Source organism: Lissotriton helveticus, chromosome 3_1, assembly GCF_964261635.1.
Source record: "Lissotriton helveticus chromosome 3_1, aLisHel1.1, whole genome shotgun sequence".
Classification (NCBI taxonomy): domain Eukaryota; kingdom Metazoa; phylum Chordata; class Amphibia; order Caudata; family Salamandridae; genus Lissotriton; species Lissotriton helveticus.
Window position 1 is genome coordinate 218,143,759 of NC_136061.1, and position 576,716 is coordinate 218,720,474.

A 576,716-nucleotide genomic window follows, 5' to 3' on the forward strand; every position below is an offset into this window, starting at 1 on the left:
TCAATTACCTGTGAAGCAGTAATTCGATCTTACTCCTGTCCCGATAAAGGTTTCTCCCACACAAACATGCAAATGGTCGAGAAGCACTGAAGGCATCTGCAATAATCTAGAGGAAGAGGTTTAACAGGCGCCATGTCCACTTTGTAAATATCTTGCTGACCCATGCGTGTTGACCCAACGAGTGCCCGACGCTCCGACATGACATCACTTCCGGCGCCAACGGAAGTGCATAACAAGGCACTTCAACATTGCATTCTGGGACTTGTAGTTGTGTTTACCTTATTACACAATCGGGACTGACAGATCGACGGGCAATAATGGGCAGAGATGGATTAATGAGGAGACATAGAAAGAGACTGATTTACAGACAGAGACATTGTTAGATCAATAGTTAGGCTGCGAGACAGACAGATTCCATCGTCATGGTAGTGCACATTCTAAATATCCTTGAGCAGCGATGCGCTAAAATGAAACTTATCAGCGCCGACGGCCACACTGTCCACAAACCAATCCGAGTGCTTCTGCTACCTAATTGTTTCTCATTAGACACTATAAGGTTTTAATGGCGTTAGTTTGTGTGCCGTCTCCCGAGGATTAATAGCAAGGGGAGTGCGGGGGGCCAGAAGCGCATGACTGCAAAGGGTACGGAGTGTGGGACAGTCATGCGCAACAAACGTGTACAGTGTACACTGAAGAACGCTTCTTAAACTGCACAGATCGGTCCAGTGAGGTGAGACAGAAACTGGCGCACAGTGCGATGCTATGGCGGAAGGTGCCGTAAAATGAATGAAAGAAGAAGGTGCGTCCCCCCCAACAGTTCTGTCAGTGCACGGAAGTCTGCAGGCCACTGACCAGGTCAGTCACAGATCGAGGCAGCCGGTGTGGCAGGGTCTCAGCTGCTAGTGCAGTCAGCTGAGCCCAGCACACCACGGCACGAGTCTTAGGATGAGTCAGCAGACATGTCAATCAGTCTGATATTAGAATTATGAATGGAACTTACTGTGGCCACTGCCTACACACGCGGTCAGCACACCGTAATAGTAGTACTTACCGGGAGCGACTTTCGCTTGCTGCAAGGTCTGCACACACACTGCTGAGGCTGTGGCAGAATTCATTAATGCAGCAGAGTGCTGGCAGGCTGTAAAGAGCACCCGCTTCTTCAACTGCATCCTCACCTCCGGCCTCTTCAGCAGTGCTTCTCTGCAATCTTTAATTGTATGTTAGCAGACAAGAAATATCATGATATAATAAAATATTGTGTCATATAGTTCAAGTGAATGTATTTTTTTAGAGGCTGAATAGATTTACCTTAGTGAATCGTATTATTTATTATCTTTTAAAAGTGAAAGTTTTAAAACATAAACCGATTAACAATTCTGCCTCGCTCTGATGACATTTCTGTACCAAAAGACAGGCAGAGGTCAATATCCCTGTGTTTCCAGTTATTTATATAGCATAAACTTGTCCCAAAGATATTGGGGCTCTTTACTTGAGTGGAAATACATTTATGCCAGCCCTTCCTATTTCGAGCCTAATCACTTGCCTGCTGATTGATTGTAAACATCCGACTTTGAGATTCTGCTGCTGTCGGGCAATTAGTTATCAGTATGGAACCCTAAGCCTGCCGTGAGTCAGTATAGGGTTACATGTTGGGCGCGGAGTGGCTCATTGGCAAGGACTGAGGAAAGGAATTCAATGCAGCCATGGTGCAGCCTGTGCCTCCTTTTGATGCGACTGCAGTGACAGGCAATTTTCCGATGTATGGAAGTGTGCTATGAGTAGCATGCCATTCCAGCCTACCAATAGCCTGCAGCAGTCTAATGCACCATGACAATCAGACATGTGTGTCCCTCTAAGCCACAGAGCTCTCTTTTCCCACAGCTAAGGGAAAACAAAGTATTGATGCAATGGGGTAAGGCGGTGCTAGCCCACAGCATTGGGGTCCCTCTGTAGCATAATTGGTTCTTTCTGAGCCAGCTTCTTCACTGGGAACAAACCAAAGAAACCCCCTGCACCTGCTCAGGAAAAAATAATTCTAGGTATTTGCACCTATTTCTTATAGAAAGTTTTGCAAACAAACTGCCATCGACTGTGTAATACCGTGCAAAAGTACAGCATTTGGACTAAAGAAATAGCGCTGTGAGGCCAGATGCTTATCACCCTTTTATTCCTTTTGAAGCTTCAAAAGACCTCATTCCAGAAGAGAAAACATTGTGTGATGATAAATGAACTCAGCAATGAAGCTACGGAATAAAACAGAAAAAAGAGTAGAGATAAGCAAAGAAAGAATATCAGAGTAAAAGTTAGGGTAGGGAGACTGCCCATTAGTGACTTGTCATAAATGTTCAATGTTAATATTAAATAACCACTTTCAATAAGGCAGCATGCTACACTCTACTTACTGGTGTGTGAAGAACCTATTAGTATGAAGCACCATTTATTTGTATGGAAATGAATACTTGTGAAATATCTAAACAGTATTCGTTGTTCACTAATAAACAAATAATTCTGAAATTATCTATAAGGCTTTATTTTTTGTAACAAAAATTAAACCATTTCAGAGAAAGTAATAAGCAAGCCCTCCTCAAAAAACCAGGCCCAGTTTAATGTTGTGAGTGCCTATGAAGTAAAGAGATAGTCATCTTTAAAGCATCCTCAAATCATCAGGAAGCATCTCATCTTGAGAAGTCATCAACTGCTTATCCTCTGTTCATCAGGAATAATCACATTTTTTGGCGTCATCAGATACTCATTTTCAAATCATCCTCAAATCATCAGGCTCACTTTTCTCAGCTCTGCTGATGACTTCAAGAGCTTGATGATGTGAAAATGACTTCTAGTGTAGTTGAATGATCATCCAATGAATCTGGAATGGCTTCTAAAGTAATCCTGTTTGACCTGGAGCTGTCACCTCAACTAGTGTCCCCGGCGCTCGCCTTGGAACGCTGGTCGCGGTGACATTCTAAATGATGTCACCGCGAGCAGCACCATCACACGCAGAGCCGCCGGGGGAGGCAGAAGAGGGAGATACCACAAGTACACTTTTTGATGAGTATATGAATATCTCACATTCAAGTCGAGTCTACCAATTAGACCATCATTTTTGTTTTAAAACTTTCAACCTTATGTATCGCAACTGGGTCTTTTGTAAAGCGCTCTGACACCTTTGGGTAATGTTCGCGCTATAGAAAATCGCATTAAATAAATAAACAAAACACGTAGATTTGTAATATTTACGGTATTTTCGTTGATTTTTTTGCTGTTGAGCTTCTACTGGGCTGTTTTTTGGTAGGATTGACACATGTTTGGGCTTCTTTTCAAGGGAGATTGTGCTTGCTTTGAATTTTTGATCGGGAAACACTGCTCCTTCTGTCCTCTCTGACCGGAGCGTCCACGGAGATAGGAAGAGACTGAGAGTGCTGCCGCCGCCGCCGCCACGGCCTGAAGGTGAGCGCTAGTCAGGGGAGGGGGACACTTGCCGCGACAATGCGTGACGCTCAATGGAGAAGACGAGAGACAGTTAGTGACCGGGACGGGTTTTTCATGAAAAGAAGAACCAGGCGTCAAGCAGTGGTGCCGGTACATGGCCGCCATGAGCATGGTACCTGCCGAGGACCCGAAGCACACCTGTACTAATGAAGGGAGAATGGGTCAACTTTACGCCTCGACTTTGAGGCTAACAATGGATCTGGCTAACGAGTTTATAATGTGGATGTTGACAACTACTGTAGAGCCCCTTCTGAGGCCGGCGAGTAACTGCCGTCACCTGGCCTGAGGGTGAGACTGTGGGCACTTCTCTCACCGGAAGCATGGGGTCGGCCCCCTTGACCTTTAAGTTTTTTTTTTCCTGACGGTTGACACTAAGAACGGACAGTGGAGGACTGCTGACTGTGGGGTAGTAGTTTAACTCCTTCCCTTTTGGAGTAAGTGAATTATGTAATCGGAGCTGTTTGCTCGCTTGAAAGGGGTTTTGATGGAGGCGGGGGTTTTGTCAGAGTCCGATCCGGGGGAGGCACAGAGGTCCCCAGGTGTGTGCTTCATGCCATCTAATCTTGGAGGTTTATCTCAAACCCTTTGCCATGGAGTACGACACTTGCCGCATTTCCACAGATGTAATGGTTAACGACCTCTGTAATGGATGGTGGCTCTGACACATGACTACTCGGGGGAGTGGACCGGTTGACTGACTTCTTGACTTTGTGAAGAGGATCAGATTGTGGGACACTTTAATCATGAATTCTCTGTGTGAAGTGGGGGCGGCAAAGGAGCAGCGTTGACAACCGAGGGCATACGGAAACATACTTTATCTGTTTGTCTTTTACCCGATCCTTAATTAAAGTATGAGCATAATTAGACTAGTACCCTCTTTTCCCAAATTGGAACATTTCCGGGGTAACGGCCAATACTGCGGACAGAAGGACGTTTGATCTATTTCATATTCCTCCCTGGCTCACTGCCAGCTTCTAGATCTACCTTTGTTACTTTCTCCTCTAACTGTGCTTGAGGGGCCATCACAGGGTTTGCAATGGACTAACACTGCAGCAAGTCTGGTATCGATTTATAAAGGCTTTACCTCAATGCATACAATCACTGCAGTTAACCATGAGTATCTATAAAGCATCTGTCTCATTGCTCGGATTGGCTGAATATTTTCCTGTCCAATCACCGTGAAAAGTAATCAACATAAATTACAGGCATTGTTACTTTCCTTGTGGACTTTGGCACAACCTTGTCAGCACCTCTTTGGGAAATATTATGACAACTAACAGGTTCAACATTTCTTGGCATAAGTTATCTAACGTCCCCTAGCCTTTCAAGGTTCTCCATCAAGACTATTATTTGATCAAATAAAATATAGTTGCATAAAATAGAGGCTAGTATGTCGGTCTTTTAAAACATGAACTCGTGTTCAGTGTGCTACTGTATTTGGAATATGGTGTTAAAGTGCACTCGACTCCCAGCTATCATTTATAAAAATGAATGTACTTGTTTTTGGTGCAATGGATTGGTACATTGTGAAAGGTTATATTGGAGTAGGGGGCAGAGAGATTGCTCTACCTTTCAGATTTTGGGTTATATGAATGGATATCAATTTCAATGGTTTCTGTGTCTTACTAGTTATCAGAATCAAATACATTAGGTCCTGGAGATTTGTGTGTGGTGCTCACCATGGAGGGTGCATTTTGTGCTTTGTGGGGGTGGGGGATTGGTTGTTTAGGAATTCAGTCTCAGAGGAGAAAGGGGCGGCTGTCTGTGGGCCCTTTAGAGCCAGGTGGTTTGTGTCTGAAAAGTTTTTGAGATGGGGGATGTGGCTTTGTTTTGTAGACAGTGGGTTGATTCCGGGGCTCTGTGTCAGGGTTGACATTTGGTCTGCAGCTTGCAGTTCAAGTGGTATATTGGTTTCCATGATAGACCACATTTTGTATACATATGGGCATTGCTGTCTGAGCTGGCTTTGTGACTGTGGCTCTACTAAAGCAATTTGTGTGCCTGGCCTCTTTTCCAGAGCCAGGGTTGCTGTCTGGGGCTAAGAGTCTGGAGCTAGTGACTATGGCTCGTCATTGCAGCTCTTGTTCAGTTTGTCATGTTTGTGGATCTCCCTGCTGCAGATTTTATAGTCCACTCCCAAAGTCAAGTGTGAGTGAGGGAGAAGTCACAATTTTGCTTCAGCCACGCACTGATCGCCTTTCTCTATCCCAGATAATTGTCACTGAGGTGAATATTAACAGGCAGCAATTTTGGGAAGGAGACTGTAAAGAGGCAAAAGTATTTGCCACCCATCATAAGAATTTGATATCATTGTGGCAGGACCCTAACCAAACCATATCAGCCAGAGGAAGAAGAGGTGAACTGGGTCATGCTTAATAAATATGTAGGTAAATGTGATGAAGGATGCCACCCTGACCACATTTTCCGTATTCAATACATCGGCGCCTACCCTTTTACATAGTCATTGGTCACTTTTTCAGAAATAAACATGGGGTTCTACAATCTCATTCCTAAGTGTTGGATTCAGGCTGCTACTGGTTTGCTTCTCTCACCCTAAGGACAAACCAGCAAGACGCTTGGAGCTTCATGCTCCCATTGTCCTCTTGGGGGGGCACAATCTGATTTTACATGGCTCTCAACTTTGGAAACTCATTTTAATATGCACATTGACTCTTCCCAATTCGTATAAATTAATAGTTTAACAAACATAATTCCAAAAAAAACTACAGTTGCTTTTCTCATACTTGTAATTATAATTTATTTAATAGTTTTTATTTTTACAATCTCAAACTGGACAGTTCAGTTTGGTTCAGTATTCAGACTGCCATTTAATTAAAAGGCCGGTGTTGAAATGTTGTGTGTTTTTTCCAGTCTTAATCAGGATAATGAGAGCAATCATCAGTTCTGGTAATAACATTTAACAAGTACCGTGCCTTCCTTTTCGGTCTTTGTCCTTTAATTTTGCAACAAAATGTTTGAGTTTATTTTTATGCAGCTTTGAAGACTTACAATATAATCCTATATACATCCATTTTTATGAACTTTGTTCCCTGGTGTTGTCCCTTTCCTTCTTAGGTACTGGTTTGCAAACTGAATCTCCTCCAGTCTTCCTGCCTCATGGAGACTGGGGTGGTATTCTGGAGAAAGAAAAGTCTCATTTTACAAGCGAGATGTACAAAGTTAGCCGATGATCATGATGGCACACTCCAGACCTGAGTTAATGAAGTCTAAAGTAATTTTCTTATTTTTGAGCTGTATCATAATCAGCAAATCTGTCATAGGTTTTTATCGGGTTAGTATAGGTCCATCTTTGGATGTTGTGAAATTTGGTGCTGATGTGGTGGAGTCTTCCTAAGTATGCGTATTGAATTGGAGCTTGCAAAGTGACTTCAATATTGGCAAGTTTAAGTTCCTGGATTTACTTTCATTTGCCAGTCTGGCTGCTGAGTTTTGTACCAATTGGAGGCTGTATTGCTCTTTTGGCATGCTAATGTAGGGTTATTTATTCTAGTTAAGACAGAAGCGTTTGACATTACTCACAGCTAATAATTTGCTTGCCTCCTTTGTGGGAATGTGAGTGATCAAATAACAGAGAAGACAAAGGTAAAGATGGATTGTGCAAAATACAGATCATATTTGGACTTTTGAGTCATACTAACATTAATTAACACCCCTGGACTGCTTCTTTGAAGCTGGGCATGAATGCTTGACTTATGGTTTTTAATGAAGATTGCAGTATACAGCAGTGTGGAATGGGAGTTAGTAAGATCCTTTCGAAGTTTACTTGAAATATTAACTCGAAGTCCAGTTTGACTTTGAGCCCGAAAAAGAGCATACTTTTGTTTTTGTGCTTCTGAAGTAGCTGTTGGGAGTTATTCAATTACAAGATGTTATCAGTCCATGATTAGTATGGACATTTCTTGAGCTCATCAGATCTTAGCATCGCCCCTCATTAAGGGAGGGAAAACGTTCAGTCCAGTGAGATCATGTGCAGTATAACCTGACTGTTAAATGATTCATATGCAGGGATATGTCTTGGAGACGAAGTATCCTGCAGTCCCTACATTTTAGGAAATCTGGCTTGTAGTTGAGACATATGTATCCCGCTTGTATTAGATGCGCCCCTTCACGTTTGTGGGTGAGTCTCTTGCTGCAAGCAAGTTATCAGTATCTCAGTTCTACACGATCTGCATAGGATTCTTGAGCCATGAGGGTAATCTTAATGTTCACAAAACGTAGCAGGGATTTGAGTTGCATTTTTAAAAAATGTTTTTGCAAAACTGCTGCAATTCTATAGCTAGCATTGTCCTGCCTATCTGTTTTCCCCAGATTTTCACCCCAACTTTTCGGTTGCCTGTTTCTCCAGTCAAGTGTCTGGTGTCTTTAATGCCCTATCGTTTAGAATTAGTGACTTTATACTGAGTATTGTTTTGGTATTGTAAGTTGTATTTTAGTCTCACAAATTACCATAAACATTGTTTTGATCCATATATCATTACGAGTTTCTTTTTACTACGTTTGAAAAGTGTATTCTCATCTTATGTGGCATCTGTTTAGTCTGTGTATGGAACGTTTCCTGCTCTGACGTACGTTTCATAGAGAGATAAGAAGCAATTTCAGTCTCATTTCTCCATAGAAGCCTCTTGTAATATTTCAAGTCTCCTAGAACGTTCCTTAATTCAAAAGTCTGATTTTTCTGTGTTCCTAATTTTAAAAACAAATTCTAAATGTTGCTTTCCAGCATATTAAGGTTTTTAAAATGGGTTCTTTACTGCCATCAGCTTCCGTTTTCCATGCTGCTGCTTTGTGAGCTACAAATACCATTGCGCCGGAACGGTCGTCTCTCGTATGAACACTCCCGAAATCCCCGCCATTTTTTTTAGATCTCGCGTGGCAGCGCATGCGCTGCGCGCCTTGCGAGATTTATTATTAAGAAGTAGTTTCAGAAAAGGGCTTTAAGCCCCGCCCCTCATTTCCATTGGCTGGCGTCACCGTTTATGCTAAACGGTGGCCTGCCATTAGAAATGAGCTATCTGGGTTGCGTCCCTTTGGCTTTTTGGTCCGGCCTGTCCGGACTGGATTGCCTGCTTCCCCCATGTAAGGAAGACTTATCTTATCTGCTTGTTTATTTACCAAGAAGATAAGAAAAGTCTTCACAACAGCTGTGAAGCAGGCACGGAGCTCAGAGGCGCACGGGGTCATGGGGAGGAAAAGGGATTTCCGCAGACTCTGGGCTTGCACCCGATCCAAGTACTGCAGCAAACTCGCTCTTCCATCAGTAATGTTATGTTAAATATTTATAAAGTGCTGAAATCGCCCTGGGGCATCTCGGCGCTAACTAGGAGATTGTCCTGAAAGATTGAAATGGGCTGGTATAATTTGGGTTACTTTATTAGAAGAGAAAAGCTTTCAGCTGTTTCCTGAAAATGCTGTAGCTTGGGATTTTGCGTAAAAAGGGAGGGAGCTCATTGCAATATCTTGGCGCAAGCTAGGAGAAGGCTCTGCCCCCGTGCGGACGAGGCAAATTTGAGGGACCTGAAGAAGATCCTGAGTGCTAGATCTAAGATTCCTGCAAGGGGAATATTTTAATAGTTTTTTTCTGCAAATATAGGGGACATCTTCCGTTCAGTGCGTTGTATGTAAGGCAGCAAATCTTAAAAAAGGATCTCTTCTTCACTGACAGCCAATGCAGTTCCCTTAGCAGGGGGGCCAAAGATGAGCCCGAAGGACGATTTAAAATCATTCTTGCTGCAGTGTTTTGTACTACTTGGAGTTTGTCTCCCACTTCAGCCAACAAAGCATTGCCATAGTCGAGGCGACTGATTACCATTGCCTGGACTACTGTTCTGCGGTGGGGGGTAGGCAAATAGGGAAGAATTTTCCTAAGAAGCTGGAGACCATAATAGCACAAGCTTGTGTTGGCCGCAATGTAATCCTTCGTAGTCAGGGCCCGGTCCAATTTTAGACCCAGATTTTTTTACTGACTGTTTAGGGGAGGGGGCCAAGCCCAACTTAGTGGGCCACCAGTCCTCCGACAAAATGTCAGAGACTTTACCCATTAACATGACCTCCGTTTTTTTTCTGGATTTAACTGGAGACTATTTGCTGTCATCCATTTAGAGATGGCAAGCGTACCAGTGGCAAAACGGTTTTTGTCGAGCTCTGGGTTTTGTCCGATGGTAAACATAAGCTGCATATCATCAGCATACGAGATGATCTCAAAATCCAGCCGCTCGACTAGCCCTGCCAACGGAGCCATGTATAAGTTGAAAAGAGTTGGGCTTAAGCCAGAGTCCTCCGGAACACCCTTGTCAAGATGCATTTTTGCCGAGATATAAGGACCCAGCGTTCTCTCAGACAGAAAGTGATTGACACTTGAGTGCTACCTCCTTGATGCCACCGGCAAGAAATCTCTCTGCCAGCTTAGAATGTGAGATGGTGTCAAAACCCCCGGAGAGATTTAGGAGGATCAGAATTACTGAGCCTCCTGCTTCTATAGTCTGTCTGTCACGGCTAGAATAGCGGTCTCTGTGCTAAAGCCTGTCCGGAAACCAGACTGCGAAGGATCCAGCAGATGATTAGCCTCCAAGTAAGAGCTTAATTGTCTGTTAATAATACCTTCCAATATTTTGCCCAGCAGTAGTAGCAAATAAATAGGACGGTAGTTACCAAGAAATGAAGGATCAGCCATGATTTTTTTAAATATTGGGCGAACAAATGCCTCCTTCCAAGTGGCTGGAATATTGTCAGTGTGGATCGACTGATTAAACATATCTCGGATTACCAGAGCACAGCTTGTGGCTAGCAGCCCCATTATTTTTGGCGGGCAAAGATCTGACGGTGATCCGGATTTGGCGGAAGCAAGGCCTTTCATGACCTCCTTCGTTGTGATCAGTTCAAAGCTGTTTAAGCAACAGACTACCGTATTATTATGCTCCTCTGATATAGTAGAGGGTGCAGCATCACGAGAAACTGATGAAGAAAAGTTCTCATAAATGTTTGATATTTTCTCTTGAAAATGAGATGCCAAGGAGTTGCATAAATCCTGAGATTCAATTGGCGCTTGACTGCAAACTTTAGGAGATACAAAATCCCGCACTATACCAAACAGTGTTTTTGAAGAGTTACTGGCGTTATCAATATGGTTAATGATAAACCTACGTCTAGCCTCTTTTAAGTTGAGATGGTATTTAGATAGAGCCTGTCTATAGAGGAGTCTGTTTTGGTGGGTCTTGTTGGAGCGCCATGTTCTTTCCAGAAGCCTGCTGCTGGCTTTTTCTGCTTCAATTTCCACCGTATACCAAGGGGTGGAGGGCCGCCGTTGAGTAGATCGCAGTTTCTTTTTTGGTATCACAGCATCTAGGTCGGTTTCTACGGCAGTATTGAATGCCTTTAGCTTTTTGGAAACTTCCATAGAGTAAGTTACCGAATCTGGGGAGAGGACCTTGTTGAATGCCTCTAAAGAGAAGTTGCGCCAAGTCCTGCTCAGTATAGGATTCTGTCTAATAGGGCATTTAGAGCTCTTCGGACACGACTCCTTAGTATGGATCGAGATCATAGTGGTCTATCCAGGAAAGAGGGTCTGAAGGGTCACATCTCAACTGATCTGTGTTGGCGAAGACCAGATCTAATAGGTGACCTGCTCTATGAGTGGCGCCTTCAACCCTTTGTTAAGTCCCATTAATTCAAGGAAGGCGAAAAGTTTATTGACCTCGGGATCGGTAGAATTCTCTCCATGGAAGTAAAAAATCTCCAAGCAAGAGAAATTTGTTTGCAGCGAGTACATGTAACGCAAGATGTTCCACCAGAAAATCTATAAATTTGACTCTGGGGGCAGGGGGCCGATAAACTAAGGTGCCATACCAACTGTCTGAGGCGGACGAGGAGACTTTAAAGATTCCTAATTCTAAACAGTCATTCCTGACCGTAGAAACCCAGTTCACTGCCAGATGCTTTTTGAAGGCAATGGCAAAACCTCCACCTGCTTTAGTCTTTCTGTCCAGATGGATACATTTATAATTTTCTGGTATGGCCAGGGTAATTATGGGATGGTTAGAGGGGCACAACCATGTTTCGGTGAAAAAACAGACAGCAGGGTCATGCGAGACAATCTTGTCCCAAATTTCAAGTGGGTGTTTAGCAAGGGCTCTAACATTGCACAGAATATGTTTCTGACTCATAGTGGCAGGCTCTACTTTTACCCCAGGGGGTTGAAGATCCCCTACTAGTGTTGCCATTTGGAATTGACAGTGGTTACAGGTTACTGGCGTAAAAAGGGCGGGAGCTTCTTAGGACAGTTAGCATAAGAGTGATTATTAACGTCCGCCAAAGTTTTGATTTCGATTAAGGATTCAGATGAATAGTGTATGGGGCTGGATGGCAAAGGTTTACCTTGAGAGATGCAGCATCTCTGGCCTTTGGGCTCGTACGGGTGCAGACGAGCTTGACTTTGGCGCGCCCGCTGCGCACGTGCGTGAACGCATCCTCTTTAATAGAGCCCGAGGAGCAAACACTAGAGGCTGCTCGTGCTTCTCCCTCCCGCCCCCACAAGATGTCTGCCCGCTCCTGTGGTGGTGTGAGGGAGTATTGTCCCTCCAAAAACCCAGCACCTCCAGGGACTGAAGAATGTCAAACAGTGCAGGTATGAATTTTACGTGCAAATTTAAAAAGACAAAGTGTGGCGTGAATTATAAGAAATCACTGCTCCCGGCTTCCGCCTCAGGAGACAATTACCCAGTGTTATTGCCTCTGCTACCATGTGCAGTTGAGGGAAAGGCTAGATAGTGCAAGAGGTGCCTTCGGATGTAACGTCCATTTCCTTCAGCACTGACGTCCACGTGTGTGTTTCCTGAGAGAGGCTGAGTTGAGCCTTCTTGGGTTGTGAGATCTCTCCGTTGAAAGGTTGTCTGAAGATGTGGACTCCGTGTTTCCCTCTGTCCCAGATTCACGTCCGTCTCCTCTGCAGTCTGTGATCAGGCTTCGAAAAGAGGCTTCACTTGTACTGTGCCCCCATTATACACTCTTTAGATTAGATCTGCTTCCGCCTTTCTTTCTTTAATCCCCTGCTCAACCCCTTCAGGTGTCCAGACCTCCCACTCCATGTTGAATGCAGAGTGGGCTGCCTGGGGAGGAGTGGAAGAGCCAAATCCACCTACCATGGAAGATGCAGCTGGATACCAAGATGTGTTCTATCTGAAGCTCTTATATAGAACAATACTGTGCACGATTGACCAGGCACACATCGTATTTTGGAACAAAGTTTGCTGCACAAACCTTGATACAACTTCTGCTCATTCGCAAAATACACAATAGATCTTTACTAGGGCTGTAGGACTGGGAAAGGTCGCTTAAGATTTTATCTTTTTAAAGGAAATACAGCCCCAAATTTGAAACCATTCAATCGGTAGGAGGTGCAACGGAATGTAACACAGTTTGGAACTAGGTTACAATATTGGTTCTCCCTTACTCATGACGGCTCCACGCCATCATGAGTCACGGGCGGCGTATGCTCATGACGGTGTGGAGCCATCATGACCCCGCCCACTCACTAATTCGCCCGCATAGGCAGGAATTAGTGCCGCGTAGGCAGAGCGTGGGCGAGCGGCAGTTGCATGACGGCTCCACGCCGTTATGAGCACACGCCGCCCATGGCTCATGACAGCGTGGAGCTGTCATGAGCATGGAAAGGGTTAAGGTGGCGTAAATTGTCATTTGTGAAAAAGGACAACTGTTCGTTAAGAAAAGGAGGAGCCAACCCCCCCCTCTCCCACCTGCCCAAAATCCCAGTATTGTATCGGGCTATATCCAAGTATTGAAAAAGGGGTTGGGGGGGGGGGGGGCAGAAAAAGAGTGGCACAACCTGAAGGGGCTGAATGTAAGTGCTAGTGAGTGTTGCACTGTGTCAAATGAGTCTAGTCTGTGCCATTCCTGTATAGGGTGTGTTTGTGTTCATCACAGAAGTGTGCCCCATTGAGCTGGGCTCTCCAAGTGCCTCATCCAAAGTTTGGGAAGGTACAGCCGAGGTCACTTAAATCCCGGTGGCTTCATGTATGTGAAGGTCTGACCTGCCATACACTTTGTTGACCCTAAGATGTCTTTTTCAGGAGATGAAAGAACAGACTTCTGATGATTGGGGTACCTCTCTTCTTTTTGTTCACCCTCCCTCCCCCGCCATAGATTCGAACTGTCTAATGGACCTCTTTTGGAAGGTACACATGAGCAGATTTATTCCAGATGCAAAGCTTGTGGGCAGTTTCAGGGACAGAGCAACCTCGCAGAGGGAGCACTGAACCACCCCACACCCAGCTTGGGTGTATCTCCCGCCCCAACTAAGTCCTAGATGACCTTTCACCCACTCTCACAGCTGCACTCGCCTCTTCTCACCTCTTTTCTCCGACCCTGCATTCATAGAACCTCCCTGGATGTGAAGGGGCTTCTTGCACACATTCTTGGAAATGCTTCTCAATTAAGGGCCCTTTTCTGAACCCCTTGCACTTGGAGCTGGTCGTTGCTTTTCTCCCCTGAGTAAAATTGGCCTGGTTACAGCAGAACCCCCTTCCTTACTCACTACAACACGTCCAGATAAAGACACAACGTAATCTGAGGAGACACAACCCACGCTCCCAGCAATTGTTCGTTTAAACCGTTTAGAAAACTTCGGGCTCTGTGAGAACCTACTGGTCATCGTTTAAGAGAAATCTGAAAACCACCTGTTCGATCTCATTGAATACACTAAGGGCCCGATTCACCAAACTAACTTAAGACAAAATCCTAAACTTACTACCATTTTGGTATTCACAGAAAGTACTTACTCGTTTCGATATTCACAGAAGTTAGGAGCCCTAACTTTAGGACTCCTAAATGCCTTCTGTGAATATCAAAAGTCTTAAAGTTAGGATTTTTCTCTAGGACTCCTAAACTGAGAGAAATCATAACTTTAAGACTTTCGGTATTCACAGAAGGCATTTAGGAGTCCTAAAGTTAGGACTCCTAACTTCTGTGAATACCGAAATGAGTAAGTGCCTTCAGTGAATACCAAAATGAGTAAGTGCCTTCTGTAAATAGCAAAATGGTAGTAATTTTAGGATTTTGTCTTAAGTTAGTTATGTGAATCAGGCCCTAATTTCTTAGGTCCCTTGCATGTGCCCCGTCTGTCTTTAATGCTTTCAGAACTCTAAATCCTGTATACCTTCAATGGTATTTCTCATGGTGTATGAAGTGTGTCACTACCCATGTCATACACTCACTCTGCCCCTCACTGTGGGGAAGTCTGGCACGAGACGGTCATGTTGGGTGAACAGACACCAGCATGGATGGAAGCAGCGACGCTGATACATTGCAGTGTGTTTCCTCCGCAGGCCGTGTGGGGGCTGCAGAGGCAGAAAAGGCCGGGGGAGGAGTAGAAGAGCACAGCGCTTCTTTCCGTGTCCTTTCCTTCCTGGGCACTCCTTTATTGTATATTATCGGGTGCTCGGGTTTTGGAGGGTGGAGACCTGCTGTGTTTACTGAATGTGAGATCAGTTTATGGCGGCCACCAGAGACGCCTTGAGGCATGGGCAAAGTGGGCTCTGGTCTGGGGCCCCTACCTTTCAGGGGGCCCCTGATAGAGCCAGCTCTGTTCTGCAAAGAGGCTTACCCTGACGATAGATGGTTTAAAATACCGTTTTACCTTTATTTATTTTTAGGTCTTGCCTGAGCCAGCGCATGCGTTGCTCTGGCGAGACATTTAGTGAGTGGGCATTCAAAAATCCTGCCACATCCTTTCTGTGTGGCCTCGAGCGTGCGGTTACGCGCACAGGCACGTGCAGAAGCGCCATCTGGCTTTCCTCTCTCATCATGGGCAGCGCTTGTTTTCTTTCACTTTCGCGGCCAATGCTTGTTTAATGATGTGGTTCAACATGTGCCGCAGCTGAGATGCCGCAACAGAATTCCGAGCCGCCAGCCAGGACGCAGCCGAAGAGCTGCTTCGCACTAACCAGAGTTTGCGCAGCCGAAGGTGGATTCAAGTGCCCGTCTGAAGCATCTTTGCTTAGGATCTAATATCTCGGACTTGGTGCCAATACCTGGATGGCGATTACAGTCTGCAGGGGTCATATCTCGGCAGGCCCCATGTGGAAGCAGCTCTCCATGCACATCCCTCGCCGCTCCCGCCCTGGGTGCGCTCGAAGGGAGCCCAGTGTGCGCAGTCTGGTTTCCGGTGACCACAGGCCAGGTCGGGTCAGCTGTAAATTTTCAGTCGCTCTGCTAACAAGGACTTCCTTCTGACACGTGGGTGACCCAGAGCAGTGCGCATCAAGGACCAATAATGTACCCCCACGTGACGGAGGCCTTCATCTGACATCTAAGCCCCAACCCTGTTAACTCTGCCCGGTTCATCAATGGTTTTTGGCAGTCGACAACAATTGACCCTTCCGTCTGACTGCAGACGCTGGTGCCCTCATGTTCATAGAAGCGTTCATCATATAAAAGCCAGTGTCCCTCATTTGGAGTAGAAATAAAAAATGCATTTTTATACCAGCTGGGTGGCACCGGGCTCCATAGGTAACAAGCATTGAAAATGCAATAGGTCTCGCAATAGAAGAGTTTGACCTTTTTCGTTTTGCAAATGGATGAGTGGCGTTGCGTGGATGAGTGGCGTTGCGTGGATGAGTGGCGTTGCGTGGATGAGTGGCGTTGCGTGGATGAGTGGCGTTGCGTGGATGAGTGGCGTTGCGTGGATGAGTGGCGTTGCGTGTGTGAGTGGCGTTGCGTGTGTGAGTGGCGTTGCGTGTGTGAGTGGCGTTGCGTGTGTGAGTGGCGTTGCGTGGATGAGTGGCGTTGCGTGTGTGAGTGGCGTTGCGTGTGTGAGTGGCGTTGCGTGTGTGAGTGGCGTTGCGTGTGTGAGTGGCCAGGAGGGAGGGGGAAAAGGGAGGGGTTATGGCAAGCAGGGGGCCTGATTATGGCCACAGCTTGAAGTCTTTGAAGTCTCCGCATGCTGGCAAATGGTGATGAGGCAGAGAGTCTTTGATTCAGAGTTGTACTTCTGGATTGCTTTACTTAGGGAGGAGCCAGACAAGCATGAGGGCCTTTGAAAGTCGGTAGTATAGACGGTATGTGAATGGCGACTTTGGGTGATGTTATCATACATGGTTCATGGCCATGCACTGCAGAGCCGGCATAGCGGAAACGCTTTATTATTTACTGTCAACGAGAACTGAAGGCGAGGGTGCTAGACAAAATGCAAATCTGGCGGGCGAGACAGTGCAGTGGCCCGAAGATCGGGGGTTGGGTAGTGTGGGGTAAACAAGAGCCACCCAGCAGCACGTGAGCGGGAGGCACCACTTGTAGGGGGTGGATGTGAAGAGGACTCGTCCCTGTGCACGCAAAAGTGAAAGCAGCGGCCGCATCAAAAGTGTGCAAATTTAAAATACAAACTGCAACGAAGTAGAGCATCAAAAAGAACCCGCTGTAGACTTACTGCAATTTGAGAGATGCTGTCGCGTGAAGGGACAAACTGAGTGTGTTACTGCAGTAGAAAGTGAAGAAAGGCAAACCAAGATGAAAAAAAAGTTAAAACAAGAATAAGACCAAAAGAGACAAGACGGAGGGAAGGCAGAGAAGGGGAGGGGGGAGGAGAAATGCGACACGGCGGGCAGGGGAGGGGGCGGAGCGGGGCGAGGGTGTGAAAGCAGCAGGGGCCTGGAGTGCGTCTGAGGGAACTGAAGAAATGCGACACGGCAGGCAGGGGAGGGGGCGGAGCGGGGGTGTGGGAGGAGTGCGCCTGAGGGAAAATACATGCAAGGCAGGCGGCTGGGGGCATGTGCACTCGCTTTTAAGCTCAATGCGCATGCGCATTGAGCTTGAATTTCACGGGCACTGCAAGGAATCGCCACGATTCCTTGCAAGTTGGTTAAAGACTGTTTAAGCCCCCATAGTCTCGCAAGCTCGATGCGCATGCGCATCGACAGGCGAGACCTAAAAACTAAATACGACCACCCATTAAAGTATTATGGATTTTGTACTAGGCGTTAACTGATAGTCTCACAAACTTTCAAACACTTAGTGAGCTGTAAATTTGGTAACCAACAGCACTAATGTGCAGACTCATTTCCTTTCAACTATCTTTACATGCAGTGCATCTGGATAATGTTTTGCTAATTTGACTTCCTCTGGATCTAGACGGGCACGGAGTGGCATGTAAATAGTAATTCTGAGGAACACGGGTGGTGTCTGTACTTTGTGATGTTTCTGTTCATATATGGATTCCCACATCGCCCCACACGTGCTACTGTTAACCGTTAGATTCACACTAAAGAAGCCGCAGATAGGTCTGCTAACGGTTGGGGTACCACAGGGTTTTCCTGGCGACTTAGTTCTCTTGATGTGCTGTGCACTGCTGTCTCGAAGACACCAGAATACGCCGCTACCAGGTCTCTGACTCGTACACCTGCACGTCAGCTTGCTTTACCCCATCTCCCACCCCTAACTGTCCGCGACACCAATGGCATGCACACTCGTTCTCAGCAGGCCAATACAGATCCCTATTCCAGTTTCAAGCTGCTGCTCTGTGTGCGCCTGTTTTTTTTTTACTTTTCTTTGGTAAGGAGCCCCACCTTATGATGGGAGGGGGGTGGGGTGTTGGCCTTTGTGAGTCACTTGATTGTGCACCTCTAACTTGCTTCTGTATAACAAGCATTTTCAATACAATAGGTCTCGCATTTATGCAAGTTTAAGCTATTGGCATTGTAAATGACAATGCCTTTTTATGTTTTAAAAATTAAAACAGAAAATAAAAGGCATTGTCATTTATAATGTCAAGAGAGACCTTGACCCTTGGGTAGGTCGCTTCCCCACCGCTGCAGCTCCGCCCTACCTGGCTCTTCGAGCAGCAGTAACCCCCCTTCAGCGCCTTGAGACCCTCGTGGGTGAGTAGCACGCTCTATAAATGGACTGATTGATTGATTGATAGCTCAAACTTGCATAAATGCGAGACCTATTGCATTGCAAATGCTTGGTAATATGGGTGATGTGTGAGTGTATTGTGGACATTTTGCAGGGAAATATTGTTTGTTTCGTGCAACATCCATAAAAAAGTTTTTTACATTAAAACAGGACCTCGCATATGAGAATTGGGAGGGTGTTGGAGAATATTTGCCCTAACGCTAGCCTACTGCTGCTGCATTACAATATTAACAAGCATTTGCAATGCAATGGGTCTCGTATTTACGCGAGTTTGAGCTATAACTTTGCAAATAACAATGCTTTTTATTTTTGTTGTTAAAACATTAATAAAAGGCAGTGTCATTTACCATCCCAATAGCTTACACTTGCATAAATGAGAAACCTATTGCATTGCAAATGCTTGTTTTTACTTGTCGTTGAGCATCGCCTCACCCATTTTGCAAACAACCAATTTTGACCTTAAGTCACCTAGCAGCCCTGTAAATCTCCCTCTAAAAAGGTGACCACATGCATTGGTAATGGAGCACAGCACGATTTCCTGATTTTATTACAACAGGAAAGATATAAATATTCTATTTCTTCTTAAAGCACTCCTGAGTATGGAAAAAAAGCATTTGATTTTGGGGAATACACTACAAAACTTGTTTCCGACGCGAAGCCCTTGACCCCCATGCAAGTGTGTTCTCTGTTTGCAAAACCACACTAATCCGTATATTGCACCCAAAGATGCTATGAAGTGAGTGGGGGAAAAAAAAAGTTCCTCGGTCACTCGTTTCAAAAGATAACTGCAGCTGAAGTTTTCATCTTTGTGATTCGAGCTATGGAGACCATGCAGGATGGCTGCTGTTTAACTATTCGTGGCTGGACGTGGAATTTGTGGAAGGGAATCATTATTTGCTGCTGAGCTGTTTGAACAGCTTTGAAAGTGGCTGATGAATTCTCACTGGTAATAAGTGACATATATGTTATATAATATTATATGTGTTTTATAACATAATATCATTTGTGCCAGATGAGTGCTAACTTGGGAGCAGAGGAAATGTCAGAAGTGGAGCAAGGTTACTTGTGCACCGGTGTTTAAAAAGTAGTTGCTTGCAGCACTCAGAAACTGGCGTTGGTGAAGCAAGTAGGTCTGACCCTGATGTGCTAATGCATGTAAACTGCTTTTGTACTGGCCTTTGTCACCATATTTAACCTTAGTAAAGTCAGACCTATTGCATTTTTTAATGTTTTTAAGAATCTGAATTATGCACACTCATGCCTAGGTGTGGGTGTGTCTAAACCGATTTAAATGTATGTGTACCTCACAAATGATTCCCGACTAAAAACATTAGAAAAAATGTGTAGTGCAGAAATGTCAGTTATTGTTTTCTGTGTACAACGCATAAATTAGTTAATGGATTCAATGTGTGATGATGCAGTTTACTTTTGAGATGTCAATTAGTCCCCCATGAATTGCAATGGGAGAATCACATGGGAAGCAAAATGATACACCAAACAGCCGATATCAGGATGGCATAGAGAAATACTAATCTACGTGCAGCTAAAGCCCATCCTGTGCCTATTTTAAAGAAATGTTAACAATAGGTCTTGCAGACAAGGCTGATAAAACAATTTCTGTAGTGTGTGTGTAGTGGTGGGAGGGCACGGAATGGGAAGCACTGCCCCTACAGGATTCCTTGCCCTAGTGAAACATTTTCTGGTACACCCCAGTTCTGTGGTCGATACCAAAGGGATACGGCCTGGGGTGATGGAGCAGATGTCAGTGTGGTACTTCACCAATAAAAATGTCCTGGAGGAGGTCAAGCGCTTAAAATATCATGTGATACCCTTTCCTGCCACCTGGATACTGTAAAGGCATCAACTTGGTAGGGAATAAAACAGAACAAGTTCATCTCGCTGTCATTCCTCTAGACCCATAATTCTTGCTATGTTTGATAAACAGTTTTCAGTGTCACATTTATAAGAATAGGTATGGAACAGGCTACTGTTGTCAGTACTCTTCGTAAAGGCTGCATTGAAGACTAGGACAACTGGAATCGGAAAATGGATTGATCAAGCACTCGACAGCCAAATTACCTAGATCCAAAATCCGATGGTGGGTTTTGGTTTGTAGGCTGCACCTCCTCTAGAGTAGTAACCCAAGGAGGACTTGCAGACAGGAGTTTGTTTGGTTTTGGAGTAGCATGAAATGGGAGTGAGCTGAAACCCCTGCTCTTTTACTGAAGGCAGTTACAGTTTGGGGCGAAGCTAGAAAACAAGACTTATCAGGTGCATTGATTGAAAGATAAACCAGCTTTGTAGACTTTTTATGTTGTTGCATTCTGTGTACACACATCTATTGGGAATATATTGATCCTTGTATTTTAGAGAGTGCTAGTTAGTGAATGGTTAGCTCTGTGAAGTTATGGCGAGTTTTTGACTTCGAATATGAAAATGGTAGCAAGTGTCCTCATTTTGTTGCAATTATTAGCAGCCTTCCTTGGTGACCAATTTTCAGTTGCTTTATGAATTGTATAGTATAGGTGTACATACTAAAGATCAAACTGGCCTCAAATATTACATCATCATTCAGTTTTCCCCGAGGCGGAGCTATGTTTTCGGAATTCTGTTGATTTTTGGGAATACAGTAAACTTTTTGTCAGTTATAAAATACTTTGTTATTCACAACATCCTGCTCAAATTGTTACCACACGTATTATGTGCATCATTCATAAGGCTGATCTACATCTTTTATGAACAATACATATCTGCAAATTATTTTTGTTTGTGCTGATTACCTAAATACCTCTTTATCACTACGCGTGCATCTTTAGTTACTACTAAGTTTATCTTTGGAGCCATAGAGTGATGAACATTTTTCGACAAAGTTAATCTTTCTCCTGCAGTAGTGTCATCTTTGGGTGTGGTTTGGAAGCACGATAGCACTTACTAGTGCTTGCTGCAGTTCTGTAGGTTTTCTAATATGGTGGTTTTATGGCGATTGACACTAATGTCCTGTCAAAATAGATTTGCACTAAGTATTCCAGTGTGATTTTTCAATGGAGTATTTGGGATATTCGATTTATTGAAAAAATTGTCTTGTGTATGATTGTACGAGGCAAACTATAAAGTAGGAGGCATACTTACAATTGCTCAAAAGGGCAAATGAATAGTTGATGAGTAAGGCTTTAAAAAATAACGAAAAATAGCCTATGGAAAAGATTTTATAGAAAAATGCAGTAAAATCATTTTGGGGAGGTGTTCAACTTGGTCCACACATGCCAGATATTAAACAAAAACTGCACATGGAATAGTTCTTACATGCAACACCTGTGTAGACTACCATGCCAACTTGCATGCGAAAATACTGTTATTCTGACCGCAAGTTATTGGTACATGCAAAAATATCCGCCTCTATTAGACCATCAGCCTGTATGTGGAAAAGTAAATCAGATCGTTTGAGGTAACTGTTCTATTGGAATAAAAAAAAACATGGTTATTCCTTTTGTGTTTACTTAAACAAGTTGTTTGTTAAAGATTCTTGGAGTAGTCTGTGGCAACACCGCAGTGCAATTCCCTTGCTAGTAAGCGAATGCAGAGAACTATCTTTGGACCTTGCAAGAGCTAATATGCTATTTTCGCTCCTATTTTTATAGTACCCAGTTTTTATAGTACCTAGCTGCCACTGGTGTTTGTTCATAGTGATATTTCATTGCCGTCTAGAATGCAGGTGTGTGTTTGGAATGTTCATGGGTGGAGGTTATCTTATGTGATATAGTGGTGACTTAACATCGCAGCAAGTCATGCACTTGTCATAGACCTGTTTATTACGTTGTGGCCCAAAAAAGAGATATTAGTGAGCTGTAATTTGCAAAATAAAAGCATCTGGCCACGGGTCTTGGAGTGACATTAATTTCCAGATCCTTTCTTTAGTTTTAGCAGGTGAGGTCATGGGAAGAACCGGGACTGAAGTATGGTTTGAGCAAGTGAAGAGAGATGGTGCAGCACTGATGCACGACAGACAGAATAGGCATACACTTCTTTGAGAACCTAGGGAAAATGACATACTGTATCAAAGATTGTAGATGGGTCCATCGACCAAAGCTTGACTTCCCATTTTCCATTCTCTTATCCTGTATGAGAGTGGCCAGAACTCCTAGCCTCCAAGCAAGCCTGCCGGAAACTAGAGAAGAAATGGCACAGTGAACGCCATCCGCAACCACCACCACCTCATCAGGGTGGCCAAGAGGACCTCCTTCAAAGACCACCTCGACAACAACGCACACAATACAAAGGAGCTCTTCAACATCGTGAAGGAACTCTCCAACCCTAGCTCCAACACCAACGATATCCCGCCGTTGCAAGCCCTGTGCGACTCCCTCGCCACCTTCTTCCGCCGCAAGATAGCAGACATCCACAACAGCTTCAACACCCAGACAGCCCCAACAGACAGCAACACAACAGACCTACACCATCGACCATGACACCCTGCTAGCCTGGGCCAGCGTGAGCATCGATGACTCCATCAAGACCATGCGCTCAATCCACTGCGGCTCTCCGTCGGACCCATTCCACGTCTTCAACAGAGCAAGCGGCACCATCGCACCCCACCTGCGCAACGTCATCAATCTCTCCCTCGAGACCGTGACCTTCCCAGAGATCTGGAAACACGCTGAGATCAACGCCCTACTAAAAAAACTTAAGGCAGACCCTTAGGCAGACCCAAAAGACCTCAAGAACTTCCGGCCCATCTCTCTGCTCCCCTTCCAGGCCAAGGTCATCGAGAAAACCGTCAACAGACAGCTAACCCGATACCTTGAAGTAAACAGAATCCTGGACCCTTCCCAGTCAGGGTTCCGCAGCAACCACAGCATCGAGACTGCCTTCATCGCCGCCACCGTCGACATCAGGACCCTGCTGGATAACGGCGAGATGCAGCACTCATCCTCCTAGACCTCCCTGTTGATTTCGACACCGTCTGCCACCGCACACTACGCACACGCCTCCACGCCACAGGGATCCGAGACAAGGCTCTGGATTGGACCACCTCCTTCCGCTCCGGCATAACCCAGAGCGTCCGCCTCCCCCCCCATTCAGTTCCAAAGCCTCCGAGATAATCTGAGGCATACCCCAGGGATCCTCCCTCAGCCCGACGCTGTTCAACATTTATATGGACCCGCTAGTACACGTAGCCCAACAGCACGACCTCAACATAATCTCCTACGCCGACGACACTCCGCTGATCCTCTCCCTCACCCATGACCCCATCACAGCCAAAGCCAACCTCACGAAGGAATGAAGGCCATCGCCGACTGGATGAAGACCAGCCGTCTGAAGCTGAACTCGGACAAAGACGGAGGTCCTCATCCTCTGCTCCAACCCTTCAGCCTAGGACGACTCCTGGTGGCCGACTGCACGGGGGCAACCCCGACACCCACTGACCACGCACGCAACCTGGGAATCATCCTCGACTCAACGCTCTCAATGACTAAGCAAGTCAACGCCGTCTCCTCCTCCTGCTTTAACACCCTCCGCATGCTCCGCAAGATCTACATATGGATCCCGACAGATACAAGAAAGACAGTCACCCAGGCCCTCGTCAGCAGCAGACTCGACTATGGAAACGCCCTCTACACGGGAGCCCCGACCAAGCTCATCAAACGACTACAACGCATCCAAAACAACCTGGGCACAACTGATCCTCGACGTACCACGCCACGGCCACATCACCCCCCACCTGAGAAACCTGCAGTGGCTCCCTGTCAACAAGAGGATATCCTTCAAGCTCCTCACCCACGCACACAAGGCTCTCCACAAGTCTGGCCCAGCCTACCTTAACAGACTGCTCTCCTTTCACATCCCCAACGGCCAGCTCCGCTCCGCCGACCTCTCACTCACCACTGTCCCGCGCATCCGAAGAACAACCGGTGAGAGATCCTTCTCCCAGTAGCGGCCCCCCCAGCTCCTTGAGACCCTCGCGGCTATGTAGTGCGCTTTACAAATGATTGATTGGGCTTGTAAACATATTTTGGAAAAAACAAATCAAATGATATTCATAGCCCTGTTTCTGTTACCCCTTTCAATGCGGAAGGGAGCTGATGTTGGGGGTAATGGGTAGGTGTAGATTAATAAGTTCATACATAGCTATTTGTAGGTAGACCTTCACTGTGGAATTTTGTGATGTACCTTTCTAGCTGTTAACATGTGCTGCTGTCTAATCAGCCCAGGCATTACAGTACCAGACGCCACTGCTGTCTTACTTGAAAGCTTTTTATTTCCTCCCATTTATATGCAGATAGAAGAAGTTCCGATGTGGCTTCCTCTGAGAAGTAAAAGCTTGTAATTCAGCATTGTTTAGTGGTTCTTTAATAGTGATGGTTTGTACAGATGGCCTCGTTAGTTCACTCTGTGGAAAACTAAGTCTAGCTGTTATACCTTGCTGTGTAAGTAGTCCCTGCTACAAAGACTAGAATGAAGGGGGAATGATGCTAGTATTGAATCAGGCAAAGTATACCCTAAACCAAAATCTTAGTCCAGATGACCACGTGCAGGCAAACCAGGGGAGTTAGATGGGGAAGGATGCAGACTGTGGTATAATTTCTCCAACTGTAACTAGCTTCTTAACATTGGTATGATTATATTTCACGAGGTGCATCTTTTAATTAAAATTACACATGATAAAAGCTGTGTGGCCGGATAGCCTCCTTATTCAGAAGGTTTATAGAAACATTCGTGTAAAACAATGCGTTTTGAAAATGTCCTTACTAAAAACTTGTATTTGTGGAATAAGTGTTAAGTGTGGCTCTCAAATGTTCAAGGACTGAAGATGGCAACAGTAAATTGTCCTCATCAGATTCTTTTTTTTCCTTCTTTTTTTTGGGTAGGGTTGAGCGTATTCAGTGGGGAAGGGGGTTAGAGCTACTTCAAATACTGCAAATTGTGTGCTGTATTTCTCAGTCTCTAACGCTGTAATATGTTACTCTGTTGAATAAGTGTATTCACTGTGCTGTTGTTTAAACCATAGATGGTAACAAAATGGAACCATTCAAATACTTGTTTGGTAAAATCGTTTCCATGAATCTTGAATACTTTCGTTTGCATATCACAGGATGTCTCGGTATATGAAATTATTTTTGCTTTAGTCCCTTGGTCTTGGTGTAGGGTAGGTTATACTTGGAAACATTGGGCAAGACTGACTGAGCTGTACTGCCCTTCGGAATCATGCTTTTTAGCAGTTTCAAAGAGCTCAATATAGTTCTTGGCTGTACCTTGTGGCTATCAGTAGTATATTTCAAAGACCTATTATTGTTAGTACTTTTTAGCAACAGATGTTTCATACACATTGAAAGTTTTACTAAACCCAAATCGTTTTATTATCTCATCAGAAGTAGATGTTTGCTGCAAACTTGGGTTACTTTACGCATTACCCCTCTCCAAACCTGGTGTTCTAGATGTCAATCCTATGCATATGAATGTGGCCTGTGGCTGGCCCATGCACATGAAGGCTTAAAACTACAATGCAAGTTGGAGCTTAAAGGTACAAGAGTGTGCAAAGTCAAGGAAGCTTGAACATAAGCATACTTTGGGATCCTCAGTTGTTCTTTGCTGTTTGTGCTGCGTGTATAGAAGGCTGCAGGAAGTCAGGAATTGCATCCCCCCAAAAAATCCTGGGGTTTCAAGAGTGCTGCTTGTATACGGACGTTTCTCTTCAACGTTTTTTCTTTTTACAAGCCCATATTTATGAAACTGTTTTGCTTTTATTCTGGTGATTGTATAATAATACTAAATCTATGTCTAGTGATCACTGCATTACATATGAAGTTTTAATTATTATGGGTGTCCTAACAGCTTGTACTACTTACCTGTACCCCGTAGTCTATCAGTATCAATCAACAATACACTTTATTTTGCTCAAATAAAACCATAACAGTGCACACTGCAAATGCGAACAATACACATTAAAATAAACAATGTACAATAAAACAGCTAATATCACAAGGCACCAAAATTAATAATCGGCCAATGCTCATGGTCCTACGGCTTTTAAAATAGATCAATTATATCCATATTCTTGAGAACCTATCGGCGCCACCATGCAGCCTTCAATTTTGTAAATACATTAGCCCCTCCCTATAAAATATATAATTCCTTTAAAAACTTGGGCCTAAAAAGCACAATCTAAAAGATTCATACAAGGTATTAAAAAGCAAACAATGTTCAGTAGGCTGGGCTGTAACTGCATCACATGGGTAACAAGGGGGAGATGCATGCCAAGTGCATTACCTAGGAAAGGCCACAAGAAAATGGACTTTGTTCCATCTCATCCTGGTAAGGTAAAATCTATATCCAGAGATGGATAGCTAGCTCCTGGCCCACAGATACAGAAATGTGCATATGCTTAGTAACAGGTGGCATATGTAACAGCTTCTTCAATCTGATTTCCTCTCTAAATGATCTAAACGCCCCTCTGATTAACTCTTCCGATCTGCGGTCAATGTTTTCGGGATGGTCAAAGAGTCTACTAGGACTCAGGCTACAAAAAGTTTTTTTTTTTTGCCTAGACCAGCCATGGAATGGCAGTCTTATGCTCTAACTGTTAATTTGATCTTCAATAAAACCTAAGTCTAGTTCCATGTGTGCTAAAAGGCTCGCAATAGATTTTGCAACAACCAAAAAACCGTCAAAAAAGCAACAGTCTACACAAGAAACAGTTTTCAGCAACATGTCATTTCCCTGAGGAAACACAGTCCCAGACTCCAGCTCCGTAGGTGCCTACTGATAAATATTTGCTTTTGTATAACAGAAGCATCTCCCGGATTTGCTTTTGACCCAGTCTTTTATCAAATTTAAATATAGCATCCCCTGCCGCCTCCATTTTCTGTGCTCTTTGGGGTATTACTTTACCTCAGCTTTCACTTGTATCCAGTAATATACATAGATAATAAAAAAATAAAAAAATTCTATATGCGCCAATCGCCCATAAAAATGTTTTAGACATAATCATTTTGAGGCTACGTGACATTATAAAAAGACTTTTGCTGGTACACCTAGAGTCTTAAATGCTGCATTAAAAAATAATCCTGTTCAAAGTTTCTGAGGCAGTTTGCTGTCCACACCAGGAGGTCTGTCAATAAGCTGATAGTTGGTCGTCTTCCAAATTTCTTTCTTGGATACTCCATGATGCAATTTCCACCTCGTTTAATTATGTTAAATGTCCGCTTTTTTGATCCTCATTGGCATCATGACCTAAAGCTGTACCCACAGTACCATCCATTCTCCTCAGTATTGTTTTCCATGTGATCCGCCTTCTGTTTAGTTTTAATTTGGACAACTTCAACAGCTGCATATTCCTAACAAAATGTTGTGGGCTACAGAATAAAGTTTCTTTTTTTCTGCTACAAGACAGTGAAGAGCAGTTGGTTGGTTTACTTGGAAAGATTTAGATGCCTGTTATACTACTGTTGCAAAACGACACCACGGCCACATGGAATGTAGGCATAGCAGTTGATAAATATAATGGATCAAATGAGTTGTACGCTTATTTTTTCCTGTACTAATATTGTTGGAACATTTTGTCTTTTCGTCATTCCCATATGAGATCAACACAGCCTCCTGACATTAAACACAGTAAGTGGTATCGTTTGCAACGTCACCTACCAGCAAATAATAGATGCGTGCATGTGATTCCCTGATATTTGTGTTCCAACCAAAGGGACTACCTTGCCCAGTGTATTACATTTAATAGTAGCTAATGGTGACTGATGTTCATAAAGCAAACAAGCACATCAGAACAAGCCAACATATTAAAGAATGCATCGAGTTCTCATTTCCATTTGATATCCCAAAGGCTCCTGTTTGTAACTTTATATGTAGATGAGAACGGAATCACATCCAGATGTGTTCCTCTTCGTATTCATCATCTTATTTAATGGTAGCTGTTAACAAGTGACCACATTTATATAGCTTGGTCTTGTCCATGTGTTTTTCCCAAGTTGAGGTTATGTGGTTAGTCTTCTTAGAGTGCTAAAGGTGAGCCTTTTCTCAAGTAGGAGAAGGGATTCGGGCAACTGGTAAAGTGGTGAAGTGTAGCAGAAGGACAAGCAGCACTGATTACTTCAGTCAAAAGGCGGTTGTACACTGAATGTGGCTCTAACTCCGGAGTTATTTACCTCCATCCAAGATCACACTGAAAAAAACATGGAAGCATGTAATGATACACAGTTTGTTAAATAAAACATAAATGACACTAAAGGAAAATATTTTACTGCAGAAGGCACTTTGTTTAGCAGATCTTACTTTGCAGACACCCTTAGTCCTCAAGTTAAAGCTTTGAAAGGCATCCTATGAAAAGCCACCCTCAAAATAGTTGACAATGTTGTTTCCGGCTCTTTGTTAATCCTATTCATGTCCTACTGGGTTTTTCTCTAAAATTGCCCATAATCCACATACTTATTCTTTACATGGGACTGAGAAAAGGGGTGTTTAATTATGTCCTCCTTGCTGATAGGTCTGACACTGTTGTTAAGGAAGGAGGCTTCCAAATAAAACACTTCACGGCCAATAGCATCTGTAACAGGACCCTAATACTTTTAAAATTGTACATGATCCTGTTGAAAAAGATAAGTACCTGGCTGAGCATCGCAGTGCATCAGCACATGTGAATGACTCATAAGTATAAATGAAATCGGCAGTTTTGATATCTAGCCTGTAAACTAGATAGGCCTCACACCTTGTGAAAATCCATTCTCATATGTCTTTATGATCCATCAGAAGCAAACCAACCCTTTAAACTTGCTACCCGGCACCAGCCTTAATGTCAGTCTGTATTGTTTAAGACCGTTTGATTTTCAGGCACTAACTTAAGGCCCTTGTCTTCAATCTAAACCTGGTCATCTAGAAATTCATTCCAACTGCTTGAACTGCTCATGGCCTTCTCCCGGTTTGTTCCAAATCGCCTGTCTTCTAATACCTTTGTACACCTCTTATATTCCAAATAAAATTTGTAACACCAAAGGGTTCTTATCTTGTGTCTTGTAGAGAAGCTAATCATTGAAAAGCAGTTTTATGTCTGCTTGGGCTTGTTCTGCAATGTTTAAGGACAGAAGGACATAGTGCCTGCACCTTCTGGAATGTATGCCGCCAAGAGGAGTAGAAGAATCTGCATATTTACTTCTCAACACATTGTTAGTAGAGTTATAATGAATTTCGTTGACTCAAACGTTATCTTGGTATCCGATTCAGTAACTGAGGCAGGCCCATGTCCTGATAAAGACTCTCATTTTAAATTAATTTGGGGTGGAAACATCAACAAACCTTAGTTTTGGGCTAACATCTGCATTGTAGAGGAACAATGAAGGTGAATAATTACTTTTTTAAAACTGTTATTGTAGATTTCAGCCAATACCACGGATACTAAGAGTTTTTATTTCTTCAGTCACTTGATCATTATTTACGTGCCCCATTCCGTCTCATTTCCTTTTAGAGTGCCACATATATTTTTTGAAAACTTTTCTATAAACTTTTCATATTTGCATGTACATTTTTGTCTGACTTTTTCTGTAACATGTTTGTATTGGGAATGCATGTATGGATCCCAATTAAGTGTCAAAGGTACATATTGAATAACTCCGTAGGAACCACCGTATTCCTTACTGTATTTTTACCCAGGTACTTAGAAATACGGGTTTGCCATGGCATAAAGCAGAATCCTCTCCAGGTCCAATATTGATAATTATCTTGCTGAGATTCCTCTCATTAGCTTGTGTGGTTTTTTTCCCCTGCAGTTAATAGTAAGTAACAGATTTGCAAGAAACAAGGCAAGGCTTCGGAGTCATTTAATCTTCTCAGAGGTATTTTGTCTACAACCTCCAACCAACAGATTTGGAGTGTTTTTTGTAAATGGACTTTCATGTCCCCTTCCTGTTTCATGATTGATGTACTTCAAGTACTTGAGAACATATCTGGGATATATAATGTAAACATTGATTAAAGTGTCTGGCCACTAAAAAAAAAATTAAAAAAAGAATTTGATAATTAGGGTGACCAGTGTAAAGTCTTATTTGGAAATGCCAGAAGGAAATACTCAATCATCTTGAATGTTGTTGCGCATAACAGTTCACTTCACTAGGATGGTAAGTGGTTGATATTTAGACCTGCTAATATAATCTTTTTCCATTGGGATGTTTGTGCCAGACTGCTGTATCCAACATAACAGGGAGAAGCTGTTTTATATTTTTTAGGTATTACAGTTTAGTTACATTGTAGAAAACCACTAGTCTTTTATAACCACTGATGCGAGACAGTCAAAGACATTGTTCATATTTGTATCTCAAGTAGCACACAACTACTTTTGCCACACATCTCAATTTGGGCTGTGAGCCAACAACCTAAAGTAGCGGTCTTCAAACATTGTAATGACGCGTCCCTCTGCCCCCCAGTGGAAAAAAAAAATCGGGAGCCCCTCTTCAGAATTTTTCACATTTAGTATATTACATTTGCAATGTTTAAATATGTCTTGACTTATTTAAGTGTTTGAAGTTTAGGTTCTGTTCCCGTTTTAAAAATGCAATCTAATACATGATTGCCAAACATACTATTCTGGTCAGGCATGCCTTACTTACTATCTGTAGAAGTATCCACAGTGTGATGATTATATATGGGGGTGGGGATTTTGAAGAATATTTGGAATCCCTTCCGACAACTTCTCCCAGCCAGTATTTAAATGACAAAAGATGTTGGTGATGACCCCGTACAGAGCGAGCGCCTTACTGCCGCTCATTTATTTTCTGCTGAAAACAAACAGCTTATCATCATAATGCTTTTTTTGGCCGGAGCCTGGCACCACCCACCTTGAAGACCCATAACTTAATAATGTGCTGTGGGTGATATTATTGGCTACATTTGGGAATAACATAAAAAAAATTGATGTTAATAGAATTTCTTTAGTGCAATACAAATGTGTTGCCCCCAAGGACACCAGATTGTATGGTGTTTGCGCTGACATCCCCTCATTTGTTTAGATTAGTCTTTCAATCAAAGAACACCTATCCACTCCTCCTTCCTAGTCATTATTGCAATGGTGCTGCTGCTGTGGCCCACCAATAGGGTTGCCATCTTTCCCAGAGAAAAATACCGGCCATCTTTTCACATTTTAAGATTATGCAAAGCCCGGGCATGATTCTTAAGTAGAATTTTGTATGAAGTTGTTGTCATTCTTAACATGGCCTTTGGGTCTTTGTTTACTTTAATCATCAGTCAGGGACATTAGGGCAGCTGTAGAGCACATTTTAAAGTGTATTCTTCTAAAATTTACTGTCTAAAGTATGTTATTGATGGAGGAAAAAAGACTGGCTTTAGGTGATTTTGCTAATTTTTGTATCTGAACAACATTAAAATACCAGTCATGCCAGTATAAAACCAGCCAGGTGGCAACTCTACCCGCCAGTATTCATCTATGCTACACGTTTCTCAATGACACCAAGGTTAATTGGTATTTTAGCACCTCTGGCAAGATAAGGGCCCAACAAGTTTACCTTGCTCTCTATTTCAGTCGGAAAGCCGACCACCCCTGAGAGCCTCTGAATAACTAGCATCCCCACATGTCTGCTCATGTGTAGAGGTTGAGCATGTGAGATTACATCTAACTGAGCCCAGTATCTGCACACAGATAACCTGTCACAGAAGGGGACCCTTCAGGGTGCTGATCTGGCAATCCGTATAATGTGAATAGGCATTGATAGTCCTAAGTATGTACATCTGTGGTATTTAAATGAAGTAAAAAACGATTCTGAAAGCCAGCTACCGTCCCGCCCTGCTGCCTACCAGCCAGCTTCCCAAAACCGCTATCTTACCTAATAATATCACTGGTGCCCAGCCGATTTGGGGCTGAGGCACAACGGACCTTTAGATTAGCGGCGGCCATTTAGGTGGGTGGGAGGATTCTCTAGAAGCGCTCTAGTCGCCAAGCCCATAAAAGAAACAGTGATGCCACCGCGAAGCGGAAGCACGCTGCGGACGCACCGGACCACCGCCGGAGTCACGCCAGAGTCCAGCCCGTCTGCGCCCGTCCGCGCTGAGGACGGGCTGCAGGACTGGCTGGACGGTCTCTCCTGCTCTCTCACCAATCAAGATTCAGGTATTCTCACCACCTTCCTCTCATTAAGACCTCCCTCACTGCCATGTCATCACACATTATCACCAGAGGGTATATCTCTCACCAAATGTGGCTGTAATTCCTCCCCACTCGCCCGTCCTAAATCATCTAGAAAAAGTCAGGCCAAGGCGAAGTCCTCTGAACATCTGGAAAACTTAACTGGCTTTCTTATCAATGCCAGATCTCTGATTAAAAACATAATTGCTTTCAATGATTTTGTAGTACAGAGGAAGCCTTCCTGGGTCTTCATTACAGAGACCTGGGGTTCTACCTCGGCCGGCCCTGATCTAGTAGAGGCGATTCCTGATGGCTATGCCTTGACTAGAATGGACCATACCGACCGTACGGCTGGAGGACTGGGAATATTGTGCAAAGATTGTTTTACCTGCCGTATTGATCCCCTCTCATCCCCTACAGAGAATTATGAGGCACTACATTTCACCATTCAGTTAGCTCCCTCTGTTTCCTTTGCTGGTAACCTTTGCTATAGGCAACCAGGCCCAAGGACTAATTTCTGTCACAATTTGCTCACTTTACTAGAACAATTCATTAGTAAGCCTAAGTTTACTCTCCTAGGTGATTTTAATTTTCATCTGGAATTACTAGAGGATAACAACACTAAAGTTCTAATAGAGGGTCTAACTTCCTGTGGAATGAACCAACTAGTTGATGGTCCTACTCATTCTGCTGGGCACACCCTAGATGGCATTTTTTCCAACGATACCAGACTGTGGATCGGTATTCCGATTCCCCCTGTCCTGGTCTGACCACTCTGCAATTCCTTTCTATTTCACTATTACTCCCCCTGGTTCTGATCTAACCAATAAAAAAGGATGGGAGACTAGGAGGAACTACAATAACATTTCTAATACTACACTCGCCCCTTTCATGATAGACATTCATCCCCTCTCTCTGCCTGATGCAAACGAGGCTGCTATGGCTCTTTCGGCCGCTCTTACTAATGCCCTGGACTCGCTAGCACCCCTTAAACAAGCATTTGCAATGCAATAGGTCTCGCATTAGGAAAGTTGGAGCTATTGGTATTGTAAATGACACATTTTTTATTTATGTGCTTGTTTTAAAAATAACGAAATTAATAGCTTTGTTATTTACAATGCCAATAGTTTTATCTTTCGCAAATGTGACACCTATTGTAACACAATATGTGTTGTAGCACTGAGTGGTATTTGGAGTGTATGTTGCATTGAGTGCTGTGTAATTATGTGGCGTATAATTATGTGGCACTGAGTGGGATTTGGAGTATGTTGCATTGAGTTTAGTGTAATTATGTGGTGTGTAATTATGTGGCACTGAGTGGGATTTGGAGTGTATGTTGTAGTCAGTAGAGTGTAATTTTGTGGCGTGTAATTATGTGGCGCTGAGTGGCATTTGGAGTGTATGTTGCATTGAGCGCAGTGTAATTATGTGCTGTGTAATTCTATGGCACTGAGTGGTATTTGGAGTGTATGTTGCATTGAGCGTAGTGTAATTATGTGGCGTGTAATTATGTTGCACTGAGTGGTATTTGGAGTGTATGTTGCATTGAGTGCAGTGTAATTATGTGGCGTGTAATTATGTGGCACTGAGTGGGATTTGGAGTGTATGTTGCATTGAGTGCAGTGTAATTAAGTGGTGTGCAATTATATGGCACTGAGTGGTATTTGGAGTGTATGTTGCATTGAGTGCAGTGTAATTATGTTGCGTGTAATTATGTGGCACTGAGTGGTATTTGGAGTGTATGTTGCATTGAGTGCAGTGTAATTATGTGGCATATAACTATGTGGCACTGAGTGGTATTTGGAGTGTATGTTGCATTGAGTGCAGTGTAATTATGTAGCATATCATTATGTGGCACTGAGTGGTATTGCGTGGAGTGTTTGAGGTATTCAGTAGAGTGTCATTGTGTGGTGTGTAATTATGTGACACTGAGTGGTATTGTTTGGAGTGTATGTTGCATTGAGTGCAGTGTAATTATGTAACATAATTATGTGGCACTGAGTGGTATTGTGTGGAGTGTGTCTTGCATTCAGTAGAGTGTAATTATGTGGCACTGAGTGGTATTTGGAGTGTATGTTGCATTCAGTGCAGTGTAATTATGTGGCATGTAATTATGTGGCACTGAGTGGTATTGTGTTGAGTGTGTTGCAATGTTTTGTTGTGTTTTATTATGCTATGCTTTGTGTTGCTATGCTATGTTTTGTTATGCTATGTTTTGTTTTGTTATGCTATGTTTTGTTATGCTATGTTTTGTTATGCTATGTTTGTTATGCTATGTTTTGTTATGTTATGCTAAGCTTTGTGTTGTTATGCTATGCTATGTTGTGTTTTGCTATGCTATTTCTTGTTTTGTTATGCTAGGTTTTGTTTTGCTATCCTATGCTTTGTTATGCTATGTTTTGCTATGCTAGGTTTTGTTATGCTATGCTGGTGAGGGTGTGTGAGGGTGAGTGAGGGTGTGTGAGGGTGAGGGTGTGTGAGGGTGAGGGTGTGTGAGGGTGAGGGTGTGTGAGGGTGAGGGTGTGTGAGGGTGAGGGTGTGTGAGGGTGTGTGAGGGTGAGGGTGTGTGAGGGTGAGGGTGTGTGAGGGTGAGGGTGTGTGAGGGTGAGAGGGTCGTGAGGGTGAGAGGGTCGTGAGGGTGAGAGGGTCGTGAGGGGTGTGAGGGTGAGTGGTGTGAGGGTGAGTGGTGTGAGGGTGAATGGTGTGAGGGTGAATGGTGTGAGGGTGAATGGTGTGAGGGTGAGTGGTGTGAGGGTGAGTGGTGTGAGGGTGAGTGGTGTGAGGGTGTGTGAGGGTGAGTGGGTGTGTGAGGGGGTGCGAAGGTGTGTGAGGGTGGGTGAGGGGTGTGAGGGTGAGGGTGAGAGGGGGTGTGAGGGTGAGAGGGGGTGTGGGGGTGTGAGGGTGAGTGAGGGGGTGTGAGGGTGAGTGAGGGGGTGTGAGGGTGAGTGAGGGGGTGTGAGGGTGACAGGGTGTGAGGGTGACAGGGTGTGTCAGGGTGAGGGGGGTGAGGGTAAGGGTGGGTGAGGGGGTGTGAGGGTGAGTGAGGGTGAGAGGGTGAGTGAGGGTGTGTGAGGATGAGGGGGTGAGGGTGTGAGGGTGAGTGAGGGTGTGTGAGGATGATGGGGTGAGGGTGTGAGGGTGAGTGAGGGTGTGTGAGGATGAGGGTGTGAGGGTGAAGGGGTTTGAGGGGGAGTGGGGGTGTGAGGATGAGTGAGGGTGTGTGACGGTGAGAGGATGTGAGGGTGTGTGATGGTGAGGAAGTGTGAGGGTGAGGGTAAGGGTGTGTGAGGGGGAGTGGGTGTATGAGGGGGTGTGAAGGTGTGTGAGGGTGGGTGAGGGGGTGTGAGGGTGAGTGAGGGGGTGTGAGGGTGAGTGAGGGAGGGTGAGGGTGAGGGGGTGTGAGGGTGAGGGTGTGAGGGTGACCGGGTGTGTCAGGGTGAGGGGGTGAGGGTAAGGGTGTGTGAGGGTGAGAGGGGTGAGGGTGAGGGGGTGTGAGGGTGAGTGAGGGTGAGAGGGTTGTGAGGGGGTGAGGGTGTGAGGGTGAGTGAGGGTGTGTGAGGGTGAGTGAGGGTGAGGGGGTGTGAGGGTGGGTGAGGATGTGAGGTTGGGTGAGGGTGAGGGTGAGTGGATGTGAGGGTGTGTGATGGTGAGGAGGGGTGACCAGAGACGGACAGATGCCACTGGAGACAGTCAGAGAGCAGCCTAGACAGACAGAGGGCGGCTGAGAGAGGGGCGAGCAGCGACAGAGCGAGGTCACTGAAGACAGTCAGAGAGCAGCCTAAGTGTGGCAGAGAGAGAGACCGGGTCACGTCACTGGAGACAGCCAGAGAGCAGGTGAGATGCAGAGAAAGGGAAACAGCAGCAGGGGCAGCGAGAGGGATGGAGGATTGCAAGGACAGAGGGCAGCAGAGAGAGAGCGGGAGATGCAGAGACAGACGACAGGGAGGCGAACAGGGGGAGGAGAGCAGAGACAGAGATAGACCAGAAAGATAGAGTGAGAATTTTGCAGAAAGAGAACAATTACAACGTAACGGGATGCTTTAGCACAGAGAAATATTTATGCATTTTTTCAATATGTAGATTTAACATCATTCTATATACCGATATATTTAGTAGATGAAAAGCAGAATAGATTCTGGTGTAGTCACTGACATGGTCTGCATAATTAATCCGGAGCTGAAGGGAAATAGAAGACTACACGAAGGAAGGGCGCAATGGCACTATAAGTGTGATTATGTCAGCTATGCCAGCAACATTAGCACATTCCTCAAAGTTGTGAAAAAGTGGCAGTCTCGCTTCGTTCTGTTTAGGGCTCTGGGAAACGTTCGCTGTAATCTTGAAGGATGTGTGTGGAATCCGTGAAAGAACGAGATTTTATTAACCAAAATCACCAAAACTAAGCTAATGTAATTCAAGCAGGGGGCGGATCCATTTGAAGCACGGCCTCGCGGCCGTGAAAGAAGTAAACAGCAGGGATGTAATTAGGGGGGAGAAGAAGTCGCGCTGGGGTGAATGCCTGAGGCCAAGCTGCCCGTGGGAGGGAGGCTGATCGCTGTGATGTGTGCAGCAGGGGGCGGAGCGGATCCCAAGTGAAATTGCTGGCGGCAGATGGCTTGGCAGATGTGCAGACAGGCAGGCGGCTGGTGGCATTGTGCACGCGCTTTTTAGGGCTTGCGCTTGCGCAATGACCTAAAAAGCGCACATGCACTGCATGGAATCGCCAGTGGTTAAACTCTGGATAAGCCACTATAGAGCTTCGCCAGCTATGCGCAAGCGCATCAGCAGGCGAGCCCTAAAAACACTACTCGGCCAGGAAAAGCCCCTCGTCACCCTGGTTCTCGGAGCATCTAAGATCCCTACGGCAGAAATGTAGACAGAAGGAAAGCGCATGGTATGCCTGTCCTGACACCCTGAGGAAAAACTTACACAAATCCGCCCTGAGAGAGTACAAAAAAGCTATAGATGAAGGAAAAAAAACGACTTCAATAAAATTACCACCTCACTGAAATCCTCTAGGGAACTTTTTAAAATTGACACCTTGGCCACACCTAAAACGATTGAATCAGTGAATGAGTCGCAAGAGCTTTGCGACGATATCGCAGGATTCTTCCACTGTAAAATCTCGGATATTTACATCTCTCTCAAATCCCTTAATACCTCACTAGACGTCAACAGTACATCCTTGCCCTCCCCCCTCATATACGGAAACCACTGATTCTGATTCCCTGCCAAATTTCCCCAATTTCCCTCACCTGTCGCATGAGGAACTAAATCGCCTTCTCGAGGCCACTAAATCTTGTTCGCCTCTTGATCCCTGTCCACTAAAAATCTTGAAGGCCTGCAAAGAGACCGTTCTCCCTCCCCTTCTGCAGGTCATGAATATGGCCATTGATGAGGGATCCTTTCCAATTCCTTCGAAATCGGCAGTTGTTAAGCCCCTCCTAAAGAAACCTTCTCTTAATCCTGAAGTCTTAAAAAACTTCCGGCCAATATCTCTGCTTCCAGCCCCGGCAAAGATGCTCGAGGCCCACCTTAATTATCATCTGACTATATATTTAGAAAAGATGGGTCTTCTTGACATTTCCCAGCATGGGTTCTGTGCTGCTCATAGCACCGAGTCCGCCCTCACTGTCGTGGCTAATAACATCCGCACTGAGGTGGACAGAGGGCGGACCACTTTACTGGTGCTCCTCGATCTTACAGCAGCTTTTGATACCCTATCCCCTTCTATCCTGGTCGACCGGCTGAAGGGGATAGGGGTGAGGGGAAGTGCCCTGAGTCTCCTGTCTTCCTTTCTTTCTCAGAGACAGCAAAGGGTTCAGGCTTTCTGTCTTCTTCCCAAGATGTGCAATGTGGGGTTCCTCAGGGCTCTGCCCTGAGTCCCCTGTTATTCAACATCTGTGTAACCCCACTTGCCAAGGTGATAAGATCTTTTGGGTACCAAATATTGTCTTATGCAGACGATACCCAAATTATTATCTCTACCACCTCACCGACCATGGAGGCCGCTTCCAAATTTCGAACTTGTATGGAAGCGGTCTCTCAATGGATGGTGCGCAATTACCTGAAACTCAACGGCGAGAAGACTGAGGTCCTAGTCTTTGGAGGAAACCATGACATCTGGTCCAAAGACTGGTGGCCTTCCTCTTTGGGAGATTGTCCCCAACCCACCAATTCGGCCAGGAACCTTGGCGTTCTCTTTGACCCGGCCCTCTCCTTTGACCTTCAGGTAAATAGAACTGTATCCACCTGCTGTAATACCATCCGCATGATAAAAAAGATTGCCCCCTACTTGTCAACTGACGCTCGCAAGCAGTCAACTATTGCTCTGGTATCTTCCAGGCTTGACTATTGCAATGCGCTGTATGGGGGCATAAACAAGAAAGCCCTCCATCGTCTTCAGATGGTTAAAAACTCTGCTGCTAGGATGGTCCTAAACCTTCCAAGGCTATCATCTGCACCTCAGGCCACGAAGGATCTCCATTGGCTACCCATACATGTCAGGATTTCCTTTAAACTCATATGTCTGGCCCACAGGGCCGTGTTCGGCTCTGGCCATGATGGTATAAATACTCTGGTCAGTCCCTATTCTCCCAAGAGAACCCTTCGCTCATCTTCAAGAAATCTGCTTGCGGTCCCCAGATTTAAAAAAGTGAAATGGGGAGGAAGAGCCTTTTCCACTCTGGCCCCCAAATTGTGGAATAACCCCCCCCCCCCCCGAGCTTTCAAACCAACCTTCTTTGATTACTTTCCGGAAGTTTTTGAAGACCGGGCCCTTCTCTCAGGCTTATTATTTACTCTATTTTCTGTTTATTTATTTTATATATTCCTTATGTTTTAGTCTGCGCCTTGATGCCCTTTGGGCTAAGTTCGTGCATTATAAATAATCCTTCATTCATTCATTCATATAGAGTGTTTTACTCAATTATACACTATTGGTGAAATATGCACAAAACTACAGTGTCGTCATAGTTATGCCTAGAGACTCTGCTGATGCTCCAGTATTATAGGTAAGTATCCTGAATGCAGATCTGACATTAATTGCCAGATACCTTCTTACCGTGTGGCACTTAGGAATTTATAGTTCTTTTCTTACTCCACTTATATTGGGCTCAGGACTTGGAATCACGCTTCTTGGCTTCATTAATTAACCTGCTGGTCAATTGGAAGATCCGAGGCCCCACACACAATGGGGCTATTGGCCTCTGATTAGGCCTACTCCTTGGTGAATAAAAGATAAGGGTGGAATTTGCATATGCTAATTACTTTAAACACTGAACCTGGCTTGGGAAGGCTCCACCGTAGAAAAACATAAGAGGGTAGCCAAACCTCTGGAGCCATTCGTTCAATGGACTTCCCTTGGAAGTTTGGAGGGAAGGGACCAAGCTGCTGTTATGCTTTTGGACCTTTCCGCCTCCACTCAAAAACACCTGTGCAAGTCGGATATTTTTAAGAACAGTCTGGGCCTGGGGTAAGTGATGCCAGAGAAATGAGCGACTGGAAGAGAGAAGGCACTTGAGCCCCTGCTGCAGAAAGTCTACTCAGTGACTCCTGATTTTAGGTGGCACTCGGGGACTAGGATTTGTTTCTCGAGGGCAATGATGCTGGCCTCCCATCGCCTTCTGGGGTATAGTAAAGGGATGGACATTATGGGTAGACCCTGGGGGGCTCTCGTGAATCTTCTGTGAACTTGCCATGCAGGATGGTGACATCTTGAAGGAGGGGGTCCCCAGACGTTTGCTGCCGTAGGTGCTCTGATAATGGCCAGCAGGGCAGCCATCGAACTGAGAGGATGCAGGTAGGGAGGGCACTGTGTCTTTGGGGCTCGTGGGTGCTGATGAGGAAGACCATATCTTAAGAGAAGTGCTGGCCACCTAGACGGTGGACCAGTCCTGTGCTAAGAGGGAGAGTGTTAAAAATCAAACTTTCCAGAAAGTGGGAAAATTGGCCTGAAGTACATGCTTGCAGTGGTTAGAACTGGTCACCAGGAGCAAAACACACTTAGCCACCTCAGAAACGGGCCAACAGGGCCCAAGAAAACAACAGAAGAAGTAGGACCAAGTCGGGCTGGGGACACGATTAGCATCCTCTTCCAGGATCTTCTAGATACCACTGTGGACTGCCAAGGGCCCCTGGGGTTGGTTCAAGACAAGATAGAGTATGAGAGAAGGTGTGCGTTGGGTACCCTCCACAACTATGTTTTTGTCCCCATGGGCCCCTTGTTCTCCGGGACCTACACAGAGAAGGAAAAAGATGCTTTGTTCCTGCCTGCACTTGTTATTAGCGGGCACACAGACTGTGCCAGGCATGCAGGGAAGTAGGGGTGTGTGAAATTCATATAATTTACATTTGCGTAATTATGCCAAATTTCCCAAAAATGCAAATATGTAATTTTGTGCTATTAATTTGATGCAAAATGTGTCCTCTTGTCAATTTGTGGCACATGGACATATTTGAACAAAAGCACTCCCAACAACAGTTGCTCACGTTCTGTTGTTAACATGCGTTCACTGTAAATTTTTACCGTGAGTGCTGAGTTTCATAGTAAAAAAAATTCATCAATGGCACATACTCGCGTGTAGTAGCATAATGGCTTGATTTCCGGAATTGTGTATAACGAGCGTAACACTGAATTAAAAAAATTACACTACCGTTTTTTTGATTTCACCTAGGCCTAGTGGGGAGCTGACAGGTCAATTGGATGTTGGGGCTTCCGTGCAGCCCACATCAAGAACATCAGCGGGAGCCCAATTGGGGTCAAGCACAAATGCTCATGGGACACTCAACTCAGCTCTTCAGGCAGTGAATTATGAGGCTATCCCCTACCCCACAGTTGATTTGAGTAACCCATAAGCCCTTGTAAGTGCTCACAGAGCTGCATATTTTCTCTTGGTTGTGTCCCAAAGAGGACAGGGCCGCCACCAATTGGTCAGCGTTGTTTTGAGGGCCTCCCACAGAAGCCCCTTATTAATTTTTCCAAGTCTCACCCCAAGTCTTCCAGGGAGTCAAATCAGTGATCCTAGACGTTTTATCTATTCGTGAGACGTTTTATCTATTCTCAAGCGGTCCTGGAGCTAGGGCTTGTGGGTCATAAACGTGCGTTCCAGCATGTGTTAAAAATAGAAGAAAGACTCCTGCACATATGATTTGATGATAGAAATTATTTATTGGCAGTAGCGAAGTTACCAGGGAGTCATTATATGTATCACTAAAGGTCATTGAAATGCTCAATTGAGAATCAATAAGTTAATCGTGAGTCAGATTCCTAGCATGTGTCATTGTGCGAGGGTACCATCCTTAATAATTACACGGTGCTGGATTAACTTACCTTTTGGTAACTACGTCTTGTGTCCATTGTTTGTCCGAGGTAATCAAGGCTCTCTAGGGATGTGAATTGTTAGGAGTATGCCATCATAGGTATTTCCACCTACCATCATGTGTATATATTTTCAAATTATTGTGGTGTATTGAGAGGTGTGCGTTGTATCTAATAACCTACTTTTTCTTTTTATAAGCAACAGTGATTTATTGGGTGGTGGTTGAGGCATGCACGTGGACTGGGGTAATAGTTCACACCACTTTTCCTGACTAGGCTTTGGACTGCTCTGTGCCCTGACAAAGTGTTTCAATGTGGTACTTCGTTCCCAGTAGAGGGAATGTTGCAGACTTATTGCTTGTGGCAGAGTCCCATCCTTTCCAACTAATAGCCCTCTTTCTTACTATGGTTTTTTTGTGCCACAGAATGTTAGTTGACCACAGCTTACTTGTTTTTGTTTATCGTTCCACATCTCAATGTTTTTGTAACTTAACCCACTACAGAAAACGAGCTGCAGCTTCCAGTTTACATTGCTACTTCTTTTGTTTGTTGGAGAGACCCTGTTTTTATTTTATTTTTTTATAACTCGTTTTATTGTTTTTCAAAATCAACGTGAACATCAAATATTCCACCAAAAGTCAGCGCAACAAAAAGAGTCCCTGTTTTAAGTAAACAGCAGATCTGTGATACAATTTTAAGTCAATAGCTTCTCTCATTTAATTTTTTAAGTCTAGCCTAGCGGCAGCGTGCATGCACTGCTCGCTCTGCAAGACTGCTGTAGTAAAGTATGGGAGAGAAGCCACGCCCACTCTCCTCCCATATTTTTCATTGACTTGTCATTGTTTTTCATGAATGCTACCTTCGGATTTGTTAATAGGCTTGTTAGTCCCTCCTTAGTACGGCCTTGTCTTCATTTGTACCCTCCCATGGCAACTGGTCCCTTTACTTCGGTTGTTTCACGGAACCTGTTATTTAGTCTGTAAACACTATTTACTTTATTGAGTTTCTCTTACTGCAGGCCGGACATGTGCTGCTTCAGCTGAAACCGCTTGTGTTTTATAAGCAGCACGGCCGCCCCCGTAACACGGGCACCTGCTTTCAGTTACTTTAACCAGGCATTATCTTGTGTCTGTTTCAACACCCCCCAAGTAAAATGGATTTAGAAATGATTAGCGAATTAAGTCATGTGAATTCCAGGTAGCACATAATCCTGTACTAATGGGCTGAAGCTGACAACAGCACTTGTGTTACATGTCATCTGTACTAAAGCCACCTGATGGGTTGTTTTCAAAAGCCTGTTTTATTAACAGTACCACCACCATCAATACCCCCACCCCAATGCCACCCACACTACCACCAATTCCAGTACCACCACCAGGATCAATGCCACCAATATCACCACCTCCACCAGTACCATCACCACTAATACCATCACCACCAATACCATCACTACCAATACCACCACCACCAATGCCAGTACCACCACCACCACCGCCGCGCCTCTCGCCCACTAGTAATAGCAGGGGCACTGTACAAGGCTGGAGCTGCAGCTGAGACCATCACTCCCTCCCTCCCTCCATGCCTGCCTTTAAGCACTGCCCGCCCTGCACCAGGAGGTGAAGCCAGGGCCATACTACAGCTGTAGTGTTTTTTTATTAGGCCAAAGATAGCAATGACATTAGGCAATGCCACACTGCACACTCAAATCATGGGTAGGGCAGGAAATAGACCCCCCCACGCTCTTCCTCCTGAGCAGCGATAGTGTAATCAGAGAGAGAAAGGTGTTGGAGCGCTTTGTTAGTGTTTATAGTTTGGATCATATGTAACTCTCACTTCACACTTTGTGTCTGTGTAATTTACAACACTTACAAATCTTCTTCAGTGCACTATTTATCTCTACTTTGAAGATTTCGCAAGCCGGTCTCTTCCTCTGATATTTACAATCTAACAAGCGGTCAAGAAGGCCCTTTATTGCAATGCAATAGGTCTCACATTTGCAAGACTTTAAGCTATTAGTATTGTAAAAGACAATGCCTTTTGTTTGTTTTAAAACCCAAAACATAAATAAAAGGTATTGTCATTTACAATGCCAATAGCTCAAATTTGTTTGAATGCGAGACCTAGTGCATTGCAAATGCTTGTTTCCTCATGCACTGATGTCTGTGTACCTCTGGAGTAGGTAAATGTTGCCAATATAATGTCTTGAAATGTTTAAAATGAAAATCATGCATGGCATACTTTTGTATAAATGTCTAAATTAACGGCTCTTGTTAGCATGAGGACATTAAGATTGAATTACTGTTCTAGTGGTGCCAGTTGGGGAATCTGGGTTGCCTCTTAGTTCACTAATATCATTGTTATCTGGGCAGGAGCAGGAATATTTACCAGTTTGTTTAAAAACTCAAGTCAAGTCAAAGTTATGTTTATTTAGATCGTAATCTTTAAACAAGTGCAGAGAAATGATTAAATTTTAAAATGTTCTACAACAATACAAAGAAATAATTACAGGTTAAAATACTCTACCACAATATTTATACCATTCACACAGTCAATACATATATTTTAAAAAGGTACCAATAAAATCATCACTTTCTTTGGGTGGTCCTTACCCCTTAAAAATTATCAATTATACCCAACCTTTTCTCTTCGACGAGCTCTATAATTCATTTATTGGGCAGTTTAAAAAATTGTTACTCATGGGTTGTTAGTAATCTTTGCACTACCTTTAAGTACTTCCCTAGCACAATCGCAATTTCAATGGTAGCCATTTCCATCAGGAGATTTATAGCCTGTGTCCGTGATCTTATGTCATATTTTAGAAATATTGGACGCAGACATAGTTTACGCTGTTCTATAATAGTTGTACAATCTAACAGGATGTTCACTATGTCACCTTTAGTGCTCAGCCTGCACTTGCAACACCCTTCGTTGTTCAACATTTTTGATTTTAGATCTTTGTTTACCAGCCACGGATTAATCCCAATTCGCATTCTTAGTATCTCCTGTCTATACCAGTAATTCGGTAGGATATCGAGGTAAGGAAACCAATTATCCTTAAACCAAGCACTCCTCATATGCTCTACCGATTTTTTTTTTTTTTTTTTTTTTTTTTTTTTTTTTTTTTTTCTTAGCCAGGTATTCCATATCAGTTCTTCTGGACAGTTCTTGCCCATTAAACTTCAGCTCACTTTTAGTGCATTCTACCCGTAGGGATTCACGGCAAATGACCACTTTTATATGCTCACAAGCCTGCGTCAGTTTCTTCCGGCTTGCTTTTGACCATTTTAGATTACTGTATTGGATCTCTTTTCTACACCATTGTGCTACTTTTTGGCCTTTTTCATTTTCCAAACGTTTCCAGAATCTACTCACTGCTATTTGTGATTGAACCCCCCCAAGCTATTGTTCCTAATTCTATTCTTATTGCTTGAACCATTGTTGATGCTGGGAGGGACAAAAGGGATTTCATGCATTTTCCTTCCTCCTTGTCCCAGACTCCTTTACCGCTCAAATAAAGGATCTCTGCACCATAGAGGACTTGTGGTGGTAACATTGCACTGAATGCTTTTAGCAGCGGACGATGGGACATATCCCCATAGTCTCGATTAAAGATTTTTAGTCCAGAGATTGATGTATGTGCCTTAGCTTTCTGAGCTTCCAAGTGCATTTGCCACTTTAGGGACTTATCAAACCACATCCCTAGGTAGCGATATTCATTTACAGATTCCAATTTAAGATCTCCAAAAAACCAGTTAAACCTAGTTACCTTTTTTCGAAGCATAACATTTTTGTCTTATCCAAATTTACAGTTAAAAATTTCTTTGCACAATATTCACTAAAAGATTTCAACTTTCTTTGGAGGCCCAATTTGGTCTGGTCTAGTATTACCAAGTCATCCGCGTATAAAAGGCATGGTACCTTGTTGCCATCTATTCTTGTGCTTGCACTACCCTCTACTTCTAAACAAGCAGGTAAATCAGATAGGAAACTAGAGAATAGCTGCGGGGCAAGTACGCATCCCTGTCTCAGGCCGTTTTCAATTGGAATTTTTGGCGTCAATGACCCCTCTGTGTCCATAATTACTTGTGCCCAATTACCCCGGTGTAATTCTTTTATTATAGCCAGCAGGTCTTGCGGTATGTTTTTATTAGGGTTTCCCAGAGACAGTTCCGATCCACTGAATCAAACGCTGCCCGAAAGTCGACGAAACAACAGCAGAGTTTACCGTTTTGTTACGTCGACTTTCGCGCCATTGCCCATAATGCAAAGCAATGGTCTATCGTGGAATGCCCTTCTCTGAAGCCTCCCTGTTCAGTGGGTATGATTGCGAACTCATCGACCCACGCATTTAGCTTATTTAATACTATTTTTGAAAATACCTTTTCTCCTATGTCTAGGAGATTAATCAATCTATCGTTTTGTGGTGCCTCCTTGCTACCTTTCTTATGGATTGGCCTGATTACAGCGCCCTTCCAAATCATTGGCATGGAGCCATCTGCTAATATTAATTTGAACATTTGGGAAAAAAAACTTGCCCACCACTTTAACTGTGACTTTAATATTATTGCTGGGAGATTGTCTGGCCCTGCTGCTCGGGTTAATTTCAAATTCCTTATTATGCTTTCTACCTTCTGTTCGGTAAAGTCTAATTTGAATTCTTCTGATATTTCCTGCCAGTGCTGTGGCTCTATACCTCCTAGGTAATCTCGCGGACCATACAGTTCCCTTATATATTTCTCCCAGGCCTCCTCGCTTACCACACATATCATTTCTCCTGCTGCGTTGGGCGCGGATGCTGCTTTTACCAGAATCCAAAATTGTCTTAGGTTTTTTGCTTCAATAGATTCTAGCAAGTTTAACCAACATTTCTCTTTATAAGACCTTTTTGCATCGGTAACCATCGGTTTAAACTCCTTTTTCAACTTACTAAGATAGTTTTGCCTCTCTAGGTTGAACTTTTTCTTAAAACTTCTTGAAACTGACCCATCTCCCTTTTTAGGTCTCGCCTGTCGATGCGCATGCGCATCGAGCTTGCGAGCCTATTGCGGCTTAACCACGCTTTAACTAACAAGCAAGGAATCGTGGCGATTCCTTGCAGTGCCCGTGACTTTTAAGCTCAATGCGCATGTGCATTGAGCTTAAAAGCGCGTGCACATCAGTTCCCTCAGCCGCAATCGCCGTCTGTTCCCTCAGCCGCATTCCTCCGACACCTTTTGAAGTGAAGCTTAGCTTCACTTCAAAGGCCCCGGCTTCTTCACACCCACATGCCGCTCTCCCCGCTCCGCCCCCTCCCCTGCCCGCCGTGTGCATTTCTCCTCCACCCCCTCCCCACAGCAATGCCCTCCGTCTTGTTTTTTTTATTTTAACTTTCAGCGCAAGGATCCCGCTTGTTCTTTATTTATTAAACATACGCTTCGCTCTTTCTCTTCTGCTTCTTCCACTCGCAATCTGCTTTTTATATTTTTTCCTTCTTTCCTCGCCCACTCTTTCCATTTTACTTCAGCTTTTTCCATTTTTTTTGCCCCTCTGACTCACACCCGATCTCCCGCCTTCTTTTCCGTCTTATTATAGCCTCTATGTGCTCTCACCTCAAACAATTCTACCCTTCACTACGACACTCCCGCCATTTCACCCCTTCTTTACTCATTCACACTCAATTTCCCGTCTTTTCCCCTTTCCTCTCATTTCTTTTTTTCCTCACACTTCGTCCTATCTATATTTACCCATCTCCAGCCCTACTCTTCTCCATCTTCTTGCTCACGTTGCCCCTACAAACTTTTCTTCCTTCGCACTCGGTTTTCCTGCCCATGTCTTACACGCTGCCCCCAGAGTCTCTCCTCGTCGCTGGCAGCCTCACCTTCTTTCTTCACCCCTTCTTTTCTTCCTATCTCTCTTTTACACGCTTCTGCTTATCTTTTCATCTTTCACCTCCCATCTCCACGACACTCCCGCCATTTCACCCCTTCTTCACTCATTCACACTCAATTTCCCGTCTTTTCCCGAGACCGGAACTGTCTGGGGAAATCTGGGACGTCTGGTCACCCCATCAATACAGCATTTCATAACAATCAATAAATAAATACCCAGCCTGTGCTTTTCGCGACCTCTTGTGGACACTACGTTTAGAATGTGTGCAATATAATAAATAACAATTGTGAGTGACTGACTAGACAGTTGCTCCAGATACACAATATTGCTTGTACATACAGTGAACATGACACACTGACTTTCCTTGGCGCACTCATGCCGATGTTGTCAGGACATTGCAGGTGGGGTCAAGTTAATGTTTAAAAACCATTACTTTGGGCCGCTTCCGTGTACTGCATGAGCAGTCCCTGTAACTTCTGCAGGCCAGCTGCTGCTGAGACGCTGACACTCTCCCGCTTTCTGCTTGGCGCCACCAGCCCTTCCTCCCCTCCTCCCCCCCTCCTTCCAGGGACGACCACCGTCTCACACCCCATCCCCATATGCTCCTTCCCTCCCACTCGCTGGCTCCCCTCCCCCCCCCCCACCAGGCTCTCAATGCTTGTTTTAAACCAAGGCAGCGGGGGCTCTTCAGCGTGTCCGACTCAACATTTATCCAGTGACTCAACAAAACAACATTTAATCAAGAAAACTGCACTCAAATCATCGTAGGTTCCCAGCTTGACAAAATGTGTGATCGTTGTCAAATGACTTTGCTTCACCGTGCATCGGTTTACTCGAGAGTCGAATCCGAGACCTCTTGTGGACACTACGTTTAGAATGTGTGCAATATAATAAATAACACCCACCAGGCTCTCAATGCTTGTTTTAAACCAAGGCAGCGGGGGCTCTTCAGCGTCTCCTTTGCCTAAAACTCACATGGTCGCTCTTGGATTTATTTTTATTGGCCATTAACTCTGTGGTTTGCGCACTCTGTCAATTTTTTACAAACAATTTTTTATATTCTCCCACTGGGCAAAGTAACATTTGCTGTGGGCTTAAAAATATCAGCATTCGTTAATCACTCGTGCATGGCTTACTTTTTTTGGTATCACTTGTTCTCTCTCTCTCTCTCTCCCTCCCATAACTCTCTCTCTCTCTCTCTCTCTCTCCCCCTTCTCTTTCTTTCTCTCTCTCTCTCTCCCTCCCATAACTCTCTCTCTCTCTCTCTCTCTCCCTTCTCTCTCTTTCTCTCTCTCTCTCTCCCTCCCTCCCTTAACTCTCTCTCTCTTTCGCTTCCCTTCATTTACTCGAACATGCAACGCCACTCGCCCACGCAACGCCACTCGCCCACGCAACGCCACTCGCCCACGCAACGCCACTCGCCCACGCAACGCCACTCGCCCACGCAACGCCACTCGCCCACGCAACGCCACTCGCCCACGCAACGCCACTCGCCCACGCAACGCCACTCGCCCACGCAACGCCACTCGCCCACGCAACGCCACTCGCCCACGCAACGCCACTCGCCCACGCAACGCCACTCGCCCACGCAACGCCACTCGCCCACGCAACGCCACTCGCCCACGCAACGCCACTCGCCCACGCAACGCCACTCGCCCACGCAACGCCACTCGCCCACGCAACGCCACTCGCCCACGCAACGCCACTCGCCCACGCAACGCCACTCGCCCACGCAACGCCACTCATCCATGCAACGCCACTCATCCATTTGCAAAACGGAAAATGTTAAACTCTTCTATTGCGAGACCTATTGCATTTTCAATGCTTGTTTTAGTTTGACAGTCGATGGAAAACCATTTTAGTCGGCTGACCTGGGTTATTGTACCCTTTCTTTTACCTTTTTTTAATTCTACCCGTATGCATTGTACTACTTGGGCTATCTTCTCCTCGTACCATTCCAGATTTTTTCCCCCAGAGTCCTCCAGTTGAACCTTGTGTTGGAAGGATTTAATTTTTTCCAGATACTCCTCTGTCAGTCTTGTTGTCACTCGCTTGGGGTAATCAACCTCCTGAGGTATCACTTTCTTTCTGTGTTCCCTCCTTCCCCCGTATATGTTTAATAGCAACGGATTGTGGTCGCTGCTTTCGCTTTGGGATATCGTAAATTCCCAGACTAGTGGAAAATTCCAGGCTTGCATAAAGGCATAATCGATTGGGCAGTTTTGTGAGCCTATTTTAATGGTCTTCTTTGCCGGGCAATCTGTTCTAAATCTGCCGTTCAAGCTAAAGAGACCCTTCGTTCCTAGGTAATTTACCAATTCTATGTCTTGTTTCTGGAGTTCACACACAGGGAAGCTGGCATGTTTTATTCCATAGGCATCCAACAGTTCCCTGTGCCAGATATCGATCTTCTTTGGGTTCAGCTTATGGTTGAAATCCCCTAAAATGAGAAACACATGTAAAGCATATTTTTCTAATAAAAACTCTGTCTTCTTTAAAGTTCCCCATCTCAATTCCATACTCTGCCACATCATCCCAATGCATGTATACATTTATGAGGATTACATTTTCATAATTCTTATCCTGGGTCAGGTGAACTAATCTACATACCAATAACCTTTTGCACTTCACATTCAGAAAAGTTGCATTTCTTATTACTTTTGTTGAAATGAGGGTCATAAGTCCCCCCGATGGACGTCCAAATCTTTTTTTCTTAGCAGCACGGTTAAATTGTAAGTAACCCTCAAAAATTGGGGTTTTGTCGCATAGCCAAGTCTCTTGTAGGCAGGCAATTTCCACTTTATTTACTAATTTCTTTACCTGTTCTTGTTTTATTTCGTTGCCTAAGCCATTTATATTCCATGACAAAAGACTTAGGCTATGCGACTCCCCTTCATCCTATTCCATCTCGCTTAGACCACCATCTTCAACCCTTTCCTCCATATACCTCTTGGGCGATTCTCCCATGTTACTTCTTTGACTCCAATTACCCCAGGAGTCCTCCATTCCTGAGTTATTTACCACTATCTTTATGCGGCTACCCTCTTCTTCGTTATCCCTCAGTAACCTCACCTGTCTCCTACCAAGACCTGCATGACACTTCAGGAAACTGCTTCCTAATTGGGCATTTCTCTTTAGTTCCCTTTCAGGGATTAACCTTATTCCCACCTGGAGTATCTCATTCGCCGCTTTCTCAATGGCCTTTTTTACCAGGTCAGAATACAATAATACTTTTGTTATTTCCTTACCATTCATATTTTCTATGAAGCCCACCAGTTTCAGATCCTTAGTGCAGATCCCACTCAGGCTTGGGCAATTAGAGAAGGAGATCAGGATTTGCGCCCTGTTTAGTGGGTTCATTTTCCTCACGTTCTTCCCCCTTTGTCCTGACTGCACTGGTTCCAGGTACACCCATTTATTACTATCCCCCTCTAACTCTTTCTTTGGAGGTTCTGAATTTGGCTGTCTATCCTTTACCCATCCAGAGAGCCCTATTGTATTTCCCACTTCTGCTTTTCTTTGGGGCTGAGGTACTTCTTTGACCTCCCTCTGATGGTTTCTGGGTTGTCCCCCTGATAGAGGGTTTACTCTCTGATTTACGGGTTTGATTTTCGATGACTTCTCCTTCGGGCCCTTACTGCTCTGACCCTTTGTTTGTACACTAGTGACATTTCTTTCGTTCTCGATTGTCGGGGACCTTATGGGCATGAAAGTCAGGGCGGAGGTATTTAAACTTAACTCTTCCTCTGCCTCCCTTTCCTTACCTTTTTCCTTTCTTGCTGTTTTTGGTGCCCGCTTATTTGTCTTACCTCTAGTATGTACACTTGCATAATCCCTTCTTCTTTTTATCAGCATTGGGCGCTTAGATATGTATACGTTATCTTGTGCTTCCGTAGTCTCTCTAGCTACACTTTGTTCTGTGGGCAGGGGGGCATCTACGGGTTTTAACATAAGGGGCCTTTGCCCTTTAATTTCTACCAGCTCCTCTTCGATCTTTTTTAGGGAAAACTTTTGTGACTTCAAGACACCATTATTCAGCATTGTTACTTCTAGAATCCCCTGAAGGGTTTTCTGTAACATCAATAAAATGTCCATCATAGATGATGAGGGTGTTGCTGAGATGTCCGAGTCCTGTAGACTGTATTTCTCAGGAACTGCTTGGCTTCCTGTTCTTGAAACATCCTGCTGGTTTAAGTTTTTTAGCTCATTTAGATGTTGTGATAATTGTCTCGGTGAGGCCCCCCAGACATAACTTGCGCCCTGGCTTTCGTTTCCTAGTGACCCTGCGTTCTCCAGCTCTGCAGCTTGTAATGAAAAAAGTTTTGGTGATGATGAGAGAAGTAGTGCTGCTATTTGTATATGTTGACTCAGGAGAGAATAGTTTATTAATAAGGGATCCTCCATTTCCTACTCTGGAGAGACTTGCATGCCACTCTCTACCCGATGTTCCTCCTCAGCTTCCAAGTTTATTACAGGTTGTTCTATAACTTTATAATGTTTACCTACAAAGTCCTTTATGGATTTAATTGTGGCGGCGCTGCCTTTACAATTAGTGGTTGAGGTGCTACCATTTTGGAGTTGCAGGGATTTTTTGGCGACTTTTATTTTTCCTCTTCTTACGTACTCCCTTGTTAGTCTCCTCAGTGGAGGCCTGGCTTTCCTGACTCTCTTCCAGAGTCATAGAGCCCTCCAATAACTCGCTCCTCCCTGGGCTTTCCTCTGACGCCTCCTTGCGCGATTTTTGCTTCCTTTTTGGGGCCATCGTCCTTTACTTCGGGGCTACTCCCTTTTGTTAATACCCCTTTGTCTCTGGGATTACAGTGGGGCGTAATTCTGACTTTCCCCCACCTATTCACAATTAAAAGATCCTTTCTGGCTATTAGGTATTGAGTTTCTGCATTTATTCTCGCACTCGCACACTTTACCTCTGTTGTGCTTTGCCCACCAAGCCTGCCAGCTATTTTCTTTCTCCGCAGTGCTCTGTCAATTCTCTATTCCTGTGCCTCCTCCTTTTACTCCTTTCTCCTTTCCAATTTACTGCTGGGGCTTGATCAAGCTGCTACTTCAAAGACTGCGCCGCTCTCCGGCTCTTATTCCTGCTCCCTTCAGGGTTCTCGTTGTTTGTTTTCCCCCTCGGGGTTCCCAGCTTAAGTCTCCCTCCTCTGCTTTGCTAAACCGAGGCTGAGGGGTGTAACGACTGTGTTCTCAGACCAAGCAGTCTACCAACCGTAGCTAACCCAGTCGTCACGTAACCACACTCTTCTCAGGCCGCTATTTACAAGATATCTAGAAGACTCACCTGAGAAGGTGAAACGAAGCTATTTACAAGCCTGTACAATCAAAGATACCGCTAACATCAAATGGATTCCATGTCTTATCCTATAATTACCTCATCTCATATTCTTTATAGTCTCCCGACTTTTATCTTTAACGTCACCCGACGATTCTTTATAGTCTCCCGACTTTTGTCTTTAACGTCACCCGACGATTCTTTATAGTCTCCCGACTTTTATCTTTAACGTCACCCGACGATATCTTTAACGTCACCCGACGATATCTTTAACATCACCCGACGATATCTTTAACGTCACCCGACGATCTACACTAATGGGGGTTCACCTTTATAAGTTATTTCCCAAATGAAATTCACACTCTCCCCCATCTCAGTTACCTTTTCAGAAGGGCATATCCCATCCTTCTGTATGTCAGCACCTGGTTAAAAGGAAAGGTTAATCTCATTAATAAAAACAACATTCAAAGATATTTATCATTAAATCTTTATTCTAGAATTAAGCATGACAGAATGAGCCAAACAAACATGATTTAGCTTAGTCGCTACCTATAACCTAAAAGGGGGCAAAATAAGTGATTAGATGAATTCTACACTAACTCAGAACGCCTCACCTTAGGCGTGCGTCTTTCCATCTCAGCAGCGGAGCTGATCCCTCTCTCTCTCTTGCTTTGTCTTCAATAGGCTCGGGACTCTGCTCTCCCTCTATGGCTCACGAATACAGGTCTGCACCGCTACGCCTCGTCTACACTGCCATGGTTCCGAAATACTCGAACCCTCTTCTGGACTCAGTCTCTGCCACTCCCGTATGATATCACTACGGGATCCTTGATCACCTTCCTTCCTCGTCTCAGGATTTCAATTAGCTCATGGTATCAGTCTCTCGGCACCAGCCTTCGGACCAACTTCTTCTGTCTACTCCACATGTTACTTTCTCTCATCTCACTGCTCACTCTTTGATAATATAGAGCTCTCTTTCTCTATGGAAAATTCCGGTATTAGGCCGACTCCCACCAAATTCCTGTACCAGTCCCCGGCTCCCTTCGCCTTCCACAGTGGCCACCTGCGTATTGCGTCTAGAACCGGGGAGACAAATACATTCCTCTGATAAGAGCCAGTCTTGACCGGTTTCTTACTAGCAGAAAACAGGCTAAACTCTAAACATTACCTTTACCCTGCAAGCGCCTCGGACAGTCGAGGCAGAAGCACAAAATGGCTTCTCTCTAGCTTTCGGGCCTATAGGCCCACAGAAACGATAAAAGGCACTAAACCCTGTCAAAGCACATGGGTAAGCCCTACAAATGAACGCAAATGCAACTAAGACTGAGATGGTAGTGGATTATAGTCACCACCAGTCTAAAAATAGAATAAAATTACCCTGTTGTTACAAGGGGCGATTTACAGTCTACTACGCCCGCTGCCGGTCCGCTTCGCCTTTCCTGGGGCAGGACAAAGCAGGCAGGGCAGAGGGCTTTGTAATACCTTCGTCTGGCTTAAGGAGGGGTCCCAGTGGGGTCTCCTGTCGGCCCGTAGTCCCGTGGACCGCTCCGATCCTGGGCCGCGGTCCGTGACCTGGGCTGCGCACTTCCGCGTACGTCACTGCGACGTAGATTCTGGTGGACGGCTGGCTGGCTTGTAGGCGGCAACAACAGAGGATCTCGGTTCTAAAAACTCACTTTTCATGCATATCTTACTAAAGCATGATGTGGGAGTGCACTGTAATTTACAGATAGCACATTTTCCTTTGAAATGTCCACAAAACATTGCCACTAACATGTAGTTTTGCTGATAAACCTATATAGTGAATAAATAATGTATGAAAATTGGGTTTCAGCAAAAATATTTAAAATGTGCACATCATCAAGTAAATTGTTATGATTTGTTGTGATCCTTTAAAAATCTTTTTTTCAAGACCTGACCAATATAGTGACTTTCATATTTAGATGAATTCTGTCCGTGATCGCCATATGTTCTTTGTGGCCCTTCTGAAACAAAATGAAGAGGTCGTCAACAATTCAAATCGAATTATGAGCGCTGAAAAGACTCCACAAAGGCCCCTAATCTGTACAATATTTAGGGCATTTAAATACTGTGACAAAATGGGGAGAATTAACTGATGTGCGTGATGAGATACAAAAGGACACAGAATCCGCACAGGGTGAGGCTCAGATTTGCAAGATCTTCCAAGGAGGCCCAGGCAGCCTCCTCCCTCGCCCCCACTCCCCCCTCCCCTCCCAAAATGGTGTTCTAAAAAATGTGTGATATTCGTTTTGGTAATTTGCCCTTAAATATTCTTAGATGGGGCTCCCACAATAAGTATTGCAGAATATCAAAAGTACAGGCAGTAGCTGCATTTTAGCCATTCGAACAAGGTAAACGGTGCACCGGAACGACTGGTGTTTTTCATTTCTATTTTAAGAATGTGGTTTTAAGAAGGTCGTAGATACAATATTTTACAAAGCTATCATGTTCTCCATTGCAACCTTTATTAAAAAAACAAGCCTTGGCAAAGCCCATAGGTCTCGCCTATGCGAGATCTATTGGCTTTTCTGTTTTTTTGCCATATTGTACAGCAGCACTATGACGCGGTTAACGCTGGCTGTGTTATGCAGCTTTTTCTTTACTTTTAGCCATGTTTCAACATGGCTAAGAAACATTGGCAAAGCCAATATATCTCACATAGGAGACCTATTGGATTTGCTAATGCTTGTTTTATTTCAGTTGGCTCAAGTGACGTGAAAAGTGACTACAACACGACAGCGTTGGCCATTCTGCCACCCTGGCATGTTGGGGCTTCAAAACTGGAAGGGCTTCCATGACTCAAGGGTGGTCTGTCGCCCCATTCTTGGAGCCACCCCCTGCAGTGCGGTGCTGGCTGGAACATGTTTGCCAGGGCCGATTTATTTTTTTCGGTCCACTCGGAATAAGGATTCTGTGAAAATCCAGGACCCCTAATAACCATAGCTTTGTCTGTCTCCCTGACCACCCTCCTGCTCCAGTAGTGCTTTTCTGCATCACGTAGCTCACTGAAGCTGCCAGGGGGAGGCGGGCCTCGCAGACCTTGTTCTTCAGATAGTTGTGCAATCAGCATGTGATTGGTGTGGTGAGGCAATCTCTGGCTAGCGAATATTTTTATTATCCGAGCTCCAGCAAGATCGCCTCTTTCGCCTCTCCCTCTCCAGCAGCTGAGGACTCCTAAAGGCCGCCATGAAACTGCAAACCGTCTTGAATGACTGGATCTGGGGCTGGAAAGGTAAGGAGAGATGGCCGTGCTGTTTACCATTGGGATTAAGAAAGGTTATGCAAGTTTACAACACTCCCTGATCCGCCCAAGACCTGAAACTATTCAAATGATGGTATTAGGAGTTTGTTTGGCTGCCTGGTAAATAGGTGGCTACTTGAAACCCTGGTCACGGGAATTAACTAAGGTACCGTTTATCTCCAGAAATCGATGACGACGGGAAGGGATCCTGCAGGTATGAGATGAGGTGCACACGAAAGAGCCGCAGGGCCCAGGTGCAGAGTAACCGCGGCTGATGCAGGTCGGAACCGAGACCCGGTGGCAGAGACGCCTTGTGGAGCCCCCTTCCTGGGATAGGTGTGTGCCTGTACCTATGCGCAGTGTGTGGAGCTGCAGACTGGACTGAAGTGTTCTTGGTAAAACTGTGGTGGGTCACTGCTGGAAGAGGGTGGGATACCCAGGCCAGAACTGAGGCCTTCTGACAGAGGTGCGTCAGAACGCCTCAGTTCCTCTAGGAGAGATGGATTGGGGGAGTTGGGGGCGTGGGGTTGAAGATAGGGTCGCTTTCTTGCATCAGCAGAGGCCTTCTGTGTACCCAGATAGAGGTGCACTGAGTGCTTAGCGGTGTGCTCTGTCTTGGAATTGCTAGAGGTATCGTGGGCGCGGGTTCTATGTGGAGCTGTGTGTTCGACCGACACATCGAGGTTAGGCCAGGCTGGTAAGTGCTGTCGTTCGCGTGGAATGCATGGAGACAAAAAGGTTGGCAGGGGAGTGCTACAGACCGGGCAGGTCCCAAGCAGACCGAGGCCTGGCAGCTGCAGAAAGAGCGGTCCTGGAAGGGGAACCCGGCCCCACCCGCAGGAGAGCAGAGACATTCGCCAGGTGAGCTGCACTGTACCCAGCCCGAACACGACCCCTTAGATAACGCTTCCCTCGTTAGGAAACCCGCGCCGGCCTCACCGACCCGCTGGCCCCAGGCCTCCAAGGTTTGTACGGGCCTTGAGGCGCCCTGTGCCCGGGAAACCAACCCGATGGTCTGAGCTGCCCGTGATTGGAGGGTTGCAGAGACCATGTAATATTGTTAAAAATATTATATTTCTTTTGAGGCAACAGTTAACGTTTTTTTCGAGAAAATTCATGTAAATCTGCCCTCCGCTCAAATTAACTCCTGTTTCCCTAAACTAATACACTGCTAATCCTATTTGTTTCCAGAGAAGCGTGCTATTTACCTAAAAGCGCTTCGACGCCTTTTCCGGGGTAGTTAGCCTATCATAAGTACACTTACATTTACAATTCACGGTGCTGTTTCTCACAACTGCTCTAGGTACGGTGTTAATGTGAATCAGTGTTGAGTAGAATCTTGTAACAGGACGTGCTGCACATACGGACACGTAACAACAAACCAAATGTTCCATTACCTTTGATTTAAGCATATGTCTTCATTGCGGACCTTTTTTGCTACGACTTTAGAATTTTTCGTACATTTCGATTCCCGACTAATTCATGTAGATGTTGACATGACAGTTTGTATGTTTTACATGTTCTTCTTTAACTCAGAAAGTGCCGTGCTCTGTGTTTTGCTACTCAATTGCTTTTATTTTAATTTGATTGTGCTTTTGACAACAATCACTACATTTAAAACTGAACAGGTGACCTATAGGGAACGTGCAGATCGCCCCAAGGCGTCGTACAAACCCTATGTACTGGCCTAGTTTTCTGTTTAAATGAACAGCATTGTAATTCAATAAAGCCCCGCCAGTCAGTCAGTTAGTCAGTCAAATAACTTTATTCGGTTAATTAAAACCATAAAAGCAGTACATAGTTCATAAGCAATAAAATACAATTAAAATACAATTACATTTACAATTAAAGTTTCAAAGGTGATTGCAAATCCTAAAAAATCCATTAAAAAATACTTAAAAGAGAGAGAAAAATAAAAACAAGTTCAAAAAAGTAGATATGGGGAATACACTTTCCAGTATATTTTGCACATTCCCCACGAACATATTTTACAGAAAAGTATCAGGTTTGAAGGTTGTTTATCGGAGGGAGTTTAGTTTTGTTTTGTCTGCCGGCTGCTACCAAGAAACAAGCTACACTATAAGTGACCTGCACCGAGTTCAACATCTGTAGGTATAGGAGGGCCGGCCGTACCTGGGCCTGGTACCCTGCGAGTCTAGGGCACGTGTGTCACGGCTGGACATGTTGCGTCAAGTGCCACCGGTGTAGCCGTCACCTTCTCCCCACTCTACGAGTCTAGGGCACCTGTACCACCCCTGAAGCTGTCGCCTTCTGTTCACTCCGTTCTGTGCGCGTGGATGTAATCATGTCTTGGGTATTCCTTGAGATGTGCAAAGGAAAGGGGTATGTGGTGAGCTCCGCACTTCAGTATCTCCCTAGAGCGTTATTTTGCATACAACGAAGGGGGAAGGGGTTGTGGCCCCTACGTATCTGGCTGTGTAAGATAGATCTTTCAAAGCAACAACAGCATCCCAGAAACCCGGGAGGCCAGGGTAGAACTGTTAAAGAAAAAGCAATTTATTTATTTAGTTTTAAAGTTTTGTATAGCGTGAACATGACCCAAGCTGGTATCAGAGCGCTTTACATACATGTTGCGGAAGCCATCCGGTAGAATGCATAAGATTCATATAGAATGAGAGATACATAAAGAACGACATAATAACTGGCGACTGAGGCTGTAAAACATGGAAGGTAGCAAATTGGTCGACTAATCCCAGAAGGGGATAAAAGGAGAAAGTCATCTAGTTCAGTGCAGTCTTCATCGGTAGTGCTTTCACTTCCCTGTTAAAGGCAAATGTTGAGGTGATCAGTTTTGTTTCCACAGGGAGGGAGTTCCAGATTCTCAGGGCAATACCAAAGAATGTCCGCTTGTAGGTTTCATCTTCTTGAATTTCTTCGGCTTGAGCAGCAATGTGCTGGTGCTCTTGAGGGCTGTGAGCCTCCTGAAAGTTCAAGCTCATTTACCAGGTAAAGAGGAGTGTTGAAGTGTAGTGCTCTATGGGTCATACTGGCGAGTTTTAGTTGGATCCTTGATTCAAATGGAAGCCAGTTAAGCGATTTGAGGTCCGGAGAGATGTGATTTGTTTTCTTGGAGCCTGTGATGAGCCTAGTTGCGGTATTCAGAGATGGTCTGAGGTGGGCTAAACTGAGTTTCGGAAGTCCACATAGCGTAGCACTGCCGTAGTCTAGTCTTGAGATGGCTAGTGCTTGAACAGCAGATAAAAAGTCATCATGCGGAAGGTAGGGTTTGGGTTTTCTAAGTATGCTAAGTTGGAAGTTCGCTCCTTTGGTGGAAGCTCTGATATGATCTTGCATATTTAGGTTCTTATCTAGCACAATTCCCAATGAATCAATGTCGTATGGTGTGTAAGTTGAGGGCAGCGAGGTTTCTTAGATATTTCTCGACAGTGGAGGTTTGCCTAGTGGGAGAGATGAGGAGGAATTCAGTTTTAAGGGCGTTTAGTTTGAGGTGGTTCGAGGTTAGCCAATTGAGAGTTTTGTGCAGGGTTTCGTTGAGTGAATTGATGTCTTCAGGAGAGGCGACTTTCATGTACAGTTGGGTGTCATCTGAGTACATGTGGTGTTGGATGTTTTGAGGATTACCGTAAGTGGAACAATGAAGAGGTTGAAGAGCGTGGGGGAGAGCGAGGACCCTTGGGGGACACCCAGAGTGCAGGGACTGGAGTAGGATACATTTTCATTGGATTTGACTCTGTGCTCTGTTGTTGAGGAAAGAGGCAAACCATTTTAATACAGTGCCAGCTAGCCCCATCCTACCTTCCAAGAGATTAAGTAGGTTGTCATGTTTGACAGTGACAAATGCAGATGAGAGATCAAGTAGTATTAAAAGGTAGGATTCCTCTCGAGGAACTGGCATTTTACTTAAGAAGTCCTCGCACTTTATACCATTGAGTACGAAGACTGATGGGCAGGGATGCTTTGCGGCCCTACAGGGACAATGGGAGGGGAGACTTATTAATGTGGTCTCGGTGTACATTCCCCCGGCACTTCATTCGGTCATGCTTCCGGCACTGGGGGAATTTCTCCTGACCCTTCCGGAGGGAGATGTTATACTTGGGGCAATTTCAATGCCACAGTGGACACTCTAACTGACAGGTTCCCAGCCACAAGTCCGACCGTGGGTCCTTCACGCCTTCAGCGTTTCTTGACAGCTATGGGTCTAGTTGATGTATGGCGGCATGCCCACCCTCATTTGAGACAATACACCTTCCACTCTACTGTACACAATAGCTTATCGAGGATAGATTACTTCCTGGCTCTGGGAGACTGCATACAACACGTGGACACCGTAGACATTCAATCTAGAGGCATATCAGACCATTCCCCGATCATTTTGACACTTTCCACCCAGGAGAAAACGCGCAAACGAATTTACCCCATACAGGCTGCGTACCTTAAGGTGCCCAAGGTCAGGAAGGCACTTAAGACGGCGACGGTGCATTACTTTGAAGAGAATGTTAAGTCAGTGCAGTCCTCAGCAACCCTGTGGGAAGCATACAAGGCGGTGTTGAGGGGGCAAGCAATAACTACAATTACAGGCTATAGAAGGGAAAAAGCTCTTGAATTGGCCGAGATAGAGCTAGCACTGCGACAAGCAACAGTAACACATGAAACGCACCCCACACCGGACACATCCCATGCACTGCACCTCCAACAACACTTATACACGGAACATTTACGGGACCAGGTGAGGGGGCAAGTAACTGACACAAAGAACAGGATTTATGATATAGGAGACAAAGCGGGTAGGATGTTGGCATGGTTGGACAAAAAGGGGCGGAGTTCCAGAGGTATCCAACAGGTCAGAGACGAGAGGGGGATGGTACACACAAGCCCCGAGCAAATAGTAGAAGCACTCGCTGATCTTTTTGAGGGTGTTTACACATCTGATAGAGAGGTAACCGTAGAAATGGCTAGGGCGGCGCTAGAACCTATCCAAACACCGAAGCTGCAGCCAGAGGCGTTAGCGGAACTGGAAGCAAACATAACAGCGGAGGAAATCCAAATAGCGATACGAGCGATAAAACCCGGTAAGGCGCTCGGACCAAACGGCATCCCGATAGAGTGGTACCAGGCCTCATCGGAGAGGCTCAGTAAACACCTACTTGCCATGTATAAAGACTGCTTGTCGAAGGGCGAACTCCCACCAGACCAAAGAATAGCGACCATCGTCGCAATACCTAAACCAGGGAAACCGCTGGAAGATTGTACTTCCTACCGCCACATATCCCCGCTCAACGCAGAAGTTCAAATTCTGGCCAAGCTCCTGGCTACCCGATTAATGGCACACCTACCGGACCTCATACATTCCGACCAATCCGGGTTTATGCCGCACAGAAACACGGCACTGAATTTGCGAAGGGTACACGGAGTGTTGGCAAGAGCGGATTCGATCCCCGAACCGGCGGTTATATTGGCAATCGATGCAAAGATGGCATTCGATCTGGTAGAATGGACTTACCTGTTTGAGGTCCTAGCACACTTGGGGTTTAGACCCAAATTCTTAGCATGGGTCAGACTGCTATACACGAGACCGGTGGCACAAGTGGTGGCGAATGGCCACATTTCGTGAACATTCCCCCTGGGGAGAGGTACCCGACAGGGTTGCCCCCTGTCGCCACTGCTTTTCGCAATCGCTTTAGAACCATTAGCGAACTTGATACGGTCGACCCCACTGCTTAGAGGGATTTCCTGGGCTGAGGGATGGGAAGATCGCGTCTCCCTGTACGCTGATGACATGCTGGTGTACTTAACAGATCCAGAGCATAGTATTAGTATTCCAGCGCTCCTGACCCTGTGTGATGAGCACGGGAAGGTCTCGGGATACACGCTGAATTGGAATAAGTCGGAACTATATGTTCTGAAGGGCCCAATCCCGACACTGAGCGTAGACTGCCCCCTGAAGGAGGCCGGTTCGTCCTTTAAATATCTGGGCATTCATGTCACCATGGATCCAATAGAATTTGCGCAGAAAAATGTGACGCCACCCATAGAACGGCTTAAGCAGGACGTTGTATTTTGAGCCGGGCTGCCCCTGACGATGCTGGGTAAAGCAGCACTTTACAAAATGATGTCACTGCCCCGTTTCTTATACATTCTGGAGAATACGCCATACCCGGTGGCACCAGGATACTTCGGGAAAGTGTCGGCGTTGGTGGCTGGTCTTTTATGGAGTAACCGCCCGGCACTCATTGCGCAGGCTAAAATGCACAGGGGGTGGTATGATGGAGGGATTGCGTTGCCAGATCTGAAATTGTATTACTTTGCAGCGCAGTTGAAAAACATAAATCAATGGATCCATGCCCCCCAAAACGACCCTGCATTCAGATCAGACAGGACACAGCTAGGAACAAATACCTTACTGGCCCCTCTGTACGACCAGCGAGTGGTACGCAAACTGGTGGGACCCACAAGACTCACAGCAACGATATGGCACATAGCACTGGCGTCACTAGGTTGGAAAGGGAGAATAACCAAACTCACTTCTCTGTGGGACTCCCGGGCCCTGGGAAACCTGCGGAATAGCAAGGGTTTCTCACACTGGGACGAGATAGGCCTATCTACGGTGGGAGACTTATGGGAGCGGGGCACGGTGATTCCCTTTGAACGGTTGAAAGAACAGTATGAGCTGGGACCACGAGAATCGTTCCGGTATACTCAGATTCGGCACGCACTGCTTAAAGCCATCCCCCCGGAGTCGGAGGTACCAGAGGCCTCCCCGCTTGAGGATCGCCTACTTACGGACTTTATGCCAGAGCGAGCAACCTCGCTCACATACCGTAAGTTAATTAACAACTTGCCAGATCCCATGGTCAAGCTTAAGGACAAGTGGGAGGGAGACGTAGCGCTATGGATGAAAACGAGTGGAATGAGGCAGTGGCATCGCCCAAAGAAGTAGGCATCTCAGCTAAATTCCGGCTCATACAACTTAAAATTCTGCATAGAGTATACTATACGAGAACGACCTTACACCTCATAAGCCGCGCTTGGCACCCATACTGTCTCCGAGGATGTGGAGAGGAGGGGACGTTCTTCCACACGATATGGGACTGCCCACGCATTCAAGAGTATTGGAGACGAATAATGCGCAGAATATCACAGACTATGGGGACTTCCCTGAGCCACGAAAATGCATACTCAATGTGTGGGGGCCCAACGAGCTGTCCAGGCATGGCCAACAATGGGTCACTTTGGGCATGGTAATCGCCAAGAGGGATATAGCACAGAAATGGGGGGCAGTAGAGGTGCCGACGAGAACACAATGGTGTATGTATGTATGTATGTTTGGATTTATATAGCGCTTATAACCCAGGGGTCTCTAAGCGCTTTTCCTTGGGAACCCGTCCTGGCTTTTCCCTGTGAGATAGCCCCTACAGGGCATCCCCAAGGTGAAAGCCAGGCATCCCGCCGCGGGGGCCGTTGTGGAGATTAAGCAAGCTTAATGCCCAGAGTTGCAGAGTGTGAACCCATGATTAGGTCAGGCACCGAAGCGAGAATTATCGAGTCCGTGGACATTCGAGCTCGAGACCCTGCCGCGTCTGGAATTGAACCCTGGTCCCGGGTCTGACTTCTGCTTCAGGGTCTGCCTGCTCTAACCAGTGAGCCACACTTCTCCACGTGTGAGAATATGGATAGGGTAATGATCACGGAAAGGGCGGTGTACGCTAGCAGGGCTTGCCCGAGGAAATGGAACAAGATCTGGACCCCATGGAACGTATACAGGGGTGATATTTGTGAAACCTTACCGGAAGACGATCCAATAACGTCTGACGAGGAGGGGGAGGAAGATTAGCGAACTTGGGGATGAGAAGAGTGGAATTAGGGACAGGGATTGAGGTAGACCTTGGAAGTCGGGTGGGATGAGACAGAGGGGCGAATAGGGCAGGGACACAGAAGAGATTCCCATTTACACGTATCCTCAGTAATAAAAGATGCGAATGACTCTGCGGACATATGTGCAGACAAACTTTCCAGAAACCTGCCACGACACGATTAGTGCAGATTCACTTCCACACTTCATGACCCAAATGTGATTTCTTTGTTGATTCTTACATTGTTTATTGTTAAAAAAACAAAAAAAACAACCTAATCAGATTAGTAAACTACTTGAGATTGATGTACCGTCACTGTATTGCAAAGCAGCCGAACCCCGAAAAGGGAGGCCACTGTGCGGAGTTGTCCAATATATATACTATTGTCGCGAATGTATAGCGGCCGGCCCCCTGGGTTGTAGGCCAGAAGCTGTGTAAGAATGTATGGTGCAATAAAGGTTTAAAAAAAAAAAAAGTAGGATTCATCCTGGGCAAGCAAAGTGAGGGCGACATCCACTATATGAGTGATGGCCGTTTCAGTGCTGTGGCCTGAACGGAAGCCCAATTGGAATTGGTTGAGAAGTTGGAAATGCTCAATGTTTGCGCAGTTGCTCATGTACACATTTCTCACGTAGTTTTGCCAGTGTGGGGATGTTTGTGATAGGTCGATAGTTATTCAGGTCTTTAGGGTCCGCTGTGGGTTCTTTGAGAATAGGGAGAACTAGGTCCACCTTCAGGCAGTCAGGGATCTCACCTTGGTGAAGAGGCACTGATGATCTTGGACCAGAGCGGGATTAATGATCCTATTGTTTCTTTAAAGAATTTGGGGGGGGAGGGGACATTGAAGTGGTTAGAAGGTTTTAGAGTCGAGAGTATGCCAAGGATGGAAGTGTCAGTGTTGGGAGTGAATTGACTGAACAAGGCAATGTTTTTAGGGGAGAGACCAGTAGGGGTGAAAGGGCTCGCGGGTAGGAAGGAGTCAGGAGAGGGTGAGAGCTGAGTCAGGGCAGGCTTTAGATCTGATTCTAACTGGCCTTTGCAATGAAGAAATCTGCAACTGCATCACAGTTTGGTTGAGAGCAGGAGATGAGAGGAGATTGGAGCGGAGTGTTATTGGATTGTGATTTAATGAACTCGAACAACAATTGCACCCCTGGGTCTCGTATAGTCGAATCAGTAGAAATTTAGAGGCTAAATAGCCACGTGCAACTGATGCCAATTAATATTCCATGCATCCAACCATCAAAGCACTTCAAAACATAATGTACAACAATGTACATGATTAAACCCCAATAAAAAAGACAACCATACAAAACAAATAAGTGCATAGTACCCCCAGACAGGGCCGGACTGGGAACTTAAAACTTGACAAAATGATAAATTCAGCCCTCCTGTGCAGACATGATAATAATGCCCGCTTGAACTGGAGCAACCCTTTCAAGTTGTCGGGATCCCGTAACCTGCACCACCTCTCCTTATTTCTAGGACAGCAAATGGTCTCCAGAAACTTTTAAATTCTTTCTTTGACTTCATGGAGTCAAGAGGCCTAAGCATAAATAACTCTAAGTCCTATGTTTTGAAAACAGGCCAGGGTTCTCGAAAATCTAATCTTTTTTGTATAAATGGGGAAAAAATTCCTACCACTAATACTTTTTCATACCTTGGGGTCCTCCTTGATCACAAGCTATCCTGGGGCCCTGCTGTCTGCAAAAAGAAGGGTGAGGTAACACGTGTTAATGCGGCCATACTTGGATTTGCGAAAAAAATTGGCAATAGCCCGGTGGCAGCCTTGCTTAAACTATATCAGGCAAAAAGTGTCGCTGTTGCCTGTTACGGAAGTGAGCTCTGGGGTTATAACAAGATGAAGGACCTGGAGGTCACAGAAAATAACTTCCTGAAGAAAATATTGAGGCTGCCAAGGGGAACTGGAAACTTCTCGGTACATGAGGAGTTGGGTGTACCCTATTTAAGTGACAGAATAGCAATGAACCCCGTATTGTGCTGGCTGAATTGCTGGCTTAACAAGGACATACCCCTCACTCATGAAATACTAAAAGAAGCCTTAACATTGGATGGAAGGTTTAAAGTTCCATGGCTGAAGTACATAAATGATTGCCTGATTGCAATCGGCCGGCCAGATCTGTTTTTAACCCCAAACCTCATTACCAAATCTGATGTTATTTTTGTAAAAAATGCCATGATTACAACCAGATATACTGTCAGGGAGGAGGTTGAGCTGCAGAAGGACAGTGTAAGGAAACACGTTTTACTTAAAACCTGTCTACAAACGGAACCATATCTATCATGGCCTATGACCGGCTATGAACGTTATCTGTTAACAAGGTTCCGTTTTGACCTGTTTCATCTCCTACTGGCAGTACCAAGTGGGGCCCATCGGGGTGAGGTGTTGCCAGCTTGCGGCTGCGACGGAAAGTCTCCGCAAGACCTGGCACACTTTTTATTTTTCTGTCCTTATTATATAACACCCCGGCAGCTATATTTAAAGCCTTGCCTTAAAAAACTGAATTTTGCACAGATAAAACCAGCACTTTATTACCTTCAATTATTGAAATGCGATTGCTAGTTTCAGGAAACTACAGACAAATAAAGTGCAATCACCTTCAGGAAAAGTATGGAGGGATAATTATGCTGCTAATGCCTTCGGCATTTTTAATTTTTTATTGTATAGAAACTATTTATATATTTTTAAATTGTTTATGCTGCCTGTTGCTTCTGTCTTTTACATTGTCTGAAGAAACTTGTGCTTTATAAATGAATTATCCGGACTGTTTTTAATTGTTTGTTGATGAACTGTTCTTTTATGATTGTAATGCTTACAATCGAATAAAGATATTTAATTTGATTTGATTTGCACCACCTCTCCTGTAGCCCAAACCCGTTCCCCACGTGTCAGAACCGGCCTCCTCGTGGTCCAGGTGCCCGCTAGCCCGGCTTGCCAGTCTGGCGTGCCCCAGAACCACAGGACGAGGTATAGGTAACATATTACACAATATATTATTACTCGTGTGTTACCCATCCCGGCCACCCACTCCTTCGGGTCGACACAGTGTAACAAACAAACAATATGGAGTCACTTTGAGGCCGAGGGACGGTTTTTGTTTCTTTGTGTTATTGTCACTTGTAACACACATGTAGTCATATATTCTGTAATAGGTTACGTATACTTCTTGTGGTTCTGTGCTATGCTCTTTATGTATTTGTTTTGTATGTTGGTGTTTAATCCTCTACATTGTTGTACATTATAAAAGCATCTGTTTTAAAATTGCTTTGGTTGTAGGCGTGAATGTATTATTGCAAGTGGCTATTTACCTCATGAATTCCTATGTATTACACTAATTGGGACTTAGGAGTGCAATTGTTTTACTTCAAGTTATCTGAGGTAGAGCGGTGTTTGACAGGATGGCATTGTTTAAAAGAGTTATTGTTTATCGGCACAGCACAAGGCTGGGTGCAAAGCTGACGCCTTTTCTGAGCTGCTGTTACTTGAACGTGTTCGTTGAGGCTGGAATATTATCTTGCCTTTCACCTAGTGCCTTCACAGCATTACGTTTTGAAGTGCGTGCGAAGGGCGGAGCGTTCAGGGCTGTCTCGGAACAGAGTGTTCATCCAAGGCACGGAAGAGGTGCCCGCGCTGAACTCTGCCCTCTGGCCAAAAGCGCCCTGGGCGGGGCGCGCCCAGCCCTCGTTTCGTAAGCAGGGCAATCGTTCTAGTAGAAGATCAGACCGAAAGGCTCCGTTTAGATTCCTACTTCTTGGCACTTCATTCGCATTCGTGTCTCTGGAGGAAAGGGTCCTCCCACCTGGCGTTCACTCAGTTGTCAAAAACTTCATTGGGCAGATTCCGTAACTAGAATTGCTTTAAAAACCACTGCACTACTGGCGAGTTGCACGCCAGAGGTGTTGATGCATTCCTTTATGACAACTCTGCATGTTTTGGTGTTTACTTATTTAAAAGGTATTTACATTTGGAACACTCTTTAGTAAAGCATTTGGTGCAGCAAAATACGTGGGCCAAATAATTACCTTTTACAGGAGGAAAATGGCGATCTTTTGAGGGGCTGGCTACATTTCCAGGCCTGCTTTATATCACCCAAGCCAAACGGGCTGAAACTTCGCCATGCTCGTTCACAGATTGCCTCGGTGAATCATCGGTGGCGTTTTGTACTGAGGGATTGGCGTGCTTGAGAGTGGAGCAAAGGGAGTTATCTCATACAAACGAGCAGGTACACTGGTATTGCCTACTTAAGGATTTGCATAGCTGAGAGTTCAGCCATGTTAGACGTGTTGATTGAGTTATCCAAGGGCTCTAGGTGGGGATGTTTGAGTTACCTGCATGGCCAGAGTTCCTTCCATAGAGATCGTTGTAAGGAGCTTTTCCTGTCCCTGTTGCAGCTGTCTGTGCTAGTGGGAAAGTAGTCGGCCTGCCTGATCTAGTGGTTGTTTTTTCAAATAACATTCTAGTCTGATTTGGGCCTGAGATGTTGATGGAGGTAGGGTAAATTGCCTTCGGAAGAGAGTGCACTGCGCCGTTTCCAAATAAGTATTCTGTGAGATGGGGCCTTTTCCCAGCCATACTTTAGGGAAGCCATATATGGTTCACTTTTAATTGCCTGGAACAGGTTTAAAAGTGGGCTCCGACGGGTTGTTGGCTGCCTTCAAGACCTTCATCAGCGTTCCCTCTTTTACTTTAATGTGCTCTGCGTGCCTGGAGAGGGATCCTTTTCTATTGATTCTCAGGCCCAAAAATGTATAGGAATCAGCAAATTCAATAGTTTAGCTGTTTATGCTCTAGCCGGCTCTCCAGCGAAGCCTTTTGCCATGTGCAAAACCTTAACATTTTCCTGATTTATACTTCGGTTTTGTAAGCCAATTTCTGGTTAATTAAACATTACTGAATTGTCCGTGCACATTAGGAATTGACTAGCCTTTCCCCCCACACCTCCAGTTTAGGGAGGCACACACTGTTATGGAGGTTAAAATCCATATCAGCCCCATACGGATACAAAATTAAGTTGGGCGAGGACACAGATGTTTCAAACTTCTCATATATATTCTCCTGGATAGAGAGGCCCCATCTCCCATTTTGACACACAACAATGTGTCTGTGTATCGTACCTGTATAGCACTCAAAAGAATGCTACTAATACATCACCCTTCCAGTTTGCGTCCTAATTGTTGTGATTTACTGTGTTGGACGCAGTGCCATGGGTTTCCTTAAACCTGTTTGACTCCATGGGAGGAGCTTTGGATCCTACGCCCGTAGTTGTAGATCATTATATAAGAGATAACTTGCTGCTTGGCCTCTGTGTCCGGGAAAGGGATCATACTGAACTCCTCCTGGCATATATGGGAGCCTTTTATATTGGGCAGAGGATGAAGCCCTTCCAAAATCGATGTGATCTGCCACGTGAAGTAGCAGGTGTTGAATAGTGCATGAAGCCAGATAAATATTTATTTATTCTTCTAGTTTTGCCGGCATGTCTTTTGGGCCAGGTGCTTAATCAGCTCTTCCTTTCTTAATGCCAGTAGCTACAGTTGGAACCACAGGGGTGACCCTCGTGATCAAATAGCCCTACTACAGGACCAGCATGGATTTTGCTGTGCAGAATTACGCAGAAAATATTATTTATTCTCGTTCATGAAAGTGTGGGCATTAGATGGTCCCCCCTGTACCCCCCAACTCAGGTAGTCGTTCTGAGGAGGTGTAGGGAAACCCTGATTTAGATTTTGGAAATCCATGACTCGACAAATGGTTAAAAACAGCAGAATGTTAGGAATCAAATGAAACCATGCCAACATTATATGAAACTTTTCTGTTATCTTTGTAGTTTACCCAGATTTCTCATTCTATCCGGACACTGAATTCCAACAGAGCTCAGTTTGGGCTGTCATGGTAATTTAATCCGAACTAATCGCTTGTATTTTTAATATCCAACTTTTTTTAGATTTAACAGGTCACATAATTATCCACAGATAGTTACAAGCACGTGACATCATATTTCTGGATATGACCACTGTATACTGACAGTTTCCCATTATAATTACTCATTTTAAATACGCAGTCCATGATAAATATACTAACCACCACATATTTTCTCATGTTTTTGAGGACAATCTCAATCTTTATATATTGGTTGTTCTTGGCAAGCACACCGATCCACGCCCCTCCACCACACCACCAGGGGATCTGGTCATTTCCAGCAGCGAGCAATGTCCTGCTTGGCCACCAAGTATGCCACCCTTGTAAAGGTCCTCTCTGAGCGGGATTCACCAACTCCCTCCAAGAAAACCAAGAGTGCCTTCCAAGCTCCCAAGTCAATTCGGTGGCCTAGGACCACAGACATTTTAATGGCTCACCCCACTCCAAAAGGATGTCAAGAGTGGGCATGACCAAGCTACATGGTAAAAGTTAATATTCTGGTTGAAGCAGCATGCACATACCACCTGGCTCATCCTTTGTAGTCACTGAGGGGACAGATATTTTGCATGAGGATAGTTATTCTGGACTGCAAGCGTGAGGAAATTGCCAATTTCCTTGCGGCCAGATATGCCTCTCGCCAGTCCTTGTCGTCCAGCTTGTCCACCAAGCCCTCTCATTTGCAACAGAGCTGTAAGAACAGATCTGGTGCATTGATTATTAGGGAGCGATAGAGCACAGAAATCTCACTCTTGCCCAGAAGACCAATCAAAAGTTTCACCTCAAGGGGGCTATATTCAGGGATCTGTGCGCTCGCTGGGATTTGACTCTGGATAGTATGGCGCAGATTAAGATAATGCATGAATTATCTGTGAGAGAGGCTGTATTGGTCCTGTAGTTCCTGGAGCCCCCGTTGGCAAAGGTCACCCAGGTAAGTAATACCTATGGGGTCCTACTGAGAAAAGCCCGCAGCTACTTGGCCTAGCCAGGTACCACGCAACAGCGGTGGCGTGTCTGGGACGCAGTGAGTCCATCAAGTGAGGCACAGAGCAGGTTTCCAACAGAGTAACGTCACTCTAGTGCAGGACAGTGCTGTAGAGGGCATGGGAACGCCATAGAATAGATCAAGAAGCCTAAAAGTTGTGGTTTGAGACAATAGGCGAAATCATCCTAGCTCCTGTAAACCATTCATTCACAGGGACTAACGTGTGCTGCGAGAAAGTACCCGTGGAGATCCGGAATGCCAAAGCCTCCATCAAGCAGCAATTTGGTGGCCGACACAAAAGCCATGCCATGTCGCCCACCTGCCCAGATGAAGGATGTCAATTTCAAAGTGAAGGAGCGAAATCACTTACTGGAAATGATAGAATGGTAATTTGTTAGGACATAGAGCTATCGAGCTAAACACATTTTTAACAGAGCTATGCCGTCTATTGGGTTAAATTGCTGGCGGCTCAACTTGCACAAGTCGCTGTCCAGCATCGACGCAAGAGGGTGAAATTTAAGCGACCAAGCCAGGTCTGGGAAGCAAGAGATTTTCATTCCTAAGTACATGAAGGAGTCCTGTCAGGGCCCCAGTGTTGTTCCACTGCATTACCAGAACATCAGAACCGATGTGCTGGCATTCACACTCCAGCCCGATGCCTAGTTGGAGCATCTCAAGGCACCTAGGACCAGATGTCTGTGGCTCACTGAGGAGTTGGGCATAACGCATACAGTCTCTGACAATAGGTCGCAAACGCTTGACTAATTGTAGGTAGTTCCTCACTTAAAACGCCCTAGTTGATGGGATCACCCTGATAGAAACTTCCCGAGTCAGCAGCCAGTATATTAGTTTGCCCATTTTTGTCTGTTGAGGTGTATACTCTTAGAGTAGATGCCCTCCCGCATTGCTGCGCCTCCTCTAGTGAAACCTTGCGCAATTTGGCTGTCGCCATCTCCAATGGATGGTCAGCTGCCCCAGATCTGGAGCCACCCACCAGCTGTTCCAAATCAAAGATCTAGACCTCAAGCTCTGTTATCTGTGCCTGCCGCCTCTGCTCTTACTAATCTCTCGTATTTAAGTGACTTCACGATCTCTAGTTTGCCTCTTAATACACTGGCCTAAACTGGTCACATTTGGTTTACAGTAAAGCACTTTATCTTCGGTTGCCCTAGCAATCTTGAGCCCACTGCTGTTTAATATTTATGTTACTCCTTTAGCCTCAATCGCAGAGGAAATGGGCCTCACTATTTATTCCTATGCGGATGATACTCAACTTGTGTTCTCCCTAACATCCACCGACAAATCGATCATCTCTCCCCTTCGCTCTGGCCTCTTGAGAATGGCAGACTGGTTGGATTCTAAGAAATTAAAATTGAATGGGCATAAAACAGAACTGCTCCTCTTAGGCAATCATAAGGAGTTGTGGGGCCCTTCCCATTGGCCAGTAGAAATGGGTCCGACCCCGGTTGCAGTACCATCCGCTCGTAACCTTGGGGTAATAATTGATGACAAGCTATAAATGCAACCACAAACGGCCAAAATGGCCTCAACATGCTTTGTAATCCTCAAATGGTTGAGGAAAATTTTGTGGCAACTCCCAGAAGGGGCACAAAGAACAGTAGTACAAGCCCTGATAGGTCCTAGACTGGACTACGGAAACATTCTTTATTTAGGAGCAAACAAAGACATTTTAAATCGACTTCAGGTCATACAAAACGCTGCAGCCAGGTTGCTCCTCCGTCTGCCTGGGCGCACAAACATGACGGAACACCTGAAAACATTGCACTGGTTAAAAATAGTGAACAGAGTAAAATTTAAAGCACTCTGTTACATGTTTCGGATTGACAAGAAGGAAGCTCCCACTTCTCCAGTATTAGGGGTGTCTTTCATAGATTCACATGCCTGAATCATTCCCCGTCGTCGGAGTCCCACGGTATATAAAAAAGCAGTAATATGCCATTTGTACATAGCAAATAACAGTTATAATAAACCAGGAAGTAAAGTAGCCTCAGCTACCAATGAAAAACTTCCACCTTAGTGACCATCCAAGTCATTATGTTAGACCAAATTGCAGCCAATCAGGCCACAGCTCCCACCAAGGTATTCTCCCCAGAGACCCAGGCTGTCAGATTTTTTACCGCACGTCGTGTGATAGGGAGTCTCTCTGAGCTCTGCTCAGTTTTTTTCTCTACACTTGAAAGTTCTCACTTTCAGACATGTCTACATCTAAGTCCCTTTTCAGGGCCTGTGAATCTTGTGGCAAAGCAAGACTGTTCAAGGAGGACCCGCATACTTTATGCATATACTGCTTGTATCCTGATCATCAGGCTAAGGAGTGCAAGATTTGTCGCACTTTTCCCACAAAAACCCTCAGGGACAGAGAGGGTCGCCTGCTACTGTGGATACAGCTAAATAAGGATAAGGACTTGCCACTCTCTGAGGTAGGAAGTTTGGCCTCTATGTCTTCTATGGGATCTAGAAAAAGGATGGCTGAGGGTCAGGTGACTACCCCTAAGGCGAAGGTGGCGAGACAGGCCCAGCACACCCTTGTCGCTGATGAGCCTTCTACCTCAAAAGTGAAGAAAACCTCTGAAAAATCCGTGAAGCCACCTGTAGCAAAAAAGACTGTGTCTTTATTGTCACCTCAGAGGCCTGTAACCAAAGCAGCAACTTCTCTGCCGGTTTCCTGTCAGTCAGCCACTACAGTGACTACTACCATGACTTTCTCCTCACCACAAACCTCTTTGGTGATGTCCTCAGCGTCCTCACCAACTTTTGTGCATGTCCAAGTTCGTCCCATCTCGTCGACGAAGAAAGTTTCACCAACCGTCGACGAGCCTCCGTCGACGAAACACTCATCGGCGTCGACGAAAACCTTTCCGTCGACGACGACTTTACCGTCGACGAAGAAGTCCTTACCGTCGACGACGTCACCGTCGACGACTCAGCCGTCGACCATCCCATCGTCGACGAGGAAGACCCCGTCGACCATCCAGACGTCGACGAAGAAGACCCTGTCGACGAAGTCGTCGACGACGGCCTCGTCGACGAAGAAGATGGTTCCGTCGACGGCCCCGTCGACGGCGGCCCCGTCGACGAAGAAAATAGTTCCGTCGTCGTCGACGACGAAAAACGTCTCGTCGACGAAGTCTCACCAGCCACAGTTGTCGACGACGCAATCAGCGACGGCGAGTTCATCGCTCACAACAAGGTCAACGCCACAAGACTTCCCAGTGGATCAAGGGAATCCAATGACACCAAAACTATCATCTTGCACTGATATCCAGGTCTGCTCAGCAGCAAGCAACGTGATATCGTTGCCATCTCCAGCCACCACGGCGGCACTACTACAAAAGCGCCCAACCCAGTCTACATGTATGTCGCCACTAACAATGCCAGACAGGCTCTTGGATTCCGAGGATGAGGGCTCTGGTGATGAATTATTTCCAGCAGCCAAGAGTCCATCTGACTTGCTGATACTAGTAAAGGATCAGGAAGAAGAGGAGCAGGTGACACAACCGCCCAGGTTGGATACTGCACCACCACCTGGGATGCAAATGCCTATGGAACTATTTAGAAATGTAATGTCCATGTTGGACGATTACTATCGCCGTTTCCCGCCCTCAGAGTCGGCCGATTCACAAATCTCTTCCCCACAGCCTAGAGTGGCCCCGAATTCAATGCCTAATATACCAGAAGAAACGGGGCATACTTCATCCATACCGGTGCCCTACAACCAACCGGAGGATGATAATACTGAGGGGGAAGCTCAGGAAGAAGGTGAATTAGATGAATCAGATTCGTCGGAGTATGAAGATTATCAGGCTGACTCACCTTCTCCAGATGAACAACCAAAGGCTGACTCACCACCGGTGGATATTGCGAATTTCCACAGAATTATGGACAATGCTACCAAGAGATTTCTCATTACCATGGAGACTAAACAGGATGAATGTTTCCTGTACAACTTTAAGAGTTTGTCTCAGAGGCAAAGTTGGTCTATTCCTATCATAGACTTTATTTGGAAAGAAGGTCTAAAAATCATGGCCACACCAAATTCTTTACCTGCAGTTTTACCTCGAGTAGAAAAAAAGTACAGAGCACCGTCTTCTTCACCTGCTTGCCTGATTGGACAGGCCAAGACGGAGTCAGTCATTGCGCAGGCAGCTCAAAAGAGAGCAAAGAACCCGTCGTCTCAAATCTCCACACCAACGGACAGAGACGGAAGACGACTCGATACCATTGGAAAAAAGGTATCAACGATTGCAGCAACCACAGTGAGGGTTGCTAATTCTATGGCAATTCTTGGCAGGTATGACAGGCAAATGTGGTCGGACATATCGCCTTACATTAAAAAACTGCCTGAACCAGACCGGTCTGAGGCTATTAAAATCCTGCAAGAAGGAGAGTGTGCTTCATCAGAGATCATTGATGCTGCAGTGGATGTAGCAGCAACAGGATTCAGACAGTTGGCAGGAGCCGCAGTCCTTCGAAGAGAAGGATGGTTGAAATCTACATCCTTTAGGCAGGAGGTGCAAGCCAAGGTGTTAAACATGGCTTATGATGGCGAGTACCTCTTCGGCTCGCACGTGGATGAGGCTTTGCAGGCCATCAAAAAAGATACAGAAACTGCACGATCACTGGGTACTCTGCAGTATCGCAAATCTTCCTTTCGTGGCGCTAGAGGAAGAGGAAGCTTCTCCAATAGAGGAGGATATTACCAACCACGTTCCTATACAAACAACCAAAACAACCAGAGGTACCAGCCATACAAACAACAAGCTTATGGCCAAAGACGAAATACTTATTCACAGCCCCGAGGGAAGACCACATATCGGGGCAGAGACAACGCCAACAAAAAGTGAGAATCACTTCCTGCCGCCACTGTGTCCCAGCCAAAAACGAATTGGAGGAAGAATATCCCTACATTGCTCAAAATGGTCAAAGATTACTACAGACAAATGGGTGCTGGATGTAGTGTCCAAGGGACACATATTGGAATTTGTAAAGACCCCTCCAAATTCACCCCCAAAAGGGCCACCCCCAGCACATCTCAAAGAGCTATTCCTTCAAATCAAAACAATGATTCGGAAGGGGGCAATCGAGAGAGTACCTCAACACCAGAGAGGAACAGGCTTTTACTCTCGTTTTTTCTTGATACGCAAAAAATCAGGGGAATGGCGCCCAATCCTAGATTTGCGTGCCCTCAACAAATACATCAAAAAATTGACGTTCAGAATGTTAACTCTCCAAGAGATCCTCCAGTTTTGGGCAGAAGGCGACCACTTGGCAACACTCGACCTTCAGGATGCCTACTTCCACGTACCTATCTTCCCCAGACACAGAAAGTTCCTAAGGTTCAGAGTGGCTGGCAGGGATTTCCAATTCAAGGTGCTCCCCTTTGGTCTACGTTCAGCCCCGAGGGTCTTCACAAAGATCTTGGCACCGGTAGCGGCCCACTTACGATTGCAGGGTATTCAGATATACCCGTATCTGGACGATTGCCTTATCAAGGCCAATTCCTATGGCACAGCAAGCGAACATGTCCAGAAATGCCTTTGCCTGCTTCAAAGCCTGGGGTTTTCAGTAAACTTGGACAAATCAGATCTGATACCATCGCAAAGGAAGTCTTTCCTAGGCGCAACGCTGGATTCCAAGCTCGCTCAGGTCTTCATCTCAAGCGAAAGACAGGAGAAGATCCGAAAGATGGCGTCCACACTTCTCAGAAAAGAGTGCGTTTCTGTTCGGAAATTAAAATCTTTCCTAGGGATGATCTCATCGTGCATCCATCTCACTCCAAACTGTCGTCTGAGGATGAGACCCTTGCAGGAAGATCTCAGTCATCAATGGTTGCAAGTATGAGGTTCCTTCGAGGATATCATCACCTTAACACCTCGCATGAAGAACACCCTACTATGGTGGAGTCAGAAACACCACCTGCAAGTGGGTTGTGCTTTCCTCGCAGAAGTCCCCAGATTCATAGTGACCACGGATGCCTCGCTAGAAGGTTGGGGCGCTCACCTTCAAGGGATGACGATCCGTGGCAAATGGGACACTCGACAAAAGAAATGGCACATCAATCTGTTGGAATTAAGGGCCATTTTCCTCGCCTTAAAATCCTTTCAGGCAGTTCTAGAAGGCTCGACAGTGTTAATTCGAACAGACAACACAACGAGCATGCATTACCTGAACAAGCAGGGGGGCACAAGATCAGCCCGATTGTCTCAACAGGCTCAAGAGATCTGGAATTGGGCTCTGGATCACGACATCAACTTGTCAGCGGTGCATGTTCCAGGAGTAGCCAATGTCCTGGCAGATTCACTGAGCAGATCCAAAAACAGCACTCACGAATGGGAACTGCATCAGCCAGCGCTGGATCGGATCTTCCACAGATGGGGTCACCCCGATCTGGATCTTTTCGCAACATATCAGAACAAGAAATGTACCCACTTTGCGAGCTTGATTCCCCACAGAGAATCTTGCGGGGGATGCTCTGTCAATGAATTGGGAACGGATATTTGCCTACGCCTTCCCGCCAATTCCGTTAATTCCCAAGGTCATCAAGAAAATGAGGAGACAACCGTGTCGAATAATTCTGATTGCTCCACGGTGGCCACGACAATATTGGTTCACACAGCTTCTCCTTCTGTCAGAGCGCGAACCGGTCCAACTGCCTCAAATTCCGAATCTTCTGACAATTCAAGAAGGCAGGGTGTATCATCCGGACCCTCATTCTCTGAAATTATCGGCTTGGCTCCTCAACACCATGAATTTGCACACTTGAACATTCCACAAGACTGTCAAGAAGTTCTGGCCAATGCTAGAGCGCCTTCAACAAACAAAACTTACAAACTCAAGTGGAAGCGTTTTTGTGTTTGGTGCCAAACTATGAATTTACATCCCATGAATGCGGAACCAGAAAAGATCTTACCTTTCTTTTTGCAGTTGGCTAAATCAGGTCTGGCGCACTCAACGCTTAAAGTGTTTTTAGCGGCCATATCACGATACCGTCAGGATGGTACGAATTCTTTATACTCCTCAAGAATAATCCAGCAATTCTTTAAAGGTTTATTTCGTATGTTTCCACCAATACGTCGACCACCTCCATCATGGCATTTGAATTTAGTACTGGCCCAGCTTATGCGCCATCCCTTTGAGCCTATCCATAAGGTCGATCTCAAGTTCATCACTTGGAAGGTTGCATTACTGCTGGCATTAACATCAGCCAGAAGGGTGAGTGACATGCAAGCGTTCACATCTAAGCCACCCTTCTTGCAATTCACACATGACTCTGTGATACTGCGCACCAAACCGAAGTACATGCCCAAGGTACCGTCGGATTTTCATTTAAATGAACCAGTGATACTGAAGACATTCTTCCCCAATCCGCAGTCACCAGCTGAGCGGACTTTACACACTTTAGACATTAAGAGATGCCTTAAATTTTATCTTGCAAGAACAGCTGCCATCAGAAAAAAAGATCAGCTATTTGTAGCGCATGGCAGACCAAGACAAGGCTGCGCTGTGACAAAACAGACTATCGCCAGGTGGGTCTCATCCACGATAGGGCTCTGCCATCAACAAGCAGGTAAACCCTTACAGACCTTACCTAGAGCGCATTCTACGAGAGCAGTCTCCTCTTCAACTGCTTTGTTTGCTGGTGTGCCTCTCCTGCATATTTGCAGAGCTGCAACATGGTCCAGCAGACACACATTCACGAGGCATTACTGTCTGGATTCTGCAAGTGATACCGATGCCTCGGTGGGGAGAGCAGTCCTGCGTAATCTTTTTCAATAAGGTGAGCCTCTGGTGATCTCTCCCACCTCCTTTTGCTCTTTTGACGCTTTCATATGTTGTTGCATTGCTTTTTTTTTCCTGCATGGAAACTGTTCTTTGGGCGTCTAAGAGCGACATGTTGTATTACTGCTAACTACTCGGATTCAGGCATGTGAATCTATGAAAGACACCCCTAATACTGGAGAAGAACAATAGTTACTTACCTGTAATCTGTTGTTCTCCAGTATTGGTGTCTTTCATAGATTCACATGCACCCACCCACCTCCCCTCAGAGTCTCACCCAGACTGTTAAGATATTTATATGTATTTATATATACTCTGGTACACTCCAGTGCTACAAAAATCTGACAGCCTGGGTCTCTGGGGAGAATACCTTGGTGAGAGCTGTGGCCTGATTGGCTGCAATTTGGTCTAACATAATGACTTGGATGGTCACTAAGGTGGAAGTTTTTCATTGGTAGCTGAGGCTACTTTACTTCCTGGTTTATTATAACTGTTATTTGCTATGTACAAATGGCATATTACTGCTTTTTTATATACCGTGGGACTCCTACTCCGACGACGGGGAATGATTCAGGCATGTGAATCTATGAAAGACACCAATACTGGAGAACCACAGATTACAGGTAAGTTGGTACAGAGATATATCCCTTCACGAAAACTTCGATCCCTGTCTCAGGCTAAATTTGTCGTCCCACGATACAAACGGGCACGCCTGGGTGGCCGCTCTTTCACTCATATGGCGCCGGTCCTTTGGAATTCACTTCCACTCAATCTTGGTCTCTACAACGAGCTACCCCCAATTCCGTAAGGGAGTCAAAACATGGTTGTTTAACCAATAGTGTTCACGGTTTGTCTTCGGTTCAGCTAACATAATTCCAAGGCGCCGGGAAACCCTCAGGGTAGCTGTTGCGCCATACGAATGTAGTAAATAAATAAATTAATAACACTACCTACAATTGACATACAAATTGAATTGGCCTGATTGAGTATACAAGGCCTAAAGATCAAAGATTTCTCCCCATTAGACATACTTTCGTTTTTATATATATAGATGTGCCAAAGAAGGTTTGTCTGTCTGTCCTTTATGCATTACTACACCATTCTTCCGATCACCATGAAACTTTGGGAAGTTGTTGAGTACACTCCCGTGAAGGTTTCTGGCATAATTTTCTTTTAAATATCGGCCCCCCCAGGGCCCTCATAATCTTTGGAATACTGATGTACGCACAAGACGGAAAAACAAAAAATCGTGTATCCACAAGCACTCGAATAAATAAATAGAATTAAAACAGCATTCATCCGATCGCCAGGAAACTTTGAGAAGCTGTTGAGTACATTCCCACGAAGGTTTCTGGCATAATTTTTTTTAAATATCGGCCCCCCAGGGCCCTCATAATCTTTCGAATACTGATGTACGCACAAGACGGAAAAACAAAAATCGTGTATCCACAAGCACTCGAATAAATAAATAAATAGAATTAAAACAGCATTCATCCGATCGCCAGGAAACTTTGGGAAGTTGTTGAGTACACTCCCGTGAAGGTTTCTGGCATAAAACGTTTTTAAATATCGCCCCCCCAGGGCCCTCATAATCTTTCGAATACTTATGTACGCACCAGACGGAAAAACCAAAAAAATTGTGTATCCACAAGCACTCGAATAAATAAATAGAATTAAAACGACACTTTGAAATGTTTTCCATATTAAAATGAATACGTTTCAATAAAAATGACACAATGTAAATTGAATGTTATCATAACGAGTTTCCTTGAATTTCCTTTCTTCGGAGATCGCAGCAACACGCGACGGGTAAGCTAGTGATAAATAATTATGCAACCCAATTCGTTGTGAAAATAGACCGCTCTGTTTGTAGGCAAGTGTTACTATCCCACCTATGTATTTTTTTCTTTCCGGGACCTTGTCATCAAACTGACCAGTAATCCGGTCTTCCTCAAAGAAATGGAGTATCTTGGAACTGCATCCTATATTCATGATCTTGGCCACTTTGTTCACAAACTCTTGAAGTACTAGCATTTGTTTTACTCTAGTTTGTCAGTCATTAATAAACACTAGCCACAAAAAGACAGGAGAAATGCATGTAATTAGTCTAATCACTGGCAGTCGCTCAGATAGCATTCCAACCCATTGCTCTCCTGCTCCCCGTGCCACCTCAGTTTAAACCCTGCCAAATGCAAATGCAGTGTTGGCCATGCTTCAAAAGGAATAGTACAACCTGAACTGCCAGGCCTGGTCCTCCCTGCACTGGAGCACACACAACCCAAGACCGATTTTGCCCTGATTGCGATATTCATTTGTGTGTGGCTTGGTTCCAGTGGCACGAACACAGGTTCCACAAGTGAGCATATCATTGGCCTCTTAGGGCGTTACATGAAACACACAAAATGTGATGGGAGGATTGGTTGCAATTTATCGAACCACTGGCAATCACTCAGAGTATCATTCCTACCATTGTTCTTTTGCCCGCGATGCCACCTCATTACAGACCCTCCTATTTGCTCCATTAGGAACAGTCCAGCGTGAACCTGGCCTTGGGTTGCTTGTGTTCCGGTTCAGAGAGGACCTAGCTTGGCAGTTGAAGCTGAACTGCTCCTATGGGAACAGGGTCAAAGCTAATTTGCATGTGTCTCTATCTAATCCAATGTGGCATGGTGGGCAAATGAACAATGGGTTACAATGCTACCCAGAGTGATTTGCAGTGGTTAGACAAATTGCAAGCATTCCTCCCATCAACTTTTGTGTGTTAAATAACTCAGAACATTTTACTAGGAAGTGGCACTGTCCTAAAACTATGTTCACTGTGCAGTAGAGCTGAAACTATACCCCCACTGATGAGACCGAAGTAAATCAAAACCGGTCTGGGGTTGTTTGTGGGCCCATATGGAGAAGAGTTTGCCTGGCCGTTCATGCTGCATTGTTTCTATTGGAGCAGGACAGAGACTGATTTGCAGAAAGGGAGTATCTGTCTATAGCAGCACAGGTATGTAAAACGATGGCCTAGAATGCAGCCCTATGGGATCGATCACCAGGGGTTAAGATTACATCAGGCATTACCTTCATCACCTTTTTAGGTCTCACATGAGCCAGCGCGCATGCGCTGCTCTGCCAGACATTTAGTAAGGGCTTTTAAATTCCAAACACACGCTAGTGCCCGTGCTTTTTTTATCACTTGCTATTGGGTGCATGTCCCGCCTTCTCTGTTCTTTCGCCTAGGGTCCTCGGGAGCGAGCATGAGTGCCGTCTGTTTTCAAATATTGCGCCCGTTAATTGGAAACAGATGGCGGTCTCCTCCTGCATCGTCGGGCACAAGTGCGCTCGCACGCGCACCTCTTCCGGGCTTGTTTTTATTGGAGAAATACAGGCTTTCGCTGCCCCACCTTCCGCCTATCAAACACACGTGCAGCCTGCTGGTGGTGCTTCCTGTGCTCATTGGAAGAGGAACCTTCCCTGCCCCCTCCGCCCACTTGTCTTCGGATGCCTCCTTGGGGCAGCGTGGCTTTCCATGAAACCCCTGTGTGGTAGACATACTTTATTCACCGTGTCCGGGAGACCATGCTGACGTCGGCCACATGGAAAAGGGAGAACACTCTTGGAGCCCAGAGATTAACTTCAGCGACTTCGTCAGGTTGCATGCACTGGCGCTGAGCACCATGGGGATCCCCTCACTCTACCTGGAGAGCCTGTACCACAAGCTGGCGAACTAGGTGGGTCAGAGTCACTGGTTTTAAGGTGGTAATACCAGTCACACTCTATCATCCACCCCTTTTCATCAGCCTAAACCTCTAACCGATTTTTTTTTATCTCCTTTGTTCTCTGTTTTTCTACCTTGCCCCCTCTACACACACTCTAGTTACTTTGATCTACTTTCAACCCCCTTTCACTCGAACATCACTTCTATGTTCCTGCTCTGAAATCTCCCTTTTCATTCGCCCACCATTTTCCTTCACCACCTCCCTCCATTTCTTTCGCCAGCTTCACGTCTTATACTCTGCCTCTCCTCCATCTGTTCACCCCTGCCTTTATCCTGCTATCACCAACTTGCTGAAATCCCATCCCCTTTTATGTTCTTCCCTTTCTCATCACCACTACATCTTTCTTATCTCGCTAAAAACACCTACTCCCCTCTTCCTCTTTACCTGCTGTCTCCGGCTCACTCTGGCTGAACACACCCCTCCTTCTTCCCTGCCCACTCACCCTTCCAGCACCCTTCTCCATTCCACTAGCCTCTCTCTGTCCTCATTGCAGAGCTCTGATTAGCATCATTCCAGCGTGTTCTCCCTCTGCCCACATTAATAACTGTGATGCTATAAATAATTGTCCATGCTGTTCACCCTCTGTAGTAATGGCTTCCCTTCTGGCAGCTGGTGCACGTGTGGCTTATTCTTCACTTGTGACACGGGATGACACCGCACCAATGGACGCTTTCAGGGAGCGGCGAGGTTGATTACATGGCCAGAGAGCTCTGCAGTTTGTGGCATCTTTAGATTTGTGTGTGTACACTAATGTGCACACAGGCTTTCATCCACAACCCTTGCATAAAAAGAGTTTGCAGCACTGCATCTGTTGCCAGGGGTGCAATTAGACACAAACTTAAGGGGGTGAGGAATAATTTAAACTGGGGGCAAGGCTATCTTCAGAATCCCATGGAAAATTACTTCCGGTTGTCCTTTCACTCATACTGCACACTGCGCAAGAAAGGAAATTCTTTTCTGGGCACATATTTAGCCAATAATGCACCACAGCCCACTAACATTTGGATCAGCTACACATTCTTTACAGGGAGTTAGGGTTTTCCTGAAGGAGTTGTAACAGAATGGATGAAAACCGCTTCATTTTAAACACACTGGGCTGACAGACTAGGCAACATTTGGAAATTCAGGTTCTTTTGTTAGGGACAATCACTGGTACATTTTTACGACCTGAAAGTCTCTAGCTACGGTACAGAAATATTTTGACCTCTTTGTGAATGTAGGTGCTCAGAAGTTATTTGTATGAAACTGGCATATCACTTGCATTTGTTGCGGAGTTCAACTGCACCCTAATTTTCACAATGGCCTCTGGTATTGCATTTCAACATTTTAATCCCATCGGTATCTCAATATAATCGCCATCCTGATTTCACAATGAACAGAGTGCCAGGCTTAGGCCAAGAGGCACAGAAGATCCTGTTGACAATCTAAATTGCCTCTGTGATGTTTGTTCTACCCTGCATGTGTGACTCGATAGCCAGCGTTGCAATTGTGTTTGCTATATCTGGACCAGGTATTGCAGCAAGTTCATAGAGCATATGAAAGCTCTTCAATATATGTGAGTTCAGACTACCAGTTATGCAAAAATAACACTTTAAATAAGTACTTCCCAGTGCAGTTCTATAATATGCTTATTAGTGTCAAAGCTTCCACATTAAAGGACAGTAAATGTTGTAGCACCCTGGAAAATGTGCTACAGGTCTAAAAACGTATAAGGTCCCAAAGACGAGACCTATTGGCTATGCCAATGCTTGTTGTTTGTGCTCTTACCTCGGAAGGCACTTTGTGGGGAGGTCTGTGTGTTGCAAAAACCAAAATTGGGAGATCTGAACCTTGCTGACCCTTCTCTTTCTTGCAGAATCCCTCCCAAATCAGCCCTGTCCAGCCCTCATAAGATGAATTTTAATTCACGCCCAGTTTATCCATGCTGATTTACTAAATGTATGCCATTGTAATGTGATTGGAGTTTTGGATGCAACTGCGTCCTATTTAATGGAAATCTATTCCAGGGTGGTTTGAAAAGTGTGCGAGGAAGGCTCAAGTACTTAAAAAAAAAAAAAAAAAAAAAAAAAAAAAAGAACTAGTATATTAAATGCACTCATGCATTCCTATATCCTACAGGCACTCTACATCCCCGGGTCATTTTAACTGTACACATCAAGCTTTGGCTGCTTTTGCATCCCACTCCCTTCTTAGAGGGAGAATGCAGTCCACATTATTTGCAAATCAATAATGGTCTGTTTCGCATAGGATTGTATGTGATCTGCATCTCCGTGTTGATTAATGAGAACTATAAGATTTATTTTTGCCAATGTGGCCTTTATAGAACCAGACTTGGAAATCAACTTTTCTACTGAAGTGCATTAAGGCTGGGTGCACTTTGTAGTTAAGTGCAGGATTGAGACCCACACCAGTGTCCCATGAGGTCAACGTGAAAAGACTGATTTTGTTTTACTTGGCACGTGGCTGTAGTTCGGGAATACAAATAGTTATTTTGTGGTTGTTGGGGTTTAAAAACTGAAGGTGGTGTTCTTTTCATCCTGCAATTACTGATCAGCAGTCATTGTTGAGGGTGGAGTATGCTTACCCTCAGGGCTTTAAGTGGGAAAAAAACTGGTGGTGCTCTAAAAGGGGCGTGACAAATTTCTTAAAGGGGTGTGGCCTATCCGAGTAGGGGTGTGGTCTAAATAAAGATAACTAGCATTGTGTGCTTAAGAAAATCATAAAGTTGCATCCAGCAAAGGATAATAAGATGGGCAAAAAAGCATATTTATTGAGTATAAGCCATAAAATACCAAACACTTTAAAAAAAAACATGTAAAAATCAGAGGGGCAAAGTACACAGCACAGCTCCTCGTCAAGTTAGGGGGACACAGCACACAGTCCCTTGGTTCTCTTCCTCAGCAATCACAGCAACTGTAGGTCAGCTCCCAGACACTCAGCACGGATTCCTTCTTGATCATAAAGTTTCCTAATCTATTTTTACTGGGGCTCCAGTCCTACTTTTATACTCCAAAAGTCTTTGTTCTTCTTGTCTGAGTGGTCCTGGACCCAATCTAAACCATTTCTGGGTGCACTCTGCTAGTGCACCTCTTCTTCCTTTGTGAGTGTGGGCCAGGGCCACCAGACGCACAGCAGGAGGTGGAGCCAGCATTGTGGCAGGCAGGCAGAGCCCTATTGAGACCCAGGTGCTACTCCTCCCACTACTCAACATGCAGATGGGTCTATTCAGCCTTGTATTGACTCAGCCAGCCTCTTGGAGCCACCCCCAGCCCCTGTCGCTCACAAACCAGACAGTCAATACAGAACCAGGCAGAGGCACACAAAGGTTGAACAGGAAAATAGCCACTTTCTAAAAGTGCTATTTCCAAACTCAGAATTTAAAAACCATCTTCACTAAAGGATGTGTTATTAAATTCTGAGTTCAGGGATACCAGATTCCATATGACTATCTTGCCGTTATGGGAAGATAGGCAGGTAAACATGTTACACAGCATTCCCCATGTTATCCTATTGGCAAGATAGCCTTTCAATAGTGAAAAACGAAATTGGCAGTATTTCACTATCATGACATGTTACCCACACTAGTAACACCAAACAAAAACCGGGCCGTCTGGTCACCCTAACCTTGAGGCCTGAAAATAGAGCCCCCTTTCGAGGCCCCCCAAAAAAACTGGGGGGGCTCAGACACCACCCCACGCCCACTTAATGCCCTTCTTACCCTATATCTTGAAATCTCAACTGAGGACGGAAAATACCATTTGCTCGACTTGAAATACCATTTTTGAATGAAACATACATGCCAAAATCTGTAATATGCATGTGTGTTATTGTACGATCGCGTATAATGCCCATTTTGGCACGTTTTCCCATAAATCTGTTTGCATACTGAACCTATGGATGTCCGGGGCCTGATAGCTTTGCGAGGGGGTTCAGACAACTGCTCCACTGCAGAAAGTACTGACCTTTTGTATTGTTCAAATCTGTGCTTTAGGTGCCCGACCTGCTTGTGCATGCTCCTAGTGGAAGGGAAATATGGCAGCCTCTTTTTATAATTATAATAATAAATAATAACAATTCCTATTCGTAAAGAGTAAACCTATCACATATCACATGGCACTGGGGGCCATCGGGGAGATTAGGTGAGCTATTGCTCAGAGTCACATGATGCTGAGCTGGTGCCGGGAATCGATCCCTGAGGGGCCCATGCTCTCTGCCTGCAAGAAAGCGCAGCTGTCTGGTTTGCTAGAGATGTCTTGGGGACTTTCAGAAAGTTGACCTAGGAATGCATTCAGTCAGTTGATTACCGTTGGCTTTGTGGTTTGTAACTCGCATTTTCTGGCTTTCTGTTTGCTGGCTTTATTTGCTTTCGGCTCTCCAGGTTAGTTTTCTCCCACCCATTGCCTAAACGGTGTTTACTGTATTCTTCCGCAAACTCCCTTTCTGTAAACAGTTTTTAAAATCTTGTACTGATTTTGTCACATATGCTGTGCATTCAAAGGTGCATTCAAAGGTCTTCAAAGTGAGATGATTTATTTGAAATTGTTGCTAGATACTGGAGGTAGCAAAGAGTTTTTTCTAGCAAACAAAAACATTTTAATGAACCGTGGAAGCATTTCCAAATATATCGGAACTAGGAAAACACCGAAGCACATTTTTTGTTATTTCTGAAATATGTTGGAACCAAATACTTTAACATTATAAAAACAAATCATTACACTAGGTGATGTAATTTCCACACATTTTAATTTGTGTACTGTATAGTTTTATTAGTAAAACTGTATGTCTGTGCAAATGTAATGGTCATTTCAATTGAATATGTGCTGTATGTAATGGCAGTGCACTACCATACCATGCATACTCTGCTCTAGACCACTGCACTCTACTCTGCACCATTCCACTTTATATCACTCCAAGCCAATGCACTCTGCATCACTCCACTCTACACATCGGTACTCTATACCACTTCATGCTATGCCTCTCTCCTCTACCCTGTACCACTCTACTCTATTCCAATGTTCTCTTCACCACTCTGCTCCACTGCATTCTTTGCCACTGCACTCTGCACCACTCCAGGCCACTCACATCTACTCTGCACAACACTACTCTACAACATTGTACTCTATGCCACTCTGCAACACTGCACTCTACGCCACTGCGCTCTGTGCCAGTACACTCTATGCCAACGCACTTTACTCTAACACACAGCTCTGTGTCCCTGCACTCTACACCAATACACTGTATGGCAATTTAATCTGCTCTGCACCACATGCCACTGCACTTTACACCACTTAACTCTGCCTTTACACTCTATACCACTCTATGCAACTACACTACACTCTGCACTCTATGCCACCTCACTCTGACACAATCTACTCTGCCACTCTACTCTGCGCCACTTCACTCTATGCCTCCCACTCTATGCCACTGCACTCTTCACCACTCTACTTTTAACCACTGCACTCTGCGTCAATGCACTCTACACAACTATACTCTGACACTGCACTGCATGCCACTGCACTTTACTCTGCATCACTGTACTCTGCAACAGTGCACTCTACTCCAGTCTGCGCTACTCCACTATATGGCACTGCATTTTATGCCACCTCACTCCACGGCACTATATTCTACTCCATGCTATTCTACTCTATGCCACTCAACTCTACTCTGTACTCTCCTCTCCTGCATTTTCACTCGACTGCCCCACTCTGCATCGCTCCACTCCGCTCTGTGCCGCACCACTCACTCCAGTGTATGCCACTCTATGCAACTCCACACTATGCCACTCCCTTACACAACACTCTGCCACTCCACAACACTACTCCACTCTTCGCCATTCCACTCTACGTGACTCTCCTCTATGCCACTAACTTTTAGCCATGCTGAACAGCAGCCACGCTGGTGTACATCCGTGGCTAAAACACATTGGCAATGCCAATAGCCCGAGACCTATTGGCTTTGACAATGCTTGTTTAACTCTATACACCCATTCAATGCTCCTCAGGTACCTGTGAAGGAAGAGGTGACGTGTTCAATGTAGCCCACTCCATGTAATAAAACTGCTGAGTTCTACTTGTATAATGACTCAGTAAATCCAACCAGAATCAAGTTGTCAAGTCATGCTACCAAAGCAGAAATGTTGCTAAGTGTTTCCTGACTCATCTTTACCTTCCTGTTTTGGGTTTCGTTTCCCAGAGGCTGAGCTGTTTTCTTAAACTAATTTCTGAAAATTATTCAAGTAAATGCATTAAGGAAATAGCCTTCTTAAGGTTTGCATCTACTCCGACAGAAAGCTTTTCTGCTTTTAATGTATATTTAAGAAGCCTTGGTGCCTCTAACAGCAAATACACGTTTTAAAAGGGTGGAAGTGGAGTCTGTGGTGCAGTGCACTTTTAATTTTGGAGTAGAAACTTTCTTCGTTCTTGCTAGAAAAGGGCAAATGATGGCAGCTCTGAGGTATGCACTAGTTAACTCATACCTTTATTCTTCATGCAGTTATTGTGACGCCCAAGAATCTTATCCAATAAATCTTCTAATCTTTTAAACTCCTTTATTTGCGTACGTTTTCTAAGACACTTTGTGTGAAGGTAATGATTAAAGGTGGGTGCCTTTATCCATTGTATGGACAATAATCTACAGGTGTTTGTACGAATCGTCTCTCCATATCTTTTTGTTGAGTATTCTTCGTAAGTCTTCCTTTTTTTAGGTCTTGCCCAGCAGCGCATGCGCTGGTCTGGCAAACCATTTAGTGAGTGGGCTTTAGAAATCCAACCACAAGCTTTTGCTTGTGGCCTAAAGCTTACGGTACACGCGCGGACACGCGTACAGCCGCCATCTGGCTTTCCTCGTGGCACCTTTACAGCGCGCAATAAGGCGCCATCTGGCTTTCCTCTGTCTCTCCTTGGTCTCCTCCTGCCTCCACTCTCTCCTTTGTTCCTCCTGAGGCCTCTCCCTCGCTCTCCACCTCCCTGGCCTTCTCTTCCTTCTTCGCCCCCACCCTCTTCTGACTCGATTTTGCTTCCCCCCTAACCTCCCCTTCTCTTTTACATCTTCTTTTCCTCTCCCTCACCCCTCGCTCTCCTCTTCCCGTCAGTTCTTTCCATCTGTAACCTCCCCTCCGTTCTTCCCGGTTTCTCCTTCCCAACCCTTCCTGTTGCACACGCAGAACTGTTGCCCACACACCCCTCACCGAGAGACATTGAATGTTTTCCTGAAATCACAAAGCTGCCGGTGGTGCAGCAGTGGTGACTGCGAAGAACAAAGGCAGGCCTGCTCAAGAATCTTATCCAATAAATCTACTAATCTTTTAAACTCCTTTATTTGCTTACGTTTTCTAAGACACTTTGTGTGAAGGTAATGATTAAAGGTGGGTGCTTTTATCCATTGTATGGACAATAATCTACAGGTGTTTGTACGAATCGTCTCTCCATACCTTTTTGTTGAGTATTCTTCGTAAGTCTTCCTTTTTTTAGGTCTTGCCCAGCCAGCGCATGCGCTGGTCTGGCAAACCATGTAGTGAGTGGGCTTTAGAAATCCAACCACAAGCTTTTGCTTGTGGCCTAAAGCTTACGGTACACGCGCGGACACGCGTACAGCCGCCATCTGGCTTTCCTCGTAGCACCTTTACAGCGCGCAATCAGGCGCCATCTGGCTTTCCTCTGTCTCTCCTTGGTCTCCTCCTGCCTCCACTCTCTCCTTTGTTCCTCCTGAGGCCTCTCCCTCGCTCTCCACCTCCCTGGCTTTCTCTTCCTTCTTCGCCCCCACCCTCTTCTGACTCGATTTTGCTTCCCCCCTAACCTCCCCTTCTCTTTTACATCTTCTTTTCCTCTCCCTCACCCCTCGCTCTCCTCTTCCCGTCAGTTCTTTCCATCTGTAACCTCCCCTCCGTTCTTCCCGGTTTCTCCTTCCCAACCCTTCCTGTTGCACACGCAGAACTGTTGCCCACACACCCCTCACCGAGAGACATTGAATGCTTTCCTGAAATCACAAAGCTGCCGGTGGTGCAGCAGTGGTGACTGCGAAGAACAAAGGCAGGCCTGCTCAAGAAGTCATGACGTGTGTGAGCTGCTGGCACGCGCACCCTGCCCGTCTGTGACCTGGCAGCGCCCCAGTGCCATCCCTGCCCAGACATTAACGGCATGCACATAGGTTTATGGGGATTTGTGCTTCATTGGATGGCTATGGGTTTATTTGTATCTTTACAGAGTGGTCTGCGTGCATCTCTTTGAAAGTTTACAGAGAGGTGTGCACCTCTGTGTGTGTTTACTAAGACACGTGTGGTTGTTTGTGTTAGGTACCCTCACCAACAGTTGTGCATCTCTCTGAATGTTTACACACACGTGTGGTTCCCTCAGTATGTTTACAGAGAGGTATGTGTCTTTTGGTATGTTGAATGGCAGGTGTGGATCTCTGTATGGTTACAGACAGGTGCACAGCTTGTAGTGTTTGCAAAGCTGTGCTGTGGTTCTCTTGGTATGTTTACTAAAAGATGCGGATCCTTGTGCATGTTTACAGAGTGGGGTGCGTGCCTTAGATAGTATGCCTGAACAGATTGATATGTTCTCTTTGGATGTTTAAATTAATGAATGGTGTGAATCTTTCTGTTTACAGATGTGTCCATCTTAGTGTGTTTACAGATGTGTGTTGTAGTGTTTTTGGTATGCTCACCAAAAGATTTGCATCTATGTATGTGTACAGACAGGTGTGCATTTTAGTATGTTTACAGACCGGTGTGGGTGTCTTGGCATATTTAATGGCAGGTGTGGATGCTTGTTTCATAGGGTCGTTCATTTGTAGATAATTTTTACTTGGTTATATATAACAAAAATGCTTATAAAATGTTATCATAACTTTTCAACATGCTGCACAGCAGCCACACGGCTCTACAACATAGCTTAAACACATTGACAAAGCCTATAGCTCTCGCTAAACACTTTTACGGTCCCATGGGCAAGAATTATTGGCTATGCCAATGCTTGTTACATTAATGTTGGCATGTCTGGGTACTCCTAATTTAAGCGACTACTTTACAGCAATACCATAGCAGCAGATTATCTCTCTGCAATAAGAAGGTTGCGGCTCTAAAAGGGTTTCCCTTGCTCTTCAGCAATAGTCTCACTTACATTTGTTCCCTAGCCTTCTCTTTGTGTACCATGTGGCTGCAACCCAAACAGACCCAACAATGAGAACTCCCTCTTCCAGAATGTGTGAGGCTGCTGCTTGTGTACATGTTTGGGTCCTGGAAATCGAGACTGCTTGTGGGACAATATTATAAGTGTGTATATGACTGAAGGTAGACCTTCACCCTCTGCAAGTACCCCCATTTGGTTATATATTTCTGTTGTGGTGCCCCACGCTGCCATGACAGAACCAGATTCATGCAGGAGCTCTTTCTAGGTCTCGCGCCAGCGTTGCAGTGTGCAGCATTGCTCGCGCAGCGAGAGACCTCTTGAGGGGGGTTTGAAAACGGACCTAGGAATCGCACACGGTCGTGCGTGTGCTTTTCCTTTTGGCCCACACTATTGGCCTTTGTGTGCGTCTTTTTATTAAAGACAGCACGCATTTGGCCAAAGGCGTGCGCATTGCTCCGCCCATGGCCTATTGGTGTCTATTACGCGCACCGCTGCCATATGGTTTCAATTATCATGCCCAGGCCCGGGCGCGATAATTGAAGCCACATGTCTCGCTGTGGCGCAAGCACACCACTCGCAGGCTTGTTCTTTTTTTGGATCCATTTCACAGGGAAGCAAGAAAATGAAAGAACCTCTGACATCTTGTGTGCTTCTTGTTTTAAATAGTGGGGTGAGTCGCATATCATGACTGCCACTTTGTGAATGTATTTTTCCACTGGCATGTTGCATTGGTTCTCAGTTGGGCTCTTCTAAGCAAGTTTTGAATAAGGACCATTTTGTCCTCTTTTAGTCGTTTTTTTTTAGCTGCTTTTAAAGAAATTCTGATCGTCTTTGCCCCTGCACTTTTGAACCCGTCGTTGTAGCTCAGGCAATATCGATGCAAGCTGTTTTATCGCACTGTACTGGTTTCCCGTCAGAGCCCAAAGCGCCTTGAAGGTCTCATCAATTTTCCCTTGTGCGCATGGCTGTGAGCGGCACAGCACTACACACTGTGTACGTGTCACAAGGAGTTACAGCAGAGGCATGCTTTGTGAGCATAGAACTCTGGACTTTGATATAGACTCCACTTGTGTGCACATCACTGAATGAGTGCAAGCTTCCCACTTGTGCACTACATGGAGCGCTGTAATACAAGAGACCCATTAATGGGCGTAGCATAAGCAGCAGTTGTTTGCTTCACTTCAACTCATAAATCTGCAAGGAGTGCACCAAACACTGTGCAGCTGTACATAGTATCTTTATAGTTAGTGCGACAGTGCAAGCTTCCTTATATACGGCCTTCTGCTGGAAGGTGACTCTCGCCTATTTCTTTTCCTGCCAATACAAACTTCGTCACACTTTAAGGAAGACCACCAACTGAGGAGACGTTTGAGGTCCCTAGCCCATTCGGTCCTTGGACAATCATAGCTGAATTCCAAGGGTTGATTAGGCTAGGGACCTCAGAAATCTCTTAGGTGTGCAGCACAATCCTGTACTTGGAGACTGGAAGAAATTACACAACCTCTGCCACTTAACTTGGGAAACAGAGGGGGAGAGATTCCTTAATACCAATCATAATGTTGATGGATTGACCACTTGAAGCGGCAACTGTTTTGTAGTGTGTAGCACCATCACCCAGCGTAACGATGTGGTGGTCTTTCTTGTAAGTCGCAATTTTGTTATTCTTCTTTCTGTTGTGGAACGCTTTCTGCTGGAGGTTCCTGATCTCACTGTGCTGGCGCGCCCACGTGGTTTACTAGCAACCTAAGTTGTCGAGAGGGTGGCTCTGGATTCATGTCAGAAGGGCGTCCTTTTGTAACATTTGGTTTCTCCTCTACCCTGTTGCTTAGCGCTAGGCAGGGATCTGTTCTTAATTCACAATTGGATTTATACTACCCAATTTTACCCAGGATGCACAAGTATGTTAAACATCTTGGAGATCACTCCTTGATCCATGGGCACGTATGGCCATCCTTCATAGTGGGATCTTCTAGTTTGAAAAGTATAATTTGATTTCTGCTTCCGCTTCTGGCTGAGTATGATTTATAATACCTCGAGCAAACCCAGCCTACATGTGCGTTGGACTGGGTTCTGGGAAGAGGATCGGCGCTTGGGACTGCCGGAATCCTTGGGCGGATACAAGCTTGCTGTGCGAATCAAGCATGCTTTCTCGTGTTGGTGTTGGCAGTTCTGTGGATTTTAGGAGGCCCTGGGGTTGATGCTGGAGCGAGGCATGTAGTTGTGTAAGAGTTCGACGCAGGTCACTTGTGCATTGCCCTGCAGCCTGTTCCACCTTCTGCTCACGGCGGCCATGCTTGCTCGATGTACATGATTTATGTGTTTCAGAGGAAGCGTCAGACAGAGGCTGCCGTTAGCAGCCTGTCCTTTATTGGGTTTAAAGTTGCATTCTAGTGCTTCTTGTACTGAAATTCACAGGAAATGCAGATTTGCAGGTCACTGAATGTAAACAATGACCGAGCAGAAAGAGCGAAACCGCTTAAACATAGCGCCGGAAGCTATTTAGTTTTTAACTGGAGCTTGTCCTTTAAAAAAAAAAAATTGTACTTGAATCCCTTTTAGTAAAATGAAATCAGTGCAGTGGGTTTGTCTAGCGTCAGATCTGTGGACTGTATTATTTCACTTCTGCTTAACCAGTCAGAAATTGATCGCAATTTCGATGGCGAGGACGATGGTAGCCTCTGTAGCGTCGAAGGTGGTCGTGGATGTTACGTCATGTTTTGTAGAACTCATTGCGGCCATTTAATGGTCCTGTAGCGCTTTCGGAGTAGACACCAGGATCCAAATTACCACGTGCTTGATGGGCGTGTGACACTATTTGCTAGAGATATGTACGTCTGGTGTGGTGGGGAGCGTAGTGAGGTGGAGAAGTTGCCATAGAGCAAAGCGAACCATTTGGTAAGGGGTGGAAATGGGGATTGTGGGGGGAGAGGGGTTTTGGGTTCAGCAGGGCTTTAAGTGAGGTGAAATAACTGGGGGGTTTATCTCAAAGGTACCGATGTCATTAAGGGCGCAACTTAAAATGACCTAAGCTGAAAATCTATGCTTAGCTTATTGTACCTCCCGACTGGTATTTTGCTACTTCTGTCATTAGATCCAGATATATAATAGAGCAAGTAACATTACACCTGCAACACACCCTGACTATTGCCTTTGTCACTCGTTGTTAGTTGCATAACATAAATAAGCAAGAACCATGGCTTGTATTATAGCTTGCGGAAAATGCTTCCTTTCTGAAATGGTGAGACTGAAAGAACTGTAACGAGTCTCTTTGAAGAAACATGAAAGGTCGGTGAAGGGTGGGACTGCTGCAGAGTTGAGATTTATTATTTTTATCCTGAGGTTGAGGGTAAAAATGGAGAGCCCAATAAGGACTCGTCTCAGCACCTGCTTTTTAGAATTGCCAGTACTGAACACCGGCAGGACCCGGCTCACTTAATGCCCTGGGGATCAGCATAATCTTTTACCAAACTAAAACAGATTAACATGGAGCGGTGTCGGATAATATTGGTAGCAGAAGTTAGAAAACCTGGGTGAGGTGCGAAATCTTAGTAGGAAAGCAAAGACCGTGTTGGAGACGCAGCAGAGATTTAAGGTGTTCGGGACGTGTTCAGTAGGCGACAGCCCCAGCACCCTTGGAACACCAGTCTTTCGAGGGTGTGGCCGCAGTGACTGTCTTTAGTATATCCTCAAACGAGTCCGAGACCCCACCTCCCTCTTCATGCATTCTCGGGACTAGGAACAAACCTGTCTTGTTTCAACAAACAACTACGGCCCTTTTTTTTAACGATGGACCATTGGCAGTAGACTTTGATGTCCTATGTTTGTTCCTCGATGCTGAAATGACCCACTCCCACCCACTACCCCACTGCTCTGCCTTTATGAATGAAAAGGAAACTATTACAGGGTGCTGGGGATTTTTTGCTGTGTCAACAGTCTCATCCGTGAGGGCCGGATGGGACTCCGCTCTGCCCATGACACTTCGGAGAAGACTAACATTAAATACAGTGCTCATTAGTAATATGTGTGTTGAGTGATAATCGGTTTCGGCATTCTTTAGAGTGATAATTTATGGTGGCCCAGCCATACTGATTTAAGGGGCCCATCCCCTCTGGTGTTTTCAGTATTCAGGATATGGGCATAAAGCTGTGCAAAAAATGTGCATTTATTTTGTATTTCTTTACTTTTTAAGTAATCACGGCACCCACGCTTTAGCTTAGGATGTTTAAAGCTAAAGCACAGGTGCCGCCATTGTAACAAAAGTAAATGCATAGAAAGACAGCATGCAGCTGACATTTTTTTGATTTCTTCACTTTTGACGCTATTGCGGCACCTGGGCTTTATCTTAAAATGTTTAAAGCTAAAGCGTAAGTGCCGCGATTGATTCAATAGCTCTTGCATTACTAAAAGTTTGAGCTATTGTGCTGCGTTATTATTAGCAACGCCAATAGCATTGTAAATGCTTGTTTGTAACAGCACCCTGCACCCAACTCCCACTCTAGAGCAATTGTCTAGGTACAGTCCACACGTTTTAGTCCAGGCAGCTTTCTAAAACACATATTTGCAATGCATTAGGTCTCCCATTACTGATAGTTTGAGGTATTGACGTTGCAAATAATTGTGCAACGCCAATAGCTCTTACTTTTAGTAATGCCAGACCTTGTGCATCGCAAATGCTTGCGTAGTGAGCCAGGAACCAGCATTGTAATTCTCAGTGCAGTACCGCAAGCTGCTCCTAGAGGTCCCTAGTGAGCAAGGCACCAGCATTGCATGTCTTGGTGCTGTACCGCAAGCTGCTTCTAGTGAGCAAGGCACCAGCATTGCATGTCTCGGTGCAGTACCGCAAGCTGCCCCTAGAGGTCCCTATTGAGCAAGGCACCTGCACTGCATATCTAGGGGGCATTACCGCAAGCTGCTCCTTTAGGTCCCTAGTGAGCAAGGCACCAGCATTGCATGTCCAGGTGCAGTACAGGAAGCTACTCTTAGAGGTCCTAGTGAGCAAGGCACCACCACTGCATGTCTAGGTGCAATACTGCAAGCTACTCCTAGAGGTTCGTAGTGAGCAAGGCACCAGCACTGCATGTCGTCAAGTTGGAGTTATTGGCATTATAAATGGCAATGTTTTTTAGCTAGCCATGTTGCAGGGCGCAGTACTATATGTGGCCAAAAAGGGAACTCTTTTGGTCACATATGGTACTGCAACCTGCATAAAATATGGTAAATCCACTCTACTCATAATGCATTGCATGCAAGACAGTACTATGAGTACATTCAAATAGCTGTGTCCATATATAAAATTAGTAGCTTTGAAATGTGACAAAAGAATTATTACATCAATTTTGGATTAGGTGGTGTGATGAAGGTAAATTTATAGACTGTCTCATATAAATGTGAGACGTTCTAGTGAGTGCAGTAACCACTGCCAGCCTAGATTAGGACCAAGTGTGTGTCCTGTCTGAAACCTTTTCAGAAAATAGTCCCTTGAGGCTGTAATTAAAACCTAGGGAGTAACAACACATGTAAGTGTGTGTCCTCATGGGGGGGTTACAAGAAGAGATGAGGCGGACTACTAAGCCTATTGACCATTGAAAAGCCACCATTTACAAAGAACAGGGACAGGATCCAATTAAAAAATGAACGGAAAGTAGGCGGAGTTTTATGCCCATATCCTGAATACCAAAACACACAAAGTGATGGACGGAATGTTGCACATTGGCAAAACATTCCCCCCCAGTCACAGATCTGGGTTTAATCCCTCGTTATTTTGCTCACCACGCCACTCCAGTTCAGACATGGCCATATGCAAATCAGTCTTGACCCTGTGCCTCATGGGAACAGTCCAGCTCGAATTGCCAAGCCATGTCTTCCCTGGACCGGAATCAAGCATCCTAGGACCCGTTTCTGGCGATCAGCCATCATCAGCCAGGATAGCTTGAATCCAGTGGCAAAGTGAGCAAGGGACCCACGTCTGGGCATACCCTGCCAACTTAGGGCGAACATAGCAAAAACCAAAGGGGATGATGGATGGAGTGTTGAACATTGCAAGCACTTAAGCCATCATCATTCTTTAGCTCACTCCGCCACCCCAGTTCAGACATGGCCATATGAAAATCAGTCTGACCGTGTGCCTCATGGGAAACTGGGGTGGCATAGTGAGTAAAATAATGATGGATTTAACCCAGATCTCTTGACTGGGGGATGAATGTTTTGATTTGTTCTGCATTCCGTCCATCAATTGTCTCTCTTTTGCATATCCTATATACAGCATGTCTCAAAGAGACAGCGCAAGCACTGCCTAGGCGAGACCTAAAAAGTATAGGAAGGAAATCAGTATCCTCTCCAACAGTGACAGAAAAACTCATTCTATGAGGTTGTTTTTTCTCATATCTGGAATGGTTAGATAATATGCATAGGTGAGTCAAGGGCAATCTGTGACCCTCTACTGTTACAGAACGCCTGCAAAGCCAAAGCTAGCCTCATTGATTGGCACCATCAGTTTAAACACGGCATTTACTCTGAATTGTAGTAAGTTGTTGGCTTATTTTCCAGCAAATGAGGATTTCAACTAATGATTCACTCCAAATTTAAGAAACCAGTGTAGTGAAACCTGGGTTTATAATTAGTTAGTAGTTGCTAAGCTCTGCCTATGTGAATCCATGGTACTTCCCAGGTGTTGAACTTCTTGCAAGGTAGATTACAGCTGCTGTCACTAAGACTGAAGTTTTTTCTGTGCTTCTGCTGTAGTGTGCTGTCTGCAAGTGCTTCCTAAAATCTTGCTAGCGAATCTAGGATGGTTAGAGAACATTCACTTTGCGTCTTGCAGTCTTTTGAATAGATCTTTCAAAGCCACTACGGTTGTGCAAGCATGAGTGTTCACTAATCTTGAGCCTTGGTGCTCCTTCGCTGAAGAATGTCTCTGAGATACATGTCATCCCTAATCAGCTAGGCTATGCAAAATTCCAGCACCTGCCCATCACCATTGTCCCCAGATCCCAGAGTTCCTGGGCTGGACCAAAACGTCAGTGTGCGATGCCTTGCCTAATTTAGATCCAAGTTCAAAATAACATTTAGTGGTTAGACGGACTTTTAACCACATCACTGAGGGTGACTTTCTAGTGACCCAGAACCCTAGTTCTTGTGTGGCTGTCAGTGTTACCAGAGTTGTAATAATATTTAAACCCCTAAAAAAGTGGTGTCCAGAAGCAGTCTGCATAACAGGGTCAATCCTGGGGCCATTTTCATTAACTACATTGGTAGAAGTAGTCTTAATGCGAGCAGTCTTTTTTTCTTAATTTTTATCCGAAGTACACTTTTTGAGTTTATTTGTTGTTCAGCAAAAACCTGGATCGAGATTTGTGGTGTTTGCAAGCATTATGCTGGATTTAACATAACGCTCACCCCACATCTCGCAAGTTTGGCCTTGTCTACTCGGTCCACCTACCACTGACCATCAAAAAAAAGTTTTGGAAATTGACCTTTTTGCCTCAGACCTAGTACAACATCTATGGGACACACAACGTTGTATCTATGATACCTTTAGCTGGCCTTACATCTGCAAGGATTCAGGAAAAGGCCAAATAACAATAATCCGCTTAATTACTGCAGTTTGAGCCCTAAGTCCAGGTATTATATTGCGCAAGTCCTAAAAAGACAGTTTAATCAAAACGAGACATAGTCGGCTAGTAATAATCCTTGTAACCAGTTGCATTGCATTGTCAAATCACATCACATGTTGGAAATATGTTTTATATTTCCTTTGAGAAGAATGCTTTGAGGGAGTAGATGGCGAACCACCACAGCCACCTCCACTCTCACCTCACCCCCAGTGTTCCCTTGGCAGGAGAGAACTTCTAAACTAGTGTCTTTTTTTGTATTTGAGAGACTGCAGCTTAAAATGCTTCAACATACCTTCATAATGTAGTTCTCTGCACCCTCCATGTTTACGTCCACTACATGTTTGTGTGATATATTTAAAGCATGTAAATGTTGGTTGACATATTGATCATGTTATTTTTTTTTGTTAAACTTCATTAGGTGACTCCCAGTTATGGGCTTTGTAAAAGAAAATGTTGAATCCCAGTAAAAGTTTATTGTAAATTGTTGAGTCATGGCTCTTTCCTCACAAGTCTTGAGTGAATGCATTTCATCTACGGAATTTGAACGTGGCATGAATGGCATCCTGTACCAGTATGCTTGGCTGCATTTGTTTACTATTTAACCATTAAGTATTTGGTCAGTGTAGTAAAATAATTTACTGTATGCTGTTTTGTGCTATTCAACACCTTGTATCGTCCTATGAGTTTCTTGTAACTTCTTGTCAATTTAATTGATCTACTTTGTCAGGTCTTGCATAACACAGTGCGCTTAGAGCCTGGCCATTGGCTTACCATTTGTTGGTTTCATTGTCACTCTTAATTGCTGCTCCCTCATTGGACAGTGCATGCTGGCTTCACTTACTCTTCTTTTGAGTGGCGCATGGGCCAACTACTGATTGCTTCATCTTCATCATTGTCCTTCTGCTGCTTGCGCTGTGATTTGGATACTATTTACTTCTTTCCCTGTCTTTGTCCATTTTGCTTCTTCCCCTCCCACCGCGACCTTCCAACCTCTGATTGTCCATATTGGTTCTCCCCTTCGACCCCTCACCCTCCCTTTGTCTGTGTCGCCCCTCGTTCACCATAAGAAAAAATAAGAGATAATTCAACCATCAATGGACACTTCATAGCGCTTCTTTTTAACCATTCTATTGCCACTTCGTCCATGCTGCTCATTACCTCCCACCCTCCCTTCCGTTGTCCTTGTTTTCAATGTGTTTTCTTGATAATTATGACTTTAATTCCTCAATGGCTTATGTAAAATAATGGACTTTGAACAAGAGGTTTGACGTGAACACATTATCCTGTGACACACCCGTTTTACAAAAAAAATATTTGTTTAGTTTTTGTTTTCCAGTGGAGTAATAGCATGCTTTTTACATGCATTGTGTGTGTTGCTCACAGCCAACCATGTTTATGCTGCCAAGTTTTTTTATATTAATTTTCTGTATATTCTTTACTTCGCATCTCAAGCTGTTAAACCTACTAAAGTGACCCTTGTACCCCGCTCTCGCATATTAAACAAGGAGAGACAGTGATGCTCTTTCTTACTGAATGGAAGTGTCTTTTTTAACCCAAACAAACCCCAATTCGACGACTCCTTTCACAGAAACAATTAAGCACAACTTACTGTCAACTTTGTCGGATGGGAAAAGGGACCAGGACCCTGCCATCTGCTAGTAGAAATACGGAAGAGAGACGGGGAGGGGGATTGGCAGGGTGTGTGTGTGTTTTTGTGTGCGTGTTTGTTTGCTCGCTTGCAGTTTTTAGGTTGAAACCTACCAGACAGCACAGCTGTCTGGTTTGCTAATGATATCTTGTGGACATTAGGAAAGCTACCCTCAGAAGGTATTCCGCCCGCAGCTTTCCATTGGCTTTGTGGTTTGTAACTCACATTTGCTTGCTTTCTATTTGCTGCCTCTATTTGTTTTAGGCTGTCCTGCTTTATATAGCTCCTTCTATTGCCCAAACTGTGTTTACTGTATTCTTCCACCAGTACTGGCTGTCTGTAAACAGCCCTTTAAATCTGGTTCTTCTCTTGTCACATTTGCTATGCATTCAAAGACAGAGGTCAAATGTCAGGCTCTGTCTTCCAGGCAGCTTGTTGTTTACTTTTCTTTCTCAGACTTCATAGTGAGAGGATTTATGTAACAATTATGCTGGCTAGTGGGTATGTGCTTGATTAAGGCTGTATGATGTAATTTTTTTCTAGCACATAACAAAATGTACATGTCTGCAAATGAACTTAACTGAAATTTTAGGGTATATCAGAATTAGAAAAGCACAAATGTAGCAAATGTTTTGGTAATTCTGAAGTGTGGTGGAAACAAATCTTATATCATTGAGGTGGTGACATTTCTACACATTATCTTTTGCGCGCTGTATATTTTTATCACTAAAACAGTATGTCTGTCCAAATGTAATAGTCATTTCAATTGCAGATGTGTTGTCTGTAATGGCAGTGCGCTATCACACAATCCATTCTCCGCTTTACCCCACTCAATTCTACTCTGCACCACTCCACATTGCGTCACTGCACTCCACTTTGCGCCGCTCCGCGCCACTGCACTTTATGCCACTGCACTCTGCAACACCGCACTCAACTCTGAAACAATCTACTCAACAGCACTGCATTCTGCGGCCCACTACTTTGCACCACTCCACGCCACTCCATTCGACTCTGCGCCACTGCACTCTACGCCAATGCACTCTACACCACTTTACTCTAAACCAATGCACTCTATGCCACTGCACTCTAAGCTACTGCATTCTATCCTGCGCATCTCCACACTGCTCTATTCCTCACTGCTGCACTCTATGCTGCTCCACTCAATTCCAATGCACTTTACACCACTTTACTCACAACCTATGCATGCTATGCCTCTGCACTGTACACCAATACTCTACACCAATCTACTCTGCACCACTGCATTGTACGCCACTATACTGTAATCTGCAAAACACTACGCCATTGTACTCTGCACCACTCTACACCATCTTACTCTGTCACTTTACTCTGCAACACTCTGTCACTGCACTCTATCCCAATGCACTCTGTCATTCTACTGTACACCACTGCACTCTACAGCATTCTCTTCCGCACCTCTGCACTGCACCACTCTATGGCTAAGCACTCCATGCAACTCTAACCTACTATGCACCACTGCACTCTTCGCCACTCCACTTTACTCTGCACCACTCCACTCCGCACCGCTCCACGCCACTCCACAACACTGCATTCAATGCCACTTCACTCTACACCACTACTCTATTCCACTGCACTCTACCCTGCACCACTCAACCCTACGCCACTTCACTCTACTCATAAACAATCTACTCTATGCCACTGCACTCTATGCCTCTGCACCACTCTACACCGCACTAATCTAAGCCACTTCCCCCTATGCCACTCTACTCTAAACCACTGGAATCTGCCAGTCTACTCTAAACCACTGTACTCTATGCCACTCTACTCTGAACCACTGCACTCTAGGCTAATGCACTCTACACCACTTTACTCGAAACCAATGCACTGTAAGCCACTGCACTCTACACCACTATACACTGCAACACTCTACATCACTGAACTCTATGCAACTCCATTCTATGCTGCTCTGTGCGCCACTGCACTCTGACATTGGACTCCGCAAGCCTATATTCTCCGTCATTGAATTTCCAGCCGATCTACTCCGCGACTGGATGCTATGCCACTGTATACCATTGCGCTCTGACACTGCACTATTTGCCACTGTAGTCTCTTCTGCGCCACTGCACTCTACACCACTTCACTCTGCCCCACTCTACTCTGAAAGACTGCACCCTCTGCCGCTGAACTCAACTCTGCACAACTTCACTGCACGCCACACCATTCTACACCATTGCCCTAACCTCTCTGCACTCTATACTACACTATACTCTACTCCACTGTATGATGATCTACTGCGTCAAACTCTAAACCGCTCTGTGCCACTTCACTCTGTGACCCTCTGTGCCACTCCACTATACTCTATGCTACTCTACTCCATTCTATCCATACCACTTTCCTACACTACTTCACTGTGTGCCACTGCATTCTGTGACAAACTATTCCGGTCTAGGCCACTCTACACTACGACACTCTACGCAAAACCCTCTGCGTTACTCCACTCTGCTCTACACCACTCTACCACTCAACTTTGCAACACTCTACGCAGCACTGTCACTCCACTCAACTGTACTCCACTCTACGCCCTTCCACTATATGATACTGCACTCACTCCACACCACTCCATGACACTCCACGACACTCCACTCTATGTTGCTCCACTCTATGTCACGCAACTACATAACACTCCCCTCTACAACACTCCCGCCACTCTCCTTTAACCCACTAACTTTTAGCCATGCTGAACAGCAGCCACACTGGTGTACAACATGGCTAAAACATATTGACAAAGCCAGAAGCAAGACCTATTGGCTTTGCAATGTTTGTTTCTCCTCAGTCTGCAGTACATGTAAACTTGTGACCAGATGAGTGGAGAGGAAACTTTGGGCGCTGGGATAAAAATAAACCGGAGCATCTGATTTTCAGGCACCTGATATTTGATTTTCAGTAAAATTGTACACCCACTTAGCAATGCAACAAAATTATAGAGAGTGGAAAAATAAGTGATTATGAATTTCACCAAAACATTTGATCATACTGGGTATTCTCTAGAGCTGTTGGCTTTGTCGTTGTTTTCTTTAGCCGTGTTGTATAACACCGCAGCTGCTGTGCAGCATGTTTGAATGTAAATTTAAAAAAGCTTTTTCCCATTTTTGCGCTGCTGTCCAACATGACAAGAAACACATTAAGAAAGTCAATAGCTCCCACGTAAGTGAGACCTATTGGCTTTGCCAATACTTGTTTTTCTGTCACTAATACTTTGCTAAATACCTTCAGTCTTCATCAGTACCTCAACCTGTCGCACATGTTTGAAGTAATCGTACCACTCTTAGCTAAATTAGTCTGGTATCTGTGTGTGTGTGTGTGTGTTCAGTGTGTGTGTGTGTGTGTGTGTGTGTTCAGTGTGTGTTCAGTGTGTGTGTGTGTGTGTGTTCAGTGTGTGTGTGTGTGTGTGTGTTCAGTGTGTGTGTGTTTCAGTGTGTGTGTTTCAGTGAGATTAGCTTGCTCAATCCGATACGTTTAGATATACAAACCTTCGTCCTCGTTGGCATACAGACCTACTGATTTTTAAAGTACTAGTATTGTCGTCCTGTAATAATACATGTGCTCTGCTGTTATGTGACATGCCCACCAAAATGTTTTCTGTGACTATGAGTAGCCTGTTTTGGTGCTTATTACATTTTGTTTGAAGGATGCAGTGCTTCACTGTACGTGCAAACAGAATGTCATGTGCGTCACCCGGGTTGGTAACCTTGACTCCACTTTAAGATGTACCATGGGATCACGAAAGCATGAACTCCACTTTCATAGGCTAGCCTTGGCCAGTTATTTGGATTGGTCTATAAATAAGAACGCCAAGGAAACCTGATAATATGACGCAGAGTGTTTTTCACTTAAACTGTACATGCACAACATATTTAAACCCTTTGTCTATTTTGTCTGTCCTGAACTTGAGATGGAAATTATTTTGGAAATTAATGTTTCAACATATCCTTTTCTCTAAGGCTTGTAGCCTTCAAACTGTTCTCTGGCGTACGGCAATTGTACAGCCTGTGACGATCAGGTGCCTGGGGCAGTAAGGGGTTACTGGGCTCTATTTGCATCAATTGGAGCAGTTCACCGCTGGTGTCACAGTATCATTGGACTCCAAACTGGATAACCAAGTACTCCTCTTTAACATTTGACTCTCTCAGGGTAGCGAGACCGAGCAGACCAGGGCTTACTGAAGGAGCGGAGGTGGGTTAGACATTGAGAATACAGTTTACACTGTAAAACCAGCTAATAAGATCAATGTCCAGTCAGTGCTTTACTTTATAAAAGAAAAATTTACTGCATACAAAACTAAGATACACAATGGAAATAAGAAGTCTCTACAACCCTCGGAGCCAGAATTCTTACCCCATACCTGAATATAGCGCCTAGACACTAAGCACTACAAAACACACAGTCAACATGGCATTGTACAAACTGTGTTGCTCCGGGCTACTCTTCAAAGCTAGAGTCATGGTACCAATAAATGTATTGCAGAACTAGGTTTTGAGCAGTTGATATGAAATCAAATGTTCCTGGTCCACCCACTGGCCCACCACGCAAAGCAATGGAAGTGCCCACTCTCCCTTGGCGAGTACACAGTTCTGGTGGTGTCTGGGGTCTGGATAGGTGTGTCTGGTGTCTTGGCACAGTTAATTGAGTCCCACTAGTCCAATTGCCCCAGCCAGCTAAAAAATAGGACAGGAGAGGAGATAAGGGTAGTGGCTTGCCCTGGTGCCAGTCCACTCTGATAACCTCAGATGACCCAAGAGTTTGAGGCACCTATATCAAAGAGCCCACTGGTCGGAGTCTAGATTTTTTAATAGTAGGGCAACCACTGGTGACTGTGCTACTAGTGCAACACAAGGAAGGACAAAGCTGGAGACTGCAAGTCCTGGGACAGTTACCAAGGGTTGAAATGGCATGTTCTTTAACGGCGCACTCTTCCGCCAGCTACGATGGTAACTGGAAGCACCCACAGGCTCTCAAAGCACAGGGGAAGTGTCATGGACAAATTAGTCTCACCTTCAATTACAACATGGAGCTTCCCCCTTCTCCCTCAATGTTGATTTGCAGCAAGTTTCCTTATCTTGAGGACCTATATGAAGTCTCCTTCTGTTCAGAAGGACTGAATAGCATCCACAAGCCTCAGACACCACTATCTCTGCTCCAGTGCCCAGCCCGACAATCTGCAGCCCATTTCCTTCCGTCAGACCGGCAAATTCCTTTCACTGGTAATCAGTCAGAGACACCATCTCTAGTTCAAACACTTTTCTCGGGTCTGAAAGGAGAATAGCAAACCCACCTTTGGAATCCACTCCAGGATCTCCGCTTCCTTGGTGACCCCCAGGTGGGTGCCTTGTCAGAAAAGAGAACAGTATTGAATAACCAACTGGTCGGTGAAGCCAGGCTTTTATGATTCCCTAAGTGGCAGCTAATCCAATCACAGAGTCTGCTACTTTTGCATCCTAAGTGCTCCTCCAAACCTGGGCGTATTTCCTGCTTGTTCACTGCGTGAGTAGTCTGTGATCAGTCTATGTGAGTAGGGCTGTCCCAGTCACTTCGTACCTGGTCCAAGAGAGAAATTTTAATTAAGTCCCAGATCAAGAGGCCCTGACCATCGTCCAGCAGAAAGATAGGGTGTCTCCCAGCAGAGAGAGTCTTAGCTAAATGGGGATGAGGGGAAGAGAAGAATTACCCCAACGTTCTAGCTATTGGAAGCCACACAGGATACTGTTGACCTGGAAATGAGGTTCAAACCCATCTATGTGCAGTTGCTTGAAGCCTGCCCTTCTTGCCTCTTTAATGATTCTATAGTAAAAGTACCCCATTAGTAATGGAGGTTTGTAATACGATGGAAGGCACTACTCCAGGGCCACTGCCTCCCAAGTGGCTGGTCTTTGGCAGACCTAGACTATACAGGTCAAGTGGCACATGACGCCAGAGAGTGTTCCCCGCTGCTGTCTCCATCATACATCTCCCCTGTACTTAACTCTGTGTGGGCTGATATGAGGGGTGCCATTAATTAAGACTATGTTGCTTGCATGATTTGGGGCTATAGAAAACGAGGGAGGCTGAGGTTACCTTTCTATTAAATTGTGCTGGTACAGAAAGGAGTTCCAGCACAGTTTAAACATATTATCCATGAAAAAACGAAGTACAGAGGTAGCCCACCTGTGAAAGAAGTAGTCTTATTTGGCTATATTGAAGAGCGAGCACAATGATCAGGTATAGTCTCAACTGGTTTCAGACAAGAAATCATTTTTAAAAAAAAATATTTAAAGACCTTTATTGTACAAGACATCTTTCGTACAGCTTATAGCCTACAACCCTCTGGGGCCGGCAGCAAAGGATGGCAATCAAATGTAATACTGGTGAGATGACACAGCCATTCAGCCGGCAACCCTGGGGTCCGGCGGCGTAATATAGTAAGAACATGCAGACATCTCATAATACACAGCACGTCAAGTAAGCAGGCCTGTGGATTTTTTTTAATTTTAGGTGTATCAATGTGTCCCTGGCAACCGTACCGTATGTGCAATAGTCCATGTCCACCGTGAGAGCCAGCTAGTCGTTACTTCCCTTAGTTACTGCGTGGACAGGCGATAGAGGAACTGAGAATCATTCATCTCAGATGCCACTATGATGGTAACAGGTATGTAATGGTATAGCTCACTAAGGCAAGGGAGTAGTCTCATGTGGCCGGTGGCGTCAGGCAGGGACCGTCGTAGCCGAGGTCAATGCGGCTGGCGACCTGCCATGTGTGGAACCCTCCAATGATGGTAATGCAGGTATGAATGCCAGGGGCAAAAAGCTTCGCCCAGGCTCGGTCGTCCGGTTCCAAAAGGTATCTGTCCCGGTTGTGCCCCGCAGACCATGTGTGTAGGAGGTCGTGTCATGTTACTGCAATGGGAACGTGTGGTGTCAACAGGAACGTGGTGTCCAGTAACACAGTTATAGCGTGTATAGTGTCTTCATCAACAGTAATAGAAGGCCTGGTCGGGGGACGTGACCAATGAATGAACAAATACATGAACCAGAACAGTGGGGGGATAGCAAAAGAAGGAGAGAGAGAAAGCGAAAGCGCCAGTCAGCGCGCTAGGGGGGGGGGGTGTTGCAGCCGTAGTAGTGGGCAGTGGTCTCGGGGCGGGATGCAGACAAGATATCATGCAAGTGTGTCCGACTAAATAAGCTCTTACTTACACTACAAGGTCAGCGGAAACGCCTGAGAACTGTTCTGCATGCCCCAATGGATCTATGTAAAGGTAGAATGAATACTTTATCGTGCCCCTGCTTCTTGAATTGAAAAACATTGCTTCAAGCTTCTCAAGAGAGGACTTTAACCATGGCCTGTTGAGACAACTGCCTTGTGCGTTACAAACATGAGTTCGGTTCAATAATGCCATAAAACAACATGGAACATTTTTTCCAACAGACTAAATCCAAGTCAACTCTGTCTAACAAGACCTCAAAATCTGCTTGAAGGAGATCGAGAAACCGATCAACAGAGTAGATGTTGTATAGCTGGGATGCAGAGTAGATGCCCTTGAGTTAACGACCATAGATGAAAGGTCGGAGGAACAATAACAAATGTGTACAAAGATACAAATATCAGAGGAACAGAACATCGGAAATCATTTCGTGGATTTTCGATTCCTTGTATATATGTCGAGCAGAGTTGAGGTGTTTGCTGTGGCACTGTATGGAATGGAGAAGTCGGGAGGGTCCAAATTGGCATCAAAATGTCATTCTGGGTTATGCGACCGCTAACACCTGTCTTCATACATCAATTATCCAAATTTACGCCCCGAGGAAGCGAAAACTTGTGAAACAGTGATAGCTGACTGTGGGAAAGCATTTATCATGCTTTGTCAACTGTTGATTCATGGTTGTCAGATATGATTAATCATCTAAAACTGGGTTAAACTGAAGTATGGAGCTCAGTGATAATGTTATTTGGTAATTCTAAATTAATTCGTTGGTATATTGCATATGGAGAAACATGTTCTTTGTCATCAAAAGATTTTTGGGAAGACATGATCCCTGAGGCTGTCTTTGAAAGTGTAATGGATAGACCAGTCAGATCTAATTTGTTTTAAACTAACAACCTGTGCTACCCATATCACACTACCAAACCAGTATTTCAGTGCTTACAGGTACTTAAAACAGGCCATACCTGTTGGCTTTGCTAGTGCTTTTCATCTGGATTAGATAGATAAATAACAAAAATGATTTTGTTGTGAATAATTATAATCGAAACTGGTTTAATTCTTAAATATGAAACTGTTGGGTAACCATTATAAGGTCTGTGGAAGGGGTAGGTAGGTGGTCTTGGAGTGCCTCTCACTCACGTACTTCCATTCACATCACTTTCCTCTTCAGTGTCTATGCCCTTTTACTCCCTGCTTCTTTCTGAAATCCTCCATCTGCACAGTTCACGCCTCATCTCTTTCCTCTTCAGCACTCTTGTTCCCTTCTGCATATACTCCCTTGCATCTCCTACACTCCACCACCCCCCTTTATACACAACGTACCCTGTCACCCGTGAGCTCTGCATTTAATTTTACTTTCACCATCAATATTTCACCCATCTGTGTACATTCTTCGCACACTTTCGCATAGAATCACAATTGCAATTGGCATACCAATAATTTAATGTGCATGTATTCTGAACACCTTTATGTTCCACTGAGGGGCACTGTAGAAACTCGCACTGCCTTCAGCCGTCGGAGCTCTCAAACGTGGCTCACAGTATATGTATGTACTCGTCAACAACCTCGACTCACACAAATGCTTAGAGGAGACTCTGTTCACAGAAAGTGCTATACACAGGGCCGACACTAGTGACGCCCTCTGCTAAAATGTATGTTGGTGCCCCCACCCCCAATGACCATCTCCGCCACGGATTCCTTCACTACCACCATTTGACAGTGCCCCTCAAGTCTCCATAACCACTGTCTCTTAGATTCATTGGAGCTTGTTTACAAGCGCATTGCCCCATTTTTGCGTCATTTTTAACATGGAAAAGTGACGTACGGGTGGCGCAAGGGGCTTGTAAATAAGCCCCATTTAGTTTTAAAGCGCCACCCATACCAGTGTAGGGGGTCAGAGCACTTTACATCACATTCGCATTGCATAGAGACAATCCATCATCACTGCGTGAATCAGTGTATAGGAAAAGTTACATAAGACAGGGGCCTACAGGGAGTAGGAGTCACATTTCATCCATACTGGTAGGAAGTATAGTTTAAGAGTGGTTGGACTGGAAAAGCACAAAAATCTGGAATTTAAAATGTAACCACATTATTAGGGCTTTCCTTTAATTATAAGAATTGATTTCCACCCAAATGAACCCCTTTTACAATATTAGGACATTGAAAGATTGGGCAAAAAAAATTAAAGATCTAATATTTTTCTAGCAGTTTGCATGCAGCTCCTTGATGGCAGTTAATAGCTCACCATTAGGATTTTAACTTATAAAATGCAAATAACAAAAGGATCTCTGACAAAAGCGGTAATCCATTGACCTATTTCTATTATATGCACTTTGTGATGTGAATGGGACACGTACTTTGCAGCAGGCACATTGTAATGTATGTATACTTGTAAAGCGCACTGTTACCTTGTTACGTGGCGTCCTGGCGCTGTATACCGCTGGGGAACCCGTCCTGGCTTTCCCTGTGAGAGGGCACCCCCAAGGTGAAGCCAGGCATCCCCGGCGCTGCTAGGGCCGTTGTGGAGATTAAGCAAGCTATTGCCCAGAGTTGCAGAGTGGGACCATGGTTAGCGGAGGCACCTAGGCGAGAATTATCGAGTCCGCGGACATTGACCCAAGACCCTGCCGCGTCGGGAATTGAACCCTGGTCCCGGGCCGACCTCTGCTTCAGGGTCTGCCGCTTCTAACCAGTGAGCCACACTTCTCCATTAACCTTCTTGCTATGATGAGTCAACACTGTCACTAGACAAAGCTCCATTCTCTCCAGGAAGAACATCAATCACCGGAGTTGTCAGTTTTCCTGATGCTGGAAAATTGCAGGGACAATGTACGTGGCATCAGTTGCTTTTTAAAACGACGAACATGGCGCCCCACCTCAAGTCAGCACCAGGTGCGGTGGCACTAATCGCACCGCTCTAGAACCGGCCCTGGCTATACATGAGTAATATGCCGCACGAATGTCACACAGAAACGCGTTCCTGGGAAAAGCAAACACTTTTAGAGAATGCAAGAGTTAAGTAAAACATGTCAATAGTAAACCGGAAGGAACTACATTGCGGATGCGGGCTACCTTCGCTATTTTTACAGTTATTATTCATAAATCGATCCAAGTTTTTGCCTGTATAGTTGAGACCATGAATATTAGAGCCTGATTCAATTAGAGTTTTAATTACTGCCGGGTCTGCGATCCATACACACACTTGATGCTCTGACGATCTGCCCCAGCGCAGCCTAGGCCCTACTCCAAATGAAGCCGCCCAGCACGAGTTATTAGGCCGCGCCCCTTCTTCACAGGAACACAAGCAGCTGCAGGTTTGTTTCAGTTTTCTGTCTCGTTTGTCTCGTGCGAGGCCATGGATTGCCAGAGGCATTCGCAGGTTTTGGTCTTGTCGTGCGCGGCACCCCGTAGAAAGGCGCAACAAACTCTTTAAAAGCCTTGCTCTGTCCCCTGCTCTTCTTTTCCAATAGCCTTGTTTTTCCCTCCTTCTTGCCCTGCATTTCGCTCCTTCTCCTAGTTTCTCCCAGTCGTCGCGCTCTCCCCTCCACACCCGGTCTCCCTACTTTTCCCTGAACCGGATCTTTCTTCTTCTTCTCCCAGATGCCACTTATAGCGCCCAGAAGCCAAAAATCAACATGTTGGAGCTGTACAAAAGACCCGGAGTTAACATCTAAATGAACAGGATGAGATGAGAATTCTGCAGGGCCTTGAGTTGTTATCGCTCAATTTTATTTATTATTTATTTATTTATTTTTTGCATTTATATTGCGCAACAGCTACCCAAAAAGGGTTTCCCGGCGCAATCACGGTTTGGGACTGAATATATGACATGCCCACAGACTAATAGACTAATAACAGTCTTAAACAGTAACACCAGCTGTTTATTGAAACTTGAAACTACAGGCAACGATGCCTGATCTCTTTGAGATCAGCCATTTGTTGAATATGGAGACCCAGGAGCCACAGTTTTGACTATTTTTTTTTTTAGGCCTCTCGTACCGATGCAGTGCCATGCGCTGCTCGTGTAAGCGAGATTTATTGTTGCTGGGTAGCTTAGCGAAGTGGGACAGGAGGGGTTCACGAGTGTGGAAAAACATTAGAGACATGCGCTGTGAACGCGCGCTTTTGGAGACATGAGCTGTGAGCGTGTATGGCGGTGTTAGCAGAGTCTGTTCTTGCGCTCCCCAGACTTTCACTTTCGCTCACGCTGATGTGCACACTCACGGCTTGTGCTCACATGTGCACTTGTACGCTGCATTTTTTTTAATCTCACTTAAAGCCCTGCATCTACCTATACGGACCGACCCCGCTGATACTCCCTCTCACTCTTATTGTCTACTCGCTTTCAGCGCTTCACATCCCAGGCCTGGCGCCACACACAGGGCAGGGTCAGTGGAAGGAGGGCCCGGGCTTGAAGTCCGCGGCTCCGTCCTCTTGGCTATCCCGCCTCCCCTTTGGGATTCCAGGCCAGGTTTCCTACCAAGTGCCCCGGTGAGGAGGAGCCTGTGCTGCCATCCCTGCCTCTGGACTCGGTGAGCAGCGGCTCCGTCTAGTTCAGGATTTCACCCCTTCTCTACAGGTGAGCTGCTCGCCTCAGTTTTCCCGGTTGTTCATTCTCTCGCATCTCCCAGGGCGGCGTGCTTCTCACATGCTGCGGTCCCCGTGTGCTGAACGTGGAGCTGGGCTCACGTGCAGCTCCTCCTCAGGAGAGGTGCCCGCTTCCCCTGTTTGAGTGGCTCCGGTGACTCTCCTCCTAGAAAGGGTAAATTAAGTCTTTGGATTTTTAAATACTGAGTCGTTGTGAATTATCCGTTGCCGTTGATCGGACTGGACAAGTGTTTTGGAGAGGTACCATAGAAAAACGGTCTTTTGTTTTTTAATCACGGTCTTTTGTTTTTTAATCACGCGCATGAGATTAGGTTTGATTCTCCAAATGAGGGTACATAAAGAGTCTCTAGCTCTGACATTAATTTACTGTCAGCATTTCAAATTCTCACAGTGGTTTATTTGATGATGAAACATTGGTTTTTCCTTCGCCAGCCCACTGACTTCCATTGAAGTCCGTCAGGACAGTGGATGAGAGAAGGATGCAAAACGTAACAGTCGTTACAGAGAGCGTTTGGTTTCGTTCTCGTAGCTGTAGTGTACCTCTTAAATAGGGCAAGTTAGCATGTGTGCCTCAGTGTTCTTTGCAGTCCCTCGTGTGTTGTGCTCCATCATGACATGCTTCTCGTTTCTATATTTCTAAGTCCCATAGTCTTGTCTTGAACCCTTCCCGTTACTCCAATGTCAGCCATTTAAGCCTGATCTGAGGCAGAGCCTGTATGTGTGTCCGCTGTTTTCCATTCGCTTCTTGGATTAAAACCGCAATTTCAATCGGAGCTAGTTTAAGCATTATTTTGCAAAGTAGACTGACATAGCTCAACGATGTTAATCAATCACAGACACGATTTCGCCAAGTTCACCCAGATCAGTATGCATACCATCAGCCATTTGAGCCCATCACACTCGACCTTTTTGGTTTCTTGGGCCACTTGGGTTTTATCCTCCTCCCAAGGAATAATGATGACACAACATTGGGTCCTGCAGAAATTCGTATGAACAGAGTTTCTTATAGGAATACTTGTGTAAGCACAACCTATTTTGTAAACAGTAGGTGTCAGAACTGTCCATTCTCCCTGTGTCAGTTCATCCTTAATGACATTCTCATTCTTGCCCAACAGACACACAAAAAATTATAATAAAGCCTGACACACAATTCATCTAGCTAATGATATTGAAGTAGCCAAAACCCTGTCTTTTCCAAAGCCTTCTAACTTGTCCATCGTTCTTGTATCCCACCACAGCAACAAGAGACAAACACAGCCTTCGTTCCCTTTAGCTCCTCCGCCCAACTTCTTCTCAAAATGTATGTTTGTATACCCATATCTATCCTTACAGCAACGAGCAACATGCAGAGCACATGTATAGTAGAACAAATCTACCCCGTTCCCCTCACTTGAGGACGTTTTGAGGCTACTGAAGCTTGATGATTTGCTGGGTTGGGAAAGCAGCGAAGTGCCTTTTAAAGTGCTGTAGAAAAGAAACTGTCAATAGTCCATCCAAACTGCCCTAAATATTCTATATTGATCTTTTTGCTTTAACTGGAATCCACCATCAAAGGAGATTCTGAAGATGTGTTTAGTTAGCGCCATATATGCGATTCTTTAGTTCTATGTATATATTCATATTTTTGATTTTGTTGTCTTACGTTCTTACCCAGCAGTTTGCAGGGTTAGTTGGCACATTTGTTTTGTTTTTAATCATTACATTCCTAGACCAGCTTTGGGCTTTTTGCTGTGTGTTTCAGCTGAACTGTTTCGCCTACTTCTTAAAAGGTCACATTACTTGAACCAGATTAGTAGAAAAATGCAGAAGGTAATTGCAGTCAAACTTCTACATGTTTGGATGGATTTGTAGTAGTGCACTTGCCTCAGGGTAGTGGATTTTTCCAAGGTTGTTCAAACGTGTAAGACCTCAATATTTCTTCTTATTCAGGTTTCTTGTGGAGCGCAACATGCGCGTACATTGCATATGTATAGCAATAGCATGTGTCTGTGAGCATAAGACACGTTGTATATTGTGTGAATGCTGTGTGTGATGGAATATAGCACATAAAAGTGCATCTTTTCAGGAGAAGCTTGTGGTGTTTTCAGTGTAGCTCTTTAGGAAGAATGATCAACACCCACCACCTCCCCCCACACCAACAGAATCCTGTATTTTTTTTGTGACCTTACCTTAGTGTAGTGCTGGTGAAAGAAAGTTCAGGAGAGCAAACTGACTACCGCCTCCTCATAATTTACCACTCATCTGACGGCAAGTGCCATTACCAAACCAATCTCCATTCATTGGGTGAGAGTAGCGCGAATGCCACTCTCACTCTATCCCCTCTGAGTATGGCAGCAAGGGGAGTGCCACTTCCTACATCATACATCACTCAGATCGGTATAAGAAGGGTGAGTCCTTTCTCAGGGCTTCTTCTTTCACTCAGTAGCAGCTAAGTATGGCACATTTTACTTCCATACTGTACCCATTCTGCAGTGTGTGCCTCTCCCAAACCATTGTTCATGTGGCAACGGGTCCAGTGCTACTTCTTCACAGCCCACCCCTCAAGATTAGATTCAGTACCTCTCACACTGCGCCCACTCAAGCTGCAGGAAAGAGCCCCTTCTACACTAACCCCCTTACAGAAATGAAGGAGAGGCTCAGACGTCATTATATGAAAGTAGAATACATTAAAGGTGCCGGACACCGATGACACCCCTCCTAGTTTTTTCCTTCTTCACAGCCCTAAAGGAATTTTGAGAGTTTTTAGATGTTGTGCATCCCTGATGAATAGGGTAGCTAAGGGGATCATAGTTTGGGATTGTCGAGGTCAGGTCTATTAAGCCATGTTTCCAGGCCAGATGACTAGCCCGATTGACCGTGCCCTTTTATTGGTAGGGCACCCTCCACTATGCAAATCAGTGGAAAAGCAGTGCTATAAAGTGACTGTGGTTAAAGTGCAGATCTAGTAAGTGTCGTTACTAGGGCACGGCAGTTGCCTCACCTCACTCTGATAGTGCTTCCCCTTGCTAGATAGAAGGTCAGATATTGCATCTATGAGGTGATGGCAGTGGAAACTGATGTTTCCCAATGCATCCTCCTAAGGCAAGCTCTGTATCTGTTTTGAATACACAGAGGATGGATAGACACCAAGGGAGAACAAGCATTTGCAATACAATAGGTCTCGCATTATAAAGGCTTGAGCTGTTTGCATTGCTAATAATAATGCAACACTAGCAGCTCAAAGATTCAGTAATGTGAGACCAATTGCGTTGCAGTTGTTTTTTTTTTATTAATATAGCGCGAACTTGAGTGAAAGGTGTGTATTTATGTTGCCTTGAGTACAGTGTAATTATGTTTTGTGTTATGTGGCACAGATTGGTATTGTGTGGAGTGTATTTATGTTGCATTAAGTAGAGAGTAATTATGTGGCGTGCAATTATGTAGTACTGAGTTGTTTGTGGAGTGTATTTATGTTGTATTGAATACAGTGTAATTATGTGATGTGTAATTATGTGGTACTGAGTGGTATTATGTTGAGTGTAGTTATGTACTTACTCAATGCAACATAAATACACCCCTCATACCACTCAGTACCATACAATTACAAACCACATATTTACACACTAATCAATGCAACATAAATGCTCTCCACATCATAACACTCAATACCACATAATTACACAGCACATATTTACACTCTACTCAATACAACATAACTACACTCGCCATAATACCACTCAGTGCCACATATGCTTGTTTCAAGGGTTGTGGTCAGTTTCAGATATCGTACTGCAGTTAGTTTCACGTACTTTGAACAGTTTCAGGTATTGTGGCTGATTTGAAGAACCGTGGTCTGTTTTATTTTGTGTAGTTAGTTTGAGGCATTCAGGTGCTAGTGTTGCATTATTATTAGCAATGCCAACTGCTCAAACGTTTATAATGCAAGACCTATTGCATTGCAAATGCTTGTTTTTATCTTCAAAGGAAAAATATGGCAATTTGAATCTCTGTTCTCTGCTGCTGTGCTTTCTGTCCCAGACAGAACATTGCGAGTTTAAAATCTAAAGAAAATACATTCTAAGCCGATTTGCCTTTAACTATTGTTTCCGCTGTAATTTTTCATCATATCTGCCGTGCTTTGTTGCCACTGTTGTAGTGGTCTTCAAACTTCGTAAGGCTGAGCCCTTCACAAGATAATATTGTCGGTGAACCCCCATAAAAATAGGCGTATGTGTGTGTGGGGGCAGATGACGATGTGGTGATGAATCTGTATTAAAACGTTGGCTTAAACGCTGTTTGGGTACTTGGAATAAATGACTAAGCCCTTCCCATCGTGTCATTGCTACTTTTTGTGTCTTGTCGCTCATTGCCCCAGGCTGACTTCTTCTGGCCAGAGCACCAATTCGAATCATGCCTGCCTGTCCTATCACTGATCGGATTTTAAAACTGCCCCTCTCACTGTCCATCTCTCATGGCACTTTTAACGTCTTTCAAATGCATACACATCGCATGCCAGTGTCCACCTATTCTGCCACTGAGCACCTTTCCCATCAGTGTCCAGATCTCCTGTCACTGCCCCTCTGCCTCCAGTGTCAACCTTTTCCGTCACTACCCATCCACTCCATCAGGGACCATCTCCTCTATTGATGCCCACGTCTCTGATGGCCTCCTGCTAGCTACCTAGCATATCGTCTCTCTATTTTCAGTCTGGTCCCCCAGCAGTCACCTGAGCTCTCCAATCACTCACTGCACATTACTTCTACTTTTCCCCTGTCACTCACTGTCTTCCCATAACTGGTCCTTGATACCCACTGCGCCTTTCACTCCCTCTTACCCTATGCCGCCTCCTCTCCAAATACCTGCCAGCTTCTGGCACTTCAGGAAGGCTGTAATATATCCACTGCACTAGTGTGGCTCCCTAAGTGGTGTACAGCCCTTTTCTCTTTTGCTGCAAGGTAGAGTGCACTGTGATGCAGTGAATGGTTGGCGTGTGACCTGCATGGAAAACGTTTGGTGTTGTGTGTGTGGATCAGAGGATTGCTTCAGTTCTGCCACGGCAAATTGAAATGTCTTGTCACTGAAGATTTCCGGTTGATTCGGTGATTGTGTGCTAATGCGTGTTTGTTCTGGCAGGACGACCCTTGGGATTAAAGAAACCTGCCATTTATAATTGGAAATTGTATTCATGTAGCACTTACTACCACTGACGAGGTGAAGAAGCACTTTGCAGTGCATAGCACACTACAGTGAACCCAAGGTTATAGAGGTAAATGGAGAGTAGAATAATAAGTAAAATGGGCTTCTTTTTCTTCGTAGGATTAGTTGCGTTAAGTTTGTGCTCTTGAGATCTCATGCATTGCTCTATTGTTTTGAATAGGTGTAGATTAATTGAAATGGATTAGTAAAGGGTAGATTTGAAATGTTATTGGGAGTGGTGGACATGTGACCTGTGCCTGTTAGTTGGAGGCGTAGGTAGATAGAAGTTTGGAACCATGTATGGGAGTTCAAAGTAGCCTGAAAGGTTTGGGTTGAGGGGTCTTCATCCTTTTCGGTAATACGAGCAACCTATGTTTAATGAAAATCATGCGGAGCTACTGCTATTATTCGTGTTGTATAGTGACCACATAAGACATGATTACATTAGTGGCCATCTCGTGTAGGTTTTTTAAATTTTTTTATAAACTTTATTTTTGTAGCAGTAAGCACACGGGTAACACCAGCCCACGGACTGTATTTCCAATCCGCCGAGTATACACTTACGTAAGTTACAACTGTTTTCACGGCCCATCAGCCCACATCCCGGAGGCTGGGCGGCGCAAAGTTGATCAAGCAATCGCACATTCTATATGGTCATCATTTCGGGCTGTCCATAACAAGTCGACAACCTGCATTTTATTGTATAGGACCCCCCCTCACCCCCCAACTGTGCCCACTGTAACTGAGATAACATACCCCAACCAAAAAATTCGCCACTTCTTATCCTGTTAGCACCACACTTTTGCTACTTCCTTTCGACTGTCGGAGTCTCACTCAACACCGCCTCCCCCCCTCCGACGCTTCCCAACAGAACATTCCCTTCTCAGTCCATTCTGTACATTTTCTCCTTGATGCTATGGACCTCCACACTCTGACTTTGCCGGGTCAGATTCGGTTTCAAACCTGCCAATTGCCCACCCTACCCGGCCTATCCCATCTCATTGCCCTCCCTCAAGTCCATGATAATGTCTCCACTTTGCCCAGACCCTCCGGAACTTTTTGGGGCACCCTCTCGCCTTATAAGTGACCCTTTCCGCCACCATGTAGAGATCTAGTCCCCTTCGCCATTCCTCTATGTCTGGTGTCTCTGCGGCCCCCCAGTGTTTCGCTATGTCCCGTTTGGCCACCACTAGCGCTAGCACCAGGAATATGAGTTGGTAGCGCGGCAGGTCCACGTCGTTCGTCATGCCCAACAATGCCAGTTTTGGATCTTGCGCTATGTCCACCCCTAGGACATCTCCCAATTCCGTGAAAATGAGTGACCAGTATCTTTGTATATTATCGCAGGACCAGATAGTGTGGTCAAAATCCCCTACTTGTTGTCGACATCTGAGACACGTGGGGTCAGTTATTTTCCCTGTTTTGAGGAGCCGTGCTCTATCAAAGTATGTCCTGTGAAGTACGTTCAACTGAATAAGCCTCAACCTTGACTTAATCGCCACCTCCCGTGGGTGCATCAGGACTAGTTCGCTATCTAAATCTGCCATCTCGCCCACATCCGCCTCCCACAATCCTCTTAGTTTAGCCAAGTCTCCTAGCATATTATTCGTCAGTGTCTTGTATGTGAGTGAGACCGCCTGGTGCGTTACCTGTTCCTGCAGGAGTCTGCCCTCCAGCGGCGCGTATTCTGGGAGGTCCGTAAGTGTGATGTGTTGGGCTCTCCATGCATGCGCTAATTGTGTATGTTTGAAAAGTTGCGAGTGGTGTAGACCATATTCCGCCTGTAGCATGTTGAACGATTTCAGTTCACCCTTACATATGACATCCTCTATATGTGAGATGCCGATGTCGTCCCATCTTTGGAACCCCTTGAGTTTGTTTAATTCCGTCAACCAATGGCAATGCCACAACGGCGTCTGTCTTGTCGGTCTCCTCTCCCATCCCATGCGTTTTGTCGCTCGAGTCCACGCCTGCAATGTGATCAACGTCGCCGGTAGGAGCGACCTCCGCACCTTCCCCCCATATAGATAATGGAATACATTACGGGGTGATAACGTTTGCCGTTCCAGTGCGTACGTTGGGTGGTCAGCCGGGGCGTGGATCCAGTCGTTTATGGGTGTCAGGTGCTCCGCCCAGTAGTACGCCTCTAGATTGGGCAGGGAGATCCCCCCACTATATTGGTGTCGTTGGAGTGTCAGGAGGGCAATACGTGGATGTTTCCCCAACCACAGGAAAGAACGTAAGTCTGCATGCATTCTGGGAAGTGCAGTGGCCGGGAGTGGGTAGTACTCATTTTGGAGAGCATAGAGGAGCTTGGGGAGTGTGATCATCTTATACATTGCCGCCCTGCCTAACAGGGTGAGCGGCAGTTGCCTCCATATGTTCATGTCCTCTACGGCTTCGTTCAGGACTCTCTCCACATTTCCGCCGAACGAGAGCGCCCTGTCTAGTGTGACATACACCCCCAGGTATTGAAACCCCTCAGTAGTGGTGAGCAGTTGTTCAGGTAGGGTCCCCCAGGTGTCGGCCCCTAGTGGATCGTAGAGTATTGATTTATTCCAGTTGATGGTGTGACCCGCCCTTGCACCAAAGCCTTCCAATTCCCTGAATAGTTCCGGGACCGAGCTCTCGGGCTCAGTTATGTATAGCAGCACATCGTCTGCATACAGCGATATTTTTTCTTGTGTGCCCCCGGGATCCCCCCAGGAGAAGCCATGTATGTCCGGGTTTTGTCTAATCATGGCCGCCAGGACCTCAATCGTGAGTGTGAACAGTAGGGGAGATAGTGGGCACCCCTGTCTCGTGCCTCTGGAGACCCGGAATTCTCGTGACAGCCTGCCATTCACCCGCACGCGGGCTGTCGGAGCCGTGTATAGTAGCTCTACCCATCCCTGGAATTTTGGGCCCAGGCCGAACCGTCGGAGCGCCGCCATAAGAAACGGCCAGTGCACTGCATCAAACGCTTTTTCCGCGTCTAAGGATAGAAACCAGTGGGGCTCCACTCTGTCTTTGACTACTTGTAGCCAGTTGTGTGTGCGTCTCAGGTTTAGCTTAGTCGCCCTGTCAGGCAAGAATCCGGATTGGTCCGCATGGATGAGATCTGGAATCACCGACCTCAGACGAGTCGCCAATACCGTTGCCAGTATCTTCACTTCAATGTTGAGGAGTGAAATGGGGCGATACGATGCACAGTCCTCAGTAGGTTTGCCCTGTTTGTGAATCGGGACAATGGTGGCCCGGGCGAGGTCTGGCGGGAGGCGTCCTTCCTGGTAGGACTCGGTGTACAGGGTTTTGAGGTGGCGCGTCAGCAGATCCGCTGTTCGCTTAAAGAATTCCGCTGGGAATCCATTAGGCCCCGGTGTCTTCCCTGGTTTCAGTTTAGTCACGGCCTCGGAGATCTCATCGAGCGTGATGTCTGCCTCCAATGCCATGCTAGATTCAGTGGCTAACGTGGGTAGATCCACCCCTCCCATGTATTGTAGCGCCTCTTCGTCCGTCCCGAGGTCTCTCGCCGCATAAAAGCTTTCATAGTGGGACGCAAAAGCATCTGCTATCTCCTGCTCGGTGCACACCATGTCGCCATCTACCCGTCTAATCCTTTCCACCCATCTCGCTGCCCTTTCCTTCCTGCTCAACCAGGCTAGGAGTTTACCCGATTTGTCGCCCACATCGTATAGACGATGGAGGGTCGCCAGTGCTTGTGTCCGTGCTTCGTCAGAAACAATCTCTCTAAATTCCCGTTGCTTGTCTATCAAGTTCCTCAAAACACCTTCTTCCCTGCGTGTCTGATATTCGTCTTCTAAGTTTAAGATTTTGGCTTCCAAATCCGCTATCGCTGCCTGTTGTTTCCTGCGTTCTTCCCGTAATCTACTCTGTGCCCTATCCCGCAGAACCGGTTTCATTGCCTCCCAAAATGTTATTCCGGAGTCCACCATACCTTCGTTCTCCGCCACGTAAATCCTGACGTCAGCCCTAAGTCCTCTTAGTATCTCTGGCTTCTGGAGATCCCACGCTGCCAGGCGCCATTCCGAACCTTTCCTCACTGCGTCCGCCCCCACCTTTGCATATAGCTGCGAGTGATCTGAGATTCCCCTCGCTTTATAGGTCACCTCGTCCCCCGCCGTGAGGTATTGTCTGGCTATGAAGATGTAATCCAGTCGTGAAAATACTCTGTGCCCCAGAGTAAAAGGAGTATGCCTCGCGGGCAGGGTGTCGCCATCGCCATATATCTGTGAGGCCAAGGTTGGCCATGTGTTGTGACAAAGCTGTTCTCGCCACGCCCCTACGTGTTGGCCCTGTGCGGTCTAGTTCCTCCGACATAACGTCGTTAAAGTCTCCCCCCACTATTTGTATTGTGTCCGCCGTTTCTAGGAGGATGGAGGCGATCGCCTTGTGTGCGCGTGTCTGGAGTTTCGGTGGAGCATACACCGAGATTACTGTGTATGTTTGCCTCCTCCACACCCCCTGCACTCCTGCATAGGTGCCCTGCGGGTCCTGCCATGTGCGTATTGTGGTGAACGGAAACGCTTTGTTTAGCAATACAGCTGCTCCTCTTGAGTCTTGCGTGTACCCCGCGTGCGCCAGGACCGCATACCTCCCTCTTGCTATAAATGTACATTTTTCCCCTGGAGGTGTGTCTCCTGCAGGAGGACAAAGTCCGGCGCCACCCTCTTGATGTACGCGTTCACTAGTCCCCTCTTTATTTTGGATCCCATGCCGTTTACATTCCACGTTAGGATTGACACCCCCCTGTCCTCCCGTCGTGGTTCAGTTAGTGTACCTGCCATAGTGTAGAGTGGTCCCCATGTTCTGTCGGCGTCTGAGATAGGTGCCAGTAGCTGTGTTGCAACTCGACTGATTGTGGCTGTCCCCCCCCCCCCCACCTCCCTCCCCTTCCAGACTCATCCCCGCAGAGGATGGAGCTTTCAGTAGGAGTCGGTCTGTCGCCCGCCCTCTCCCTCCCGCTATTCAGAAATAACGCACTGTTCCCGCCTCGGCAGGATCAGGTATAACAGTGTCGCCAGGTTATGTACCCAGGCGCAACTCCAACCAAACTACGAAACTTGAAAAAGACTTAAGCTGTCTACAGATTCCCAAAGCAAAGAAAATAAAAGAAGAATGAAAGATTAAAAGCAAAACAAGGGGGGTGTTGACAACTTGCGTGTCACCGGTCGTCCCGACCGACTTCTCATCTGGTCCGCTTCAACAATGTTCAAGAGTGAGAGTCTTGTGTAGCCGTTTCTGTCCCACTGTTCCTGTCGGAGGTATCATGCTCCATGTCGCGTATCGCAGTCACCAAGGGATGGACGGAGTTCTGAGGGTCGTCCATTTCCACTTCCTCAGCTCCCGAGTCTCCAAGTTCTGCCTCTTCCTCACCATCGCCTTCTGAGCACGTCTGATTCCGTGACCCAAGCCGTCGCAGGCCCGCTGCGCCAGAGGTCCCGGGAGACTCCGACCTCCCCCTCCTACCTCCTGTCGCTGCGGGAGGTCGATAAGGGGTGCCCGTAGTGCGGGCGCCAATCCTTCTGGAAGACCGTCTTTGTTGTTTCGGGGGGCCCCATTGCGTCTTTTCTCTCACTGTTCTCTCCATTTCCTCTCGACCTGCAGTTTCCCTGCCATTTAAGATCGGTCTCTCTTCGAGCCACTGCCATGCATCCTCCGGGTGGTTGAAGAAAATAGCTTTGTCTTTATAGATGACTTTAAGTTTTGCTGGAAAGAGTAACATGTAGGTGATGTGCATGGATCGGAGTTTAGCTTTTACCGAATCAAAAGATCTTCGCTGCTTCTGCACCTCCTGACTATAATTCGGGAAGATCATGATATTGGCGTTTTCCAGCCGGATGTCGCCCATCTTCCTTGCTTCCCGTAGTATCAAGTCTCTGTCCGCATAATTGAGGAAACGTGCGATCACCGGTCTCGGTCTTGCACCCTCCGGAGGTTTCGCCAGCAATGCTCTGTGCGCTCTTTCAATTACAAAGCACGATGAGAATTTCGCCCCCGGGAAGGTTTCCTTATGCCATGTGTGGAGGAAAGCCGCCATGTCGTTCCCTTCCATTCCTTCCCTAAATCCCACAAATCGTAGGTTGTTGCGGCGTGCCCTGTTTTCGGCATCATCAACCTTCCACAGCAACTGTCTGTGAGATGCTTGTAGTTCTGCCATGTCTTTCCGGATCGTTGTGATCGCGTCCTCAGCTTCCCCGATGCGTGATTCCGTCTCCGTTACTCTGGCTGCGAGGTTCCTGAAATCCTGGCGCAGGAGGGTGACCTCGGATCCCACTTCGCCGATTTTCACTTCCAGTGCCGCCCGGGATTCTTGAATGTCTGTTCTTGACGCCTGGATTGCTGCCAGCAATGTTCCTGTGTCTATGTGCCCTTCTGATGTCGTGTCTGGGTTCCCCTTGGCCTGTCGTGGCGCTGCAAAATTGTCCATGGGGCCCTGTTTCGGTGGTCTGGGTGGCGGATTATTTTTCCCCATTTTCGCTGGCGTGGATCCGTGCTACCAGGCTGCAGTCGTGGGTGTCTTGCACTGTCAGCGCCGTCGTGGGGGTGAGCCCCCGTCCGGTCCCCTCGGCCCCAGGGTGTGCCCAGCGACCTCCGGTTTCGAGTCCTCGTGCGTGCCTTTCTCCGCCCGGGCTCAACGATACCCCCACGCACACTCTTACTGCTGCCGCCTTAGGTCCAGTCTTCTCGGTCTGTTACCGGGCAGAATACCCCATAGGTACCCAGTGAGAGGTAGTGCCGCCTCGTGCCGCTCTTCACTGGTCTCTTCCGTGCCAGTCGTTCTCCCGCTGGTTGTGGATTCCGGCCTGTGTCGGTATGCGCTCCCGCAACTGTCTCCTCAGGATGTGGGTTGGCGTGGTGACGCCTCAGTAGTACCCTGGGTGCAGTGATCTCAGGCCCATCCCCCTCTTGGCACCGCTGGAGTCCAGGGCCGCTGTCCAATCTATTGTTGCGTGTGCCCCGGGGACCCGACTTCAGGGCAATCCAGCCGGTTACAGTACTTGGCATGTGCTCAGCCTTTTTCATTGTGCTCAGTAGGCTTCTCCGGGTGTGTGGGAACGACCCGCCGTGCCCCGGTCTTCTAACTCTGCAACCACCACTCAGTGCGTCTCCCACTCTGGTGCCACCTTCTCCGGGTCCCGCCTGCCCTCGTGGCCGGGGTCGAACAGTGCCGTTTGGGGAGCGCCCCTGTTGTACACCGCCTACCACCTCTCCTCACAATCCCACTAGCGGCGGTTATGTGCGTGTGTGTGTAGGCGGCGCATCGCCTCTGCTCCGGCTGCTCTGGGTCGCGCTGAGTGTCCTCCGGCCAGACCCTCCCTTGACGCTGGCCTAGTTATCGGCAGAGCGCCACAGCCGCCATCTTTGTGTAACGGTCGCCAGGGCTTCTAGAAGGGGGAGGGGGGCTCCCCCGCCCCTATCGCCGGTATATTAAAAGCACCAGTCGGGTGTTTCTCACCGTCAAAGCTGTGGCCGTGCCTCCGTTCGCCTCTGCCGGGGTCTCTCCCTGTCTTGAGCGCCGGTATCGGGTCAGTCCGCCATCTTGGTAAAGTTTCCCCGGCCGCCGGCGCACTGTAGGGGGTGACTGTGTTCTTCCTGGAATCCGTGGTCTTACTCAAATTTACCCCCACTGGTCGCCCCGGGTGCTCCGCTTACTGGTGACCGCTTACTGGTGACCGGCTCGGTGACTGCAGTAGAGATCTCCAGCGGCCTCCGGTCTGCCGCGTCCGGTCTCCCAGTCAGTCCGCCATCATGCTTGGAAGCCGCCGTGCTCCGGTGCCTTGCCCTGTCAGGGGATCGCCAGTCTCCGCGCCGCTTCTCAGTTCCTCTGTGTTCCCGGTCCGTTGCTGCCCAGGATTGAACGGGTGTGTCTTCTTTTGTGTCCTTCTCTGCTACCTCACGGACGCCGTTCGCAGCCCGAGGCCGCCATGTTGCCTCACTGGATCGCCTTTCAACTGCCGGCCAAACTCTCGTGTGCAGGTTCCGGGGTCGCTCACCCCACTGGCCGCCGTGCCCTGTCTGCTCCAGGCAGTATGTTACACGGTTCCCGTCTAGTTGGTGGACCGTGTCCGTAATAAAAGTCGGATATTGATTCAGTCGGCCGGGAGCTCCCGGACCACACGTCTAGCACGGCATGCTGTTGGCCACGCCCCCCATCTCGTGTAGGTTTGATCACAGTGTTCACTTCTGTGCATCAGGGTCTCCAGCAGTAATGCAAAAGAGGTTTATCAACTTGGAATGCCTGTACATGGGTAATACATACCAGCCCTAGCTGCAATGCCCAGACACTAAGGTTATATCACGAGTAATAAGTAAAGCCTCCTCTGCGCTATCTGATTTATCACTCAAATTTCATCTTTAAATATACTTTGGAAGTTCTACTGTCTTTCTCCAAACGTCGGCGATTTCATCTTCAACACACCCTTTTTAATTTTGGTATACATATACTAATTCATTCAAGCAAAAGGATCGAACTTAGTAGGCTGGGCTGAACATGGGAGAGCTACTCACAGGTAGCTGGAGAGCTATCAGTAGCTCACGAGCTACTCATTGGAGAAGCCTAAGACAGAGTGAGGAAAAATGATACCTGCAATTTTTTTCTTTTTCTTTTATTTGTTTTGTACATATCTATACATTTATGTAATACATAAATATATATAAAGTAAAAAAACACACATTTCATGTCTCCTTTCCCCCCACTCTGAGAGATACACACACACAGGCCCCTCCCTCCTACACCTCTGCAAAAGATGGCACTCTAGTACAGAAACACCCGTCTATTAGGTGCACGACCACACATTTTGGCTTAAAGCAAGCATTTGTCAAGTAAAGTGCCCAATCTGCCATGAAAAGTTAAACTCAAATTTGAATACTCCAAACAGCTCCTAGTACGACTTGAAAGCATAATTCCTTGTAGTATATAATGATAATTAGTCCTGAAATCTTGTTCGTTTTTGCCTAAATATGTATACCAAAAAACATGCGAGTTTCAACTAAGAACGGCCTGACCAACGACCATCAGGACTGCAATTCCCATGAAGCTTCAAAGTGGAGCGGGAATGACCGAGATGAAGCACACCAATAGGCAGTGTGAACTTGGCCAGTTAACTTGATCGTAACCAGCGCAATTTCACTTGTGTGTCTCAGTACGGTATTGTATTATATGGTATTGTATTGTATGTCTAACAAAAATCTGAATGCACTATGTAACCACTTCATCAAAAACAACACGGAGTATGAGCAAGTATATGATCGGAAAGGTTATATGATAACGTGCAATTGATTCACCTGAACTATGATGAGGCGCTAACAAGTTATGTCCGGTTATACATCTGTGATGTATGGGGCTACTGAGGAGTTAGAACTGTAAGCAGAAAGTGTGCTGTCTGTGGTTTGTTGAAAATAGGTTTGACCGTTGAAGAGAAACAGCTTTTTAAGAGGGGCTCAGGTTGGGCTTGAATGGGTTAAAAAGTAAGATCTATCTGGACCACTGGTGTCCAGATAAGCTCCGATTTAGCCTTTTTAAAAGGACAGCCATTAAAGGACTCTGGGACATGGTCCTTATTGCACTGCTTTGTAGTGAATGGCAGTTTTTGAGGCTATCAAAAAAACATAAAAAGAGCAAAGACAGATTTTAATCTCAATATAAATCATTTGTTGGTGTTTTACTCATTTTAAGTATTCTGGTTAGTTGTCAGATCATTTTACCCTATGGAAAATGCTAGTCCTCTGCTGGGGTTGCATGAACCATGTTTGAGAGGAAACTTTATTTTATTATTTTCTCTTTTAAAAACTAAATATTTTTATAGACATCACATAAGGGTAATATACCGAAATACATGCCATAAATCCAATTATATGCATAAACATCATCACAAACAGAAAGTAAAAACAAGTCATAAAAAAAGGGGGTAAACAAACCCCTCCAAAGTGGTTAATCATCCTGATCTGGGACATTCAGATTCCTAGATAATAATACTTTCTTTATTAAAGAATAATACTCTATATCTAAAAATCCATAGGGCCCCATATTTTTGCATTCTTGACCATAGAGGTTGTACCCCTAGTTTTAGCCAATGCAAATTCCATGCCATACGTCAATTTAATAATAGACCACCGGTGATACATTGCTGGGGGTAACGGAGAAACCCACTCCCGGGCAATAGCCAACCTAGCTGCTGCCATCATGATGGAAAATAGTTGTGCTACAGCAGGTTTATCTACCCTAAACCCCAGCATAATTTCCAGAGTAGTAAAAGTAGGTCCGATTCCAAGTTTGCTATAGATCGCTGTACCAATCTTCTGCCAATAAAGTTGTAATTTCGGGCATTCTATAAACATATGTATTAAATTTACAGCTTGGGTCGGTCCCACATTTAGGGCATTTAGTCTTTTCTCCTTTATTATTATCCCCTGCCAATCTGCTAATCCTTTCAGGTGTATAATACAGCATGCCAATTGTGCGGAATTGTTGTAATTGTAGACTCACAGAATGGACTGAATCACCAATATTACCCAAAGCCTGTGTAATATAAAAACACAATCTCTAATGGTCTTGAATTTAACACGCTTAAAGTAATTCGGGTCGCTAATGCGATATAAAAAAAATAAACTGTCCTCCCCCAAGATTAATTGATATAGAGTGTCCCTCTGATCTATCCTTAACAGGATGCAAAATCGTCTAGCAAACGATGACCAATTAATATCTGAAATCTGGTAGCCCCAGACCCCCTTGTTTATAGTGTAGTTTAAGCAAGTCGATAGCCCGGCGGGCTTTTTTGAACCCCCAAATAAAGCTGCTCAGTATCCCGTCCAATTTTTTTTAAAAAGTGTTCGAAAGACGTAGAGGAATGGACCTGAACAAATATAAAAATGTAGGTAGTATTTTCATCTTTACTAGATTACATCGCCCCATAAGCCCTGTGGGGAGTTTATGCCATTTCTTTAGGATTTTGGCAGTTTCGGTTAATAAAGGAGTGTAATTTAAAGATAATATTTGACCGCTTTTAGCAGAAATTTTGACCCCCAGATACGTGGCTGAGGTACAACTCCCCAAAATCGGTGAGCTCGGTTCAAAATTGAGAAGCACCTGTGTCTTGTTGATGTTTAATTTGTATCCTGAGACTAATCCAAATTTAATTGCCGCTCTCTCAATAGCAGGGACAGCTTCCAAAGGATTTGTAGAAAAATTTGCCAAATCGTCTGCATATGCTGTTTTTAAGCTGCTAGAAGTTGTTTTTAGCGGTTTAATGTATTTTTCAGTGTTTCATTATTTTCTCATAGAAATTATGAAAGGTGCTCCAGAAGCTAAAATGAAGGCACATTTTCTATATTTTCTCACTGTCATCCTCAGTAATTTCAGAATAAAATGTGATATTCTGAGTGATGTAATATGTGAGGTCAGAAGAAGTAAATAATGGGGTGCAAGTTCTAGTTAGTTCGCTAAACTACAGGTGGTGTATTTCAGTGGTTTTCTTTTAACATTAACTTGTGCCCTATTCCTACACCAAACTATACAGCCATCGTAACTGTTGCTTATTCAGTAAATAAATATATATCCACATGTATATACATGTAATATTTACATAGTCGTAGATGCCTATAAATGTAATCATTAAATAAACATACACTGTTATATGCATGAGTTTATTTTCTTTTTTAAATTTTCTATATATATGTACATCCTTTTATAAGCAAGCTTGGGGTTGCACAAAGGGTTGCAGATCATGCATCGTAGATTCGTTTGACTAAGATGTCTGACTAAGGTAGTCCGTAGAAGTTTTGCGCAGTGTTTGGATTTATTCCTAGTCTCACCGAGGACACCGTAGGTGTGGGCAGACGTGCCTCAGGATTCTGAGTTTGTTGAGGGCGGTTTTAGTTACTAGATTTGCTTGAGGTTTTGTTGCGAGCTGTGTATCCAAGACGGCACCAGGCTTCTTGTACCTGCCCTTGTCCTGGAGGCTGTTCCAAGGTTGTTTGGTAGACTGTTCCACTTTGTGCATGATGCAGGCTCACCAGTTGTTCACTGGTAGCTCGCACGGACCGGGTGTACAGTTGGTATTCTCAGGCAGAACTCCTCTTCTGAGTGTTCTTACCGGTCTGAAATCTTCTGGCCTATCTCATTATCCGTAACAATATTCTTGTAACCAAGGGATTGAAGAAAATGTGCACTTGCAGGGAGTGAGTAACTGTACTCAAAGAGATTGTCCATTGTTGTTTCATCGGTCAGACCCATGCATCTTTTAGCAATTTTCATAGTTCCATCCACTAAATGACCAAAGTTACTCGTTAACAATTTTTCTGAGCTCATTCCATGACTACTAACTGCTGAAGGTGTCCTAATTCGCACCGGTCCACTAGTTACAGCATACTAAGAGCGCTCAACATCAAAACAAACATTCTCTTACTCTTTTTCAGTGTTTGACTGTTCATGCATGAAACTCTGTAACAAACCAAAGGAAATAAAGTACTATTCGAAAGGAAACCAGGGGTGGCTGCCAGCTCCATGTATGTTTCTTTCTTTTTTGGATACACATGCATGCGCATCAGTACACACAAAGGGGTAACTAATTGAACCAGACACTGATCTATTGTGGAGTTCCTCAGGGGAGTGATTGTACAGTTTAGGTGGCAAGAGTGTCTGCTTCTGCAGAAATATACTCTATTTTTGTGAAGCATCATACAACTTGAGGCTAGCATGCTTATTTCTGGTTGGTCAGCCTTGGATTCAAACATGGTTAGAATCTAAAGGACCAGTAAAGAGAGAAAACACATTTATTGGCAGATGCACTCTCTTACCACTCCTGACTTTCTTTTTCATCAGAGGAGTTGTTTCAATTAATTGGCTCCACTATTTAGGAACAATTACACTTTTGAATACTGTATTCAGTTGTCTTCTGGGAACTAGTTTGGATAACTAGTTTTTGTTCTGCTGGACCCTCTGCTATATTATGTATCATCAAACGTAGCTGTTGAATACCATGCAAATTAGCTGCATTTGTTTGCATGCCAATTTATCGGAATTAACTCAACCACTTTTGCAAGTCAACTGGCTGGAACATATAAATAGGATTGAAGTATTGTGCTGCAAAGCTCACTAGAGTGAAAACCAAACCTTTGCATAGTGAAGCATTTTTGAGTTTTCCACACATGGCGGGTGGAGAGTTTCGAAAGTGGTGGGGCATAAAGACTCCCCATGAATTGCACCAAGTACACAAGCTAAATCTACAAGTTCTAATTCCGTAGATAAGGATTTCCCCTCCTCTATGGAGAACATATTGATAAAATGGCGCCAAAGAGTGAACTGAACAGCATCATTTTTTGCATATCTCTCTAAAGCATTGGGCTATGAGGGAGCTCTCCTGACACCTTTCACTACTTTCATGGTGTGCTCAGGAAGATCCCACCCCCAACCCCCACTCCACCCATTTTTGATTTGGCTTTTCACACTCTAGGACAACACAAGAATTGGGTCTTCTTCAGTACAAGCTCCATACTACTGACTAAAAAGGCGAGTCTCTGGTTATGCTGTTTATGCAATCGTTCATATTTAAACTGTAGGTTAAATCTTTCTTCGGTCCTACATTCTACTTCTCTTATGTACTCCAAATAGATTCTCTGAGTTACGCAGATCTTACAGACCACTCGGTGCTTTAGGGCGGCACAGTCGAAGAATTGCAAAATGACCCTAGACCCAAAGATTCTAGTTGTATGCACCCAAACTATTTCTCAGGTGACAGAGCATTTACTGGATCAAAGGCGATGGGCAGCAGATGTCTCAGGATATTCAGCACTTACCATCCTATGACTTCGAGAGCAGGACTGGTGGTCACTTCACACACAGATCACACTCTAGCAACAGTCAGAAGCATAGCTTCAGCTATAAGCTATAAAATATAAAAGTTGAGACTCAAGGTAGCAGAGCTGTCACGTTACAGTACTCGCGCTCAGTTCACAAACAGCAAAACTGTCTCAGACTCAGGCCGTAAACAGCAGAGAAATATGTGAAGTTACATATCCTTCTTGCCTGAGACAGGCTGGAGTGAGATTCATTAAAATTGACCCTGACTGTTTTATAGGTGAGAAAGCATAACATAAACTAATCTTGTAACTCTCGCAGGACCAAATAGAGATAGGAAAGAGCTGGGGATTCTCCATGATTTACTTGTCCACTCTCCAACCCACCAGGCCCCCTTCTGTGATGGGTGCTGCTGAGGTCACTGATCATTTTGATTACTTCTTTAAGCACTGGGTATCAAATGCGTTGGCTATGCTCTGCATTTACAAGAAGTCTTTAAATACGCTCCTGCACAGGTATCTCAGCACTAGGATACGAGATAAAGTTTCACTCATTCTTCAAAACCTCAGTATATTAAACGTAATAAAAGATATTCTACAATAGAATGTGATTATCAGCATCCGCTCATAAATGAAGAGTTGCTTTGTGAAATACTATTCACTGCGACCTACAGTCACGTAGAAACAACCTTTGAAAAGTGTCATGCTTACTGGGAACTCCAATTGCCAGTTTGAAATTTCGCGCAGCATTCGAAAAATAAGTTCCTCTTTGCAAAAATGAATTTAAATGGATGTTTCTCTATTTTCTTGCCTGGCATTTACTAAGCACAAAATGCATTTCACGGATCCTTCAGGAGTACGCTTAACAAACTGATCTAACATTGACATCTTTGCCACAATGGAATTTCTCAAGTTTAGCCTCTAAGAAATGTGAGAATTAAAGGGTCACCTGGTTTGGGTTAGTGCTCCTGGTTTTAGAGATGGGCAGCGAATGCAGCTTTTGTGTCCCAGCGATGAACAATGCCATGGTAGGCTCTTCATCAGTTGCGGCTTGTTATTTTAGGATGCCCCATCTTTACCATCTTTTAAAGGGCGAGGATTGCGCGCCACAGTTGCTGGGAAGAGTGCTGCTGTAATGTAATTGTTATGTTCCTTATTTCTCTTCTTGACTCTTCCGCACGTTATCCTCCCTCATTGGTAGAACCTTGTTTCATAACTTATTAAAATATTGGTGGCTGTTCTCAGGAGTGTTCTAGGACCGGACAGTTGGGGTGAGGGGTGGACCCTAAAAGGTGACGTGCTATGAACCGGTGACTTAATGTCATGGAGTGTAGGGAACCGTCTGAACCGCACCATCTCTGATGATTGGTGCCTCGTTAAGCCCTGAGCCTCAGCATTACTTCAGCCGATGCCCTGATCCCTGCATCACCAACTGAACTGATTTGTGAACTGGGACTTATCTTTGTTACCCTTATCTCTCTCAGCATTATTAACGCACAATGAAGCATCTTTGCAATGCATACACCCTAGCACAGCAGCCCCACTGGATTATTTGAAGGGGAAGACTACACTTCCATGTTGTCACCTACACTGTGTATTGATTGACCTTACAGAGATCCTGGAATGGTAGGGAAGTATGTAATCGGCACCAAGATGCAGTTTTTGTTTTATTCAGATATCCGTCAGAATTAAGGAACAGGCGGTCATTTATGCAATCCTCATGATTGTCCACTGAAGGCAGACACAGCATCACTGACTGAAAGAGTGGCTCTTTTGCATAGTTGTGATGTTCCTCTCCGATTCCCCATTGCTTGTTGTAGACTTCCTTCCTTTTGCTGCTTGTTGAGTTGTGTTTAGTATGTGAAGAGGAACACTGACTACAGCCCTATACAATAGATGTCTCTTCTGATTCTGAGTGAAGGTCACGTCTCTGCAAGTAGTGTACTTGTAGCGTTTGGGGTGTTGTATTTTGTAAATCCATGTTACCATATTTCACGAAATGTCAAACGTTCCTTGCTGTCTGTCATTCGTGTGGAGTTTCACACTGAGCTTGATCCGTGGTGATGAGTCCCGTCATGATTTGCCATACCTTTGTACAGCGTTACATCTTGAATTATTTGTTGTTTTTCTCTCTTAGTGTCACAGATGAACATGGGCGACTCCGGAATAGACCCAAACATCACACCATCGGATGATGGCAGCAGCTCGCAAGAGGAGGCCTTGTTTAGCATGGCCGACATGTTTCTCTTCTCTCTGATTGTTGGACTGCTCACCTATTGGCTCTTTTTCCGAAAGAAGAAGGAAGAGATTCCGGACTTCCCCAAAATCCAAACAACAACGTAAGTGCAGCATTTTGTCAGACACCTTATAATTGTGGGATAGAATGTATAATTGCCTTACCATTACCTTTCTTATTTTAATCCTGCATAATTCTCTTCTGACCAGAATTTTAATAATCATTAAAAAAGTATCGTGACCCTGTGAGACACAATTTTTGTTTTACATATTTACGTTTATTTTTTTTAAAAGTGTGTCTACTTTTGCACTTAAAGGCATGGTATGATTTACTTGAATACATTTCAAATGTTTTTTAACAACATAATCATCCTAGGGCAAAAAGCAACAGTAGATGACGAATGAATTGGTACAGTGCTTAAACTGAACTTTTAAATGACGGATACCCCATACACTTTGATAAAATGGCATTAGTGCTTAACTGATATTTACTGGTATGAGTTTTAATTGATGACAAGGTGTTATTGTTGTATAACTGCTGCAAAGGTGTCTGCTAAGGTTTCTGGCCTTATTACGTATACAAGAACGATTCATTCCCATATGTTAATGTGGAAGAAGCTTGATGCTCACAGTTTAACACAGAATACGTTCATTTGTTCAGATTTGTGAGGTCTTTGACGCAGATTGAAATGAGTACTTAAACCCGGTACAGTACTACCTCGTCACTGGTGAGGCATTCTGGGTCTTTCCTATGCCATGTTATTACCTTTGTGTACTTTCTCGTCTATAAATATTCAATAAATCCAGCGTCAAACTGAAAGAACATCTCATAATTCAATGGTAGTATTGCTCTGCCCTGACCATGGGAGCTACCTGGCGTTTCGTTCTAACCAAAGTGTTCAAGATTGAGATTAATACCTTTTGAGGATATACTACAAATTATTACGCATCTTTCAAAATGGGAGGCAGCGAGAATCGTCAAGACATGAGATTACCTACACTTTCATACATGGCAACAGAATAGTTGTTATTTTGACAAGAAGTGTATTATTTTGCATTACTTTTACATCGTCGTTCTTTCTCTTGATGAAGCTGCAAGGTTTGATTGGTTTATTCTACCTAATATCTATTGATATTCCCTATTACACATAAACTAGCTCTTCATAGTTGCAGTCAGTAGATTAATGGGGCGAGGCCTCCCAGTTACCTGCACCTGACTAATATCAAAACTCCTCCTTCAAGCGTAGATTCTAAGTAGCAATACATATCCAATGTTTCCATGCACTACCTACCTGTTCAGAAAACCCAGAGCAAAGTGCAGAGATGACGTGGGGGAGAGTAAGAGAATGCGCAAACATGAGGGTAAATCACCCAGCCACTTGTACACAGTTTGAGAATCTCTGAAGGCTTGCTGGTATACTGAGGAGAGAACCAGCCACTACTCTGTGAAATGATAAATTGAATGCCTGCGATGAACGCAGGTTTGGCAGATTTCAGGCTGAATGGAAGCCCCTGGCAATGAAATCAGCAACAAATCTCAACTTCAACCACTGAATGGGGATCTGAAAAGATGAGATATAAAAAACATTTATGGTAGCTACCATTTGGAGGAATGTCTAGGTGAATTCCATTTGAGCAAAATAGGCATTAATAGCGGAACATTTGAAAATGGGTAGGTCGGATTTCACCTGACGTTTAAAACAAAAAATATAATGGAATACAATTCCCCTCTCTGGTCTATTCTGGGATTATAAATGCCTTTTGTAATAGGACCTGAACCCCTCTCGGAGTCTGTGTCTTCAGATATTGTAGAAATAATGTTAGCGGCTTTGAGCATGGTAGAATATCTGACTTCCTAATGGCATAAGTATGCTGTCCCACCTCCAGCACCACAACGCCCTACATGTGCACCAGGCAATATATGGATTTAAACTCCCTTGCACCCCTAAAACAAGCATTCCTCTGACCTATTCACTCCCCACTCCTTCCCTAAACCCTCTGAGAGCTCGCTACCAAGGTAGAGGCAGGTTAGTTAAGATGGATGCTGAGACTGATGAGCAGGCCAGCCTCTTGTTCAAGGAAGCATGGTGATGAATGCAATGCTCTAATTCATCTCAGCCACTGGCAATCACACAGGCTGCATCCCAATCCATCATTTTTCGCCCACCATGCCACCTCAGTTTGAACCCAGCCATATCCAAATCAGTCTTGACCCTGCTCCAATAGGCGCAGCCCAGTCTCAACTGCCAGGCTTGGCCTTTCCTGATCTGAAACACAGGAAACTCTAGACCGGTTTTGCCCTGATTAGGACTCATCAACCAGGTATAGCTTGGTTCTAGTCCCCAAGTGAGCATTGGACTTGCGTCAGACCCGCCGCACTTAGGGCATCAACTCAAACAACAACAAGGTGTAAGATGGAATGAAAATTAGTAATTTGTGAATTACATGACTGTTTTAACTTTTGAAATGTTTGTTGATTGGCGAAAACACTTGCTAATACATTGTTTCGAATCTGAAGGCAGAACGTTTTCAGAACCCTTCCGAAAGTTATGCCAGAACAAGAACTAGGGGATATCAGTGAATTTGAAGAAGCCTCTATGAGACTTGAAATGTATTTTAAGCGCTAAGCAAAAATTACATTTTAAAAGTATTCACATGCTCAAAATGGGAGGGAATCTTTTGACACCTTTTTGAATAGTTTAACATTGTCGTCTGTGATGTGCAATTTTGGAAGCTTTGAAGCATGAGAAGATTAAGGATCAAATCATTGTTGATGTGAGGAATAAAAGTAGGCAGGGTCTTAACCCGATAATTCAGGAAGCACTAATTAGTGCCAAGGCTATAGAACAGTTGGAAACTGGGGTAGGGTGTGTAACCCAAGCAAAAGTTGAAAAGAGAAGGTGTTCAGTGTCAATATTCGTAGCGTAGATTAGATGATGGCAAACAGAGAAATGGATAAGACTTTTGTTTGCTATAGATGTAGTAGAAATACTCTTATGGCATCACCCTAAGTATACAACTCACACCAAAAAAGGTAAGAGGAAAATCAGATCAGTCTCACTGCTTCATGGGAAGCCCTCAATGGTATTAAGACTGCACTAGCACTCTAAATAGTGTCATGCTTCATCATAGGGCGTGCTACAACACCAGTGGCAGTCGCCACAACACAACGGTGGGAAGGGGGCGAGGGAAGGACGGACGGAGGGTGTTGGGGGGCAGAGGGGGGGGCAGACTGGGAAGGAAAACTAATTTAATATAACGTACATTTTCTCCATAGCCTCCAGAGCTCTCACAGAAGTCTCTGAGAAGGTAGAGGCTGCTCAGCCAATCCTGTAACTGCTCTCCTGCTAGGAGAGCAGTGCCAGGATTGGTCTGAGTGACCTGCTCTGCTGCTCAGACACTGCTTGTGAGTCTGCTGCATTTCTCCAACCCGGCTGTAAACACAGCTTGGTTGGAGAAATAGAAGTGTGCATGTATGTTTGGCAGGCATACATGCACACGTATAAGTTCCACCACCCGCTTGCCGGCACGCTTGTCAGAATCAGTAAACGAATGGGGCGACACTCCTCCATCATTACGGAGGAGCCGCCCCTTTGACACTGGCATAGACCAATGCTAAGAGTGGCGCAAAAAACTGTATTTTTCCAAGGACAAAAGTAGCCCTATAAAAAAATGGGATCGTCCAAACACAAAAATTCTAAAACTACTTAAGAGAGTTTGCCCCTAATTTTATTCCAGGCCCCTCTTGTCAGGGTTCAAAAATGTCAGTCTGGTATATATATGGAATATTAATACCTTGTACCCGTTAATATTGTGTTCATCAACATGTTTCAGCATTTTAACTGCCCCTCGGTCGTTGGCATTTGTCGGGATGATGATTCAGGACAAGGTCCTCCCCCCCCCCCTTTTTTTTTCTTCAAAAAATGAGGATACTCGCATGCACATGTTTGCTTTAACTTTGAAAATAGATAAGTGCAGACTGTGCCACGAAAATGTGGCATGCTTAGATCATGCTTTTTTAGTGAACGACTTGTTCCTAAATCTTCATTGTTTAAAGATGTTAAATGTGTGTCATCGCCAGTTCCTGAAGATCAACTTTTCTGTCACCAGATTGTGTTAGTGTAGTAGCAGGTTTTCCCTGACTTTTGCTGTAGAAATTGAGTCTTTCAGAAGGAACGATGCCATGCTACATTTGACTTAAACAGTGAATAATAAGCTGCATTTGAGAAAATCAAGAAAGACGTTTATTTGAAGCTCCTTAAAACCAATTTGTATATGGAAGACATGTATCATTACAGTTTATGCAAGCCAAGATCTGGCAAGATGGGTAGAATGCGTCCTTAGCTTCTCCAACATTGAACGCTAGCAAAAGCAGATAGCCAGTAACCCAGAAGTTGCAACTAGCCTGTTTAAGAAATGTTAAACATTTCCAGAGTTATATTAGAGGTAGGAAGTTTATAGTGAGATAGGATCATAAGCTTCGGATGGAATTTTAACTTGTGAAAGTGGATGCACGTTGACAGCTCGTAGAGCTATACTATATTTGGGATTGTAGGGAAATTGTTTAGATAGAAGCGGGGAAGAAGTATACGCTAACTCAGTGATTCTAAACTTGTGGTCCGGTAACCCTTTGGTGTACACGAAGCTTACTCCAGGGTTCTGCGACTGCTTAGAAAATTTAAATATTAAACAATTAATGAAGTGTATATAAATAAAGGAGCAACGGGTACAATTACAAATTACAAAACATTCTTTAAATGTTAGGGAATTCAAGATTGGAGGCAAAAAATGTCATTAGTATCCTCTGAGTGATTCGTGGAAGCGGTGCAAAAGCATCAAACAGAATATAGTTTTGATGAGTGGACACCATTGAATTTGGAAAAGTTCCATCTACTTCTTTGTGTGGTGTTTGTGGTTCAAATAATCGAAAATGCTTATGCCGAGTCGTGTCTTTTAGTACTGACTCAATGGGAGCCCCTGGGTTCCAGCAGTGATTAAATAGGGGTCCATGTAAGTCAAAGGCTTAAGAACCACTGCACTAGCTGATAGATTGTATTTGCAAATTTCATATATTTAAAGAGAAACGGGTGTTAAGCTGAGAAGATATGATTTTGGATTTGGTTGCAACGATATATGATGTTGTTTCAAACAAATTTGATGGTGTGTGTGATTAGGGTGTTATGCCAAAGGGCGACGAGCGAAGGACCACAGGCAGCATAATATACACCCAAAGCTAGAAATGTGTGACTATAGGAGACGTTCCATCCCTGTATGACCCAGCTAACTCAAATGAGAACTGGCAGTGTGTTGCATGGTTGGTATTTTTGCCATTGTAATTCACGTCTACAAAAATAATTAAATGTATTGCAATAAAAAAAGTTTATTTAGCAATGCTAAATTTCACATTAAAAAATGTAAGTCTGTAGCCAAATGTGGAAAAAAAATATACGTCTGTTACAGGTGAGGCTGAACCATCGATCGGATTAAGAACAGTTGCAGCCATTGTGTCAATAATCACTTTAGTTCTTGTAAGCACATTACATAATCAGATTGTTCTCTACCTAGCATGCTCATTCTGAATCGTTCTCTACATAGCATGCTCATTCTGTGTATCATCATGGTGTTACCAGGCCCGAACCTTGACTTTCGGTGCAAATGGGCTTTGATATACAATTCAGCAAAGTTGGAAAAGGTGTGCCTGATGAATTTGTGCCAATCACCTTCCTACAAAGATCTCTAGTTAAGGAGAGGTTTGAGAGGTCTGTTTTTCATTGAGTATATATGTATTTTATGTTTAGGATGTAGTTGTGTATGCATTAAAGGAAATGTTATTTTCAGAAGCAATGACTTGATCTTGATTTATTCAGTATTGCTTATTTTTTGCTGAGTTCTGAGTTTGTAACTTACACCACCTCGCTGGGTAGGCTGTGCCTGCTCTGCCTCACTTCCCTATGGGTCAAGACCAGTTGCTGGTAACTGCTGCCAAGCTTGAACAGAGGGCGAGTGTCCAAGGGGGTGCGCTTCACTAGTGGAACTGATGCTCATTTGGGTCTTTCAGCAAGGCGGCCGATTGAGGGCATAAAATACCTAAATTGTCACAATCTGAGCCAAGTAAACTCTCCGATTCAGGGTCCAGATTACTACATACACTACGTTGGTGGTGCATTGTTATTTCTCATTATCTAGAAGAAACCAGCCCTGCTACTGCTAATCTCTGTGAACACCCCTGCTGTAGCACATGCAGGGGTGCTGCTGCTACCATGTGTACCAGCAGCAGCAGAACTGGTACAGTGTGCCATGACGATCTGTGTATTCCGTCCTCCTAAGATGGCTACTATGGCAAACCTACTGATGTGGTGATGTATGTAGTATGCTGCTGGGTAGTGTGTGTGGCTGTGCGTGCCTTAGTAAACAAATGGTCAAGCAGCGGTTGTGTGCTCCCTGGTTAGGCGCCAGGGGTGATCACCTTCTGTATAGCCTTGATCACTGCCTGCCGCCCCTCTGCCCCGGTGGGTCATGACCGTGTGCTAGCTAGTCTGTTTAGTGCAGGAGTATGGCACTCTTGGGCCCATATGGGACTATGTGCTCTACAGTTCAAGTGTAGTATTGTGCGCCTGCTGGTTGTGAACCAGCTGCTCCCATCAACCTTGTAAAGGAAACACAACTGTGCGTGCACCTGATTTAGGGGTCAGTGATTGGTGCAGTGGGGGCTGGTGTGCCCCGGCAGTCTGCCAGCAGTTCAGGGCAAGGGTTCTTGAAAAATAATGATAGAGGCCGGGTCATGAAAGCCCCCTCCCGTCAGGCTTTGAGGAGCCTCGTTAATGGAAGGAAATCATCACAAGCCCAGGATGAGGGCTCTGCTTAAGAGTGATTGCGGCTGTGTTGTTTCATAAGAAAGACGTGTCCATCGTTAAGAAAGTACAGTGTGTCTTCAGCTATTTTATTTGTTTATTTGTCGAATTTGTAATGCGCATAGCTGCCCCAGCGCAAACCACAGACTCCAAGGCAAGAACCAGAAAGCTATGGCCTCATGGGAAACATAAGGGATACCCTAGAAAAGCAGAACAGCTTAAATGCCAACTGCACATTCCCCCTCCTCGCACAAGGGCAGTCCTACTCTATCGGAAGCATTCTTGCATCCATATGTTAGCAGTTTGGCTGCAGTCCAAGGCTTTTCAGTTTCTAGCTTCTGTCGTGATTTGAGGTGAGGGGCGCTAGGCCCTCATGACGCAGCAAGCACACAATGAGGCAGACACCGACACAGTGGTAACAGATGGGTGAATGGGCCCCAGAGCACGTGCGCTCGGCCCCTTTATTGGCCAGTGTCACATGACCTGTGACGCCTGGTGGTGGGTGGGTGTTAGGTGTGCAGTTACAGAAAGAACTGAGACACTAGACCGTGTCTTACGTTACTACATCCCTCCCAACCTTAGTTAAGCAAATTACCCTAACTAGAGTTCAACCTGCGGGGAAAAATACAGTTCAAACAAAACCTATGATTTACACGACGATTCCCACGTGGTGGTCTTTACTGCTGGTTCAGTTGATTGCTGGCAATGTCTTTTCTTTTGCCTTGGCAGACTTGCAGCTTGTAAGTGGGCTTTACAGTCTCTCTCGCTCTGTTTCACATCCTGTGAACGTGCAGAAGTATAAATATACATTGAGTCCCAAGTGTGTTACTTTTCGCTGGACCGTCCTGTTCAAAGTGCTTGGTTGAAACTGGTGTCTGTTCCTGACTGGACTTTCAGCTGCAGGTCATCCCTCTCACGGATGCCCCTCTCTCGTGGGTGTCCCCTCTCACTGGACGACCCGGAGGCCCTTCTGCCAGGCTTCCACTGGACCGGTGTGCATGCCGCCTTGCCTCTTCAACATGTTGAAGGACGTCGCTACGGGTCATCTTCTCCGTGTCCGAGTTCCACCTGAAAGGGTGTTGTTGGCACTGGTTCAGTCTTGTGCGACCTTCGGTCTTCCAGGATCTTCAGCGTGAGCTTCAACCGTCCGTCTCTCGTTGGGGACCCGCTGCCACCGGTGTCCCTGAGGCCTCTGCCCCTGGATTTCCGCGGCCCTTTCGTCCGTTCCATCCCAGAGGTGGGTGTTGCCAACAGACTGGCGTGCTCTCTTCTGTCCTTCCATGGATGACTGTCGGGTTCGCACGTGGATGCTTCCTTCCAGTGATGTTACTTGTCCCGGTCGTGCTTGTGGACTGTCGTGCACCTCTCACGTTCTCCTCGGTGTTTCCCCTTTTGAGTGTCGTGGTGTTTTGGTCCACACTCCTCTTGGTTATCCTCCATTCTCTTGTCGTCCTGTCGTCGTGCTTCTGACCTCTTTTCCTTTTCTTCTCTTCGGTGGTGGCAAACGTGCCACTCAGACCTCTTCTCCTTTCTCCTTCTTTGGTGACGTCATGCCACTCAGACTTCTTCTCCTTTCTCCATCTACTTCGCAACGCGGTCTGGTCACCTTGCTGTTACATCTTCCTAACCAGACTTCTCCAGGCAGCGTGCACTCCACCTGCTTCCATCCGGTCCTGTCCTGGTTCACGGACACTGTCTTCTCTCGTCAGTCTGTAAATGGACCGGGCGTTACGATCTTCTCTCTCTCTTTAGACGTTACATGTTGAATTGTGGTTGTCGAAGTTCGTTAGTCGCTGATCATGGACTGTGTCTTGGTGTTCGAACTTCTTGGACCTCTGCCGGTCCACTCTGCCGATGCTGGCAGGCTATCTTCGGTCCTCTTGTGGGATACTTGCTGTGTTACGGTTTGTTGACCCTTGCTTCGGTCACCTCCTTTTGCGACCGCCGGTGGGTCAGTTTTTGGTGCAGCCATCTGGCTGGCCGGCTTCTTGAGTGTGGCACGTGTGTGACTGTCTGTGTTCTTCGTGCGACCGTCTGTGTTCTTCGTGCGACCGTCTGAGGGGTCGGCTTTTCCTTCTCTGCGACCAGACGGGGTGGTCTTCTGCGTGAGTCCCCACGCTTCGCTGTTTTCAATTGGGTCACTCTTCGCTCCGTTCCGGTGCGTGAGCATTGGCGCGCTTTCGTCCGCGCTCTTCCTGTGCTGCATTTCTGTGCGGAGGGTTACGCCGCCACTCCAAGCTTCTTTGTGTTAGGTCAGCTCCCCGTTACGTCACGGGTGTGCTTGCTTTTCTTCTGAGACCTTGGAGCAGTGTTGACGGTCGTCGCGCTTCCTCCCTGTGTCGTACTTGCTTGCTGGGGAGTCTTGGGACCTCTGTTCTGTTCCCGTGGTGACGGAGCTGCAGTTCCTTCCCTGCTGTTGCAACGACAACCTGTGGCCATCAGGTGCCGCTCCGCTGGCAGTTGGTCTCTGCTTGTCCCCTGTGCGTCAGGTGGTCTGCGCTTCCGTTTTGTCTCCTGCTCCTGGTCACTGCTTGCGAGCGTCAGTCCTTGCGCCCTCCTTCGTGCGTGGAGTTACCTCACTCCTTCTCCTGGTGCGTTAATTCTGCGTGCTTGGCGTATTTTTGCCTTTCTGGCGCGTTCCCGCGCCTTCACCTGCTGCTACAGTCTTGTGCTGTTGCTGGCCGTTCCTAGGCTTGTGCAATGCTTGTTTGCTTCTTTGTTTCGGGTGTGTAGCGGTTTGCAATCTACCCTGGACGTGATTGCCGGTCGAGTGTGGCAATTTGTAGTCTTTTCCCTGCAGCTGCACCTGAGGGCACTACTTTCCCCTGAGCCCCTTTTGTGTGCTGTACAATTGTCCTTGTTAGTCTCTGACTCTCTATGGCATGTGAGTAGGTGCCATAGCATTTCACTGCGGGGGTACAGTAGTGTCCTTCAGTCACCCCAAACTGGGTAGTGTCCTTGCACCCTTCTGGCATATCTGTATGCCTTGCATCGTCTTGGGGGAAAGTTTGTCTTGCAGGCTGCAGTGTTGCTTGTTGGCCACTGGGTGGCAGTGTATCTCGAACTGGCTGCCTGCCGCCTTTGCTTTCACTCGCTCCGAGTTATTTTGGTTCTCCGAGGCACCTCCCGGTCTTCACCCCGGAAACGCGCAGGCCTTGTGCAGCTTGCTCCTGACGGCCTTGCAGTCATTACCCCCTGGGCGGGCACATCATCAGACAGCCTCGCTGCCTCTGAATTCCCGGCAAGTCCTTTATTTCTTTTTATCCCCAGTCTCGCACGACGCCCATTCAGTGCTGGGGGGGGGGGGGTGGGGGGGGGGGTGCTGGAGTTGGCGCTTTCCTTGACGGGTGTGGAGGAGTGGGTAGCTACTCCACTCTCCACTGTTTTCCCAGCGGCCTCACTGCCCCATTGCTGTGCGGGCTCACCTTCTGCCCGCTTCCCTTCACTTTACACTTTTCCTCCCCCCGCAGCAGCTCCTTCACTCACGCGCTGCCGGGGGTGTGGTGGCGCCGTCAGCCTCTCCTCAAAATGCGGGCGGGCTCCGCTTGCGATGCTCTCCCGCCCGGCAACTCTCCTACACGCTGCGGGCACTTCTTTTGTAGATTCTTCGCCCCGCCGCCGCGGCCTCCACTCACACGCTACGCGGCGGGGACAGGGACACTCGGGGTCGCTTCTCACCTGCCGGCGGACCTCTTCAACCACGCGGGTGAGCACCGCGTGGTCCTTTCATTTTTCCCTCAGGGCGCTCAGTCACCGCTGCCGCTTATTTGTTCAGGGGCAGTCGCGGTTGACGCGGGTAGGCTCCGCTCGAAACGCTTCGCCCTGGGGCACCCCTTTATGCTTGGCGGCCCTCTTCTGCCACGCGGGTAGGCTCCGCAGTGGTCTCCTCAGTTCATTCACGCCGCCGCCGCAGCCTTTCACCACACACGCTGCGCGGCGAGGACAGGGGACGCTTCAGGCAGGCCGCGGGTGGGCTCCGCTGGCCTTCTTGCACTCGGGGCACACTGCGCGTAGGCTTACCTTCGGCCACAGGGCCACTCTTGCCACGCGGGTGGGCTCTGCGTTGGTCACCTCACGGTGGGGCTCAGTCGCGGCCCAGTTTTAGCGGCTGCAGGTGGGATCCGCGCAGCCCTCTATTTATCCCACGCAGGGGGGGGGCAGCTCCCGATGTGCATATGAGGTGCGGGGTCGGCTCCCGGTCATCTCCTCGGTCGTGTCGGCCCGGGGCTTGGCTCACGCCCCGCGGGCCTCACGGAAGGCAGGCGCCGATCCTGTGGGGGGAAGGGGGGGGGTCGCGATGTCGCCCGGCAGCTCTCTCCCCTTTTCATTAGATTTGGGTAGTGGCACGCATGGGCGCACATACCCACCCTCGTCGCCATTGTCGTGATCTGAGGTGAGGGGCGCTAGGCCCTCATGACGCAGCAAACACACAATGAGGCAGACACCGACACAGTGGTAACAGATGGGTGAATGGGCCCCAGAGCACGTGCGCTCGGCCCCTTTATTGGCCAGTGTCACATGACCTGTGACGCCTGGTGGTGGGTGGGTGTTAGGTGTGCAGTTACAGAAAGAACTGAGACACTAGACCGTGTCTTACGTTACTACAGCTTCCACAATGATCTCATTCTCTTCATGGACTAGGTTTCTAGCCAGACTCAAAAGAGCTTCCTGGGAATGTCTGCACGCAGGCCTGGCCGCTCTTCCTACCCCCAGACACTCCTGCATTGCATTGCTCCCTCTTTACAAGCCGGATCTATTCGCTTTAGTCGGAGTCTGAACCTCCTCTGCGACCAGTATGGAAAATGTTGCTTATTTTATAAAGAACCGCTCGCTCACTCGCACCTCAGACGTGCTCTAATTCTCACTGCTGTCTTCAGCCCGTAAGTAGAGTGTTGATTCGGCTTACTAAGGACAGTAGATGGTAGAGGCCGCAGTTAATGCCTAAACCGCCATGCAGTCCATTCCATGTGTTAACCTTTCAGAAAAGGGCAAAGTAATAGAAATGGGCTCAGACAGGTAAGTTTGACCTTTAGTTTGACTTAGGTCGAGATCGTTCCGTCATGAGTGACTCCTACTGAAGCCTTAGAGCGTATTCGTAATCAGGAGACAGAGTGAAATGACACTGAGACGCCTATGGGTCTGTCTTTCTCTTTGACGAGAAAATACTGGTGCAGTAAAGGAGAAACATTGTGTCTCCGTATCCGAGCCCCGAAGGGCATTCTGTGCTCCTGTGTGTATGTGAGCGGATTTGGATATAGTGTACCTCGCTGGAACACAGCACGGCATAGAAGGAGGACAGCGCAGCTGTGTTTACAGAGCAGCAGGGAGCGGGCGCTGTTCTGTGGGCGTCATGGCGAAGAAATGAGGCTTCGCTTCTTCCTGAATTGGAGGTTGACGTATTTCTTTTGTAAGTAGGGATGCTGTTCGTATCCTAGGCCTGCCTTATGTATGTTCCTTTCTTGCACATTTTAGTATGATTGGGTGGAAGGTCTTTGGCCTGGTGTTCCAGAGTTTGATTTCCATGCATCTCTGGGCCCCTTTTACTGAGTGCGGGATCTTTGTTTACTGGGTTCTGCTTGCTGTTCGAGCGTTCCCGAGAGCTGCTTCTGAAGGCTTCATTCAGTAGGTGTGGTGTGCCGTGACTGCTGCTGCGCTTACCTGGGGTGATCAACTTAAAAAAGCGCTTCCAGGAGCGCTGCAGAGGGCTTTGGGGCTGCCACATCACCTCCACCTCTGGCTGAGAGGGCTGTCGGTCCAGAGTTCATAATGAGCGCATTTGAGTCTTAGGGAGGTGAACTGCTTTGCCCAGACTCCGCGGATGTTGAGCCGAGGCCGGGTGATATCCGAACCCGGCACCCCAGTGTGAGCTCTTGCTGGCAGGCTACGCGACCGCCTTATGTGCACTATACACGCCAGCGTCTTCACACATTAAAATCAAAGGTGAGCATCTATCTTGCAGATTCACAAACATTTACACTGCTATTAACACTGCTCAGACCTATCCCCGGTGAACGAAATATGTCCTTGTTCCTATGGCAAGAGCGACCTCCAGTGGTAAACAAACCTAGGGAAAATGATCAGATTCTGCTGGGTGGCACAGGCAGCTGGGCAGTGCCACTGCAGAGCAGTGGTGGTGCCCCGCTTGCCAGGCATTTCCTTGCACATTTTCCTTTTGCCTCTTGTTACCAGAAGCCTCGATTGTAAGAGGTGGGGGCGTTTCTCAGCACAGGTATTAAATGAAGTATTACATGATCGGAATTAGCCCTTCCGGGACGTTCTTTGTTCGCAAAAAGTAGGTGAACAGTTTATCATAAATTTAAAATGGAATGGTCTCCTCCAATCCCGCCCCTTCGCCCTCCCTGTGTAGTGCAAGTTATAAAAGGGAATTCTTGCTTTTAGTTGTGTCCAGCGAAGGAGCGTTCTGGTGCCATTTTTCCTGGTCGCAACGAGCCATTTATGCCATGCAGCGTTACACGTTCTAGGCCTGATTTCCTGAAACCGTGTGAACTATGTCGCTGTGCAGCGCTTCCGAGGAACGCCAGCCTGGGGCCTCGGGGCAGTGCTTAAGGTGCGGTGACTTTTGTTCATGATAGCGGTGCTCGCACCCGTGCTTGGGGTTATTGAATATAAAGAGTACCCATTCAGATGCCCTCCTTGGGTTTGGGTGCTTTGATGCTGGCTTATAAGAGACAGTGTGTTTTCTGGTTCCAGCCCGGTGTCGCGTGGATCTTGGCTTCCAGGCTGTTTCGATGCTGACAGGGCTGAGCTTGTTCAGTTACAACGAATTGAAATATTCAGAAGGAGGTTAAAACAAAATGGCATCCGCTCATGAGGGCCGTGTCATGATGGGCTGTTATGGTTCACTGCAGAGCCGAGAGCATGCTTTACGTGCACGCAGGGCGTAAAGTGAGTTCATTTAACCCAATCATTTTCAGTTAGTCAGTGGTATCGGGCCAGTTTAATTTTTTATTAATTGTATTTCAAACAAAACATACATGCACCGTGTACAGCAAATGCAGTACATAATGTTACATTGCTACATTTTCACTGGTACAATCAATATTCACTGTTGCAGTCTCCACTTAGTGGAACTATAGGGAGACCGAGAAAACAGAAGGTAACGGCATGGGGCCACACAGCTAGTGGAGTAGTGAGACCGCCACAGCGCTGTAGATGGACAGATCTGGCCGTTGAGCGGTCAACAGTTACCCCGGGTCAAACAGAGACCCTTGTGGGGCCTACACTTCTGCAGCAGTGGGCTCAAGCAGCGCTGCCTCGCCCTCCGCATTCTCAGCCTTTCCCAGTGCCGACTGGGCATTAAGATACGTCTCCAAAGGGAACCAGGTATATTTGAGACGGGCACGCACCAACATCAACCCCCCAATGGGCATTCCGTTGCTCCTGGCAATACGCGGCATCTTTGAGCCAATCGCGGCCCGAGCGCATCACCAGCCGGCGCTTCGCAAGCAGGAGAAGCATCACTGTGAACTGCTCCCTCCGGCAGTACATTATTCATATGTCCCAGGAGCATAACTCCCGCACAGGGCCCACTCCCGGATGACCTGCAGACATCCTTGCGGATGTATTACCAAAAACACAGCCAACACGAGTTGTAGTTTGTTGTGGTCGTTGTTGGCCTCAGTTTTATTACCATTATATACCAACTCATTTCTCTGACCCCCGGGCATAACTTTTTGTGGCCAGGGCCATAAATCATTATCATGGCTTATCATAAATCATGTGCCATACATCATCCTTATGTCATAAATCATTTGTGTCATGATAAATTGGACGTCATAAATGATTAGCGTCGTTTGTCATGAATCATTTGTTGGTCATAAATCATTTGTCTGTCATCACTTATTTGCATATCGGAGGATCATACAGCATGTGTCATAACTCATTTGTGTACCATAAATCATTTGTGTCATGGCTTGGACGTCATAAATCATTTGCGTTATATTGTCATAAATCATTTGTCATCCTGCATCTTGGTCATAAATCATTTGCTTGTCATGCCTCCTTTGCATCTCATAAAATCGTGAATCACCCTGACAGTTCTTTACTCTGAATTCTTCTAGGCGTATCGCCTTTTTTGGGACTTTTGGGGTCCAACTTGTTCTGTTGGTTTCCACGCCCCTCTGCGTGTGTGGAGTAGCCTCTCCCCAGATTTAGGCCCCGACTCGCTACCTTGCTAGTCTCTTTTTGTGCCCTGCCGTCCGGCTGGGTCTGGTCTGCGAACCCCGTCTCCGTTTGCTACCACCTTTTGTCAGGCCTACTCACCCTGCCGTTCGGCATCCCAGAGTGAGTGGCCCTCCTTCTACACAACTCCCCGTCGGTGTGTCTCCATAACCATCCGCTGTACCTCTCTTATCCGCCACGCCGCGAGGGAGGCTTAGGTCTTCCTGCGGCTCACCCTTCTCTGTGATGCTCGTAATTTCCTTCTGCTGCCCTTCATATGCAGCCTGCTGTCAATGGTGTGCCCTGCTCCCTCCTTGCCATCGTAAAGCGGTACTCTTGCTCACCATCCAGCTTCATTGGCGTCGTCTCAGCTCGCCGCCAAACATGAAAGCAAAAGTTTGGGAGACAGTCAAACACAGCTTATGGAGGCCTGATAAAGCGGCCAGCGCTAAGTAACCTCACCCACTTCATCACTGCCCCTTACGGGCTCCCAGCACTGACTCACCGGCTAAGACGTGGCAGCTGGACGTTGGCCCGCAGCCCTCACCTTGCCATAAATGCCACTTACTCCTGCACGTTTATTCAATGCGCATGTGCAATTGATCACAAAAGCAAAACAGCTTGGACTTCAGCAAGAGGCTTGTGGGTTCTGGTATCTCTCCAGCTGCTCGTCCCTGTGTGCTTCCCCACACTCGCGAGCCATAACCTGTACCTTGAATGTCAGTGTGTAAGCCTAGCGTTATATAGAAAATGGCTGCCGCCAAGCTGCCCCTTTTAGTTCAACACAGCATGTCAGCAAGTAACCCCATTCCGCTGTTCTGGAGCATTAGAAATCATGCTCTAGAGGCAGCACCATTGTTGGAGCCCCTGTGAGTCATCTGAATTGGTTTCTACCTGAGTTTACCTTAACCTACAGCGTTAGGATACGAAGACTGGGGAAACCGTGCGTTCTGCACTATACCTTGCACTAAGGCCCCTGTGAGTCATCGGAATGGATTTCTGCCCAAGTTTACCTTTACCTTCAGCGTTAGGATGCAAAGGCTGGGGAAACCGTGCATTCTGCACTATACCTTGCCGTAAACATTGCTGGTACGACCTCCAAGTCCTTTTGATACAGAGGGCCTTACTTCGGCACTCCATCAATCTCCCGTCTCTTGAATCAGGAGCGTGGCATGTGACCATGCCGGGGCTACGGCTCAATACAATTTGCCTTTGGAACACTGCTCTGAGTTTGAATCGCCGCTTCTAATACAGGCTGCCTGGGTCCATCTGTCAGTTTTGATGAAAAGGTCTCAGCTCCATACGAGCCCCCCCTCTCACACCGCAAATGTATTGTCTGCCGCGACAAGGATCTCCTCGCATGGCAGCGGTGTTTGGCGTAGAACGGCTTTTTGTTTCCACTGCTTCAAGGGACTCCATTCCTCCTACACGTAGGTTTGGTTGTCAACTCGCAATTACCCCTGTCCCTCCTGCACATTTGAGCATGGGTCATATTGTGGTATTTGGTTTCATAGGACATCTTACGTCCGCATACCCCCCTGCTCGTCAGGGCTTATTCCGTACCTGGTAATCTGGCATCACGAGTAGGCCACCCTGGGTTACGTATTTGTAAAGTGCACGTTCACCCCAGGATATCTCGGCACTATGTAACAGGTGTTTATTGTTATAGATACAAGTTTGCAATCACGGGTAAACTAGAGTTACACCTGAGTGTCCCTGACTGACGTTCAGCAGCCGCATTTGTTAAACCGGCCCCGCACTGCCTGTCTTCCCATGTCAGTAGAGAAGCAATTCTTTTTTTTAAAAAAAATTGCGGGTACGACATTCCCCTCCGATCCTGCCTGCTTGAGCTTCACTTTGTAACCCGTACTTACAGCCCCCAGCAATGTTGTCTCCGGCACTGGTAACTTAATGGGCTGGCCATGTGTGAAGGCGCGTGCGCCTTTGTGGCGGTCAGAGCTCACCCTGTTCACGCACCAGCCCGCCCTGTTCCAGGAAGTACCCCGACATTCACTGCCATCGCCAAGCATGCTACTCACTTTCTACTTACTTAGATCCATTAGCACAGCAGACCTATTTGCATAGTTATGCGCCCCGGGTGCTTGTTTTGTTTGTTACCTGAACCAATGTTACCATATCATTACCCGAACCTCAGTGCTACATACCACCTGCTCTTTGCAAGAGAAGCCCTCGTGAAAATAAGTCTGTGGTAACCGCAAACTCCTGTGATACAGAGGGAAAGGTCCGTCTACAGCCCTCCTAGGCAGCCAGCTGCTTCAGGTTACTCAATCTTATGCGGTGTGATTTTTTATTTTTTTTAAACACGTCTGCAACGCGCTGCATTTGGTCCCACCAGGGGGCATATTGCCACACGAAGGCATTTTAGTCTGCAGCTGCACACCTGAATGCTGGGCTTTCTTTTGGGGCACCTTTACAGCGGGGTGAGGTTGAGGAGGTAATTCCCCCTATCCCTTGAGTCATCAATTAACCCTAATCAAAATGTATCTAGCAGGTCGCGCCCGGGGATTTGCAAGGAAGGACACTTTCGTTCAAATTACCTCAACGAGCGGAAGGTGACCCGATCCACGGGTGCATTTTCTAGTAAAATCAAAGACCCTGTCTGGATCTCAGATACCTGAAGCCACCTGGTAACACTACTAGATACGCCTATTTCCTGTCCAACCTAACTGAAGTTATCTTTTACCTTTTTCTCAACTCGGGCGCGCTCCTCCTTGTTGCCCTTACACACAAAACAAGGTTATCAGCAACCGTACTTCAACTCCCTTTAGTATGAATTATTCCTCTACTGGCATTTGCCTATCGCTCTAAGCCTGGGATTCCTTGACCCCCAATCATACTCACCATGTGCCACAAAAAGGCTTACTTTCTTTACCGCCTGTAAATAGTGTTTGAGGCCCATTCGAGGCCTGGCACAAGCGCTATAGAATGGTGCAGCAAAATCTATTCAATGCTTAAACCATGCTCCTAATCATTTTTGCAACATTGCAGAGAGAACGAAGAGCCCTTGCCTCGGTGGACACTCCATCCCTTCTTTTAGGAAGTGTTTTCGGAAATTACACAGCTATCACTGGCCCTACAGGGCCAATGTGAGGCCCGCCCGGATCTCTCTGTTGGCAATCGATTGCGCGCTGTGCCTGTTATGGCCCCGGTTCTGCCAGCGCCAGTATCTATGCATTGCAAACAATTTACCCCGGGATGGAAGGCCAAAACTCAATATGGAGCATCATAACACTAGCACCCAACGCTCCCCCATTACCTTCCACGCCTGATCCAGGCCAGTGCTCACCTCGCCTTTGTCGCCGTCCGCCTTTCGAAAGTTTCCATCGTGGGCAGCTGGGCTCAGCTTCCTTTTCGGACCGCGGGAATTCGGCAGCACCAAAATCACTGGCTCCTCGTGTCTGGCCTTGAAGAGTTACATTACTGCCACCACTGCTGTCTTCCGCCATCCAGCTTCCCTCTGCCCCTGGGTGGCGAGGGGAATCATGTTCTTTGACTCAGGCCTTAAACCGCCGTCGCTTGGCTGCCTTAGCCGCCCCCCCAAGTCTGAGGGGGGTGATCGGGCACCATCTTTTCTCACAGGTTGAAGCAGCATGGTCTGGGACTACCGGCCACCCCCCTCCTTAATACAACGACTGCATTACTTAATTCAACCATTCAACACAGGGGTCTTTGGAAGTCAGGGGGTCAGGGCCCCCCTGGCCGTATTTATTAAAATATAAAAGCAAAATTAAAATTTTAATAAAATAAACATTTAGACAATTATTAAATGCACATTTTCAGAACATTAGATTAACATTCGTTTGACATGGTATGATGGGCTAACCTTAACAAATATCTAGTACAGCGTGTTTCCTAACCGAATCTAACATCCTGAAAATTAAACTGCATTCTAATAATTAAGTCGTACGGCAAGGTCGCTAACCGGTGTCAGATCCTTTTACAGCTACGCTCTCACGTTCGAGATGCGCATGCGCAACCCAGGGCACGTTTCACCCACGTGCGCTCCCTGAACTCCATTTAACCATAACAGGAGGGCCCTGACACTCGCGCACCTTGATGACGTCGTAGTGTCTGTGAGGGGTGGCTACCAGCCTGAGGAAAGCGTAGACTCCCTCCCCCGCACCCTTCTAAGTAATGGATATCATATCCTGCCCCTGAAGTTCTGGGAGAGACCAATGGCCCCTCCCGACGGGCGGCCCCTTTCGTGAATGGGCCCGCCCCCCCTCTAAGGACCTTAAAATGCTGCTCACCGATTATGACCTTACCGCCAGACCCACATAATAAATACGACATTGCTATACTAAAAGGGAAAAAAGGCCTAAGGAGAAAATCAGTTACCACACAGCAAAGCACAAAACATATACATATGTACATTTTCCTGTAAACGGGAAAAAAGGCCTAAGGAGAAAATTAATTAAACAACCACAGCAAAGCACAAAACATCTACATATGTACATTCTTCCTGTAAACGGGCATATTTCCTGTAAACGGGAAAAAGGCCTAATGAAGCAAGCATGTTATTCCTATGATCCTGCACATCGCTAGACAGTATACCTACCATTGACTGTACCCAAGTTCCGCTAATCAAGGGGATGGAGGGTGGGGAAAATTACACAGCCCCACGGTGGGGCGAGGAGCGAGCCTGAGGAGCGCGGGCACAAAGAGGCCGCTTGCCGCGCTCCCCAGGCTCTTAACCCCTTCGTCGTCGCGGCCCCGCCCCCTCGCCCTGGAAGTGCACAACTACTTCCGGGGCGAGGACGGGGGGCAAGCGACCAAGAAGGGACCGGGTTATGGGAGGGGCCGGGCCCCGCCATGCATGCGTGGGGGCCGATTGGCCCCCCCTTTTCTCATGGTCTGGGACTACCGGCCACCCCCCTCCTTAATACAACGACTGCATTACTTAATTCAACCATTCAACACAGGGGTCTTTGGAAGTCAGGGGGTCAGGCCCCCCCCTGGCCGTATTTATTAAAATATAAAAGCAAAATTAAAATTTTAATAAAATAAACATTTAGACAATTATTAAATGCACATTTTCAGAACATTAGATTAACATTCGTTTGACATGGTATGATGGGCTAACCTTAACAAATATCTAGTACAGCGTGTTTCCTAACCGAATCTAACATCCTGAAAATTAAACTGCATTCTAATAATTAAGTCGTACGGCAAGGTCGCTAACCGGTGTCAGATCCTTTTACAGCTACGCTCTCACGTTCGAGATGCGCATGCGCAACCCAGGGCACGTTTCACCCACGTGCACTCCCTGAACTCCATTTAACCATAACAGGAGGGCCCTGACACTCGCGCACCTTGATGACGTCATAGTGTCTGTGAGGGGTGGCTACCAGCCTGAGGAAAGCGTAGACTCCCTCCCCCGCACCCTTCTAAGTAATGGATATCATATCCTGCCCCTGAAGTTCTGGGAGAGACCAATGGCCCCTCCCGACGGGCGGCCCCTTTCGTGAATGGGCCCGCCCCCCCTAAGGACCTTAAAATGCTGCTCACCGATTATGACCTTACCGCCACAGGCCAGTGTAGTTGACCGACTATCTGGCCCCCCCCCACACCATCCTGTAGAAAGGTCATAATCTCCCTGCAAAGACTTCAACCCATGCCAAGATATTCCTTATAAAAAAGGGCATTCCCCGCCTCTGTTAAATGGACCCCGTCCCGCAGGTAGAAGTGCTCTCCCCAAATGCACCCGTGCGGTATGGTCTGTAAGACCGGAGTCCTAAACAACTTGTCCAGCTTGTTGTTGACCCTCTTTACCGAGTTATTCAATGCGCTGACTGAGTCCCCTCCTCTCCATTGCATTCTCGGTATCAGCTGTGACCATACTATCACGCTCCCCGGTAACCGCTTCGCCAGCCACCCTGCTGCTGATATAATCTCTTCGAGGAGGACCCTTCTACCCAGACCTGTCAGATCATTCCCCCCCAGATGAAGGATCACCGCCGAAGGAGGTGCAGTATGTCTTCTTAATAAGTCCGACATATATTCCCTGAACTGACTGAGGCGGACCCCCCGCTCTCCACCCTCTGTCTACCCGATCCTGCAAGAAAAATAGGATTAGCACGCTTGACATACGAATGTCCCACCACCCAAACTACCACTGTCTTCTGTTTGTCCTCCTGGTACTTCCGTGATGTTGATGAGTTGATGTGATGATCTACGGGTAGTTTCCGTCCTGCGTTGCAGGCCCGAGAAACTGTAAATAACCAGAAAAACAGCAGGTGTTAGAAAACTCCAAATGGTGACAGCTCTCACAACATGTGCAACCGCACATAACGTTTATAGGCATTCGAGGACCATCTCCCAATCCTTTTCACACTAGTTGTGTTCAAACCCCTGGCCGTTGCTTCTGTGGCTGCCCCTATCCGGAAGGAGTGCGTCCCAAACTTTTTGTGGTTATAACCAGCCCTGGCCGTACTCATGGCTAGTACCCTCTGGAACTGAAATCTGGTCAACGGTGTCCCATCCCTATGCATCAGCAGTGGCCCCCCACACTCTTGCGCCCGCTGTCTTATCAGTTCCTCGACATGTGTCACCGGGCAGCAGAGATTGTTCCGCGCCCGATGTAACACCAAGCTTTGACCCCTAGCTTCCTGATCAGTTTTTGATTTCCTGATTATAATCCACATTGTGTCGCTCCTTATGCTGACATCACGCAGCTGAAGGCCGCCTACCCTATCACCTTTGTTGGCCGCCACCAGTTCGCCTACCCTGAAGGCCCCATAAAAGGCTAAAGAAAATGCCGCTTTAAAGAGGCCCACCTCGGACGCAGAGCTACATGTGTCAGGCAGAGCGAGGAGAACTGCCGACAAGCGTTCAAAACCTATTGGTTTCCTAGAATCTGTGGAAGGTGCCTGCATGCGCCGCCATCCCTTCAATGCCTTCTGAGCTAGGAAGCTGTTTGTAGGGTCCCTCACCCCTTTTGCACGTGCAAAAAAGGAGATAGCCGCCTTGTGCCTACTGGCTGTCGCCGCCGTGCGCCCTTCTTTGTGTAAGGTGCTTATGTACCTATTGAAGCTAGCTTCCAGAGTCCACCCACTCTCCCAGCCCTGGCCCAGAAAGTGACAGTAAGACCTGAACGCCCCTTCGTATGCTGTCCTTGTCTTGGGTGCTAGGCTGGCTGCCACGAGGTCATGTAGTTGGGGGCACCAATCTGCCAGAGAGTCGACGGGAAATGGGCCGGGGTTGCCTCTGCCTCCGGCAAGTGATCCCTGAAAACCTGCATCTTAAAGCGAGAAAGGGCATCCTCACAGGAACCGCCGCAAGGAGCTCGGCCAAACCAGCCCTTAGAAGCTTGCACTGGCTCCCGGTAAAGGAACGGGTCAACTTCAAATCCCTGTGCATAGCTCATAGAATTATGCACAACGAAGGCCCTTCCATCCTTAGGCCACTTGTGACAAAACAACAGTCTAGTAGACAATTAAGATCAAACTCCCTTTCCCTTGCAAACGTCCCCAGAATCAGGAAGTCCAGAACAGGCGGTCGCCTATTCTCGTACAACGCCCCCAGACTATGGAATGCCCTTCCTCTCTCCCTGAGGCAAGAACACAATCACCTCAGGTTCAGGAAACAACTAAAGACCCTACTCTTCCCCTGAGCCCTTCCCTCTTGCCTCCTCACCCCTCAGGACAGTGGTCGCTAGCGCTGGGATGCCCTAGGGTAGCTATGCGCTCTATAAAACCCAAAATCAAATCAAATCAAATCAAATCAGCTGCATTGTTTAACACCCCCGGGACATGTTTCGCCCTGAAAAGTATATTCAATGTCATGCAACACAGCACAATTTCCTTCATCAGGCGTAGTATGAATGGACACCTTGCAGCTTGTTGGTTGATGCATTGCACCACTGTCATATTATCTGACCAGAAGATTACAGATCTGTTGGCCAGATCCTCAGGCCACACTTTCAATGCCACCCAGATTGGGAAGAGCTCGAGGAAACCAATGTTCACCGTCAGCCCGCTCTCCTCCCACCAGGCGGGCCATTTTTGTGCCACCCATTTCCTACCAAGAATTGCACCAAACCCAATACTGCCTGCCGCATCAGTCCACAAACCCAGGTCCTCCGAGGACAGCGTGGGTGCACCCCACAGCACTCTGCCATTGAAGTCCTCCAGGAATGCGATCCATATCCGCATGTCCTGGCGAACCTCAGCAGATAGCCGTGTCCGGTGATGTTTCTCCCGAAGACCCCTCATGGCCTGTGCAATCGAGCGTGAAAAAGGGCGTGCCATGGGTATTACTCGCAATGCAAAGTTTAGCTGCCCCACTGTCTGCTGCAACATTTGTAGAGTCACTTTCTTAGCTTGTAAGCATAGTCCTAGGGTATTCTTGAATCTTTGTATCTTCTCCATTGGTAGTCTAAAACAGCCCTCCACTGAATCCAGTTCAATTCCTAAAAATTCCAGGCACGTTACTGGCCCGACTGTCTTCCCCTGCGCCAGCGGGACCCCGAAAGAGCGCATGAGCACGCAAAATTCCTGCAATGCTGACGCACACTCCCGTGAACCCGCCGGACCCAGAAAAAGAAAATCGTCCAGGTAGTGCATGACCCACTGGTGACCCGTACATTGCCTTAGGGCCCATTCCAGGAAAGAGCTGAACTATTCGAAATATGCACATGAAATTGAACAGCCCATGGGCATACACTTATCCATGTAGTACTTCCCTTCAAAAGAGAAACCTAAGAGGTGCTGGTCCTCCGGGTGAACAGGGAGCAGTCTAAAGGCTGACTCAATATCTGATTTAGCCATCAGTGTTCCCGCGCCCAAGCCTCTCAGCATGTCCGCTGCCTGATCGAAGGACGCATATTTAACGCTGCAAACTGATTCATCAATAGCATCATTTAAGGATAGGCCCCTAGGTGCAGACAAGTTGTGGATGAGCCTATACTCTCCCTTCTCCTCCTTTGGTACCACCCCCAAAGGAGAGCATACAAAATTCTGAGTAGGAATGACATGAAAAGGTCCCGCTACCCTACCTAAACGCACCTCCTTTCCTATTTTGGTCGCCACCAGTGTGGGATTGGAAAGAACTGACAGCTGATTTCTGCACTGTGGTGTCCCGACATAACCCCCAGCTGGAATTCGGAAACCATGGGTGAAACCCTCTTGCAACAGTCTAGCAGAAGTGTGATTGGGGTACCTATTAAGCCAGGGGATCATAGCCGACAACAGAATGGGTGAATGTGCTATAATGGGATGGATCTTACTATTCAGGTTTCTTCCTTCCCCTATTACCGGACCCATTGCCTTTATTCCGGCATGTCGCCTCTGGGTGGGAAGAGTGGCCGCATAGGTTGCACGCGTGCCTGAACTTACAAGTGCCCGGTGCCCTGTTGCATGTCCGTCTGTTGAAATCCCAGCATACCCCCTTCGTACCTCCATTGCCTCTCGTTTTTTGGCCTGTCTCCCCCCCCTGCGCTGATCAGAAGGGCTGCTGGAATGGCTGTTGTGGCCTGGGAGAATAACTTTTGTTCCAGGCAGTGCTAGTGCTTGCGCCCTGACCCTTCTCGAATTGCGAGTGCCAGGAAATAGAATCCACCTTGTCCCATGCCAAAGACTTATCGAACTCCCTAGACTTTCTGAAGGCTATATCATATTCTTTCCAGACATCCCCCACATGATTCTCATGGTACATTGTGATTCTACTCTGATAGCAGCTCATAACTGATTGCATTCCTGGAAAACGTTCACCAATTACTGCACTGTACACCGCAAAAGCCCTTACCCAATTAATGATGGTTTCTTCCACCCTAAATTTGTACAATTTTGTTCTCAATTCACTAGGCAACATCATATCCTTCTGTGATTTTGCATATTCCCATTCCCTGTTATCTATCAGTAATGAAAAAATATTAACATATTTATCAGCCCAAATCATCTCTTTCACACTTTGTGACACATGTTGCGCTAGGCACTCTCCCCTGGAGGGCATCGCGCCCTCGCCCAGCAGTGGCAATGCAATTTCCTTACCAGTGCCGTTGAGTAACGTCGCTTCCACGGTCTTGGCTGCACCTTCATTGTTCGCTGGACCTGTTTGGGGAGAAACTGGTGCAGGTGGCGTGCTGCCCCGACCACTAGCCAACAATATCTGAGTAACCAATGTTTGCTGTTCTGCTGTGAGGTTCGTGTTGGCTGGCAGCGCTCCCCCACCTAACCAGGGCAGGACAGCTGCTATCTGGGCTGCCAGTTCTGCAGGCACTGGACCCGACGCGGGCAGAGGATTAGGGACCGCACTTGGTACCGGGCCCCCCACGGGAACCGGAGTGGGCGGTGGGGCCACTGGCGCTACCGGTGCCGCCACTGGAATGGCCGGCACTACTGGCACTGCCACTGGCAGCTGAGGTACCGGCGCCGGGACGCCCAACGGGGCCTGAGGTGGCGGGATAGGTGCAGATGGGGGTACATTGGGGGTTGGGCTCAGTGGACGACCCCCCACCCTCTTAGTTCTCGCCCGCTTGGGTGGTGTCTCAAATACGCCCCTTGGTTTGGGCGGTACTATTGTCCGCTTAGGTCTACCAGATGGACCGGCCTGAGCATCTACCCTCGCTCCCAATTCCGCTACGGTCTTACCTATTTTGTCCACCTTGCCCAGTCGTTTATCCATTGCAGACATTCTGCGCATCATTTTTTGAAACATTAAACCCACACTCGCATTCCCATGCCCCCGTCTTGCAGACATAATGCTCTTCCCTTAGGGCTGCACAAAATTTCACTTATGAGCACACCGTGCTCCGTACCTGACCTAGTTGAAAGGCGCCCGCGCTGAGATCCACAAGACAGAGATCCTAGACTTTGTCCCCCTGAAATAGAAAATACGTTAAATTTCCAATTGTGGCTGTTAATGCATGGGAGACTCTTCCCAGCTATAACTGACTTATTTACTTGACTGTCCAATCACTGTTGAAGTTCATAAGGAAATAACGATCTCCACCGTAATCCAGCTATAACATCATAAATTGCCCCCAAATGTATATTTAAACACTCCCAGACGTAGAGCCCATGCGCACCCTGGTAGCCTGCAATAAGGTAGAGCCCCCTATAAAATTAAAACAACATTAAAATTTTGATACAATAAATTTGCTTGTTTGTGCAAACACCCATCGATCATATATTCATTTTACGGTATCAGAGCACTTTACATAGCACCAGTTGCCTTACATGAAGACACATTCACCTTCTTACTTGCACTCCAATACCTTGTTGGTTCTCAAAACGATTGTACACGAAGAAACCTTCTCTGGTCTCCCCTCCACTCTCTGCCCTAGCTGTCCCTGCTTAACATTTGCAAAAATTTGGCGGGTAAAGAGAAAGCAAGAGCCGAGCCTGCCCCAAGTTCGTTGAAAAGGAGGAAAATAAAATGCACTCTCTGAGGATCGAACTCAGGACCTTCAGATTACAAGACTGACGCGCTGCCTACTGCGCTAAGAACGGCTGCACAAGGACAATTATTACCGCTGATTGCGAATCAAAGCCTCTCGACTCAGCCCAAACGAGGAGCCACAAATCTCCCCCCCGAACGGACAGCGCACAAGACTCACTGTATTCTGATTACATCCGCTTATCCCCGCTCGTTGTGGCCGGTTTTTATGTGCCGCTGCCGAGCCCCGCCCGCCCCGCAAAATACCTTGTGTCCTCCGTGCGGAAGCGTCCCGTAGGTGTCCTTGCCCAGTCGAGTCCCGAAAACTGCCGCTCGGCGGTGCGCTCTCCCCGGCCTCGCTGGGTTCACAGGGTCCCTCCGCCAATACGCCCGATCTCAGGTCGCTTGCCGCTACTACCGCTCCACCACGAACTCGCGTCGGCTCCTCCGCTACGCCCGATCTCCGGTCACTGGCTGCTACTCCCGCTCCGCCACGAACTCGCGTCGTCTCCTTTGTCCTTGGTGCCTACGAGGCAGACCTAAAAAGAGAAAAGGAGAAAATTACACAGCCCCACGGTGGGGCGAGGAGCGAGCCTGAGGAGCGCGGGCACAAAGAGGTCGCTTGCCGCGCTCCCCAGGCTCTTAACCCCTTTGTCGTCGCGGCCCCGCCCCCTCGCCCCGGAAGTGCACAACTACTTCCGGGGCGAGGGCGGGGGGCAAGCGACCAAGAAGGGACCGGGTTATGGGAGGGGCCGGGCCCCGCCATGCATGCGTGGGGGCCAATTTGGCCCCCCTTTTCTTGTCCTCGGTTCACTTGCCTCGGTCGCTGGAGGCCCCAACCCACCTCGGGATGCATCTGAGGCGGGAGGCGGCAGTGGACCTGAGGTGGCGCGCTTCCCCTCACCGACCTGGGAGCTACGCCAGTGCCAAGGGCTTGTCCGGGCTCTCAACCGGTTCAGCATGCTTTGCCGACTCCGCAGCCCCCGCTGGGCCTCGCTGCAGCACTCCTCGCCAGCTTTATCCTCTTGTGGTGTTTGGAGGGCCTGTCTGGAACAATTTCCCGCCATGAACGGGCGGTTGCTGCCATTTGGGGGAGGGTCAAACCTCACCTGGCCCCCCCATTGGCTAGGTGAATAGACGCCGTCCTGGCGCGAGTTTTGCCGCGATGAGAGTGCCCCTTCTGCTTAAGGGTGCTTCCTGCCATCTAGAACCGGATCCTTCCCGGGCTCTGGTGTCCGTTATGGCGCCGGCCCCGAGGCCCCCTTCGTTGGCGGCCTCTGCAACAACGCCTGGGGAGTGCTCCAGCACCTCCGAGACTGCGCCCCAAAATCGCTACACGCCCAGGCAGTCTCATGCTAGAGGTCGGTGCAGGGCCTCGCACAGTGCACGCATCAACAATCAGACCTATTCTGTGCTTCCTGTCCGGTATAACCTGTGCAGGTATTGAAAATGTACAAGGCGCAGTCTATAGTTGGGGGAGACTGCAAGCGACTCGGTACAACAATACTGCCCTTGATCATCCATCAGTTAAGGGGAGGCGTTACGTCTGCTTCCCATGCACTTCGGCAGATAGAGATGCGTATCGGCGTGATCCCCTGAATCCCAGGATACAGCCGCGTCATTATTCTGCAGGGGAGAGGGAGGTGGAGGTGAAGGTCGCTGCAAGGACTTGAAAGACAGGTGGTGCCTCCGGGAATGAGTGTTGGGTCGCACTGACAGCAGCTTGTGGTTGATAATATGTGAAAGTGCCTAAGATAGTGATGTCGGGACCCTGCAGCGGCTGTTGCTGTGATATAAAGTTCCCTTCTGGGTAGATCGATCCCATGGATGTCAACCGCATGTTTCGTAATCTAATGCGAGTGAGTATCGAGGGTAATGGGAAGCAAGAGTTGTCCTATCCGGGACACCGATAGGGCAAATAGTTGTTCCAGATGGGCCCTCCACCGGAGCTTTCTCCATTCCCATACTGTACCTGGGACTGTGTCTATTTGCGCCCTCGGGTGCTTTGGGGCCAGAAAGCGTGCCATTGGCAGGGGGCACGGCGCAGCCTGATCGTGTTCAGGAGCCGTGTGGGCCTGGAATTGTGTAGGGAAGAACCAATGGTGTGCATCCTGCATATGAGCACTATAATAGTATAGGTCCATATTTGGACCCCGCAGTCCCCCTTGTTCGAAAGGAAGTGGCAGTATTTGCCAAGCAATCCGGGGCTGGCCACCGGCCCAAGCAAGGGACACCAAGCACAAATGGAGCAGCAGACGGAAGTAAAGCGACAAGGAAAGTGGCAGGTTAATAAACTGGTATTGGATTTTTGGAAGGATCACCATTTTCGCAATTGCCAGCCTCCCTGTTGGAAACAGCGGGAGCCTATGACAGCTTTCCACATGTTCTTCCAGCAACATCATAAAGCGCCCATTGTTCGTCCTCCAGAGATAATCAATACCTCTACTAAGCCTTATCCTGAGTTATTTTACTGGTACGTCCACCCATTCGAGTGTGAAGTCATATACTCAGAGACTCTAGCCTCTATGGGTGTTGGTGGTTCTGCCTTAGGCTGGCTGGTCTCATTTCTATCTCAACGCACGTTTCAAACATTTTCCAATACTGCAACTTCTCATACCTATACTGCTCCTTATGGTGTCCCCCTGGGCTCGGTACTAAGCCCGCTTCTCTTCAATCTCTATGTTAAACCTTTATCGTACATAGCAGAACGAGAAGGCCTTACACTCTTCACCTACGCCGATGATTCCCAGATCGCATTTTCCCTCTCGAACGCTGACCAGGATTCTACATCTCTCCTGCAGTCAGGGTTGAGGAAAATTGCTGACTGGATGAATCTTAATTTTTTAAAACTAAACGGCGACAAAACAGAGGTGTTAAAATTGGGCCGATAACACGATCTTTGGTGCACCAAGCACTGGCCGTCTGAAATGGGACCCCTTCCTGTCCCATCCGATCACGTCCGCAATCTGGGCTTTGTCATCGACAACGCTCTGACAATGCAACAACAAGTAAACAAGGTTTCGGCCACCTGTTTTACTATACTGCGTTGGCTGAAGAAAATCGTCTGGATGTTGCCTTGCGACACCCAAAAATCCATAGTCCACGCTCTCATAACCTCCCGCCTGGACTACGGGAATGTTCTTTTCTTAGGGGCAAATAAGTCAGTGACAAGGCGTTTACAATTTGTACAAAACGCCGCAGCGAGATTGCTGTGCAAAATACCCAGATCTAGTCACATTTCAAGTCCTCTCCGTGATCTTCATTGGCTCAGGGTCGAGAGTCGTATCAAATTCAAGACCCTGAGCTACATGTTTAAAATTAAAGCTGGCTCAGCTCCGCTTTATCTGAAATCGCTTGTCCAGACTCACACTCCCTCACGTAATCTGAGATCCTTCCATTTGAACTACTTCGTTGTGCCCAGAACTAGACTTGCCAGAATGGGTGGTAGGTCTTTTGCTCAGTTAGGCCCCACTCTTTGGAATTCCCTGCCTTTGTACATTCGAACTGAAACTAGCTATGTTCACTTTCGCAGCGCTATTAAAACCTGGCTTTTCAATAAATAATCTCAGTTGCTGTTGATATGGGGACTATAAGCAACCAGCACTGGAAAATCCTTTTTCGGTAGCTGTCGCGCTTAATAAACTTAAATAATAAATAAATAAATATGCACAGCGGGGTGGGGGTGAGGGAGGGTGATTTGGGGGTTGTCACTTCCGTCAAGGGGAACAGGACAGGCTTCTCTCAATTGATGGTAACGACCCCTGACAGATCCCCAAATCTGGTGAATGCCCTCATTAGTGGGTTCAAGTTGGACTGTGGATCTCTGAGATAGAGGGTGACATTGTCAGCATACATATATACGTATTTACAATCCTGCGGATGTGAATGGCAGGCTTCGATGCACATGGTGCGGTCTCAGCCGGGCTGTCTCAGCCGGGCTGCCAGTGACGTCATAGCTATAGAAAATAATATGGATGACAGAGGGCAGCCCTTTCGAGTCCCCGTTGTCACCGGAAAGGGGGTCGTAATCCTCCCATTGACCTGCAGCCTGGCCACAAGTTGACCGTACAGAAGTCCAATCAACCATATAAATCGGGAACTCGTTCCAAGGCGCAGTAGCAGGGTAAAGAGCTGGGCTGCTTCCCTTTGGTACAGGCATCTAGATTCACTTAATCGGTCTGCCGTACGGTAGAAGACTACATTGAAATCTTTGTCCATCAAAATTGTGCAAGGACCTAGGGAGTTCGCCACTTGCAACGCCTCCGCAAAGAACTGGGGGTAATCAACATTGGGCCCATACACTGCAGGAAGCTTGATTGGGTGGGCCTGCAATATTCCAGAAAGCAAAACATAGCATCCTTGTGCGTTGCGAACTACATGACATGTGTGCCACTGCAGGCTTTCTCTCACCCATTCTGCCCGCAGCCACACCTGGTTACTTTCTGTGAGATGCAGCTCCGGCGGCAAGCACATATCCACAGTGTCTCTGCAAGTAATCGAGGACATGTCACGCCTTGCCAGACGTTCCAGGTTAAGACCTTAACTGACTGCATGGATAGTGAGGAATAGGAACCGGGGTTCCAGCTGCCTAATGATCAAGCACCAGCCGTGTAAGCTTAAATCTGCGCGCTGAGTGGTTCTAAGGGAAAGGGAAGGAAAAACATTAGGCAGCCAAAGGGCTGCGAATAACTGTGTCAACCATGCATTCTCCCCCACCTCAGCCCCTCAATCAGGCTAATTTACACCAACCCACCCTCCTTGCGACACCCATCGACTCCAGTACCTCAAGTGTCAAAGGTTGTTCTGTCTCGAGCAGGCCTCATTCTTATTGCAGATAACTTCTAGCACCTTCTCTATGCACAGGAGCTTCTCTCTATCTGCAGATTGGCCCTCTTCAACATCCGAGGTGCGACATTCAAGCTGCTCTATGCTGTCATCATGCGTGTCCACTTTTTCTTTGAGTCTGCCAAATCTGTCCACAAGGAGGTCCATTTTAGTATTTCTGGCATTTAGGCTTGGTTTCAAGTCTAGGAACATAGAGCGAATATCCGGGGCCGGACCATCCTTGCTGCTCCAGCAAGGCATGGGGTCCTCGTTAGGGGGGGGCATCGTGTGCGTCTGTCTGCGTTTTTCCAAGGAGTGTTTAGCTTGTTTATTATCAGCTTTCCCTAACCAGGCTGTCGCCAACTAGTCACTTCAGGCTATTTCAATGTACAACAGTTATTTGCAGGTACGGGTCTGTCACCGGGTCTCCCCCAGGGTCCTGGGTCACCTCTACTTTCAGTTAATAGAGAGGCACGAGCAGACTGTCACTGACACCTCCTCCCTCAGGTGTGAATGCTGCCCAGGTGGGCTGTCAGTGCCTGCAGTGAACAAATTTGTATTCCCAGAGTCCGCAATGAAAGCTGGCTCCCCAGTTTCCAGACCCGGCCTTTCCCCAGCTCCTCTTGGGGGCAGGAGCAGGCCTATGCACCCTGCAGCATCTCCAGCTGTTAACAAGGTCTTCACTCTAGGCCCATCCAATGCACATCTCAGTGTCTCCATGCCAGCCAGAGTCAAGATTCAAGGGCCAGTGCGAGGCGCCATTCGGTGGGCCCAACAGTGCCTGGAGGCCCAGAACCGGACGGTGTCAGGTATCCAGGGACCCCAAGAGGTCGGCAGCACAATATCCTGCGAGGAGTCGTAGGCTGTACTTCTTACCCACATCAGCGCCTTACACCACCCAGGCAGCCGCATAGTAGGAGCGCAGGTCAACTGACACGCAGTGTTGTAGCTAAATAGGCATTCCCCTCTCCTCTCCAATTCCAGGCCACTTCACAGCCTCCTCGACTCTGAGCTCCCCTCTGGGGCACAGGCCTTCTCAAATGTATGTCGGGCGGTTGCTCCCAGCTGTTCGGCGCTCAGCCCCTGGGCCGCCCACCCTCCAGATGGCATTCACCATAGGGGCACTTGTGGTATTGCCCGCTCCAGCTCAGGGTGGAGGTGGGAGTGTAAGGCAAGGCCAACATGACCTCTGTGGCAGTTGGCATGGCCTTGGCAGCAATCCCAGTGACGTCTTGAGGCCCGCCGCAGTATCGCGGCCCTTGGCACAGAACTCCTGCGCAGGCGGGCAGGTTTCCACGCTCTCTCCCTCAATCCCCAAGAGTGGAATACGGGCGTGTCTCTCTCTCTGCGGCCTGCCCAGAGCTTCAATGGCCCCTCTAAGCGCCTCAATCAATGCCGCAGCGAGACTTATCACTGCCTCCAAAAGAAGCTCCCACATATCCCCTGATCTAAAATCCCTTAATTGGCTACCTTTTGAAGCCAGAATTCATCTAAAAATAGCATGTATGAAACATAAAGCCATTCATCACAATGCACCCAGCTATCTGGCACAGAAACTGGCGCCCTCATGTGGGATCAGATCTTCAGGAAGTGCTAAAAACCTCTTACTGAAACCGCAAAGATTCAACAAGAAGAAAACATACAACCAAACCTTTTCAGGGATGGCGCCCAAAATTTAGAATGCTCTGCCCTCAGAAACTAGACTTAAACCCTCTACTGCATCTTTAAAAAAAAGAAGTGAAATCGCTTCTCATGGCTAAATTCATTTGAGCATGGACTACTGTTATTATGCGACCCAACATATGTTCCACATGGAACTATATAGTGTTTACTGTCCATCCATGTATCCTGGATATTGTATCTATATTAGGCTTGATTTACATGGAACGTTTTGTTATGCACCATATACCTATATATCTATGATAAGGTGTTTACACTATCATTGACTATCATGGAGCTTTGTTATTTACCATGTACCTATGTATCTAAGACACTTACCTTGTAAAGCGCTGATACCCGTAAGGGTTTTGTTCGCGCTGTATAAAACTTTCAAATAAATAAATAAATCCGGGGAGCAAAAACGGGCAGTAGTGTGTGGCGGAGCCCAAAGGGCATGGTCCTAGTCCTTCAAGCACCGATGCAGCCAGATAGACAGGATAAATACTGGATTAATTATTCAAGTAAGCAGAGCCTCAGGGTTAGGCAGCCATCTTGCAGCTGGCTCTTTAGCGCCTCCCGTCCCAGTATTCGGCCAGTTTTAGGGAGGGGATGCTGCTACTTGAAGTGAGAGGGTACCAAAGGAGTATATCGTTTTGAGGCCCTCTGTACAAGTTGCCTTGAGCAATAACACTCTTAAGAAATTCTGCAATTCTCCCAGTATTCCCTCACTACTGGGCACGGTTTTACCACACCCAGTTATTCCGGATGAGGTAAAACTCGGAATGGTTTTTCTGGTGGAGAGCCCCAGTTTGTAAAACAGCAGACGCTGCATGACTCGCCACTCCCACTTCACCGTTACCCATTCTTCCAGATGATTAACCAAACTGACCTTAGCCACTGCACGTAGTCGCCTGACCGGGCCGCCACCTGATACTTGCCATTCCCCTACAAGAGCATGGAATACTTCGCCCCACCAACCTAGCAACGGTCACCAGAAGTCCCCGATATCCCAAATTAACCCCAACCTCCTGCTACAGATCCGCAACATTCCTCCTGCACTCCAAATGACTCACTTACCGATGGCTCAAAGCAGGTAGTAAAATAATGGAATCCGAAATGGGCCAGTTAACTTGGCCCGGAAAAAGGATCTCCACGAAGTTTTGGGCCAACAGATACTATTATTACTTATTCAGACCACAGAGCTTTGAATAGCTGGATTATGTGTGGGGATGCTAGCCGGAATCTCATGCTAATTTTAATAAAGCCCGTAGCAGCAGAAGGTGGGGACGGTGGTGGATCTTGGATAGCATGTGCACACATATACACCAGCAGCGCTGCATAATGCCATTTATTGTAAAAGTAGTCTAAATAAATGACACATTTGTACAACTGAAAACCGAGAAACAACCACTGGAGCACCCACTCTGTTTTAAGTGAGGAAGAGATAGCTCCTGCTCTTTCACAACTTATGAAGGTTTTCTGCTTCAAAGCTAATCTAGAGAATAGTGTTGTCTAAACAGGAAGAGATACTGCGCTATCAGCCTTTCATCTCTAAGTGAAAAGGGTGCAGCCCAGCTTCTCCTGGGCCATGTCAATATGTGAAATGGGTCAGATAGTCGCAAAGGATTCATGTTTGGTGTGCTTTGCCACAACCGTTGTTAGTGTGCCTCAACACAAAGACCTCCTTACCTGTTTGGCACATTAGAATGTCTTGATTAGTGATCAGAGGCAATGCTAGGGCAAACTGCAATGGCCAATTTCTTCAAACCTTCCATTATTTAAGGGTCTGAGCAAAGAATCTTTGGCTAAAATGGGGGAGGGAAATGTGCTATTGAGACCGCAGTTTGGAAAAATAATTAATTTGCCTAGTTCCGTGGGTGAAGGTGTAATAGTTCTCACTGTTCAGTTTCTTATCCATTGTCCATGTGTTCTCAAAGCTCCATCCCCTACAAAAATAAACGTATTTTATGACATCATATTTGACAATGATCAACACACCCTTAGATGTATTACTGCTCTGTAGCTCCACATCATCTATATTCCCATTAGTAACATTTGTGCTCTGTAGTTATAATTTCAGAATTTCTCATTCTGAACCACTATGCCACAGCAGAAATACGATGTCATAAGTAGTGACATGCAAACAAGTTGCACTGTTAGAGAGGATTCTTATGCTAAACAAGTACTGCCACAAGAAGAGCTTATCCGCCAGAAAAAATAATGTTCACTAGTGCTGCTCCAGCATGAAGGTGAAGGGGGATCAGGACATTAAGGAGATGCACTCGCACATTTCTGACAGGCCATTTGCTTTTTAGGTCTCGCGACCTTCGCAGCGCGAGGCATTTTGTAATCGAAAAACGAGGTTTTAGCACTGACCTAGGAATCGCACACGCTCGTGCGTGTGCGATTCCTTTTGTGCTACCTCATTGGCCTTTGCGTGCGTCTTTTTATAAAACACTGCACGCAATTGGCCAAAGGCGGGCGCGTTGCTCCGCCCACGGCCTATTGGTGTCTATTACACGCTTGGTGCGCGTAATACACACCAATAGGCCGTCACGTGGTTTCTATTAGCGTGCCCACACAGGCGCGATAATAGAAACACATGGCTTGTAGTGGCGCGCGCTCGCGCTTCTTCTTTATTTTTGGATCCATTTCACACGGAAGCAACAAAAGTCGTTTCTTTTCCTAGTGAAACGGAGGGCTGCATATCTCGTGTTGTGCAAAAAGGCACACATTCTTGTTTACAATAGCGATCAGAGAGGTAATTTGAGTTTTAAACAGCCCGCTGACAAAAGCATCAGCTGACTCACCGAGCTGACGGCATCCCCGAGGCGGATGCGATATCACCAGATGAATGCACGCCGGCTCGGTGGTGATTTCATGACTGGTAATTAAATATATAATGCGTAACGCATGCTGCACATTAAAGCGAAGGATTGGCCGTCAGTTCAGCTACTCAAATGGATTTTGCTGGGCGCTCACACATGGGGACAGCAGGCCGCGGGTAGATATTGTGCCCTGCAAACAAGAAGTGACTCTATTCTAAGCACCTGTTTTTTTCCCTAGTTATTTATGTTTTAATTCTGTCATTTAGCACGCCCTGGCATTTTGATGCTGTTCCCATTTTGATTAATTGTTTTATAATAAAGATGGTGACTCAGCGCGGGATGTTTGTAGCTGGAGCACTGCTCCCGGTAATTGGTGCCCGGCTGGTCGTGGCAAGACTTGTGCGTCCCCACCCGGTAGTGAGCCTGTGCATGTGCGCACCGCTCTATCCCCCTGTGGCTTGAGCCAGGACGGTACAGCATTGCCTGCTAGAGGCTCGGGGGCTTCACCTTTTTCCTGGGTCTCGTTTCATGGTTTTGCAGTCTAAGCTCATTGGATTTGAGGGGTCCAGCTGCGTGCGCAGGCCTGTTGATGTCTCGCGCGCCTCGCTACCACAGGAGTCCTGACGGGAGAATCACCTGGATGTGTATAGCCGCTCCTGCGCTGCAGATCTACTGTGTTTATTTAGTGAAGTTCTCATTCATTTTTACTTGTCAGCCTGCTGCTTTGCAGATTTTTGCTGTGTAGTGATTAAGCTAGTAAAACTGTCTGCTTCCAAATAATTGTGTGATGTGATAAGTTATAAATGCATAAACCTCAGCATCTTAATATTCGCGATGCAAGAGCCTCTGGTATCGAGAAGGGACGGTGTGCCGCTTTGCGAGAAAAACTGTCAGCAAGATGAGGGAACATTTGAGGTGAAGTATTTACAAACACTTAGATCCACGTGTGAAACACTTTAACCCCTTCGATGCTTGTGACGGAACCGTTCCGTCATCAGTCACGGCTGAGCTGTGCTGATGACGAAACGGTTCCGTCACAACCGCACCCTGTTCTGGAATGTCCAACACAGGGGCGGAATCGGCGCCGCACGGAAGCGGTTAAAATATGTTTTTGCATTTTGGAGCTTCTGTGACGTGGCGTGTGAATCGTTAAGCTTGGCAGGGCAATGAGAGTTGTTCATTCCTTGCCGGGCATTGTGAAATCTGCCACCCTGCAGGAACTTGTGTGATATAATGAATATCTGTGTCTGTGCACAACATGCAATTAGAGTGTTAACCTGGGTAATGTCCAAAAGAAAAGAGTAAATTGGAGTTTTAGTACTCTGAAAAAATAAGACATTTGTCCCTGGCAAGCTGAATCGAATTTAAAACGGTGTAATTAACATGAACAGAATAAAATACGTGTTTTTCCCAAGCACCTGTGCAGTGGCTTCTTAAGAAATATTATTGTTTTTCCAGATTTTCTTAAGGCCACAGGTAGTAATCAAGTGCTAGGTCAAGTCTGAACAAACTGTGAAACTTGCTACCCAGTGTGAGGTTTTCCCAAAATTTCCTCTGTTCCTGTTGTTACTTGCTCCTGGTGGCGACAGTAAAAAACAAGTATTTGCAATGCAATAGGTCTCGCATTTACTTGAGTTTGAGCTATTGGCATTGTAAATGACAATGCCTTTTATTTATGTTTTGGTTTTTAAAACAAATAAATAAAAGGGATTGTTATTTACAATGCCAATAGCTTAAACTCGTTTTTAATAGTTTGTTTTTTCGCACCTCAGCTTTCACTTCCGATCTACAGAGTCTGAGTCACTGAAGATCGAGTTAAGCAGTCACAAAGTTAGAATGTTAGAAATTTGACTTTACTTGCTAGCTCGCTTTCACTCAATCTTTTGTTTTTAGCATTAATTATGTTTACTTGCTCCAAGGTCTGTTGCTTTGTTTCTGTAAACAGGGCTGTGAATCTTGTTCTTTATCTGGTCACAAATGTGGCAGCTGCGTCTCTGTTCCGAGGGGTAATTCCTCATCTAAGTCCTCTAGGCAGTGCTGCAGCTGCATCTCTCTTCCCGGTGGCAATTCCTCATTCTTAGTCCTCTAGCCAGTGCTGCTAGCTGCTTCTCTTGTCCCAGTAGTAATTCCTCATTCTTAGTCCTCAAGACAGTGCTGCAGCTGCTTCTCTGGTCCTGTCATTAACTACCCCATTATAAATCCTCTAGGCAGTGATGCAGCTGTGTCTCTGGTCACAGTGGTAATTCCTTATTCTCAGTCCTCTAGACAGTGCTGCAGCTGCTACTCTGGCCCCAGTGGTAATTCCTTATACTTAGTCCTCTAGGTTGTGTTGCAGCTGCGTCTCTGCCCCATTGGTAATTCCTCATTCTTTGCCCTCTAGGCAGTGCTGCAGCTACATCTTTGGTCCCAGTGGTAATTTCTCATTCTGAGTCCTCTAGACAGTGCTGCAGCTGCGTCTCTGGTCTCATCTGTAATTCCTCATTCTAATTCCGCTAGACAGTGCTGCTAGCTGCTTCTCTGATCCTGTCAGTAATTCCTCTTTCTAAGACTTGGACAGTGCTGCTAGCTGCTTCTCTGATCCTGTCGGTAATTCCTCATTCTAAGTCCTCTACAAAGTGCAGATACTTGCTTCTCTGGTCTCCTAGGTAATTCTAGAAAACAAAAGGAGTACCACCAGCAAGAAATCACAGATTCCTATTGGGGTGGAAGGTTTAGACAAAAGGAAGAAAGTCTCCTTTTGTTAGAAACCCCTCACTCATCACCTAGTGATGACATGCTTCATCATCGGGGTCCACCCTAATGACCTAGCGTCATCAGGGTGTGCTGCAACACCTGATTACAGTGGAGCAGGTTGTGAGTGAATGCTTGTTTTGTATATGAGGAATTGTATGTTTGTCAATCTGCCCCATAGTGTTGATAAAGCTGTCAATTGCAGAGACGAGTATTGATGAATGCTACTGTATTATATGTGTGCCTAGAATACCGATTCATGTAATTGCATCATGGCAAGGAGATTTGATCCTTAGAGGGACATGCATGCTGCGGGAATATTGAATGTAAATCAACTATATTTTTCGTTCGAAACTCCTTGTTTAATTTATACTGTACATAGTTATGATGCACTGAAAATGTGCTTGCTCGCCTTTTCTCTTCACAGCTTTACTAGTGAAAATATCATATTGGGGAAAGACAAGATCCATTCTTACTGAATGTTCCATCTCTTTGCATCCAATATCTTTGTATAAATTGTGCACTAGTATTTACAGTTAATTGAATTGTTTTATTATTTCTTTTGTTGGCTGACAAAAATAATTTCAAATAAAATCATTAAATTCTTCAATTGTTCCAGTTGAGAATTTGTTTCTCTATTGATTTTTTTAATTTGAATTTAAAATGTATTTATTTTTGATTTGACTAATTTATGTAATTTTCCACCCTCCATGACCTTAAAATTGTTTCTATGTAAACAGTAATGTGTGCTCCTCTGTAATTTTTTTACTTCCCCCTATCTTATTTATCTATATCCTATGATTACTACCTTGCCTGCTTCTGTACTGCGCTCCATTACTTCTGACTCTAGCCTAGCCAACGCTTTATGGCCCCATAATTGTTAATTGTTTGGACCTCGTGTCAGTAATTCCATCCTTCATGTTCCTACAAATGTTTCTTTGTATATATTAATGCGTGTTCCTCTGTTAGACTTTCATTTCCCTTATTGTTAATTGTATGTGACCATTGTTCCAATTGATTATGGCCTTGCTCTTGATTCTGTAAAGCGCTCTGATACCACTGGGTCTAGCTAGCGGTATGTAAAACCTTTATAATAAAATTAAAAAAATTAAAAAAAATCTCTTGTCCTGAAAAGTGAATTTTAGATCAACCAATATATTTCAGAGTTGCCTTCCTTCATCGGGAGTGTATGGACATGTATGAAGGTTTTTAAAACCACTGATGGCATGCAAAGAACAAAGCACTACAGAAGGCTTTTCTGTTTTAAACGAGTTTCAAATGCATCGTTGCAGAATGGACCAATTTGCAAGACTAAAATCTCCGAATACACGGCAAAGCCAGCAGTTAATTAAATGCAGTATGAATTTTCTGTTTGTCTGCAAAACATCCTTAAAATCTATTTCAAATTAACAGAATGATGTGGCATAAAAGTAACAAATACAAAACATCGATAGACGTGATCAGTGTAAAAACACATCGGTTGAAGTGAAAAACAATTCATTTCAGCAACGTATTCTCTGAGATAAGTAAAGCATACATCCTCTTCTAGACCCTGTGAAATACTTATAAGTATAGGTTTTAGCACTTTCCAGAGACCTAGCAAGTGTATGCATCGATATACCAATGCCCTTCTCAAAGCATCTCTGAAATATTTATATTTTCCGCATAGAGATGTGAAATACTTCACAACACAGATCTAAAGAGGGAAAACATCAATGCCAATAGATATAGCTTTAATGTACTAATTCACACAAATACAAGAGTGCACATATGCTGTTTGTATGTATTATCACATTCAAGCCAGACCTGTTGTCTTTCCATTGCTTGTTTTTCATATTGAGACAGTATAACAGTAAAGGACTGCTACGTAGACATAAAGTTAGGTGTCTGTATTTGTTACCCATTTGATCCACCCTACTCTCTAGATCCCTTTCCAAAGCTAAATAATAGTACTCAACATATTTGATCCAAGTAGTACTTCAAGTTTACTTAGTGAAGAACTCCATTCTCGGACTTAGCAAACATCATTGCAGGTCAAGTTCTAATGAGGTATCAAGCGCTGATGTTTTATAAATGACAATTATCGTACCATGTTTGTTTGCAATGTCTCCTCGGCACTGAAGTTTAAATAACAGTGGTGGCATTCTCCTGAGCATTTCTTCCCTTTCGAGAATGACTTCTCAGCGCTGGGCCAAGTGTGCAGTGGGCTTCTTGGAGGAGGAGATCTGGCAAGGTCTTCGCTCCAAAGTGTTGCCAGGTGGCCTCCTGGGTGTACCCTGTGTCAATTCTGTGCATGTGCTAATTAGCTAAGTAATCTACCTAATGAATGTTTGTCTTTGAGGATTCATTCTGTCCTGCTTATCAAAGGATGGCATAAGCATGAGCCCCTCCTCTCTGTCTGCTGCTTAAATGGGTGGCTCTTGAGATGGATTCAAGGGCTCTTCACTTTGTGCCGGCATAGCCCGGCTGCACAAAGGACAGAATGTGCTTTGCAATAGCAGATAAGAGACACCACAACATCAAAAATTCCATCCTGGAGAGAAAGATCTCACTATCTTTCCTCAGCATCGTACCCATTATTGTATGCCTTGCTGGGCTGAAGCTCGCTGGTTCTCCTTCCGTGAATGAAAACCTGATCTAGGTACAGCTCCAATGCCTACGTAGCATTCTTCTTTTTTTTTTTGTAAACCTTTATTTGTACAAAAAGGAAATACAAATCTGGGCCTACAACCAGACCGGCCGGCCACGATACAATAGAGCAATCCAAAAAATACAGAAGAAAAATATACAGATACAGTCAGGATAATATGCAGTCAATACAGTTCGAAAAAGGAAGGGGGGGGGAGAATCTGGACGGCCCACAAACAGGAAGAAGGAAGGTTAATTTTTATAATATTACAATAAGGAGTATAACAGGCTCGGATACAGTATAAATGAATCCAGGTTCCCAGAGGCAACTATTGGCCATAAGAAAACTAAAGGGGCAGCAATGCGGAAAATTATCACTACAGTCTACATCAGTACGAAAGCAGATGCGGTTAATTCAAATCAACATACAAGTAGACTCATCGTGTGCACCTCTACCACCCAATAGCACAGCAGAGATAGGACGATGGAACCGGAACACTAACATCACTAAAGCCAACCCGTCATACTAACCCTAGGGAGAGAGAGAAAGAGAAGGGGAGGGGAAAGAAAAGGGGGAAAAAGAAAAATACAGACTGAAAGAGAAGAGCGTCGCGCCGAGACAAGCATCCCGTAGTAAGGACACAGAAAGAGCAGGAGTATTAGCAACAAGGAAGGGATGGGAGTCGGCACTGAAACGCAGCATAGCCACAAAAGGAGGGAAGCAGCAATCCAGACCCCATCCCTATAATACCACGGGAGGCAGGGACAGCCGCGGCGCTCCTATAAAGGGATACAAAAGGGCCATAGAACAAAGGAAAATAAACCGGGAAAGAAAACCCATCCCACCCAGCTCCCCTGCAGAAGGCTACGGCCTACCCCCCCAGCAGCGTGCCTGTCGCCCTAATCCCGAAATGTAGGAAACACGAAAGAGAAAAAGAATAAGGAGACAAAAAGAAGAATAAGAAGACAAAAAAGATGTGAGGGAGGAGTGAAGAAGTAAAAACAAAATGGTCGGCCTCAGCCCTCCGCCCAACCAGTCAATCGTAATACGTGTAGACGAAAGCGATACAACTCGAGCATCATAAAACGTGCAAGGGGGTCACCCACCGCACTATGCACACTGGAAAGCTCGCCATGGATATGTATACCAGCAATCCACCGGAAGCAATGTATCTCACCCCAGGCCTTTCTTAGCTACATGCAACTCCCACCATACGACAGCGAGAAGCGAACAACTCGGTGCAAGGCAATCACACGAACAAAAAATAGTCCGATGAAGACGTAGGCCAGGGAGGGCAATCCATAAGCAAAAGATCAAAAGTCCGGGTATACAGTGCAAGTGTCCCAACAATGTTAACAGGGGCAGGAAAAGACAGGAGTACAGTCTCGCCGCTCGGGAAAGCGGGGGTTCCCCTGCAGAGCAGAAACACGACTTCATCAAGGCAAATAGATGTAGCAAGCCATCATGTTTCTCGGACACTCGAGTAGGATCCGACCCCAGAACGACATCCGGGCCCCCAAACTCCAAACAGTGAAGCGCAGGAGGTTCAGAAGCCAATCGTTCGCATACCTGTCGACGGCCAGTGGCAGTAGTTCTCAGCGCGGCCGAGGGGGGTGAGGCAGAAGCATCACCGAGACGAGAGGGGACCGTGAGAGACCGGCCCTCTAAGATGGCGGCGGACCGCACCGATACCCCAGAGGCAATGGGGGTCAAGGCCGCATGCAAGGACCGCAGTGCTTCCAGAACGTCGCCGATTGTAGGCTCGCGCACACATGTCCAGGCCCCCGTGCAGTCCAGTAGTCCAGGTCCGCCGTCCGGAGGATATCCACGGTCTATCTCGATGGCCGCCATTTTGTGGAGTCAGGCTCGTCACCACCTCCCACGACACCCGGATCAGGGCCTCAGATGCTGACCTCCACAGAAACCAAGGGCGTCCCGCTATGGCAGCCTTGGTGCAGAAAGGAGAGCCGCCAAAGTCGGGTTGCAGCCTGCAATACCTTTGGCGTGGTCGAAGAGCAGATCCCGGGCGCGAGGCTCCAGGATGGATGGACGGAGCCGCGGCAGGGGGGCCCCCTTCACACGAGCAGCCCTCGGTGCACCGTGCCCCACACCAGCTCCACGGCCGCCAAGGCAAGTCCGGATCAGGACCACCGGAATGTTCGCACAACGGTCTCCCGCCAGCGGCTCATGCTCTCGGCCGGGGCCGACGCGTACAACAATGCCAGGCTGGGTCCAATAGGCGAGGCCCCGGCTTCATCACCGCGGAGGCCCTGGTTCCTCAGGGGGCACAACTTCGGAGTCGCGGCACGTAGGAGCCTCCAGGTCAGACGGTCAGTAAGAGCAACACGTTGCGTTTCAATCTCTGCTCGAGTGCATCGTCCCGGGGCAGGATATATGGCAGGATTTGCGAGTCAGGCTGGAAGGCTGACGGAGCCGAGCTACAGAGCGACCATTACGATCGCGAGCTTGGCTCCTCCCCCCCTACGTAGCATTCTTAAGTGGTGTAGTGGAAGCAAGAGGTTCACTGGCTGTGGTCATTCGTGCCCCCTTTTCCTTGACTCTTTAAGTAATAGCGAAATTAAGAACCAGTTACTGATTCTATTAACTCCTGCCTTGACTATTCAGGTTCGATACGAAGTTGCCAGGCAAGTCGAAGTGTCCTTTGCATTCCTCTTGTGACTCCCCCTTGCTGCACCAGAAAGCTTGAAATCTTTAGGGGTAGTTTTCTTTGCATTCTAATTTGGAAAATCTGAATATTGTTAGGAAGTTATGAGCAATATCTTATTGCAACAACACAGGATTTTCGGTTCTGTTAGTTGGCTACAGACAGCTTCAATTGATAATGGGCCTTCGCTACTACTTGCTGTTAATCCATTACCTTGATCCAGGTCTAACTATAGCATAGTATCCAAGAGATAACCTAAGGACCGAGATTGTATTCAGTTACATCCGAATTTACAGAGCAGAGTGAAAGCACTACCTCCAAACCACCTCTTCTCAGATACAGACGAATTCCTCTTCTTAATAAGAAGCGTTTGTTTCTCAACTAGCTTACTGATCTAGATAACTAGGATGGCTTCAAACTTCAATGACACTCCTCACCAGAGTCAAGTATAAGCTTTCAATTCACTAACTACGCATAACTTACCCTGAGTACGCTACAAAATATAGCATCTGTGATCTTCTTTTCTAGACCTAAGCACACAGTAGCATACGTCCATGCATGATCCGCCTAGCATCCTTAGAGCCTCACCGAAGAGATCATGCACTCTCCATCTAGTCTGTCCTTTATCCACACACTCCTCCAACCAGTCTAGCAAGCTTTGACTTTTACTATTTAGACAAGGCATGCATACTTTGATGAGGGCTGCAGTTTTTCCTCTGCCACGGATCATCTGGATGTCACCAGCTGCTGCGTTCAGGGCCGTCCACTATTATGGTTTAGTCTGAATTCTAAGATCGGGTGCTGGTTTGTGGACTTGGCTGGGTCTGCTGTGTGCTTCTTCAGGAGGGCGTTGACTTGCATGCTTCCCGAATTCCAGAGGTGTTGAGGATGCGAGCTTTGCTGATTGGGGTGGAGCCCATGGTGGGGCATGGATCTGACAGGGCTCCGGAATGTATGGTCTTTAGGAGTGTACAGTTTTCTCTGTGCTGATAGTTTTTCATATGGTCAGGTTGTTTCCTTAGTTCGACATTAGTAGACGTGTTGCGAGGTTGCTAGGGTCCGGTTGTGATAACCATGTATATATAGGTCAAAGGTGTCATATATGGCTATGATTTAGCTGAAGAATAATCTGAGTGTCCGTTAGACAGTTCTTTAGTTGGGGTGATTTTGCTGGTAGTTGCTGCGGGCGTGGTAAAGTCCTTGATGTATAGGACATTTTTGGGGCTGCTGTTGGAGCTGACATCTATGTGTTTGTCTGCGGCCTGTCTCTTAGTTTTCTAGATTTTCTGATGATAGTGCCTCAAGGTGAATTTGAACTGGTCCTTTTCCATTTCTTCCTGGCTCACTTTCTACCTCCATTCTAGTGGCTTGCAGTGCTATTTGGTCAACCTGAGTTCTTGAGTGCATCAGTTGACTAGTGTTTGTGTTCTTGCCAATTGGCCTTGTTTGCGGTAGCTCGAGTAACGCTGCAGGTTGTGAGCCAGTCATTAAAGATGCTAATATCGATTCATAGGTGGCCTGTGTGCTCTAGTTGGTTCTTGTGGAGGGTAGAAGCTCAATCCACCCCAGTTATGTTGTCCCATCATTGGCGGGTTGGGCCTCTGGTGGTGGTTCCTTTGCGAGGAGGGAGGTTTTGAATGTGAAACTAACAATAGTGTGGTTGGCCCAGGTGAAGGTATGGGTATGTTAATTGTGACTGAAGATGAGGTTCTGGATGTGTCGGGCGGTGTGAGTGTAGGCTTGAGATGAGTTGGGTAAATTTGAGGTGTCTGAGAATTTCAAGGAGTGCAACTAAGTTGGGGTCATTGAGGGCTTCTAGGTGAAAGTTGAGGTCTCCTAGCAGGATGTAGGCATTGGAATCGATGACTAATGGCGCCACAACGTTCGTGATGTTGGGGAAGTTTGTGCAGAGTCCCGGAGGTCGGTAGGCCAGGATTCTGCCCAGGGTGAAGTTGACTGTGATTTGGAGTTTGAAGTTGATATTCTATGCAGTTGGTTCAGATGTGTGCAGCTGATGTTGTCCTTGAAGATAATGGTGATTCATTCCCCGGGTTGATTTTGCCAGTCTTTCGTGACAATGCTGTATCCGGTGATGATAACTGAGGCAATGTCTGGTGTGGTTGCTGCTGTCAGCCATGTTCCTATGAATAACAGGTGGTCTGGGGCATAGTCGTCCAGCTGGTCCCACACCTCTCTCATGCATGCATGATATGGAGTGTGTTATGCGGGTGAGTGTTGGTGTGAGGGTGTTTGAGTGGGTTGGGTATTGGGTACTGTTGGTGTGGCCATAGTGAGTGTTGGAGTAGCCTTTGTGATGTGCAGATGAAGTGGTAGGAGGTACAGGTAAAATACCCTTCCGTTTTGTGTGGTGTAATGCGGCAGCAGTGTGGCGACGGTCACTGGGGTTGAGGGCTGAGAGGAACGAGGTGGGGTGGCAGTGGGCCAGAAAAGACCAGGGTTTCTGGCGCTGTGCGCGCTCCCGACTTGGACAGGTGCACGCAGGCTTGCCTTTAGCGCACCAAAAGCACATTTACTACATGTCTGGGCTGCAGTAACAATAAGTAGGTCTTTGGAGGAGGGAGGAGCGCAGTGCCAGTGGCCGGTGAGCCGGGCTCGCAGGCTGACAGGAGAGTGAGAAAAAGAGCAGGAATTCCGAGTGACACGAGGAGCAGGTTCGGTTGTAGGACGGAAAGAGAATAGTAAAATGTGCAAAACAGCAGCCACAGAAAGGAGCAACATTGATGGCACAGAAGAGGAAAACAGTAGAAATAACAAACTGACCCAAAACGCGAGGACTTACAGAGCACCACATTTCTCAGCAACCAACGTCCAGTTCGGAGTAGTCCCGCCAGCACAAAAAGCAAACAAGCGTAGTTTCCCTGCAGTGGTTTACTCTTCTTTACATGCTGCTTGAAAAAAAACAAGCTGTTATCTGAGAATGCTGCAAGACTTCAAGCTGGAAGGCCTAATCCTGACGAAGGCAAGAGCTTTCCTCTTCCAAATGGCATACATATTCCAACCTAAAGAAGCCTATGTCGCTTTCCAAAGCATGGTGGAAGCCTGCTGTAGTGTTAAATCAATGAATTGCACTCACACAACCATTGCATGATTTTGCAAACATTTGCAAGAATTTCGATATCCAACCTATTTGCATTTCATTAAAAAAAGAATCTGTTACATTTTTACCACAGAATTGGAAACTGTTCTGGAATGCGGCTTACATTTTGGCAAAAAAAGAAAAGAATGAATGATCTGGATTCTATAAAAGAAATTGCTTATGCAATGGGGGAAAATTTGAGCATTTGGGTTGGTTCAGAAAGCATGTCAAAAGTGGACAACTTGCTTCTGAACGTGGAGACCAACAAAAGGCATTCCACTCCATCCAATAAAGGTAACCCACTTTGGGCACAGACTGGCAAACCTGGGCGACTTGCACCACCAAAATATTGCCCAGATGGGCAAGCCCACTTCAGCCAGACTACCGACGGTTCGCATGAGTCAGACAAAGCTGAAATGCGGCATGTAATGATTTTACTAAGCACTGCACTGACAACAGGTAAGTATTTTAAACTCTTTATTCCGGAGCGCCGGGAGCTGCGTCCTACTCTCAGCGGTCGGCGCCGATAATTAACATGGCCGCCTTCCGCTTCCCGTCCCCGCACTTCCTGTTCCGGGGACGGAACACTAGACCGCTACTACATATCTCCCCCCTTTATGCAATAACAAAACAATGCACTTTGCAGTCCTTACTTCCAGTTCATGTCATAGTCCTTGAACTTCTCTGGTACCTTTACACTCCTTCCCACTCTGGTTCTCACCACTTCAATGCTTCCTTCTTCTCCCAGATAATGATAGAAGGGTGAGAGTGCCTTCAAGGGAATTTGTTTACATACAAGGTCTATAAAGGATTTTGTATCATTTATTGTACTGTATTGGATAGGTGCTCTTAGGTTCTGTTGTGTTATATATCTTTATCATTTATAGACCTTCAGACCTTTGTTTTACTGTATATATTGATTCAATTATTTTTTGATAAAAACTTTTTGTCTATACACCTTGTCAGTCTTTGTGTTTTGATGTAGCTTTGATTTGTTTTATGTTATGTGAGTTGTTGTATTCATAGAAAGATTGAATTCACACAGGGACTATTTATTTATCCCTCCAATTTTGGTTCAAATAACTTAAGTTTATGTAAACAAATTCCCTTGAAGGCACTCTCACCCTTCTATCATTATCTCCCAAGCCCTCAAGGGTATTCTGGGTCGCTCACTGTTTGTAATCCTCCTCCTTCTTCTCCCGGCTTCTTTTCTCCCGACCATTTGCCTGCGCCTCCTCTTTCTCTGTCCGTCACCTCCTCATTGCTTTCTTCCTTGCCCCCGCTCCTCGTTCTTCCTCTTGCACCGTCTTCCTCTTCTCTATCTTCCACTTGCTGCACTCTTTCTTCTACATTCTCATCACTCCTTCCACTACGTTCACTTTCGCTTTCCTCGTTTACATACTCAGCTCCTTCATTAGTCTCATCTCCCCACTTCAAGATTTTGCTGCATCTAGCCATTCTGTCCTGTGACCACACTTTCCCGTCACTGAGCAGGGCTGACCGGGCATAGGATTCCACCACTTTCAAAGGTGGTGAAAATTTGCTTTCTCCCTTCCTCTTTAGGATGGCCAGTTTCACTCGGACCCAGTCGCCTTTCTCCAGTCCTACTTCCTGGGTGTTCCGTCTTTTGTTATAATGTGTCGTGTATACGTCTTGTGCCTTCTCCAGATTTCTTCTGACCACAGCTGGTGACCACTTACTCTGCACCACTAATTTCCTCCATGCCATGTTGTCCTTGGTGAAGGCCTCTCTTCCTCTCAAAACCTTAAATGGGCTGTATCCCGTGCTTCCCGGGGTGATCCGATAGGCCCATATCATCTTCTCCAATTCCTTTTTCCAGTCCATCATTAATGGCCGCCTGAATGGTGCCCATGATCACTCGATTGAATCGTTCCACCTGACCATTTCCCGCGGAGTGGTAGATGGGCGTATGCTTCACCTCTATACCATTCCTGGCTGTGAAGGCAATCCACTTCGCCGAGGTGAATTGGGGCCCATTATCACACGTGATGATTTTTGGGATTCCTTCTCTGACAAATGTGGCACGTAAGAAGCGCACCACTGCATCCGTGTCCACGTTTTCCATCACCTCTACCTCTGGCCACTTGGAATACTTGTCGATGAGAACTACAGCATACTTCTGAGTTCCTGCTTTGTCTAGGATGGGGCCCATAATGTCCCCTGATATCATTTCCCATGGTCCATCTGGTACTGGAAACTTTCCCAGGGGTGGTCTTAACATGCTCTGTGATTTGTCAGCCTTGGCACATGACTCGCATTGTCGCACATATCGTTCCATCTGCGCATCAATGGCCGGCCACCAATACGCTTGTCTGGCAAGGGCTTTTGTCTTTGTGATGCCCTGGTGCCCTTCGTGCAGTAAAGTCATCCGATGATCCAGTATGCCTTGTGGTGGGATCACCTTGTCCCCTCTGAGCAGGAAAATAGGGTTCTCCGCCAGTGATAGCTCGTCCCTTACTTCCCAGTATCTCCTCAGTTCTTCCTTGAGGTGTCTCTTTTCCGGCCACCCATGAACCACGTATCCTTTGATGGCCTCCAAGTCGACGTCTTCCCTGTAAGCATCTTCCCACTCTTGGGCACTGATCACTGCTTCCGTATCCTGGATGGTGGCTACCACATATCCTTCCCAGTTCTGTTTCTCGCAGCTCTTCCATAGCCGCAGCTCTGCTCAGGAAGTCCGCCACTTTGTTCTGCGGCCCCGGAATGTGTTCTACTTCGTACACAAAGTCCAACAGTCTCAGAGTCATTTTGGCAATCCTTGGGGTCGCGTGATCGTGACCACTGGAAGTCAGTACACGGACCAAGGGTTTGTGGTCCGTTCTCACTAGGAATTTTGCTCCCCACAAGTACTGCCTAAATTTTTCCATCGCCCAAACCACAGCCAGCATCTCCTTCTCGATAACGCTAAACTTTTCTTCGTTGGGAGCAAGCGATCTCGAGGCGAAGCTGACCGTCGATGTGTCTCCATTTTCCGACTTTTGCATTAGGACTGCCCCCAGGCCGCGGTCACTGGCGTCCTTAGTGAGGATGGACTCCGCAATAGGGTCAAATCCTTTAAGGGGAATGGTGACACTCATCTCCTGTTTAAGGGCTTCAAATTCCGCCTGCTCCTCTTGGCCCCATAGGAATTTGTTCTTCTCCTTCAGTAATTGGCGTATGAAATGTGTTTTCGAGGCGAAATGGGGAATGAATTTACTGTAATACTCGGCCATTCCTAGGAATGACCGAACATCCTCTTTCTTGCTGGGAGTGGGGGCTCCCAGAATGGCGTTCATGTTGGACGTTTTAGGTTTTATCCCTTTTTCGCTCACCTCATGGCCCAGGTACGTGACGGATTGCACGCCCAACTTGCATTTTGACCATTCCGCTGTAAGGCCATTGTCTTGCAATGTTCGCAGCACCTTGTGGAGTTTCTCATTGTGGTCCTGTTTTGTTCTTCCCATTATTAGGATGTCGTCTTGAAAGAACTGTACGTCGTTCACGTTCTTCAGTAACTTGTGCATCAGCTTCTGGAAGACCGCCGCTGCCGATGCCAGGCCAAACGGCATTCTCACGAATTCGTAGCATTCAAAAGGCGTGATAAAAGAAGTGAGATGGCTGCACGATGGATGTAGTCGTACTTGATGGTATGCCGACGACAAATCCACCGTGGAGAACCATTTGATGTCCTTGGTTTTCGCTAGCATCTCATTTATGCGGGGCAAGGGAAATTTATCAATGACAATGTTTTTGTTTAATTCCCTGAGATCGACACACAGCCGTACTTTACCATTTGGCTTCTGGGCCACCACCAGTGGTGAAAGCCATTCTGCACTCTCTATGGCTCTGATCACTCCTTCCTTTTCTAGTCTGTCCAGCTCCGTTTGCACTGCCTCCCTGCTGCGGAACAAGATGTTCCTCACCTTGCGCACAACGGGTTTCGCTCCATCTTTCAGCTTCATGAGGTGTTTATATTTTTCCAGTTCCCCAATTTGTCCATTGAATACTTTGGGGTATGCCCTCTGCCATGACTCCACGTCATCCTTTCCTTCCATGTCCATTAGCAGGATTTTTTCAACGGCCCCTGGGTTGAGTTGTATACCCAACGCTCCTGGGTCCTTCCAGCTCAGAACTGAGGGGCCTTTCTCAGCGACGTATAGTTTGCAATTTGCGTGGCGGCCTCTGAACTCGAACAGGAGAGGGCAGTATCCCAGCATGGGAATTCTTTGTCCGGTATACGTGACCGGCCTCAAATCCATCGGGTGCAGTTTCTCCTCGACCTTGGTTGCGAACTTATCTTCCCATACTTGTCTTTGTATGATGGAAATGGGTGCTCCGCTGTCTGCAATCATTTCCATTGGTATCCCGCCGATGTGCATGTTCAGTCTGGGTTTGTCCGTGTCCGCTCCTTCCATTTCCAACACCTGGACATCAATATATAGGAACTCCTCTAGGTCTTCGGCGTCTTCTCGGTCGCTTGCATCCTCTCTGTGCTCTCGGTCCACATATCGGACCATTGCGCTTTCGGGTTTTCGGCGGCACACCTTCTCATACTGCCCGAAGACGCTGCAATATGAGCATTTCGCCTTAAACACAGGGCACGCTTTGTCGTTACCCATATGTGCAGTACTGCCGCACCTGTAGCAGCTCGGCTTGCCCCCTTTATTCGTCCTGTTGTCCATCTGGTGGTGGTTGTTGTTGTTGGGTCTTCTACTATCTTGATTCCTTTGCATGTCTCTCTGCCTCGGTCGTTCTACTCTCGACGGTGTCATTATCCTGCATACTGTTGGTGTCTCTCCAGCGTCCTTCTTGGCTGCTTGCGCGCAACGTCTTAACAATTCCGCCTTCTTGACCATCGCCCATATCTCTTTGAGTGGGGCGTCTCCATTCACCCACAGTTTCTCCTGGATGTGGGAGCTGGACGTGTGCATGATAATTTGGTCCCTGATTAGGTCGTCGTGAAGCGTGTCAAACTTGCACGTGAGGGCCAACTTCCGCAAGGCTACGACGTACTCGTCCACCGTTTCTCCGCTCCTCTGCTTCCTCTGAAAGAAGTTGTATCTGTCAATCGCGACGCACACGACCGGTCTGTAGTGTGCGTCGAGGTCTGCAATGGCATGACTGAAGACGTCTGTATCCGTGGCATCCCTCTCACCTTTGACTATGGTATCGTACACTCTGATCCCTTCCGGGCCCAAGTTGTGTAACAGTATTTTCTTTCTCCTCTTGCTCGAGAACGGAGTATCACCTTCCTCTTCCAGGGCTTCCAGATAATTGAGGAAGTACCTCTTCCAGTCTTCCCATTTCATCTCCGGTTCTCCGCACTTTGTCAGGAAAGGCACCAATTGCGTGAGGGAGGAGGACTGGGCAGCCATTTTGGGTGCTCCACTCTGTTTAGCAGTAACAGGGATCGTCCGACCAGGTGGACTTCCCGGCGTGTGCTGCTCCGCTGTGTCCCCTTCACTGCGCTCACTGTCGCTGTCTCCTCCCCTCTCTTTCGCTGAGGGACCCTGCAGCGCCCGTTGGCCGTTCTTCTCAGATCGGTTCGTTGAGCCAGGCACCACTTCCACTACTTGCTGTTCCGCCAGGTTGCCGGGCTCGCCTTCACTGCAGCCTGGGATGGGGTGTACCTCCCCTTGGCCCTGTGTCCACTGCACGTGCCCAGTTCAGCACCGCGCTCCTGTACTCTCTCCCAGACTGTGCCTTATAACGTGGCGCCAATGGGCTCACCTCAGGTTTGGAGTCCGTATAGATTTTGATTATTGGCCCCACTGAAGCGCTGGCGTCCGTTCGCGCTCTTTTCCAAGCCGAATCTCGGCTCCTCTGCCACGCTCCGGTTGTTGGCAGCGTTTTTCCTCGCCTGTGCCGTCGTAGTGCTTGTCGTGCGTGCGCGGGTCTAGAGACCACTCCTCGTCGCCATTGTAATGATTTTACTAAGCACTGCACTGACAACAGGTAAGTATTTTAAACTCTTTATTCCGGAGTGCCGGGAGCTGCGTCCTACTCTCAGCGGTCGGCGCCGATAATTAACATGGCCGCCTTCGGCTTCCCGTCCCCGCACTTCCTGTTCCGGGGACGGAACACTAGACTGCTACTACACGGCAGACCACCAAAACCAGTAAGGTCCAGCATGAGAAATGATTAGCTAATAAGAGTTAGAGCAACTGAAAAAAAAGCCAAAATGGAAGAAGGCAATTTCAGAAGCTAATGAATGAATGAGTGAAGAAGCACTTGTAAAGCGCCTGGTTACCCGAGGGCATCACAGCACTGAGGGTTGTGCAAATACCAGATTCAAAACATATCGGGGGAAGAGGAAGATTTTTAGTTGTTTACGGAAATTCAAGTGGTTTGGTTGAGAGCGGATTTGGAGGGGAATACCGTTCCAAGTTTTGGCAACATTATACGAGAACATGCGACCTCCACTTCTCATTCGTTGAATTTTTGGGACTGTCAGCAGGTATTTAGCCTCCTGATCTTAAAGCTCTTTTGGGCTGGGAAGGGTGAATCACAGCCTGCATCATCGGGGGATCCTTTTCCAGACAGTGCTTTATGTTCGAGGCACATAGCTTTAAACTGAATCCTTCCCTGATTAGAAGTCAGTGCAGTGAAGTCAGAGCAGGTTTGGCTGAATGCCGTTTCGGGACATTTAGGAGGGACCGGGCTGCACAATTTTGGACCGTCTGTAATATTTTAGTTGTGGAAATTGGGGCTCCTAGTTAAATGGCATTCGCATAATCCAGTTGTGACAGGATCAGTGCTAGTACTAACAGCCTTCTGGCCAAGAAAGGTAATAGGGGGAGGATTTTCCTAATCATCCGCAGAAGGCCGTAATAAGTGGCTGCAACTTTCCGAGCTTGTTCCTTAAAACCCAAGTTGGAGTCAAGCACGACTCCTAGGCTTTTTATATGCTTTTTCGGTGTAGGAGGAGGACCCAGACAGTTAGGCCACCAGTAATCTATATTGAGGGGGGGCCGCGTTACCAAGAAGCATAATCTCCGTTTTTGTCCCATTAAGCTTCAGATATGAGGTGTCCATCTATCTGGCCACTTTTTCTAAGCAGGATGTAAGGGCCGATCCTGAGTTGTCATTTTTATTCAGGGAGACGACTAACTGAGTATCGTCTGCACAAGTGACGATCTGCACCCCAAACGGAATGACTGTGTGCCAGGGAGCTCAGATAGACGTTAAATAAGGTGGGACTTAATGCTGATCCCTGAAGGGGCATTTGGTTGAAGATGTTTTCTTCCTCAAAACCTGAGAAGACTGTGTTTTGTAAAAAGGACTGCAACCATTTAAGTGCCTTTCCGGTCACTCCAACATCACGGAGTCTGCTAGTCAAGAGCGAATGGTTGACTGTCGAAAGCTGCGCTCAGGTCTAATACGTTTTTCTAGTTTCCTCCACTACTAACAGGAGTGCGGCCTCAGTACCCTGCTGTGATCTAAAATCTGTCTCTGAAGAATGGAGCAGGTTATTATTTTCCAGGAAGCCGGAAAGGGACGAATTCAAATGATTCTCAGCAATTTTGCTTATGCCTGGCAGCAGGGATAAAGGTCGATAGTTTGCCCATTCTTCCGGGTTATGGCGAGTACTCTTGTGAGACATGAAGCCGGACTGATCCATGTGTATTATGATAGTGATGAATTTACTAAGTAGAGTCGCCAGGGCCTTTCCAAGAACCTTCGTCTCAACATTTAGGTATATAAGCCTACAGGGGCTGCAGTCCTCTGGAGGCTTTACTTGTTTATGTATGGCCACTACAGTCTGGAACACTGGTCTTCCAGAAGCCAACCAGCGGCTTGCGCTGCCTAAAACGTCTCTAACATAGGTTTGGCTGTTTTGTCAGTCATTCTCTTAAATACATCGCTGGACAGGCCTTTGAGCCCCAGGGCCTTGCCAGATTGCAAGTCTTGGATGGCTGTGGTATGTTCGTCTTCTGATAGGTCTGCCTCTATTGCATCACCCATGAGTGTCTGCAGGGAAAGGTCCCATAGAAGTTCCTTGCAGTTGACACTGGGTCTGGCATTCATAGGGGTTTATAGATCTTCACAATAAGACACAAAGGTATCCGCAATTGCCATTCTAGTTGTCTGTAGAACTTCCTCCCTGTCCAGGACTCCCACCACCCAGGAGCGATCTCTGTCTCTTTTCGAGCTTGGTCAAGAGTTTGTTCGCCTTGTCTCCAGAGTCATATAGGCTGCGCTGTGTCGCAAATGCATACATATGCGCTGCGTTGTCTGCTAAGGCCCGCAGGTCATGTTGATAAAGGAGTAAGTGGTAGCACAAATCGGCTAAGGCAATAATCTCTTTCTCTATGGCCTCACATTCAACTATAGCGTCCTTCTTCTTAATACCTATTAACGCTTGGATTTGACCCCGTATAACCACCTTGAACGCTACACATAGGGTGCAAGCTGAAGCTACAGAGCCCTAGTTTTCTTAAAAATAGTGTTGCCACTGCATTAAATTTTTCCTGAACATCCATGTCCTGCAATAACCAAGGGTCGAGTCTAAGGATCGTGGAGGTATCATATGTCGTCCCCAGACTCCCACCGGGTAATGATCAGAAATCCCACGAGCATTATGCGTCATCGCTCTAGAAACCCTACCCTGAAAATGTGGTCTAGGCAGGGGAATGAACCGGGTGCAGCTGAATATGTGTATTGTTTTAATTGAGGATGAAGGGTCCTCCATCAGTCTACCAAGTCCATAGCAGACAGATAGGTTGGCAGAACATACTCATCTGTCTGTGCGCGTGCAGTGCTTAATCTTTTATGCCAGGGCTCATAACAGTATTCATATCTTCTCCCAACAGAAGGGTTCCTGTAGGCATTTCCAGGAGGAGGACACTAATTTTTTAAAGGATCATGGCATGCAATCTTGGTGGCACATAGAGGTAGCAGAGGTTAAAGGTGTTTCCCTCCCAGGTGCTAGAGAGGGCCATCTAACAGCCTACCCTGAGCATCCATCCATATGAGAGTTTGAGTAAATTATAACATCTTCCTTGCTAGTATGCCGACACATCTCGAGTCTGTGAAGTAGCAGGCATGAGCCAGTAGTTTGCAGCCAAAGCGGTTTAAGGCCATCTAGTAATTACCTCAGAGACGTATTTCTTTAAATAGTGTTAGGTCAGGGGAATGTCATCTTAGATACTTCAACACTAAGGTGTGTTTAATTTTGTTCCCCAATCCATTAACATTCCATGTCCAGAGGTGTAGCTGTCTACGCAAAGTCCCTGCCCTTGATGTGATTATGTAGTGTACCTGTTCTCAAGTGGAGGAGGTGGCGTGACAGACTCCCACTTCCCTTTGTTAACAAACTGCATTGATGAGAAAAACATTTCAGGAACAAAACCAAACAGAACAGACCCTCAACTTCTCCCTCCCTGCAGCCCTGCATATTTAGTTGTAAACACCCCACGTCCCTAACTTGTAGAAGTGTGTAGGAGGTGGCGTGACAGCCTCACACTTCCCTTCGTCAACAAACTGCATAGATGAACAAAACATTTCAGGAACAAAACCAAGCAGAACAGACCCTCAACTTCCCCCTCCCTGCATATTAAGTTGTAAACACCCCACATCCCTAACTTACAGAGTGCCTGTCGCCCCAACTTTTGCATGTAACAATGAGGGAGCGCTACTGACGCCAATATGAACTGATAAAGGATAAACACAATATATATCACATCCCCCTGGTTAGTGGATAGATAGATAGGTACTCCAACTACCTAATTAACTTTAAATTTGAGTCTCTACTCTGCAGATCAAATGTCCCCTCCATCAGTGATTCACCAGGACTAGCAATATTACGAACTATCAGGTTCCTACCACCCACTTCCAACCCCCAAAAACTGGATAGTATTACTGGTTCCATAGGTCAGCTGAGAATCTAGTTCCTTTGCCTGAAGACGGATTGCAGGAGTCCGGGCTTTCGTTACAGCCAGAATGGCTCTACACTGGATCTCTGTCCCTAGGAGAGGGTCTCGTAGTCTCAGCCCCCCCCTTACTTTTTTTTTTAGCCCTCCAGGCAGTCACACTTTTCTCCGGGGTCATGAAGTGCAGTGTCTTCCCACCAGTTTGGCTGGCTAGAGCATTATGGATGTAATGTTTCCTTCCCTGAATGCTCTCTTGGCTGACTTAAAATTTCGGCATGAATGTTGCACCTGGAGGCTGAAGTCACAGAAAGAAACAAATGATCCAGTTCTTAAAATGGAGGTCTCCCTGGGTCCGACCAGCTTGAAGGATCTCCTCTCAATCTCTAGTGTCCCTGCGAACCAGCAAGTCATGCCCACCTTGACATCTTTCCTATATTCTGCTAAACCCCTGTAATAATTCTAAAGCTTACTTCAGATTGTCTGCCCTCCTACGCCCCAGTGGACTTGTTGTCCTACCCGACAAACTTTCGATAATACCCCCCCTAATCGCTGTAGTACCGGCTTCCTGTCTGGATACGCCGAGCGCCATGGGCCCATGGCCTCAAACTAACCGGGAAGGGCCCCTTGGCCTGGACTGCCTCCCCTTCCTTAGTGGCCTTCTCCTCTGCTTCCAGGGTGGCCAAACGTAAAAACTCCTGGGAGTGGATGTGTCTCCTCTTTCATTGTGCCCTTCATTCCTAATTTACATGGTTGCCTGATGCAGAGAACTTTTAAAGTTCTCCAGTGTCCCCGTGGTGAAAACGGCCTGTTTTTCGATGTCCCAAGGAAACCCTATACCCTGCCCCCTCGTTCAGTACCTTCCGCTCACTGCTAAGTGGTCCCTTTGGAAGGGCCAATAAGTCACTAGCATGCCCTGGCTTTTTGTGTGGATGTAGAGTATTGTTTCGATGCCTGCCACTGCATTCACAGCTCCTGCTCCACTTCTCCTTTGGTTTAGTCGAGTCGGCGCTGCCCCTGGTCCTTAGTCCACATTGTAACTTAGCCGAGTGAAAACAATCCCCAATACACCGTGCCTTATGGCTCATATCCAATGTGTTTCCGCAGGGCACGTGCCCTGCCCCCAAGCTTCACACCTTATCAATTCTGGCATAATTTTAGAAAACCAATGTCCATTTCCGTGTTAACGGGCACTCTGGGCCCCTTATGTCACTCGGTTTTAGATCTCGCCTACGCAGCGCGCTTGCGGTGCATAGGAGGGCCTTTAGCTGTCGCTCTGCTCATTTTCAAGCACACGCTCATGCTTGTGGTGGAATCCACCTTGCGGGAGCGAGCAGGAGCACGCCACAAGCACAAGTGCAGTACTTGAAAATGAGCAGACTGCGCACGCACGCATCACTCCCGGGCTCCCCTCCTGCTCCCCCTCTCTATCACGCATGCACCTCGTTCAAAAACATATGTTTTGTAGTTACTTTTAATATCTAGTTTTCAAAATGCACTTCCCTGACACTTCTAATAAAGGTTCTCTATATATTTTATAGACCTTTTAATGTGCTGTTTTTTAAATAAGATTTTAGGTACCTTTTGGAAAGATTGTTGCCCATGCACTGTTTAATTCACAAGCTTTTACATCTACTTTTAGGGCTTTTTTCTGCTCCGCTTTACCTATTCTCTGTAGTTGATTTTAGAGACACTTTTGGTACATGTTGTTGTACAGACATATTTATAGACACCTAATACAATTTTTTAAATATAAATTAAATCCTCTTTTACATATGTTGTAAATGCATAGTTTGTATATTGGCTTTTTGTGTGCTTTTAATGCACAGTTTTCTGCACTTTCTTTTCATACATTTAAAATACTGTTTTATATACAAGTTTTTCATTGACCTTTAATATGTGACCTTCACTTCCACCGGGGGGCCATCATTAGGTGGGCCCCGTCCCAAGAGGCTGCCATGATGATCAGGCCTAGTAGCACGCTGCCTATCCCATCCGTCCGCCGCACAGCGTCTCTAACTCAAGGACCCCCCTCGGGGAGAGGCCAGGACAGCTCAGACAAGGGGTAGGTAGTTTTTGGCAGAGCATTGATCGAATGGTGGTGGATGCCACAGGATTATTCACTGACAGCTACGAGAGCCCATTAAGTTATGTTATGTTATATGGAGTTTTATAGCGCGCTCAATTACTACTAGAGTATCCTGGCGCGGAGTAAGAAACTAGAGGCCGGAATTTAGAGAAGAAGAGCAGAGCTTAAAACGCTAGTTTAAACAGATGAGTCTTAAGTGCTTTCTTGAAAAGTACGTAATTCAGGTTGGAACGAAGGGCCAAAGGAAGAGAGTTCCAGGCAGTGGCAGCTTTGACAGCAATGGACTGTCCTCCTAAACGGGAGCGCTGAAAGCGTGGAACCGCAAGCCGATATTGGGTGGCGGAGCGCAAAGGTCGATTAGGACGATAGAAGGAGAAACATTTCCTCAGATATAGAGGGCCCTTATTATAGATGGCTCTGTGGGCAAAAGTAAGTATCTTAAAGATAATTTGTTGTGCAACTGGAAGCCAGTGCAGGCTGCAGAGATGGTGCAGGACGCTAGTTCGCCTGGAGATGTTAAACAGGAGCCTGGCAGTCGCATTTTGAATTATCTGGAGACGGTTGATCAGATAGGCCGGAGAGCCGCTCAACAGAGCATTACCATAATCAAGGCGCGTTGTGGACAGAAGAGGAAAGAATTTCCGAAGAGCCTTAAGGGTGCCGAAACAGCCATAAGTGAGTTTCTTAATGTGGGCCTCAAATTTTAGATCTTCCCCAAACCACACCCCCAGATTTTTAGCTGGGATGTTAACAGAGCTGGGGAGTGGAAAACCAGCAGGCCATAGCGAATCTCTAAAGTGCAGTGGAAACTGTCCATAAAGAAGGATTTTAGTCTTGTCTTCATTACATTTCAACTGGGCGGAAGCCAACCAATTAAAAACAGAAGAAAGACAGATCTGGATCATAACAGTGTCTAAGTCCGCACCAGTGTGTTACAAACAACTGGGTTGTACCCATATAGCCAAAGGGACCTGGGTGAGTAGTCGTTGAGAGCGAGGGGGTCCCAGACTGTAGAAAGGCAGTGGTTTCAAAATGTTCAGATATTCAATATAGTTCAAACAACAAATCAAAAAAGTGTAGTGTTTTTATTTTCACCACACTTGTTTCACCATTTTATGGTTATCAGATATATATCAAAGAAGAAACATTCCATATTTTAACAAGTCAATGTGCCCATATAGGAAAAGGGGGAAGGGGAGTGCAGGGTATAGATTAGAGATAGTTGTGATTCACTTCATTACTCTGTGACATAAACAGCATACATTTAACTTCATGTATATGTTCTACTGTCGGATGGTCCCCATCTGAGAAGGGCCACATATATTTATGCATGAATCAACAAACATTTCATAATCAAACTCCTAACGGCTGTACATATCATGCTGATGGTAGGAGTTGATGAGGTAAACGACGGTCTACGTTTCGACCCTGGGGTAGGTAGGATGAGTAATCCTTACATCGCGGGTCTTCATCAGGACGTGCAGGGAATGGGTGGGGGGAGGGCTAGAACTCCTAGGGTTAAGAAGAAGAGCTAATTTTTAATCAAAAATGGTCTCAGAAAGAGTCCCACATACAAACAATCCAAAGTGGAAAACCACTCGGTACGTTAGAGAACACTAAAAAGGGGGTTAAAATACACTGAGGACTAGAAAGGGAAAGATTACCTGCCACAGATTAGTAGGTCAGGAGGTACCTGATGCAGCAGAAAATTTTTTGTTATCTCGTGGGCAGTCTAAGGGGACGAGAGAGAAAATTGCATGCGGGTCAGTTCGTTGCGCGGCATGTAATCCTGCGTCAACAAAGTAAATAATGGTCACATAACAATGAAGTGATTGCACGCTGGTTACCTGTTACTTTGGCGGGGAAGCCGAAGAGTGATTCTTACAGCCGACCTGATCTGCGAATAAAAGGGGGACCCAGTCAGGACTCTTATGAGCACTTAAGAGCAGATAGAGCGCTGAGCGTGAAACGCTAGTGCTTCTTACCCGTTCACACAAAGTTGGTCAATTCTAAGGAGGGCTCATTCCTGCGACCGAACGCAGCTCCCCTAACCAGGAAGTGTAACGCGGGTCGGACGCGTTGCATACTAGTTGGCTGAATAATGGAAAGTGAAGAGATACTATTCTATGGTGGTTGCTAGTGGGCCCCCATTGTTTACATAGAAACGGGATCGTTATGTAGAAGTGGGTGTGTTGTTCATTCAAGGCGGTCAATACCATTACCGTATTCTAACCAGAGCAGCTGTTATTGAAAAATCCCAAAAGTGCGTGAACCTACACAAACGGTGGTTTAGACGCATAACAGTTGGCATTAGAGAATTCAAGAATTTAAAATACAAGGATCTTCTCTCGGGCGGTTTTGGGGAAAAAACACAAAAACAAAACACCAATTTTTTAACTGGTCGATTATGTTGAGTCACAATTGCGATATGATTATAGGAACTACTACTGCGTGAACCTACGCACATAGCATGACATGGGACGATATTGGATTGTATTTTATGCACATCATATTTTCTGAAGATACCACTAAGTGGCTAATTATAACCAGAAATAAGATTATATACAGTAACAGTACATAAGAATCATAGAATGGCCAATTGGGCAAAGCTGCTTTCCGATTCATTCAGGCCATAGCGTACCGAGTCAAAGAAAAGAATCCATTTTAGTTCCCTAACATTAAGAATGGGTGCTATACTACCACCTCTGGGACCCAGTTCGACCCGTTCTAATACAATCCATTTGAGACTCTCAGGCAAATGATTGTTCCTGTTGCAGTGGTCCACTAAGGGGGCTCCTTGGACCTTGCACCTGACCCGACTACAATGTTGTAAGAAACGCATTTTCGCTCTTTGCTGTGTTTGTCCAACATAAATGAGGTCACATGGACAGATTATACAATACACCACGTTGGTGGTGTTGCAGTTTGTATGTGACTTAAGTTGGACCCGTAGTTGTTTGTGGACAAATTCATTTGTCTGTATCGTCGATGGGCATGCCTTACAATTGCCACAGCGAAAGTGACCCACAATTGGTGGAAGGTTCCACATGGAAGTGATGGTTGGTACTTGGTTGCAATCTAGAAAGGAGCACACGACATGGTCGCGAATATTCTTGGCCTTCTTAAAAGAATGAAGTGGTAGTTTTTTGGTGTCAAGGTCCTCAGAAATCAAGCTCCAATACTTGTTTGACTCTTTTGATCTCATTACTTTTTGTCGAAAAAGTTGTCACACACACTAGGCGCTGATCATCGCTGCTCACTCGTTCATTAGATTGTAACAGGACTTCTCGGGGGTTAAACCAAGCACGTTTTCTTGCTCTTTTTATCAGGCGTTTCGGATAGCAGCGTTCTATCAGTCGTTCCATGAGATTTTCAGATTGCTCCATGTAGTCTTGTTTCATGCTACAGTTGCGACGGATTCGCAGAAATTGTCCAAAGGGCAGATTGTCCCTGAGGCCCCTTGGGTGATGACTGGAGTATAGGAGTAAGGAATTTCTCTCCGCAGGCTTTCTGAACAGAGTTGTATATAATGCACCGTCTTCAGCTTCGATGGAGAGATCCAAAAAGTCAATGGTTCTTTTGTCAAAGCGAATGGTGAATTGGATATCATTTGACCGCCCATTTAGCCAAACAAAAAAGTTCTCAATCTCGTGTTCGGTGCCTGCCCAGATCAGGAGGATGTCGTCAATATACCTCATCCACATGTGTATACTGGATCTGAATGGATTTGAATCATTTAGTATAAAAGCATCTTCATATGTAGACATGAAGATTATAGCTAGATCCGGGGCGAAGGCCGCCCCCATCGCCACCCCTTTGATCTGGAGGTAGAAACAGTTCTGAAAAAGAAAAAAATTGCGCATCATGGCAATCTTGAGAAGTAGGATAATAAATGACGTGGGGACCCGAACGGGTGCTTCTCGTTTGTCCAGCGCCAGTGTAGCCACATTCAATGCTTCCTCTTGAGGTATACTAGTGTAGAGTGACACAATGTCACAAGTCGCCAGTAGTTCTTCTCGTGGATTGAAGGGGCGTCCGTCTATGATGTTAATGGTATGTGTCGTATCTCGCAGATACGTTTCAGTTGCCACAGCCAATGGTTTCAAGAAGAAGTCTATGTACTTACATAGAGGTTCCAATAGTGAGCCGCATCCGGATACAATAGGTCGTCCAGGGGGCCTCTGTAGATCTTTGTGCATTTTCGGTAAAGTATAGATCGTGGGAATTCGAGGTTTTTTTTGGTTTAGATACTGGAACTCATGATCAGATAAGAATCCTTGTTCAACACCATCCTTAGTGACTCTTAAGATTTCTGCTTTAAAATCCTTGGATGGGTCACCAGGCAGCTTTTTATAGCTGACCCCATCGCCTAGTTGCCTCAAAATCTCTTGTTTGTAATCATGTACATCCTGGACGACAATGGCGCCCCTCTTGTCGGCGGGTTTCACTACTATCTCCTTATTGTCTCTCAGTGATTCTAGAGCGTGCTTCACGGCATTGCTGATGTTGAACTTTATATACATCTTCTCGTCTAAGATTTGTTTGACGTCACGTAGAACAAGACTTTCATAGGCCAGGATCCGCTGAGTCATGGCATAGGAGGAGGGGACAAACGTAGATGGTGGCCTCAGACCTGTGGTTGATGAATACTGTTCAAAAGGCTTGTTTTTGAAAAAGTATCTTAGTCTTACTTTCCTGAAAAAATTATGCAATTCAGCAACTGTGTTGAAGGCATTAGGTCTGGCTGTAGGTACAAAAGATAGGCCACGGCTGAGTACCTTGGTTTCTTCATCCTTCAATGTATATGTAGAGATATTGATCACCGGAGAGGTAATTGGTGTTGCCATCTGTAGTTTTTCTTGTGGTTCGGTAGTGAGTCCTACCACCTGTAGTTCTTTCTGCGGGTTGATCGCTCCCCGTGTTCTTCCTGGGGGAAACTCACTTGTTTCGTACCTCTTCCTCTCCCAGATTCCCAATCTTCCCTCACGTTCTGTTGGCCCCTGCCGGTGCCCCTGTTCCAGTTGTTGCCCCTGCCACGAGGGGGTCTCCATCCACCCTGTCCTAAAAAAGGGATGGGTTGGTATGTTGGTCCGTAAGCTTCCTGGTAACCTGGTAGTCCGCACCAGGCCAGGTGAACAGCAACTGAGTGTCGTCTGCATAGGCTATTATTTTAGCACCCAGTTGTTCGGCTAAAATAATCAAGGGGGTCAAATATATGTTAAATAACAGCGGACTCAGAATTGAACCCTGGGGCACCCCAGTTGCAAGAGGTTTGGCTGACGATGAAAAAGGAGGTAGCCAGACCTGCTGAGACCGAGAGGAAAGAAAGGAGGACAGCCACTCAAGAGCCTAACCAGTAACACCAATGGCTGACAAACGAGAGAGAAGAAGCTGATGGGGTACCGTATCGAACGCGGCAGAGAGGTCCAATAGTATTAGAGCCGCTCTGCCGCCAGTGTCCAAACAGTCCCTGATGGTCTTCGAAATTTCAGCCAAAGCCGATTCCGTGCTGTGGGCTGCACGGAATCCGGACTGGGCAGGATGGAGAGCATGGGCTGTTTCCACAAATGTGTTTAGTTGACGGAAGGCTATTTGTTCGCCGACCTTGGCCATCGCTGGTAAAAGAGAGATCGGCCGATAGTTTGCTGGTGCCGTTGGGTCAAGGCCCACCTTTTTCAGCAGTGGCAAGAGTTTGGCCTGCTTCCAGTCATCCGGAACAGTTGCCGATCTAAAGGAGAGGCTAATAATTTCAGTAATCTCCTGACTCACCACCTTCGCCACCCCTCCGAGAACCCGCGCTGGACAAGGGTCAATAGGTGAGCCTGATTTTTGGGATTTAAGGACTGCTAATGTATCATCTCCCGAAGGTGGGAAAAACTCCTCAAAGGTATAGGCCCCGGCCGAGGGAGGAGCGGAGGGCACGAGAGCCGGGAAGCTCTGACTGAGACAGGTAATCCGTAGGCTAGACTGGATCCCTGCTATCTTTTGATCAAAGAATGACGACAGACCCTCACACCAAAGAGCGGAAGATGGCACTATTGGTTGCTCGGCGCAGGGGGAAAGAAAACTATTAACAATGGAAAAAATTTCCCTGCTGTTATTGTCAGCCTTAGCAATCCTATCCGCAAAGTATTCGCTTTTAGCTGTTCTAATACTAGCGTAGTACTCCCTCTGGGCTACCCGAAGAGCCTCTTTGGCAATAGGGCAATAGGAAAGTCGCCAACACCTTTCAAGTCTTTTACAACCCAGCTTAAGCTCTCGCAAGGACAGCGAGAACCAGGGTTTGGAGGGGATAGAGCGGATTTTCGGTCTGGCATTCTTTTTGGAGGATGACTCTACTCACGCACGGATCCAGGTATTAAAAGTCTGCACAGCAGTGGTCAGCTCAGTGCCAAGCACTGGACGACTGTTACGGAGCGTTGCGGACAGAGTGCACAAATTGATCTTCTGAGGGCACATAAAAGATTTAACATTGGGGGAAATTTTCCCAAAAGTCCAAGAAAATCTAATCCGCCTATGATCCGACCATGTGAGGGTTTCAGGGGCAGATACAGATAAGGAAAATTCGAACAGACCACATCAAGAGTATGGCCTCCTGAGTGTGTAGGGAGCGAGACCCATTGTGTTAGATATGCAAGGCTAAGAGACTCCAGTAGATTTTTTGTTAGATTAAGTGTGCAGCTATCTTGGTTGGCAGCTAGACAATTGCTCGGGGACAACATTCCAACCCAGTGTTCTTTTTCTCACCATGCCATCTTCAGTGTTGACCCAGCCATATGCAAATCAGCTTCTTAGGTAACCTTCAAACTGTTTAAAATATTGTAAGGGGAGTGTTTTTTGCTCTAAATGTGAGCCTATGTCTCACCACGCAGTACACTGGGATGCTTTCTCATGGAGACCCAGATGAAGTTGAAAGGGCTTTGCACAAAATGGAAGGCAATCTACAGGCAGGCACCAAACTACTTGGGTAGGTGCTTTACTTTTAACCGCCCTGCGAGGGCCCTTTGATTATCAGTAGATGCAAAATTATGCGCTTTCCTTGGGGACTTTGAAAAGGTTGGGTGCGAAGCGACTGGAGGTGCAAGGCCACCTTACGTCATCACTTACCTTCTCCATCATTCACACCATTACCTTGCTGAGTTACTTTAAACTTGGATTAAAGTTGCATCTTCTGTCTTGCGCTGATAATGGATGACGTTATTTATTTTAAAGGTTTAATTGGGGCATTTTGTATCTCTCATATTGTGACATATGGTGCCTCGAAGACCGGTTGTCTAAGCACCCTGTTGCATTTTACAAAATAAACCTGCCACGGATTTTTAATACTACGCCCACTTGCACTTCACATTGAAGTTTTAGTGTGCTAACGCGACAGATGCATTTATTGCAAACGGGAAAGGAAGATTTCTTCACTTTGGTCTTTGCCGCCTGGCTGCGCTATTTGCCACGAGTTGGTAACTGAAGTGTCCTTGCATACCAGGAATATTTCAACTGCTCACAAATAACATTTGTATTCTTTCTTCAAGTGGTGCACGCTGCTTCATAAGAAAAAACAGCTACGCTCGGCTGTAGCAGACTAAACTTTGAATAACATCGGTTGAGAACATTTACTGGTTTGGAGACAACAGCAAACCAGCATTTGTAATGCAACCAGCCTCGCGTTTGGGACCTTAAAAGTGTTTAGCCATGCCGCACATCATCTCACGTTACTGCAACGGGCTGAGTGGCAGTGATTATGGGTCTGGCAGTAGATTTGGCAGCAGACAAGTGAAAGTGGTATTTGAGCTCTTAGGAGTGGTTTGATGACGTTAAATTATTCATTTATTTTAATTACATTTGTAAAAAAAAAGTGGAGCCGACAAAGAAGTCTGTGTAAATTTGTGTGAATTAAAATGCATATCCTTGTTGATATTTGCTGTTATCGTCAGTTTTTGATGTTTTACACTAAAGTAGTTGACAGCAGCAGAGAGCAAGTGGATGAGGCCATCACGTGTTGTCAGTTATAGGACAGGGTAAGGCCTGTGCCCTGATCAGAGTGATACATAGTCTAATTCCAGGGAGACAGACTGCGAGTAGAGCACGTATGATAGCCCAGTCTGGACTGCAGAGGGGCCTAGAATCCCAGTCTGAACTCCTTGGGAATATGAGGACAGAGGCTGTCCTATTGGACCCATGTACATCAAACACCTACACAGGTGTCCACAATACTCCACCCAGGCTTCAACAGCAGTGGTATAACTTCATACAGCTGTAAACTGGCATGCACCTCGAGGGATGGACACTGGTGGCCACCTAGAATCAAGCCTCAGACTTGTGCACATTCCCTCGAGCCTGAACAGATGAAAACACAGGTCAACATTGCACACAAGCGGAGCTCTGGGTGCTCTTATGCACCTGGAGGGTTTGAAAGAGGGCCTAAATTACCCCCACCCTGCCTTGTACTGCAGGACTGCAAAAAGCATTGGTTAATACCACGATGGCGTGAGGCACTATAACCCCTGCAGACTACCGAAGCAGCAGAGACCTGTGTAAACATCCTAGAGGCGAAAAGATAAGTAAAAGAGTAGGAAGATATGAAAGTAGGAAGGTATAGGCCTTCTTAGTGCAACCCAGGGCTCGCTGCACATGTATTGGCTTGCCTACCTGTAGCCTGTACTTGAGACCAGAAGGACTGCCCACGGCATGGAGTAGTAGCGGGGGTTATATGGTTGATCCTGTGTTTTGGGGACAGGAGCATAGACACGATCTGGTAATAGAAAGCAAAACAACTGGGTATTTCTGCTAATTGTTCATACTCAAGTGGGGTATACTGTATGCATAATTGTTTTGCACCAAAAAAGCAAGCTTCGTCGACATTGAACAAAATTGCAAAGTTTAATTTTGAACATATACAATGATAATTTGAATCCTTTAGGCCCAAAGATATAATTGGTAGTGAGCATGAAGGCCTGTATTCGTGGAGTCACCAGTAACAGAGTCAAGACCTGTCAAGTCGCTGAGGTGACAACCCTTCACCAGCACACCCAAAACCTGCACTCACTATGGAACCGCCTCAGACATACCGCTGAGTAAACTCAAGATGAGTCTTTCATGAGAGTGAACTGCAGCAACGACACAGCTAGAGGGAAAGGCACTGGTTCCAAAACTGCAATTGGAAACAGAAGTGGGACTAACGGGCATATTCACCAGCAGCGAGGCGGCCATCTTCCAATGGGCCTTCTTTAAAAATAAATCTCAGGGGGGCGTGGCCAAGATGGCGGGGTAAGCGGTCGCACTTTCCGCGAGCTCCCGTAAGCCTGAGCCCCTGAACCGCTAATCTCTGCAGATCTCCCCCTAAACCGCTGGGGATCTGCGACGGAAGTTGGGGAGCATCCAGCGACACCGCCCAGGGCGCTGACGGACCCCGTGGCTGCGGCGGAGAGGCCTCGGGAGAGCGGCCGGAGGCGGTGACGGCACGGTGAGATGGCCAGGCACCGAGGCCGCGTGGGTCTCGGAGACGTGGTACCGAGCCGGTGGCATCTTGGAGCAGTGCGGCCCGCCCAGCAACGGAGGTCGAGCCCTGCCCGGCTCTCCGGCGAGGCCAGGCAGTTTGGAGCACCCGGTGTTCGGGAGCGGCAGACCCGGAGCAGGGGCCTCGGCGTGGGCCGCTACGCAAGACCGGGGCGTGGTCTGTCAGTGGGCTTCCGGCTCCGCGAACCTCCCCCTGCCCGCCATTGTTCGCCGGCGGGGGTGTAGAGGCTCTGGACGGATCGCCCGGCGCACCTGGGGACCCCTGACCACAGTGGCGGAGCCCCGTGAGAGCGACTGAAGGTGGTGGCGGCACCGGGTGAAGCCGCGATTCAGCGGGAAGCGGTGACCGTGGCCTGGGACGGGGCGGCTCGCCCTGCAGCAAGAACATGGCCCTGCCGCTTGCCCCGGCGGACTCTACGGGGAGCAGACAGCTGAGGACGGGGAACGGCCAGCCCAAGCACGAGAACCAGCGCTATGCCTACATACAGGGCCGAGGACGGGGCCTACCAGCTGAGCAGCTCCGGCCCCAGAGCGTGGCGGGAAGGCAGCGAACCCCGCAGGGGATGTGAGTGAGGACACACAGCTAGGACGTGAAGGCCCACAGAGGGCGGACAGGCCTTGGGCTCAACACCGGTACGCATCGGGCCCGGATCGGCGGCACGGGGCGACCTCGGCTCCTCAACATCCGGCCTAGGGACGGCCGATCGCCACGGCAGAGATCCCGGGAGTGACCGAGCCCCCTCACGTCCGGCTCTGGTAACTCAGTAGATGGTGAGCGTGGAGACGACTAACCAGCTGTACCCGAGACCCAGGTGTGGAGCGCAATAGGCACCGGAGGTGGTGGCGCAGCGGCCAAATCTGGACTGAGGGACCTGGGGTCTGCTGGTGTCGAGATCGCCCGGGGATAACCGAGGCTGGAAAGGGGAGCGCTCAGGAGCCAGAGATGGATCTGCCTGCCGGTGGTGAGCCCGAAGAAACGGTAAAATTGGCACGTGTTGAGAGGACAGCGGGGGGGGGGGCGCGAGTGCGCTCTCTAGAGGACTCTTGTTGCGGCCGCTCTGGAGCTGGCGCCAGCCACGTCCCTGCGTAGGGGAACCAGGAGTGCACAGTGGGCCCAGAAGCGGAGGTGAGCGGACTGCTGGGCCCCTTGGGAGTGTTGCGCCGGATCCGGGCTTCATAGAGGGTCAGATCCCTGGTTCGATGGTGGCCTCAGAACTGTCTTGCGCAACACGGCTGACCACCGGCGCGGTAGGCCACCTGGTGTGAAACCCCCGCTTCTAGAATGGCTGGCAACAGAGGGGGCAAGAAAGGAGAGCGGACATTGCCGGAAATGCTGAGTAGAGGCCCCACGAAACAAGATAAAAGACAGCACTCCCCGGGCCCGTCGAGCTGTGCACGGGGGTAACCTCCAGTCACCAGATCTTTCCTGGAGTCTCTTGTCAGTTCACTTAGGGAGGATTTCCATGCGCTGAAGCAGGAAGTGGCCGGAGAGGTTCGGGAGGTGCGGAGAGAGGTCGATAGCCTTGGCGAGAGGGTGGCTACTGTGGAGGAAGCAGGGCACACTCGGGACGAGGAGATCGCGCTGCTGCAACAGGAGGTGATACGGCTAAGGGATCAACAATTTGACCTTCAGGCGCACAATGAAGACCTCGAGAACCGGTCCCGACGAAACAACATCCGGGTCCGGGGAATTCCATCTAAGGAAGAGGGTTAGGACGTTTCTGGGTACCTGAGAGACCTGTTCAGGGAGATACTGGGTGAACCAGACGATTTTCTCATCAGAATTGACAGGGCACATAGAATAGGCCTGGCACACTGAGCCTCAGCACCACCCCCCGATATCCTGGCCTTCCTACCGGACTTCCCTTTGAAGGAACGGATCCTCCGTGAGGCGCAGAAGCAGCAGTCCCTGCGTTTCCGGGGGCACCAGGTGGCTCTCTTTCAGGATCTGTCGGCAATCACGCTCCAGAAACGCAAAGCATTCAAAATAGCAACAGACTTCCTGAGAGAACACGATACGCAGTACTCCTGGGGCCATCCTTTCCGCCTCACCTTCCGGTGGAACGGGACTCTGCACCAGCTTCGCTCCCTCCAAGATACCTGCGGAGTGCTGGGAATCACCGCGACGGACGAAGATGCACCCACTCCTCGCCGAAGACGCACTACCAGAGACGGCTGGCAGACAGTCCCTGAACTGCGATCCTCTACTTCTTCCGCACGACCAGACTCACCCACTATCCGAGCGGAAATGGACAGTGCGGTGCGGGAGGTGGCCAGAGACACGGCATCTAGTGATACTGCACTAACGGCCTGAGAGAACTCCGGGGGGAGATCGACACAGCTTCCTCATCAATGCAGGTTCGGGGGTCCAGAGGGAGGGGGGGGGGTGTGTGTAGTGGCTGGACGTCCACTTAAGTAACTTTCCACAGACTTGTCCACTGAGGACTGGACTGTGACAATGGGGTTTTTGGAACAGTTGGTGGGACGGGATGGGGGGGAGGGGAGCAGTTGGGGGGGTTTCGGGTTTGGGTTGAGGGGGGGTGTTTGGAGGGGGGAGTTGGGGGAGTTCTGGTTGGGAGGGGGGGATCGGGAGGGGAGGGTGGGTCGTCCAGTGCACCATGAAGGCTTCGCTCATTCCAGCGGCGTTTATGCACCTCGCCCCACTCTGGTGGAGATTCTGCGCTTTCACTTTCACTATGTCTCATGCCTCCCACAACTCTTAAGGTGGTAACCCTCAATGTCAGGGGCCTAAACAACCTGGTCAAGAGGCGGGCGGTGTTGTCTCTCCTAGAGAGCGCCCACGCAGATATCAGTCTTCTTCAAGAGACCCACTTGTTGGCCCGCGACTCCCATAGGCTACGCTCCCATAAATTCCCAACACAATTATTTTCCTCTAGCACTACTAAGACAGCGGGGGTAGCAATCCTGGTGGCCTGACACTTCAGGGGCGAAGTCCTTCACAAATTTGCAGAACACAAAGGCAGGCTCTTGGTCTATAGGTTTAGGATTGGAGGGGTTACTTTTACGATTGGGTCCTTGTACAGCCCTAATGACCAGCAGAACCGCTTCCTACGTTCAGCCATGGTAGACGTCACCGCCTCACAAGATAGGCACATTATTATTGGGGAAGACTTCAACATGGTCTTTGACTCGGCCCTAGATAGATCCGCCAAACGCTCCCCGCAGGTCGGGGAGTTCTCAGCCGGGAGTCGGGCGCTCCTAACGGAGGTCGACCTCCACGATCTCTGGCGTTCAATGCACCCCGCTGATCGGGGGTATTCTTACTACTCCCACGCGCACAAAACCTACGCGAGGCTAGACCATCTTCTGGTGACGACCCCGGTACGTGCTATAGTCTCTTCATCCGACATGGGAGTGATATCCTTATCGGACCATGCCCCGGTCACCGCCACGCTCTGTCTGCCGCCGGTGTCCTGCCCTCCCAGAGTTTGGCGTCTTAGAGATACCCTACTGCACAAGAAAGTGGTGGTTAAGCGTATAGAAGATGCGATCTGGGATTATCTATCACACAATGATAACCCCGATACCTCCCTGGCGACACAGTGGGCGGCCTTGAAGGCAGTCCTCAGGGAAGAGTTTTTGGCCATCTCCTCAGCCGAAAATAAAGAGCGTCAAGATAAGAGGGAGGAACTCACTCAACGGGTCCGAGAGGTCGAGCAGATACACCGCCGGACTGGGGCCCCCCGGATTTGGAAGCAGCTTAAGGGGGCGAGGAAGCTCCTAACGGCCCTGGACATGGACCGAGCGGAGTATGCTGCGCTTCGTTTACGCCATACCTACTACACTGGGGGGGACCGCTGTGGCCGACTACTGGCCAACAAGCTCCGAGTGGCGCACCAGAGTCAGATGGTGAAGGAGATCTCTGACCCTACAGGGTCGATGGTCACGGAGGACGTCCATATTGCCGAAGCCTTTTGCAGGTTCTATGCGGATCTTTACACCGGGGACCCTCCGGATGGGGCCGCGACATCGGCTTATCTGGACTCTGTCACCCTCCCGTCCCTTACCCCTCCGCAGGCAGAACACATGGAAAGGGACATTCGAATTGAGGAGGTGATCTCCGCCATCGCCAAACTTAAGCATGGCAAGGCTCCGGGACCGGACGGCTATACATCTCTCTTTTATAAAACGTTCTGCGTGTCACTAGCTCCGCTCCTCACCCGCCTATTTAACTCGTTCGCCGTTCTGGGGGCCATCCTGCCTGACCTTCTGAGGGCCTCTCTCAAGGTCATTCCCAAGCCGGGGAAGGACCGATCGCACTGCGGCTCATACAGACCGATCTCTCTTTTGAATGTCGATCTTAAGCTGTACACCGGGATCCTCGCGGCCCGACTGTTATGTTATGTTAAAACCGCACTTTTTGAGCGCACTAGCCCCCCACCTACCGGGTCTTATAGACCCAGACCAGGCGGGGTTTGTCCCTGGGCGGCAGACGGTGGATAACACCAAGAGGATTGTCCACCTCATAGAGAAGGCCTCCCGAATCCCTGGCGAGAGGATGATGCTGGCGATTGACGCCGAAAAGGCATTTGACCGAGTCCACTGGCCCTATCTGGAACAGGTTCTAATGAAGGTGGGTATTGGAGAGAAGTTCCGATCCATGATCCTCAACTGTTATAAGTTCCCGACCGCAGTGGTACGAGTGAATGGTTACAATTCACGAAGCTACGCCATTGAGAGGGGTACTAGACAGGGGTGCCCACTTTCACCCCTGCTCTTTGCTCTCTATATGGAGCCCTTCGCCCAACGGATACGTACCAACCAGGAGGCGACGGGGGTGAGATTTGGGGACTTTACTCACACCATAAGCCTCTACGCGGACGATATTATATTGTCGTTGGATGCGCCCCGGTCTGCCCTCCCGGGGTGCCTTGAGGAGCTGGACTCCTTTGCTGCGGTTGCGGGCTTTAGAATGAACATGGGGAAATCGGTAGCCCTGGACGTCTCCCTTGCACCGGCCACTAGATCTTACCTGCAAGGCATGTTCCCATTGCTCTGGTCATCAGATTTGGTACCCTACTTGGGGATCCAGCTGGCTCCCACCCTGCCGGCCATGGTGACGGCCAACTACACCGCGCTGGGCAAGAGGATCCGAGAGGAGCTGGGGAGGTGGAATCGTGGCACCCTTTCCTGGTTGGGCAGAATAGCGGCGGTTAAAATGACGATCCTGCCCCAGGTTCTGTACCTGTTCAGGGCTTTACCACTTCAGCCCCCCACTGGGTGGATCCAACAGACTCAGGCAGATCTTTCGCGTTTTATCTGGCAGGGCAGGAAGCCTAGGATGCGTAGGACGCTTTCTATGCTGGCTCCTGAGGCCGGGGGGCTTGGGATCCCGGATCTTCGCAAGTATTTTCAAGCGGCTCAGTTGCGATATCTCGGAGAGTGGAGCAGGTGGGAATCGGATAAGCACTGGCTTTTCCAGGACCAGGCGGTCCTGGACTATCATACGTTCTTTAATTGTAATAGAAAAGGGAACAAGGCAAAAGCTCAAGCTTGCAAATAAAAAAAATTAACCAATGCACAAGCTTGGCTATCTACGATCTGCTGGCTTTGAAAATGCTTGTCACTAGGGTCTTAGCCTGTGACAAGCAAGAAGGTGGGCCGGTGGGAGGAGATGGCTATGCAACGCTTGGTTCCCCGAGAGAAGGTCTGGAGCTAAGCAAATAAAACGAAAACATTTCAATATTGAAAAAAATGGAGTTTGGCAAGCGGCCCGAAAAAAAGAAAGGAGCAGCTTGCTAAACTAAATTTTTTCATTAGTGTACTTTTATCGTATGCATCAAAGCGTGCAGCCTTCATTTTTAACAATGACTGGGAATGTAGGGAAAGGAAGGCACTGCTGCCATTGTTAAAGTTGAAGGTGGCATAACCGCTGCACTGCGCCCATTCAAGGAACTGTACCATACTTATGTATCTGTATTACTACACACAGTCATTGTTTTTGTGGTGGTTGATGGCCGCAGTTTTATTACTCATTACATACGTAATTTTCCCCGGGACACCTTCTCGGAGCCGGCGTCATAAATTATCACAAAATTGGGGATCACTCAGTGTCATTTGGACATCATAAATCAGGGGTCATAAATCATCGGGTATCAAAAATCATTCTGTCATCATTTTGTTGTCATAAATCATTCTGCACGAGCATCATAAATCATCAGCTAACCGGCTATTATTTGTTGTGATAAATCACTCTGCCTGATCATCATAAATCATACCATACTTATGTATCTGTATTACTACACACAGCCAACAGTCATTGTTTTTTTTGGTGGTTGTTGGCCGCATTTTATTTTACTCATTACATACGTCATTTTCCCCTGGACACCTCCTCGGAGCCGGGGTCATAAATCATTATCATACATTATCACAAAATTGGGGATCACGCAGTGTCATTTGGACATCCTAAATCAGGGCTCATAAATCATCGGGTATCATAAATCATTCTGTCATTTTGTTGTCATAAATCATTCTGCATGGGCAACATAAATCATCAGTCATTTGCATATCCTAGGGTCGTAAATCACCCTGACAGCTCGTAGATTGTTCTTTGTTGTTTTCCATGCCCCTTTGCATGTGTGAGGTAGCCTTTCTCCGGAGCCAGGCCCCAACTCGCTACCTTGCGAGTCTCTCCTGCGCCCTGCCGTCTGGCGGGGGCTGGGCTGCGAGTGCTGTCTCTGTTTGCTACCCCGATTTTTTTGTCAGGTGCACCCACCCAGCCGTGAGGCATCCCACAGTGAGTGGCAATCCTTCTACATACCGCCCTGTCGGTGTGTTTCCATAACCAAACCAATACACCTTTTGTTTCTGCCAATCCGTTGGTGCCACTCCCTCAGCTCCCTGATGTAAAGGTGAGCTGCCTAAGGAGGGGTGTCACCTTATATCGCCCTCTCTCTTTCTCTCTTCCCTTTGTTCCCATGAAAGTGGAGGAGAGGGCCTCGGGCGCTTTTTGCCGCGTGGCCTTTCCCGGCGGCGCAAACCAGCGCTAACCAGATCAGTTCCCTGTGGGCTCTGGCGGCCGTTATGGCGCCGGCTCTCGAGGGCCCCTTCAGGGGCGGCCTCTGCTATATTGCGCTGTTTATGAGTAAACACAGCTTCTGTGGCAGGAAATTGATTCCTCCTTTAACAAGTCCTCTCCGAAAGCAAAAAAAAAAGTGCGCACAAAAGCACTTTCATTAAAGAACGCAGAATACCAAGTGTAGCAGGGGAAGTCTGCAGGATTGATCGAAACCGACAAAAGGCAAGAGTAATTCGACATGCTGATCAAACAGAAACATGCTTTTCTAAAAGGCACAAACGGGAACCAATGAAAGAGGAGGGGCTTCAGGCCACTGTGCACATTACAGCATACCTCGCAGTGCAAGCACTGCCCAGGTTCTACCTAAAAAGCACATGCATCTTCTCTCTTAATTGCCCCTAAGCGGCCGATGCACATCAGTCTCTATGGGTATCACAAACCACTTGGTTCAAGATTGTTCAGATATTAAACATGAGCTCAAAAGTTCCAAACTGAGGTCTATAATGCGGATTTCTGATTTATTCCAGTATTTTATAGCTTACGAAAAGTGCACAATGACCTTAAATCTGCTCCTGCGCCATTCGATTACAGAGTAGGTTGTACTACAAACTGTCAATGCACAGCAACGCTTTCTGCGAAACACTATGCATTAAAGGGACCTTCGGCACTCTGATCAAAACGGGGGCGGGTGGGCTGTTGCGGAAGGCTAGTAATATCAGATCTTGATAGCTGTTGCTGAGATCGGGTATATCTGTATGCCACATAGGGAAGTTAAAGACGCAGTGGATGATGTCCTTTTAAAAAGAAACATCCAGTACGTGCTGCTGTTTCTATACTGTATCTTATGGCATCGGGATGCTACCTTCTGCTTGCATATTGCTGGTTGCGTGATGTTGCAGTGCATTACAAAACAAGCACTGGCAAAGCCATTAGGTCTGGCATTGGCTCCCAGCCATCTGAAAATTCTTGTTTTGCCTTGATTTAAAAAAAAAAAAAAAACATATGGTTTGGGAATATGCCAGGTCCTTATCAGTCTAAAAAAGTATAAAACCATTTGTTACATCCAAAACGCGTTTTCACTCTCTATGAAACTACACATTATTAAAGTACTTTGTTGCACTGAAGAGAACTACTTTGTGTGTGAAACTGTTCCTTGTTAAAGGCCAGCATGCCGTAACTCACAGTGAAGTCAGCCAATGGCTGAAGTGGGCAGATATACTTCCTCTTAATGAATGTTTAAATGAGTGAAAACACAATGTGTATGGTATAAACCTCGGGCTAATGGAGGAAGTCTGGCCAAAACCCCTATATGTAAATATTTTATAAACATAATTTTAGTAAAATCTAAAGGTCTTGGTTAAGTGAGACTAAAAAAAGTAAATCTTTCTTCATTGAATGCAAGCCTCGTGCCGGAAAGGAGAGAGAAAGAGCTGGTGCTTCCCCATTCCAATGTGTTCTTCCCATCCGCCCGCCCTCCTGAGTGTGCTTCCTCATCCACCCACCTTCCTGAGTGTGCCCCCCTGCCTGCCCTCCTTAGTGTGCTTACCCGCCCACCTGAGTGTGCTTCCCCACGCGCCCGCCCTCCTGAGTGTGCTTCCCCACGCGCCCGCCCTCCTGAGTGTGCTTCCGCACGCGCCCGCCCTCCTGAGTGTGCCTTACCACCCGCCCACCCTCCGTGTGCTTTCCCGCCCACCCTCCTTCGTGTGCTTTCCCACCCGCCCACCCTCCGTGTGCTTTCCCACCCACCCGCCCACCCTCCTTCGTGTGCTTTCCCACCCACCCTCCTTCGTGTGCTTTCCCACCCACCCGCCCACCCTCCTTCGTGTGCTTTCCCACCCACCCGCCCACCCTCCTTCGTGTGCTTTCCCACCCACCCGCCCACCCTCCTTCGTGTGCTTTCCCGCCCACCCTCCTTCGTGTGCTTTCCCGCCCACCCTCCTTCGTGTGCTTTCCCACCCACCCGCCCACCCTCCTTCGTGTGCTTTCCCACCCACCCGCCCACCCTCCTTCGTGTGCTTTCCCACCCACCCGCCCACCCTCCTTCGTGTGCTTGGACCCTCCTTCGTGTGCTTTCCCACCCACCCGCCCACCCTCCTTCGTGTGCTTTCCCACCCACCCGCCCACCCTCCTTCGTGTGCTTTCCCACCCACCCGCCCACCCTCCTTCGTGTGCTTTCCCACCCACCCGCCCACCCTCCTTCGTGTGCTTTCCCACCCACCCGCCCACCCTCCTTCGTGTGCTTTCCCACCCACCCGCCCACCCTCCTTCGTGTGCTTTCCCACCCACCCGCCCACCCTCCTTCGTGTGCTTTCCCACCCACCCGCCCACCCTCCTTCGTGTGCTTTCCCACCCACCCACCCGCCCACCCTCCTTCGTGTGCTTTCCCACCCACCCACCCGCCCACCCTCCTTCGTGTGCTTTCCCACCCACCCACCCGCCCACCCTCCTTCGTGTGCTTTCCCACCCACCCACCCTCCTTCGTGTGCTTTGCCACCCACCCTCCTTCGTGTGCTTTGCCACCCACCCACCCTCCTTCGTGTGCTTTCCCACCCGCCCACCCTCCTTTGTGTGCTTTCCCACCCGCCCACCCTCCTTTGTGTGCTTTCCCGTACCCGCCCACCCTCCTTTGTGTGCTTTCCCACCCGCCCACCCTCCTTTGTGTGCTTTCCCACCCGCCCACCCTCCTTTGTGTGCTTTCCCACCCGCCCACCCTCCTTTGTGTGCTTTCCCACCCGCCCACCCTCCTTTGTGTGCTTTCCCACCCGCCCACCCTCCTTTGTGTGCTTTTCCACCCACCCTCCTTTGTGTGCTTTTCCACCCGCCCTCCTTTGTGTGCTTTTCCACCCGCCCTCCTTTGTGTGCTTTCCCACCCGCCCACCCTCCTTTGTGTGCTTTCCCACCCGCCCACCCTCCTTTGTGTGCTTTTCCACCCACCCTCCTTTGTGTGCTTTTCCACCCACCCTCCTTCGTGTGCTTTCCCACCCACCCGCCCACCCTCCTTCGTGTGCTTTACCACCCACCCGCCCACCCTCCTTCGTGTGCTTTCCCTTCCACCCGCCCACCCTCCTTCGTGTGCTTTCCCACCCACCCGCCCACCCTCCTTCGTGTGCTTTCCCACCCACCCGCCCACCCTCCTTCGTGTGCTTTCCCACCCACCCGCCCACCCTCCTTCGTGTGCTTTCCCACCCACCCACCCGCCCACCCTCCTTCGTGTGCTTTCCCACCCACCCGCCCACCCTCCTTCGTGTGCTTTCCCACCCACCCGCCCACCCTCCTTCGTGTGCTTTCCCACCCGCCCACCCTCCTTCGTGTGCTTTGCCACCCACCCACCCTCCTTCGTGTGCTTTGCCACCCACCCACCCACCCACCCTCCTTCGTGTGCTTTGCCACCCACCCACCCTCCTTCGTGTGCTTTCCCACCCACCCACCCTCCTTCGTGTGCTTTCCCACCCACCCACCCTCCTTCGTGTGCTTTCCCACCCAACCACCCTCCTTCGTGTGCTTTCCCACCCACCCACCCTCCTTCGTGTGCTTTCCCACCCACCCACCCTCCTTCGTGTGCTTTCCCACCCGCCCACCCTCCTTCGTGTGCTTTCCCACCCGCCCACCCTCCTTCGTGTGCTTTCCCACCCGCCCACCCTCCTTTGTGTGCTTTCCCACCCACCCGCCCTCCTTCCTTTGTGTGCTTTATCACCCACCCACCCTCCTTCCTTTGTGTGCTTTATCACCCACCCACCCTCCTTCCTTTGTGTGCTTTCCCACCCACCCACCCTCCTTCCTTTGTGTGCTTTCCCACCCACCCACCCTCCTTCCTTTGTGTGCTTTCCCACCCACCCACCCTCCTTCCTTTGTGTGCTTTCCCACCCACCCACCCTCCTTCCTTTGTGTGCTTTCCCACCCACCCACCCTCCTTCCTTTGTGTGCTTTCCCACCCTCCCTCCTTTGTGTGCTTACCCACCCACCCACCCTCCTTTGTGTGCTTACCCACCCACCCACCCTCCTTTGTGTGCTTACCCACCCACCCACCCTCCTTTGTGTGCTTACCCACCCACCCACCCTCCTTCGTGTGCTTACCCACCCACCCACCCTCCTTCGTGTGCTTACCCACCCACCCACCCTCCTTCGTGTGCTTACCCACCCACCCACCCTCCTTCGTGTGCTTTCCCACCCACCCACCCTCCTTCGTGTGCTTTCCCACCCACCCACCCTCCTTCGTGTGCTTTCCCTCCCACCCACCCTCCTTCGTGTGCTTTCCCACCCACCCTCCTTCGTGTGCTTTCCCACCCACCCTCCTTCGTGTGCTTTCCCACCCACCCACCCTCCTTCGTGTGCTTTCCCACCCACCCACCCTCCTTCGTGTGCTTTCCCACCCACCCACCCTCCTTCGTGTGCTTTCCCACCCACCCACCCTCCTTTGTGTGCTTTCCCACCCGCCCTCCTTCGTGTGCTTTTCCACCCGCCCTCCTTCGTGTGCTTTTCCACCCGCCCTCCTTCGTGTGCTTTTCCACCCGCCCTCCTTCGTGTGCTTTTCCACCCGCCCTCCTTCGTGTGCTTTTCCACCCGCCCTCCTTCGTGTGCTTTCCCACCCACCCGCCCTCCTTTGTGTGCTTTCCCACCCACCCACCCCCCCTCCTTTGTGTGCTTTCCCACCCACCCACCCGCCCTCCTTTGTGTGCTTTCCCACCCACCCACCCGCCCTCCTTTGTGTGCTTTCCCACCCACCCACCCTCCTTTGTGTGCTTAGTCCCACCCACCGACCCACCCTCCTTTGTGTGCTTTCCCACCCACCCGCCCTCCTTTGTGTGCTTTCCCACCCACCCACCCGCCCTCCTTTGTGTGCTTTCCCACCCACCCGCCCTCCTTTGTGTGCTTTCCCACCCACCCTCCTTCCTTTGTGTGCTTTCCCACCCACCCGCCCTCCTTCCTTTGTGTGCTTTCCCACCCACCCGCCCTCCTTCCTTTGTGTGCTTTATCACCCACCCACCCTCCTTCCTTTGTGTGCTTTCCCACCCACCCACCCTCCTTCCTTTGTGTGCTTTCCCACCCACCCACCCTCCTTCCTTTGTGTGCTTTCCCACCCGCCCTCCTTTGTGTGCTTACCCACCCACCCTCCTTTGTGTGATTACCCACCCACCCACCCTCCTTTGTGTGATTACCCACCCACCCACCCTCCTTCCTTTGTGTGCTTACCCACCCACCCACCTTCCTTTGTGTGCTTACCCACCCACCCACCCTCCTTCCTTTGTGTGCTTACCCACCCACCCACCCTCCTTCCTTTGTGTGCTTACCCACCCACCCACCCTCCTTCCTTTGTGTGCTTACCCACCCACCCACCCTCCTTCCTTTGTGTGCTTACCCACCCTCCTTCCTTTGTGTGCTTACCCACCCTCCTTCCTTTGTGTGCTTACCCACCCACCCACCCTCCTTCCTTTGTGTGCTTACCCACCCACCCACCCTCCTTCCTTTGTGTGCTTTATCACCCACCCTCCTTCCTTTGTGTGCTTTCCCACCCACCCACCCTCCTTCCTTTGTGTGCTTTCCCACCCACCCACCCACCCACCCTCCTTCCTTTGTGTGCTTTCCCACCCACCCACCCACCCTCCTTCCTTTGTGTGCTTTCCCACCCACCCACCCACCCTCCTTCCTTTGTGTGCTTTCCCACCCACCCTCCTTCCTTTGTGTGCTTTCCCACCCACCCACCCACCCTCCTTCCTTTGTGTGCTTTCCCACCCACCCACCCACCCTCCTTCCTTTGTGTGCTTTGCCACCCACCCACCCACCCTCCTTCCTTTGTGTGCTTTGCCACCCACCCACCCACCCTCCTTCCTTTGTGTGCTTTCCCACCCACCCACCCTCCTTCCTTTGTGTGCTTTCCCACCCACCCACCCTCCTTCCTTTGTGTGCTTTCCCACCCACCCACCCTCCTTCCTTTGTGTGCTTTCCCACCCTCCTTCCTTTGTGTGCTTTCCCACCCGCCCTCCTTTGTGTGCTTACCCACCCACCCTCCTTTGTGTGCTTACCCACCCACCCTCCTTTGTGTGCTTACCCACCCACCCACCCTCCTTTGTGTGCTTACCCACCCACCCACCCTCCTTTGTGTGCTTACCCACCCACCCACCCACCCTCCTTTGTGTGCTTACCCACCCACCCACCCACCCTCCTTTGTGTGCTTACCCACCCACCCACCCACCCTCCTTTGTGTGCTTACCCATCCTCCTTTGTGTGCGTACCCACCCACCCGCCCTCCTTTTTGTGCTTACCCACACACCCACCCGCCCTCCTTTGTGTGCTTACCCACACACCCACCCGCCCTCCTTTGTGTGCTTACCCACACACCCACCCGCCCTCCTTTGTGTGCTTACCCACCCACCCACCCTCCTTTGTGTGCTTACCCACCCACCCACCCGCCCTCCTTTGTGTGCTTTCCCACCCACCCACCCTCCTTTGTGTGCTTTCCCACCCACCCACCCTCCTTTGTGTGCTTTCCCACCCACCCACCCGCCCTCCTTTGTGTGCTTTCCCACCCACCCACCCGCCCTCCTTTGTGTGCTTTCCCACCCACCCACCCTCCTTTGTGTGCTTTCCCACCCACCCACCCTCCTTTGTGTGCTTACCCACCCACCCACCCGCCCTCCTTTGTGTGCTTAAGCCCTCCTTTGTGTGCTTACCTACCCACCCACCCGCCCTCCTTTGTGTGCTTACCCACCCACCCACCCGCCCTCCTTTGTGTGCTTACCCACCCACCCACCCGCCCTCCTTTGTGTGCTTACCCACCCACCCGCCCTCCTTTGTGTGCTTACCCACCCACCCGCCCTCCTTTGTGTGCTTACCCACCCACCCGCCCTCCTTTGTGTGCTTTCCCACCCACCCACCCGCCCTCCTTTGTGTGCTTTCCCACCCACCCACCCGCCCTCCTTTGTGTGCTTTCCCACCCACCCACCCGCCCTCCTTTGTGTGCTTTCCCACCCACCCACCCTCCTTTGTGTGCTTTCCCACCCACCCACCCGCCCTCCTTTGTGTGCTTTCCCACCCACCCGCCCTCCTTTGTGTGCTTTCCCACCCACCCACCCTCATTTGTGTGCTTTCCCACCCACCCACCCGCCCTCATTTGTGTGCTTTCCCACCCACCCACCCGCCCTCCTTTGTGTGCTTTCCCACCCACCCACCCGCCCTCCTTTGTGTGCTTTCCCACCCACCCACCCGCCCTCCTTTGTGTGCTTTCCCACCCACCCGCCCTCCTTTGTGTGCTTTCCCACCCACCCACCCGCCCTCCTTTGTGTGCTTTCCCACCCACCCTCCTTTGTGTGCTTTCCCACCCACCCACCCTCCTTTGTGTGCTTTCCCACCCACCCACCCACCCTCCTTTGTGTGCTTTCCCACCCACCCACCCGCCCTCCTTTGGGTGCTTTCCCACCCACCCGGCCTCCTTTGTGTGCTTTCCCACCCACCCACCCGCCCTCATTTGTGTGCTTTCCCACCCACCCACCCGCCCTCATTTGTGTGCTTACCCACCCACCCGCCCTCCTTTGTGTGCTTACCCACCCACCCGCCCTCCTTTGTGTGCTTACCCGCCCTCCTTTGTGTGCTTTCCCACCCACCCGCCCTCCTTTGTGTGCTTTCCCACCCACCCGCCCTCCTTTGTGTGCTTTCCCACCCACCCGCCCTCCTTTGTGTGCTTTCCCACCCACCCGCCCTCCTTTGTGTGCTTTCCCACCCACCCGCCTTTGTGTGCTTTCCCACCCACCCGCCCTCCTTTGTGTACTTTCCCACCCACCCGCCCTCCTTTGTGTGCTTTCCCACCCACCCGCCCTCCTTTGTGTGCTTACCCACCCACCTTCGTGTGCTTACCCACCCACCTGCACGCCCTCCTTCGTGTGCTTTCCCACCCACCCGCACGCCCTCCTTCGTGTGCTTTTCCACCCACACGCCCTCCTTCGTGTGCCTTCCCACCCACACGCCCTCCTTCGTGTGCCTTCCCACCCGCATGCCCTCCTTCGTGTGCTTTCCCACCCGCATGCCCTCCTTCGTGTGCTTTCCCACCCGCACGCCCTCCTTCGTGTGCTTTCCCACCCACCCGCACGCCCTCCTTCGTGTGCTTTCCCACCCACCCACCCGCACGCCCTCCTTCGTGTGCTTTCCCACCCACCCACCCGCACGCCCTCCTTCGTGTGCTTTCCCACCCACCCACCCGCACGCCCTCCTTCGTGTGCTTTCCCACCCACCCACCCGCCCTCCTTCGTGTGCTTTCCCACCCACCCACCCGCCCTCCTTCGTGTGCTTTCCCACCCACCCACCCGCCCTCCTTCGTGTGCTTTCCCACCCGCACGCCCTCCTTCGTGTGCTTTCCCACCCACCCACCCGCACGCCCTCCTTCGTGTGCTTACCCACCCACCCGCACGCCCTCCTTCGTGTGCTTTACCACCCACCCGCCCTCCTTCGTGTGCTTTCCCACCCACCCACCCGCCCTCCTTCGTGTGCTTTCCCACCCGCACGCCCTCCTTCGTGTGCTTTCCCACCCGCACGCCCTCCTTCGTGTGCTTTCCCAACCGCACGCCCTCCTTTGTGTGCTTTCCCACCCACCCACCTGCCCTCCTTTGTGTTTTCCCACCCACCCGCCCTCCTTTGTGTGCTTTCCCACCCACCCGCCCTCCTTTGTGTGCTTTCCCACCCACCTGCCCTCCTTTGTGTGCTTTCCCACCCACCCGCCCTCCTTTGTGTGCTTTCCCACCCACCCGCCCTCCTTTGTGTGCTTTCCCACCCACCCGCCCTCCTGTGTGTGCTTACCCACCCACCCGCCCTCCTTTGTGTGCTTACCCACCCACCCGCCCTCCTTTGTGTGCTTACCCACCCACCCGCCCTCCTTTGTGTGCTTACCCACCCACCCGCCCTCCTTTGTGTGCTTACCCACCCACCCGCCCTCCTTTGTGTGCTTACCCACCCACCCGCCCTCCTTTGTGTGCTTACCCACCCACCGCCCTCCTTTGTGTGCTTACCCACCCACCCGCCCTCCTTTGTGTGCTTACCCACCCACCCACCCGCCCTCCTTTGTGTGCTTACCCACCCACCCACCCGCCCTCCTTTGTGTGCTTACCCACCCACCCTCCTTTGTGTGCTTACCCACCCGCCCTCCTTTGTGTGCTTACCCACCCACCCACCCGCCCTCCTTGGTGTGCTTACCCACCCACCCACCCGCCCTCCTTGGTGTGCTTACCCACCCACCCACCCGCCCTCCTTGGTGTGCTTACCCACCCACCCACCCGCCCTCCTTGGTGTGCTTACCCACCCACCCACCCGCCCTCCTTGGTGTGCTTACCCACCCACCCACTGCCCTCCTTTGTGTGCTTACCCACCCACCCGCCCTCCTTTTTTGTGCTTACCCGTCCTCCTTTTTTGTGCTTACCCACCCACCCACCCGCCCTCCTTTGTGTGCTTAGCCACCCACCCGCCCTCCTTTGTGTGCTTAGCCACCCACCCGCCCTCCTTTGTGTGCTTAGCCACCCACCCACCCTCCTTTGTGTGCTTAGCCACCCACCCACCCTCCTTTGTGTGCTTACCCACCCACCCACCCGCCCTCCTTTGTGTGCTTACCCACCCACCCACCCACCCGCCCTCCTTTGTGTGCTTACCCACCCACCCACCCTCCTTTGTGTGCTTACCCACCCACCCGCCTTTGTGTGCTTACCCACCCACCCGCCTTTGTGTGCTTACCCACCCACCCACCCTCCTTTGTGTGCTTACCCACCCACCCACCCGCCCTCCTTTGTGTGCTTACCCACCCACCCACCCGCCCTCCTTTGTGTGCTTACCCACCCACCCACCCTCCTTTGTGTGCTTACCCACCCACCCGCCCTTTGTGTGCTTACCCATTTGTGTGCTTACCCACCCACCCACCCGCCCTTTGTGTGCTTACCCACCCACCCGCCCTTTGTGTGCTTACCCACCCACCCGCCCTCCTTTGTGTGCTTACCCACCCGCCTTTGTGTGCTTACCCACCCACCCGTCCTCCTTTGTGTGCTTACCCACCCACCCACCCGTCCTCCTTTGTGTGCTTACCCACCCACCCACCCGTCCTCCTTTGTGTGCTTACCCACCCACCCACCCGTCCTCCTTTGTGTGCTTACCCACCCACCCGTCCTCCTTTGTGTGCTTACCCACCCACCCGTCCTCCTTTGTGTGCTTACCCACCCACCCACCCGCCCTCCTTTGTGTGCTTACCCACCCACCCACCCGCCTTCCTTTGTGTGCTTACCCACCCACCCACCCGCCCTCCTTTGTGTGCTTACCCACCCACCCACCCTCCTTTGTGTGCTTACCCACCCACCCACCCGCCCTCCTTTGTGTGCTTACCCACCCACCCACCCGCCCTCCTTTGTGTGCTTATCCACCCACCCACCCGCCCTCCTTTGTGTGCTTACCCACCCACCCACCCGCCCTCCTTTGTGTGCTTACCCACCCACCCACCCGCCCTCCTTTGTGTGCTTACCCACCCACCCTCCCTCCTTTGTGTGCTTACCCACCCACCCGCCCTCCTTTGTGTGCTTTCCCACCCACCCGCCCTCCTTTGTGTGCTTTCCCACCCACCCGCCCTCCTTTGTGTGCTTTCCCACCCACCCGCCCTCCTTTGTGTGCTTTCCCACCCACCCGCCCTCCTTTGTGTGCTTTCCCACCCACCCACCCACCCGCCCTCCTTTGTGTGCTTTCCCACCCACCCACCCTCCCTCCTTTGTGTGCTTTCCCACCCACCCGCCCTCCTTTGTGTGCTTTCCCACCCACCCACCCGCCCTCCTTTGTGTGCTTACCCAGCCACCCACCCGCCCTCCTTTGTGTGCTTACCCACCCACCCTCCTTTGTGTGCTTACCCACCCACCCACCCGCCCTCCTTTGTGTGCTTACCCACCCGCCCTCCTTTGTGTGCTTTCCCACCCACCCACCCGCCTTTGTGTGCTTTCCCACCCACCCACCCGCCCTCCTTTGTGTGCTTTCCCACCCACCCACCCGCCCTCCTTTGTGTGCTTTCCCACCCACCCACCCGCCTTTGTGTGCTTTACCACCCACCCACCCGCCTTTGTGTGCTTTACCACCCACCCTCCTTTGTGTGCTTTACCACCCACCCTCCATTGTGTGCTTTAATGTGTGCTTTCCCACCCACCCACCCTCCTTTGTGTGCTTTCCCACCCACCCACCATCCTTTGTGTGCTTTCCCACCCACCCGCCTTCGTGTGCTTTCCCACACACCCACCCGCCCTCCTTCGTGTGCTTTCCCACACACCTACCCGCCTTCGTGTGCTTTAACCCTCCTTCGTGTGATGTGCTTCCCCACCCACCCACCCGCCCTCCTTCATGTGCTTGCCCACCCGCCCACCCTCCTTCATGTGCTTGCCCACCCGCCCACCCTCCTTTGTGTGCTTTCCCACCCACCCACCCTCCTTTGTGTGCTTTCCCACCCACCCACCATCCTTTGTGTGCTTTCCCACCCACCCGCCTTCGTGTGCTTTCCCACACACCCACCCGCCCTCCTTCGTGTGCTTTCCCACACACCTACCCGCCTTCGTGTGCTTTAACCCTCCTTCGTGTGATGTGCTTCCCCACCCACCCACCCGCCCTCCTTCATGTGCTTGCCCACCCGCCCACCCTCCTCTGTGTGCTTTCCCAATCTCGTGTGCTTTCCCACCCGCCCACCCTCCTTTGTGGGTTTTGACCCCGTGTGCTTCCCCACTCACCTTATTGTGTTTGCCCACCCTCCTTAGTGTTCTTCATCCTACGGGTTCTTCCCCAACCTTCGTGTTCTTCTCCATCCTTCATGTTCTTCCCCACTCGCCCACCCAATGTGGTGTTATATGGTCATTCCGGACCATGGCGAAGTCCAGAGTTCAGGCCAACTGTGATGAGCACGGGCCAGATACAGCGGCCAGGCCACGCAAGGCCCACTGAACAAAAGTACCTTGATACTGGTCACAACAGTGAGATGCAGGGTGCAGCCAAGCACAGCATCAGTGTTCAACCCGCAGTTGAGGTGATGCGTATATTTTCTACACGCAGCGATGGCAATGCGCCTGTTCCGAAGACAAAGCTCAGTTTCCGAGATGAGTTGGTTCCGAAGCTGATGTGTCTGGTTTCTCCACACAGTTGATCGATGCGTCAATCGTCTCTCTGCAGTGAACGCAATGTAGTGTTTCCGATGCATCGGTTCTGATGACGATGCTCTGGTTCCAAGTGTGGTGCTCCATTTCTGTTCTGTTCTGTGTATTAAACAGCAGTGATGTGTCAATTCTGCTCACGCAACAGAGGATGCATCAGTTCCAATGGAGCAAGCACCTGGATCCACTTCCACTGGGCAAGGCACAGGAGTGGGGTGTAAAACTTGTATATTCCTGAGTCTTAAAATAGATCACTGTGGGTTCAGTCAAAGAGCCCAGTTGTTCCTCAGCTGGATGAAGGGTAGCAGGCAGCAGGACAGCACAGCAGAATAACCGCTCTCCCGAGCAGCATTCCAGCAGATGGGCAGTCCTTTTAGTAGCAGAACAGTCCTTTCTCCTGGCAGAGTTTCTTCACAGGTCCAGTAGTGTCTGATTTGGCGAGGTCCGGTACTTATAACCAGTTGTTCCTTTGAATTGGAGGTGACTTTAAAGAGGGGCTTTGAAATGCATTGAGTTCTTTACTCCTAGCTCTGGCCCCAGACTCATTGCAGGTGATATGCAGCCATTTGTGTGGGGACAGGACAGAGCCTATTTAGGTGTAAGTGTTTGCTTCTTCCTCCTATCCTGCTGAGGATAGCTACTGAGTCACAGCTAAGCTCACTTCTGTGTGACCGTCTAGAGAGAATGCGCAAAGTCCAGCTGTCACTCACCTCAGACTTGTATTGGAGACAGGCTGCAGGCACACAGAACTAAGAGTAGAAAATGCCATCTTTCTAAACATGGTGTTTTTAACAGGGTAGTGATAAATTAAACTCTACCAGTTAAAAGTATTTATTTCTAGCAATCCAATGATATGAAACACAACAGAGCTGCTCCTTCTCAATCAGGAATTACTGGTTATACTTGTAATAAGGAATTCCCAATGTTAAAGGGGGATGGCTCACAATTATGAAAATCGGATTTGAAAGTTTTTCACTACCAGGACAGGTAAGACCTAAAAGTGCATAACTTACCTTTTAATTCATCCTCTTGATAGGTGAGTACGTACCAGCGTCTATGGCTTCACTTTGCCTCATTTTAAGAAAAACATTGTGAGAAGGTACAGCTGTATACATACTTATTTTGTTTGTCTGTTGCCATACATTGTCTGTGTTTCTGAATTAATGTTTACCCTGTTTTGCATTTATTTGCTTGTTGGTTACCGCCTTTATAATTTAAAGGATGTTTTATTCATCATCAAACATGCAGTGCTTTCAAAAGGTTGATATTTCACCCTTCCCACCTCCTACTCGTAAAATCACCATTACCTCCCTTCACCTCTACCCACCCTTGAACCTCCTCCCATCGACCTACGCCTCCCTTTACCCACCCCATAGCCCTCAAGTAACCCTCACCTCTCTTTACCTCTACCCACCACTGAAACTTCAAGTTACCCTCCACTTCCTTTGTCCCAACCCACTCTTGATCCCTTGAGTCACCCTCACCTCCTTTTACCTGTAGCTACCCCATACCCTCCAAGTAACCATCAGCTAATGTTACATCTGCCCACCCCGAGGCCTTAAGTCACCATTGTCTCCCATTATCCCAGTCCAACCCTGAGCCCTCAAGTCACTGTCTTTTCACTTTATCTCTATCTACCCCTTAACCCTCAAGTCACCTTCACCCCACCCACCCCTAAACCCTAAATCATGTTTTGAAAAAAAACAAATATTTAAAAAAAATTCTAACCTGCATTGTAGAGTACTGCCTATTAAATGTACAAATACCACTGTGATAAAGGCTGTTTCCCCTCAGGCAAGGCATATACACTTCCCTTCTTTAGACACTCATCTGCCTTCATCCTAGTTCCTCACATTTTTTGGGGGCACTGTTGATTGTTTTATGGCTTTCACTATGATTAGTTCCTTTCTCCTGTATGACAGTTTATCCCTTCCCATCCCCACCCTACATTTTTTACTTGTATGAGGCTTCGAGACCGCCTGCTGCTAACTGTTTGCTGGCTTCTTCACTACTCCTATTTCGTTGCTGCTCTTTGGTCAGCGAGTATCTGATTCACTTCCCCTTCGTGTGTTTGTCCCTACTCTGAAGTATGGATCAAGTAATGCTTCCCTTGCCCAGTATCCTTCCACTGCTCCCCGCTTTTAGAGCCTCTTTTCTCTACTTTTACTTGCAGCCCCTTCCTCCCGCCCCCTTCTGCATTGTTGCTTCTCCGGCCCACCCCAAACCCTCCCCGGCTGTTGTTTGCCCCATACCCCACTTGCCACCTCCCCATGTGTTGCCTGTCCTATCCTGCCAGCAAAAAAGAGCACCCAATAGTCGGGTCAATGGATGTCCTTTTTAGGTCTCGCCAATCGACGCAGCGCATGCGCTGATCACCTTGGCGACATCTATTGTTCTCGGTTTTTCATCCGAAGGGGGACAGGAGATGTGCATGCACCCGGACAGGCGATGTACTCATCTCGTGTACGGCTCGCGGTGTTTCAGTACGCTTGTGCGCATGGCGCACGTCTCCTGTTCACAGAGTGTCTCTTTTCCCCACTGCGTTATATCACAGCACGCGCATGGAACCTTCCCGGTTTTGCTTTAGATGCGCGCACACAGTTGCTTGGAAGTGGGGTGGGGGCACTCCTGTCTGTCGACTGCGCACCTTCATTGCCAGCCCAAGGATCCTGGATAAATAATGCAGCAGCCCGGTGATGCGTGGTGCTTACGCAGCGGAATAAACGTGGCTTGTAGTTTGGCTTCCAGTCATGCACCCCTGCCGGAATATGTGACACTAGGCTTCACTGCTGGAAAACTGACAGGACAGCGACTCCCGGTGACAGCAACGCGCCAGTGCCACACCGACATTCCTTTAACACATGTTAATCTTAATTTGTCTTCCTGTGGGATAACTTCAAACAGGTTTACTCATGTTATGGGGGCGGGAGCACCCTGCTTGTCATCTCAGCGCTGTTTGACCCCGTTGCATCCTGGTAAATGCAGGTAGTTCGCACTTTCAAGTCGCTGTAGTTTTTAACCATTGTTGGTTCTGGCAGTGCAGATATCTCTAGACACTAGTGTTTCAGGGTTTAGCCCATAGTCAGTAGAGAGCATATAGTTGTTTTAGAACATGAAAAAAGTCTTTGGGGGTTGCTGAGAAGGAGCCCAGGTCGTCGCAGGTTACAGTACCCTTCCAAGGCACACAGGTGCTACACCGGAGAGCTCGTCAGCTCGAGGCCGAAGAAACAGGAAATGGGGGCGGGAGCACCCTGCTTGTCATCTCAGCGCTGTTTGACCCCGTTGCATCCTGGTAAATGCAGGTAGTTCGCACTTTCAAGTCGCTGTAGTTTTTAACCATTGTTGGTTCTGGCAGTGCAGATATCTTTAGACACTAGTGTTTCAGGGTTTAGCCCATCGTCAGTAGAGAGCATATAGTTGTTTTAGAACATGAAAAAAGTCTTTGGGGGTTGCTGAGAAGGAGCCCAGGTCGTCGCAGGTTACAGTACCCTTCCAAGGCACACAGGTGCTACACCGGAGAGCTCGTCAGCTCGAGGCCAAAGAAACAGGAAATGGGGGCGGGAGCACCCTGCTTGTCATCTCAGCGCTGTTTGACCCCGTTGCATCCTGGTAAATGCAGTTAGTTCGCACTTTCAAGTCGCTGTAGTTTTTAACCATTGTTGGTTCTGGCAGTGCAGATATCTCTAGACACTAGTGTTTCAGGGTTTAGCCCATCGTCAGTAGAGAGCATATAGTTGTTTTAGAACATGAAAAAAGTCTTTGGGGGTTGCTGAGAAGGAGCCCAGGTCGTCGCAGGTTACAGTACCCTTCCAAGGCACACAGGTGCTACACCGGAGAGCTCGTCAGCCCGTCAGCTCGAGGCCGAAGAAACAGGAAATGGGGGCGGGAGCATCCTGCTTGTCATCTCAGAGCTGTTTGACCCCGTTGCATCCTGGTAAATGCAGTTAGTTTGCACTATCAAGTCGCTGTAGTTTTTAACCATTGTTGGTTCTGGCAGTGCAGATATCTCTAGACACTAGTGTTTCAGGGTTTAGCCCATCGTCAGTAGAGAGCATATAGTTGTTTTAGAACATGAAAAAAGTCTTTGGGGGTTGCTGAGAAGGAGCCCAGGTCGTCGCAGGTTACAGTACCCTTCCAAGGCACACAGGTGCTACACCGGAGAGCTCGTCAGCTCGAGGCCGAAGAAACAGGAAATGGGGGCGGGAGCACCCTGCTTGTCATCTCAGCGCTGTTTGACCCCGTTGCATCCTGGTAAATGCAGTTAGTTCGCACTTTCAACTCGCTGTAGTTTTTAACCATTGTTGGTTCTGGCAGTGCAGATATCTCTAGACACTAGTGCTTCAGGGTTTAGCCCTTCGTCAGTAGAGAGCATATAGTTGTTTTAGAACATGAAAAAAGTCTTTGGGGGTTGCTGAGAAGGAGCCCAGGTCGTCGCAGGTTACAGTACCCTTCCAAGGCACACAGGTGCTACACCGGAGAGCTCGTCAGCTCGAGGCAGAAGAAACAGGAAATGGGGGCGGGAGCACCCTGCTTGTCATCTCAGCGCTGTTTGACCCCGTTGCATCCTGGTAAATGCAGTTAGTTCGCACTTTCAACTCGCTGTAGTTTTTAACCATTGTTGGTTCTGGCAGTGCAGATATCTCTAGACACTAGTGTTTCAGGGTTTAGCCCATCGTCAGTAGAGAGCATATAGTTGTTTTAGAACATGAAAAAAGTCTTTGGGGGTTGCTGAGAAGGAGCCCAGGTCGTCGCAGGTTACAGTACCCTTCCAAGGTACTCATGTTAACTGTTCTAAAATAATAATTGGAACAGCTGCAGTCGTTTATCAACATAACATGGCCAGATAGAAAGGTATGTTGTTGTTTTTGCTCTATTCATAAAATGTTCACAGATATATCACGGCTCCCTGCTCTTTTTCTTATCACGATGGTCACTACTGTTTGAGATCACTTTTTTTAGTGGACGAAAAACATTGACTCTTGATTGTTTAACAGTCATGCACGCGTACTTATTATATGTACTATGTTAAATATCGCCTCACAGTAAACTATCATCCCATGGGCAGTGTATGCAACCCGGTCCCTAGTATTCTCAGTGTTACAAAAAAACTGCGGTTACAGGCGCTATGCTATGTGCCAGAATTGAAACGCCAGTCTTAACAGCTTTCATAATTAACTTTTCATTTGTCATTTCCTAATACTGTGTGTGCTGCAGCGCTTTCCCTGTCTGAAGTGCTGTCTACTGTTTATTTAACAGGATGACGGGACTGTGAGAAACTAGATCATCACCAACTTTCAATGTAGATTTTCATTTGTGAAAACCGAGGAAGCTGTGAAGAGACAGGGACGTGGAAGTGGTGTGTGCTAGAGATTAGGGTTTTTTATGCAATCATGTGCCATCAAAGTGGTCTCAGTGGTGATTGCTGCATTGTCTATGGAAAAAGTCCAGGTTGTGCTACTAAAGGCAAAGTATAGATTGCTCTGTGTAAACAAGCATTTGCAATGCATTAGATCTGACATTTGCGAAAAATAGATCTGACATTTGCGAAATTTTAATCTATTGGCATTACCAATGACAATGCCTTTTATATATCTGTTTTCAAAACCAACACATAGATAAAAGGTATGTCCTTTTACAATGCCAGTAGCTCAAATACTCGCAAGTGCGAGACCTATTGCATAGCAAATGCTTGTTGGCAATGTATTTATGCAGAACCAACAAAGCAAACTTCAGCTGAGATAAAAGAAAATGAATTAATTTTGAAGGCTGACCACAATCCCATACTAAGAAAATAGATAATTGCTGTTTGCGATCGGCACTGGCTGTGTCAAAGCGCTTTTTGTTTCTAACTTTCAGCCATGTTGCACAGCAGCCGTGCTGCTGTACAACATGGCTAAAAGAAATTGACAAAGCCAGTAGCTCTCTCATGGGTGAGACCTATTGAATTTGGCAGTTGTTTATCTTTTAGTGATGGCTATCACGCCATCTAGAGATAGTTAAAACAATGAGTCTGCTTTTTATTGGAAGTCATTAGTAGAGCCTCAAAATGTGAAAAAAAATTAGAATACACCAAATACTGATACTTCTGAAAGTGTTGTCTGGTTTGAGGCATATCTCCATGAGTTTCCTTAAGCTGGAGGTGTATGCCCAGTCAGTAGACCTGAATTCACTGTGCACTTAGATGCTAGATACAGCTCAGCCATTAGGTAAAATAACAATTCACTGTGTCAAGAGGTTGAATATTTTCCACGATTAGGGTATTCGGCCTAGCAGTTGAGGCTGCACTGCTCCCTTGGAGCAAGTTGTGGCTGATTTCCATGCAGATTGTGCCTATAAATAACATCATCACATTCATATTTGAAAAGTGATTGTTCACCTTGAATGGTACCTAGGCACTGAAATAACAGATGTTTATTGCTACTCAAATCAATGATAAAATGCTACCCAGAGAAATTTTGAGTGGTTCAGAAAGTTTAGGTAAAGCACTCTGTATTCTTTGCTTTTTAGGTCGAAGCCTACCAGTCAGCACAGCTGTCTGGTTTGCTAGCGACATCTTGGGGACATTTAGAAAGCTTCCCTGGGAATGCATTCTGCCCATTGCTTACGGCTTTGTGGTTTGTAACTCACATTTGCTTGCTTTCTATTTGCTGGCTGTATTTGTTATAGGCTGCCCAGCTACAGTGTGTCTCTTCTGGTGCCCAAACACTATATACTGTATTCTTCCACTAGTACTCGATTTTTGTAAATCTTGTTTTTATCTTGTCACATTTGCTGTGCGTTCAAAGACAGAGGTCAAATGTCAGGCTCTGTCTTCAGGGAGCTTGGTGTTTACTTTTCTTTCTCTGAATTCAAAGTGAGAGGATTTATGTGACAATCATCCTGGCTACTACATATGTGCTTGAGGTAGAATGTATAAAAAAAATTCTAGCACACCACAAGATTTAAAAGTCTATAAATTAACTCTGCAGATCTTTCAGAATGTATCAGAATTAGATCATCACAAACGAAGCACATTTTTGGGTAATTCTGCAGTGTGGTGGAAAAAAATATTTTTATATGATCAAAACAAATCAATACACTATGTGATGACATTTCCACACATTATCATTTGTGTGATCTATACTTTTATCAGTAAAACTGTATGTCTGTGCAAATGTAATGGTTGTTTCAATTGAAGATGTGTTGTTTGTAATGGCTTTACGCCACCACACCAAGCTTACTTCACTTTACCCCATTTCACTGTACTCTGCACCAGTCCACACTATGCCACTCCACACTGCGTCGCTGCACTTTACTCTGCACCATGCCACTCAATGCCTCTCTACTCTACTCTATGCTAATGCAATCAGTCTTGCATTACTCTACTATGTACCAGTGCACTATTTGCCACTCCACGCCATTCTACTCTATGCCACTGCAGTCTACTCTTCACTCTCCTCTGCACTGTACGCCATGTACTCTACCATGAACTACTCCATTCTACTGAGACAATCTACTCTGCGCAGGTCGGTGCCACTGCACTCTACTCTGTACCACTGCATTATACGCCAATACACTCTACACCACTTTCCCCAAAACCAATGCACTCTAAACCAGTCTACTCTGCACCACCGCACTATACACCACTACAATCTATGCCATTGTACTCTTATGTCACTGCACTCTACGCCACTCTGTTCTTCTCTGAGCCACCCTACTCTGTGCTACTACACGCTGTAAGACAGCACTCTCCGACATTCTACTCTGCACCATTGCACGCTATGCCACACTACACCATTGGGCTCTACGCCACTCGATTCTACTCTGCACCACTGTACTCTGTCACTGCTCTCTGCACCACTCTACTGCACTCTTTGCCACTGCACTCTACACCACTCAACCCCACTCTCCTGCACTCTATATCAATGTACTCTATGCCACTACACGCTACATCACTTCACACCACTCTAATCTGTTTGGCACCACTGCACTCTACAACACTACTCTACGCCATTACAATCTACTCTGCAAAAATGTACTCTGCGCCACTCTAATCTACTCTACACCACTCTAGGCCACGTCACTGCAGTCTATGCCAATTCACACTACACCATTGTAGTTGGTGCTGATCTTTGACACTTCACTCTACGATACTCCACTGTACAATGCTCTACTCCATTAAACTGCGCCACGCCACTCGACTCTACAACTCTCTGCTCCACTATATGCAAAACAGAGTTCCTCCTCAGGGCCCTCAACTAAACTCCAAACATCACTGATTTCATGAGCTCTCTGGGAAGAAAGCTGGATAAACATATGAACATGCAGAAGCACATGAATGCTCTCACCAAAGGAGCGAACTTCCAATTGAGCATCCTAAGGAAAATAAAACCATTCCTCCCCCACAACGAACTCAAGTTTGCGGTGCAAGCACTAGTGATCTCTAACTGGATTATGGTAGTGCAACCCTATGTGGACTTCCTAGATGAAAGACTGTGCCACTTAAAGCCTTTCTCAATTCCACTGCAAGGCTCATCACAGGATCAAAACTTTATCATCACATCACCCTGAGTTGAAATCACTAAATTGTCTCCCTTATGGGGCAAGGATTCATCTAAAAATTGCATGCATGACCCACAAAGCTTTACATTACAACACGCCATTATATATTGTGCATAAACTTGAGTTGCCTGGGGGCTCTAGATCCGCTAGGGGCTCCAGTACTTTACTACTCAAGCCACAGACATTCCATAAAAAGAAACCCTACAATCGAGCATTCTCGGGTATTGCACCAAGAATTTGGAACTCCCTGCCAACTAAAATAAGACTAAATAATTCCACAGCTACCTTTAAAGGGGAAATCAAAGAGATTCTGATGAAGAAATTTCAGAGCTAGATCACCACGACACCATAGGTCTTGCTGTCTTAATTTTGTCCTCATTGAACTGTTGTGAAGTTAAAGAGATTCTGGTGAAGACATTTCTGGGCTTGATCCCCAGTTCCCCATAAGTCTTTCTATCTTACTCTTGTAATTTTTAAACTGTTATGACTGCTTTGATATGTTATGGCCTTTTCTGGTCCCATTTGCTATTGTTTACATTTCATTTATCTTCATAACTGCCAATCTGTAAAGCACTCTGATACCCCCTGTGGTCTTGATCGCGCAATACAAAACTCTTTAAATAAGTATATGCCACTCTATAACACTACTCCACTCTATGCTGCTCCCTCTATGCCACTCCATGCCACTTTACTCCACTCTGTTCTATGGCACAGTACTCCACTCCATTACTCCATTCTGTCCCACGCCACTCAACACTACAACACTCTACTCTGCCATTCCACTCTCCTACACTACTCTACTCTATTCCACTCTACAACACTCTGCTGCATACTACGCAGCACACTCTACACCACTCCACACTACACTACTCCACGACATTCTATGCCAGTCTACTCTACAACACTCTGCTCCACTCCCTTCTACTCCACTGCATTCCACAACACTCTGCACCACGCCTCTCCACTTCACTTTACACCATTCAATTCTACTGTAGCCTACTCTACAGCACTCCATGACACTCTACTCCAGCACACGCCCCCCTTTCCGTTCACGATACCGCCCCCTTTTGGTTCACAACACCCCCCCCCTTTTGGTTCACGACACTGCCCACGCCCCCTTTTGGTTCACAGCATCGCCCCCCCCCCTTTTTGGTTCACAGCGCTGCCCGCCCCCCCCCCCTTGGTTCACGGCGACACACCCCCTTTTGGTTCACAACACCGCCCCTCCCCTTTTCGGTTCACGACACCGCCCCCCACCACCTTTTGGTTCACAACACCGCCCCCCACCACCTTTTGGTTCACAACACCGCCCCCCACCCCCTTTCAGTTCACGACACTGCCCCCCCCTTTCAGTTCACGACACTGCCCCCCTCCCCTTTCGGTTTACGACTCCCCCCTTGGCTTACGACACCGCCCCCCTAACCCCCCCCGTTCGGTTCATGACACAGCTCCCCCTTAGGTTCACAACAAAGCCCCCCCCCCATCGGTTCACAACAAAGCCCCCCCCTTTTCGTTCACAAAACAGCCCTACCTTGTTATTCACAACAAATGACAGGCACTCCTAGATCAGACACAAGATGACACATCACAGACTTGTATACACGTGGACAAAACATCAGTCAGAAACCTGCTGTTTCTGTGCTTATTAGTTTTGCTTATTTCCATGTTTTGCTTATTTTTGTCGTTTTAGGCATATTAATTTTTGTTCAATAATGGCCTACTTTCCGTTTTTTCTGTATTTGACAATAAACGCAGACAGGAATTTCGATTGATTAGGGTGTGTTTACACCCTACCTCAACTGGGCCACAGAGTCCACTCTGCTGTAGGCAACCTGACTCTCATGACACAGAGAAGTCCGAGCAAGAAGCATTTTCCGTCCAACAGCGTCCTCCATTACTCATACCCACGCCAACCACCCTCTGTTCAGTACCGGCTTATGATGAGTCTACCCTTCGAACTGTGCCTCTGGTGCAACTAGTCAACACAGCCGTGTTTCCTTTCTTATCCGCCGCCTTCACCCTCCAGACACTCCCTGCACAGCTTAGGGCCGCAGAGAGCTGAGCCTGGCCTCTGGGTGAACAGCGTGACTGACGGGCGCTCTGACCAACCTTTGTCTGTCCCCCACTCCCGCCCCATTCCAGCCAGCTTTATCTTTCCCCTTGTGGGGGGGCTCGGTGCACGTGACGCCAAACACTTGAATACATGAGTTTGTAGGGCACCAGCCCAACTCCATTATCCTCAGCTAATTCCTCTGGGAAACCTTCGTGATAAAATCCCATTCCAACTCTCCTGGTTGTATCCAGCTGGACATAGCTAAGCTGTAATAGTAATTCACAAAAGACAAATCACGTCTCCCTTTTTGGCAATAACAAAGGGACCCCGAATGCCAAAGCCACATTTTTGCGGTGTTCGCCAAAGCCGCTATGCTGGCTCCAATACTGGTACATAGGTTCGTAAAAAACCGCCAGGGTTCCTTCCTTACCGCTAAATAAGGTTTGTATTAGTAAATGTGTAGGAGCGTCCATTCTTCTGCCACGGGACGGATCGCAGAATGGACGTTGCTGCTCAGTCCTCACGTGCCTCGAAGACCTCGCACCCACCACAGTACAGGGAGGGTGCTTGCATCTTTTCTCTTGCAAGTTACCTGAGCTGTACCGTCGGAGTTACAATCCCCACCTCTTGCAGCGCTCTGCTAGTGGAGAGACACGGGTACATGTCAGCCCGCCCGACCCTGCTGCTCGACCACACCCCTGACAGGCTCCCGAGCGTCATCAGGAACAGCACGACATGGCAGGCTCTCGGGCGTCAACCGGAACAGCACGACATGGCAGGCTCTCGGGCGTCAACCGGAACAGCACGACATGGCAGGCTCTCGGGCGTCAACCGGAACAGCACGACATGACGCGCACCGGGAAACTCCTGGCAGCACGTCAGACCTGAAGCCTGGGAAAGGACTGCAGGGGGTTCGCTTTACAGTGAACTATTGGGGGTTACCCTGAAAGCTGCGGCTGGCTGGGCATGTAACACAAACTCCTGGGCATATATGAACCTTGTACAGGGACAGCAGGGGGTTCGTCTTCCAGTAAACTATTGAGAGCATTCCGCGAAAGCTGCAGCCCCTCACATTGTTTACGGCAGTTATTTAGATAATCAGTTGAAATGCAGCTCCACGGAGCACTGGGTGGTTTCACCCCCTCCTCCCAAGAGGCACCTCTAACTCCAAGCAAGTGTTGAGACTGCTGTGAGTCCAGCCCTCCTTGCCTCCAGATTTTGAAAGACCGCAGACCCTAGGACAGCCAAGTGACTGGGCCACGACCTTTGACACTCTCTTCGGGTGCAAGACCCAGAGAGTCCAGCTGACTCAGGATTTTTGAGGACTGACAGAAAATAAACCGGACCCCAGTCCGCGCCGGGCCCGCAGAGGATGTGTCCAAGCTTCTGGCTGCACTTGAGCTGGGAGTGCGGCCCGGGGTTGTCGCTGGATCCGGGGTACACAGGCCGCCGTCGGTGCTGCTGGGGGATTCTCAGCTGGCATCCCTGTCTTTGCCCGTATCCCCGTATTTGATGTATTGGTGCGTCATCTAGACCACAAGGAAATGCAACTTTAGATGCTGCACATTACCAAGAGCAAAAATGAAACTTAGTAGTCAATGGGGACTAAATAAACTGACACTACTCTGTGGACTTGGACTTGGACTTGGACATGGGGGCGTCATTGCGTGAAACAGACATCAAAGTGTCAACAACGAGAAAAATAAGGGAAAGGAACAGCTTTAAACATCAAGGGCACGTGCCCAGAGTGCTCATAATCGGTCACGGGCAGTCTCTTCAGTAACTAACTATGGAGGCAGAGCCCTTTCCCTCTGGGTACCGTGTTCCCTGGCTTACCAAGGGGCTTGTGAGCGCACTCAGGAGGCCTGGGAATGAATGGGCACAGAACCAGAGTGCCAAATCATTAGGCCTCTGGGAATGGGCCCAGCAGCGATTATATGATTATACCACGATTTCAGTTACCACGCATGGCTTTACCACGCGAATTTTACCTCGCAAGTGGCTTTACCACGCTGGTATTTACAACGTAGCATTTTACTACGCGTTGCAACGTCTTACCTTCACGTCTTTCTCCACGAGCCCTTACTTCCATCCTCCTTTGAAACAAGCGTCAAAACACGTATACCAAAATAAAACAAGCATTTACAATGCAACGGTTTCGCCTTTGGAAATGTTTGAGCTATTGGCATTGTAAATGAAAAAATTTGTATTTATGTGTTGGTTTTGAAAACAGATAAATAAATGGCATTGTCCTTTACATTGTCAATAGCTCTAACTTTTCCAAAGGCGAAACCGTTGCATTGTAAATGCTTGTTATTTATGTCTTGCTTTTGAAAACAGATAAATAAATGGCACTGTCATTACATTGCCATTAGCTTAATCCCCCCACACACAGAGCTCCCCACACACATATATGTGCAATTTCCTAAAATGACCAGAACAGCAGCAGAAATACTGGGCATTAGGCAATTCATGCCCGAATACAAACAGCAAGAGGGAGAACTACTTTGATTGGCTAATATTAACATTTCTTCAGACAAAGTCAGTCGGCATTAAACTAGTTTCTTTAAAAAAAAAGCCTGAATAAATGTATACTTGCCTTTTTTGCCTGGCAATCCGAAAATATATTATATTTCAACAGAACCCCCCCCCCACACACACGCACACACACAACAAAAAACACCATACCTCCTAAGTCTACAATTTAGCTCATTAGGATACTGGTGGATGGAACATGGCCAGGTCAAAACAATCCGCGTTTTCCCTGCTGGCCAAAACGTAAATGGCAAGACGTTTTCTCACAGTAGAAACAGAAAAAAATGAAATAAAACATGGAAATTTTACAGGGCAGTAAGCGTGTGACAAATGGAGTAAAATCAAGTTACATCTCCCACCCAAAAATAATAATAGCAAGCCCAATTCAAGAAAGCTACACTGTTCTGGTGGATGATCACTTCTGTCAGCAGGTTACATACATGTGCAAACATTGACTGCTTGATGTCCGATAATAAATCGTAGTCCATGGTTAGAAGTAAGAAAGATGTGGTAAAACACCACAAAGTTGACATACAAGTACCTTCTTTGTATTCACACAAAATGGACATCCTATAATGATCAAGATGTCTCAGTGTCAGTCGCTAGCAGTGGACTTTCAGAGTCCTGCTTCTCTGGTCTAAAGAGGTGCACCTAGATGGTCCTGGAAAGTCAGAAACTCCCAAACACATGACCCATTTTCGTGTGAGAGTGCCAGCAAGGAGTTGGTTTAAATGAATGAAGGTATTGACACCGAGGATTTTCTTTTTAGGAAGGGTGATCACCACTGATCTGTGAGACTAGATAGATATTTGCTCATCAGTATTCCTGCACAGTTGTCAGAATACTGCAGTGTCCATATAAATGTCATCACATTAACGTTTCTCATGCACTGAATAGATAGCTGACAGAAATACCCGTGATATTGTTGTAATGAAAATATCTAAAACTTAGCTCGAATTTCCTTTATAAGCAGTGTGGTTGCTACACACATTGTAAGAGTGTTTATTGCCGACCTGTGGGAGCAGCCCATCCCGGGTCTCCTCCGTGGGAGCAGGCCAGAGAAGCCGGGCGTCCCTGCAGTGTGTGCTCCCCTGGGATGCTGGCGCTGAAGCCGGCAGCATCCATTCTCAGACAGGCAGGCAGCCCATGGCAGCGGGGATTTGCATTCCAGCACCAGCCCGGGCGGGGGTTGGGTGAGGGGCGAGCATTGCTCAAACTCCCGTGACACGGTGGGCAAACTCCGTCACTACCAGGTACCGCTATTGTTTTCTAAAAATAATGGGTCCTTTGCCCACTTTCCGCTCCACAGAGGATGGATGCATGCACAACACCAATGTATGTCCCCGCTAACATCCATGAACAAGTTCCCATGCCCATCACAGTTTGTGGGGAATCTTCGCCATCTGCACCCCTGCCCTCCCTCAATTTAATCCCTGTTGGGCCATTATCTCCAGTCACTCCTTGGTGGACATTTTGGGGGCCCTGTGCTATCCCTTGGTCTCCGCGCACCTCCCCGCTCCATTATTAGATCACAGTTGCATTTATGACGGGGGTTGTGCGCAGGCCCGGACTGGCAATGCCGGGCACCGGGCAATCCCCCGGTCGGCTGCCAGGAGTTGGGGCCGTTTTTTTGGGAGGGGGCCGGAATTGGCGCTGGGGCCGATTTTTTTTTTGTACACTCACTAGTGCAGTAGTCACTGACTTCACTACTGTACTCTGCTGCGCACGTGCGTTTGCGTGACTCTCACTCTCACCTCACGAAATCGTTATCAATCTCTGCTGCTAATGAAATAATGTATTGGATTGCGAGTGCCATTTTAGGGGGTGCGTCGTGCGTGCGGGCAGCGTGCAGATGCCTCCACCCTCCGCCGCGTCTGCGCAGTCTCTCAGTCTTCTTTAGTTCACCCACCTTAGGGGTGTGTGGATGAGGTGGGCGCGGCTGTTGGTGACATGCGCATTAGGGCTAGCGTGATAAAAAGTGCGTGTAACACGCATTCCAGAAAACTAACTTCAACTAGGTCAAACGACGAGAGAGGCCCTCTCTCGGTGGCACCGTCCGTTCCCATAATTTAATTATTTCTAGGCCCCCTGGCCCTGGCCCCTGCCTGTCCCAGTGTCCCTGCTGCCGACTGTCTGCCGCCCGCCACCCGCAGGTGAGTGTCATTTGCATTTTTGCAAATTGTTTGCATTTGCAATCACTTAATATCATGCAATACCACAGCTGAACGTGCAATAGGAGCGTGAGTTCAACGCGGGTAACTAACAGTAGGATCGAAGTACATGTAGGCAACCACGGGCGGCGCAGAGCTGAAGTCTTAAGACAAGAGGGTCACAGTGGGATAGGAAGCAAAGCGTGCACTCTTTGTATTAGCTCTATTGTCATTTATGGGGGCAGCTTATTGAAGAGATCATTTCACATCGTGTGTGTGTCTGCGCGTTTTTATTGTTTGCCTTTGTAGCATTAAGTTGCCATTTCATCGAGAATGCTGTTCAGGTTATGTGCAGAGTGAACATAGAGCTAAAACGACGAGGCCGGCCGGCGCAGCATCGCCCCATTTCTGTGTTCTCTTTTCTATGCGCTTTGCTGAGAGTGCCCCTGCACCCCGGTCTCTGGGGCTGCCCTGACCCTGGCAGGTAACCAGATCACATGAGCATTACCTTTACCTGTCTCCAGCAGGCAGATGACACATGGGCTATAAGGGGTCGGAATCTGAAGGGTGTAGCGAAGGGGGGCGGGGGGGGGGGGGAGGGGGGGTGGTTGGATATATTTATCATGGCACTATGGGCGGGATTAAACTAAAGGAACTACTGCATGAGTTTCAGCTCCGAAATATTGAGCTGTGGTTACCACGTTTTTCCAAGTTTTTCTTTCTGCACCTAATCATGAGCGAACTGACAAATCTTGCATTTCTTGGAAATGTCGTACATTAGCTCAGGACGTGTCAAGTGCTGTTGAAAGTGTGATTACATTCAGACACAGATGCACAGCTCTGATCTGGGCCTGCACAGACGTTCAAGTTAGGGCCGGTTGGGGGGGAGGGGCTTCATCATGAACAAGGTGCTGTGCACGAGTGCAGAAGAGAACTATGCCTGTTTTCAGTTAAACTGGAAGAGTTGTATAGATTAGAACATGAACTGAACGACAGGATAGCTCGGAAGTAGGTATGATTGCTGCGGCTGTGTTTTTATTTTCTTTTCTTTATTGCAGTTTTATATAGCGCTACTCGACCCGAAGGTATGAAAGCGCTTTACATGGGGAGATTTAGTAATTTGCACAGAATCACAGGATGCTTGAACATGCATCCAAATTCAAAGCTGGTACCCCACCCACTGCCCTGATTACTTCTGAGCGGTGCTGTGCTACCTGCAGCTTATTTACTAATTCAGAGTTTTAGAGAGTTTCTGAATCTGGTATGCTCCTTAAACAGGGCAAATACTTTCAATAATATGCACAGCGACTGAGCGACACAATAAGCGAGGCGGCCCTCTTTATCAGCTGCTGCACTTCATAAATGTACAAAAAGGTTCGGATGTTACTGCAAAGAAACTATTCGGAATAAAACGTTTATGTCCTTTGCAAAACAGGTACACACAACAATCAAAGAATGACGTTCATCCACATGGCAGGCTCTCTAAAATGTATCATAACATCTAATTTGCTTGACACGATCAGCTTCTAAATGGTATCGTATATCCTTCTGCCTAAGAGGAATTCTTAGAAAGAGCAGGAAGTCATTTACTTGTTTTAAAAAAAAAAAAAATGTGCAACCCGAATGTATTGGAGCCCTTTACTTGAGCACCAGTCACATTACAAACAAAACATTCATTTTTGGTAGACACGGGGAGATGAAGTGATTTGCCCAGAATCACAGGATGTTGAGCTGACACCGAGGCTCGAACCGGTTCCACAGCTCTAAAGTCGGCAACACTAGCTGTTACGCCACAACCTCTCATTTGCCACAACAATGATTGACATCCCCTGGGAAACAGCAGACATAAAGGTGCTGTCCAGGAAATGATGTCAAGATAGGTCTCAGATCCCCATCAGACGTCAACAAAAAACAGCATTCTAAAATGGTTACATAAGGTTGGTGCGGTTTAGTGAGGCGGACTGGATAAATAAAACCGTATTTTTTCCTCTTCCTTGGGTGGCCCATTAAAATAGGCAAAAAAGCAGAATGGGAGTAGACAAAATGAAATGAAAGCAGATAGTGATCTGTTAACAGAGATTTGAGGCGGAAATGCATGTTAACACTCAATTAAGGCCAAGCCTGGGCCTTGGCCTATACATTTTTGTTTAGTCCCTGGCCCTGTACTGCACAGGCGCACAGCGCACTAGTGCCCTGGAGCACACTGGTGGATTTATTTGTGAGCAGACCTGCCTGCTTTGGTTGCTCCTGCCACAGCCCACGGGCCGCCCGCTGCCCCCAGAAGTGCCGGTCGGGGGGCTGGTGTGCCAAAATTTGCCAGGGCTGCTTTCGATTCCCAGTCCGGCCCTGGTTGTGCGTGTGGTTTCATCTCCTCTCCAGTCCCGCCGTACAGACGGATCTCTGCTCCCCTCGAGATGTGTGCGGTGGGTCTCAGAACAGCACTTATTCTAAACGATTCCCCACACACGACTCCTGTGGCTGGAGTCCAGACTCCTCTTACCTGCTCTCTTCCGGGGGTGTCCAGCCGCCCTGCCACGAGAGCCCTGGCTCTCCCCTCGCGGCTGTCTCCCCACACTGCCCCCCATCGCAGCCTCAGATACCATGGCGCTCGGCATCTCCCAGCCCCGCACGGGCTCCAGGCGCAGTTCATCCGGGTCCCTGGGCAGGGGGGGGGTCTTCACTGTGCCTGCAGAGGGTGGGCGCTGCTGCCCGCCCGTCTGGGCTCCATGCACGGGCGAGCCGCGTCCTACAAACAGCGGCTGAAAGTGAAAGAATACAGACCCCTGGAGAAGAAAGTCCCGGGTGTCCCCGGGGGAATTGAAGCCCCGCCTCCTCCAGCTGCACGCTGCCCTCCCGTCGCATTTGCTGCTGATGCGTATATTGGGCGCAACACATGTAAACATACAACCACAAGAGTTGTGCTGCAGTGAGAAGTAGCTCGTGAGAACTTGAGCACGCTTGGAAGCGTTCAGCTTGCAGGAAGGGGAAGGCTGATTGAATAGGGTAGGGGCTGTCACTTCATGTGGTAAAATATCCCCCCCTCCTCTTGGCCCAGCGAGTCTTCCTCATTGAGAAAAAAGTCAATACGTGAACACAACTGCCCATAATCACTCGAGCACTGCCAGGACTTCACCACACAATTGGATAAAAACAAGTCGCTCCTCTGGCGAATAACACAAAACAACCACACACTATCACCTCTAGATGCTCAATTGCTCATTACACGCCTTCAAAAAATACAGACGCTTAAAAGCTTCACTAGTAAAATATAAACATGCAACGATTTCGCACGATCCTGGTGAGAACGCTGCCTATACAAAACAAGTCAGGTCCCGGGCCGCGCTGTGATTGGCTGACGTCACGGGCCGGCAGCCAATCACAGCGCGGCCCGGGAATGACGTCACGGGGGTGTCCCGGGCCGGCAGCCAATGGCAGCGCGGCCCGGGACAAAGGGGCGGGGCTTAAAAAAAGCACCAGAAACGCCCCCGAATCGCGTTTTCGAGAGAAAACGCGATTGACAGCCTCTGCCTCCCAATGGCTAGCCTCCATTTATGGAGCTAGCCAATTGGAAACAGAGGCTGTCCTAACCTCACTATTAGAAACAACAGATTTCGATCTGGGAGTGGCTTCGCCCCTCGCCAGGTTACGAAACCTAAAAAGGACTGCTTTTTCGACGTACACGGCACGTCTTAGGGGGAGGCTCTTTCCTCTTTCTTTTAAATTTATGTTCGTTTTTTTGTTAAAGTAACCTGCTTGTTATTTTTGGGGGGGGAGACCCCCCCCCAGCCCCCCTCCGAGCCCCCCCCCGAGCCCCCCCCTCCCTCTGCCCCCCCATGCCCACGCAGATCGACTAGAAGGAATACCACGTCTCCCCCCTAGCCCGTGGTAAAGACGTCGTGGAAGGTACCCTGCGTGGAAGGCACCCTGCGTGGTAAGTGTCACGTGGTAAACGTGAGTAGTGGTAATGCCTTCGTGGTAAATGATGTTTCCCAATGTTTGCATGTCCCAGTTGCTAATGAACGTGTCAGTGGCGTAGTAAAGTGAATGGATAGTTCAGCTTTGCTATATCATCTTGTGGGTTCCTCCATCGTGACGTACATATCACTGTTGGAGACAACCAGACAGTTGTATCCGGCAGAGAAAGTAGATTTGGTGACGTTTCTTTGTGGCATCACTTGTCATGCTTTTGTTTTTGCAATTGTCCGTTTGCCGTTCCTCCAGACGGTAGCCACAATAATTTCAGCGCGGGGAGATTTTCTCAGTGTAACACACGCACATGCACCACGTGCTTTGTGGAAGGAACATACAAATTCACTTGGTGCCTCCAGTGCCCCTACCTCCCTGAACCCCGCGCCTGCTCTATTTATAGCAGCGGCGGCGGTGGTGGTGGTAGCTGGTGAAGTGGCTGCAGCACGGGGACCACTGGGTTTGGTAAGATGCTGACTGAAGGCACTACCGGCTTCATTCTTTGAAAGACTCTGAGAGATATGGCTGCCATGGCAACCTGATAGCGACTGCCCTGCATCGACCGGAGCGGAATCCTTCAACCTATATGAATTTTTATTTTGAGGTCCAGCTTTCGAAAAAGCGAGGCCTGTGATCTCAATGGTTGCCAAGGGAACCGAGTATGGTTGAGAGGGAGCGCTCCCGCCTTATTCCTTACAGATGGGAAGAGGGAGGTAGGGGCGAGTGTGCACAGAATCCTGGGAACTTTCATTCTTTTCTTGCACTGTTGCCAGATGTTGTCGCTTCGCAGACTGCTGTGCACGTTTTAAGAGCCGGGTGGGGTGGGAGGGAGGGAGCCCCGCAGGACCGAGCCGCCGTCCCCACTGCCACTGCAGCTGCTGTTATGACTCGGTCCAGGGTCTTGGCTCGCAGACGCCTCTTCCCCTCACAAAAGGAAGGAAGCTAATGAGTTGTGCGCCGAGCATTGAGCGCCGAAGAATGGAGAGGCCTGGGGGCACGTTTCCGTACAGCTAAAGTTACAGAGAGCTGTTCTGCGGAGCAGCGAGCCCAGGCCCGGCGCTCACATCCTCGGCTCTGTCCCTGCAAGCCATGGGCTGTCTCTACTCCGTGCCTCCAGAGGAGCCGGCGGCGGGCAGGTCAGTCGAAAGTTTACACTTGGACTCGAGTGATGCGCCGGGACTCCTGGCGCGCTTTGGGAGTGCTCGGCTGCTCCGCACGCTAGTTCTCTGCGGCGTGGGAGGGGGTGAAACTTCTCGTCTCATTTACTTGCCAGCCACGGAGCGTCTTAGCCTTGGCTCTTATCCGCAGTTCTAACTCCAGGCCCAGAGGGAGGCTGACTGGACTGCATTCTTTTGGTTTTTAATGTTCGTTCTCCAAGTCTTAAGTGTTGCAGTGTGTTCTTTCTATCCAACTTCTTGGTGCAAGGGGCGGCTTGCTTTTTCCTCTACATGTGTGTCCGATCTGACTGCCAGAGTGCTGTTGGGGTTATTAAAGGTTAAATCACTGTTTTCAAATGTGCGGCAGAGGAAGTAACCCTTTGTTGCTCTGCACTTTTCCTGGATCCTGTTCTTCCAGCAGCAGCATCTCTGGAGGAGTCCGTGTGCCATGTACTCTTTACAGTCTTTTCCCCTCGCCAGTGTGCGCACAGCTCGGCAGACAGACGCGCGGGCTTGAATCCGTGCAGGAGTGCTGCCACTATGTTTAACCCTGCAGGCTGCAGCTGTGCCCACTTGTGTAAGATAGCAGCATTTTTGTTCCCTCACAAAACAACATTCATATAGCCTTTAAAACGTGGGTGAGACGGTGTGTCTGCTGTCAGTGGAAGCTGTGCAGAGGTGGGCTCTATCAGGCTTGTAATTAAAGCTGAATGCAAGAGACCTGGATGCGAAATACCCCTGTGCCTGTCCCCAGCTTTAGTTCTTTATTGAAAAGGACTATGTTGAAAGTCGCATTGTCTGAAGTATTGTTTCTTGTGAACGGCATTATGATTTGTGTACTAGTGTTATTTTTGGGCGAAGCCTCGCTGCCGTAGCCTGAATGTTTTACCAAAACATGGATTGCCTCATAAGGTTGTTTTAATGGCGGTTCACCAGATCTCGGGCAAACCAGCTCACCTTCTTGTATTCCAGAGAGAAGTATTCTCACCCATCTTTTATTCAGTTAGCATAAGTTGGAGGCAACTTAGTTGTCTACCGCACGACGTTTATGGGTTAGTGGTTACTCATTTCTTTAATAAGCCACTTGTTTGCGTGAGAGGCAGCTCACATGGTTAAACAACCACTGAGAGAGTCGCATGAGACGAGCAAGATCAAGATGTAAGTTTTTGATGGAGCTAATAAATTTGTATTTTGGTATTTGTCCATTTTTTGGCTTTTTTGGAGTGCTTGCAAAACCACTGGGAGGTCAGAGAGAGTTTGTTTAGTTCGTGATGGATGGGGTGAACAGAGGTGGACACTACTCGTTTGCCCCTCCACTAGTTACATTAAAGACCACTATTAGCTAACTACATTGCACTTGGTGTTGAATCCTTTCCTGATTCGCCACTACTGTTACTCAAACGTAAGAATACTTGCCATTACAAAAGGGATCGTCATTCACGTTCAGGAGACCCACTGGCCAGACAGGGGCTACTGGGTCACAACCGTGGGGATTGTGGCCTTTTACCATTACTCATCTGGGGCCAGCCCTACTGTTGACTGTGCAAACTGGGCCAAGTACAACCCTTTCCACACTTGACTCTCAGTAGCTGTGTAGGCTAGACGCACAAGCCTTTCTGGGAGTTTAGTGTGGAGGTTACTCAGACTCAAGATTAATTAAGAAACCCTAGCAGCACAATAAGATCATTGTCCAGCCCTGTGCTGCTTTTTGTAGAAAAGACAAAGATTATTACATAAAAAAATAGAATTCCACTATACAATCAATGTACGAATACTCGTGTCTGTATTAAGAAGCCTTTGTTGACTAAGCCGTCACATGTCACTAGTGGGTACCTCCATTGCACTGGTTCCCCCATGTCTCAGATTCAGGGTAAAGAGTGCAGTTTGTGCCACCCTCTCTCGATTGATTTTAACACTGTCTCCTCAGCCCAGGCCCCTTCAGTATCTCACCAAGTTCGTAGCACCACGTTCAGCTCTCCTACGGCAGCAGGATCTCACTGGCAACATACAGGCGCCTCTAGGTGGCACGAAGCAGTCCTCTCAGGGCTGTTTGGCTGCCAGCAACGGACCACACCCCTCGCAGGGTCACAGCAGAGGCTTCTGTCAGTCTGCCTATTCCAGGCGGCGGCTGCAGATCAAGCATGCTCCCGCACTCCAGTGGAAGCGTGGTGATTCTTCTTGAGCACACTGGCCACATGTCCGCAGATTAAGATTTCTCTATGCAGTGGAACCTGGATGCTACTTTTGGCATTTAGTGACTGAAGGCAATGATCTTGATTCTTCCCAGGTAACCTCTCGGATCACTTAACTTCAGGACTGGCCCGACCCAATGGCACACTTGACAGTCACACAGTCTAATTACAGGACACACTCCCACCAGCAGGGGCTTATCCCAGCTTCAGTCGGCACACCAGTCCATGAACCTGGCTGCTACAATGGGAATATTTGATGGTCACATTGCCCACTCTAGCAGTAAGGCGATTGCTATGGCACACTTGCTGAAAGAGTCTGTCGGGCGGACCCCATACCAGGTTCAATCACAGCAGTGCTTTCCACAATCTGCTTCTCATGCAGGGTTGACATATCCTTCATTTGCTCTCAGGCAGAATATCTTGGCACCCAGACAGGACAGTCCAGTATATCATCCTTCAAATTAGACTCCAAGTGATATTTCCTCGCCTCTGGGGTGTTGGCTGTCAGTGCAATACTATCGCTTTACTTCTTAGTAGACCCTAAGTTATTTGCAGAGTACCCCCTCTTCTGTAGAGGCAACCACAGACTACCCCCTATTCTGTAGAGGCAACCACAGCAATAAACAATGAGTCTTGAGGTCCCATCTTTATACTGATTTCGCAGATGGGAAGGTGTATTCTAGGGCTGCTTCCTTGGAACCAGTTTGGGTCTGTTCCCCTTTCATGTGTCTCTTTCGAGGCCTGGCCTTTGTCTGCAATGCTGTTCTGCTCATCAGGACAGACTCCAATTGGAGTGTCCACAGCAGAAGTACAAAGCGGTGAGCTCAGGCTGCACCTATTTATTTATGACCCCTCCTTACAGAGATCAGGAGGAGATCAGAATCTGTGCCCCTTTAAATGACTTTTTCTATAACAATAGATCTACTGTACCCTGCCATCTACCTGATAGCAGCTTCAGTCAGAATCATTTACTGCCCAATGTATCAGGAAGGGCTCTGGCATGTCTAAGAGAAGCCTGTCTCCTTTTTACAATCATAATGTTTCACCTAGGAGATGCCAACAGTACATGTGCTGCCTGGAGAAAGCAACCTTTCCATCATCTTGTACACTGGTCCAGGCTGTCTGCTTCCAAAAAGGAACCCACAGGTCTGTATCACTTGTGGACGGCACACTATCCTGACAGACACCCTCACCCACCTACCCAAATATTTTCATATGATCAAAATAAATCAGTACACTTACACTTGGTAATGCCATTTCCACACGTTCTCATTTGTGGGATGTATAGTTTTCAGAAAAACTGTATGTCTGTGAAAATGTAATGACCATTCCAATAGAAAATGTGTTGTCCAATGTGTTGTCTATGATGGCAAAGCGCTATCACACCATGTATACTCACTCCACTCTACAGCATAACACTGCACGATGTACTACCCCACTCTACTCCCATTTCTACTACACCACTCCATGTCAGTCTACGTCACTCAACTCTGATGCTCTACTCTACGTCACTACTCCACTTTTATGATACTCTATTCCACTCAGTGCCACCCCACTCGGTGCCACCCTCTACAATCCTCCACTCTATGGCCTTCCACTCTATGGCCTTCCACTCTATGGCCTTCCACTCTATGGCCTTCCACTCTATGGCCTTCCACTCTATGGCCTTCCACTCTATGGCCTTCCACTCTATGGCCTTCCACTCTATGGCCTTCCACTCTATGGCCTTCCACTCTATGGCCTTCCACTCTATGGCCTTCCACTCTATGGCCTTCCACTCTATGGCCTTCCACTCTACGGCCTTCCACTCTACGGCCTTCCACTTCCTACCACTTTATACCACTTCACTCAATGCCAACGTCATACGGCGCATACTTATCCAAGTAAAACTGCTTTTGTTGGTCAACATCATACGGCTTATACTTCTCCAAGTAAAACTGTGTGATTGTTGGTCAACATAAACGTCAGTGAGACTGATTCTGAGCACACCCTCAGGATATGTTCGCCTATAGTCCTGCTTGCTCACAGTGCACCATCAGTTCCCTAAACCTGACAAGGATGCCAATGGATTGTGCAGCCTTAGAAAATGACAATCCTGACTCCCCAAGGAATTGTGGTAACAGATCTAGAACCTTTTCGTTTGGTTACTTATGCATACCCAAAGAAATACATAAGAAATACACAGTCTGCAGTTTCCATATTTATTGAAGCATTCTGATTCTTGAGGAAAATATTTGTGCTGCAATAATCAAAAGAAGGAAACCGAATACTGAGATCAGCATTATGAGAATGGTGAAAAAGATGATCGGTTCAACCATCTTTCTGTAACAGAGAATATATGTGTGCTTAGAAATACTGTAATATATTGTACTCCTACATAGCGCTACCTAACCTAGTATGTCCAGGGTGGGTGATCTGCCAAATTCAGGTAGGATGATATAACTCCACACTACCTGCAGGTAAGTGTCATCAGGGTGCATGTCTTGGGGTAGAGCTGAGCTGCAGCCCTAGTAAGAGGTTAACAGGCATACACTGGGCTTGAATTCCAGCGTTCAGTGACCTCGCAAATGCTTCTCTAACTAAACAAGGAAGTAATGCTGCTTATATAATACACCTATTCTGCCATGCGAAACCCCAGTCAGGCTGCTATTGTTTATTCTATTGTGATTACTCTGTTGCAGAGCAGACAAACATAAGAGGCAATATTTTGTTTAGTGTACCTGGCCTCTGTACAGAATGTTCAAGGTGGTGTGATAATAGGCCTACAAAATGGAAATGTAAACGAAGCCATTTTAGAGAATATTATCCTCTACAGGCACGCAACAAAATGTGTGTCAAATGTCAATGTACAGTGTTCAGGAAAATGTCAAGTTAAGGTGAACTTGTTTAATGTGTCAACCCCACTCTATGCCAGTCTATGCCCCTCCACTCTGACCTTACACTCTACGACCCTTCACTCTACACGATGCTCTACTCCACTGTGTGCCACAACAATGTATGACCCTCAATTCCACTCTGCGACACTCCATTCTACTGTACACCACTCCACAGTTGGCCACTCCACTCTACACCACTCTCTAGGCCACAAACATTTAGCCATGCTGATCAGCAGCCACGCTGGTGTACAACATGGCTAAAACACATTGGCAAAGTCAGTAGGTCTTGCATAGAAAGCACCTACTGGCTTTGCCAATGCGTGTTTGATCTGGCATTAGCCAATCCCTTTTGATTTGAGTAAAATTGCAAATCTAATGTACTTGCCTGTAGGGGCTTTAAGATAGCCTTCTGCATCCATTGATCCAGAATTGTCATTCACAACTACAGCGCAGGATGGGGCAGTAGGTCAGTCTTTTTCATCCATTGGCTAACTTCATTTTGTATTACAGAATTCTGCTCTTTCCCAAGGAGCACATCCATAAACTAGGTAGTTCCCTTCAGTGTAATTAACTACTGTGGCAATGTGTGTGTTTTTAGACAAAAAAAACTTGTTTTTAGCCAGTTTTTGTTTTTATTCGTGAGGGCCCTAAAGCTCCTCAAACAATAACGTTTGACTAATCAAGCTGCAGATTTCTCTGTTGCTTAAATCGCTCAAATTCGTTTTTTTTAAAAAACTTACTAGGCTCCTCCATTGCTCACCTTCTTGCTTCCGTACTCCGCATTATTTACATTTCCCCCTTTTTTTGAGGGCCTCACAATTACATTTTGCTTCTGTACTGTTTCTTTTTAGGTCTCGCCTACGCAGCACATGCCCTGTCTCTTCCAGAAATGCTGTAGCTGCTCTGTAAGCTTTCATCACGCCCATCCCTTTTCATTGGTTCCTTGTTGTGGCTTTCTAAATTCCTTTATTTTTTTGGTGAAACATTGCTATTTGTCCCGCCTTTGGGTGTGTTTTCCACTTTAATGGTTACTGCCCCGGTTACATGCCCCCTTACTCTTTTGTTTACGTATTTTTCAGTGCACTCTTTTTTTCTTTCGGCCTGTTTAGGCTAGACGTGTTTGGAATGTCGGCTTCAGCAACAATTGCATAGTGCTTGTATCTCTAGTGGAGGGTAGTGCAGACAGTGTTCACACATGAATCAAGTGGTTTGTGATTTTCGTGTTATATTGGTGAAGATGGATTGAAAACGCATGGGGTAAAAATGTTTATAATATAACACAATGTTTCAGACTGTTCAAACATTTAATTCAATTTAAGAAGAAATTGCTTGTCTTTCACTTTTGTGTGGTTGCTGCATTTAGGAGTATATGTGGTTCAACTGGGTTGAATGAAGGTGCTGTATTTACTATCTGCTGTGGTGTATTTGATCACTGTACTCACTGAATTTTATTATTTTGGTGAGCTTTCATTTCCATCTCTATTTTCTCAAAACTCATCCGCTATAATTGTTTTCCATTTATTATTCATAGTGCCGAAAACAATTAATTTAATCACTAAGCATGTTTCTTAAAACTCCATACTGTTTCCCTAACTGTGTCATCACAAACAAATTCTATCTGTAAATGTTTTCCTCCCCTTCCAAAGTGCAGAGGAGCTCCCAAATGTACACAATCCCCTATAAAAGTCTGCATGCAAACCTTTGATGCTGTACCCATATCTCAGGGCATCAGCCGTGCATTTCATTTAAGCTGCACTTTGCCAAAAAACCACACGCGTAAAATGAAGACGGGGATGTACCATCATTTTAGTAGTTTATCATCTCGAATTAGCCCGCAGGAGCATTTTAGTCTCACCTTCTTTCTATAGGGTGCTTGTAGTATAACTTTCAGTCTCGAGTAGATTTCACAAGGGTTTATTTTCCATCTGAAAAGTACACATCACTTTTATTGTATTTGTCAGCACTTGAGTGTGAGTGTTAAGTCTATTGCTTTCTCTCTAAGACATCTACTCCAGGAAGCATATGATGTTGAGTGGCATGGGGTGTTAATGTAGAGGTGCACATTACATTTTTAGAAAAGTTTTTATTTTAAACAACTATAATGATTAAGCTGCCTTGTTGACACATTTAGTGGGTTGTTGGATAATCATCAGTATTCAGCATCAAAATTAAATTTAAAGATAAATATGACTTCAAATATTAATCTCTTCCAGAAGAAAGATTTGGTTTCAGAAACGAGTTCTTCTAGGAGAATTTTATTTAATAAATTTTGTATTTCGATTAGAGTTCACATTTTCCTTATCCAGCGACAAGCGAAGTCTGCAGTGTTTCTGTGCTTGAGCTGTTAATGTTGGGAAAGAGGGTTGTAGTGTTCTTCTGAAGGCTTCCATGTAGCCCATTGGATATCCAACCTCACTTGGCTTGTGCTTCTGTTTGTGATAAGTTTCCTCTTGGCGACTTTAGATTGCCCTGTAAATCCATGAGGCTTAAAGGCCAGTTTACCACTGGAGGACGTTCCATTGGCTGTTAGTGACCCCTAACTTGGAGTTCCTCTGCTGCAGGGTTGTTCAACATGGGTAAAGGAGGGCAAGATCCATGTCCTATTTTCTGGATTCTATTGCATTTAGATTCATTACATCTATATGTGCGTTATGTGGTTATTCGGAAAATGTAGTATTGCTCAAGCCCCCTGGATCACATTAGAGAACCCTTCTGGATCACATTTCACACCCTCCGGGATCACATTAGACCGCCTTCAGGATCACATTAGACGGGCCTCTGCAGATTCCTGGGGCCATCTGCGAAGGTTTTATCCTTTACACAATTTGGTCTTATAAGGGCCTTGTGTTTTGTGCAACATCTCTTTGAAAACGTTGTGGGTAGTGCGTATGATGCGCTTTTCATTTTTAATTGTATGGTTTTGTTGACATTCCCAGACTCCTGGTGGTTGGAGCCGTCAAGAGATTGCCTGCCAGCAGGTTGACTGTTTGGCCTTTCATACTCCAACAGTGTTCAATTGAGGAGAGGTGCGTTAATGGCAGTCCTTGACATTTACACAAACATGGAGGGTCTCGAACATTTCATTGTGATCCGAATATCCACTTTCTATCCCTGCATTTAGAATTTTCAACAATTTCCTCAGCAGGCTCTGTTATCTTTTCTACTCCAGCCCGTATTGCAATCTCAAAGGAGTTCCCGTTGCCTTTCCTAGTACTTCCTGTCGCATTTCCTAGTACTTCCTGTCTTGCATTGCTACTTCCTGTTTTGCATGACTCCTTTATCACTTATTTTCGTAGTTGACCCGCCCATCCCAGCAGTTCCTGTTTCTCATGAGTGTTCCGATAGGCTGTGCTCGTGTTTCGTTTCTGCACTCGATAAGGTCTCTTCTATTGCCTTCCTTAGTTATAATGTGACAGCTTAACAGAAAGATGCGCTTAAAAGTATGTTTTAATTTGGATCGGACTGGGACAGCAGTTAGGTCCGGGCTCCAAAGTGAAAGGGGCCCCATTACTAGTGAATTAGAAAGCAAAATATGCGGCCCAGGTTTGTAAATTGGGAATGTTTAGAACTTTCAAAAGCACTTTATATAAGTGTTTTGCAAGGTATAGGAGACTGCGTAGATTTGAGTTTGCTGCGGGGAATGTTTGTGTTATTATCAGGGAAATTGGCAGCTCCACCTTATGAATATTTTATTAGAGGTTCTCCAGTTGTGCCGGGGAGAGCTGCGATGTGGGCCTCCCGCCGCTTCTTGGGCCTCTGTGGGGGGCCCGGTCCCACCCGGACCGCCCGGTGAGCGTAGGCGGCTTGGGGAGCCCACCCCCGGCCGCTCCTCCTCTTTTCCGGGGCCCGGTCCCACCCGGGCCCGTCGCACCGCTTGTGCTCTTCCTCGGGGGCGGGGGGCCCGGTCCCACCCGGGACCCCCACATGGCCATTGGTTGGAGGGCAGCCTGGGGAGCCCACCCCGGCGGCTCCCCGCCCGGTCAGCACCCACACGTGCTGCCGCGGAAGCCGGCAACTCCGTTCTGGTCTACCCACAGGCAGACGGGCCAGTCTACACCCGGCTTCAGGAGAGTGCGATGGCACTCCCCCTCCACACGCGAGCCATCACCGCTTGGCCCGAAGATTGGGTACCGGGCCCCAGATTCTTCTTCCCGGGGGGTGCGACGGCGCTCCCCGCTGCCTGTTCGCCGCATGGGGCCTGGAGATGGGGTCCCGGGCCCCTCCCCCTGCTTCACAGGGAGCCTGACGGCGCTCCCCGACTTCGGCATAGACGGGGCCAGGGTGGGCTCCTGGAACCCCCGCGGGGCACCTCGACAGGGATCGCAACGGCGGTCCCCGGCATCCCTTCTTCTGGGGGGCAGCCCACGGGACTTGACCCACCCCGGGGCATGATTGTGACCAGTGGCGGAGCCCCACGCGCTTCGTCGCTGGTCCCAGGTGGGGTCAAAGATTGCCTACCTTCTGGGGGAAATGTCTCGGCCCCCTGGAGTCTGATTTGTGTCCTTTTTGTGTCCTCTGGCTCCTCTTGGCCAGCCCCAGCAACTGGGAACACACTCCTTCGCCCTCTGAGTCTCTGAGAGGAGGGATTCAGTAGGGAGCGGTCTTCACTGGCTCCCTGCACCAGCCTTTTGCCTGGCTCTCCTCCTGGGCCTCTCTTCTCCCTGCGCAGAGGCCTCTGCTTCTATGCACCGGTCCTGGGCTCTTCTTCTGGCGCAGTTTGGGCCCTGGGGCAGTCGGGGCTTCCTCCTAACAACTGCACATTGCGTCAGGCTCCAGCACCTTCCGCCTCAGCAGACCACACCCCAGAGAGAGCTTCTCTTCCTGTGCAAGTTGTTTTAAGAATTTGGGGAGTGGGCTGGCAGGAAGTCTCTGTTCGCCCTTTCACACAGCGATACATCACTTCCCTGCTCCCTCCTTGTCCAGCCTCTGGGTTTGTTCAAAATGGCGTCGTCCAGTGTCTCTGGCCACATGGTCCTCTTCCCCCAGCTCTGCCTTAACCTTGGTTCAGCTTGGTGCCTGGCACCCAGCGACAGCTGTTTATGGATTAGCCTGTAGCTCCACCTATCTTCTCTCCTTGCAGGGAAGATCTTCACTTTGGGAAGAAAGGTCATTAATCTAAACTGCCAGGGCCAGACCCCAGCCAGTGACTCAGAGAAATATGACATTTCTGGATGACCCAAAAGTAGTACAAATATGACTTTGGACTCTGCAGAATACTTCTTTTCACATCCGCTACAGTGGACTTTAGTGCGTGTCTGGAATCTGTAGGCCTTGTGGAAGTTATTAGAAAACAAAAAGATCCACCTCTAGGAGGTTTGCTGTGAGCCTGGGGATAAAAGGCATACATAGTATTTGTTAAAATACCCCTCACACACCAAAAGGGCCCTTGGTGTCATGATTCCTCATCGGGGTCTTCCCGCCCTGCTACGGGACGGGACAGGGCGTGCTGCGACTGGCGACTACGCTGGAGTACTTTGTAATTTGTAAGTGCTATGTAAGGTGTATTTGAGTGAGTGAAGTAGGGTCAGGGGTGAATGGCAAAGTGAGATTAAAAAATACCTGGCCTTAAGAATTCAACATTTTTTATTGGTCATAGGCTGGTACTTTTAAAAGCAGTGTATCGGAGAAACAAAGCTATTAATGTGCTAGTTCTCCTGGTGATGTCAACATGTTTCGAGGCCTTGGATGCCTCTCCGTCAGGACGGAGTTAGATCCCTCTGTCACTCACTTAGTTGCTATCAATATGTGAAAGGTGTATATACAAGTGAATTGAAATACAATACCTATGTGGTACGAATGAATGTTTAGTTATAGCCCTGTCAGTATTTCTGAAAATGAGCTAGAAAAGTAAGGAGTCAATGCCCCATGAGCTGTCCACACTCATAAAGCCCCATGAGCTGTCCAGGTCGAGAGGTAAATGAAACTCTCATTCGAAGTCGTTTAGTCCTCGCCTCCACTCTCTCCCGCGGCTTCCGTGGAAGTTACTCTAGCACTTGTGCCCCTCCTCCCCATAGGGGAATAATGAAGTGAAAACAGTAAAACACACTGACTTTCCCTGGCATGTTCCTTCACAATGCATAACGCCTATTCCATGTCACCACCCAATTCTGCATAAGTCCTGCCATATCATTTACTCCGTAGCTGCTCCTGGACTGTGCACGCTAGGAATCTCCCCTGCGCAGCCCATACACGTGTGCACACGCATGTACACATGTGTCTGCATGTAACCAGCCCGGTGTCCCTTACTCCAGGGGCTGCACAGTGGCCTGGACAAGCCAGGGAGACACAAGTAAATTCCCCATGCAGTCACTTACATCCTGAGTGCACTGTGGGCGAGTCCCAACTTATGAGGCTCCCCCACAGTAAAAGCTCAACAATTAGGTCCTCAAAAAATGTTGGCAGTCCATACTGTCAGAACCACCTTCTAACAGTTGTTTTTCTCTTTTACATCTTTTTTCAGTTGGTGTGAAAGTAATAGGCTAGAAATGGGAAATATCCAGGTCATCAGAGTAAATTAAAGTTAGCTTATGATGACTTCATTACTCTTAGTCTATAGACCTTTCCCATGATCACAGGACTCAGGTGGAACCCTGAGCCGTTAAAAAGAAACGTAACTTGAAATGGCATGCATATGTATTGGGATAAGTGCACTAAGGTGTTGTAACTGCAAGAGAAGCAGTTTCCTGTCTCGTGACAAGGTCTGTTGAGAGTAACAAAGTTGCTAAAAAGATGCCATCATTGTTTAACTAAGCCAGGGCGAGTGCACCATTTACACCTCCGTGTAGTAAAAACTGTGATGAGGTAGATCTGGATCTGGAGGAGACTAGGTCCTGATCGGTCAGGTTGCGTAAGGAAAAATATTATGTTGTCCGCGTATAGAGCTATGCAATCAGATGTTGCCCTCTGCTTCTTAAACCCCCGGAACTGTGCATCTAGCCGCACCCAAGCCAAATATGGAGGGAGGGGGTACCCCTGGCGGGTGCCCGCCAGATAGGAAAGGTTTGTGAGATGGCAGTGATATCCGTATATAGAAGTTGGATATATTTCTGAAGACCAGGACCAAAATTAAGACAACTGAGGCGCCCAAAGAGATATGTCCAGCTCAAGGAGTCAAAGGCCCTACCTATGTCTGCCAGTAGTAGAGCAGCTGGCTCACCCAGGCGGTCCACTGAGGCATTGTGAGCGTGTTGGATGTTATGGCATGTGGCGCGGCCCGGCATGAAGCCTGCCTGGTCCAAATGGACCAGATCAGAGATGTGTGGGACTATACGATTGGCTATGATCTTGGCAAGTATCTTTGCTTCGACGTTGAGGAGTGATATCGGGCAATATGAATAGTGAAGCCCCGCTTTAGGAATACCACTATCTCTGCGTGACGCCAATCCGTTGGAAGAGATCAGTTGTCAAGAGCGGCATGAAGTGCGGCAAGGTAGGGAGCAGTAAGTATGGATTGATACTTCTTATGGAAATCCATTCGGGCCGGGAGCCTTGCCCGGGTGCATCCCAGAAAGCGCCTCCTGAATCTCCTCTGTTATTGGGGCATCGAGGTCATCCCGTACCGGATCTATGAGGGCACGCGGAGGCAAGTCATCAATAACCTTCTGAACTACCCTTGATGATATAGGCTCCCGGGAGGCGTATAGCTCCGCATAATAATCCTCGAAGCTTGCGGCTATTTGTAGGGGGTCCTTGAGAACACTCTGTCAGAATTGCGCAGAATGGAGATGGGGAAGAGTGCTCTTTGGCACAAATGGTGTAGTAAAGTACTTGATTTGTTGCCCCACTGGTATATTCTGCTACGGGTAGCCAACAAGGCCTTCTGAGCCTCACCCAGCAGCTCACTGGCGTAAACCTGTTGAAGTATGGATTAATTGTCTACGTGAATCAAGCCTGTTTGCCTCACGACCTGCACGTTCCGCAGCCAGCAGCAGGGCCTCCAGTTGCACCAGTTTTTACCGACGTAGCTTGCGCTGCGCCGTATGCAGTATCTACCACCCGCAGTGTAGGCTTCATTGCCTCCCACACAACAGCAGGTGATCCAACCGACCCAGTATTATGCGAGAAGTATTCTGTAAGGACGTTGTGCATATGTGACCTATATTTATCATCTAGTAGGAGCCACGTTGATAAGCGTCAATGGAAAGGGGGGCGTTTGGTATCCAGTCGCAAGTCTAGCTGCAGTGGGGAGTGGTGTGAAAGGACCCGAGGCAGTATTTCGGCTGCCACAAGTCTATGTAGATGCGCTGCTGACAAGAAAATGTAATCTATACGGGAGAAGGACCAAAGTGTGGTAGAGAAATAAGTGTAACCCTGTTCGGTGGGATGAAATAGTCTCCAAAAGTGTTCACCCGGTCCTGTCCCTGCATCATAGACCCCAGTTTTGACTCACTAGGTTCGGCTGTATTCCTTGCACTACGCCACCGATCTATAGAAGGGCTTATTGTGTCATTCCAATCACCCCCGACTAGGGACATCCACCCATAGTCGCATCACGCGCTCCTTCAGGTTCCATGTGAGGGGCGGGGGCGTATATTGATCCCAGGACAAACGATTGGCCATACATCGAGCCCGTGACTATGACATATCTCCCCTGGGGATCAGTCCATGTTTTCTCATGTACAAATAGGATTCTACGGTTGGTTAGTATCGCTACACCTCGTGAGCCTCTAGGGAATCCGGAATGGAAGGCTTGTACAAAACCAAATCGCGTTAAACATGCAAGTCATTCCCAAGCAGGTGCGTTTCTTGCAAAAGTAGAATATCTGTGCAATAGCGTTTAGCTTGGTGCAAGATGACCCCTTGCTTAACCTTTTCCAATAAACCCCAGACATTCCAACTTACCACCCGAAGGCGCCTTTCTGGTAACCTAGGCATGCTTGGTGACGGGGCGGACATCAATGTATATATATGTGGTGATCATAAGCTTAAGCGTTGTTGCGGGATGGGCATGTATATGACACTGAAAAGCAAAAAACAGTAACTTTACCCAATATCCCCCCTCCCGCCCACCCCAATACCTCAAAAACATAGAAGCATCTGTCACGGCATGGGGGTTCCCTAAGCCCCAACGGGGGTCCGTAGCAGCTCAAAGGTTCAGCACATATTAATATGCCGTCAACAATGGAGTTCAGATCACTCATTATGATGAGTGACAGAGTGAAGTGTCACTCATGCGGTAGTTTAGGTGGGTCAAGCGTGTTATTTGTTATGAGATTTGGAGTGTTTCTTGGATAATGACTGTCGGCGTTTCTCGCCGGGGACCTAGGGCGGCCCACGGCCCGTCCTCCCAGATGAAGAACCCGAATCCAGTCTGAGCAGTGTATGTGGCCAGAGCATTATTTTCATCTGTCCACGCAAACACCTCTAATGGGGAATCAAAGAAGTGTGTACGCTCTTTGTAGGAAACTCTGAGCCTGGTTGGGAACTAAAATTATTATATAATCTTAAAATGGCACAGTTTGGCTTTCGCCTCCGTGAAGAACTGCCGGCACTGCTGGACCAGGCTTGTGTAGTCCGGAAATATCATGATCTTTTGCGAGGAGAACAGGAGGGGAACCATAAGTCTAGCCTGTTGCAGGATGATATCCCTATCTTTGAAGTTTAGGAATGGTGCAATTAGGGGTCTTGCGCCTGGCGTCGACTTCTGTAGCAGGGCTCGATGAGCGCCTTCAATGACGAAGCAGGGGGACATGAGACGGGGCGAAGCCAGTCCGCCAGCCATTTTGCCAGGAAGTCCGCCGTCTCCCCGCCCTCGGAATACCCCACAAAGCGGAGGTCGTTTTGGCGGGTGCACCCCTCCGCGTCCTCCTCTCGCAACGCTAAGCCTTGTGCGACGGATTCCAAGGGCAGAGACCTTTTTCTGAAGTGTAGTGACTGTTTTCTACCGGCGATATCCTAGACTCGTCCTCAGTTATGCGCTGCACAGCACTGCGCAGATCTTGCCTGAGGAGCATGATGGCCCCAATCTTGGTCTCCAGCATGTCCCTGGATTGTGTTATGGCAGCTGGTATGAATGAATGAATGAACGGAAATTTGTACCGCGCAACAAGGGCATCAAGGCGCCAGATTACAGACAAGAGAACCAGAGCCGAAGACTATTGATAGGCCTCAGTAAAGAGCCAAGTTTTAAGTTGTTTACGAAAAAGCACCAGAGAAGATTGTCCTACTAGCCCTGGAGGGAGGGAATTCCAAAGCTTGGGCACCAGGGTGGAAAAAGCTCTGCCACCCCATCTGGCTCTTTCAAATCTGGGCACTGTGAGAAAATTTTTAGTGGCGGAGCGAAGTGCTCTACTGGGAATATAAGCATGAACAAGAGACCTAATGCCTTCAGATCCGGTGTCATAGACAGCCCTATGGGCGAAGCAAAGAAGTTTAAAGGAAATCCTGGCCTGAATGGGAAGCCAGTGGAGATTTTTCCTAGCAAAGGGTGCAGAGGAAAGCCTCGGGAGATTCAACACCATCCTGGCTGCGGCATTCTGTACCATCTGAAGGCGATGAACAGAGCTCTTTTTTATACCACAGTACAAGGCATTACAGTAGTCAAGTCTCGAAGAGACAAGAGCAACTGTGGCTAGCTTCCGAGCAGCAGAAGACAAATAGGAAGCGATCTTTCTAAGGGTCCTGAAAATGCCGCAACAGGTGGACACAGTCCTACTGACCTGAAGGTCAAAGGAGAGCGAGGTTTCAATCAGGACCCCAAGGTTTCTAGCAGAATAGACGGGGTGGGGACATTCCCCAAGGGAGGTCGGCCACCAGTAATTAGACCAGATTTCTTGGTCGCCCCCAAAGATCAAAACTTCTGTCTTTTCCCCGTTCAGTTTTAGAAAATTCCGAACCATCCATTGCATACTGCCTCCATGCAAGATCTAAATTTAAAGGCCGAATCGTCGACTGACTGTGTAATGGAGACCATAATTTGAGTGTCGTCGGCGTACGACAACACCTCAAACCCAAAGGATCTCACAACCTTGGCAAGAGGGGTCACATAGATATTAAAAAGTAAGGGACTTAACGAAGAACCCTGAGGGACCCCACATTGCACTGGCTTGGAGGAGGACATAAAATCGCCAAGCTTGACTCTTTGTTCCCTTTGATGGAGAAAGGAAGCCAACAGGCTAAGGGCCGAGCCTCCGACACCAATCTCCCTGAGCCTGGTAACCAAGACCGAGGGGGACAAGGTGGCGAATGTTGCCGTAAGATCAAGTAGGACCAAAAGAGTGGTATGGCCCTTATCAACCTTGGAACGAATGTTGTTGATGACAACGGTGAGGGCAGACTCTGTACTATGGGCACCTCAAACTATTTTGCGAAATGTCCAATAGATTTGAGTCCTCCAAGAAGGTAGTAAGATGACGATTAAGATGAGCCTCCAGAATCTTAGCAGGGGCCGGTAGCAAGGAGATAAGTCGAAAGTTTTTGAGAACCCCAGGATCCAGAGAGGCCTTCTTCAAAAGCGGTTTATCGAATGCCATTTTCCAGGTGACGGGGAATACTCCCTCCTTGATGGCCAGGTTCATCACCTCTAAAAGTGGAGGGATAGTCACCTCCCTACAAGCCTTCAGGAGTTTCAGTGGACATGGGTCCAAAGGAGAACACGATTTAATATTATCAAGGAGGCAATTTATCTCTTCCAAGGTGAGCTGGGGGAAGTCAGAAAAGCAAAGCTTAGACTTCGCAGCCTGAGTCTCTATGAGGTATGGAAGGGGCGGTGGGAGGTTAGCATCAAGCTCCGAATTAAGAAGTTCAAGAGAGTTATAGATATCGACAATTTTTGAGTGGAAGAATGTCGAGATGTTGTCACAGAGCTCCTGGGTTTCCACTATAGGATCCACCGATTTGGGCACAGAAAGGGAGTCAATCTTAAAAAGGTCTCTGGAAGATTTTAATGAGGTGGTCAGACTTGTATAATAGGCCTGTTTTTCCTCGACTATTGCCCGCTTCATTTCTTTCAAAATAAGTTTGTTGTATTTTTCCAGAGGGATCCGGATGGGCATGCCAATGTCTCTCCTTTTTCTACATTCCTGTCTGAACAATCTGAGACGTTCAGAATACCAGGAGAGGGAGGGACTCTTTCGAGCAGAGTAGTGATATTTGACGGGGGCCAAGGTATCCCACTCCTCTAGAGATAATATTAGATAGGCCCTGTGCCGCAGCATTGGTGTCCGTCTTTAGTGAGGAACTAAACTCATTCATAAAGGGGGCAAGGTTTTCACTTTTAATCTCCCTGTAGTTCCTTCTCAATTCCCATTTCTTCCGGTTGGAATAGGAAGAGACCGTATGGGATGTTTTAAGCTCGATAGTCACTGCAAGATGGTCTGACCAAGCCAGCGGGATAGAGATGTCAGTCAGTCTGATGTCGTTAGAAAAAATGCTATCAAGTGTATGGCCTGCCAGATGCGTATGGTGGCGTTGTCTGGCATAGCCGATTATGGACTGCCCGTAGTTGGGGCCTGCGCAGCTGTGCCAGTATATTTATCTGTGGTACTCCACCGGGCCAGTTGGGCTGGGGTTCTTGTCTTTAGACATGATGCAAGAGTATGGCTTTCGTGGTAGACGCCCCTGAGTGAGAAATCAATGGAAAGGTATGGACCCCTTGGAGACAACAGAAGGAAGCAGGGGGAGGGGACCAACTGGGCCTAAGACACTGAGCGCCTGCAATGTAGGGCGATTATGTTGGCAGGGGCTACGGCACCAGATAAGGCACCCCTGCTCAGTTAGTTTCCCTCCTCATTCCCCATAGAGATGGAAGGTATGCACGCCCTGGTAGACATTTGAAAGAAATACCACTCAAGCATGGCCCTGGTCACTCAGATGGCCCAGTCAGTGGTGTACAGACCCATGTAGCAGGACTCCTCTTATGTGCGGAATCTAGCACAGTCTATGAGCACCCCAGGGTCCCAGGCCCAGCAGTGTATGTATAGAAGTTAGGTATAGTGTCTCCAGCTCACCTCAGTGCGGGGCTCCCAATATGGAATGCATCAGTGAACTCAGTGCCGGGCTCCAATATCGTTAAAGGCCATCCCGTGTTCTCTTGGCAGGTGTCTGTGGACCGACAATGTTGAGTGCTGCTCAAGGCAGAGGAGCAGTCAGCCACGGCGCCCCACCAGGCCGCCCGGAGCAGGAGCAGGCACACCACGGCCCGGTATGGCCGCCGAGTCACATCAGGCCAAACGCAGCTGCCCGCCCTACACCTCTAGCGGCGACGGCAAGGCACAGCGACTGCCGCGGCCCTCCTGGGACACGCTGCCACCACTCTGACTCGCACTCATGTAGGGTAGGGATCCCCTGGCCCCCGCCTCCCGCGTGCACCAGGCCGCACGCACAAGTATGCGACACCGGCAATCTGATAGCCGAGTGCGCCGCCGATGTCTGAGTCACCCACCTCTGCACAGGATCAAGCCCACTGGGGTGTGGGTGACGGAATGCTGCGGCTCGATGTAGTCACCGAGGCCCACCGGTCTGCAGGTAGCACGGCCTCACAGGGTGGGAGGGGAGCATACCGCGGCCCAGCATGACTGCCCATCTCCTCTGGTGGGCTCGACCACTGGGGGGGATGGGGTACTCCACGGCTCGGCACAGCAATCAATCAATCAATCTATTTGTAGAGCGCTCTATTTACCCGTGAGGGTCTCAAGGCGCTGAGGGGGGTAGGGTTGCTTTGCTACTGTTCGAAGAGCCAGGTCTTGAGGAGTCTTCTGAAGGCGAGTAGGTCTTCGGTCTGCAGTAGGTGGGTAGGAAGGGTGTTCCAGGCCTTGGCGGCGAGGTAGGAGAAGGATCTGCCGCCTGAGGTTGTTCATTGGATGTGGGGGACGGCGGCGAGGGCGAGGCTGGCGGAGCGGAGCTGGCGGCGAGGAGTGTGGAAGCTGAGTCTGCTGTTCAGGTAGGCTGGTCCGGCGTTGTGGAGTGCTTTGTGTGTGTGGGTGCGGAGTTTGAAGGTGATCCTCTTGTCGACAGGGAGCCAGTGTAGGTTTCTCAGGTGGGGGGTGATGTGACTACGGCGGGGAACGTTGATGATCAGTCGGGTGGAGGCATTTTGGATGCGCTGTAGTCGTCGTAGGTGTTTGGCTGGGATTCCGGCGTAGAGTGAGTTGCCATTGTCCAGCCTGCTGCTGACGAAGGCCTGTGTCACCGTTCTTCTTGTTTCGGTCGGGATCCACTTGCAGATCCTGCGGAGCATGCGGAGGGTGTTATAGCAGGAGGAGGAGACGGCGTTGACCTGTTTGGACATGGAGAGGGAGGAGTCGAGGATGAATCCAAGATTGCGTGCGTGGTCCGTGGGTTTCGGTGCTGTCACCATAGTGATTGGCCAGCAGGAATCGTCCCAGGCTGAGGGGTTGGGTCCGAGGATGAGGACCTCCGTCTTGTCCGAGTTCAGTTTCAGACGGCTGCCCCTCATCCAGTCGGCGATGGCCTTCATTCCGTCGTGGATGTTGGTTTTGGCGGTGCATGGGTCCTTGGTGAGGGAGAGGATGAGCTGAGTGTCATCAGCGTAGGAGATGATGTTGAGGTTGTGGTGGCGGGCCACTTGTGCGAGGGGGGCCATGTAGATGTTGAACAGCGTCGGGCTGAGGGAGGAGCCCTGGGGGACGCCGCAGATGATGTCTGTGGCTTTGGATTGGAAAGGTGGGAGGCGGACGCTCTGGGATCTGTCGGAGAGGTAGGATGTGGTCCAGTCAAGGGCCTTCTTTTGGATACCATCTTCTTGGAGGCGTGTTTTTAGAGTGCGATGGCAAACCGTGTCGAAGGCGGCCGAGAGGTCCAGGAGGATGAGAGCAGATGTTTCGCTGTTGTCTAATTGGCGCCTGATGTCGTCTGTGGCGGCGATGAGGGCTGTCTTGGTGCTGTGGTTTCGTCTGAAGCCGGATTGGGACGGGTCCAGGATGTTGTTGTCTTCGAGGTGGCGGGTCAGTTGCATGTTGACGATTTTCTCGATGACCTTTGCCGGGAGCAGGGAGATGGGCCGGAAGTTCTTGAGGTCTTTGGGGTCCGCCTTGGGCTTTTTGAGGAGGGCGTTGATTTCGACGTGCTTCCAGCTGGAACAGCTGAGAGGCTTTGGTTCCTGCCATGTTTTTGCCATGGTTCATACAAACCATGTAATTGGTCAATGCTTGGAATGCGATGCCTGTGCTTCTGTTGTGAGAGGGAGATGCTGCATTTATTTCTATTTAACTGCTCTTTGAAAGGATGATGTCCTACGAGGGCATTAGGTCTGATAATGAAATTGTTCTGGGTGATGTATCCTGCTTGCTTGTGTATGACTGCTTCACAAGTGTATTGCCTGCTTTCCTGAACACAGGACTGCTCTGTGACCTTCTAGGCTGCTCCGCAAGGATCATTTAGTTTAGTGGTTCTTAACTCTTAGACTTCTTTGAACCACCTCTTAATCCTTAATGAAATCCAGGCATCTCATCTGAATCATAATTTTTGGAATCCGGGGGTCACCACGGAGTCTTTATTGGAATCTGGGGATCCTATGCCTTAGCAATTTTGAGTATTTGAACCGCAAAACAATGTATAACGTTATTGAAATAAGTATTCATCAAACAAATACACAAATTATGAAATTATTTATTCATTTCCCAAGCAACCATAAAAAAAGTGTAATGGGAAGGTAGGAACAGTTGTGGCCACCTATCATCCATGCTATATTCTGTTTGCACATTTAGTTCTCCCACAAACCAAACAAGAGGATACCAACTTAATTTTTAGCTCTCAATTTCAAATTCCTTCACATTTACAGAATGTTCTAAATGTTTACATTTTATTCTTTGCAACTTTATTGCTATTCACTCTAGTAATATGTTAATATATTTTATTTTCTAAGCAGTCGCGAACCTCCTATTTAGCCATTTTGGCACTCTGAGGGGTTCCTGGACCACAGGTTAAGAACCACTGCTCTATTTAAGGCTGGGGGGTGGGGTGGGGGGGGTGTGTGTGTGTTCTCTGTAAAGGGATGCTCTCCTTGTCTATGCTGTTTGACAGTATGTTTTGCTTCTATTTATGCATGGCTACTATGATAGGATGCTGTACTCCCCGCGTGTGGGTGTGTTCCTCTGTGAAAGGATGCTCTCTGTGTGTGTGCCTGCTGTTTGACAGGATGTTGTGCTTCTGTTTCTGCATGACTGCTATGATAGGATGCTGTACTCCCTGTGTGTGTGTTCCTCTGTAAAATGTCTGCTCTTTGACTGGATGTTGTGCTTCTGTTTTTGCACGCCTGCTGTGATAGGATGATGTATTCAATCAATCAAACAGGGGGGTTTATAAAGCGTGCTACTCACTCGTGAGGGTCTCAAGGTGCTGGGGGGAGGGGTAGCGATCAGTCGAAGAGCCAGGTCCTACGGTCCTTCCTGAATGTGTGCAGTGTCAGGGAGCGTCTGATGTTTACAGGGAGCTTGTTCTAGGTCTTGGCTGCGATGTAGGAGAAAGCTCTCCCGCCAGTTCTGCGGATCCGGGGGATCTCTGCCAGGGCGAGGTCGGCTGCGCAGAGGTTCCTCGTGGGTACGTGGAAGGATACTCTCTCGTTGAGGTATTTTGTTCAGCTAACAATTTTAGGTGTTGTTCGGGCTGATCGGCTCATGCTCTAGACCATGGGTACTCATAGTACGGCCCGCGGGCCTGGGGCGGCCCGGCAAGCCTTCCCTGGCGGCCCGCGGACCTTGCAGACATCCTACCAATGTATTTTTTTTTCTTTTAAAGATTGTCTGCTGCAGCGCGACTCTGAGAGTCTCTGCTGCTCTGTGGGGGCCAGGGGCGGGCGATTCTCACTTAGCCAGAGTGGAGCTGCAGGGGCCTAAGAACAGGTGGAATACAACAAAGCCTCATTAGCATTCAAATGACCTTTAACGACCTGTGAAGTGCTTGGGTGCGGCTGTGTGTGTCAGGAAGCTGTCTCACCTGGGGCTGACACACAGGCAGGGTGATATGACAGAGGGAGGTCGAGGGACAGAGACAGAGGGAGGGATGGAAAGAGACGGAGACAGAGGGAGAGAGGGAAAGGGAGGGAGAGAGGGAGAGAGAGAGAGAGAGGGAGGGGAGAGGGAAAGGGAGGGAGAGGGACACAGAGAAAGGGAGACAGAGGGAGGGCGGCGACAGAGGAGGACGATGGAGGGAGTGAGGGTGACGGAGGGAGAAAGGGGGACGGAGGGAGAAAGGGTGACGGAGGGAGTGGGGGTGACGGAGGGAGTGGGGGTGACGGAGGGAGTGGGGGTGACGGAGGGAGTGGGGGCGACGGAGGGAGTGGGGGCGACGGAGGGAGTGGGGGCGACGGAGGGAGTGGGGGCGACGGAGGGAGTGGGGGCGACGGAGGGAGTGGGGGCGACGGAGGGAGTGGGGGCGACGGAGGGAGTGGGGGCGACGGAGGGAGTGGGGGCGACGGAGGGAGTGTGGGCGGGGGAGTGTGGGCGGGGGTGAGGGCAGGAGTGTGAGGGGGAGGGAGTGGGAGGGAGTGGGAGAGAGACAGAGGGAGGGAGAGGGAGGGAGAGAGGGAGGGAGGGAGTGAGAGAGACAGACAGACAGACAGGGAGGGAGGGAGGGAGGGAGAGGGGGATCGAGGGAGGGAGGGAGAGAGGGAGCGAGAGATGGAGGGAGAGAGGGAGAGAGGGAGCGAGAGGGAGGGAGAGAGGGGTGGAGAGAGTGAGGTAGCTAGGGATGGAGAAAAAGAGGGAGCGAAGGAGAGCGAGGGAGTGAGAGAGGGATGGAGGGAGGGAGAGAGGGAGGGAGAGGGAGGGAGAGAGGGAGTGAGAGACAGACAGGGAGGGAGGGAGAGAGAGGGAGCGAGAGATGGAGGGAGAGAGGGAGCGAGAGGGTGAGAGGGGTGGAGAGAATGAGGTAGCTAGGGATGGAGAAAAAGAGGGAGCGAGGGAGTGAGAGAGTGAGAGAGGGATGGAGGGAGACAGAGCGAGAGAGGGAGGGAGGGAGAGAGGGAGCGAGGGAGGGAGATAGATGTGTGTATGCCGGGTGTGGTGGCGCAGTTGAAGGCATCCGCTGCAGGGACCTGTGATCAACCTCATGGTCTTAGGTTTTTTTGTTCATCTAACCCCGCCCCCTCCCCCACTGACCCCGCCCCCATCGGTGCGGCCCTCAGAAACAAACCACGCTGTAAATTTGGCCCCCAAGAGAAAGTTTGTGAGTACCCATGCTCTAGACATAACATGCACGCAGCTGCAGCTAGCTGAAATTCTGGCGTCTTAATTATCACATTGCATGCATGATTGAGACCCTCTGAAGAAAATCCATTTCCAGAGAGACAGAGAACTATTGCAGATCCTGGTGTGATTCACTTCTGCTGATCTTGGAGGTATGGGGTTCCCCATTCAAGCCTAAGAGACCTTCTAATATTATATAAAACATAGATCCTAGCTAGGGAGGGTGGCATACAAGGCACTATAATATCTGTTTCCACCATCATTATAATATGATTTCTCCTTTTGTGTTTTATGGAATTGTAACAATGCTGATCGTATTATTTCTAATCATATGCCTGCTTATGCTCGCAAAAATCCTGCAACTTAGAGCACGTTGTTAAAATAAATATTTTAAACTTTGTGTCTCTTTTTTTACCCATGTTGTGGACTGGTATGAGAATATAACGAAAGAGGGTTCTTGATTCCCACCATTCCTGAGATTAACCTAAGTCGCATGTTCTGGGTTGTCTAATCATTGGTACCTTTGCTATAGGACGAAGAGCTAATGTGACACTGATGCTAGTCGGTTAGAGGTTCTAGGTACTGAGGAGAGTTTTTGGGTCCACCACAATTCACTGATGTCCTGGGTCTTTGTGCACAGTTCTGTGTATGAGCAGAATCCCATCAACAATACTATGCTGAGCCCATGCTGTCTGACGATGGCGGCCATGTAGATGTTTAAGAGCATGGGGCTGAGTGATGATCCCTGGGGTACTCTGCAGTTGATTTCCGTGGGTTCGGAGAGGAAGGGAGGGAGTTGAATCCTCTGGGTTCTGCCGGAGAGGAAGGATTGGATCCAGTTGAGGGTGGCTCCTTGTATCCACGCGTCGTGAAGTCTGGCTGCGAGCGTGCGATGTGACACTGTGTGGAAGGCTGCAGAGAGGTCTAGAAGGATAAGGGACGCAGTGTGTCCCTGGTCAAGTAGCATGCGGATGTCGTCAGGGGTGGCGAGAAGGGCAGTCTCGGTGCTGTGGTTGGTGCGGAATCCAGACTGAGAGGCGTCTAGGATGGAGTTCTCTTCGATGAAGGCGGTCAGCTGGGCGTTTACGAGTCTCTCAGTGACTTTGGCCGCAAAGGGGAGAAGAGAGATGGGCCGGTAGTTTTTCAGGTCCGTAGGGTCGGCCTTTGGTTTCTTGAGGAGGGGTTTCACCTCTGCCCGTTTTCAGTCTTCTGGGCAGATGCTGGATCTGAGGGAGGTGTTGATGGTGCATCCTAGTTCGGGTGCAATGATGGCGGCGGCCCTGTGGAATATGTGCGGTGGGCAGGGGTCCGTTCGTGCTCCTGAGTGAGTTTTCTTCAAGGTGGCGGTGACGAGTTCGACATTAGCGGGATCCCAGGACGTGATGGTCAGCTTATCGGCGGTGGTCCGTAGGGGGGTGGTGTCCGGCACTGGTTCGCTGAAGTTGTCGTAGAGGACCTTGATCTTCAGATGGAAGTAGGAGCTGAGCTTGTCGCAGAGTTCCTGGAAAGTTGTGACGTCCGTAGCTTCGCAGGTGGGTTTTGCGAACTGCTGGATGACGTTAAACAGTTCCTTGGCATTGGTCGCGTTGGTCTGGACTTAGTCTCTTATGAAGGTCCGTTTGGTATCCATTATGCGCTGGTGGTATTCCTTCAGGGCGCTCTTGTGGTTCTTCCGTGCTTCCGTGGCTTTCTCGTTTCACCAGGTTTTCTCTAGGCGTCTGCATGAGCTTCTGGCTTCTTGAAGTTCTGTGGTGAACCAGGCGGCCTTCGAAGGGCTTTATTTGGTGGGGAGGCGGAGGGGTGCAAGCTTGCTGGCGCAGCAGGAGACCCAGCTGTGAAATTCCCTTGCTGTGGAGTTGGCGTCAGTCGTGTTGCTGGGGGGGTTTGACGGAGGGTGGACTTGAGGGGTTCCTCCGTGACCCTTCTCCAGTTCCATCGTGGCGGGCGCGGCCCGAGTTTGGGTGTGGTAGTGGTGTTGAAAGTGATATTGAAGCAGTGGTTGTCCGTCCACAGGGGCTGGGTGGTGGGGCTGAAGCGGATGTTTGTTCCTCCCATTAAGATGAGGTCGAGGGGGTGGCCCGCTCTGTGGGTGGGCGTGTTGACGAGTTGCTTCAGGCCTAGGTAGGTGAGGTTGTCTAGGAGAGTGGTGGAGTCGGGGTTGTTGCCGTTGTTGAGGTGGAAGTTCAGGTCACCGAGTAGGATGTCCGTAGAGGTGATGGCGAGTGGTGTGGCGAGCAAGGCGATGGTATATGCAGGCTGGGTGCGAGGTCCTGGCGATCGGCAGACGAGGGTGCCGCATAGTGTGGCCTTGGGGCTGGTATGGATCTGGAAGTGGAGGTGTTCTGTGTTGGAGTGGGGGTCACTCGTGCAGGTTGTGGAGAGTCGGAGGGGGGTCTTGTGTGCGATGGCGAGTCCTCCTCCTGGGCGGTGCGGGCGGTCCTTTCTCTTGTAGCTGTCGGGAATGGCGGTGGCGATGTCGGGGTCAGGGGTGTCACTTGTCCAGGTTTCTGTGAAGAAGGCGACGCCAGGCGAAAGGGCGTCGATCAGGTCTCAGATTTCTACGCGTATTGGTGCAGGTAGCGTATGGTGAGAAAAATGCAAGTCAGGGTTTCGGTGGAGCGTGCGTCAGGCGGGCCTTCGGCGGTCGTGGGAGCTTTGTCAATGGTGAAGGATCTGGGGCAGGGTCTGCACGAGAACTGCCCATGGGTGGTGTTCGGCGAGGATCTTGCGCTTTCGGCGAGTCTTCTGGGATTGAGTGTGTGGAGGGTGGTTGAGTCGTAGCGGTGGGGTCCTGGAGAACCAGGGTTCCTGACGCTGGTCAAGTCGCGGACGGTTTTGCCTTAGGCACGCCAGCGGCGACCGCACAGCGGTTGCCTTAAGTAGGGGAGGGGGCGGGAGCAGCAGTAGGGGGGCGGGAGCAGCAGTAGGGAGGCCGGAGCGGGGATTAACTGGGCGGGGCAGCAGCGGCGGCGGTAAGATTATGCCAGTAACGCGGGGAAGAGTAAAACAACGTAATACAGTACATCGGCCTGGTCACCCCCACGCTCCTGTACCTGCTGCCGCTGCCGCAGCCCCAGCCTCCCGAGGGCCGCCGAGCCCACACCAGCTTTTCCCGCCGCCCCAGCCTCCCGAGGGCCGCCAAGCCGGCTCCAGCTTTTCCCGCCGCCCCAGCCCGTGGCCCCGCCCCCCCGACAGCCGATTGGCTCGCGCTCCCGCCTCCCCGCAGACCCTTCCGACCGGCTCCCTTCTTAAGGGGAGCCAGAGCAAGCTCCAGGGAGTGACCACTGCGCCTTCGGCCTGGTCACCCCCACGCTCCTGTGCCTGCTGCCGCTGCCGCAGCCCCGGCCTCCCGAGGGCCGCCGAGCCCACACCAGCTTTTCCCGCTGCCCCAGCCTCCCGAGGGCCGCCAAGCCGGCTCCAGCTTTTCCCGCCGACCCAGCCCGTGGCCCTGCCCCCGACAGCCGATTGGCTCGCGCTCCCGCCTCCCCGCAGACCCTCCCGACCGGCTCCCTTCTTATGACGTCCCCAGAGCGACCGCGCAGCGGACGCGTGCAGCGGGAGCACCGATTGAGCGCCGAAGGTGCGCCAAAGGTAAGCCCGTCTACGCCCGTCCGCGCCCAGCGCCAGGACCCCTGGCCCCCGCAGACCCCAGCCCACCCGCCGAACGTACGACGCCGCCACCCTCAACGCACTCAACGCCGGCCGAACCCCTGGATGCTACCGAGCTACCCCGAAACGCACCCACGGACCCTTCATCTGCCAGTCCTGCAAGTTCTCCTGCACCCGGACCTGCACTGCACCAGCGTCCACCAAGCAGAACACCAGCAGCAACCAGCTGAAGTGCATCCTGCTCAACCCCCGCTCCGTCCACAGACACGCCGTCGAGCTCTGGAACCTGCTCGACACCACAACCCCAGACGTCGCCTTCCTCACGGAAACCTGGATGAACGCCTCCTCAGCGCCCGACATCGCCATCGCCATCCCAGACGGCTACAAGATCATCCGGAGAGACCGCGTCAACCAGACAGGAGGAGGCATCGCCATCATTCACAGGAACACCATCCGCATCACAACCAACACCGACGACACCATCGCACCCGCCGAACACCTGCACTTCCAGATCCACGTCAACCCCAAGACCACCCTCAGAGGCACCCTCATCTACAGACCCCCGGGACCACGCACACAATTCAGCGAGGACATCGCTGACTTCATCAGCCCGCTCGCCCTCCCCTCAGCCGACTACATCCTCCTCGGGGACCTCAACTTCCACCTGGAGAACAACGACAACCGCAACACCACCACCCTGCTGGAAAACCTCGCAAACCTGGGACTCAAGCAGCTGGTGACCACCCCCACCCACCTCGCCGGACACACACTCGACGCCGTCTTCTCATCCAGCATAGACATCGCCTTCAGCCACGCCACAGGACTCCACTGGACGGACCACAGCTGCGTCCACTTCACCTTCAGAAGAACGACGACCCACCACCACCAGCAACAGGTTGCCCGAAGAAGCTGGAACAAGATCACAGCCGACCAGCTCGCCGCTTCCCTGAGTCAGCACCCTCCCGCCAGCTCAGCGAACCCCAGCCAGGCCGCCGACAACCTCACGAAGTGGATCAGCAACTGCGCGGACGAACTCGCCCCTCTGAGGACCCCGCCCAGCAGACCCGGCAGCAAGAAAGCCCCATGGTTCACCGACGAACGCAAGAGCTCCAAGAAGAACTGCCGAGCCCTCGAGAAAGTCTGGAGAAGGGAACAAACACCGGACAACATGACCACCCTCAAGCTTGCCACCCGGAAGCACCACCAACTGATCCGCGCCACCAAGAAAACTGCATTCAAGGACCGACTGGACAACAACTCACACAACTGCAAGGAACTCTTCAACATCGTGAAAGAGCTCTCCAACCCCAACGCCGGAAACAACGACATCACCCCATCGCAAGACCTCTGCAATTCCCTCGCCTCCTACTTCCACAACAAGATCGCGGACATACACAACAGCTTCAGCATTCAACCATCGCACACAACGACCGCTGCAACGCCGCCCACCACCACCCTCCGCGCCTGGACTCCGATCAGCACCGATGACACCGTCCGCATGATGAACTCCATCCACTCCGGATCTCCGACCGACCCCTGCCCTCACCACGTCTTCAACAAGGCCGACGCTGTCATCGCACCCCACCTGCGGGACATCATCAACACCTCCTTCGACACCGCCACCTTCCCGGAGAGCTGGAAGCACGCCGAACTCAGCGCTCTACTAAAGAAACCAACAGCGGACCCCACCGAACTCAAGAACTACCGCCCCATCTCGCTCCTCCCGTTTCCAGCCAAAGTAATCGAGAAGACCGTCAACAAACAGCTGGCCGCCTTCCTCGAGACGAATGGATCCCTCGACCCCTCACAGTCTGGCTTCCGAGCCAACCACAGCACCGAGACCGCCCTCATCGCTGCCACCGATGACATCCGAGCCCTGATGGACAACGGAGAAACAGCGGCCCTCATCCTCCTAGACCTCTCCGCGGCATTCGACACTGTCTGCCACCGCACCCTAGTGCAGCGCCTCAGCAACGTCGGAATTCAGGAGAAGGCACTGGAATGGATCGTCTCCTTCCTCGACGGAAGAACACAGAGAGTCCGTCTACCACCGTACAAGTCAGAGGCCACCGAAGTCATCTGCGACGTCCCTCAAGGATCCTCGCTGAGCCCCACCCTCTTCAACGTCTACATGAGCCCCCTCGCGCCCATCGCACGCCAACACAACCTGAACATCATCTCCTACGCCGATGACACCCAGCTGATCCTCTCCCTGACCAACGACCCCGCCGCTTCCAGAGCCAACCTTCACGAAGGGATGAAAGATGTAGCCGAGTGGATGACGACCAGCCGCCTGAAACTGAACTCAGACAAGACGGAAGTCCTCATCCTGGGCTCCTCGCCCTCCGCCTGGGACGACTCCTGGTGGCCCCCCGCCCTGGGCATCGCACCCAAACCGACAGACCACGCACGCAACCTGGGCTTCATCCTGGACTCCTCCCTCTCCATGACCAGACAAGTCAACGCCGTCTCCTCGTCATGCTTCAACATCCTGCGCATGCTACGGAAGATCTTCCGGTGGATCCCCACCGAGACCGGGAAGACGGTCACCCAGGCCCTCGTCACCAGCCGACTGGACTACGGCAACGCCCTCTACGCCGGAACCACCGCCAAGCTCCAGAAGAGACTCCAGCGGATCCAGAACGCCTCAGCCAGACTCATCCTCGACATCCCCCGACGCAGCCACATCTCCGGACATCTGAGAGACCTGCACTGGCTCCCCGTCAACAAGAGAATCACCTTCCGTCTCCTCACCCACGCACACAAAGCCCTACACGATCTAGGCCCGAGCTACCTCAACAACCGCATCAACTTCTACGCTCCCAAACGCCACATCCGATCAGCCAGTCACGCCCTCGCCGCCGTCCCCCGCATCCGAAGAACGACAACAGGAGGAAGGTCCTTCTCCCACCTGGCCGCCAAGACCTGGAACTCCCTCCCGACCGACCTGCGCCTGACCCAAGACCACCTCTCCTTCAGGAAGAAGCTCAAGACCTGGCTGTTCGAGCAGTAGCAGCACCCCCCCCCCCCCTAGCGCCTTGAGACCCTCCGGGTAAGTAGTGCGCTCTATAAATGTCCTTGATTGATTGATTGAAGGAAAAAGTGAGGAAGCAAATTAAGGAACGCACAAGTGGAAAATATCACAAAAACGTAATGGACTGCAGGCAGAGGAGAACCTGCGGCGCAGGGATGGGTTGCCGGCTCCAACCCTGCTTGGAGAAGGGCTCTGTGCTGGAGCAGTCCGGCTGAAGGCGGAGCTGCTGGAGAGAGTGTTGGCCTTGGACCAGAGGTCCAGGTTTCACGCGCGCTCCCCCGCAGCGGTTGCCGTAAGTAGGGGAGGGGGGAGCAGGGGTAGGGAGGCGGGACCGAGGCTGAACGAGGGGCGGGGCCGCAGGGGCAGCAGCGGCAGGAAGATTATGCCCAGTAACGCGGGGAAGGGAAGAGAAATAACAACGTACTATATACAGTACACAGGGCAAAAGTGAGAAACAACACAGTAAAATACCCCCCGTGTGTGTGCTGCCCTGTCGTTTGAGAAAGGATACTTTCCTTGTGTTGTGTGTGCCTGCTTTTTGACAGGATGTTGTGCTTCTATTTCTGCGTGGATGCTGTGATAGGATGCTGTACTGTGTGTGTGTGTATGTGTGTGCTGTCCTCTGTGAAAATATGCTCTCCTTTTGTGTGCCTGCTGTTTGACAGGATGTTGTGCTTCTGTTTCTGCATGGCTGCTGAAATAGGATGCTGTACTCCCCGTGAGTGTGTGTGTTGTTCTCTGTGCAGGGTGATCTCCTTGTGTGTGTCTGTTCTTTGTACATGGGTTGTTCGTCCCTGCGTGCATAGCTGCTCTGAGAAATTATGCTCTCATTGTGTGTGCATTCTCTTTGAAGGATGTTGTACTTCCCTGTGTGCATACTGTCCTCTATGACAGGATATTCCTTTTGAGTGTACCACCTGTGGGACCAGGTCCTCTACTTTACGGTGTGTTTGACTGCTCCATGATGGTGCTCTAGTTATTTTTGAGTCGCTGCCCCTGAGAGGCTGCTAGACATTTCATGTGTGTGCTGATCAGTAGTGTGTGCTGATCAGTAGTGTGTGCCTTTCTGTACTTCCATGGGGGTAAACCTCCTTAACCCCGCATGCTTTACTCCGCATGCCATTACCCCACATTTTTTACACCGCAAAATCTTTTACAACACAGGGCTTTACACCGCAAACTATTACTACGCATTCCCTGAAGTAATTCCCCAGAGGAGTTAAAATAGTGAATTGAGTTGTAATGGGAATGCGTTGTAATAGATTGCGTTGTAAAGCCCTGCGTTGTAAAAGATTTTGTGGTGTAAAAAACTCCAGGGTAATGGCACGCTGAGTAAAAGCGTGTGGGATAAAGTGTCATATTCTTCCATGGGAGCACTGCTGCTCCCTGAGGATGCTCTACAACCCTCTGGGATTGCTGCTTTATGACCTGTCGCTCGGGGCCTTGATTGGTGTGGAAGTGTAGAGAGGGAGGACAGAGCGAAGGATGAACAAACCACATGCACACGTGGTGGCTGAGTATCGATGGAGGAAGTAGAGATGTGTCCTCATCAAAGAGCAGCCACTCACATGCGTGCCTTCTCTGTAAGATACATTGGTTTCTCATGTTTGCTGATGGTCGGAGATGATTCCTGGTCCTTTACATGTGCTACTGCAGTAGAACGCACTGATATCTCCTTTGCCTAGGGGTCTCACCTCCATCATCTCTGTAGTGTCCATGTTAGTATTTCTCACTCTCTCACTTCTACACTTAGGGTTATCCACTCTTGGCATTGGTCTTTCAGCTGTAAATCACGGGTCACTCATCTATTCACCCCACGGGACACGTCATTAAAGTGATGATGAAATGACTGCGATGTAGCAATAGGACATGAGAGATGAGAACTTATTTTTTCATTACACTTCACCATAGAGTTTATGTAATTAGAAACGTTTAAGAAAGACTAAATTGCGTGTTTGCTCTTTCCCTACAGAACTGCATCTGCTCGCGATAACAGCTTTGTGGAAAAGATGAAAAAAACGGTGAGTGACATTTCCGTCTGTTTGCTGCAGTTCCCCTTCTCTTTGCTGTTTGAAATGTCCCATTTACAGGTGTTCCTCTCCTACTGCCCAATAGAGTGTGACATGGATGAAGCATCTGTCCTCTGATCCCTGGCCGCCTGTGTGCTCAGCATATGGGCCACGCCCTTCCCTCCCAGCACCCTCCGTGTCTAGGATGCGCAAGCCTAGTGGGCGGTACCATAAACCACGTTAAAGCTATTGCCCCTGCATGACAAGGGCAAGTAGTTCAGCTATTCAGACCAGGCTTTGTGGTCCGTGCCCGAGTCCCATTTCGGGAAGGAGATTTGGTCTACTGGCTAAGAAACTGAAATTGTAGACTGTAGACCAGAGACCGGGCTTTCAATTGAAAAAGTATATGATTCCAGGTGAAATCATATTTATCTCCCTGAGTTTTATATGTTTAAGTATTTAATGCTGAAAAGAACTGGTCTCACCATAGTGCTGCCCAAGGTTCACTTTCCTCTTTCCTCCTGATCACTTGACTTTATGCGCTGTACCTTATTTTGAAGATGTTGCAATACATTAAAGACATTGTACTCCTTCCTGGAGCGCCCTAAATGCTACAAATATTTTCTTTAAAAGTGCTCTACTTTCTTCAGAATTCTACTTATCTTAAATCTCGACCTTCAGAATCTTTGCTCTGCAAAACGTCTCGTACTTGAAGAGTCATGATTTGAGTGCATGGTGTGCAAGGACCAGATTTGTCCCCTGCCAGTCCTGCCTCTTGTGCCAGCCCTAACTGCCAAGTCAGGTCCTCCCATCAAATTTTGAGTGTTCCATGTACCACCCAAGATGGCAAAGGTATGCCCAGATGCTGGTCCTGTGCTCACTATTGTGGAAATTAGCCTTTTTAGGGGCCCACCGGTGCAGGGGTTCACCCTTATCTGCCCACTGGTCCTTGAACCAACAAAATCGAGATTGGCACGGAAGCTGGAATATCAAGAAAACCAGTTTATTAACACTCATGAGTGGGACTACATCAATACAACACCCTTGGGCACTGTATGAGGTAGTACAGGGAATACAGAAACCATGGTGCTTATATACCCAGTTTGTTGCTGAGTAAGCATGGAGACTCAAAGAGGAGGTACAGGCATATTACAGGAATAGTTATTGACTAACATGGGCAGACAGAAATCACTTGGTCAGCAAAGTGGGAGGGGAGTCAGAACTGCTTACTTCAGTTGGAATAGCCTGACAGTTACATTCTAAAACAGGTGCATGCTAGCAGCTACAGGCCTTTCTGAGCTCATACATTGCTCTAGCTTAGACTAGAAGGAGTTAACTAAAGTTTATGACTCAAGCAGAATAGAAAGGCAGGCAACAGGGAAGACGGCAGATTCACATGGCTAACACATGGCTAATGCAAATGGATGCCACAAACAAAATGGCTTCAGCTTATGCTTATGCTAATGGTAATTTCTGTGATTTCCGCATTATGACACTGGAGCCAAGCTACATCTGAGTGAGGAGCCGCAATCAGAGTGAAACCATTCTTGGGTTGCTTGCGTCCGGTTCAGGATGGACCTGGCAAGGCTGTTCAAGTTGGCTGTTCCTATTGGAGCAGGGTCAAGACTGATTTGTATATGGCTGGGTCCAAACTGAGGTGGCATGGTGGACAGAAGAGCAATAGGTTGGAATGCTACTCGAATAATTGCCAGTGGTAAGACAAATTCCAAGCATTCCTCCCCTCACTTTTTGTAGGCATGACCATTTCCCCGAGGCGGAGACTTAAAAAAAATAGAGCTCTTTGCTTGGTTTTAACATAACATCCACAATTTGTGCATATATTTCTATACATATGCATCAACATTGTTATTCAGATTGACGATGCAGTGGTCATATAAGCATATGTCCATCTAGAGCTTTGATATGGCATAAGAATCCCATTGCAACTAATCTCTTGCAATTCTAGTCTGTTGTGTTTTATTCACCATGTGGTCCTGCAGATAGACTCATGGATTGCAGCTGGTGTGGTGGGATATGGTCTTGTCTCACTGTGATTTTGAGAAATCCGTTGCATAATTGGGGTGTTGGCGCCTTCCAGTGCATTGCTATGCTGCATTTTCCTAGAAGTAAGGCCAGGTCTAAAAATGTGGATGTTTGTTTGGTTTCTGATGATCTGGGGAACAGCCCCAGGAGGCACAATGTCATAGTTTGAGGCAACTTTCGACCTGTCACATATATGGAAAAAGTCAGCCATTACAGTTTGGCATCTAGGTCATGTCGGCGGGAGCTCTGGGTATATTTTGACTTGTCTGGCCGGGGGAATATATGTGCAATGTAAGTAATTAAGTTGCTTCTATTTAAAACTGGTGTTCCTGCTGATTTTTTTTTTGTATATTCTAAAATGCGCTCCCATTCTTTATCAGACATATCTTCTTCCATTTTCTGTTCTTATTTGTTTTTCAAGACTGTCATGGCTGCTTAGTATGTTGGGTCTATCGGGTGCAGAGTCTTACAATACAAATTATAATAATTTCCGTGCCTCCTGACGCTGTAGCAGACCTTGGGACTTTGGGGCAGATTGTTGTACGCCGCTGTGCACGCTGTTTCCCGACCCGCGGCCAGGCTTGGCTCCGCCCCCCCACTAAAGGAACGACCGGCCGGGCTTTGCTCCGCCGGTCCAACAAACAACTGACCACAACCTCCAGGATCCCTTGGGGCAAACGCCCACGCCATCCCTCAGAGCGCCAGGAGGCGCTTAAAGCCGTGTCAGGGGCCGAGTCCCCTGGTGCCTCCTGACGCTGTAGCAGACCTTGGGACTTTGGGGCAGATTGTTTTACGCCGCTGTGCACACTGTTTCCCGACCCACGGCCGGGCTTGGCTCCGCCCCCCCTGCTTCAGTAACAACCGGCCGGGCTTTGCTCCGCCAGTCCAACGAACGACTGACCACAACCCCCAGGATCCCTTAGGGCAAACGCCCACGCCATCCCTCAGAGCGCCAGGAGGCGCTTAAAGCTGCGTCAGGGGTCGAGTCCCCTGGTGCCTCCTGACGCTGTAGCAGACCTTGGGACTTTGGGGCAGATTGTTTTAAGCCGCTTTGCACGCTGTTTCCCGACCCGCGGCCGGGCTTGACTACGCCCCACCGCTTCAGGTAAAGACCGGCCGGGCTTTGCTCCGCCGGTCCAACGAACGACTGACCACAACCCCCAGGATCCCTTGGGGCAAACGCCCACGCCATCCCTAAGCGCGCCAGGAGGCGATTAAAGCCGCGTCAGGTCCCTCGTCCCGCAAGGACGCGCGCGGGACGTGCCGGGCTAAGCCCGGGCAAAGGGTGGGCCGTCTGTGGCCGTCCGGGGCAGAACGAGGCAGGGTTGGGCTACCCCTCCAACATCCCTGAAAAGACTTGAGCAGGTACTGTTGACACCGATCTTGTATCACGAATAATGGGGAAACGGAAAAGCACGGAAGGGGGACTGAATGCTCCAATTAAAGTAAAAAAGCCAAGGAAGTCCAAGAAAGCCCTAAAACACATGGGGGAAAACTGCGTTATGAGTCGCATCGAGGGGCTGGTGGAGGACTGTGAACTCTTACTCAGGACAGATGACCCGTTAAACGGGAATGTTGTAGCAAATGTGGGGTGAGTTACTGAAGAGCAAAGTTGGACTGGCAAACAAGACCCTATAGTAATCCCGGATATGTTCTTAGGGAAAAAGCAGGGCAACAGTGTACCTGCAGAAGCAACTGATACTCCATGTACAAATGTGATTGTTAATACAGATTTAGAATTAGTAGCAATCTGCCCACCAGTAATTGAGCCCATTATAGTTTGTAAAAACAGGTTTTCTGTGTTAGCTAATATTGATACCCCTGATGCCGAGACTGTGGCCCAACCAAACCAACTATGTCCCTCACATTCGGTCTCAGGAATTAATGATATGGAACAGGGGGGATGTATAGAATCTTCTATGTCTTCTATTACCCAAGAGGCCAATAGCGTTGCCTTACTAGCACAGTAAATAAAGCCATATCTGGGGGAGGTACATGCTCAAACTGCTGTATGGTAACAAAAGCCGGGCTTGATAAATCGTTAGCCTGCCGTAATGAATCAGGCACAAGTACCCTGATGAAGGAGGAGAATAAAAATTAGCAAAGTAAGGAACGAGCACTGAATAATGGTACGGGGAAAGGAAGTAAGGGGCCTCTGCTGGCCTAACCTAAAGAAGCTGTTGGGCCCCCAAATGCAAAAGCTAGAGATATATCATCTGCCCCTAAACCTGGACATAGTGCCAACGCCAATACCAACATACCCCCCTTACGGTAGGACGACTTTTTTTTACCACCAGAAGCAAATGACCGAGTGGTAGTTCTTACGGGTGTACCACCGCTGAAAGCTAACATCCATGAGTCAACTGAGGACCTAGTGAGGAAGACAAAATATTGGCTAGACTGCAACCAGTGGGGAAATAACCTTAAAGTATCGCCTCACATTTTGATGGCAAGACGCATAGCATGGGTAGGACCAAATGCAAAGGAAATCGAGGGCGATTGCATAGTTGTTAATTTCAATAGAGTGGATTTAGCAGGGAAGATATGCAGGACTGCTCACCTTAGGGCTCAGGGGGGTATTAAGGTTTTACCCCTGGCCTTTTTCTATCCACCAATTAAAGGGAAAAATCCAAATACTAAGCGAGGTCTAGGGGACACTTTACCCAGACTCAGTCAATATGCAAATAATGTAAAAAGTGGGGGAATAGTATCTGGCCCCCAATTTGCAAGGAGCCTAGTAAATGTGCGAGGGGAAACACAGATTGCAACTAGATTACCATCACCTACCACCCTTGATGAGAACGATTGACTGGACATAGGGATTTTTAACCAGAGTAGTCAGAGTAGCCATCCAGAGATTTCCAGTCCTCATGGGAAAAGTGAATCAAGCAGGCCCAACTTCGGTATCCTGAGCTGGAACATCGCCGGGCTAAGAAATAAAAAAGATGACCCTAAATGGCTGGAATTGATTAATCGGTTTGATCTTGTAGGGCTTCAGGAAACCTGGGAGTTGGAGGGAGACTGGTGGTTGGATGGTTATACATCTTTTTCCAACCCAGCGGAATTGGCTCCTTTTGATAGAGCCAAAGGGGGGCTCCTTTTGCTATTTTCTGTGAAATTACCGTGGCTGTATCAAAGGGTTGAAGTAGGCACACCCCATTGTTTAGCAGTGGAACTGAGGGAGTGTAACACTATAAAACTTCTGGTAGTAAACTTTTATAATTCGCCAGATTGCTCAAATGGAAATGAACATTTGCTGATTTTAAAATTATTCTTAGAGGATTATAGAGAAAAGCAAACCACTTATTACCTGATTATTCTTTTAGGGGATTTTAATATACACCCGTGTGAGCAGGATTGTCAGTGGGATCTGGATACCGGGGAGTCCACAGCCTATCCTACACCCCATTTTGAGCATAATAGACAGGGGGAATGCTTGGAGGAAGTCCTAGCGGCAGTGGATCTCTATGAACCCAATATATCAGAACAAATTAACAGGACCCGACGTTTATTGGTAGGGGTAGTAGCACTGTCATTGATTATATTTTTTTGTCACCCTTATTGTTGTCTAGTGTTATTTTTTATGGGGCAAGATACTCACATTTTAGTGATCACAATCCGGTTATTCTGGAATTAAAAAATGAATGTGGTCTGGTGCAATTCGGGAGACGCATGAGGGTAGAGGTCAGCATTAAACCAACTGATCAGGGAAGAAGGTTAAAATGGACATATCCCGTAGATTTTTTTAGACACCATTTTTTTGTCAGTAAAGGCCATGTTGAATATATGTCTGGATTCTATATCTGGGGATATGATTGTTATTGAGGCCTTCACTGCCATTTGTAAACAAATATCCTTGAATTTAATGGCCCAGGTAAAAAGGGGGCAACAAATGGCGGAGAAATGGTTTGATACCACCTGTTCGCGGGCACATAGCCTTTTAATGAGAGCCATTAAACAGACCCCACAAAATAGGACTAATGTGGCTATACTTAGAAAGGGCTACAAGTTAGCTGTAAGGGCCAGGAAAAAGGACATTAGAACGGAAGCTTGGGAGGCCCTGATGTCGGTTGATGTCTTAAAGAATAGCCGTAGTTTTTGGGAAATTGTAAATAAACCATTTTTTTCCGAAAACTGCAATAATGTGGTAGAATGTAATATCACTGAGGCACAATGGTTAGAACATTTTGAAGCTATATATGATACCCCCACATCGTTTGATCCTGCCCCTTGGGCTGTTCCAAGAGATTCAAACCAGCCTTTGAGTTTTAAAGAGGAGGAAGTAGTTTTGGCCATTAAGGCCATGTCTAGTAATAAGGCCCAAGGCCCAGACGGTGTCCCAGCTGATTTATATAAAACACATCCAGTTTTCTGGGCACAAGTTCTGACAAAATTTTTTAAAACTGCAGCAAAGGGGAATCATCCACCATCCTGGGCCATGTCTATTATAGTTCCTATTTTTAAAAAGGGCAACAGAGGAGATGCCCAATGTTATAGACCAATCTCTCTAATTGATTCGTCCGTAAAGGTCCTGGGGAGGGCGGTTTTAGGTAAAATGAAAGGATGGCTAGATGAGAATAATGTAATATCAAATTCTCAATATGGTTTTAGAAGTGGCAGGGGGACTCAAGATCAGTGCCTTACTTTATCCCTGTTAATTGGCAAATATACTTCAGCCAAAGGGGGAGTACTCCAGCTGGCATTTATGGATTTATAGTCGGCTTTCGACCTGGTAAACAGGTCAAAGCTCTGGACGATCCTCCTAGAGGTGGGGATGGAAAAAAGTCTCGTTCACTTCTTAGCTGACCTGCATCAGAACCTTATTGCACGGGTGAGGATCGACCAAGATGGGAACTGCACTAGGCACTTTAGTTCTGGGCGTGGAGTACGACAGGGTTGTATTTTAGCACCTTTGCTTTTTACTCTTTATATCAATAATTTAGGCAAGTTTTTAGATGTAGCCAGTTTAGATGTCCCCAAAATTGATCAGGAGCGTTGCCCGGTGCTTCTGTACGCCGACGATGCTGTTTTGTTATCTCGCACAGCAGTCGGCCTACAGAAGCTGCTGGTGGGATTTGGTAATTTTATGAAGTACCTGGATTTAAAGGTAAATATAGCCAAATCACATGTAATGAGTATAGGTCGCCAGAGTAAACGAAATTGCCGGGTTTTTTATTGTGAAGGCTCCGAAGTTACCAGGGTAACTTCTTTTATGTATTTGGGGGTTCTCTTTGATGAGAAAGGTACATGGGCTGCTCAATATAAACTTAAGGTCAATGGCATGGCTAGGGCAATTGCGGCCGTAAACGGATTTGCCAAACGGTTAGGAACCAAACCTGTTGAGGCAATTGTGAACATTTATAAAGCTAAATGTATCGCAATTGCCACATATAGCTCCTCTATCTGGGGGTATAGACCCATGGAGGGGATACAGCTAGAGGAGAGTAAATTTCTACAGGGTACATTATCGGTTCCCCAATCAACACCCACCTATGCTGTACATCAGGAATTGGGGGTGGGTTATATAACCGATACACTTAAGTTGGCGCCAGTTATTTTCTGGCTTAAATTATGGCTTAATCCCGAATTAGACCTTAATCACAGACTGATCAGAGATTGTCTCACTCTGGATTATGTACACAAGATTAGGTGGCTTGTTTATGTATGGGAAACATTGGTAACTGTTGGTCAACAGGACCTCTATGATGAACCTGGGTTGATTACGAAAATGGATCCCAGCGGGGTGAAGAAACCGCTTTTAAATTTGTGGGCAGTACAACAGGAGGAATTGGAGTTGAAAAAGTAACGGTAAAAGCACATTACCTTTTAAAAACTACGCCGTCGATGGAACCTTATCTGAAAACTGTGACCAGGCCTTTCCATCGTATACTCCTTACACGCTTCCGTTTTAATTTAATTCACCTTTCGCTAGGGAATTCCAAGGGGTGGTGCAGGCTGGAAGAACTAGGGCCATGCACCTGTGACAACTTTTCAGCCCAGGACACAATGCATTTAATAATGTTCTGTGATTTGTATAGTGACATCAGGAAGAGGTTTCTTTTCTCCTTACTAAAAAGAAAGGGTTTTATCCAAGTTAAGCCAGCCTTACTGTATTTACAGCTATTAAATGATCCAAATGAGATCTTTATATAGCCAGTTTTCTTATGGCAGCTGTTCGGTTGAGAAATAGCCGCAAGGAGAGCCCATAATTAATGAGGTTTTATTTTTGATTTTATCTTTTTAAACCTGGTTTTTATAATTGGTATTTTTAATGAGATTTATATCAAATATCTTGAATGTATTGTCACTTTTGTCCTGTAAATGCACTTTATCTGACCAGTACTGTATCGCGTTCTTTGCACATAGACTGCTATTGCCGGATTGTATTATACTGTGGACACTTTATACTGTATTTTTGCACATATATGTATGTAGTTTGTGTGTACTTTTATGGTTTTAACTTAACCGAATAAAGTGGTTTGACTGACTGACTGATAGGTCAGCTCGTACTGAGGCCGTGGGGCTGACTCACAAGTTGATGGGCATATTCATCCCCTGGCCCTCAAAGACCACTGAGCAGGGTTTCTCGGGTTTCTCTTGTAAAACGTGAGGCTATTTAGACAACCAAGCGTTAACCCATCCAGCCTCTGGAGGAAGGTTGGCACTGGGAAACGTTCCTTTGCGTGCACCGCCAGGGCAGGGCTACATTTTCAGGATTTACAGTAATGATAGTCCTGCAGTTAGAGTATTAATCTTCAGAAAGCAGGGCCAGTACCATGGTAGACCAGTTGACACTGCCGCTCAACAATTTCTAGTGGTACCAGCTGATGAGCCCTAGGGGCCACACCTCTGCCTTCACCCTCCTCGCCCCAGCCCAGTTCTCCACAAGACCAGCTGGTGTTAAGAACTGCGCTGTGAGCTCATTCCATTCTTCTCTTTCACAAATGCATAGAGAGAGTGGCAGCATCTCTGCATCTGAAAGAGCTAAAGCCACCCTCCACTCCAAGAAGCGGCTCTTGTCGCTCTTCAGCTCATTTTGAATCTCTTCAGCTCATTTTGAATCTCAGCAGTGCGACCTCTGACCTAATGGAACCGCTTTGGAGAACAAAGTCTTGTTCGCCACGCATTCAGTTCCAATCCCTCTTTTTTTCATGGTCATAATCATCTTTCTATCAGCAACACCGTCTCTGCTTTTTGCCTCGAATTTTGCCTGGTAAATGAATTCCGATTTATCAGGAGCTTCAATGAAGGTTCATGTGCGATGCTGATCAGTGGGAGGTGGGGGGACTGTCCATGTAGCAATTATTACATCAATGTATACAACGCCCTGCTATCTCAGGGATTTTGCTATTGCAAAGAAACAGCAAAATAAACAGTGGATTTAGTACAAATATGTCACATTCTACTTTTGTCAGGCACGTAGGAGGAAGGAAGAGGGGAAGATGTTGATGGAGCCTGTTTGTGGGCTTTCCATGCGTTCACACTCAAGTGCCTCTATTCTGAGGATAATTGGATTTACCTCCACCAAGTGTGTCAGAAGTGGTAAAGAGCGAAAGAAAATCAAGTGGAGGGTGTGAAGATGAGCGTCATTATTATACAATGTGAATGGATATGCTTCTAATTGTGATTCAAACCCTGATCGAGAGGCATGCAAACAGACAGCAAAAAACAATTGTTGAAATACATTTAGAGGACCAACAGTATATGTTTGGTTTCAAAAGTGTTTTCACAAAAAGATTCAAAGACATTTTAATATAGATAATGAATGTTTGATGCATAGGATGGTTGAGGCACATTGTATAGGAGACCAGAAGAGCAACACTCGCTTGGGGGTTGCTGTGTTATTTCATGGAGCACTATACAGAAATTCTCAGGAAATCCGTACCAAAGGACTATTGAAAAAACACACGAAAGCTGAGAAATATGATCTGTTGGTAACACACCACACGCGTTCCAGTGGATGGCAATCAGTCCTACGATATTCACAAGCCTGTCTTCATGGAGAAATTCACATTTCGAAGACCATTTTTTCCGCCATTTTTTGAAACGATGTGATCTCTGGTTCACTTCAGTGCAATATTACTCATGTGGAGAAAGGCATGTAAGTGTTTGTCGCACGTTCTATAATGGCACTTAATAGATAGTCAAGTTCTAAATGCATCACAAATGGTCACGTGGTTAGGCATGCTTTGCTTTCATGATTGTGAAATAGGTTTCAAGGTTTAGATGGCAGAACAATGAAGTCTCACCTGAGCAAGGCCTGTGGAAGCAGATTGAATTGTGGTGACCTAGGGCTCTGCTGAAGTGTTGAGAATTGCAATTCTATGAGGGGTGGGTTTGATTTAATGCACGCACTATGGACTAATAGCTATATTTCAATTCAACTCTTGTGACCACTGACAGCCAAAGAATGTGCAAGGAAATGCTCTGGGATGTGGTATTTTTTTCAACACACAACAAAATGTAAATACTCAAACTTTATGTCATGGGTACTCACAAACATTTTCCCGGGGGGTGCAAAGTTTGGCCTATGCCTGGTGTGACCAAGGCCCGCACTGATGCCAACTGGGGGTTTAGAGTGGGTGTAGCGGAAGCAAAGCATGTATATCTAGTGGCTGTGTTTAAAAATGAAGGTGTTCCTAAAGTTAAGGGCCTAGCTACTTCCTTTCCTTAAATGCAACAATTAACCTTTAAATAAGTGATTACTGCATATTAAAAATGTTTCCCATGTTAGTGCGGAGTCGAGTAAACCGCAGCCCAGTGCAGCTGCTGCCCATGGGGCATCATGTAAAGGTCAGAAGGACCGCATGCGGCCCCGGGCCCTACTTTGAGTATCACTGTTGTATGCATTCAGCAGTAAGGAAAGCAAAAAAAGAGCACATTTGTTTTTTACTTTTGATGTGTGCTGGAAGCAGAGATTTTAATAGGATCAAAAAAAATCAAGACACTTATCTTGGTGATGCACAAATGATAAATATACACATAAACCTGATCTCCACACATCATTTGTGTGCAATATAGTTCTATCACTAAAACTGTAGGTCTGTGCAAGTTTACTGGCTATTTCAATAGAAAATGTGTGGTCAGTGAATGACAGTGCGATACCACACAATGCTTTAGTTACATTCAAAAATTCCCCGTCCACATGTCCATTAAAGGTAGGTGGGTCGCAAAAGTTTATCTTTCTAAAAAGTGGATAATGGTTTCGAAAAGTTAGGTATCCACTGTCTTACTATATTATCTAGGCAATGTGTTACTTCATTGTGTTAATCTCAGTTTACTCAGGTACTAGTAATAGGGTCTTCGTGCTTTTAAAAGTGAACTAAAATCCCATCATAGTCTATTGTTCAAGTCAAGCCTGTGATTGTTTCCAATACTGAAATTATGTTGAGGTATTTTTAACAACTCCTTTTGGTTACGTGCAGTTTAAAAAGTTTTCTTTTAACTTGTGCTGTATATCTCAATCTCCTGGATCTCCTACTTTCATCTTTGGCGCCAAACACCTTCAGCTTCTGTTTAATTACTGAGGGCTATTCACAAAAACCAAATGTAAGTTACTTTAAAGTGTAGACTTACACTTTTCCACCCCCGTGAAAAAGGGGTTAGAGCCAAATTTGAGTTCAAATTTGCTACTGTCAAAAAGAAGCACTTGTAAGTCCAGCACCACACATGGCCAACCACTGATACCGGAACACCTTCCCAGAGAAAATAATAGAGGTGGAGACTTTAAATAGAACCCATCAGGAAATAATGTTCAATTACATTACTTACAATATTTAAAGATATAAATACATATAATGTAATGTTAAAAAAGTATTGAAAAAGAAAATCAATTTTAATCGCCTTATTAAATTTAAAAATTACTGCAGCATTGGATATGTATTAAAATGTTCTTAAAATAGTTGTACTTCGATACATCAGTTTTAATAATTCATACATAAAATAATTGTTTTACTTATGTGGGATTTTTTGTTTAGGATAATGACAAAAAAAAGTGATTTAATATATTTGAATTTAATATTTAATTCAAAATTAAGTTAATAGTGCTGTAACAATATTGTATTTTTGTTCTCCTTTTCTTGATCCCCTATCCACATACTCTGCATAGGCGGCCTTGATGACAGCCAGTAAATTGCAATTCTTCACTTAATCAGTGCTAAATCCAGGGTGACAAAATTATGAGACTTCCTAACCTGCTTGGGTGTGAGGATAATACCTAAGGCACAATGTTATAATAAAACATGAGTGTTAATGTTAGTCACTCTTCATTATCACCACCACACCTTTCCAGTAGTTTAATGCATACCTATATTGGTACTTTATAATGAAGAATGTGGCCTCGTTCTAATTGCATCTGAGGTAAGCAGTGGCTCTATTGTTAAATATCTTATGGAGCTGTGCAGGGGCAAGTTAAGTAGAGCGCTGGAAGTGGAAATTAGATCACTTATATTGGGCATCACTGGCTATCCGCTGAGCCTATGCACATGATGTCTCCCTTTATTTGTTGGAGAGGGATTCCTGAAGATGCAATCTAACCTTCAATGGATCGTTTTTGGGGGGGGGGGGGGGGGGGGGGTGAGGGAGGGAGGGAGGGAAGAGTGCAGGGAGTGAGTCATCTGGACTGTCGTAATTGCTTTATATACGTGTGATATCCATTTTTCAACCTCAGCCCTTCTCCTACAACACCTCAAACGCAGCAGACACAGGTGGAATTGCTGGGAAGTCGATCCATATTTCTCTTGGTTAGTTTTGCAAATTGAAGGAACTTCCTACAACCAACCTCAAATGTGTTGCATGCTTCCCGAAAATGTAATGACTTCCTCAGCTGGCTACAGGCCTTCCATCTCAACACATCCTCCATCCTTCCATTGTGAGATAGACATGTTTACTGTGATTTCACTCACCATAGGAGCAATGGAGCAAAGGGGACATTTTAGGATATATTTTACAGCCAGTGCCACCATTCACACCACATGTGGAGAATTCAATGTAGAATTCAATGGTTGATTCCTCTCTTGCATCAAGCGCACAGGAAGCAGGGAGGTGTGTGCCCTGCATCTGTCCCTTCCCCCCAATTCCTACCCTCTTTAAACCAATGGGCAGCTTGCTGAATCTGAGCAGCTTTATAAAACAGTTCCAAAGTATAGCAATCCTAGTCATCCCTCTATTCTATCTCTTTTTTTAAATGGGCTCACTGTACCCTGATCCTCTTCCCAGAGCACACCAGCGAGATCAACAGCATATCCAGGTCCTTAAATGTCGACCAGAGAATTGGGCACACAGAGTTCTGTAGGGTGGACAAGTAGCGTGGGAGAAACACTATATTGGCCAGGGCAATCCCACCCATCACAAAAATTGGCAGGGTGTTCCAAAAGTGCACTGAGTGGGCATAGCCACAGAGTCCCCTCACCATCTTGTACTTCTATTGTTTTTTAGCAGTGTGGGCGATCTGCGTACTAAGCTATCAACATTTTTCTGTTTCACATTTCATACCCAAGTTGGGTAAAGCGTGTGGCGGGTGTCTTGCATATGCTGCCAGTGGAAACAGTACTGTTTTATGTTTGTTATAGACTGGCCAGAATTGTTACCAAACTTAGACAACGTCTCAAACAATATGAGGACTGAAATCTGCAGTTGGGTCTGGAATAGGAAAATAAAATTGGCATACATTAATACGATGTGTTGTATCCCCTGTGGACATTCCTCAATTCCTTATATGCTCATGCACGTGTCTTGCTAAGGGCTCCACCACCAGGGAAAGCAACTGGGTTGAAAGCAGGCTGCCCTGCCTTGTACTTCTCCCCACCAATCAGCTATTTGAAATCAGGTCACCCAAGCATACCCTGGCAGACTCTTTCCTATACAGGAGCTTGACCCATGTTCTAAATTTAAATCCAAAGCCGAGTTCTTTCTTTTTTCTCTTTACTAAAATTGGTAGCCTGTAGTCCCATCCAGTGTGTCATATTGGTTTTCAGTATCCAGGGCTACATGGACAACCTCTAGGTTTGACTCAGTCGTCATATGTAGCACATTTGAATCGTCTCAAGTTAATAAGCGTTTTATGCCTGGGACTAAAGCTGCATTGGTTGGGATGTACTAATTGGGCAATCTTGGGCAAAAGTGTATTGGCCAGAATTTTAGCCAGGAGTTTGGCGTCTTTTAATCATGGACAGGGGTCTGTGAGACCCCAAATGCTTTGGGTCTCTGGCTTTTTTATTCTTCTTTTAAAATAAATATATAACATTATTTTAAATTAATACTTAAACATTTTTTTAATTATTTTTTTCCAAGTTTAAATTTAATTTATATGTCCTATACTTTCGGAAAATGTCTGTCACCAGAAGGGAAGTCTTAAAAAAAATGTATTTTCTTTATTATGTATTAGTAATTGTTGAAAGTGATGTATAAAATTAATTAAAACTATTAATTATTTTTTATAAAAATATTACCATCATTTTTTCATTAAAATATGTTTACATTAAATACAAATGTTTTATTTGTAAATAACGTTTACATGAAATTAAAATGTATATTTTTAACTATTTTAATCCATTTCATTTAACATTATTTCCTATTAAGGGAGTATTTTAAGTCACTACCTTAGTTGTATTTTGTGGAAGGTTGTTGTAGTTCCTGTAAGTGGCCATGTGTGGGCCTGGAGTTTCTCTAGCTCTGTGATGGAGTACATTTTGATTTCTTTTTCCTAGTAGTAACTATAGAAGTGTAGTTTGTGAATAGGAGTGGGCTTACTCTTTTGTGGGTGGCTGGATGCCCTCCCCTAGTCCTCTACTGTTAAGGCGGAGACATCTGCACAGAAAAATACAGGAAAGGCTGGATCAAATTAGCCTTAAGGACAATCCGGAAGTGCCTGGTGGGCTGGTCTGACAAGTGTATGGGCCCTTTTTTGGTGTGATTGTGATCCTGTTTTATGGTTTGCTGGGCTGGTTTTTTAGGTCTCGGCCTGTAATCGCATCCGAAGGATGCGTCAGGCTGGAGACTTATAGCGAGCTGACACGGGGGAATGACGGACCAAAAACTGTCACGCGCTTCTCCCCGGCTGGATTCAGCTGCTTGCACGCGCACCAACATTCACGCATGCGCGAAGGCACATCGACTCGCTCACACACACACCCCCTATCCCACAGTCACACACACGCACTCCAAGACACATACACACACACGCACGCACACACGCGCACACACACATACACAGGCCGCCCCTGCCCGCCCGTACATGCTTTCCCGCCCCTCCGCCGCCCGCCCGCCCTCCCGCCCGCAGCAGCAGCTCAGCAACGCACTCACCGGCTCTCCTCAGCTGCAGGGCCCGGCAGCAGGACTCGTCTTCCCTCATTAGGCACCGGGGCGCAGGGTAGGCTCCTGCCTGCTCCGGTGGTCCCAACACGGCTCCAATCGCGGCTCTTCCGTGGGAGGCGGGGTAGGCTCCCGCCCTCCTACTTCCTGTTTCCGGGTGTCGCGCCGGCCTGCCTGACTTCCTGGTCGCAGGCCGGCAGAGTAACGAGGATATTTTGCGGTATGTATTTATTTATTTAATTATGCATTTTTATATAGCGCAGACTTTACCCGAAGGCGGTATTTATTTATTTATGCATTTTTATATAGCGCGGACTTTACCCGAAGGCGGTATTTATTTATTCATGTATTTATGCATTTTTATATAGCGCGGACTTTACCCGAAGGCGGTAATGCTTGCCTTAGCGTAATGGTGTTCCTTCTTAATTTATTGGTGGTGTCCCTGTTAGAATTATTCCCACTTTTAGTCTAGCAATGCTTGGCATGATGTTGGCATCTTTGGCATTATTGAGACCATCCCTGGTATAATGGGACCACAACGTATTGTTATTTTGTGGCATATGCGTGCAAAAAAACATAAATAGCCATTACATCAGGCTTGCCGGACCTGTTGGCTTAGCCACTTCTTGCTTTATGTGCGAATGGTTGATTCCTAATGTATGTTTACTAGCCATAACTGTACTGTTATATGTTACATTTTAATTACAGTGTTTGCCTTTTACAATCATTTTCTTACAAACTACCTCGTAAAACAAAAATATTTATGGCTAAAATATTTTGCACTCTTTGCACAATATATTTGTGATGTTTACACTTACCTATTTGAAATTAAAATGTACAAATGGACATTTTGTCAATTACCATTAAAAAGTTTAACTTTTTTGCTAAGATATTCTTGTAATCTTTTATGCAAACAAATTTAAATACTGCATAAATAATTTTAACAACAAATACTTTATATGTAGCTTTTTATGTACATAAGAAAACTATAGCATAAAGCAAAAAAAATTGCCATTTACAATAATAATAGCTCAAACTTAAATAATGCCGAGACCTATTGCATTGCAAATGCTTGTACTGTTCATTTCACTGGTGTCACCACAAACATTGCCTTCAGCAAGCTCAAATCCATGCAGTCTTCCATACTAGAAAAACACTCACACAACATCTTTACAAGTTTAAAACTGCCCCAATTTGCAAACACGGGTCACGGTTTTTAGCTATTTAATTTACGAATGGGGCCCACTTTAATTTGGTACTCGGCCTATGTGTGTCCCAGTCCGATCCAGAGGACAGGAGCAGTCGTAGGCCTTTGCGTGTAGTTTCTGAATAGCATTTTGTAGTACGTTTATAATTGTATTGCAGTACCTCAGAATGTACTACACATTGCAGTTTGTGAATAGGCCCCAGTTTGTTAAAATAACATGTTCTGTCCTTATTTGCAGGGAAAAAACATTGTTGTATTTTATGGCTCTCAAACTGGAACAGGTGAAGAGTTTTCCAACCGCCTCTCTAAAGATGCCCACCGCTATGGAATGCGTGGGATGTCTGCTGATCCCGAAGAGTACGAGATGGTAAGAGACAACAGATAGCTGAGGCTTTATTACCATTCAGTGTGGGTTCCTGTCACTAGCTGACTGAGTGTGTAATCTTGTGTATTTTAGCGTAATGATTAAAAAGGCAGTTGTAAAGTTGTTACACCGTGCACATCATTTGTCTAGCCTTCTAGTCAACATTTCATTTGAGTGCTGCAATGCTTTGGGCTATATTGTAGGTGCCTACTGTGGAGAGAGTTATCAAGCTCTAAGGTGTGGTAGACTGAGCTATCTGTATTCCTACCCAACGCGAAAAAGGGTGATCAAATTATCTTGTCATGATAGAGACTAGATAGAACTAGATAGGAAACCTGAGGATCAACAACCCTTCTGCCTGAAGTCATCCTGTAATGGAGAGGGTTGTTTTGAGGATCCCAGTAGAACACCTTTTGCTGGCTACATTTAGCAGATGCCTTTTATGGTTCTTCATCCTGCTGAGCCAAATGCAGCTATCTGATGAGCAGTTTGATGTACTCTTTCACGCGGTCTCATTTTTGATCATAAGCAAGAGTATTTATTTTCGTTTTCAATTTGTGTGGCAAAGTTTTGGGGACTTTTACCAAAATTCTGTGTTCAGTGTTGAAAACTGCTTAAGTGCCGCTGGTACGGCTCCGATTACAGAAGGGTCTGCAGATATTGGTACAGACCTAATGTAATTGTGATTGAGTGTCTGTAATTTTTTTTTTTTTTCAGAACAAATTTTATTGTTTTTGTTGAAGTAGTACAAAGAGGGCACTGCTCCTTTATTGCCAGAGGTGCGGTGTGCAGAGAAATAATCATCATTTTCAGAACAACCATCCCCAAACTCCCTACCCCCACCTCCCTTCCAGTAGTCTTCCCGCCCGGATCCCGGATCCCACCCCCAACCCTTCACAGTGTCAACATGGTCCAGTAGCCAGAACATATCAAAAACATAATCCGTGTGTGTATCGCTTCACCCAGGGTCCATAAGCAAGTGTCTTTCATCAGTATCCGGATGCGCTGGCGGTTCCAGCCACAGCCCTCTATAGTCTGCCTATCTCTTCAAAATCTTAAAATGTTTTTGGGGGCAGCCCCTGGCTACAAACACTGGGTGCTCCAGCCCCATGCAGAAGTCCAATCCCCTCTTCCACACCCCTATCAAGGGAGCCTTAGGGTCCTTCCAGGCTTGGGCTATATCACGTTTGGCTACTGTGAGGCCCAGAAGGAGCAGGTGACGTTTGTAGATATTACCTCCCACCTGTTCCATCACATGTTGGAGGCCCAGTTTCGGTGAGCGGGGGAGGTCCCAACCCAGCACCTCAGACAGGCAATCCCAGACACCAGTCCAAAATCTCAGCAGCCTATCACATGCCCACACCGTGTGTATAAAGGTGCCCACCGCATGACCACACCGCAGGCAGTCAGGGGAGGCAATCAAACCTGCTTTCCACAATCGGACCCTAGTATAGTAGGCTCTATGTAGGTATTTAAATTGAATAAAACGCAAGCGCACCGCAATTGCCGCCCCTCTCGGGGCCTCCAGAGCCTCCCTCCAGTCCTCTTCCTCTAGGTCACCTATGTCCCCCACCCATGTGGATCTTAATTTATCGAGGGATGAGGAGCAGTGTGTGACTAAGGTCGGATATATACTTGAGATTTTCTTAGTGCCCAGTTCACCCATGAAGACCTTAGCCTCCAAAGGGCTAAATTCGGGCAAGGAGTCCAGACCGACCAGGAAGGGAGACAGAGCATGCCGGAGCTGCAAATATCGGAAGAACTGTGGTCGGGGCATATCATATTCATCACTCAGGGCCTGGGACGATTTAAGGGTCGTCCCTCTCATAACATGGCCCAGAGCCGATATCCCAATAGCGTCCCAGCCGCCAAAGCCCCGCAGGGAGGCCAGCGGCGGAAGCTGCCCATTGTGCCATAGGTGGGGTCTCCCTCGTCAATTTGTTCCACCATCCCATGCGGCGCAGTGCTCCGCGCCACACCTGAAAGACCACCTGAGTGACCACTGGGAGCCTCTTTCGCACAGCCGCCGAATACAAAATGGTGTGCAACGTGTCCGGATCCATCAAGTACCGCTCCAGGGCATAGGCCGGGTCGCCCCGATTCCCGTACCACCATTCATTCAGTATCAATAGGTGAGACGCCTGATAGTAAGACAAAATGTCGGAAGTGGCTAAGCCCCCACAATAAGTGGAGAGGAAGCAAGTACGAAGTGCCACTCTCGCCACCCCACCTGCCCAAAGGAACTGGCTCAGCGCCGAGTTCACTCGACGAAACCACTGTGGCGGAATAGGGTAGGGATGGTTCTGCAGCTGGTAGAAAAGACGCGGGAGAGCCACCATCTTGAATATGGCCGAACGGCCATAGACATTCAGGGGCATTCTGGACCATGTTGTCATGTCGGAACGTATGCGGTCCCAAACAGGCAGCACGTTACGTGCCCAAGAGACCCCCGGGACATCCGTCAGGAATACCCCCAGGTATTTCATGCCTCCCGCCGCCTCCTGCAGTGCAGCCGCCCAGGGTCCCAGGCTTCGGCGACCTCCCAGTGTCCACAACGTCGATTTCCGTAAATTTAAGTGAAGGCCAGACACCTCACCAAATATACGCATGATTTCCAGGACCCTTGGCCCCGATCTGTTTAAGTCAGTAAGAAAGAAGAGGATGTCGTCGGCGTAGAGCGCTATTCTGTCAGATGGTCCCGCCTCCCATTCAACACCCCGCAGTTGTGCGTCTATTCGCACCCATGCCGCAAGCGGCTCCATTGCCAGGGCGAATAAGTAGGGCGAAAGAGGACAGCCCTGTCTGGTGCCTCGGCCTATCGGGAAGGGGCTGGATATCGCTCCCGCCACTCTCACAGACGCTGTCAGGTCTGTGTACAACAGCTGTATATAGGAAAGGAAACGAGACCCGAGATTCAGGCGAGACAGGAGGGCACGGAGATAGACCCAACTCAACGAATCAAACGCCCTATCAATGTCCGCCAGGAGGAGCGCCGCTGGAATCCCGGCAGTCAGAGCCGCCTCCACCACCACCTGTGCACGTCTGATATTGTGTCTCGTCGCCCTGTGAGTGTTCTGCTTAATTCAGATGCTCTGTCCATCACCACCCCCTTTTCTGAATCGTTTTGGCCACTATAGGAGTGGAAGGGTATGCTCAGACATGAGTCCCTTGCTCACTGCACCATCAGGATTCAAGCAAGCCGGGCCGAAGACGGCTGTAATGCCAGAAACCGGTCCCCGGAAGCTTGTTTCCTTTCCAGTAAAGAATTGGCTTGGTAGTTTAGTCTGCCCTGTTCCCATGATGCACTGGGCCAGGGACAGACTAATTTGCATGTAGCCAGGTTCTGAACTGGGATGGTGCAGTGAGCTAAAAAACGGTGATGGATCAAGCCCTGATCTTTTGACTGGGTATGAGTGTTCTGCTTAATTCAGATGCTCTGTCCATCACCACCCCCTTTTCTGAATCGTTTTGGCCACTATAGGAGTGGAAGGGTATGCTCAGACATGAGTCCCTTGCTCACTGCACCATCAGGATTCAAGCAAGCCGGGCCGGAGACGGCTGTAATGCCAGAAACCGGTCCCCGGAAGCTTGTTTCCTTTCCAGTAAAGAATTGGCTTGGTAGCTTGGTCTGCCCTGTTCCCATGATGCACTGGGCCAGGGACAGACTAATTTGCATGTAGCCAGGTTCTGAACTGGGATGGTGCAGTGAGCTAAAAAACGGTGATGGATCAAGCCCTGATCTTTTGACTGGGTATGAGTGTTCTGCTTAATTCAGATGCTCTGTCCATCACCACTCCCTTTACTGAATCGTTTTGGCCACTATAGGAGTGGAAGGGTATGCTCAGACATGAGTCCCTTGCTCACTGCACCAGCAGGAATCAAGCAAGCCGGGCCGAAGACGGCTGTAATGCCAGAAACCGGTCCCCGGAAGCTTGTTTCCTTTCCAGTAAAGAATTGGCTTGGTAGTTTGGTCTGCCCTGTTCCCATGATGCACTGGGCCAGGGACAGACTAATTTGCATGTAGCCAGGTTCTGAACTGGGATGGTGCAGTGAGCTAAAAAACGGTGATGGATCAAGCCCTGATCTTTTGACTGGGTATGAGTGTTCTGCTTAATTCAGATGCTCTGTCCATCACCACCCCCTTTTCTGAATCGTCGCCCTGTGGGGCATGAACCCGGCCTGGTCCGGATGAATCAGATCAGTTATGTATGGGAGGAGACGATTGGCCAAGGCTTTCGCCAGCTGCTTCGCCTCAACATTCAGAAGCGATATCGGCCTGTAAGATTCATGCTGAGCAGGAGACCTCCCAGGTTTACAAAAGACCACAATTTCCGCGTGTCGCCAATCCGCCGGGAGGCGACCACCGTCCCTGGCCGCCTCCAGCGCCCGCCTATAGTACGCTCCCAATTGGAGATGAAATGTCTTCATGAACTCACAGGGAAAGCCATTGGGCCCGGGGGCCTTGCCAGCGTTGAGTTCTCCTAGCGCCGTGTCCAGCTCTTCGGCCGACAGCGGAAGTTCAAGTCTAGCACGTCCCTCATCTGAAATCGCCCATGGCGGGAGATCCGCTAGGAATTTGTCCACCTCTTCCGCCGGAAGAGACTCCAGAGGGGCATATTGGATCGCATAATAGTGTGCAAAGCTGGCCGCTATAGCAGCCGGGGCCGTCACCGTGTCTCCCATCTCATCGCAAAGTCCTGGTAGGGAGTGCGCCTGGAAAGTATTCTGACAGAGCCTGTATAACATGGCGCTGGACTTATCCCCCATTGATAAATCCTACTTTGTGTGGCCAACCATAGTTGGCGAGCCTCGTCCAACAGCAAAGTGGTATATGATTGTTGCGTAAGGAGCAACCGCCCTACGACCTCAGCATCTCCCCCGCACTGCACTCCGCCTCCAGGTCCTGTACCCGATTCGCTGCTTCAACTATAGCCTCCCTACGGGTCACACGGGCTGTGGCACACCTAACTAATATCTACGCCACGGAGCGCGGGTTTCAAGGCTTCCCAAAGGGTCATAGCATAGATTTCGGGCCCGTCGTTATTGTCCCAATATTGAGCTATGGCTTCCCTCATATGTGACTGATAGCTGTCTTGTTGTAGATGCCACGTGGAGAGACGCCACCTAAAAGGCTGCTGTCTCCTATCCAGGCGCAGGTCCATCGTAATCGGGGAATGGTCTGACAGACCGCGTGGGAGAATAGACGTGGAGGCAACCCTTCCTATCCAGGTGTGGGGGATGAACTGGTAGTCAAGTTTAGAGAATGACCTATGTACTGCAGAAACATATGTGTATTCGCGGCTATGCGCATGATGGTATCTCCAAGCATCGATCCAGCCCATCCCCCGCACCATGCTCCCCAATTTAGTAGGGGTATCCGCCAGTGGACCCCTCCAGGTCTGTAGCGGTCCATACTCCCATTCATCACGTCATTCCAGTCACCACCCACCATCGCCAGCACATTCGGAATTTCAGCCCACACATCAAACAATTTCTCAATAAGAGCTTCCTGCAGCGGGGGTGGGGCATATACAGTCCCAAAGACCATAGGTTTGTTTCCCACCATTCCCTTGATGAAAACATATCTGCCATGGCTATCAACCCATTGCGCCACATGTACATAGGACAATCTGCGGTGGACGAGGATCGCAACCCCGCGTGACCCCCTCACAAAGCCAGCATGAAACACCTGCTGGTAACCATAGCGTTGCAAGCTTAGAGTTTTAGTCCCCAGAAGGTGTGTCTCCTGTAGGAGTAATACGTCAGCCTTTTCCCTCTTCCCCAGCCGCAAGACTGCACCCCTCTTAATTTTATCGAGCATCCCCCGTACATTCCAACTCACAACACGCAAGGACGCCAGCGGAGGAGCTGTCTCGTGGGTGTCAACCGCCATCGGAGGGCAAATTGAGCAAGGCCCTAGATGTCATGAACTACACACACACACACAGAATTCTAACTGGACTCGAATGGACACTGTGTCAATACCAACTACCCCAACACACCCATCCCCCCTTCAGCCCCCCCCACACTCCCCCAACTGCGCCCCCACCCCGCCTCCGCCCCATTGCCTACCCACAACTCCCAAACCACCCCCCAACCCCATCCCTCATGAAAATTGAAGTACCTGTCGCGGAATAGAGTATCGCCAGCCCCCAACGAGAGGCCAGGGACCTGCTACGCCAATGGATCCCCACCAACAACCCACTCAATCTCAACCTACCCCATACCCAACTAACCTTACTAACCCCGTGGGTGCGTCCGCCCTCTCTTAGGCATCTCCCAACCCACGTCCGCCCTTTACATATGTATCATGAAGCAAGAAGTCAATTGGTGAGTCACAAGCATACACTTCGCCCCCGGTATGACCATGCTCCATTAGGAAAACTCCAGGGCTCTGCGCCAAGGACTTGCGAAGTGTCCCAGGGCCTCAAGGCTCCAGAGTTTGAGTGTCCGCCTCATTAGTGTCCCCCGTCGCTACGTTGCGGGAAGGTTGGAGCTTCTGAGAACGCGTTCTCCAGTTGCTCCTACTTTGCGACCTCCGGGGAGTTCTCGAGGGCCCTCCTGTGGACGATGAATCAGAATCGCGACCCGGAGGAGTGTGCACTCTGATGCGGACTGTTTCGTCTGTCCAAGCAAAAACCTCTTCCGGCGAATTAAAGAACTGTGTCCGGGACTGGAAGACCACTCGGAGGCGGGCCGGATAGAGTAGGGCATATTGAATTTTAAGTTCTCGTAGCCACGCCTTAGCTGCAGTGAAGGACTGTCTTTGTTGCTGTACCAGCTTAGTATAGTCGGGAAATATTAGAATCTTGTGATTGTCATACATTAGAGGTTCTTTTGCGCGGGCTTGTCTCAGTATAACTTCCCGGTCATGGTAATTGAGCAGCTTTGCTATCACTGGTCGAGGGCGAGCACCCACAGGCGGTTTCGGGAGAAGTGCTCTGTGCACCCGCTCAATTACAAAGCAGCGCGAGAGGGACTCCGGGTCACCGGGTCAGGAATGTCTCCCTGTCTCCATGTCGCCTTTCTCACTGTCTTCCGGAAATCCCACAAATCGTAGGTTATTTCTCCGGGCCCGCCCTTCCGCATCTTCAACCCTGAGCGCGAGACCCTTCTGAATCCCTTCCATGGTAGCCACTTTCTTCTTGAGGATCACCACGTCATCCTCTACCTCCGTGATTCTGGTCTCAGTTTCAGTGATGCGGGCCACCGCATTGCGCAGATACTGTCGGAGCAAGGTGACATCAGCTCCAACGGCCCCAATTTTTGCATCAAGCATGTCTCTGGATTGCGTTATAGCGGCCATAAGGGCCGCGTTGTCCGGGCCCGGTCCCTGCTGACCCCCGGAGGCCCCAGCTCCACCACTCGGCCCTGTAAACTTATCGATCGGGCCTTGTTTCGCAGTGCTGCCAATATTGCTGCCCCTCGTCATGGTGATCCACGGGCGCAATAATATGATCTAGGCAGGCCGCCGGGGCACCGGATATGCGCTTCCTCCACTTCGGGTGTGGACCTCCTGCAGTAATTCTCCCACTCCTTCGGATGCCGCAGGGGGCACAACTAAGCCGCCCAGTAGGACACAGTCACAGCGCCGCAGCAGCACACAGTATCCCCAGGTAGAGACACGTTCATTCAGAGTATAACCTCCAGCTTCACTGATCCAGGCCCGAGGGCCGTCCCGCAGAGCGTCGCGCCCCCCGCCGAGGGTATGTACTGCAAGGGAGCAGAGGCACACGCGCCCGACCAGGTCCACACTGCGCCGTCCAGCCAACAGTCATTAGAGCCTCTCGGTCCCCGCGACCCGACCCAGCCGCCGGATAAAGGGCATCCACCCACGTGTTGCCGAGGCAAACGCAGGCTGCCTCCAGCTCCAGTTCCCTCAGGCCGCACCTTGGCACTTGTGTCTCCGCCGGGGGGGTGGGGGGAGGGTGGTCGAAGGTGGCCGGGGGGGTAAGAAGACAGAAGCCCCACTGCTCCCGGGCCACCGGGCTCCCGCGGTCCGACTAGGCCGCTGAATGGAAGCAGACCCGTCTGCGGGTGCAACCCCTCCCCCGCAGCGCCGCCCGCCCCGCGATGGCTGCTTACCCGGTCACTGGTGATAGGCTGGCCCCAGGACGGTGCTAGGATCTCTCCACAGTGCCAGTCAGTAAGTCGCTCCACTGCCGGGTCCGCGACCCCGGATCTCCTGCCGCCAAGAGCGGGATCCGACACACCTCTCCCCGCCGACCCCAGCGCCGGCTCACTTCCTGCCGGACGCAGGCAGACTCGAGGGCCCGGCTCCCGTGGGCGGCACAGGCCCCGCCGTCACAGGGCACAGATCTGCGGAATATGCGGGTCAAAATTGCCCAAATCACCACCGGAGCTCCCCCGCTACCTCCAGCAGTCAGACTCACAGCTTGGGCAGTTGTGGGCTAGGGCGATGCAGGATAAGGGGAAGGATATTGCGCCGGCGGGACGGAGCTCTCTAGATCGCGTCCGCCATGTTCGCCGCCTTGGCCACGCCCGTGTCTGTAATTTTTAACAAAAAAATGTATTGAGGTTTTAATGTCTGTCAAACAGCATAAATCTTCCAGACAGCATTTAGCAATGTTAATTTAGCATATACAGGGCACAGTAGAACTTTTGAAGCGTGTCTAATTGACAAGCACAGAAGTACCAGAGTCATTCAACATCATAAATAGTAATCCATGAGTGGGTAAATGGGAGGTGGAATTGTGAATCTCCATCACAAGGGAACAAAGGTCCTTTTGCTGTCGCCAAACGGGCGCCATATCTGCCAATAGCAGACTACGCCTTATACATTATAAATATATTCACAGATTATACTACACTCTGGCTCGGCTACACCGTTTACAGTTGCGTGACACTAACTGCTTTGATAGATGCGGGGCGGGGGGAGCTGACTTTGGGCACTTGGCCTGGGACTGCCCGTCTGTTCGGGAATACTGGAAAAAAGTACTGCATGCGCTGGACAAAATGACTGGGGCACATGTGCGTTAACGACCCCCCTCACTGTTCTCTTAGGATACACGGAACAAGTCCCTATTAAGATACGTAGATATGCTTCTTTAGCCCTCCTGCTGGTGAAACAACGGATAGCCTGTGGATGGGGGCGCGATCGAGCTCTCAAATCCAAGGACTGGCAGAACGATCTCATATATTGCCAGGACCAGTTACACACCTACGCTGAACTTCTGCAACCCTCCTCACACCCTAGAGATATTTGGGTCACCCTTCAAACATATCTCTTGGCACATACTGACACTGGGGACACAGGCCCTGACCCTGGCTGAGGGGAGGATGAGGGACACAGTGAGGGGAACGTGAAGAGGCAGAGGGCTTCACGGCCATTGGGGATGCATTGACCACCTTGTCGTGTAATAGGGATTGGGGGCAGAAAATGCGGGGTAAGGTACTTGGATTGTGAACGTTGAGTGGAAACTGAATTGACGATGCTTTGGCGTGATAGGCGACAGGTGGCGTTATTACTGTGACTTATTTACCTTGATGTTGTGGGGGCACTTGTTCGGAGACCTGAGTTGATAATCACCAGTTATGCTTGCCCACCAGACGCGGCTGGCCCATTGGGGTTGTAGGCGGCTTGCTGTGTTCGCTTCCCCTTTGTCCCTTGCAAAGAATGCTAAGTACCGCAGTGCCGGCCCGTTGGGATGTAGGCACCAGGCTGTGTCAGAGTTGAACGATGTCAATAAGGTCTGTTTGAAATCAAAAAAAATAATTTGTGATCAGGAGAGAAAAATAAGTGTGTGAATAGTGTGCATTCAGGTAGTGTATCAGCCTCTGCCAGACAGTAGGGTTTGTATCCCTACCCGAAGTGCATGCTACCCTCCTTTATCTAGCAGGAGAGCGATAGTGACAAAGCGTCGTACAGTGCTGGGGTCATTAGTTGTGAAGCCCAAGTGCGTGACTTTTGGGGACGGCTCCACGGAGTGTTTGGTCATTCTAGAGAGGACATCAAAAATGTCATCCAAGTATTTGGTGATGGGTGGGCTACCCCAGGCTCAATGCTGGAAATCTGAGTGTAGGGACCCACCACCCAGGCAGTAGAAGTCCGGAAGAAGTCGGAGTCTCAAGAGCCGATTGGGCAAGCAATAGAGGTAATGTAAGAATTTTAAGTGTAGTAGATGTAATTTGCCGTTTGGAGATAATTTGCAAATTTGTTCACAGCAATATCTCCATTCCTTTTCAGCAATAGCCCTGCCCCCTAAGGTAGGTTTACCTCCCAGTCCAGTATGGCCTGGTGAGTCTGTGTAGGAGTCTCATCCCGTATGATAGAATATAGCATAGTGACCAGGTGTTTGTTGGAATAGATGGATGATTAGCACATCCTGTGCCTTGCATGTTGGAGGTACCTGCAGAAATACAGGGTTGTGAATTTTGCAGAGTGCTTTTAACTGGAGGTTGAGAAAATGGTCCAGTACTATATCTATCTATCTATATCTATCTATATCAATCTATCTATCTATCTATCTATTAAATAAAGTGGTCGTCAGGGTAGCTATCTCCCATCGAACTCAGTCTCAAGCTACTAATCCTGCACTGGGCCTGTGGTGCCTGAGTAAACTGGATCAATGAGTGATTGGTAAGTTGCTGTGCCCGGGAAAAGGCCATAGGGAGCTGTTAACTGTTCTGGATAGTGGCTGTGCAGCATCATACTCTCTAGTGCCTCATTATACAACTTCAAACTTTTGGGAGACAGTTGGTGCGAGTAGACTTTATAGAAATCTGCTGGGAATCCATCACTGCCAGCAGCCTTGCAAGTCAGGAAGCCGGAGTGCAGCAGTGATCTCATCCAAAGCGAGTGGTGCTTCGAAGAATTGTCTTCTTTCGGCCTTCTAGCCACTGTAAGGGAATGCGGTCATAGTATGGAATATAATCATTAGGGGTGTTTTGCGTGCACAACGTATATAATACCGATAAGTATTTAACAAACTCCTCCAGTATCTCTGCCTCTTGGAGGGCTTGTTGCTTTGTAGCTGGGAGACTGCGGAGGTTTTAACGGTAGTCACACAGTAACACCGCTCGCATTCTGCATCACCATATGTTCTAGCCGTGAATATTTGTATGTGTGTTTTTGTTCTTGATCGGTTTATGTCAGATAATTGTCGAGTTTAGTGTATAGACTCACCAGCCCTGGAGCGTCGGGGCACTGAGAGAGGCGATCGCCTAGTGCAATCAGCTTGGACTCTAATTTATCAAGTGACCCCTAGTTTGGCTATGTATATGCCACTGATGTAGGGTTTAAAGGCCTCCCAGATGGTACCTATGGCGTCTACTGAACTCTCATTGAATTTAAAGAAGTTCTGACTTTCTGCCTGCACTTCCTCTTTAAATGCTTTGTCTAGGAGCGATGTTGGGGAGAGCCACCACATGAATGCATGATGTGTCAAAGTTGGTAACCTCAATGTAAGTTTGACTGGGGCATGGTCTAACAGTGTACGAGGCAGGTGTTCTCCTGGGTCTCCCATGTGCGTACCTCACCTATAACCAGCCAGTAATCCAGCCGTGCCCATGATCCATATGCCATGGATATGTGTGTCCCTTCCCTAATGTCTGGGTGTCGTAGGCACTATTTATCTGTTAAGTTCCCAGTGTTCATAATGGCGGCCAGCGTTGTCGCAGCCTTATGGTGTGAACAAGTGCTGGGGTTTGAGCAGTCCATCTGTTTATCCAGTACCAGGTTAAAGTCACCGCCCCATAGTACAGTGTAGAGGAGGCTGAAGTGCCCTTTAGCTAGACCTGTTAGAGGAAGTCCACCTCATCCATGGTTCGGCCATATGTTTTAATGAGCTTGATGTGTCTGCAGTCTAACATAACATAACTTGAAATAAATTATACCATCTCTGTGGTCGTTGAATTCGTGGAATAACCGTATGGGAATGCTGTCTGATCAAATGTGCAACGCCTCATGCATAGGAAGAATATGTCGCAAACACTTTATAGCCACACCATGTAGCAGGTAAGTGGCATGTGTATCTGATAGAGACTTCCAGCTGCAGATTCCTTACCTTAGAATTTCCCCCAGGTGTTAGACTGGATCCATAAGATTTCTTGTGAGCAGTACCCCTGCGCGCTGGTAGGTGGCGTCGATCAACTCCGCGTCTTTACTCGCCAGTCAGCACTGATCCGGAGAAGAGCTTTCACTTTTCTCGTTGGGCCTTTTTGTCGACTTCTTTTGAGGTTTACCTCCTGGTGTGTCGCGGATGTCCTTGCACGTGTCTGGTTTTAAGCCTTTTGGCGTTTGTCACCGGCCGATATCACCGACAGACCCGCACCTTGTCTACTTTTGGTGTCTGAAGCGCAACCATGCCATCATGTTGTTCTCCAGTTGCTGGGCCATGGCTCCGAAGGCTTTAAGAGAGCGGTCCCTGAAGCTGCTTGTGGCCCGGCAAGCGACTCCGCAATAGTAGAGATCCAAGTTGAGGGGAAGGTCCCGGAATCGTTTGCGGACCCGAAGTCCTCTTCGTCCCGCTCAAACTCGTCCGGACATTCAGGTAGGAGTCATAAGAAGAAGAGTAAGAAGTCAAACCGTTCTTAGACTACTCCTCATCCGTTGGCTGAGATGAGGGAGCCTCGGCATTCTAGGCCTTGTTCTCTGTCACTTCTGGGCTGGGGAGGCCATCTGGTAGAGGCAAAGTCCGTGGTATTGGGCCCTGGAGTTTCGAAGGCGGCACTCACTCAGTGACTCTTGTGGAGCACAGGCCTCCTATACCCCTTTCCGCCCATACCGCTCCTTCCCAGAGTTCTCAATAAGATCAGAAATGGCAGGGTCCTAGTTAACCTTGTGGCTCCGGACTGGGCACAGAGAATCTGGTATACCGAGCTACTGACCATGGCAATAGATCCTTCGATCAGGCTGCTTCTTTGGGGAGATCTTCTTTTGCAGCAGCAGGGAAAGGTACTCCACCCAAACCTGTCCACTTTTGGCTTCTTGCGTGGAGATTGAGTGTTGACAGTTTTTGACCTTCCTCCCAAAGCCTGTAACATTATCTTGGCAGCCAGTTGTCCCTCTACCAAGATGGTGTACGCCTGCAGTTGTTAGAAATTGTGGCATGGTGTGCTGACACATCTGTTGATCCCCTTTCTGCCCCTCCTTCTGAAGTTCTACTTTTTGTCTTGTCTCTTTCCTAGAAGGGTTCAGCTCTGGGCACTCTTACTGGCTATCTCTCTGCCATTTCTGCCCTCTTGAAGTTGCCTGGTCAACCTTATGTGTTTAAGTCTCCTATTGTACATAGGTTCCTATAGGGTCTTACTCATCTCATCCCTCCTTCGACTTTCATTATGCCTCAGTGAGACCTTAATTTGATTTTGACTTTTTTGATGTGCACTCTTTTCGAGCCTCTACACAATTGTCCTCTTAGGCATCTCACCTTGAAAACAGCCTTCCTTGTGGTAATTTCACCTGCCCGCAATGAGCTGCAGACCTTATCGTCTAAGCCGTCTTACTTGTCAGGCTATTCTGACAAAGTTGTGCTTCACACTTGGGCCTCCTGTCTGCCAAAAGTGGTCACTCCTTTTCATGTACACCAAGCCATCACCTTGCCTACTTTTCCGTTCCTCCCCATCCCTCTAAGGAAGAGGAGCACCATCACCGTCTAGACCCAAAAGAGCATTGTCGTTCTCCCTTTAACGCACAAAAGAGCTCCAAGTGGGTGAACAATTCTCTTGGGGTATGTTGATGCGAAGAAAGGTCAGGCAGTGCAGAAGCGGGCCATCTCCGGATTGTTCATGCTCTGCATCAAAATCTGCTATTCACTGGCCAAGAAGCAACCTCCTGAAGGTTTGTGAACTCATTCTACCCAAGTTAAAATGGGCACCGCTGCAGTAGCAGGCAGAGCTCGGGTTCTGGATACCTACCAGGCAGCAACATGGGTTTCCCTGAATACATTTACCAAGCATAACTGTCTGGACATCCAGGTTCACAGGGGTGGGCACTTTGCCAGTTAGGTCCTGCAGGACTTTCTAGTTTGAAATTGGTTCTCAGACCCTCCTCCAGGAATGGTATTGCGTGGCTATCTATTCTAAGGTAAGGAATCTGCGATCAGATGAACATGTTACTTACCTTCAGTAATGCCTTATCTGGTAGAGACTATATCTAGCTGTAGATTCCTTACCGACCCACCCCTCCCCACTCTGTGAACCAGTTTCTGGGGACAGGGATGATCCCTATTAAGGTCCTAATTTTGACACACCATTAGTTAGTGTTCTTCATGGCTCTGATCCCCTGGCATCGAAAATTGGGAAACGCAACTGACGTTTGTGCACCTGGGTGACACCTATATAGGTACTGCAACGTTACTTCCGGCTCAGATGCAACAGAGTATGCCGAGCCGATCCACACGACCTACTTGCGCGCAGGGGTACTGCTCACGAAAAATCATCGGGATCTAGCTGACGCCTGGGCTAGGTAGGAGCTCTTTTACACTTCACCATTGCGAAACACAAATGGTGATTAATGTCCACCCATGCAATGGAAAGTAAAAAACCCAGGACCCAGAAATGTCAACTAGAAAAGGAAAACAATCTCTATACCACAAGACTAAGGTCCTTGAATGACAAAAGGGAACTGGGACTTCAAAAAATGAAGCCATCCTCCACTCCGAGCCACCGTCCTTATTTGCAGCGAGGAAGAGAAAGTACGAAGCAGATCACTAGAAGCACATTATATACATTAATCTTTAAAAACAGCTTAGGCCTAATGGGGCCGTATTACATATTGGCATTGTTTGCACCCCATTATTGTAAGTGCGCTGCCTCCAGGTCAGCCGCAACCTGACCTGGGGGCAGCGCTTTCATGTGAAAACACAGAGCAGATGCTCCGTGTTTCCACAGTGCAGGCGACACCCGCCTGCATTTTCAAAGGGGGTTAGAGATCCCCTTTCAGGCGGTGCAGTCTCTAACTGCACCCGGCTGCAAGGGGATGCATGGGAGGTCCATGGGACCCCCTTTCCCTCCTGCAGAGGGCTGCTCTCAGGGGGCGCACTGGCAGTGCACCACTTTTTAAATGGCGCACTGTCGGTGCGCCTCCTGATGGCTTCTTTGACTCTGTGCCCCCGTCTGTAATATGGCGCGGTTGCAGGGTCAAATGAATTCCCTCATTTGAATAGGGCACACCCATATGCAAATGAGGGAACCCCCCTCTGAAGGTAGTGCTGGCACAATACATGCGCCAGCGCTATTGGTATTAAAGAAGGGGACGCACAAGCGTCTGTGCCCCCTTCTATAATAACAAAGTGCCCCGGGGGCGCGCAAAGAGGGCGCAAACGCCCATTGCGCCCTGGGGCACCTTATGTAATACGGCCCAAGAGGTAGGGATTGCCACCAACTTCATCATCCTGTTCCGTGACGGAAGATGAGACAGTAGCTGCCACTTAATAATCAACCAGCCTCCAGTTGGCTAGTTCCAGAAATCTAGGGCTACATTTCCTTGCTTATTGTTCTGGGATTTAAGTTTGTCCATTTGAGAAATGAAACAAAATATTGAGCAACTTTGTTTAAAGTCCCAAAATGAAAATATCCCCCCATTTTCATTAGGTATTCAGCTTTCAGTGAGATTTATATGCAGTGTTTGCATCCATGGATAGGCTGAAACAACCCCACATAATGGCATTAATGCCATGTATTTATCCCCACATTTCAACAAGCATCGCTGAGTCATTATAATGATGCCCCCTTATATATCACATTGTCCATCTCGTAAACAGCATATTCCCTCTACAAACGTATTTGACTCAGCAATGCTTGTTGAAATGTGGGGATAAATACATGGCATTAATTGCAATACATTTGATTTTAATTTTACAGATACGAACCCCTGACGAAGAGCCGTAAAGGCTTGAAATGCATTGGGTTAATCACTCGTATTTTCGAAACAAGGGATTTGAACATGCTGTATTAAAGGCGATTGGGCATTATACATGCACTTGAAAATTAGAATCGATTTGTTTTGAATCAACCAACCAACATATCAATAAATATTGAAAACATGACCTAAATAAGTGGATTAATGGATTAAATTTGGTTAACATTGAGGATTACATTTATCCTACAAAACGTGATGCATCCTGGGACTGGTAGTACTGTGTACATCAGCGTTTCTTTTCTAATTGACTTGACTGACGCAGCAAGGATGAAGCATCAACCAGGATTGCTCCGTAAGAGAATGAATTCAGAGAAACTAGCAAAAGAGCGGTGTGCGAGTCAACTAATTCTTTTCATAGTTGAACAGTCATCCTACCTGACTCAGCACCTGATAACTATATGGACCATTGGAGAATGACTATCCGACGTAAATAATGATCAAAGCACACAACCAATCATAATATTGAAGTATTGCAACAACGGATCACAAGAAAGAATATCGTATCTTGTTGTATTTGTCACTTTGTTTACATTTCATTTTATTATATGAACTTGTACCAGAGAAGAACTATTGTACGGGCAGCATAGTGATTACACACTCGAGGGAGGGCGGGGTACATGATTTTGTTACTGAGGGTGATTTAATTACGGCAGTTGCAAGTGGAGGGGAACAGGCACAGATGGGCGTGGTTAAAGAGTTGAAAAGCCACAGGTTTGAGCGGGATACCGATTGTATAACATTTTGGAAGTGGAGTTGGGAGAAATATGTTCGAGGTTGAACTGTTAATAAAGGTATGTCCATATACTGGGACTTGATGAGAATAACCATAGTCACCGTGTGGGTTGATAGTATAGACTGTTATTTAGAGCGCTGCGATTAGGAACAGCATAACTCACCCAATTAATCCAGTAGCTAAACTTGACGGCGTTTAAATACGTTTGTAGAGGGAATATGCTGTTTACGAGATGGACTATGTGATTTATAAGGGGGCATCATTATAATGACTCAGCGATGCTTGTTGAAATGTGGGGATAAATACATGGCATTAATTGCAATACATTTGATTTTAATTTTACAGATACGAACCCCTGACGAAGAGCCGTAAAGGCTTGAAATGCATTGGTTTAATCACTCGTATTTTCGAAACAAGGGATTTTAACATGCTGTATTAAAGGCGATTGGGCATTATACATGCATTTGAAAATTAGAATCGATTTGTTTTGAATCAACCAACCAACATATCACTAAATATTGAAAACATGACCTAAATAAGTGGATTAATGGATTAAATTTGGTTAACATTGAGGATTGCATTTATCCTACAAAACGTGATGCATCCTGGGACTGGTAGTACTGTGTACATCAGCGTTTCTTTTCTCTTTTCCCTTTTACCCACATCATTAAACCAGGGTAAGCCTCTCTGTTACCCTTTCTTCCTCTAAATAGCTCAGCAGGGACCGTCCCAGTTGTCTTGTGTGGTGTAAATTTGTAGGCAGATTAAAATTAAACCTTCCTTCCAATTTCTTCTTGAACATATCTTAACTCGTGTACACACTTTTATTGACTTATTAAGCCCTCAACAGTTCGATTCCCTTCTGGATGATATAAAGTACATCTCCTGTGCTTCAGTTAACTCTGATTGTATAAGAAAACAAGCATCTCATTAGAAATCAGCTGCGACCCATTGTCAGTTAGAATACATTTGAGTATCCTTTCCTATGGAAATTGTTGCCAAGAAAATCTGTGATCCTCCTTGCCTCAAGGGCTCTCCAAAGTGCCAATTTCAGCCCATGAGAACTGATCGGTCAATTCTAAAAGGTAATTATTTGATTTCTCACCTTGAATTGGGCCTAGAATGTCTATGAATACATTCAGCCATGTTTGTTTGGGTATATCCTTATACTACTCCTTGTACACATCATCATTACTCAGGCAGTCATGGCATTCCCACACAAACCTCCCTATTTTCAAGTCCATGCCTGGGAACCAGTAACTCAGTTTCATTCTTGCTTTGGTTTTGCTTATACTTGCTGACCCTTATGTTCTGTTGTCATGAGCCTAGTACTCTGAAGGAAACTATTTGTTTCTCCCAGTAGCACGTCTCTGCCCATCTAGAACTTATCCTTCACATTCCAATATCTCAACCACTCTTGAGGTTTTTTCTCTTGTGCTCAACAATTCTGAGCAGCACCACATACTATCAACAACATAAGCTTTATTCGACAATACAAGTCATAAAATCTATATGCATAAAACGATAGTACCACAGTAAAAACATTGGGTTACAGTTAGATAAATAGATAAAAAAATAAGATCACTGCATCAAGATGTATTATAATGCAACAGAAAATTAGTATTAAAACAACATATGCTGTCAGATGATAAAGACTTAAAATTCCTTAAACAAATCCCAATGTATTATTAAAAGCTTATTTCATTTCCACGGATGACACATTTCTACTTTCTATTATTTCAGTTGTTTTCAGGCAATAATTTAGATCTTATCGACCACATCCGTCTTAAAAACTTTGTCATTGGCACTGCATAGCTTAGGGATGGGTCCGTACAGAGTATTCCCATGGCTACACTGGACGAGCTAATGCCAATGTTCCTCCATGTCTGTGCCAGCCATACTTTTCGAGGTCCATAGAAACAACACGTGGGTGTATGATCTTCCAGATCGGTGCAGATGGGACATTTATTATCCCCTGCAGCGGACCATTTGACAGTGAAAGTCATTTAAGGTAAACAACCCGCTCTAAGCTAGAAATACAGTTTGCAATCTAATGGTTTGCGAAATTACACCCCAATAGTACTCCAGACTCGGTCATAATTTTATTTGTAATAACTTCCCTGTCCCTGTAGTACCGTCGTTATTTCTATTCTCATCAAGTTCAATCAGTTCCCAGTATATTTGCTTGATTGCATCCCTTGATGGATACTGGAAACTGTTGGGAGATTCCCAGAGTGACGTCAAGCCCATACTAGTTAAAAGACTTCTGATGTCGTGCAGCTAGCTGATTTTATGGAAGCGGTCGGCCATTATAATGTCCGCAAGTCCTTCAGCAAAGGTAGCCAGTTCTGACCTACACCAGATTCTGCGCTAGTAAAGAATGGGGTGTAATCTTGCGATATCTACCAGTGCTTTTCTACCTAAGTTGTGCCGTAAGGGGAGCGTAGGTGCACTTTATGGTAAACTTGTAATCCCTCGGAAAAGTCTGCTCTCTGATGTAGCTAATTGAATGAGTTTGTCAAAGCCTCATAACTCGGCACCATACATGACTGAACTCACTACCGTTGCACCTTAAATCTGCAAGACCGGAGTAAGAGGCTTGGTCAATGATGATTTAAATTCCTTGGTCAAAACCCAGGCAAGTTGCCGGTGTTTTAGCACCATGGAGTAGGTATGTGGCCTCCAGCTTAATCCTTTCTGCAGAGTGATGCCTAGGTAAGTGAATGCATCTACCTGCTCCAGGGGTGACCCGTCCATGACCGCACTACCCTTGAATGACCTATGCTGATTGAAGGTCATGAACTTTGTTTTTGCAGCATTGATTTTTAATCCCCGTAATAAGCAAAATGCTGTAACTGGCCCGATGTTTTAGAAATTGTCTTTCATCCGCATACATTAGGATTGGAATTTCTTTTACTGCTAGAACTGGCACATCTGTGGGCATCAAAGATAAAAAAAATTGGCAATACAGTTAATAAATAGTGAAAATAATGCGGGTGCTAAAATGCAGCCTTGGCATATACCCTTCTCAACAGGAAATGGGTCAGTCTTACTCCCCTGTGCCCCCACCAAATTTGAGCAAAGCTTCCTTTGTGAAGGCGGAAAATTGAGGGGAGTAAGTCAGAAGGCATCCCAAGCTCCTGGAATACCCTCCATAATTTCTCACGGGATACCAAGTCAAAGGCTGACTTCAGGTCAACAAAGGCAGTGTATATGCTGCCTTTTCCAAGAACTACAGTCTGCCAATAAATCAATAAAAACCGAAAGACTTGGTCTATAGTGCTTAAGTGGGCCTGAAAGCCTGCCTGGAGTGGGCTCAGTATGGCATTATCATCAATCCAGTCTTGGGTTTTTGCTAAAACTTGTCGGCCCACTACATTCTCGATCGAATCTATAAGGCTTATCGGCCTATAGTTCCTATGTAGGTATTAATCCCCTTTTTTGTATATCTGGGTGATCTCCGCCAGGGATAGGGGTGCCATGGACAATAGCATTCGCTAGCAACAATATGTACCGACTCTATTTAGCCTTATCCTGCAGAAAAATGTCTGCAGATACACTATCAATACCAAGCACTCTACCTATGGCAATTGTACTGAGTGTGGCACTTATATCTGCTGTGTCAAATACTTTGTCAGATAGATAAGTGAGTCTGTAAGGGCTCACAGACCTCGATATTGTTATCAGCATATTGTTCTGCAAAATGATTAACCCACATGATTTTGGGGGGATTGTGTGACTCCCCCTGTGCCCCATTTTACCAGGCTCCTAAAGCGCTGCATATTGCTCCCTTAGCTTGCTTATTTTAGATCCTGCCATTTTTTCTCGTCCCAGGACTTTTTTTTTATTCATCATCACTTTCTTATAAGACTTCCTGGTCATTTCTACTCTGGTCAAGTCTCCTGATCTGATTTCCTCCCCCAAGGCTACTCTGGATTGTTTGTACTCTTTGTTGAACCAGTGGACCCAATACCCTTAATGTATAGGGTCTTAGGAAGTATGACCCAATTTTAAAAAATAAGGTATTATGCAAATATGTACATTTTTTGGGCGACTGTAGGTTGCAATGGGATGTCTCCATCTCAGTTAGAGTGTGCTCAATATCACTATTGATGGCTGCTAATATTTCTGGCCGCTCGATGATCGGCCACTTTAAGCGCCGCATATCAGTTGTTGGTAATAATTTACCTGTAATAAATTAATTATGGGTTTGTACCCGTTTGTGAAGTTCCCTGAACATGAATGTAGAACATAGTCAATTTAGACTACAAGATTTTGAGTAAAATCTTGGCGTCGCGCTTGCTCCCCCATATGTCCACGATGATCTACGTGGACCAATCCGGCTTTATCCCGACCCGCAAAACACGGCGCTTAACCACTTGGATGCTAAGCATCTTCTGGCACTTCAATGTAATTTCCATTGAAATCAATGGAAACTCCATGACGAGTTACCCTTGTCATTAGCACTGAAGGGGTTAATATACGTCGGCTCCTGCATGTCTTGGAGGCTGACACCTATGACGGAGATGAGGCGGTGGTGTTCGCAGTTGACATGGAGAAGGCCTTTGACAGCCTGGAAAGGCCTTACCTTTTCCATGTCATGCGCACAATGGGACTAGGCGAGGACTTTGTGGATTGGACGACGCTGCTATCCCGGAACGCAACGGCGAGGGTCAGAACTGGAAGAGTTATATCTGAGATGTGTGCGGTGGGTAGGGGCACCCGTCAGGGGTGCCCTCTCTCCCCCCTATTGTTTGCCATAGCGGTCGAATCCCTTGCGGCGCGAGCCCGGCCGGGACAGGCATATCAGGGGCTGGATGACTATGGACAGGTGCACCATATCGCATTGTATGCTGATGACCTGCTGATGTTCTTGGCGGACTCGGCTGCCTCTCTGCGTGGGGCTAAGTCCCTCCTACAATCATTGAGCAGGGTGTCAGGCCTCCGGGTGAACTGGACGAAGTCCTACCTGTTCCCGACCCGCCCACGCCGCACATGCCCACAATCCACGGACGGGGTGACGTGGGAGGAGAGGAGTCTTCGCTACCTAGGTACCTCGATCTTCCATGATAAGGCAGACATCCTCGAGGGCAATATTGGGTCGGCGATCAGGCTCACTAAGGTGAACTTCGACTTCTGGAGCACGCTCCCATTGTCGCTGATGGGGAGGGTGGCGCTCCTTAAGATGGTGACCCTACCGAGATTGCTCTATCTTTTCAGGACCCTCCCGATCTGGATCCCGGTGAGCTACTTCCGGCGGCTAAAGTCGATGGTGATTGGCTTTCTGTGGGGGGCGGGCAGGCGCAGGGTGGCGCACAACACACTTCTCCGTCCTAGGGCGGAAGGAGGACTAGCGGTAGCAGACTACGAACTATACTACCTGGCGGCTCAGCTCCAGTGGCTGACACAATGGGTCGCGAGAGCCAGGAGAGGGGAGGACGGGTCCGGGGAGCCGGCGGGACCGGTTCAGGTGTTATCCCGGATTGTTCTGGGCCTCCCGATGGGGGACTTCCATCTCTCCCAGGAATTTGCGACCGCCCGGAAATGTTGGAATAGGTATCTCCGGAGGGGCTGTATTGCAGTCCCGTACGCACCTAAGATCCCGCTCAAGCTGTGCGGGGCACTCCCGCATGGGGGCTCATGGCACCGATTGGAAAGCTGGGAACTTCAGGGACTGACGTCCGTGGGGGACCTTTATGAGAATGGAGTGTTACTGCCTTTTGACCTCTTGAGAGACCGCTCTGAACTGGCGGGGGGGGACTTCCTCCTTCATGCGGCACTGATGACGGCGATCCGCAAGCACTGGAAGACGGGCATGACGGAACCGCCACTGTCTCTGGGCTGCCAATACGTGGTGACGGTGGCGGGGACGGTCAAGGCTGTTGCGTGCCTGTATAAGCGCATGATTTCGGAGGCTATCACCCCACTGTTGTCTCTGAAGGCGAAATGGGAGGCTGACCTGACGACGGAGATCCCTGAGGAGGCGTGGTCTAGCATAGTGGAACTGGCCTGGAAAGGAACGCGCAACGCTAGGTTTCAGCTGGTGCACTTTTATGTCCTGCATAGGGCTTACCTGACCCCTGACAAACTGCATAAATATTTCCCGACCCATCCGGCGTCCTGCCCGCGATGCCCGGCGGACTTGACTGATTTCCAACACATGTTCTGGTCCTGTCCAGAGTTAAGTTCCTTTTGGCAGGCAGTAGTGGATAGCCTAAGGGAGGTCACGGAGAGGGACTTGCAACTCACCATGGCACACTGCATTCTACATTGGTTCCCACACACATCAAAGAACAAAATTACTAGTAAGTTTCTGGACCTGGGACTACTTTTAGCGAAACGTGCCATAACATCCCAATGGAAGGCGAATAGGGGCCCCACTGTAGAGAGATGGAAGGCTGAGCTTAACAAATGGGCCCGGAGTGAGGGGGAGCTCTGTTTGCAGTCTGCACTTAGGGCGGGCACTGACACAGATCTAGAGAGGGCCAGGGCCTGGGAGAGGTTGGTCTTAGACCTCACACTTTTGGACCTGGATGATGATGACTCCCCCGCGCATAGCCCTGCTCCCGCGGCGCCGCCGCCTGGGGTGGTGATGGCCTAGACTCCTTCCCTTGTTTCCCTACTTCCTACGTGGTGACTGGCAGTTTCTATTGATTACTCCTGATGGTATGTTTCGGGTCTGGACTAGACGGGATGGATGCAAGCTCGCTCTGATGGTACTCTGACACGCCTGGGGGGGTGGGGGGTAGGGAGAGGGGCGGGGGGGTAGGACTGGGAGAGGGGGGTGGAGGGGGCTTGGCGGGAGGGGGGATGTTGTTTGGGGGTAGAGGGGAGGGATTGTCTAGTTTGTTAGGGAATTACGGAGATGGGGGGATTGGGGGAACGAAAAGCAGCCCTACCATCTTCCGGACAACTGGTTGTCGCTGAGCCATACTAACTTCTCCAGCTCATGACTTTCTTCGTTATTACGCCGCTCGACCTCCGGGGTGTGAGCTAAATGGCTGTGTGACACACGCACTGGAGAATCATATTTTACAACAGACAACGGTTGGAATGGTATATGACCTGTTTGTACAATTTATTCCGCTGCAATAAAAAGATATTTATCAAAAAAAAATGAATGTAGAACATAGTGGGTTGGGATCGCTCTCCATTCTAACCATTACAACCATATCTGCTAGGGTATGCCAGAGTTTTAAGCTAATTAACAAATAATCTATATGGCTGGAGTGGTGACCAATATTGAACGTGTAAATCCCTTGCTTGTCGGAGATGGTATTCCACTTGGCCGCCCTTATGCCCTTTTCTAGGCTTAAAGCGTTTATCTTTAGGGCTTCTTCTGTCCATCTTTTGATTGGGGGTATGTCCAGGTTTGGGATGCCCCACTGCTCATCTTCCTCTCCCGCTATATCAAGTTTCCTACAGCCTAGGGGCTCAAAAGTTGTATTTAGGTACCCCACTATAAACATGGAGGCAGCCCAAGAGAGATTGTCTAAAAGCTCACCTAGTGCAGAGACAGTTTCCAACCTTCTTCCCCCGCTGAGTCCTCTCGCATAAACATTGTAAATGTCAATGTTGCCATAAAGACCGCACATCAACCGGATTGCAAGGATATCATTGCTCCCTGTCGGTAGTGTCTGTATCTTAAAGCCAATGTCCTGTATGATCCAAATTGTGAGATCCCCGAAGGACGACCTTTGCTACCTTGGATGGCTGATGTATAGAAATTTAGATACCCCACATGATAAAGTGGCTTGACTAGCCATGTTTCTTGAAAGGCACATATATCAAACTCAGCCCCACTATGTTCCATATAAAATCGCTAGTCTACGTGATGTTCCTTGTACCTCTAGCACTGGCCCTTCCCCTAGAGCTGTATTCTCTAGGATGCTATCTATCCCTTTCTGTATGCTGTTGGAACAGCTCGTCTCTGCGGGAGGATTTAGCCCTTGCTGGAATACAGTTGGTTCACTGGCAGGTGCTGCATCATTGGCTTTAATACTAGCAGCGGGAGGCGAAGGGGACCTTCAGTCTATCTCCAGCAGTTAAGGGACGCTGTTTTGGGATGCTACATGGTGAGCAGGGTTCATCACTGGAGCCATCTCCGGGTGGTTATATTTAAAACTGATGTTGGTTGTAGTGAGATCTTGAGTACGATTGTCAAAAGCCACCAAATTTTCCACAGGGGCATGATGCGAGTAAGTGAGAGCTATAGCATCAACGGCATCTGGGGGACCCTCCTGGGTTAGAAAGCCTCTTCGCCCCAGTAATGTCCTCTCTGATTAAGCCTCTCACCCGCCAGATCCAGTGGATACATTTGTTAATTAGTGAGTCCTCATCCTCTCTGTGTGGGATTAGGGGAAGCCTTGGTACATTGACCATATAAACTATTTGTCTCCTATTTTAGAAGCACTATATAAGGATTGTGGTTGGTTTGCCTGCTGATTGGCAAAACTTGGTAGAGAAAAATATGCCTTGTTAAAATCGATGGACTGTGTGTATGCGAAAAATTCCTAGGCAGTCAACAACTTTCAAAAATAAACAAGTAAGAGAACCCAAGTCAAGGACAGTTGCAAAAGCTGAGGAGATGATCTGAATTCATCAATTTTTAATAAAAAAAACACAAATGTGTGTATAGTGTAAACAATAGCAAAAACACAATTCAATAATAAAAGGTCTAATTAACACAATGCTAAAAATTCACAACCAAGGAATTACATTAAAAGCAATTACAATTCAATTTATAAAAGGAACACCAATTCTGACGGTGTCCGGCTGAAGGACAAAAACAGTACTCGACGCGCGGTTCGGCGACTTAACGCCTTCTTCAGGAGCCACAAGGCCTTCTAAAAATACAAAAACATGGCATGAGACACGGTACATTTTACATTTTTACATGTGTCAATAACAAAAACTAATGCCTAATTCGATTAACTTTAAGAAAAAGACCATTCCATCATAACAGCTAATACAGTGCCTTGGAGCCAAGGTAATCTCATGAGGACTTTGTTTATTTTTCTATTTACTGATTGATACATATCAACTAATAGTGCGAGAGTACAACACATGTATTATTAATTAGGCAATCCATAATTACAGGACACATAGTTGCCTGACACATGTTCGGTGGGTTCTAAGCACATAACTATAATACTGATACATTCAACAACTTACTTCATGCAGACCAGGGATTTGTTCGGTCAATGCTCAACCGTAAAGTTCTGTGCGGACCAGTTGGATCAGTTGGATCTAAGAGGGTACGAATTAATTGGGTGAAGGGGGGGGGGGGGAGGGGAAGGAGGGAAATTTGTTATAATCCCAGTGTTCCTGAAGGTAGAAGAACATTGAATGAATTGAGCACAAGCGATGGCATGCAAGCGGCCAAAAGCATTTATTGGATTTTAATCGCATAGTTATGGTGGCCAAGGATCGATCTATTAAATAACAGGGATCTGCATCTGTAGGGAATGCCTGGACTGAAAAACAATGACTTACATTGCATGTTAATACCTGATATAAGTATACGAAGATTACAATCTTAAATGGGATATGCTTTCAGGTAGAGGTTCATATAGATATCCAGATGGACCAACGAATCTGAAAAAGGTGAAAGAAGTCCATTTTAATCCCTATCCTATGGACGTGTCGCGATTGGTAAGACACACAAAGGAAGATAAAATGAAATATAAAGGGCAGGTTTACAAGGTAATTCCTTATACCTGTAGACTGATGTCTAAGTGCCTGGATATTTCTTATAGGGTGCAACCGAAGGCAATAGTCACGACGTGCTGCCCAATGCGAAAAAGAACCTGAAATCAGGTATAGATACATTACTAAATGTCTATCTCAGTGTCACCAATAGGCATAGGTCAATTGTAAATAGGTACAGATTCAGTGCATCTGGTAATGCAATACTTCGAGTAACACAAAAACTAAACAAATATTAACTGTTAACAAACGAATCGAAGACACATTGCGCTAAAAATTAAAAAATAAGTTAAAAAGGAATAAAGAAACAAGCGGAGACCATGGGCGCCTAGGTGCAAGCGTACACGATGTGTAAGTCTCTCTGTTAAAGCCATATTTATAAAGACTATGTTTATGGACAATATTAGTAATCACTACCTTAGCAATGGATTTGCGCTGTTCCAATGAAGTGAAAACAATTAAAATGGTCGGAATCGGCGACGGGGTGTCGAACCTGCAAAAGATAATGATTCAACTGTCAATATATACACCCTTCGCTGCTAGGGTCTGCTGACTAACATCGTCTCGACTCGTGCAAACCTATAAAGAAAATCTCAAGAGTAGAGATGACGGAAAAACGGGCAATTCTCACCTCGCAAAGGCAGGATATGCCCAATGGCTGCCCACTCAGTAACGCAATTAGTGCGCCTTTCCAGGTGTGGGGTGAGCTCCAATTGAAAGGGATACACAGGGAGGATGAACTTATAAAAATGCCAGGAACCGTAGTGGAGTGATAAACCTACAAAATACAAATAAAGTATCAAATCGGCGCACGAGAAGTGCACCAGTAGGTGTGGATGTGTCCTATCTAATAAAATATCAGCAGTACAGGGCTATAAACGACTCTCTCGTTTAGCGGTGGCAACAAGGGGGAGCAGTTCTCACCTGGTGACGGCAGGATGTGCCCGATGTATGTGCACTCCGCGAAACGGTAGTGCGGCTGTCCGGGTGTCGGGTAATGATCAACCGACGCTCGGATGGCAGTTTGCTTAAATATCATGCCTCACCTGGAGGCTAATAGGTAGGTGGAGCTTGCAGCATGAAAAAGATTAGGCAGGAAAGATGACGGACATAGATGAAGGACTCCGTCAACACTGAGGTTGTTTGCCCGGCCTGGAATTGAAACGGGAAAACGAAAAACGGGCATTCAGAGCGCGATATGTGTTTTAAAAAAAGAAGCCTATGTTAAACATCATGTACTTCAATAGATACAAGGGATCGCGTGTGGATCGATCCGAGATACAGAGAATCTCTCAAGGGGAGGAGCTGGCTTCACTGTGGGCAAAATGAAGAAAAGGGAAGAGAGACTCGATTAAAGCATTACAGAAGAAGTTAATCGTGGTGAATAATCTGCTTAAATAGACACATCCATTACTGTGACTTAAAGTAAAATAGAAGTGAGCCCATGGAGGGAGTATCATGGAAACTATACAACACAATTACTAAGAGAAAATAAATAATAAACAGGGAATATGCCGATTAATTACTCACTAGGTAAAATGACCCAATGTAATTAGTATCAAAAGGGGTCTCAGTAGGAAGTCACCAAATTCGTGGACCATAAAATTATCATAGTGATGTGAACCATATTTGCAGTAGAAATCAATGCTTACAATTACACAGTAATGTAAGGGCTGCCATGGAACCATATAGATTCATGTAGTACCTAAGTCAAATGATGGCATTCTCCCATGGGATTTCAGAGTTCAATCCCTTTTTGAAGGTGCCCAGAGAGAAGATCCAAAAGACTTCACGTTTCTTACGTGCTCTGGTGCCACCTAAGTTGTCCGCAAGTCTAATGTTTTCAATGATACACCATTTGAAGTCATTCGGGGTGTGATTTTTTTCTTCGAAATGTTTGACCAGGGGCGCTGTGAGTTTATGCGTTCGAATCGCTGAACGATGTTCGGTCAGTCTCACCTGAATCGGTCTTGATGTTTCGCCAACATACCCGAGTTGGCAGGGGCATATGATAAAATAAATGCAATTGGCCGTCTTGCAATTCCACATGTCTCTAGCCTCGAAGTGACATCCATTGTGCTCAAAAGAATCACCTTGTAAAATACTCGAGCAAGACTTACAGGAAGAGCATTTGACCGTACCTCTCACTGGGAAGTTATTTTCAATTGACCTTTGAACAAATTCAGAGGTGGAACCACTCGGTTTAAACCGCGAATGCACAATCAGATCTTTTAAATTTTTGTTGCGTTTGTAAGCAAACAGTGGTTTCTCAAATTTAAACTGGGTAGTAGGATTAGAGTTCAAAATGTGCCAGTTTTTATTCACAATATGTTTGACAGTGTTATCTAATGTTGAATGTTTGGTTACACAGACTAGTTGATTCTTAGGTTTGGGGACCTTTTTTCTCAGTAGAGCATCTCGATCGTAAAATCTGGCTCGTTTAAAGGAATCTCGTACTAGCCTGTGGGGGTATCCTCTATTTAGGAACTTTTGGCGCATAATATTGGCTTGAATGTCAAAATCAGCAAGATTGGTACAGTTCCTTCTCACTCGAAGGAACTGGGAAAAGGGTATCCCATCACGTTGACTTCGGGGGTGAAAACTCTTAAAATGCAGAAGAGTGTTTCTGGCCGTGGGCTTGGTGAAAAGGTCAACTACCAATTTATTATTCTGATGTTTGATTATCAGGTCCAGAAATTCCACCTGATGTCAGGCTAGTACGAGATTCCTTTAAACGAGCCAGATTTTACGATCGAGATGCTCTACTGAGAAAAAAGGTCCCCAAACCTAAGAATCAACTAGTCTGTGTAACCAAACATTCAACATTAGATAACACTGTCAAACATATTGTGAATAAAAACTGGCACATTTTGAACTCTAATCCTACTACCCAGTTTAAATTTGAGAAATCACTGTTTGCTTACAAACGCAACAAAAATTTAAAAGATCTGATTGTGCATTCGCGGTTTAAACCGAGTGGTTCCACCTCTGAATTTGTTCAAAGGTCAATTGAAAATAACTTCCCAGTGAGAGGTACGGTCAAATGCTCTTCCTGTAAGTCTTGCTCGAGTATTTTACAAGGTGATTCTTTTGAGCACAATGGATGTCACTTCGAGGCTAGAGACATGTGGAATTGCAAGACGGCCAATTGCATTTATTTTATCATATGCCCCTGCCAACTCGGGTATGTTGGCGAAACATCAAGACCGATTCAGGTGAGACTGACCGAACATCGTTCAGCGATTCGAACGCATAAACTTACAGCGCCCCTGGTCAAACATTTCGAAGAAAAAAATCACACCCCGAATGACTTCAAATGGTGTATCATTGAAAAAATTAGACTTGCGGACAACTTAGGTGGCACCAGAGCACGTAAGAAACGTGAAGTCTTTTGGATCTTCTCTCTGGGCACCTTCAAAAAGGGATTGAACTCTGAAATCCCATGGGAGAATGCCATCATTTGACTTAGGTACTACATGAATCTATATGGTTCCATGGCAGCCCTTACATTACTGTGTAATTGTAAGCATTGATTTCTACTGCAAATATGGTTCACATCACTATGATGATTTTATGGTCCACGAATTTGGTGACTTCCTACTGAGACCCCTTTTGATACTAATTACATTGGGTCATTTTACCTAGTGAGTAATTAATCGGCATATTCCCTGTTTATTATTTATTTTCTCTTAGTAATTGTGTTGTATAGTTTCCATGATACTCCCTCCATGGGCTCACTTCTATTTTACTTTAAGTCACAGTAATGGATGTGTCTATTTAAGCAGATTATTCACCACGATTAACTTCTTCTGTAATGCTTTAATCGAGTCTCTCTTCCCTTTTCTTCATTTTGCCCACAGTGAAGCCAGCTCCTCCCCTTGAGAGATTCTCTGTATCTCGGATCGATCCACACGCGATCCCTTGTATCTATTGAAGTACATGATGTTTAACATAGGCTTCTTTTTTTAAAACACATATCGCGCTCTGAATGCCCGTTTTTCGTTTTCCCGTTTCAATTCCAGGCCGGGCAAACAACCTCAGTGTTGACGGAGTCCTTCATCTATGTCCGTCATCTTTCCTGCCTAATCTTTTTCATGCTGCAAGCTCCACCTACCTATTAGCCTCCAGGTGAGGCATGATATTTAAGCAAACTGCCATCCGAGCGTCGGTTGATCATTACCCGACACCCGGACAGCCGCACTACCGTTTCGCGGAGTGCACATACATCGGGCACATCCTGCCGTCACCAGGTGAGAACTGCTCCCCCTTGTTGCCACCGCTAAACGAGAGAGTCGTTTATAGCCCTGTACTGCTGATATTTTATTAGATAGGACACATCCACACCTACTGGTGCACTTCTCGTGCGCCGATTTGATACTTTATTTGTATTTTGTAGGTTTATCACTCCACTACGGTTCCTGGCATTTTTATAAGTTCATCCTCCCTGTGTATCCCTTTCAATTGGAGCTCACCCCACACCTGGAAAGGCGCACTAATTGCGTTACTGAGTGGGCAGCCATTGGGCATATCCTGCCTTTGCGAGGTGAGAATTGCCCGTTTTTCCGTCATCTCTACTCTTGAGATTTTCTTTATAGGTTTGCACGAGTCGAGACGATGTTAGTCAGCAGACCCTAGCAGCGAAGGGTGTATATATTGACAGTTGAATCATTATCTTTTGCAGGTTCGACACCCCATCGCCGATTCCGACCATTTTAATTGTTTTCACTTCATTGGAACAGCGCAAATCTATTGCTAAGGTAGTGATTACTAATATTGTCCATAAACATAGTCTTTATAAATATGGCTTTAACAGAGAGACTTACACATCGTGTACGCTTGCACCTAGGCGCCCATGGTCTCCCCTTGTTTCTTTATTCCTTTTTAACTTATTTTTTAATTTTTAGCGCAATGTGTCTTCGATTCGTTTGTTAACAGTTAATATTTGTTTAGTTTTTGTGTTACTCGAAGTATTGCATTACCAGATGCACTGAATCTGTACCTATTTACAATTGACCTATGCCTATTGGTGACACTGAGATAGACATTTAGTAATGTATCTATACCTGATTTCAGGTTCTTTTTCGCATTGGGCAGCACGTCGTGACTATTGCCTTCGGTTGCACCCTATAAGAAATATCCAGGCACTTAGACATCAGTCTACAGGTATAAGGAATTACCTTGTAAACCTGCCCTTTATATTTCATTTTATCTTCCTTTGTGTGTCTTACCAATCGCGACACGTCCATAGGATAGGGTTTAAAATGGACTTCTTTCACCTTTTTCAAATTCGTTGGTCCATCTGGATATCTATATGAACCTCTACCTGAAAGCATATCCCATTTAAGATTGTAATCTTCGTATACTTATATCAGGTATTAACATGCAATGTAAGTCATTGTTTTTCAGTCCAGGCATTCCCTACAGATGCAGATCCCTGTTATTTAATAGATCGATCCTTGGCCACCATAACTATGCGATTAAAATCCAATAAATGCTTTTGGCCGCTTGCATGCCATCGCTTGTGCTCAATTCATTCAATGTTCTTCTACCTTCAGGAACACTGGGATTATAACAAATTTCCCTCCTCCCCCCCCCCCCCCCCCCCCCCCTTCACCCAATTAATTCGTACCCTCTTAGATCCAACTGATCCAACTGGTCTGCACAGAACTTTACGGTTGAGCATTGACCGAACAAATCCCTGGTCTGCATGAAGTAAGTTGTTGAATGTATCAGTATTATAGTTATGTGCTTAGAACCCACCGAACATGTGTCAGGCAACTATGTGTCCTGTAATTATGGATTGCCTAATTAATAATACATGTGTTGTACTCTCGCACTATTAGTTGATATGTATCAATCAGTAAATAGAAAAATAAACAAAGTCCTCATGAGATTACCTTGGCTCCAAGGCACTGTATTAGCTGTTATGATGGAATGGTCTTTTTCTTAAAGTTAATCGAATTAGGCATTAGTTTTTGTTATTGACACATGTAAAAATGTAAAATGTACCGTGTCTCATGCCATGTTTTTGTATTTTTAGAAGGCCTTGTGGCTCCTGAAGAAGGCGTTAAGTCGCCGAAACGCGCGTCGAGTACTGTTTTTGTCCTTCAGCCGGACACCGTCAGAATTGGTGTTCCTTTTATAAATTGAATTGTAATTGCTTTTAATGTAATTCCTTGGTTGTGAATTTTTAGCATTGTGTTAATTAGACCTTTTATTATTGAATTGTGTTTTTGCTATTGTTTACACTATACACACATTTGTGTTTTTTATTAAAAATTGATGAATTCAGATCATCTCCTCAGCTTTTGCAACTGTCCTTGACTTGGATTCTCTTACTTGTTTATTTTTGAAAGTTGTTGACTGCCTAGGAATTTTTCGCATACAGGTTGTTTACCCTGCCCTAGGAGTCTAATAGAGCATTATCCAGGGGGGTCCTTGTTAATCACAATGTAAAATCGATGGACTGCCATGGAGCAGCCCTAGGCTGTCCTACCTCTAGGGTGTCAAGGGTCCACGGGATCAACTTTGATGTTCTGGGCTGGGTTTTCTCTACATAGGCTTCCAGAGTTTTGTTGGACAGGGTCACGTGGTAGTTTGCTCTAACAGTCGATACCTCCTTGGATGCTTGTTTGACAAATTACTTGTGATTTCAGTCGTGTCTTGACACATTAGACTTCAGTATGCACCTTACTTAAAGAATCTGAGAGGCTGCCAACAATTACTTTTAGTGCTCTGATTTCCTGCATAATGTCCATTATTTGTGATGCTAGGGATCTATATGTAGGGGCCTGTTTTATAGAGTCGGGTGTGCAACTTGATAAACTACCTGTGTAACTGACATCATGATTGTTTAACTTTGAAACTAGCCTTATTGCTGCTATGTCATCCTCATTTGGACATGTATTTGTCTGCACACTATGTTTTTGTCCTACGCTACCTGGGCGAGATAGCACGTCCTCTGGCTCAACATAATCTAATAGGGGGCAAACGATATTACTGCTGGAGAAAGTTGATATATCTACTACAGTCTCCAATACATTACCACCCCCACTAGCAGGCCCTCTGGGATGCAAGGCAGCTTGGCCCTGTTTCTGACTCCTGCCCGCAATCTTTTTAACCATGGCTGGTATACAGCCAAGTTTTGTGTGGAGCTAGTAAAAGGCTGTGCATTGGTAAATTCTGGAGAAGCACTAGTGGGGATTGGGTCGAGGAGGCCCTCACTTTCAGATAGCAGGTTGTCAATTGGATCAAACACTGCTCCCTCCCACCCCTCCCCCCTGCAACCGAGCTTAGTTTGTGGGTCTTCTTCTTTATCTTTTTTTAACAGGCTTCCTTTGAGCCCCCCTGTTGGACTTGGCCCTCTTTGCAGGGTCATCCCTGTACTTTTTGCCTTCCTCCTGTATTTTGTCTGACCTGCTTTTGTTGGTTTTATGACTCTGGGCACTTTACCACTGCTGATCAGTGCTAAACGTGCATATGCTCTTCCTATTATAGATTAATGTATGAATTAGTGATTCCATGATTGGCTGGTGTGGTTTACCTGTCAAACCCTAGTACAGTGCACCAGGAGTGCCCAGGGCTGGTAATCCAAATTCTGCTAGTGGGCTTTCAGCACTGGTTATGCAACCCACAGAAGCAGCCTGTAAAAGTGTGTCTAATGCCTGCCATTGCAGAGCCTGTGTGCCGTCGGTACTGCCATGCTGACTGGGCAAATGCACCCACTTGCCAGTCCCTAAACCTTCCCTTTTCTTCATGTCAGACGCCCTGGTGTGTGTGGCATGTCCTAATAGTGAATTACAGCCATTATCGTTTTTCACTATTGCAAGGCTACTTGTTCTCCTTAGGCCAGAATGGGCAGTTAGGATTATAAAATGTAATAATCTAAGTGACTCAGGGAACATGGTAGAAATTTGAGTTTTGTATGCCTGAACTCAGAATGATAAAATACATCTTTTAGTGAAGTTGGTTTTAACATTCTGTGTTTGAAAATACCACTTTTAGAAAGTAGGTATTTTCCTGTCTAACTATCCAAAGCCTGCCTCTGCTAGGTTGTGTATTCCTTGTCTGGAGTTTGAGTGACAGGGCTGAGGGATTCCAGGAGACAGAATGAGTTGGCCCAGTGGTGAATAGAGAGACCTGCATCTAGATGAGAGGGAGGAGTTGCACCTGGGACTTGAATAGGATTGTGCCTGCCCCCCACAGTGCTGGCTCCACCCCCTGTGGTGTGTCTTATGTCTCTGCCCAGCACTGTGAAAGGAGAGAAGGAATCATGTCAACAAAGTGCTCCGGGACTGTGCTTTCCCTCCACAATGCTGGCTCCACCTCCTGTGGGGCATCTGATGTTTCTGCCCTGCACTGTGAAAGGAAAGAAGGAGGCATGTAAACAGAGTGCTCTAGAACTGGTTTGGACTAGGCAAAGGCCCCTCTGCCCTCCGTGGACAAAGAATTTTGGGGTATAAATATTGGGACCCTGATCCCAAGAAATTAGATCACTTTTGGACTACAAGAAGAAACCTTTGTTGAGGAGAGGAACCTGAATAAACTGAGGAGAGACTATTCCCAAGCTGAAGTCCTGCTTAGGGAATTGGCCTGCAGTGGTTGCCAGACTGCCAAAGAAAGGAGAAAGAACTTTGTGTACTTTATTTTCAACTTGTGAAGGATCTCCAAGGGCTTGGAAAAGAGCTTGCCTCCTGCTGTAGTCTCAGGGACAACAGACTTGAAACCCCAGCTCCCCAGAGTTCTTTGGAAGTGCCTGCTGCTGTTTTGGGCCTTCTGAGGGACTGCGTGTCGCAAGGAGCTGGAAGCATGACTCAACGAGGAAGAAGTGTGTCGCCGTCGCTACTGCTGCTGTCGCACTTCTGAACAAGGGTGTCGCCGCTGGAGCGGTCATATTGCACTGCATTGAGAGAAGCGTTTCACAACGAAGAGGAAGCGTGTCGCCGTCGCTGCTGCTGCCATCGCACTTCTGAACAAGGGTGTCGCTGCTGGAGCTGTCTTATTGCTCCGCATCGCGAGAAGTGTCTCGCAAACGAAGAAGCGTGTTGCTGTCGCTGTGGCTGCCGTCGCATCTCTGAACAATGGTGTAGCCGCTGTCGCATTACAACGCATCGAGAAAAGCGCCTCGCATCCCCGGAGAAGGGCGCCCCCGGCAGAGCTGCTGCTGTTGCATTTCTGAACAAGGATGTCGCCACTGTAGTTGGCGCATCGTGCGGAAGCTTCTCGCAAACGTCGGAGAAGAGTGTCGCAGCTGAAGCTATTGCCGTTGCATCGCTGAACAAGGGTGTTGCTGCTGCAGTAGACGCATCGAATCGAGACTTCTCGCATCATCGGAGAAGCGTGCCGCATCTGGAAGATCTTCACGTCCTTATTTCTTTGCACCGGAACTTTGCCGCATTTCCATTGCTGCAATATTACTTGTTGTGGAAGCGCAACGCATCGTACGGTACATTGACGCAAAGTGTCGCATCTTAAGAACTGAACTGAACTAAGCTAAAACTACCATCTCTAAGTATAGTATTGTGGATTTCTGTTGTTTAATGGTCTTGTGTTAAGTCTATATAAAGAATACTTATTTTTGATATAAACCTTATGTGGTGGCCATTTGTAGTGTTGTCACTGGGTTACTGTATGTGGTCACACATGCTTTACACACTGCCTCTGAAATAAGCCTGTCTGCTCGTGCCGAGCTGCCAAGGGGGTGAGCAGGGGTTATTTTAGGAGTGTACCCCCTTACCCTGACTAAAGGCACGGGTTCCTATTTGTCACAAGTACCTACCTGTGCCAACTAGATACCCCAAAATCTAACACCCCCTCTATGCTTTTGCGCTTTCCTATCACTACTCCCAGCCACTATACCCAGGGAAAAAGATCAACAGTTCAGCTCAGCACAATCTGCTGATGGCCTGGCGTGGAGAAACAAAGTCCTCGCTCCAAAAGAGAAAATACACAGTACCTTGAGTTGATGTAAAATGTCACGGCGAGGGCAGGTGAGGTGCGTTATCAGGGAGGTGGTCCAGCCTCTTCTGGGCTCTGACGGGCGCGGTCTCTACCTTAATTCCTACCCCTTCCCCTTTCATTCTTCCCCTTCCTCTTACTGGGACAGTGGATACGGGGACAGCCAAGCATATATAATCTGTAACTGTTCCACCACTAACTCAGCCAGTTTGGGCTACCACCCTATAAAGACAAAGCGTTGACGATTACATGTTATATGTTTTGTATGTTGTTAAAAAACAATAAAAGTTGTATTGAAATAAAGAAAAAGAGCCTCCTGGCGTGTGGAAGTGCATTGGCGTCTAGTGCCGCTGGTATGGCTGGGGGATGGAGCGCCCGTAAGGCACAGCTGGTGGTTGTTGCAGTGATGGGCACCACATACCTTTGGCAGCATAACATCTCATTTAGAGCCTCCCCCCAAGAGGTAAGGTATCACAGCACCTTTAGTAACCTAGCACCTCCAGTATCCTAATACCTTCACCTTCTTCTCGCCATCATCTTCAAGCTCATTACCTTTCTGTGAGCACAATGTCGACAGCCCATCCACCATGGAATATCTCTGTCCTATTATGTATTGAACAACATAGTTGAACTCTAATCCCTTTCTAATCCCTCTTTCATGGAAACGTCTACTAAAGGCTTGTGATCAGTCCAAACGAATTGTTTTTACTCAGACTTAACTTCCTAATGGCCAGAACACATTCAGTGCCTCTTTTTCCAAATCATGGAGATCTAGGCTGTCATCCTAGTACATTTTTCTGATGTGTGTTGTAGAAGAGTACCCGAGCCAGACATGCTTCCCTCAGTTGTTATGCAATATTCTGGTGCAGAAGTGAAACACTGCAGACTGGCAGTTGTTTTCTTTACTCTTAAAGAATTCATTCTCGCACTCATGAGACCACTTGACTTATCTTCCCTTCTTGAGGAGAGCTCTCATATTGATAGTTTTTGCATCCAAATTTGGAATGGACTTAGCATGAAACTCTACTATTCCCAAAAACGATCTCACTTCCTTTTTAACGCTAGGTCACTTTGGGCACTGATCCCATGATTTGTAACAGTGCCCAAGGATTCTTCTTTTCCAAATCATTCTTTAAGCTTAACGTGTTCCTTGTCTGTAAATCTAGTCTGACTCCAGGGACAGGTATATCTCTGTATTCACCCAAAATCACCATTATGTCCTGAAAGAACTGGATTCCTTCAGAGTACCCAAAAATATAATTCATTATCCTTTGCAAAGAAAAGCAAAACGAGATTAAATGGATTTTAAATGTGATGAGTTATCATGATTCCTCATGCAGCTTGATTTGATAGCATGCTGCCATGAGATGCAGTGTTGAAAAGTCTTGCTGCAGCATTATTACTATCTATGAAATGCTCGGAGAAGGAGAGGGTTCCACCACAACACACTTGCATTTCCTTAGATCAGCTAATCATGAAGGGTACCCCCAATACATACTTGTAGATTCAGGAACATTGGGGAAGCAAAGCATCAAACAGAAAATAAATATTCCCACTCAGCCTATCTCAACTAATAAATGAAATATACCCAACATAGTCACTGACCCAAAAGTATTCGATTTTTGATTTTTCTATATAATATCACATTTCTTTTTATTTAAAAATGATTTTTTGATTTTTGAATTCACAACCACAAATCTTTCATAATTTTTAAATGTTTGTATCCAGATGATTCCTAAATCAACATTTAATGCATTAGTCAACCTGACAATACAATACAAAACTAGACATCAGTATGAATACAAATTCACCATCCCACTTGACTCGCCATCACTCATTACATATTATATTCATCCACGCTTATAACATGCATTCTTCCAGGGTCCCCAGAAAGAAGTTTGTTTTGTACAATTTAGCTCAATACAGAGACCACTTCTTATCTAGTTTTCCAATATTACGCCTTGATCTGGGGTCTCCTCATGATATTGGTCAACGCATGTTTCGTTGGATTACAACTTTATACCCTCTGCACCAGGACGTATAAATGGTAGATTGTGTTCCTGCGACCAGGAAAATAAGTTTTCTGAGATCTGTACACAAACCAATCACACCAGAGTGTTTGCTTGCTACATCAAAGGGCCTTTCTCAACACCCTCTGTACCCTCTAGAGGGTCAAACATGCCAGTCTGACACAAGTTGTCTAGTTCAGATTTAACTGCATCCCTCATTGAAATGAGAATATTTCTGGCTTGACTACCAACATGAACAAATTCCTCTTTCAACTGAGGTCTTCGTCCTATCCTAGTTATCTTGGCAGCTCGGTGTCCCTCCACCAAAATGGTATACACAGGCCATTGGAATACATATGGTGTGCTGAGAAACAGGTTTATCTCCTATCTGCTACCCTTTCTCATGTTCTTCGGTTAGTCATAACCCTGGCCTAGTAGGGCTCTGCATTGGACTCTTTGAAGGGTTATCTTGATGCCATTCCTGGTTTTCTGCAGCTGCCAGATCAGCCTTCACTCTTCCAATCCCCTATAGTAAATAGGTTCCTTAAAGGTCTGCTGCTTGTTTTCCCCATCTCCATTGGTATGCCTCAGTGGGACCATAACTTGGTCCTTACATTTTTAATGTGTACTCCCTTCGACCCACTTAATTCTTGCCCTCTTCAGTTCTTCACCATCAAGACTGCTTTTCTGGTGGTAACTACATCTGCTCAGTGAGTTAGTGAGCTACAGGTACTGTCCACTGAGCCTCCCCAAATCTCATTTTCCCCTGACAAACTGGTCCTTCAGACTCCAGCATTCTTCTTGCCGAAGGTAGTCAGTCACCCTTTTCCACGAGGGCCAGTCCATCACTTTGCCTACCTTTTAAGCTCTGCCTCATCCCTCTAAGGAAGAGGAGAGACTCCACCAGCTGGACCCAAAAAGAGGGTTGTTGTTCTACCTTGACTGCACAAAACTGTTCTGGGTGGACAATCAACTCTTCGTCTGATATGTCGGGCCAAAAAAGGGAAGGCTGTGCAGAAACACACCATATCCCGATGGATCGTGCTCTGCATTAAAATCTGCTACACATTGGCCAAGAAGCAACTGCTTCATCGAGATAGGTGCTTTGCCCGTTCAGTTTTGCAAGACTTTTTGGTGTGATATTGTTTTGCAGACCCACCTCCGAGGAGGTTTTGCTTGGGTATCTATTCTAAGGCTAGAAGTCTCTATCAAATGAACAACCTAATAGTCTCTATCAGATAAGACGTTACTGAAGGTAAGTAACTTGTTAGTTTGCACACATCTGAAGTCTTTGATGTATTCATTCCCTAATCTGACCAAAGGATTGTCATTTGGATCCAAAATAATAAATACATCTTTCTCATGAGGTCAATAAAGAATGTTGTCCTCCTTGCAGGAATATGCTCCTTCCCCTTCCCCTTGAGATCACAGATGTCAATGTCAGCCTGAAAATATCCCTTTAAATATATGGTCTTACCCCATATCCACCAGGTATAACAGCATGATCCTTTAATTGAATTTTTCCAGAAATGCTTGATCAAAGACTTGATTATAAATCAAAGATAAGCATGCACCTGAATCAATTAACACTTCAACTTGAACTCAATATATTTCATAACATCTTTTGGTTGACTCTTAGCCCCCCTCCTCATTTAAATGCAGTCTTCGCTTTTTGCATCTTCAGGGACTATTACATTTACCTTGGCATTGTTCTTACTGGACTGACAACACTTGGCTATTGATCTTGTGATTATATAATTTACAAACAGCATTAAAAGCTGACCATTTCTTGCAAGAAGCCATGTGTCCAACCACACCACACCTGTTCCATTTACATTTGAACTTAAAAACAGGAGGACTAACTTTCTCTTTTTCACTCACATCTTTTGTCTAGATCTTACTTAAAATACGTTTTTCATCCTAGAGTTCTAATACACAAGCTATGTATGGAGTGTTCAACTTGTTTGCAAATTGAAATGACTTTAACATTTTATAATCTTTATACTATACGTCTTCCCTGTTCTTGTCTCCGAGATGCTTAAACATAAATTGGTCTCATTGTAGACAGCACTAGTACAACACAACAGAGAAAACTGACACAAAAATTGGAAAAAAAATGGAATATTAAACCGAAAGAGAGGCGCAGAATAATACAGACGCAAAAGAAATGTATTTGTAGCATCATCCTAGTCGCCTCTGGAAAGAATAACTCTCCAGACTTAAGTACTCCAACTCATCCAAAGTTGGCCTCTTCAGTATCCAACTACAACTCTGTCTCCAGCTGACTCACTTAAAATCATCTCCTTTTCAGTAGATGCGCAGAAAATAGCACAATGAAGCTTACCTTTTGTTAAAGGTACAAAGAGAAAGTTAGCAACACTTGGTTCCAATAGGATACCACAACTGGATACCTTCTTTTGCCAATCCCCGATTTCGTGGCACACATTAAAAATAAAGCAATAGTTGTACAGTTCCCATTTCCGAGACATTTAGGAGAGACATTAGACTTTAGAATGGTGCTAGCCATCACAGATACTTAATGGTTGTATGAATGGTTGTCTAAATAAAAGCGCTTTCACGCTATTCATTTTGATATTTACCGATCCATCTCAAATCAGTAAAAAAACAAAAATCCAATGCCACCTATGTCCCTTGCAGATGTGATGAGACGTGTGTGGCTCTAAATTATCTAGCTGCCATGTAATCTTGCCTTTTTCCTCTTTTGTTCATGCTGTGCAGCGGCAACATTTTTGCCAATGCTGTACATCATTAACAAAAAGCATTGGCAGAGCCAATAGGTCCCAATGGCGAGACCTACTGGCTTTGCCTGAGCTTATTATTTATTAGGACTGAAGTCTTCCTGTGTTTGTGGGAGCCTCCCACCTTTTAAACTATTGTGTTCTAATAAAATAAATTGAAATGTTTCATCAGTTTGTGCTGGCTTAAAACTTTTACAAAAACTACAAGATGTTTCGACAGTCTGCTAGAGCACGTTAAAGTATATTTTTTGAAAGACGTCCAACTAGTGACAGACTAGTACAACTCTGCCTGGGAAGAAAAGACTATTACAGGGTTTAATATGAACACGTCAGGTTAGCACTTGGTTGTTATTGTAACTTACAAAGTGAGCATCGGGGTGCTGTATAATGGTTGAGGTTGGGGATCGATTGAAGAACGTGTAGGGATAGGGGGGAGAAGTCTCGATTGTTGAGCTTCCAGGTCTAGTGTTTGAGGACGGGTCCTCACCAGAGGCAGGTTAACTCATTGGAGAGACGTCTCTATTCTTCTGGAATTGCAGAAGCAGAGGACGTCAGTAACACGCAGCTGATGGCTTTTCTTCTAATTTTGTTGGAGATTGCCACGTTGTGATGCTCTCTTATTGTGAAACAAACTGTAATGTTGATATGGGTGGAGCAGCATTCTTACCATTTCTTCTTTGTAGAGGCCTGCATTCGTGGGCCTCTCCTGAATGTCCCAAAAAAGTACACTGTCTTCACTCTTGCATCCTAAATCCATTATAGACCATTTATAAGCCAGCAACTCATGCATTCTAAAAGTCGAATTTCCTTAATCATAGCCATTTCCCAGCACCGGGTGTTTTCCTCAGTATGTGCAACTAATTCAATACAGAAGATGATGCAGAATGCCAGGCTGGCTGCTAAAAGTCAGACTGATGTTTATAATAAAGGGACTAGAAAAGCATTCCCTGTAAGGTTTAATAGGTCTGTTCGCACAGCTGAAATTGAGTTTTTCTATATGGTTTGGTCTTTAAGAGGAGCCTTTATTTCGCGTGCAGTCAGAAAATGTATTTACATTTATTCTAATGCAATCTTCATCACTCTTTAGCCACTTCAAAGCACTAGTTCAAGCTCAGGTAATAAGGGACTTCGAGTATGGTTTGAAAAAAAATTGGAGGTGGGGCTGGCTCACCTCACCTGGGTGACCTGAGGACACACTCTTCCTTCAGTATTTCCGCGGTCTTTTGTTTGCTTTAGTGTTAAATGTTGCAAAAGCCTTGATCCGAAGCGTAAAAAGTTCACTGCAGGTTTGTTTGTGTAAGCAGTACGGGCAGTTTTTAGACATGTGCTTCGCCTGCTAGGCGGGATTGATTCCCAGTGGTGTAGCGTAGAGAATTAGCATCTTGGCTCATGGGTGTCGAACCAGTAGTTGCTTAGAGGAGCCAAGTCTGGTCCCTGTAGGAATATCAGATAGTTTGCTGCATGGCGTGGATGCTGTAGGAGGAAGTTGGGGGCGGTCCTCAGAGTTTCCATCAGGTTGTGCAGTTGACATACATTTAAAGAGGTAGACCATAGTGTTTTTTTGGGGGTTTTTTGTAAAACTTTTTATTGAAGTTGCAAGTACATTTTACAAACACAAGGTTCCCTTTTGGTTGAGAATTCGTAATCTTACAGTTTTGCAGCTGTGGACCATAGTGTTTTTTTACGTCTAGAAGAATTTGGCGATGTAGCCTTGGGTCAGGCATTTTCAGAATTATGTACTTGAGTCTTTAACTTTAGCCTTTGCTTCATAAACAGCCATCAGTAGCCTTTGCTTGATAAACGGGCATTAGCGAGATCCCAGTGCGGGTGGAAGGTGGTTTTAGTGGCGGAAGCCAGAGATGACCTGGACCTCTTGCTCAACAATTGCAAATTCGTTTATTTCACTGTTTTGTGCTATTTTTTTAGATGCATTATGAAATGAAGCTGTTAATATAATAAAGTAAAAAGAGGAAAGGTGGTATAACGCACCCTAGATGAACTCCAGCAGAAGCATTTATTTTAGGAGGTAAAGCTCCCTCTGTGCTATAACCGATCTTAGCAGATGTATGCCAGTGCATCCGCTGAAGCAGATCAACAATAGCCCTATGATATCCCACAAATTAGGGCGTTGCACGGTATCCAATGCATAAGCAACATCCATAAATGAAGATGAAATGAGATGAAGCGTTTTGTGTACTCCAGCGCCTGCCGTCCTGTGCAGGGACTGTATTTTTGTTTGAAGTTGAACCGTATTTTGCAGTTTATCTATACCTGCTCCAACGTCCATTTGGAGGCAGGGAACCTTCACCCTGCTTGATTTTGGTAGACATTGGTAATATCATCCCAACAGTAAGGGCTATCCACTCACCTTCTAGGAGGCTGTAGCCTATGGCCTGTTATGTTCGATTCCCTCCGTGCTGCAGGTTATCAGGCCTTGTTATGTTAGTAGCTGTGCCACCGCCAACTTCAAACCGCAAATCAGAGCATCTCTCTTCTGAACAGAACAGTTTTTTATTACGAAAAGGGAAAGGTTAAATGAGTCAGGAAGTGCTATTTAATGACGACTTTTATAGTTATTTCATCTGCCACCCAATAGGATCTTAAAAGGGAGGCAATTCTATTCGCTCTTTAAGTGATATTACAAACTGTCGTTTCATTGAGGCTGTGTGCTGCTGTATCTGAGAAGTACAGGGTCACAACCCCGGGAAATGTTATTGTGCATAACTCATGGTAAAGCAGGGTCGCAGGAACGAGGGGTGCAGGAGGTGCAACACCCTCAGAATACATCTGCAGAACTTCAGGGAAGAATGATCAATAAAGAGGCCTTTCATTTTTGTTTTAATCTTGCAGCATTTGCTGTACATTCAAATACTGGTCAAATGTCAGACAGTGTCTTCTGGCAGACTGCTATATTTCTTTTCATTGAGACTAGTACTTGCTTTTCTCTTTTTTTACTGCAAAGTGAGTGAATTTTGCAACCTACTGACGATTCTCCTGGGGTACAGAGTGTGAAAGAAAAGGCTGCAGCTTGCCAAATGTTTTCTAACACAACAACATTGGAATACTTGTACATTACCTTTTCAAATACTTTAAAATATAACCACAGCAAATGAAAAACAAATGACTACTTAAGATGCACCAAGTCAAATACTGGAAAACAAACCATGACACTACTTGTGTGATAGATATGCGCAGAAACCAAATGTCCATGCATTGTTTTCTGCACTATATCGGTTGAGCAGTACGTGATGCAACTTTAATGGCCATTTCAAGGGAAAGTTCAATAAAAAGTCTCCCTGTAAATGACATAATTCCCACTGCATGCTGTACTCCTGTATCTGGGACTGTGTGCTGCAAATGCGCCACTGGACGCATACTACAGCCCTACCATTCTCCTGGTGTTTGAACGTGGCTCATTTTCTACACTTTACGTAGCACATGCTTTGAGTTTTCACAAACCCTGTGACTTCAGTAATGTAACAAAGATGGCTGCACCACTGACTGCAATGAAGTGTTCACTCATGAACAGTGTGCCTCACTTACGTTTACAGTAGGCGCTGTACGAAGCTTCTTTCCAGACCAGTATTGGCTTTTTGTGGTGGATGGATAAAATGCTTTGTATCATAGAACAAAGTCTCCAATATGTTATGTTATAAGGGTTTTTATAGAGCTTGCTAATTCCGAATGGCTTGGCGCCAGTATCTATCCTCTAGTGGTACTTTTGGGGTATTTTCCGATCTTGGTTTGTGTACCATATTTGCAACAGAACTACGAACATGCTTAACCTTGAGTTGCTAGAGGGAGGAGAAAATAGAATTGTGCTGCCTCCAATGCCATTGCTTAATGTTAAAGTGACAACAATGCTGGTAGTACCTTCTGCTAATGACTGCTTGCTTGTATTGCATTGTTCTTCACAGGCTGACCTGAGCAGACTTACTGAAATCGACAATGCCCTGGCAGTGTTCTGCATGGCCACCTACGGAGAGGGGGATCCAACTGATAATGCCCAGGATTTTTACGACTGGCTGCAAGAGACTGACACAGACCTATCTGGGCTCAAGTACGCGGTGCGTATCAGTTGCAGCAAAGGCATAGGAGAGCAAGATGCTAGCATGCACTGATTAAAATGAAAGTGTTTTTATTTACAGATAAGCGGCTAGGTGGTCTTGATCTATTGCCATTTATCCAGTATTGGGGTATCTTTCATATATTCACATGCTTAGAATCATTCCCACCGACGCGGTGGGAGCCTCGCGGTATAATAAAACATATACATATTAGTCCTAAAAAACATTATACAATAGGCGACTATGGACATCAAAGTCACTACATTAGTCTATCTTAGTCCTTTTGTAAAAATAACCAAATTTGGAACACAGCCAATCAGGCGGCAGCACCCTCTTAGAACACTCCACAAAGAGGCAAACTCTCAGATTTTCTACCGCACGTCGTGTGATAGGGAGTCTCCCTGAGCTCTGCTCAGTTTTCTTCACCTTTGGTTGAACTTAGTGAGTAGCTATGTCTGATTCTTCTAAGAAAAGTTTATTTTTGCCTTGTTCTTCATGTGGGAAGAAGAGACTACATTTTGAAGATTCCCACAAGGAATGTATTTACTGTCTTTATCCAGCACCCAAGGTTAAAGACTGCAGGATTTGTAGAACCTTCCCTGCCAAGACTTTGAAAAACAGAGAAGGAAGATTGCTGGTTTGGCTGAAGAAGTTGAAAGCTACATCTGATGTCGTTTCAGGAGATGATGGCCGTGTTAGTCCTCTGGTGTCCACCACTCTTACCAAGAAGAGGGTTAGATGTGAGGATCCCCTGAGAGACCGAGTAAGAGCTTGAAGAAGCCTCACTCTGAGACGGGTCACTCTTCCTCTAGAAAAGAGAAGCTTTCTGTTGTGCTTTGTACATGAAGACACTGGTAGCCAGGTTGTAAGTTCTTAAGTCTACTTTATTAGTTCCATGTCAAGTGGTATCCAACAAGGATCAGCCATGTAACAGCTCTTAACCCAGCTCCCATATCTCCTACGCCAGCCCCACCAGGAGCAGCCTGCCTAACTGCTCAGCCCATCTCCAACTGTCACCACTCATCCACACAGGCACCCAGGCATTCCACGCATCAGTCACACCAACATTCCGTCACCATCTCTCACTCTGGCTGAGCAGCTAGGAGGACCTAGGCTGATTCACAAATGAGTGTAAACCTTAGGATATAACATTATCCCTTTCCTTTTAAAATGAAAACAAAACTTACAATTTTAAAGAAAGAAACTATACACAAAAGGCGACAATGTTCATAACTAAGGGATGAAAATGAATTCAAAACCTCACCAAAGTGTACCTTTCCCAGGGACGGCCCAAGAAATGGGTTAGAATCTGGTCCCAATGGAACGCCTATCGTGGTAATATATGTACTCCCCCGCAGGATGTAACCATTGATGTGTCTTCGTCCCCCTAATTGACATTCACTCTTCATCTATTGTCAATGATTCCGCTTGTTTCCTTGTCCGCCCCTATCCCTGTACTAGCCGATTGAAATGTATCCATCTATCCTTGGAGCTCTGCCCGCACGGACCTATGATAATGTACTATTATGTTTTTGCCTTGTGAGGTTTGGTTTGTTTTCATGTATGTTTGTTTAATTTCAATAAAAACTTTAAAAAAAAAAACAAAAAAAAAAAACCTCACCAAAGAGAGAACAAAGCAAACAAGAAAAGATGGGCATAATACGACATATTAAAAACATGCATCAAAATCCCCCATCCTCCCTCATGAAAATTGTAAAGAATAATTAGATATAAACCATCAAACAATGTCAAATTGGGAAGGAAAAGCAGCAATATTACATTTGAAACTAGCAATAACCCCATCCTTTCCCAAAAACACAAAATAAAATAATGTAGTGAAAGGTGCACACACCCCACAACTTACACCCAAGGCCATAAACAGACAGCAAGGGTGAACCTACACTACAAAAACACGTGTACCACAATATGGACCACATAGAGGGTACACACAGTGAGGCGCAGTGCGACTTACACACAACAACATCTGAAGCGCGTGGCGACTTACACAGGACAACATGTGACGCGCAGGGTGACTTACACACAACAACACCTGAAGCGCAGGACGACTTCTACAGGGCAACACATGAGGTGTAGGGCGACTTACACACAACAACATCTGAAGCGCAGGGCGACTTGCACAGGACAAAATTTGAGGCGCAGGGCGACTTAAACACACACAAACATATAAGAAATGCAGCGCAAGGCGACTTACCAACGTAACATAAGAAGATGGGAACCACCCACCCAGATCAGAACCACCCATCATGCAAGTGAGAAGCTGTGATGTCTACCCACCAGAAGGCTAGAACGTCCCAACTAATAAAGGGTGTGAAGCGGTGCAATCACATAATACAATAACATAGCAAGGAAAATGCAAGTACAAAAACAATAACAGTCGAATACTACTAAACTGTGTACCCCACCGGTGAGCGACCACTCCCCCGAGTTGTGCTGTGGACACACTAATAATGTTTTAACACTCAATAGGTGCAACTTGTACTATTAAAATGACATGTACTAGTTTCACACGTGACAGATGTCAAGAGGATGGATGCAAGCAGGCACAAACATGAAAATTATATCCAAGCCACACATAAAGGTGATAGAATCCAAAATTGTAGAATCTGTGCCAGACCTTTACTGAGCACACAGACATTGTGCTAACAAAAACAACTTAAATGCGAAAAACCATTACATTTGTGCCTAGTGGTACCTACAGAAAAATCAGATACAGTAGACTGATCACAAATTGTGGAAAAATACACAGGATATGAAATAAGGCCCGTCATGGGTGTAAAAAAAACAAACATGACAATTCAAAGATTAAATGGAAATGTACTCCGACATACATGAAACTGAGCCTTTGACCAGAAAAAACAGCACGTCGAAGATACATCATATTTTACTTCATCGCCGAGTGTAGATTGATTGATGCTAATCCGGAATGACTGCCGAAGAAAAGTAAAATATGAGAAAGTCAGACGTGGTTGGCAAAACACAGGTAGATACCAGGCAGACTGTGCCAACCCCAAGATGGCGGAACGTTACTTGCGTAGTGCCGAAAGGCTCACGGCACGCCGGTGCCTTCAACGTGTGAAGGCCATGACAATATGCTTCCTCGAACGTCAGAGAAGGAGAAAGGCGAACGTCACCAGAGAAGCAGCGCAAGAAAACCACAATGAAGGTAAGCCTCCTCGCGCAGCTCATGACTCGTGCCTATTTTTGAAATGTTGCACGTCGGTTAAACTGGAATTAGTGCAACACCAAAAATGGCCAAAGTCAAAACATATTACAACCTCGAAACCAGCAACCAGAAGAAAGCAATGCCCACAATATTTCTCCAGCGTGTGGCTTTAGTTCTAGAAACACAAAGCAGTTGCTCATTTGTCGAGAATTTTCCAGAAAAAAACAGAACATGGCTCACGATCAAAAATCCTCAGAAGGGGGAGGAGCCAAGCTCGCGTCCGAGATGGCCGCGTTTTAGCTCGGCTCCGATCACTCTCCTGTCTGCAATAAATATCCTGTACTTTATCCTGCCCCGGGAAGTATTCCACGATGTGCAGTGGAACGACGATAACTCACAGGCACTTACCGTTTGCTCCGGTGATTCCTGGGTGTCACGGATCCTGAGTTACGCCCCTGTCTGCTTCGGGGCCTCCGGAGCGGCCGGGCCTGGCACTCCTTGGCGGCGCCCGGGCTGGACGGGGCGCGGCGGACGGCCCCTGGTGGTGGTGTGGAGTCGGTCGGAGGGGCCGATGTGCTAATAGACCGATTGCGGCCTCCCGGACCTGGTCCGGCGGTCCTGCGGCCTGGTGTTGGGGAGCTGACTTCCATGGACGGGGTTGACCGTACATCTGGCTCGTCTCCCCTTTGTTCTCCGGCCCGGCCATTTTGAGTTCCTCCGCCCGGACTCGGAGAACGGTGCCGGCGGCGTGTGGGGTGCCGGCGCATCGCCTTCTTCTGGTGGCTCCCCTTCCTGCCCTGGTGGCACCTCCGCTGGTGGTTGCCGGTATCCTGTTTTGCCCCGCTGATATCCGGGTGGGGGTCGGTGTTCGCAGCGGCCCCGCCGGGCTTCTAAGATGGCGGCCGGCCCCATGATTCTTGGCCTTGCGGGGACCGGCGATGCGAGTCCGCCGCGCGGCACGTTTGCTGAATACTGTAAAGGTGAGCCTTATCTCCGCGACATCCTCGCCGCCCTGCGCTCCTGGGGGGCACCCATGACCGCACCGACCGCTATCCTGGAGGGGGGTCCCTTTGTTGGGCCTGCCGGACCCCCCTCGGTTTGTGCGGCTTCATCTTTGTTGTGTGCTGCTGGTACTTTCCTTGGGGTCGTGGACCTTGAGGCTGCTGATGGTGTGGATGTGCGGGGATCCGCTGCCCTTCTTCGTCCTGTGCCTCCTTCTGTTCCGGAGGTTCCCCGGCTGGATCCCGTCTGGACCGACCTCGATGGGTCTCCTTTTCCTCTTTTGCCTCACATGGCCGTACGAAGATCCTGTGACTGTGCCGCTGGCCCGGCTTTCTCCGTATTCTCATCGGAACTTTGCCTGTTTTGCCTGAAGTGGTTACTGTACTTTCTGGATCATCCGGGTCACGATCGCTACAATTTGAGTGTATTTTTGATTCGACTCCCTGTTATTCACCTCCTGTTTTATGTGGTCTGGTTCCTGGTGCGCTGGACGATTACAGTTTGCGAAAAACGAGGACAGGGTTGAGCTGATCTTGCCTCTGTGGACTGATATTTTGTGGTATGGTTGGGTGATCCGTTCATAATTGTATGATTATGTTTGATACGTCTTTACGTTCCTGGAGCTTATCCGTGTGTTTATTATCTTCCCGTGGCCTCTGAGTATCCCCTAATTTCGTGGCGCGGTGTCGGCACGTAGCCCCCCGGGGTGTTTGTGCTGGCATGGCCCTTTTGGTATGTCTGCTGTCACGTTTACTACGCATTCATTTCTCCTGTTGCCACTAGTTCCATGTGCCGAATTAGTATTGGGTGCTTTGTTAGCCGTGGGGGGCGTGCACTGACGCTGCGCCCTCACTTTCCCCCTCCCCTTTTTTGATGTCCTCTTCCTCCCCTTTTTTCCTTTTCCCCACCCCATTTTTTTTTCCTCCCTTGGGTTGTTGTAACGGAGGGCTTTTAGTTTTGTAAACGTATTTTTCGCGGTTTTATTATTATGTGCCCTGATGGTGGTGGGTGGGTGCTGAGCAGCGATTGTGATTGTTCTTGATGTGGGACTCACGTTCTGCCTTTGCCAAAATGTATTGTTCTGTTGGTCTTTTCCTGTATTCGAGACTTCGGCTTGCTCACGGCCCGCCACGGCCCTCTGGACTTTACAGATTGACATTATCCTGTGACAGCCTTTATTCTATTATAAAATTAACCTACTTTTATCCTGTCCGTGATGGCGACTCAAAGACTTGTTACCTTTGCCTTTCATATGAGCTATTTAGTAATCCTGTTGTCTCTCCTGTATTGCCTCGTATGTTTCTTTATTGTGGTGGCCGGCCCGGTGGGTTGTAGGCCCGTATCTGTGCGCGCCTTCTGTACAATAAAGGTTTTAAAAAAAAAAAAAAAAAAAAAATCCTCAGAAGCATCTGTGCAAAGACTCATACATTTTTTTTTATCTTCAATACAGACACAGCTTGCAGCCTCCCTCAACCCAGAGCATGTGCCATAACACTGAATGTGCAGCACAGTAGAAAATCCAGAGCTGAAACAATGCTGTGTGCACAACTGTTGAAAGCATGAAGTGCTATACTGAATATTGAGCTGTGGTTCCTCCATAGCATAAATTGAGAAAGGCGATATCTGTCACTGCGCTTGAGGAGAATCGAATCAGTTACCACTTTGTTAAATGTCAAAAATAGTGCACTCCTTGATACAAAGCACTAGACTCAGGAAGCTTCCAATCATCCATTCCTCGTACACTTGACTCCAGATTGTGAAGAAAAAAATTGTTCAGGGTCACACCAGTATCCTCTTTGTAAGATGACCTTAAATGTGCTGTAAAGGCACAAATCTTAACACCACAACGCTCCTATGTGGCACCTGTGAATACATTCACTGAGTTAGACCATAACTCATATGTTGATCAGCCACAGTTCCCATGCGCAGTGGATACATCCATACAGCAGACTCAAAGGGAAGTGGTAGGGTGAAAATCAGTACATTCATACCCTAACCTGTGGTCTTGTCCATGGAGTAAGGTCAGGCAGGACACAGGTTGGGGTGTCCGCTGACAGGACACTGGTGGGGTGGCTTGCCTTTTACTCCATTCTGCTACTTTTATTTTCCTTTATTTTTTCTTTATAGTTACGCTGGTATCTATGTAGGTTCTGGGTTTCTGTTCAATCCATATGTACGCTTGGGTCCAGACCAGATCCGCTCGTCGCCAAAAATATGTTGTGCTTTGTACATGAAGACACTGGTAACCAGGTTGTAAGTTCTTAAAGTCTACTTTATTATTTCCATGTCAAGTGGTATCCAACAAGGATCAGCCATGTAACAGCTCTTAACCCAGCCCCCATATCTCCTACGCCAGCCCCACCAGGAGCAGCCTGCCTAGCTGCTCAGTCCATCTCCAACTGTCACCACTCATCCACACAGGCACCCAGGCATTCCACGCATCACAGTCACACCAACATTCCGTCACCATCTCTCACTCTGGCTGAGCAGCTAGGAGGACCTAGGCTGATTCACATATGAGTGTAAACCTTAGGATATAACACTTTCATTCTCTTCAGAGGTGAAATCTGGTGAAAAAGGGAAGATTTCCGTGAAAACTGCCTCAAAGCAGCAAAAAACTAATTCTGAGTCTGCCAGGGTCCCGTCGACTTCGAAAAAAGCACCGTCGACGACGTAATCTCCTCAGGCGGTGAGTGCTTCCTCTTTGTCGACAAAGAACATCCCGTCGTCGACGATCGCTCCGTCGACTACGGCATCGTCTACGATCGCTCCGTCGACTACGGCATCGTCGATGATGATATTGTTGCCTGCTTCATTGCCGTCGACGATACCAATGACGACTACCCATTTCTCGTTGACGCCTACCTCGTCGTCGACTGGACACTTGCAGTCGACGCGTCCGCCGTCGACGATGACTCGACCCCCGTCGCCTGGTCCACCGTCGACGACGATACAACTCCCGTCGACGATAGCAGCGGCTTCGATGACAACATCGTCGACAATGCTTTTTCCGTCGACAACGTCGATGAGGACAACGTCAATGGTAGCTTCTGTTATGACTATTTCAACTGGTACTGACTCACCATCTATGTATATCTCGTTGACGCTGAAGCGTAAAAGACCTGCATCTTTACAGATTATGCCAGTTTTTACGTCAAATTTGTCTACCTACCAATCTTTAAGAAATTATTATCAGGACATCTCTCATATTTCACCCTTGCCTCCTAGTCACTATCTGGAGGAGTCAGATGATGATGGACTTTTTAGCCTGGCGCGTAACCCTTCTCAACTCCGGATCAAATATCAGGACGAGGACGATTAAGAAGAATATTATGAGCCTTGTGAGTCTCTGCGAGGTCTTCAAGAGACTTCTTTTCAGCAGGATCCTATGGTCCAAATGCCAACCGCCTTAATGCAAGACCTCAAAGCTATGTTAAGGGACTATAATTCACGTTTTCCACCGCAGCGCCTGCTCCTGTTTTACAGGTCCTTCTGCCCCTATCAATGAATCTCAGGAGGTTTTACCTGCACAACATTTGGTCCAGGATGATGATGAGATACTGTTACGGAGGATGGGGAATTACCAAATTCACCTACTACTGTGGATGAATGGGATGAATACCTGATTCCTACGCCATCTTCACCAGTTCCTCAGGCAGTGGATTTTCCTCCTGAAGATGTTGGAGGTTTTCATGTGATTATGGAGAGGGCAGCAACCCGGTTTCATCTTCCGGTATCTGTGAAGCAAACTGATTGTTTTCTTTCAGATTTTATAGACCAGAGTAGGAAGTCCATCCATTCTATCCCCATAATTAATCATATCTGGGAAGAAGGAAAAAAAGTAATGAAGAATCCATTTTCAGTGCCTGCGATTCTTCCCAGAATCGATAAGAAATACAAAGCACCAGATAATGCTCCTGCTTGCCTGTCCGGACATCCTAGACCAGATTCCATTATTTCACAGGCTACTCGAAGTAATTCTCGGATTACATCCATTCCTGTGACAGCGCCGCCAGATAAGGATGGGAGGCGCCTTGATAACATTGGTAGCGTTTCACCACCATGGCGGGTGCTTCAGTTCGTGCTACAAACTCCCTGGCGATACTAGGGAGATATAGCCGCCAGCTATGGTCGGACATTGCCCCATTTCTGGATTACTTACCTGATGGCAAGAGGCAAGGAAGATTCTCCTTGAAGGAGAAAGGGCTGCGTCCGAAATAATTGATATTTCTATAGATCTAGCCTCCTTGGGCTTTCGTCAATTACCTAGAGCAGCAGTCCTCAGACGTCCGGGATGGTTGAAATCTACCACCTTTCGCCCCGAAATCCAAACGAAGATTTTGGACATGCCATTCGATGGTGATATGTTATTCAGAAAACATATAGATGAGGTTTTGCAAGACATCAAAAAAGATACTGACACTGCCAGAGCTCTTGGCACCTTGCAATATAGAAAGACTCCTTTTCGGGGTTCTAGAGGCAGAGGATCGTATTCCTTTCGTGGTGGCTATCAGGGATACCAAACCAGGGTAATCAGGGAAGATAAAACTATCAGCAGCCGCAACAGCAGCAATCCTACAGAAACCCTCCAGCTGCCGCTTATAGACAGCAACAAATTGAAGACGACAGCCTCAAGGCAGAGATTCTGCTAGAAAACAGTGAAGACTTCTTAGCACCTGTAGCAGCTGCCACACCTTATTTACAGGATTCCGAATGTATCAGTTCAACGATTGGAAAAGGTTAACCACAGACAAGTGGGTCTTGGACATTCTCTAATTTGGGCATACCCTGCAATTTGTCAGTATCCCTCCTCCTCACACACCGTTAAAGAAACTTCCTCCACATCTTGCTCTTCTCAGGAAGGAAGCAAAAACTATGCTCTTGAAAGGAGCAATAGAAAGAGTACCCCGATCTCAAGTGGGAAAAGGGTTTTATTCCCGCTTTTTTCTAATAAAGAAAAAGTTGGGTGTAAAATCCATGCATATTCAAAAAGTAGGTACAGATTCAGGTTGTAATATAGTAAGTTTATTGCAGAAGAAAGAAGATCCCATCCATCAAGTCCAATCAGTCAGGTGCAACTGACTGTCTAAGCCCCTCAGTGTTCTATCACCAAAGAGCTAATCATAAAACAACATCAGTGAACAAAGGCATGGATCAGCACTTAAAGATACCCTGCTAATATATACATATTACACACCTTCCTTCCTTATAACAGAAAAAAGAAAAAAAATCATTTCATAACGTAATCTTTAAACTTTGAAGGAGTTTTGATAATCTTTCTAGTATCCCCACAAGCAAAGCTTGACGGAGAACTCACTGAACCTGAAATAGAAGTAGATTTGTAATCATCCACAGACGTGTTATGGTTTTTGATAACATTGGGATAGTTCTTGACAATGTGGGGATTCTTCACTACAACCACCCTATTAAGATTCCAGATTCTTGAATCTTCTGTTTTCACAGCATTGGTGAGAACCTTCACCACTTTATACACTTTTTTGAACAACTCAGAGGATTTGCGACCAAAAGGTGCCCTTATCATAACACATCCTCCAACACAAACTTCAGTTTTCTTGACAACTTTTCTTTCATCGAATTTTGACTTGCGTTCTAGTACCTTCCTGGATTCACGATCTTTCCATCCACATGGAGGACTTCTCTCAAAACCCTTTTTAAACAAAAAATCATTAACCCAAGGAGGGTGTTATGAGGGTGTTGGGTTGTCTGTTTTTAAGTAGAACAAATGGAGTACATCCAGTAGTGGCATGAGGTGTTATTCTGTACATATCAACAATTTTGTTCACACCTTCTTTCCAATCAACATTATTCAATTTTGATAAAGAGATAGATTCTTTCAGAACTCTAACAAAACGTTCTACCATTCCATTACTTTCTGGATGGTACAGGGAACATCGTTTGTTTTATTGAACACTTGTTTAAAAAATCTTCCATTTCTCTGGACACAAATTGCACTCCATTGTCAGTTAATAGATACCCCGGAAGACCCTCTCTTGCAAAAACCTCCATCAAGAAACTTATAACATGTTTTGTGTTTATACATTTGGTTATTTTGATCTCAGGCCACCTGGAAAATAAGTCTTTGAGTACAAAAATATACAACTCTCTATCTTTGCATTTTACAGGCCCTAAAATGTCAAGAGCCAATTCTTCCCAAGGCCTAGCTGGGCGTTCCCTTATCACCATAGCTTGGACCCTTGGTTTTAAACTCTTCTCACTCAGAGTACAAGGAATGCACTCACACACTTGTCTCTCTATATCCAGATCCATGCCAGTCCACCAGTAATTTAATCTTATGCTTTCCTTGGTTTTGGAAATGCCCTGATGACCCTGATGAGCCAACTTAATGAGATCATCATGAAAACATTTTGGTGGTATCAACCTGGTACCACGAAAGATCAATCCATCAACATTTGCCATCTCATGTCTAACATTCCAGTATCTTTCCGATACACCTTGTTTCTTTTTATCCCAACCTTTCTCAATAAGCACCGATAACTCTGTGAGCTCTTCATCTGTCTTGCATTCCTCACAACATTTAGTTTCATTGATACCATCTTTTTCAATGTTACACACCCACTCAAAGTCTTCTTGTGATTCAAACTCAACACAATCTTCATCCGGCTTAACTAAGCTGGAAAGTGCATCAGCTGTGCAATTCCGTGCTCCAGATAGATACTCAACCCTAAAATCAAAACCTTGAAGATCAACTACCCACCTTGATATTCTACTGGAAATAGCATCAATGCCTTTTGTGTTGAAAACTTCAACTAAAGGTTTGTGGTCGGTGCGTACAATGAATTTTGTACCCCACAAAAGATTCTTTAATTTCTTGGTAGCCCAGTGCACAGCCAAAGCTTCTCTTTCAATGACAGAGTAGCGACATTCCGCTCCCCTGAGACATCTTGAAAGAAAAAGAATAACATTGGTTCCACTTTCATTTTCCTGTTGAAGAACAGCCCCCAATCCCTTCATGCTAGCATCTGTTATAAGAAAGATTTTGTTCTTGGGATCAAAACTTCTGAGCTTGGGAGTATTTTTAAGAAGCTCCTTTATCTTCACAAACTCTCTTTCACACAATTCACACCACACAAAAACGACACCCTTGCACAAGAGTGTACGCATGTTAAAACACTTTCCAGCAAACCCTTTCACGAACTTGCTATAATACTCCGCCATCCCTAGGAATTTCATCAATTCCTCTTTGTTTTTGGGTGATGTAAAATTCTCTATATATTCAATGAGATCTTGCTTAGGCTCAACTCCCTTCCCAGAGATGGTATGACCCAAGTAATCAATATGTGACCTCCTGAATTTACATTTATCAATCCTGAGTGCGAGGTTATGTGAATTAAATTTACTTAAAACTTCTCTTAGTCTTAGATCATGTTCTTCTACATCCTTTCCATAGATCAAAACGTCATCTTGGTAAATCTTCACTCCTTTTTGACCTTTCAAAACCTTTTCAAGAGCCCTTTGGAACACTGAAGCTGCTAATACTAATCCGAAAGGAAGGCGTACAAATCTAAATGTTCCAAAAGGCGTAATGAAAGATGTATAATCTTTCGACTCCTCATCCAACAAAATTTTATGATACGCAGACTTAAGATCGACTGTTGAAAAGACATTGGCACCATTTAGCAACATAGGCATGTCAGAAATTTTAGGCAAAGGGTATTTATCGACAATGACTTGCTTATTAAGTTCTCTAAGATCAATGCAGAGCCGTAGAGGTCCAAGTCTAAAAGAATATAAACAAACTGTTTATAATGAGTGAGGGCTCAACCTCAATGAAGCTACGGAGATCCAATTTCAACCAGGAGTTTACAATGAAACATAAAAATGGATGCCACGTTCAATGTAGTGACATAGGAGCGACATAAATCCTTACAGGAGCACTAGCTGTCCAAACTGCTGAATCCAGAGACGGTGATGCTGAAGAACAAACTGTTTGTCACAGAGATCGGACGATCGAAGATGAAGCGTCACAGGAATCTACTGGTGGTGAGTTTTGAATGTGGCAATTTTTAAACAGCAACACGAAGGCTTGAATAATAAAACATTTACAGGGGTGAAGTTCTTGACTTCAGGAAAGCGTCAGAGCCTTTAATATAGGCGATCTTGGTTGCTAAAGTATTGTCAGAGCTTGCCAAAACTCACGAATTCAAAACGAGAGAAATATTCAACAACAAAATACTTTCAGCTTATATTTTTAACCAGACTATGGCAGTTTTAGAGTCAAAAATATAAAAGTGGATTTAAAATGTAAAAAATCACGAGTCTGAAGTTTAAAGGAAGACAGATAAACTAACTTGGATGTTTCCTTGGAGAGACAGTAAAATTTAACACTTTGAAGTCTCAATCCAACAGAATAAAGTTGTAAAATCCTCAAAATACCACTTCAATGAAACTCTGAGAATCCTTACTTTGTGAGCAATAAATTACCATGTAGTAAATCACACAGTAAAGCAGAAGCTCCCAACAAAGTTTCCAGGATTATATACAGCCCACATCGAATTTCTCCCTACCCACTTAACTATGGAAAATACTTTCAAAAGGGTGAGAAATGTGGCGAATGCTGCTGGTTATGGTTAAATGGTTCAAAATGTTAAAAGGAGAGTACTTACAAGAAATTGTAGTACAATATTGGAATTCCAGATGTTGAGATCTTCCTTTAAATCTTGGAATTTCTTCTGAATTCAAAGTTAAATCCTCATAAATCGGTAAAGTTCATCCCGTCCTCGTCACCAGTGTAAAATCCATGCATATTCAAAAAGACGGTACAGATTGCGGTTGTAATATAGTAAGTTTATTGCAGAAGAAAGAAGATCCCATCCATCAAGTCCAATCAGTCAGGTGCAACTGACTGTCTAAGCTCCTCAGTGTTGCCACACCTCATTTACAGGATTCCGAATGTATCCAGACAGTCCAACGATTGGAAAAGGTTAACCACAGACAAGTGGGTCTTGGACATTCTCTAATTTGGGCATACAGTGCAATTTGTCAGTATCCCTCCTCCTCACCCACCATTAAAGAAACTTCCTCCATATCTTGCTCTTCTCAGGATGGAAGCAAAAACTATGCTCTTGAAAGGAGCAATAGAAAGAGTACGCCGATCTCAAGTGGGGAAAGGGTTTTATTCCCGCTTTTTTCTAATAAAGAAAAAGTCGGGTGTAAAATCCATGCATATTCAAAAAGTAGGTACAGATTGAGGTTGTAATATAGTAAGTTTATTGCAGAAGAAAGAAGATCCCATCCATCAAGGCCAATCAGCCAGGTGCAACTGACTGTCTAAGCTCCTCAGTGTTCTATCACCAAGGAGCTAATCATAAAACAATATCAGTGAACAAAGGCATGGATCAGCACTTAAAGATACACAGCTAATATATACATATTACATCGGGGAATGGAGGCCTATCCTGGATTTAAGAAAGCTGAACAAATATCTTCAAAAGAAATCCTTTCGCATGGTCACGCGTCAAGAAATCCTTCAGCTTCTGGACCATGCAGATTTCATGACAACATTGGATCTCCTGGATGCATACTTCCACATCCCCATTCACCCCAAACATCGGAAATTCCTTCTTTTGACTGTGGCAGGTGCTCATTTTCAATTCAAAGTCCTCCCCTTCGGCCTACGTTCTGCACCGAGAGTCTTTACTCTTCAAAATCCTATAACCAAAGCAGTCTTCAGTTGTTTTTGGACTGCTCCCACCTGAGCAGCAAGCTCTAGCCATTGCTCCGCAAAGGGAGAACAACCCTTTACAAGGCTCACTACATAGCAGAAAGGACTAGATCCTTTATGAACCCAGCGCTGGACGGCTAGCACATTTGGTAAAAAACATACATCTTGATGTATGTATATATATATATATATATACAATATGTATATATATATATATATATACAATCCCGACAAGACCGAAACCCTTCTCATATCAAACAAAGAAGACAACCCCCAAGTCATGGAGTGGCTGAAGTCGATCGATGCTCTTAAAGGTTCTCTCACGCCAACGGACTCCGTCAAATCTCTGGGCTTCACCCTAGACCCCAAACTCACCTTGACAAACCACATCAAGAACTCGGCAAAAAGTGCTTTCTTCAACCTCAGACTGCTGAACAAAATCAAACCTTTCATTCCTAACAAGGATCTTAAACTAGCTACACAATCTCTAGTCCTATCTAGACTGGACTATGGGAATTCAATCCTTACAGGTATCCCCAAATCACACTTGGCGCCGCTAAAAACAACACTACATGCGGCAGCAAGAATGATCACAGGATGCAAAAAATTCGACCACATCTCCCCAACACTCAAAGAACTTGAATGGCTTCCGGTGGAAATGCGTAGCTCCTTCAGAACGGCCTGCCTAACCCACAAAGCCCTCCACACCGGTAAACCTGAATACCTGGCAACCAAGCTCAAAAAAGCAGGCCAAAGCAGATATTTGAGAAGCTCCAACTCCCTGCTGCTCATCCTTCAAAAAACCAGAAAGAAGAAAACTGCGGACTGCTCCTTCACTGGAAATGCCCCCAAAATATGGAACTCTATCCCTCCACATATCAGAACTCTACCGTCCTATGCGGAATTCAAGAACCAACTCAAATCCTTGTTCCTCTTCCGCTCCCTAGGTCCCAGATAACCAGGATCTCCCACTGAACTATGTGTTAGCTATGTATCCTTACACCAAAAGTCCCACTGTTACGCACTTTCCCTCCCCCAATATTGGACTGCCTCTACTTGTTACATGTCTTGTTGTTCACCCTGTCACGCCTGTTACTGTAAAGCGCTCTGCTACCTTCGGGTCTTGTTAGCGCTATAGAAAACTTCTAAATAAATAAATAAATGTGGACTTCTTTCCCCACTGACAGTGGCCAAACTTTGCATTCTCATTTCTCAGAATAGCCTGGCACATAGGTTCACAGCAGAGGGGCACCAGGAAACATTACTCGGATACCTGCTCAGATGACAAGTTGTGTCTTTGCAGCTCAGTGCCCAGCAGAAGTGTAGGACTCATCTTGGGCAGGTAAGATCACTGTCACTCAGGGAGGGTTCCTGCCCCTGCTTGGAGAGGAATGGAGGTAGGATAGTTAACTAATTAATGCCAATGAGCCACTAGGGCACTTGAGAAAGAAAATAGTATGACTTGAGGACATATTCCCAGTGTGAATGAGAACCTGGCCCACAAGAGATTAATTGGCATGTTATTCTGTTACTTTAACCTGAAGTGGAAAGCAATGGGTATAACACACCACAAGTATGTTTATTAGGAGATGCAGGAAGGGCTTTGGAGTGATCTGGGCCAGCAGTGTGAAATGGAGGCACTTCTGTTTGTACTAGCATGTATCATGTCCTTGTAGCACGCATCAGGTAGTTTGTACGCTCCTGTTCAAGTTGTGTCAGGACATAGATCCACACTGCCGCCTGATGGGGTAGTAGTACAGTTGTTTTACTGGGAACAACTGTAAGGTCTGAGCTCACAGATGTTAAGTAATAGGTGTGAAAATGACCACATTTGGGAAAAAGAGCCATTGATTAAATGTATCCTGCGTACTGGGTCTGGAGACAGCCCTCATCTGCCTCTTGTGCTCTACATTAGAGATGGTTGGAGCAAAGTCCTGCACATTAGGCCTGGAGACAGCCCTCATCTGTCTCTGGTCCTCTACATTAGAGACAGGTTGGAGCAAGGTCCTGCACATGGGGCCTGGAGACAGCCCTCATCTGTCTCTTGTGCTCTACATTGGAGACCGGTTGGAGCAAGGTCCTGCACATGGGGCCTGGAGACAGCTCTCCTCTGTCTCTGGTGCTCTACATTAGAGACTGGGTTGGAGCAAGGTCCTGCACATGGGGCCTAGGGACAGCCCTCATCTGTCTCTGGTGCTCTACATTAACAAGCATTTACAATGCAACGGTTTCGCCTTTGCAAAAGTTAGAGCTATTGGCATTGTAAATGACAACATTTTTATTTATGTGTTGGTTTTGAAAACAGATAAATAAATGGCATTGTCATTTACATTGCCAATAGCTTAATCTCTCGCAAATGTGAAACCTATTGTACCCTACTGGACGAGCTCAGCAGACAGCAATTACTACCACACAAACACCCAGAGCCACACACACACAGCCACCCAGAGCCACACACACACAGCCAGCCACACACACCCAGAGCCACACACACCCAGAGCCACACACACCCAGAGCCACAGACACACCCAGAGCCACAGACACACCCAGAGCCACAGACACACCCAGAGCCACACACACCCACCCAGAGCCACAGACACACCCACCCAGAGCCACAGACACACCCAGAGCCACAGACACACCCAGAGCCACAGACACACCCAGAGCCACAGACACACCCAGAGCCACAGACACACCCAGAGCCACAGACACACACACACCCAGAGCCACAGACACACACACACCCAGAGCCACAGACACACACACACACCTTTGCGACACACTGAAAGCAAGGTACTCTCGATTATGGGGAGTGAGACTTATATTTCCCAGTCTTAACATCACCGTTCTAACATACTGAATACCTCCTGTGGACTTGATCGACTGTTCAGTTTACTGGAAGGGGTAAAGAAAAAAAAAAAGTTTGGCAGACAGGAGGGCACAGCTTTTTTTCAGCAGTGTACTTTCCTTCGCCCAACCGCTAGCATTCAGCAGAATACAGCTAGTGAATAGTTGCGAACAAAGGAAAAACGTACCCAGAATAGCTTATAATGGTGCCAAAAGTAAATACTAGTCTATTAATAAGGCCATGCCGACGCTAGAACAAGTCATGTCCGTACACAGCATGACAATGAGTAATCACATTAAGAACGTAAGGGCCGTTCTATCAATGTGAAGCCGAATTTTAAGAATTCTAGTGCATGCAAATCAAAAGGTAGAAAAAAGCTGGCAGACACAGCAACACTTAAGTCTATCGATTATATTCAGGCGTTAAAGAAAAGATAACTTGGCCACAGCTAGATTAATATTCCAAATTGGTGATCCATAAAGGAAGAGCTTTTCAGCAGAAAAAAAGACACAAAATACATTTAATAATTTTGTCGATAACCGGAGGATACACGGTATGAAAGGAAGCAGCGTGCCGTCGTCAGAGTTTCAACCCACGAATGTGCCCCTCTTTAGTATTCGTGATGGGCATCGGCCAGAAAAAAAGTGCACCGTTTAGCACGATGCTTCTGCGATAAAACAATGCCGACCGCAGCTGCGAAGGCAGGTGTCCCTCGAATGTTATTTTCTTGCACAGCTTGTGAGGCAGTTACATTTGCTAGCAAAAGTGCAAGGCGGCACGTGTCCAGTACATTGGAAAAACAAAAAGACTGCAACGTCACATCCTTTTCTCATGTTAATAGACACTGGCCTCACACTCTTACGCTCGCTCTCACGTTGTAGATCTGGTTATCACAGTGAAACATAATAGGCATCATAAGCATTATTTATACAAGCACTGGCAAAGCCAATAGATATATAGCATTAATAGGAAAATGGATGTAAAAAAACATAGGCATTCAAAAATTACGTTTATCACGTTTTCCAAGTGTTGGAAGAAAGTAGCAGGACAGGATTGTTTTCTGTATGTAATGAATGCAGGAGATATTAGAGAAACAACTGTTTGACAAACAAGTGTGGTGATAGAACATACTTTTGAGATTTAAAATAGTCCCTCGTTCTTTGCAATGTCATCTATGGGAAGCGGAATGATATACCATTAAAATAACAGCAATGCTGAAGTGGTGCCGACCCTGACGTCATGGAACAAGCACAGAAAAACTCTAGCGTGTATTACTGTAACCTTGAACTTTCACTTTAACATGACGGTCACGTAAAAAGTAGGGAGCTCTGAGTAGTCGAGGTGCACTGCACAAAAAGACACATTGGAAAGCACAGTCATTTCCAATCTCAGCAGAGAGGCCAGTGACTGAATGGGCACGGGGCACGGCAAACCGATCCCCTATTCCTCTACAGCAGGTCCTTCAAGAGCCGGGATGAGGCACGTGACTCACCAAGGGCCATGCAGCCCATAAACATGAGATTATACACAACAAGGGACCGCACATCTATCAGACGGTAAAGCATAAATAATGCAGGTAGCCACCCTCCGCGGAGAATGGCCTCTCTGGCACAATTGACACATTTAACTGTCGGAGGCGAGAGCAGGAGTCTGGCGCTAGAAGCCAAGGAGCTGTTAAATATTTGATATTAACTGCACAATGCGACGGTTCGAGGGCCAGCGAAGGGAGAGGGGATGACATTTACTAGCCATCTCACTCAAAAGAGCAATTTTACCAAATCCAGGCAAAAGGAGGGCGACGGTGCCTTAGACCAGCCACTGACTCATTGTGGCTCTTGGGCTGGTGCGAGAAAGGTTAAACTGCGCCAATCTTGGCCTTATAGCCCCCAACATATGGATGCAGCGGCTAGACGAACTCTATGACGTGCAGCGCATGCATACCACCCTGAAGTACATCGGTTGAGGTATAGGAATGCAGGCTAAACTAAAATATGCCCATCGGGCAGCAACACTAAACGAGAGAAGAAGCAAGACAAGATAACAAAAAGCAAGGCATGGGAAAGACTTGAGAAATGTGCAATTGTACACAACAGCAGCGTGTGGCCTTCCCGGAATTATGCGAATTACGCCAGCGTGGTTGAAATTACTCCTGCACCTAGCTAAAATATTGAGCAAATCTTCTGGACAAGGGATGTGCAACCCTCAGGATGCATGTCAGGATGAGGCGAGCCCTAAGGGGGAGCTCGTTTCTGAGCTCAAGTTGTGCAAATACGCAAGCATCCTGGAACTTAAATACATGCAACACTGAAGTTCAACAAAATAAAATCAACATCTCTGCACACAAAGCAGAATCAAACAGCAGAACAAGAATCTCAACAACTAGAATTTTTTTTTTTTTTTTTTTTTTAAGAGAGATTGAATGGAACAAACAAAGGCATCATCTCATAATAAACCGGGAAATAGCTCAGTTGGTTAATTAATCAACAGATGCCAACATTTTACCCCATAACTAGCTGGAAATTCACCACCACTCATTCACAAACAAAAAATACACTACCACTTACTTGTATGTGACATTAGGCCTGCCAGAGAGAGCTGTCGACTTTGAAACTGGGGAACCAGGTTCGAGTCCTTGCATCAGCTCAACATCCTGTGATTCTGGGCATATCACTTAAACTCCCCAGGTTTAAAAATAAAAAAATCTGATAGGATATAAAGGTCTTTAATGCTTTTGGGTCAAGTTCCCGATATAAAAAACAAACAAAAAAAAAAGTTGCATTACTACCTAAACAGAAAACTCGCTACTACTAATATATGAGGAGGACACTACCAATTCTAGTAAACAAAAAACACCAACGCTCCAATTTAAACAGAAAATACACCCCCCCTTGCATGCAAATAGAAAACATACACGCTAATACAGCACACTTCCACTTATACGTAAACAGAGCACACACTACAGCTTGTATGTAACCAGAACACACACCACTCGATTGTGAACAGAAAACACACAACCACCAGAATGTAAAACAGAAAACACACAACCACCAGAATGTAAAACAGAAAACCCACAACCACCAGAACGTAAACAAAATAAATACTGCCAATTGCGGCTAAACAGAAGACCCTACCATTTGACTATGAACAGAAAACACTACCACTTGCACGTAAATAGAGGAAACACTACCACTGGCAACAAAATACAGAAAACACTACAACTCGCTTGTATGCCAACAGCAATCCTGAGGGCCCGGGATTAAACACGTGCCAAGTGAGGCGCTCCGGAGGTGCCCAGGCTCAGCCGTGACATCTCGAATACTACAGCTCCTCTCCGGGTACAAGAAGATGTATTCGATAGCGTGAGCACACTCTGGATATACCGGCTGCGCAGGGGATTAAAACCCGTGCCAAAGCTGACAATGCGAGCAGGCTTGGAGTGCAGAGGTGCCTGCTGCGAGTACAGCGGTTTCAGGGAGCGCTGCTCGCCCCGGGTTTAAGAGCACATTTCTTCTCTGGAGCAGTCATATGTATTCGATAGCGTGAGCACACTCTGGATATACCGGGTGCGCAGGGGATTAAAACCCGCGTCAAAGCTGACAATGCGAGCAGGCTTGGAGTGCAGAGGTGCCTGCTGCGAGCACAGCGGCTTCAGGGAGCGCTGCTCTCCCCGGGTTTAAGAGCACATTTCTTCTCTGGAGCAGTCACATATCACCGACACTGCACGGGGTGAAGACACATTAAAATAACAAGCCGCTCTGACGGACCGAACGCTCTGCAACGTACCAGTAAATGCGAGAAGTCGACGGGCCCCGGCGCCATCTTCGGAGGAATGAAACAAAGCAAACCTTGGCCAAAAAAAAAAAAAGAACCCGCCCACCACCGCATGACTTGGGCAAAAGCCTAAAATTCTCGGGAACGCCCACGAATCTGCTCCGGCATTGACGGACAGATCTCTGTTCCAATGGCTAGCCTCCATTTATGGAGCTAGCCAATGGAAGAGAGGGGCGGGACTACACACACGCAGCTTTCTACAGGCGAAACCTAAAAACGGGTTGGAGCAAGGTCTAGTGCGCTGAATCTGGAGACAGCTGTCTGCTGTCTCTGCTGCTCTACATCAGAGATGGGTTGGTGCAAGGTCCTGCTCATGGGGCATAGGGGCAGCCCTCATCTGTCTCTGGTGCTCTACTTTAGAGACAGGTTGGAACAAGGTCCTTCGCGATGGATCTGGAGACAGCGGTCTGCTGGCTCTGCTGCTCTACATCAGAGATGGGTTGGAGCAAGGTCCTGCACATGGGGCCTGGAGACAGCCCTCATCTGTCTCTCGTGCTCTACATTAGAGACTGGGTTGGAGCAAGGTCCTGCACATGGGGCCTGAATGCAGCCCTCATCTGTCTCTGGTGCTCTACAGTAGAGACGTTTTGGAGCAAGGTCCTGCACATGGGGCCTGGAGACAGCCTCATCTGTCTCTGGTGATCTACAATAGAGATGGGTTGGAACAAGGACCTGCACATGGGGCCTGGACACTGCTCTCATCTGTCTCTGGCGCTCTACATTAAAGACTGGTTGGAACAAGGTCAAGCACAATGGATCTGGAGACAGCTGTCTGCTGTCTCTGGTGCTCTACATTGGAGACTGGGTTAGAACAAGGTCCTGCACATGGGGCCTGTAGTAGGCCTCAGCTGTCCCTGGTGCTCTACATTAGAGACCGGTTGGAGCAAGGTCCTGCACGTGGGGCTTGGAAACATGCCTCAGCTGTATCTGGTGCTCTATATATGAGACCGGTTGGGGCAAGGTCCTGCACGTGGGGCATGGAGAACGCCGTCATCTGTCATTGGAGATGGGTTGGAGAAGGCTCCTGCAGATAACGTTTCATTCTGAAGGGTTCTTGCTTTTCACCATTCCCCTGCTTTGCTCCCCGGCGTAGGTGCAATGCAGGGGAAAGCTGGTCCAGCTTGGTTGTATGCGGACACACAAGTGATTTATGAATTCAGTAAAAATGTTGTCCCTAACCTGTAACTTGCCTTTTCCTTTCACGTGGCTTCTGCTAATAATTGTAACTCTATAACTAGTTCTCAGAGCAGTAAGCTCTAACTAAGAGAGCGGTTCTATAATAAGCAAGCATTTGCATTGTGAGAGTTTAAGCTATTGGCATTATAAAAGACAATGCCTTTTATTTATCTATTTTGCTAATTAACACATAAATAAAAGGCATTGTTGTTTACAATGCCAATAGCTCAAACTACTGTAGATGCGAGACCTAGTCAAAGAAGCGACCGCCATTGTCCCGGGTTGCTGAATGTTGCAGCAAAGCATGTAGTTGCCTGCAGAAGAAGAAACTCATTAAAGAAAATCGTGCTTACGGACTAAAAAAGACATACTGTGTAACATCCGAAGTAAAAGGGGAGGTTACAAATGAAGACAAGGTGGTACTGAGGAGGGACTAACAAGCCTATTAACGAATCAGAAGCCAGCATTTACGAAGGGCAATGACACAAGCCAATGACAAATATGGGCGGAGAGTGGGCGGGACTTTAAGTCCAAACTCCAATGCAGCATGCCGCAGAGCAGCGCATGCGCTGCCCAGGCTTGACCTAAAAATGGATCACTTTGAGGGTTTAAGCTATGGAAGCCTTGTTTACATGTCGAGTATGGCATACAGGTTACCTAGCGGAGCAATGCCGTGTACATAGGGGAAGAAACTCACTTGTTTCCTAATTCTCATCAGATGCTTTACAGATAAATAATTTACTGCTTGGTTGTTTTCTGTGATGTGCAAAGTGACAGTAGCTGCTGGGAGACTGAACATGCATGAATGTTGCCACATTCCTTCCAGGTCATCTGGATGTTCTGCTGGCACGCGCTCTTGTGTTAATCACTGCTGTCAGTCCTATGGTATAGAGCCACAAGCACTGAAAGAATGTGGGCCTGTGTCATGCCTCACTGCCACGGTACACACACTCAGATAAGAAACACACCTTGGTGGTGTCAAGTGTTTCTCGCTGTCCTAGGTGCCCAGTTATCTATTCTTTGTGTGAACAGGTCATTGAAACCACGAATATCTTCGAACCGCAGTAGTAACCCAGTAAGGCCTCTGCTAGTTCCATTTCTCAAAACAAAGTGTTATGTTATGTTATGTTAAGTGCTATTTGTAAAGCGCACTGACGCCGAAGCTTCCTGGCGCTGCTAGACAGGTGAAGGAGACAGAAATACACAGAACCTAACACAAGGATGGGAACAGATGGGTCTTTAAGAGTTTCCTGAAGGAGAGAAGAGAGAGGGAGGATTTGATGGACAGGGGGAGGGAATTCCAGAAAGTGGGGGCTAAATAAGAGAAACGGCGGCCACCGAATTTCTTGGTTTTATTTTTTGGGGTGATTAGTAGGTCATTACGGGCAGAACGTAGATTAAGTGTAGGGCGGTAGGGGCGGATGAGGGACTTGAGAAACCCAGGACTAGGGCAGTGAAGACATTTGAAAGTGAGGCAAGCCACCTTAAAGGCGACCCTTTGATTCACAGGGAGCCAGTGAAGGCTATGAAGCAGAGGTTTAGCGGATTGCCAACGAGGTAGTCCATGGATCAGGCGAGCTGCCTGGTTTTGGACGACCTGGAGGCGATTTAGCAGATAAAGTGGAAGGCCGTGATAAATAGAGTTTGAAAAATCAAGACGTGAAAGTACCAGTGAAGTAACAGATTGGGTGAGTGCCGCAGGGGGGAGGAAGTGACGAACTTTGCGGATCCTTCGAAGCTGGAACATGCATGATGAAATTACCGCTCCGACTTGGGCTTTGAGGGTAAGTTCGGTGTCAATAATTACGCCCAGACTTTTTATTGTTTTAGCTGGGGTGGGGGGGGGACCAAGCTCCGACGGCCAGAACTGAGGGCCCCAGTGGATATGGCTGAGGCCGGGAAGGAGAAGCTCAGTTTTTCCTGGGTTGAGTTTTAATTGGTTCTGGTCCATCCAGAGTTGTATGTGAGTCATTACAGCATGGAACGTGTTGATGGCCAGAGGGGAATTGAGTGAAAAAACAAGCTGCAAATCATCAGCATAATTAAAGGTTGTGATGTCCCATTTGAGGAGGGATTGAATCAGTGGCCGGAGATACAAATTAAATAGGAGCGGGGAAAGAGAGGAGCCCTGGGGGACTCCGCAGGCCGTGGGAGATTTTTTTGCCGTAAAAGGACCCAAGCGGACTGCCTGTGTTCTACCAGTGAGAAAGGACCTGACCCAATCAAGTGCCACGCCTCGGATGCCGGCCTGTTCGACACGGTGGAGAAGGATGTTATGATCCACCGTGTCGAACGCAGCAGACAGATCCAAGAGGACAAGGGCTTGGGGGTTCCCGATATCAGCGTTGTGCCTGAGTATATCGAGAACTGCTAAGATAACCGCCTCAGTCGAGTGGGCGGGTCGGAAGCCCGCCTGATTGGGCTCAAGGTACTGGGAGGATTCGACAAAGTTTGATAAGCTGCGGGTGACATGAGCCTCCAGGATTTTAGAGAGGTAGGGAAGGAGGGAAATAGGACGGTAGTTTGATGGCTCAATGGGGTCTGCATCAGGCTTCTTAAGAAGGGGCACCAAGATGGCCTCCTTAAAAGAGGTGGGGACACTGCCACTAGTAAGTGAACTATTGAGCAAGTGTAAAATGTTGTCTGGTAGATTGAGGCAGACACTGCGCAGCACAAAGGGAGGGCAGCAGTCATTGGGAGAGCCTGATTTCACACGGGTGGCAAGTTCCACTAAGGAAGTCGTGTCTATAACAGGAAAGGTAGTGAAAGTCGACGAATTATCAAGGGAGGGATCAAGAGGGGGAAGCTGGGTGGGGGGAGGGATAGAGTTTTTAATTTTGATGACTTTTTCCAGGAAAAAGGAGTTCAGAGTATCACAAGTGTCCTGGGTAGGGGTCTGAGCTGGGAGTGATCTGTCATCCGTGGTTAGCTCGTTTAGAACTCTAAACACTTCCTTGGATTTATTAGTGGCTGACACAATCCTGCTGGAGAAGTGTTCCATTTTTGCTGACCTAATAGCGGATTTGTAATTATTACGAGTGACCAGGTAGACCTGTCTGGCAGGCTCAGAGTAGTCGTGCCTCCAAATACGTTCTGATTGACGTGTTTTTAATTTCAAGGTCTTGAGATCGTCGGAAAACCACCTGTGAGCGTACCGGTGCCTAGTACGAGGGAAGGTAACCAAGGGGGCAAACTGGTCGCTGGCCGACTCCAGCCAGGAGCCGATTTCTTGTTCCAGGTGATCGATATTACTGGACGGAAGAGGGTCGGGGCAGGATGCGGCGAGGGCAGAGAGAAAGCCCTGGGCATCGTAGGTGTTCCATTTCCGTGATTGTCCCCCGGCCATTAAAGGGGTAAAAGTTTGGCCACTAACTGTAATGGTAGTATCCACCAAGTAGTGGTCAGACCAGGTACAAGGAAGAGTGACTGGTGGAGACAGGGCCAGATTACAGGACCAGATCTGGTCTAAAATATGGCCCTTAATGTGGGTGGGGTGAGAGACATGCTGGGTGAGGTTCAGATTCTCAAGAGTCTCGAATAGCTCGATGGCGTGAGGGCCAGCATTGGGGTCGTTAAACCAATAATTTAGGTCGCCGAAAATGGCGAAGTCAGAGTGTGTAGTTAATAGCGCGGAAAGCTGTTCACTCAGGATGGAAGAGAAGTGAGGCATGGAATGAGGAGGCCGATATAGTAGGAGAAAGGTGAGGGGGCCGGTGTTAGTTTGTACACTGAAGAGTAAATTCTCGACCCCCGATAAAGGAAGGGGGTTAGAGGAAACAGAGGTCAGGCGTTTTGATACAATGGCTGCCACCCCACCCCCGGGCCGGTCGTCAGGGCGGTTGGTATGGAGAATGTAATAGTCAGGGGGGAGGGCGGCCAGAATATCAGGGAGAGACTCGGATGTCAGCCAGGTCTCCGTAAGCAGGAGCAAATCGGGGTTGGAGTTAGAAAGGAGGACAAAAATGTCCTCAGAGTGTTTTACTAACGAGCGAGTGTTTAAATAAAGTACCCTGATCGAAGTGGAACGTTTGCTAGGCGTGCTTGAAGGTAGAGATCTGTCTGAGCAAGACTGTTTATGGCGCGAGATGCCGAGGGCGGTGGTGCGGCGAATGGCGGTGGGAGAAACAGAGAATGCGGGATATTGAAGATCCCTGAGGGCATGGGCTGAGTAGGTAATGGAAGGAACAGAGTGCCATGTCCCATGGCCCGGTCTGGCGCGGACGGGCGCAGACGGGCTTGCCTTAAGCGCGCCTTCGGCGCGCAAACGGCGCTCCCGCTGCGCTCGTCCGCTGCGCTTCCGGTGTGTGCACATTTTTATATTGGATGAAAGAGTTCTATGGGCGTGGCCTAAAAAGGGGCGTGGCCTGTCTCGTGGCCGGGAATGGCGGTTCTGTGAGGCAGCGCGTCAGCGCTACAATCCGCTGAGCGCGTTTCCAATGCTTCACACAGAGTAAGAGGTAAGAACACAACACAGAATAAAGGTGACACTCAAAGTTTAAAATCAGGTGTGTGCAGAAAGCGTCTCCCGGCTTTTCGCCTCAGGAGTGAAATTGTCTAGCAACCACGCTCGTAGTCAGCGGGTGCTTTTAAGCGCGGCGGGTGGGCGTGGCCTAAAAAGGGGCGTGGCCTGTCTCGTGGCCGGGAATGGCGGTTCTGTGAGGCAGCGCGTCAGCGCTACAATCCGCTGAGCGCGTTTCCAATGCTTCACACAGAGTAAGAGGTAAGAACACAACACAGAATAAAGGTGACACTCAAAGTTTAAAATCAGGTGTGTGCAGAAAGCGTCTCCCGGCTTTTCGCCTCAGGAGTGAAATTGTCTAGCAACCACGCTCGTAGTCAGCGGGTGCTTTTAAGCGCGGCGGGTGGGCGTGGCCTAAAAAGGGGCGTGGCCTGTCTCGTGGCCGGGAATGGCGGTTCTGTGAGGCAGCGCGTCAGCGCTACAATCCGCTGAGCGCGTTTCCAATGCTTCACACAGAGTAAGAGGTAAGAACACAACACAGAATAAAGGTGACACTCAAAGTTTAAAATCAGGTGTGTGCAGAAAGCGTCTCCCGGCTTTTCGCCTCAGGAGTGAAATTGTCTAGCAACCACGCTCGTAGTCAGCGGGTGCTTTTAAGCGCGGCGGGTGGGCGTGGCCTAAAAAGGGGCGTGGCCTGTCTCGTGGCCGGGAATGGCGGTTCTGTGAGGCAGCGCGTCAGCGCTACAATCCGCTGAGCGCGTTTCCAATGCTTCACACAGAGTAAGAGGTAAGAACACAACACAGAATAAAGGTGACACTCAAAGTTTAAAATCAGGTGTGTGCAGAAAGCGTCTCCCGGCTTTTCGCCTCAGGAGTGAAATTGTCTAGCAACCACGCTCGTAGTCAGCGGGTGCTTTTAAGCGCGGCGGGTGGGCGTGGCCTAAAAAGGGGCGTGGCCTGTCTCGTGGCCGGGAATGGCGGTTCTGTGAGGCAGCGCGTCAGCGCTACAATCCGCTGAGCGCGTTTCCAATGCTTCACACAGAGTAAGAGGTAAGAACACAACACAGAATAAAGGTGACACTCAAAGTTTAAAATCAGGTGTGTGCAGAAAGCGTCTCCCGGCTTTTCGCCTCAGGAGTGAAATTGTCTAGCAACCACGCTCGTAGTCAGCGGGTGCTTTTAAGCGCGGCGGGTGGGCGTGGCCTAAAAAGGGGCGTGGCCTGTCTCGTGGCCGGGAATGGCGGTTCTGTGAGGCAGCGCGTCAGCGCTACAATCCGCTGAGCGCGTTTCCAATGCTTCACACAGAGTAAGAGGTAAGAACACAACACAGAATAAAGGTGACACTCAAAGTTTAAAATCAGGTGTGTGCAGAAAGCGTCTCCCGGCTTTTCGCCTCAGGAGTGAAATTGTCTAGCAACAGTGATAAGATTAGCTGCTCCATTCCTTCTTCCTAACAGAGTGCAGTTCATCCATGTAGTGCACCCACAACAGCACGCTCCTCTTTTGTTTTGTAGGACTGTACGTTTCCCTAGGCCCTTCCTTGAATTATCGTGTTAGGCGCATTATTGTGTTTATTGCGCTTTTTTCTTTATTTTGCTTTCCTGTTTTGAAGTACTGTAAAGTGTTGTTGAAAGCAAATATCGCTGTATTTTGTTATTCCAAGGCTTGTGTGGAGAGCTGAGCCCTATGTGGCAACCAAGAGACTGATTCCGGCCCTACTTCTTTCGAACAACAGTAGCAGAAAAATCCTCTGAATAAAATGACAAGCGTTACACAGGTCTAGTTGTGGGCGTTTGGTTGGGAGGGATAATAAATTAAGTAGAACCGATTGCTGTTTCCTGACAGTGGCGTGTACTTCCGGTTCGCATTGTGTGTGTGTGTGATTCAAAAGCCTCAGTGCTTCCCGTGCTTAGCTTCCTCAGGCGGAAGTATCCGAACTAGGGACAGATGATGTTGGGCAGACATCCATAATACCCCAAACCTTGATTCTCTCTTCATATTCATTTTGCAGTTGCACTTTTTATTTCTGTACACTGCTGCTTTTTAGGTATCGCCTAGTGACGCAGCGCATGCACGCTGGTCGCCTTGGGGAGAACTATTGTCGTCGACTTGGGTTTGGAAGGGGGACAGGAGATGTGCACTTTCCCCGCACAGCAAATGTGCACGCTCGCGGCGTTGTGCGCTCGCCGGGACAGCCCAACGCCATCAGCTCCGTGAAGGGTGCAGTTCCTCATAGCAGCCGCCGCCTGATATGGGCACGGAGATCTCGCACTCGTAAAGAGGTGGCAACGAGAAGGCAGTGCGGTGATTCCATCCACCTGCGGGTACAAGCACCCATCAGCCAGCCTCAGGGGGTGACATAAATAGCAGGCAGGCACAAGGGGAAGAGAAACTCGTTACTGTACAAAGGAAGTAGCGGGTAATTCATTATAATTGTATAATGAGTTTCCGTTAATCAATGCCTTAAAAAAACACACACACACAAAAAAATACAAATCCGGTCTCATTTGCCTAGAGCGTTAAGTAAATTCTGCAGCTCTTGCTCTGACTTCGCAGCATCTTGTTCTGCACAAGGCAGATGTGCACAGTCAATCCAAGGCAATTTGTTTTACTTGTACTAGACATGTTCTAAGGGTGGGGAGATGTATGGCCAGAACAGCAAAGAGAAATAATAGTTCACCTGTTTTTCCCGTGTACACAAAATATGCAGGTACCGCGGTTGCTTGGAGAAAGACTTCTAGTATATTGAAGCAGATTACGAAAACAAACCTAATACGAAGAATTGTTAAGTCAGTGGGTCGAATCTGTATTGAGCTTACAATAAACACCAACGTGCGGACAAGTCGTAAGTTTCTGTTGAGGTGCCACAATAATTAAAGGATCGTTTCTTGCAGAAGAACTTATTTTACACTGTGCAGGTGCGAGCTGTCACGCACAAAAGCCTCTTCGGAATTTGCAGGATTCAGAATGTTCTGCATCCTAAGATTCCTCATCCTGACAAGGAAGGCTTGACCCGTAACATCCCGCTATTGTCATGTCTCTTTACCTGGCTGCCGCTGTACTAGAAAGCCTTTCCTCAGCAGCAGGACAGCCACGCCAGGGAAAGAAGATCAAATTAACATATGTATAGCCAGAGCCAAGCACCCACACCCCCCAATCCTCCAGGCATTTGCTTTAGGTATTCAAGAAAGACGACTTTACGAAGCAGTCACCACCACGTCTTGATCCGGCAACATTATGTCATTTGAATCTCGTCAATAAAATGGAATACTGACACGGGGATAACGCAGTTTGAAAATTTAAAAGGTGCTTGTTTTTTTACAATTCTGTTGTGATAGTAAGCACCATATAAATGCAATTCAAACTAATTTAAACAGCACGGATTGTAATATACGCTGAACTTTCTCAGTGTATTAAAACTATTTTCAAAGTGACGTTGTACAGAAAGATTAAACTTTTCCCCATAAGGCTGGCATAAAAGATAACAAGCATTTGCAATGCAATAGGTCTCGCAGTTGTTGGTTTTTAAAACATAAATGAAAGGCATTGTCATTTACAATGCCAATAGCTTCAACTCTCGCAAATGCGCGACCTACTGCATTACAAATGCTTGTTTTTTTTATCAGTGGGTGTGTGTTGAAAGCGTTTGTTTTCCTAGGTTTTTGTGTCCTCAGTTTTTTGTGTTATCACTTCACTGCAGGAACAGCGGCTTTTATGAATTGACCAAGTTTTCACGTTTTGCAGCCCATTCTTGAGGGGCCAGAAAGAGACCTACCCATGCAACTCTGTAGAGGTCCTGAGACCTGAGGGAGACAGCTCGTCTCGCCGAGAAGAGAGTACGGCATGATGGATGTCTGTGGCTCTAACTATTACGGGATTGTTTGCCTTACTGATATTGTCTCACTGTACTTGTTCAGCTTCGTCATCGCATACTGCTTCTTTGCACTCAAATTCTGTCTGGCAAGAAATAAACTCCTACACATCTGAATGAATGATTAGAGCCTTGTATAGCGCAACTTTGCCCGAAGGCGTCAAGGCGCTGAAGATGGAAGGAGAAGGCTGAGTGAGAAGGAGGAGGAATACCGGCTAAAGGTAGGTTTCACTGAAGAGCCAGGTCTTCAAAGCCTTCCAGAACTGAGAATGAGAGGGTTGATCCCTAAGTTCTCATCTCATCCCATTAGCTATTCCACAATATTCATTGTCCTATTACCACACAATGAGTGGTTTTCCCAACTCTTCCTGCTTGAGCACTTTTATTTCAAATTTACTGTCGTCGTTTTAGTATCTTGTACTTTGAAGAAAACGAGGTATCTCTCAGCCTTGCAGTTTTGAACTATAGTTTAGGCATTTAAAGAAATCGTGCTATTTATAATGCTGATGAAAATGACAAAGCTGCAGTTGTCAAATTTTCACTCCCCGATATTTGCATATCTTGTAGACATTTAATGAGATGTATGTAGGCTTTATCCTTTGCAGATTCCTCTTCTGGAATCTCCATTAAGTTTGTCTTCTGTCATAAACCAGTCTCGACTGAAACTACAGTATTGCCTTTACTTAATACGAGTCTGCTTTTTTTGTAGTCACACAAATACTTGTCTCTTCCCGACCAAGACTTGAGGAAATAATAATTACCCTGTTAGAAGTGTATGCTTTTTACACTTCGTTCATTGTCTTCTGAGTTTTGGAGGACTGGTGTGAGAAGCGGCATTCTGCCTGCTATCTTTGTAAATGAAGAGGAGGTCTCAAAATAGACCAATAGACAGGTGAGCTTGGCAAGGGCTTCCTGGCCAATTTCGACTTTGAGTTGGGGCATTCCGTACAACTAGCCTAGCCAAGTGTGTGCAAGTAAATTGAAGACTATATCGAGAAGGCCAAGCATCCATTCTTGCTGAATATCCGGGGCTTAAGTTGTAAATAAATGAAACACATTCCGTATTATTGCCTCTGGAAACAGTTTTCTGCTTCTTTGCTTACTTAAAAGGCTACACATATTTATTTGTACACTGAAAGCCTGTGTTCCTCAAAGTGATGTCTTCTTTGAGTTTGACAATGTATTTCCCGAGTTGGCAGGGCCATCATTTAGATCCAAGTTATGTGTGGTTTTTTTAAATTATTTATTTTCATAGATGGATGATAACGTGTGCTTTTTTTCTTTTTCGATTTTGGCTTTCCACGTCAGAAAATTGCATGGTTGTTGGTTTTCTTAGAAATCAATCCATGTCTTTACTAGTGGTTTTTGCTAATTTGTTGTAGGTCGTGGAGCAGCAAGCTTTACAAGTGCTTGCTTGAATGGCTCTGCCGTAATCGGTCCACTAGATTGAATGTTTTGTTTAGTAGCACAACCTATCCAAACTGAAGGCCGAGAGCTTGACAGCCTACAAGAGGAAAGTTTGATATTAGTCAGCACAGCATTTATTACAAGAGGGTGTACTCATAATGGAGCTAAACTGGAAAGAAGTTGTCTCGTACTTGGGTCCAGGTGATAATAAGTATCTTATTCTTAACTACTCAGATGGAGTCTGAGTAGTGAGTTTTGAATCGGAAGTTGTTTTGCCTTTCCCTATAGATGAATAGATGGGGGAAATACAGATTTCAATATAAATGTTATATATTAAAATCTATATCATATACATGAACGTCTTTTAGGGGTTGTATCAGCGACTCCCTTTCTTGCCTCTTGTCATCCATGGAACTGCCTATGCGACCCCTGTAATGAGTGGTAGCAAATCCAATGCCATGAACACAGGGGCAGCGCCTCTTCTTATTTTCTGCCCACATTTTATTATGTGAATAATGACTAACACTCGTTTTTAGGTCGAGTCTAGAGGCAGCACGCATGCGCTGCTCTCTGCGTGGCATGCTGTATTAGAGTATGCACTAGCAGCCCCGCCCACTCTACGCCCATATTTATCATTGGCTTTGTGTCATTGTCCTTCTTAAATGGTGGCTTCTTATTCGTAAATGGGCTTGTTAGTCCCGCCTTTTGTACCGCCTTGTCTCCATTTGTTACAGCCCATAACGACTGGACCTTTTACTTGTCTTGTTACACGGCCTACTTTATCTAGGCGGTGAGCCCTGTTTTTGTTATTGGTACTGATAGGGACAATGGCGGCTACTTTTTTTGATATTTGTATAATGAGCGCGGTACCCTCTTTAGGGACACTGTGATCATTTTAAATTTTAATTTTATTCAACTTTCATGTTGACCACGGCATCCACTTCAGGGACACCATGCTCTGTTGAAATTTTTTTCTTTTACTTTCCCACTGAGTGTGGTGCCCGCTTCAGGGCACCGAGCTCTGTTCGTTTTTTTAGTTTTTTTCTTTTACTTTAACACTTAGCACTGAGCTTGCTTCAAGGACACTGCACTCAGTATTAAACTTTTTTTTAAAAAGAGAGAGAAACCGAGCGTGGTGTCCTTGAAGCAGCAACCATTTGCAATGCAATAGGTCTCGCATTTCGCGAGTTTAAGCTATTAGCATTGTAAATGACAATGCCTTTTATTTATGTTTTTAAAAAACAAAACAAAAATTGTCATTGTCATTTGCAATGCCAATTGCTTCAACTCCCGTAAATGCGAGACCTATTGCATTGAAAACGCTTCTTCTATTAGTTCAATTAAAATAACCTGGAGTACCGTTTGCTGAACAAGACCACTGCTGCCAGCTGAGTTAAGTAAAAAGAAATTGCTTTCGAATCTATGTTGTGTGCTTGCTTGCGGGTAAGAATGTTTGTGAGACTGAGGGTATGTATGTGGGAGCATGTGTCTATTTGCATATGTAAGTGTGTGTGAATAAAAGTCAATTATTAGGTTCTGGATGGGAATAACTGAGACTGTCAATAAGGTAGTATGATTTTGCTTCCGAGAAGCTGGGTAACTTGTGGACGACGAAAGGATTTGAGAAATGGGATATGATTGGCATTAGTAAGGTGAGTGACCTCTGGGCTAAGGGCAAGATTTAAACCTTTGAGGAGTTGAAGACTGAGTTCCAACTGAGTGATAGAGAATATTTTCGGTATGTTCAGGTCCACCATGCTTTGCAGTCTGTTTTCCGTAAGGGTGTGGAGATTCCGGAGTCCTACCTATACTGGATGGTTATGTGCCGGATAGTACTATCTCTTTGATTTATGAAAAACTGAATAACAATAGGACTGATTTGTTGGTGCAGCTCCGATACGTATGGACCCGAGATGGCCTTGAATTGGATGATGAGGACTGGCAGTCTGCGGTCTCTTGTCCTTAGGAGATCGCGATTTCTGCCCGTCTCCGTTTGGTTCAGCTCAAAATCCTGCATAGAATTTATGTTACTGGCCCCCTTTTGGTTAGAATGGGTTACTCGGAAGATGGTCTATGCAAGCGTGGTTGTGGGCTGCTTGGGTGTTTCTGCATCTAATTTGGGAGTGTCCTGAAGTGGCTGCTTTCTGGACTGGGATACATAATAAGATGGAGGAAGCTACAGGTGTTGCCCTGCTGCCCGAGGCCAGACGTTGTCTCCTGAATGTCTGGGAACCAAATGACTATGATATAATGCAGTTGCAGTGGGCGACCCTGGGAAATATGGTAGCTAAGAGAGATACAGCGCAGTTGTGGGGTTCTCAGAGGCCACCCACGATCGAGTCATGGATGGAAAACATGGATTGGTGCATGTTTAGGGAGAAGACGGTCTATGTGGCACAAGGGCGACCCAGGAAATGGAGTAAGATCTGAGGTCATTGGAATGTTTATTGTGGAGACATTTGCACTCCTCCTCTTGTAGATACTCCTGAAGCTCCACTATCCCCCTGACCTGCCATTCCTTGTATTGTATTGTGCATACTTGTCTGGAGCCCGTCTCTCCCCTGCTCCCCCCCTGGAGTTGATTGTATACCTTCCTGTACTGCCTTTTCCTTCCTCATTCGGACAGATATCCTACTGTATCATGTTTATTGCCTTGTTTGTTTCTTTAATTTTTCAATAAAAAGATTTTTTTTTAAATAAGGTAGTATGAGAGTCGGAGTGAGTAAATCAGAGTAAGAGTGACTGCAAATGAGTGGGAGTGAATGACTGAGAATGAATAACGATTGTGATGGAGTTTTAAAGTGTGAGTGACAGTGAGTGAGGTTACTTGTGAGTGAGAATGAGGTAAACTAAGTGAGAATACATGAGAATGAGAGTAATTAGGTAAAAAGTGATTAAGTATGAGTGAATGAGGGTAACAGACATGCCAACTCACACAGTGCCACTGTGTGTCTCATTATATCGTCTCCTTTCACACGGTCACCCGAGAAGAAGCCAATATCACATGGTGCCAGGGAAAACTAGCTTAAAACCACTGTAAACAGTGTATTTCCTGGTTGTTTTCATAGGCTTCGAAATGCCGACATTCATTAGGGGCGTGAAAACACCGCAGGAATTAGCACCAGCCGCACAAGCATTTTTTCTTTTCTTTAAAGAAGGTGATTTGGGTTGAGGCTGGGGCAAAATCGCATGTAGGTACTTCTTGGCATGAGTCCGGCCCATGCCCTCCAAAGCCCAGCATCCTATTCACACAGTGAATCATTTTAGTTGGCAGGTCTGGAGTAAGTGAATGAGCAATTGAATGTGAGTTAGTGAAAAAGTATGAGAATCCGTAAGATTGAATGAGTGAGTGAAAGTGATGGTGTTATGCTTGTAAGCCTGCCATTGTCCCTGCCTTACGAATGGTAATTCTTGTCCTGTAGAGGCACTAATAAGTACTGACATTTCATACTGTAGGTAATTCCTAGCATAATGGTCACCCATTGTAATTTACTGATATTAGCATAGTAGAGGTAAGTCTCGTTATAAGGTTCATCTGTGGAAAAATGTTAGCATACTCCAGGAAATTCTTGGCATGGTGGGCACTCGCAGTAAATGCCATTGGAGGTAACTTTTGGCATAAGCTAGGATAACCATGGCTTGTGGTAAGGAGGTGACTTTGACAAAAAGCTAGCCGTGGTATACTGATGTAAGTTTGTGACATAAGCTTAACATATAGTATATGGATGTCATTAATGTCAAAATTCTGGCAATGGCACATTATGTATGTAAGTTTTGGTAGAAAGTGGGTTCCCTTGCTTATGAGGGCACCCAAAACAAATTGCAGGCCCAGGCACAGAGGAGGTAATTTTGGGAATATATGGACAATCATGACATTTTGAAGAAAATTGGGTCACCTCCTGGGTAATGGGGAAGAAAGAAAAGGAAAAAAAAACATATTTGTGACACCCCTAAACGACAAAACTCAAGCAGACTAATCATAAACAAGCCTGTCTTGCTTCAAACTTGAATGACAAAGATGGATTATGGTGGCCCCTTAAGGAAGAAATAAATGTGACTCATTCCCTTTCACTTTCCTTTCTTTGTATGGCATTTTAGATTGCGGTTGTTCAGGTGTTAATCAGTGTATACGTGTTTATGCAGATGAGGGCAGTTTATGTTTTGGTTGGGTTCTATAAGTTATTATATGTTTAAACCCAAAACAAGATAGCCAAGTGTTGTTGTTGTATATACTTTATTCGATACAAAAGATATCATAAAAGCATGTACATTCTGTGTTCGTCATTTTAAAAGTCATTATTCCAACAAATAACAATATTAAATTCATAAACGTTTCCATTATAAATAAATATTCAATAAAAACAGTAAAATGTAAATAGATTAAGAACAATATAAAACACTGCATCACAAAACTAGCCTGTGCAAAGCCTCGCTCATGTTTTTTTCGCTAGGATCTTCGAGCTTGTTAACCATGCACAGCCCAGGTATTTAGCTACCCCACAGACCACATTGAGGGAGGTAGTGTCGGTTTTTAGAATACGTAGGGCTACCCGGTAATTCCTTGATTCCAGCATTATACTAGTAGGTTTTAGCCATTTGCTTCTTGCACATCTATATGCTGGGCATGCGAAAAGGAAATGTGCAATGGACTCCGTAGAGGCCGCACAGCCAGGACATGAGGCTGCTGTAGCTACTGCATCCGTTGGACCACGCCTCAACCAACCTGCTGTTAAATCATTAATTGGGAGGGTTCCAATTCTCAATTTCATATAGAGCGACCTGTCTCTTGGAGTTAGAATAAAATCTAAATAAGGTTCCAGTTTCCGGTCAGGCTTATGTTCCAAAATCTGCTCAGTAAGAGTTGAGTGTTGGGTTAGTCCGCTCTAAATCCGGAGCGCAGTGTATTGCTTGGTGTCCTCCACATGCTGGTGATTTGTGTCAGTTGGCTTGGATTCTATGCCACCCTGTAGCCTCAAATTTTAAAATCCGACAGGGGTGTGATTGTTGGTCCTTGGATGACCCCACATGAGGTGGAAATATGTGCGGCTGTATGTTTTTCCAAATTGCTTCCTTCCCTTTTGGAGGAAAGTAATAAAGCATTGCAGAATCTTCAAACTAGGAGACCATATAGGATACAAGTTAGATAATAAGTCTGCTGCTAAGAAATCGTATACCTTCAGGCAGGTATCGATATATGCAATTGTATGGATCATGTGTCTGTACTAAGTTAAATAATAAAGAACACTACATCTGTCGCAGTCTGAATTGGTAGATGTGGTCTAGATTGTTAATGGCGATGTGGTTATTTTCAGTACGTTTGCTTGTACAATGCAGTTTGGAGATTTATCTTGGGTTTGAAGCACCTGCCGTGTTCGAGTGAGATTTCTTTGATGTTGAGAGGATGTGGTCTGTTTTTGTTTAATACTTGAGAGAACTGTGCTTCTATCTAGTTTGCGTGTTTTTTTGGAGCATTTTAGTTTTTTCGGCAGACCAGTATTTCGAGGTAAGGAATCTCTAAAAAGAATGTGACTTGTATTTAGCATATCATTTGCCCAGTCATAATTTTTGCAGAGTGCAAAAGAGCTCACAGCTTCCACAGAAGCAACCATGCAATGTGTCCATAACGTGTAAAATATCATTGATTGGGTTTTAATGTTCGAGCAGACTCCCTGGTTGGTTGAGCTGTCTTGACAAAACTCTTTGTAGCTTTATTGGCCTCTCATCTCAAGTTACTACTTTCTACCATTTCATAGGATATAATTGTAGAGAACATCTCATTCGACATTTTAAGAATTTTTACAGTATCAAGAGATCCTACTTCAGGGGCTTACTAATGATTTAGTAAGGCTAACCAAAGTAAAACATGGTTCAAATGTTCCAAAGTCTTCAACAAGTGTAAAATGTGAATACCTGAATTTCGAAAGTATGCCTATATATATGAACTAGTGGAGTAGGTATCTTTTCCATTGGTTATTATATTTCTATCTCACCAATAGATACTTGCCGTAGGAGTGCTTTAGCAGACTTTCAAACCTCCTTTCATATGTGGTCATTGCTGCTTTATCCTAGAGCTCAACTCCTGTTTTGTTTGTCATTCTGAAGTTTATGGCTTGGATATTTCGCTACAAGCTGTTTGCATAGAGCAGTACTAATGGGTCAGGCAGTTTTTGTAGCTTTTCTGCTGTTTCGGTCTGTGAAAAGGAACGTAAAAATGTGTATTTATGTTTTTGGTAAACTTCACTTCAATATCCACATTCAGCGGGGGTTGGGGATTCCGACATTTTGATTCTTTTGTTTTAAGATACTAATGATGCTATGTCTTTAATTGATCAGGTCTTTGGCCTTGGGAACAAAACTTATGAGCACTTTAATGCCATGGGAAAGTATGTGGACAAGCGGCTGGAGGAGCTTGGTGGAGAGCGCATTTTTGAGCTGGGCATGGGAGACGACGATGGAAAGTGAGTGTTTTTCACCCCTTTCTTGGGGAAAAAAGTGAAAACTTATATTTCTCAGCTGAGACCAGAATCTCCCTTATCATTCCCCTAAACCACCAGCTCAGTATTGAATGGAGGCATATTCAAGTTTGTTCTGTGCTTTGTATTCTGGTCACACATTTTCTCCTTAGTAGGTAATGGAAAATGTCCAACCGAGTCAGCACAAAGAAAGAAGTATTGATTTGTGCTTGTGCATCAGAAGCCTGCAGAGGCTTCTCTGGTCCAGGATAACTTCTGTGCTGGAAATCATAATTTAAACTTTCTGCTGGAACGTACAATGCTAGGTTACTGTTGTTGCAGCTTCATGTGAGAGCACATACCAATATAGTGTGAATGGTTGCATTTCTAAAATGTGCTCAAGTCTACCTTATGTCATGGAGAATGAGGTAAAGAAAACTGATAGACATATGCCAGCCACTTAAATTCTTTCTATGCTTTTTTGTTTAAACCCAGTAGCTAGAAAAGAGGCAGAAGTCAGGGGGTGAGCCAAATGTACGTAAATGAGGGCTAACCAAGGGTAACAGCTGCTTCCACTCATTACAGTCAGGAAGACAGGAGCAGGAACTGAAAGGTAGTAGGGTTCTGCAATCCTTATTTACTTTGTGCAGTTCCTACTTCTCATCCATGCCCTAGCACCGTAGCAGCAGCAAATGGAAGGGAGGGACAAGAGTTGAACCGCAATGTCATTAGTGACCCGAGGATATGGCGTGTCACTTCAGCTATTCCTGGCATTTTGGGGTATTAATGTCCAAGACAGGCGGGTTTGACCAGGCTTAACCAAGATCAAGGCATTGTGGAAATGTTAGTTCGAGGTATGTGTGCTGTAGGTACACATGCTGTGCATAAGTCCACTATCTAGTGTTGGGCTCGGATGGTTACAGGTTGTTTTTATTCAAGGAAGTTGTTCGAGTCACAAGATTGTGTGACTCCTCTCTTTGATGGTAGTACGTATGGGTATCGACGCCATCTTTAGATTGTTTTTTTCCGGTGACTGGTTCAGATGTTACCTCTTGTGCTCCGGTTCAAGATACTCTCCAGCCTCCTTCGGTTCACTAACAAGGAGTTCAAATCGACATTATTGTCTTGATCGCATTACTATACTTGTTTTGCGAGCAAATACATATTTGCACGTCGAGGTCTTTGACTCCGTTCCACGGCCTATGCGCCACACCCGGTTGGGCCTCTTCAACTTCCAAAGAAATCTTCAAGAAGGAACTGCTAATGGAACGTACCCCGTTCTGTTTCTGTCCTAATTGCTGCTCAAAGTATCCTCACACCGACCAGCATTCTGTATGCAATTTATGCCTCTTGACCGACCATCGAGAGGAAAACAGTGTGGCCTGCAGAACTTTTTGGTCCAAAAAGACACTCCGAGAACGACCTGTCCGATGACTTGAAGTGCTGCGTAGACAGGCAAGAAATGATGCTTAGACAGGCAGACGACTCTCTGGATGTCTTCGGTCGACAAGAGTAAGCCTCAGTAGCTCAAGAGGAATCATTGTCCTTCCATGATTCCAATTCCAGTTCCGACATAGAACAAGATTCAGCCAGTCTCAATTCGGCTCAAAAACATCAGACAGTGAGTACAACTCTCCCAATCCCAAAACTAAAAAAATCTGTTCATCACAAAAAACTGCTTCTGGTTCCGCCACTGCGAAAAACCCATGTCGGCCATCAGCATAAAGAATTGGATAATCCACCCTCTGGATCGCCACCGAAAGTTCGACTTATGTCAGGGGCCTCCACTTACTCCAAGTCTGATGCGACAGTTGACCGAACATCACCCTCAGTTCCAAAAGACAAGGATCATGGTGGTTTGGTTCCGACCACTCCAGCACCGAAACAAAAACATTCTTTACCTTTGAAATGCTACACGTTCGGGCCGAAAACTCCCCCTGAACCAATCCTTGATGTTATGAAGAAACGACTCGATCCGAAGCAGAAAACACTGCAAATTCAACCCGGAGCCAAGATAATAATTCTTCAGCCAGTAAAGACTCATTTATCTCAAAGACAATTAGCTTTCGAAGATGCTATAGACATTCCTCTACAAACTCCTAGAAAGAAGAAAGAGGACATTGCTACAATCCCTTTGCATATTCCCATAGCTACCTCACCAACCCACCAGCCACTCCGCCACCTGATTCACCACAACATTCTACGGGTGACCATGTCTCCTCCTTCACCTATGATTGATGAGAATGATATACCTGAGGACACACATCATGGGGATGCTTGGAATGTATATGACATAGAGCCAAAAGGGGATACATGCCCAGATCTTTATCCCACATGTCCATCACTACCATATGTTGCCTCTGCCTATCAGTATTAATAGCCAGAGCTGCAGCTTTTCTTAACGTGCCTTTACATTAAGACCCTGTGGAAGATTACTTCTTTTCTGAAACATTATCCGCTGCTCAGTGGGTCACAATATTTACCAGTCCTTAAAGGAATGTTATGTCATGTAGACAACATTTTTAAAGACCCTGTCATGGCACAAATTATTTCACCAAGAGTGGACAAAAAGTACAAAGCTGCACCTTCTGATCCTATATGCATCAGGGAACAATTAACACCAGTCTTACAAGTAGTGACCAATGCACACAAAAGAGCAAACTCCCAATCAACTGAGGATGCACCTCTTCCAGAGAAAGAATCCAAATTCATTGATGCCTCTGGGCAAAGAATAGCAGCACAATCTGCCAATCCAATCAATGGCGTATAGCCAAAACGAAGGCTCTTTTAGCTAGATACGACAGGCCCATTGGGACGAGATGGAGGAGTTCCTCCAGCATCTCAAGAACAATATAAAAAAAGGGGTTTTTAAATTGTTAATGAGAGAAAACTCATTACTAACAATTCAATTTAATGCCCACTAGACTCTGCAGACACTGCAGCCAGAGGTTTAAAAAACAGTGTCCTTTTATGTGAGACATGCTTGGCTGTGTGTCTCGGGTTTATAACCTGGAGTGCAACAAACAATTCTCAATCTCCCCTTTGACTAAGAGCACCTCTTTGGTCCTCAGGTGGACGCAGCGCTTGGGAAAATAAAAAAGGACATTGAGGTCGCCAAATCAATGGCAGCCTTGCAAGCTTCCACATATCGAGGAACCTATTGTAGGCCCAATTAGGAACAGGGTGCTAGATCTGCCTCAACTAACACCTCAGGCTTGGTCTATAAAAGTCAAACTCAATCCTCAACTGGTAAAATATTTTATAGAGGATCTTACAGGGAAAATTACTTCAAAGGTCGCAGAAATAATACCAGAACCACAAATACAAACACCAAGCAATGACTTTCTTACCATTCCTCCGACTATTAAACAACTGACGGGGGATATCTTCAAAACCTTTTACTGCTGTGGACAAACATTACTTCAGATCAGTGAGTGTTGGACAATATCCAATATGGTTATTGTCTGGAGCTAATCACAAATCCTCCAAATACTCCACCTCATAAACACAAACTATCCGTTTGCATCCGTCTCTACTACAACACAAGATGTCAGTTCTATTACTCAAAGGAGCTATAGAACCAGTCCATAGACAATATCACGGAACAGCAGTATACTCACTATGCTTCCTTATTCCCCCAAAAAAAGCTCACTACGACCCTTTCTGGATCTCAGACCACTCAGTCATTATATCATATCAGAACACTACCACATGGTCACTCTTCAGCAAGTAGATCAACTACTACAAAAAGGCAACTTCATGGCAGCTCTGGATCTGAAAGATGCCTATTTCCACATACCCATACACTCATCACACAGAAAATACCTATGGTTTCTCTTCCAAGGAAACCATTATCAATTCAGAGCTCATCCCTTTGGAGTACCACCGCACCAATGGTATTCACAAAATGCCTAGCACTAGTAGCAGCTCATTTGCTCAGGCAAACTTTCCATGAGTTTCCTTACCTGGACGATTAGTTGATAAAAGCAAACAGCTCCCAACAATGCAAACTGCATATACAACAAACTCACCCTATTACATCAACTAAGGGTTACCATCAATATGCAAAATTCCCACCTTCAACCATCTCAAATACATCTATATTTTAGGAGGTATACTCGACGCTCATTTGGGACTAGCATACCCGAATACAGAACATTGTATCACTAATCCAACACCTTCAACCTCACTCCCAAGTAAATGTCAAATTGGTCATGAGACTTTTAGGCATGATGGCATCTTGAATGTCAACAGTTCCACATGCCCGATTACATATGAGACCGCTGCAAGAATGCCTCTCATGTCAACAGACAAGGTCACGGGGTCAACTACACAATCCGCACACATAGCTCTCTGAAGTGGTAGAATGCAAAAATAATATATAAAGGGCTGCTGTTTCTAGACTCAGTTCCCCAAGTCATTATTACAGAGGATCACGTCCCTGACAGGTTGGGGAGCTCTCCTTCAAGATTTAACAATTCAGGGGTATGGGACTCCCAACACTGGAGTGTACATATCAGTTACCTAGAGCTTCATGCTGTTCACCTAGCATTGAAAGCGCTCCTGCCTAACCTACTGCACAAAGTTATCTTAATATGAACAGACAATATGACAAATGTACTATCTGCAAAAACGGGTAAGGAGGGGGGCACACTCTCTGCAGTTATCCCGCTTAGCCCAAATCATTTGGCGCGTAGCATACATCACAATATTCAGATTCTGGCAGAACATGTACCAGGGTCAAGCAAACAAGTTGCAGACCTGCTTAGCAGGGCACAGTAACCATTACACAAATGGGAACTTCAACCCAAAGTTCTCCTACTGTAATTTCAAAAATGGGGGTTCCCACAAATATACCTGTTTGCAACCCCAGAAAACGCAAAATGCCCTAACTTCTCATCCAGGTTCTTAGTCCCCCTATCCAAAGGCAATGCCCTATGGATGAACTGGTCAGGAATATTTGCCTGCGCTTTTCCACCTTCCTGCTACTTCCATTAGTGGTCAGGAAACATCAGCATACCTCCCTTACCCTAGTTCTAGTAGCTCTAACATGGGTGCATCAACAATAGTTCACAACACTACTAAAACTCTCGCTAGTCCCACACAAGAAGCTTCCCCTCAACCCGTACCTGCACACATAAAACCAGGTCGGAATAAGACATCCCAATCCCAAGGAGATGAACCTTGCAATTTGGCTCCTGAAGTCATAGAATTTGGATACTTACATTTATCTTTATAATGTATGGATATTCTTAAACAAGCGCGTAAACCTACAACCAGGCAATGCTATGCTGCCGAATGGGAAAGATTTGTTCTATACTGTCAGCAGAAAAAAGTTAACTCTCTACATGCATAAATACAGACAATCTTTTTATATTTGTAGCATCTCCAAAATTCTGGTCTAGCATATACCTCAATACGCTTACACCTAGCAGCCATTGCAGCTTACTTACAAAATAGACAATACGTGTCTTTATTCAGGAAACCTGTGATTAAGGCATTTACGGAAGGACTTAATAGTCGTTCCACCTAGGGTTCCACCTGCACCAACTAGGAATCCTAATATTGTACTAACAAGACTCATAGGACCTCCATTTGAACCACTACACTCCTGCCAAATGCAATATTTATCTTGGAAAGTTGCATTTCTAGTAGCTTTGACTTCACTTAGGCATGCTAGTGAGATCCAGGCATTAACTTTAGAAGAACCATTCTCCAACTGCACAGAGAAAAATTAGTCCTTCAGACAAATCCAAAGTTTCTACCTGAAGTAGTTTCTCCTTTTTTAATCAAACAATTGAGTTATCTGTTTTATTTCCACAACCAGAGCCTGTTGCAGAAAGAGCCTTACATACACTGGATGTCAAGCGAGCTATAATGTACTGCACAGACAGAACGTAGACTTTTAGTTGAACGAAGCAACTATTTAATACTTTTTCACCTACTGACACTTGAAATCCTATCTCAAAGATTGGAATTTCAAGATGGCTAGTAAAATGTATCCAAATTTGTTATGTTAAAGATAAAATACTTTTAACTGGAACCCCTAAAGCTCACGCTACTCATAAAATAGGGGCTTTCTATGGCATTTTTAGGCAACATTCCCCTTGCTGACATTTGCAAAGCAGCAACATGGTCCACACCCCTTCACAAAACATTGTGTGGATGTATTTGCATGTCAACAAGCCAATGTTGGCTAAGCAGTTACTAAGGACTCTTTTTCAAACAACTGCTACCCCTACCAGATAACCACCGATTTGGGAGAGGATCTGCCTTACAATTAATGCACCATAAAGGGGGTGGTGATGGACAGAGTATCTGAATTAAGCAGAACACTCCTACCCAGTCAAGAGATCAGGGCTTGATCCATCACCGTTTTTTAGCTCACTGCACCATCCCAGCTCAGAACCTGGCTACATGCAAATTAGTCTGACCCTGGCCCAGTGCATCATGGGAACAGGGCAGACCAAACTACCAAGCCAATTCTTTACTGGAAAGGAAACAAGTTTCCGGGGACCGGTTTCTGGCATTACAGCCGTCTTCGGCCCGGCTTGCTTGAATCCTGATGGTGCAGTGAGCAAGGGACTCACATCTGAGCATACCCTTCCACACTTGTGGTGGCCAAAACGATTCATAAAGGGGGTGGTGATGGACAGAGTATCTGAATTAAGCAGAACACTCCTACCCAGTCAAGAGATCAGGACTTGATCCATCACCGTTTTTTAGCTCACTGCACCATCCCAGCTCAGAACCTGGCTACATGCAAATTAGTCTGACCCTGGCCCAGTGCATCATGGGAACAGGGCAGACCAAACTACCAAGCCAATTCTTTACTGGAAAGGAAACAAGTTTCCGGGGACCGGTTTCTGGCATTACAGCCGTCTTCGGCCCGGCTTGCTTGAATCCTGATGGTGCAGTGAGCAAGGGACTCACATCTGAGCATACCCTTCCACACTTGTGGTGGCCAAAACGATTCATAAAGGGGGTGGTGATGGACAGAGTATCTGAATTAAGCAGAACACTCCTACCCAGTCAAGAGATCAGGGCTTGATCCATCACCGTTTTTTAGCTCACTGCACCATCCCAGCTCAGAACCTGGCTACATGCAAATTAGTCTGACCCTGGCCCAGTGCATCATGGGAACAGGGCAGACCAAACTACCAAGCCAATTCTTTACTGGAAAGGAAACAAGTTTCCGGGGACCGGTTTCTGGCATTACAGCCGTCTTCGGCCCGGCTTGCTTGAATCCTGATGGTGCAGTGAGCAAGGGACTCACATCTGAGCATACCCTTCCACACTTGTGGTGGCCAAAACGATTCATAAAGGGGGTGGTGATGGACAGAGTATCTGAATTAAGGAGAACACTCCTACCCAGTCAAGAGATCAGGGCTTGATCCATCACCGTTTTTTAGCTCACTGCACCATCCCAGCTCAGAACCTGGCTACATGCAAATTAGTCTGACCCTGGCCCAGTGCATCATGGGAACAGGGCAGACCAAACTACCAAGCCAATTCTTTACTGGAAAGGAAACAAGTTTCCGGGGACCGGTTTCTGGCATTCCAGCCGTCTTCGGCCCGGCTTGCTTGAATCCTGATGGTGCAGTGAGCAAGGGACTCACATCTGAGCATACCCTTCCACACTTGTGGTGGCCAAAACGATTCATAAAGGGGGTGGTGATGGACAGAGTATCTGAATTAAGCAGAACACTCCTACCCAGTCAAGAGATCAGGACTTGATCCATCACCGTTTTTTAGCTCACTGCACCATCCCAGCTCAGAACCTGGCTACATGCAAATTAGTCTGACCCTGGCCCAGTGCATCATGGGAACAGGGCAGACCAAACTACCAAGCCAATTCTTTACTGGAAAGGAAACAAGTTTCCGGGGACCGGTTTCTGGCATTACAGCCGTCTTCGGCCCGGCTTGCTTGAATCCTGATGGTGCAGTGAGCAAGGGACTCACATCTGAGCATACCCTTCCACACTTGTGGTGGCCAAAACGATTCATAAAGGGGGTGGTGATGGACAGAGTATCTGAATTAAGCAGAACACTCCTACCCAGTCAAGAGATCAGGGCTTGATCCATCACCGTTTTTTAGCTCACTGCACCATCCCAGCTCAGAACCTGGCTACATGCAAATTAGTCTGACCCTGGCCCAGTGCATCATGGGAACAGGGCAGACCAAACTACCAAGCCAATTCTTTACTGGAAAGGAAACAAGTTTCCGGGGACCGGTTTCTGGCATTACAGCCGTCTTCGGCCCGGCTTGCTTGAATCCTGATGGTGCAGTGAGCAAGGGACTCACATCTGAGCATACCCTTCCACACTTGTGGTGGCCAAAACGATTCATAAAGGGGGTGGTGATGGACAGAGTATCTGAATTAAGCAGAACACTCCTACCCAGTCAAGAGATCAGGGCTTGATCCATCACTGTTTTTTAGCTCACTGCACCATCCCAGCTCAGAACCTGGCTACATGCAAATTAGTCTGACCCTGGCCCAGTGCATCATGGGAACAGGGCAGACCAAACTACCAAGCCAATTCTTTACTGGAAAGGAAACAAGTTTCCCGGGACCGGTTTCTGGCATTACAGCCGTCTTCGGCCCGGCTTGCTTGAATCCTGATGGTGCAGTGAGCAAGGGACTCACATCTGAGCATACCCTTCCACACTTGTGGTGGCCAAAACGATTCATAAAGGGGGTGGTGATGGACAGAGTATCTGAATTAAGCAGAACACTCCTACCCAGTCAAGAGATCAGGGCTTGATCCATCACCGTTTTTTAGCTCACTGCACCATCCCAGCTCAGAACCTGGCTACATGCAAATTAGTCTGACCCTGGCCCAGTGCATCATGGGAACAGGGCAGACCAAACTACCAAGCCAATTCTTTACTGGAAAGGAAACAAGTTTCCGGGGACCGGTTTCTGGCATTACAGCCGTCTTCGGCCCGGCTTGCTTGAATCCTGATGGTGCAGTGAGCAAGGGACTCACATCTGAGCATACCCTTCCACACTTGTGGTGGCCAAAACGATTCATAAAGGGGGTGGTGATGGACAGAGTATCTGAATTAAGCAGAACACTCCTACCCAGTCAAGAGATCAGGGCTTGATCCATCACCGTTTTTTAGCTCACTGCACCATCCCAGCTCAGAACCTGGCTACATGCAAATTAGTCTGACCCTGGCCCAGTGCATCATGGGAACAGGGCAGACCAAACTACCAAGCCAATTCTTTACTGGAAAGGAAACAAGTTTCCGGGGACCGGTTTCTGGCATTACAGCCGTCTTCGGCCCGGCTTGCTTGAATCCTGATGGTGCAGTGAGCAAGGGACTCACATCTGAGCATACCCTTCCACACTTGTGGTGGCCAAAACGATTCATAAAGGGGGTGGTGATGGACAGAGTATCTGAATTAAGCAGAACACTCCTACCCAGTCAAGAGATCAGGGCTTGATCCATCACCGTTTTTTAGCTCACTGCACCATCCCAGCTCAGAACCTGGCTACATGCAAATTAGTTTGACCCTGGCCCAGTGCATCATGGGAACAGGGCAGACCAAACTACCAAGCCAATTCTTTACTGGAAAGGAGACAAGTTTCCGGGGACCGGTTTCTGGCATTACAGCCGTCTTCGGCCCGGCTTGCTTGAATCCTGATGGTGCAGTGAGCAAGGGACTCACATCTGAGCATACCCTTCCACACTTGTGGTGGCCAAAACGATTCATAAAGGGGGTGGTGATGGACAGAGTATCTGAATTAAGCAGAACACTCCTACCCAGTCAAGAGATCAGGGCTTGATCCATCACTGTTTTTTAGCTCACTGCACCATCCCAGCTCAGAACCTGGCTACATGCAAATTAGTCTGACCCTGGCCCAGTGCATCATGGGAACAGGGCAGACCAAACTACCAAGCCAATTCTTTACTGGAAAGGAAACACGTTTCCGGGGACCGGTTTCTGGCATTACAGCCGTCTTCGGCCCGGCTTGCTTGAATCCTGATGGTGCAGTGAGCAAGGGACTCACATCTGAGCATACCCTTCCACACTTGTGGTGGCCAAAACGATTCATAAAGGGGGTGGTGATGGACAGAGTATCTGAATTAAGCAGAACACTCCTACCCAGTCAAGAGATCAGGGCTTGATCCATCACCGTTTTTTAGCTCACTGCACCATCCCAGCTCAGAACCTGGCTACATGCAAATTAGTCTGACCCTGGCCCAGTGCATCATGGGAACAGGGCAGACCAAACTACCAAGCCAATTCTTTACTGGAAAGGAAACAAGTTTCCGGGGACCGGTTTCTGGCATTACAGCCGTCTTCGGCCACCATAAGTGTGGAAGGGTATGCTCAGACATGAGTCCCTTGCTCACTGCACCATCAGGATTCAAGCAAGCTGGGCCGAAGACGGCTGTAATGCCAGAAACCGGTCCCCGGAAGCTTGTTTCCTTTCCAGTGAAGAATCGGCTTGGTAGTTTGGTCTGCCCTGTTCCCATGATGCACTGGGCCAGGGACAGACTAATTTGCATAGAGCCAGGTTATGAACTGGGATGGTGCAGTGAGCTAAAAAACGGTGATGGATCAAGCCCTGATCGCTTGACTGGGTGGGAGTGTTCTGCTTAATTCAGATACTCTGTCCATCACCACCCCCTTTATGAATCGTTTTGGCCACCACAAGTGTGGAAGGGTATGCTCAGATGTGAGTCCCTTGCTCACTGCACCATCAGGATTCAAGCAAGCCGGGCCGGAGACGGCTGTAATGCCAGAAACCGGTCCCCGGAAACTTGTTTCCTTTCCAGTAAAGAATTGGCTTGGTAGTTTGGTCTGCCCTGTTCCCATGATGCACTGGGCCAGGGTCAGACTAATTTGCATGTAGCCAGGTTCTGAGCTGGGATGGTGCAGTGAGCTAAAAAACGGTGATGGATCAAGCCCTGATCTCTTGACTGGGTAGGAGTGTTCTGCTTAATTCAGATACTCTGTCCATCACCACCCCCTTTATGAATCGTTTTGGCCACCACAAGTGTGGAAGGGTATGCTCAGATGTGAGTCCCTTGCTCACTGCACCATCAGGATTCAAGCAAGCTGGGCCGAAGACGGCTGTAATGCCAGAAACCGGTCCCCGGAAACTTGTTTCCTTTCCAGTGAAGAATTGGCTTGGTAGTTTGGTCTGCCCTGTTCCCATGATGCACTGGGCCAGGGACAGACTAATTTGCATAGAGCCAGGTTATGAACTGGGATGGTGCAGTGAGCTAAAAAACGGTGATGGATCAAGCCCTGATCTGTTGACTGGGTAGGAGTGTTCTGATTAACTCAGATACTCTGTCCATCACCACCCCCTTTTTGAAATTATTTTGGCCACCATAAGTGTGGAAGGGTATGCTCAGACTTGAGTCCCTTGCTCACTGCACCATCAGGATTCAAGCAAGCTGGGCCGAAGACGGCTGTAATGCCAGAAACCGGTCCCCGGAAGCTTGTTTCCTTTCCAGTGAAGAATTGGCTTGGTAGTTTGGTCTGCCCTGTTCCCATGATGCACTGGGCCAGGGACAGACTAATTTGCATAGAGCCAGGTTATGAACTGGGATGGTGCAGTGAGCTAAAAAACGGTGATGGATCAAGCCCTGATCTGTTGACTGGGTAGGAGTGTTCTGATTAACTCAGATACTCTGTCCATCACCACCCCCTTTTTGAAATTATTTTGGCCTCCATAAGTGTGGAAGGGTATGCTCAGACATGAGTCCCTTGCTCACTGCACCATCAGGATTCAAGCAAGCTGGGCCGAAGACGGCTGTAATGCCAGAAACCGGTCCCCGGAAGCTAGTTTCCTTTCCAGTGAAGAATTGGCTTGGTAGTTTGGTCTGCCCTGTTCCCATGATGCACTGGGCCAGGGACAGACTAATTTGCATAGAGCCAGGTTATGAACTGGAATGGTGCAGTGAGCTAAAAAACGGTGATGGATCACGCCCTGATCTGTTGACTGGGTAGGAGTGTTCTGATTAACTCAGATACTCTGTCCATCACCACCCCCTTTTTGAAATTATTTTGGCCTCCATAAGTGTGGAAGGGTATGCTCAGACATGAGTCCCTTGCTCACTGCACCATCAGGATTCAAGCAAGCTGGGCCGAAGACGGCTGTAATGCCAGAAACCGGTCCCCGGAAGCTAGTTTCCTTTCCAGTGAAGAATTGGCTTGGTAGTTTGGTCTGCCCTGTTCCCATGATGCACTGGGCCAGGGACAGACTAATTTGCATAGAGCCAGGTTATGAACTGGAATGGTGCAGTGAGCTAAAAAACGGTGATGGATCACGCCCTGATCTGTTGACTGGGTAGGAGTGTTCTGATTAACTCAGATACTCTGTCCATCACCACCCCCTTTTTGAAATTACAATTAATGCACAGCATGTGAATCCACAGCACACATGCCTCAAACTGATTGTTACGTACCCTGTAAGCATCTGTCTTGGCATGTAGTGCTGTAGATTTACATGTGCCCCGGAAACCTGTGTGGGTCGCAGTTTATTTACACTAATTCACATTATTTGCATGGACATCACATTACCAGTACATACTACTACTCGATTCTCACCCACCTGCTGCAAAACAATCAATAGATGGAGTCAATGCCCTTGCGCACTATCACCAAAGGTAGGAATCATACGATCTTGTGACACAAACAACTTCCTCTAAGAAAAACCACTTGTAATTTTCCGAGCCCAACACTCGATAGCGGACTTATGCACAGCATGTAAATCTACAGCACTACATGCAAATAACAGATACTTACTGGGTAAGTAACATAATTCTTAATTTATGCACATTTTCCTTTTGATTAACTTGTAAATACCGTTATGAGTATTGAGATGACTACTTACAGGCTTCCTAATGTACTATTTTTAAAGCATAGTTGTTTTCTTTTTTGATTCAGGAATATGTGCTATATTTTGAGAAAAATAAGCCATGATTCCAAATGAACAACATGTATACCTCCTTGCTGCATTTCATCTCTGCCATTTTACATCTCTGGGGTGAATTTCTCAGTCTAGTGTCCCTTTTCACGCTATACCCTACAGCATGTCCGTTTGATTTACCCATACTATTAATTATGTATACAATTTAGCCTACATGATTAAGGACAAGTTATTCAATCAATTAAAGATTTGGAGATATTACTACCTTTCTTGAAAAGTAGTTTAATTTCCAGGTGCATTTGCTGTCTAGCTTAAGCTACACGAGAATAAAGTGATTACAGCTAAAGCAGATTTTTTTTATCAATCTTGAATGTGATCTGGCGGATCCTGATAATCTCGTTGTCATTAAGACCCCGCTTCACCATAACCTCAAAGTGGGTGTGAGCCTCATGAAAACCCTAGTCAAACTACAGTACTGTACTGTACCATCTTTCTTCTTTATCTTCCACACTACTTTACAGCAGCTCCTAAAAAAAACTAAAATGCCATCTTTGCTTCCTGGAATTCTGGTACAATATACCAATGATCAACCATGCACATTTCTGATTCAGTTTAAAACATATATATATATCCATGACTTTGCCCTGTAATATCTAGCTGCTCCCTCGGGAAATTGACTATTGGTTAAGTTGCAGCGCTTGGTACCTGGAACCCTACTTCATATCTTGGTTTAAACACTTAACACCTTGCCTGCGGCGCCGATTCATGCTCATCTTGGGTTGCAAGATTGTGCTGGATTACATCTACAGATTTCGAAGACAGAAAGATTTTGAGTGTTTTGAACTGAAACAGTTTCATTTTATCCCTGTATATGTTCTAGAATTCGCTCTTATCCGGGCCCAACTGCATTAAACTCTAGTTGAATTTTGCACACCCTGCCAAGTTATTTTTCCTTCTCACTTCCTAATTTCCTCTTTCTGTTGTTCTCTTTCCACAGCTTAGAAGAAGACTTCATCACTTGGCGGGAACAATTCTGGCCGGCAGTCTGTGAACACTTTGGTGTGGAGGCAACAGGAGAGGAATCCAGGTGAGAGCAGCATACACATCATGTGTGACTACTGTTGTTTGCTACTGATGTCCCAGGACCACCAGTACTATTACTATCAAATGTTATTACCAGCTTGCTCTGTGTAGGCATTTAAATGTTTCTTGACAGATTTAGGTCTTTGCCAAGGCATAAGTTAAATCTGTTTACTATGTGAGGAGCAGCCAGAGGCAGTATTTCTTACAGAAACCTGGCTCCCTGGGGATTCCATGCCTGACATACTTCAGGCATTACCAAACAGATATAATATATCCAGAAGTTATCGGCTATAATTAGCTAGGAAACTTTTAGGTGTGTCTTTACTCCTCTCAATATACCAATTTGAAAACGCTCTTCTTTTTCTATCTATCTTTGAAAAAAAACACATCAACAATCAGCTAGCATTATATTTGGAACAATGTGGTTGGTTCCAGATGGTTTTTAGGCCGGGATATTCGACAGAAACAGCGTTATTAGGACAGAAATAGCGTTATTAGCTGTCACTGAAAAACTGCGATCAGGGAGGCTCAGCTGCAGTAATATTGCTGGATGTGAATGCAGCCTCTGACACTGTATAACATCCAGTCTTACTTCAAAGGCCGAAGCAGGTAGGTGTTGGTAATCTTGCTTTGAACTGTCTTGCATTGTTTCTAGAGTGAAAACGTTTTCATGATTTTGAGAAGCCGTTAAAAGGTGTACTGCACGGATTGTCTCTGAGCACTATTTATTTTTAATTCTTATTTTTAGAGTTTTCTATAGCGCGAACAAGACCCAGGGTAGGGTATCAGGGCGCTTTACATATAGAGCAAGGTGACAAACATTTAATGAAAACACATTGTATAACAAAGAAAAGCATAAAAGTAACAGCATATAGTAAAAGGGTACGGGTGGATTGCAGCATTTAGCATTGTTCTGAGCATTGAAAACAAGTTCGAGTTCATATAAGTCTTAGCTTATTTTCATTAACTCGAAAGTAGAGGTAATTAGGAGATTGTATAGCTGGGGTTGTCTTAATTTACTTCTGTTCTAAGGGCAGACATTAATTACGACCACTGTACACACTTTTTTACGCAGAAAGACTCAGGCCTTGCTCTGTGCTGGAAACGTTGCAACCCTGGATCAGCAGGACACCACCTAGGTGGGTCCCACAGTAGACGAGCTGAGCAGATTCTGGCTGACCGATCACAGGTGGCGTCTCCATCCCAAAGTGGCACAGGGCTTCTTCGGCCAGTAGGGTTTGCTCTGACTATGCTCTGACTATTTATTCAGAGTTTTATATAACGCGAACAAGATCTTTGCAGATATCAGAGCGCTACACAGAGGCAGGGGGTGAACAGGAGGGTGACTAAGATTAATATTAGGTACAGTATAATATTCAACATAGCTTTCATGTGCTGATAAAGTAACAATAAACAGTCAAATAAAGGTTAATATAAGACGGTACAGAGTCTTTGGTCCAACTATAAAAGAGATCAGGCGAGCTAGGCTATAAGGCTGGCTTATACCACTTTCTAATAGTTACTGAGAGACCATGGGTAGGGACATCCAGTTTCAACAAACTAACGTGTACAATATGGTAATAGGTAGTGGGTGAGTAGTATAAGAGGCTCGCAATCAAGTAAGAAAATGATATCATTAGACGTTAGACAATGAGGTAGCCAGTGTTACACAAGCGGTGTAAAGTCTCTGATCCAACAGCAATAAAGTTCAGGTGAACTTGGCCATAAGGATGGCTTTCACCTCTTTCTTGAAGAAGGCAGTGGAGGAGATAAGCCTGGTTTCAGGGGGGAGTGCATTCCAGATCCTGGGTGCCATTCCTGAGAAGGAGCGTTTGTAAGTTTTTTCCTTCCGGAATCTGCGAGGTTTCAGGAGTAGATTTTTATTACTTCTATTGGATCTCGACCCTCCTGATATAGTCAACTTTTGAGTGAGGTAGTTGGGTGCCTTGTGGTGTACGGCCGAGTGTGCCATAACAGCAATTTTCAGCTGTATTCTGGCTTCAAAGGGCAGCGAATTCAGTGATTTCAAATCCGGGGATATATGAGAGTGTTTTCTTGAGCCAGTAATGAGTCTCGCGGCAGCGTTCAAGGAGGCTCTTAAGGGTGCAGTTGTTGCTAGAGGGAGTCCGCTGAGGGCCACAATTCCATAGTCTATGCGGGGTATGACTAGGGCTTGTACAGCAGTTTGGAAGTCTTTGACAGGGAGGAAGGGTTTAAGTTTCCTTAGTGTGTTGATTTGGAAATTAGCTCCTTTCGTTGCTTTGCTAATGTGCTGTTGCATGTTTAGCTTTGCGTCCAGTGTGATGCCTAGGGATTTCACAGAGTCCACGATGGTGGGTCGGACATTGAGTGCTGTTAGGTGATTGAGCCAGGTTTGGGTGGTGGTAAATTTCGCAGGGGGTGATATCAGGAGGAACTCAGTTTTCAGAGCATTTAGTTTAAGGTGATTATCGGCCAACCATGATTGGGTGTTTCTAAGTGTGTAGTTCAGGAGTTTGATATCTTCCGGGGATTGAACCTTCAGGTAAAGTTGAGTGTCATCGGCATACATATGGAAGTGTACATTGGATGCTTGGAGCAAGGTGGCAAGTGGTTCCATGATGAGGTTAAACAGTGTGGGTGAAAGGGAGGATCCTTGTGGAACGCCTAAGTCTACTGGCACAGGTGAGGACAGCACATTGTTGATCTTGAACTTCTGAGACTGGTTATGTAGGAAGGAGGTGAACCATTTGAGAACAGTCCCGGATAAGCCCATTCTAGTGTTTAGCAGCTCCAGTAGGTTCTCATGTTTGACCGTGTCAAATGCTGATGAGAGGTCAAGAAGGATGAGGAGGCATGAATCATTGCGATCAAGAATTTGGAGGGCGTCATCAATTATGTGTGTCATGGCCGTTTACGTGCTGTGTTTCGCTCGGAAGCCTGATTGATGAGGGTTGAGGAGGTCGAACTGGTCAAGGTGTTTTGTTAGTTGGAGTTGTACACATTTTTCCAGCAGTTTGGCCAAGGTGGGGATATTGGTGATAGGGCGGTAATTGTTTAGGTCAGACGGGTCAGCTGTAGGTTTCTTGAGAATGGGCGTGACTTGCCCAACCTTGAGGGAGTCAGGAATGAGACCTTGTTGAAGGGAACTGTTAATGATTTTGGTCCAGAGTGGGAGGAGCATGGGGGTGAAGTCTTTTACAGCATTAGCCGGTAGGGGGTCTATGAGGTGATTAGAGGGCTTCAAGGTGCCGAGCAGTTTGTGTATTGCTTCTTCAGAGTAGGTGTCGAAGGACGTCCAAGATGCGCTATTTTTAGGATGCGTGTTAGGCATTCTGATGTGGCTAGGGTATCGGCTTGCATCATTGAGGAGGTCAATTTTTATGTTGTCCGTCTTTAGTTTAAAGAAAGCAGAAAAGTCTTCACTGAGTGGGATATCGCCTGTTGTGTTGTTTGGTTGTAAGGGTTGCGACTTGGTTTGAGTTTTGACTAGTTCGAACAACTTTCTTGGTCGGTTTTTCGCTTGGTCAAGCTGGAGGCTAAAGAAGTCAGCTTTCGCACGCTTGATTTTCCTAAAGTAGGCATTTCTCTTGTTCTTAAGCGTTTTGCGATGCAGTGTTGAGGGGTCAGCTCTCCAAGTGCGCTCTGCCAATCGCATAACACGCCTGTCTTCAAAGAGTCTGCCGTCATACCAAGGGTTCGAGTTCTTGGTGGAGACTCTCTTTAGTTGCAGTGGGGCGGCTTAGTTGATTAATGAGTTCATAGAGTCGAGGTAGAGGTCGGTCAGTGATTGAACATCAGAGGCGCCAGCAGGGGGAAGGAGAAGACTGTAGGTGTGGGGAGGTAGGGAGTTGGGGTTAAGGTTCTTCATGTCCCTTTTCCAGATCTTGGATTTGATGTGTTGAGCCGGGGTAGGTTTGACTTTTTCGTTGATAAAGAAGGTGATGATGTGGTGGTCTGACCAATCACAAGGTTGGATTGCCCCCGGTTGGGTAGAGTCCTCTTTGGCGATGATCAGATCGAGTATCGAACCTTTATCGTGTGTTGGGCTGTTGCATATTTGGGTGAGGTCAAGTGCATTAAGGAAAGTTTTGAGACTATTCACCACTGCGTCTTTCTGGTCATTCCAGTGGAGATTGAAGTCACCCAGGTAGATTTGGGTGATCTGCCGGCCAGCATTGGAAGTGATCGTGTCCATAAGTTGTTGGGTGAAGATGAGGTTGTCCCCAGGCGGGTGATAGATGAGATGTAAGGCACATACTGGTTTGCCCTCGCTTGAGATATCGAGGCTGAAGAGTTCACAGGAAGTGAGGGAGGGGGAGGTGATTTTGGTAACGGAGAGGTTGCTCCTGAAAATGCATGCGATTCCCCCGCCCGTCTTGCCGGTCCTGTCGAGTCTAATGATGTGGTAATTGGGGGGAACTAGTATGTCCATAAACGGCGTAGAGGCTTCAGTTAGCCATGTTTCAGTCAAAATGGTTAAGTCAAGATCCATTGATGAAACGAGATCCGCAATGTCGGAGGAATGTCTCTGGGCCGATCTGCAATTTAGTAGGATGCATTTGAGTCTGGGGGTGAAAAGGGTGGTCGAGTGTTCTAGAGATAGTGGGACTTTTCTGAGGTTGTTGGGGACGGAGCTTCTGTTACTTAGAGTTGGGTGCCTATGGGGATTTGTGAGAATTGTGGGTATGGGGAGGTGTGTGGAGGTAATGTGTTTAACCGGACCTGGGCCAAAAGAGCGAAGGAGGGTGCATAAGTCGTGGTCCGACAGGGAGTTAAGGGCACGCCGGGGGCGGTGGGTGTTGTTGCGGGCGGGGATAGTGGGCCAACGCGGAGAGAATTGAGTGCGATGGCCAGTGGGGAGAGTGTGATGTTTGTTGGATACGGAGGTGGTCGTTGTAGGTCGGGGTAGTCTGGGGAATGTGTAGAGAAATTCTTTGATGATATGGAGCTCATCTTTGACTTGTAGGAGGGTGGATAAAATCAGGTCCAGAGATGGATTGGGGCTAGTGTTTGTGATGAGCGAGTGGTTGAGTGGGGAGCTGGGGAGCGAATTTGGGGCAGAGGGGTGAGATATGCTAGCGTTAGTGGAGAGCACATTGATGGGCTCTGCGGTGGAAGTGGGTGGGGTGGTATTCGATGGGTGAGAGAATTTAAGGTCGAGGGGTGTGGGTGATGTAAGGGGAGGGTGGGAGGTAACGGTGGGGTCGTCATCGATGGGAGGCGGCGCCGGTGAGCTGGGGGGTGATTGTAGGCTGAAGACAATAGGGGTGACAAGAGGGTAGTGGGGGCTGAGTGTGGGGGGGGAGAGATGGGGGTGTTAATGTATGGGAGGAGGCGTGTTCTGAGGGACTAGTTGGGAGTGTGGGGGAGTGGGGAGTGAGAGTGGGGGGGGGGATAGAATGGGGGAGAGATCTGCCGCGGGGAGGGGGAGGAGGTGTGCGGTGGGTGGAAGGGGGGGTGGGGGTATGAGACATGTATGAGGGGGAATGATCTTTGTCAGTGAATGAGGGGTGTGGGTGGGTTACGTCGGGTGTGTGACTATCTATAGCACTGGGGGTATGGGGGAGGAGTGTGTCATTCCGCTGTTGCAATGGGCAAGGTAGGGTATGTTGAGTATTGGAGATGGGAAGTGTTGCGCAGCTTGATGTGTGCGGAGTGGAGGTCCGCCGTTTGGCGATGTGTTCTAAGAAGGTAGGGAATAGGTTGTCGAGTCGGTCAAGGTTCCTATCAGTGGCTTGGAGTAGAATGGTTCCATTGTTGTAGATGGTGATGGTGGCTCTGCCTGGGAAAACTTGGGAGGGTGTGATAGAAAGCGTTAGGCCATGAGCGGATTTGCTGGTGGTGTGGATAGTGAGAATGGAGAGGAATGCTTTCCTCCATTGTGCTCTACGCAGGGTGTAGAAGATGATATCATTGTTCGTGGCTCCGTTAATCAGTGAAAAATAGGTGTCCACACACGGGGTTTCAGGGTGTGCCTTCAGGAAGTTGTGTTTGTGGCGTTTGGTGTTTTTTTTGGAGAGCTCGGGTGGGTAGATGATTTTGTAGGTGTGCTCGCCCATGCGTTCCATGGTGGAGGAGGCGTAGGTAAAAGAGGGTGGGAGTACGTGGGTGAGTTTGTGCGGTTGCAAGGCTGCAAGCCTAAGTGGACTTAGGTGTGGGCAATAGGTGAGGATGACTAGTCCAAGATGGCCCCCGCGGTGGAGGACTGGTCAAGATGGCCACCAGGATAGTAAATAGGGAGACAGAAATAGTAGTCCTTTCTCTATTGTTGATGTGCCTTAGAGAGACAAGAGGTAGTCCTTTCTCTATAGTTGATGTGCCTTAGAGAGATAGGGGCAGGTCGCGTTAGTCCATCCTCTGTGTTGTTAGGTGGGGAGGGGAGAGATTAGATTCTATGCTGCTCGGAGGCGAAGAGGTAGACTTATCTCTGTTTTGGTGACCTGTGACCACGTTGGTATGCAGCTTCATGGTCATCTGGTGGGCAGTGGAGGCGATTTATGGCTCCGGTATATGGCCCCCGCCATCTTAGATGAAAGAGTGAGACGAGTAAAAGAATCGCATGCCGCGTGGATAGTTTGCAAGCAGATAAATTTGTAAGAGTTAGGGCAGAGAATGCCGTGCTGGCTTGATTAGGATAGAAATTAAATAAAAAAGTGTGCATGTAAATACCTTCAGGGCTGTCAAGCTGCACTGAGGCTGTTCAGAGTCAGATGCTAAAAACGCATTTGTGAAAGAGACAATTCCCATTTTCCTGTTAACTGCTCATTAAAAGTAGGGAGAACTCCAATGCTGTATGCTTGTTTTCTTTTATTTAGCACGTTTCCAGGGGGGGGGCGATGCTAATAGATGCCTTGCTTTCGTGTACAGTCACAGCGCGCTCCTTCCAAGGACCACCGAGCCGTGAACTAGCCGACCCGCTGCCCTACTCCTCCATCCAGCCCCGAGCCCCAGGATGCTTCGTTGCTGTACAATCCCTCCAGCTCACTGCAAGCATGCAGTCCGACGAGAGAGGGGGGTCGGGTGCACCTCTGCTGCGATCTGCCCAGCCCCAGACCTCCAACGCAGGGGACAGTCCTCCGCAGTCTTTGTAGCGCTTCGCCGCCCTCAGCGCCGGGACTCTCGGAGGTCAGAGGCTCCCAATCGCTCCGCTCTGCTTCGCGGCGCCCACAAGCAGCAGCAGGCAGCGCCTCACAATGCCTCCCACAATGCGCCTCACAGTGCCTCCCACAATGCGCCCACAAGCCGTAGCAGGCAGCGCCTCACAATGCCTCGAGGCTGCACACTCCCGGCTGCACGTCAGTGACTGCGACCCCGGTGATCAGACTAAATCTGTTTACTGAAACAGTGTCAAAATGTTCGTGCATTGAAGTCTTTATTGCCCTGGACCTGTCCCAGAGAGGTGGTAGCCAAAGCCCCTGAGAATTTGCCCTCTTGTTGGTATACCCTTTTGAGAGGACGTCGTGTCTCAATCCCAGAGCAGGGTCATACACACAAATTTCCACAACCTACACCTCCATGGATATTGTGCAGCTGCTATTAAATGCTTTTGATTGTTTTCCTCTTTCCTACATTGCCAACACTCTGTGAGTGAATAGCTGGCAGTGTTATCTGCCTTTAATCACTTGTTTCCCCAGACAAATTAGCTGTCTACAACACAGGGCGGTTGTGACTCCTTTTCATGTCAGCCAATCAGTGGCTCCATCGAATCGACCCTAAAAGGGCACTACGCATCAATATTTACTGCACAAAGAGCTATCCAGTGGCAAACAAGCTCTTTGTAGGGTTTTCTGGACTGTCTAAAGTAAAGGATATGAAGAAGAGGACCCTGTCAAGGTAGATAGTCCTCTGTATCAAAATATGTCATGCACTGACCAGGAAACAAACCTGTGAAGGCCTAAAGGCTCATTCCCCCAGAGCCAAGATCACCATGTCTGCATTGGTGCAAATGGTACCTGTTTTAGACATTTGTCATACCGCCACGTGGCCATTCACGAAGCACTGTTGCCTTGATTGTCTGATATGGTGGGAAGGTTGCTTTTACCACTCTGTTCTGCAAGACGTTTTTAGTCTGGATCCACTTCCCAGAGCTCTCCACCTTTTTCTGAAGTACCGTTATGGTATCTAGTCTAAAGGAGGTCTGTATGCAGTTATAAGTATCCAGCAGAAGAACAAGTTAATTGTTTTCAGTAACATACTTCCTGTTGGATACTGTAGCCAAAGGAAAAATACACACATCCTCATCTCCACCACTCACTGTGGGGTAGCCACTTTTTAGCATTGAAAAAAGTCCCAAGTTAGGAATCAACGCCCTGTTCTCAAAAATTTGTTGAATTGTTCTGCATTTAAGAGTGGGGAAGGAGACAGAGTAAAGAAACTGACTTAAACGTTGCATGCCTTGCTCTGTGACTTTTGGAGTGGTACGGAGTCTGGGAGCCAGATGGTGCTACCTTCTAGCACATGGGAACATTGCTGGAAAACCTCTCTATCTCAAAAGGTAAAGAATCTGAGATTACGTAGAGTATCCACTAGAAAGTGTATTAACAAAGGTAAGTAATGTGTGCTTTTGTACTTTTTCTTGTATTGTTAATTGCACCAGAATGCTTTTGAATATCTTGCTTAGTACTTGTTTGTTTTCTCATCCTGAATGGTTAAATTGAAGTCAAATGATGCATTAAATGTGTAGTGTTTTTGATTATATTTTGAAACTGACCCTCATCTGCTGGTGTTTCTCCCCTATGGCCTCCCACAGTATTCGTCAGTATGAGCTGGTGGTACAGACAGATGTGAACATGAACAAGGTGTACACCGGAGAGATGGGCAGACTGAAGAGCTATGAGACGCAGAAACCGTAAGTAGTATTGCCTGACAATGAGAGTAGCCAATCTTCTAGAACCTTAAGCAAGACCTACTGCTACTATACCACTGTGCTCTCTATCAGCCTCAGGTTCTTGAACTCCCACTCTAAACTAGTTTGTGTTTGGGATGGTCCCAGTCTTGCCAGCGCATTCGGGCTTCTTTTGCCCCCTTACACCTTGGACAATTGATAAATCAGTTCAGGTCTATTGTTGAAGGAGAAAGTTGAGTAATATTCGTAGTTTCCAACAGAGACCAAGGTGCTGGAAGTTCGTTCTTTTTCTGTAAAAGAAAGCTAGATACGAGGCTAAAGACTACTCTAGCAGCCACTGTGTTTTATGTTGAAGGTTTATGAATTTCTGAAGGATGCACATTATTTTTGACTTCCTATCCTTTCAAGGACACAGTATGGTTGTCGAAGGGTCATTTCAGCATGGAACATTCAATGAATCAGATTCCAGGTGATCAATTGACGGGTGCATTTGGTGAATCATAACGAGCTCCCTGTGAACATCAGATGCTCCCCGACCCTGCACGCTTTCAGGAAGGACCTCAAGACCTGGCTTTTCAACTGATCCGTAGCGTCCTGCCCCCCCCCTCCTCCTGTACCCCTCCCTGTACCTTCTCAGAGCACCTTGAGACCCTCATGGGTGATTAACGCGCTTTACAAACCCCCTGATTGATTGATTGATTGATTGATTTATAACTGTGACGCAGGGATACAGTACATCCTGAAAAACAAATTATTTTAGCTGCTCAGTGTCTGTTCAGGCTGAAATGGGCAGTCCATGTTGAACCTTTCGTGAATCTATGCAGGCAGCAGATTGTGTCTTGCACCTGCCTCCGCAACTGTTTCTCTGTGGTACTCTGGATGATGGTCTTTGCTGGTGCCTGCTCAGAAGTATTCATTTTCCCACTCCTCCCTCGCTGTTTTGCCACCCACGCATCTCTGCCACGCCACACATTCTAGAGGTCTTGCACGTCTCTGGAGGTAATATTGTTTTCACACTGGATAATCTTGAGAACATGGCTGTCTCTCCCACAGCTGTGCCTTGCTGCATGCTGTCCTCCCCCTTTTTATTCCTATAATGACATTCCTGTAAGAAACTAAAGGATGCACCTCTTGGAAAAAAATGCCATGTTTATGAGGCTATATTTTGGTGATCTAAGAGCATAACATAGGGAAGGAGGATGCAGCTGCTCATACTGGATATACTGGACAGTGTGTGTGTAATACTTGCATATATGAGAATGGTGGAGGTATTGCTTTTGTATCATGGCTACCAGACGTGGAAGGATTTTTTTATATTCTTTAATCTTAAACTGTTCAAGGTAAAGGTCCTACGTAAATTCTGAAATTCTGATAGAACACATGGAAATACTTATTGGTCTACCTCTGAGAGCCAGGGTCACGGCCCCCTTCCAACTGTACAGCACACAGTGCATGTAGAACTCCCGATTCTACCACCATATCAGGTTGATGAGTTCAATGTTAAGGGACTTGCACCACTTGTATAGCCTTTTGAGGCTTTGACAAGCTCTTTGCAAATGAATACGCAAAGTGAAAAAAATGAATTCAACAGTAAACTGTCTAGATAACTACCCAAATTAAGCTGTGTCCAAAGGGATCCGAGAATTGCACTGGCTGCCCGTCCAGGCAAGGGTACAATTCAAGACCTTCTGTATTGTCCATAAGACCCTCCGCAGGACTCAACCCAGTATATTTCAACAATCGAATTAGACAGCAGGTTCCTCAGCGCTGTCTCAGATCATCGACTGCTCATTGTTGGTCATCCCCAGAGTGAAGAGCGTAAAGTGGGGTCAAAGAAGTTTCCTCCACCTGGCACCTAAACTTTGGAACACTCTGGTTTTGAACTTAAGATGCCAAACAAACAAACAAATATTCAGAAAGGTGTTCAAAACTTGGTTGTTCGCACCCAACTCCTAATCTCATGTTGTCCCCTTTGTTTTAGGATTTGTCAGCTCTAGCGCTAAGACGCCTCGGCATACACGCGCTTTATAAAACCCTATTTCAATACATTTCATAACTACGGTCACTCCTTACATGAACCTCAAAGTTCTCTGCATAGGTCCTCTTAGTAGTAGATGAGGAAAGTCTGGGGGTTTGGAGTAAACTGTCCTTTTAGAACATAATCACATTACCATAAGGAAGAGCACAAAACGTCTGTTTCAGACTGTCCAACTCGGACCATAGATTTGTTTTCAGCATACAGAGTAGAATTAAAACATCAGTTACACAGAAATATGATACAGATAAGACCATTATGTTTCTCAGCACCACATGACTTTGGTGCACTTTTGAGTGTGATGCATTGATTTGGCGTCCTCATCATCAGAAAGTGTTTGCAACAGTGATACTGATATGTGCTCCACAATTTCTTTTCTTTTGTTTCATGCAAGGTTAATATCACAATTTGTCAGTGACCATTCAACTGTGGGCATAAGTCAATACCCTGTTGACGGCATGTACAGCCAAAATTAAAGGTCTGTACAACTTATCGGATTATATGTTATACACTATTGACTGCTACAACAGTACAGAGTTTCTCAAGACATTTGATATGGAGTCAATGGTCTTGTTATATTTATATTTTATTTCTTGTAGTGCTGCCAACCAGGAGAGAAATAAATCTGAAGAAACACAGCCGAGAAAACCAGAACTGTAATACATTGAGAATGAAATTCTATTTTTAACAGTGAAGGCTTCACTTTGGTACACCGCAAATCTCCAGGAAGCTTATGGAGTCGGACACCACCTCTTCGTTCAAGCATAGGCCATTCAGAGAAATTATGTAGTGGTTGATAGGTGTTTGAGCTTAGTTGAACTTGGGCTGATGTCCAGACAGAATGGGTAGAGTGGAGGAGAGCGAAAACAGATATATTCAGAGTGGATGTTTCCCAAAGGAAGTTTGATGTATAGATCAAGGTCCTTCTACTCTGGTTCTTCCCCGTCATTCCCCTCCCCATATTTGCATTGGGCCACCAGTGCACAAGAGGGCAGAGCAGCTCTGTTAATAGTCACTTGAAAATATTTGGTAACTGAAGCTGAGCAATTGCAAAGTTTTGTTATTCAAAGTTTGATGCTTTGTATTGGAGATGACATTTTAACCCCTGGGGCGCGGCCGCGATTCTGCGCCTGTGCGGCAGAATCGCGAGTGGGCGGGTTTATGACGGCCCCCAGCCGTCATCTGCACACGAGCCCCGCGATGCATGACGGCTGGGGGCCGTCATCCGCATCGAAGGGGTTAATAGAAAGGAGACTTAGGAACAACATACATTTTAGAAAGCAGTGTGAGGTAATGAGAGAGGTTTTGAGCTGCATGGCTTCTTCCTCTTCCCTAATGGTCATTTGTTCCACTGTGCAAAGCCATTACGTGAATTCAAATACTGCAATTTGCAAAGTCACATGGAATCCTGGTGGCCACTGCCTTTTCCCTGCAATCTATTCTCAAACCGGAAATCTTTTATTTAATTTTTTAATAGCAGCATTGATTCTTTTAAGGAACGAAGACAGCTTTACAAAAATAAGGAAATAAAAATGGAATTGTAAACGCAGGAATAGTGTTGTGTATTAGTACATAGATGGCATCAAAAACTGGAGACTGATTGCAAAAATTCTGTACATAATTTATGCCCACTTTTGTGAACATATTACATCTGCCACAGTGTACCTTACGCTGCACTGCTGATTAATTTGAGCTGCAGGAAAGTTGCCTTAGGCTATATTCAAAGATTAAACATTGAAGTATGTTCTTTTATCAGTTATTTTAATGTTTAACACCCAGTGAAGTTGACATGGTTTGCTGCCACGGTGTGGTGCACAAGGATCTTCTGAGTACACCTCCTTCAGACATATGTTCCTACTTCTGCCTGCAACGTGTCAAGTTCAGTTTGCAAAAGTAATTTGGATTTCATTTGGATACAAAACGTTTAGCCTTATTAAGACTGCAGAATTTACAGGCATTCCTCGCTAATCTGCCTTCAGAGTACTCCTACTAAGAAGGGTTTTTCCGATATATATTTGTAACCTCAGATTCCTCAACTTGTAAATGTTCCCCAGATGTCTGACTGGATCGGGAACCATAGAGCAATACCTCTGTGCGCCGGTAGGGGACGTTTTGTGGCTCTACGCCGATGTTGTTCTGCTCTAGAAGTGACGTGTGTAACCACAAAGAGGCACAACTATTTTGTGCTGGTGTCAGTTCCTTTCTTTCTGTCCACCAGACACTGATCTGGAGCTACATCTGGTCTCTTCACTAGAAATGTATCCTTTTTTAATTGTTGGAAATCCAGTGTGCACAGGAAAATATCACCTTCCTACAGTGTTTAAACCTTGTAAAGACAGTTGTAAGTAAATGTTTATGACGGATCCCCATCAGGTTTGCCTCTGGTGCGTGGGGTCGGAACACCAACTCGAAGGCCGGCAGTGACTGTGCCTTATTGAATCCCAAGGCTATCCTGAACCATGAGGTGTATCTCTATGCCACCAAACACAAAAAGACTCCACACTGTAACAAATAGAAGGGAAGTTCCTGTTTCCGCTCTCTAAGCTGTTCTGTGGGTGTTCATCATCAAAGTCTTCTTCAGGTAACTTGAAGAAACAAAAGTCTAAGCGAGACGCTGTCCCTTCCTACCACACTCAAACTCCACAGAAGGCGCAAGGGCCTCAACGTGCCTTTCGGGTTGCTACTGTAGCAGTATCCTTTCTGAGCCAATTCAGTCCCTTGATTCGACATAACCAGAAATTCTGAGTGGTAGGCGAGGCTGCAGCAAATGCAAGAATTTCTTTAAGCCTTGCTGCTGTTTTTGGCACACTACTGACTCCCTCTTGTGCACCTTTTGGCCCCAACGAACTGCAAGAGCTTCCACCTGGAACACAGCCAGCCGGCCCGACTTCATCTCCAGATGGACCCACTACATGTTCCGCACCGACTTCCTTGCTGTATAATTTCCTTGTGTCATGACCGATGTCTGACCAAAGAGTATCAATGCTGATGTCCACTCCAGATGACGAAGTGCACTGTACTGTACTTTCAGAGTTGGCACCACCTCAAAAGTGGCCGCATCCTGATCCTCTTAAGCCACAGCCTTTGGTCAATTCACCAGACTGATAAACTACCTGTGCCTCAAATAAAGGTTCAATCTCTGCATACTTTACTATGAGTAGATTCCTACAAGAATTCTTATGATGCTGGAGATGATTTTGCCCAACCATATACAGACAACAATTGGTATGAGAATGCCAGTGGCATAAGCACTTCACCAGACACAGGGTTATTTTCGCCCCGAGACCCTGCCAGGATAAAAGCACCTCCTTTGCAGCGGTTATGCAAAGGTAAGCTGAAGTTTTTGATCTCCAGTTACCAACTATGGAAGTAAAGACCAATGCCCTTACATAGGTACTTCAATCATGGCAAACAAATACAGAGTCTGTGGTTCTGAAGCCATCACAGCCACCCTACTTGGGCTAAACCCTGTTGTGAACCTCCAGCTAGCACAATGCCACCGCCCAGCCCCTGGTGATCCAGACTTTGACTCAGCACTCCATGGCTGCGAACCGGAGTCATACAAGCAAAGTTAACCCTAACGCATTCCCTACCACACCACCAGACAGGGAAACAAAGCAGACAGACCTTTGGGTAGCATATGTTTAGCAATACTTCCTGTTAACGCCAGCAGCCTCTTATGGTGTTCTACCCATGCCCATTGAAACGCCAACGCACAAGACTTACCCGGTGTGCCAGACGTCGTACATCCTGTCCTCACACATCCTATCCAGAAAGGCAGTGACACAGCTACATTTACAATCTGCTGTGGATTTGACACCACAGATTGCTTTAGCTGGCACTTTGCACCAATGTGGCCATCAGAAGGCATGTCTGGATGAGGATTATGGGCTTTTCTGATAATGTTCAGTCCACTGTAATGGCTATGCTCTTTGATGGCTGTCACCTTTTTGGTGAGTAGGCAGATTTGGCCATGGAGCGCTTTAAGGATAATAGGGCATGGCACAATTCTTGGCCTGTACTTTCCGCTACGTCATCCACACCAACAATTTCACCCCTTCTGTTTCTATGGTAAGGACTTCCTATGTCGCCACCCAGTTCAGCCTGGTGAGCAAACCCATTCGCTTTTTTGTTGCCTAGTCCGCAGAACCAACAGACCACTTGGACAACAGGGCAGCATGCAGCCTGATTTTTCACACCCCCAGCTGCCGCAGCCTCAAACCTCATTGACTTGCCCCTAAAGACACACAGTCATCCTGCCAGAGAGAGGATCTGAACATTTCTGCCAGGGTGGCAGGTGCTAACTTGGTACACAAGTGGGTTCTATAGATTGTTCAGTGGGTTTGGACAATTAAAATTTTGTCTGCGAAAGATACGGTCGAGCTTGAAGCATTTTCAGTTCACTCTACTCTCTTGTTGACCTACCAGTGCCCCTCCGGTGTTCACAGAAGTGATGGCAGAGGTTCAGCACATCTTCAGAGGCCAGGAGTTTCAGTCTTCCCTTACCTTAACAACTAGTTGTTGAAGACAGGCACACTCATCCAGACTATGGCACAACTCTTAACATTGTTGACGATCTCTATCAACATGCCAAAGTCACACCTGACTCCTTCAAAGACGCTCCCTTTTCATCCGAGGCATTCTAGACACAGTGCAGCTCGTGTCCAGAACGGATAGTACAGGACATTCAGGCTATGATCCCAGTGTTTCAGCTTCTTTTCATTATATCCGGAGGTTGACTCTGAGGGTGCTGGAACAGATAGCATCCTGCATCCTTCTGGTAAAGCACACCAGATGGCATATGCAGACTCTGCATATGCAGTGGGGTATGAAGTCCCAGTGGGCACATCATCAAAGGGACCTCGCCAATCACGTCCAGATATCGGAGGAACCTACAGAAGTGGTGATGGTTGCTGGACCATAATTGGGTCAGCGGCAGACCCTTATTCCACCCAGAGCTAACATTGATAACCAACATGTGGGTTGAGGTGGCAACTTAAAAGAGGTGGAGAGCAAAAGCATCTGATCTCCGACAGAGTCCTAGCTCCACATCAACCTTCTGGAGCTGCGGGCCAACCACTTGACATTAAAGAGCTTCCAGGTGCCCACGGACAATTCCAGAGCCGTGTAATATTGCAACAAACAGTGTGGGGTTGGGGTCACAAACCCTGTGTCAGGATTCACTACGCCTCTGGAAATTTCTAGATACTGCAGATCTCCAAACTGTACGTCTCTTTGGTCTCAAGGGCTAATTAAAGAATTCCTAAAAGTTTTATTCAGAAAATTTCCTCCAATTAAACATCCACTGCCTCCTTGGCAGCTCAACACGGTCTTGTCGCAGCTCATGAGAGCTCCTTTCGAACCAATTCACAAAGCTGAGTTGCAATTTATTTCACGGAAAGTAGCCTTACTTCTTGCTCTCACTTCAGCAAGGAGAGTCGGAGAGATCCAAGCCTTCTCCATTCTGGATCCATTCATACAGTTCAGATCAGATAATGTAATTCTCAGAACAAAATCGAAGTTTATCCCTCAAATTCCTTCATCTTTTCATCTCAAAGAACCTGTGATCCTGCCTACATATTTCAAGAACCCTTCCACCACAGCAGAAAAGTCTCTGCACAGTTTGGACATTGGGAGATGTCTAAAATTTTACATAGAGAATACAAAGTCATTTTGTAAATCAAATCAATTGTTCATAGCAGGACCAAGGAAAGGTTTAGCTCTTTCAAGAACCTCCATTTCCAGATGGATTGCATCCGCCATTGTCTTCTGTCATGAAAAAACGGGAAAACCCCTGTGCACAAGAGTGCGTGCTCATTCTACTCGAAAGATGGCAACTTCAACAGCATTACTAGCAGGCGTCTCGCTTCCAGACATTTGCAGAGCAGCAACTTGGTCAAATGTGCATACATTTACCAAACATTATTGTCTGGACACAGAGTGGAAAGCAGATTAAGCAGTGGGTCAAGCAGTTCTGCGGCACCTGTTTTACCAAGGTACTTGTTTTTTCTCACTTTACAATTCGTTAATTATGTAATTATGTGTATAGACAGATATTTTCAATTGTAAAAAGCTGTTGCAAAATTTCTTAATGAGTCCTTTCTTTAAAAATTTTCAGTTCACTCTACTCTCTTGTTGACCTACCAGTGCCCCTCCGGTGTTCACAGAAGTGATGGCAGAGGTTCAGCACATCTTCAGAGGCCAGGGGTTTCAGTCTTCCCTTACCTTAACAACTAGTTGTTGAAGGCAGGCACACTCATCCAGACTATGGCACAACTCTTAACATTGTTGACGATCTCTATCAACATGCCAAAGTCCCACCTGACTCCTTCAAAGACGCTCCCTTTTCATCTGAGGCATTCTAGACACAGTGCAGCTCGTGTCCAGAACGGATAGTACAAGACATTCAGGCTATGATCCCAGTGTTTCAGCTTCTGTTCATTATATCCGGAGGTTGACTCTGAGTGTGCTGGAACAGATAGCATCCTGCATCCTTCTGGTAAAGCACACCAGATGGCATATGCAGACTCTGCACATGCAGTGGGGTATAAAGTCCCAGTGGGCACATCATCAAAGGGGCCTTGCCAATCACGTCCAGATATCGGAGGAAACTACAGAAGTGGTGATGGTTGCTGGACCATAATTGGGTCAGCGGCAGACCCTTTTTCCACCCAGAGCTAACAGTGATAACCAACATGTGACATCTGGGTTGAGGTGGCAACTTAGAAGAGGTGGAGAGCAAAAGCATCTGATCTTCGACAGAGACATAGCTCCACATCAACCTTCTGGAGCTGCGGGCCAACCACTTGACGTTAAAGAGCTTCCAGGTGCTCACGGACAAATCCAGAGCCATCTAATATTGCAACAAACCGTGTGGGGTTGGGGTCAGGATTCACTACGCCTCTGGAAATGGCGGTAATATCAGGGGATTTTTCTGTTGTTGTACCGCCTGGCGGGATGTCCAAACACGAAAAGCTTTTCCCTCGGAGGGACGCATAACAAAGATTTTAAATTTGACAGCATCAATAAAATCAAAAAGGTCCACTTCAATCAGGATCTTGAAGTCTTTACTGGGGATGATGTCATCCTGCATCCCATTAGTTCCCAACTGCCGTTTGCATATGAGGCCACTGCAAGAATCCCTAGACAAACAATGGGTTCAAGCTCTAGGTTAATTCGAAGGACAAACTCGTCATCAACACTCAGATCAAACGTGCAATGTCTTCGTGGGGTATCAGGAGCAACTTGACAAAGGGTCTTCTGTTCGAACCTCAATCTCCCAGTTACGTCATGACATCAGACGCTTCATTACAGCGTTGGGGAGCTCACATGCAAGACCTAGAAATTCAAGGTCATTGGTCACCTCGAGAGGCAAAACTTCACATCAATCTTTTTCAAACCTTTCTTCCCAGAATTCGTGGCTCTTCGGTCCTGGTTAGGACCGACAGTACGGTACAAAAGGGGGTGGTGATGGACGGAGCATCTGAACCAATCAAACACTCACACCCAGTCAAAAGATCTGGGTTTGATCCATCACCGTTCTTTAGCAAGAGGTGCTGTAATTATACAGTCCATGTGCGTGTGTTAGCTATTGTTTAGTATGAGGATGATGTTTGGGATTAAACTTTATACTTGGATATGAGAGGTGAAGTATATCCCCGGGTATCGCTCTCATGAATTATTTATATGCGCTAAGGATGACATCTTAGCAATATCGATTGAGAAGAACCCCCCCTCAGCATGGAAGTAGGTGAAAGGTTTAGTCCATAAAATGCGGCGTCAGTCCTTATAAGGTGTTCAGTCCCTATAAGGAAGTATGTCCCTATTAGGAGTTATGACCTTATAAGGCTTGTTCATATGAAATGAAGGGGAGATAATGTAGGAAAGGTGTACAATGTTCCCTGGACCTATATTAGGGTACCAATATAAAATATAACCGGTTCTGCACCAAACCTGAAAATTCTTCGTCTCTGTGCATGGAGATTAAACAGCGACAGTTTTGGACCTTCCACCCAATATCTGCAAATATGCAATGTTATTTAGGCAGTCCGGGGGCCCTCCGCCTAGACAGTATACGTGTGCCATTGGAGCAAGCTTGTGACATGATCTACAGATAAACATCTTGATCTTTGCTGGACCCCTTCCTAAAGTTCTTCTATTCATTCTTTCCTTGGCCCAGCAGGGTTCTAATGTGGGCACTTTAAAAGGTTATCTTTCTGCTGTTTTGATATTTCTGCAGTTGCCAGATCAGCCATCCCTTTTCAAATCCCCTGAATTATGTAGGTTCCTAAAAGGTCTCCAGCATATGTTTCCACTAGTGCCTTTTATTATGCCCCACTGGGACCTCAAACTGGTTCTTACATTCCTAATGTGCGCTTCCTTTGAGCCCTCTACAACTGCCCACTTAGCCTTCTAACCATCAGAGTAGCCTTTCTAGTGGTGATAACATCTGCCCGGGAGGTCAGTGAGTTACAGGCACTTGTCTGCAAATCCTCCATACCTTTTTACCTTCTACCCAGAGAAACTGGTCTTTTGGACTTGAGCAACCTTCTTACCGAAGGTAGTAACTCCTTTCATTTGGGCCAGTTCATCATTCTGCCTACTTATTACTCTCCACCTTACCCCTCTATAGAAGAGGAAAGACTCCACTGGTTGGCCCCAAAAAGAGCACTGTTCTACCTTGAACAGATTTATGAGTTCCTGGTGGTCGATCAACTCTCGTGGGGTGTGTCGGAAGCAAGAAAGGGAAGACGGTGAAGAAGCAGACCATCTCGCAATGAATAATGTTCTGTACCAAAATCTGCTACACATTGGCGAAAAAGCAACCCTGGTGCGGAAAAAAATAGTCCAGAATTGAGGCTGGCGCCTATATAAGCACTGTGCACGTCACTGCTGGCATGGATGACGCCACTGACACCACGGGCTCAAGGGGGATTGCTCAAAACAATTCCGATCCACTCTGATGCCTGAGGAATATTTGAAGGTGAAGCATCTGCATATGGATAGTCTCTACCAGATTAAGCGTTACAGAAGATAAGTAACTTGTTCTTTGTCTCTAAACTCTCGCTTCTTTCTCCACATCTAAGCGTTTGTTTTGTTCTTGAAAGCACTGCTGCAGTTTGATCCAGTCTTGAGATGCAGTCCAGAGCACTGGCCTTTGGCAGTGAATAGGCTTCAGCTGTTTCGCCGAACAAAGAAAGGCATGGAGACCTTGCCACCATAAAAACATGCACATGACCACTATGGATCTGCATATACAATATGTAATTTCCTGAATACATGATTCTCTCTCCTATATGAGGCTGTAGGTCAAATATACCAAGCTAAGTGCTTCTAATACAGGTATGTTTTCAGATGCTACATTATTAAGAGTGACATTAAATAGTTATTGCCAGGCTCCTATTAGTAGCTTATTGTAAAGTCATAAGTTAATTGCCACCTGTGTGCTTTGTGAAGCAAATCAAAGGTGTCCAGAGATTAATACAGAATATGTGAACATGGTGGCAAGAGGAAGTGCAACCACAATTACTGTAAATGTGCTTAAGATTAAAGGCCACATGTACAAAGGTAATAATTTGCGATTTCCAAATAGCAAATCTTTTAGATTTGCTATTTGGTAATCGCAAACACCAATGTACAAATGTCGTGATTCACAGTTGATCGCAAATAGATCCTAATGAGGTAGGTCTCAGTGTGCAACCCATTGGGAATCACTAAAATCACAGTCAGCAGACCACTATGTCTGTGATTACTTTTAAATGAAGCAGTCTTTATTTTTTTTTAACACACCCTGTTTTTTTGAAAGGAAAACGAGTTGCGCTTAGAAAATAACATGAAAAGTTTTCTTTTAATTTTTTAAGAGTAAGCAGTGGTCCGTGGGATTACTACCTGCTCTTAATTTTTTTTTTACAAACATTCCCAAAGGGAAAGAGGGTCCCTTGGGGACTCCTTCCCTTTTGCGAATGGTTACCACCTACTTGAAGTAGGTGGTACAATGCGAATGTTTTGCTACTGCAATTCTGTCGCAAAACATTCACACAAACCACTGCTATTTGGTATTAGAAAGGAAAGCCTTAAATACACCCCTTATTAATACTGAATTGCAAACCCAATTTGCAATTCGGTAATAGATTACTGAATCGTAAATAGGGCTTTGTACATGTAAAAAAGCCTTTTTTTTGTTCGCAAACCGGCAGATTCTGCGAATCGGCCCGTTAAACGACCACTAAAAGCCTTTGTACATGTGGCCTTGAATCTTTTTTTTTAAACTGGAATTTGAAAATAACAAACTCTCCTACATCGAAAGGCCAGCAAGTAAGTAAATGTAACTGTAAACATGCTTGAGAGGTCCCTGACAATCCTTTTAAGTCCTAACAGCTAAATTCCATAGGCTAGCTGGAGGAACATTCATTGAGTGCATACAATGTTAGTTTAAAATTCTTTTTAATGATGCATAACTGACACCGCTCTGACGTCTGCTGTTTGAATACAAAAAAGTTAAAGCTATCAGACCCCCTCACTTTTGTACGGTGGCAAGCACTATGTGACCGGTGTGTATTTGTATAACTCTTGGGTTTTGTCTTCATTACAGGCCGTTTGATGCAAAAAATCCTTTCCTGGCCATTGTTACAGTGAATCGTAAGCTGAACGAGGGAGGCGAACGACACCTAATGCATCTGGAGCTTGATATAACTGGTTCCAAAATCAGGTATTGAAATTCCTTAATTGTACACTGTGATAGGGGTCTGTGTATAAAGTGTGGTTAAAGAAGTTTTATGTCCCTGAGAGAGAAGACGTTTTGAAAATAGTTGATTCTCCATCATTGAATCTTTGTTAATATTCATAATCTTATGATATCCATGCTTTTGCACATTCTCTGAACATATTTCAAGAGAATATTTTGTTCCTGAAAATGTTTTAACAGCATCTAGCTATTATGAAGATGAAAAAGCCCTAGATCGTAAAAAGGACTGATTAATCTTTGCTAAACTTCCCTTTAGAAGGAAAAATGCAACAGGTGGACAAAAAAGACGTCTTTGTGCCGAAGTTGACTCCTAGGAGCAAAGGTCATAAGAGCAGAGAGAGTGATCCCATTGACCAAATAGACCAGACGTGGGGGATTCAGTGTGCTTCAAGGTCACCTAGACTTTAATGCCACCCAGGTTGAGGCAACCTTGAAGAGAAGATGAAGAGCCTTGACCTAGTTGTGGTGCAAGTCAACCAAGTGTCACTGTCATCCAGTGCATGGACCCGGAAGCTAGAGAACAGAGAAGAGTCAGCCAAAGACACCCTAAGAAAACTAGAGGAATTTAGACACTGCGATAAGAATCATTTTAGGACTGGAGCTTTGTTTTAGGGTATTGGACAATGCAGTGCGAGGCACCCAACTCAGAGTACCTACAACAGTGTATGCGTACTGTCTAAAACCACAGATACAAAGTGTGCAGTAGAAGCAGAGCTTCAATGCTGAGAGCGGCTTTGAAACAAAGTATGGTCATTCTTGACAACCAAATCTTTTTCCCAGATGTGCCACCTGATACCTAGGTCAGGAAAATTAGCTGCTAGACATCGGAGGGGAACTGATCTATCCTCGACCTTATCATCGCCAAAGAGGACTCTACCCAACTGGAGGCAATCCAACCCTGTGACTGGTCAGACCACCACATTATCACATTATTCATCAACGAAAAAGTTACACTTAACCCGGCTCAACCCACCAAATCCAAGATCTGGAAAAGGGACCTGAAGAGACTTACCCCCAACTCCTTGCCTTCCCACACCTGCCGCCTCCTCCTTTCCCCTTCGGGCGCATCTGACGTACAATTTCTGACCGACCTCTACCTCGACTCTATGACCTCAATAATCAACGAAGCAGCCCCCCTGCAACGGAAGAGAGTCTCCACCAAGAACTCAAACCCATGGTATGATGGTAGACTCAATGAAGACAGACGTGCCATGCGAATGGCAGAGCGCACCTGGAGATCAGACTCCTCAGCACTGCACCTTAAAACTCTTAAGAATTAGAGAAATGCCTACTTTAGGAAAATCAAGCGCTCGAAATCTGACTTCTTCAGACTCCAGCTCGACCAAGCAAAAAACCGACCAAGAAAACTGTTCGAACTAGTCAAAACTCAAACCAAGGAACAACCTCTACAATCAAACAGCACAACAAGCGATATACCATCCTGTGAAGACTTCTCTGCTTTCTTTAAGCTAAAGACTGATAATATAAGAAGTGATCTCCTCAATGATGTAAGCCGATACCCCAGCCACATCAGCATAACTACCACTCAACCTAAAAACAACGCGGCATGGTCGTCCTTCGACACCTACTCTGAAGAAGCAATTAACAAACTGCTCGGCACCTTGAAACCCTCTAATCCCCTCACAGACCCCTTACCTGCTAATGCTGTAAAAGACTTCACACCCCTGCTCCTCCCACTCTGGACTAAAATCATTAACAGTTCCCTGCAACAAGGACTCATCCCGGACTCCCTCAAGGTGGGGCAAGTCACGCCGATACTCAAGAAACCTACAGCTGACCCTACTGACCTAAACAATTACCGCCCTATCACCAATATCCCCACCCTGGCCAAACTGCTGGAAAAATGCGTACAACTCCAACTGACAAAACACATTGATCAGTTTGACCTCCTCAACCCTCATGAATCAGGCTTCCAAGCAAGACATAGTACGGAAACGGCTATGAATCACATAATTGATGACACCCTCCAAATCCTTGATCACAACGATTCCTGCCTTCTCATCCTACTTCATCTCTCCTCAGCATTTGACACTGTCAAACATGAGAATCTGCTGGAGCTGTTAAACACCAGAATGGGTTTATCCGGAACTGTTCTCAAATGGTTCACTTCCTTCCTACATAACCGGTCTCAGAAGTTCAAGATCAACAACGTGTTGTCCTCATCTGTGCCTGTAACATTAGGCGTTCCACAAGGATCTTCCCTTTCCCCCACATTGTTCAACCTAGTCATGGAACCACTCACCACCTTGCTTCAAGCTTCTAATGTACACTTTCACATGTACGCCGATGACAATCAACTCTACCGCAAACTACAATCCCCGGAAGACATCAAACTTCTGAACTCCACGCTCAGAAACACCCAATCATGGTTGGCCGACAACCACCTCAAACTAAATGCTCTGAAAACTGAGTTCCTTCTGATCTCACCTCCTGCGAAAATCGCCATCACCCAAACCTGGCTCAAGCACCTAACTGCACTCAATGTCCAACCCACCATCGTGGACTCCGCGAAATCCTTAGGCATCACACTTGACGGCAATCTCAACATGCAGCAGCACATTAGCAAAGCAACCAAATGAGCTAATTTCCAAATCAACACTTTGAGGAAACTTAAACCCTTCTTCCCAGCTAAGGACTTCCAAACTGCTGTACAATCCCTAGTCATCCCACGCATAGACTACGGAATTGTGGCTCTCAGTGGACTCCCCCTATCAACAACTGCACCCCTAAGAGCCTCCTTGAACGCTGCAGCTAGACTTATCACTGGATCAAGGAAACATTCGCATATATCCCCTGACTTAAAGTCCCTGAACTGGCTGCCGTTTGAAGCCAGAATACAGCTGAAAATCGCCTGTATGACACACTTGGCCGTACACCACAAGTCACCCGACTACCTCACTCAAAAGCTGACTATATCAGGAGACTCGAGATCCAATAGAAGCACTAAAAATCTCCTCCTGAAACCTCGAAGATTCCGGAAGGAAAAAACATACAAACGCTCCTTCTCGGGAATGGCACCCAGGATCTGGAATGCACTCCCTCCTGAAACCAGGCTTATCTCCTCCACTGCATTTTTTAAGAAAGAGGTAAAAGCCATCCTTATGGCTAAATTCACCTGAACTCTATTTTTATTGGATCGAAGACTCTGCACCATTCTTGTATTATTGGTTTTCTGATTGTCTTTTTGTATTATGTTTTTATCTGATTGCTATCTTATTTTGCTATTCACTTACTACCGACTACTATACTGTACCCAATAGTTTGTTTAATCACCCTCTTGTTTCCCCCAGCCCTTGTTTTCTGTAAAGCGCTCTGATATCTGCAAAGATCTTGTTCGCGCTATATAAAACTTTGAAAATAAAATAAATAAATAAAACTGCTGATCCAGGATGCTTGGTCAGGAAAATTAGCTGCTAGACAACCGAGAGGAACTGCTGATCAAGGATGCTGAGTCTTTATTTGGGCTCCAAAACAAATAAGTGTTTGTTGCACTTCAAAGTAGTTAGTTATCCTGCAGGCAGTTATGTGGCTGGATCATTTCTGCAGAATATGGAGGGTAGATTAGAGGCGCTTGTCATTGTCTCACTAAAGTAGTTTGTGGTTGGGGATTCCATCTCAGTCTGAAAGGTGATGAAACTGGCTTACGACTTCTGGGTTAGCCCTCCTTCTTTGTAGGGGAAGTGGGTCACAGTGATAATCATTGTGACTCATTCTGAGCTCTAGTGCTACTCCCAATTCTACAAAGATTATGATCTATAAGCATGTAAACTTGCTACACAAGAAACTGAATAATAGTTTTTGAAATAAATTACCAGAAAACACAGTAGGAGTTCTAGAGGATGGTTAAAGTTGCTACTGAGCAGGCTGCACCCCGGTGCAAATTATAAATTGCAGAGCTTTTCGATTTCTTCCTCCAGCGCAACCACCCCAGAGAAAGTGGCAACTTTTTTCTTTATTGGATAAAAATGTGTTTGTAGCATGTTTTTCTGTAGGTACAATTCTCTTCCAGGGGATCCTCATCAATAGTCATAAGCATTAGAATATTCCCGCCCATGCGCGGGACCCCGGTTAACACTATATATGTGCCCCACATATATATAACCATATATATATATGCCTGCCTTTCTTGCCAGTGATCAAGGACGTTCCAGTCCGAAACATGTTTGGCTTTTGATTTTGATGAAGGTTGGGGCCAGTTTCACTGTTGCCGGCATGATGGAGGAGCTACTCTCCCGGGTGCGGTGTTTCTTCAGAGGGCAACCTTGTGTGAGACATATATATATATATATATATATATATATATATATATATATATATATATATATATATATATATATATATATATATATATATATATATATATATATATAATCTATATATCCAAAAATAAGCAATTGCAGCCTAATAAACACTAGAGCTGAATCATGCTGTAAAGAATTTCCACCATACATGAGCATTAGAAACATGAGAAAAAACAATAAAGTATGTTTTGGAACTGTTTTAATGCTCAGAAAACAGTAGAAATTCTTATAAAACACTGAAAGCGTAGGAAGATCCCAGGCTGCATTGCAAACACACAGTCTAAAAAGACTGAAAAGCTAACCTGTAGCTGCATGCAATAAACTGACACCGTTCCTTTAAGGCACTCCTGACCCCCAGCTTCCCATCATGCCTCAGGGGTGACAGTTAGGTCAGTTGTTCTTTCCGGCTCCTTCTGGAAGGATCCTGGCAACACAGCTCCACTCTTTTCTGATTTCTTCAGAAAAATCTTTTCACTTTTGATAACTTTTTCTCTTTACTTCAACGTTTTACACCTTCAGAAGTAAGAGACTGTCCTTTTTTGACAGATTAAGGCATTTTTAACTCCTTAAAATGCCGTCTCTTTTTGACTCTTGCCCTTCTTGTGGTCATAAGAAGGCCAAAACAGACTCTCACGAAGTCTGTATCCTTTGTCTCCCTGAAGACCATGACCCAAAGGCCTGCTCTCACTGTCAGCACCTGACCAGCAGAACTTCGAAAGAGAGAGAGCGAATTTGTATTTATGGTCTGTCAAGAGGAAGATCTCCAGTCAAGAAGGGCTCCAAGAGGGCTAGAACATCTTCTAGAAGTAATTCCTCGCGTCCTTCAGCTTCAGCGTCTGGCTCGGCGCTGAAAAAAGATCTTCAATTGGGTCATTTATCGAAGAAAAGACCCTCGACAGCGGGCTCGCCATTGAGAAAAGGTATGTCGTCGACGTCGAAGATTCATCCTCCGCCGTCGTCAACCCGGCGACGATCGGCGTCGAGAGACAAGACACCTCCGCCGTCGTCAACCCGGCGACGATCGGCGTCGAGGAGCAGAGACCCTCCACGGCCGTCAACCCGGCGACGATCGGCGTCGAGGAGCAGAGACCCTTCGCCGTCATCATCTCGTCGACTATCGGCGTCGAGGTACCAAGGCCATCCGTCGACGTCGGCAAGGCGTTCGACATCGAGGGCAGGTTCTCTTCTGTCATCACAATCCCACCAGCGATCGACATCGAGAACAAGGACACCTCCGCCGTCGTCAACTGGGCGGCGTCGAGGTTGAAGCCTCCGTCGTCGTATCGACGGCGTTCGGTGTCGAGGGCCAGACAAACCCCTCCGCCGTCGTCTCGAAGACCTCCCACGTCGAGACTGGACCCAGCTCCGCCGTCGTCTAGAAGAGATTCGGCGTCGAGTGAGACATCCTCCTTCGGCTTCTCATCGCCGTTCGACGTCAAGAGAGCACTCACCTGCGTCTCATCGGCACCGATCGACGTCGAGGATGCGTTCAATGTCGAGAGTACGGCAGGAGCCTAGATCGGCGTCTAGAATGCGTTCAACATTGAGACAGGCCTCGGTGAGATCTGGGGACTCAGTGGTCCTGGTGACAGAGTCGGCTAGGTCAATTAACACTAGCGTCTTACTACGTAGACATGCATGGCTGCGCATTTCCGGTTTTAAGAACGAGGTGCAGTCCACCATTCTTAACCAACCAGTCAATCAGAACTTTCTATTCGGGCCTGCTGTCGACACCATTTTGGATAAAATGAAAAATCAATGGGGGCATTGCAATTTCAGCAACATAGAGGCTCCTTTCGACGCTCCTCATACAGAGCAACTACACGAGGAAATACCTCGCAAACATCTGCCTTATACAAAAGTAACACACAAAGTTCCTTCAAGAAAAACACCAACAGAGGAGGTTATAGGGGCAACAATAATAAGGGAAGAGGACGTGGAGGCAATAACACCAGAGCCTCCACTGCCACAAAACAGTCACTTAATCACGCTACCTCCAGACCACCTAACACCGGTCGGAGGCAGACTCCAACAGTTCCTACCTGTCTGGCACGCAATTACCACGGACAGGTGGGTGAGAGAAATTATCCAGTTTGATTATTGCCTAGAACTGACTTCTACACCACCAAACATACCATCCAGACATCGTCCTATGTCCACGGAACACATCACCATGCTCCAACAAGAGGTGAAATGCATGCTGGAAAAGGGGGCCATAGAGCAAGTCCCTTTCCACCAGCAAGGGACAGGAGTATACTCCCCATACTTCCTTATTCCCAAAAAGGACGGTTCTCTACGACCAATATTGGACCTCAGACCCCTGAATCAATATATACTATCGGAGCACCTCCATATGATCACACTACAGCAAGTGCTCCTGTTGCTACAACAAGGAGATTTCCTAGCAACACTAGACCTCAAAGATGCGTATTTTCACATACCCATCCATCCAGCCCACAGAAAATATCTCAGGTTCACAATAGAAGGGCAACACTACCAATTCAAGGTTTTGCCCTTCGGGGTTACCACGGCTCCAAGAGTGTTTACAAAATGCTTAGCGACAGTTGCAGCACATCTCAGAAGGCAACACATCCATGTGTACCCTTATCTGGACGATTGGCTAATACAAGCAAAATCTTACCAACAGTGTGCAACACACACGTCTCAAACACTTCAGTTGCTACACAGCCTAGGGTTTTCAATCAACTACCCAAAATCGCATCTGCAACCATCCCACACACAACAATACCTGGGAGCCACTATAAATACCTCAGTGGCAAAGGCATATCCAAACCCAGCAAGGATAGCCAGCATACAGATACTCATTCTCAAATTCCTGCCACAACACTCTCTGCCAGCTCGAGTCTTTATGCAGCTCATAGGCATGATGGCCTCATGCATATTCATTGTCCCCCATGCCAGACTCCAGATGCGACCATTACAAGAATGCCTGGCACGGCAATGGAACCAGGCTCGAGGACAACTAAAGGACCTAGTGTTGGTAGACAGTCGCGCTCACAACTCTCTGCAGTGGTGGAACCCACAAAACCTTTCCATGGGGCGACTGTTCCAAGAGCCGGTTCCACAATGAGTACTAACAGCGGACGCATCACTGACAGGCTGGGGAGCCCATCTCCTTCAATACACAGTACAAAGGCTCTGGACAAAAAACAGAAAAAGCTGCATATCAACCAACTAGAGCTGCTAGCGATATTCCTAGCCCTAAAAGCATTTCAGAAATACTTGTACAGCAACACGGTGTTGATCCGGACGGACAACATGACGGCAATGTACTATATCCAGAAACAAGGAGGAACACACTCTCCATAGCTGTCCCATCTGGCACAAAGCATATGGAAGTGGGCGATCCCAAAAAACATTTTTCTCCTAGCAGAACACCTTCCAGGGAAGGACAATCAGATTGCCGACCTGCTCAGCAGGCACAGCCAGCAACTACACAAATGGGAGATTCACCCCCAAGTTCTCCAGCCATTCTTCAAAGAGTGGGGTCACCCAGAAATAGACCTGTTTGCCACAAAAGAAAACTCCAAATGCCAGTACTTTGCCGCCAGGTTCCCACATCCGTTGTCACAGAGCAATGCGATATGGATGAACTGGTCAGGCAGATTTGTGTATGCTTTTCCCCCAGCACCGCTGATCCCGCTGGTGGCACGCAAACTGCAGCAACACTCACTCATGCTAATCCTAGTTGATCCCACATGGGCGAGACAACCGTGGTACACAACGTTCCTAGAACTTTCAGTGGTTCCTCATCAACGACTGTGCCTTGCACCCCATCTTCTAACTCAGAACCATGGAGAAATAAGACACCCAGATCCCAATCAGATGAACCTAGCGATCTGGCTCATGAGGTCTTAGAGTTTGGATACCTTAACTTGCCCCCAGACTGCATAAACATCATTAGGGAGGCAAGACGACCAACCACACGAGCGTGCTATGCAGCTAAATGGAAGAGATTTGTTATTTACTGCAACAATAACCAAATCAACCCATTAGACGCTTCCATACAAAACATTATATGTAACCTGCTGCATCTACAAAGATGTAACTTAGCATACTCTTCTATATGACTACACCTCGCTGCTATAGCAGCATACCTTCAAAACGGGCAACACCTTTCACTGTTTAGAGTACCAGCAATCAAAGCCTTCATGGAGGGTTTGAAAAGGGTGATCCCTCCAAGACACCCCCTTCCCCAGTCTGGAATCCAAATATAGTGCTTACCAGACTTATGGGACCTCCTTTCGAACCTCTACACTCATGCGAACTACAATTCTTAACGTGGAAGGTTGCATTCTCAGTTGCCATTACCTCACTCAGAAGAGTGAGCGAATTACAAGCACTAACAATTCAAGAACCTTTCATGCAGGTACATGCCAACAGTGTGGTCCTTAGAACCAACCCTAAGTTCATGCCTAAAGTTGTATCCAATTTCCATATCAACCAATCAATAGAACTGCCAGTATTCTTTCAAAATCCACAGTCAGTAGCTGAGAGAGCCCTACACACATTAGATGTAAAAAGAGCTCTACTTTATTATGTGGACAGAACTAAATCATTTAGAAAAACAAAAAAACTATTTGTTGCTTTTGCACCACAACACAAAGGAAATCCTATTTCAAAGTCGGGAATAGCCAGGTAGATAGTTAAATGCATTAAAAAATGCTATCAAAAGGCAAAACGCATTTTAACCGTCCCCCCAAGAGCACACTCTAGAAGAAAAATGGGGGCATCCATGGCTTTCCTAGGAAATATTCCTCTTGAAGACATCTGTAAGGCAGCCACATGGACCACCATACACACTTTCACAAAACACTACTGCGTAGACGTGCAAGCAAAACAGCAAGCTGCTGTAGGCCAGGCTGTCCTCAAAACTCTTTTTCAAACTGCTGCAGCTGGCACAGGTAACCACCGCTAGAGGAGATACTGCTATACAGTCTATGCACAGATGTGAATTCAGCAGCCCACATGCCTCGAACGGAATATGCTACTTACCAGTATGCATCTGTTCTTGGCATGTAGGGCTGCTGACATTCATATCGCCCGCCCTCCTCCCCGGTGCCTGTAGCAGCTGCAGCATTATCTCTGGCATGGCCATCTCTTACTTTACTATCTCCATCTCTGCCACAATGGCGAAAAAGAAAATGAGGATGGAGAAGATGCCCATGCGCACTGTAGTCCAGGGGAGGAGTCACCTATCTCGTGATACTTCGAAGACTCTTCCAAGACAACAAAGTGCAATCATCCGGACCCAACACTAGGCGGCGATCTATGCACAGATATGAATGTCAGTAGCCCTACATGTCAAGAATAGATGCATACTGGTAAGTAGCATATTCCTTAGATCTGTTCGCCACTTACCATATTGCGCAATGTCCACAGTTCTACTTGCTGGAGTTTCCAAGGTTGCTGTCGCTCGGAGACTCTTTTCGTCTCAAGTGGAGGTCCAGCCTCCTGTATGCCTTTCCGCCATACTACTCCTGCCCAGAGATCTCAGGAAGATCAAGAACGACCGGCCACAAGCAATCCTCTTGTCTCCGGACTGGACATTGCGAGTCTGATATTCCAAGCTGTTTAGCATGGTTATGCTCCTCCGATCAGAGGATCTTCTGTCCCAGCAGCAGTGGAGGGTTCTCCACTCGAAACAGTCAACACTCTGCCTTCTTGCATGGAGATTGAGCAGCGACAGTTGAAAACTTTCAACCTTCCACCCGAAGCCTGTGATGTTAGCTTGGCAGCAAGGTGTCCCTTCACCAAGACAGTTTACGCCTGCTGTTGGACAAAATTTGTGGCATGGTGCACAGAAAGAAAAATATATCCCCTTTCTGCCCCCTTTCTCGGGTTCTCCTATTCATCCTTTCCCTTGCCAAGCAGGGTTCTGCTCTGGAACTCTTAAGGTCTATCTCTCCGCCATTTCCGCTTTGCTGCGGCTACCTGATCAGCCATCTCTCTTCAAATCCCCTATTGTACATATGTTTCTAAAAAGTTTACAACACTTGCTTCCACTTTCTCCTTTTGTTATGCCTTAGTGGGACCTCATTCTCATCCTCACGTTTCTTAGATGCCCTCTCCTTGATCCTCTACACAATTGTCCCCTTGGGCTCCTTACCATTAAGGTGGCCTTCCCGGTTGCGATAACATCTGCCCGGAGGGTCAGTGAGCTTCAGGTGTAGTCATCCAAGCCTCCTTACCTCACCATTTATCCTGACAAATTGGTGCGTCGCACAAGGACCACCTATCGTCCAAAAGTGGTCACTCCATTTTATGTAGACCAGTCACTCACCTTTCCTACTTTTTCCGCTCCTCCACATCCCTCCAAAGAAGAGAAGTGGCTCCACCGTCTGAACCCAAAAAGAGTGTTGCTGTTCTACCTTGACCGCACTTTTTGAAAAACAGGGGACCCCTACACTAATAGGTTTGCTATAGGTAGGGAAATAACAATTTTGAAAAAAACTTATAGCAAACAATAAATTAATACATGCCAAGACCTCTCACCCACACAATAGTGAATATAGCTATACACACTCATACGACCTTATAGATATATATATAGTGACAAAAAATTATATATTGATATACAAAGCCTTTTTTATTTCAAATAAATAATTGTTTGATCCTTTTGTTTGTCCTATATACACTTTACATATGGATGGTTGTTGTAGTGCAAAATTCAATTATACATAGTTTATAAAAATATACACAGATTATAAAACATGAAAACATAGACACATGTAACACAAAACCCAACAGTGGATCGGTCAGTATTCTATTGTGGTAGGCAAAAGCGGTGAATTTTGACTACGCGCGTTTCGGCATTCTGCCTTCATCAGGTGACCGTCATTCGCATATATACTCAACAGGACAACAAATTTTTGTTATATCGGTTTGTTGGTAGCGATGAAATATTTTATGGAGACCACATCTATTTTCTTTCCAGTAGATTTAAATCAGGTATTGCAACAAGTTCTTTTAATAGAAACGTAGAGAAACAGAAACACCTTAATCGGTTCTCGGAGGCCGGCAAATATATTCGATATAAATCAAAATAGTCCTCTTTTCTTAGCAGGATAGAAAGGGGAGGGTTTCCTTATTTCGTCATTATTTCAGAATTATGATGTGCATCATGTAGATAGGTGAGGAAACCATTCGTTTTACAAAAGGTTGTTCTCCAAAACCGGACCTCCCGACGGTGTGCTGATAGTTCCAGCACACAAGATTTCCAAGTGGACAACAAACTCCTTGTGGGATATGTCGGAGCGAAGAAGAGGCTGGCTGTTCAGAAAAGGAGCATCTCACAATGGCTCGTACTTTGTATTTCAATGTGATACGCATTAGGTAAAAAGCAACCAACTGAGGGTTTGCACACTCATTCAACCAGACCTAAAGCTGAAACAACTGTGGTAGATTGTGGAGTTCCGGCCCTGGACATCTGCCAGGCAGCAAAGTGGGCATCTCTGCATGTGTTTATCAAACACTACTGTCTGGACAGTCAGGTCGGTAGGAATGGGCTCTTTGCCCGTTCCGTGCTGCAGGACTTCCTTGTGTGAAATTAGTCCGCAGATCCACCACCAGGAAGGTATTGCTGGGGTATCTATTTAAAGGTAAGAAATCTGCGACTGGAAGTCTCTATCACATGAACAAGTTACTTACGTTGCTTTATCTGCTAAAGATTGCATCTAGCCCCAGATTCCTTATAGACCCACCCATCGTCCCCTCTCTGCGATCGGATTTGTAAGGACATGTCCTTCCCCTATCGAGGGCCCTAGTTTTCCACACCAGTGGTCCATGTACATCGTGGCTCCACACTTCTGTCATGGGAAGTCACAATGTTACTGACTTCACGCACCTAGTTAGTAAACATCACTTTCGGTGATTACACCGCCACGTGGACCAACTACCGGCGTGCAGTCTTACTACTTAAGAAAAAATGCATGGATCCAGTCTAACGCCCGGGGATAGTTAAGGATTCTGTGGTAAGATAGTCTCTACCAGATAAGGTGTTACCGGAAGGTAAGTAACTTGTTCTTATGCATGTTCGCTTTAAAAAATCAAATCAGCTGTATATTTTGCTTGCACTTCAGGTGCCCAGTTAGATGGTTATTTATTTCCTGTTTCCTTGCTAAAGTTGCTGTTACAAAGTGTTTGTGACATTGTAGCTGGCTGCAGTTTGAGTGATTCGTTGGGTGACTACTTTAAAAAAAAAAGTAATGATAAAATAAAAGGCACAACTAAAAGGATAGTGTATTTTTTGCTAGTAAAACATCACATGAGTGAATGTTTTTTAAGTGTAGCACTTTAATGCAGTCCTGTGACCACAATTATGTGGTAATCTTTTCTCCTTTTTATTGTTTAAGAAGAAAAAAAAAGAAGAAAAACAAATTAATAATTGGACCAGCATAAGAAGGCTACAGCTGTTGGCTTTGTCAGTCCTTGTTTTAATGTGTGTTCAGTTAGTTTAAGGCTAAAGATGAAAGAGCTCAAGCGTTGCCTATGAATAGCATATTCACATAAATAACGTTTTTGTGTCACTATACTTGCTTTTCCTATTGGTTACATCAGACATGTAATTTCTGTTGACCTGGTACTTAGTGGTACTTCCGTGTTCCGTCCATATTTAGTTAGATCAGCCTTGAAATAGTCAGAAGAAATAGTTTTTCCTATTCATGCCCACTGATTTGTACAGGATTATATAAAAGAAACCTCAATATTTTGCCGGAGATTGAAAAATCTCAATGATAAAAGAAAAATAATTCTAGTTGTTTTAAACCTTTGCCTATATTTGTAGTAGTGTGAATTTGGAAGCGTGGTAAGAAATGATTTCCCTTAAATGCATCAAGAACAACGTTCTTTGTCTTATCTATATGTCATATCTATTAATGCAAGCTCTTCCAGGGGACTCCCTTGGAGCTAGTATTTATAATGTATTATTGGGGTAAATTTTGCCCCTGTGTGCTTATAGAGCAGTGTCTTGAACTTGGCATGAAGTAAAATTGCAAGACTGCAAAGTAACACTACTTTTTTATTTGCCTTTGATTATTCTCTTAAGATACGAATCTGGAGACCATGTAGCTGTATATCCTACCAACGATGCAGCGCTGGTAAATAAGTTGGGTGAAATCCTGGGAGCAGACCTTGACACTGTCCTATCCTTGAACAACTTGGACGGTGAGAGCTTTGCTGTAATGCTGAGACTCAAATGTTGTGGGAAACTGTTTGCAGCATTAACAATCGCACTAGATTAACTTGCTGCAAGCCATGTTTTACTTATTTATAAAAATTAACTGTACTGACCTAGTCTACTGCAAATGTTGTACTTGATATGTTTAATGGTGATCTTGCAGTTTCGTATCAGTGCCTAGAGAATGTCCCAGTCACTCCCTGCCAGAGATTAGAAAGCTCCCTAAAAGTTGAATCCTTCTGTTGTCCATACCTGGACTCAACCCCGGTTACCTGTTTAAGGAATACTTCAATGAAACAAATGCTTGTTTCCCTATTTTATTTTTATTTGTAGCAGAATGCTTCACAGACTAATTGTCATCTAGATGCAATGCTTCAAATGAATAAGATTACTGGAAGCTGTTAGTGTGAAAAAGTACATAAGAGCCCTTCTGAATGACTTGGTTCGTCGATTGTTAAATCCCCAGTGGCAAGGTATCCCAGACCTTAGGTCCCATCATCGTAATTGACATTGGAGGGTACTTTCTAGTTTGCTAGATACCTGGTGGCAAGATTGTGATTACATAAAAAAAAAAAAACTGGAGTTTATACTCTGCAGGTAGTGGATGAAGGAATCGCCTCAGAATGAAATCATAATCACATTTTTTTGTTAGGATAAGTCAAGAGGACTACAGAATCTTGTGCCACATGCGGCTATTAAAGCTGCCAATGTAGTAGCCCTATATAAAGGACATTTACATAGACTATGGAGGAACTCACCTGAAACAAAGTACTAGTCAAGTCAAGTCAAAAGGTTTATTGCATAATTAATTAAAATCATTACAATTCCCACATATTAATGTTATGATACAAAAAAATGCTTACTAAAAAGATTAGACTCTTCCTTTGTTAAAATGATGTAACACAGTTTTTAAAAGGGGTTTCTTCCGGGGAAACTCCCACCGGCATTGGGAGGTCAAAGTGTTATGGCATGTTTGTGCAAGGATTACCAGTCATTGGGATCAGGGCAGCGTTAATTAACCCACTTCTTTCACCGTGTCCTTGTTCCACAAGACTCAGGCATTTTTTCACTTCTGCCAGTAATTTTATTCCCCGGCATGCCAAGATAATTGAGCTCCCTCCCAGCCAACAAGTTACCGCTTGCCTGCAGGTGCGGATTTTTAACTTGTTGCAGATCTGTTTTAGTAAACGACGACGTTGTTCCAGGAGAGCCGGACAGACGCACAAAAAGTGAGCTAGTGATTCAGTTTTGTAGCCACAAAGTCTGCAACTCTCGGTCTGGTGATTACCTTTCCAGGATGGTACTAAGTCCTTCGAATGTGCATACTCATCCTATAGGCTGTAAAGGCTCTTTTTATGTGCACATTGAAGTGAGAGGTTAAGTATGCATGCGGTCGTCCAGCTTTGAAGGAGTTAATTATGGTCCAACCATGTCGCCGCTTGAGAAGTAACGCTTTGTCTTCTTGGAAAGATTTCATCCTTGCTGCCTTGTTGGCTAATCTACTTATGGTTGCTTTATCCGTCACAGACTCCCATGCTCCTTCCAGCCACAGCTCTATTACGCAGGTTTTCAAATGTTTCCCCCAAGGGCACAGGGTTCCCTTCACTCCTTGATTTTTTATGGCTTCCCAGTTTAACCAATCCATTGAATCCGGATCTGCAGATCTTAACTTGTGACACAGTTTTATGAAGCCGCTCATGCTCCTATATTTCTGGTTTTGCAGACCGAATTCCAGCCTTACTTGCGGGGCTGAAGCACTCTTTGGAAGATTAAAAACTGCTTTATAGATTTTGGTTTGAAGCTCATTTAATAGGTCTATTTCCTTGCCACACCAGGTGACGAGACCGTAAGACAATGATGGTAAGATTTGTGCTGACATGACCTTCAAGAGGTGATTGTAGTTCGGGCAATTCATTTTTGTTTTTAGCAACCGGTATGCAAAGATTAGACTTTGAGCTTTTGCGCGTATTGCAGTTATGTGCTCCGTTTGTTTTGCTCCTTGGGATATTGTTACTCCGAGGTATTTATACGAACCTTGTTCGTTCACCTTCGTCCGTTGAACGTCCATGTGTAACTAAGTTTTTTGGGGTCTACTAAACGGACCACTTTGGTTTTTTTCTTTAAGTCCAGACCTTCTTGTCTTAAGTACACTGATAAGATGTTTAGTGCTCTTTGTAGACCAACTGGGGTTTTGCTCAGCAGGACTATGTCATCTGCGTATTGCAGACAGGGAATTCGCCGGTTTGCCAATGAAGGAGGGTGCACTTCATCTGTGTCCAGCACTATTGCGAGGTCGGAAAGGAAAAGGTTAAAAAGGGTGGGCGCTAAAACACAGCCTTGTTTTAGGCCTTGGTAGGTTGGTATGTTCTTAGTTGTGTAAGCTCCATTTCCCAATTGAACCTTTGCCCATGTATCTTCGTGCAAAACATTTATTGCCTGTATTAATGTTGTTGGCGTCCCCCAAAGCTGCAATTTACCCCATAGACGATCTCGGTTAACTGTCGAAGGCAGATTTGATGTCAACAAAACAGGCGTATAATCGTGCGCCCTTTACTGCTGTTCTGTCCGTTAATAGTGACAGGCAAGTTAAGTTGGTAATTGTCCCCATGTTCCGCCTAAATCTTGTCTGGAACCAGGGGATTCTGTGAGATTCCTCGATCCAGTCTTGCAGCTTTAGGAGGATACAAGAGGCGTAGAGTTTTGCTTCAACGTCTATCAGCGATATGAGTCTGTAATTTGTTGGGTTGCCATGGTCGCCATGTTTAAATATTGGATGTATCACATTTCCCTTCCATGATGCAGGTACATGTGTGTCATGATAGATTTGGTTAAACAGTGGCGTTAGGATTTCTGCCCAGAATTCCGGGTCATGTTTAAAGATGGCGTTGGGCAGTCCATTCGGGCCTGGTGCTCCTTCAGCCTTTAGCCTTGTGATGATTTTACAGAGTTCCCCTCTAATTTTAATTCTGGGACTGTCATCTCCTCTTTTGAGTAATCCTTTATCACCGGTCCTACTGTACCTGTGTTGTGAGTTCCCAACTGGCCATTCTCTACTGTATTTGTTACCCGTGTGTAGTTTGGGAGGCCCGCTGTTGTTATACTGTAAAGGGATTGCACATGTTGAGACCAAGAGTCGGCTCCTACTCCCGCTTCCTGGTAGAGCTTATGTCCTTTATTTAGGTCGTTAATGATGCCCCAAAATTCTCGACTGTTGGGGTGTTTTCCTGCACTTAGCAATCTATGCCATAGCTTCTCCTTGTAGGCAGATTTTGCGATGTTTAGAGACTTCCTATAAGCGCTTCTGGCTTCTGTCAGATCCCCTTTGTTGATTTGTAACCCCAGTTTTTTTTGCCGCGCTAAAACTCGGACCGCGTTTGCTACCCTCCTTTTTTTTTATTCTTAATTCGTTGGAAAACCAGGGCTCCTTTTTAAGGGCAGACTTACTTGGTACACCTGAAGTTGCTGGAAATTTGTAAAGAAGGTCCAGGACTAATAGCTCCCAATTTTTTACCAGATCCTCCTTTTTTTGCAGCCCTAACTCGGATTTGCGAGCTGTTGCGGCGAGCTGGATCTTTTCCAGCATTTCTCCTCGCCATTTTAGTTTCTTTAAATTAAATTTAGAGGCTTGGTGGAGCAGACTTGATATTTTTGGTGCCACGTTGAGCGCAGTGTTTCTGGAAGTTATTTGGGGGAAGTGGTCGCTTTCTGACCGTTGGACGATTTTAAAGGTCTCAATGTCTGGAATTAAGTCGTCACTTACCATTGTGTAGTCTTTTGTTGAGTGGACCCTTCCACTCAGGTATGTAATACCTGCCGGCCTATCCCCCGTCGTTTTGCCGTTTAAAATCGTCAGACCCAGGACTTTTGGATCAAAGGCTAACCTGAGGCCTCCTTCGGGCTGTCGCATGATTCCTTTTGCCCTGTCTTTACCGATAAGATCACTGTTGAAGTCCCCTGAGATTAGTAGTGGACATCTTAGGTAGGTTTTTTGCATCGTTTTAATCAGCGACGTCAGGCGCATTTGTTTTTCTTGTTGTAACTTCCGATCCGGGTGTATATAGACATTGAAAATTATGATTTGCCACTGTTTGGGCCCAGCTGACATGGATTCAGTGATTCTGGTCACTTGTACCCAGTTGAGGCCTACATCCAGTGTTTGTGATGACCAGTTGAATTTTTGAGTGATGTGAGTTGATAAACCACCCCGGGGGTGCCCAAAGTTTGAATGTCGGGATGTGGTGGGTCTTAAAGCCTGGTATAACACTTGGTGCTAATTTCCATGTCTCCTGGATCAGGATTATGTCATGGTTGGAGAAAAAGAATTGTGTTTCGTGGTCCAGCTCCATATCTTGGAATCCATGTACGTTCCATGTGCATACTGAGATTTTTGTTGAGATTATTTTGGCACTCTGCGTTTCCTCCCTCCTACATGGAGACGATAAGAAATGTTTCTCTGTGTTAGGGTCCCTTTTTACACAGGAACATTGGGACCCAGGACCAATCTGCTTTGTCCTGATCGTGCTGCCTCATTGGTTGGTTGGAATCTATCGAGATAACCCCTTCCGCTACACTTGCAGTGGCTGGAGAGGTAGCACGTGCTCCTAATAGACAGGAGAACGGAGGACGTTTTTTTCCGTTACCCTTTGATTCGTTGTAGGAGTTTATTTGTAGCGGAAATGAATATCTTGGGCTTGTGTTTCTTACAAGCGAGATTCCCCATGTTTCGAAGTGATCTTTTGTGGAGAATATCTGGTCAGCGATGGCTTTTGAGGCCCACGTTGTAACGGTGACTTCAGATTCTGTATGATGGAGGTTTCTTTTAAATTCAACTGTCAGAAGGTCCTGTGATGTTATCTCATTTAGCTCCTCTATTTCCTGGAATAATTTTAGCAGGTTGCCTCGGTTTAAGAAGTCCTGAGGCACCTTTGATGGATATTCCGGGATAAATGTTAGATTGTGGAGTGTCGTTTCGGAATGATGAAGGATTTCTTTGGAATCATTAAGCTTTTAGGCTTCGTAATTTCATTGAGTTTGGGGATTGTAGAGGTGGGGTCTCGCTCCCGGACCGTATTAGCTGACGATGTCAGATTAGTTGGATTTTGGTTTGGACCTGGATTGTGATGCCCCTTTGAAAAAGAGTTTTGCCGAGTTTGTAGTAGGGCACAGGTGCGCTGCTTTTCCGAAACGGTAACGCACATGCGAGTAGGTACAGTTTTTAGCTGTGGTCCTTGAGTTTCTCCTGACTTTTTATTTTGGGGGGTTTCCGGGGTAAGGTTTCTGATTTTTTTCAACTTAATTGAGAGGGTGTCTTACCTCCCGCAAAATATCCATCAGAATTACAGGCAGACTTGCTAGTTTTTCAATTATTGAGCCACAACCGCAGCAAAGCTGTTGTTTATTAATCTCTGATTGGGCCTCTAGTTTCCCCTGATTTTTTAATAGTGAGGTAAGTGCGTCTATTTTTGAGTTTAAGCCCGCTATGTGGCCTGCCACTAGAGTGATAAGGTCGATTTGCACCTCCATTTTATTCGATTGAAGGTTCAGAACTTTTATGGCTTGATCTAAAGAGCTTAGTAATGTCTTGGTCCAGATAGTCGACTGATCTCCTTGAGTCTTATTTGTAACTTTCGTGTCAATGTCCATCGAGCTGCCTGAAGAGATGGTTATTGGTGCAGTTTGATTTACGTAGGGGTCGTTTATTGTCATATTGTCACTGTCATTTATGGTAAGGTTTTGCTGATTTCTTTTTTCTACTGGCCCTCGGGGCGTAGACATCGCCAGACCTAGACTCGGGTGTAGATTTTTCGGACTTGGCTCAGATCGTAATGCTCTGCCTTGAGTTTCTAGGTACATTGATATCCTTTCCGTCAGTTCTTCCAATTCAGAATCGTTTGATAAAAACAATGGTTTGTGCCATGGATCACTATCGCACGGGGATTCAGCGTGTAAGTTGTCCTGACTTGTTGAACCCTCCTTGGGTCTTGTCGGACCTTTAGGATCATTTACTTCCACCACATTGGTAAGTGTTGTACTGTCAGTTGTTTTCCGGCTGTAGTCCTTTGAGGTGGCGTCCGTCAAGGTGTGGTTTTGAGCTTCTGAATGGTTGAATTCCCCTGCGTGGGGGTTTAGATGGTGTACTTGTGCGGTAATTGTCAGTGTGCTTCCCTTGGGTGAGGGACCCTTGGATTGTGTACAGGGATTTGGCCCGTCGCTCATGCTTGACTTGTTTTTGTCCAGAGAGGGTAGAACGTTGATTGGGGAAATTGGGTTTGGTAAGTTGCTGGCTTCAGCTGTTGACGTGTAGATAGCTGCAATTGGATCTTTTAAATAGAAGAATTTTAGGAGCCCCGACTTTCTTGTGAATTTTGACGTTGATTCAGGGGTGGGCGCTGAGACCAACCTCTCCCTTTGGTCGACTTGAGCCCCCAAAGATGTGTCGGCTACGACTGACTTCTTTAAATGTTTCGGGGGTTTCTTGTTTTCCACCGCTCGTCGAGTTCTCCGTGACCTCATTATCCTCGGTTAGGGCTCTTAGCCCACTTCTCCGTTCGGAACGACTTTTTGTAGGTGAGTAAGCTTTGCGCTCGCACTTTGTCTTGATCTCCCTCTGCCTGCGTGTGTGCGCCGCGAGTACCCCCCTGCCCTGGCCCCGGCAGGTGTTTGCTGTCTGGATGCTGTCTGGATGCTTCTGTTTTAGTACACCGCAGTTTGGGGTGGGTCCGCTGTCCTCCGGGTCTGACTTCGGCGTTGGCTCGGATGCTCTCTGTCCCTCCAGCTGTCCTCCCAGCTGTCCTCCCAGCGCCTTTCCTCAGCTTCTGACTACAGGGTACCGGATTGGCTTTTGGGCCCCCCAGGGGCCAGGCGAACTGGGCAAGGCTCCCCTTCCACCTTCCGCTCGCGCCTGCCTCCGGCGTGTCAGCAACGGGGGCTGGCGTTGAGCGCCTTTGTGGTAGCCTGCGCCTTGCAGGGGGTTTAGGACTCGTGGCTCGGGCTCGTGGTACGGTTGCGACGACGATTTGGGAGGAGATGTCGGTGGGGTGGCGGCGACAGAGTGGAGACGGTGTTGATTGTTACCCCAGCGCAAAGTACTAAAGCATGGGTAATTTTGAGTACTAAAAGCAGAGCTTGAATAAACTGGCATAGTTTTAAAATGAATTCCTGGACCATCAAGGACTTTAGGGCTATCCAGATTGAGACCTATGTCCCACCAGATACCTAGTTATAACTCTGCTGCCAAGTCTTGTTTCTCAAAGGAGGAGCTTAGAGGAATGAACTTTCACTGCATATGTTTTGCATTCTAGCACCCTATAACTATAGGTATAGTTCTGTTTGAAGAAATTAACAATAAATGAAAGCAAATGACACAGAAAACAATTGGTTAGGGAACCTATTGAAGAGAACCTATTGAAGAGTTTATTGTAGTAGGACATCAATTTTTGGGCAGCAGGTTTTACTCATGAAGACAATATTAAAATGTCCAATACGGTAGTAGTTGCGGTCATGCATGTCTGTGCCAATGTCACTCTTCTATGGAAGTGACGCTTGGAACCGCATTTAGGCGACACTTGTGCTTATTGATGTCAGTTCCTTTCTTTCCAAGCCACTTGATCCAGATCTGGAGCTACCTCTTGTCTCTTCTCAAAACACCTATTCTTTTCAAATTGATAAAAATACAGTGTGCAAGGTAAAATGTCACCTCCCAAGATTACAGGCTTTAAACCTTGTAAGGACTGTCACAAACAAATGCCTGTGATAGCTCCTCATCAGTTTGCCTGGGGTCAGGACATGGCTCCAAAGCCTGTAGGGACATTAAGGCAAAGCTCTCGGCAGCCAAAAGACTCCACATCGTGTCCAGTCAAAGGGGAGGTCCAGTGTCTGTTCATCGTTGCAGTCAAATTCTTCAGGTAAGTTGAAATATAAACAGTCCCCTTCCTGCCACTCATGAATTCCGCGCAAGGAGCAAGCGTGTCAACGTCTCTCCCAAAGCCATTCCCTTTGTAGTCTATTCTGACCCATGTCCGAGGCAACCAGAATTTCCCAAGTCAGCAATGCAAAAAACGAACAATTCTGGGAAGCCATGCTGGTAGTCCCTTTGTAACACTACTGGCTCCCTACTACTGGCTCCCTCTGGGACACCATCAGTCTCCAAGGAAATGCAAGGACGTCCACCTGGGACTCCACCGGTGGGTCTGTCTTTGGTGCCAGCAGGACATCAGCTTTGTTGCCGACTCCGATTCTGGCACCACAACCCTCACCAGACTATGGAGTACCAGCAATTTAGTAAACACTGGTGTGCTTTCTGACTCAGTCGGCTTTGCTCTGACCTTGATTGATGCTGCTCCAACAATTATTGGACAGAATGCTGAACTAATTGAACATTCACCCAAGTCAAGAGATTTGGGTTCAATCCATCATTCTTTTACTCATCATGCCACCCAGTTTGACTCAGCCATATGCTAATCAGTCCTGACCCTGCTCCTCATGGGAACAGTCCAGCCCGAAATGCCAAGCCAGTTCCTCCCAGGACCGGAAACAAACTTGATTGAGGCCTCTTGGGCCGCAACTGATGATAAACTGCCCTTGCCTCAAAGAGGACTCAAACTCTGCATACTTTATGTGGAACTGATTCTGACAATGATGCTGGAGATGAATACCATATACAGATGACAGTTGATGCGAGGACCTTCAGGAGGTCAGTGGAATGGGCACTTCACATGACACTGGGTTTGTTTCGCTACCATGCCTGACATGGAAGAAAGTGATTCCTTCGCAATGTTCTCGGAAGTTCTTGACCTCCAGTTACCAACTACGGAGGTGAAGACTAATGTCTTTATGGAGGTGCTTCCACTAGCACAAATAAATACTGAGCTCCTACTTGGGGCTCGGGCAACCACCTGTTCTGGGCCTCCAATGAACAGACCGCGCAATGCCACCATCCAGCCCCAAGTGATACAGACTTTTTGAGTCAGCACCGCATGCCTGAGCACCTAGTGGTGCAGGTGTCAAAAATCAAGGGAAACCCTAATGCATTCCCTACTACACCACCAGACAGGGAATCGAAGCACATTGAAACTTAGGGGAAGCACATGTTTTCCTGAACATGTTTGCTACTACATTCTGTTAATGCCTGCTGCTTTTTGGAGTGTTCTTCCTAGGCTCTTTGGGACTCCATTGCACAAGTTTTACCCAGTGTCCTTGACAACTTGCGCCATTCTTTCACCAGGCTATCCAGGATGGCCACAATGTGACTAAATTTACGATCAGCTGTGGATTAGACATCACCGATTTCTTTGGCTGGCCTAATGGCACCAGTGTGGCTTTCAGATGTCACGCCGGAATGAGGTTCACCGAGGTCTCCTGTGCCATTCAGTCTACCCTAATGGGCGTGCCCTCTGATGGCATTTGCCTTTTTGGTGCGAAGGCAGATTCTGCCCTTGAGCATTTTAAAAATAGTAGGGCCACTGTGCGCTACTTTAGCCTGCCTGCCAGCCACACCACTCCAGATGCACCCACATTTTTGCTCATTTCATGGCCTCCAGCAAAGCCACCAAGCTCAGCCTGCTCAGAAAACCCAAAACCCTTTTCATGGCCACAGTGTGGTACCCATAGACCACATGGATAACGGACAGAGTGCAGCACAATCTTCTGCCGTAGCCTCAAACCTCTTAAGTTTGTGTTTCAGGGCACACAGCCACCCTGTTGGAGGCAGTACCTATTATTTTTAGCCAAGATGGCAGGCGATAACTTCGGAAAATGGCTCTAAGAGATCGTCCAGCTGTGTTATGCCCATCTGATTTCCAGTGTAGTCTTGGCTCTTTATCAGCCTTCTGAAGCTGGTGGGCCATTTGCTTGGCATTGATGTTCTTCCTACCTTTAAAGAGAGGTTTGTGCAGGTGTTGATGGACAACACCACAGCCATGTGGTGTTACAACACACACAACTCAGTGGGTTGTGGACCCTGTCTCAGGATGCACTGCACCTTTGGAAATGACTGGAACACCAGGGTGGTATACCACCTGTTGCTATCTCTAAACTCCAGGGCGGACATACTCTGCTGCCAACGCCTTGAGGGTCTTGAGTGGCAGTTACATCTGCAGCTGGTGTAAGATCTCTTACGTGAATGTGTAGAATCATGGCTCAGTCTTTTTGCCACTGCTGAGAATGTGCAATGTCAGTACTCCTGCTTGTTGGAGTTTCCAAGGTCTCTCTCGTACTCTCGCTTTCTCTCGGAGAAACAAGTTCTGCCTAGATTGAATCTCCGGACTCCTCAACACTTTTATGCTAACAACCGCTCCTGCCTCAAGTTCTGAAGAAGCTCAGAAAATAACGTACCCAAGTTGTTTGGTTTGGGAAAGAGAGTAAGAAGTCCAGAACTCCTAAGCATCTGTCTTCTGCTCAGGCTACCGCCTCAGGAAGCTCTTCTGTCACAGCAGCAGGTCAGGGTCCAGTACAATCTTCACCGCCATTTTTAGAGTTTGAGCAGGGACAGCTAACTGCATTCAACCTCCCTTCTGAGGTTGTTGATGTTATCTTGATGGCCCGGCATCCCTCGAAAAAACCTGTATGCACCTGCCTTTGCGGCAGGTTCGTGATTTGGTGCGGCACTCAGCAGACTGACCTACTTCAAGCCTAGCTATCAAGGGTATTGCTGTTTGTATTGTCCCTAACCTAGCAAGGACATGCTTTGGGGCTACCAGTTTTTTTAAGCAGAAGGATCAGCCCCCTTTCATTGAATCACCTGTTCTTATACGTATTTTTGAAGGGTTTGCAAGATTTGTTTCCACCTTCTCTTTATCATTACTCAGTGAAAACTTAACTTGATCCTCACTGTACTCTATCTAACCCAGATTCCTGATTAACCAGCCCATATTCCCGGTTCTGTAAACTGTTGTCTGTTCCACCTAAAATGTCCCTAACATAGAGATCTGCACACTGATCAGATGTAGAGCCCAACAGCAAATTGACTTTAGGCAGCCTAGAAAGCAACTAGCGTCAGCACGCAAAAGGCGCCTATATGTAGTTTCATGCGTCACTTCTGGAGCATAATTACATTGGCGTGGAGCTGCACAATGCCACCTACCAGCGTGCAGAGATACTGCTCAAAGTTTCCAGATTCAATCTGATGCCTGAGGAACATTCAAAAGGTGAGGAATCTGCAGTCATAATATTGCCAGAACGAGTGTTACCAAGAGTAAGTAACTTGTAATGTATTGTGACGTGTAAAGCTGTGAAACTTTTTCTGTTTAATTATTCACTATAAGGTGTTTACTTCGGAAGGAACATGGTTAGATGTATATAGCTCTTCAGGAAACTTTTAATTGTTTTATGGCCGTTTTATTTCTTATTATAGGGTTTAGCCTGTTTGAGCATTCAAGTTTGTTTTCACATTTCTTGATTCAGTAAAGCCGAGTAATGCAAGTTCAATAGTTGCTCTGTATATTAATCTTTACATCTCTTTCAGAGGAATCCAATAAGAAGCATCCTTTCCCCTGCCCCACCACTTACCGCACTGCATTGACCTACTACCTGGACATCACCAATCCTCCACGTACTAACGTGCTCTATGAGCTGGCACAGTATGCTACTGACCCCAAGGAGCAAGAACATCTCCGCAAAATGGCTTCTTCCGCTGCCGAAGGAAAGGTAAGTTCTTGTTGAGATATAACCCCATATTTTCTGCAGATGAATTTCATAAAGATGGAACAAAAGTTTTGGTTCCGTGACTGAGAACGATACAAGGTGGCATACAGTAGCACTCAAAAGGGAAAGGATTATAACTGTTCATTATCATCAGGATAGAGGGGAGGATGCAAATCAGAATGTAGGTGAAGAAAGTGCCTGCTTTCTAGACAGCAAGTTACCATAACAACAGCAGATCATTATCTAAAAGCAAGAAAAATGAATTGCCAAAACTGGCACACATACAATCAACACAACAAAAAAATGTTATAACAGCAGGTCAAAGGTGGACTGGGTTAAAGCCACCTCGAAGGGGTTCCAAATCAATGTGTTTTATAGTCTGGGTGTACTCATGTTCTGGATTGATATTTATTAAATCTAAAATGAAAGACCATTATGACGAGAGATCTGTCTTGCAGGGGACCAGTTCATAAGCATTATCCCTCACTTTGAAATCTTTCTCCTGCCTATCCGTGTCGGGCCTGATGACTGGAACCTGTTCTTGTCTCCAGTTGACTACATGTTGTGCAGCTCACCATTGCATCCTGAACTAAGAATGTGTTTGTCTCTTTAGCCCACTGTAGATTGAGCAGGACCGCCTCCAAATCCCACCGACACCCTTCAGGTTTTGCCTTTTCCATACACATGTGCCAGCCAACTCATAACACTTGTAACCCAGTTCTGTGTGGTGCTGTTGCTCATAGAGGCTCAAGAAGGATGGTATAGGGGTGCTATATATTTTGCTGTACTAGTGCAGTTTAAAACCTTTGACATTTACAAGCATTGCTGCTTTGTTTCCGGAACTGTTTCATAAATTACAATCATGGCCACTGGAACTAAGCAACAGCTGGAAACCAAACAATTTGGCAGAAATGAATAAATTATGCAGCACATTACGTAGCAACAAAAAGTAACTTCTGAAGCTTAAGGTGGCAAATTATGTGGCAGCATTTCAACATTTTAGCATTGAAATACCTTATTGATGTCTATCGAATAATTTTTCATCACTTGTACCAGTTTAACACTCACTACAGCTGTCAGCAACTGAAAGATTACCAGTAAACCTTTGCAAAGTGTCTGCCACTGCACTTCACGTGTGATGCTTTTTTAGTAATGTTTGAAACACGTGAGATGAAAACAGAATTGTTAGTCTGCATCATAGAAGCTTCATTGTATAGTCATAAATATTAAAGTAATTCCAGCTGTGTGCATGGATCCCAGAGCACTTTTCATAGTTGAATTGTCCATTGAAATATCACACGTGGTATCAGTGTCCTTCTGTCACTATGAGCAGTACCCTGTAGTAGCCTAATTTGTTTCTAGGAAGTAAAATGATGAACCCCCAATAAAGTTCAAACTCAGCATTGCTGCATCTGATTTGCAAAAAAAGGGGCAATCATGTTTAAAATGTATAAATAAATGCAGCCTGATAGGCTTACATTGAAAACTGATTAAAAACCCTGTCTCTTTAAGATGCCAGGAACGTCCCCTACCCATGCTGCCTTCTCCTGGCAGTTGCCTCTTAGAATCAGTTCTTTTTCAGGATTGGCAGTGTATTGTATTGGTTTTCCAATGTCTAACCATACCCAACTGGGGAGGCGGGCGAGTCATTCACAACTTCAATGAAGATTGCTACAGTGCAGAACTACAACTACTAATAAGACATTTTCTTCTGCTGGTGGTTGGTCTTCTGTAATTATATGTCTTCATTAAATAGATTAGGTCTGAGTAAGTATGCACAGTGTGGCAACATTTGTGCTGTCAGCAAAGTGCAGCAAGTTCTGAAGTTAAAATGCATTATGATGTATAACTAATATTTAAAGTACAGGTTTTTAAATTATATTTTGAATTCTATTTTTTAGGCTTTGTACCTCAGTTGGGTTGTTGAATCCAGAAGAAACATATTAGCAATTCTTGAGGATGTACCATCTCTCCGGCCTCCAATTGATCATCTTTGCGAGTTGCTACCACGCCTCCAGGCCCGTTACTATTCCATTGCATCCTCCTCAAAGGTGAGTCCCCAGAGATGCTCAAAATATGGGTACAGGAGGTGCTGCAGTACCCACTGATAAACATGTAGGAGCAGTAATAGCAAATGAGCAATAAAAAGGTCTTTGAATTTTGTTCTCTAACAGCATTTGATGTGTCTGAAGAACGGTCAAATGTTAAGCAGTTTGAGACAAACTGCTGTCAAATATTTTGACGCAGGTCTTCCTTTGTTTTATTTCTGTGGGCTGCAAAGTAGGGTAACTTTGTGCATTGAACTAAGTTACATTTCTACTGGTGTAGAAGAATGTGTGAAAAAGGAGGGAATAATATGGCAGAGACTTTCTAATTCATATATAAATAAAAATATGATTGAAGAAAGATTTCAGTAGGTTCAGAATAAAGCAAGACAAATTAATTAGGCTTTGGACGATGCACGCAGTTAAAACTGCTGTGACCGATAATTTTTCCTTTTTAAGAATGCACTGTCTTCACAATTGCAAACCCAAAACACTTTAACTTTTGTCATCAGACTTAAGTGTAGTATGGTATTGGAATATAATGCCAATTACCTTACACATTGACACTATGTTAAAGTGTTGTGTAAACAGTGAGAATGTTACTATCCTTGTGCAACATAAGATTGTGTTTAACTTACTTCTTCAACATTGGATCTTTTATATGTTCACGTGCTTGCACACTTCCTCTTTGTCAGTCTGGGAAGCTGTATACAGTGTAAAATATAAAGAGTACTTAAGGGATGACTTATAAGTATTAAAAAGGGAAGGGCCAGTCCTGGCAACAGGTTTATTTTGCCTTGTAGACATACAAAACTGTACTGCAAGCTGCAGTGACGGGCATGAGACATGTTTTGCAGTGCTACTTTAATGTGTGGGTGCTGCTTCCCACTTGTAGCATTTAATTTACAGACCTAGGTACATGTAGTACCACATACTAGGGAATTAAGTAAGTTAAATATGCCAGTAAGGTCTAGGCCAATTTTACCATGTTTTAGGGAGAGAGCACAACCACTTTACCACTAGTTAGCAGGGGTAAAGTGCACAGAGTCCTAATACCAACAAAAACGATCACAGCAATAGGTTAGTGTTCAATATCGCAATCTGTCTTTAAGAGCCAGGAACGGCTGGATTACACATTGATTTTAAGATCCAAAACCAGAGGGGCCTCCCATAAATCAGCGGCAATCTACCCTCTACTAGAGCCTCCTCGTGTAGTTGGACCAATCTGGGCGCAAGGGAGCCCCTCCGTGCCTGGAGTCTTCCTGGTTGCCAGGTCCCATATGAATGGTGTGCCCTCTTGGGTTTTGATGGGGGTCATGTGTCTCCTCCCTGACCTTTGTGGGTATCGAGGAAGAACCAGGTCATGCAGAAAACCATTCACAGGTGCCGTAGGTTGATCAGACCCAGATTTCTATAATTAATTGTAAAGCCCATTGAAGATCTGAGTGATAACATGCTACACACTTCAAGGTCCCTTCCTCGTCTCGGAGTGCTGTTATAGGCAAGTGTTTTGTTACAGTGTTTAGTTTACAAGCCAAAAGATGGCCAGATTTGTTGAACATATGTTCCATGCTGTCTGCAACAGAGCTTCCCAAACAGATTTGGTTCTTCTTTATGACGTTTGATTAGGGATTCCTGCATCAACGTGTCTGTGACTAGTTGTTGCTCTGTCTAAATGCAAGTGTTTTCCATTCTATCCAGGTTATTTTTGCAGGGTTTTTATGGCTGTCCCCCACTGCTTTTATACATTATCCTCGGACTGCTGCCTTGAATGCTTCCCATTTTATTGGTACTTCCATCATCATGTGAAGTAGCCTTGAATTTGGTTTGCAGGGGCATCTCACTAGGCAAGGTCCTCCAACATGGAGAGCTGAAGGCTCATGGTGTGGATGAGTGGAAGGGCTCTTCCCCAAACAAATGTATTTGTGGGTCATTATCAGATATTTTCCTGCCTAAGTAGTCTGGTAAAGAGGCTTGTGAACAGTGTTGTAGAGCAGTCTATCCTGGGTGACTATGTCCAAAAAGGGGACTTTCCTACAGTAACCCTGCAAGACAGTATCCACAAACAGTATCTGTCGTTTACTGCCTTCCAGGCTATGTTTAACATAACACTGCTTTCTATCACTACTTTGGAACATCCAGTTCCACAACAAGATGATTCAAGCATGTGAATCTATGAAAGATACCAGTACTGCAGAGCTAGTTACTAGTAAGTTACTATTTCATATGTTTCTGTAGTAGGCATCATCTAATCAAAGTGGCTGTAGTTAGTCAACTATTCCTTTCAAATCCAAAGAACGGAAATGTGCTTACAAGTCTAATTGGAAAATTGTAACAATGGCCACTGTAGTTGTGTGAGCACATTGATAATTGGGGAAGATAAACCAGATTCTTCACACGCTAATTTACATGGAGGGGAGGCACATTTTCTGGATGGAGAAATAAGGGATAAGGGTAGCTGCTGCACATAAATAAAATCTTAGTTTTGCCCCCGGACCCCCTTCCACACTAGTTCTTATTAAAATGAGCAAAAATCTTGTCTTGGCCCCCTTCTCGCTTTGAATTGCTAGCTTTGTCCCATCTGCATAAAACTGAAAATCCAACCCTGGTTAATGTAACATTTACTATTAACCATAAGGTGGACAATGACCAAAGCCTGTAACTAAACTCTTTAACTTGTGGGCAAAAAGTCAAGTTTAACCTGTTGCCTGCGTTTCAGTAAAGAATGACTTAATTAAGGCCTTATCTATCTCTCAGATACAGCCTATGGTGTCTTCTTGCAACTAAAACACATTAGTCAACTGTAAGGAAGCTAGCTGATCCAATAAAATGAAGACTGCTGGCTGGCTCAGAGCAATATTTCTTTAATATCTATTGAAGCTGACTCCTTTCCTTTGTTTGGCTGCAAGCACATTGAAATAGGGTGAATCATCCGTTAAAAGGTCTGTAATCTTTTCTTTTTAGCCATAAGCAAAAGTATTTCAGAAGCTTTTCCTAGTACCTTACACTAAAGACTAGTTAAAAATCATCAAAACTCTGGTGCTTGAGCCGTAGCTACTAGCATCCAGTCCCTTGATGGAAATTGATCAAGTTGGGAACTAGTTTTGTCGAGGTGTTATAAGCCAATTAATTGGCCTGAGGTGCAATAAACAGTAATACACATGGCAGCCATAACGTTTTTTTCAATGTTATGGCTTTATATGATGAATTGTAGGGTTAAAAGTTTGAAATACCAAGTCATTACTATTTTTGTAATACTATAAAATACGGTGAAAGCCATCATTGCATTAGCATAAAATGAAGGATCAGAATCCAAAAACAATATTGATAATTTTGCTGATTGAGATATTTATTATTGCGATCATTTTGTATTTCTGCTTTAGGTTCACTCAAATTCTATCCACATTTGTGCAGTGGTTGTGGAATATGAGGCAAAATGTGGCCGCACCAACAAAGGAGTAGCCACAAATTGGTTGAAAAACAAGTTAATCACTGACAATGGTCACAAGTCCACCGTCCCAATGTATGTACGGAAATCACAGTTCCGACTGCCATTTAAGTCCAGCACACCTGTCATAATGATTGGACCTGGTACAGGGATTGCTCCCTTTGTTGGATTCATCCAGGAGCGCAGCTGGCTCAAGGAACAAGGTAAGGAATCTGAGCTGTGCCCTATTTTTAAGTTGATATGTAAGCGATTGAAGTGACCCACTTGGCTTTATAGGAGCAGTGAGTCCCTCGAAGAATAATATACCGCATATTGGCACGTTTCCTTTTGATTTTATACATGAGCAAGTTTCATCAAACCTATTTGAACGCTTTATAGACCCATTGCTTGCGCTGTGTCATTTGATCACTGTGCTTTCTAGCCCCTGCTCTACTTCTTGTCTTCACAGCACTATAAATGTGTTTTAAACTGTATGTGGGGATTTCTTTTTTTTTTTAACATAATTCTAGTTTTTGAGTAAAAGAAATGAAGTGTTTTTTAGCTAGCGTACAGTGGCTCAGTAGATGAACATTAAACCCATCTTGCTTCTGTGAATAGTCTGCAGAATGTCCAATTCCGCATCGTACTACAGTCTTTGTAAAGCAATTCAAAGTCTGTACTTGGGGCATGTAGTGAATTGCGTTGGGACTTCAAACTTTTAAAAAAGGTGCACACACACAGAACTCTTGAAGCCTTGCAGCAGGTACATGTGTGCATTAATCTTCAATTGAGTATTAGTATGAAACTTCAGTTTTGAATTTTGATTTGAAAGTATTGAGAATCTTTGTTTCTGCCTAAAATGTAAGTCTCTTTCATGCAATATTTATTTATATTCATAAACTTATTATGGGCCTCCCATAATACAGAATTGTTACTAGGTGTCCTTAGTGCTCGTTCCCATATACCTTCTCCCTTTAAGATCATTCCTCATCCATCAAATGCTCTTTTTATTCTTTTGGCGGAGGTTGTTCATTATTGCCTTGTTGATTACTGTCTCGTTCAGTGCTCTTTCCTGAGCCTTTTAAATCAACCTGGGAATGAGAGCTATATGCAGTGGATGAGACGAGCCTTGCATTGTTACCAGAAAGGGACAAAACCATTCGGTTCCACAAATGTTTTTGTGAAACTTTTTGCGAATGTGTATTTCCTTAACTCTAACAGCCATAAACATGTTTTTCTAAGCAGTTGTTATCAGTTCTTATGGGTTTCTTATTTGGGATTGTTTTTTCCTTGGAGGCTGAAAAGGAGCCTTGTGCTGCAGACCTCACGGCTCACATTTCTAGCGCCACATGGCATCTTTTGAAGGAAATATTAAAAACTCAAACTTGGCAATTTTGGGCATTCTTTTACTAAGCAGGACTTTGTAGACCCTTGATGCCAAGGTTAAGGCCAGTGCTGGCAGAGCATAACTTTTTCATTTAGAATCTGTAACCATCCCTCTTAAGGTACTAATTTGATATTGGATCAGGGAAGGTGGGCTCTACGTGTTGATTACTAAAATGGAAACTGAAACAAAATATCCCAAAGTATACAGGCTTCCACTTGGCATCCGTCATATCTTTTTCTAGGTTATACTCAATTTGCCTACTATCTATCACAGAAATGTTTGAAATAGAATAGTTGCTTTGAGACATTGTAGACAAGTGCACTAGGGTTGAGGCAAAAGGGGGTCATTGCCTTCCTGAAATCAATTTCCAAGATTTCCTTATTTATTCTTCTTCTGTTCTTTTTGACGGAAGTTTCTAAATGAAACATGTCAAGTGCTGAAGGGGCCTGATAGATTAATAAAAAAATCTTCCTACTTTCTGTGTGTTGACCCTGCAGAATGTTTAGTGTACACATTGCCCTCTATACTTTGGTTCCCATATTACATCACAAACAAGCAAGATTTTTCTTCCTCCTCGCATTGCTTGATAGGCTACATGCTCTACAACAAGTCTGCCCTCCATCCTTGCGGCTTTTCTGACTGATTACTTGCTTAGGCTTGGTTGGGTTTCTCATTGTAGTACACCTAGGTCTTGTCTTTACAGGTCTGCTGTTTGAGCTTTAAAAGCATGATATGCGGATGGGCAAATGTTGTATAGTTGCCAAGGTTTAAATAGTTTATTTGTTGGAGGACTGCACGTAGGGATACACTTTGTCTGCTCCATTTTGAATCTGAAGTACTATGTGGGTTGTACAAAAATATTTATATAAGAATGTTTTACTTCTGTTAAGCTCTAATTGGTTTCACAATGTATATCTTATGTCATGCAGGCAAGGAAGTTGGTGATACAGTGCTGTACTACGGCTGCCGTCATGCTAACGAAGACTATCTCTACAAAGAGGAGCTCAAACGCTTCCATGAAGAGGGTGTCTTGACCCAGCTCAATGTGGCGTTCTCCAGGGATCAAGAACAAAAGGTAAATGCATATACAGGGGGACCAACAGGGTTTGGAAATGGGGAGAGGGCAAATTGAGAAAGGGGTAGGGAGGTGAGGCATGAATGGGGGAGGAAGAAGGCCAGAGAGGAAAGGATAGGAAGCATGTTTTAAAGTAGAGCTTTTGGTGCCAAAACATCTTCCTCCTATATTCAGCAGCCTGATAACTCAACAGGGTTAGGACATCCCAGGAATATATGTGGTTCATAGTTTAAACCGGACACATTAACAGCCAAACCAGTGTGCTACAGTGAATCCACTATTACATTCAACTGCGATATACCCTAGTCTGTTGCGAATCTTTACTTTTTTTTTTTCCTAAGGCCCGTTTTTAATCCCATTCGATGAAACATGCGACTGAAGAAACCTATGCTAAACTGTACATTTAATAAACTGCAGGAACTAATGAGGAGAGGAAGACTCTGCTTTTGGACTGTGCTGGTCCACCAGACATCATCCCTTTTAAGGTTTCTGCATTTACTAGAGTATTGGAATTTTCATAGATTCACATGCCTGAATCATTCCCCGTCGTCGAGACGGGAGTATGCGGTATATAAAAAAGCAATTCTTAGTTGGATAGCAAACTGAAAAGAGGCGTAGGCCCATTTCCGTTTTGCAACCCATAACCTTTGTTCTGTAAAAGAGACCAAACTTGTCCCTGAACCAATCAGAGCCCCTCACCCTCTAGAACACTCCTGAGAGAACCTTTTGCCCCTCAGATTTTCTACTGCATGTTGTGCTAGGGAGTCTCCTTTGAGCTCTGCTCAAATTCTACGTTTTCAACCTCATTTGAGAACTTTGTTCTCCGAAATTCATCTGAATTTTTACTACTCTGGTCCATCTTCAACTTCATTCTTCAGAGAATGTCTGGAAAGGAGAAGAAAGATTTATTTAGAGCCTGTGCCACTTGTTCCAAGAGGAGGCTCTATACTAATGACCCTCATACTGACTGTATTTACTGTCTATACCCGGATCACCAGGCCAAAGACTGTATGGTATGTCACACTTTTTCAAGTAAGACCCTGAGGGATAGTGAAGGGCGCCTTTTGATATGGCTTCAGAAGCTAAAAGCCAGAAAGAGGTTATCTCCAGTGATAGTGATGAGGCATCTTCCTCAACATCAAGGAGATCTCAAAAGAGAAGAAAATCTCCTCATACTCATTCCTCAGGAGAACGTCCTGAGAAGGCCCTCAAAAAGACCACTCATGGGTCTTCTGGGCGTAGTCCTTCAAAATCTCCTCAATTTGTGGAAAAGGAGAGTAAAGGACATGCTTCAGGAGACCACCATCAAAAAAGACGAGTTCTGTGCCGTCAAAATCGCCTCCTCAGGCCAAGGAACCCTTCAGGAAGCCGTCTTCAATGCCTCCTGAGGTAAAATCAATAAAGCCTACATCGTTGACGGGATCGCCGACGACTAAGTCATCATCATCGACGACGAAGACTGAGGTAATGCTAATATCAAAGAAACCATCACTGCCTATGACAGTTTATTTATTTATTTATTTATTGAAGTTTTATATAGCGCTAGCTGGACCCAGAGGTATCAGAGCGCTTCACAGCAAATATACATAGAACAACAACAAGCAGGAAATAGAGTCCGTGCAACAGTAACTTGAGCGGAGTAAGGGATGGTGATCTGGTGAGAATCAAATTGTTCAAGGTTCCGCTAGAAAGCTGACTACCATTGTCCCGTATGAGGGTCATCTTAGGCACCAGAGTGTTCAAGGAAGAAGGCTTTGAGTAGCGATTTGAATTGCGGGAAGGAGGCAGTCATTCTGATATGAGGGGGGATGGAGTTCCAGATTCTGGGGGCATTCCCCGCAAAGGATTTATTAGATGTTTTTCGCTTCTGTGATTTCAGAGGGATGAGTAAAAGTGTGCTGGAGCTTCTGAGGTTCCTGGACTGACCCGCCCTTTTGAGTTTAGAAGCCAGGTATTCCGGTTTGCCTGTATGTAGGGCTTTATGAGTGAGGCAGGCTGTGCGGAAGTTGGCTCTTTGGACAATCGGGAGCCATTTCAGTTCTTTGAGTGCTGGGGAGATGTGGTCAAATTTCTTTGTTCCTGTGACCATTCTTGCTGCTGCGTTGAGGGTGGAGGTGAGTGGTTCCAGGTGCGTCTTGGCCGTTCCCGTCAGCACTGCGATGCCATAGTCTATTCTGGAAAGCACAAGTGCCTGGGTGGTCTTTGGGGGGGAGGAAGGGTTTGATCTTGTGCCTCTCCGTCGATGGCGGCATCGTCAACGGTGGTGTCGACGTCGACTTCATCAGCGACAACGACGGGATCGACAACGGTGTCGTCGACGGGGACATCGACGACGGTGACTATGTCGTAGACGACTGATACATCACTACGCTTGGTATCGACGATGGCATCAACGACTTTGGTGTCGACGGAAAAGAAGGATTACACCAGTGATCACCTCCCTAAGCAAAATTACTCCTCTGGTGCCATCACACCTACTAGAGAAGCAGGATTCAGAAGAAGAGGATGATGGACCCTTTGGATACGCCAGTAGTCCCTCGCAGCTACATGTTAAATGTCAAGAAGATGACTATGAGGAGGGATATTGGGAGTACCAATATCCTTCACAACAACAGTATCGCCAAGGCTACCAGGAAGAGATGGTTGGCATGCCATCGTCCATGATGATGTTTCTGCAGTTTATGCTGGCAGACTATAAAAAGAGATTTCTGCCAACACCAGCTTCTCAGGAAATCCCTGCCGCGCATCCACCCTCCATCCCTACTACTCCAGTTAGAAGCAGGGCGTCGCTACAAGACCCTACACCTACAAATCCTCAAACAGTACACCACCAGGATCCTGTCACCACTGCCACTGACGATGATGACCAGGAGGAGGGGTAAATACCAGATCCTAACAAAGAATGGGATGATTACCTTATTTCATCACCGGCATCTCCCTCACCAGTACCTGTTGATTCTCCGCCGGTGGACATCTGCAAATTCCATAAGTTAATGGAAAGGACTGTGAAGAGGTTCCAGCTTCCAGTGTCTACGACACAAACGTAGTGTTTCCTAAATGATTTTAAGGAGCCATACCCCAAGTCAGTTCGGGCTATCCCAATTGTTAGCCATGTGTGGGAAGAAAGCTTAAAAGTCATGAAGGCACTGGCAACAGTTACTTCTGTGCTCGCCAGATTGGAGAAGAAATATGAAGCTCCTTTAGACGCAAAAGCTTGTTTACTGGGCCATCCCAAACCAGATTCCGTGATTTCTCAAGCGGTGCAACAAAAATCTTAAGAATCCCTCAGCACCTATATCAGCACCTCCTGGCAGAGAGGGGAGACTCTTAGACAATGCAGGAAAGAGATTTTCATCCATGTCTGCTCTCCTAGTTAAGGCTGCAAATGCCCTTGCCATTCTGGGCAGCTATGATAGGCAGATGTAGTATGATATGGCACCTTACATAGACCTCATCCCAGAAGATAATAGTCAGGAGGCAAAAAAGATTCTTAAAGAGGGAGAAAGGGCTTCGGCTGAAGTCATTGACTGCATGATGGATATCGCGACCACGGCCTTCAGGTCGCTTAGAGGAGTGGCGGTTCTACGGCATCATGGATGGTTAAGAGCGACTGCTTTTAAACCAGAGGTCCAAAATAAAATTCTGGATCGCCCCTTCGACAGGGAGGATTTGTTTGGGAAACAAGTGGATGAGGCTCTTCAAGGTATCAAGAAAGATACAGACACTGCAAAGGCCCTAGGGACACTACAGTACCGTAAAGTGACTTTTCAGGGGGCCCGGGGTAGAGGCCAATCATCCTATAAAGGAAGTTACTAGCAGGGAAGATACCCCTCTTATTCCTCACCGTCACCACCATACCGTCAACAATATGGTCAAAAACAGGCAGGGAGCTATGCAAAGACTGCTCCTAGGGGACGAGGAGGTCGTCAAGGAAAGGACAATGGTAAAGACAATGACAACCTTCTGAATCCGGCTCCGTGTATTCCTTCCCCTCCACAAGTTCCCTTGGGTGGAAGAGTTGCTTCCCATATTGGCAGAAAATAACGAGGGACAGATGGGTCCTCAATATAATACAATTCGGAAATACTCTAGAATTCCTTCAGTTCCCCCTTGTACTCCACCGAGAAGTCAAGAGGTCAAACGTCTATTTCAGATGCGTCGGGAGATTCGAATAATGCTCCGAAAGGGAGCAATAGAACCGGTGCCGATCTCCCAGAAAGGAAGGAGGTTTTATTCCTGTTTCTTCTTAGTCCGGAAGAATGCTCTCCAATGGTGTCCTATTCTAGACCTGAGATCTCTGAATACGTATCTCAAGAAGCAATTCCAGATGGTTACCCTCCAATACATTCTGCTGCTCTTAAACCCAGGGGATTATATGACCACTCTAGACTTAGAAGAAGCATATTTTCACATCCCCTTTCATCCTTCCCACAGGGAATAACTTCGGTTTGCAGTAGCCGGAGACGATTACCAGTTCAAAGTACTACCATTTGGCCTCAAATCAGCCCTGAAAATGTTTACAAAGTGTCTGGCGCCAGTGGCGGCTTTTCTCAGGAAGCGAAGACACCAGGTACCTGGACGACTGGTTGGTAAAAGCGCCATCAGAAACTTCAGGCCACAACGGCATGCATACAATTGTTTGCTGAACTGGGGCTGACTTTAAATGTAGAAAAATCATCCCTTCAACTCTCAAGGAAGATCACGTTCCTGGGGACGATTCTGGACACCTCAGTACACAAGGCATTTACCTCCATAGAGAGACAACTCGGTCTCATGTCTCTTTCCAAGAATTCCGCAAGAAAAAAGTATCTTTCAGTATGCAGTTACAAGTCGCTACTAGGGACAATGTCCTCTTGCATTCCTCTCGTTCCTTTGTGCCGACTAAAAATGCGTCCGTTACAGGAAGAACTGGATCGGCAATGGCACCAGGCAGAGGGATCCTTCAACGACAAGGTGAAGATCACGCAGGCTATGGTGCAAGCCGTAGCATGGTGGACCGAAAAGAGGAACATTTCAGTGGGTCTTTCCTTCCTGACCAGACCGGCTCCATTGGTAATTACCACCAATGCATCACTAGAAAAATGGGGGGCATTCCTTCGGGATCTACAGGTCAGCGGTCGGTGGACATTGAAGGAACAACAGCTTCACATCAACTTGCTGGAGCTCAGAGCAGTGGGCTGGCACTGCTGGCTTTCCTACCAAGAATACAGGGAGCATCTGTAGTAATAAGAACAGACAACACAACTGCGATGCACTATCTCAACAAGCAGGGAGGTACAAGATCACTCTCCCTGTCGCAGGAAGCCCAAAAGATATTGGAATGGGCTGTTCAACACGGAGTGTCTCTAAAAGCAGAACATCTTCCAGGAGGTCAGAATATCAACACGGACACTCTAAGCAGACTGAAATCGACCTGCCACAAGTGGGAGATCAACCAGGACATATTGCAAAGCATCTTCTTCAAATGGGGAGTTCCGATAGTGGATCTTTTTTGCGACAGCTCAGAACAAAAAATGCTGGTTCTTCGCAAGTTGGCATCACCAACGGGGATCTTGGGGAAATGCGTTTTTGATAGCATGGTCAGGTGTCTTTGCCTATGCCTTTCCTCCAATTCTCCTCCTGCCACGCGTTCTTACAAAGATAAAGAAGGAACCGTGCAAAGTAATACTGATAGCTCTGTGGTGGCACAGGCAACTCTGGTTCACAGAGTTGCTTCTACTGTCGGAGGATCAGCCGATTCGTCTGCAACCAATACCATCACTCTTGACAATGTCCCGGGGACAAGTGTTTCATCCAGACCAGAAATCGCTACTCTTAGTGGCCTGGCTCCTGAACACTGCGAATTTCAACACCTAGATATTTTATCGGAATGCAGAAATATACTATCAAATGCCAGAGCGGAAAGTACAAACAGGACATTAAGAATGAAATGGAAGAGATTCTGTTTGTGGTGCCTAGAGCGTAATATTCATTTTCTTAACTCAGCGGCACATGAAATTATTCAGTATATATTAATGTTAGGAAAATCTTCTATTAAAGTGCATCTCGCTGCGATTTCTCAATATAGAAGAACTTACTCGGGCTATCATTGTGGTCCAAAAGAATTATCAAACTGTTCATGAAAGGATTATTTCGGACTTTTCCTCTCATAAGACCACCTCCACCTCACTGGCAGTTGAACATTGTTCTATCTCAATTGATGAAGCAGCCCTTCGAACCAATTCATAGGGCGGATCTAAAATTCTTATCCTGGAAGGTAGCTCTTCTCATGCTCTCACTTCAGTCTGAAGAGTTTGGGAAATACAGGCTCTCACGATACAAGAACCGTTTTTGCAGTTTAAAGGGGACAGGATTGTTCTCAGGACTTATCCTAAATTCATTCCGAAAGTTCCAACAGATTTTCATCTGAAGGAACCGTTGATCCTTAAGAGGTTCTTCCGTCAACAGCAGCGGAAAAAGCTCTTCACTCATTAGATGTTCAACATTGTCTGAAGTTCTGCTTGCAAAAGACAAGGCCTTTCCGCAAGTCTGCCCAACTGTTTGTGGCTTATGGTGCCCCCGGGGAGGGTTTTCCTTTGTCAAAGAGGGGAATTGCCAGATGGATTTCAAGTGCAATACAATATTGTCATCAGGCGGCAGGGAAGCTGTTGAATTCACGGGTTTGTGCACATTCTACAAGAGCAGTGTCCACCTCTACTGCTTTATTTGCGGGAGTACCTATCCAGGATATCTGCAGAGCTGCTACCTGAAAGAGTACGCATACCTTCACCAGACATTACTGCCTCGATGAAGAGAAGGAGGTGGCAGTGGGACAAGCAGTACTGAGGAACCTTTTCCAGTGACGGTGAGCCCTCTTTACCATCCCTCTTTCCTTTATTTGTGACATATGCACATTTTATTGTTGTATATTGTATCATATGCAATTTGTGAAGTTTTTCTATATGTATTTATATATGAACACTGCTATTATCAAAATACATATGTTGCCTAGTTTGAGGTCGTAGGTAACAAACAATGTGCTATGATTTACTGCTCGCTAGTCTGATTCAGGCATGTGAATCTATGAAAGCTCAAATACTGGAGTAAGAAAACAAGTTACTTACCTGTAACTGTAGTTCTCCAGTATTGGAAGCTTTCATAGATTCACATGCGACCGACCCTCCTCCCCTGAGAGGCTCACCTTGGATTTAGCACGAAAGGCGTCTGAGGCACAAGTGCATGAAAATCTGAGGGGCAAAAGGTTCTCTCAGGAGTGTTCTAGAGGGTGAGGGGCTCTGATTGGTTCAGGGACAAGTTTGGTCTCTTTTACATTACGAAGGTTATTGGTTACAAAAAGGAAATGGACCTTGGCCTCTTTTCAGTTTGCTATCCAAATAAGCATTGCTTTTTTATATACCGGAGACTCCCGTCTCGACGACGGGGAATGATTCAGGCATGTGAATCTATGAAAGCTTCCAATAATGGAGAACTACAGTTACAGGTAAGTAACTTGTTTTCTTTCAGACCACAGTTCTGATGCCAGTCTTCTCTAAGGTATCACTGTGAACCTGATACTTTTATGCCTTCCCCTCTATCCTTTCGAATTGTACATTTGAAGTTTACCTGTGCGAACTCTATCAAGTACTAAATGTAGAAGCCAGCATTCAGTTTGGCTTTTTATTCTTGCATCTTGTCCAAGACGGATGAACCCTTCCATGTAGTAATGTTTAGAAAAGGTTGGCAGGTGGTGTCCACAGCGAGGTTGATGTGGGGGAAAAGGAACAGAGGCGTAGTGGTGGTCGAGGGGGATGGAAGAAGAGAGTGAGCTTAGAGAGGAATAGGGCGTGTTTGACTCCCAATAAACAATTTTTTTTCTGATGATGTTGAAAATGAGTGAATTTATAAAGATCGTAAGTTATCCTAACATGGGTGTCGTGGAGCGATCAGGCCAATGAAAAGGATGCAGCTCGAATGTATTGCAATAGCCGTGTTTTTCAAAGACTCGCGCAGCTTTGTGATTGCTCTCCCTTCTTAAATGGGAGGTAAGAGCATTCCACAACTAAGGAGCCAAAAAGAATGTCTCTACCTTCTTTCTGAGTCCAGTTTATTTGGAGAATAGTAAACAAGAAGCCATTTGCAGATCGTAATGGTGGACAAGGAAGACAAATCTTACATTTTTCAGTTATGATTTATGGGCATAGCTTGTAGTAGGCTTGACGAGCCATACAAGTAGTTTTAAACTGAATTATTTTGTTAAACTGCAACCAATGTAAAGTTTTAAGCAAGGGAGAGGCAGGATCATTCTGTAGTAGGGGATCTCTGTGTATAGTCATAATCTAGTGAATAGTCCTGCTCATGTGCGTGGACCCCGGCAATCAAAAATAATCTCTTAAGCTGTCAAAAAATTGCAGAACTGCAAAGACACTTAAGAGATAATTTAAAGACAAATAATGCAGCCTGTATTCACAGGCTACACTGTCCAGTACTTCAACTAGAAATTCCACCAAAAACACACACAACAGCACAGCCTGCCCAGTTTCTTCCATAGAGAAACTTACCTCTACCAGTAAAAGCCTCTGGAATGATAGAGAGGACGGCATGGACAGACAAGCCCGATAGGCTGCCATTATGTGGCTTAAATAGGATACTGTGCCTTCAAGAGAACTTTCCAGAACTTCTCCCAGTATCCCAGAATGCACAGCAGGTCCCACTTACTTTCAGTTCTTTTTTCCGGCTCCTGCTAACAGGACCCTGGTGCATTGAGCTCTCCCTTTTTCAAGGGTTTATTGGATTTTGTGCACTTTTTGACTTAAAAGTGTCTTCATTTTGTGTACTTGGTGTTTCTCTTCATTCCTGGGTATCTGATCAGGCTTTTTAGGACTCTAAAATGCCTGCTCTGTTCGACAAGTGCCCTGCATGTGGAAGGAAGAAGGCCAAGTCTGATCCACACGACGTCTGCATACTCTGCCTTCCTGAAGCACATGTTCCTGAAGGATGTGACATTTGTCAGACCTTTACAACAAGGACCCTGAGGGACAGGCTGAAGATTAGGCTCCAAGGCCTAGAGGAGAGACGACTGCAGGGTGCAGGTGGGTCTGGGCAGGCTGGGAAGGATCCCTCGGCCTCTGCTGAGGCCTCTGGGGGGCTCCCCAGAGGCAGGAAGTCCAGCAAACGATCCTGGTCTCCTTCGACGTCGATTGCATCGACGACGACGTAGAGAGGGATGACGACGGTGTGTTCCCCATCTCCCCGGGGCTCCGGGTCGAGACAGCGTGGAATGTCGATGTCGAAAGGCCTGAGTAGACCGCCGTCAAAATCACCGTCGACGGCGTCTTCGTCGTCGAGCCATCGACGTCGAAGAAGGACCGGCAGGCATCGACGCTCGCCGTCGAGGCGACACCGCCGTTCGCCGTCGAGCAGACATTCGGCATCGAGGGGATCCTCGACGTCGAGGACTGCAAGGAAGCGGTCGACGAGGAAAAGTCGGCGTTTGTCGTCGAGAACTGACCGCTCGTCGTCGAGGTGGCGACGCTCGTCGTCGAAGAAGAAACACCTGACGTCGAGGAGACGACGTTCGACGCCAGAGTCCCGGGGTCGACGTTCGACGCCAGAAAAACGACGCTCGACGTCGAGAAGGAAGAGATCGGCGTCTGGGAGCCGTTCTGCCTCCCCAAAACGGCGCAGAAGGAGTTCTGGCGCCAGAAGTCAAGCGGGGTCTGGTGGAGGACGCCGGAGGCGGCGCTCACATACTGGAGGGGCTGGTTCGCAGTCCCCTCCTCCGAAGAAGTCACCGGGCTCGGTGTACTCGGAGGTTTATACACCGCCTCGGCCTAAATCACCTCCTCCTCTACCTAAGGAGGATCCGCCCATTAAACCCCCGCTACCACCACTTCCTCCAGCGGGGCAACCACGCCACCATTTCCGCCACGTGGGCCTGCCCCTCGGTCGGAGAGTCCTCCGGTTCCTCCGCCACGGTCGGTGTCACTGCCTCGGCTACCTACACCACCTAAGGGGACCCCAAAACCTAGAACCCAGGATAAAGCACGAAAGACGCCTCCACGGAAACCTACGGAGCGTCCACGTACTGGGAGATCGCGATCACGTTCCAGGAGGAGGGAAAGATCGCGCCACCGGTCTTCCACGCGGTCGAGACGGCGCCACAGGAGGCACAGGTCTCGTTCACAGACAAGGTCCTCAGGGACCAGGGACTATTCTCCGACGTTGTCGGAATCACCAGAGACAAGGGTTTCACCAATTGATGATCTGGTGTCTTTTCAGGATGTCCTTTTAAGAGGTGCAGCAAAACTGGGCATCTCATTGACGGTGCCCACGCCCAAGACGTCGGTGATCTTTGAGACGCTGCACCAGAAGCATCTGTCCCGGCCATTGCTACCACTGGTACCGGGCCTGGAAGAACCGGCCATGGCCCTTTTTCTCACCCCGGCGGTGACCAAGGCTGCCCCCTCGAGGCTACAGAAAAAATACCGGGCTCCCAACTCGGATCCGGCCTTCCTGAGGATGGATCCTCCTCCGGATTCTGAGATTGTGACGGCAGCGCGCAAACAGCATGCCACCACTACATCGTCCACAGTTCCGCCAGATAAAGAATCTAGGTGGCTGGATTCGTCTGGAAGAAAGGTTTGTGGGACATCGGCAACTTCCATGAAGGCTGCGAGTGCCACGGCCTTGTTGGGGCGATATGATCGAGCCCTCTGGGAATCCCTCCAGCAGTTTGTGAAACATCAGCCCCGTGAGAAGAGGGAAGATTTCCAGGAAGTGTTGAACGAGGGGATGTTGGTGGCGAATCAGGTCATCAGTGCTGCAGCCGATTCTTCCCTGCTGGCGGCGCATGGTTTCTGCCATGGGATTAACCAGCGAAGACACGCCTGGCTCTGCCTCACGTCGCTAAAACCTGACGCACAACAAAGGGTTGCCAATCTCCCATTCTCTGGCGAAACCCTGTTTGGGAAACATGCGGATGACGAAATGGCCCGCATGAAGGCGGAGGCTGAGACGCTCACGGCTGTGGGTTTGGAAAAACCCAAGGATAGTAAGAAGTCGTACCGCCCGTTCCAGAGAAGGTTTGGTGGACAGGGCAGAGGGCATGGTCAGTCTTCGGGACAACAGCAGCAGCAGCAACAACAGCAGCAGTTCCGAAGGCCGTTCCAGAAGCGCCAGAAAGGCAGAGGAGGCCACCAGTCGGCAACGGCGACTAAAGACCCGGCCGGGTCTAGGCCCTGAGCGCTTACTTCCCCTAAATCCGTTACCCACTCCGGTGGGGGGAAGCGTTCAATTTTTTCTGGCAGGGTGGAGAAAAATTACTCAGGACAAGTGGGTGCTGAATATTGTTTGCAATGGATACAGTCTTCGGTTCACCAGCCTGCCTCCATCGATCCCTCCGGTCAGCTCGCCGTATCAATTGCGCGAGCTCCAGGCGGAGGCCGATATCCTGTTAAGGAAAAGGGTGATAGAAGACGTACCTCTGTCTCAAAGTGGAAGAGGTCTGTACTCCAGGTTCTTCCTGGTTCTCAAGAAGGACAAGAACGAGTTCAGGCCCATTCTGGACCTGCGACAGGCAAACAAGTGGATTCGCAGGGAAAAGTTTTGCATGCTGTTGTTGCATCAGATTTATCCTCAGTTGCAACAAGGGGACTGGCTATGTGCTATAGACCTACCGGATGCGTACTTCCATGTGCCCATTGCACACAAACACAGGAAGTTCCTGCGGTTCCAAGTCGGCGCCAATCACTATCAATACACAGTACTCCTATTCGGACTGAAGTCTGCGCCGAGAACATTCTCGAAGTGCATGGCGGTGGTAGCGGCGCACCTGAGAAAGAACAAGGTGTTCGTCTACCCTTACCTGGACGATTGGTTGATCAAGGCCTCCTTCTTCTCGGAAGCACAAGCGGACTTCCAGAAGACGTGCGTTCTCTTGAACAAGCTGGGGTTGCACATCAACATGTCCAAGTCTGTCCCGACTCCGGTCCAGTGCATACAGTACTTGGGAGCCTCCATCAATACGCTGTCAGCAAGCGTGTCTCCTTCGGAGGAGCGACGGTTATCGCTCCTTCGGAAGGCTCAGGCTCTTATGACCACTCCATCTACAACAGTGAGGACGGTGTCTTCTCTACTGGGATCGATGGCCTCTTGTATCTTCCTGACGCCACACGCGCGACTGCACATGAGACCGTTGCAGGAGTGCATGGAGGACCAGTGGGATCAGAGGAAAGGATCTTGGGACGACAGGATATGACTGTCTCTGCATGCTCTTCAGTCTCTGGAGTGGTGGTGTTCAGCGGAGAATCTCCTGAGAGGGGTTCCCTTCCACAAGGACATTCCCACACAGACTATCGTGACGGATGCTTCTCTCCACGGTTGGGGGGCGCACTCCGGAGACCTACAGATTCAAGGGACGTGGTCCCCGACGGAGTCCACGTACCACATCAATTTCCTGGAACTCAGAGCTGTTCACTTGGCGCTGAAGGCCTTTCATCCGTCCTTCCAACAAGCAGGGGGGCTCGAGATCGCGCACTCTGTCGCAGGAGGCGCAGGCGATCTGGCACTTGCTTTTGGCCAGAGGACTGACGATTACGGCTACCCATCTGCCAGGTGTGCAGAATGTTCAGGCGGACGCACTGAGCAGACTGATTCAGGAAAACCACGAATGGGTCATAAACGACGAAGTACTAGGAGAAGTCTTCGCAAGGTGGGGCACTCCAGACGTAGATCTGTTCGCCACCGCCAAAAAACAGCAAATGCCGAGACTTCGCCTCCAGGTACTACCAGCGGGGGACGCTGGGGAATGCGCTATGGATCAACTGGTCGAACAGCTTTCTGTACACTTTTCCACCCATTCCCCTGATTCCGGCAGTGCTCATCAAGCTGGCCCAGTCCAGGGGGCGGATGATCCTTATTGCTCCGGAATGGCCCAGGCAGTGGTGGTTCACGGACCTGCTTCACCGGTCTCTCCTTCCGCACATACGGCTGCCGTGCAGGCCGGACCTTCTCACGAAGTTCGGGGGACAGATGTTACACCCCAACCTCTCGTCTTTGAGTTTGGCGGCATGGCTCCTGAGATAGTGCAATATGGCCATTTGAATCTGCCCGAAGATTGCATGGACATTCTGAAGGAGTCTAAGCGACCTTCCACTCGGACTTCCTATGCTTACAAGTGGAAGAGGTTCTGTATCTGGTGCAAGTATAAGAACTTTGACCCGACGACGTGCAAGGAGGATGTCATCCTTCCTTACCTTCTACATTTGGCGCAGTCTGGCCTTAATGTTCATTCCATTAAGGTCCATCTCGCTGCATTGACTGCCTACAGGAAATGCCCTTCACAGACTTCCTTCTTCCAGATCCCTGTGATCAAAGATTTTCTGGAAGGCTTGAAGACAGTATTCCCTCCTGTCAGGCTCCCTTCGCCTTCATGGGAATTGAATGTGGTGCTGTCCAGGTTGATGAAGGAGCCTTTTGAACCTATTCATAAGGCTTGGTTGCAGCATCTGTCCTGGAAGGCGGCGTTCCTCGTGGCCATTACATCGGCCCGCAGGGTGAGTGAAATTCAGGCGTTGTGTTGCCAAGAACCTTATACTGTATTTCATGCTGCTACGGTTGTTATGCGTACTCACCCTAAATTTCTTCCCAAGGTTATTTCTGATTTTCATGTCAACCAGACCATAACTTTTCCTACGTTTTTTCAGAATCCTTCATCTCCAGCGGAAAGGTCTTTACATTTCCTGGATGTCAGGAGGGTGTTGAAATTCTATCTGGATAAAACCAAAGATATTCGTAGGTCAGACCAATTGTTTATCAATTATGGATCAGTCAGGACGGGTCTTACAACCTCTAAGCAGTCCATCTCTAGGTGGATTGTGTCCTGCATACAGTTGTGTTACCAAAAAGCTAATAAGACCTTAGGGGGTAAACCTAAGGCTCATTCCACCAGGGGCAAAGCTGCCACGACAGCCTTGCTCCGTAATGTTCCGATTGCAGAAATCTGCAAGGCTGCCACTTGGAAGTCGGTTCATACCTTTGCTAAGCATTACTGCCTGGACACTGATGCCAGGGCAGACGCTCAGGTTGGGCAGGCTTCGCTGCAAAATCTGTTTGCACAATAAGTGGTTATTTCTCTTTTCTCCACCGCCGCTTTGGTGTGGGGATGGGCTTGCCATTCTATTCACTAGATTATGACTATACACAGAGATCCCCTACTACAGAAGGAGTAGTTTCTGTCCTGTAACTCCAGTTCTGTAGTAGGGGTATCTCTGTTATAGTCATAAGCGCCCGCCCTCCTCCCCGGTGGAGAGAGATATTCATGTAAGGAATGCTACAGGTCTGGCGTGTACGCCTTCAAAAAGAACTGAAAGTAAGTGGGACCTGCTGTGCATTCTCGGATACTGGGAGAAGTTCTGGAAAGTTCTCTTGAAGGCACAGTATCCTATTTAAGCCACATAATGGCAGCCTATGGGACTTGTCTGTCCATGCCGTCCTCTCTATCATTCCAGAGGCTTTTACTGGTAGAGGCAAGTTACTCTATGGAAGAAACTGGGCAGGCTGTGCTGTTGTGTGTGTTTTTGGTGGAATTTCTAGTTGAAGTACTGGACAGTGTAGCCTGTGGATATAGGCTGCATTATTTGTCTTAAAATTATCTCTGTCTTTGCAGTTCTGCAATTTTTTGACAGCTTAAGAGATTATTTTTGATTGCCGGGGTCCACGCACATAAGCGGGACTATTCACTAGATTATAACAGAGATACCCCTACTACAGAACTGGAGTTACAGGACAGAAACTACTCCTTACGTTTCACCCCTAGGAGCAGCCATGCAGCCCAGTTTTGAGTTCTCTATAAGCGGGTTATTACTGTAGTCCGTGATTCCAGGTATAGTGCATTGCAGTAGTCAAGTCACAATAGAGTAGTTGCTTGGCCAACTTTTTTAAGAGTCTGCAAGGGCAATATTGGAAGTACTTTAAATAGCATCTTTAGATATAAAAAAACAGGATGCCTTAACTTAGTTTATCTATTTTTCCTGTGGGGCATACCAAGTGTCTATATTAAGGCATACTTTTATATATATATATATATATATATATATATATATATATATATATATATATATATATATATATATATGTATGTATGTATGTATGTGTATGTATATGTATATGTATATATATATATGTATGTGTATGTATATGTGTATATATATATATATATATATATGTATATGTATATATGTATATGTATTCTTCGACCGTATAAGGCAAACTTGTGATGTAATAGATAAATTACACAAATTGACAATGACGAGCTAAAACCTTTCTCAGCCAGCTGATCACAAGAGGCAGGACATGAATCTAACAGAGAACCTGATTTAATTGTTAGAATTGAGGCTACCACTTACTTTGCTTCTAGAGTCTCAAGACATAATAACGACATGTGGTGATACATGGGAATCCACTAGTGCCTCCATCACAATTCCTTCATTGGTAAAATGTTTTCTAATGTTACTTATCTTTTTTGTGGAAGAAAGTTGCAAAGGAGTCACAAAGTTCTGTAAAGGTGTCCATCTGGCATGGATTCTTCTAACCACAGATTCCTCACCTTAGAGTACTCCGTAGGTGGCGAACTGGATTTGGAAACATTTATTCAGCAGCGCTCCCGTGCACTGTTAGTTGGCACCACATGGCTCCACTTTGACCTCATCCTGACTCAGAAGTGACGGATTGAAGCGGTTTGTAAGTGCTACTCTTGCATGCTGCTGTCCGTTCCTTTCTTTCCGCATATTCCAATGCAGATCAAAAAAATCCGCTCCCAATCTTATTGGCTTTCCTACTACGCCTACAATGAATTCTACTTTGCTAGGGAAGAATGCAACCACCCAAAACAGGTTTCAAACCTTGCTGCGTCTGCAAAATGAGGTGTGTCTGATGTCTGAACTATGGCCGCAACTTGAAGTTGTGAAATGAATGTGCCTTCATGCACCCGAAGGAGATCCAAGACAGGATCCAAGACTGTATTTTGCAGAACAGGATTAGAAATCAAATAGAGTAAGTTGAGCTCGAAGTCCAAAAGTAAACATAAAAAAGCTAAGTGGGACCATCCCGCCACCCTGTGTCTAAAGAGAAGGCACAAGGGTGTCAGTGGGTTGTACACCTTCAAAATCTCTGGTTATTTAGCTAATTTCTCAGCTGATCCTGGTGTGGCAGATGCATCTTGCTCCATCTAGCACACCTTTGAAACTGCAGGGGCTCCCAGTAAAGGTACTGCCTGCGAATGGGTCCTTGCCATATAACCCCTTGGGCCCGTTTACGGCCTCTGTACCAACACTGCTACAGACTTCAACTCCGGCTTCAGGACGCCAGTAGAGGATCAGGGGTACTGACACCAAAACCACTTGGGCTTGATTTTGACCCATGTTGCACTATGAAAATTCCAAAAAACGCTACTTGTCATGCTCCCTGATTCTGACCCAGTGTCTCTGCCACATCGTACATGCCTGCAGAGGCTGCATGATTTTATTGGCTGTAGCTCTGACCCTATCCCATAACAATGGATACCCCAGGAGGTGGCTGATGGTGATGGTGGCGATGAGGATGGCCTCCTACATAGATTTGCAGAACAGAAGAAAATGTGCCTCATTTTCAGTGCTCATCTGGTACTAGATTTACAGCTGCCTATGTTTGAGACCAAAACAAACATTGTGAAAGAGATTTTAAAAACTGTACCAGCTACTTTCGAGCCCTTGCTTCCTTTGACGAGGGCCTCACTGATATCTTGATGGTCACATGGTAGAAGCCCTGCTCCGGCCCACCTGGGAAAAGGCTGGTGGCCAGGCATCTCAAACCAATTCCTAGTAACCCTGATTTTCTAACCAAACATCCTACTTCAGTGAGCCTGCTTGTACAGTCCTCAACCAGAAAAGTTGATCACAAATCACTCCCGACCACTTCTCCAGACAAGGAATCCAAGAGAATGTTAGGTTTTTGGCAAGTGTATGCTTTCCTCTGCTAGTCTAGCATTGCAGCCTTGTGGCTAGTTCAGAAGACCTTACGGCCTCTTTGGCCCAGGCAGTTCAATTCATGATGAACTGTGCAGGTCTGGATGCTACTGATTGCCCAAGGATGGCAGTTGGTACTAGTGATGCACTATGTAGACACGTGCAGATGTGTCATTATTTTCCAGTAATATACAGGCTTTCCTCATGGATATAATATTTGATGGGTGTCACCTTTTCAGTAAGAATGTAGCCTCTGCGTTGGAGCGCTTAAATAAAGTAAAAAGTAGAGTTAGGCCCCGATGTCCGAAGAGTGTAAGCACTCTGCTGATTCCGACTCCAAGAGACGGAAGAACTCGAGACCGCACGCAAACAATACCGACGCAAAGAATAGAAGGCCTTTTGGCCGTTTAAAGTTAGTTTTTCTCGGTTCCGACAGAGAGACGTCGAGACCGCATCCGAACCCAATGGCGGAAAAAAGCAATCTGGGGATGGAGCCGATGCCCATGCGCACTGTAGTCCAGGGGAGGAGCCACCTATCTCAGGATACTTCGAAGACTCTTCCAGGACAACAATGTGCGATCATCCGGACCCAACACTAGGCGGCGATCTAATGCTAAGATATGAATGTTAGCAGCCCTACATGCCAAGAACAGATGCATACTGGTAAGTAGCATATTCATTATGGTGCATTCCTTGGCTTTGTTGACCACTGCCAAACCGCTCCCACAGCAGTTAAAAAAGTTCAAAGGCTATTTCAGAGATGGCTGGCTCATAGTCAGTCTCTCCCCAACTAGTACAGCAGTCACCCTAGTTCCTTCGAGGTTGTGGACACTGGTTGGCATGCAGCACACAAGACAGAAGAACCATCAGACCTCCCATTTCTCTCCCCCTTCTGCTACAGCCACCAAACCACTTTAGTTAGCCCTTAGTGACATATGCCTATCCAGTGGGAGACAGGGGGCTTCATTTCCTTCAAGAGTAAAGATTCATCTCCTCCGACAGAAGGGTCTGTCAAATCATTTAACATGAATTTGCTAGGCCTTTTGTTTTTGCTATACCAATTATTCCTCCACATTGGAGAGAATTTCAGATTAGCACCTGTCCCTTCTACTACAAGATGTGCGAATGTTGATTTCGAAAAATGCTAAAGAGAGGGTACCAGATTCTGAAAGAGAAGAGGGCAATTACTATCGCGGCTTCCTTGTTCTGAAGAAGGACAGGGGTCTCAGGCTGAATTTGGACCTTTGGCCTCTGAATGCCTTTCTGCAGAAGGCCAATTTTTAAAATGCCAACTCTTGCCCAGATCCTGTCTGTACTTGACTTGGGGGACTAGATTTTGTTGTTGGATCAGCAGAACGCATATTTCTATATACCCACACTGCAGTCTACAGACATTCTCTGCGGTTCCGGTTAGGCCAGGAGCATTTTTAGTTTTCTATACTCTTCTTCGGCCTAACCAGCTCCTCTCAGGTGTTTACAAAAGTGAGGGTGGTGGTACCTCAATGACTCTGTTAAAGACAAGCTCACCACAGTCAGTCGTAGACCACCTCTAGACGATGACAAAGTTTATGACATCATTGAGATTCAGTGCCAACAAGCTGAAGTAGCACCTGACTCCTCGCAGAGGCTTCCTTTAATTGGAGCTATTCTGGACACAGTGCATTTAAGGGCCTTTCGTCTGCCACAATGAGACCAGGACATTTAGGGTACGATACGAATGTTTCAGCCTTGGTCATTGATCATGGTGAGAGTAGCACTGAGTGTTCTTGGTCTCTCAGCCGCCTGCTTCCTCCTTGTCATCTATGTCAGGTGGCATATAGGGCTCTGCAATGAAATCTGAAGGAAATATGACATATCATTCAGATTTTGGAGGAGGCCTCTCAAGATCTGCAGTGAATGCTACTGTAACGCAAATTTTTAAGCAGCAGGCCCCTCTCCCTTCCCCACCGAGAGCTGACAGTAGCCACTGACTAATCCCTGATCAGCTATCAGGAGGTGGAGCTAAAAAACGCTGGTTTTCAACAGTAGCCTGGCTTTATATCAGCCTTTTGGCGGTGGGGGACATCAAGGGGAGGCTGGTATAGTTTCTCGCGGGCACCACCAGGTGGTATTGGCACAAGCTGGGCAGAGTAGAGAGTCCTGGGCCAAGAACCGCTGTGCCCATGAGGTTTGTTTAGCGTCTGGCATATCCCTGATCGCCAGCCACCTGGCAGGGTCTCTGAATGTCAGAGTTGGTGAGCTAAGAAGGCAGTGTTTGGTCTGAGTCCACTCCACAGACCCTCCACCAGTGGATTGAGGAGGTACTGCTTTGGTATCTATTCTAAGGAGAAGAATTTGCTGTTGAAAGTATCCATCAAAAGAAAAAGTGACTTACCTTCGCTACCACACTTTCTGGTGGGTACTTCAGGAAACTACAGACTCCTCACTTCCCTCACACCTTCCCGTTCTTTGGAGTTGCCTCTTTTTAACACCTTTCAGGTCCCAAGATAGAATTCAGCAGATGTATACAAACATTTGTTCAAGCTCCGCGTCTGAGGTCATAAAAACTTACAAAATAAGACACTGACGTCAGAGTGCAGGAGTGGCGCTTATATTTAGTTCTATCACTTCTAGGGGGGTACAGAGCCACTTGGCTGCACACATGAGTACTGCTGAAGAAAGGTTTCTAGACCTAGTCTGGCACCTGGGGAGTAATCTAAGGTGAGGACTCTCTGGTTGGATAGAGTATCCACTACAAAAAGCAATGTTGAAGGTAAGTAACTTATTCAGTTGTGGTAACACAAGATCCATAAGAAAAGACAAATTCCAAGGTACATATATCCTTGTTTAGAAATCATTGACAATGTGAGTGATGTGGCGCCCACTCAGTCGCCAATAATTTATTACTTTGAGTACTGATCACAGTCTCACAATTGGAGATTGTATTGGATTTTTACAATATAACTTTAAAATATTCCTTTCCTCTTTAGGTATATGTGCAGCACCTGCTGAAGAAGAATAAAGAGAATGTGTGGAAACTGATCCATGAGGATAATGCACATATCTATGTCTGTGGGTGAGTCCTTTCCCAGCTTAACTGTATTGAACAGATATGTACATTTAATTGCATGAAACATTTTTGTTTCCTCTGACTTTGTTTTCAGGGGGGCTCTGTAGTTAACATTCACATGTGTAACTATCTACCGAATAGGTAATTGTATTGTCACTTTTAGAGTTGCTTAAAAAAAGGTGCTCATCGCTCTGCAGTCAGCAATACTAGTCTGTTCCGTTCAAAAGCTTTATTCGATTATTAAAAACAATCATAAAAGCACATAAAAACATTTGACGTATACAATACATTGGGTAATTTTACTCTAATCTATCACAATTATAACAAGCATTTGCAATGCAATAGGTCTCGCAGCATTCAAGTTTGAGTTATTGGCATTGTATATGACAATGTGTTGCATGAATTCTTTTCCAAACTCTGTATTGGCTGGTGGTGTTTGTGCCCGGTGAAAGCGTGCACTGACGGATGGTGGTGTTTGTGCCCGGTGAAAGCGTGCACGAACAACTTATGGCGTCTGTGCCTGGTGAAAGTGTGCACTGACGGCTGGTGGTGTTTGTGCCTGGTGAAAGGGTGCACTGGTGGCTGGTGGTGTTTGTGCCCGGTGAAAGCGTGCACTGACGGCTGTTGGTGTTTGTGCCTGGTGAAAGGGTGCACTGGCGGCTGTTGGTGTTTGTGCCCGGTGAAAGCGTGCACTGACGGCTGGTGGTGTTTGTGCCTGGTGAAAGCGTGCACTGATGACTTATGGTGTCTGTGCCTGTTGAAAGTGTGTACTGACGGCCGGTGGTGGGTATGCCTGATGAAACCATGTACTGATGGCTAGTGGTGTGTGTGTGCCTGTTGAAAGTGTGCACTGATGGCTGATGGTGTGTGTGCATGGTGGAAAAGCGTGCACTGACATGTTTAGAAGTAAAGTGCGCCATACTGCGATTGCTACAATAGTTAATTGTGGATGTGCTAACCATTGATGCGTGCACTGATGGCTGGTGGTGTGTGTGTGCTTGTAGAAAATGTGCACTGATGGCTAATGGTGTGTGTGCCTGGTGGAAGTGTGCACTGCCAGCTAGTGGCGTGTGTGCCCGGTGAAAGCGTGCATTGACGGCTGATGGGGTGTGCCTGGTGAAAGTGTGCACTGACGGTTGGTGGTGTGTGTGTGCGCCTGGTGAAAGCGTGCACCGACGTCTGGTTCTGTGTGCGTGTGGTGGAAGCGTGCATTGATCGCTGGTGTTGTTTAAATAGCAACATACTTGGGTCCAGCATAAAGAGCACTCTTTTTAAACAGGCATTAAGAGTGAGACAGCACACAATGATCCAATGGTAATTACTAGTTGAAGGCAAATCGCATATAGAACATTAGGAACACTGCAATTCTTTACATTGATTCAGACGGTCCTTGCTGCATTCAGGACATTATCAAAAATCAGTGTGTTTCGTGAGAAGTAATACCTTACATCCTAAACAGCTGTTTTAACAGAATGTTCCCGACTTTAAAAAGAGAGATGACTAAAACATTGGCAGGGAGGCAGCATCCTGAATTTAGGTTGTATGAATGTTACTTTATTGTTTGACTGAAAGAAAAAAGCTCAACTATAATAAACTCCTAGCCAACGCTGCAACACCATTCTGCCAGCTAAGCAAGCCGAGTAAGAAGGGATGTGCGGACTTCACCCGAAGGTGTCAGAGCGAATTCACAATAGAAACAGAACTGATACATGAGAACATTACTAGTGAACAAAATACAAAGGCAAACGTTACATTACATGAGGCAAAAGTGACAATGATAACAAACCGTGCCTTACACAGTGTGTAAGGCACTTTTTGTTATCTTAGTCTAAGCCCGCCTGATTCTATGAAATGGCGGCGGGACGCGGGACAGGCCTTTATCCTTTTCTTTCACTTTCCGTTCCGCACTTCCGCCGCCGCGTATGCGCGTGCCGCGTGCGTGGGGGGCGTGGGCAGCAGGGCTGGCTGCTGCTGAGTGGTGGTGAGCAATGCCAGGCAGCCCCAGGGCACGCACAACATCATGCGGGCCAATAAGCAGTAAGCCCCTGTGCGTGGCATATGGGGCGCGGCAGGCGGCGCGCATAGCCAAAGAAGAAGACAAGAGAAGAACAACGAAAACTACGAACTTAACTGCCTTCCAAGTCCAAGACAAAGCAGCCAGGCGGCCAGGCCCGCCCACGCTGAGCTGCCCTGTCCGATTTCCGAATCCGAGTCCGAAGACCAAAGTAAGTCACTCAGAGTCTGTCACTCCGTCTCCGTCACCGACCGGCGGGGCAGGGCTGCTGCTGGCTGCCTGCCTCCAGGCCTGCTGCGTGCACTAATTAGTTGCTTTCCTGTCGCGCATTTGCCTGCTTCTTATTTATGTCCCAACTTGTCACTCGTGTTTGTCCCTCCTATAGAACATGCTTTCTCGCTTCTGTACTTCTTTGCTCCCGGGGCCGCACTCAGTGTTGCTCTCTGTTCTTGCCTGTGTGCCGCTTCCCTCCATATTGGGTTCGCCCTTGCACTCAACCAGCCCCCCAACCCCTGTTGCTTCCTCGCCTGCTCCATTTGCCCTCGGCTGCTGCTGAAGCAAGCAAGCAGGCAAGCCTATATTATAATAGTTACAGTGCGCAACGCACGCCAGGGACGGATGGTAACGGGCCCCGGCCTATAAACATTAATTATGGTGCCGTGGTGCGCACGCCCTACCGGCCTGGCCTGAGCCTTTTTAAAATTAATTAAATAGTTGGTAGTGGTACGCACTGGAGCCGGGCCGGGTCTTCATAATTAAAATGGTGCACGGGAGTGGCGGCGCGCAGAGTAGTGCTATTTTTATTTTGTATAGTGGTCATTTTCCTGCAGTTTTGCTCTTTTAGACTACTGTAAATAAAATGCGCTTTTATCAGCCAACGTAACGGTGTTCAATGCATTGGTCTTGTTAAGATGAATAGCTAAAATACTAGATTGTTATTCCATCATGTTTTTAAATGTTCAGCATCACATGCTTACTTTCGTGAGCTTTCTATGTACTTATGACATATGCATCATCGTTATAGTTGCTTCAGTCAAGGAAAAAATGCGTGTCTCTGCATCAGATGTTTGGTGATTAGCAGCTGTCCTAAGCAGGTGTTACAAAAGGAACCTTACATTATTAATCTAGTATGTTTGCACTCCGGAATTTTTCAAGCTAGCTCAGTTGGTTGATGCACCTGTTACAATGATGCAACTGCAACCTAATGGCCACTAGTTTGGAATCAAAGCAAGTTCGGCTCAGCATTTCATCCTTCTCATGCTGAGAAGATGAGCACCATGCCTCGAAATTGTTTGAACACCTTCTGGGGCCTAATCCATTTTTAAAATAAAACGTGTTCTAGCATCACTTCGTAATGGACATACACAGGTGATATTCACGTGGCTCCTTGCTCGTAGTGGGGAGTAGAATCAGGCCAAGCCCCTCTCCTGTGATAACAAAAACAACACTCGCAGGCAACAAAATACACATAAATGAGAGAGCTGGACCAAAAGCAGCAGAGTGCGGATCATCCTTCTCTTGCTCTGTCAGGGTAAGCTGCTGTCTGCTGAGCTACAAATGGGATCACATCTGAAAAGAACCCACCCGAGAGAGGAAGTGTAAACAAACACAGCGCGGTGTAATTTAGATTGATTATTGCAGTGGATTCTCGTGGATCGAAGCGCTCTCTTGTAGTGGGCTCAGGTGCACCAATTATCCCTAGACACCTGCGACTGACCTCTGTCTTTTGGGGTCATGAGACGATGAGAGAGAGGCAATGTGACCTGTCATCACTCAAAGATCTCTAAGCAGTTGCAAGACCTGGCATCCTTGACGTGTTTTCCTCTGTCTTTTTGCTCTACCACCTGTATTTTTGATGTTATGCTGGACTTCTTTTTTGCTGTTTTATGTACTCCGTACACTTTACCACTGCTAATCAGTGCTCAAGTGCAAATGCTACCTCTGTCATTTTTAATTCTGCTGGGTTCTCCATAATTTGCATATTTGATTTACTGGTAAGTCCCTAGTAAAGTGCACTGTGTGTGCCCAAGGCCTGTAAATCAAATGCATCTAGTGCGCCTGCAGCAGTGATTGTGCCAACCATATAAGCACCCCTGTAAACGTGTCTCCAGCCTACCATTGCAGTGCCTTTGAGTACAGTTTTAAACTGCCAAGTCGACCTGGCAAGTGCAGTCTCTTGCCAGGCCCTAAGCCTCCCTTTTACTACATGTTGGACACCCCTAAGGTAGGCCCAAGACACTCCCAGGGGCAGGGTGCAGTGTATGTTAAAGGTGGGACATGTGTAGGTATGTATTACATGTCATGATAGTGAAATACTGCTAATTTCGTTCTTCACTATTGTCAGGACTAGCTCGCCAATAGGATATTATTGGAGCTGCCTTGTATGTTTGCTGACTGGGAACACATTTTAAACCTAGATTGAGGACAGATTCCTCATCCCTTGTCAATACTTTCGTGGATAAATTGACTACTGTCGATGGTGGGATTTCTATTATTTGTAAAAGTTTCTGCGCGCGGGGCGCTGTAGAGTGCGGGGCGCTGTAGAGTGCGGGGCGCTGCGTTGCACTGTAGAGTGCGGGACGCTGCGGTGCGCTGTAGAGTGCGGGGCGCTGTAGAGTGCGGGGCACTGCGGGGCGCTGTAGAGTGCGGGGCGCTGTAGAGTGCAGGGCGCTGTAGAGTGCGCTGTAGAGTGCGGGGCGCTGTAGAGTGCGGGGCGCTGTAGAGTGCGGGGCGCTGTAGAGTGCGTGGCGCTGTAGAGTGCGGGGCGCTGCGGGGCGCTGTAGAGCGCGGGGCGCTGTAGAGTGCATGGCGCTGCGGGGCGCTGAGAGCGTGGTGCGCTGTAGAGTGTGTGCGCTGTAGAGCGCAGGGCGCTGTAGAGTGCGGGGCGCTGTAGAGTATGGGGCGCTGCGGTGCGCTGTAGAGTGCGGTGAGCTGCGGGGCGCTGTAGAGTGCGGGGCGCTGTAGAGTGCGGGGCGCTGTAGAGTGCGGGGCGCTGTAGAGTGCGGGGCGCTGTAGAGTGCAGGGCGCTGCGGGGCGCTGTAGAGTGCAGGGCGCTGCGGGGCGCTGTAGAGTGCAGGGCGCTGCGTGGCGCTGTGGAGTGCGTGGCGCTGTAGAATGCGGGGCGCTGTAGAGTGCGGGCGCTGTAGAGTGCGGGGCGCTGTAGAGTGCGGGGCGCAGTGCGTGGCGCTGTGGAGTGCGGGGCGCTGTAGAGTGCGGGGCGCTGTAGAGTGCGGGGCGCTGTAGAGTGCGTGGCGCTGTAGAGTGCGTGGCGCTGTAGAGTGCGTGGCGCTGTAGAGTGCGGGGCGCTGTAGAGTGCGGGGCGCTGTAGAGTGCGGGGCGCTGTAGAGTGCGGGGCGCTGTAGAGTGCGGGGCGCTGTAGAGTGCGGGGCGCTGTAGAGTGTGGGGCGCTGTAGAGTGTGGGGCGCTGTAGAGTGCGGGGCGCTGTAGAGTGCGGGGCGCTGTAGAGTGCGCTGTAGAGTGCGGTGCGCTGTAGAGTGCGCTGTAGAGTGCGGTGCGCTGTAGAGTGCGGTGCGCTGTAGAGTGCGGGGCGCTGTAGAGTGCGGGCGCTGTGGGGCGCTGTAGAGTGCAGGGCGCTGCAGAGCGTGGGGCGCTGTAGAGTGCGGGGCGCTGTAGAGTGCTGTAGAGTGCATTGCGCTGTAGAGCGCGTTGCGCTGTAGAGCGCGTTGCGCTGTAGAGTGCGGGGCGCTGTAGAGTATGGGGCGCTGCGGTGCGCTGTAGAGTGCGCTGCGGTGCGCTGCGGGCGCTGTAGAGTGCAGTGCGCTGTAGAGCACGGTGTAGAGTGCGGGGCGCTGTAGAGTGCGGGGCGCTGTAGAGTGCGGGGCGCTGTAGAGTGCGGGGCGCTGTAGAGTGCGGGGCGCTGTAGAGTGCGGGGCGCTGTAGAGCGCTGTCGAGTGCGGGGCGCTGTAGAATGCGGGGCGCTGTCGAGTGCGAGGCGCTGTAGAGTGCGGGGCGCTGTAGAGTGCGGGGCGCTGTAGAGTGCGGGGCGCTGTAGAGTGCGGGGCGCTGTAGAGTGCGGGGCGCTGCGGGGCGCTGTAGAGTGCAGGGCGCTGCGGGGCGCTGTAGAGTGCGGGGCGCTGTAGAGTGCGGTGCGCTGTAGAGTGCGGTGCGCTGTAGAGTGCGGTGCGCTGTAGAGTGCGGTGCGCTGTAGAGTGCGGGGCGCTGTAGAGTGCGGGGCGCTGTAGAATGCGGGGCGCTGCAGGGCGCTGTAGAGTGCAGGGCGATGTAGAGTGCGGGGCGCTGTAGAGTGCTGTAGAGTGCGTTGCGCTGTAGAGTGTGTTGCGCTGTAGAGCGCGTTGCCCTGTAGAGTGCGGGGCGCTGTAGAGTATGGGGCGCTGTGGTGCGCTGTAGGCTGCGGTGCGGGCGCTGTAGAGTGCAGTGCGCTGTAGAGCGCGCTGTAGAGTGCGGAGCGCTGTAGAGTGCGGGGCGCTGTAGAGTGCGGGGCGCTGTAGAGTGCGGGGCGCTGTAGAGTGCGGGGCGCTGTAGAGCGCTGTCGAGTGCGGGGCGCTGTAGAATGCGGGGCGCTGTAGAATGCGGGGCGCTGTAGAGTGCGGGGCGCTGTAGAGTGCGGGGCGCTGTAGAGCACGGGGCGTTGTAGAGCGCGGGGCGCTGTCGAGCCCGGGGCGCTGTAGAGTGCAGGGCGCTGCGGGGCGCTGTAGTGCGTGGGGCGCTGTAGAGCGCGGGGCGCTGTAGAGTGCGGGGTGCTGTAGAGTGCTCCACTCTGCACTCTGAAGCTCCACTCTGAAGCTCAGCTCCACTCCGAAGCTCCACTCCGAATCTGCACTCTGAATCTGCACTCTGAATCTGCACTCTGAATCTCCACTCTGAAGCTCCACTCTGAAGCTCCACTCTGAAGCTCCACTCTGAAGCTCCACTCTGAAGCTCCACTCTGAAGCTCCACTCTGAAGCTCCACTCTGAAGCTCCACTCTCCACTCTGAATCTCCACTCTGAATCTCCACTCTCCACTCTGAAGCTCCACTCTGAAGCTCCACTCTGAAGCTCCACTCCACTCTGAAGCTCCACTCCACTCTGAAGCTCCACTCCGAATCTGCACTCTGCACTCCGAAGCTCCACTCTGAAGCTCCACTCTGAAGCTCCACTCTGAAGCTCCACTCTGAAGCTCCACTCTGAAGCTCCACTCTGAAGCTCCACTCTGAAGCTCCACTCTGCACTCTGAAGCTCCACTCTGAAGCTCCACTCTGAAGCTCCACTCTGAAGCTCCACTCTGCACTCTGAAGCTCCACTCTGAAGCTCCACTCTGCACTCTGAAGCTCCACTCTGAAGCTCCACTCTGCACTCTGAAGCTCCACTCTGAAGCTCCACTCTGCACTCTGAAGCTCCACTCTGAAGCTCCACTCTGAAGCTCCACTCTGAAGCTCCACTCTGAAGCTCCACTCTGAAGCTCCACTCTGAAGCTCCACTCTGCACTCTGAAGCTCCACTCTGAAGCTCCACTCTGAAGCTCCACTCTGAAGCTCCACTCTGAAGCTCCACTCTGAAGCTCCACTCTGCACTCTGAAGCTCCACTCTGAAGCTCCACTCTGCACTCTGAAGCTCCACTCTGAAGCTCCACTCTGCACTCTGAAGCTCCACTCTGAAGCTCCACTCCACTCTGAAGCTCCACTCCGAAGCTCCACTCCGAAGCTCCACTCTGAAGCTCCACTCTGAAGCTCCACTCTGAAGCTCCACTCTGAAGCTCCACTCTGAAGCTCCACTCTGAAGCTCCACTCTGAAGCTCCACTCTGAAGCTCCACTCTGAAGCTCCACTCTGAAGCTCCACTCTGAAGCTCCACTCTGAAGCTCCACTCTGCACTCTGAAGCTCCACTCTGCACTCTGAAGCTCCACTCTGAAGCTCCACTCTGCACTCTGAAGCTCCACTCTGAAGCTCCACTCTGCACTCTGAAGCTCCACTCTGAAGCTCCACTCTGCACTCTGAAGCTCCACTCTGAAGCTCCACTCTGCACTCTGAAGCTCCACTCTGAAGCTCAGCTCCACTCCGAAGCTGCACTCCGAATCTGCACTCTGAATCTGCACTCTGAATCTGCACTCTGAAGCTCCACTCTGAAGCTCCACTCTGAAGCTCCACTCTGAAGCTCCACTCTGAAGCTCCACTCTGAAGCTCCACTCTGAAGCTCCACTCTGAAGCTCCACTCTGAAGCTCCACTCTGAAGCTCCACTCTGAAGCTCCACTCTGAAGCTCCACTCTGAAGCTCCACTCTGAAGCTCCACTCTCCACTCTGAATCTCCACTCTCCACTCTGAAGCTCCACTCTGAAGCTCCACTCTGAAGCTCCACTCCACTCTGAAGCTCCACTCCGAATCTGCACTCTGCACTCCGAAGCTCCACTCTGAAGCTCCACTCTGAAGCTCCACTCTGAAGCTCCACTCTGAAGCTCCACTCTGAAGCTCCACTCTGAAGCTCCACTCTGCACTCCGAAGCTCCACTCTGAAGCTCCACTCTGAAGCTCCACTCTGAAGCTCCACTCTGAAGCTCCACTCTGAAGCTCCACTCTGCACTCTGAAGCTCCACTCTGAAGCTCCACTCTGCACTCTGAAGCTCCACTCTGAAGCTCCACTCTGCACTCTGAAGCTCCACTCTGAAGCTCCACTCTGCACTCTGAAGCTCCACTCTGAAGCTCCACTCTGCACTCTGAAGCTCCACTCTGAAGCTCCACTCTGAAGCTCCACTCTGAAGCTCCACTCTGAAGCTCCACTCTGAAGCTCCACTCTGAAGCTCCACTCTGCACTCTGAAGCTCCACTCTGAAGCTCCACTCTGAAGCTCCACTCTGAAGCTCCACTCTGAAGCTCCACTCTGAAGCTCCACTCTGAAGCTCCACTCTGAAGCTCCACTCTGCACTCCGAAGCTCCACTCTGAAGCTCCACTCTGCACTCTGAAGCTCCACTCTGAAGCTCCACTCTGCACTCTGAAGCTCCACTCTGAAGCTCCACTCTGCACTCTGAAGCTCCACTCTGAAGCTCCACTCTGAAGCTCCACTCTGAAGCTCCACTCTGAAGCTCCACTCTGCACTCTGAAGCTCCACTCTGAAGCTCCACTCTGAAGCTCCACTCTGAAGCTCCACTCTGAAGCTCCACTCTGAAGCTCCACTCTGAAGCTCCACTCTGAAGCTCCACTCTGCACTCTGAAGCTCCACTCTGCACTCTGAAGCTCCACTCTGAAGCTCCACTCTGAAGCTCCACTCTGAAGCTCCACTCTGAAGCTCCACTCTGAAGCTCCACTCTGCACTCTGAAGCTCCACTCTGCACTCTGAAGCTCCACTCTGAAGCTCCACTCTGAAGCTCCACTCTGAAGCTCCACTCTGCACTCTGAAGCTCCACTCTGCACTCTGAAGCTCCACTCTGCACTCTGAAGCTCCACTCTGAAGCTCCACTCTGAAGCTCCACTCTGAAGCTCCACTCTGAAGCTCCACTCTGAAGCTCCACTCTGAAGCTCCACTCTGAAGCTCCACTCTGAAGCTCCACTCTGAAGCTCCACTCTGAAGCTCCACTCTGCACTCTGAAGCTCCACTCTGAAGCTCCACTCTGAAGCTCCACTCTGCACTCTGAAGCTCCACTCTGCACTCTGAAGCTCCACTCTGAAGCTCCACTCGGAAGCTCCACTCGGAAGCTCCACTCGGAAGCTCCACTCGGAAGCTCCACTCGGAAGGGGCAAAGATCGGAGCATCACGGAACTAAAACAAATATAAACAAGGGCTGTGAGTTACTCTGCGCATGCGCGGGGGCAAGCCTGTTCATTCCAAGCCAGCCTCAGCCAGCCTCGGGAAAAACGAAAGTAATAAAAAAGCGAAACTGACACTGCCACTGCAGACAATGCTGCGCGCTCCCGAGGTGAAATCCGGCACTGAAAACGCTCGTAACACTTTGGTGTCCACTCTCCTAAAAACGGATCACATTAGTTGTCGAGCTGACAGCATTCATGCTTCGCATGAATGCTAACGTCAGCTCGACCTAAAAAGGAGTAGAACGAGATAAGAACAGTCATCAAAAAAGAAAGCAGATACAGTACGTAGAATAATATAGCAGCATTCAGCGATAAATGCTAGAAAACCATGTTTTTTCTAGCAGCCATTGATTTCAGGATATAAAGAAGCATATATCTGGCTCTTCTAACGAAAATAGCAAACTCATGGCAGATTTTACAGTTAAAACAGCATTTTTTTTAACAAGGGTTTAAGATAGGCAATGCGATAATGCAGGTATAGATCACAGATGAGTTAAAAGTGCGTAGTGCTCTGTTTCGTGACCCCATCACAGGGGCATGGAGCAGAGGGGTATTTTTTTATACAGGGAAATGCCACCAGATGGTGCACAATACCTAGTCTTAGTCTAGTTAGAACAAACCGGTGAGATGGTCTAGTAACCACAGTTAGGTATTTTTGGTAGCCAGTACTGACAGCAATACTAGTCAAATCTTAAGCATGAAAACATTGGGTAGGGTGGTAATTCTGTGGATGGTGAATAAGGTTAATTGTACTGGTTTGGATGGTGGGTAGCAGGCGGGTTGGTGAGGAGAGTTCACACTGTTAGGTTCCCACCAACACACTGACTTTTCGCAATCTCCTAGTTCTGATCCTAATAGGTTTCTCACCTTTAGAATATACCCAGGCCTAAACTTATTTCAAGAATTCTTCAGCAATGCTTGTGCATGCCTGCAGGTGGCACCGTGTGGCTTCATGGTAACTCTATGCTCTCCCGTAAGTGATGGAATGGAGTTGCATGAGTGCCACACCTGAGCTCTGACCCTTTCACACGAATCCTGAGCTTCGCTCCAAACTTTGTCCGTTTTACGATTACTTAATATGTTTTTCTGCTGTGTGCCAGAGAAGATATCTCCCCCGAAAAAAGTCAGGATTCAAGTTAATTGGACCTGCTAACATATGTTTCTGCTGCTTGGGCCCCAGTCACCCATTGAAGTTATGCAAATAAATGTGCCTTCGTGCACCCGAAGGCGATCTGTCAGCGGGACGCTAAACTATAGGTTGCTGATTATTAGAAGAGGTTTCAGTAGAAATTCTGTTTGTGCTTCAAGTGGTGGGCTGCTTGAGCTCTCGTTTAAGAGACTGGTTATGCACAAAGTCCTGTTCCTGTTTGAAGTTTTCTGGGTAACAGGCGCAAGACAGCTAAACCGAAAATCAACACTATCCTACCTCTCAAAATCAGAGGAAAACACACAGTTGCGTCAGTCAAAAGATCATACCCTACAACCATCTTGATTCGAACCTGGTCCTGGAAATGTTGTCATTGTACCCTGGATTCCCTTGGCTGTCATTGACACAGCAAATGGCAGCCTTCAAGGTAGACCCTGCTGCAGTTCTTTCAAGCACTCCCAATTCCCTCTGGCATACCTACGTGCCCCACAGAGCACCACTTGACCTTCGCCACTGATTACTCCCCCAGTGGTCCAGGCTTTAATCCTGGCTCTTGGGTACATGGCAGTCCCAGTCATTTGTCAACACAAACTCCAACGGCACCAGCCCCAGACTTAGTTCTTTGACCCAGAACAAACGTCAGCTCACTCAAGGCCTGTGTTACACTACAGAATTATTAAAACACAAGCAGTCATTGTGCAACTAGACAACTGTAATCCTTGGCCTCTGTCTCAACGCCATGTGCTATCAGAGGCTAGAATCCTTTGTCAGATCAGACTGTGGCACAGTTCAGGGTATACAAAATGTTTCCCATGACACTGCTGATGATGAGACTGACAGTCTGCTCCCCCCTCCATCACTCTTAGGATGGCCTTCATCTATATTTACAGAATGCTAGTGGGCTAGATACTTCTTGAGAGACCGAGGTAGACACTTAAAAGAGGAAAGTGGCTATTTTGTATCTGTAGTCGAAAGGACAGCTCTAGTTCTACACTTATAGTTGCCTAATGTTGACCCTAAGGCAAATTTATTACCTAAGATCCTTCAACCAGGTCCAACCTATATTAAGTCTCTATTGCTATTCAGCGTAGCCCTAACACACTCTCATAGCACTTGGTCTGAGCCATTCTTGGCCCTCCAGTCAGTCGACCTGTGGTCATGCAACATAGACTCTATCCCATTGATAAAAAAATAATAATAATTCACCAAGCATCCTACATGAGAAAGCCTGGTGGTACAGGCATCGATAAGTAATGGAGCATTATCTGATATAGACTTATAGCTACAGATTCCTTACCTTACAATTATCCCCAGGTGTCAGATTGGACCTGAAGATTTTTCATGAGCAGTACTCCTACACGCCAGTAGGTGCTGTCATTCTTCTCTGCTTGGTGTCTGCCGCAAAGGAAGTGACATGCAGTACCTATAAAGGCACCACTACAGCGTATTGATGTCAGTTCTCTTCTTTTAGCACCAGCCAGCGCAGATCCAGAGAGAGCTGCCCCCCTTAAATTTTCGACTGACCTTTTTTGACTTGTTGTCTATGTCTTTCCAACATTTTCTCCTGGTGTGGCAGGATGTCAACTAGGAAGGCCGGCTTCAAGCCATATGGCGCCTATCACCAGCAGATGTCGGTGACTGTTTGCTTCTGGTGAATGTTTGCTTCTGGTGCCTCAAGTGCAACCAAGACGCGAAGACATGCATCGACTGCTGCGCTATGCAGACCAAGTCCTTGAGGTAGCGCTCCCTTGAGCCCCTTGCCATCCGACTTGCGACACCTTGACGGTCTCCATCCTGGTTGAGAGGCAGGTCATGAGATCAGTGGCAGAGCCCAGGATCCTTGTTGCAGTCCAAGTAGTCTTCAGGTGAGACCCACAAGCGCAAGAAGAGTAACAAGTCAGAGGTCTACAACTACGCCCCATCAATCAAAGTCATCTAACAAGATGAGGGAGTGTTATATTTCGAGGCCTGTCTCCACGGTTGAGCCTGTGCCTTCACCTCTCCGAGGTTCTAGGAGCCAGGGCATCCCTCGCCCAACTTTGCGCGTTCTATGAGGCCATTCACTTCCTATTAGGGGGGCCTGCCGGCATGCCTCCGCTTCCTGGGTCCCTGCCAGCGGTTCCTTCCCCAGCTCTAGCTGGGCTGCTTGGACCCACAGATGGATCCGTACTGGCACCGATCGAATCATCTTGACCTACCACAATGCCGGTCCGAGATGATGTTCCTAGCGCAGCCTGTGCCCTCCGGCGATACCATCTTCATTCTCACCCCCAACTCCGTCAGGGATCCAGAGGGGCGTCGTTCAATACTGACTGGAGCCATGCCTTCCAGGCCGAGCCCAAGCCCTAATCTTATGAGCTGGGACTCGGGGAGTAATAGGAGAGGTTGATAGACCCTGAAGAATATCAGCCCCTAGACACCAACTTGGACTGGTGTGACGAATTGGCAGATGCCAGCAGCCTGGACTTCCTGCTGGGGACTTAGTCCAAACCCTGCACAGGGGCTCCTGTGAACAGGATAATTGCCCACCACCCCACCGCAGGTGACCCCAACTTCTTCACGCAAAACCCTACCATGGAGAGCTTTGTACTCCAAGCCTTCACCTCTCTTGTAAAACCTGGTGCATTCACTAAACTCGGCCGGATAGGGAATCTAAGAGGCTGGACACCTAAGGAAAGGAAACGTTTTCTTCCACCAGCCTGACACAGCGGTCTTTGAACACCACATACCTTTTGGCCCATTACTCCTATGCCCTGTGGGATTCGGTTGCGTACATGCTGCCCATGGTCCCTGAGCCATACTCTCCCAACCTATGTCTGACAGGAAAGATGCAGCAAAGTTCACAATTCGATATGGCCAGGCCATGATCAACTCGCTAAGCAGAGCGGTTTTCTACGTCGGTGGTCTCACCGTGCCACGCCTAGCTGAGAACAACTGGATTTTTCAGGGATGTTCAAGCGTTGCTTATGGGCATGCTCTTTGATGGCTCCCATCTCTTCAGAGATTAGGGAGACTCTGCACTGGAGCACTTCAAGGGTAGCAGAGCTATGGCCAGGTCCTTTGGCCTTTCCATAGCCCCTCGCCAACCTCAGTCTGCCTTTTGTTCCTTTATTGGCCACGTAAGGGGCGTCCAGCTGTGTCTTTACCAGCCCAGCAAACTTTCCAGTTTCTACGTGGCCCAGGACATGGTACCTACAGACCGCGTGGATTGTGCAGCCAGCGGTCAGGCTAGTCCACCACTCCAGCAGCTGCAAGCTCCAAATCCTTTAGTTTGCCCTCTTACCATCATGGGAACCCAGTAGGAGGCAGTATACGCCATCATCTACCCCACTAAAGGTTTATAAAATCAGACGGCTGGGTTCTTAAGATTATCCAAAGGGGCTACTCCCTACCCTTTGTGACTACCCCTCCAACCATGCCACCCGCTTGCGACAGGCTGACGAAACAAACCTCTCCTTGCTCCATCAGGAAGTGACAGCTGTCTTGGCCAAGGGAGACATGGGAAGGGTGCCAATGCCAGAAATAAGTTGTGATTATTCCAGCTACTTTCTGGTGCCCAAGAAAGACTGAGGCCTGCGTCCTATTCTAGATCTGCACCCCCCAGTTTCTTCCTCAAAAAGGAAAAGTTCAAAGCGCTCAAGCTCGCTCAAGTCCTGTTTGCCCTGCACACGGAGACTGGATGGTAGCAAAGGACTTGCAGGATGCATACTTCCACACTCCCGTCCAGCCTGCTCATAGGCACTACCTGCGGTTCATGGTGGGCCACTGTAAGTTTACTGTGCTTCCTTTTGACCTTACCAGCGCCCCTCGTTCTCCTAGGTGATGATGGTGGATGTAGCTCATCTGCGGCCAGTCTTCCCTTATCTCGAAGATTGGCTGTTGTAGTCGGGCTCACCCCAGGCTATTGTCTCCCACCTCCAGACTATGGGGAACCTCTTGCACTGACTGGGATGCACTGACAACGTGCCAAAGTCACACCTGACTCCCTCTCAGATGCTATTCCGGCTATAATACCGATGTTTCAGCCTCTATCCTTGATTTCAGTGCGACTTACTTTGAGGCTGCTGGGCCTCATGCCTCCTGCATCCTGCTGATGGATCATGCCAGGTGATTTATGCGGTCTCTGCAGTGGGACCTGAAGTTCCAGTGGGCACAGCATCAGGGGAATCTTTCCGATTGCATCCAGATCTCGGAGGGCACTGCACGCCAATTGAATTGGTGGCTAACGAACCAGGATTAGGTCAACAGCAGATCCGTCTCACTTCCCCAACCAGATTTCACAGTGGTGACAGATGCATCGCTTCTGGGATGGGGCGGCCACATGGGGGAGGCGGAGATCAGAGGCCTCTTGTCTCCAGCGTAGTCCGAGCTCCACATCTACCTCCTGGAGCTCCAGGCGATTTGTCTTGCACTCAGAGCATTCCTTCCCTCTGTCTGGGGAAGAGTAGTGCAGGTGTTCACGGGCAACACCACCTCCATGTGGTACTGCCACAAACAGGGCGGGGTGGGGTCATGGACCCTCTGTCAAGAGGCTCTTCGCCTGTGAACATGGCTGGAACATCAGGGCATATCCCTGGTGGTTCAACAACTGGCAGGTTTACTGAACGCCTGGGTGGACGAACTCAGCCGCAGGTGCATGATGGATCACGAATGGCATCTTCACTCGGAGGTGGTGTAAGGTCTCTTTCAGCAGTGGAGAGAGCTTTGGTTAAATGTATCCGCCACGGAAGAGAACGTGCGATGTCAGCAGTTATGCACATTGGAATTTCCGAGGCGGCACTCGCTCTGCGACACTTTTCGTCGCAAGTGGAGTTGTGGTCTTCTATACGCGTTTCCGCCTATACCACTTCTGCCCAGAGTGCTGAAGAAGATCATGCGCGACCGGGCCCAAGTCATTCCTGTGGCTCTGGATTGGTCACGAAGAGTCTGGTATCCCGAGCTTCTGCACATGGCCATCGATCATCTGATCCGACTGCCTCTTTGGGAGGATCTTCTGTCGCAGCAGCAGGGGACGGTCTTCCAACCGAACCTGACCAGCCTCCACCTCCTTGCATGGAGATTGAGCGGCAGCAGTTGAGAGCTTTTGACCTTCCTCCCGAAGTCTGTAATGTTATCTTGGCAGCCAGGCGTCTCTCCACTAAGATGGTATACGCCTGTAAATGGCACATATTTGTTGCATGGTGCACAGAAAAGGTTGTGGAATCCCTCTGCCCCTCTTTCTGAGCTCCTATTTTCCTCCTTTCTTTGGTCCAGCAGGGCCCTGCTCTGGGCACACTTAAGAGCTATCTTTCAGACGATTATTGATAAAATTGGCAGAGCTTGAAATTCCCCTAAATATTTTATGACTTTACAGGAGGACACCCCTGTCCCATAGCAGGTTTAAATATATAGACAAGTCAGATTCTTTAAAAGATACAACTTAAAATGGAGCATGTTCTTTACACTAAAAATAATTTCTACCAAAGCGGTGAGCACATCAGTTTGGTCTTTTAGACTACTCTCATGACCATGCATTGATGCAAACTGCCGCTATTTGATTGCAGGGTCTTTTTCTACTCTGTATAGAAGCAACTAAATCACTGGTAAGTAGCATATTCATTAATCTACCAAGGACAAAATAATGATATTCAAGAATGGAAAGAATGCCCTATCATGAATCATAAGTAGAGGTGAAATTGAGTGTGTTAAAGAATATGAATATTTGTGATTCCATCATAAATCATCTTTCTCTTGGGGTCCTCAGCATCGAAAAACTCAAGAAGCGGGCCATAATAAGGAGACTTCATGTTAGCTTTCCTACTGTTTCCTTTCCTTCTGTGCTAAAATGGCTTTGAATAAGAATAATTCAATTCCCATTTACATTGCAATTATATACGTCAGTAAATTGAAATGAACACTGTTCAATTGCAATTAGTTTCTGAGTAATTTTAGATTGAGATAAAGTACACCTCAAGAAATGATTACACTGGAGTTCAATAAAAAAAATAACGTTCTGAGGGATCAAAGGAGGGTGGGGATGCTCTGAATTATTTGTTTAAATCTTAAAGGGACAAAGCAGTCTGTTTTTCTATGAATAATCTTTTGTGGGTAGAAACAAACGAAGTACCATTGTATCTGAAAAGATGAGACTATGGTTTGTATTGTTGCATGTACTGTGTATGCCCATACTAAGCAAAACGTTTTTTAGGCCGATTGTGAAGTTGTAAGTACATTTGAAGCTGGAGGTGATAATGCACCCCTCAAATGTTCACTTTAAACTTCAGGTATAAATTGTGTTCTAGCTGTAAAAAGTTTGGACTTTTATGTATCGGTTCATGTATATTATGAATTAACACATGATGCTTTTTGAAATAATTGATAGAGTGAATATTCTGTGGTCCCTGAAGCAGATTTATTTTATATTTTGAGTTAACCCCAGATGTTGGAAATTTCCAAATGCTTTGCTCTGTAGTCTTCCTTCAAGTTTCAATAATTAAGATGCGCTCTCTTGGCAAGACCGCCTCTCAAAATAACTGTAGAGTGAAACATCCCGCTGCTCCCTAAAGTGAAACTGAAAGACAAATTTATCCTCAAATATTGTCTGACACATTGCTTTTAAGATGTGTAAATAGAGGGAGGACTCTGGGATGTACGTTTTTGGGATGAACGATTATTCTAGATGCTTTTCTATGTGTATGCCTAGTCTGACAACGCAGCAGCCGATATAGTAATCAGGTCAGGGGTGCGTTGTGACATAAAAGATTGTATGCAAGGCTTGGTAGTATTGTGGGCGTGCACAGCCCTTGCAATAAACATGTAAATGAACTGGTGAATGGCACACCCGCACATTATTTCCTCACTCATTGTTTTTCCTGATTCTTCTCTCTGCTTTTAGCGATGCCCGGTACATGGCCCGAGATGTGCAGAACACCTTTTATGAAATTGTGGCAGAGTTTGCAAAGCTGGAGCATGCTCAGGCTGTGGATTACGTAAAGAAACTAATGACAAAGGGCCGTTACTCCCTGGATGTCTGGAGCTAAAACTATCTTGGTGGAGACCTACCTGTTGGCCGTTGAAGAAACGCGCATGGAGACGATACACAGAGAAGAATTACAGCCGTGGAATGCATAGCAACTTGATGGTCTCCTCCCATCTGCCCCCGGTATATCATAGCAGACTGTGGCTTCCTTTAGCCTTCCCTTGGGGAAGGAGTAGCGGGTCTGAACTTTATAATTACTAATATCAACCACTGTTGGATTCCATTAATAAGTGCTAGCCATCAGTTTCTTTGACTTCACTCTGGTTTCCAAGGTTAAAAACAAGAAACATAACATGAACATTTTAATTTAAAAAATAAAAATCACGGAAGTTTTTAATATAATGTAGTTTACCGTTCTTCATATGGAGGATTGTAGAGGGTCGGGAGATGCATTTTCCCCCTACAGCTCAATTGTTGTAGAGAGATTAAGACGGTTGTTCACCCCTGCCTCTCCAAAACTTTGTGTCCTCATTAATGAAATGTTCACAGGAAAAAAAATCACTTATTCCAGTTTGTGCTGGCTGCTGCAGGCACCCCTCTCAAGGAAGTGTAGTAACTCTTCTTGGTTGCAGAGAACATATCAAATGCTAAAGTTAAAATAAAACAACAAAAAAACCTGCGAAGTAACATTAGCACTGGTTCAGCAAAGTAATGAAACCCTTGTAAGAAGAGCAGCATTCCTTTTTGTGTAGGCTTTGTGTATGTATTGTGATTAATCTTGGTGCACACCTAGATGTGCTTTGGGTCCATCGTTGCACAAGCATTTGTCTATTTTCTCAGTAGTTTAGCCCATAATGCCAGTAGGCGCTTGTCTCTCTAAACGGGACAAGCGCAGATGCACCCGAGCTCAGCTGGACTTCTGACCTTAATGAGATATTTCTGCAGGTAGGTTGTGTGCAAAGAGTGATGCCTTAATAGCCATTGTCCTTACCTTTCTATGGCTTCTTTTGTATCAGTCCTTCCCCTTGGCACAGATTCTCTTTTTCTTCGAGTATACATCACAAACGTGATAAAGAAATGGCCGCCAAAATCGATCACTTGGGAGATCTGCCTTCAGAAGCGAAGACCTCTACCAGCGCCCAGATCCCCATCAAACATCTTTCCATTTTTGCCCTGTGATGGCCTTCACATTGTGTGCCGTGTGTCCTTGGATAAAATGACTGCATATGTACGTCTGTATGCAAAAAGTGCAACTAACTAAAACAAAGAATCGATCTCGTCCACTATTACTGTGTAGAAATATAACTGAGTGTCCGTTTCGTGGCTTGTGACAAAGGGATACACTCCATCTATTTCCTATGTGACAGATGCTCTCATTGTGTAAGGCACCGGTGCTGCGCTGATGGCGCATCGAGCTACTTTTATCAGCTCTAAAGGAAAGGTCTCCAGGGCAGGAGCTGGCACCTGCCCCTGCTGCCAGTGTGCTGCCAGTTCCAGAGCTTCTCTGAGCCCACGCCATTAGTTGCTGGATGCACGTTAAGCAGCCATAAAAGCGGTTGTTGCACTTTCCCACAATCATGTTCTTTTCTCTGGAAACCCTTTGTATTCTAAAATACTGTTAATGCCTATTGTAAATGAGTAATTAACTTATGAGCAATGTCATAAGAAAAAAATAATTAAATATTGCACAGACTATTTCTAACGAATGTAAATAATTTTAACTATACCTTTGACCCTTGAATAAAGTATATCGTTTTCCAACATTTCACATTGGACAATATAACAAGTGCTTGAGTTATTCTGTAGTGTGGTACTTTGAAAATATGAACACTAATCGAGAAGTAGCTGCAGTATTGCTCTGTCTCAGTTTGTTGTGTCTGTTGGAGCTGTGAAGATCAGCAGGTGTATTTCTGATTGAAAAAGGCCGCAGCTGCTTGAAGGGGCGTACCAGGAGGCTGATCCGTTTACGGAATGGTGATCATTCCTAGGTGTTGGATTAAAGTGAGCCAATCATTGTATGGTTGCAGAAAGTATGCACTGCTTGTTCTCAACAAATATTTTCCAAAGGGAAGAAATCGAATTGTAAAGAAGTAGGTGCTTCGACCATTAGGTGTACATGTATAGTACCTACCAAAAGAAGTGGGGTAGACAAAGCTCCACGTACAGCACTGCTGCTGGCATTTCTGTTGCTGGTCATCCCCCGTGTGGTTTACCAATTTATACTGCTGTGTTTACAAAATCTGAAGCGAGCAAGTCTACGTGTGTCCTTTCATGCATTTATACAGGCTTGGTGTGAGTGGCTCTGTACCAAAACTACAAAGGAAATAAATCAGTCTAGGCGATGGTTTAGGTTGACACTATCTGTCCATAGTTGGGGTGTTCTAGCTAATGTCCTCTTTAAAGAATCTCCATTTCACCCAATGAATTGGAATCTGGCGCTTGCAGATACAATTGGTGATTTCGAAAAATGGCCCAGAGCAAGTGCAACCTGCTGGATACACAGTGGACCAGATTCCAAAATGTGTTTGTATTTATTGCAAAACATGCATTTTTGGGGGGAAAACGGTATCCTTCCTCCACTTCTCAGATCCTGGGAGTCATTTTATACCTTCAGACCTTATTGACTTTCCTTGTTAGTGCCTTTCTCTGTAGCAGTTGGGGACTCCAGTGTTTGTGCTGCATAAATTGTTGTTACTGTGGATCTGTCACTATTTGGTCAACATTGTGCTTCACTGGTTATTAAACATTTCCCTGTTTCTGAAATGGGGGTTCTTATTTGTCCACTCGCTGAGTTGCTCATTGTTAAGGTCTCACAAAGGATCTCCTGGATATCCAATGCAAACGGTATCCTAGATTTCAGTAGTTAAAATAAAGTATTTTCTACATCATGAATTGTCTTTTTTGTCATTTGTTCAGTCTTCAACCTTCTGCATACCCTCTTCTGTTCTTTATTGTCCTTCTAAAAGGATGACTAATACCATTCAAACATGAAGTGTGAAGAGCGCACACATTTTGTCCTTATATGTAATCAAATAATTCAATTTATTTGAATATGATTTGGAACTCGATTGAGGTCCACATATAAACAAAACATAAATGACAACAGAAATTACAAAACATAAAATCCTCAAAATACATTCCATTTATACAGAAACTAAAAAGTAAAAATCTTATCTATTCATATAATTCTAAGAAACATTTAAAAAAGTTAAAATTCTGTAACAGAACATTTCATTGGGAAGGTTGAAAATGGCATTGAGTAGAGATTTAGCAGAAGAAATGCTTAACTTTAAACATATTGGTCTCACCCACTTTCGACGATGGACCATTAGGGCAGGGCATATGAAAAGGATATGGGTAATATCCTGAATTGAGCCGTCAATGCCACATAGATTACATTTATCGGAACAACCATGCCATCAAGCTAATCATTTATTTAAAGGGAGAAGATCATGTCTCAAGAGGAACCAAAAACGGCGTAGGCCGTGGGGGAGGGTCCAGGATGCATAGGGTTGTATATGTTTGAATAAGTAAGAATTGACAACCTCAGTAACACCTTTCTTTGTAATGAGGACATCTCTATCCCTCCTAAAACTTAACTCCCATGTAGCCTGTTTTAATGACATCTTTATCTGATGTGGAGATAATAAAAAAAGAGTTGATTCCTCCAATTCTAGTAACGTAACAGCCCTTCTAAAATTCTTTATAAGTAAAGAATGTTCTTTCATAGGACCCAATCATTCTTTTTTAATCAGACATCTTAAAGTAGCCGGTTTGCCCTTGGCTAAGTGAAAGACCCAATGTATTACTCCTGCCAGGGCCTTGAACCCAACTGCTTCGTATGCCCAATTCAAGTCTGAGGGATTCAACTGTACAGGCATTATTGACCGACGATAAATGTCGCAAGAGTCTACCCTCAATAGTATCTAGGAAATCCCATTGTCTCAAATCTATTAGCTCAATGCCATAGAGCAGGGAAGCTGAAATTTTTGCTTGAAAGGCCTCCAGCTGATGGGCAAAATGTCTTCTGCCGGTGGCTTTATAAAGAGCACTCAGTCCATTTCCCTGAGTCATGGCTTTCCTAATGTTGCTATCTATGTGAGCCTTGTCACTCAAGTTACCACATACTATTTTCCCCAGAAAAACATAAGATTTTACAATTTCCAATTTCTCACTCCCTAAAAACCAGCTGAAATTTCCCGATTCGTTTTTTTCCTCCCTATAATGCACATTACCTTGCTTTTAGACATATTGATCTTCAAATAGTGGCACTCGGCGAATAAATGCAAAGCATGCAGATGACTATTAAGACCCTTCGGGGTAAGGTCCAAAAGAAGTAGGTCATCTGCGTACATTAAGCATGCAACCGGTTTGTCCCCTAAAGTGGGGGCAATTCCTTCGCTCAAGGATAGGGTCTGGGGGAGATCACAAACATAGAGAGAAAACAACAAGGGAGCTAATAAGCAACCCTGTTTAAGACCATTGGCTGAGGGAATTGCTTGGGATAGGCCTCTCTCCCCACCCAACAGTACTCTACACCAGGTCTCAGAGTGGAGTTCCTGAACTAGATTTAACAGCCTAGCTGGCATACCCAAAGTGAGTAATTTCTTCCACAACAGAGGACGGTCAACTTTATCGAAAGCCGTGGAGAAGTCTATGAAAGCAACATAGACTCCCCCACCTCTTACCCTGATATATTTGTCCGTTATTACCTGCAGAGCAGTCACATTATCCAAGGTACCATGATTCTTTCGGAATCCCGTCTGTTCAAGGGGAAGTATATTTGCTGGGTCCACCCAATCATTAATTTGTTTCAAAAGGCATCTTGCAAAGACTTTGCCAATTGCATCTAAAAGGGCAATTTGGCGATAATTTTGGGGAGCTAAACAGTCACCCTTTTTAAAAAGGGGCACTAAGATGCTCCCTTTCCACGAGGGAAGAATCGTTCCGCTAGAGAAACAAATGTTGAACACAGGACATAACAATTTGCTCCATTTTTTGCTGCTTTGCTTTAAAACAGAAATTGGAAGTTCATCCGGCCCCATTGCCCCAGATGAACGCATTTCCTTTATGGCTGTTTCAATATAATTTTCAGATAGGGGATCCAAAGGTTGATCACTTTCAGTAGAACCTACACGGGGAACCGCCGCTCCATTATTTGCATAAAGGGTTGTGACATAATCTACCCATGTTTGTTCTTCAATGGGGATAGGAAGCGGTCTTGTTCTTGATCCACACCCCTCACCTATAAGAGACCTGAACTGTCTCATTTCCCCTTTAAAAGCAGCCTCTCTTAATTTTATCCAAATAGTATCCTCCCCTTCTTTCCGTAACTTCACTTGTAACCTTTTCCTCCTTCTTTTTAATAAACTGACTTTGCGAGATCCTTCTGCCGATTTATGCAAGTATTGTTCCCTTACTAGCTTATTTATTTCTATATTAAGTAAACGTAGGGGACAAGAGGGTATTGCAAAACACCTTTTCTTATCTGGTTTTTGTAGCCACCGAAATCACTAACTTCATAAAATCTTGGAAGCACACAATTTCAAAACCTTGCCACATAGCAAGGTCATCAATTGCAGCATCAAGAACACTCTCCAGATCTTGTTCAGCTTTTGTGTTCCAATAGCATCTTCCTGATTTCGCTCCAAAGCTTCTCTGGTCGCTATTGAGTGACCATCGGTCGGATTTCAGAGGATTTATATTCATAGATGAAGAAAGTAATTTATGGTCGCTAAAAGCCGTTTCAGTAACCCTAAGATCCTTTAATAGGGCAAAGGTAGAATTCTCAACTATCACGTAATCTAAAATAGATTCTCCCTGATGAGATTTGTGAGTAAAATTTGCAGGGGAATCAGAAGGGAGCCTTCCATTCGCTATGATCCCATCCATTACAGAGAGTTCTTTGAGAAGCATCTTCCCTCGCTTATTTGTTTTAATCTTCTCGGGAAGGAGGGCTTGGGGGATATGAAATGATTCTTCTTTATATTTATCGCGAAACAGACTCATGCTTAGATTAGAGATTTTGCAATTCAAATCCCCTACTAGAATTATATTAGGGGGAGGAGATTTCTCCCTAAGACTCTTGAGTATAGATGAAAACCCTTTTTAAGATTACGTTAAAATTAACTTCAGGGGGAATATAAGCGTTGATCAATACTAAGGGTTTAGATACCTCAACGTTGTCATGACTAAACAGCGTTGCAGCTTGAAAAAGGTTACAAGAATCCAAATAGTGGGAGAAATTCCATTTTCTCCGATTGGATAGTAGACTGGCAATTCCCCCCCTAGCATGGCCTCTCCTGGAGGGAACAGCGTGACCCTTCAGAACAAAATAATCCCTTCCTATCTGGAGTTTCTCTGAACACCAAGTCTCCTGGAGACAGATCACACTGGCTTTTAGGGACATGAGGAATTGAATTTTTTCAGGACAATTCTTTAGCCCAGCGCAGTTCCAAGATATCAACGTTATATTGTCGCTAAAGATGGGGATTGGGAGGGTACTTAATAGTCAATTTCTTCGAAAGAACGCCAGGTAACCAGTTCCAGCGAAGAGTTTCATCTTCAACCTTATCCTGAGAGAGGGGAATAGGAGGATTAGGGTAAGATACAAGGCGAAGATCTTTTGATAAGCGAATTTTCAGATCATCGAAACCGCCTGCTTGTTCTATATTTCCAGGTGCTGCCTGCAAGAGGGATAAAGAAGACCCTAAAGGCCTTAAAGACTTAGAGGGTCTAACAAAGGGGAAATTCCCCCAAAAAGGCATAACATCAATCCCTCTACTCTGGAAATCTTCTGACCGTTGTAAAATTAGATTCACCACTAATTTAGAGTAAAATTTTACCCTCGTTAAATTTCCACCCTCTGTCTTCAGAATCCGTACTAAATCTATATCTGTGGTCTGTAACAATTTCAAATTTACTGATTCCTGGAAATATTTAAGAAGCAATGATCTATTTAAAATGCAATCAGCATCAAATAAAGGGAAGAAATCCAGGATGAGGGTATCAGCGCTCTCCTCCAAGGGAATTTCAGGAGGTTTTTGACAAACCGCTACTCCTTCCCTTTTAACAGAGTAGGGACTGGCCAAAGGATTAAGAGTAGAGGATACAGAACCAATAGAAATGATCTCATTTTTTGGGAGAATTGAGTTTAACAAATCCCCTTTAACCATAAAAGGCCCCCCAGAAGAGCAGGGAATTGATGGTAGGGAATTAGAACTCTGTGTTGCAGGGGTAGAGGTATCCTCCGCTATTTTTACGTCCTCACTTTCATCTTTTTGTACCAGCAGGGAGGCCTGAAGTAATTCTTGATTTGGGACCATTTCCAAATTTTCTTTCCAAAGAATTTTTCGCCGTCTATTTTTTTCAATTCTTCTGATTAGTCTCCGCTTTTTTGTCCCATACTTTTTAACTTTCCCTAAATTCTCCTTTTTTCTTTCGCCTTCTGGTTCAGGAACCTCCTTATCACCCACACTATGCTGTTTATTAAAGATCGGAAAAAGGTCCTTATCTTCCTTGGAGTCCGTTACATATGGATCCTTTATTATTGGGGGTGATTCTATATCATCCTTTAACACCATTTCTTGTAAAACCTCTACTACTGGAACTATATCAACTACACAATTAGAAATAGGGGTTTTCAAGGGGAGGACAAATTGTTCCCTATCATTAAGGGGGTGGGAAATATTAGAAAACCCAATCTTTGACCCAGGAATTTTCTGCTCATCAAGATCTTCTCTCACGGCATCTAAGTTTGAGCAGGATTTCTTCTCAAATTTATCGTATAATAAAACCTTCAGTATTTGGGTTACTGTTTCCAATACACAATCGGAACCCCCAACAAATTTCTCCAATAATACTAATTTAGAAGAGAGCAAATGTTCAAGAGAGGATAGGCAGTCGGAGACAGGTTTATCCACCCTAGGAGGAAGCAAAGCGTCAATACCTGTTATATTAAGATTAGAGCCTGTTGAGATGTTTAACTGGGAGATATTCGAGGGAGTACTGCTATAGAGATGAGAACAGGTGGAACTGGTGTTATAGGGTTTTTTTTAAGATCCCTAATCTTATCAGTATCAACCTCGATATATCTCTTACAGAGCTCCAAATCCGAAAAAGCTAGATCATTATTATGCACTTCTCTAGGGGAAAGAAGACTTGGTTAATATTTTTCAGATGGAGGCTCACTAGTTTTAAGAAGAGAAACATGCTCTAACATTCCCACCACTTGGCAAATAGCTTCAGGGTGGGTTTGTAGAGGGAGAGGGAGACGAGTATTTTTATCTTTTGATTTATGCGGGGTGGGAGACACACAATTGTTCAAAGAGGCAAAACCTTCTCTTTCTGCGGCTAGAGTGATTACTCCCTTTTCCATGCTATTCTCATGCCCCAAACCCACAGTACTCAATCCCATCAGAGAAGAGGGAGCTTTTACCGTGTCCTCATAGGCGGGTTCAACATTTGATGCTCTAGTTTTCCCCCGTTCCCAGAGATTGAATAACTGACAGGTACTCTTAAGTTGTACTACATGATTAACCTTATTGCGAAGGGGATTCGATTTTGTTTTGGAACACGACCTTCCAGACCTAAGCTTTTTGGTCGTCATTTCGAATAAGTCTAGGGGGGACACAAGGGTATCACAGGAACGGTAAAGCACAGTAAAGCAGTCACAGGCCTACTAATAAACGTTAAAACAAATACAATACTTTTTAAAAGGGGTGAGCACAGCCTTCTTCAGCCTCTGAGGGCCCGCCCTTTGCCCGGGCTTAGCCCTGCGCTTCGACCCGCGCGCGTCCCGCGTCAAACGAAGACAATATATAGCGGGAGGGGGGCGGGAAGAGGACCAGCTGCGGCGAGTCTTCAAGCGCAGCGCCCGCTGGTCCTCGCAGTCCCACTGGGGTGAGAAGTCTCTACTCGGCTCCGCAAATAGTCCTTTACGATGATAGCCTCGAGCGGGGGCCGCGAGCAGTCGGATAAAAGGCAGTAGGATTAAAAGGCAGCAATCAGGCAACAGTACCACTTCGTCCCTCCATTTAGAAAAGCAATACGAGTCAGCACCCGACCCTCAGAGTATTTAATCCAAGCGGGAGGGGGGTGGGAAGAGGACCAGCTGCGGCGAGTCTTCAAGCGCAGCGCCCGCTGGTCCTCGCAGTCCCGCTGGGGTGAGAAGTCTCTACTCGGCTCCGCAAATAGTCCTTTACGATGATAGCCTCGAGCAGCACCCGCGAAGCGAGGGCCGCGAGCAGTCGGATAAAAGGCAGTAGGATTAAAAGGCAGCAATCAGGCAACAGTACCACTTCGTCACTCCGTTTAGAAAAGCAATATCAAATAAGTGATACTCCAATGCAGAAAAAAGGCTAATTTCCACATCACTCTGCTCGACTGTTAGCTATTAGTCCTTCGTTTTAGCTCTATTTAGTTTTCACAGTACATCAGACACTGGTTCTTTGATGGTCCTTCAAATATATGGTTGTCCTACAAACACACGTACAGAGTCCCTGGGATTTTCCTCTGGGCAATTGCCTCCTTTTAGCTTTCAAGGTTGCCCAACAGCCTCGGGCCCTTCTCTCAATCTAAGTTTTGACTTCACCTTACTTGTTATTACACTTAAAGCACCTAAAGGCCAAAATCCACTTAGGAATCTGGGTGCAGATAAGGCATACACAGGGAGATTCCCAAGTGCAATTATTCTGAAATTTTAAATCCATTTATATTACGCTGGTCATACTAACATTGTGTTTGGGGCATGTGTAGGTAGGTGTAGGTACACATGCTCTGCAGACTTCCGTCATCTAGTGTTATCCTTGTATGTATGCAACTTGTTTTCCTTCAAAGAAGTCTTTCGAGTTAGGAGGTATATTGACTTCTCCTATGATTAGTAATGTGCCTTGGCATAAGTTCCATTGTTTGATAGTTTTTTCCGCCATCTGGTTCAGATGCATTACCGATTGTGCTCCAGGTCGATGCCTATTGGTGTTAGTTGTATGTCGTCTTTAGCCTATTCTTTTCTGTTGTCACAGAAAATACTTTCAGCGTATCACTTTTCTCTATACATTTTTATTTTCCGTGAGCACCCTTCATTTCAGATTATTTCCAGTAATTCTTTTTAATATCACACTACTATACAGAGTCATGCAAGCCCATTATTCCAAACACCATCATCACCCTATATTAAGTGCCTAAAACCAGAGTCCATTTCTAAATTTAGTAGTACGTACAAGAGCAGCACTCCACTGTACCTTTCTAACAATATCATCGGGTGACTCTGCTGCTGAGAAAAGCCCCAAGAGACTGCGAGAGTGCACATTAACCAAACAAATCCATGCGGTATTACCAACCGCATGTATCCTTTAATCCCTTTACTCATCCATCCTATTCACAATCGCTGTACACCTGTGGTTCCTTCGTGATATTTCCATACAAACATATCAGTATTCAATAAAAATCTAGGAGGGATTTTTTGTTTTATGTAGCGCAAGCTCGACCTAAAAGTATCAGAGCACTTTACATGAGCATCAGTTGCGTTATAGATGGACATGTTAATTTTGTTAGACACAGGAAGATTAAGTGATTTGCCCAGAATCACAAGATGTTTGATGTAAGATTCTGTAATGTCAAAGAATATTATGTCAAATACTATTATAACATGTATACCACTTCCTCTCATTAATGTCCAGTGACTTAGATGCCTACCAGAAATATCCACAAGTAATCTCAAATATTCAAGAGTAAGCAAAGTAAACAGACGTAAGCCTGAGGAGAACAGACCCTGCATCAGCGTTTCACCTACTAAGCAATGTTACATTCCCATATTAATTACCATATCCATATATATCGTCAGTGGCAGTAAGCCCGATCATTATTATAAAACACCAGCATGAAGATTATCCATAAACCCCATCACTTCTTACTGATCCCCCACGTGGGTTTTACTACAAAACATTATGTACAAATCGCATCGCACAAAGATGTTCTCCAAGTGTACATACTTTCATACTAGTGAATCCTACAATATAATACTCTTACCTAGTGCCTTCCTTTAGGCATAACGCTCAAATATCCAAAAATGAGTAAAGTAAATCTGAGGAAAACGAAAACTCTGCATCAACATATCTCCTCCTCCGCAATGTCACAGTCCTCTATCAATTGACATTATATAGCATCAGTTAAGTTAAGCCCAATCCTTTGTTAGAAATCACCAGCATCAAGTTATTCCATTAAACCCGTCACTTCTAACCTATCTCCACGTGGGTTTAACTAAAGTGAATGACACGCAAATTGCGCAAAACAGTTCTCAAAGTACACATACATTCATGCTATTAAATCCAACCATGTAATACTACTACATAATACCTCCCCTCAGGCATAACGGAGAAAACACCAACACCTCTATATGTGTCCAACAGCAAACCCAATCGTGTTCCTACGCAGTGCTATACTGCCTTCTTCAATATCACAACATTCCAATTGCGTGATTCAAATTTGTCCCATAACATGACCCTAGTAAATAGCCATGAAAGCAATTACTGCATGTGGGTTTTAACTATAAGTATATTTGTTTATGCTTGGCCTACTCCAGTGTATCGATTTAAGCCAAACCAATTTACCACGATGTGTGATCACATCTATTACTCATATCATATTGCGAGAATTATCCATAATTCCTTTGTGGACAACCAAATGTCAATTTACACCTCGGGTAAAGCGTATTCTTTATTCCCTCAATCAAATTTGTCATCCCTGTTTGTTAACCTATCACGTGATCCTGACCACCCCATTAGCGCACACACTTCGATCAATGTTAAGGAGTAAGACCCCTGAGCCTCCACTTGCTCAGCCGCCTGCTGTCAGACCTCTGACAGGCTGGTGCTCGCGCCGGGTCCGTCTGCTTCAGCCCACCCATCGCTTGCCCCTCGCCTGCAGCCCCCTTAGCCTTAGTAACTTAATTTAATTTTCTTTACCGCCTCTGCTTCCCTTACCTGTTCTATTTTTCCTTCCCTCCTAGTCCAGGGAGGGGAGGGGGCGCTGCTGCCCTTGCAGCCCCACCCCTCCCAGCTTCTCTTCCCTGGCCCTAGAACCATCCACCCCTACAACACAACCGCCCTCCTTGCAATCAACCCAGTAAGACACAGCTACTACCAACATGCCACACCGTGCACAACATTCGACCAGTTCTCCTGCCTCCACTGCTGTCAGACCTTCAACACCGCTCCGGTTGCCGATGCCCTAAGATGCATCCTACTCAATGTGCGCTCCACGCACAGACATGCCATGGAGATCTGGAACCTGCTGGACTCTATCTTGCCAGACATCAGTTTTTTCAGAGAAACCTGGACTAACGCCTCCTCCGCCCCTGACATTGCCATCCCGGACGGATATAAGATCCAGAGGCAAGACCGCCCCAACCACCCGGGAGGAGGTCTCACCATCGTTCACAAAAACTCTTCACCTCACCACCTCCGGCAAAATCTTCCCCTCTGCCGAACACCTGCCCCTCCAGATCCAGACCAGCCCCAATTCAATACACTCCATGGCACCCTCTCCTACAGACCCCCCGGTCACCGACCTCCTCGCTCCCCACGCCATCGCCTCGATGAAATACATACTAATCGGAGACCTGAACTTCCACCTCGACAACCGCAGCAACCCCAACTCCACCACCCTCCGTGACATCCTCGCCAACATCGGACTCAAACAACTCGTTACCACACCAACCCACAGGGCAGGACACACCCTCGACCTCATCTTCGCAGGAGGAAACAGTGTCCGCTTCAGCCACACCACGCAACCCCCTTGGACTGACCACCACTGCGTACACTTTCTCGTCGACAAACCCAAGGCACCCTAACCAGCCCCACACCCACCTCGAAGGAACTGGAGTAAAGTCACTGACGAGCAGCTCAACTCCACCATCATCTGAGACAACCACTCTGTGGCACCCGGCGCCAACCTTGCAGCCAGGAAGTTCCACACTTGGATCGCCAACTGCGGGGACAAGCTTGTCCTCTACGCAACCCCGACAAACAGCACCCCAGGAAAGCTGCCTGGTTCACTACGGATCTCCAAGAAGCCAGACAGACCTACAGATGCCTGGAGAAGACCTGGAGAAACAGTAAGACACCCGGAAACTACACTACCTACAATAACGCTATGACAGACTACCCCCAACAAATCAGACCTACCAAAAGGACCTTCATTCACAAGAAAATCCTCACCAACTCTAGCAACTCCAATGAACTCTTCTCTGTCATCCAGGAATTCACCAATCCCCACAGCGAAGCCACGGACATCACCCCCTCCTGGGACCTCTGCGACAAGCTTGGATCCTACTTCCACCTGAAGATGAAAAACCTCTCCAACAACTTTGTCGACCATAAGCCAGACCCCACAGCCGGTCCTCCCTCCCTACAGCCACACCAGCCAGCCCACCATCTCCACCTAGACACCCATCACGGCCGAAGAGACCGCCTCTACCATGAAAGGCATCCACTTTTGGGGGGGGGGGGGCAGGGGGAGGCCCCACTGACCCCTCCCCACTGTGTGGTAAATAAATAATTAAATACCGGTTCTATTTTTCGGAATAATCAATAAACAGGTAGCTCAATAAATAAGAGTCAGGATTCGAGGTATCTTGAGTTTTGCAGGTTTAATAAAGCATAAGGGACAGGAACAGGACCACCTGCACGGGAATAGGATGGCAGCTGCCGGGGGCAGGGTCTGGAAAAGGGATAGCTTTAATAACAGTGCACAACATATATATACTAAAACAATTACATTGCATTCAATACAGTAGGCGTAGCAGTAGGCGGAGTTTGTAGCAGTCGCGAAAGATAAGGCATAAAGTGGGTGTAACAAGAGGTGTGTACAGGGCGTGTACATAGACGTGATGTAAACGTAACAGAATATGTCATAAAAGGGGCGGAAACATGGAGGGGGCTACCTGAGCAGCTGGGACCTCTAACCTAGTGGTGCGCGTAAACTGGCAATGACGTGTTACCAGGGAGAACTGGGGGCTATGACTTCTGCACTAGAAGAGGAGACGAAAGTCTGGAGGGTCAGAGCGACATGTACCTAGGCATATCTAGTATCTGGTGTTTATAGTACATGTTGATAGAATCCAAAAGTTATCAGGGTAAAGGCTAACAGACACTAAGACTGGTGCATGCATTATTCTAAATGTATTGCATGTGCGAGGAATATTCTATGAATATGAATACAGTATTTCTTTTACATGGAGACATAAAGGCTAGACCATGACGGAAACTATTGATGCGATTCAGTAGCTTAGGAATGCAGAGAAGGAGGGCTGAACTGATAACTAGAAACATAACATACTCTTGGCAGACTGGGAGGCAGAGCCAGGCCGAGCCGGGCACTGTGAGGCAGGAAGTAAGTGAAGGGTCAGGGATGCAGGTGGGGGCTGTATCGCTCCTCGGAGAGTTCAGGAGACAGGAGCTGAATCTGGTGTTCAGGCCCTTTTGAGGCCTAGAAACGGGGACTTTATTCTGAATTAACGTGCACACTGCGAAACGTGGCAACATAGGTTTACATAGGCCTAATACTCGTAGCTTTCACGAGAACTGGAAACTGGCATACTAGAGTTGGACACAACTAGAATTGCGTCTTTAATCGATCATAGGGGAATACATATGCATATTAATCATGCACATTATAACATAGGATGGGGAACACGTAGGGACACAGAACATGGCAAAATTCACTTTTCCACATTCCCTCCTTGTGCCCTACGTTTCCATCAGGAAACATCAATATTCATGATACCATCTATCATTTCATATAGCATCATTTGCTCGTCTCGAATTGTCTTGGAACGGGACTTAGGACTAGGAATACAAGAGGTAGCACAAATGCCGCAAATCGCAGGGCCACATTGTATACAGAGGCAGCAACTGAATAGGATCATTACTGCAATACCTAGAAATGACAATACTTTCCATCCCCAGGCAGATATGATACTCCAGAGCCAACCGGACCATGTCCAGGTGCCTGGATTCTGGTGTAACTGATGGGCAATTTTATGAAGTCTGGTTATAGCTGAATAAACAGACGGCGCGTTATTAGGAATGAAAATGCAGCAACTAGATCCGATGACTCTACATGCTCCTCCTCTATCGGCCAGTATGACGTCAAGAACGAGACGATTTTGGAGCACGACAAATCTCATAGCAGATTGCTCTTCGGTTAAATTACCTAGAGCAGAAGTAGTCTCATTCACTACTGCTTCAAGGGTTCTGGTTAGTCTACGTATTAACTTACTATTCTGGATAGGTCCTATAAAGAAGAAGAAACCTTTATTGAAATCTTGATATTGTTCTAGAGTAGTTTCAGTTTGATCGACAATTGGGGACTCAATCTCCCTTCTATGTCTGACGTGTACTAGATGTGTGTTTCTATGATAATCAGATGGGGCTAGAAAAACTGGTGGCAGTAGGAAGGCAATGTAACATGTTCCATCCCAATCGAGGGGCAGACGAACATATGCGGTCTGACCACAAACAAAATAAGAATGACGTGATGCTTTGAAAATAGATTTCCCACTGTCACTATACTTGACAGTAGTAGTACAATCACTATGTCCTACATGTGCGGAACCATTCTTTCTGACACATAATTCGCCTTTGACTGGTAGTACTGAAATAGCAGGTAAGTCTGGAGTAGTATCAGACTGAACATTCAGGACCATAAAATTCGAAGAATAATTACCTAAATTATATACTTCATTTTCTAGATCTAACCCTGTTCTATGGGGGAGACCTTGCTTGTCTGGAAAACATGTTCTATTCAGTAGGGACATATCATTTGAAGATGACGTTAACATGGACCATGCTCCACACGAATCATTATGTGAAAACGGATAAGGAAAGAGTGGCAGAACTCCCTTCGGTGTCTGGAAAGGGGGAAGTCGACCACACACCCAACAATTAGTGGCATTGCTGGTCTGGTGTGAATAGTGTAACATTCTGATGAATGTGTTATTACGCATAGCAAGACGATAGGATAACTCGTGAGGAGGCAGATCACTAAATGTGTGCTCTAGTGTAGCATTAGAAAACTTATTTACATGAGGAATTGGGAAACATAAATGCAATGCATAACTTGTGCAGGTAACCATCAAACTTAGAAACAATATAAAACTTAGAAAAACGATACATCGGATAGAGTTTTGACTAACTCTCTCACTATGGGGGTCTATCTCATACATGTCAGAAACCTGTCTAACCGTTTCACCCGAGAGGGACTTGGACAATTAAACTGGCTGACTTATTTTACTAGACCGGAGCTTTAATTTATACTCCTGCTGCGGAGTTTTCTCTAACAGAGGAACTTTCAGTTCGGGATTGAGATTAATGTCTGATTTAGAGTCTTGTTTCAGGCAGTCTTTAGAAATGGAACAGTCTTTGGAATTGTCATTAAAAGTCTTTTTTCGGATTCCATGAAATTTCTTGATATGCGACAGATGGACCCAACCCTTGCGGCCTTCCAACTTCACGGCCGTACGGGTGGTCAGAAGGACTAGTCTCGGCTCCTTCCAGCGAGGCTCCAGCGGACTTGAACGATCAAAGTTCCTGACCAGTACTAGGTCACCTGGGATGACCTCATGCGGTTTCACTTCGGTATTATCTGGAAATGCAGCGGCAACCTGTGAACGACAAGAGTGTAGGGCAGACATCAAGGAAGCTAGGTAATCTGTCAACATATTACTGGAAACATCTGTAATACTGCGAGGTCTAGGTGTACCCCACATATTTGGGGGGCGGCCGAATACGACCTCATAAGGGGACAGACCTGATCTGGAATGTGCGACCATGCGCATAAAGAATAAAGCAACTGGCAGGGCAACTAGCCAGTCTACCCCTTTCTCTTTACATGTCTTAGCAATACGGATTTTCAGGGTTTGATTATGTCTCTCTACGAGACCGGCTGCTTCAGGATGGCGCACACAATGGAACTTCCACTGGTACCCTAACAAAAGGGAAACATGTTTCATCAACTCAGATGAGAATGGCTGGCCGTTATCAGAATACACGACCCTAGGGAGTCCATAACGGGGGAAGAATTCACGAACCAACTGCTTGGCAGTGGTCGCTGCTGTGTAATCTGGAACTGGATATGCTTCTGTCCACCTGGACAAAGCGCATACAACTACGAGGACATACTTGAAACCTCGACATCGCTCCATCTGAATATAATCCATCTGGAGGACTTCAAAAGGGTGGTCAGGAGGTTGGAATCCACCTTGTTCCACCGGGACACTTTTACCTGGATTGAACTGGCAACATATCATACAGGTACGGACTTTCTGCTTGGCTGCAGCTCGTAAATGCTTGTTGAACCAAAGGTTCTGAATACTGTCTAACATGGCTTTTTCTCCTAGGTGTGCTGGACTATGTGCGGTATTAATAATGACTTGAACCATAGAGTCGGGGAGAAACCATGTGGCTTTTCCCTTCGTCACCCATCCCTGATCTGTCTGGACCCCTCCTTGTTCGGACCATTTCTTGATTTCTTCAGGAGTAGCATGTAACTGTATGTCTATGACATCTTGTGTAGGGTCCTTAACTGTCATACAGGTAGTCTGTTCTGGAGTGGATGTCTGTGTCTTGTTAACTGGAATGTCTGGTGTCTGAGCTGTAAGCTTGGCTGTTCGATCTGCTAGATCGTTACCTTGGGAAATGATGTCAGTAACTTTCGTATGTGCCTTGCACTTCATGATAGCGATAGCTGTCGGTAAATGTATTGCATCTAACAGAGCTTGAATGAGGAGACCATGCTGAATCTTGGTTCCATGAGAAGTCATGAAACCTCTCTCCTGCCAGAGTACTCCGAAGTCGTGTACAACTCTGAATGCATAACGTGAATCTGTGTATATGTTAACTTTCAGGTTCTTGGCACGTATGCAGGCTTGGGTCAGAGCAACTAGCTCTGCTGCTTGAGCAGACAGGGTGTCAATACGGTGTGTCTCTAACTTCAGTTTCAGTAGTCACTGCATACGCGGCTACTAGTTCTCCTGTACTTGTTCTCATACATGAACCATCCACATAAAGTGTCAGGTCGGGATCTGGTAATGCAATATCTGTCAAATCTTGTCTTGGCTTAGTCATAGTATTAATGACTTCCACACAGTCATGTGTGGCAGGATTTGAAGTAACTGATGGTAACAGGGTAGCAGGATTTAGAACGTTGCAGCGTCTGATTTCTATGTGTGGCTGGAACAGTGTCAGTTCATAACCTGTTAAACGTGCAATGGTCAAGTGCTGTGTCTGTGTTCGGTTTAAAAGAACTTCCACGGAGTGTGGAACTTGTACTGTCAGGGAGTGTCCTAACACTATGGAATCACTTTGTCTGATTGCTAGAGCTGTGGCTGCAACTGACTTGAGGCACGCAGGCGGAGCCTGGGCTACTGGATCTAATGTGCTCGAAAAATAAGCACAGGGCTTGTACTGTCCTGCTTGATCTTGTGTGAGAACAGATAATGCAGTACCATCACGTTCTGTGACAAAAAGTGTAAAAGGCTTACTGTAGTTCGGTGTAGCTAGAACAGGTGCTTGGCATAAGGCTTTCTTTAATTCATTAAAACTAAGTGTATGTTCAGATGTCCAAGGGAGGACAGTCGATACGGCTGCCTCCTGTGTCGTTAACTGTATCAGTGGCTTTGCTAGAAATGCATACTGAGGAATCCATTGTCTGCAGTAAGAAGTAAGGCCGATAAAAGCACGTACCTCCTTCTGTGTCTTGGGCTGTGGAAGCCTCGCTATTAACTGGATACGGTCTGGTGTCAACTGCCTACCCCACTTGGACAGTAAGTGGCCTAAGTAGATCACTTGCTGGACACAGAACTGGAGCTTTGAAGGGGACACCTTGTGCCCCATCTCGGCTAGGAAATACAGAACTGTAAGTGACGCTCGCTCGCAGTCACGTTCAGAACGGGCTGTGATCAGTAGATCATCGACATACTGGAGCAGGGCAGTGTCTGTTGGCAAGTGAATGTTGTCTAGTTGTCTCTTGAGTGCTTGACTGTAAATACTAGGACTTTCTGTGAAACCTTGAGGAGCTCGTGTGAATTTATAGCTCCTTCCATTTAAACAGAATCCAAAAAGGTACTGGCTGTCTGGATGAATGGGGACACTGAAAAATGCGTTCTTGAGGTCTATAACTGTGAAGAACGTAGCTTCAGAATCAATGGCTGTCAATAGGGAAGAAATATCTGGAACTACTGGGTACTGGGGAATGATATATTTATTAAGTTCTCGAAGGTCAATCACTAATCGATATACTGGAGGTGCATTTGGATCAGTACGTTTCATGACTGGAATGATAGGAGAATTACATACATTGGAGTCAGTTTCTACAACCACTCCTTGAACAATGAGCTCGTCAATAATTTTGGATAAGGCTGCTACAGCCTCAGGTGGCAATTTGTACTGTCTGATTCGTGGCAGGACAACACCTTGTTTCAGAGTCACACGATGGGGTGTGATTTGCATACAACCAACATCAGTTGGACCTTGTGCCCATAGATGCTGGGGGACATTCAGTAATCTTGGATCAAAATCACGTAATACATAATGACCTTTATAGTCCCTTAAAAACAAACGAACTCCCTCTGGGGAGCAACAAATTACTGCACCTAATTCTTTTAATGTCTTGATGCCTAACAAATTTTCTGGACATGACTTTGTAAGTAACAAATCAGTAGTTCGGGACAATGGACCTACTTCTAGAGAAACTGGTTTCGAAATCTCGTTAACAATTGGCTTTCCTGAAAATCCAAGGGAAACATTTCTTGAGCCTGAGAGCGGAGCCCCTGGAACCTCGTCATGACTGATAGTAGTCCTACTTGCCCCTGTATCAATCAGAAACTTTCTGTCTTTCCCTAATACTTGACTGTGAACATAGGGACCCTCTTGATCTACAGGTATCTCGATGAGAGGCAAGCCTACCTCCCTCTCTAGGCTGTTTCATGAATACTGCTGGTACTCTGGATACTCGGACTGTGCGTACTGGTACATCTGTTGTGTAACATGCTGTGTTGCAGCTATAGGCTGCGGTACTGTAACTGTCTGTTGTGCATTCTGTGGTGACTGAGAAGTCTGTGTAACTTGTTCTTGTCTAGGCGGACGTGGTCTTTCTTTAGTCTTACCAGTAGCTATGTTGTGTTTCAGAACTGCACACTCGTTTATAAAATGACCTGGCTGTTTACAATAATTGCAGGTCCCTCTAACGGGAACTGCAGTATGACTGACTTGATTCGGACCCCTCTTCTGACTGTCTTGGGGAACAGATTGTGCAACTAATACTTTCATTTTCGTATCTTTCATACGTTTCCTTTCGTGTTCTTGCTCTTCCCTGATTCTATTCTGGTGATACTGGAGCATTTGAAGCATTTGTGACGGAGTATTAGCTTGCCAGGTACTTTCGACTTTCAAAACTCGATTTTTGACTTGTGGGCTTGAATTCTCGACTAGTTTAGTAACAAAAAGATGAGGGTACGACTCGCTACCTGTCTTCAAACCACTGTTGATAATGAAACATTTCTCGAATCTAGAATAAAAATCACTAGTATCTTCGTCTGGTTTCTGTTTACAGGCTGAGATGGCATCCCAGTCTTCCTTTTTCGTGGCTAGTAATCTTGGCAAAACTTGTATCAATAACTCAGGTAATTCTTTACATTTATCTCCAAGACCGGTACCTGGTACATGTGCATTATCTTCAGCTTCTAGAGCTGTCCAATCTATCTTTTTCTCTCCCACCTCCCATTCTTTTTCCTTGAGTTTTTCATATATGCCCGCAGGCAACAGGACCTTTAACATTTTAATGATATCTGGATACGTGTATTCTCCCATACGGAGCATGTCTTTTAATTCACAGTGGAACCCTGCTGGATCTTTGTCGTGACAGGGAATTAACTTCTTCATCTCTAAGAGTTCTATCTTGGTAATCGGGGTGTAAACAAATACTCGTTCTAGATCGCCACCCGTTCCTCTAACTGGGTGGACTTCTCGTAACGGATGCTGTCTGTCTATATAGAATGGTTTACTGTCTGGAGGTGAGACATGAACAAAATGCGGATTCAGAAACGTTCGGTATTTGTGGCGCTGTTCTAGAATGACACTAATTAGATCGGTACCTAGACCTTTCCATCTATACTGTAGTAACTCGTTTAATACATCATGTAACGGACCTGGATCGGAACGTTGGCCCTCATACAGAGTGATGAGGTGCTGGATCATATACATACCCACCAGTCGCTGCTCGGCTGGGGATAGTTTCAGAAACATTTGTGCCACTATTTCGTCTGGAAAAGTGGTAGAATCAGTAGCCCATCGGACTGCTGATCGGGCTAGTTCTTGTTCATGCATAGTACTAAGTTCACTATAACCTATTCGTGATTTCAGGATTTTATCGGTAGCTTGGAATACTTGTTCGAGGGAACACTGTTCTGGTACTGGAGAAGGAACAGTTTTCTTGTAGTCTAGACGTGAATGTCGGTCGGAAAGTCTAGTTCTACCTACATACGCTATTCTGGAAGGATTCTCGTCGTCTACCTCTTCAGTAGAAGAGTCATTTTCTTTCTCGGTTGCTTGTGTTGCTTCTCGTTTCTCGTGTAACTTTATTATTTCTTTACGGATTTTCTTGTACATACTCTCTATACTGTTCTGTGTCTTGTGTCTTCCCTCGGCTATATGGTCACTCCACCTGGTCAGGACTTTCACTTCTTCTGGATCTTTTCCTGGATAATCTTGTTCTCTTATTAAACAGTTAATTAGAAACTTTAAAATCATGAGCTGAATTTCGACTTTTCTTTGGACCATGGTGTCGCCAATACTTTCTGGATCTCTTCCTGTACGGATGAAATGATATATTCTGTCTAGATAACTTTCCATATTCGGCAGGGTGTCCAAATACTCGGTCACCCTTCTTACCCGCAATGAATACAAGACCATATCATCATCGCCTGGGACTGGATCATAACGGCATTCTGTAAGGGCTCGCTTGATATCTGCAACTGACTGAAATTTGGGCGAGCGCTGTAACGCTCGTTCATGTAACTCGAGTAACGTTAGACGTTTGTGTTGAGGCGGGGTACGAGGAGAACCTCCCCCCGCGGCTCCTAGACTGGAATCGTCGGTGTGTACTGTACGGGCTGGGAGAGTGACTGATGTAGCGGGTACTTGTACTGTAGGCTGGACCGGGGGTACCGTAACAGGTGCTGTAACGGGTGCCCCGGTGGCTAGAGGAACAGGAGTTACATTATTTACAGGAGCTGGCGGAACAGAATTTGCATACTCTGGAACTGTGTCGTCCAAATAGGACGAGAGAAAAATATCAGCTGCGGTCGGTTTATGACGTAGCTTGGTCGGAACTAATGGTGGCGGGAAATTACTGGATGCCTCCGGGGTTGCCTTTGGCAAACCCTCGGCAAGAAGAGGGTACATGACCTTAATAAGGGCATTCCTCTGTCTGTCTGACTGTTCGGTTTTAACTCGTTCACCCACTTCGATTAATTCTTTTTCTTGGGCTCTTTCTGAGGATTCTCTACTTAATTCTGCTTTTCTGATTTCTTTTTCGGTTCTTTTATGAGATTCCTTGCGCCATAACTCGATGGCATCTTTCTGTGACTGTCTGGCTTTCTTTTTCCATAATACTTCTTCTACTCGCATGATGCACTCGGCATCCCATGTGCCTGATACAGGCCATCTATATTTCTCTTCGAGATGTCTGGTATAATCAGACCATAAATCTAGATATATTATGGCACTCAAGCCATGCTTATGATACATAAAATGTCCTGGACTGTCCCTAGGCGGGACAGGGACTGCTTCCTCGAGCAGCCCTTTTCTAGTTTTTAACTGACGTAACTTAGAGAACAGAGGCATACTTTAGGCTGAATCTGAACACAATACAATACACGATAAACACAATAATAACTTGAAGAAACAAATCACTCATACCACGACATTGAATACACATTGAAATAACATTTAAAATAACAGTTCGGACAGAATATTACCTGGAATACTGAGAACAGAAACACATGAATTTCTCGAGAACAGAACTTACTAGAATTACTTAGATGCACTGCTGAAACAGTACGAAACATACCGGTCTCATAAAGAGACACGTCAGGACCCGCATCCACCTAGGTGGACACTTCGTGTTGGATTTGCGTACCCAAACAAATTAATTGACCCTGTCTAGATACTACCCCAGCAACGGTACTCACCGGGCAGCAAGAACGGAAGGCCTCGGACTGGACTGGACTGCTACGACGACGGACGACGAACTTCGGACTTCAGTTACAGGTGGGCCTCCGGATACCTCGGACCTTGAACTCTCGGCTTGGGCTCTGGTCGGGACTCGCCGCGTTCCTCCACCGCCTCGTCTGGATGCTGGACCGCAACCTCCGTCTCCTCCGTGGACCTGAGGGATACTTGAAGCAGAAATATCTGCCGCTGCGCAGGATGGTTCCGTCACGGCTGCAGAGGGTCAGGGGGCTTGCGTGGCTTCGCCGGCGCGTGGGGAAAGGGCAAGTCCCTATTCGGGCGCCATTATGTGGTAAATAAATAATTAAATACCGGTTCTATTTTTCGGAATAATCAATAAACAGGTAGCTCAATAAATAAGAGTCAGGATTCGAGGTATCTTGAGTTTTGCAGGTTTAATAAAGCATAAGGGACAGGAACAGGACCACCTGCACGGGAATAGGATGGCAGCTGCCGGGGGCAGGGTCTGGAAAAGGGATAGCTTTAATAACAGTGCACAACATATATATACTAAAACAATTACATTGCATTCAATACAGTAGGCGTAGCAGTAGGCGGAGTTTGTAGCAGTCGCGAAAGATAAGGCATAAAGTGGGTGTAACGAGGTGTGTACAGGGCGTGTACATAGACATGTGATGTAAACGTAACAGAATATGTCATATAAGGGGCGGAAACATGGAGGGGGCTACCTGAGCAGCTGGGACCTCTAACCTAGTGGTGCCCGTAAACTGGCAATGACGTGTTACCAGGGAGAACTGGGGGCTATGACTTCTGCACTAGAAGAGGAGACGAAAGTCTGGAGGGTCAGAGCGACATGTACCTAGGCATATCTAGTATCTGGTGTTTATAGTACATGTTGATAGAATCCAAAAGTTATCAGGGTAAAGGCTAACAGACACTAAGACTGGTGCATGCATTATTCTAAATGTATTGCATGTGCGAGGAATATTCTATGAATATGAATACAGTATTTCTCTTACATGGAGACATAAAGGCTAGACCATGACGGAAACTATTGATGCGATTCAGTAGCTTAGGAATGCAGAGAAGGAGGGCTGAACTGATAACTAGAAACATAACATACTCTTGGCAGACTGGGAGGCAGAGCCAGGCCGAGCCGGGCACTGTGAGGCAGGAAGTAAGTGAAGGGTCAGGGATGCAGGTGGGGGCTGTATCGCTCCTCGGAGAGTTCAGGAGACAGGAGCTGAATCTGGTGTTCAGGCCCTTTTGAGGCCTAGAAACGGGGACTTTATTCTGAATTAACGTGCACACTGCGAAACGTGGCAACATAGGTTTACATAGGCCTAATACTCGTAGCTTTCACGAGAACTGGAAACTGGCATACTAGAGTTGGACACAACTAGAATTGCGTCTTTAATCGATCATAGGGGAATACATATGCATATTAATCATGCACATTATAACATAGGATGGGGAACACGTAGGGACACAGAACATGGCAAAATTCACTTTTCCACAACTGCACATCTACCACAGAGCCGCCACCGCACCCGAACTACAACACACCATTAACACCACCTTCGAAACTGGCACCTTCCCAGATGACTGGAAACTCGCAGAAGTCTGGCCCCTGCTCAAGAAGCCATCCGCAGACCCCACGGACCTCAAGAGCTACAGACCCATCTCTCTTCTCCCCTTTGCTGCTAAAGTTGCGGAGAAAACAGTTCACGTGGAACTGACGAGATTCATCAAAAACACCACCGTCCTCAATCCGGATTCTGAAGCAATCACAGCACCGAGACTGTCCTACTTGCCGCCTCAGACGACATCCACACCCTCCTCGACCAAGGCCACACCACAGCCTTGATCCTATTCAACGTCTCAGCAGCATTAGACCCAGTCTCTTATCGTGCACTCGTGGCCAGACTACACGACGCCGGCATACAAGGAACCGCCCTCAACTGGATCTGATCATTTCTCACCGGCATAAGCCAAAGGATCAGCCTGCCGCCCTTCCTTTCTGACCACACGGAAATCACCTGCCGGTTCCACAGGGGTCATCACTCAGCCCGACCCTCTTCAACGTCTACATGGCCCCCCTCGCCGCCATCGTCCGACAACACGGCCTCAGCTTTGTATCCTATGCCGACGACACCCAGCTCATCCTTTTCCTCACCCAGGTCTCCATCACCGCCAGACTTAACTTCCATAAAGGAATGCAGGACTTCACGGCCTGGATGCCCAACAGCTGCCTAAAGCTCAACTCTGAGAGAAAAAAGAAGTCCTCATCCTTGGAACCACCCCTTCAGCATGGGACTGCACCTGGTGGCCCACAGCCCTAGGCAGCCCACTGACCCCCACGGACCATGCCAGAAATCTCTGCATCCCTCTCCATGAATCGACAGGTCAACGCTGTAGCCTCCAGCTGCTTCAACACCCTCCGCATCCTCCATAAGACATTCAAATGGATCCACCCTAAGGCAAGGAAGACGGTCACCCACGCACTCCTCACCAGCAGGCTGGACTATGGAAACGCACTCTTCACCGGCATAAAAACGTCCCTACTCCGCAAACTCCAGACAATACAGAACACCGCCGCCAGACTCGTCCCCGGCATCCTTCGACACAAGCACATCAGCCGACAGCTATGGAAGCTCCACTGGCTACCCGTGGAGAAGTCACTTTCAAGATCCTCACCCACGCCTACAAATGCCGACACAACACCAGACCCAAATACCTCAACGACTGAGTCACCCTCCACGTACCCCAAAGAAACCTCCAATCTGTCTACCTCGTCCTCGCCAAAACTCACAAAACTATAGTAGGGGGAAGATCTTTCTTCTACATCACGGCCAAGACCTGGAACGAGCTCCCGACAGACATCAGACGTGCCTCCTACCTGAACACCCTAAGGAAGACACTCAAGACCATGATTAGGTCATATAACCACTAGTCTCCGGTTAAATAATACATAATCAAACTTTAGTATAGTCAGTGGATATCCTCTTCAAAATCCATATGTTCAGTATATTCTCATCATTCATTATTAATTGGATTTCCTCAGATGATGTTAAAATATGGCTGACTCATAGCATTGATAGAAGTGTGCTAGGGTGTGATAGGGTGGTCGGGAACATATGAATGGTTAACACACGGGGATGACACCTTTGATTGAGGGAATAAAGAATACTCTTTACCCGAGGTGTACATTGACGTTTGGATGTCCACGAAGGAATTATGGATCATTTTTGCAATATGATATAAGTAATAGATGTGATTGCACGTGGTCGTAATTTGAGGTTGGGTTAAATCGATACACAGGAGGTGGCCAAGCATAATCAAATAAACTTTAACATATGGCTGATCCGCTATATAGTGAAAAGTACGAGTGTCAATCTGATGATTTGGACTAGTAAGCCACTTCCACCTTTAAAACCCACATGCAGTAATAGCCGCCATGAATATTTACTTGGGCCATGTGATAATAGGAAGAATGAGTAGCACATGATTTTAGCCACCTGCGGGGAGTCGCACTGTGATTGGTGGAATGTTTCTGTATCGATGAAGGCGCATGGTGCTGCGTAGAAACACGACTGGGATGGCTTTGGTGGTTATAGGCATTGGTGTACTCTCCTGTACGCCTGAATGAAATGACTAGGTAAGAGTATTACATGATTAGATTTAATAGCATGAATGCATGTTTACTTTGAGAACTACTTTGTACAATGCAATGTTCACAATATGTACTTTAGTTAAACCCACGTGGGGATCGGTTAGAAGGGACGAGGTTAATGAAATAACTTGATGTTGGTGACTTATAAAGAAGGATGGTGCTTAACTTAACTGATGTTATAAAATGGCAACCGATACAGGACTGTGACATTACTGAGTAGAAGATATGTTGATGCAGGGACTTTGTTTTCCTCAGATTTACTTCTGTTTACTAAACTCACTCTGGGATATTTGACGGTTATGCCTGAAGGAAGGCACTAGGTAAGAGTATTGCATAGTTGGATTTACTAGTATGAATGCATGCGCACTTGGAGAACGTCTTTGCATGAGCAATTTGAACATAATGTTTTATAGTTATACGCATGTGGAGATTGGTTCAGAAGTGATGGGGTTTATGGATAATCTTGATGCTGGTGATTTAGAAGAAAGGATTGGGCTTAACGCCACTGCCAATGTATATATGGTAATTAATAGGGGAATGTGACATTACTTAGTAGGAGAAATGCTGCTGCAGGGTTTTGTTCTCCTCAGATTTACTTCTGTTTGCTTTGCTTACTCTTGGATATTTTAACCTCATCGATGCTGGTGACGGAACCACTCCGTCACCAGCCACGGATGCGCTGTGCCCGGCCGCGGCGCCTGCGCGGCGCTGATTACGTGCCTGCACAGCGTGTTCTATTGAGCGGGCGGGGCCGTGACGGAACCACTCCGTCACAAGCACAGCGCACCCGAGGCTCGTGACGGAGTGGTTCCGTCACGAGCATGGCGCCCCCCCGCGAGACCCCCTCCCCCCTATCGCTGTGGCGGAATTACCGCCGCAGCCAAGGGGTTAAGTTACTTGCAGATATTTCTGGTGGATATATTGGTCATTGGACATTGAGGATGTGGTGTATATATGTTATAGTGTGTGACATATTCTTTGCAATTACAGAATCCTCCATCATAATTATTGGGAATAATAGTAAATCAATAATACTCTGAGTGAGGGTAAGGCGAGGGTAATTAATCCCTCCTATATTTTGTTTGATTACTGATATGCTTGAAAATATCACATAGAGACCAAGGGTGTACACCGGTTCTGAATAGGATGGATGCGTAAAGGGATTACAGGATGCATGCAGTTGGAATACACATGCATGTCTCTGTGAAACTGGAGCCTGCGCTTTGCATTTGTTTGGTTAACAGGCTCTTTCACACTCTCGCGGGGCTTTTCTCAGCAGCATGAGACACCCCATGATATTGTTATAATAATACCGTCGAGAGTAGCTATTGTAGGTATTACTAAATCTAGAAATTGACTAGAGTTTTAGGCACTTAGGTGATAATGGTGTTTGGAATAATGGGGTTACATGACTCTATAGGAGTGTGATATATTGTGTTTTGTTTTAAATTGCAGCCCTGAGGAAGATGGTGTCAAATTTCTCCATTGACAAAATACTCGATGGCTACATCAGAGGACGTATTTATATGTGAAGCAATGTTTGCAACAGAAAAAAGGAACAACCGAAAGAAATAAGAACATTACTTGACATTATTTTGAACTAAGGGTGCTCGGGGAAACTGTAAATATATTATTGTTAGCATCTCCTGATAAAATTAGGGCGTGGTGGTTACCCCATTTGCCTGTGCATGACCAACTGTAAAATTGCTGCAACGTATATTGGGCATGCACAATAACTGCACAAACACACAGACAGCCACATCTTTGTGTTTCGTGTCTCTATTCTCCTTATCTTTATTCTCGCTGACTTCTACCAGATTTTTTTCTATCCCCCCCCCCCCTTCAGGGCCTTGCCCCTCGTAGGGCCTCTTGTCTTTATCTTCTATGTCTCCTCTGTGAAAATGAAAGGACAGTGATGGAAAGGATGTCTTTCCAATACTGCCTCCAGTGTCACTCCAAATATCCTTGGACTGATCACCATCAGGTCTGTAACTTTTCTCTCTCATCTGCATAGGACGAGGCCCTCCTGGCCTCCGGGCCTACCTCGCCTTCTGCTCAAAGAAAACGCTGAGGTATTGGTGTGACCAGAGACTTTCACAATAAAGATTGCAGCACCAGGAAGGAGGAGACACCCCCGACATTTTCAGAAAATTGAACCACAAAGAGGAGTCTGAGGCTGGCCTGTCCGGAGCACACACACTTCAGTTTTGTCCTGAAGCCAGCTCCTGATCAGAGTTGGAGGTGAAGAAGTAGCCGGACCCAGATGTTAAAATCTGGATTGTGGCGTAAACATTATCGGTGCCATCTTGTCCTTTTCAGATCCATACGTGCACGTAAGCAGCAGCCATTTTGATTGCCATGGTCTCTCTGCCCACTGCCAATAGCCTGCGCGTCTCTCCCCCTCACTCCCCGGCCTCGCAAGCACCCCCCCCTGCGCCCCGACAGCCCCCGGTCTCTCCTGCTTGGGCCATAAACGCACTTCCAGCGCGACCCTGTCCCCGGGCCACATCCCGTGCTGAACCCCCTCACTCTTTCATCTCATTCATAGAACAGGCCCTTTTGATAACCTCTTCCTCCCTGCCCGATTGTCCGGCATGATCCCAGGCCATCACCTAGCCCAACAGATACGGTTTATTGCCCCCTACAGTAGGACCTCGCCTCACATCAAAGGAGCGGGGATTAATCAATGCCTTCACACCCTTAGATCCGACCGATCGCCCGCATTCCTGTTCCCAGCGGAATGTCCAACTGCGCGATAGCCATCATGCTGAGATTTGGGTGGGGACCCCTACTGTAGATATGTGTGAGAACGGGCCTGAACCGGGGATTCCAAAGATGCCTTTTTCGTACTTCAAAGCAATACCACTGATGTCATAAATGTAATAAAGCCATAAACTGGTGTATAAGAGGCCAGGCCTCAGAGATGCGGGTAGAGCACCTCGAGAAGATACCCTGTTGTCTGATTTGACGTGTTCTGCTCCGTCGGAATAAACTCCTGTTTCCTGCCTTCTGTCTCCAGCGCCTGCCTCTTTGTTTGGTAATCTCGAATGGTATGAGAGGCGGCTAACGCCGGGCAAACACTGAAGGTTCTTGGTCGACATCGGCCCTACCTTTTAACAATTGGCGTCCCAAACGTGGGGCCCATCAGCGACACGTGGATCCAGTGGGAGAGGTCCCGACGACAGTGTGAACAACTGCAAAGATCGGGAAGAGCTCCTGCCCGATAGACCCTCGTCTGGCAGCCGATCATCCGAACTTCACCGGTTCCGAGCAGACCTCTCTCGAGTGATCTACGGTCCTGACTGGGAACCATCAGGAGTGCCACAGCAATTACGGAGAATAGAGGACGATCGGGCGCTGGAAGCGGAAGACGAGAAACCGTCCATGCGGTCCGGGTAAGGTCGTGTAACACGACGAATTGCGAATTGATTGTTTGATTGTTTGAAAATACTAGTATTACTCATTTGATTGTTTCTGAGAGATTCTCTGTCTGCAAACAGGGAAGAATAGGAGTATTCTCTCTTTGCAGATAGTGAAGGGTAGGTAACGCAGGCCTTTGCCCCCATTGTAATCCGTCGTGCCTGCTTCCCTCTCCATTTGATTGATTGTTATCCAAGCATTTACTGTTTTGGAATTGGTTCTCTTTGGATCATTCTCTATTTGCAAACAAGCACAGAGTCGCAATACTCTGTTTAGTCTTTGCAGATAGTGAAGGATAGGTAACGCAGGCTTTTGCCCCCATTGTAATCCGTCGTGCCTATTTTTATCCCTCATTTGATTGATTGTTTATCCGAACATTGATCGTTCGGAATTGGTTCTCTTTGGGTTATTCTCTATTCACAAATAAGCACAGGGTCGCAATACTCTGTTTAGTCTTTGCGGATAGTGAAGGATAGGTAGTGCAGACTTTTGTCCCCTTTGTAACCCATCATGCCTATCTTCGCCCCGTTTGTTGGTAGTTGGTTCAGCCCGGACCGCTTATTAGAGGTGAACCATCCAGCTCCACTGGAGGGCACCCCTAATAAGGACATGTTTACTAAATATGGACTAGTCGCCGTGGCTTATAGTAAGCTGTGGCATAAATACACGAGAAAGGATCGGGAAAATCAGTGGCCACTGATAGGATCCTTTGATAACGATAAAATAAACGTGCCGGGAACAGCCCTTTATAACAATAAGACAGCACCCACTATGCTCGATAGCTTCGGCATGTGGCGCAAAGAAACAGAACAACGGAAAAAGAGAAATGAGGTCAGGTTAGAAAAGGAATTACGCAAAGCAGCTCACCTAGCCGCTAACAAATTGAAGGAAGAAATAAAAGAAAGAGAGGAAACAAAGCTAAAACAAGATTCCGAATCATCGGGCCAGTGTCCCGTCAGGACACCCTCTCCACTTTACCCCGAGCTACCTTCGAAACAACGAACGAACGATGATTTACTACTAGGTCCCCCGATCTACATGCCCCCTCCATATGCCCCTTCCCAACCCTTAGCACAGCACCCGCAACCCCCAACGATAGGCGAGAGTAGTGCCGGAGCCTCGGTCCTCACGGCCTCTGCGCCGACCGAACCCCTCGCACTCAGCGCAGCGCGAGCAGCGACTTCAGATGATCCCGAAGCGGGGAGGAAAGACCCCGCGAGATCGAATAGATTAAGTAAGGACGAACGAGCTGGGATCGATAAGATTGTAAAGACACTGGTGGTGCGAAAGGAAAGTGAGGATTATGTAACGGATATGTACAATACATATGCCAATAGCCACAGACGACACTTTGTCGTACGCCTTTGTTACCACACCCTTAATGCCTACGAGGACCGATACCAAGGAAAAGGCCCTGAAAACCTAACGACTCTGTATAGGAAAATTGATGTCGGAGATGGGGGCGAGTGTGATGTGGCGAACCTCTTCACGCGTACGCTTGAAGTTTTCCGCCACCTCACGGAACTGAAACCAGAGACTAACACCACGACTCCTGCAGCGACTGAAGCCAGAGTAGAAAAAATTGACACTATTATGCCCATAAAGGAGGCCGCTCCCTATTGGGTCCCCCCACGAGGACAGGGAACACACGACGATATTAACCACCAAGATGCGAGAGGGAGGGTAGTTTACAACTGGGTTTACCAACCATGGGATTGGCAAGACATCCTGACTTTCCGAAAGTCCTTGCCTGATCTGCGAAAGAACCCCACAGCCTTTTATACAGAATTAGCCACCGCTTTGGGTTCGACGATTATGACCCTAGCGGATATCGATTTGTTTTTCGGGTTATGTCTGCCAGCTGATGTGTGGAAGCAAATCCGGAAAGTCGACCACCTTGAGCTGTTCGGACATACCTGGATACAACTCGGTGATGTAGACAAACAGCGAGAGCCGGGACAGAAACCTTTGAAAGCCATTCTAGACCTACCAGATAAGATTGTGCAGAAATTAAAAACCTTAGTCCCAGAAAGGAAGGTGGACTGGTCGATAGTAACAGCCTGTCGCCAGAAACCCCAGGAAGACGTATCGGAATACTTCTCCCGGTTTGAAACTGTGTTCTCCGATTACAGCTGCCAGGACATGACCACTGCAACCGGACATCACTTGTTTGTCCAGAACTATGTGAAAGGCCTGACACCAGAAGTCTCGCAGAAACTACAGACTAGCGAGAGTAGTTGGGCAGCCTCCAAGCCCGCAGCTATCCTTCAGATGGCTCAATACTATGAGCGACAAAAGAACGAGAACGATCAAGCGACCGAGAAAAAGAAAAAGGACTTGAAAGAGAGGGTGATGATTGCTCAGTTGCAAGGGGTGACTATAGGAAGGGAACAGTATAGAGGGAACTACCAGTCAAATGATCCTAGAAATCCACCCCCTAGAGACCGCACACCCGCACCCGGCGCTCCACGAACAGACCTCGATGAGAACCAGTGTGCGTTTTGCAAAGGATTTGGCCATTGGAAATCTCAATGTCCAGCTCTGCAAGAAGCACTCAGAAATAAAGACACGAGAGACGTAGCGGGCGGGCCGAGAAATAGAGGACAGGGACGAGGGCACACAAACGACACCAACAATGTCAGACCTGGCAGACCGAACATGTTTGACCGTCCCCGACAGAATCAGTGCCAACAGTCTGACTGCGACAATGCCCACGACTTTGCATAGGACTGCCAAGGGCAAGGAAGGGATCCAGTCGAGCTCTATGTTGACCAGCAAGGTCCTTATGTCACCGCTAAGGTCCTAGGTACGAAGTCTCCATTTCTGGTAGATACTGGTGCAACACGTAGCGCGTTGTCTAAACGATTGATTCCCAGGGCACCCTTGTCTGGCTCACATGTGACATTAATAGGTTTTGATGGAACGCCCTCCACTAATCCCTTGTCCACACCGATCTCTTTTAACTTGGACAATAACACTACTAAAACGACGTTTTTGCTCTCCTCCAACACCCCCGACGCTATTATGGGACTTGACTTGTTGAAACATTTTCGAGCTACTATTAGGTGTTCACAAGACGGAGTTCGAGTTATTCTGTACGACAACCCAACGCTGCTCAGATCTTGTCACACACAACGCATGTTTTCCATCACTGACGCTGACTTGTCCTTACTCGACACCCTACCTCTGTACCTATGGGCAAAGACTGACTCGGACGTAGGACGCATGATGATAGACCCTGTACACATAACTGTTCGACAGGACGCAGTGCTCCCAAAACTCCCACAGTATCGGATATCGCCCGAAGGCGAGAAGGCATTGGTAAAAATCATCCAGTCCCTGGTAGACGCAGGAGTGGTAGAAGAAGTAGTTAGCAATGTTTGCAACAGCCCTATCCTACCCATTGTAAAGAAGCAGGGTGAGGGAGATGAAAAAGTGTACCGCTTCATCATCGACCTACGAGAAGTCAACAAAGTAGTCGTACCTCAGTACCCTGTAGTCTCAGACATCACCACCATTCTGACCCTGATTCCTTCCACTGCCACCACCTTCACGGTAGTCGATCTCAAGAACGCATTTTTCTCCATCCCCATCCACTCAGACAGCCGCTACCTTTTCGGCTTCACTTTAAAATCCCGCTCATATAGATTTTGTAGAGCACCCCAGGGCTACACTGAAAGTCCAAGCATCTACAGCCAGGCCCTCAAGAGACAGCTGGATGCAGTCCAGTTACCGGATGGAGTGGTGTTGATACAGTACGTCGATGATATCCTTTTGGCGGCCGACACCACTCCACTTGCAGTCACAGCCACCATCCAACTCCTGCACTTCCTCGCGGAAAACGGCCACAAAGTCTTCAAGAAGAAGTTGCAATTCTGCCAACCTCAAGTCACTTACCTAGGCCACCTCTTGTCCAAAGATGGGAGAAAACTCACACCCGATCGAATTCAGGCTATTCTAGAGACCCCTATCCCTAGAACCCCGAAGCAAGTCCGCTCTTTGGTAGGCCTCACCTCCTTCTGTCGACAATGGTTGCCAAATTTCAGCCTCATTGTGAAACCACTACTTTCCCTACTGGCTAAAGATGTCCCCTTCCCGCTCCCTTGGACCCCTGAATGCCAATCCTCCTTCAAGGAACTACGAGACGCCCTTTGTTCAGCACCAGTCCTAGGAACCCCTGATTATACAAAACCCTTTTCTCTCTACACCCACGAAAGGGAGGGATGCGCTTTGTCTGTCCTGACCCAAACCATCGGCCCCAAACAACGACCATGTGCCTATTTCTCTGCCACTCTTGACCCTGTAGCGAGAGCTTTGCCTGCCTGCCTTCGAGCAGTAGCTGCTGCTGCTGTCTCTATCCGACAAAGTGAGGGGATCGTACTCTCGAATTCCCTCACTGTACTAGTGCCCCATGCTGTTGACACCCTCCTAAACCAGACCAAGACACAACACCTGACCAGCGCACGACTGACTGGGTACGAACTGACACTGCTCGCACCTCACATCACGTTGAAACGATGCACCACACTGAACCCAGCCACCTTGTTGCCTCTGCCTGAGAATGATCCCGATGTGCCCCCTATACATGACTGTGTGACCCTCACGGACGAACAGACTAGGAGTAGAGTGGACCTTCGAGACACAGCTTTCCCAGATCCTGACGGAGAGCTATGGGTGGATGGCTCTTGCATCAAACTCACCGATGGCACCACCTCAGCTGCATATGCAGTCACCACAGCCCGAACTGTAGTTGAGACCGCCCGCATCACACAAAAATCTGCACAGGCAGCAGAACTGATTGCCCTCACACGAGCTTGTATCCTAGCAGCAGGGACGACAGCAAACATTTACACGGACAGCCAGTATGCCTTCGGGGTGGTGCATCATTTTGAGCTCCTGTGGAAGGAAAGGGGATTCCTGACCTCACACGGCACCCCCATCCTACACGGAGATCTAGTCTCCGCTCTGACTGAAGCAGTTCTCCTTCCCAAACGACTTGCTGTGATCAAATGTCAGGCACACAAAAGGGTGACAGATACCGTCGGACAGGGGAATGCACTGGCGGACATCACCGCCCGGACGACAGCAGAGAATAGGACGACAACACGCATATACGTGACCTGGTCACAAACAGAAAAATGGAAGGACGCTAGGGAGACCATTAGGGACATCCAGATAGCCAGTGCACCACACAAATTGACTGAATGGGCACGGGTGGGACTGAAGGACGATGAAGGCTGCTGGCGGACAAAAGACACGAACAAATGGTTGCTACCCAATTCATACTTGATCCCTATACTGACCATGACTCACTCCCCTGCACACATAGGAGCAGCCCCTATGGCTGAACTTGTCTCCCGAGTGTGGCATAACGACAAAATTACAGACTCAGCCAAACGTCTTGTCCAACAATGCCTAGTTTGTCTGCAACACAACCCTGGGAAAGGAACTGTCGTACCCCGAGGAGGATTTGGGGTCCCCAACCACCCATTTGAAGTCCTACAGATGGACTATATTCAGTTAGAGAGATGTCAAGGACTGAAGTATGTACTTGTTGTTGTATGCGCTTTTAGCAAATGGGTGGAAGCCTACCCGACGCGTGACAACACTGCCATTGCCACTGCAAAAGTACTACTGAAAGAGTTCTTCCCTCGCTACGGCCTTTGTCGTATTTTATGGAGTGACCATGGCCCCCATTTCGTAGCCGAGGTTATCCAGCTTATACTGAAGGGGCTGGGGGTACGACCGAAATTCCACGCAGTTTTTCACCCCCAATCAGCTGGACAGGTCGAGCGACACAACGCCACATTGAAACTAAAACTGGCCAAAATAGTGGCTACCACGGGACTAAAATGGCCAGACGCTCTTCCCCTGGCATTGCTGTCAATGCGTTCCACCCCCACCAAACACCACTTGACCCCTTACGAGGTCGTTTTCGGCCGGCCCATGAGTATCTGGTCTGCACCCAAACCGACATCTATTCACGACGTCCCGGACGTCCTAATGTCTGACTATCTGTATAACCTAACTAAAACACTGTCTGTTATTCATCACCAGGTGCTGCAGGCCATCCCCGATGCTTCCAGGGGCCCCGGACATACCATCCAGCCTGGAGATTTCGTCCTGATTCGGAACTTCCAGCGGGAGACGAGTCTGGAACCCCGCTGGACGGGCCACTGGCAAGTTATGATCACCACCCGAACAGCTCTTTGAGTGGAGGGAAAATGAAATTGGCTGCATGCACATCATTGCAAGAAAATCTCTCCGACCCTAACGTCGACCGAAGACGTGACCACCCAAGAAGAGCTCCTGAATAAAGACCGACCATCCCTGAGCTGCTACCCTGAGACAGAGACACTCGAATTGGCGGAATTCCCTGATCCCACTGTGCCATCCAGAGAAGAGTATAACCTGCGACGAAAGAAGGGAGCTTCGGCTAAGCAGACCACTGACTAAGTTACAATTCTCAGACTGGTGGCCTAACACTACTAAGGCTGCCAGGAGAGAAGCCCAACGAAGTTTGTGGTTCTGCCCACTACCGAGCACCTTGAAGATGATGGAAGCGCCCGATACGAAGATGATGGAAGCCACCGGACGTCCGAAGACCCACTACAGAAACCCGAAAACTGACAGGTTGCACAGCTCATGACTACCTTCTGGATCGTGGAAGAGAACGCACCGGCTCATAAGACATTTCTAACGACTGCACAGCCTACCACCATGAAAGAACACTACCTGGTCTCTCTTTCACCTCAAATCCAAGAAAGGCGCAAGGAGTTCTGGAACAACTCCTTCCTACAGTTGCTGCACCAACACAACCTTGCTGCCAATGCCACGAATTGCTGGATCTGTGGGTTGATACCACATGCCACCGGACATTCCATCCCCTTCATCCCTTCACCTTTCTCTGTTCATGGTTCCTGCCTTGCTTGGCTGATCCTCTTGCAAGAGAGCTACAGTGACAATGCCACTTCCAGCGGAACTATGTCGCACTTTTATCATGGGGTCTGGCTGAACAAAACCGGAAGAACTGCTGCTCCCTTCTGCCCTCTATCCTCCAATGCTTCTGTTCACATGGACATCCCTGCCAAAGAAAGGGTGGAGATGCAAGTATTCAACAATCCAGCCAGACCCACCTTCTCCTACCTCCGGAAACGAACGGCTGCCACCCTGACTGTGGCCCTATCTGTCATCAATGTCTCGGGCCTTGTATGCATCACAGGCCATGGGACACAACTGGTGGGCCACAGCGCTTGCCGCATCACCAGAACTTTGGACTCAACCGACCCGCCCTCTTTTGTCACCTCTCCAAACATGTACTTCGTCTGCGGTACAAAAGCCTACACCTGGCTCCCAAAGGGCTGGGGAGGTACCTGCTACATTGCCTTCATCCTTCCTCCGACCTATGTGGCTCCGGCACACCATCACCGACAAAAACGAGCAAAGGACATTGAGCAGGCCGTCTCCACTGGATCACAATTCTTGGATGCAATAAAGGGACTTGTTCCACTTTGGGGTCCGATGGCGAACAGTCGTGCCATTCGGCATTTGTCCCAGGCAGTCGAAACAACGATGAACATTACAGCTGGTATCCTCACAAACAACACAGCCGAGCTTCAAGCGGTCCGTCTGGTGGCTCTTCAAAACCGCCTTGTTCTAGATGTGGTTCTGGCGGACCGTGGAGGAGCATGCCGTATCATCGGGTCCAGCTGCTGTACCTACATACCAGACAATTCGCCCTCAGTCTACAAAGCCATTGAACACCTCCACAGACTCTCCTCAGAAGTTCATCAGGAACCAGACGGATGGTCACTTGGGAATTGGTTCTGGAGTGCTGTAAAAGACTGGGGATGGAGGTAGTTCATGATCGTACTGATACCAATCGTCGTAATATGTGGACTCTGCCTGGGTATTCAATGCTTGCCGCCTCTGTGCTCACTGTTTGCTAACTGCATTTGCCCTAAGACTCCGAACTTCGAAGCTGAACGCATGAAAGCTTTGTATGATATCGAAATACGTAATATAATGGGGATAGACATAAATTGACAAGCTGGCTAGATATGTTGAAAAGGGAGGACTGTTAAAATCTGGATTGTGGCGTAAACATTATCGGCGCCATCTTGTCCTTTTCAGATCCATACGTGCACGTGAGCAGCAGCCATTTTGATTGCCATGGTCTCTCTGCCCACTGCCAATAGCCTGCGCGTCTCTCCCCCTCACTCCCCGGCCTCGCAAGCACCCCCCCCCCTGCGCCCCGACAGCCCCCGGTCTCTCCTGCTTGGGCCATAAACGCACTTCCAGCGCGACCCTGTCCCCGGGCCACATCCCGTGCTGAACCCCCTCACTCTTTCATCTCATTCATAGAACAGGCCCTTTTGATAACCTCTTCCTCCCTGCCCGATTGTCCGGCCTGATCCCAGGCCATCACCTAGCCCAACAGATACGGTTTATTGCCCCCTACAGTAGGACCTCGCCTCACATCAAAGGAGCGGGGATTAATCAATGCCTTCACACCCTTAGATCCGACCGATCGCCCGCATTCCTGTTCCCAGCGGAATGTCCAGCTGCGCGATAGCCATCATGCTGAGATTTGGTTGGGGATCCCTACTGTAGATACGTGTGAGAACGGGCCTGAACCGGGGATTCCAAAGATGCCTTTTTCGTACTTCAAAGCAATACCACTGATGTCATAAATGTAATAAACCTTGGTAATTGGGGTAGTGAAGAGCACTCCGAAAATAATCAATTGTTTAAAGGTCCTCCAATGGTGCTATGATTAATCAGGATAGTCATTCCTGGGTAATATGAACAACTGGTTATGGTGGGTGTTAGCTCACCTAATCATGCACTGTTCAATAAATGTAATAAAGCCATAAACTTGTGTATAAGAGGCCAGGCCTCAGAGATGCGGGTAGAGCACCTCGAGAAGATACCCTGTTGTCTGATTTGACGTGTTCTGCTCCGTCGGAATAAACTCCTGTTTCCTGCCTTCTGTCTCCAGCGCCTGCCTCTTTGTTTGGTAATCTCGAATGGTATGATAGGCGGCTAACGCCGGGCAAACACTGAAGGTTCTTGGTCGACATCGGCCCTACCTTTTAACACAGAGGTGCAGCAGCACCTAAAGTCTTTGGCCATGAGTACAGTCTTGCAGTCTGTAGTTGCACACCAACACCGTGACAAGGCTGAGCACCACCCCAGGAAGGGTCGAGCCCAGAAGACGGGCCTGCGTTCCACCACTGCCTGCTGGCCATGGTCTGAACTGACAAAAGGTCTCAGATCCACCGGTGCTGAAGGCCCTTCACAAGACTCCAGTGTCTTCGGTGCTGCCAGTCCTGCCAGTGCAGAACCCTTTTTCAGTATTAAAAAAGATCTCTGCTTCGAAAACGCCCTTCAGCATTGGGCCACTTGGCGCTATAGCCCCTGTCGCCGGCAGTCCCATGACTTGGAAGAGCTGATTCTCCAGCTTTTGCTGGAGGAGCTTGATGCATGCCAAAATATACTTTTTATTGACCCACATAACAGAAAGATCTCTATAAAGTTGACGCCTAAGGCGCAAGACACCCTTCCAAGGAAAAGGAAATTAATCTTTGAGGAGCAGCTTGCCTTGGTAGCCCGCACCTCATCCAAAGCACAAGAGAAATCCGGACAAGGGCACTAACCCAATTTCTGCACATCCCTCTGTGCCACCATCTCCTCCTCATACCTCCTCTCCCCCCCCCAGCTCCCAATGCCATCACCATATGTGCCCCCACCTTTTCCAGAGGGTTCACCACTCTCCTCTTGTGGCTCCCTATGAGCCCCATAAGACTCTGAGGACAGAGGTGACTCGTGAGTTGAAGATGATGTTGATCCCCTAGGAGACACGGATCCAGATAAATATCCTGCCAAACCCTCCCGTCCAGATGACACAATCTTGTATAATGAGGTAATTCACTAGGCTGCCATTTTCCATAAGATAGGCATGCACACTATCCAGGAAGACGACAACTTCCTGGTCGAGACACTGTCCTCTACACTGCGCATCCTACAGTTCCTGCCAGCGCTTATGGGGAGGATCTAGATGGCACCATACTCCTTTAAGGAGCTCATCCAAGCTATGGTCATCAGCCCAGGGTGGATGAGAAATATAAACTCCCACCTAGTGGCCCTTCCTACGTCTGTGACCTGATTGTGCCAGAATCCATGGTGAGCCACGTGGTGCTGAAACACTCCATTGCACACCTCCCAAAAAGGTGAGCAAGAAGATTTGCACATCAGGCAAAAGAGTTGTTGCGCAATCGAATACACATTGGACAAACAAAATGACAGAGCCTATTGGGACGTAATGGAGGAACTAAAACAGTTTGTGAGAGAATTTAGATCAAAGGCGCTATGAGGATTTCCTTTTAGATTGATATCACTCAGAATTGGGAGTGAATATTTTAGAAAGGTTTCTATTATCATTCTTTGGGTACACTGTTGTATATGTATTGTATATATGATATATGTGTATTGTAAATATTTACTGTATTGTGTGTAGTAGGATTTGTTATATAATTTGTTTGTGTTATTTTTTTGATTATTCGTGTGCCACTTTGTCTTGTGATACGTTTATATGTCTGTATTAACTTGTGATTTAGTAATTCCTTACATTAATTTGGACTTAACAAGATAATTAATTATTTCTTGTGTCTTAACATTAAATGTTGAATTAATTCCTCAACCGTTTTTTCTACTTTTTTCATCTTTTGATGACCCTTGCTCCGGTATGGGAGGTTGATGTGGGCAGAACCCCTTTAGCATTCTTTAGGAATCCATGGTGAGCCACGTGGTGCTGAAACACTCCATTGCACACCTCCCAAAAAGGTGAGCAAGAAGATTTGCACATCAGGCAAAAGATTTATTGCGCAATCGAATACACATTGGACAAACAATATGACAGAGCCTATTGGGACGTAATGGAGGAACTAATTCACTCCGCCCACATCAGAACAATCAGTGTGGGCAACAGTTAGTCACTGAGGGCAAGATAATCTCCAACACTACACCCTTGACACAGCTGCTAACATGGCGAGGGGAATCAATTCCAGCATTCTAATTAGGTGCCACACTTTGCTTTGTGTCTCTGGCTTTAAGCCAGAAGTTCAGTTGCATTTGCATTCCATGGTGCTCTCTAGACACCCTCTCCCGAGGCTCCTTTTTTAGTCCTCATTACAGGAGAGCCTGCAAAACCACCTTCTGAGACTCGCCCAACACATAACAAAGCCAACACGTGGGGAAACTCTAGAGGAGTTACAGAGGTAACAACACTAGACACAGGGGAAAGAGGTGCAACAAGGTAGCCAACCCTGCAAAGCAGCGACTCGCTCTTTCTTCCTCCGAATCACACTACAACTCTCAGGTGAAGATTACAGGAGTTCCTCCTGCATTGGGAAAGATTCACCTCAGACCAGTGGCTCCTCTCTATCATAAAACCCTGTTACTGTCTATAGTCTATAACAGGGTAGGCCACAGTAATAACAGATACACCATGCAGGAGCACAGTATACCAACAGGAGTGAGGACACACCAGCCGGACAGAAGAGTGTTGCAACACAAGGAAATGAAGGATTCAGCCCTTTAAATACCCATGAACAGGAAGTGACCAAACAGGAAGTAAGTGACAGCCATCTTGGATAAGGAAAAGGATAGTGGACGGAGGTATAGCAGATACCTCCCAAGGCCTTCTGGGAAGAAGACTATGGAATCATGGGAAAGCAAGATGGCCCCAAGAAGACATGAAGAAAGAAATATATATCCAGTGAAAGGAAGGTAAGAATATAGTGTTCCAACATGTAAAAATAAGAAGCTGAAGCTAAAAAAACGAAGCTGTGGCATTCCTGTCATGCAAATTGTTAGACAACAGGCAGCTGCGTATGTAGGCTGCGTGCCCAACACAAAAAGAGTTGTTTGAGTTATTCAATTATCTTCATGTGGTAGTCACGCCCGGCACCCCTCTGGACAGGAGACTGTTACCCATTCTTCTTTGTATGCACTCCAATCTGATTTTAATATGTTGCCCTTCTCTTTTCCCGCACCGTTTTTTGCTTCATATGTTGTTCCTATGGTTTCTTTATTGTGTATATGGTTCAAGTCATTATAGGCATATGTTCAAAGGCATGTCATTCCCAATGTCCTGATGATGATCCTAGTATGTTCCTTAAGGATCGAAATGCCGTCAACTGATTGCACACCTTATACACTCCCGTATTTTCTATATTTTGTGTAAAAGTGTCTCTTATGATTTGTTTGCTATATCAACAATGTGTGTCTTACAAACAATTTGCTTTGCCTGAGCCTTTTTTGTTTCAAATTGTACATCTTCTCTGTTTTAGTTGGATGCAGGCTTGTGTCCCACATAAATTCTCTTGTGTGTAAATTCTAATATCAGTAATTGATTGAACATTAAAAACTGTCCGGCTAGACAGCTTTCAAAAAATATAGCACTGACTGGGTCTATACTCAACTGTTTTTCTCATTGATTTTTGCTTGGGGACCACTGTTTTTTGTAAAAACACAAAAAAGAGCAGATGACGCACCTGCGATGCCAAAACAGCAACAGCGGGCCACCCTGCAAAACCACGACGCGCCTGAAGGAAAGTGGGAGATGCCGCGGGCTGCATCGCTGCCTGCGAGGAAGAAGCAGGCAGCGCCGCGGCCGAATCATGGTCCGTCTTGCAATAGACTTTTGCCCATCCCCTCCCCGACAGACCACACCTGCAACCTTGACCTCTTCGATTGCAAGCTTTCGATGAGGAAACAGAAAAACACGGTCTCATCCGCCTGCTTCTATACCCTACGCATGCTCCGCATGATCTACAGGTGGCTCCCTGTCAACACCAGAATGACCTTTATGCAGGCCCTCATCACCTGCAAGATGGACTCTGGGTACACACTCTATAAAGAAATCACAGCATGCCTTCTGGGGAGACTACAGACAATCCAACAGTCAGCGGCAAGACTCATCTCAATGTCACCAGATGGACCCGCATCACACCGCACCTCAAGAAGCTACATTGGCTCCCAATCCAGAAGAGATGCCAGTTCAAGATGCTGGCCCACACAAACAAAGCTCTACACATCAAAGACCAGCATACATCAACAGATGCATGACATTTCACTATCCGTCCAGATACTTACGATCCACATCACTCTCCCTCGCTGACACCCCCGAATCCGCTGAGGCAGCAGCGGAGGACGCTCCTTCTCACACCTGGCAGCCAAAGCATGGACCAACCTTCCCCTGCACCTCAGGACCGCCTCATCACTCCAAATTCTTAGGAAAGGAATCAAGACCTGGTTGTTCGAATAAACAGATCACCTTGACGACACAGCTAGCTACTCCAGCACCTTGAGAATCTCACAGGTGATTTGCAGCACTTTATAAATACTGAATGATTGATTGATTGAAAGGTTCTTCACAACATTTTCAGCAGTGACAATGACCAATATGATGATGATTGGACGTGGCCCTTTTTGCAGGGTTATCCTCAAACCTTTTGCTTCTTCATCCTATTTTTTCCTGACGTGTGTTTGTTTGTTTTGGGACTCTGGGCACTTTACCACTGCTAATTACTGCTAAAGTGCATGTGCTCCCTGTGTAAATAGTTATTATGATTATTTCTCCCTGAATGGCATATTTGATTTACTGGTCAGTCGCTAATAAAGTGCACTGAGTGAGCCGGGGCTGGTAAATCAAATACTGCTAATGGGCCTGCAGCACTGACTGTGCCACCCACATGAGTAGTTCTGGAACGGTAACTCAGACCTGCCACTGCAGTGTCTGTGTGCAGTTGTTAACTGCCATGTCTACTTGGCAAGTGAACCCACTTGCCAGGCCCTAACCTTCCCTTTTCTTACATATCAGTCACCCCGAAGGTAGGCCCAAGGTACCCTTGTGGGCAGGGTACAGTGGATGTGAAAGGTAGGACATGTACTAATGTATGTAACATGTCCTGATAGTGATAGTGATTCCATACTGCCAATTACGTTTTTCACTATTGGAAGGCTATCTTGCCCCGTAGGACAGAATGGGGAATGCTTTGTACAATTTACAAGCATATCTTCCCATAGGGATAAGATAGAAAAATAAAGTTTAGGCTCTCTGAACTTAGAATTTAATAACACATCTTTTACTAAAGATGGTTTTTTAAATTGTGTATTTGAAAATGCCACTTCTAGAAAGTAGGCATTTTCTTATTTAACCATTCTGGTGCCTCTGCTTGTTTGTTTATTGGCTCCACCGGGGAGGGGTGGAGGTAGTTGATGTGTGTTCTGCTTTTCCTGAATGAGTCAGGGCTGGGCTGAACAGAGCTGGGCTGCATTCAGAGTAGGGGGAGGAGTTCTCACTAGCACCTAAACAGGTCCGGCCTGCATGTAAAGTGGTGGAAGGAGATTTCCCTTGCACCTGAATAGGGCCTGCCTGCCTTACACAATGCTGTCTCCACCTCCTGCCGGGTAGCTGTACCAGAGAGGACATAACTGGCTTGGACTGGGCTCGGAGACCCTTGCACAAAGAGAACAAAGACATTTTGGGGTATACGTATTAGACCTAAACCCCTGAACATTAGACTATTTCTGAAATCAAGAGGACCCTTTCCCAAGGAGAAGAACTGGAGAAACTGAGGAGAAGTACTGCCCATGCTGTGTGTCTGGGGTTGGCCTGCAGTTGCTGTTTCTGCTGTGTCCCCTGCTTGAGGAAAGTCTCCAAGGGCTTGAGTAGCGCTTGCATCCTGTTTTGAAGTTTCAGGAACACAAATACTTCGCCCCCAGCTCCTCTGAACTTCCTTGCTGGGAGTTCTGACCTGCCAGGAGTGCCTGTGACTGTGTGGGGCCTCTGGAGGTTGTTTCTGCTGCTGGGAGCTGAAAAGCGCAAAACAGGTGATGGACAGAATGCAGAACAGTGTCATACATTCACCCCAGTACAGAGATCTGGGCCTAAATCCATCGTTTCGTTTTTTGCTCACCATGCCTTTCCAGTTTGAACCCAGCCATATGCAAATCAGTCTTGACCCTGTGCCCCATGGGAACAGTCCAGCCCGAACTGCTAAGACAGGTCCTCCTTGGACTAGAAACAAGCATCCAAGGACCGGTTTCGGGTTTTCAGCCCTCTTCAGCCTGGATAGCTTGATTCCAGTGGCATGGCGAGCACAGGACTCACGTCTGAGCATACCCGTCCCACTCGGGGTGACAAATGCAAAACAACAGTGTTGGAAACCGGCTATTTCTGGTAGGCTAAGGCTTATGCCAAAGCCAGGCAGAAACCACCATTCCAGTCAGGGCAAGGAAGTCACACGCCAAGATAACCCCTGCTCGCCCTCTAGGTAGCATGGCGCGGGCAGTCTAGGCTAAACTCGGAGGCGATGTGTAAAGCATTTGCGTCAGCGCACGACAGTAACAACATACTAGGCACACCACAAAAGAGACTCCACACAAGGTTATATTAAAATAACTTTTATATTGTCAAAACATATCAGATAGAAATCACACATGTACATTGTGCCAACTGGCACGGCAATATTCACAAGGGATTATGTACACAGGACAGGGCCACATAGGCCACTGTCATAATCAGCACTTCTAGAAATAGAAATAATACTTATAGAAATTTGAATAAAAGTATATAAACTTCACTGTAACACAAAGTAACAGTTATAGATCACATCCAGTAACTACTGGGAACAGGTAAGTACCACCTACGCAACCCTAAACTCCTTGGGAGACTGTCACGCAGGGGACCAGGACCTTACTAGGACTACCTGTACTAAGAAAGAAGAACCACCTAAGTATCACACAGCATTTAGGGGTCTAAGAAAGAATACATTACTCATGATGCAATAAACCTACATTCAGAGGAGTAGAAAAGACAACCACCTAAGAATAAACACATTTAGGGGTATAAACCAGAACACCTTACCCATGATGCATGAACACATTCAGAGGAGTAATAAAGAGAGACACATGAGGCCTAAAGCATTCAGAGGTGTTAAGAATAAAGCACATGATGCAATAAAATACATTCAGGGGTGCAGCGCAAGAAGACACATGATGACTAAACATTCAGAGGTGCAGCGCAGGAAAAGTAAGACACATGATGCATAAACCTACACATTCAGAGGGGTCAAGAGTAAAGCGATAGCGCAAGAATCACATGATGTCTAAAAACATTCAGAGGTGTAAGATCAAGGTGCGTAATCATACTAAATGCATTACATTTCCTAGCACCACATCACAATGCGCAAAACTCACATTAGGCAAATACTATCACATGAGCCACTACCTGTGGCAGTCCCTAGGCCAACGGCCTTGTTGGGGCTCAGACGCCCTGAGTCCAAAGTCAGGGTGCCAGTCTCAAAGTACGAAAAGCCTAAACGTGGCAGGTGCCCACAAAGTGCTGGGCACCTGGAGAACAACAAACTTGCGCCCGGGCCCTCACTGGCCCTTAGGCGCCAACTGCGCCACTGATGGAGCCACACAGGCTCTGGGCATATCACACATGCCCCAGACGTTGGAGCCACAAAGGCTCTAAAAGCACCATGCCAACCGTTGGAGCCACACAGGCTCTTAAAACACTGATGCCCCCAGGAGCCTCACCGGACTCTAGCCCTCACACTCGGGGCAGGAGGGGACGAGCACCGACAATATGCCCCGAAGCCCCCCCCTCTCGAATATGGCCCTCTCTGGAGCCAAACGGGCTCTACACCCCGTTGGGGCGGCCCGCTGCCATCTGGGGCCGCCCTGAAGCAGTGCCTCTAACCCGGCACCAACACGAAGCAATGCGGGCCCTCAAGAGCCCCTCGCGGGCTCTTTGCTCACGGTGGGGCGACCCACTGCCATTCGGGGCCGCCCTTCCTTGGTGCCTCTACCGGCACCACGAGAACCCATCTGCTCCCTCACGGAGCCGCAGCATCACGGAGCCCCCGTCTCACCCGGTCCACACGGAGCCCCCCAGCCCTTCAACTCACCGGGCCTCAGGGGCGGCTCCTCCGGGCGGCGGCTCTCTTCGTCTGGCCAGCGCGGGGCTCCTCTTCCACCACGGAGCCCCGCCGGGCCGCTCAGCCGCTCGCGGCCGCTCTCCTCTCGCTGCAGGGCTCCCTCGGCACACGGGAGCCCTCTTAACCGGCCGCCACCTTTCTCGCCTTCCCCTTTCTTCCACCACGGACTCAGGGGCGGCCCAGCCAATCGCGTCGCGGCTCCTGCAACGAGCCTCTCATGACGCGAGGCCGCCAACCAATGGCAGCGCGGCCTCGCCGATGACGCGACTATCCACCGGCCAATCCGGTCGCGGCCCCTTCGTGGTTTGTTTTCACCGCGGCAGATCGAGGTGGGCACTCGTAATTAATTAAGTAACTACGGCCAGGAATCCTCAGCGCCTCCAGCGCTATAAGCGAGCACCAAAAGCGCTCCTAAGCACTAGAAAGTCCAGCGACAGCGCTCTCATGCGCTTGGGGGAAATGAAGCGCTCCAAAGCGCTAGACAGCAGGCAGAGCGCTCCCAGGCGCTCAAGGCGAAGCCCAGCGCCTCTAGGCGCTAGAAACCAACTCCAGCGCTCTCCACAGGAAAAGGGCAGCTTCTCCATGCTGCCATGGTCCCAGAACTTCCCCAGGGGCAAAGCCAAGTCCCCCCTTCAGCCCAGGCAGGCAGAAGGGTCCCCCAGGAGTCCAGGAATCCAGGTGTCCAGGGGCTGGGCAGCGCCCAACCCTGGTAGATCCCAGTCAGCCACAAGAGCAAAGACAAGAACATTTTGGAAGGGGCAGAGCCCCTTCTTATACACAGAAAAAGCTTTGAAGCCTTTGAAGCTTTCGTGCAAGGCGAGCCCTAAGCTCTGGGAGTATCTGGTTTCCCTCTCCTGTCAGCCTCAGGTCAGAGGTGACAGGGGGCCATCGGGAGGGAGAGTCATCCAGGGTGGGCCGACAGACACAGCCTGGCACCACCAGAGCTCTTTCCACTCCTCCCTAACAGCAGATGGGGGGCCTTTCATCTACGGCTTGACTCAGACCCCCTCCTCCAGACAGTCCATCTACCAACAGGCCCAGGCATGCCTGGGCCAGGCCCATCAGCCAATCACGTGCTAGCAGACTCACTACACAATTATGACAACTTCTAAAAGTAGCGCTTCTAGACTACACACAGCCATGCCGCATACACCATTCTGCAGCATTCATTCTCACGAGTTCATACATATCAAACTCGCCCCTGCACTCCCCGCGCATCAGAAATCTACCATGGGCATACATATTTCCCATTCATTCCTATGGGAGGGCAGGGCGCTCACCATCCATACACAGAAAGCACACGCACTTTACACTGTACCACAGTGAAAAAGTGCGCAGAGGTCTAAAAATCACCAACCCAGGTTCCAAAAACAGGCTAGGAAAAAGCAAAAAGTCACGGGGTAAACCTGCCCAAAGGACCGGGTCCAACAAACAGGTGATGGACAGAAAAGCAACGCAACAAAAGAAAATCGATGTGTCGCTCTTCTTCCGTTTTTCCGCCGCCCTGCAGTGGTGCAAGAAGAATCTCCCCTCACCGCTGCTGTTGAAACCGACACAGCGAAGAAAACGGGAGTAAACCCGTTAACCCAGATGAGACCGGGTACCGTTTATATCAAAACACACAATGTCTCAACTGGAAAACATTTAGAGAAGGCATTTTTAAGGGTGGTTGCAGAAGTTGCAAGGAGAGGGGGAGAGCAACCGCTGGTTTGCGAGAGTATTCTCTTTATTGTACAAATTGAGTTGTTGCATAATGTGCTATTGATTTACACACTATGTCCTCAAGGGAGACCCCTGCTTACACGAATGACTACATCCAACGCATCTTGTGCGAACACTCCCTACTTTCGCACTTATCCACTCCCCTTCAGGCTACCTCAATATGTCTAGAGCACTTTTAGAACAACTTCAAAACGTAAAGAAAATACAGATACGTACAGACTTACACTCACGGATGCTTAGTATCTCAAATCCAACACTATAGCAGTAGGACTTCAAATATGTAACATTCCAGCTATTTTTACCCAAGATCCTGAATTCCAGACTGGTTTTAGTCACCTTGCCACCACCTGCTCCCAGAACTGGATTGTGTTGGGCATAGATACAGCTATAGAACATAGCAAAAAAGAGCTTGAAGAAATAGCTGCACTAGAAAAACTCGTTCTTTCAGATACATCCATCACTGACGCCAAGGCTTTTCTGGATAAAATCAACAGCACGACGCTACCAATCACACTTTTGAACAGAATAAAAAGATTAACAAAATACAACGAGATATAAAGAACTACAATAAGGACACGACTTATCCATACCTCCTCGAGATTTTTTTCAACACACCTTACCAACCACCTAGAAATAGGAACTGGGGTAGATACAGGAACGAACAAGCCATCACTTTCTCAGACTCATCCAACACATCCATTGAGGACTCCGACCCGGGTGAGGGCCCCAGCACTGACCGCCCACAGACGAGATCCCACCCGCAACCTTTACTGCCACCTGTTTTTTTAGTAGGAAACCTTGGACGGGGCAGCGGCCAAATAAGACCAAACTACCAGTACCAGTACACGGGTGAGCGCCAATCACGCCGCAAATTCTACCAATGGGAACCACAACAATGATTGCTTCAGGTAGCCCCATACATAATGGTGTACTTCCTGGGAATCATAACTCGGTCCACCACCTTTTTACAACCTACACCTCCACATACCACCCCCACTGTGGACCCTATACCTACAGAAACCAACATCTCTCATGTCTCTCCCATCCCCATTATCAATTTTTCTCAACACATCCTGTCCTTGGATCAAATTTCATTACTCATCCGTCTCAAACAATTTTTTTCACACAGACCTGATTCCAATAGACCTTATGAGAAACAGTTTCTCCCGGCCTCAACTTTCCTTCCACCAGCCTCGACCATGCCCCCAGAAATCCTGGCTTTTGAAAGACTTGTTCTACATGAAATGAAGTAACTGGAACACCAATCAGAATGTGTTCCTTACAATATCCCTCTTCTTTAAAAACAGGCCTTAGACAAACTACGTGATAACAAACACATAGTTATAAAAACCTGCAGACAAGGGCGGTGGTATAGTGGTGATGGACGTGGATAAATACAACACAGAAGTCCTACGCCAACTTAATACATCCTCCCACTACCGTCCTTTGCCCTCTGACCCTTTACCTGACATCTGTAAAGAAATACCACGGAAGCCTTGCACTCGGCGATCATCTCCAAAAAAGAACACAACTTTCTCAATAACCCACATCCCAGACCTCCGGTTATTTATGTCTTACCGAAAATACATAAAAACCCCTGTGACCCACCTGGAAAACCCATAGTCTCGGCTGTGGTTCCCTACTGGAACGACTTGGCAAATACATTGATTCCTTTCCGAAGGAATTTGTCCCTTTGACAAACACGTTCGTCAAGGACAGCACTCACCTGATAAACATAATTGAATACTTACCCTTTAACACGGACAATGACCTCATGATAGGTTTCGATATTGAATCCCTGTACACAAACATACCCTACACTGAAGGATTGTCCATCATCAGGAAACTCTTAGACTCAAGACCCAGACTGTTTCGCATCCCCTCTGATTTTCTCATGGACCTACTACGCATTGCCCTGACAAATAACTGTTTTCTATATAAAGCAACCTTTTACCTAGAGATCAAAGGTGTCACCATGGGCGCTTGTTTTGCCCCCAATTTTGCCATTCTTTATGTATATCACCTTGAAACCACTTATTTTCTATCCTGGACAAAATCAATCTCTGGCGTCGCTACATCGATGATATTCTTCTACTCTGGCACGCGAAGACTTATCCTTAATTTCTTGGCTCAACAACTGCCAGCCCCATCTCGCGTTCACCTCTGATGTTAGAACTAATGACATTCCCTTCCTCGACCTCACACTCCATGCGAGGAGGGTATGATAGGCACCACCCTATATAAAACCTATGGAACGTAACACTCTTCTGAGGTATTCGAGTTACCACCCAAGAGACCTTAGAGATGGCCTACCATATGGACAGTTTCTCCATATCCGGAGAAATTGTAAGTGCCGTAAGGACTACTTCAGAGAAGCTGCCATTCTCTCTGAGAAATTGATAAACAGAGGTTATCGTAAACACATTGTTTCACGGGTCTCCAAACGGGCATGGTAGTGCCACAGGGAAATACTCCTCACCCCTTTGCCCAAGAGAACCAACTTAGTCATTCCCTTTGTGTCCACCTACAGCCCTTCCAGCAATGTGATCAGCAAGGTGATAAAAAAAAACTGTCCTATGCTACGCACCCATGCTGCCTCCAAGGAACCCCCCCTGTTCTATAAGAAGGGTAGTAACCTCTCTGACAAATTGCTTTGCACCATCACGTGACCAAAAAAAAAGAGAAAAGCCCCCACTCTGTAAGCTCAATGTGGGGTCTCCCTCAAGTCATTGGCCATTTTAGATGCCAATCCTGCTCTGCGTGTAACCTTACCTGCAGGACTAAGGAACTCGCCACAGGAGAATACACCTACCAACTTGGACATTTCACCAATTGCCGCACCAGCAACGTCATTTGCACCTTTCGGTGCCCCTGTAATCTATTGTACATCGGCCAGACCACACAAATGGTCAAACAACGCATCTCCCAACACCAAAGCCGTATAAGATGCAATGTTGAGACAGCACCCCTGGTTGGGCACTTTAATGAAAAAAATCATTCTGAAACAGACTTCGTGTGGCAAGTGATCGACCGCCCAGAACTTCCCATTTGGGGCGGAAATCTACAACTCCTAATGAATAAGTGTGAATGTAGATGGATTGCTCGCTGCAATTCTGTCAATAGGGGTTTAAACACACTTGATGAATGGAACTCAGTCATCAATGCACCTTAGACACCCTATATGATCTGTCCCTCTGTCTTCCATCCAGTCATCAGAGCCTGCCCCACACATGAGACTTCGACTTATGACCTGTTAGTGACAGGTGTACCCTTTTTCCTAGCTATGTTCTGCCAATCTACATAGCTAGAACCCCTACCGGTTACCTGACGTGATTGTTTGGAATACTGTAATGTTTTTAACCTTTTTAACTATGTTGACTGTGCCCATCACTGTATTTATCCAGTTATCATTTGCACAATTGAGCCATTGTAACTCCAGCTTCTTTTTACCTTTCAGGCTCATGAAATGTACTTATCATGCAGCCCTCGATGTGAGCTTAATTTAAGATTGATGTAATGACCATGTGTAATTATTTTTTCCCCATGTATTTTGCCTAATACACGGACCCTAGTGTTGACCCTCCTCGACCCTCGCGCCCCACCCCCTCTTCTCCCCCTCGCCCGGAACGTCCTGTGGCCTCGAACGCCTTCTTCCCAATACTTCACACGAGGTACTTGTCGGACCCCGGGGGCCCAGCTCTCTATCTACAACCCGCGGTCTAGTTTTTGTATGCCATGTGACCGCGATGACGCGCTTACCTCACTATAGGTCGTGGCTCACTCTTTGCCTCCCCTCCGGCATTTACAGACGCTTCACTCGTCCGCCGCCCGCCTTGCCTCGCTGGGATTTACTGATCGTCTCTCATACAGGCAAACTTTAATTAACTTACCCCACAGATTGACATGCACAGCCCGGTTTCGATGGAAACCTCTCCTAATTAAGGTACGTGCACTGTCCTCTTTCCACTTGCACACCGGCACCACGTCCCGCCCAACTCCTATGCAATTGACCCCAGTGCACACTCGTATTGTATGGTCACTGTTTTGTTTAATTATACTGTAGTGCTGATATAACTACTTATATAAAATAATCCTGTTCCTTGCACCATTCCTGCTGTGGTCTCTTTGTTTCTCCCCCTCCCCTTGGGAATTCTGTGACCGCTGAAACCAACACAGCGCATCTTGGATTTCCACACATCGTCCCTGTGCGGAAAGTTTTCCCCAACGCATCACCGGCGGATTGGACTCATCTCAGAATCGACACATTGCTTCGCCCTACAGACCGCTCCCCTGTGTCCAGCTGGACTATCGCATCCATGAAGGTCTCAGTAATCAACATATCTCTTTGTTTTTCTGCGCTTCCCATCGCTGCGGCTCTTTGACTTGGTCTATTTTGTCGCAATGACGGGTATTTTGCAAGAAATCACCCATCCATAGTTTTTCATTGGCTCAGTTGCTAAAACCTTTTGAAAGTCATATTTGTAACTGTGTATGTTGGATTTTTGTTTTGGTCTCGTTCAGTTTAGATAAAGATATTTTATTTTTCTAAACTGGTGTGGTAGCCATTTGTGGTGTTTTTCACTTTGTTACTGTGAGTGTTGGTACAAATACTTTCCACATTGCCTTTGGGATAAGCCTGTCTGCTCCTGCCAAGCTACCAAGAGGGTGAGCAGGAGTTAACTAAAGTGTGTATACCCCTTACCCTTATTAGAAACAAGGGTCCCTATTTGGACAAAGGTACCTACCTCTGCCAACTAGAGACCCCCATTTGTAACAATGATGAAGTGGTGCCTCAGTATACTGATGACAAATGGTATGAGGGCTTCGAGATATGCCAGTGTCCTGCACACTTCGCTGGATTGGTTTGACACAGACACAGGCAGCTTATGGTAGCCTTTTAAGGGATAGAGTCTAAGAAAGATGATGGGTTCAATCCAGATCTAATAGTGACTGGGGTGAGTGTCTGAAAAGTTTCAGTGCTCTGTCCATCAGCTCCTTGTGTTTGCTTTGTTCGCCCTAAGTGGTCAGGGTATGCCCCGACTTGGGTCCCTTGCTCACTTTGCCCCTGGATTCAAGCTAGCCTGGCTGATGAGGGGTGTTATCCTGAAACCAGTCTCATGATGCTTGTTTCCGGCCCAGGGAATACCTGGTTTGGCAGTTCGGGACTGACTGTTTCCACGAGGAACCGGATCACGACTGATTTGCATATGGCAGAGTCTGAACTGGGTGGCGAAGTGAGCTAAAGAAAGATGATGGATTCAACCCAGATATAATAGTGACAGGGTGAGAGTCTGAAATGTTTCAGCGCTTTTTCCATCTCCATGTGTTTGTTTGCCCTAAGTTGGCAGGGTATGCCCAGACGTGGTTCCCTTGCTCACTTTGCCACTGTATTCTAGCTAGCCTTGTTGATGAGGGGTGCTACCCCGCTCCCGGTCCCAGGATGCTTGTTTCCAGTCCAGGGAAGACCTGGCTTGGCAGTTCGGGCTGGACTGTTGCCATGAGGCACTGGGTCAAGCCTGATTTACATTTGGCTGGGTCTGAGCTGGGGTGGTGAAGTGAGCTAAAGAAAGATGATGGATTCAATCCAGATCTAATCGTGACGGGGTGAGTGTCTTAAAGGTTTCAGAGCTACGTCCATCATCGCCTTTTGTTTGCCTAAGGGATACACTACTGGGAGCTTGGGCCTAATCCTGCTCTGGACCTTCTGTTAGTCATCAAATAGCCTTGCACCATCGCCCTGCTGCAGGCCTTCCTAAACCAGAATCTGACACCTGAAAGTTTAGTGGTGCAAGCGTCCACCAGAAGAGCAACCTGAATGCGTTTTCTAATAACACAGGATCAGGAGTACAAGTGCATGAAGTCCTTTTGTAATGGCATGTTCTGATCAGTCAGCCTTGCCCTGCAAGCTTCCCACCCATTTTGTGTTCCAGGCTGTGGATCCCACAGAGAAAGTGGATAACATGGGCAATGTTGCAGCCCAGGCCCTCCCCCCTCTGGCACTGCCGCCAGCCTCAAAGCCACGTTAGTGTGTCATTTCAGACACAGTTACCCTGTCAGAGGCAGGTTCTGGCATTATCTCCCAGGGCAGCAAGCAATTTCAAACTTGTTGGCCTGCAAGTTGTCCATCAGGACTGATATTACATCTCCACCCCACCAGACCTTCAACCATTCTCAGGACAGCTGACTGAGAGCCATCTGTCCATCTTGCTGCAGAAAGTGCAGACCCTTCTGGCGAAAGGAGCTATAGAGAAGGGTACTGGCTGTTACTGCCACTATTTTCTGTTGCCAAAGAAGGACGGAAGATTTTATCCTATTTTAGACCTTCGGCTTCTCAATGCCTTTCAGCTGAATGACAAATTAAGATGTTCACCCTGGCCCAGGTGTTGTTTGCCCTTGACCCTGGAGACTGGATGGTAGCACTGGAATTGCAGGACACTTTACACATCCCCATTCTGCCTTCCCGGCCCTATCTGCAGCCCACATGCGCGATCTGCAGAGCATTTTCAGTTTGCAACGCTCCCTTTCGCCCTCACCTTGCCCCTCGGGTCGTCATGAAAGTAATGGTGGTGGTTGCAGAGCTTTTTCGGAGGTTAAGTTAGCCTTTCCCAACCTTGATGACTGGCTTTTGAAGGAGGGCTCGCCCTATGCGGTCACCATCAACTGCCAGATTATGGCAAACCTCCTAACATGTTGGTGTTACACCTGATTTGTTCGCAGACGCTCCCCTTCATCAGAGCTACTCTAGACTCACTGCAGTTTTGTGGCTTTCCCTCTCGAAGTAGAGAGTCCAGGTCATTCAGGCTATGATACTGATATTTCAGCCGGTGTCCTGCATCCCAGTGAAGATGACTCTAAAACTGCTGGGGCTGCCGGCCTCCTGCATCCTGCAAGGGAAGCATTCCAGATGGCATATGTGATACCATAAGATCTTAAGTCCCATTGGGCACTGCATCAGGGAGATTTATCTGTCCGTGCCCAAATTTCATAAGGAATTGTAAAAAAAGGCCTGCACTGGTGGATGATGGACCATAATTAGGTCATCGGCAAACCCCTCACTTTAACCCATACAGAGCGAACAGTGGTGTTGGGTGCATCGCATCTGGATTAGGGAGGCCATCTGGGAGAAGGGGAGCTCAGAAGCATCTGGTCTCCAGCAGATGCCTGGCTCCACATCACCTTACTGGAGCTGCCGGCCATCCTGGTATACTGGTGCTCACAGGCAACACCACCGCCATGTGGTACTGCAACAAACTTGGCAGGATGTGATCGAGGACCCTGTGTAAGGAGGCACTATGACTCAATGTGGCTGGGTCACCAGGGGATTTTCCTAGTGGCTCACCATCTTGCAGCATCTTTGCATGCAGGGCAAAAGAACTCAGCTGCCAATGCCTAGTGGATCATGAATGGCAGCTACATCTGGAGGTCACCCCCACTTTTTGCCTGATATTTGATGCATTGTTGAAATTGCTAACCAGGTCCCCAGTCCCAGATCTGTTTCCGCAATACATTTAGCACTCCCTGTAAGTTCAGGGGCGGCCCATTCACTAAGGTGAATGAGTGTCGCCCCACTGCTCTTTGAGCAGTTATAAAAGGAAAAATAAAATGACAAAGGACGTTAATTTATTTTTCCATGGCTCGTCTGGTTAGGGGAGGGCGGGCTCTAACAGGAACTGGGGAGGAGTGGTGAGCAGCGTTGTGATTGGCTATGGGAATCTGGAAGCCTGGGTGCTTCCTGTTCCTGATTCCTGCCCCTTGAAGCGGGCAAAGAGGACTGAAAGGCGGCAACCCGCCTGCAGGTAAGTGTTTTTTTTAAAATCATTTATTTTCCTGATTTTACCACCACCTCGTCTCTCCACCCCCATTAAGTTGCAGCCGCCACTGTGTAAATCCCTAGTAAATGGTGCCACTGGTATCTAAGGCAAGGAGGCTAAAGAGGGTCCCTAAGGTCTGCAGCATATATTGTACCACCCTAAGGGATCTCCCACCAAACTTATGCAAACTGCCACTGCAGGCTGCATGTCTTGGTGCAGACAAAAGTGAAAACACAACATGGTACACAGCATGCGGGATAGATAAGTCACCCCCACAGCAGGCTTTACAGCCCTAAGGCAGGATGGACTGTGCTACATGCGTCTTGCTTTGGGACTCTTGCAACCCACAGGTGCAAGTGGTTCCAGTTCACGTTTTCGAGTTTGCCGCCGCCGTCGCCTGAGCAAGCGAGAGGAGAGGAGGTGGATGGCACCGTTCTTTTCCTCGCTACTCCTCGTTAATTTTACTGTGCCTTCACCTCGGCCAGCACTGCTTGCAGAAGAGCCCTCCAAAAGCTCCCGTGAGCTCTGTCGAGGCTCCGTCGAGGCACATAATCGCCCAGTTCAGAGTGCACACAGATTGACAGGGAGGAGCGGGAGCGGCTGCTGGGCGTTGCTGGTGGCAGTAACTGTTGTCGGCTGGTTTCTTGGCTGGTTTATCAGCCGGTTTCTTGGATTGCTACAGACGGACGTCTGCAGGAGCTTAGATCGCTACGACGGTTTTGCGGCTTACCTTAAGCTAATAGCTACCATTAGCTGCCACTAGCTACTAACTGCTAAGAACAGAATTCACGAAGGGGAAAAAACTGTAAGTGCGAGCTGAGTTGAAGTTGGGGCTGGAAACCAGAGCCGGAGCTGCAGCACGATCCAGTCTAGGTCTCCCGGTGCATCGGAGCAGAAGCAGTGGCGGCGGCGGCAGCAGGACGTGAGTAGCAGTACTGGCAGAAGGAGGGGGTACTGCATTGCGCAGTACTACCCAGAGTGAGCTACAAGCAGGAGTTGGTACCAGAGAGGCAGGTGGAGCCGCAGACAAGCTGGGCAGTAACTGAGGTGCTGAGGAGTTTACGTGGGGGTCTGCCCAGCCCTCGCTGCGGCCCCACAGCTCCCGCAGCCGCGGCAGTTCTCCTTAGGGGCACCTCCAGTGGTCAGCGGACGTCCAGTGTCTGCGACCGAGGCAGCAACAAGGCTTCAAGCACTACCCCCTGGCGTTCCCCTTCTCCTCTCCCCCCATCATGCCCAGGCTGCCCTAACCCGTGGCTTTTCCTGCAGTTTTTACAGACAGTGGCTGGAACCAATCCCTGGTCTTGTTGCTGCAGTACTGTCCAGGTCCACTTGTACTCCGGTGCAGCCTGGCGTGGCCTGCGCCCCCCGCCATCGGACTGGAGCAGCCCCGGTTGGGGAGCTGCAGTGGCACACGCGGCCAGGAGAGGAGGCCGCCGGATCTATCTCCGCTGTTCTTGTCACCGTGGCTGAGAGGTGCAACACTTTGTTGGTGACTGGCAGAGAGGTACGCTCAAGGTAAACGAGCGCGGTACGTTTTGGGAAGCAGGGCTGACTGCAATAATTTCTCTGAATCATTGTGCCCTCTCAGGGCCTTCCAGAGCCCACCTTGAGGTAAATCCCTGAGCTAGTGATAATTGACCTTGGCCCAGCCGGGGAGAGGTTTGCTGTCTCGCTTCACTCCCAGTGGGTTAGTATTTTTGGTGTGCCGCAGGGGGCCTGTGGTTGCAGGAAAATGGAGGGACAAGGATTGGACCGCTGTGTTGGAAGCCGAGTGAACCGTTGGCAGCCAAGTCCTTGGGCGGTGGTGTGGCTAGCGGTGGTGTGTCTCACGTGGGTAGTAACCAGGCGAAGACAAGAGCCCAAAGATCATTCAGCCACCCCACTAGGACCCAGGGCATAGACAACTGCCTTGCTCAAACTCCAAACCCCAAGGAGAAAGTTGAAGTCTACTGTAGCACGGGGGAGGAGCCACGCACGCGACCAAGATGGCCGCATGAGCTCTTAGCTCCCGAGACCCGAGCCGCCTACGGACCCATCCTGGTCATCATCCTGTGCCCCTCTCTGAGAATTCAGCGTCATGTGACAATGTTGCAGCAGGACGCTAGTGGTGTGGTTGAATGTCGCATGCTAGTCAGGGATCGGGGATAAGGGTACTGAGCTGGAATGTAAATGGCCTGGGTGACAGGATTAAGAGAGGGATGGTGAATCAACTCGTTAGAAGGCACTCCCCGGAAGTCGTATTAATGCAGGAGACACACCTTATCGGTAATCGATGCATGGCCCTCCACAAAGGGGGGTATAAATTGGTGGCGCATGCTGGGTTTACATCGGGGTCCAGGGGTGTTGGTATTCTGACAAAGAACTCCTTCCCTTTGGCGATTCAGGCTACATAGTCGGATCAAAGAGGCAGATATGTCAGAGTTTCGGGGCAGTTGGGGAGGAAGACGGTTACCTTTTTGTCAATATATGTACCACCTGGCCTTCAGTCTGATACTTTCCGAGACCTGAGGGCCGTTTTTCTGACATTGCCCTTGGGACTCCTGGTGTTGGGGGGTGATTTCAATGCAGTACTTGACGGGGGGATTGATAGATTTCCGGCACGACCACACAAGCCATCGCAGAGGTGGCTCCTGGAATTCTTGGAAACGTTGGGGTTGGTTGATAGTTGGTGGTTACATAATCCGACGCAGACACATTTTACTCATGTATCCGCCGCGCATAATAGTATGTCTAGGTTAGATTACATATTGATACCGGCAGCTATGGCTGCTACAGTTAGAGAGGCACGGTACCTCGGCAGGGGCATCTAGGATCATTCCCCAATGTGGTTACAGATTGAGCTCGTACAGCCAGCGGTGGGCAGGGTAGCGCCGATTAGTGCCTGGCATTTGAAAGAACCCACTACCAAAAAGGAGGTTCTCCGGGTTTCGGAACACTATTTCCTGGAATATGTGGGTACTGTCGATTCAGCGCAGTCTTTGTGGGAGGCATACAAGGTCGTGGTGAGGGGTAAGATCCTATCCTTGATGGCGGGCAGGAAGAGGAAAAACCAGGCGGAGGTGGTTAGGGTAGAGGCCGATGTGATAAGATTAGAGGAAAGGGTGGTTAGATCTGCCGCTCAGGAAGACCTTCACTTATTGAAGTTAAGACCAGATGAATACAAATGCCTTGCCAGGGAGAGAGCCATTGTCCAGAACAATGCCCTACAGAGTCGAATATATGAGCATGGGGACAAGGCTGGTAAGCTGATTGCTTGGCTGGAGCATACGGAATGGGCGTCTAGGTTAGTGCCGGAGCTACAGGGGCTAGGATCTGACAGAATTACAGATCCGCAGGCAGTGTCAGATACATTTTCTGAATACTACAAAGGGGTGTACACCACGGTCGGTGGGTTTACAGAGGTGGAGAATAGTGAAATGATTAAGAATATTTGCATGCCGGGATTATCTGAAGATGGTAGGAAATATTTAGACTCCCCTTTTACTGACGACGAAGTCGTGCAGGCGATTAGAGGTATACAATCTGGGAAGGCAACGGGCCCCTATGGGATACCAATAGAATTGTACAAATTGAATGCTCATAAAATCGCTCCGTATATCCGGGCTATGTTCCTGGAGAGTAAGGAAATAGGTCCGCTTCCTTACGACCAGCGGGTGGCAAATATTGCAGTTATCCACAAGGCAGGCAAGCCTAAGACATTATGTTACTCATACAGGCCCTAAGATTTTAGCGAAGTTGCTTGCCACCAGGTTGGTCAAGGTCGTCACAACCTTGATACACCCGATCAATCCGGCTTCATGCCGTGTCGGAACAGGGTTCTGAACCTGCGGAGGCTACATGGGATCCTGGGCGGTTCCCAAAAGATATTGGAGCCGGCAGTCCTGGTGTCCTTGGACGCCACTATGGCGTTTGACAGGGTTGAATGGACCTCTTTGTTTGCGGTTTTGGCTAAGTTGGGCTTTGGTTCGGAGTTTATTGGATGGGTGCGATTATTGTATGTCAATCCTTTGGCCAGGGTGGTTGTAAATAACTGTAAATCGGCCGATTTTTCTCTTGGGAGGGGCACGAGACAGGGATGCCCTCTGTCTCTGCTTCTTTTTGCTCTAGCAGCTGGCGGCCTGGGTCAGATGGGATCGGTCTTGCGGTGGACACCGAAGTGGGAGGATAAAATGTTGCTGTATGTGGAAGATATCCTGCTGTACCTCACCAACCCTAGGGTGTCCTTGATTAGTTTCCTAGATGTGCTGGCCATATTTGTCAGATACTCCGGGTTTGCTATAAATTGGTCGAAGTCGGTACTATTCGTTTTAGCGGGAGAGCCGCCTAGGATTCCGCAGTCATGCCCTATAAAGATTGAGCCGGTGGGATTTAAATATCTAGGGATACACATACCACTAGACCCGAAGTTGAGATATGCTAACAATCTGGGCACTCCCCTGAGCCGGTTTTAAAACGATGTGGAGCGCTGGAAAGCTCTTCCACTATCATTGCTTGGGAGGGCGGTGCTATTTAAGATGATGGCCTTGCCTCTGTTTTTATACGCACTTCAGAATACAATAGACCCAGTACCGGCATCCTATTTTAAGGAGATAGTCATTTTAGAGGCAGCTTCTTTGGGAAGGTAGACCCCGTATAGCTTTTGTTAAATCAATTCTCCCATGGTACGATGGGGGCATTGGACTCCCGGATTTAAGGAAATATTATTGGGCCTCGCAACTTGCAGCGGTGAATCGTATTGTTTATAGTCCCCCTGAGGGCCCAAGCTATGCGATGGACCGCGGACAGGCACCGGGTGAAGATATTATCAGGGCCTTGTATGCCAGGCCCGGTAGGTTCTCGCTGGCGGGCCCAACAGCGCATGCAGTGCATGTGTGGCACGCTGCTAACAGATGTTTGGGATGGGATGGTAGGTTGACGTTGGCTACCCCCCTGTTCAGCTCTGAGAGGCTCGGGAGATTGTGGAAGTCTAAAAAGGATTTGACAAATGGGATCTCATTGGGATCAGCCAGATTAAGGATATATGGGGAAGAGACAATGTGCATACATTTGACTTTCTCAAACAGCAGTACAGTTTGCATGATAATGAGCATTATCGGTATCGACAGATTAGGCATGCCCTTCTCACTCTCGTACCTAAAGACGCCACGCTTCCGGAGGCCTCTCCTCTTGAGGATCGAGTGCTAGATGGGCACATCCCGGAGAAGACTATCTCCTTAATATATAAAAAGCTTGTAAACAATATGGAAGATCCGCTGGGACGTATTAGAGCTATGTGGGGGGCAGACGGGTTGGAGTTGGACGACGAAGATTGGGATGAGGCAGTCTCCTCCCCTATAGTGGTTGCGATTCAGATTAGGCTTAGATTGGTACAGCTAAAGATCCTACAAAGATCGTATATTACAGGGCCTCGATTAGTGCATATGGGGCGAATGGTGAGTGTAGAAGAGGTTTTAGAGAACTTGGCACTTTCATGCATATTCTTTGGCACTGTGTTGAAATACAAGACTTCTGGATGAGGGTTCATGACGAGATGAAAGAAGTATTGGGTGAGGAGATACGACCGGAAGCCCGGAGATGTATACTGAATGTGTGGGAACCCACGGACTTGTATTTGAAACAATGGGTGACACTGGCGTGCATGGTGGCGAAACAAAATATTGCTCAGTTGTGGGGAGCCAGCAAGCCACCCCGAATTTCCAAGTGGGCAGAGGATTTGGACTGGTGCATGTTTAGAGAGAGGGCAGTATATGTAGCCAGGGGTTGCCGGAGAGATGGGGGATGATCTGGGGGGCATGGAATAATCATCGCGGTGAGACATGTACAACCCCGGTGTGGCAGAAAGAAGCAGAAGTGCAGGATTTCCCGTGATCCCAATCATGTATGTATTGTTCGGTGAAATTCTGTACAAACGACAAGTTGACCCTCGCAATGATGACAATTGCTATTTCACCTGATGTTATTGTTTCTTTTTGTTCTTGCATTAATAAAAAAGAATTTGAAAAAAAGTCTACTGTGGCACAATATAGTCACTGACAACCGAGCACCCCTATTGAAGAAGTGCAAAAAGAAAAAGCCTCTCAGCGCCAAGAAAATTACTTCCTAAAGTCCATCCCCCCGACTCAAGTATCACCCAGAATCCTAAGGAGTGCACGGAACGTAGTCCCTAACAAAAAGGCCTTTTTAAAGTCTCCTGCAGCAGGGCTTTTTTAAATTTTTATAATTCTTTTTATTAAACAATACAATCAACAAATTACACACATCAGGTGGCATATTTATGAGTCTTCAAAGTTCTTCCGTGAAATTCCATACATCATAAAACATGTACAAAGATGATATTTAGTGGATCAAGTGGACTCATGCGTTTCCGCTTCTTCCTGATAAGTCGGTGGGTCACTAATATCGCCTCTGTATTGATTCCAAGCCTCCCAAACCCTTCCCCATTTCCTCGGGCAACCCCTGGCAGAATAGACTGATCTCTCTCTGAACATACACCAGTCCAAATCCTCCTTCCATTTCTCAATCCGGGGCGGCTGGCTGGCTCCCCACAACTGAGCGATGTTCCGCTTAGCGATCATAAATGCCAACGTTGCCCATTGCGTTTTGTGCGTATTTAGGTACGTGGGCTCCCAGACATTTAGGAGGCATCTACGGGCCTCTGGCTGTAAATCTATCCGCAGGACCGCTTGCAGCGTGCAGTGAATCTCCCCCGAGTAAGCCTGTACACTTTGACAGTGCCACAGTATATGTATTAAAGTTCCCAGTTCCCTTTCAACCCCTCTTACATTCTCCGCCCTCCGAGCGACCCATCCGGACTAAGCAGGGCCCTGTGACATTCGACCTGTGTATTATCTTAAGCTGCACCAGCCTTAGCCTCATTTGAATTGCCACCACCCATTGGGGAAGAGACCGCCTCCCGCCAGTCCTCCTCATCTAGCTCCAGGCCGTCCTTGGTCCAGTGCCGTCTGACAGTAACCAACGGGTCGTCCATATTGTTTATCTATTTCTTATATATGAGAGAGATGGTCTTCAAGGGGTGAAGCTTCTGGGAGTGTCGTGCCTCTGGGGATGTGTGTGTGCAGCACGTGTCGGATCTGAAGGTAGCGGAAGTACTCACTGTTGTTTAGGTGGTACTACAGCTTAAGGGCATCAAATGTATGTATTGTTCACCCCCCACACCCCACCCAAATGTCTTTGATGTGTGTGATCCCAATGAGGTCCCACTTATCAAACCCTCTAGACTTCCATAGACTTCCAACTTCTCCAAATTCCAAAGCGGTGTAGCCAGTGTGAATTTCCCTTCCCACTTGAGGTGTCTGTTAGACGCGTGCCACACCTGGACGGCATGTGCTGTAGGTCCTGTGAGTGGATATCTGCTGGGCCCGGCATACAGCACCCTGGTATTGTTGCAAGGATTTCTGCTCATATACAGAACTGTTCACAGAGACCTAGGACATTAGTGAATTGTGGTGTACCAGAAACTCACCCCAGTACCTAGAAACCCCAACCAGCTAGCAATCAGTGTCACATTAGCTCTTCATCCTATAGCAAAGTAACCAATGATTAGACAACCTAGAACATGCAACTTAGGACCATCTCAGGAATGGTGGGAAGTGAGATCACTATTTTGTTATACTCTCATACCAGTCCACAACAGGAATAAAAAAGAGACACGGGTCGGTGGCCAAGATGGCGGCGGAGTGAGACGTGTTTTCAGTCCCTCCGGCGCCGGGCCCTTTATAGCTTTGTCCAGCTTGTGCCCCGGGCTCCTGTTTGCACTTCTGGACGCCTTGCGTCCCCCTGTGGGCAGTGTCCGGCGCCTGACCTGGTGAGCGGCGGCGGAGCCTGCGGGCAGCGCCACGTCTGGAGCGGGTGCGCCGAGGGCCGCTTTGAGCATCGGGCGGCCGCGAGCTTCGTCGGCCTAGTGGGGGAGCGCTGCGGACTGCAGCGGCTCTGCGGTGCTGCCAGTGATCCGGGGACTCCGTTGAGTGCCGAGGCGACCCTCCCACCGCCAGACCGCCGCTGCGGCAGCTTCCGGGAGCGGAGCGGGGAAGGAGCTGAGACGCTTGGTGTGGCCGACGCCCGAACTGCAACTCAGGCAAGTCCGAGGCTTGGGGCCTGGTCGAGGGAGGCGAGCCGAGTAGCTGGGCCCCGCACCGGAAACACTGTGGCTGCACATACTGCGGAGCCTCGGGCAGCGCTCTACGGGGGAGGGCGGAGGTCCGTGCAGCACTGAAGGACCTTGAGCCGCCCGGCCCCCCCGACCTGCGCTAGGGGCGCCTGATGCCCTGGGAGCCATGTGAGGTAGACCAGCCGCCGGGGATAACCGAGACCCCCCTGCGGTGCTGGAGAGGAGGCCCAACGCTTCCGGCATGAGGATCCCGCACGGCCCACAGTAAGGAGCACTTGGGGGCGCGTGTACTTACCGAGGGGCCCGACCACGTGTGCAGTGGCCGGGACAGGCTCGGACCCATTCAGAGAGCGCCAGGGAGCGGTGTGAGGGAGAGGGGGTGACCTGGGGATCCCCCGAGAACTGTGCCAGACGCCAGCAGCGGCGTGTGTCCTGCAAGAGAGTGGAGAGGCAGCGCTTTGGGGAGGCGATCCCTGTGCGACTGCGAAGCCGGCCTCGGCCCGACAGGGTGTTGAGACTCAGCTGGTGGCCCCGAGGGGAACGGTGGGCCCTTGAATATCCCTTGCCTCCCTGCACCGACAACTGATAACCGCCTGGCGCACTGGACGGCTGAGGCAAGCTCTGTGTGCGTCGCCCTGTCTTTCTCAGTTCCGACTCGTCTACACGCTGGATCTACGGACAAGAGGTCTCGCTTGTGACCGACTATCTCGACGGAACCCCGCACTGTCGCTCAGTGCTTGCTGCCCATTTTTCCTGACGGAGTGGAGCAGCGGCAATGTCGGCCGCGCAGCGCAAGGGGAAGCCTGGCAAGGAGAGCCAGGCCAAGGGCTCCCAGCCGCCAGCGTCTCCGGGACCTAGTGCCTCGCCTGGGCAGAAGGATGACGACGCCCCTGCTACCAAGGCCTTCATGACTGAGCTCTTTGCATCTATCAAGGAAGATATCTCGGAGCTTCGCTCCCAACTGGCGTCTGATCTCCGCGAAGTGCGACGGGATGTTGATGGCATAGGCGAACGGGTGGCTACATTAGAAGACCACGACCTGAGCATGGCGAATGATGTGCACCAGCTGCAACAAGACGTACTGCGGCTTATGGAACAAAACTTAGACCTCCAGGCCCACGCGGAAGACCTGGAGAACCGTTCCAGGAGGAACAACATCCGGATACGGGCAGTCCTGTGGGACGGCGAAGCGGGCGATCTTAGAGGCTATGTGCAGGCGCTGTTCTTGCAAATACTGGACGAAGAGGACCTGCAGGAAATTAAGATGGACAGAGTTCATCGGGTGGGCCTGCCCAGGCGTGGGGGCGGACCACCCCCAGACATATTGGTCTGCGTACATGACTTCCAAGTGAAGGAGCGAATCCTGAGGAGGGCGCGGGACATCCCCTCCTTGCAATTCCGAGAGCATCGACCCCAGCTTTATCAGGACCTAGCAGCCTCGACGCTCCAAAAGAGACGCGAGTTTCGGCCGGTGACCGCCTACCTGCGAGAGCATAACATCTCATACTCATGGGGCCATCCCTTCCGCATTGTCTTCCGGTGGCAAAACAGACTGGTGCAGATCCGTTCTCTCCAGGCAGCGAAGGAACTTTTGGGCATAGATGACGCGTCCCCCGCGCCTGGGAATGGCAGCCCATCCCCACGTAGACGGCACCGTTCCTCATCCTGGCACAGAGTGGGCGCTGAGGCAAACCGATGGCGTCCTGACCGCACGACCAGTCTGCAGGAGCGAGGAGCCGCGGTGGCCTCCGTGGCTTCAGTAACGGAAATGTCCTCACAGCAGAGCTCCGGGGCAGCCTGAACTCTCCACTGGCCATCTGGTGCCGGAGGGGCACGTGAACTCAGGTACCGAGGGTATGTTTGTACTTTTTAAGAAGACACCCCGGTCCTTGGCTCCGGGAAATCCTACGTCTGGTTCCCGACCCCAACCCCTGGGAGGTCCTTCGGACTACTCTACTCCTTTGGGATTGTTTTGGTTTGTTCTATGGGGTTTCTGGTATGTGGGGGTGGGGGGGAGGTGTTCTAGAGGAGGGGGTGGGGAGGGGGGTAGTTGGGGTGGGGGGGATGCACCGGGAGGAATTGGTGGGAGGGTGGTGGGATGGGAGGTTGGGAAGTTTGGATGGGGTGTTCGGGGGGGTGGTGGTGACAGGAATGCTTGGATAGTTATGCTTGTGGATTCTGCTGGGGAGCTCTTTCTTTGTCCCAAGAGATTTGGGTTCTACGGAGGTTATAGACCGCATCTTGACTCAGCTGGCCCCGATAGTGTGAGACTTTTGAGGGCACCCGAGGAGAGGGGTGGGAGGCGGAGATGGGTGCTGCAGGGGAGGGGGGTGGGGCGTGTTGGCGAGGGGGACGATGACCCCTGGGAGGGCTGGAGGGATGGCACTGTGGTGCTGGCTGGTGTGGGGTGGCGAATGGATGAGATGATTGCATTGCGGGGGGTTCTAATCTGTTTTAATGCCGCTTAACATTGCTACATGGAATGTAAAGGGCCTGAACTCTCCGCAGAAGCGCCAGAAAGTTTGGAAGTACCTGACTGATCACCAGCTGGATGTGGTGGGCCTACAGGAAACCCACTTGGCACGTAAAGATGAGCTTCGTCTTAGGCACAGACACTATCCTTTTATCTATAGGTCCTCGGCCTCCACCAAACATAGAGGGGTGGCCCTTATGTTTCGTGCAGCCCTCCACTTTCAACCGATGGGGATGCTGTGTGACAGAGAGGGCCGTTGGCTGATGGTCAAAGGGTTGCTGCACGAAAGGCTCTGCACGTTTGTGGTGGTGTATGCTCCTAATTCGGGGCAAAATAGTTTCCTCCAAGATCGGCTGCGTAAGGTTGAAAACTTTGTTGAGGGCCACTTGCTTATCCTGGGAGATTTTAACTTGGTGTGGGACAAAACCCTAGATAGTTCAGGTACACTTAGAGCCGATGCCGGCTCGTTCTCTACAGCCACGCAAAGTAAGATTGGTGATATGGGTCTGATTGATAGCTGGCGTGCGCTGCACCCCCACTCCCGAGACTACACTTTCTACTCTGCTGTCCACCGCTCCTACTCACGTCTGGATCATATCTTCCTAAGCCAGGCCCTTCGGGGCGATGTCCGTGACTCGAGCATATTTCCACTCTCTGTCTCCGATCACAGCCTGCTGGTCCTTGGGATGCGTTGGTCGGCGAAGGGGGACGGGCTCCGCAAATGGTATTTCCCAGCTGCCTTGCTCCGAGATGACACTTCGTGTAAGGCTTTGCGCACGGCCATCCGAGACTTCCTGGCTCTGAACCCCGTCTCGGACACCTCCATCTTCACTACCTGGGATGCTTGCAAAGCCTCCCTGAGGGGCACGTGCCTCTCCCTAAACGCTAACCTTAATAGACTGCGGAGCGGGAGAAGCTGGAGACAGAGCTGGCCTCCCTGGAAGCAGCACATAAGTTGAACCCCTCCCGACTCACCCTTCGGCCCCTTACGGCGGTCCGGGGGAAGCTGAGGGCCCACTACAACAACAGGGCGGAGTTTACTTTGCTGCGGCTGCGACACACCTCGTACGCGCAGGGTAACAAGGTGGGGAAACATTTAGCCCGTCAGCTTCGCGACAAAAGGGAAAGAGAGTACATTGGGGGCATGCGGGACGGGACGGGTGACCCACTACATCGAGACGAGGAAAAGGCGGCCCTGTTTGGCCGATTTTATGCTGACCTCTATAGCAGTGATGCCCTCAATCCTGGGGCGCAAAGGAGATACCTAGCTGACCTATCGCTACCTCAAGTCTCTGCTGACCGGAACGACCTCTTAACGGCCCCCTTCTCCCGAGAGGAAGTTCTAAACGCCATAAAAACCCTGAAACCTCACAAGGCGCCGGGGCCGGATGGGTACACCGCCCTTTTTTACCAGACCTTCTCCGCCGAGATCTGCGACACCCTGGTTGCTCTCTTCAACGCGAAGGCCGAGACGGGGTCAACCTCTGGCTCTATGGCCGAAGCGGTGATTTCTGTCATCCCTAAACCCGGGAAGGACCCCGCTAGTTGCTCCTCCTATCGACCGATTGCCCTTTTAAATATCGATGCCAAGCTATACTCAGCTATCATAGCATGGCGCCTCCAAGATCTAATGCCGATCCTCATTCACCCGGACCAGTCCGGCTTTATCACGGGCAGACAAAATCACGACAATTTGCGTCGAGTGATTAATTTGATTGAAAAAGCCGATAGGTTCCACATCCCGGCAGTACTGGTTGGACTAGATGCGGAGAAGGCTTTCGATCGAGTGGATTGGGGGTTTCTGTTCCGTACCCTGACGGCCTTCGGATTCTCTGATAAATTTCTTACAATGATCCGAGCGAACTACAACGATCCCCGTTCCAGGGTGTCAGTTAACGGCCATTTGTCCCCCTTTTTCTCCCACTCCCGCGGGACCAGGCAGGGCTGTCCCCTTTCCCCGCTGCTATTTGCGCTGAGCATTGAGCCGCTGGCGCTGAAGGTAAGAGAACACGAGGGGATTCGGGGTCTCCCCTTCGCGGGGGAGCAACACAAGATTTCACTCTTCGCGGATGACGTTCTGCTATCCGTGGGGGATCCAGCCCTCTCGCTCCCACTTATCCAGACGGTTCTGTCCGGGTTTGAGGAGGTGGCCGGGTTCAAGGTTAACTTTGGGAAGTCGTATATTCTTAACCTTACGCTTTCGCCGGCTGAAATAGAGCGTGTACGGCCTTTGACCCCCCTGTCCTGGGCGACCAACTCCCTCTTGTACCTGGGAGTCCACTTGACACCGTCTGTAAGAGGCCTATTCTCTGCAAATTTCGCTCCGATGTTGACGTCCATACGAGCTGACTTAGCCCGCTGGCGGTCCAAATACATCTCGTGGCTAGGCAGAATACATGCCATCAAGATGGTTCTACTCCTCAAATTCCTTTACCTTTTTCAGGCCCTTCCCATCCCACTGGACCTCGATTTTTTTAGGCGCCTCAGGACATTGATGCTCCGCTTCATATGGCAGGACGGGCGGGCCCGTTTCTCTTTTTTTACATTGCGCCGATTACGGTCGGAGGGGGGGGTGGGTCTTCCTGATTTGCACTTATACTATAAGGCGGCGCAACTACGAGTCCTCGTGGAATGGTCCCAGCAACTCTCGGAAAAACACTGGCTGCACATGGACAGGAGTGTCGCGGGTCGGTCCATATGGGACCTGGCTTGGAAACCCAAAGGTGACAGGCCCAGGAATGCCTATATCAGTACCCCCACTAGCACTGTGCTGAAAGTGTGGGACACAGTCTCGGGCGATGACCGCTGGACGACGTTCCCGTCGCCCTTCACCCCCATCCATTTCAACCCGGCCTTCCCCCCAGCGTTGCAGGAGGGTCCCTTCCGATTGTGGCGTGTAGAGCACTTACTCATCTTTTCCACGGTACCGTCCCGCTAACCTTTGCTAACTGCATGAGAGACTATGGGGTTCCTCCATCTGAACGGGATCATCATCTCCAGCTTCTCCACTGGGCTACCTCCACCGGGGTGGGAGAGGCGGCCACAAGACCGCCGTCCACCTTCGAGGCCTTCCTCCTTCGCACTGCCACCATGAAAGGAACCGTCGCCTTTCTCTATAATTTACTTCTCGCCACGGCGACATCACCCCGCCCGCGCTATGTGGGACACTGGGAGGAACTGCTCGGAAGAGACATCACCGATGCAGAATGGGCGGGCTTCTGGCGGGACATCACGGCACACAACCGCTCGGTGGCGCTTCGGGAAGCTCATCTCAAAACACTGATGGACTGGTACCTCTACCCGTCCAAACTGCACCGCATCTTTCCGTCCTCATCAGACCGTTGCTGGAGGGGCTGTGGGTTCTTGGGGGACTTCCGCCACATTTGGTGGGACTGTCCGATCATTCGCCCTTACTGGGAGGAGATTTTGTCCCACCTCAAGGACATGCTTGGCTACCCGATCTCTGACTCTCTGGAATATATCCTACTCGGGCTTCGAGACCCTGTTCTCGAACACCAGACGAGAGCCGATAAACAGATTCTTTGGCTCTGTCTTGGAGCGGCTAAACTTACCCTTGCGGCGGCTTGGAAGAAACCACCTGCGCCAGCGATTTCCCTCTGGCACGCTCGTCTGTGGAGACTCCTGAGTGTGGAGCGAGTGGTGGACATCTTTCTGGGCAACTTTAAGAACTTCATCTTCCGTTGGGGCCCACTAGTTCGATTCCTTTCACGGGGATTGCCGTCAGCAGTCTGCCCTTCCACAGTACGCGCGCTCCACCTGTTTCAGCTTTAACTCCGCAAATGGTATGTGTGTATGTATGAATGGCTGTCATCACCACGGGGGGTGGGGGGAGGGAGGGGGGTTTTCTGTAGATTGGTTCTGTCATACGACACCCCTGGCACACTTCAAAGAGTTCAACGAGTATACACGGTACTACCGGCTTCTGCTCCGGCTACCCCCATGGCGGGACTCAAGAACTGGACTTTGGACTTCCATGCTGAACTATGAGCTGCTTGATTCCTGAATTGCTTTATCCATTTGTAGTCTGCATTGCAGGGGTGTCGCTTATTGCCTTGTTTTTTTCCTACTTTGTATTCTGATAACCGAAAATAAAAAATAAAAATAAATAAAAAAGAGACACGGTAAGGTGAAAATATTTATTTTAACGATGTCATCTCATGCGCAGTATTTTAGTCAACATAAGCAGACATGATTAAAAATAATATGGTCAGAAGTTACAACTCCATAAAATACAAAAGGAGGAATCGTATTACAATGATAGTGTAAAGAGGTGATACAGCGCCTAGTCCAAATACCCTCCCTATATAGGAACTATGTATTATAAGCTATAGAAGGTCTCTTGAGCTTGTTTTAGGGGACCCCATTGCCTGTCCGCTTGGTAAGTATAAATTACATCTGGATCGGCTAGTCTCTCTGCATCCCTGGAATCTTCCAAGTGTGTGAAATTATGGCAAGTGTGCTATGATAAAGGCGCCAGAATCTTGATTGGATCGCAGCTGCCAAAATGTTGTGTCTAGAATGTGTTACACGGACATGCCGATAAACAGGCTCACGTGTTATGATAACATTGGCGGCTCAGCACTCATTGTACAGACTGGGGGCACGATGTATGTCTAGAGATGTCGAAAAACAAACCTTTTCTCATGTATAGACCTTCGTGAAAGCTAACTTGCAAAAACAGCTAAGCAGTGTCGTGTGCAAAAAGCAGCAAAAGGCAAAATGGCGTTTAAACTTCTAATAAGCCATGCTAACATAACATGCACGCAGAAAATAGGCCTTAAACCATACTACACCCTCCCTTGTTTGGGGAACGCACAATAACTGGGGCAAGCTTCATAGAATGCAGAGTTCAAGTTCGAATGAGACAGAACCAACTTCAGGTAATTTGCCAAACTTGATAATTGTGAGTAAATATCCAAAATAAAATAACCAAGTCAGTGAAAACAATCACAGACGGCCATGGTGTGAAAAAAGACCTCAAACTATTAAGGAAAAATTAAGGCATTAAAAGTAAAAAATATTCACGAGTTCAGTACGTGTTTATGAAGCAGAAAAAAATCTGTGCTTCAATCCAACAGCGTATAAGCACCGTACGTTGCAACTACCTCTAATAGGAAGTCGTTATAATCCATGAACATTTCAGCCATCCAATTAAGTAAAGGGAAAGAACATACATGTTCCTCGATTGCCGGAGCCTCTAGTACCATCAGAGGACAACTCTTGCTTACTTCAAGATAACTGCGCGCCAGAAAGTCATTGGCCGCAGTTCAAATGTTCCATTTGCCTAGAACCCCATGAGCCGCTACGCAGGCTATAATCCCGTCACTAGAACAATCTAGTTATTGAGCAACTAAGGGACTCATTAGTAGATTAAAATCCAGGTCAGGAGACACAGTGTTGCAGAGACACAAATCCAGGGCCCATTCAAATCCACAATCCAGGCAATGGAAAACAGGCTGCACGCAAGTAAAAAATGAGAATCGGAAAGATAAACCATTCTCCACACTGAGTCGCCAGAGAATTCAATCCATAGTATTCTAGCATCCAGTTACGAATGTGGAGCAGCCTGGACAGATCGTCGTGGGGCACAGACTGTGCATCCATTTTGCAGTAGACAAATTAACAGCAGAATACCAGCGCCTAAATCCAGGAGCAAAGGGAAACCGCCAAAGACGCTCGAAAAAATCTATTGAAAAAAATGCAGGGATCATACCAAATATACTTTGAAATAGGCCAGAGCATACTACTTAAAAAAAATGTGCCAGGCCAGTAGTCGACGAGGCATTCAAAATTGTGTGAATCAAAGCATCGAAGTGCAGGGGTAGGTCTGTGTTTCATAAGGCATTTCCCTCAGTACGAATATTTGCAACGTGAAGGACGAATGTCTCACGCGCAGACGTAAGGGAGACTTCCTTCTGGGACAAAAGAGCTCTTATTCGACTCATCTTGTTGAACTCTGCTTTCAAGGTCGGAATAGAGGGTCAGATGGAAACATCGAGCCTGCCATGAGGAGGAGGGAACAACACATTCTTGCAGCAAATTAAACGCTGGGAAACCGTAACGATATAAGGTATTCTAGCATGCATCCCACAACACTCTTCATTATTTAATTATAAATAACTACCGTTTACAAGCAATGTGAATGTCGGTGTAATGGCCGGGACTGGAGTACCTTTCAGAACACAGGCTAAGTTCGGTGCAAGCACATTACAAGAACCGTGCAATTGAAGATTCTGGCATGTTAATGAATGATCTGGTGTTGTGGTGCAATCTTGGCCATTTAAATAAACTTCCTTTCCATCCCGCAAACACCTATATGTGAACGGGAGATTCCAGACTTCATGAAGATAAGCTCCACCCAGGGGCTCAAACCTGCCTATCCCATAGTGTTTCATGCAGAACTCAAATTTGAAAAGGGGAAAAGGTAGAGTTATCAACCCATGGATGAGCCAAACTGCCGAATTGGATTCCTCTACTGAAAAGGGTAAAGGTTCTAACTTTTCAATATTCAACAGTGAAAACGTGGCATCCTTCATTGACATAAATTGCTGTTTAAGAGTCAAATTGAAAGGCAGAAATAATAAACTTGTGTTCATGTAATCCCATGGAACTCGACCATTTTTAAAGTTTGCAGGCTCCACGCACACTGCATAACAGAACGCAATTGATTTTGCCCATGATTCAGTACGACAACTTCTTCCTGCACAATGTCAACCACAGATGACACAATATTATCCAGTGTGTAAATTCTGGAAGAAAAGGTGTTAATACTATTATCTACAATGGCAAGCACTTTTTCTAAATTGGCCTGATTAATAGCTCTAAGCCTAGCAGCAGCTTCAATTTGCGATAGTTTCCAAACCTCATTATAAGCAGCATATATCCATCTCTTCGATCTGCCTGCTGCAGGACCTTTAACAAAATCATTTAAATCGACAATGTCAGTGAGCTTGGATAAATGAAGTTTAACAGAAGCTAAGGATGAATGTCTTAGCCAACTCTGGCATAATTTGCCTACTGAATAGGTTATGACTGAATGTTGAGTCTGAAAACGGGGATCAACTCTAACCTCTGTATATCCAGGGGTCAGACCCAGAAAACGGTGCTGGCAGGAATCTGCACTTTTTTGCCATAGCAACCAGCCTTCGGGATTAATGCTGGAAACATTAAAAGAGGAATTTCTTACCAGGGCCTGTAAGTCACTCAGGGAAGTACTGGTATAATTATTCCAATGGGGAAACTCACCCAAATGAGGAAATGAAGGAGAATTTAATTTTTTAGAAGTAGCCAATCCAAAGCAGGTGGTTTGTGAAATAGTATCATTCAGAAACAACATATGGTTTGGGATGAGACATGCACGATGCAAAGCCTCAGTGCTTTGCACTTACCAACTTTTAGAACCCCAAACAGATTTAAGATCAATAGTATCTTTCCACAGATCATAGACCCCAACAGCCAAATGGTCAATAAAGGACTTCGAATACAGTAATTTAGTGTGGGTAAGTCTAACCTTGGAAGAGGACTTCTCAGTCATCTTAAAATAAAACGCATTAGGGGTTGATTGATCAAAATCAGTAAAATATGAAAACTTTTTCAAAAATGTTTTCGAGCTGCCTTCCACTGGTGCGGGACAGTGCTCCCACTGTGTGTAGTTAACCACATTTCTAAATGAATTTGTCTTATGCAGGAAGTGATTGCCAAAATGCTGGTAACAGTACAAATTGCCATAATTTGCAGATTCCAAATATAAATCTTCAACATCGAAAGCAGCATAATATTTCAAATCGGAAAACAAAGCTTCCACAGCTTTAACGTCCCAATCATCAGAGCGAATATTCTGTTTAACCACATCCCCCATAGAAACACAGAGTACATTGGGAACTTTAATAACCTCTGTGGGACCATGGATCTGGAACTTTACAGCATCCCATACAATCCCATTTAAAACGGGCCAAGCAGTTATATTTACAAATGTCTGGTCCCTGTTCATGATGTGCGAATAGGAGTGGGGAGCCAAAGTTCCATCAATCATTCTAATTGAAGTTCTTTCTTGAACGTAGTGTCCATTTGTAAACTGAAAAAATACACCACTAATCCTATGGACATGAATACAAAAATTGCAATAAGCACCAGCCAAATGTAAGTCCAAGGAGGAATCAAAAAATTTTTTTTTAAACCAGGTAGCAAAAATCGAAACTTTGAAGGGAACTTAGATGTGGAAGAGCCAGTGTAAAATGAAAAACGAGATTGATTAGTCACACGGGTCTCCAGATCAGGCATAGACAAGTCAGTGGGGTAAGTATATTCAGTGTCATTAAGAGGATCACCAGCAGGTTGATTCAATAAAGGATTCGTAAGTGGACTCATATGAACGGCAACATCAGGCCCGATGGCAGGATCCGGGGCCAAAGCAGAGTGTTGCACCATTGCGGAACACGAAACCAGAGGCGTCATACTATAGAGAATCGGCCACTCTGTGTGGTTTGACATTGTCAATTGAAATGTACCTGTTCCCCTTTCGTCCAGGAAGAGGAGGTAAAATGACTGTTCTTGTACCCTGCACACCAAGCACGGCCACTGGAGCTTGATAGGAAGGACCAAATTCTTTCTTGTTGTCGATCTTCTCTCGGACCAGTTCTCCAACTTGGGGTAGCCAGCCGACTACCGGAATCTGCAACGCAGCTTCAGACGTGGAGGGCAAGTGTCTGAAGCTTGCCCGGACTGTCTCTGGTCTTTTGTAGGTTCTGCAAAACATTCGAATGTTCATCTACATCAAAGGATGCGGCTCCCGCCGCCATGTCTAGACAAACATTTTGATGCCAAAGAGCATTTCGTATGGGGTCCGCCCACCCAGAGACCTTCTAGGGAGATTATTTAGTGCACGTTGTACGCTATTGAGATGGGTTAGCCAGTCTCTGCCAGTACCTAAAACTTTCGCTGTCGTCAAGGATTGCTTTACGTCACGGTTCATCTGCTCCTCAACACTATTACCCTCAGGCCGGTATGGAGATGAAAATTTGACCTGGACCCCCAACAAAGCCATGGAATCCTTGTATGTCTTAGAGGCGAACGCTGGACCCTGGTCCGAATGGAAGGTTACACACGCAAAAATTCCCACAAAGACACGCAAATCCCTTACAACAGTTCTAGAATCAGCGCTACTTTGAGGCCACACCCAGACAAAGCGCGTGCAAGAGTCATCTGCTACTAAGATGTATTTATACGCAGTGTCAGAGGAGAAAGGACCGCAGTGATCTAAATAAACACACGCAAGTGGTTTATTAGATATGTACAACTGAGTTTGGGGCGGACCTGCAGCAGAGGAAGGTTTAATTTGCTGACAAATACCACATTGAAGGACAAAATCAAGTGTCTGTTTGTACAAACCCCGCCACCAATATCGTTGCTGGAGAAGAGATACAGTAGCTGACACGCTGGCATGCGCCGAAGCCATTCCGGTGTGGGCTGCTGTAATCAAAGCCTGTCTGCGGTCCTCGTTGGGAATCAACCTGTCACCAACTTTGTTAATTCTCACATAAGGAACTTTATCGGGACTTAAATGATAAGAGTATTTAGAAGGGAAACCCTTAGGGTATTTACCTCCCTTCTCTGTTGCGGCAATAGCTTCCAAGATGTCGTCATCAATCTTACTTTTGGAACGTGTAACCGCTGCCACTGCAAATGTTGCTACTGCTGTTTTCGCAGCCTCGTCTGTGAGACAGGTGCCAACAGAGTGAACCCCAACATGCTGATGACCAATAGTATGAATTACAAAAACAAGTGGGAGTCGTTCTTTGAGCTCAGCCACTCGAACCCAGATCATTTTATGTGTGACCCTTGGAGTCACGATAATCATTTTGAATCCAAAAGGGCAGATTGTCATTGTAAGACTGAACACAGTAGTAAGAGTCACTCACAATAAGAGTAGTTACACTGGGATCGTGGTCCTCCAATGCAAGCATCAGAGCCCAAAGTTCTGCCAACTGGGCGGTACAGTCCTCTGTCTGCGTATGCACGACATCGGACTTGAATTCACCATCCCCCATAGTACCAACCACAATCGCGCAGGCCGAAGAATACGTGTGTTTTGAACCCGTAGCTGCTTGCGCACTACCATCAGTGTAGGTGATACAACGGAAATCCTCAAGTGGGCACATAGTCGGAGGAGCAGGATGAACAAATTCATACTGCAAGTACTCTTGAGTCTGCAGGGAGGAATCAAAAATAAACGTGACATCCGGGGATGTCAAGGATGTAGCCCACTGTACCCACCGTGGGTGCAAAGCTTTCGAATTCGGTACACTGTCTTTTGTCACTGCTTCTAAGGCAGGATACGGAGTAACAACCAAAATGCATTTTCCCGGCGACAGTGCACGTTCCTTAAGAATCGCCGTTTGCACTGCTGTCCAAACTTTTTCCACAGTGGAAAACCGCAACTCAGCCGAAGTGTACAAGTGTTACTTGTAAGCGATAGGGACTGTGTTACCCTCATTAAAAGTGAGGTACGTGAAACCCACCGCCCCTGGCACGATTCTTATCACCAGATTGGTGTGGTTATCACGAGTCAACAAGAGTTTAGATTCAAGTAGATCAGCGTGCAAAGATTGCAAGATGGCTGAATGTTCTGGCATCCAGCATGATTTGGAAAAAGAAGGTTGTATCAACGCATAAAGCGGCTTGATACGCTGGGCATATTCCGGAATGTAGGTACGACCGAAATTCAAAAAGTCCAGTAAAGATTGTAGCTTTTTCAGTGTTGTGGGAGCTCGCAAAAGTGCGCATTACTCCAGGAAGTGAGGAGCCAAATCTCGACCTTCATTGTTGAGCTCGTAGCCCAGGAACAACACTGTGTACTCTGCAATGTGCGATTTTGCAAAGTTAAATTTATAGCCTATGTCTGCAAAACAGCAATTTATGCGGTCAACACGGCACTGATGCGGCCATAACTCGTCGTCGTTGTGAGATAAATGTCATCCACATACGAACATGCATCCAGGAGAGAGACAATGCGGGCGGCAAAAACGCCGTGACTATTCTTGTAGCCCATAGCCAAACGAAGGAGTGACGCTGTTTGCCGCCACTGGTAAAAGCTGTCCATTGACTACTAAGAGGGGACAGATTGTGGGCAAAAAACCAATTGGATATATCAAGTGTGGTTTTAAACCTTTTACGCATGAGACTATCCACAAGAGCAGAACTGTGAGTATTCTGCACCACACACGTACGACAATGAGAGTTTAACTGGCGGTAATCCAATACCAAACGGTACGAGCCATCCGGCTTGGTCACAGTAAAAAGTGGGTTATTCATTGGAGACACAGATGTTTCAATTACACCTTGATATTCCAATTGTTCAAGGATCTTCGCAACGAAGGCTTTCGCTTCTCGTTGTATTGGGGTTGAGGCTGTGGCATCGACCGCAATGGAATCTCATGTCGAGGGGATAATTTGTCCCATCCACAGTGAGTACGGTACAACGCCGGCGAAAGCGCCTTAGCCCAATCTTCTGCAAACTGCAGAGCCTGCTCCTTCGGCACAGTGTGCACGAAAGCGGGGAGGATCACCTCCTCCCATTGCGTAGCAGCTAAGACAAAGGGTGGGGGCCAATCGACCTCCGCCAATCAAATTTCATAAGTAGTAGTTAGATTTTCCCAAAAGACCCCTTTTATGGTATTTTCTATGTCACCTTCAATTACAAGGACAATTTTATAAAGCCTGTCAGGGGGAGCCACTCTAGTGTCAGCTGTCTCTACTAAAACAAATGTGTCAGTCGCTGTCACAATCAGAAGTGGTCGCAGCGCCACTCGAACGATGGTAATCTCCGCCGCGCTGTCCAGCAGCGACAACGCCCATGTCAGATTCCGAAGCTGCATTCTCACTATCTGTGGCATATCTCGCTGTTACCGCAGCAACTTTCTTCTTTTGAAACTGGAGCCTTTGACGCGGAGCTTCGTCCTGCTTGCCTGTTCCGTCAGTTGTTTAACAATAAAGGGTATAACTCACAATCAGTAAGGCTGAGCTCTTTACATCAAACAACAAGAAGAATGCCAATACTGATCCATTATTTCAATTATTTCAACCAAGGGTCCACGAACCATAAAACAATACACCCGTAAGCTCATTAATAGCTTTTATTTCAATAGCACAACATCTTTAAAAAAAATTCTCCAAAAAGGGAACACAAGATTAAATGTGATGAACTAAAATAAATTGTGACGCCACTTCACTTCTAAATCTCGACGGGGGGGCCCAGGTTGTTATTGTAATGGAGTTTCGCGTCTAACGCAATGTAAATGCACAAGTATTTAAACCCATCAGGAGCAATTTCTATCGGACAATTTTCTAGGATGACCGGCTGCTCACCCCTCAGAACATATAACACAGATTTAGACCAATTTACTGCAAATCCTGAGTACCTCCCGAAAATTGCCAACACATCCAAGAAGCAGCTCAGGGACCCTCTCGGGTTGGTGAGGAATAGCAGAACATCATCTGCATAAAGTGAGATTTTGTCTTCCCACTCCAATGTTCATCTCATTCCACGTATGGAACTGTCCTGCCGAACCCAAGCTGCCAAGGGCTCCAAAGTCAGGGGACCTACGGTTGTTCACCACCACCCGGGCCAACGGAGCAGAGTAAAGAAGGCGTACCCAGCCCATAACTTCCAGGCCAAAACCCAGTTTGTCCAGCACTGCAAAAAGATAGGGCCATTCGACTCTATCGAACGCCATAGTGGCGTCGAATGACACAATTGCAGCTGGCTCCTGAATCGTCGGGCTCTACCCAACACCCCATGTAGCCTTTGCAGATTTAGCGCTGTATTTCGATGTGTCATAAAGCTCGACTTATCCGGATCGATCAGGGCGGTGATGACTTTAGTCAATCTCGCTGCCAGCAGTTTCGCCAGGACTTTCGGTTCCGTGTTTAGCAACGAGATGGGCCTGTATGACAAGCAGCTTGCCTTGGGCTTACCATCCTTGTGGATGACCACAAAATTAGCCACTTGCTGATCATATGGAAGTTGCCCCTCTCCCTTACTTTCCTCAAACATGGAGCGCAGAAATGACGCGATTCTACTAGACCTTAGTTTATAAAGCTCTATGGGATACCATTGGGCCCTGTGGCTTTCCCGGAGTGCACTCCTCTGATGGCATGTGCTACCTCATCATACGTGAGCGGGGATTCCAGGTAATCTAGATTTTCCTCCAATAAAGTGGGCATTTGGATATCCCTAATCATCTCCCTGTTATCCGCTTCTGTGTATGTACCCACCGAAGTATACACCCCACGATAATAATCTGCAAACGCGTCTGCGATTTTTTGTGGGTCTGTAATAGTACTGGAGTCTTCCCCTTGCAATTTCGGTACCAGCCTCGATGCCCATTCCCTCCTCTTCAACCATGCAATCAGCTTACCAGCCTTATCACCATGCTCATAAACCCTACTCTGAGTCTCTCCGGTCTGTGCCCTCGCACCATCTCTGGCGATACTGCCAAACTCATCCTGGTGCAATTTCAAATGGTGTCACCGCGCAAGATACCTCCCAATCCAGCTTTATCACCTCCTCTTCAGCTTTTTCCAACTTTGCCTGCTGTGCCCTCTTTTTCCTGGCAATCAGGGATACCGCCTCCCCCCGGATAACTGTCTTATACGCCTCCCATAAGGACTGCGCTGAGTCTACAGTGCCCTGGTTCTCCCGAAAGTACCTATCCATGGCCTGAACTATACTTTTCTTCGTGGTGGGGTCCCTCAGGTGCCATGGCTAATGGGAGCTATTCTGCCTGCGTTTACCCGGTCCGATTCCATTAGGAGCCATACCGGGGCGTGATGAGATGTCGCACTTCACTGGAACAGATTGAATTGTTGACTAGTGTGAAGCATATTCTATGCACTATAGATGTGGTATCCCTTTACACGTCTATAGCACATTCTGAAGGTTTGGAGGCACAAGAATGGCTGCTCTTACAACACACTGAACTTGAAGTTAATCCTGTTTTTTTATTGGAACGTACCCACTTTTGTCTGCATCATAGTTATTTCAAATGGGATAACAAATACTACATGCAACTGAACGGGACATCTATGGGTTTTGCCGGGGCCCCGGCGTATGCGAACACCTACATGGCTAAGTATGAGGAGGAATACATTTTTGACATGAGGGATTGGACCAATCACCTGAAGTTTTACTGTCGTTATATCGACGATATTTTTATCATCTGGTCAGGTACCATAAATCAATTGGTAGAAAATGTAGAGACTCTAAACACTAGGGGGCATATTTATGAGTTCTGGCGCATCTCTTCAAAACAGCTGGGATGCGCCAGAACTGATGCGTCACGCAATTCCCTCCTTACGGCACCACAGATGCGCCGCCATGGTGCAAGGCAGGGCAGATGCGTGACGCATATTGTGGTGTACGGGCGGCGCATTGCTGGAGTAGCGTTGCAAGTGCGACGCAACTCCTGCAATGTACAGAGGCAACCCATACATAACGTGGTGCGTCACTCCTTACGCCTGCTTCAAGCAGGCGTAAGGATTTGACGCAGCAGCATCGTAAAACTGACTCAGTGAAATCTTGTAGATTTCACTGCGTCAGTTTTACGGGGCTTTCCTACGAGGGAACGCCCACCCTGCTACAGAACGCCCACATGAAACCTGACGCAGGTTTCATGTGGCACAGGGCTTTACAACGTGACACATCTGCCTAGATGCGTCACGTTGTAAATAGGTCGCAGGGATGCGCCATGTTTCTGCGCCATTGCGCCACGCAACAGCGGCGTAAACGTGGCGCAAGTCCGACATAAATCTGCCCCTAGGAATCCACGCATTCAATTTACTTACACAATGAGTGAATCTCAAATTGCGTTTCTTGACGTTACGGTTGAAATTAATGAACAACAAATCGTGACAACTCTACATTAAAAAGATACAGACAAAAACAGCTTGCTACACTTTCAAAGTTTTCATCCCCAAAGTCTACTCAATAACTTACCATACTCTCAGTTCCTGAGGCTACGGCGCATCATTTCGGAGACAGAGATTTGCAAGGGAAGTATCACAGAATTCAAAAGAAAATATGAAACAAGAGGATATCCCAAAAAATTGCTGAAGGAAGCAGAACAACAAGCTCTTGCACAGGATCGCCGCACATTACTGTTGAAAAAAGATAAAGTGGAAACCAGGAGGAACGTTTTTGTATCAAAATTTTCCATAAATTCTCAGAAAATGCGGAGCATTATTAATCAACGTTGGGAACTACTTCAATCTGAAACCGATTTCCAAAATCTCTTCGCAGAAAGACCACTGTTTGCTTATACACGTGCAAAGAATATGAAAGAAATCCTGAAAACGGACAAAAGAAAATTGACTACCAAAGACTGCAAAGGCATGCGTAGATGCGTAAGTTGTATACATTGCAATAATGTTATCAGTGGAAACATTATTTCCCATCCTCACACTGGAGAAAAGATCAATTTATTTTTTAATGGAGACTGCAACACAAGCCATGTGATTTATGCGATTAAATGCCCCTGTGGTCTACTGTACGTAGGCAAAACTGAACGTAAGCTTGAGATTAGGATTTCAGAACATGAGTAGGATCCGCAACCAGGTCACAACTTCAACCTTAGCTGTACACTGGCTAGAAAAGCATCACGGTCATCGGTCCAGGGAAGACGTGGCTTGGCAGTTCGGGCTGGACTGTTCCCATGAGGCACAGGGTCAGACTGATTTGCATGTGGCCATGTCTGAGCTGGGGTGGCCGAGTGAGCTAAAGAATGGTGATGGATTAAGCCCAGATCAGTTGACTGGGGGTGAGTGTTTGATTTGCTCAAACGCTCCGTCCATCATCCCCTTTTGATTCGCTTTGTTCGCCCTAGGTGTGGCGGGGTGTGCTCAGACGTGAGTCCCTTGCTCACTTGGCCACTGGATTCAAGATAGCCTGGCTGATGAGGATTATGAATCCGAAACCGGTCCCGGGATGCTTGTTTCCGGTCCAGGGAAGACGTGGCTTGGCAGTTCGGGCTGGACTGTTCCCATGAGGCACAGGGTCAGACTGATTTGCATGTGGCCATGTCTGAGCTGGGGTGGCCGAGTGAGCTAAAGAATGGTGATGGATTAAGCCCAGATCAGTTGACTGGGGGTGAGTGTTTGATTTGCTGAAACGCTCCGTCCATCATCCCCTTTTGTATTGCTTTAGAAAAGCATCACACCATAGCACAGGTCAGATTCCAGATTATTGAGGTAGTAATTGTAAACGAAGGACAGGACACGAATAAAAAATTACTCCAAAGGGAGACTTTTGGATAAAAAGGCTTAACACCCTGACCCCTTGTGGTCTCAATGACCGGATAGAATTCAGTTGTTATCTGTAAAATATTGATGGATGATATAGTTATTCTGGAATGTACATTGGATAAACATGATTGATGTTTTCTTTATTGTTTCTATTTTTCTGTTTTCTGCACCCTTTTTAATTTATTTTTCATTTCAGTTTTCACAATATCTAATAAGGTATATTCTCCTCCTTGCGGTTTCATGGTGTATATGCACTTCATGTGATATGGTTATTGGTCACAATTTTTCATGAATGTTTGCCCATGGCTGACTCACTTTCGATTTATGTTTCGTTAACAAGAGTGGGATGCTGGTGGCAACTCAGAAGTAACGAGTTTGTTTGTCCGCGTAAAGTTTTGTTGAAATGAATAAGGCGACACTGGTGAATACTACAAAATTTTCTAGCTATCGCGACAAGAATTTTAGATTCTATTAAGGATACGGAGGCGAGGATTATGCTTTCTCATTTCTTTACTGCACAAACAGCAGCCAATGAAAGTAAAACTACAATGGTAAAAAACAACATTTCCCATGAGGCTTTGAACCACGCCTCCAGTAATACAGCCAATCACAGCAATAACAAGCATATAAAGAATAGAGACACTAATTTGGCCTCCTCTTTCTTTGCGCGAACCAGTCTCATCATAATAAATCAAGTCCAGAACTCTCAACGGAGATAAAAACAGTTCCTGTAGGAATTCTCAATGGAGAATAAGCCATAACTACGAAGGAATCCTCTTCTGTCAGGAAGGTATCGTAGCTCCATCCAGAGCAGGCATTCAACTCTTGTTGGAATCATTTCCTGAAACAGAATAAGAAGTTTGAGAAAAAGGAGCCCACCACTACCTTTCTCACTGGGTGGGTACAAAGTTGTTAAACAACATAACTTCAAACAACTTTACAGTAGCATAACTGTCCCAACGGGTGGGATAATCCTCGCCTCCTTGTCCTTAATAGAATCTAAAATTCTTGTTGCGATAGCTAGAAAGTTTTGTATTCTATGGCTGGACCGGAGGCTTTCTGATTATGCTGGTTCAAAGCTTATCAATCACAGAATCAGAAACATGAGTCAGAAGACCAATCAGCCGCTTTGAGGCTGTCCTCTAAGCGGGAGCCTAACAAATAGGCTTTAGAAGCCATCGCACCTCTAGCTGAATGAGCACCATAGACAGAAATATCTATGCCAGCCTCTGACATAATCCATCGAACCCATCTGGCTAAAGTAGCCGCAGCGACTGGTTTGAAGGGTTTCTGAACAGAGATTAGCAACTGACCTAAAGGGTCAGCCCTGTGTGCAATAGTACGCTCTTAATAGCATTTCAGACACTGCAACACACATAACTTGCTATTATGTGGAAAAGCGGGATACTCCACTGAGCGTGACATGGTCTTTGTTCGTCTTGTAATAACAAAAGAGACACCCTGCGGAGAAAACATCCTACCAGCCAAATCTAAAGCCCTAACATCTGAAACTCTGCGACATGAAATGAGACACAGTAACATAGTAAGCTTGGCAACAAGCTGTTTTAAGGACAAATCACCATTATCGGGCCAGGTTTCCAGAAGAGTGAGAACTTTTGTAACATCCCAAAGCGTGGAATACCTGGGCCGAGGAGGGTTGACCACACGAACCCCTTTAAGTAACAAGCCAGGGGATGCATCCCCACGGGCTTACCATCGATGTGATCGTGACCAGCAGAAATAGCAGATCTGAAATTATTAACCGACCTGTAAGCCAGGCCCGAAGCTGCACATTCAGACAAAAAATTCAGAACATCAGTTACATTTGATCCCACGGGATCCACCTGCTTTGGAAGGCACCAACCCACCCACTTCTTCCAAGATGCAGAGTATCGTTTCCGGGTGGAAGGAGCCCACGCCTGCTGCATAAAGCTGGCAGCCTCTTGTGAAAGGCCTGCAACGCACTCATGTCTCCGGAGAGCGTCCACACCATCAAGGTCAATTGGTTCTGCAGGACTAAGGGATGGCAAGACCCCTCTGGGTCCTGCAGAAGCGTCGGGAACACTGGGAGCCAGAAGGGAAGGTCCACAGATAACTCCAACAGTGTGGGAAACCACGACTGAGTCGACCAGAACGGAGTCACCAACACTATTGTCGCCCTCTGCCGGCGAACAAAGGCCGCCACTCTCGGGATCAGAGCAAACGGAGGAAAGGCATAATTCCTCTGTTGCCCCCAACGGTGTAGGAACGCGTCTGTTCTCATCGCCATCGGATCCGGTCTACAACTGTAAAACAGGGGAAGATGGGCATTGAGGCGAGAGGCAAACAGATCTATCTGACAGGGGCCTCGCATAGTCATGATCTGAGCAAACAGCGATGGATGAAGCCTCCAATCGCTGAAGTATAGAAGAAACCGGGAGTTCCAATCCGCCACCTGATTGAATTTCCCCGGAAGGTATTCTGCTACCATAGAGATCTTGCGATCCAGGCAAAAGTGCCAAAATTCGCAATGTGTACCAGCATGCGAGACTTCGTCCCCCCTAGTCGATTGATGTATCTCACCGCTGAGACATTGTCCATTCGAAGAAGTATACAACAATTGCTCTTCAGCGGTGAGACAGACCTGATGGCAAAGGACCCTGCCAACAACTCTAGACAGTTTATGTGTAGTGTGAGTTCTTCTGCTGACCATCGTCCTCCTGTGGTAAAGTCTCCACAGCGAGCGCCTCAACCCCACCGACTGGCGTCTGACTCGACTATCACATCTGGGGCTGCTCTGAAAATGGCTCGGCCATTCCAGGCTGACATGTGTTCCAGCCACCATTGAAGTTCCTCTCGGGCTTCGGGGGATAGAGCAGTGAGATGGTCGTAATGAAATTTCCTCTGTCAATAAAAGATTTTTTGTCTCTGCAGGGCCCTGTAATGAAGCGGCCCGGGAAAATGGCCTGAATCGATGAAGCCAGGAGGCCCACAATCCTTGCAAGAACTCGTAAGGAAATCATTTCCTTGGCCAATGTGGTCTTTATTTCCCTCTTGATGGACCTGATCTTGTGTAAAGGAAGGAATTCCATCTGTTGGTTCGGTATCACCGATTTCTTGGAATTGATAACTAACCCCAGATTCTGCAGCAGGGACGTCGCCCATTCTAAGTGGATGAGGAGAAGAGTCCGATCTTGAGCCAGAATAAGCATGACGTCTAGGTAAACAATGAGACGCACTCCCATCTCTCCGAGGCGAGAGATCACAGGTTTGAGAAGTTTGGTGAACACCCAAGGGGCTGAGGACAGACCAAAGGGAAGCGCCATGTACCGGTACCACTGCCCTTTCCAAGGGAACTGCAAGAACATTTGATGTGAGGGGCAGATGGGGACTGTCAGATAAGCATCTTTCAAATCTACCGGACCATCCAGTCGTTTTCCAACAGAAGATCTCGTAATAGATGGATACCCTCCATCTTGAAGTGGCGATAAATGACATAGGGATTGAAGTCTCTTAAATTTAAAACTAGGCGTTGACCGCCCCCTTTTCTTCTGTACTAGGAAGACGTTGCTGTAAAAGCCTCCTGGAATGAAGAGTCCTACAGCAATAGCCCTTTTGGTTAACAATTCTTCCAGTTCTGAGTCGATAAAACTCTGTTCTAGAAGGGAAAAAAATAGAGGCGGAGGGGTAAAGGCCTGAAGGGGACACTCTAGCATCTCTATTTGGTAGCCCTGTACGGTCTGAAGGACCCAAACATCTGAAGTGAGATTCGTCCAATTCATTACAAAGTGACGCAACCTGCCCCCTAAAGGAGCCAAAGGACACACAGGACTTACCAGAGGACTGATTGTCGAAACTCTTGTTACCTTTGTTGACATCCCGATTAAAGCGGCCTCTGAAACCGCGTGATCTTGACGGGTAGAAACCGGCCTGGTCCGGTTCTTGCGTGTAGCCTCTGCCACGCCTGGGTGCGTATCCCCTCTGAGGACTGGTATTAGAATAGTGGCCGGTCGAGCGTCCTCTGCCACGTACGGCCCTATTAGAGACCTGGTGCAAGACCCTCTTCAAGGAGGCTTGAGTCTTATCAAGGGACGCGAAGGTATTAACAAATTTCGCAATATCTTTCACAAAATTGTCCCCAAACAATTGCCCTTCCGCCAAAGGACCCGGTTCTGAAGAAGCCAACTCTACTAATTGTGGGTCAATCCGGAGCAGGACTGACTTCCGTCTTTCAGAAGCTAAGGCGCAGTTAGCGTTTCCCAGCATGCAGATGGCACGTTGTGCCCAGCCCGCTAGGACCTCAGGGTGAATGGTGTCCCCAGTCTCTTGAGCTTGGAGGGTCAGTTCCAGGATCTTAGCCAATGGGCCTGAAAGGTCAAGGACCTTATCTTGGCACGCTCTGATCGCGCGATCAATCCCTTTCTTGGGGTCTCTTTTATATTTCTTGAGGAAAGTAGTCATGGAAGTGTCAATGTCGGGAGTGACGGCCACCTTGTGGGGCAAATCGGGACGGTGACATTCGGACTTCAGGCGTGCTCTCACCTTTTTGTCAAAACCTTTGCGGAGGTGAGCTTCCAGGTATTCCGCCACAGCAGGGGGGGGGGATCCAATCTGAAGATCCCCTGAAGATCGGACGATATCCGATGGGTCAAAAGAGAAGGGTGAAGGGGTGACAGGGGGGAGAAGCATGCTTACGTTTCTTAGTGCGCTTACGGGGAGCGGCATGTGAGGAATCCGTATCAGTGTCCGTGTTTGTAGTGGTATCATCCGGGGGGAGGGAGGGGGACGGGTCGGTAAGGCCTTGTCACCAATAGAAGACTCTTTGGATGTATATAGTTTATCATACGAGTGAGCATGGGGCCAGGCCGGGTCAGTAGCCACTTTTTTAGGGGGAGGAGGACGGGACGGGTCCGGGCCAGAAAGAGGGAGAGGTCTACTAGGGACTAACAGCTCCAGTTTCTTGGCTAAGGGAAGCAGGGCTAAGGAAAGGGCTTTATCAAGTTTAGCATCCAGCTTTTTATCAATAATATCCTCCATGGACTCTTCTTCGTAATATTCATCATTGCCCTGTTCACCACACGCAGTAACCTCCTCATCGCAGTATTCCATATCTGCCATAATCACAGAGAATTATCAAATTCCACACTTTATGTCCCCAGAGGGAAGCACAATTGCCAGCCCAGGAGAGGGCGTCGATCAGGGGAAGTGCCAGGCGCAGGAGCCGGGAATACCAGGTAAAACAGTCTCAATCAGGCGTATAAAGTCCTGTTCTAGGACTAATGGAGGTAAAGAACCCTTATCTAGCCCAGAAAAAGGGTTTCCAAAAATGACCCTACTTCCACACTCACAGGGAAGATAGGGGACAATGCTCAAGACCTCCGATGCAAAATCGGGAGGAAAACGCTGCTTTAAAGTCTAAAACGGCCCATCGGCTCCTGGTCAAACTGCGTGATTCCCCACTTCAGCCGGGGCCAGAGCGTCTCAATGGCACTATTCGTGGGGCTGCGCGCACAACGACGCGCGTGAGCCCCTGAAGACGCACGCAGGAAGCCCGACGGGCCCGACATGCGTCTCCTTCCCCGAGGGGGGGCCAAGTCCCTCCAAATGGCGGACCGCGATCGAAAGCAGCCGCAGCTGCAAGCAGCAACGCAGGACACACGGGGACACGCGCTCAATGAAAAACTAAATGGACACGGAGCGGGCCTGAGAAGCCATGCTCCGAAGTCGGGGAGGGAGGGAGGGAAAGCCGCGAACAGCGCGTGCTGGACCAACAAATTGCAACAGCTCAATAAAAGCACCGAACACACGGTGTAACAGCTCAAATATACACAATACGAATATATCTACTAAGCAAACACGCCAGAGGCGATATCAATATTGCATGAGGTATGCCCTGAAGCAGTACAAGCATACAAAGTAAAAGAGCACTTATCTGGGCTGCGGAGCAGCAAAGAAAGAGGAGGTCAGATTAGTGTCTCTATACTTTATATGCTTGTTATTTCTGTGATTGGCTGTATTACTGGAGGCGTGGTTCAAAGCCTCATGGGAAATGTTTTTTACCATTGTAGTTTTACTTTCATTGGCTGCTGTTTGTGCAGTAAAGAAATGAGAAAGCATAATCAGAAGCCTCCTGTCCTGCCATAGAATCCCGAGCGTTGGAACGCGATAATATGGAAGCTTGGTATAAGTTTGATGTCGCCGTTACCTTAGTTACCGTTATAGCGCTCATCCAATTACAACTAGGCACGGGATGACGTATCACGTTTTTTAAGCTCAGCGTGATGAGCCCAGAGTGTTGTTCACAGAAACACGGAAACAAGGAGTGCCTCATTTGTGTATCCGAGGTAAGCGTTGTCTATATGTGACTCGAGAGATTAATGTTTAAGAAAGCAGTGTCGTTCGGAACATTGACGTTAGACTTCTCCTTTTGTAACAGGTGAAGGTTCCTGCAGTTGTGAAATTTTGGCATAATCATGAGAGACCGGGTTCCCCAGTCCTATGGTACATGATAGCTGACATTTTTGGAATGGTAAAGGCTTGTTTGCTTTAAACGTGGTGGAATTCTCATTGATTCATTTCTGTAATTTAACTTGCAGATAACGCATCGTTTTAGGACGTGAGTATTTTTGTTTGTAGTTGACATGGCAAATGTATAACATTGACACGCTGTCTGATGTTGTATTGCATAAATCTTTTGGCTTTCAGGCATTCCCATATATTTTTCCTACATTCCGAGGAGAGTGTGTTCCAAAGTTCATTGAGTAAGTTGAGGAACTGCTTACTTTCACAGTAGGGGTATTATCTTTTGGTGATGGTATTATATTTTGGTGATGGTCTTCTGCTATTCTCACTTACTTTTGTACTTTCAATGTTGAAAAAAATCGATTTGTTGAAAGAACTGTATCCGCATGTACCAGTATTGAACTTATGTGCTTGTAATATTTTCTGTTCCTCTAGAGTTTGCCCCTGACGAAGGGACTTCATTTCAGTCCCGAAATGCATTGGGCTATCAACATCTTCAAATGAAAATGAGTTTATGTATTTCTTGATTTCATTGCATATATTTTTGTTTATACAAACTAAATTGTAATAATTCTATGTTTTAGAAATAGTAATGGATTGTTTAATCATGAATAAATTGGCACAATAAGGTGCTAAGAAGGAGTAGTTTCTGTCCTGTAACTCCAGTTCTGTAGTAGGGGTATCTCTGTTATAGTCATAATCTAGTGAATAGTCCCGCCCATGTGCGTGGACCCCGGAGCAATCAAAAATAATCTCTTACAGTGTCAAAAAATGCAGAAAAGCATAGACACTTAAGAGAGAATTTAAAGACAGATAATGCAGCCTAAAAAGCTACACTGTCTAGTACTTCAACTAGAAATTCCAACATAAAATCCACAAAACAGCAAGCCTGTACAGATTTCCCTTGCTTTAACAGCAAACTCCCTCAGGAATGATAGAGAGAAGAACCTGGACAGACAAGCCCCATAGGCTGCCATTATGTGGCTCAGAACAGGATACTGTGCCTTTAAGAGAATCTTCCAGAACCTTCTCCCAGTATCCCAGAATGCATAGCAGGTCCAACTTACTTTCAGTTCTTTTTGAAGGCGTAACACGCCAGACCTGTAGCATTCCTTAAAGGAATATGTCTCTCTCTCCACCGGGGAGGAGGGCGGGCGCTTAGGACTATAACAGAGATACCCCTACTACAGAACTGGAGTTACAGGACAGAAACTACTCCTTCTGTAGTAGGGGATCTCTGTGTATAGTCATAATCTAGTGAATAGAATGGCAAGCCCATCCCCACACCAAAGCGGCGGTGGAGAAAAGAGAATCAACACCACTAGTGTGCGAATAGATTTCGCAGCGAAGCCTGTCCAACCTGAGCATCCGCCCTAGCATCAGAGTCCAGGCAGTAATGCTTAGCAAAGGTATGAACCTACTTCCAAGTGGCCGCCTTGCAGATTTCTGCAATCGGAACATTACGGAGCAATGCTGTCGTGGCAGCCTTGCCCCTGGTGGAATGAGCCTTAGGCTTACCTCCTAAGGTCTTATTAGCTTTTTGGTAACACAATTGTATGCAGGACACAATCCACCGCGAGATGGACTGTTTAGAGGTAGCAAGACCCGTCCTGACTGATCCATAATTGATGAACAATTGGTCTGACCTACGAATATCCTTGGTTTTATCCAGATAAAATTTCAACACCCTCCTAACATCCAGGGAATGCAAAGACCTTTCCGCTGGAGAAGAAGGATTCTGAAAGAACATAGGTAAAGTGATAGTCTGGTTGATATGAAAATCAGAAACAACCTTGGGAAGAAACTTAGGGTGAGTACGCATAACAACCTTAGCAGCATGAAATTGTGGAAAAGTAAATTTTGCCATGTTGTATGTGCCTACGTGTTCCCCATATTATGCTATATGTGCATGATCGATATGCATGTATATCCCCCTATGAGCGATTAAAGACGCAATTACAGTTGTGTCCATCTCTAGTATGCCAGTTTCCAGTTCTCGTGAAAACAACGAATATTAGGCTTATGTAAACTTACGTTGCCACATTTTACAGTGTGCACGTTAATTCATTGAATTGTCCCCGTTTCTAGGCCTCAAAAGGGCCCGGACACCAGATTCAGCTCCTGTCTCCTGAACCCACTCGGAGGAGCGATACAGCCCCCACCTGCATCCCTGACCCTTCGCTTACTTTCTGCCTCACAGTGCCCGGCTCGGCCTGGCTCTGCCTCCCAGTCTGCCAAGAATATGTTATGCTTCTAGTTATCAGTCCAGCCCTCCTTCTCTGCATTCCTAAGCTACTGCACCGCATCAATAGTTTCCGTCATGGTCTAGCCTTTATGTCTCCATGTAAGAGAAATACTGTATTAATATTCATAGAATATTCCTAGCACACGCAATACATGTAGAATTATGCACGCACCAGTCTTAGTGTCTAGTAGCCTTTGCCCTGATAACTTTTGGATTCTATCAATATGTACTCCAAACACCAGATACCAGATATGCCTTAGGTACATGTCGCTCTGACACTCCAGACTTTAGTCTCCTCTTCTAGCGCAGAAGTCATAGCCCCCAGTTCTCCCTGGTAACACGTCATTGCCCGTTTGCGCGCACCACTAGGTTAAAGGTCCCAGCTGCTCAGGTAGCCCCCTCTATGTTTCCGCCCCGTTTATGACACTTCTGTTACGTTTACATCACATGTCTATGTATACGCCCTGTACACGCCTTCTTGTTACATCATTTTGCCCTTATCTTTCGCGACTGCTACAAGGAACGCCTACTGCTACGCCTACTGTATTGAATGTAATGCAATTGTTTTGATATATATACTGTGAACTGTTACTGAAAGGCCCCAAGTCCAAGCCCCGATTTCCATTCCCCGGCAGCTGCCTTCATTCTATTCCCGTACAGGCTGTCCTGTTCCTGTCCTTTATGCCTGATTAAAGCCTGTCGACTCAAGATACCTCGAATCCTGACTCTTATTTATTGAGCTACCTGTTTTATTGATTGTATTAAAAAATAGTACCGGTAATTAATTATTTATTTACCACATAATGGCGCCCGAATAGGGACTTGCACTTTCCCCACGCGCCGGTGAAGCCACGCAGGCCCCCTGATCCTCTGCAGCCGTGACGGAACCATACCGTGCACATGCAGATATTTCTGCTTCAAGTATCCCTCAGGCCCACGGAGGAGACGGAGGTTGCGGTCCAGCATCCAGACGAGGCGGTGAGGAACGCGGCGAGTCCCGACCAGAGCCCAAGCCGAGAGTCCAAGGTCCGAGGTATCCGGAGGCCCACCTGTAACTGAAGTCCGAAGTTCGTAGTCCGTCGTCGTAGCAGTCCAGTCCAGTCCGAGGCCTTCCGTTCTTGCTGCCCAGTGAGTACCGTTGCTGGGGTAGTATCTAGACAGGGTCAATTAATTTGTCTCTGGTCCGTGGGTTTGGGTACACAGATCCAACACGAAGTGTCCACCTAGGTGGATGCGGGTCCTGACGTGTCTCTTTATGGGACCAGTAAGTTTCGTACTGTTTTAGCAGTGCATCTAGTCATTCTAGTAAGTTCCGTTCTCGAGAAATTCATGTGTTCTGTTCTCAGTATATCAGGTAATATTCTGTCCGAACTGTTATTTTAAATGTTGTTTAATGTGTTTTCAATGTCGTGGTATGAATGATTTGTTTTTCCAGTCATTATTGTGTTTATCGTGTATTGTATTGTGTCCAGATTCCAGCCTAGACAATGCCTCTATTCTCCAAGTTACGTCAGTTAAAAACCAGAGAAGGGTTATTAGAGGAAGCAGTTCCTGTCCCGCCTAGGGACAGTCCAGGTCATTTTATGTATCATAAGCATGGCTTAAGTGCCATATTATATCTAGACTTATGGGTGGATTACACCAAGGAATTAGAAGAGAAATATAGATGGCCCGTATCAGGTACATGGGATGCCGAGTGCATCATGCGAGTAGAAGAAGCATTATGGAAAAAGAAATCCAGACAGTCCCAGAAAGATGCCATCGAGTTATGGCGCAAATAATCTCATAGAAGAACCGAAAAAGAAATCAGAAAAACAGAATTAAGTAGGGAATCCTCAGAAAAAGCCCAAGAAAGGGAATTAATCGAAGTAGGTGAACGAGTTAAAGCAGAACAGTCAGACAGACAGAGAAATGCCCTTATTAAGGGTATGTATCCTCTTCTTGCCGAGGGCTTGCCAAAAGCAACCCCGGAAGCACCATGTAATTTTCCGCCGCCATTAGTTCCGATTAAGCTACGTCACAAACCGACCGCAGCTGATATTTTTCTCTCGTCCTATTTGGACGATACAGTCCCGGAATATGCAAATCCTGTTCCGCCAGCTCCCGTAAATAATGTAAAAACTGCCCCCAGCCGAGCAGCGACTGGTGGGTATGTATATGATTCAGCACCTCATTACACTGTATGAGGGACAGCATTCTGATCCAGGTCCGTTACATGATGTATTGAACGAGTTACTCCAGTATAGATGGAGAGGTTTAGGTACTGATTTAATTAGTATCATTCTAGAACAGCGCCACAAATATCGAACGTTTTTAAATCCACATTTTGTTCATGTCTCACCTCCAGAAAGTAAATAATTTTGCATAGATAGACAGCATCCGTTACGAGAAGTACACCCAGTTAGGACAGCGGGTGGTGATCTAGAACGAGTATTTGTTTACACCCCTATCACAAAGATGGAACTCTTAGAGATGAAAAAGTTAATTCCCTGTCACGATAAAGATCCAGCAGGGTTCCACCGTGAATTAAAAGACATGCTCCGTATGGGAGAATATACGTATCCTGATATCATTAAAATGTTAAAAGTTCTGTTGCCCGCAGGGGTATATGAAAAACTCAAGGAAAAAGAATGGGAGGTGGGAGAGAAAAAGATAGATTGGACAGCTCTAGAAGCTGAAGACAAGTCACGAGTACCAGGTACCGGTCTTGGGGGTAAAGTTAAAGAATTACCCGAGTTATTGATACAAGTTTTGCCAAGATTACTAGCCACGAAAAAGGAAGATTGGGATGCAATCTCAGCTTGCAAACAGAAACAAGATGAAGATACTAGTGATTTTTATTCTAGATTCGAAAAATGTTTTATTATTAACAGTGGTCTGAAAACAAGTAGTGAATCGTACCCTCATCTTTTTGTTACCAAACTAGTCGAGAATTCAAGTCCACAAGTTAAAAATCGAGTATTGAAAGTCGAAAGTACCTGGCAAGCTAATACTCCGTCACAAATGTTACAAATGCTCCAGTATCACCAGAACAGAATCAGGGAAGAGCAAGAACACGAAAGAAGACGTATGAAAGACACGAAAATGAAAGTATTAGTTGCACAATCAGTTCCACAAGACAGTCAGAAGAGGGGTCCGAATCAAGCCAGTCATCCTACAGCTCCCGTTAAAGGGACCTGCAATTACTGTAAACAGCCAGGTCATTTTATAAACGAGTGTGCAGTTCTGAAACACAACATAGCTACTGGTAAGACTAAAGAAAGACCACGTCCGCCTAGACAAGAACAAGTTTCACAGACTTCTCAGCCACCACAGAATGCACAACAGACAGTTACAGCACCGCAGCCTATAGCTGCAACACAGCATGTTACACAGCAGATGTACCAGTATGCTCAGACAGAGTATCCAGATTATCAGCCGTATTCATGAAACAGCCTAGAGAGGGAGGTAGGCTTGCCTCTCATCGAGATACCTGTAGATCAAGAGGGTCCCTATGTACACAGTCAAGTATTAGGGAAAGACAGAAAGTTTTTGATTGATACAGGGGCAAGTAGGACTACCATCAGTCATGACGAGGTTCCAGGGGCTCCGCTCTCAGGCTCTAAAAATGTTTCCCTTGGATTTTCAGGAAAGCCAATTGTTAATGAAATTTCGAAACCAGTTACTCTAGAAGTTGGTCCCTTGTCCCGAACCACTGATTTGTTACTCACGAAATCATGTCCAGAAAATTTGTTAGGCATCAAGACATTAAAAGAATTAGGAGCAGTTATTTGCTGTTCCCCAGAAGGGGTCCG

The 576,716-nt window shown here is 47.0% G+C and overlaps 1 protein-coding gene and 1 non-coding gene across 4 annotated transcripts; one reads left to right on the forward strand and one right to left on the reverse strand.

The window, feature by feature from the left end:
- Positions 1–3,310: 3,310 nt before the first annotated feature.
- POR (cytochrome p450 oxidoreductase) lies at positions 3,311–483,259 on the forward strand. 3 transcript variants are annotated; one of them, XM_078679631.1, is made up of 16 exons: positions 3,311–3,447; positions 133,948–134,149; positions 273,779–273,827; positions 290,615–290,743; positions 335,704–335,853; positions 373,668–373,792; positions 387,681–387,770; positions 396,498–396,596; positions 409,220–409,336; positions 422,762–422,880; positions 434,355–434,536; positions 436,435–436,584; positions 439,962–440,229; positions 442,322–442,467; positions 462,416–462,501; positions 480,288–483,259. In XM_078679631.1, exons 2-16 carry the CDS (start codon positions 133,956–133,958, stop codon positions 480,430–480,432), a joined length of 2,049 nt encoding a protein of 682 aa, XP_078535757.1. In that variant the 5' UTR covers positions 3,311–3,447; positions 133,948–133,955; the 3' UTR covers positions 480,433–483,259. The 3 variants fall into 3 exon arrangements, with proteins under 3 accessions (XP_078535757.1, XP_078535756.1, XP_078535758.1); XM_078679630.1 differs by lacking the exon at positions 3,311–3,447 and adding an exon at positions 56,141–56,287; XM_078679632.1 differs by lacking the exons at positions 3,311–3,447; positions 133,948–134,149 and adding an exon at positions 241,644–241,931.
- Positions 160,476–160,549, reverse strand: TRNAT-UGU (transfer RNA threonine (anticodon UGU)). Its single transcript has one exon. It is a non-coding gene; the product is annotated as a tRNA-Thr (tRNA).
- Positions 483,260–576,716: the final 93,457 nt, after the last annotated feature.

Coding starts and splice junctions, on each gene's coding strand:
- POR (XM_078679630.1), top strand. CDS start 56,242: ATGAAACTGCAAACCGTCTTGAATGACTGGATCTGGGGCTGGAAAG. Junction 396,597..409,219: donor AGCTATGAGACGCAGAAACC/GTAAGTAGTATT, acceptor TCTTCATTACAG/GCCGTTTGATGCAAAAAATC. Junction 462,502..480,287: donor GCACATATCTATGTCTGTGG/GTGAGTCCTTTC, acceptor CTCTGCTTTTAG/CGATGCCCGGTACATGGCCC.